This window comes from Mustelus asterias, chromosome 22 (genome assembly GCF_964213995.1).
Source record: "Mustelus asterias chromosome 22, sMusAst1.hap1.1, whole genome shotgun sequence".
NCBI classification, from domain to species: Eukaryota; Metazoa; Chordata; class Chondrichthyes; order Carcharhiniformes; family Triakidae; genus Mustelus; species Mustelus asterias.
The window spans coordinates 11426169-12002884 of NC_135822.1; the positions used below are offsets into that span (position 1 = coordinate 11426169).

A 576716-nucleotide genomic window follows, 5' to 3' on the forward strand; every position below is an offset into this window, starting at 1 on the left:
ATTGCTGACATCCTATTCTGAGTTTAAACCTCAGCAGGTTAATGACATTGCACATGTGAGTTGTGTGCATGACTTTCAGGTGTGAATGAGCAAATGTCTCTTCATTTCATCCCCCTTTTGCAAGAATGCATGGAAAAAAGATAAATAGAACTTTTTTTCCACAGGGCGAAAGGAATGTCATGTCCCTAAGACATGAAAGGGATTTTCAAGTGTTCAAAATCAAACCTATTTCAAAATGGAGTTTTGCTGAACCCAGGTTGTTACAGGTCACAAGATTCACAAGATTAACCAGCTGTTCTGGAAGCTTCCAACAGAGATTACAACAACAACTCCTATCTTTGTGGAATCCCAAACCCTATTGTAAGGCCACATTGTAATAATGAAACTAGATGACCAGTGAGTTGATTCCTCCATCCACAGTGATAACTAAGGCGGAGATATTGAACCTCGCTACACCTGAAGAGGTGTTAACAGCCAGCATTTTGTCCCTGAGGGAAACAATGGATTTGGGCCAGAAGCATAGAAGCTGCTCGTGAGACTGTAATTCATTCATTAATGGGCAACATCACATGATGTCAATGATGCTCGCCTTTTGAACTGTTTTAATATTATATTTCTAGCCTTGCAGCTCAGTCTATTGACATAGCACAAACTCCAGCAGGTCTCTCGGTTGACCAAGTAGCCAACTACCATCACCCAACTCATGGAGTCCCATGTTTCACTTAAATGCATCCGACTATCACCTGTTAGACAATCTATGTACAGAAACCCCACTGTGCTGCATTCTCATTCACTTTCAAGGACTTTCGTGCTGCTGTCTCCAACCAGGAACTCATCTGAACTGAGCTCCACTGTGAAGGAAAAACCTTCTCCACTTTGACTTTCTGGACATTACGTGAACTAATATTCAATTTCCCTGGTTCTTTCACTGTTGCTACCCATCGTTGTAAAATCTCTCTCGTTTCTATCTAGATTTTTTTAAAGTTTCGTTATTAGCGTCAAAACCGGAAGTATGCCCCAGCGAGACCGGTGAAGTTTTTTTTTCTTTAAAAGGTACTTACCTTCGAGGTTTCGACCTCATTGTTCCAGAGGAGCAGCTAGAGAGGTGATTCAAGTGAGGAGTTTTTGTAAGGCAGCCGGAAGTCTAAAACTGGAAGTAGGCCCCAATGAGACCTGGGAAGTTTTTTTTTTCTCTGATGTCAGCCAGTAGCGTGTGGAAGGTTTAAAAAGCAGGCCACTCTATCCAGCGGGCAGCGTTGTGAGCGGGCGGCAAGTGAGAGGGAGCAGAGTGGGATGGCTTTGGCTCAAACAGCCTTCGGCGTGAACAGGCAGAGGCGAGGGTAGGTTCCGGTAAGCTGTTATTGTTTCTTCAGAGTAGAAAGAATGCCAGGCAGGGTGTTGGAATGCATCTCTTGCAGGATGTGGGAAGTCAGGGAGACCTCCGGTGAGCCTGACAACAACACCTGCAGGAGGTGCATCCAGCTGCAGCTCCTAACAAACCGCGTTAGGGAACTGGAGCAGGAGCTGGATGACCTCCGAATCATTCGGGAGAATGAGGAGTTTATAGATGGTAGCTTCAGGGAGGCAGTTACGCCAAAGGCACAGAGCACAGGTAATTGGGTTACCGTCAAGCGAGGGAAAGGGAAAGGGCAGGCAGAGCAGGGTTCCCCTGTGGCCATTCCCCTCCACAACACGTATACCAATTTGGATACTGTTGCGGGGGATGCCTTACCTGGGACAAGCTGCGGCAGCCGCATCTCTGGCACTGAGTCTGGTTCTGCAGCGCAGAAGGGGGGGTGGAAGAAGAGGAGAGCGGTAGTGATAGGGGACTCGATTGTCAGAGGTACAGACAGGAGGTTCTGTCATCGTGACAGAGACTCCCGGATGGTTTGTTGCCTCCTGGGTGCCAGGGTCAGGGATGTCTCTGATCGTGTGCACAGCGTTCTGAAGTGGGAGGGTGATCAGCCAGATGTCATGGTACACATTGGTACCAATGACGTAGGAAGGAAGAGTGAGGAGGTCCTGAAGTCTGAGTATAGAGAGCTTGGTAGGAAGTTAAAAAGCAGGACTCCGAGGGTAGTAATCTCAGGATTGCTGCCTGTGCCACGTGCCAGTGAGGGTAAGAGTAGGATGCTCGGGCGGATGAACACGTGGCTGAGGAACTGGTGGAGGGGGCAGGGTTTCAGATTTCTAGATCATTGGAACCACTTCTGGGGCAGGTGGGACCTGTACAAGAGAGACGGGTTACACCTGAACTACAAGGGGACCAATATACTTGCAGGGAGGTTTGCGAGTGTTATTGGGGAGGGTTTAAACTAGATTTGCAGGAGGATGGGAACCAGAGTGCCAGAGCAGATAGTGGAGCGGGGGTGAAAATAAATTATGTTAATAGTTCATGCAAAATCACAAATAGAAGGGTTGTGTGTGGTGGTAATAATCTTCTGAGGTGTGTCTATTTCAATGCCAGGAGTATTGTGGGGAAGGCAGACGAGCTGAGGGCGTGGATCGACACATGGAATTATGACATTATAGCCATTAGTGAAACTTGGCTACAGGAGGGGCGGGACTGGCAGCTCAATGTTCCAGGGTTCCGATGTTTCAGACGTGATAGAGGCAGAGGGATGAAGGGTAGGGGGGTGGCATTGCTAGTCAGGGAAAATGTTACAGCAGTGCTCAGGCAGGACAGATTAGAGGGCTTGTCTATCGAGGCCATATGGGTGGAGCTGAGAAACAGGAAAGGTATGACCACATTAATGGGGTTGTATTATAGACCACCCAATATTCAGCGAGAATTGGAGGAGCAAATCTGCAGAGAGATAGCAGACAACTGCAGGAAACATAAAGTTGTGATAGTAGGGGATTTTAATTTTCCACATATAGATTGGGACTCCCATACTGTTAAAGGTCTAGATGGTTTAGAGTTTGTAAAATGTGTTCAGGAAAATTTTCTAAATCAATATATAGAGGTACTAACTAGACAGGATGCAATATTAGATTTCCTATTAGGAAATGAGTTAGGACAAGTGAAGGAAATGTGTGTAGGGGAACACTTTGGTTCCAGTGATCATAACGCCATTAGTTTCAACTTGATCATGGATAAAGATAGATCTGGTCCTCGGGTTGAGGTTCTAAACTGGAAAAAGGCCAAACTTGAAGAAATGAGAAAGGATCTAAAAAGCGTGGATTGGGACAGGCTGTTCTCTGGCAAGGATGTGAATGGTAAGTGGGAGGCCTTCAAAGGAGAAATTTTGAGAGTGCAGAGTTTGTGTGTTCCTGTCAGGATTAAAGGCAAAGTGAATAAGAATAAGGAACCTTGGTTCTCGAGGGATATTGGAACTCTGATAAAGAAGAAGAGAGAGATGTCCAAAGATGTGCGGGTTAGGTTGATTGGCCAGGTTAAAAAAAAAATTGCCCCTTAGAGTCCTGGGATGCGTAGGTTAGAGGGATTAGCGGGTAAAATATGTGGGGGTAGGGCCTGGGTGGGATTGTGGTCGGTGCAGACTCGATGGGCTGAATGGCCTCCTTCTGCACTGTAGGGTTTCTATGATTTCTATGATTCTATGATGTATGACATGTATAGGCAACAGGGAGCAAATAAAATGCCTGAGGAGTATAAAAAGTGCAAGAAACTACTTAAGAAAGAAATCAGGAGGGCTAAAAGGAGACATGAGGTTGCTTTGGCAGACAAGATGAAGGATAATCCTAAAAGCTTCTACAGGTACATTAAGAGCAAAAGGATAGTAAGGGATAAAATTGGTCCTCTTGAAGATCAGAGTGGTCGGCTATGTATGGAACCAAAAGAAATGGGGGAGATATTAAAAGGGTTTTTTGCATCCGTATTTACTAAGGAAACTGGCATGGAGTCTATGGAAATAAGGCAAACAAGTAGAGAGGTCATGGAACCTATACAGATTAAAGGGGAGGAGGTGCTTGCTGTCTTGAGGCAAATCAGAGTAGATAAATCCCCAGGACCGGACAGGGTATTCCCTTGGACCTTGAAGGAGACTAGTGTTGAAATTGCAGGGGCCCTGGCAGATATATTTAAAATGTCGGTATCCACGGGTGAGGTGCCGGATGATTGGAGGATAGCTCATGTTGTTCCGTTGTTTAAAAAAGGCTCAAAAAGTAATACGGGAAATTATAGGCCGGTAAGTCTGACGTCAGTAGTAGGTAAATTATTGGAATGAGTATTAAGAGATAGGATCTACAAATATTCGGATAGACAGGGACTTATTAGGGAGAGTCAACATGGCTTTGTGCGTGGTAGGTCATTTTTAACCAATCTATTAGAGTTTTTCGAGGAGGTTACCAGGAAAGTGGATGAAGGGAAGGCAGTGGATGTTGTCTACATGGACTTCAGTAAGGCAAGGTCCCGCATGGGAGGTCAGTCAGGAAGGTTCAGTCGCTAGGTATACATGGAGAGGTAGTAAATTGGATTAGACATTGGCTCAATGGAAGAACACAGTAAGAGTTTTAACAACACCAGGTTAAAGTCCAACAGGTTTATTTGGTAGCAAATACCATTAGCTTTCGGAGCGCTGCTCCTTCGTCAGATGGAGTGGAAATCTGCAGATGGGTATAGATAGAGTGAATGCAAGCAGGCTTTTTCCACTGAGGCTAGGGGAGAAAATATCTAGAGGACATAGGTTAAGGGTGAGGGGGGAAAAGTTTAAAGGGAATATTAGGGGGGGCTTCTTCACCCAGAGAGTGGTGGGAATTTGGAATGAGCTGCAGATGAGGTGGTGAATACGGACTCACTTTTAACATTTAAGAAAAACTTGGACAGGTACATGGATGAGGGGGGTGTGGAGGGATATGGTCCAGGTGCAGGTCAGTGGGACTAGGCACAAAAATGGTTCGGCACAGGCAAGAAGACCTGTTTCTGTGCTGTAATGTTCTATGGTTCTATGGTTCTAAGTAGGCTTACATTAACACTGCAATGAAGTTACTGTGAAAATCCCCCAGTCGCCACACTCTGGTTCCTGTTCGGGTACACTGAGGGAAATTTTTTTAGCATGGCCAATGCGCCTAACCAGCACGTCTTTTGGACTGTGGGAGGAAACCAGAGCACCCGGAAGAAACCCACGCAGGGAGAACGTGCGGACTTTGCAGAGACAGTAACCCAAGCTGGGAAACAAACCTGGGTCCCTGGCGCCTTGCGGCAGCAGTGCTAACCACTGTGTCACCTTGCTGCCCATCCCTTAATGTATGTCTGCGTGTGCATGCGTGTGTACATGTGCCACCATCCCCCCCCCAACCCCCCCCCCCTCCCCCCACCCCCCGATTTGAATCTGAAATTCACAAACTTTCTAAGTTAACCATATAGAGAGTTTGCTGCATGTTACACATCAAATTGGACCACATTAGCTTTAGGTTTGGGAAAACACACCACAGTCTATAAAAATAATTCTGCGAATAGACAGACAGTGACAGGGTAAAGAAGTTCAGTTTGCTTCTTTCTCTTGTCCACTCTGTATTAACAAGAGTGAATTTCCCAATGATCTGCTCAAAGGGTGGCAAGATTTCACATTTTAAGACTTCATTCTGACAAACACCCTAAAGTCAACACGTTCTCGGTTAGAAAAACCGTATACTTGGTAATTCTGGTTAACTCTGTGGAAGCCGACATTGTCGTAAAGGTGTTAACCTTTTAACTCACAACCACCCCACTCAAGTTTCCATTCCAAATCTCCAATTCTCTTCAGGTCTCCAGGTTTTGTTATGGTCCAGGTTTGCAAAGAGCCACACAATCAATGTCACGAAGCACTGAGTTCAAATCCCAATCCAGGACTTGAGTATAAAACTCAAGGCTGATACTCCAATGCAGTACCATTGGGGTGGCACGGTGGCACAGTGTGGTTAGCACTGCTGCCTCACAGCGCCATGGACCCAGGTTTGATTCCCAGCTTGGGTCACTGTCTGTGTGGAGTTGTGATGTGGAGATGCCGGCGTTGGACTGGGGTAAACACAGTAAGAACTTTAACAACACCAGGTTAAAGTCCAACAGGTTTATTTGGTAGCAAAAGCCACTAGCTTTTGGAGCGCTGCCCCTTCGTCAGGTGAGTGGGAATTCTGTTCACAAACAGGGCATATAAAGACACAGACTCAATTTACATGAATAATGGTTGGAATGCGAATACTTACAGCTAATCAAGTCTTTAAGATACAAACAACGTGAGTGGAGAGAGCATCAAGGCAGGCTAAAAAGATGTGTATTGTCTCCAGACAAGACAGCCAGTGAAACTCTGCAGGTCCAGGCAAGCTGTGGGGGTTACAAATAGTGTGACATGACATGTGTGGAGTTGCACATTCTCCCCGTGTCTGCGTGGGTTTCCTCTGCGTGCTCCGGTTTCATCCCACATTTCAAAGATGTGTGGGTTAGGTGGATTGGCTGTGCTAAATTGCCCCTTTGTGTTAGGGGGACTAGCTAGGATAAATGCATGGGGTTATGGGAATAGGGCCTGGGTGGGGTTGTGGTCAGTGCAGACTTGATGGGCCAAATGCACTGTAAGATTCTATGATTATATGATATGATTCTATGAAGGAGTGCTACACTGTAGGAGGTGCTGTCTTTTGGATGAGATATTAAACCAAGACCCCTGCAACCTGTTCAGCTGGTTGTAAAAGATTCCATGACATTATTCCAAGAAAACGGGGAAATTATCCCTGGTGTCCTGGTTAATATTTATCCCTCAGTCAATGTCACAAAAGCAGATTATATGGCAGCTATCATATTTCTGTTTGTGGGAGCTTGCTTTGCCCAAGTTGGCTGCCACATGTCCTACATTACAACAGTGACTATACATCAAACTACCTCATTGGCTTTGAGACCATCCAGTGGTTGCGATAAGTGCTAAACAAGTGCAAGTCTTTATTTTTCCCACCGGAGATTAGTTGCAACACTGTTGTCCGAGCTGTGATTAGTTAGCACAGTGCAGACCTGGGACCTTTTCTGAACCGTATGACTTATTGCCACAGGTGCCATTTCCACTTTTACTGCTTTCAGCTGGATATTCCAGAACATTCCATAACTGAGCTAGTGTTCTGGTACCTTGTTCAATCAATCTCCTCACTGCAAATCGGTGGCACAGTGCTTAGCACTGCTGCCTCACAGCGTGAGAGGACCCGGGTTCGATTCCTGGCTTGGGTCACTGTCTATGCGGACTTTGCACGTTCTCCCCGTGTCTGTGTGGGTTTCCTCCAGGTGCCCGTTTCTCCCCCCCCCCCCACAGCCCAAAGATGTGCAGGTTAGGTGGATTAGCCATGCTAAATTGACGCTAATTTTGGGGAGGACTAGCATGTAATATGTGGGGTTATGGGGATAGGATGGGATTGTTGTCAGTGCAGGCTCGATGGGCTGAATGGCCTGCTTCTGTACTGTCGGGATTCTATGATTCTACGAATCAATACAATTCAATTTTGTTCAAAGCAGTAATGACACTTTGCGGTGCCTAACTACACTTAAAACTACAGATTATATTTATAGTATGCACTTCATGTCAAACATACAACCTGAGGGTCTTATAGGAGAGATGGTGGTGTAGTGGTATTGGCACTGGATTAGTAACTCACCAAGTAATGGTCAGATCATTAATTTTAATGATATTAGTCAAGGGATAATTATGGGGGGACCGGACTGTCCTATTTTTTTCTGGGACTTTTCACATTCACCTGCGGGGAGTATATCATCATGCTCGCCATACAGTGCAGCACCCCCTGAGCAAAATGATTCAGGGAGGCACAGTAAGTAGTCTCACACCAGGTTAAAGTCCAACAGGTTTATTTGGCCTCTTTTAAGGTCAAACCAAATAAACAAACTCAAATTAAATCAGGACAAAGTAAAAGGGGCAGCTCCCCAAAAGGAGGGGGAACAGCCCGAACAAAAATCAAAGTACCAAGGAAACTTAAAAACATCAAATCACAATGTGATTATTAGGGTCGATATTGTGCCCCAACCCCTGCGGTGCCCAACGGGTGCGGAAGGCGTCAACCGTGCCCGTGGACACCGCATGCTCCCTCTCCAGGGACACCTGGCCGCGAACGTAGCTGCGGTAGAGGGGCAGACAGTCAGGATGGACGGCCCCCTCGATCACCCACTGCCTGGACCTGTAAATGGAGCGTTTCACCAGGCCCAGGAGCAGGTTCACGAGGAGGTCGCCCCTCTTCGCACCAGGTGTCCGTAGATCAGGAGCGTGGGACTGAAGTGCAAACAGAACATCAATAAAAGGTTTTTGAGGAAAACAAAAAGGGAGTGCAACCTAAGACACAAAACGTAGACGTGGTCCACGGACTCCACAAGGCCACAGAAGGGACAAGCTTCGGAGCCCGTGAACCAGTGAAACCTACGATTGTGCGGAACTGCTGCATGCATCACCCTCCACCCCAGGTCCCCGATGTAATTGGGGGAGATCCCTCCGTAGAGGGACCTCCACCGGGGGGCCTCCGCCGCCCGACGGCAACAAGGCCCGCCAAGGTGTATCCGGGCGACAGGCGAGGACGCGGTAGTGGAAGATGTGCAGCAGTGGAAGATGTGCAGCAGCAGGCACAGGTTTATTTGGTAGCTTTCAGAGCGTTGCTCCTCCATCAGGTGTTGTGAGACTACTTACTGTGCCTTACCCCAGTCCAACGCCGGCAACTCCATGATTCAGGGAGGGGCAAGTCCTGACAGTCACAGTGAAATTTGTGGAACTCTCCAGTGGTTGGGCTACCCCACCTCCAGCCTGGGCGTCAGATGTACGGAAGTAATGCTTATCGGGGGAGGAGTTGAGTCATCGTTTGATTTAAAAGGAGGAAGGAATCGCTCTGATGTGTGACAGTTCCCTAAGACCGCGATGGAGTCGGTGGTTGCGCTCCTCTTCCTCTGTATCTACGGGACATATTGTACAGCCCTGAGCATCTACTGCCCTGCAGAGTATCTGAAACAACATGTACGGCCGAAGTGCTGTTCCAGATGTCCGCCAGGTGAGGGGAACACACTGTGAACAGGGTAAACTTGTCAGGGCACTTTCGGACTTTCTTTTTGTTCGGATTAGCTGCATCCGCTGCATTTTTGCTTTTAAACACGTTAAACAGGTTTTTCTTTACAAGCTTGTCAGCACAAGTAGTGCCCACTCCCCTGGTGCCTGTTCCAATCCAAACACTAATCCATCTGCCTCCGGGAAAGGCAGGAGATGGAGGATTGTCCTAAACACGTTTGGAATCTGTTTTGGCAGTAATCTTTGAATATATATTTAGTTTTGACTTTTTTTTAATTGGCTCATTCTAAAATATTTGTGGCACATTAAAAAGTAACAATATTGCTTTATACTGAAAAAAGTTCGTATCCAAGTCACATTTTAACAGTAAAGGATCATCCAATTCAATAGTCTATTCCTGCTTTTTCCCCATAACCTTTGATCCCATTCGCCCCAAGCGCTACATCCAGCTGCCTCTTGGATACATTCAATGTTTTGGCATCAACTACTTCCTGTGGTAATGAATTCCACAGGCTCACCACTCTTTGGGTGAAGAAATGTCTCCTCATCTCTGTCCTAAATGGTCTACCCCGAATCCTCAGACTGTGATCCCTGGTTCTGGACTCCCCCACCATCGGGAATATCCTCCTGGCATCTACCCTGTCTAGTCCTGTTAGAATTTTATAAGTCTCTATGTGATCCCCCTCATTCATCTGAACTCTAGCGAAAACAATCCTAACCTAGTCAATCTCTCCTCATACGTCAGTCCCGCCATCCCCGGAATCCCTGGTAAACTGGCATGTTTCCAGTTATTGAAATGTTTTGCCTGCTTGGTGTTCTCATTTGCCATGTACAACCTCACAGAAAACCTAATTGTTCACTAATTCATTAGCTGAGGATTATTTGTGTTTATTTTTGTGGCTGTTTCTCCTCAGTGTATAAAACATGTTAGCTTTAGTCTTAACTGTGAGGAGGATACCAGACGTCCAAACCCCTTAAGAGTTAGGGCGGCACGGTAGCACAGTGGTTAGCACTGCTGCTTCACAGCTCCAGGGACCTGGGTTCGATTCCCGGCTCGGGTCACTGTCTATGTGGAGTTTGCACATTCTCCTCGTGTTTGCGTGGGTTTCCTCTGGGTGCTCCGGTTTCCTCCCACAGTCCAAAGATGTTTGGGGTAGGTTGATTAGCCATGCTAAAAATTGCCCCTTAGTGTCCTGAGATGCGTAGGTTAGAGGGATTAGCGGGTAAATGTGTAGGGATATGGGGGTAGGGCCTGGGTGGGATTGGGGTCGGTGCAGACTTGATGGGCCGAATGGCCTGTTTCTGCACTGTAGGGTTTCTATGATTCTAGTTGTGGGTATCGTTGTGATCTTGACATGAAAAATAGAGTGTGCTGAGTTACTGGTGATCCGGCTAAGATCAGGTTGAATGTCATTTCTTGTCAGCTTGGATCGTGTATATCTCTCTTGTGGGGATCATACAGTGGTTAGCACTACTGCCTCATAGCGCCAGGGACCCAGGATTGATTCCAACCTTGGGTGACTGTCCTTGTGGAGTTTGCGCATTCTCCCCTTGCCTGCGTGGGTTTCCTCTGGGTGCTCCTTCCACTGTCCAAAGATGTGTGAATTGGTCATGTTAAATTGCCCCTTAGTTGTTAAAGATGTGCAGGTTAGGTGGATTGCCCCTAAGTGTCCAAAGTTGTATCGATTAGGGGGATGAGTCATGATAAATTCGTGGTGAGAGGGCCTGGGTAAGATGCTCTGTCAGAGAGTTGGTGCAGACTCGATGGGCCGAATGTAGGGGGTCTATGATTCAACTTAACTTGAATTTTGCATGGGGATGGATTAAGGGTTCACCTGCTCCACTCTGTACATTGGCTTTGTAACTTTAAGAATGGAGTTAAATTTGATTTAAAAGTTCTGCTTTGCTGGTGGGATTTCCCTGATGAGATGTCAGTAACCGCAAACTGTATTTATAGTGCCTTTCACACAATCAAACACCCCAAGGCGTGCAATGAAGATTGAGCTACGTAAGACAACATTAGGACAGAAAATCTAAAACTTGGTTGAAGAGGTAGGTTTTAAAGAGGGGGGAGAGGTAGTGAGGCAGAGAGGTGGAGGGAGGAAATTCCAGAGCTTAGGGCAGCCAACAGGTGAAGCAAGTTGGAAAGGCTCAAGAGGGCAGCATTAAAGGAGTGCAGGTATTCCAGAGGGTGAGGCTGGGAGAGGCTACAGAGGTAGGGAGGGATAACACCATTGAGAGGTTTAAAAACAAGGATTCAAGCTTTAAAGTTAAGTTGTTGCTTAATCAGGAACCATGCAGGGGCAGAGGCGGAGTTAGCCCGTCTTGGCGACAGCACAGATATTTGATCAGTAATTCATCGCTGGGGTGGCATGGTGGCACAGTGGTTAACATTACTGCCTCACAGCACCAGAGCACTGGATTCGATTCTCGGCTTGGGTCGCTGTCGGTGTGGAGTCTGCACGTTCTCCCCGTGTCTGCGTGGGTTTCCTCCGGGTGCTCCGGTTTCCTCCCACAGTCCAAAGATGTGCAGGTTAGGTTAATTGGCCATGCTAAATTGACCATTTAGTGTCAGGGAGATTAATAGGGTCAATACGTGGGGTTACGGCGATAGGGCCTGGTTGCGATTGTTTCCTCCCACTGTCCAAAGATGTGCCGGTTAGGTGGATTGGCCATGGCAAATTGTCCCTTAGTGCGGAAGAATTTGCAAGGTAACTACGTGGGGCTATGGGGAAAGAGCCTGGGTGGGATACTCTGTTGGAGAGTTGGTGCAGGCCCGATGGGCTGAATGGCCTCTTTCTGCACTGCAGGGATTCTATGAATATAACCCCTCTGTCCTTGCTAACTATCAGGCCATCTCTGATCTCCTTCCTGCCCTGCAAGTCCTTGAACCTATTGTTTGTCTCCCGATTCTATGCTCATTTCTAAATTCTGATATCCAAACTTCATCGTTATTTATTGCCTCCCAGCTGTATGTTCCACCCCAATCAGTGTCACCAATGACACACTGTGTGACTGTGCCTGTGATATTTTATGTCTCCTCAACCTCTTTCAATGCTGTACTCATTGTGGTCAATCGCACCATACTGGTCCACCACAGTGCAGCTGCTGTGATGTGTTTTCACTCTTACTTGTCTCCTTTAGCAGTCAGTGCACTGGCGAGATCGCTCCTCCTCCAGCCACAGTTGCCTCAGGAGTGTCATTGGTCATCTGCTCATCTACACACTGCCTCTCAGTAAGCCAGTTTCCACGTTTTCACTGAAGAACCCCCAATTCTATCTTTCCATCACTTCCCTCATCCCCACAATCATCTCCATGCAGTCAGCCAGTGTTGTGGATGAGTCAAAAATTCCTTCAGTTGAATAATTTGATACTTTTGCCACATGGCACGGTGGCAGAGTGGTTAGCATTGCTGCCTCACAGTGCCAGGGACCTGGGTTCAATTCCTTGGGTGACTGTGTAGAGTTTGTATGTTCTCCCATGTCTGCGTGTGTTTCCTCTGGGTGCTCTGGTTTCCTCCTACAGTCTGAAAGATGTGCAGGTTAGGTGGATTGACCATGCTAAATTGCCCCAAATGTGTAGGTTAGGGGGATTAGCCATGGTAAATGTGTGGGATTATGGGGATAGGGTAGAAGGGTGGGCCTGGATCAGATGCTCTTTCGGAGAGTTGGTGCAGACTCGATGGGCTGAATGGCCTCCTTCTGCACTGTAGGGATTCTATGATTTGTAAAATATCTGAAAGAACATTACAAAGTGACCATCACATAAAGTTCAATAATATTCAGGCTCTCTACATAGATCAAGTTATACCCTGAGGTGCTTCAATACAATCAAAGAAACATCACAGATATTTCAAAATAGTCACTAAAAATGGTGCAAAGGTGTTTAAGTTGTCTACATGGAACAAGTTGCATTCTGAGGTGCTTCAATACAATTGTGATACATGTCATATTTACTGTGTATATTCAATGTGAGTCTTGCAGCCTGAGGGGATTCTATCATGTGTCTATCTTGCACTGTTCTTTGTTCTTTGTTTATACAATTCCACTCTCCTCAGTTCACTGTGGTTGTAAGGTCTTCGACAGCAACCTTCCCCCATTGCGCCTCTGCCTCAAGCTCTAGTGCGCCCCTCAGCACATAGTCCCGGGAGCAAAGCAATTGTTTTCAAACCCCATCAAAAATTCCAAAACCTGCCACCTCAGATCTCTGGCTACTCCCCCTCCGTAGCACAGTTTACTGTGACATGTACCTTACCGCATTGCCGTCAAGTCTCATCATGTTTGCTACAAAATTCAAATACTTGCCTTAAATCATTTGTCTCAGGTCAGGAACTACAGTTTCCAGCTGGCCTCAGGCATTCTATGCACATACCCGTCAGGAACTGGTTACACCCGCACACTTTTCTTTTACAAGCTTCAAGTCTTCATGTATCGGGAGGTGACTGCATATTCGCACTTGGTGTCTTTTTGCATCTTTAGGCGAAATCAGATCTGCGCACATGCGCAGCCAAAAAGGTGCAAAAAGGAGGTTAGGTGACTTGAATGGGAGCGTCTTTAGAAGAAGGGTGTCCCAAGGAGCAAAACACTGGGAGTGGGGCAGGGAGAAAGTGCTCATATTTCTAACATGCGTTTCCCGCTATGACACCAGATTGACTGAGGCTGGTACAGATGCCAAAGTCCCATGTATATAATTTGTGTTCTCGGTAGCTGGTTCTGAGTTTGCAGCATGCTTCAGTCACACATTCTCTTTTGCCATTCTTCCCTGCGAATCTGGAACAGGTAATTTAGGTAACAAAGGATTTATTGGCTCTCACAGAAGATTGCATGGCTTGGAGGAGTGGTAGGCTGGAAGTCTTTAGTCATGAATGCTTCACGGTGCAAGCAGGCTCATGGGACTGGATGTTCCCCTCCTGCTGTCAACTTCATGTACTCCGTTATGTGGGGAGGCGATGTCCCAGTGGTATTATCACTAGATTATTAATCCTGAAACTCAGCTCATGTTCTGGGGACCCAGGTTCGAATCCCGCCAAAGCAGATGGTGGTATTTGAATTCAATAAAAAAAAATCTGGAATTAAGAATCAAATGGTGACCATGAAATCATTGTTGATTGTCAGAAAAAACCCATCTGGTTCACTAATGTCCTTTAGGGAAGGAAATCTGCTGTCCTTACCCGGTCTGGCCTACATGTGACTCCAGACGCACAGCAATGTGGCTGACTCTCAACCGCTCTCTGAAATGGCCTAGCAAGCCATTCAGTTCAAGAGCGACTAGGGATGGGCAACAAATGCTGGCCAGCCAGCGACACCCACATCCCATGAATGAATTTTTAAAAAATGTTTCCCGGAGTGGCTATAAGTCAAATGGCACTGTTTGGGGTCATCCAGCCTAGAAAAATTTGGAGATTCAATATTAGAATACATTTGGCCGTTTTGAGCCCAAAACATTGTCTAATTTCAATGAGAAATTAGATATAGCTTTTGGGGCTAAAGGGATCAAGGGATATGGGGGAACGGAATCAGGATATTGAATTCCATGATCAAAATGAATGGCGGAGCAGGCTTGAAGGGCCGAATGGTCTACTCCTGCTCCTAGTTTCGATGAAAGCCATGAGACATTGGAGAAGTCCTCCCAACCATATTCCCTTGAAGAGGTGGGAGCCGGTTAATTTAGTTGGCTTGACGGCTGGTTATTGATGCAAAACAAAAGCATGGGTTCAATCCCAATACCAGCTGAGGCTACCTAAGAAGCCTTCAGAATCTTGTTCCTCACTTGTGGTGACCCTCAGGTTAAATCACCAGCAGTCACCTCTCTGTCCTCAAAATGGAGTGAGTGCAGCCTTTGGTCATCTGGGACTATGGTGACTTTACTTTTTACATTGCTCAATGCAGCTGAAAGACTTTACAACGCACTAGCCAATACCTTACAGTAACATTTGAGTTGATTCCTGCCGCATTGCGATTAAACAAAGGACAGTACAGCACAGGAACAGGCCCTTCAGCTCTCCAAGCCTGCACTGATCACGTTATCCTATCTAGACCAACCCCCTGAATCCCTCTATTCCCCATCTGTACATGTGTCCATCCAGATATTGATAATTCTTTTTATTTTCCAGGAACATTTATGAAACAAGCGTGTACTGCAACCTTGCCTCTTATCTGTGAAGACTGTCATAATTCGTTATACATCAGTGAGTGGAACAACAGACAGCGGTGCCTCCGCTGTGATGAGTGCAACCATGGTAATGTTACAAACCTATTATTCTTCCTGAAGGATAAAGGGTGAGCTACCTGTCTCTGCATAATGCCTTCAGCTGATGGTGAATTAAATCAATAAGGCTGTTGCACCTTATAAACAGGAAGCCACCAGCGCAAAAATTGCAGCAAAAATCCAGCACTCTAATTCGATTACCCTGGGCTGGATGATCCCCTAATTTGATTCATAGAATCATAGAATCCCTACAGTGCAGAAGGAGGCCGTTCGGCCCATCGAGTCTGCACCGACCACAATCCCACCCAGGCCCGACCCCCACATATTTTACCCACTAATCCCTCTAACCTACGCATCCCAGGACTCTAAGGGGCAATTTTTTTTAACCTGGCCAATCAACCTAACCCGCACATCTTTGGACTGTGGGAGGAAACCGGAGCACCCGGAGGAAACCCACGCAGACACGGGGAGAACGTGCAAAACTCCACACAGACAGTGACCCGAGCCGGGAATCGAACCCGGGACCCTGGAGCTGTGAAGCAGCAGTGCTAACCACTGTGCTACCGTGCCATCCGTGATTATCCTGGGCTGGATGATCCCCCAATGGACATCTAAGCAGTGGCTGCGCAGAGGAGTGATGTGGCCATCGCAGCGAAGGCCAGCATTTATTGCCCGTCCCTAATTGCCTCTGAACTGAATGGCTCGCTGGGCTACTCAACAGTGATCCACACCTCTGTGGTCTGGAGTCACGCGTAGGCTGTGAAAGGACAGGAATGAACCAATGTGGGTTTTTGCAACGGTAGCTTTATGGTATAAAACCGAAAACGCTGGAAAAACCTTGGCAGGTCCAGCAACAGCAGAGAGAGAAACAGAGTTAACTTTTGGAGTCCATATGACTCTTCTTCAGATCACTCTGATTTCACCAGTACTGAGGCTAGCTTGCAATTCTAGATTTGTTAGTTGAATTCAAATTCCACCAGCGGCCGTAAAGGGATTTGAACCTGTGTTCTCAGGATGTGGAGTTGCCGGCGTTGGACTGGGGTGGGCACAGTAAGAAGTCTCACAACACCAGGTTAAAGTCCAACAGGTTTATTTGGAATCCGATGAAGGAACAGCGCTCCGAAAGCTTGTGATTCCAAATAAACCTGTTGGACTTTAACCTGGTGTTGTGAGACTTTGTACTGTGTTCTCAGTGCATTATCCTAGCCCTCTGGGATACTAGCGCAATGGCATCACCATCACGCCACCATCTCTTCATTTGGGGGCCTCCAGATTTACATGAATGAGTGAAACACATTTCCCAGCAGGAAGCTGGAAATTGAGCACTCCTCCAGATTCTTAATGGCTTGCTAGGGGAATAGGAAAATAGCATTGCCCTTAAAACTGTGGCCCTTAACCCCAATTCGAATGCCCCATAACAATCTGGCTCCCCCAGCGTTGGATTGGTGGGGGGTGGGGACTCCCTCTTGGAAGTTCCCAGGTAAGGGTTTACCCAGCAATGGTCCAGAAGGGTTAACTTCCCCTGGACATCGTACTGGCCCTGGGAACCATCCTACAAAGCGATTTAAATCGCCAACTTCAGATGGTTCTGGCCATTTGAACCTCATGGTTACTCTGAAAGGGTTAGAAAGAAAAGAAACTACTTCTGACCTCAGAATAACGACCTTAAAGATCCAGACCTAGAACCATACCTCCCATGCTCCCGAGCCCCAGCGGACCCGCACACTAAGCACCCCAGTGTCTCCACCCGATCCGACCCACCCCCGATGACCAACTCCTCCCACCCCCAGTGTCCAAGAAAGTTGCGACCCAATGTATTCTTGAAGCAGCAGCCACCCGTTTCTGGAGTAATGGGCAGTCGGAGTTAAAACCCACTCCCTCCCCCATCATAGCCATTGAAAGTTAACCAATGAGGTGTTAACTGGGTGGGGTGGGGGGGGAGGCTGATGCAGGACTCTACACCCATCGCTGCTTGCTTTTAAAATTCCTGGCGTGGCTGGAGCCTGGCTACAAGAGAACCTTGATCGACCAGCAAGGCAGAAGCTGTTCCCAAAGTCAATGCCTCCACCCCAGCCAAGTTTCCCACTGCATTTTCGACCCTCCCTGCAATCTGCCCAGCCAACTGAAAAGGATAAGAAAGATACTGATTAACTGAAAATCTTGGTTTCATGCATGCAAAACACCTGGAGTAAGCTGGAGTGACTTCAATAAGATGCAAACTTTCCATGCATGATCTGAGACAAGTGGGGGTGAGGACTTTCGCAGGTGATTACTGCAGCGGGAAGGGACTTTTCAGAGTGTGCTTTCTTGGGATTCAGTCTATATTGCCTTGGTCCGATGATGTGCTTGGGAAATGTGGAGATATTTGAACTCACCAAGGTGCCAAAGTGATTTTTGCCTCTAAGTAGCTTCTACCGCTACCTTTGAGGATGAGCAGGAGAGGGAGGAAAGATGACTGAGGCAGATTTTAGGGAGGATTTAGCTATTCCGACAGAATCTCTCCACCGGGATTTTCTTGAAAGGGTGCCTGTAAGATTGGCCAGTGCTGTTGTCTTGAGAGGCCATCATCTTGGGCATGCCTCCATTCTGCTGGCTTCACTGGTCAGAGGTCCCGTGCACTTTGATTTCTCTTGCCAAAGTTACACGTTATAGAATCTCAGGCATAGGCGATGCCATTTGGCCCATCTTCTCTGTGCTAGCTCATTGAAAGGGCTGTCCAACTCAGTCCCGCATGCTAGCTCTCTTCCCAATAACCATGCAAATCAGTCCTCTTCACTACTTCATGTGCTGGTTAGGATGCATTGGCCACACTAAATTCTCCCTCAGTGTGCCCAAACAGGTGCCGGAGTGTGGCGACTAGGGGATTTTCACAGTAACTTCATTGCAGCGTTAATGTGAGCCTACTTGTGACACTAATAAATAAACTTGGAATGTAAACTTGGTAACATGTCCAGTTGTAAATTGGCAGTGGGATCAGATTCCATTTTCAAATAATTTGTTTCAGATCTTAACAACATTCTGAGGGAAGAAAACTCGATCAGGTGCAGTTCACTCACAAGTTTCCTACTTCAGTTATGTGCACAAGACATTAACCGATCTTTGTGTTCTTACAGAAGGAATGAAGTATAAGAGAAACTGCAGCAGTTCCTTAAATACCCAATGTGATTGCACCGAGGGCTACCAGTGTGACGATAACAACTGCAGAATGTGTATTCGAAAAGGTGAGCTTGATTACGCCTCTCCAGCTCATGGTGACTGTGTGCCACAGCTAAGCTAAATGATCGCAACCTGGTTCATGTGCAGTGACAATTTACTCTTTACTGAAACCTCACCACCTAATTATACTTTCCATTTTCTACCCTGCCCAAATCGCTGTGGGGTGCTGGTGTGGCTTTATCGCACTTAGGCTGGAATGTTACGGCCGTTCACACCGGCAGGATGTTCCCATCCCGCTGCGGTGAACAGAGATTTGGCTGGGCGTCAAATTCTCCGACCTCCTGCAACGGGAGCGTGGCGTGAACGGCCGGTAAGCTCACGCCCATTGTCTATCCTTTACACCTCTGATACCATCTCCTCCTCTTGAGCACTGCACTGCACCCCTCTTTAAAACTGTTCATAGGATCCCTACAGTGCAGAAGGAGGCCATTTGGCCCATCGAGTCTGGGCCACAATCTCACCCAGGCCCTATCCCTGTAATCCCACATATTTTCCCGGCTATTCCCCTGACACTAAGGGGAAATTTAGCATGGCCAATCAACCTAACCCACACATCTTTAGATTGTGGGAGGAAACCAGAGCACCCGGAGGAAACCCATGCATACACGGAGAGAATGTGCAAACTCCACTCCCTAGTCATCCAAACAGGTGAGTACTTGGTGTGGTGGACCTCACTTGTGCCTTTGTCCTATATGGACCACCGTTGTGTGTGCTTGTCATGCCTGGACACATCCCCTTCCAGTTTGGTTCCTCCCCTCGGCATCTAGTATAAAGGTGGCTGTCTCCTCCCCCTTGTTCAGTCCAGGTTGGTTATTTGTTGGGATCTGCTCCTGATTCTGTTGTGAATAAAAGCCTACACTTGTATTGGCACACCTGTAGTCTTTCGCCTTATTGATAGCGCATCACTTGGTTTTGAGAATAGAGCTGATCTGTGACCACAAGATGTAAGAGCAAAAGTAGGCCATTCGGCCCATTGAGCCTGTTCCACCAATTAATAAGACTGATCTGATGTGATAATCCTCAACTCTACTTTCCCACTTTATCCCCATAACCCTTGATTCACTTACTGATTAAAATCTGTCTATCTCAGCATTGGACATACTTAACGACCCAGTCTCTGCAGCTCTCTGCGGTAAAAAATTCCACAGATTCTCTACCCTCTGAGAGAAGAAATTCCTTCTCATCTCTGTCTTCAATGGGCGACCCCTTACTCTGAGATTATGCCCTCTGGTCCTGGACTCCTCCCACAAGGGGAAACATCCTCTCAGTATCCACCCTGTCGAGCCCCCTGAGAATCCGATATGTCTCAATAAGGTCGCCTCTCCTTCTTCTGAACTCCAACGAGTACAGTTCCAACCTACTCAACCTCTCCTCATAGCAAAATGGCATCATTGGCCTAATGGTCTGCCAAAACGCACTCTACTGCATATCCCCCCTGTGACAGATTGAGGGCGACTCAATGTGGTATGAATAATAAAAGGCTTTATTGCCAACAGGAGAAATATATATATGTTTCTATGTAAGGTCAGACTAAATTACAAGTGTGACTGCCCTGCTCAGCTCCCAGGCTCCTACTGCCAGTCCCTCCTGGACCTGTGGCACCTGCCATTCTGCTGATTGACTCAGTTTCCCACTGGGATGAATGTGTAGGGTCTTTGAGTCTACTACACACCTCCCCCCCCCCCCCCCCCCCCCACACACACACACACACACAACACAACCCCCCCCCCCCACACACACACATACACACACCCTACCACACCACACACACACACACACACACACTACAGAAATTCAGGAATAGGGAACCACAGCTAATAGAATGAGAATCCTTGGTTTGAAGATGTGTCTGGATCAGGAGCAGTTCACCCAGTACAAATCTAAATCTTTGACAATAATTTCCTGCCTCTGTAATGTTTCGCCTGGACTGTTATTTGTGACAAGCTGGTGTGATGAGTGACTTCTCCATTGTTTTAGATAAAGATTTGGGAAGAAATCTTCACTCTACAGAGACTCATCCTGTCATGGGAACTGTGCCATGCCACCCACAGACAAAGTAAGTGCTGGGAATGTGTTTAATGTCAATGTTGTTATTGTTGTCAAAACATCTCAAACGCAAGCCTAGTTATGGTTATTGGAAGGTTTCCTGGATTTTGCTCTCACACAATTCATTGAAAGTGTACGCCAGTCCAGGTGTTTCCTGCTTTGCGACAAGGAAACAGAAGTACTTGAGATGACTTATTTTCAACTTTTGGCTTCTCTAAGGGGGATAATAGCCAGAGGAGTTCAGCATCTTCCATACTGTGCATCTTGGCTCCCTCCATTAGACCCTATCCTAGGTATCAGGCAGTGGGTATTAGGACAAAGATGTGAGGGTTAGGTGGATTGGCCATGCTAAATTGCCCCTTAGTGTCATGGGGACTAGCTAGGGTAAATGCAAGGGGTTATGGGAGTAGGGCCTGGGTGGGATTGTGGTTGGTGCAGACTCGATGGGTCAAATGCCCTCTTTCTGCACTATAGGGATTCTATGATTCTATTACTTGGGTCTTGCAGAGTCAAAACACAGCCAAGTTCCTATTGCCACCCACCTCCCCCACCCACCCCATGGTGGGTGGGGGAGGTGGGTGGCAATAGGATTACATGTCAAACATACTGCCAGAGAGGTTTCAGTTTCCAGTCCCTTCATAGACTATGGCAAGGCGGAACCTTGTGGTCTTCCCTCATCAAGCCTTGGTGGCGACTGCTTCAGACTTTAGTGTGTCCCTCGGCATGTAGCCCTGCACCTTGAAATGCTCCAGTCTGCAACACTGGGTCAACATCAGCTCTGGAACTGGTGGAGAAGCAATTGATTCTGCTATTCCATGATGCTGTAACTCCAAAACAGCCCAGTCCACTTTGAGAGGCACTTTGTCCAGGTCGTGCTGTCAACTAGCCATCTGGGGAGGTGATGGCCTAGTGGTATTATCACCAGACTATTAACCCAGAAAGTTAACTAATGTCCTGGGGACCTGGGTTCGAATCCCACCACGGCAGATGGTAGAATTTAAATTCAATGAAAAATATCTGGAATTAAGAATCTACAGATGGCCATGAAACCATTGTCGATTGTTGGAAAAACCCACCTGGTTCACTAATGTCCTTTAGGGAAGGAAATCTGCCGTCCTTACCCGGTCTGGCCTACATGTGACTGTAGGGCCACAGCAATGTGGTTGACTCTCAACTGCCCTCGGGCAACTAGGGATGGGCAACAAATGCTGGCCAGCCAGCAACGCCTGTGAACCATGAATTAATTTTAAAAATATAATTTGGGTCCTTCTTGGATGCCCCTGCTTAATCACTATCTCAACATTTCACTGAATACAGAGTGTTGTCACAAATTGTGACATTATCAGTGTAGGTTGTGCTGGCACCACGTTCGCTCGCTTAGTAATGTGAGCTTGTTGGAGACTGTCTTCTAAATGCAGAGCAGGGTGAAGGGTCTTTTGAAGGGAGCTGTGTAAAATGGCTCAGTTTCAGCTTGGGCTTTGCTTGTCCGCAGAGGAGAAGGAAAAGATTTGCTCCTGTCCTCTGTGGAGGCTCAAATTAGGAACTTGTCTGCTGGAACGCTTTTTAGACATCAGCTTAAGCGGTAACTACCTTCTCGGCCATCTCCTCTTCATCCATTTCCTTTTTGTTAAAAGTTGCACGGGAGCGGATCACACGCCTACAAATCGACCCAGTGCCGGAATGGATCAGTCCGCAAAGGCCACCAGCAGCCAGAGTTGGGGTAAGCTGCATTTGTAAGAACTCTCATTTACATCATTTGGTGAATTTGTCCAAGATAAAACGGGCGGGATGTTCCGGCCTCACTCGTCCCGAAATCGTAAAATCCCGCCCGAGGTCAATGGACCTTTCCATGGTCCGCCCCGTGTCCGCTCCGATTCCCGTGGCGGGTAGGGTGGAAAAATTCTGACCAACATCTCCACTTTGGAGCACAGTCTACATAAATGTTTACCACCCTCTAATCACCCCTCTGTTAACGCTCTAAGTATTTGGTGTTTTTCAAGAGCATGATGTGGAATGATAAAAGATGCTTCTGCCTGTGGGAGACGCTAGAATTGGGGAGGGGGGGTGGGAGGGGGTGGCTGGAATATCCCACTGGCGGGAATGGCCAGAAAATTCTGGCAAGGGTCTCCCTTAAGATGGAGATGAGAAGAAATGTTTTTCTCAAGAGGGTCGTGACTTAGGGCGGCACAGTGGTTAGCACTGCTGCCTTACAGCGCCAGGGACCCGGGTCAAATTCCGGTCTCGAGTGACTGCGTGGAGTTTGCATATTCTTCCCGTGTCTGCGTGGGTTTCCTCTGGGTGATCCAGTTTCCTCCCACACTCCAAAGATGTGTAGGTTAGGTGTAATGGCAGGGCTAAATGCCCCTTAATGTCAGGGGGATTAGCAGGGCAAATATATGGGGATAGGGCTTGGGTTGGATTGTTGTTGGTGCAGGCTCGATGAGCCAAATGGCCTCCTTCTGCACCGTAGGGATTCTGGCATTCTCTGAGAGGAACTCTCTTCCCCAGAGAGCAGTGAAGGCAGAGCCAGTGAAGAATTTGAAGGCAGAGCTAGATAGATTCTTGACTAACAAGGGAGTCAAAGGTTATCGGGAGTTGGCGGAATGTGGAGTTTAGGCTACAATCCGATCCAATAACAGAGCAGGCTCGAGGGGCTGAAAGGCCTACTTCTGCTTCTAATTAGGATGGTGAGAAGTTGATTTTTGATTTGATTTATTATTGTCACATGTATTAACATACAGTGAAAAGTATTGTTTCTTGCGCACTAGACAGACAAAACATACCGTTCACAGAGAAGGAAATGAGAGGGTGCAGAATGTAGTGTTACAGTCACAGCTAGGGTGTAGAGAAAGATCAGCTTAATGCAAGGTAGGTCCATTCAAAAGTCTGACAGCAGCAAGGAAGAAGCTGTTCTTGAGTCGGTTGGGACGTGACCTCAGACTTTTGTATCTTTTTCCTGAAGGAAGAAGGTAGAAGAGAGAATGTCCGGGGTGTGTGGGTCCTTGATTATGCTGGCTGCTTTGTCAAGGCAACGGGGAGTGTAGACAGAGTCAATGGATGGGAGGCTGATTTGCGTGATGGATTGGGCTACATTCACGATCTTTTGTAGTTTCTTGCAGTCTTGGGCAGAGCAGGAGCCATACCAAGCTGTGATACAACCAGAAAGAATGTTTTCTATGGTGCAAATGTAAAAGTTGGTGAGAGTCGTAGCTGACATGCCAAATTCCCTTAGTTTTCTGAGAAAGTAGAGGCATTGGTGGGTTTTCTTAACTATAGTGTCAGCATGGGGGGACCAGGACAGGTTGTTGGTGATCTGGACACCTAAAAACTTGAAGCTCTCAACTCTTTCTACTTCATCCCCGTTGATGTAGACAGAGGCATGTTCTCCTTTACACTTCCTGAAGTTGATGACAATCTCCTTCGTTTTGTTGACATTGAGGGAGAGATTATTGTTGCCGCACCAGTTCACCAGATTCTCTATCTCATTCCTGTACTCTGTCTCGTCATTGTTTGAGATCCGCCCCACTACAGTGGTGTCATCAGCAAACTTGAAAATCGAATTGGAGGGGAATTTGGCCGCACAGTCACAGGTGTATAAGGAGTATAGTAGGGGGTTGAGGACAGAGCCTTGGGGGCACCGGTGTTGAGAATGATCATGGAGGAGGTGTTGTTGCCGATCCTTACTGATTGCGGTCTGTAAATTAGGAAGTTCAGAATCCAGTCGCAGAAGGAAGTGCCGTGGCCCAGGCCACGGAGTTTGGAGATGAGTTTCGTGGGAATAATAGTGTTGAAGGCTGAGCTATATTTGACAAATAGGAGTCTGACATAGGTGACCTTGTTATCTAGGTGTTCCAGGGTTGAGTGCAGGGCCAGAGAGATGGCGTCTGCTGTGGACCTGTTGCGGCGGTAGGCAAACTGTAGTGGATCCAGGTGGTCCAGGAGGCTGGAATTGATTTGTGCCATGACTAGCCTTTCGAAGCACTTCATAATGATGGCTGTCAGAGCCACCGGCCGATAGTCATTAAGGCACGCTGCTTGGTTTTTCTTGGGTACCGGGATGGTGGTCATCTTCTTGAAGCAGATAGGGACCTCAGATTGTTGTAAAGAGAGGTTGAAGATGCCTGTGAATACCCCCACCAGCTGATCCATGCAGGATCTGAGTGGGATTTATGCACTTGTGTCCAAGACGATGGTTCAAATTGGGTGCTTTTGTGAAGGGTACATTGTGGAAGAGGGAGCCACAATCATTTATGATATACTGTTATCACAGATGTGTAATATATGAAAGAATAAGAGGAAGTTATTTCACTCTAAGACTCCCTTGAAGTGAAAAGTTTGTGCATTTTCTTGTTTACGAGATAATTTGGATTTATTCTGCGCTTCTCAGTGCCACATGCAATGCATGTTTTTTAAAATTTGATTTGATCAAATCCATTGACACTGTCTACACTTCCCGCTGCCTCAGAAAAGCAGCCAGCATAATCAAGGATCCCACGCATCCCGGACATGCCCTCTTCCAACTTCTTCCGTCGGGAAAAAGATACAAAAATCTGAGGACACGTACCAACCGACTCAAGAACAGCTTCTTCCCTGCTGCCATCAGACTTTTGGATGGACCGACCTCGCACTAAGTTGATCTTTCTCTAAACCCTAGCTATAACTGTAACACTACATTCTGCACTCTCTCCTTTCCTTTTCTGTGTACGGTATGCTTTGTCTGACAAGTTCGCAAGAAACAATACTTTTCACTGTATACCAATACATGTGATAATAATAAATCAAATCAAAGAAAGGCTGGAGAGGTCAGATTTGAGGAATGCAGTGTTTTCAGAGGTTGTATGGAGCCTGTTAATTGTCTAAAGACATCAGAATAGGTATAAATCCTGATTACTCAGTGGAGCTTGGGCCACTGTCTGTGTGGAGTTTGCACATTCTCCTCGTGTCTGCGTGGGTTTCCTCCGGGTGCTCCGGTTTCCTCCCACAGTCCAAAGATGTGCGGGTTAGGTTGATTGGCCAGGTTAAAAATTGCCCCCTTAGAGTCCTGAGATGCGTAGGTTAGAGGGATTAGCGGGTAAATATGTGGGGGTAGGGCCTGGGTGGGATTGTGGTCGGTGCAGACTCGATGGGCCGAATGGCCTCCTTCTGCACTGTAGGGTTTCTATGATTTCTATGATATGTAAGTACACCACCTCCACGTTCCTGAGTCTGTGTTTGCAACTGCATGACAATCTGGAAGTTACTGGACAGACTTTGTTTCATGTTTAATACTATCATTATCCCCAAAGAAACTGTTGACTTTTCGAAAGAGATTTGAATTCCCAGTGTATCACACCGCAAGGTTTCACGTTTTAAGACTTTTACTGTAAACAAACTAAAAACACCATTGACTAAAAAGTACTTGGACACATAATACACTAAATCACAGAAAAGAAACCACTCCCCCCCCCGCCCCCCCCCCCCAAACTGGCTAACCATGGAAAACTGTACACCATATTTATACATTATACTGCACTCTCTGCAAAACTGGAGTCTTTAGTCTTGTAGCCTCCCTGTAGTCTTTACAGGAACCAGACCAAAGTTAATCCCAGCTTCCAAAGGCTTGCTTCCCCCTGTTTTACTGAGTCCCCCAATTGGGTTCTTGAAAAAAAAGCCCACTCCACTGACCCCTGGGTGGCATGGCAGGGTTTGATTCCCGGCTTGGGTCGCTGTCTGTGCCGAGCCTTCATGTTCTCCCCATAACTTCATAGATTTCCTCCGGGTGCTTCGGTTCCCTCCCACAGTCCGAAAGACATGCTGGTTAGGTGCATTGGCCATGCTAAGTTCTCCCTCAGTGTACCCAAACAGGTGTCAGAGTGTGGTGACTAGCGGATTTTCACAGTAACTTCATTGCAGTGTTAATGTAAGCTTACTTGTGACACTAATAAATAAACTTTAAAGACTCCTTCCCCGACCACATCAAAGCAAACCTTCACCATCCTTAATTTTCCAAAGCCCCATCTGTTTAACCAGAAAGTAAGCTCCCACCAGCATCCTGCCTGGTGGCTAACAGGGAACAGCCATTTTTGCTGCTGCTCATGCCTAACCTAACCAGCACGTCTTTCAGACTGCGGGGAGGAAACTAGAGCACCCGGAGGAAACCCATGCAGACACGGGGAGAACGTGCAGTCTCTGCACAGTGACCCAAGCCAGGAATCGAATCCGCTGGTGCTGTGATATGGCACTGCTAACCACTGTGCCACCACGGTGGCACAGTTTAGCTGTCATAAAAATACCCTGCAAAATAAATCATGAAGGTGAGGCCTATTGAAAAAAAACTGGCTGAGCCCAGAAATGTAATTTTACTGGGCGCATTGAGCATATAAACATTGTTCTGGACGAGTTGGATCAGGTTGTTTCTGCTTTTTGTTTTGTCCTAATTAACTGATCTCCTCCTGGGCAGGAACCGTGGGAGATACGATAAGAATAGGACAGATGGAAATCGCCTTCATCTCAGGTTGGTTAACGGTTTTGGAAGAACATTTGATTAGTGAAGTGTTTCATATTCTACACAGTTGCTAATCCATTTCTGTTTTCTCTCTGACCAAAGTAGGAGCTGTAACAATCACCATGGTTCTTATCATTCTCCTCCTGCTGTGCCTTTTAGTTGGAATGCGGGTTATCTCATGGAGGAAGAAAACAATCAAGTTGTTACCAGGTACGTAAAGGTTTCTGTCATCACAATCCATCAAGAACCGAATTGGAGCTTCCTCACTGAGCCATTGAGTAAAACAATAAACTGTGTGTAGTATGATGCCACAAGCACAAAGGTCCCAGGTTGTTTGGTTACCTTGTCTGTGCTCATTTTAATCAACTTCACCCATAGCAGCACGGTGGCACAGTGGTTAGCACTGCTGCCTCACAACACTAGGGTCCCAGGTTCGATTCTCGCCTTGGGTGACTGTCTGTGTGGAGTTTGCACATTCTCTATGTATTTGGCTCCGGTTTCCAACTACACTCCCAAGATGTGCAGGCTAGGTGGAGGGGTCATGATAAATTGCCCCTGACCGACCGAAAGATGTGTAGATTGGGTGGATTGGCCATGCTAAATTGCCCGTTACTGTCCAAAAAATGTGTAGTTTAGGGGATTAGTGAGGTTACGGGGATAAGGTGGACCTGGGTAGGATGCTCTGTCGGAAAGTTGGTGCAGATTCGCTTGAGCCAAATGGCCACTTTCTGCACTGAAGGGATTTTATAGCAACAGAATTTTGCCGCTGTCCTCAGTGCCTCCAGGATAATGTTCAAACTGATAAACACTGGGTCCCATCTGGGTCTTGAACCCAGATCCTCTGGTTCAGAGACAGGGACACCACCCCCGACAGCACAAGACCTCCCTACTTGTATTTTGAGCCAAATGGTGAACGTATGAGAGGGATTTTGCAGCTGTTCCTGCTGGTGGGATCTTTTACTTTCACTGACAATGATCCCACGCCCACGGGTTCCCTGGCAGCGGAGGTTGCGAATAACAGGAAACCAGGTTTACAGCAGCAGGATCGGAAGATCCCACCACGAGCCAATAGCAGGCCACCCCACCTCCACAAAGCCTGTGGCGTGGGGAGTTGAATATTCCGCCCAAGTTTCAACGTGTTTCTCCCCCTTATCATTGAGAGGCTATTCCCAATCACCATCCAGTGGTCTCGGCTAGACTTGTGGACAGCAGTGAGCAGATTGGGTGGGGAGGGGCTGCCAATGGCCCAATGGGGAGCAGAGAGATTCCAGGAGGGTGGGTGTGTGAGTGGTGGTTTACTGATAAACTTGTAGGACTTGAATTCACCTGCTGACCCTGGCCCACAAGCAGTGCTGTAAAAGCACTAACTTCATGGATTTGGGTCGGAATTCTCTCGTCACTGGAATTTTAGTGGGTGGGTTGTGGAGAATGTGAAACCCCATTGCTGATCGGGCGGGAATTTCCGAGTTTTAGACCAGCGCACCGGAGAATTCTGCCCTTGGTCTTTCTCATCTGCTTCCATCTATGGGTTTGTCAAAGCCTGAGAACCCCAGGTGGTGTGAGCTTAAAAATAGAATCATAGAACCTACAGTACAGAAGGAGGCCATTCGGCCCATCGTGCCTGCACTGACCACAATCCCACCCAGGCCCTATCACTGTAGACCCATGCATTTACCCTAAGTAGTCACCTGACGCTAAGGGGTAATTTAGCATAGCCAATCTACCTAACCCGCACATCTTTGGACTGTAGGAGGAAACCGGAGCACCCGGAGGAAACCCTCACGGACACAGGGAGAATGTGTAAACTCCACACAGACAGTGGCCCGAGGCTGGAATTGAACCCGGGTCCCTGGCGCTGTGAGGCAACAGTGTTAACCGCTGTGCCGCCCGTTAACCATTAATATGTACACATGTAGGCCTTATTATAATATTGAATGACCATATTGGACTCCATAAATCTCCATAACAACTGTAAGCAGGTGAGTTGGGTTACTGGTTCAGATGTTTTTGAACTTTAGCCTTTGACCCGATCCCAACCTACCTGTTTTTGGGAATTAAAATTCTGCCTATGCACGCGAATAAAAAATGGTCACCTGGGTTGGATACTGGAGAACTTGACCCAATCTACAGCTTTCAGGCAAGGAGAGAATTGTGCTGCCTTTGAGAACCAAATTATTCAATAAAATGCCCTCTAAACGATAAGGGACAGGCAAGCATATCGAAACAAATGTTCAGATTTTGGCTCCTAGCTAGTCTCCCTGACACTAAGCGACAATTTAACGTGGCCAATCCACCTAACCCGCACATCTTTGGGCTGTGGGAGGAAACCGGAGCACCCAGAGGAAACCCACACCGACACGAGGGGAATGTGCAAACTCCACACAGTGACCCAAGCTGGGAATCGAACCCGGGTCTCTGGCGCTGTGAGGCATCAGTGCTAACCACCGTGCCGCCCAATGATGACCATGAAAGCATTGTCGATTGTCTTAAAAACTCATCTGGTTCACTAAGGTCCTTTAGGGAAGAAAATCTGCCGTTCTTACCTGGTCTGGCCGACATGTGACTCCAGAATGTGGTTGACTCTCAAATGCCCTCTGAAATGGAGGGCAGTTAGGGATGGGCAATAAATGCTGCCTGCCTACATCCCGTAAAAATGAATTTTAAAAAACTATAATGCACTAGACAAGTCTCCACAAACTTGATTGTAACGTTACTACAGGTTGTAAGTGTTGAAGTGGTTGGACAATCAGATTTACCCATGTATTTTTTGACCTTCTATTTTTCTTTGCTGGTTGGCAGCTGAAATGAGACCATGGTATCTGAGGGTGCAGATGGAGGACACTTACAGTATTCATCTCCCGGAACAGGAGTGCGGAGGGTTATCACAGCAAGAGAGAAAGATCACTGAACCAAACTGCGTCAGTCTGAATTGTACTTGCTGATGACTGCTTGCGTGAGGAAGACCTATCTGGATGGACTGTGCACTTATTCAGGTGCCAACGTGACAACATGGGTCAGAAATTGCTGCAACGGTGGCAAACCGAACGGGCTGGGTTTCTATGTTCACCTTTCCGCGCTGCAAACTGTTGTGACGGTAATAACTCGGCAATTGCAATATCGTAGCGAACGCCTCATCAGCATGATGCCCGACTGTCCTTTTATTTCATTGGTCAAGGAATAAAGACACTGGAGGGAAAGCTGGGGAAGGAAATGAGACAGGTCGGAGTGAGAGGCAGAGGAATAAAGAGATAGACAGAAAGGGAGAGTATGGCCGGAATGTCACGGCCGTTCGCACCGGCGGGATTTTCCCACCCCGCTGCAGTGAACGTAGATTTGTCTGGGCGCCAAATTCTTGACTTTGCTGCAGCGGGAACGTGGCGGTAAGATCATGCCCTGCGTTACACGAGAGGGAGAGAGAGGTGGGAAGAAGGGGACTGAAAGGAATATTGTGAAAAGAGTGAGCAGTGGAAGAGAATGATATAATCCAGTCGGGGTCAGGAATGGCTGTGTTAGTGCACGAACAGTTAAAAAGTGAATGACACATTCAGTGTGGGCAGCGTACAGGCAGTTGTGACTCATGCAGAGGAGAAGTGGTTCAAATTCATAAGAATCAGGAATAGTGGAACACACAATGCAGACACCATAGCATTACTTTCATAGGAACAAAATCATTGCAAGGTTGGAAAAGAAAAGGCCAAGCTCCATCTGTGACTGCAGGGCACAGGATGACAAATTGATTGATTATAGCAACTGATCTCTTACCAGTTGGGTCTACATCATTTGGCCTGAGATGGGGGAATTCCCCCCCAGTGGGGGAGAGTTTAGGGAACCACAGGACCAAAATCATTTGTTCCTCCCTGGCGTGCTCCACCTCCCACACATCCTGTCTCATCAATGATGTGACTCCTACGCTGTCTCCCAAAATGTTATTTCCCAAAAGAAATTTGCATCTGAGTGGGTGACTCTCTTCGGTTTTTGCATTCGGAAAATTGTTGCCAGTCGACCCGACCGGGAGTACGGGTGAGACGGGTGGCAGACAAAGAGTTTCTGAAAATAAATCTCCAGGAACAAGTGGGCGGCATGGTAGTACAGTGGTTAGCACTGCTGCTTCACAGCTCCAGGGACCTGGGTTCGATTCCCGGCTTGGGTCACTGTCTATGTGGAGTTTGCACATTCTCCTCGTGTCTGCGTGGGTTTCCCCGGTGCTCCGGTTTCCTCCCACAGTCCAAAGATGTGCGGGTTAGGTTGATTGGCCAAGGTTAAAAATTGCCCCTTCGAGTCCTGAGATGCGGAGGTTAGAGGGATTAGCGGGTAAATATGTGGGGGTAGGGCCTGGGTGGGATTGTGGTCGGTGCAGACACCATGAGCCGAATGGCCTCCTTCTGCACTGTAGGGTTTCTATGATTTCTATGAATTTGATATCTGCTGGTGTGAGAATCTACATCTGGGTCTCCGAGCAGGAATGTCATGTCAGGATTGTGATAAATTATGTTATTAACAGGGTTCTGGAAGATGTTAATTTCTTGCCCAAGTGCTTGCAGTGTGAATCATAGAATCCCACAGTGCAGAGGGAGACCATTCAGCCCATCAGTTCTGCACCAACCACAATCCCACCCAGGCTCCATCCCCCATACATTTAACCTAGCGAGTCCCCCTGACACTAAATGGCAATTTACCATGGCCAATCCATCCAACCCGCACATCTTTGGACGGTGGGAGGAAACCGGAGCACCCGGAGGAAACCCACGCAGATATGGGGAGAATGTGTAGACGCCGCACAGACAGTGACCCAAGGCCGGGAATTGAATCCAGGTCCCTGCAGCTGTGAGGCAGCAGTGCTAACCACTGTGCCACCGTGCCGCCCCGAATCATTCACTCGAATGGCGGGATTCAAGAAATTTCACGGTCAGTTGTGATTTCACTGGGGGATGCATAGGATCCAGAAGGACTTTGGTGGAGCTTAGAATGGAGAAATGCCAACTGTCCAATGATTTGCGGCAACTCCAGTTTTCGTGGCAAATCCTTTTCGTTCCCCAAATCGCAGGAATTTCCTTTCTTTATGAATTGCTAATTGCGTATTGTTAATATAAAAGGGTGACTTTGCAGCAATTTCTGGTTCCAAATCATCCCACTTGACCACAGCCACTGTCGTTGGGGAGGGGGTTGAGTGTGGGGGGAGGGGGTGCGTTGCAGGAGGTCAGCTACTAGTACCACCCTGTGGAGGGAATCCCATCACTGATTTCCAAGGCTTCCCTCCTGGAAAGTTGTTGCTGTCCACAAGTGCAGCGCAGGGGCTGGGGTGGGCTGTCAATCACATTATCTTTTGATATTTTAAGCTTCCTTTGAGATCCTGTTAACTTTGATGCAGTATCCCTTTAAGAAACTGCAAGTTTAATATATCCCACAGTTTGAAGCTTAAGTTTATTTGGTTAATGAAAAGAAGCACACTTAAACAGTGGCTGTCATTGGTTATCCAGGTTTAAGCATGAAGGAGAGACATTTATACAAGTCCCAAAATGCAAATGTGCAGTTTCATTTCTTTTTTTAATTCATTCACAGGATGTGGGCGAAAATGGCATTTATAGGTCATTATTAACTCCCCCGATAGTGAGTCGGTTGTTTCCTCCAGTGGCTGTGGTTCATTTAATGAAGTATTTTTTTTAGGGAAGAGTTACAGGTTTTTGACCCAGTGGCAAAGTAGTTAGGATGGTTGCCTCACAGTGGCAGGGACCTGGGTTCGATTCCAGCCTTGGGTGACTGTGCAGAGTTTGCACATTCTCCCCGTGTCTGCGTGGGTTTATTCCAGGTGCCCTGGTTTCCTCCTACAGTCCAAAGATGTGCAGGTTAGGCTGATGGGTCAAGCTAAATTGGCCCTTAGTGTCCTCAAATGTGTAGGTTAGGGGATTAGCGGTGTAAATGTGTGGGGTTACGGGGTTAGGGCAGGGTGGTACTAGTAGCTGACCTCCTGCAACGCACCCCCCCCACACTCAACCCCCTCCCCAACGACAGTGGCTGTGGTCAAGTGGGATGATTTGGAACCAGAAATTGCTGCAAAGTCACCCTTTTATATTAACAATACGCAATTAGCAATTCATAAAGAAAGGAAATTCCAGGTAAGATACTCTGTCAGAAGGCCGATGCAGACTGGATGGGCTGAATGGCCGCCTCCTGCACTGTAGTGATTCTATGACCTTGAAGGGGCTGCAGTATATTTCCAAGTTAGGACAGGAAACTGGAGATGATGTTCCCATGCATCTTCGGCCCTTGTCTTTCAAGGATGTGAACTTGGGAGACCCGAAAAATAGTTTGATCTTTTTTGAATGAGACTCTCACTGTCGAAAAATTATCGTAGGGGCCATCTAGTACAAAGGAAAACTGTTACAATTTGTCTGAACCCTCAATATTTTTGAGCAATTCTTGTCCTACCAGTGCTTTGGTGTGGCTTAGCATAGGAAATATCCAAATGTTCAATTGACATGGTGTGACGATACTGTGCCTTTAAGTAATGTATTTTAATCATGTTCCTTTGTAGTGTTTTATTGGTGCCATGCTGTCTGTAACCGGTGTCCTCCATTGTTACTGAGGCAGTATCAAGGATATCATGTTTATTTTTAATCTGGGCTCATGCACTGTCCTGGGGTTTTAATAGTCCGTTGGGGATTGCTGAGAGGAGCTTGATTGAGGTTGATTCATAGGTCAGCTGATATGCCTGGGGACAGCTTTTTTTTAATAGAGCATTCCAAGCTTTTAGTTTAATTTCTCAGTTGCTGTTAGAAGCTGATGGAGGCAGGCTGTGTCTCTGTTTCCTTCTCTCTCCAGAGACTTGCTGAAACTTCCAGGACTGGGAAGCCTGAGAGAACTGACCCAAAATTCAGAGGACCAATTCACAGTAGGTGTTACAAATTTGCAATTCCAGCATCATGTGAACATACTTGTTTTCAGTGCCAAGTCTAAAAATGGGTGTGTGTCTGTGGGATAGTGTTTAACTTGGAACAACAGAGATAGCTAGCTGTTAGGAGTTATACTTTGTCGAGTTTAATTCCTGTAATTTATAAAAGGTATGCTTAATCTTTTTGTTATATTTTAACTGTGTTCTCAAATAAACTTTTTGTTTGGTAAAAGCTTCCGAGTGGATCACTTGAACCATACCTGGAGTAAAACACCTTCTGCTCACCCGAATGTCAAAATCAAAATGTAAAAACTTAGGATCTAGGCACAGTGGTTAGCACTGCTGCTTCACAGCTCCAGGGACCTGGGTTCGATTCCCGGCTTGGGTCACTGTCTATGTGGAGTTTGCACATTCTCCTCGTGTCTGCGTGGGTTTTCCCCGGTGCTCCGGTTTCCTCCCACTGTCCAAAGATGTGCGGGTTAGGTTGATTGGCCAAGGTTAAAAATTGCCCCTTCGAGTCCTGAGATGCGGCGGTTCGAGGGATTAGTGAGTAAATATGTGGGGGTAGGGCCTGGGTGGGATTGTGGTCAGTGCAGACACCATGGGCCGAATGGCCTCCTTCTGCACTGTAGGGTTTCTATGATTTCTATGAATTTGATATCTGCTGGTGTGAGAATCTACATCTGGGTCTCCGAGCAGGAATGTCATGTCAGGATTGTGATAAATTATGTTATTAACAGGGTTCTGGAAGATGTTAATTTCTTGCCCAAGTGCTTGCAGTGTGAATCATAGAATCCCACAGTGCAGAGGGAGACCATTCAGCCCATCAGTTCTGCACCAACCACAATCCCACCCAGGCTCCATCCCCCATACATTTAACCTAGCGAGTCCCCCTGACACTAAATGGCAATTTACCATGGCCAATCCATCCAACCCGCACATCTTTGGACGGTGGGAGGAAACCGGAGCACCCGGAGGAAACCCACGCAGATATGGGGAGAATGTGTAGATGCCGCACAGACAGTGACCCAAGGCCGGGAATTGAATCCAGGTCCCTGCAGCTGTGAGGCAGCAGTGCTAACCACTGTGCCACCGTGCCGCCCCGAATCATTCACTCTAATGGCGGGATTCAAGAAATTTCACAGTCAGTTGTGATTTCACTGGGGGATGCATAGGATCCAGAAGGACTTTGGTGGAGCTTAGAATTGAGAAATGCCAACTGTCCAATGATTTGCGGCAACTCCAGTTTTCGTGGCAAATGCTTTTCATTCCCCAAATCGCAGGAATTTCCTTTCTTTATGAATTGCTAATTGCGTATTGTTAATACAAAAGGGTGACTTTGCAGCAATTTCTGGTTCCAAATCATTCCACTTGACCAGAGCTACTGTTGTTGGGGAGGGGGTTGAGTGTGGGGGGGGGGGGGGGGGGGTGCGTTGCAGGAGGTCAGCTACTAGTACCACCCTGTGGAGGGAATCCCATCACTGATTTCCAAGGCTTCCCTCCTGGAAAGTTGTTGCTGTCCACAAGTGCAGCGCAGGGGCTGGGGTGGGCTGTCAATCACATTATCTTTTGATATTTTAAGCTTCCTTTGAGATCCTGTTAACTTTGATGCAGTATCCCTTTAAGAAACTGCAAGTTTAATATATCCCACAGTTTGAAGCTTAAGTTTATTTGGTTAATGAAAAGAAGCACACTTAAACAGTGGCTGTCATTGGTTATCCAGGTTTAAGCATGAAGGAGAGACATTTATACAAGTCCCAAAATGCAAATGTGCAGTTTCATTTCTTTTTTTAATTCATTCACAGGATGTGGGCGAAAATGGCATTTATAGGTCATTATTAACTCCCCCGATAGTGAGTCGGTTGTTTCCTCCAGTGGCTGTGGTTCATTTAATGAAGTATTTTTTTTAGGGAAGAGTTACAGGTTTTTGACCCAGTGGCAAAGTAGTTAGGATGGTTGCCTCACAGTGGCAGGGACCTGGGTTCGATTCCAGCCTTGGGTGACTGTGCAGAGTTTGCACATTCTCCCCGTGTCTGCGTGGGTTTATTCCAGGTGCCCTGGTTTCCTCCTACAGTCCAAAGATGTGCAGGTTAGGCTGATGGGTCAAGCTAAATTGGCCCTTAGTGTCCTCAAATGTGTAGGTTAGGGGATTAGCGGTGTAAATGTGTGGGGTTACGGGGTTAGGGCAGGGTGGTACTAGTAGCTGACCTCCTGCAACGCACCCCCCCCCACACTCAACCCCCTCCCCAACGACAGTGGCTGTGGTCAAGTGGGATGATTTGGAACCAGAAATTGCTGCAAAGTCACCCTTTTATATTAACAATACGCAATTAGCAATTCATAAAGAAAGGAAATTCCAGGTAAGATACTCTGTCAGAAGGCCGATGCAGACTGGATGGGCTGAATGGCTGCCTCCTGCACTGTAGTGATTCTATGACCTTGAAGGGGCTGCAGTATATTTCCAAGTTAGGACAGGAAACTGTAGATGATGTTCCCATGCATCTTCGGCCCTTGTCTTTCAAGGATGTGAACTTGGGAGACCCGAAAAATAGTTTGACCTTTTTTGAATGAGACTCTCACTGTCGAAAAATTATCGTAGGGGCCATCTAGTACAAAGGAAAACTGTTACAATTTGTCTGAATCCCCAATATTTTTGAGCAATTCTTGTCCTACCAGTGCTTTGGTGTGGCTTAGCATAGGAAATATCCAAATGTTCAATTGACATGGTGTGACGATACTGTGCCTTTAAGTAATGTATTTTAATCATGTTCCTTTGTAGTGTTTTATTGGTGCCATGCTGTCTGTAACCGGTGTCCTCCATTGTTACTGAGGCAGTATCAAGGATATCGTGTTTATTTTTAATCTGGGCTCATGCACTGTCCTGGGGTTTTAATAGTCCGTTGGGGATTGCTGAGAGGAGCTTGATTGAGGTTGATTCATAGGTCAGCTGATATGCCTGGGGACAGCTTTTTTTTATAGAGCATTCCAAGCTTTTAGTTTAATTTCTCAGTTGCTGTTAGAAGCTGATGGAGGCAGCTGTGTCTCTGTTTCCCTCTCTCTCCAGAGACTTGCTGAAACTCCCAGGACTGGGAAGCCTCAGAGAACTGACCCAAAATTCAAAGGACCAATTCACAGCAGGTGTTACAAATCTGCAATTCCAGCATCATGTGAACATACTTGTTTTCAGTGCCAAGTCTAAAAATGGGTGTGTGTCTGTGGGATGGTGTTTAACTTGGAACAACAGAGATAGCTAGCTGTTAGGAGTTATACTTTGTCGAGTTTAATTCCTGTAATTTATAAAAGTTATGCTTAATCTTTTTGTTATATTTTAACTGTGTTCTCAAATAAACTTTTTGTTTGATAAAAGCTTCCTAGTGGATCACTTGAACCATACCTGGAGTAAAACATCTTATGCTCACCCTAATGCCAAAATCAAAATGTAAAAACTTAGGATCTAGGCACAGTGGTTAGCACTGCTGCCTCACAGCGCCAGGGACCCGCGTTCAATTCCTGGCTTGCAGTCTATGCAGTGTCTGCACGTTCTCCCCGTGTCTGTATGGGTTTCCTCCGGGTGCTCCGGTTTCCTTCCACAGTCCAAAAGATGTGCTGGTTAGGTGCATTGGCCGTGCTAAATTCTCCCTCGGTGTACCCAAACAGGCGCCGGAGTGTGGCGACAAGGGGATTTTCACAGTAACTTCATTGCAGTGTTAATGTAAGCCTACTTGTGACACTAATAAATAAAATAACTTTGTAAAACACCATGAAGTTTCTGTCCTGGGTCTTAACAATGGTTTTGACTGTTAAAAGAGAGAGACAAATGCTTTCCATGGGATTGGTGAGGGGTCAGAAAGTAAAAAAAATGAACTGCTACCCAGTTGAAATAAAATTTGAAGATGTTACTTTGTAATTAATCTATATTTTGTTATTCATTTGAATCAAAAGTGTAGAATAAGTGAGCAACCAACATTTGCTAAACCACTACAAGTCTCTTAACGTCGCTGAAAGATCACTAACTTGAAACATTAGCTCCACCTGCTGATTGTTTTGGGTATTTTCTGTTGATCATAGAATCCCAACAGTGCAAAAGGAGGCCATTTGGCCCATTGAGTCTGCACCGACCATAATCCCAACCAGCCCCGATCCCCATAACCCAGGCATTTATCCTAGCTAGTCCCCCTGACACTAAGGAGTAATTTAGCACGGCCAATCCACCTAACCCGTGCATCTTTGGACTTTGGAGCACCCAGAGGAAACCCACGCAGACACAGGGAGAACGTGCAAACTCCACATAGACAGTGACCCAAGCCGGGAATCGAATCTGGGTCCCTGGCTCTGTGAGGCGGCAGTGCTAACCGCTATGTCATCATGCCAGATTTTGGTGTATTTTATCTTTGAACTGTAACTTACTCCGAGACTTCGCTTCTCTCGTCCCCGGGTCTTTTCCACCTCTCTCTGCTCAGACTCACTCACTCTCCAAGCACAAGACTGGCAAATGGACTATCCTCTGCCCAGCTTTGCAAAGCCATCATGCCATATTCTACACCTCCTGCCCTTTCTCCCCTTCTCCAATTTGTCAAATGCCAAAATCACCAGCTGCCTGTACAGATGTGCACTGTTCTTTCACTCGGTGGCTTCACAGCAACTGCACATCACATTAGTGTTACGGGGCAGAAGGAGGCAGGAGAGGCGGTGGCAAAGTGGGTATTGCCACTGGATTAGCAATCCAGAGACCCCGGGCAAGGCCTGGGGACTCGGGTTCAAATCCCACCACAGCAGGTGGTAATATTTAAAATCAGTTTTTTTTTTGAAAAGGGCGGCACAGTGCTTAGCCCTGCTGCCTCACAGCAAGAGTTTTAACAACACCAGATTAAAGTTCAACAGGTTTATTTGGTAGCAAATGCCATTAGCTTTCGGAGCGCTGCTCCTTCGTCAGATGGAGTGGGTATCTGCTCATAAACAAGGCATACAGAGACACAAACTCAAGTCACAGAATACTGATTAGAATGCGAATCTTTACAGCTGATCAAGTCTTAAAGGTACAGACAATGTGAGTGGAGAGAGCATTAGGCACAGGTTAAAGAAATGTGTGTTGTCTCCAGACAGGACAGCCAGTGAGATTCTGCAGGTCCAGGCATTCGGCCTCTGATCTTCAGGTAAGCGTTCTCCAAGGCGGCCTTCACGACACATGACAGCGCAGAGTCGCTGAGCAGAAACTGATAGCCAAGTTCCGCACACATGAGAACGGCCTCAACCGGGATCTTGGGTTCATGTCACACTATCGGTAACCCCCACAACTTGCCTGGACCTGCAGAATCTCACTGGCCGTCCTGTCTGGAGACAATACACATTTCTTTAACCTGTGCCAAATGCTCTCTCCACTCACATTGTCTGTATCTTTAAGACTTGATTAGCTGTAAAGATTCGCATTCTAATCAGTATTCTGTAACTTGAGTTTGTGTCTCTGTATGCCTTGTTTATGAGCAGATATCCACTCCATCTGACGAAGGAGCAGCGCTCCGAAAGCTAATGGCATTTGCTACCAAATAAACCTGTTGGACTTTAACCTGGTGTTGTGAAAACTCTTACTGTGTTTACCCTAGTCCAACGCCGGCATCTCCACATCATGCCTCACAGCACCAGGGACCTGGGTTCGATTCCTGGCTTGGGTCACTGTCTGTGCGGAGTTTGCACATTCTCCGTGTCAGCGTGGGTTTCCTCTGGGTGCTCCGGTTTCCTCCCACAGCCCAATGATGTGCAGGTCAGGTTGACTGGCCGTGCTAAATTGACCCTTAGTGTCAGAGGGATTAGCCAGGTAAATATGTGGGGTTATGGGGATAGGGGTTGGGTGGGAGTGTGGTTGGTGCAGCCTCAATGGGCCGAATGGCCCCCTTCTGCACGATAGAGATTCTATGATTTTCACTCTCTCCCCCTACCCCACCTCAGCTCACCTGCTGCTGAAACCATCCTCCGCGCCTTTGCTACCTCCAGATTTGTCGACTCCGATGCACTCATTGCCGACCCTCCCCTCTCCATACACTTGAAGTCATCCAAGGCTCTGCTTCCTGTGTCCCACCTCCCACCATCACCTATGTCTGCCCATCATCCCTGTGCCCGTTAAACCTACATCGGTTCCCATCTCAGCAACGTCAACTCCTCAAGGGCGATTCGGCAGTGCCGCCCTGTCCTCCTGACAAGACATTGAATCGGGGTCTCAGGTGCTTGCTTGGGCGATAGATCCCAGGATCCTGTTTTGGAATAGAGCAGGAGTGATCTCCCACTTCCTGAAAATAAATACCATCAAGAGTAAGGGGAGCAAATGGGAGAGTGTGACTAGATAAGGCAGCTCATGGGGAAAACACTGATGGACAAGGATGGATGAATATTCTGTCGATTGTTGCAACATTCTATGAAGCAATGAAAGTCCATGAATTGGAATACCGAAGACTCTGTTTGGAGTAGTGTGAATGATGAGCTTGCCAACAGCACTGGGGAGGTCCAAACATCATCAAGGTCACTTATATTAGGGGTGGCACTGTGCATGGCACAATGGTTTACACTGCTACCTCACAGCGCCAGTGTCCCAGGTTCGATTCCCGGCTTGGATCACTGTCTGTATGGAATTTGCACATTCTCCCCGTGTCTGTGTGGGTTTCCTCCGGGTGCTCCGGTTTCCTCCCATGATCCGAAAGATGTGCAGCTCAGGTGGCTTGGCCATGCTAAATCCTCCCTCAGTGTGGCGACTAGGGGATTTTCACAGTAACTTCATTGCACTGTTAATGTAAGCCTACTTGTGGCTTTAAAAACGTTAAATATATTTTATGGACAATGTGGGAGGCGATGGCCCAGTGGTATTATCGCAACACTATCAATCCAAACAAAAACAGAAAATGCTGGAAAATCTCAGCAGGTCTGACAGCATCTGTGGGGAGAGAATGGCTCTCTCCCCACAGATGCTGTCAGACCTGCTGAGATTTTCCAACATTTTCTGCTTTTGTTTCAGATTCCAGCATCCGCAGTATTTTGCTTTTATATTAATCCAGAAGCTCAGCTAATGTTCTGGGGGCCCAGGTTTGAATCCTGCCAAGCCAGACGATGGAATTTGAACTCCATACACAATATTTAGAATTAAGAATCTACTGATGACCATGAAACCATTGTTGATTGTCGGAAAAAAACATCTGGTTCACTAATGTCCTTTAGGGAAGGAAATCTGCCGTCCTTACCTGAGGCGACACCGGACCCACAGCAATGTGGTTGACTCTCAATTGCCCTCCAGGGCCAACTAGGGATGGGCAATAAGTGCTGGGAAGCCAGCGACACCCATGTCCCACGAATGAATAAAAAACTATTAGCCTCTCAAGGGAGGAACTTGCTTCAAAAATAACTGCAGAATTTGGAATTATTTATTTTTGTCCTCAATTAAGTGAAGGAATCAGTGTGAAAGTAACCGTTGACCTCAAAGACAGCGAGAGATTAGGTGTTGCAATATACCAGTACTCATTATATTTAACTAACAGGGGAGAAGGATGATCAGGAAGGTGACTCTTGGAGGGAAAGGCAAACTCATTGAACTCCAGGTGTGCTAATACCTGAATACTTTTTCTGGGGTATTTGACTGTATCAGTTCTGCTTGTGGGGAACTGTATTCGCACGTTCCCCTGAGTTATAACTAACAATAGATGGAACCAGTTCTGCATCATATGTATTGGACGGGAATATTAAAGCTGTGAAGTTGCCATGTTCACAATTGTCTTTCTGGAGGTTTGCATTTCTCAGGCAATACCACTCCTTTCCAACAGGGGGAAGCAAGTGTTCACCAAAAGTCACCCTTGACAAAACACAGCTATTTCCTCTGTTAATTTTGCTCGGATCAGGAATATCCACATTTTAAGCATAGACTTCAATGCACTTCCAGCTTCAACTTAAAATCGCTGCTTCTTAATCTCTTACAGTTACAACAACTTGCATTTATAAAGCGCCGTTGAGCTGTTCCAAAGTGGTTCATTAACACAGACACAAAAACAGAAAATGCTGGAAAAATCTCAGCAGTTCCGACAGCATCTGTGGAGGGAGAATAGAGCCAACGTTTCGAGTCTGGATGACCCTTCATCAGAGCTGAAGACAATAGCAAATAGGATGAGATTTATACTGTGAGGGTGGCGGGGGGGGGGGGGGGGGGGGGGGGGCAGGATTGCCAAAGGTGTCATAGACAAAAAAGACATAGGGAGTGTAAATGGTGGTGATCAAGGCTAAGAAGGGTGCTAATAGCGGCCATTAAGAGACAAGAATGTATAAATGGCAGAACAAAGGAAAGCAGAGTGTCAAAGGACAACCTGTGACATGTAACAGTTGGCCCTAGTGGGGTGAAGAGAAGGGACAGCGTGTGGGGGGGAAGAGGGGGTAAAAAGATGGAAAGTGAGATTTTTTTTAAAAATGGAAAAATGAAATGATGGGAGAAATAAAAATAAAATTTAAACAAAAATGAAATGAAATGAAGTAAATGGGGTGAAGGTGGAGGAGAAAGGTCATACTCTGGAGTTGTTGAGCTCCATGTTCAGTCCGAAAGCTGTAACGGGCCTAATCGGAAGGACTGGTTCCTCCAGTTTGCGTCAAGCTTCACTGGAGCACTGCAGCGAGGGGATGGGCATCACAATTGGTGGGACCAGATGATCCCACCAGTGGGAATAGCTGGAAAAGCCTGCCCTATGAGACACAGAGCAACATAAGGTTCATGTAACCATGCAGAGAAGTGAGTTAGTGAGATGAAGAACTTTAGGGAAGGGATTCCAGAGCTCAGGGCCCAAAAACATCCACCAATGAAGGAAATTGAGGGTGTGCAAGAGGGAAAAATTGGACTACATTTAATTATGATAAATATACCTCTCAAATCTACTGGCCTCAGCCCAATAGTTTAATTTTTAAAATTGCCCTTCGGACTATAGCACAGAAAGACAAACATGTGTAAAGGATTTTCACAGTGACTTAATCGCAGCGTTAATGTACACCTACTTCTGACACTAATAAACAAAAATCCCTACAGTGCAGAAAGAGGCCATTTGGCCTATCAAGTCTGCACTGACAACAATCCCACCCAGGCCCCTATCCCCATAACCTCACGTATTTACCCCGCTAACCCCTCTAACCTATGCACCCCCAGACACCAAGAGGCAATTTAGCATGGCCAATCAACCTAACCCGCACATCTTTGGGCTGTGGGAGGAAACCGGAGCACCCAGAGGAAAACCCAAGCAGACACAGGGAGAACGTGCACAGACAGTGACCATGCTAACCACTGTGCCACCATGCCACCCAAACTGTAACTTTAATTCTCCAAGATTCTAGCTCATGCTGGGGTGGGGAATCCTTGGAAACCTCAACTGGGAATGATAACACAGATATCATAATTAAACTCAGTGCCTTCTGGGCTAGATAGGAATCAGTTGGGTTTCCCATTTCCAATCATGATCCACTGACCACTACTGGCAAAGTGTATGCATGACTGGGGAGAGGATGGGATCCAATTGACTGGGATGCTCTCGACTATTTCCTTTCCTTCATCCTATCTCTTCCCCACCCACTCTGATTGACTGGTACAGCACAGGAGGCCATTAGGCCCATCAAGACCATGTCAGAATACTTCTCCTGAATTGTATAATGACAAATCAATGAGTATCGAAAGAAGAAAGAATTTACATTGCGTGGTGTTTTTCATGACATTCCCAAAATGCTTTACGAGTAGATGAAGTCATTTGGGAATGGTTCACTGTTGAAACGCGGCAACCAATTTGCACACAGCAAGATTCCACAAACAGCAATGCTCAATCGCCCCGGTCTTTAGTTTTAAGTTTAAATTTATTTATTTATCAGTAGTAGTAATATATTTATTTATTAGTCAGTAATGTAAGTCGGCTTACATTAACACTGCAATGAAGTTATTGTGAAAATCCCCTCGTCGCCACACTCCGGCACCTGTTCGGGTACACCGAGAGAGAATTTAGCATGGCCAATGCACCCTAACCAGCACATCTTTCGGACTGTGAGAGGAAACCAGAGCACCCGGAGGAAACCCACGCAGACAATGTGCAGACTCCGCACAGACAGTGACCCAAGCCAGGAATCGAACCTGGGTCCTTGGCGCTATGAGGCAGCAGTGCTAACCCACTGTGCCACCGTGCCGCCCCAGCGATGTTTAGTGATCACAGAGTATTGAACATTTAACGCTGCCTCGGTAAAGTCCTTCATGCCGTTTGTTCTCGGTCGACTCTCACTGAAAATGGTGCAAAAACAATATGGTTATCAGGAAGGTTTTATTTCCAAGAGGTTTATTTTAAATGGTCAAGACCTTTCGGGAAATGAAGACACAGCTGCCAAGAAACTAATTGCACAGGGATGCAAAAAAAAAAAAATTTGGTGCACAAAGATGTTCAGATGTGAAAAATAGGCTAATGGCAATGTCATCTGCACCACTTCGTTCTATTACATTGTTATGGCATCCAAGAAAATATGTAACATTCCACAAACTGTGTTCTACGTAACATCATGCGCATTTCTTTACAAGAGTTACATCCCCTCCCTCTGTGCACAATAATGTTTGGAGAACAGGTATACTGCATATAGGAAAACTGAGTGGTCGTTCCTTGATTATGTACAAGATTGACAGATATGCAATGTTCCAGAGTTCGGGCAGGAGTTTCGACAATTATCTTTTGTCTATCATGTCATCAATGATCAGAGGTAAACACTTCCATCACATTAGCTCTCTAACAGAGTGAGTAAGTGCTGTACAGTAAGGTTTTCCCATGGTCTCAATTGAATTAACTTCGCCCCAGGTACCTACGACTGCTGGGCCAAGGTAAGAAGTGTATTGGACATTCACATATTGTCTGGCGATTGATGGCCGGAATTCTCCGGCCTTTCACGCCGGGGGGGATTCTCCAGTCCCGCTGACAGTACACCGCCGCCCGTGGGTTTCCCGCCGGTGTGGGGTGACGCCAATGGGAATTCTCATTCACAGCAGTGAGACCAGAGAATCCCACCGCTAGCAAACAGCGCGCCCACATCTCGCCGGCGGGAAACACGTGGTTGGGAGGACGGAGAATCTCGCTCATTACTTCTTTTCTCCTGTTCTGTTGGCGCCTTCACGATCTGCTGCCCAATCAGAGGTTCCTTTGCCTTTCAGTGCCACTGGGGAGTCGCTGTCGGTATTTCGGAGGCCAAGTAGGGAGCTACAGATGGCAGAGACCATCCTCACCCAGGCTGAGATGCCAACTGCAGTCACACAGCCAGTCCCATCCTTTATTGGCCACCTAGGTTCCCCCATGGCTATGGTGCCATTCTCATGTGTGGCCCTGGGTGGCGATGTTCGACGGGGTAAATGACAGACCACGGCAGGTTTTACAACCAATCATGAGCTTTCGGAGTGCTGCTCCTTCATCAGGTGAGTCAATCACCTGATGAAGGAGCAGCGCTCCGAAAGCTCGTGCTACCAAATAAACCTGTTGGACTTTAACCTGGTGTTGTGAGATTCTTACTGCGTCTAACCCTAGCAGCATGATCTCTGGCAGACCCAGGTGACATCCCAAGAACTGGGCCAGGGATCATCCTGGTTTGTTTGGTCTCTATTTTACAGTTGAGTAATGCACTCGTCAAACCTTCACATTACCCCACTCACGAGCAAACACAAACTGTATCAATGAACCAAAATGCTCAGAGCACAGCCTTGTATTTTGGGCCAGTAGTACATAGAACAGTACAGCACAGAACAGGCCCTTCGGCCCACGATGTTGTGCCGAGATAGTGTGTGTCTATCTTACACTCCCCATCATTTAAAATTGCGCTGCCATTTTACTGATGGAGAAAGGATTGATATTGAGCCTGGAAAACATTACGTCAGCACTGTGGGGTTTTTTTTTAATGGGTTGCAGATCTACAGACTATTATCACCACAATAGTAGACAGCTCTGGATCGTTTATCCCACATAAATCATTATGCCCAAGCAATTGACTAGGGAACGCTGAGGAATAAGAAGGGGATAAGAGGACAAGTGTGACAGAGGGGAGCGAGCAGGTAAAAGCATGAGAGAATCCCCTCAAGCTGGGAATGTTGGCCTGTGAGTTACATGGGTGACACGACCTGAAGAAAGAGCTTCTAACTAGCAATGGGCTCTGTGGCGCTGGCCCACCATGCATAGCAGTGAATTAACCCTTGGGATCCACCTCCTACGCTACAGCAGAATGAAGAATCCTCCAAGGGCGAGTCTTATTCTTGCTTTGCCACGTCCCCTTTCTTCAGGATGAGTTGCCGTTGCCATGGTGCCAGTTTCGATTCGTCGTAACCAAGAGTCCGCAGCTTCTCCGACTGCTCCTTCAATTTATCTTCCTCGTCCTTCTTCAACTTCTCCTCCTCTTTCCTAATGCAGAGGTTACAACGTGTTACCATCAATCATGTAATGAGTACCCCTGAGAAACGTGCATGAACTGGATCCAAAATCTACTCATTAATTCCCCTCGATCAACATTCTTGTGAAATAGTTTTCTTTCCCACCCCCTCCCCACCCACTACCCAACAGATTTTCTCCCCTCCTCTCCTCAAATGTTACACTCAGAGAAGCCATCATTTTTTATGTCCAGGTTTCACCGATGGGTAGCTGATGACTACTTGACTGGAACTGGAAGGAACAGGGGGCTTTTGACTTCTGATTCCCAAAGCTCTCCATCGCTGAGGGTTTTCCTCACCTCAGGCCTGGGTCTTTTATAGACTAATTAACCCTAACCCTACGATTACCAACAATACCACTGCATTGTATCATGTGATGGGAGAGATGGACTAACTGGACTAAATGGCCTATTTTTGTCAAACAATTCTTATGTTCCTATGGAAACAATAAGCTGGATTTAGTGCTCCCGACAGAGGTCAAGCCCACTGGCCGATTTGCGGCCTCCTCTGTGATTAGGAGAAGGTTTACCCACCATATTGTCTGCTCTTGTGAGCTTTGCTAAATACAACCCATTGTGAAACCCATCAGGCACTGAACTGGCCAGCTCAGGATTTAGGACCCCAGTGGTAGAAGTCCCTCCCTCACAAGACCCAGCAGCTCCGTGAGTTACTGGCCAATCAGAGGCTGTCAGTGCCACTAGGAGCCAGTGTTGGGAATGTATCCACCAGAGGCCGGGACAGAAGAGGGACCCAGGCCGCAGTTTGCTAAGGGTGAGGGGGGGGTTACGGGAAAGGGATTGCTGAGGAGAGAGAGAGGGGTGGGAGGTTTGAATGCTGAGGCAGTATGGTGGGTCTCTGCAGGCCCCCCACCCTCCGCCCCTTCCCAATGTCAGGTTCCAACATCGGGCACAAAGGGCCTTTGAAAGAGGCCTACCTTTGGGAGGCCACTGACAATAGCAACATGGCTTTCTGGATGGCTTTCAGCTGGCATGGAAAATCCAGGTGAGTTTGGGGGGGGAATCCCTGAGCCACTGTGACACAGTGGTCGGGGGGGGGGGGGGGCACAGTGGCACAGTGATTAGCACTGCTGCCTCACAGCACCAGGGACCTGGGTTCGATTCCCGGCTTGGGTCACTGTCTGTGTGGAGTTTGCACATTCTCCCCGTGTCTGTGTGGGTTTCCTCCGGGTGCTCCGGTTTCCTCCCACAGTCCAAAGATGTGCAGGTTAGGTTGATTGGCTAAATTGTCCCTTAGTGTCCTGGGATGTGTATGTTAGAGGGATTAGAAGGGTAAATATGTGGGGTTTCGAGGATAGGGCCTGGGAGGGATTGTTGTTGGTGCAGACTCGATGGGCCGAATGGCCTCCTTCTGCAATGTAGGGTTTCTATGATTTCTATGACCACTAAATCCAAGTAAACTGAGGGATAACTAAGCAGCCTGCGAATGAGTCAAGTTAGCCAGTAGGCAGGTTCCCTGCATTAGCCCACTCCCACCGCTGATTTGAGTGGGGGGGGGGGGGGGGGGGGGGGTGGGATTAGTTTTCCCACCAGCAGGATAGGCATGTGTAGCCTCCCCCCTGATTATACAGGCCCGCCCACCACACAGTCGGCTCTGATGGACACCCAGCCTTGTCCAATCCTCTCTTTACCCAATGCTTTCACATATACATCCCCCAATAGCAAATTGCATGAACCCCGGATTCTACTCTGCAGCCCTTGCCCTAATCTTTGTGCTATCATATTGGAAAATTACATGGATGCTATTTGGCAAGATGGGACGGGGCGGAGAGGGTGGGGGGGTAGCTGTTGGGAGTGAAATGGTGGCACAGTGGTAACGTCACTAGACTAGTAATCTAACCACCCAGGACCATGGGTTCAAATCCCACCATGGCAGCGAATGGAGTTTAAATTTATAAATCTACAATTGAAAGCTGGTTTCAGTAATAGTGAACGTGATAACTATCATCGATTGCCATAAAAACCCATCTGGTTCACTAACATCCCTTTAGGGAAGGAAATCTGCCGTCCTTACCTGGTCTGGCCTACATGTGACTCCAAACCCACAGCAATGTGGCTCACTCTTAACCTCTCTCAAGGGATGGGCAACAAGTGCGGGCCATGCCAGCGATGCCCACATCCCATGAACGAATAAAAGGAGAGTCATTCACTCTCTCAAACACCTTGCAAAAATGGCCTTGTTACAAAAAAGACCACTGACAATTTGTTTTCATTTATACATTCATGATACAAAGTGTAAACCACTTTAAAACAACTTCTTGTGCGTCATCATCCCTATGAATTAATTGTGACAAAACCAGTACACCTTATCTTGGGACTTCATGCTCTGTGGGAACAAGTAAAAATTTGTCATCTGCCCCCTGCTGCTGTATTATGGGTTATCAGAAGGAAGGACATCCAATCAATACTGTCATGATACACTGCCTTTAAGAAATGTATTTACATCATGTTTCTTGTGAAGGGTATGTTTAAAATTCAGCTCTGTTTTACATGGTGCCAATTTGTCTGCACCAGGCAGCTCACATGCTGAAAATGCAGGCTAACGGTTGATTTTAATTTAGGGATGTGTTTATTTTAATCTGAGTTAATGCATTTTTGTTTATTTTGTTTTTTTCCCCTGGGGCTTCGGAGTAGGGCTTTGATTAGGTTGATTGACAGAGGCAGAGTCACCTGAATGGGTGGAGCTGAGCTTGCTGTGAAAACACAGTTTCTCTTTTATTTTGAAACAGTTGGTTTTCTACCTAGTCCTGAAAGAAGCAAGAGGTGTCTTTCTGTCTCTCACCTTCTGGAGGCTTCTGTTTGGGGCTGTCAGAAAACAGGTACCTCTCTGTCTCTCTTTCCCTCACTCCAGAAATGCTCAAAAGGCTCCAGGACTGTTTACAAGTCCAAGCACATACGCCTGAATGTGACTGACTGATTTTGAAGAGGAGTTCAAGTCTATAACTGGAATATTGCTTAAATTGGAACTAATAGAGATAGGTTAGCAGTTAAGAATTGTATCTGGTCATGTTTGAGTATTTCAATTGGTAAACGTTGAACTAATTTATTTGTTATAGTTAAACTGCATTGTTAAATAAAGTTTGCTTTGATTAAACATTCCTAGTGTGTCAAGAGAATCACACCTGGAGTGAAACTTCTTATCCTCACACTAATGCCAAAATAGAAAAAACTGTTGGGGTTTAGTTGGGCTTCATGACATACTTTGGGGTTTCTGCTCTGGTATCCTAACAATACAAACAAATCCCAAAGAGGGACTTTGGGATTTTTCAACTGTGCTTGCCCCAAGACCAGAAATTCCCACCTGAGGTCAACAAGATATCCGCAGTGGGCGGCAGGACCGAAAAAGTTTCCCGTTTTAACAATGTATGTTTCCATTTAATATTTTATATTATGATGATACTATGCCTTTAAGTAATATATTTAGTCATGTTTCTGTGCAGGATGCTTCTCATAGTCCTCTCCATTTTATCGGGCCATTCTGTCTACAACTGATATCCTGTACTGTTGTTGCAGCAGCATAATTGCTTAATCTGAACTGATGCTGCTCTGATGTTTTTGGTGTTCTCCTGAGATTTTGCAGAGTGGGACTTGATTGGGATGATTGTCTGGTATGGTCAGATGACTGGGTAAAGCTAAGCTTATACAGAGAATTCCAGCTTGGTGCTTTTTTAGATGCTCTTTTGAATTGAGAGAGAGTAGTGACTCCTTTTTCCCCTCTCTGAAGTTGGAATCTGGAATCTGCCAAGAGATAAGTTTCTTTCTTGGAGATTCGGCTGAGTGGAGCTTTCGCTGAGAGTTACTGCTTTGGAAGTTGCAGAGAGAGGTATCCCTTTCGGTCTTTGAAGTCTGGAGACTGGTAGCTGCTGGAGACTGAGTTTACTACTCTGAGGTTTAGCTGCTTTGAGGATATATCCTTCTCTGGAAACTGCTGTTTGGATCTCCATCCAGAAATGTTAAAAGGCTGAAAATCTAGTATCACGTGAGCATACTTGTTTTTGTACTAATTAATTCTGAAGAAGGGTATATGTTTATGGGGTATTGTTTTGAATTGGAACAACAGAGATAGCTAGCTGTTAAGGATTATACTTTGCCATGTATGATTGGTAAAAAGGTATGCTAATTCTTTTTGTTATATTCTAACTGTGTTTTTAGATAAGGTTTGTTTTGATAAAAGCTTCCGAGTGGGTCACTTGAATCATACCTGGAGTGAAACACCTTAATGCCAAAATCAAAAGGAAAAGTTAGGGTCTAGGCTAACTTCATAATATCCCTTGGAGTTTCTGATCTGGTCCTTAACAATATCAAAATACAGAAAATTAGTAAATAAGCACTAACCTCTTCAGCTCCCTGGGAGAAAGTGGAAGAAAATAAAACATGAAGTTAGTTATTGCTAAATGTTTCAGACAGATTACAATTTTAGACAAAGGCATCTCTTAATATCACACGAACATGCACCTTTCATCATCCCGTTTCTTTTTCACTATATCTCTCTTCCACGCAGGCATATTAGCGAAACGAGCCACTTCCTGCTCTTCCTGCACAGACAAAGAGAGACAAGGTTAGTATCATCCTTCTCTCAGTTCAAAGCAAAGGTGGAGGCCACTCAGCCCATCATCCGTGTGCCGGCTCTTAGAAAGAGTTGTCCAATTGTTCACATTCCTCTTCACTTTGCCCGTAACCCTTCAAGTATTTCCTTTTGAAGCCTTTGTCCAATTCCTTTACAAAGGTTACTATTGAAACTGTTTCCAATGTTTTCAGCCAGTGCATTCAGATCATGACAACTCGCTGTGTAAAAATAAATCTCGCCAGACTTCTCCAGGCGTTCAGGCCGGCGGGATTCTCCAGTCCCGCCAGCAGTGCACTCCTGCCCGCCAGCCTGGTTTAAAGTTTATTTATTATTGTTACAAGTAGGCTCACATTAACACTACAGTGAAATTACTGTGAAACTCCCCGAGTCGCCACAGTGCGGCGTCTATTTGGGTTCACTGAGGGACAATTTAGCATGGCCTATGCACCTAACCAGCACATCTTTCGGACGGTGAGAGGCAACCGGAGCAAACCCACGCAGACACGGGAAGAACGTGCAAACTTCACAGAGACAGTCACCCAAGGCCAGAATCGAACCCGGGTCCCTGGCGCTGTGAGGCAGCAGTGCTAACCACTGTGCCACCGTGCCGTATAGGGTGATGTCAATGGGAATTCCCATTGACAGCAGCGGGAGCAGAGAATCCACACGCTAGTAAGCGTTCCCGGCGGGAAACACGTGGCTGGGAGGCTGGAGAATTTAGCCCCTTATATCTTTGTTTGATTTGCCAATTACCTTAAATAATTGTTTGGTATATATCTGGAGACATTTAAAACATCAAATGCTCAAGACGACAAAGTCTTGACCCAATCTCTTAGCCTTTCTATTCAGTTTTTGGTCAAAAGGTCGCCACTTCTTTGACATTTCAGTTAATCTGTTTGTTAATATTTTATGCAGCCCTGATGAAAAGTCATCCACCTGAAATGTTAACTCTGTCTCTCTCCACAGATGCTACCTGACCTGCTGAGCACTTGTAGCATTTTGAATTTGTAATAATATTTTATTAACATTTCCGACATTACAACAGCGCCCACACTTCAAAAAGGTCACTGGCTGCAAGGAAACCTGGGGATGACCTGAGGACATGATAGGCGCTATATAAATGGAAATTCTTTCCTTCTTCTCAGTCAAGCCCTATAATATTGAGTAGTTATACCACACATTTGACATCTCTGCATAGGAATTTCAGCTTCTTGGCTATGTAATTCTGTGCAGTGTAACAGATTGAGGTGGAACTTTTCCCTTCTGGTGTGAGATTACATCACCCAGGCTCAACTTCACACAAACTGACGAAAACTTGCAAATTGTGGAGTAAAGTTTTCAAAGTTCTCTGAGGTGAAAGATTTAAGAGGTTTCCAAGTGGTCTGCCAGAGAAGGGGCTTTTTAGTGTCATGCGGCACCTTACTGAGAAAAGATACAACTTGCATTTATATAGCGCCTTTCACAACCTCTGGTTGTTCCAAAGTTACACAGCCAATGAGGTACTTCTGAAGATGTAATGCAGCTGCCAATTTGAACACAGCTAACTCCCAGAAGCAGCAATGTGGTGACCAAATAAATGTTGACTGAGGGATAAAAATCGGTCAGAACTAAAGGCAATAACTCCCTGGTTCTTCTTTGAAAGAGTGCCGTGGGACCACTTTACTCAGTTTATCACCTCATCTGAAAGACACCGCCTCCAAGAGGGAAGCACTCCCACAGTAATGCACTGGCGCGTCAGCTTAGATTTTCTGCTCAAGTCACTGGGGTGGAACTTAAACCCACCACAACATTCTGACTTCGAGACAAGGGTTCTATCCACCGTCCCACAGCTAAATTGTCCTGTAAACTCTTTTCTGACTATAGGGACATCTCTGGGCATTGGTTAGCATTTCAATTACCGCACTCTTTAGTGTCAGTGCGGAATTGGTGATATAACTCAGAAGCCCACACCACGTCGAGAACAAGGCACTACTCTTAAAAAGCTCGCCAGCGATGGTTTGACACCAAGAAGTTCGAATTAGCTGAGCTACTTTGTGCAATGAAGCCAGGCATTCTAAGAGATAAAAGATAACTGCACATAATATTCCTTTCCTACCGCACTGCTTATCCAGTTCCCGTGTGCAGGCAATAAACTTATTTTGTGAATAGTTTTGTTCCTACAACCTAAGCTAATAAACTACATGAGGAAATGACTAGAAGGGAGAACACTGGAGACTTACAAAGATCTGAACCTAGCTGCCTCGAAACTTAATTAAGCTTTATCAGTAAATATATAAACATAGCAGGAATAGGCTATTTGGCCCTTCGAGTCTGCTCCGCCAGTCATTTTGATCATGGCTGATCATCAAATTCAATATCTTGATCCTGCCTTCCCTCCCATATCCCTTGATCCCTTTATCCCCCAAGAGCTATCTCTAATTTCTTCTTGATGTGGAGATGCCGGTGTTGGACTGGGGTGGACAAGACGAGAGGTGTCACGACACAGTAAGGGTGGCACGGTGGCACAGTGGTTAGCACTGCTGCCTCACAGCACCAGGGTCCCCGGTTCAATTCCGGCCTTGGGTCACTGTCTGTACGGAGTTTGCACATTCTCCCCATGTCTGTGTGGGTTTCCTCCGAGTGCTCTGGTTTCCTCCCACAGTCCAAAGATGTGCGGGTTAGGTTGATGGGCCATGTTAAATTAACCTGAATGTCGGAGGATTAGCAGGGTAAATATGACGGGTTACAGGAATAGGGCCTGGGTGGGGTTGTGGTTGGTGCAGACTCGATAGACTGAATGGCCTCCTTCTGCACTGTAGGGATTCTATGATTCTAGGATGATTCTATGACACCAGGTTATAGTTCAACAGGTTTATTTGAAATCACAAGCTTTCGGAACGCCACTTCACCTGACGAAGGAGCAGCGCTTCAAAAGCTTGCACATTCTCCTCATGTCTGCGTGGGTTTCCTCCAGGTGCTCCGGTTCCCTCCCACACTCCAAAGATGTGCAAGTTAGGTTGATTGGCTATGCCAAATTGACCTTAGTGTCAAGGGGATTAGCGGGGTAAAGAAGTGGGGCTACGAGGATAAGGGGTAGGTGGGATTGCGGTCGGTGCAGACTCGGTGGGCCGAATGGCCTCCTTCTGCACTGTAGGGTTTCTATGGTCCTATGATATGACAGACCTTTTAAGTTACGACAGACCATATTAAGTTACGTAGTGCAAATTGGCCAAACTCATTGTGTTTTTGTTTCAAAAGTGCAGTATATCGGAACACTCGGCCATTACAGTGTTTTAAATGCCCTAAATAATAGAGATCGCTGTCATTAACGAGATGTTTCTGAAAGATGGGAACTGGCTGATAAGCCACCATCCTGTGAGCACTGAATGACTCTGCCTCAAGTTGCAGTGCTCAGACCTGGGTCTGCCGACTCCATCTTGACAGATTAATTTTCAGTTTCCAGTAAGAAAAGCCAGGGTTTCAATAATAAATGATTCCCCAGGGAATTATAGTAATGTAAAAAAAACACACGAGGGACCACCATGAGCAGCTTGGCAAAGGCCACCAGACAGGGAGTGCTTTATTTCAAATTGCAAGTTACACACCATCGCATCACCAAGCGACTGCCAGATAGCTACAAAACATCACGAATAATAAATAGCTTCTTCATACAACTTCAGCAAGACATTTTAATCATGCTACTGTATAAATAGAATGTTAGTTAAATCTTTCCTGAAAGGATATATTTTGGTCACGACATCTAACGGTCCTATCATTCTCTCATTTAAGGGATATTTTGGAGATATTCTCACGCTTCACAAGTTAGCTTAAGGTCTAAGTTGACTGTGGAATATTAATGCTCCACAGAAAGTTGCTCAAATCATTAGTGCTGGAACTGCCATTATTAATGAGCTGTCAGCTTTGGTTCAGTGGTCGCACTCTTACCCCTCCCCCCAGGAAGTTGAAATCCCGTTCCGGGGACTTTGGAATAAAATTGAGATGGCGCCAGTACAGTACAGAGGGAGCACTGCACTGTCAGAGATACCATCATTCAGGGGGAGACGCTAAACCAGTTGAAGGTGTGGGATTCGACGACTCTGTTCGAAGGAGAGCAGCAAAGTTCTCCCCACGTCCTGCCCAATAATTTATCCCTCCATGAACAGCTTCCATTCTTGAACCACCAGCAAACCCGTTAAGTTCAGGTCCCTCGATAGTAGAATTTAAATGTAGTGATACAAAGTAAAGTTCATTTAGTAGTTTCACAAGTAGGCTTACATTCACACTGCAATGAAGTTACTGTGAAAATCCCCTAGTCGCCACACTCCAGCGTCTGTTCGGGTACATTGAGGGAGAATTTAGCACGGCCAATGCACCTGCAGCACATCCTTTGATTATTGAATAAATAAAAGCCATTCTTTGCTCATTTTACTTGCTATTTGTTGTATAATATAAACAATATTGATAGGCAATGGAGACAAGAGAATGAACACGTTGTCCTAGTACACCGTCGTACTGACAAAGGAAGACTAGAGATAAGTTATAACTCTGGGACTATATGGCTGGTTCATGGTAAAAGATCGAGAAGTCCATGCATTACTCTTAGGGGAAGTGTAATCATTCTCAGTTGTCCTGGAGTCTCCTACATGGAGCTCCCTACTATGGCACCAGGAGTTCGGTCAAGGCAATGGAGAATACCAGCTCACGCCTAAAAGAAGTTACGACAGTTCCGTGTAGATAGGAGCCGAGAGACCTATAGAAACAAGAAATGGTTGGGATTATTAGGGATTACTGAGTTGTTTCTCCAGATGGAGTGTGATGTAAATAGAACGTCAGATGGAATGTTATCATTAATTTCGAGGAGAATAAAATGCAAAAGTCAAGAGGTTATGCTGCAGTTGCACAGGGCATTGGTGACACCACATCTGGAGCACTGTGTACAGTATTGGTCTCCTTATTTATGGAAAGACGTAAATGCTTTGGAAGCAGTTCGGAGAAGATTTACTGGGGTGGGATTGTTGGCGGTGCAGACTTGATGGGCTGAATGGCCTCCTTCTGCACTGTAGGGATTCTATGATATGATTCGACGAGACTAATACCTGGAATAGGTGGGTTGTCTTATGAGGAAAGGTTGGACAGGCTGGGCTTTATCCACTGGAGTTCAGAAGAGTAAGAGGCGGCTTGATTGAAACATACAAGATCCTGAGGGGTATTGACAGAGCGGATGTGGAGAGGATGTTTCCTCTTTTGGGAGAATTAAGAACTAGCGGTCACTGTTTAAACTTAAGGGGTTGCCCATTTAAGATGGAGGCGAGGAGAATATTCTGGAACTCTCTTCCTCAAAAGGCGGTGAAAGCAGAGGCTTTGAATATCTTTAAGACAGAGGTGGATAGATTCTCGTTAAGCAAGGGGGAGGGTGAAAGGTTATTGGGGCTCGGCAGGAATGTAGGGTTGAGGTTACAATCAGATCAGCTATGATCTTATTGAATGGGGGAACAGGCTCGAGGGGCTGAGTGGCCTACTCCTGTTCCTAATTCGTAAGTTGTGCAGCTAAATGGAAACCATTGGCAAGCGTTTTCGCCTGGCCCATTTTCTGGCAAATTATTCAGCTTTCTTCTCATTTCTCCCATCAAAGTCCCAAACACCTGGACTGGATTTGAACCTAATTGAGCTGTTTGGGTGGCTGTTTTTCTTCTGAGGTGCTTGGTAAGACAAAAAATATCGATCCTTTCCATTGTGTGCTCTTTTCAGTTGGAGGTTTTGCTTCATAAGGTCTGCGTCTTCCCACATTTCCTCTTGTAAGATGGTCCAGAGGCAGTTGCTCTTCCCTTTCTATGAACAGCCTTAGGGAACCATCGCGAGGTGTTCCGTTCTGTTAAGGATCTCTCCATAAATATATCTGCTGGGAAGGTGCTGCCCTTTCCAAGCTCTTATCATGACCAACCTTTGCAGTATATGGTCCCTCTCTTCCAATATCCCAGAATCTGGGAATGATACGTGAGGAAAGACTGAGGATCCTGCATCTTTCCCCCACCAGAAAAAAGAGAAGAGTGAGATGGGATGTGACGCAAGGTGTTTAAAATGGTGAGAGATTGGGGTACACTGGATCCAGTGAGGCCTTCCCACTCTGGTGCAGAATTTAAGTGCAAGGGGTCACAAACTAAGGCTCACAAAAGAAAACAGGGAATGCAGAAGGATCTTGCTTTCCAACCAGGGTGCCGAGAGCGTGGAACGGAGATTTCCCGCACTGTTCATGAAACAAGAAACAACAGATTTCAAGGGGGAGTTGCAGAGTTTCTTATCAACAAATGGGATTCAGGGCACTGGTCAGACATGTAATCCTGCATCAATCACTACACGAGGCAGTTCAAAAATGGTTTCCTTATCATTGCGTCACCCGCCAACACACATTCCCTGTGCAAGATGGCCGCCAAAATCCATCGGTGCATGCTCATTGGTCAGTGCATGTGCAAAAGTCCAATTATGTCTGCTGCACCCAGCTTGTTAGGAAGGTATTTTTGACAAGGGGCAAAATGCTATGGCGACAGTTTGATGGAGCTGAGGGTAAGCTGTGGGGGTGAAGTGGGGCAGACGGTTAGGGAGCCAATGGATAATGGGCAAGGGGTGGCGGTGGGACTCAAGTTCACCCTTGGTTATGAAGCTGTTGCGAACCAAGATTTTTTTTTAAAGCACTGAGGCGGGCAGCCACATCCAGAGAGCGCAAGAGGAAGGCACTGGTGATATGTTTGTGTGTGTGTTGTAGCCATCCCCCTCCCACCCCCGTTAACTGGTTAACTTAAGGCTCTCAGATGAACTTCCCTCTGGGATGGGTGGCAGGCCTGAGGTGGAAGGACGGAGGCAGGCAGAGGTATTTAGCAAGAGGTATTTAGCATGACCAATCCACCGAACCTGCTCATAGAATCATAGCATCCCTAGAGAAGGAGGCCATTTGGCCCATCGAGTCTGCACCGACCACAATCCCATCCAGGCCCCACGCCCATAACCTCTCATTCTTACCCTGCTAACCCCCCTGACACTAGAGTTAATTTAACATGGCCAATCAACCTAACCCGCACATCTTTGGACTGTGGGAGCAAACTGGAGCACTCAGAGGAAATCCATGCAGACACGGGGAAAATGTGCAAACTCCACACAGACAGTGACCCAAGGCCAGAATTGAAGCTGAGTCCCTGGCACTGTGAGGCAGCAGTGCTAACCACTGTGTCATCATGCCGCCCTCTTTGGGTGCACATCTTTGGACATATGGTACAATTTAAGCTTGTTATAGACAAGGGAATAGACAAGCTGCAAGAAAAAGTTTTGGAAATGGGGGAGAGCAGATTTTAGTAAAATAAGACAGGATCTGGCCAAGGCAGACTGGGAACAGCTACTAATCGGAAAAACTACAGAAGAGCAGTGGGGGACATTCAAAAACAAAATGGGGAGGGTGCAAGCCCAGTATGTTCCCTCTAGGGTGATGTGTAGGAATAACAAGCCCAGAGAACCATGGATGAACAGAGATAGGATACAATGAGAAGGAAAAGAAAGGCTTTTAAAAAGTACAAGGGGAGCAAATCAGCGGAAGGATTAGTGAAGTATAAAAAGTGCAGGGTGGAGCTTAAGAAAGCAATTAGGAATGCAAAAGAGGGGATATGAGAAAGCTCTGGCTGGTAAAAGTAGGGAAAGTCCTAAGATATTCTATAAATATATCAATGGGAAGACGATAACCAGGGAAAGAGCAGGACTCATTAGGGACAAAGGAGGTAATCTGTGGGTGTAGTCAGAGACATTGGTAGAGTGTTGAATGAATACTTCACATCCCTCTTCACCCAAGAGAATGAGGACGATGGTATGGAACTCAGGGAGAGAGACTGAGGTTCTTGAGCAAATTGACATAGGGAGTGACAAGGTATTAGAGGTGTTGGCAACCTTACAAGTGGACAAATCTCCAGGTCCAGATGAATTGTGCCCTAGGCTGCTGTGGGAGGCAAGGGAGGAGATTGCAGGGGCTCTAACCCAATTTTTAAATTCCTCTCTGGCCACAGGGGAGGTACAGTAAGAGTTTTAACAACACCAGGTTAAAGTCCAACAGGTTTATTTGGTAGCAAATGCCTTGGACTTTAACCTGGTGTTGTTAAAACTCTTACTGTGTTTACCCCGGTCCAACGCCGGCATCTCCACATCACAGGGGAGGTGCCAGACGACTGGAGAACAGCTAATGTGATCCCACTATTTAAGAAGGGTTGTAGAGATAAATCAGGGATCTACAGACCAGTGAGTCTCACGTCAGTGGTAGGAAAATTATTAGAGAAACTTCTGAAGGAGAGCATCTATCTCCACTTGGAGAGGCAAAGCTTGATCAGGGATAGTCAGCATGGCTTCGCCAGAGGGAGGTCATGCCTAATAAATTTGATTGAATTTTTTGAGGTGACGACCAGGTGTGTAGATGAGGGTAGCGCAGTCGATGTAGTTTATATGGATTTCAGCAAAGTCTTTGACAAGATCCCACATGGGAGACTTGTAAAGAAGGTAAATTCACATGGGATCGAGGGTAATTTGATAAAGCGGAATCAAAATAGACTCAGTTGTGGGAGGCAGAGGGTGATGACAGAAGGCTGTTTAGTGACTGGAAACCAGTGTGCAGTAACTTACCACAGGGATCTGTTAAGGCCCCCCCGAATTATTCATTATTTATATAAATGACATTGATGACTACATGGGAGTTAGGATTAGTAAGTTTGCGGATGTCACAAAGATTGGACGGGTGGTTAACAGTGAGGCTGCAAGAAGATATAGGCTGAATGGTCAAATAGGCAGATAAGTGGCAGATGGAATTTAACCCTGAAAAGTGTAAGGTGATACACTTTGGAAGGAGAAATTTGACAAGAAAGTACTCAATGAATGGTAGGGCACTAGGTAGTTCTGTGGAACAAAGGGACCTTGACGTGTTTGTTCACAGATTTCTGAAAGTGGAAGGGCATGTTAGTAGGATGGTGAAAAAGGCAAAGGGGACACTTGCCTTTATCAATCGAGGCACAGCTTACAAAAGCAGGGAAGTCATGTTGGAGTTGTATTGAACTTTGGTGAGGCCACAGCTGGAGCACTGTGTGCAGTTCTGGTCGCCACATTATCGGATGGATGTGATTGTACTGGAGGGGGTGCAGAGGAGATTCACCAGGATGCTGCCTGGGATGGAACATTTCAGTTATGGAGAAAGATTGCATCGGCTTGGGTTGTTTTCATTGGAGCAGAGAAGACTGAGGGGTGACCTGATCGAAGTGTACAAGATTATGAGAGACATGGACAGAGTGGATCAGGAGCAGCTGTTCCTGTTCCCCTCAGTTGAAGGGTCAGTCACGAAGGGACATGGGTTCAAGGTGAGGCTCAGGAGGTTCAGGGAGGATGTGAGGCTTTTTTACCCAAAGGGTGGTGACGGTCTGGAATGCGCTGCCTGGGAGGGTGGTTGAGGCGGGATGCCTCACATCCTTTAAAAAGTATCTGGATGAGCACTTGACACATCATAACATTCAGGACTATGGGCCAAGCGCTGGCAGATGGGATTAGGTGGGAGTTGAGGTATTTCTAATGTGTTGGTGCAGACTCAATGGGCTGAAGGGCCTCTTCTGTGCTATAAGGGGCAATTTAGCACGGCCAATCCAGCTAACCTACACATTTTCGAACTGTGGGAGGAAACCGGAGCACCCGGAGGAAACTCACACAGACACGGGGAGAAAGTGCAAACTCTGCAGTCAGCAGAGGCTGGAATAGAACCCGTGCTCCTGGAGCTGTGAGGCAGTAGTGCTAATCGCTGTGTCACCGTGCCGCCCATTGGTTTCTGGATTGTCAGTCCAGTAATATTGATGCTCCGTTCTCCGTAAATATACACAACCAGGAAAAGTTTCACATATCATGTTAAGCAATTCCTCTTCCTAAATAATATTCTCTACTGCTTTTCGAAAGGAATGTAAAGTCCCCTAGCATGATTCTGAAGAAGAAGCAGGAGCAACCTACCTGATCAATGAATATATCCTTTAACCACTATCACAGAAATAAATCAATGTCGTTCTCACGTTGATGTTTGCAAAACCTTGTTTCCTACATTACAACAGTGATCACTTCACAAGGCGGTTCATTCTGAAGCACTTTGGAATGTCGTGAGGTTGTGAAAGGTGCTATACAAATGCAAGTCTTTCTTTTTTGTTCAACAATCCGTGTTTTCAGGAATTCTCTCACATTCGCTTCATTTCCCTGCGGAGGTGACCAACCAAAGGTGAAAGGTCAAAGGGAAACCTCTACTCTGCTTCTGTCAAAACAGCTAAGGAAAAACTGCAGGGTGCCAATCTTCTGGGAGCACTGGTCTGCTGGCGGATGTGGGACAGAGCTGACCCGCCCCTTCCACCCACAGGAAAGGACGCAGGTCCTGTCTCAATTCATGGGGTCGGAGGTTATTAATTTAGCCAGAGGCAGGACACCCGCACCAGGGATGCAGCACTCCACACCAGCGCCACTCAGGGAACACCTTCCTGGACTGAAGTAAGCAGTAAATAATTTGTTCTTCAGATCCTGAGGGAGTCATTAAGCATTTGAATAAAGGTAAGCAACCCTCTCCGGGACCGGTTCAAGTGTTCCTCAGCTTTTCCAAGGACCTCAATGGAATTCGTGTGGGCTGGCAGCTGGTGAGAGCTGCAGCAAGGCCTTACAAGGACTTAATGGGCACAGTTTCCATGGCGGGTACTGTCCCAGGCTTGATCTCGACGTAGAGAGGGATGGACGGAAGTCTCACCCGGTGCCGCCACGCTCACGGATCCCGGGTCGAATTTAGGGTGGAGGTTGAATGAGTTGGAAATTGGGCAAGATTGGGTTCCACCGCAAATTCTGCTTGGAGACAGGCAATGTGCCCGTTTACTGCCCGCTCTGACCCAGGCCTTGCCTATCATTACCACTTTGGAAGCAGCTGTTCACAAGTGCAACGGGCCATTTTGTTTTCAATAACAATGACTGTACATTGTAGGAACTGAATCAATCCTCGATGAAAAACACTGGCTGGCAGCAGTGGCACTCTACAAATACCAGCAAACTGCCTAGGTTAGGAAGAGGAGCAAATATAGCTCAGTGCCACTCCTAACAGGTAGCTAGTGACCCTCCTGGAAAGAGTGTTGGGGCGGGGGAGGCATTTGGATGATGACAGGTTCAAATCAACTTATTGGGGCGGCACGGGGGCACATTGGTTAAGCTCACAGTGCCAGGGACTCAGATTCCATTCCCGGCTTGGGTCACTGTCTGTGTGGAGTTTGCATGTTCTCCCCGTGTCTGCGTGGGTTTCCTCCCACAGTCCAAAGATGTGTGTGTTAGGGGGATTGGCCATGCTAAGTTATCCCTTAGTGTCAGGGGGAGTAGTAGTGTAAATGTATGGGTTATGGGGATAGGGCCCTGGATGGGATTGTGGTCGGTGCAGACTCGATGGGCCGAATGGCCTCCTTCTACACTGTATGACTCTATGATTCTATGATTTCCTAATCCATGGCACCCAACACATGACTGAGCCTCATGTTGGAGGAATGGTCATTTGGGTGGTGTAGCAATTGGAAATAGTGGTGACCACCCGTTAGTGTATAACAAACTCTCACAGTTTATTTAGAAGCAAACAAATATACAGAGTACTTTCACCATGTTAACACTTCCAGCTTTAGGATCTACTCTTGTCAGCTAAAGGCCACATTCTGTACCAAGATCCCACGCTTGTTCCCCATTGGGCAATTGGGTCACAAGACACTTTAAGGGCCAGAGATGGGATTGGCCAGAATTTACCCAACACAACAATGGACCCAGACAACAATACTCAGGGTTTTATCTTCTTACTATTTGGAATGGATCCAAATCTTTGTGCCTGCAGTATATTACCCAATACACAAGACACAGAGGAAATAAGAGCAGGAGTAGGCCATACAGCTCTTTAATATATATTTTTTAAAATATAGAATCCCTACAGTCCCTTGCAAGAAACTACAAAGGATTGTGAATGTAGCCCAGTCCATCACACAAACCAGCCTCCTATCCATTGACTCCATCTATACTCCCCGCTGCTTCAGAAAAGCAGCCAGCATAATCAAGGACCCCACGCACCCCAGACATTCTCTCTTCCACCTTCTCCCGTCAGGAAAAAGATACAAAAGTCTGAGGCCACGTACCAACCGACTCAAGAGCAGCTTCTTCCCTGCTGCCATCAGACTTTTGAATGGTCCTACATATATTAAGATGATCTTTCTCTACACCCTAGCTATGACTGTAACACTACATTCTGCACTCTCTCCTTCCCTTCTCCCTTATGTACTCTATGTACGGTATGCTTTGTCTGTAAAGCGTGCAAGAAACAATACTTTTCACTGTATACCAATACATGTGGCAATAATAAATCAAATCAAATCAATGCAGGAGGCGGCCATTCGGCCCACTGAGTCTGCACTGACTCTCCAGCATTCAATATAATCACGGCTGAACTTCTTTCTCAACTCCATCTTCCTGCTTTACTCCCAAATCCAAAGTCTAACTCACGACCATGAATGGATGGCTTTGCAAGACTCCAAAATAATCCGTACTGCAATACTGATCGAGCCTTGGATAGCTAGAATGCATGAGGCCCAAGGAAACCTGTGGCAAGTGTGAATCAGGTCAAGTCCGGAGGAAAATCCAGCAGTGATGCAAAGTATTTGCATGGTACATGATCAATCTTGCATTTCAAGTATACTTTTAAAGATATCTTGCTTTATATTCCATTATGAGCATTTTTTTAAAGAAAGCAAAATATACATTCGACCAAAGCTGAACATGCTTTTGTAGAGATGCAAACTTCTAAATAATTCTAAACAGAGGGTTCCACTTAAAATCAGAATAAACTTGCAGCCAAATCATGATTCGAAAGTTTAGCTCTCGGGTTTAGCTGCGTCTCCAATGAAAGCAGACACGATTACAACATGCAAAAAGATCAGACGCTGAATGCAAAGACAGGAGCGTTCCATTTCATTGTGTTCCTAAAGTTACTCATTTAATCCAAACATGGTTTACAAATCTTCAGTAATAGGTAAGGTGTGAATGGGTCATTCATTGCGTGGGTGAAACAGGAAATTAAAAATCAGAGACAGGTAAGTGCACCTGAACTATGACCCCTTATGGGCCGGTCCCCTTATTTTTGTGACATTAACGGCATTAATTATTCCTTTTTCTCTTTGTTACATTTTTTTTGCCATTACTTTTCTCCTTTCCCTCTCTTGAGAAGATAGGCGATAAATATATTGGCTCTCCCTATCATAACTTGTCCAAGTGACTCACCTGTGAAAATGGATGAGAGGTTTTGACAGGTAGTAAAGTACATCCCAGATCTCACTGTCATCCAAAACCACCCCCATCCCCACCCCGACACAGCTGAGCCATTGGGAAAGACTGTTTGCTCTTTTAACAATTATTTTTCGCACCAGTCCTACTTCTTTATTCCTTTAACCGGAGATGTTATTGTCAGCATTCATTGATTGAGGGTATATTTCACTTCCCAGTTGGAAAACCAGTCAAAGACTGCCACATTAAAAAGCTGAATCAAAGGAGATTTCCCATTCTGCACAACTGGAAGGTCAACTCTCAACACAGAAACCTTTCCTCGTACATTGACACATGAGTGAGTGCATTAGTATAAGGACAATGGACTGCATCAGAAACATACAATACCTTCAGTCTAAAGGAAGAGCTACATCAAACTGCAACAAATACGGAAACCAAATAACGGTGTCTTTAAAAATGTTATATGGGTTGCTATTTAATAAAAAACACATTAAACTGCTTCCAGCGCGGGGCCGGAACTATACTATCAAACCATGAACGTCATTCGTTCTTAGTTACACCATTCGAGATGGGGATATTCTGCTTTGCAAGATAATGTAACAGAAATTTGCACAAATTGCGAGTATTCCCTCATGTCAGAATATTCCAATACTGGTGGAGTTTCAACTCTACCAGCCAATAGCACAAGAGAACCAAACTAACTGTTGTCTGTTGAATATTGAGAGCAATGGTTACCTATTTTTAAAAAAACCATGGTCAGGTTGTTAAGGCTGAGTTACAGAATCCCCACAGTGCAAAAGGAGGCCATCGAGTCTGCATTGAGTATCTTACCCACATTGAGTATCTTATCTCCCCCACCCTATCACTGTAACCCCGCACATTCACCATGGCTAATCCATCTAACCTACACATCTTTGGACACTAAGGGGCAATTTAGCTTGTCCAATCCACCTAACCTCAACATCTTTGGAGTGTGGGAGGAAACCAGGGCACCCGGAGGAAACCCACGCAGACACGGGGAGAAACTCCATACAGTCACCCAAGGCTGGAATTGAACCCGGGTCCCTGGCTGCTGTGTGGCTCATTCATGGCTCTCTGCTTATAAAGTGGAGGTGGGGTGGGGGGGGATTGGGAGGAGTGGTCACTTCACTCCCACCGTACAAGAATATCACACCAGATGTTAGTCTAGTATTAAGAGGCCACTGTTCTCAGGCACTGTCTGTAGGTTTTGGTTAGATATATCGGGCCACATTTTCCAGCCATTCCCACCAGCTGGATCTTCCAGTCCTGCCGATGACATCTCACTAGCTCCCTCCACCTGCTCCTTGTGGCTTCCCTGGCATTGGAGGAGGCGAACAACGGGAAACCCAGCAGTGGAACTGGAAGACCCCACTGTTGACTAATAGCTTCCACCACTTCCAAACACACCATGGAATCCTGCCCATGCATAGAATCATAGACCCCTACAGTGCAGGATGGGGCCATTCGGCCCATCGAGTCTGCACCGACCACAATCCCACCCAGGCCCTACCCCCATTTACCCTAGCTAGTCCCCCTGACACTAAAGGGCAATTTAGCATGGCCAATCCATCTAACCCGCACGTCTTTCGGACCGTGGGAGGAAACCGGAGCACCCGGAGGAAACCCAAACAGACACGAGGAGAGCGTACAAACTCCACACAGACAGTGACCCAAGCCAGGAATCGAACCCAAGTCCCTGGCGCTGTGAGGCAGCAGTGCTAACCCACTGTGCCATCATGCCACCCCACAATCTTATAACAAGAAGCAATTAATTTTACCCCCAATTGCGACAGGAATAAATAAATAGCTGTAAGTCAGTTTGGGAACCTGTGGTGGTGCAATCCAGCTGTAAAGATGAAAGTACATCCAGACACCCGTTTCGGTTGTTAGTATTTACGATGCTAAATCATTCAGGAAGAGGGGAAATAGCTGGGATATTGATGGACTGGAAGTGGTGCTTTCCAAAGAAATTCACACCAAACCATGCACAGAATGTATTTTTTGACTAAGACTGGGTTCCTCCAATAAACTGCTGAGAAATCTTACTCACTTACTGACAATGATCTTAAATCTGGATTTCCTCGGCTCGGGTGCCCGGTTTCTTGGCTCACTGACAACTCAAAACACATATTCCGATTGATGTCAGTGGTTGGAGATAAAAATCGCAAGATTATTTTTTAACTCAGCTAAATACACTTTGCAACCGTGACAATATTTGTTCTTACTTATCTCTACGCAAGCAATCGACTACAAATAAATCAATATTTGAAAATAATGTGCCCCGAAGTGTCTGATTATCCAATTCATTCTTAACCAGAGATAACCCCAGATGACGCTCTGGCGAAGGGTCATCCAGACTCGAAACGTTGGCTCTATTCTTTTCCCACAGATGCTGTCAGACCTGCTGGAATTTTCCAGCATTTTATGTTTTTATAACCCAACACACATGGTTTGGAGCTTGTCTAACACTTGCAATACCATCTCATCTCATCTGTCTCTTGAAAAATAGTTACCCTCCCCGAGGACACCAAAGAGGGTATGAGATTTGTAGCCTAAAAAATATCGATTTATCAGTTTAAATAACAAATAACTCTGCTTCTTTCTCCTTCCAGAATGAAAAACTTCGATCGATGTATCGACATATCTCTTCGTTACAGAATTCTCCAAGTTCAGAGATGAGTTGGATCGATTCCTTTCTAATTTTGCTCCTTCGCCTCTGCTCATCTGCTGTAGAGTCACTGACTGGGAACCCGGTTGAATTACTCATAAATGACTCCTGCCGAGATAATTCCGCAGGCTCTGTCTCTGTCAGCTCTTCCTGGGCTGTTGCATGATGCTGGTGAGTCTCCACCACGTCAACTCTGTCTCCAAAGAACTCCTGCTTGATGTCCTCGAACCCGTCGGCCCAATCTCGCTTCCCAGACTCGATCTCTGCCATGACGACTTTGTGAAATTTCCGAATCAGTTCCCAGCTGTGGCTTCCCAGGCGGTCAAACATTTCATAGCAAAGGATGTGTCGGAATTTGCGCTCAGCCCGAGTCATGTTCATCTCTAACAACTGGAAGTAGCCGAGCATGAAGAGGTCAAGGGTCAGGCTGTTGTAGTCGACAGGAGCACCATTAACATGGGGAAGGAAATGCTCGGGCCAGTACATCTCGTGATGCCGACTCAATCGCCTGATTTGCCGAGTTGGGACCTGGGAGATGATCGTCCTCCAGTGGCCTATCAGCTTGCCGACCACCTGTCTCTGCTTCATGAAGTAAAGAAGACGATCGTCGTCACTTCTCCCGCCCATCATTTCCGACTGTAATTCGGAGGAATCGTACAACAGGCCGTCGGGGTGTTGCATGTCTTTGAAACCCTCGGCTAAAGCACCCGAAATGCTTGACCTCATTTGCTTGTGCCTGAACGATTCGGTAAATGTCCATTTCCTCCAGTGCTCAAGGAAGAGGAAGACAATCCGCTCCTTCCTCATGTCTATGTATTGCTGTATGCAGCTGAGGTCTGTCTGGACTGGGAGACTGCGGGTCATGAGGTCTGGACTAAATAAAGTCTCACTGTCTATATTTAAACATTGGTCGATGTCATTCCTGTCAGAGTACGTTAATGGTGCATGCATTGGCACAATGAATGGCTCTTCCACCATCATTGGCCTATGTTTGCCTTGATACATTGGTTGCACTCTGTACTCACTGCCTCGGGTTTCGCTGAGACCAAGATTATGGGGTTCTTCCAAAATAGTTCCTGTACCGTGAGGCACAACAGGTAAAGATCTCTTCCTTTTGTAAACTCTGTGTTGCATGTCTTCGGCCATTTTTGATTGCAGTTGCAACTCATAGTTTGCCTTAATGTTTTTGACCGACACACCACATTGCAGTATTTCCTTCTGGACATCCTCCCGAGTCGAACTGAATGACTGAGACCTTCCTATGTTGGTATTTGTTTCCTTGGATGGAGCCGCCTTCACTGCTTCAGCCGCTGGCCCCCTGAACTGGTCGCGGGAAGGCAACGTGTCTAGGATGTCTATCTCTTTCCCACCTAGAGTGGCCAGGAGGATAGCCATGCTCTTCAACAGGGTGGAGATCTTGTTGCACCAGGCGGGCAGGTCGTCCGCCTGGCCGTGTACCTGTTTGGGGTTCACGGTGAAGTGGTCGGGGGCCAACGCGGCGGACACAGGCAGGAGCTGCTGAAGCTCCAGCTCCAACTGCTCCAGCTCCGTCTCCACTTTCTGCACCTTGTGCATGACCTGGAGGTTCTCGATCTGCTTCTCGATGCGGATAATATCGTCTTCCGTCATGAGCTCTCCAAACGGTCCCAGAATGGCGTTGTGCGTATGGGAGTATCTCCACCCCTCAGACTGGCAATAGTTACTGTCGTAAAACTGCCTCAGGAGAAAGCACAGGGCAAAAATATCTCTCTAAGCAAACAAAAGACCCAACTTTCTCTTCTATCAATACGTTTTCACTCCTTCACAGTTTAGTGGTGCAATGGGATTATACACGACACATCTCCTCCTTGCCTCCATGTTGGGCTGTGCATGGCGTAATTTAAATTAACTTGGCTTAAATGCAACTTTCCATTAACTTCAGTTCAATTAGACATTCTTTGCTCCAATTGATTGTCAATTACAGGTGATGCAATCAACAACACTTTATGACCTTTTGGCTAATGTTCTATCAGAAGCAAGTCATTGGTACCCAATCGATAATGAATAATGAAATATGATTTCCCAATAAAAAGATTCATTGCACCACTCATCATGTAAAAGCATTTAAAGTTGCAGTACCCTTTTTGTATTTCCACATGTATGAGCAAGCATATTGCTATGTTCTCCTGAAATGTTCGTTTTTCTTTATCTATCTGTTCATAGGACATGGGTGTTACTGGCTGGGCCAGCATTTACTGCCCATCCCTGAGGGCATTTCAGAGTCAACCACATTGCTGTGGGTCTGGAGTCACATGTAGGCCAGACCGGGTAAGGATGGCAGATTTCCTTCCCTAAAGGATGTTAGTGAACCCCCATTGGTTTTTTTATGACAATTAACAAAGGCTTCATGGTCATCATTGGACTTTTAATTCTAGATATTGATTGAATTGAATATTTATTGAAGGTGAAACTAGAACTCGGGGGCATGGCCTCAAAATAAGGGAGAGGAGATTTAGGACTGAGTTGAGGAGGAACTTCTTCACCCAAAGGGTTGTGAATCTGTGGAATTCCCTGCCCAGTGAAGCAGTTGAGGCGACCTCATTGAATGTTTTTAAGGCAAGGATAGATAAATTTTTGAACAGTAAAGGAATTAAGGGTTATGGTGAGCGGGCGGGTAAGTGGAGCTGAGTCAACAAAAAGATCAGCCTTGATTTTATTGAATGGCGGAGCAGGCTCGAGGGGCCAGATGGCCTACTCCTGCTCCTAGTTCTTATGGAATTCAAATTTCATCATCTGCCTTGGTGGGATGCGAACCCAGGACCCCAGAGCAATACCTTGGGTGTTCTGGATTACTACTTTACCAGCGACAATATCACTACACCACTGCCTCTCCTAGTTAAAGTTTGGTCTGTTATAAACATACTGGTGGCGGCATGGTGGCACAGTGCTTAGCACTGCTGCCTCACAGCACCAGGGACCCGGGTTCGATTCCCAGCTTGAGTCACTGTCTGTGCAGAGTCTGCACGTTCGCACCGTGTCTGCGTGGGTTTCCTCCGGGTGCTCCGGTTTCCTCCCACAGTCCGAGAGATGTGCTGGTTAGGTGTATTGGCCATGCTAAATTGTCCCTCAGTGTACCCGAGCAGGCGCCAGAGTGTGGCGACGAGGGGATTTTCAGTAACTTAATTGCAGTGTTAATGTAAGCCTACTTGTGGCACTAATAAATAAACTTTACTTACTGCATTATGCTCTCAGTTTATACTATGTTAATAGCTGATGCTCACAGGGAAATACATTCCTACAATGTACTGCAAAAGTAATCTCTTACACTGGGGTGAATTCTAACTTTTCACTCATTTCAAATCAACACGATTTGGCCAATTGAACTTGAGGACTTAGAGTTGCGCCTATAGACAACATTACGGCGATTCCAAAAAGGATCATTCATTATGACTCTCACTCACAATGGTCCCCAAGTATCCTCTGCTAACCCAAGTGAAGATATGAAATACATTTTAGGTGAGATGCTGCAAAGGACACAAAAGAGTGCCGCATGGAAGTATCAGATTTCAGTGAACGCATTAAAGAAAGTAAATTTGAATTCAGGAAGGGACAGTCTCTAAATTTCTGAGTTCAAAGTTCCTGTGTCCAGACCAGGGTTACCAACCCTCCAGGATTGGATGGCGTCTCCAGGGATTGAAGATTAATCTCCAGGGCCCTGCTATATGCAAACCTGGAGGAATTGTTTTTTGTTTTGTCATTTTCACAGAATCCCTACAGTGCAGAAGGAGACCATTCAGCCCTTCGAGTCTGCACCGACCACAATCCCATCCAGGCGCTATTCCCGTAACCCCACATATTTACCCTGTTAATCCCCCTGACACTAAGGGTCAATTTAGCATGGCCAACCAACCTAACCCGCACATCTTTGGACTGTGGGAGGAAGCCAGAGCACCCGAAGGAAACCCATGCAGACATGGGGAGAATGTGCAAACTCCACACAAACAGTGACCCAAGGCCGGAGTTGAACCCAGGTCCCTGGCACTGTGAGGCAGCAGTGCCAACCACTGTGCCACCCTAACATTTTCAAACACTAACACTTTGAACATTTCCCTTTACAAGATGTAAAAATGATGGCAAATTGTGCGGAGGTGAGTGAGGGGAAAGGAGGCTGCTTGGAGGACAGCCAAGCATCATCCAATTGGATAATGAGTCTTCTTTCTTTCCGATTGACATCGGAAGACATTGCGCCACAAGGATGGATGTGTTGGCTGAAGAATGGCTGTAACGTGTGGGGAAGTCATGTGATGAAACATCCATTTAATCATGATTGGCAACTCACATCCAGACCACGGAGGGTGTCAAGATGAGAGTTTTTGAATACATGCTCTGAAGAATCTAAGGGAGCGATCGTTCCAGCTGTTCAAGCCACGTTCCCACTGCATCCAGCCAAATCTCCGTTCAATGCAATGGGATGGGAAAATCCCGCTGGCGTGAACTGTGGTAACATTCTGACCTAAGTATTTTTTTTAATGGTTTACAAAGTATGAGGATTGCTTTTGGGTTTTCTACTCAATGAACAATGGAAAATGTACTAGTTTATTTATTTATTAGTCACACTGCAACGAATTTATTGTGAAAATCCCCTAGTCGCCACACTCCGGCCCCTGTTCGGGTACACTGAGGGAGAATTTAGCACGGCCAATGCACCCTAACCAGCACGTCTTTCAGAGTGTGGGAGGAAACCAGAGCACCTGGAGGAAACCCACGCAGACACGGGGAGAACGTGCAGACTCCACACAGACAGTCACCCAAGCCGGGAATCGAACGCGGGTCCCTGGCGCTGTGAGGCAGCAGTGTTAACCACAGTGCCACCGTGCTGCCCCTTGTACCGTCCTTGCACTTGTAGAATATTGTCCCAAATGGAAGTGAACTGGAAAATGAAGCAGGAGGTTGAGTATTTGGCCTCTATTAGATCCCAGGTGATTGGCTGGGCCCCTCCACTAGGAAAGGCTTGGGAACTGAATTAGATAGGTCGCGATGCAGCTATCTGGGTCTCTGCCCTCCTCTGTGCTCTGAAGGAACTGGGCATTCCCTGGGGACGGACAAAGGGCAGGAAAATCCTTTTGTCTACCGGGTTAGTTTGAAAGTTAAATTTTAGCGTGAGAACTCACTTTTGTAGAAGCCTTGACGGTGCGATCCCAAACACTGAAACGAAGGCAGGCGCACACACCATTATACCGTTCCTGTCCCTCCCTCCTTTGCACAAGGAATCACCATCATGGTTTGTTTGTTGTTCTGCTTTCTGGGTCATTTTCAGCCAGTGTCAACAACGTTTAACGCCACCCCCCCTTCCCCCACCCACCCCCACTAGCGTCAGGCTTGATGGGATTTGATGGGGTTTCACAGTGACGGGTGGTGAATTAATTAAGTAATGCGCCAAATGCTGGAAGGCCATGTGTAACACAATATAAAACAGATACTGCAGCTTTATCTTAGCAACACTCCAAACGGCATCAAACCCTCAAGCACATGCAGTGCAAACACACAAATTGATCTTAACAACTATCGATTAAATAGATGCTAAAGTGTCGCACACTCGCATCTGAGAAGGAAGTGTGAAGTAGACAGTGGGCGATAGGAGAATGCACCTTGCAGTTTCCCTGTCTCCATTCCAACATTTGTTTCCAACAACTGCTAATTATTGGGTTGCCAACACTCCAGGGCTGTCCTGGAGCCTGTAGGAAGCAAAACTTAATCCCAGGGACACAGCTGTGGGCAATCCCAGAGACAATTCATCCGGGAATTGGGGGAAAAAAAGTTCTTATTTTTAACCTTCCCCGAATCTCTTCAGTCAGAAACATAGAAAAACTACAGCACAAACAGGACCTTCGGCCCCACAAGTTGTGCCGAACATATCCCTACCTTCTAGGCCATAGAAACATAGAAAAACTTAGTTGTTACAGCAGTTGTGAAAATAGGGGACATGGCAAAGTTACAGACTGAGGAAACCCGCCAAGCAACTGGGGTTGGCAACTCTACTTTCTGGTCCCCCGCAAGAGAACAACCCCCAACAGCTCGGGAGAAACTGCACGGATGTTCGTGTTGCCTTCATTTAGCCGTCAGCACAATAGGAGGGTAAGTGGCGGCCCTCCTGGCCAGGCCTTGCCTGCTGGAAGTGCATTATGGGAAACCATACCCCCCATCAGTATTTTCTGTCGAATTGAAGCTTGAAACGCTGCGAATGTGGTATTGTAATTTCCCAATATGCACCCCGTTCTGGAAAGCTCCGTGCCGGGAGCCGAGTTCGGGAAGTTTACCAAAGATAAAAGGAACAGATTTTGGAAGAGCTTTAAATCACTTCAACACATTCACAACAGGCAGATCGCAGAATCATAGAATCTCTACAATGCAAAAGGGAGGCCATTCAGCCCATCGAGTCTGCACTGATCCACCTTTTTATCTTACCCAGGCCCAATCACCATAACCCCACTTGTTTACTGCACTAATCCCCCGAACCTACACATCCTGTGACACTAAGGGGCCATTTAGCAAGGCCAATCCGCTTAACCCGCACATCTTTGGACTGTTGGAGGAAACCGGAGCACCCGGAGGAAACCCACGCATTCATGGGTGGAATGTGCAAACTCCACACAATCACCCAAAGCTGGAATCGAACCCAGGTCCCCGGTGCTGTGAGGCAGCAATGCTAACCACTGTGTCACCCATTAGCACCCAATATCTAAGAGACGCTCCAGATTTGGAGATCTATAAACCCCTCCAAGAAGCATTGCATATCAGAAGTCTCAAAGAGTACACATATATTACCGTTACGTCAAATTATATATGTATAAAACTATCATTCCTGATTAATTTCTTTAAGAGAACATTAACTGACAGTGAATTATCCATTTATTGTATTAAATACAATCTCCCAAAAGACGGAAGGCTGAAGAATAACCAATGTACATTGCCTTTCTGTTATATTAAATTTTATATCTCTGAAGCAAACCATTCGCCCCACCTGGCCTGTGCTTGTGTTTGTGCTCCAAATGAACAATCTCCTATCCCTCTTCACCTCACCCCCATCAGCGTATTCTTCTATTCCAGCCTCCCTTATGTCCTTATCTAGCTTCTCCTTAAATGTATCTGTGCTAGTTGTGGCAGCTATTCCTTGCAGTATTAAATTCCACATTCTAAACTCTCTCGGGAAACAAGTCCCCCCTGAACTCTTCATTGAATTTATTAACGCCTGCATTACATTTCTGATCCCTGGTTTGGGATTTCCCCCACCAGCTGGACCAGTCCCGTTGCCTGTACGTGGAGGCTCAGGACACCCATTTTATCTTGTTGTTGGGAGACCGGAGACCCAAGGAGAAATCCTGCCCATCTTCTCCAAATCTATCCGACTGACTTGCTTCATAATGTTGCAAACCCCAGATTCCCCCTCAAACCTCTCTTTTCTAAACGAAAGATTCCCAGGCCAGATCCTTCTGGCTGTTCATGTCTGGGGGCAGGAATTTCCATGTCCTGGCGCGCCCTAGCTGCTGGTTTCCTGGCGGCAAGAGTTGCAAATCAATGGGAATCCGCGTTGACAATGCCAGGACTGGAAGATCCCGTTGTCAGCCAATGGTGGGCCACCTCCTGCTACTGTAAACACGTTGCAGGTCGTGCTGTAAATCCTGCCCCCAGATTTTTCAATCATTCCTGATACTGGGACCATCTCAAGTTCCATCCCCAGTTATTCCAGGTTATTTCATCTCAATTGGACTGGTGGTGAGGTGGGGTTGCCCTAGAACTAGAATAAGGACCTTATAATCAGCCAAGGCATCATCTTAAATCTTGAAGAAGACTCTTCGACCTATTGGATCTCATCCTACCAGAATACCGGCACTCCCATCTCCTCATTAATCCATTATTAAAGTTTGTTTATTTATCAGTGTCACAAGTAGGCTTACATTAACACTACAATGAAATTACTGTGACAGTCCCCGAGTCGCCACACTCTGACGCCTGTTCGGGTACACTGAGGGAGAATTTAGCATGGCCAATGCACTTAACCAGCATGTCTTCTTGGCTTTGGGAGGAAATCGGAGCACCCCGAGGAAACCCACGCAGACATGGGGAGAACGTGCAAACTCCACACAGTGGCCCAAGCCGAGAATCGAACCTGGGTCCCTGGTGCTGTGAGGCAGCAGTGCTAACCACTGTGCCACCTTGCCAGGCCACCTCTGCAACCTACTCAAGCCCCACTCTTGTACTCTCTACGCTTCCATCTCAAACTTACCAAACATTACCTTCCTCCTCCCCTATTGTCCATGGCTGAACCACCAGTCATTATATCACCTGTAATCTTAACTTTGCTCTCGAAACCCTTTGAGCATTCCATACATCCTCTCATAACAACAACTTGCATTCATGTAGCACCTTTAACGTCATAAAATGTCCCTAGGTGCCTCCCAAAAAGCATCATCAACCAGTAGTCGACACTGAGCCTCACAGGGAAATGTATGGCAGGTGACCAAAAGCTTGGTCAAAAGACAAGTTGCGTGGATGGTGTTAGATATGTGCTCAGTGTTAAACCTACAGGTTTGCATCAAGATGGCTCAACTGATTCCATGAAGGACTCAGTGATGCAGACAGGCTTGATTACTGACTTGTGCCAGATTAGCTGTCCCCAGTTAGAGCCAGGAGAGTAAGAACATGACCTGCCTCAGTCATGCTTGCTCCTTATTAATTTCCAACAAACCCTGCTAAAATGTGAACGAGCGTGCCTATGACACAGTGTCTGACACAAGTGGACACTGTTGTACACGAGGAGAATCATAGAATTATAGAATCCTCACAGTGTAGAAGGATGCCATTGGCCCATTGAGTCTGCAAAAACCCACCTTTTTTCACCTGGCCCAGCCCTATCCCATAACCCCATATATTTAACCTGCTAATCCACCTAACCTGCACATCTTTGGACACCAAGGAGCAATTTAGCATGGTCAATCTACCTAACCTGCACAACTTTGGAGTGTGGGAGGAAACCAGAGCACCCGGAGGAAACCCACGCAGACATGGGGAGAATGTGCACGAAGATAAAAGTCACCACATAAGCCATTAATGATGGCCATTCTCCAGACTGAGTGAGCACTTTCAGATGATGGGAAAAGATTTGAAAGAAACCAAACTAAAGAAAACAAACTAAGGACGTTGAAGCCAATATCATGAGCAAGCAAAATGAATGTATATAGCAATAGTTACAGAGTGGAAGAAAACCTTTATTTACGCTTCAATCTCTAATTTTTATTAATAGGGGCATAGAGTACAAGAGGTTATACTGAACTTATGCAAGACACTAGTTAGGCCTCGGCTAGAATATTGTGTACAGTTCTGAGTGTCACACTATAGGAAGGGTGTGAGTGCATTGGAGAGAGTGCATTAGAGGTTTACAAGAATGATTCCGGGGATGAGAAACTTCAGTTATGAGGATAGATTGGAAAGGTTGGGACTGTTCTCCTTGGACAGGGGAAGGCTAAGAGGAGATTTAATAGAGTTGCTCAAAATCATGAAGGAGCTGGACAGAGTAGATAGGGAGAAACTTCCCGCTCGTAAAAAGATCAAGAACGAGAGGGCACAGATTTCAAGTGATTTGCTAAAGAAGCAAATGTGACTTGAGAAAAAAAACATTCACACAGTGAGTGGCTCAGGTCGAGAATGCACTGCCTGGAAGTGTGGTGGAGGCAGGTTCAATAGAGGCATTCAAGAGGGCGTTAGATGATTTCTTGAATAGAAACAATGTGCAGGACTATGGGGGAATAGACAGGGGAATGGCACTACATCATGTTGCCCATTTGGAGAGCTGGTGCAGACACGATGGGCCAAATGGCCTCCCACTGCGCCGTGACAATTCTGTGACTTTGTGATTTATTCACCGGGGAAGCGACCACGTTAATTATTATTATTTCACCTGGTTTGTGGTTATGTCTCCAAAGGTTCACGCCCGACACCAGAAGCAGGCCGCAGCGTGTAGCTGCAAAGCGATCTGCAATTTCAATCTCCGCCTTGCCTCTGGTCACAAAGCATTAAAAGCCCGGGACCATTAAAAGGTGCAACATGAATGCAAGTTGTTGTTGTTGTAGTGCTTTGTTTTTGTTTCTGTTGCCAGTGGATTTTTCCACGTAAACATACCTCAGGTGGTATTATTAATTAAACTGAGCAAAAAAACAACCGGCCCAGTGCTGGTGACCAAACCTGCGCCAGTGTTTACTGAGTGTAGTATTTTTAAATTTGGCTTCGATTTAAGTCAGTTCCCAAGGCTGTTTGTTTTCAACATGGAACAGCCTGTTTTCGGGCACAGCATCTTTCTTCGTATTCATTCCTGGCACGTGGGCAACCCTGGCTGGGCCAGTGTTTATTGCCCATCCCTAATTGTCCTCGAATCCAGTGGCTTGTCTGGTCAATAGTCAACCATGTTGACTTATCTATGAGGACTAGCCAACAGGATCTCCAATTGACTGTAGACCAGACCCCGTTACTCTTTATCTGGAACCTGAACAAGATCCTTTTGGCCATACCCCAGTTTGCTGACCAATGACACTGAGGACCAACATTGTGAACTTAGGCCATACAGTGAGAATGGATCACACCAAAAAAAATTAACATTCTCCTGATTTAAAAAACCCATTCTGAATGAAGCGGTGAAGCTGCAGGGAGGATTTGCAGTTTGTGTGAGGCAGAGGGAAGTCAGAAACCAGTTTCTCATGAACCGGTGCATGATTTTGCTACACCCAACGCAGAGGAAATCTGACCCTTCGCTGTCACAACGTGTGTTCAAACCTCACAGCAATACTGCTGCCTGTGAGGGCCACATCTTTACCATTATAGCACGCAGGAATGACTGGCAGCAAAGGGTCAGTGATGGTCTTTGACCAGGGCAACTCTAACTCAGTGCTTTCCAAACTCTTCAGAATGTGGACCCCCATTCCTACAACTACAAATGTTACCACACTCCTGGAACCCTCCGCAAATGTTATCACATTCCCAGACACCCCCACAAATGTTATCACACTCCTGGGATTCTCCCCAAATGTTATCACACTCCAGGGACCACCCACAAATGTTTCACACTCCCAAGAACCCTTGCAAATGTTACCACACTCCAAGGACCACTGCAAATGTTATCAAACCTCAGGGACCCCCCACAAATGTTATCACATTCCCAGACACCCCCACAAATGTTATCACACTCCAGGGACCCTCTGCAAAGGTTACCACACTCCAAGGACCATCGTAAATCTTATCAAATCCCAGGGACCCCCACAAATGTTATCACACTCCCAGAAACCTCTGCAAATGTTACCACACTCCAAGGAAGCCCTTGCTAATATTAACATGTTCCCTTGTATTAGTTTCAACAGAGATACATGGCTACTTAGTCATGGCAGAAAACAAATGTATTTGTCCAAAACCACGGAGATAGCTGGGGCTGTACTGGGTAGGATTGAGGTCTATGAGAAGCATAAGTGCCAGCATAGACCAGTTGGGCCGAATGGTCTATTTCTGTCCTGTAATTTCTATGTACGTCAGTAGAAAAGAAATTCTGAATCTGACAAAGGATGGGCGAAACCTGAAGGCTTCTCAAATCACTCTCAATCTTCCCCTAGACACTGGAGAGTCTGAGGTCTGCAACTTGGAAACAAGTGCTCTTTATTACGGTAATGGCCCTTCTGAAGAAGCTAACGCAACCATTAAGTATTAAGGATGTAACTTGGGATGAATCTTGGCAGTGGGTCTCCCAGTTGCCCATCGTAACTGTGGTATTTCTCCGAGGTTTCTTTGGCTCTTTTGCCAAAGTTACGGAGATTGGGTCATAGAATTCCCATGGAAATTCAACTCCCCGAAGAATGAAACAGCCAGTTGGCTCATCAAGTCCAGACTCATAGCGTAGATTGAACTATATGCTTTTAATCCTCTTGTGGAAAGTTCCACGTGGATCAAGGGCAAAAGAGTAACTAGGGAGAGAGTAGCGTCTCTTAAGGATCAACAAGGTAATATGTATGCAGATCCACAAGAGATGGATGAGATCCTAAATGAATATTTCTCATCAGTATTTACTGTTGAGAAAGGCATGGGTGTCAGGGAACTTGGGGAAATAAATAGTGCTGTCTTGAGGAGTGTACATATTACAGAGAAGGAGGTGCTGGAAGTCTTAAAGCGCATCAAGGTAGCTAAATCCCTGGCACCTGATGAAGTGTATCCCAAGATGTTGTGGGAGGTTAGGGAGGAAATTGTGGGTCCCATAGCAGAGATATTTGAATCATTGACAGCCACAGGTGAGGTGCCTGAAGATTGGAGGGTGGCAAATGGATACAAAATTGGCTTGACGATAGAAGACAGAGGGTCGTTGTAGAGGGTTGTTTTTCAAATTGGAGGCCTGTGATCAGCGGTGTGTCTCAGGGGTCGGTGTTGAGTCCACTGTTATTTGTCATTTATATTAATGATTTGGATGAAAATATAGGTGGCATGGTCAGTAAGTTTGCAAATGACACCAAGATTAGTGGCATAGTGGACAGTGAAGAAGATTATCTAGGATTGCAATGGGATCTTGATCAATTGGGCCAGTGAGCAGATGAAGTTTAACTTAGATAAATGTGAAGTGAAGCATTTTGGTAGATCGAACCAGGGCAGGACTTATTCAGTTAATGATAGGGCATTGGGGAGAGTTACAGAACAAAGAGATCTAATGGTAAAGTTCATAGCTTCTTGAAAGTGGAGTCACGGGTGGACAGAGTGGTGAAGAAGGCATTCAGCATGCTTGCTTTCATTGGTCAGAACATTGAATACAGGAGTTGTGTCGTCTTGTTGAAGGTGTACAAGACATTGGTAAGGCCGCACTTGGAAAAAAAGTGTACAGTTCTGGTCACCCTATTATAGAAAAGATATTATTAAACTAGAAAGAGTGCAGAAAACATTTACTGGGACGCTACCGGGACTTGATGGTTTGAGTTATAAGGAGAGTTGGATAGACTGGGACTTTTTTCCCTGGAGCATAGGAGGCTGAGGGGTGATCTTATAGAGGTCTATAAAATAATGAGGGCCATCGGTGAGGAAGATGGTCAACATCTTTCCCCAAAGGTAGGGGAGTCTAAAACTAGAGGGCATAGGTTTAAGGTGAGAGGGTAGAAATACAACAGGGTCCAGAGGGGCAATTTTTTCACATAGAGGGTCTGGAATGAGCTGCCAGAGGCAGCAGTAGAGGCGGGTACAATTTTGTCTTTCAAAAGGCATTTAGATAGTTACATGGGTAAGATGGGGATAGAGGGATATGGGCCAAACACGGGCAATTTGGACTAGCTTAGTGGTAAAAACTGGATGGCATGGACAAGTTGGGCCGAAGGGCCTGTTTCCGTGCTGCAAACCTCTATGACTCTATCTTATCTCCATGATTATATAAAATATTGATCTGTTGCACATCTCCGTTATTCAGCCCTGGTCTGTTACCAACTCAATGGTTTCACTGAATGCCGGTGGAACAGCATCGTTCTGGCAACAGTATTGAAGACTTGTGCTCCAGAATAGCCATGTCCCTCTGCAAGCTGTACCAGTGAAGCTACATTGCTGCATCTACATGGTAATGTGGAAAATTGCCCAGGTATGGCCCATAGACAGAAATCAGGACAAATCCAACCCAACCTACTACCACTTTCTCAGTCTACTCTCGATATGAGCAATATGGCGGAAGGGGTCGTCGACAATGCTTCCAGACAGCATTTACTCAGAACTAACCTGCACGCTGACGCTCAGTTTGGATTGCGCCAGGGCCACTCTGCTCCTGACCTCATTACAGCCTTGGTCCAAACGTGGACAGAAGAATGCAAGAGATGAGGTGAGAGTGACTGCCCTTGACATCAAGGAAGCATTTGACCGAGTGTGGCATCAAGGTACCCAAGCAAAATTGGCATCAATGGACTCAGGGGGAAAACTCTCCACTGGTTGGAGTCGTACCTATAGGAACATAGGAGCAGCAGTAGGTCATTCAGCCCATCGAATCTGTTCCACCATTCAGTTAGATCATGGCTGATCATCTACCTCAATGCCACTTTCCCATATCCCTTGATGTCATTAGTATCCAGAAATCAATCTAATTCTGTCTTGCACATGCTCAATGACTGAGCTTCCATAACCCTCTGGGATTGAGAATTCCCAAAGTTTCACCAGCATCTGAGTGAAGAAATTCCTCCTCATCTCAGCATTAAATGGCCTACCCCTTATTCAGACATTGTGTCCCCTCGTTCTACACTCACTGTAAGAGTTTTAACAACACCAGGTTAAAGTCCAATAGGTTTATTTGGGGGCAAATGCCATTAGCTTTCGGAGCGCTGCTCCTTTGTCAGATGGAGTGGAAATCTGCTCTCAAACAGGGCACAGAGACACAAAATCAAGTTGCAGAATACTGATTAGAATGTGAATCTCTACAGCCAACCAGATACAGACAATGTGAGTGGAGGGAGCATTAAGCACAGGTTAAAGAGATGTGTATTGTCTCCAGACAGGACAGCCACTGGCTGTCAATCTCACCAGCTGTCCTGTCTGGAGACAATACACATCTCTTTAACCTGTGCTTAATGCTCCCTCCACTCACATTGTCTGTATCTTTAAGACCTGGTTGGCTGTAGAGATTTGCATCCTAATCAGTATTCTGTAACTTGATTTTGTGTCTCCGTGCCCTGTTTGAGAGCAGATATCCTCTCCATCTGACGAAGGAGCAGCGCTCCGAAAGCTAATGGTATTTGCTACCAAATAAACCTGTTGGACTTTAACCTGGTGTTGTTAAAACTCTTACTGTGTCCAACGTCCAGTCCAACGCCGGCATCTCCATATCATGTCTACACTCACTAGCCAGGGGAAACTTCTTCTATATCCATGCTGCTCCACCCTGTAAGAATTTTGTAAGTTTCAATGAGATCATCCCTCATTCTTTGAAGCTCTAGAGAATATAAAAGCAGTCTCCCCAATCTCACCTCATAAAACAATCCCGCCATCCCAGGGATTAGTCTGGTGAACCTCCATTTCCGGTTGTATCACAGCTTGGTATGGCTCCTGTTCTGTCCAAGACCACAGTAAACTACAAAGGGTTGTGAACGAAGCCCAGTCCATCACGGAAACCAGCCTCCCATCCACTGTCACTGTCCGCACTTCCTGCTGCCTCGGAAAAGCAACCACATAATCAAAGACCCCACACATCAAGGACGTTCTCTCTTCCGCCTTCTTCCATTGGGAAAAAGATACAAAAATCTGAGGACACATACCAACCAACTCAAAAACAGCTTCTTCCCCTAACTATCTCCCCCTAACATTAAATGGCATTATCATCGCTGAATCTGCCATCAGATTTTTGAATGGACCTACCTTGCATTAAGCTGGTCTTTCTCTACACCCGAGCTTTGACTGTAACACTACATTCTGCACTCTCTCCTTTCCTTCTCTATGTATGGTAGCTTTGTCTGTATAGTGCGCAAGAAACAGTACTTTTCACTGCATACCAATATATGTGACAATAATAAATCAAATCAAAGCAAAAAATCTATCGCAAGTGTATCCCTTGTTAGATAAAGGGTCCAAAACTCTGCACAATTCACAGGTGAGATCTCACCAAGGCTCTATACAACTTCAGCAAGACATCTTTACACTTGTACTTAAAATCTCTTGTGATAAAGGCCAACATACCATTTGCTTTCTGAATTGTTTGCTGTTTGTTTTTAGTGGCTCATGAACAAGGACACCCAGGTCCCTTTGGAAATCAATAGTTTCCACTTCCTCACCATTTAAAAAATACTCTGTCTTTCTGTATATTGTTGGAGGTCAATCATTTCAGTCCAGGGACATCACTGCAGGAGCTCCTCAGGATAGTGTCCTAGGTCCAACCATCATCAGCTGCTTCATCAATGACCTTCCATCCATCATAAGCTCAATGGTAGGGATGTTCAGTGATGATCGCACAATGTTCAGCTCCATTCATGACTCCCCAGATATTGAAGCAAGCCAGATCCATTTGCAGCAAGAGCTGGACAGCATTCAAGCCTGGGTTATAAATGGCAATTTAGATTTCAACCACAGGAGTGCGAGGCAATGGCTATCTCCAACAAGAAAGAAGCTAACTATCTCCCCCTAACATTAAATGGCATTATCATCGCTGAATCCCCCATGATCAATATCTCGGAGGCTACCGTTGACCAGAAACTGAACTGGACCAGTCATATAAATACTGTGGCTATAAGAGCAGGTCAGTTGCTGGCAATTCTGCAGCAAGTAACTCACTTCCTGAATACCTAAAGCTTGTCCATCGTCAACATGACACAAGTCAGGAGTGTGATGGAATACACTCCACTTGCCTAGAAGAGTGCAGCTCCAATAATACTCAAGAAGCTCGATATCATCCATGACAAAGCAGCCCATTTGTTTAGCACCTCATCCACCACCTTGAACATTCACTCCATTCACCACCGACACACAGTGGCCACAGTGCATACTGTTAATGTCGAAGTTGTGTTGTAATAGAATACATGTTTTAAGTTGGTAATCGCTGCTACAATTGGGGAGCAGTCAGGGCTTTATTATGAGAGTATAAAAGGGTGAACTGATAGGGTCTGTATTTATTCTGCAGTATTGGAAATAAACCTGTCTGAAAGCACAGGCTGCCTGCAGACACAGTCTTTCCTCAGCCAGCGAGTCGGGGATTTAGCACGTACCATCCACAAGATGCACTATAGAAACTCACCAAGGCTCCTTCCACAGCACCTTCCAAACCCACGACTACAACAATCTAGAAGGACAAGGATAGCAAACACATGGGAGCACCACCACCTGCAAGCTCCCCCCCCCAAGCCACACACCATCCTGACTTAGATAGATAGATAGAAACCCTACAGTACAGAAAGAGGCCATTCGGCCCATCGAGTCTGCACCGACCACAATCCCACCCAGGCCCTATCCCCATATCCCTATATATTTTACCCACTAACCCCTCTAACCTACGCATCTCAGGACACTAAGGGGCAATTTTAGCATGGCCAATCAACCTAACCCGCACATCTTTGGACTGTGGGGGGAAACCGGAGCACCCGGAGGAAACCCACGCAGACACGAGGAGAATGTGCAAACTCCACACAGACAGTGACCCAAGCCGGGAATCGAACCCAGATCCCTGGAGCTGTGAAGCAGCAGCGCTAACCACTGTGCTACCGTGCCGCCCTAATTTGGCTTGGAAATACATCGCCGTTCCTTCACTGTCGCTGGGTCAAAATCCTGGAATTCCCTCCATAACAGCATCACGTGGGCTGTAGCGGTTCGAGAAGGCAGCTCACCATCACTTTCTCAAGGGAAATTAGCGGTGGGCAATAAATGCTGGCCTAGCCAGCGACGCCCACAGACCGCGAATTAATTTTTAAAAAGGCTTGCAGGGCTGAATGGCTCACTCCAATCTTATCTCGTATGATCCACAGACATTTTCTGCCCCAGTGTCAGCCGTTCAGGAGCCAGCATATCCTCTAGGGTATCTGTCAATGTCAGTCTATACTTCTCTCACAACCCTCCCATTCATTTTCCGACCAAATATTTGTGAATTTGGGTACAGCAATTGGCCGTTCAACTACTTGAGCCTTATTTTGTCATCCAATAACATGGTTGCTTTATACCTCAACTCAACTTACCTACCCTGAGCCCCTTACCAAATGCAGATCTGTTGATATTGGCCAATTGACTCAGTATCCACAGCCTTTTGAGATTTTTCCCTACCCTTTGTGTGAAATAATTCTTCCTGACATTACCCCTGAACGGCCTAGCTCCAATTGAAAATTTTGTTCCCTTGTTCTGGATTTCCCCATGGAAAACATACTTTCTCCCTATCTACTCTATTAAATCCATTTAAAACTTTAAACGGCTTAATTAGATCACACCTCAATCTTCTAAATGTGAGGGAATACAAGCCAGGTTTGTGCAATCTGGTTTCATAATTTAACCCTTTATATCATAGAATCCCTACAGTGCAGAAGGAGGCCACTTGGCCCATCGAGCCTGCACCGACAACAATCCCACCCAGGTCCTTTCCGATCTCCGTAACCCCATACATTTACCCTCCTAATCCCCCTGACACTAAAGGGCAATTTAGCATGGTCACTCAACCTAACCTGCACATCTTTGGACTGTGGGAGGAAACTGGGGCACCCGGAGGAAACCCAGGCAAACACGGGGAGAATGTGCAAACTCCACGCAGACAGTCACCCGAAGCCGGAATTGAACCCAGGTCCCTGTGAGGCAGCAGTGCTAACCACTGTGCCACCATGCTGCCCCTGGTGTTATTCTGGTTTAATCTACATTGTAGTCTTTTAGGGGCTAAATATCCTTCCCAGGGCTGGGGCCCAAAACTTAATTTTTTAACTTAATCTTTCATGGGATGTGGGCATCGCTGACTTGGCCAGTGGGTTAGGTTGATTGAACATGAGAACATAAGAACTAGGAGCAGGAGTAGGCCATCTGGCCCCTCGAGCCTGCTCTGCCATTCAATAAGATCATAGATGATCTTTTCGTGGACTCAGCTCCATGTACCTGCCCGCTCCCCATAACCCTTAATTCCTTTATTGTTTAAAAATGTATCTATCCTTGCCGTAAAAACATAGGTCATGCAAAATTTCCCCTTATTCTCAGGGAGATTAGCAGGGTAAATACATGGGGTTACGGGGATAGGACCTGGATGCAATTGTTGTCAGTGCAGGCTGGATGGACCGAATGGCCTCTCTCTGCACTGTAGGCGCTGTGAGGCAGCAGTGCTAACCACTGTGCCACTGTTGTCCGTCACATTTTCTGTCTTGTCTGCTATGATTTCCACGGCGGGCGGGGTGGGAGATTTTGGTCTATGTTTCTGCCCAGTGTGCTGCTATGCGATGAAAATAAGCCCAGTTCTAAAAGTCTCTCAAAACTTCATAGAATCCCTACAGTGCAGACAGAGGCCATTCATCGAGTCTGCTCCGACCACAACCCCACCCAGGCCCTATCCCCATGACCCCACACATTTACTCTGGCTCGTCCCCCCTGAGACTGAGGGGCAATTTAGCATGGCCAATCCACCTAACTCACACATCTTTGGATTGTGAGAGGAAATTGGAGCACCTGGAGGAAACCCACACAGACATGGGGAGAATGTGCAAACTCCACACAGACAGTAACTCAAGCCAGGAATCGAACCTGGGTCCCTGATACTGTGAAGCAGCAGTGCTAACCACTGTGCCATTGCGCTGCCCCTAGGTCTCGGTCCCGGGATTATTCTTAATCAGAATGCCACACACAATTCCACAAGTGGCTTCACATTGTTTTGGTTTCGAGTCCAATAGTCCAGACTGGTATTCCAATACTCAATTGGATTTCTAAACAGCTTCACATTGAGGAGATAATCACGGCAGTTATTTATCAATCACACCCATTCACACATTTCTTTTTCACCTTTACTAATTGATACCCCCTTATCACACACGTTTGCTGTCTCTGCCCCTGTATGTATTACCCCACACTTATCTACATTAAGCTCCTGTGCCGTTCCTTGAGCTAATGTCTTAATTGCTTTTTAATCAGCCTGAATGCCACTGCCATTTCTCATATCAGAGTTTAAACTCTGGGCACCAATTTCTGGGACATGCCATGATATCCTGGTCTTGAAGAGCAAAATTGTGCGATGTGTACTCCAGCTTATCGTGAAAAAGCACATCGGACTTTGCAATCGCATGAATTATAAACAACCAAGATTTTTTCCTTACATTTCTAATACTCAAATATATCCTATAATGTGATGAATGGGTCGTATTTTCAGCATCTGAATAATGTTTAAATGTTGGTTTTAAGTCAGTCCCTTAAACCATACATCGTAAAAGACACAAATGTGCATTCAGGTACATTTTTATGACGATGAATTGACGCCAGTACAAAATCTGTTTTGAGAAACTTGAATATCAGTTATTTAGAACAGATCCACAATGGATTCAAGCTCATTCTAATGTTTGCAATTTGTAAGAAATAAGGTCCAACATTCAAAATATCTAAGCACTGAAATGCTACACACAAACACAGCAATCCAATTCACACTCGTTATGCCAAGCAAGTTTTATCAAATAAATTCTCAGCAGAGAGCCCTTTGCTCCACACGCTTACACTAACAATAGATCGTAGTTTCCAAATGATTCGGTAAATTTATCCGGTTAATGTTATTGTCTGGAAGACTTTGTGAGGAGTATCCAGATCAAGTTCCTTAAACATAACAAGGAATGCTAAATTTCAATGTAACAGTCACCTCATGTACCTTGTACCTCTCTGGTACAACAAACAAGAGACATTGGAACAGAATTTCCTGGAATGTTTAGGTGTAACCGGGGTACAAGTGGGTAATACTTTCTGCTCAGGACACTTAAGTGTGATCGATTTAAGCATGGGAGGCAATGGCGTAGTGGAATTGTTTCTTGACCAGTAATCCAGAAACCCAGGGTAATGCTCAGGGGACCTGGGTTCGAATCCCGAACACGTTCAATAAATTCAATTAAAAAGTGGAACTAAAAGTCTGATGATGACCGTGAATCCATTGTCGGTTGTTGTAATGGCCGGCATGTCCTTCCTTAGGCATGGGGCCCAAAACTGCTCACAATATTCTAAATGAGGTCTACACTTAACCAAAGTGTTGTCGGTCTCAGAATAGCTTTGATTTTTGGGGAAACCCCCCTTTCTGTCATGCGTTCTGGAGATTATTCGGGGGATTGGCCTTCCCAATGGAAATACAGTTATTCCACATAGGAAATAGAGAAAGAGGCAAACGGGCAGGAACAAGAGGCTCTGAGAGTGAGACACCAGGGCCGAAGCTCTGGTTATCACCCCTATTGGGGCACGAGATTTTCACTGCTTTTTTTTCTCCATTCATGCATTAACTGATAGGTTCTGCAGTAAATTTCCAGCAGGACGCTGGGCACAGAGCTGGTTTAAATCTTGACGTGACTTCTGCAAAGTGATCCAGAAAATTCAGGGCCACATCTGGCCAGAGGCATGACATCTGGCCTAGATTTCCATAGTAAGAGTTTTAACAACACCAGGTTAAAGTCCAACTTTGGTGTTGTTAAAACTCTTACTGTGTTCATCCCAGTCCAACGCCGGCATCTCCACATCTAGATTTCCATCCCAGAGTTGGGTGCGCAGAGTGGGGAGATTTGGCAGCTGTGCCAAACCCGACCTTCAAAGATGTCTGCTGGTTGGTAGGTCAGATTTTTGGTCAGTGGGGACGGGCTGAAATAGGGGCCAGGGTGGGTGACCCCGGAACAAGAGCAGAGGCTGAAGTGCAGGAGCGGGCTGGGCGGAAGGTCTGCTTCTGTGCACCAGCACTGTGTTTAAATAAAAGATTAAACTAAAATGCAGACCTCATCCCTTCCTCCATATGCTCCCTATGCCCCATCCATGCCAACCCATACTAAGTCATGACCCTGCCCATGCACCATGGTCTCACATACTCTCCATGCCAACCCATGCCCCCTCTATCTACCCCTCATAACCTCAATGCCAACTCATGAGCCCCACCCACTACTCTTTACCTTACTCCCTTCATGCAAAGTGACCAGTATCCTTAGACATTATCTTGACAGGTTTGACACTTCCTTGACAGTTCACTGACAGCTGGACAGTTCTTTGACACTTTCTTGAGAGCCGGACAGTTCACTGACACCTGGACAATTCTTCGACAGTTTAAGTGCCAATGAGTTTGTGCATAACGGGTGCATTATCATGTCTAATTTTAACAATCGCCATGGGTGTTTTACCTCTCCCAAAATGTGGCTTACTTCTCCCAAAGATGTCCCGGGACCCTATCCAAATGAATACTCTACCTCTCCAAATGAATCCACCAAGTTCAGATTTCCTCGTACCTCTTCTAATCTGCACACTCTGGGTTTCACACTCCTGACCTTCCAAGAATCCACTTCATTGGAGGCAGCTGGTGACTAAAATGGCCATCTGCCTTGTAACTCATGAATGCGTGAAACCGCACCCCTCCCCCAACAAAGATGGGCATTGCGTGTTCAGGTGGCAGGACTTAGTATTTTCGGGCATTTCCACCATGAGTTAAAGAGCCTCTCTGTCATGGTGCAAGTCTGGACCTCCATCTTGTACAGAGAAACATCCACAACACAGAGCTTCCTGGATTATCCACAATAACGGAGCGCCCTTTCTGTCTCTGCCGTCAATCACTGCCAATAAAATGTCCAACCAGAATCCTGAACTAGACCAGCAGTGACCATCTGGCAATGAAACACAATGCGGCAAAGGATGAGAATGAGCTGAAGTGTTCAGAAGGACTCTGTGTGGCTGTTGTGATTCTGAATGGATATAGTAAGGGTGTGTACATCTCAAGACTCACTCTGCGTCGCTGCTCCTCCTCCTCTTGGATCTTCACCTGCAGTTTCCGCGCCATCACCTTCCTCTTCCACTCTGGGATCGGGATCCCCTCCTCGTCGTGAGTCGGGACCAGAGACCCGGCATCCAACTCTGTTTCTGGCGGTGGCTGAGAAAGGCAGCAGGAAAGTAGAACTGCATTCAGCATCCGTTCACACCAAGCTAGAATTCCAAGTAGGAATACAAAGGAACAAGGAGGAGGCCATTCAACACCTCGGTCCAGTTCCACCCAGTCGTGGGCTTGTCCCACAAGACAGAGTCTAAAATCGTGACTAGGAAGAGCTGAATAGAGAGAAGAGGCCATCAGTGGACAGCATGGACGCAGACTCATGGGCCGAAATCTTATTACCGTTCACACCGGCGGGATTTTCTCATCCCGTTGCAGTGAACGGAGCTTTGGCTGGAGACCAAATTCTCCGACCTCGCTGCAGCAGGAACGTGGCGTGAACGGCCGGTTAGATCATGCCCTTGGAATCAATCAGATAGCACAGAAAGAGATCATTCGGCCCACTATCCTGTACGCACTTCGAGAGAGCCATCCAGTTATCCCACTCACCTGCTCTTTCCTGGAATTCTGCAATTTTCCCCTTCACGGATATATTCAATTCCCTTTTGGAAGATGCGGCTGAAACTGCATTGGGTCTGTCGCTCTTTCAGGCAGCGTGTTCCTGAGCGTTAACTTATCTCAGAAGGCGGGAAAATCCTCTTCACATAGAGAAATGGAAGTTTCCAGAATTTACCCCTCCCCATCCCCAAGGGCAATTGGTTCAGTCAGAAACAGTGGCAAGTTTCAAGGTTCGATCGAACAGGTGAATGAGGGCAAAACGATTGAAGAGATTTGGGAAGGGTGGGATGGGGGTAACCATGGTTAGAACTGTTTGCTCGGGTGGTGGGTAAGCACTGACACAAATTAGATGGGCTGAATGGCCCGTTTTCATGTTGTTACCTCCTCTGTATTGAACTGCACGCTAGGAAACAAGACTTATTTGATGTTTTTCATAAGCTTGCTTGGCATAACTGTGAGAAATTACACTTCAGCCGCCTTTGCCCTCCTCACGGAGCTTTTGATTTTCCCTCAGATTGCTCTTAGCTCAAATATGTTTTGGTGCGACCAATCACAGCCTCGTCAATCCTGAAGGCGATCAAAAAAGACACAGTGACGAGGGCGCTGGGCACAACGATACGGTAAGGGTGTGTACGTCTTAAAACTCACTCTGCGTCGCTGGTCCTCCTCCTCCTGGATTTTCACCTGCAGTTTCCGCGCCATCACCTGCCTCTTCCACTCCGGGATCGGGGTCCCCTGCTCGTCGTGCATCGGAATGAGAGACTCAACATCCAATGTCGGCGATGTCGCATCGCCGTTGAGGACTGGTTCAGTCGGGCTGCCCCCCTGACGCTTTGTGCCCGGGTGCTCAGGCTGTGGCGCAATAGACAAAACAAAGACAAGTTTGGTGAGGTTGGACGGTTGTTAAGTACAAAGAACAAAGAAAATTACAGCACAGGAACAGGCCCTTCGGCCCTCCAAGCCTGCACTGACCATGCTGCCCGACTGAACTAAAACCCCCTACCCTTCCAGGGACTATATCCCTCTATTCCCATCCTATTCGTGTATTTGTCAAGACGCCCCTTAAAAGTCACTACTGTATCTGCTTCCACTACCTCCCCCGGCAACGTGTTCCAGGCACCCGCCATCCTCTGTGTAAAAAATCTGCCTCGGAGAGCTCCTTTAAACCCTGCCCCTCGCACTTTAAACTTGTGCCCCCTAGTAATTGACTCTTCCACCCTGGGAAAAAGCTTTTGACTTTCCACTCTGTCCATGCCTCTCATAATCTTGTAGACTTCTATCAGGTCACCCCTCAACTTCCATCGTTCCAGTGAGGACAAACCAAGATTCTCCAACCTCTCCTCATAGCTAATGTCCTCCAGGCAACATTCTGGTAAATCTTTTCTGTACCTCTCCAAAGCCTCCACATCCTTCTGGTAGTGTGGCGACCAGAATTGAACACTATATTCCAAGTGCTGCCTAACTGAGGTTCTATAAAGCTGCAACATAAGAACATAAGAAATAGGAGCAGGAGTAGGCCATCTAGCCCCTCGAGCCTGCCGCGCCATTCAATAAGATCATGGCTGATCTGACGTGGATCAGTACCACTTACCCGCCTGATCCCCATAACCCTTAATTCCCTTACCGATCAGGAATCCATCCATCCGCACTTTAAACATATTCAGCGAGGTAGCCTCCACCACCTCAGTGGGCAGAGAATACCAGAGATTCACCACCCTCTGGGAGAAGAAGTTCCTCCTCAACTCTGTCTTAAACCGATCCCCCTTTAATTTGAGGCTGTGTCCTCTAGTTTTAACTTCCTTAGTAAGTGGAAAGAATCTCTCCGCCTCCACCCTATCCAGCCCCCGCATTATCTTATAAGTCTCCATAAGATCCCCCCTCATCCTTCTAAACTCCAACGAGTACAAACCCAATCTCCTCAGCCTCTCCTCATAATCCAAACCCCTCATCTCCGGTATCAACCTGGTGAACCTTCTCTGCACTCCCTCCAATGCCAATATATCCTTCCTCATATAAGGGGACCAATACTGCACACAGTATTCCAGCTGCGGCCTCACCAATGCCCTGTACAGGTGCATCAAGACATCCCTGCTTTTATATTCTATCCCCCTCGCGATATAGGCCAACATCCCATTTGCCTTCTTGATCACCTGTTGTACCTTTAGACTGGGCTTTTGCGTCTCATGCACAAGGACCCCCAGGTCCCTTTGCACGGTAGCATGTTTTAATTTGTTTCCATTGAGATAGTAATCCCATTTGTTATTATATGACTTGCCAATTGTTATTACATGACTTGCCAATTTTTAAACTCAATGCCCCAGCCTATGAAGGCAAGCATGCCGTATGCCTTCTTGACTACCTTCTCCACCTGCATTGCCACTTTCAGTGACCTGCGTACCTCTGCACCCAGATCCCTCTGCCTATCAATACTCTTAAGGGTTCTGCCATTTACTGTATATTTCCTATCTGTATTAGACCTCCCAAAATGCATTACCTCACATTTGTAAGGTTTCTGAGGGTCAATGCAACATCTTTCCTCTCTGAGATCACTTACCGTGGCCCCGGAGCTTGCGTAGACCACTGTGCACCCTTTACTCTGCACAGTTGGCTTCAGATTCTTCCCAGCTTTAATCTCAGCCAGTAACTCAGAGTTATCGCCAGTGGGGGACATCATGTTGAAAGATTTTATACCTGTGGGGAATAAAGGTGAGAAGTTGGAGATCACCGGATGGTATTCTGTGAGCAGTTCTACCAATCCACTCCCTCACAGCAAACTTCAAACTGTTAAAACTCCTGGTGTACGTCCGTCCTCGTCTCTGAGCCTCGCTGTCACTTTGGTTTGAAGTTAAAAACTCTTGGCAATGCTCCCCGAGTCAATGCAGAATTAAAATTGTTGCAGTATTTAACAAGCTGCCAATTCACGACAAGCTTGTCCTCTGCTGCTGCTGTAGACCCCTGAACATCCTTTCATACCAGGCCAAATAGCTCCATGGAAACATAAGGAAATGGGACAACTGGTTGAGGAGAATGAATCCAGAACTGCTTCATTATCAGCGTGACACAGCTCCCCTGCAAAACCCAGCTTTAAAACCCAGCTTTAATGTCCCCAAAACAAGGGGACATTAACATACAATGTCTCCTTGTTTTGGGATCATTTTTCATGCATTTTAATGTTGCCATATGATTCACATATATCGTTAATTACCCACACCTGGCTGAAACCGGGGCAGTTAGAATCATAATATCCCTACAGTGCAGAAGGAAGCCATTCGGCCCATCGAGCCTGCACCAGCAACAATCCTACCCAGACTCCAACCCCATAACCCTACGTATTTACCCTGTTAACCTCCCTGACACTAAGGGGCAATTTAGGATGGCCAATCAATCTAACCCGCACATCTTTGAACTGTGGGAGGAAACCAAAGATGCGTGGGCTCGACGTATGGGTTATGGGAAAGAGTTTGGTTAAGGTACACTGTCAGAGAGAGTCACTGTTGACTCGACGGACCGAATGGCCTCCTTCTGCACTGTAGGGATTCTGTTCTATTCCTGGCAGCCATACTGTCTCCAATGCCTTTGAGAACACACCTGGCATCCAACAACAGACTGTCATACATTGTTGATTGGATACATTGGCTACCTGCTGCTTGCGAACAGGTATTCCTAGTATTCTCCTGCCTTCACTCCTCTGGGGAAATAGCCCAGGGCTTGCATGGAGCCAGGGAACTGGCACAAATGGTGTGGGTCTTTGTACCCACCTGATTCTGTGATTATTCCCATCAAGGGCTAAAATTCCCCTCCTTACGCTCTTTAAGTCAACCATACAGTAGCACTTCCAATGGCATCTGTTAAACCTTTATTAAAGCAACATCAAGCTTTCTCTCCCCAATGTTCCCTTTGAAAAGTGACAAGTACCATTAGAATCCTCAATCCCGCCTACAATAGGTAGCAATCTGGCTCCCTTTGAAAGGCATCAACAGATCCTGAAACACCTACTTTCTCCAGAACTCTGTTCAACAATCCCAGATCCTGTGTGTAGGTTGTCTTGTTTAATCTCTAACCTTGCTCAAGACGTGTGTGTTTTGTGCTTGTGGCTGCTTGTTCTAGAGCTCATTGTCCCAGTGAAATACCTTGCCTTCATTCATCTTATCTTCCACCATTTTGAAGACCCCTCTTTTCTCTGGTGCAAATAAATTAAATCACTGGAGCCTTTTTTCACAACCTCAAACCACAGGAAGAATAAAAGGCTCGAAAGGCATGGGAGAAAGGAAGTTCCATGACATTAATATATGTGATTTCTGATAAACTGTGACCTACGAGGCAGATGCAATAGGGGCAACTGCAAGAGTTGTTCCAAAGAGCTGTGGGAAAGGACTTTGACAACTTTACATCCAGGCCCTTAACATTTTAAATCCTAGTGGAAGCTGGTTCAATCCTTAAGATTTTATGTTAACCAGTGTCACGTCATGGGTAGACTCAGTGCCAGACAGGCTATATAACCAGCAGTTTAGTCAGTTAATACTGGGCGAGGCAGCAGGTATCTAACTTTATAAAATGGGTTATGTCCGTATGGAAGTCACGTCTGTTAATGGAGGTGCCATTCTATTTAAAATATATTCAGTCGGGCAGCATGGTCAGTGCAGGCTTGGAGGGCCGAAGGGCCTGTTACTGCGCTGTCGTGTCCTTTGTTCTTTGATCGTATACGGACTTTGTTAAAAATCGTCAGCAAAAGATTTTCATACAAGCGATTTGTGCGTCCACTATAAATTTCACTGTTTTATTCGACCCATCGGTTTTTAATGAGCTGCTAAATGTTAATTCCAGGAATGTTAAACATCATACCCCAGTTATGGGCTTGTTGCAAACCTTCAGTCCACTTTAGTCAAAATCTGTGAGCATTGGGACTGAAGAAAACCTTCCGACAATGGGAAGTAAGGTTAATCAATTAATAGCTCACGATTGGTTATTCTTTGTGGGAAAGCTAGATTTGAACCAGGAAGTCTTTTCATCTGAACAACATAATGGAACTTGAGAGCTTGTTTATTGATTTTTAAAATCCGGTCACAAGAGACTTGTTCTAATCATCTTATACCTTTGTACGCATACGGTGGAACAGTGGTTAGCACTGCTGCCACACAGCGCCAGGGACCCGCGTTCAATTCTGGCCTTGGGTGACTGTCTGTGTAGAGTTTGTACGTTCTCCCTATGTCTGCATGGGTTTCCTCCAGGTGCTCTGGTTTCTTCCCACAGTCTGAAAGACGTGCTGGTTAAGGCGCATTGGCCGTGCTAAATTCTCCCTCAGTGTATCCGAACAGGCGCCGGAGTGTGGCGACGAGGGGATTTGCACAGTAACTTCACTGCAGTGTTGATGTAAGCCTACTTGTGACACGAATAATAAACTTTAACAGGCCATAGTGAGCGCAAAAGGAAATGAACGCACTGTGGTAAACCACTGTTAGCTTATTGCCCGTGTGTGTGACATGCCTGGACACGTCCCTGCCGGCCCTGCCTGGGACTCCTCCCCCCCCCCCCCCCCCCCCGTCCAGGTATAAAGGTGACTGCTCCCCACCCCCTGCCTCAGTCTCTGGACCAGTTCATCGACATGGGTGTGCTCCAAGTCTTTTGCTAATAAAAGCCTATTTGTTCTTGCATACAAACTAGTCTTTGCTCGATTGATGGTGCATCACGCACATCATCAAATACCTGGCCGTCAGATTGATTTTTCAACTGTCAAATCTGTGTCCAAACAGGTGACAATATTCTGGACAAACCCCTTCCTGAGTACTTCAGGATCTGAGGTGGATGTCGGCAGGGCTGGGCTTGTTGCGCAATGACTGATGTGCCAACCCTCAGTGGAAAAGGAGAAGTCATTAGGTGCAGTTTTATGATCCAATCCATTGAGAATCAGCACTAATTGGAAGCGTCATTGAGTGGCTGCCAGACTGCAGCAACCCAAAGCTGCCACGTTAACTGACGTGTACATTAATGTTGACAAAGCTGCACGTATAAAGTGTATTTCAGTGGGGAAATTTCAAGGTAAGTTTCCTGTCGCTGTTTAGAGTTTTAGCAATCTGGAATCAGGGCCTCAAAATTTCTTGCCGCTCTTTATGAAGAATAAGCTAGGGTTTAATCCTTCTTCCCCCACCTCCTCATTCAGAAATCAACTCATTAGGGGTAGAGGCATGACACAGTGGTATTGTCGCTGGATTAGTAATCCAGAGACCCAAGGTAATGCTCTGGGTTCAGATCCCACCTCGGCAGATGGTGAAATTTGAATTCAATAAAAATCTTAAAGTCTACGGTTGACCATGAAACCATTGTCGATTGTCGGAAAAACTCATCTCGTTCACTAACTAACAGGTCCTTACCTGGTCCAGCCTACATGTAACTCCAGATCCACAGCAATGTGGTTGACTCTTAAATGCCTCCCCAAGGGTATTTAGGGAATGGCAACAAATGCTGGTCCAGCCAGTGAAGGCCAAATCCCATTGAAATTTTTTTAAAAAGTAAACGTATTATTCTGTGTATTGTCCTGCACACACACAAACAAAGCAATACATTTCTGTGAGTGAGCTGGACTGGGCACGCTTGCCTCTGGGACAGAATGATGTGGAGATGCCAGCATTAGACTGGGGTGGGCACAGTAAGAAGTCTCACAACTCCAAGTTCAAGTCCAACAGGTTTATTTGGTATCACGAGCTTTCAGAGCGCTGCCCCTTCATCAGGTGATCAGTACTCCGAAAGCTCGTGACACCAAATAAACCTGTTGGACTTTAACCTGGGACTTCTTACTGGGGCAGAAGGCTGTGGATTCAAGTCCCACTATAAGAGATGAGCAACATAAAATGAAGGTTCAGTTCCTGATTTCTGCAAGGATAGCTGATATCACAGAGAGCAGACTAAGGGAGCTACAATTTCACCAACACCTCTGGACTAGGGCATGGACATATCTGAGGTGCAGCATGCTTGGGAGGGAAAAAGTGCCTGTGGGACTGTGGTTCCAAAGATTCTTCACCACTGGGGTTTTTAACTTCTGGGTCAGTTGTAGACTAATGAAATGAGAGGTTGATTGACAGGGTTAGCTAACGACTTGGTTGGCATTGTTTTGTGGAACCTGCTGGGATAGTGGAAGGTGCACTCGACAAATTCTGGTCTTTTATTGTCTAATTGTAGAATCATAGAATCCCTACAGTGCAGAAGAGGCCATTCAGCCCATTGAGTCTGCACTGACTCTCTGACAGGCTATCTTACCCAGGTGCTCTTCCCCGCCCTATCTCGTGGCTAATCCGTCTAACCTGCAAATCTTGGGACACTAAGGGGCATTTTACCTTGGCCAATCCACCTAATCCGCACATCTTTGGACTGTGGGAGGAAACTGGAGCACCCGGAGGAAACCCACGCAGACACGGGGAGAACGTGCAGACTCCACACAGGCAGTAACCGAAGGCCGGAATTGAACCCAGGTCCCTGGTGCTGTGAGGCAGCAGTGCTAATCACTGTGCCACCCCTAGTAATGGATGAGGCACCAGAAAGGCTACAGTGGAACTGCTCAGTACCCCAGCAGCATCAGGGGAAATGGAGTGACATTCGGAGGTAAAAGGAAGACATTATTGCACAGTTCGTGCATATGTGTGAATAGACACAGAACTGCTCTTTTCCTGATCAAATGGCATTGCACTGCCGGCAGTATAACTCAGTGCTCACACAGAGCAACGGGCACTAGTGTACCAACCAATTGGCTCAGTAGACTTGACAGGTTGTGGATTCAAGTCCCACATTCCGAAAATTGAGCACCAAATCTCGGCGGACACTTCAGGGCAGTACTGAGACAGTTCCCCACTGTTGGAGACACTAGGTGGAATTTTCCCATCCTACCCGAAATGGGAATCGTAGCGGGCAGGACAGAAAATTCTGTGCATATAAAGGCCCATCGACCTCGGGTGGGAATCTCCGGTCTTGCGGCACAAGCGGCCGAAAATCCCGCCCTCTCTCTTTCGGATTCCACTGAGTGGCCTCATCGCCCCTCTCAAGTCGGCTTTACTAAGACTGTTCAAAAAGGAGCAGGAAAGATTGTCCCGTGTCTATTTTCTTAATTCATTTGTGGGACATGGGCGTCGCTGGCTGGCCAACATTTATTGCCCATCCCTAGTTGCCCGAGGGCAATTGAGAGTCAACCACATTGCTGTGGCTCTGGAGTCACATGTCGGCCAGACCAGGTAAGGACAGCAGATTTCCTTCCTTGAAGGACATTCTCGCAGTCCAAAGATGTGCGGGTTAGGTGGATTGGCCATGCTAAATTGCTCCTTAGTGTCAGGGGATTAGCAAGGGTAAATACATGGGGTTACGGGGATTAGGTGGGATTGTGGCCAGTGCTGACTTAATGGGCCAAATTGTCTTCTTCTGCACTGTTGGGATTCTATGATTGAACCAGATGGGTTTTCCGACAATCGACAATGGTTTCATGGTTATCAGTCGATTCCTAATTCCAGATATTTTTTATTGAATTCAAATTCCACCATCTGCTGTGGTGGGATTCGAACCTGGGTCCCCAGAACATTAGCTGAATGTCTGGATTAATATCTACTGATAATACCACTAGGCCATCGCCTCATCTTGGCTAATAGCCGTCACTGAAGCAAAGATCATCAAGTCATTTAGCTCACCGCTACTTTTGGGAGTGTGCTGTGCGCGTGCAAAATTGTTGAAAATACATCATTTGCCGTAAAGCCGTTTGGGATATTCCGAGGTTGTGAAAGATGCTCCTTTTTCGTTCAATTTTACCCATACCAAACCCCTATCTGCGCTATGATAAGGCCACTGCATACACTAAAAAGCTAAGAGGCCATTGTAGATTCCAGCCTTTGCGCTTCAACCTGCTGTTAGTATACAAATGAATAAATAATACTTTAAACACTCCCAAACAGGACGTTCAAAGCAGCCGGGTGCCTGCCTTAATCTGGCAAGAAGTTACTGGAGTCATACAGAATGGATTTCATTTATTATTTACTGGCCCAGAGATTGAAAACAACAGCTTCAACCTACACACATTATGTCAGAAGCTTTTGCAACAGATGTCCAGCCACCCAGGGTAATTCTGAGTTGCACCAACCCACAGATAACAAGAGGGCTAATCCACAGAAACAACACTCAATCAATCCAAATCAAATATTAATCGAGTGAATTGTGAAATGCAGCTTTGCCTGACTTTACTCGGTGGTGAGGAGGACAAATCTTACAGCTGGCTCGCAATCGTGCCTCAGCTCAATAAATACTGCAGAAGGTTTTTTTTTTGCTGCCCCTCCCTCCAGTTTCCCCCCTTTCCTTTCGCACCTCACGAGGATGGTACCACGAAACTCTATCAAGCGACCATTGTAAATGAATGTCTGGCGAGTAGTCAGTTCCGTCAGGAAGGGGAGGGATGGAAATGGGGTTGGAGAGGGAATAGTTCACCAGGAGTGGTGGGCACGGTGGCACAGTGGTTAGCACTGCTGCCTCACAGGACCCGGGTTCAATTCCAGTCTCGGGTGACTGTCTGTGTGGAGTTTGTACGTTCTCCCCGTGTCTGCTTGGGTTTCCTCCGGGTACTCCGGTTTCCTCACACAGTCCAAAGATGTGAGGGTTGATTGGACATGCTAAATTGACCCCTAGTGTCAGGGGGATTTGCAGGGTAAATATGTGGGGTTATGAGAATAGGGCCTGGATGGAATTGTGGTCGGTGCAGACTCGATGGGCTGAATGGCCTCCCTCTGCTCTGTAGGGATTCTGTGATTCTATGAGGAGGTTGTAGAACTTCTCTTCAGGGAACCAGTTCAAAGAAGAAAAAAACGACGTGTAATTAAATTGCATCTTTCACAGGACATTCCCAAAGCGCTTTACAGCCAATGAAATACTCTCAAAACGTAATCACTTCTCTGATGGAGAGTACGGGGAAATTTGCTTTAAATGAAAACATGCAAAGGTTCGTCGACCTTGGGCAGGATTTTCTGACCTTGCAGCCTGTGCGACTGGAATATCCCGCCCTATATCCTGCACCCTCTCCTTTCCTTCTCCCCTATGCACTCTATGAACGGTATGCTTTGTCTGTATAGCGCGCAAGAAACAATACTTTTCACTGCATCCCAATACATGTGACAATAATATATCAAATCAAATCAATGACACTCGAGAGGTGTGTTATCAATCGAAACTTGATACCTAGTCACATAAGGAGGTATTAGAACAAAAGCTTGGTTGAACAAGTAGTTTTTACTTAGAGGAATGGTAGCAAGGTGAAGAAGTTTAAAGAGGAAATTCCAGAGTTTAAGGCTGAGGACTTTAGGAATTAGCAGCAACAGGTTAAGTGTCAGGATTGGAATAATGTCACAGACTATTTTCCTTTGTGAGATATTTATCCCAATTAAAGAGTTTGCAGAAAACTTAGTTATTCTCGCACACCGTCCTCGGCACTCTGTCCCTGCCGATGAAGAAATCTGATATGTTTTCCTCACTCAACATGGATGTAGGCCTAAACTGAGTCTTATTGGCACTCTGTAAGGAAGACAGTCAAGATGGGAAAATTAAGACCAAAACAGAGTACCGTCCTTTATTTGACCTATGCACTCACACAACTTGCACATCTATCCTAGGTCAGCGCTGAACCAATAAGTCACATCAGTGGGTAGCTGCTTCCAATATTCAGTTGAGCAGAGTGGGTGGGAGATTAAATAGCTACTGGATTGCACACGGTGTCATACAGGAGATATATGGAATACAGAAAAACTTGCTTCAAATGAAACCATGTCTTTCCTGTAGTATCAGTGCCTAGTCATTAACTTCCTGGGAAATTCATCAGTCCATCATGTTGATGTGGCCCCATCCAATTTCCATCCTGGACAGTTTACACCAGTGTAACATTTATACATCATACCCCACCTCCATTATTATTCAATAATGGAATAAGGATTCCTCTGGTAACTGTAGGGAGTGATATTTCTGCAAATGCATTGTCGAAGATTCTTCCATTGAGAATTTAGTATCATCAACCATAGCAGCTTACAATACTGAGTGAGGACATTCGGCCCATTCTGTTATCTTTGCTAGCCACTTCCAAAACACAGTCCGCTGCCCCGCACCCTCCTCATTGCCCTGAGCTGCAATTATTTGTCCATTTCCTTCTTTGCAACATGCAATAGTCTATTACTGAGCCACTCCAACAACGACCTATCACTGAGCCACTCCTTGATACTAAATATTCCAAGCTCCAACTGCGTAAATAAATTTCCCCTGAACTCTCTCAGAAACAATTTTCAGTCGATGTTAGTGTCTTCCTAAAACTCCCACTGAAATTCTAGTATCTGTCCTTAAAAATTGAATACTCAACAGAGGGAGTCTTCATGACTGATTTATAATGTCGCTATACATTATACTTACCTCAATACACATCAGACCCTCTGTTCTTTTTATATCTTTACAAAATCAGTCTTTGAATTTTGGACTTGGAACAAGAATAAGCACTGATACAAAATGAGTTTGTGAAGAAAACATTACTTATATCCAGAGTATTTTAAAAACAGCCACTCTGCTGCAGTTGGAGTAAACACATTATAACAGTAACAAGGTGTTAGAGCATTTCGTAAATACGTGAACACAGATCAAGCTAAAAACTAATCTTTGGCAAGCTAAAAGATCTCTCGCACCGTCGCTACTTAGCAAGACAGCTGGAACAAAGCAGTGAAAACCTGATAAGTTCAGGATAAAAGGCAGAAAGTTTGAATTAATTCCCACCCACCTTTGGTGCGACAGGGGAGCTGAACGGGTTGCTTTAAGTCAGCGTTTCCTCCAGTTCTGGCAGCGTGATCTCACCTGGTTTTCACCGTCTGACCAAGGACTAACTAGCTTGCAGGCAAAGCTCCGATCAAGTTACTTACCCTTAATTAGCCTCAACCCTTTGCCTCCTGGATGGAGGGAAACATTAGCAAAGGAGAAGCAGGCATGGCAAGGGAATTGTCGATCCCGTGCGCACCGACCATTGACAGGAATGTTGCACAATAGGAAATCACATGGCAAGGTGTACGAGATGCCGTGATCCAAGCAAATGATGACACGGGGGAACATTGTTTGTCAGTGCAGAGAGAGAGAGAGAGGGCGGGAGGAATGGAACAGTTCCACAGCAGAGAGAGAGAAGCGAAAGAGGCAGCAGGAGGAGAAAGAGAAACGCTATTAGAAAAGTCAAAAACACAACTGAACAGGGGCACACAATTATCAAAAAGGTTACGCAAGTTCTGAAGAGAAGGGATTGCAGTTAGTTAAATAAGTTTATTGACTTCTAACTATTAAAACCTGGGAAACAATCTTTTATGCTCCTTCGCAAACGCACCTCATCCTAACCTGTTCTGACAAATTGCTGGGGCTGTTGCCATGGAAATGCATCCCTCAATGATTCCACTCAGTTAACCTGATACTGATTCGATGGGCTGTTCGCAGGCTGCCTTTCCGCAGAGAATTCCTCGGGATGTGTCTCGGTGACTGCGGCATTTCCAGTTCCCCTCTCACCAACTCGTGCTTTCTCCCTGCGCCTCCTTCTCGACGGCCAGAGAATCACGAGCTGACAAGGCAGGGGGTGGCCCGCCCTGGCCATCCTGCCCCTGCAGGAAGTCCACACATGGAAAGGTTCGACTGGTTCACTCATGAGAGGAACGAAGCCTGTGGCCCTCGTGTCAGGTCTGGCTGATACACGATTCCAAGCCCGGGCATCTTATCAACAATTTTCAATGGATGATTGCTCAGCCGTCTAAAGCCCCACCTGAAATGCTGAGGCCTAAATATGATTCCAGATACCACATAGGTGCCCGCTGAATTGGCCTCCAAGCCACCCAGCTGTCTCCAAATTGAAGGTTGGCCCACCACCACCTTCTCAGGGCAATTAAGGATGGGCAATAAATACTGGCCTTGCAAACAACCGGAGGATGAGTTCTGAAAGATTTTTGTTGTCAAGTTTAAATGAACTGTGCTTATCGCTGTCAAAACAGAAAATGCAGCTGAATGTTTCATGTGTAACCTTTTCACAAAAAGACACCTGCATTATTAACCCATCTTTGTCTTTCACACACAGCGACACCTGCCCTGTATTCCCGATTTAAGTTGCAGGTGTCCAGCTTTGCATTATTTTTGTTCCTGGTTTATTCCTGCAACTGCAGCTCTTTATTTCTGACAGAATTGGATTGTACCAGTGGCTAAATCATTGTGAATTATACATTAAATAACGTGATAAAAGCAAATTACTGCGGATGCTGGAATCTGAAACAAAAACAGAAAACGCTGGAAAATCTCAGCAGGTCTGACAGCATCTGTGGGGAGAGAATAAACGCAACGTTTCGAGCCTAGATGACCCTTCATCTCGGGTCATCTAAACTCAAATTGTTGGTTCTATTAAATTCTATGAGTTCCTGGAGCAAATCCTCAATTGACGGGCACGGAAACTGTATCTGGGTCTATCACAAAGCTATCAATGCAGCCTCGGCCTATTAAGTTTTGAAGAGGGAACATGAACTTAAGAAGCCTCTTCTGTAGCCTCATGATGCTCCGCAGCACGTTAGAAGATTTCGAAGTGAAGCAGCTGTTGCGGAAAATGTGGCGGCCATTTTGTGCACAGGGAGATCCCACAGCAGTGATAAGATTTCGGCCTGAATTTTCCGGCCCTTCTTGCGAGGACAGAGAATTTGGCACTCAGCCTAATCTCTCTTCACTACATCAAGACTGGAGAATCCTGCTGGAAAATTGGTCTTTAAAGGAAATATGTCAGCCCCTCCCCACCATCCCCCAGGAAACTAGGGAGAGCTTCCCTTCCCTACCTTGAATAGGGCCTCTCAGTCTTTTACATTCACTTACTGCTGGATTAGAAACAGGAATTAGAAGCAGGGGTAGGCCATTTGGCCCTTCAAGCCTGCTCCATCATCCTTTTTGATCATGGCTGATCATCAAATTCAATATCCTGATCCCACCCCCCTTCTCCCCATATCCCTTGATCCCTTTAGGCCCGAGGGCTATATCTAATTCTGTCTTGAAATCACACAACGTTTTCGGGGGGGAACGTAGTGAAAGCAGATACGAAAGTGACTTTTAAGGAGCGTCTGGACAAACACATGAATAGGGTGGGAATAGAGGGGTATGGTTCCCGGAAGAGTAGGGGGTTTTAGTTCATTCGGGCAGCACGGTCGGTGCAGGCTTGAAGGGCCAAAGGGCCTGTTCCTGTGCTGTAATTTTCTTTGTTCTTTGTATTTTGGCCTCAACTACACTCTGTGGTAGTGAATTTCACACATTCACCACCCGCTGGGTGAAGAAATTTCTCCTCACCTCAGTTCTAAAAGGTTTACCCCTAATCCTCAAACTGTGACCCCTAGTTCTGGACTCCCCCACCATTGGGAACATTCTTTCTGAATCTACCCTGTCTAACCCTGTTAGAATTTCGTAAGTTTCTGTGAGATCCCCTCTCACTCTTCTAAACTCCAGTGAATATAATCCTAACCAATTTAGTCTCTCCTCATATGAAAGACATGCCATCCCAGAAATCAGCCTGGTAAACCTTTGCTGTATTCCCTGTATAGCAAGGGCATCCTTCCTCAGAAAAGCAGTCACAGTGCAGTTAGATTCAACAACCCTGGACTAAAAATCGAGAAAAAAACTCAGGATTGTCACTTTTGTGTGTTTATGGATATCATGTAAGGGCAGGACTGAGATTTAAAAAATACCCTTCAGGATGAGACAAACTGGGGATGCAGTGGCATGGTGACATAGTCACTGGACTAGTAATCCAGAAATCCAGGCCAATGCTCTGGGGACCCGGGTTCGAATCCCGCCACGGCAGAAGGTGACATTTGAACTCAATAAAAATCTAGAATTCAAAGTCAAATGATGACCATGAACCCATTGTCAATTGTTGCAAAAACCCATCTGGTTCACTAATGTCCCTCTAGGGAAAGGAAATCTGCCTTCCTTACCTGGTCTGGCCAACATGTGACTCCAAATCCACAGCAATGTGATTAACTCTTAAATGGCCACTCAGTTGAAGGGCAATTAGGGATGGGCAATAAATGCTGACCTAGCCAGCAACGCCCACATCCCATGAACAAATAAAAGAAAAGTTGCCTTGATTTTTTGAAAGCGTTTTGGTTTTGTAGATAGCATTCTTTTCAAATAAAAGATATTCTTTCAGAAATAAAGGAAGAAATTAAAGAAAGGAAATAAATGGTATTTACGTAGAACCTTATCACATCTCTCGGAAATGTTCCAAAGCAGCGAATCTACAATCAAATACACAGAAGTCTGTTTACTATTGTTACATAGGTGAATAAATGTAAGTATAATTCTCAATCCCAGTGTGGTTTCAAGATTAGATAAAATACTGTTTAAGTATTTGAAGTGTCTGAAACTCACTTAGTCAGTCAGTTAGTCACTTAGTCAGATAGTCAGAAGCTTTTTCCCAGGGTGGAAGAGTCAATTACTAGAGGGCGCAGGTTTAAGGTGCGAGGGGCAAGGTTTAAAGGAGATGTACGAGGCAGATATTTTACACTGAGAGTTGTGGGTGCCTGGAACTCATTGCCGGGGGAGGTAGTGGAAGCAGATACGGTAGTGACTTTTAAGGGGCATCTTGACAAATACAGGAATAGGATGGGATAGAGGGATATGGTCCCCGGAAGGGTAGGGGGTTTTAGTTCATTCGGGCAGCATGGTCGGTGCAGGCTTGGAGGATTGAAAGGCCTGTTCCTGTGCTGTAATTTTCTTTGTTCTTTGTTCAAATTCGTTCAAACGTTATTTTTGAAAAAGTATTAGTGGTATGTTCTAAAACATGTTGCTAAAGAGCATTCGGGATCCAGGTTTCAGGGTGCACCTCTTGTGTTTTGAGTCTGGCACCTCACTACAGTTTAGCAACATGTACTATGTACAACACATTAGGAGTCAGTGGCATTGCAAGAAATCATTAATAGCTATAAAAAGGTCGGTTATTCAAATTTGTCTTCAGGAGCCTATTTAAAAAGGCCGCCTCGAACAATCAACTTATTTTGATTGCATGAACAATGGCACAGTGATTAGCACTGCTGCCTCACAGCGCCAAGGACCTGGGTTCGATTCCCAGCTTGGGTCACTGTCTGTGTGGAGTTTGCACGTTCTCCCCGTGTCTGCGTGGGTTTCCTCCGAGTGCTCTGGTTTCCTCCCACAGTCCGAAAGACGTGCTGGTTAGATGCATTGGCCATGCTAAATTCTCCCTAATTATACCCGAACAGGGGACTAGGGGATTGTCACAGTAACTTCATTGCCGTGTTAATGTCAGCCTACTTGTGATGCTAATAAATAAACTTTAAACTTTAAGTAGAGGGCCCCATTCCAGCCCCAACCTCCTAGCAGCCAGATTAGTGTGACATTAGTGGGGGCCTATTTTAGTGCCCTGGGATCCGCATAGGAAAGAAAATAGTTCCACAGTCCCAAAGAAAAAATATTTTTTAAAAAACCTTAGACTTACTGTGGGTAAAGGAATCTCCTTGGTTCTATTCATTAGTATTAATAATTAACTGGCATTTGCCAACAGCATCACAAAAAAAATACAGGCAGTTGAAAGACACCTTGATTAGCTTGTAATGCGTCAGAAGACTTTGGGATTGGCACAAAATGGACCAAGTTGTTAACCAGGTGAGATTTTAACAATTAGATGAACAAAATGATAACACAATCACGTATTTTATCCATGAGAGGAAAATTAACCCTCTACTTCACATCTGCTGCAGATGTGACACCTCAACACAAGCAGTGCATACACACAGGGGCCGGGAAACAGTAATCCATATCGGTGTCAATCAGTAGAAATGGATATAAGAACACATGGCAAAGCACATTCCACTGTCCCAGGCAAGGAAAGATGGGCATTCCAGAGTGGCATACCACCAGGGCAGACTGTAAGCATGAAGGGGGCTATTAATGACACCACCCTCCTGTGATAGATAGGATGGCATTTCTGATACACTTTACTTGCGTATGGCTACACACTATTACAACAATGTCTGGCATTTTATACTCATGTCACATTACCAGAGATGAGAAAACACAGAATAGAGGGTATTTTTCCAAAGAGCTCGCCGCACACTCTGTCAGCAGAGTGCCACTATTGAGATAGCTCCCACCACACCATAAGGATTTTAACCTGCCATGTAATATCCACTGTGATAAAGTTGAGAAAGTGGCATCACATTAATGTAACATTTGTTAACAAAACGGTCAGAAAATAAGAACAATCAAATATGTCTTCACAGGCCGACACAAAATTGACTCGTCGGACGCACAAATCGATTAATCCGCTCAACAATCATTCACATTTTTTAGTTTAGTTTATTTATTAGTGTCACAAGTAGGCTTACATTAACACTGCAATGAAGTTAAAAGAGAAAATGCTGGAAAATCTCAGCAGGTCTGGCAGCATCTGTAAGGAGAGAAAAGAGGTGACGTTTCGAGTCCGGATGACCCTTTGTCAAAGCTTTGACTCTAGCTTTGACAAAGGGTCACTGAACTCGAAACGTCACCTCTTTTCTCTCCTTACAGATGCTGCCAGACCTGCTGAGGTTTTCCAGCATTTTCTCTTTTGCTTTTTACTGCAATGAAGTTCCTGTGAAAATCCCCTCGTCGCCACACTCCGGCGCCTGTTCGGGTACACTGAGGGAGAAATTAGCATGGCCAATGCACCCTAACCGGCACGTCTTTTGGACTGTGGGGAGGAAACCCACGCAGACACGGGGAGAACGTGCAGACTCCGCATAGACAGTGACGCAAGCTGTGAATTGAACCCGGGTTCCTGGTGCTGTGAGGCAGCAGTGCTAAGCACTGTGACACCGCGCCGCCCATTTTACACTTGATTTAAAGATAACTAGACTTTTCTCAACATGAAACCATAATAGTGAAATCACAATATGAATCCATCCGGGAACCATGGAGATCACACTGAGAAACTTTGGAAAGACATTTATTTTCAGTGTTCTGTTTTCACTTTGACAATCTGTCTCCTCAGTCTGTTTCTCGGGTGTGTTTGATGATACTTACCTCAGTGAACCTGGATTCATTTTTCATTTTTGTCTGAACAGAGAAACCTTTGGTTTACTAGTGGGAGGAGAATAAATGGATGAAGCATTGATGTCAGACTCTCCTGTAAATCAGCTTTTGTGAATTTGCTAATCAGCCATTGTTAGGAGATGTCAGATAAGACCTTATGTCCACATACGATATGCTAATAGCACGCCATTCTATTAAGATATTCGATACGCAAAGGGAAATATTTATTTTCCTAATACAGGGATATATCAATGGATGATGGTGACTCATTAGCAAATTAAAAGGTCAAGATGAGTTTCTTGTTTACTTGTTGCATGCGGCGTGACAATACTATTCTCAACATGTTTCACAGTCACCTAATACTGACCCCACCAGATCCACATGGTCACTTTTGCACGGATGTAATTTTCTGCACTGTATCCACGATGCACAGCTCCACTGGCCGCCTGCAGTGATTGTAAAATGTGGGCCGGTAAAATGTGGGCTGCAATGTTGTAACATTAACTCCACTACCCCACACAACATGAGCAGGATTTCATAAGATGCTCTTTGGTCCGCCCAAAACTTGTCAGTCTTCCAGTGCAAGGAGTTGTCCATGGATATGTGTTGCAGACTGGCACATTCCAAAGCCCAGGACTACGTGCTGAGGGACGCACTAAAGCTTGGGACAGCCGCCGCAGAGGCACAATGGGGGGAACATTGCTGTCTAAGACCTTTCAGCCACAGTGAACCGAGGGGAGCAGAACCCCCTCGGGCTGAATGACTCACATTGAACGTACACAGTGAATATTACGTGTAACACAATTGTGTGGAAGCACCTCAGAATGCAACTTGTTCGACATAGAGAACTGAAACACCTTTGCACCATCTGTAATGACCATTTTGAAATGTCTGTAATGTTTCTTTGACTGTATGGAAGCACCTCAGAGTGTAACATGATCTATGTAGAGAACCTGAATATTATTGCATTTTGTGTGATGGCCATTTTGGAATGTCTGTAAGGTTCTTTCAGATATTTTATAAATAAAGTATATTTTTGCAAAAGAAAAGCAAGACTTTATAATAGGAACTTTGATTCTCAAAGTTACCCCCTGCATTATGGTAAATGCTAGTGCATCTGTTATTAATCAATGTTACTATATTGTTCTCCAGCGAGACAGAATCTAACCATCACCCCCTGACATTCAGTAGCATTACCATCACTGGATCCTCCACTATTAACATCCAGGGGGTTACCATTGACCAAAAACTGAACTGGACCAGCCATATAAATACAGTGGCAACAAGAACAGGTCAGAGGCTGTGAATCTTGCAGCGATTTACTCACTTCCTGACTTCCCAAAACCTGTCTGCGATCTACAAGGGACATGTCAGGAGTGTGATGGAATACTTACCTGCTTGAGTGCAGCTCCAACAACACTCAAGAAGCTCGACATCATCCAGAACAGAGTAGCCCAGTTGATTGGCAATTAATCACAAACATTCACTCCCTCCATCACCGACGCTCAGTTGCAGCAGTGTGTACTATTTACAAGATGCACTGCCTCAACTCACCATGGCTCCTTGGACAGAGTCTCCCAAACTGAAGAACACTACCGTATAGAAGGACAAGGGCAGCAGATACCTGGGAGCACCACCACCTGGAAGTTCCCCTCCAAGCTACTTACCATCCTGACTTGAAAATATATCACCATTCCTTCACTGTCACTGGGTCCAAATCCTGGAACTCCCTCCCTAACAGCACTGTGGGTGTACCTCCACCACATGGACTGCAGCGGTTCAAGTTGGTTCACCACCAACTTCGGAAGGGCAATTAGGGATGGCAACAAATGCTGGCCCAGCCAGCGATGCCCACATCCCACGAATGAATTAAAAAATAAGTGAAATGATCAGAATTGAACAAGAGAGCAGAATTTAGTTCAATGTCAAACCATTTCAATCCTGAACTCAGATTTTAACTAACACAGGGACAGTTTCAGGAATATAGCTACAGGCTTGAATGTATCTTTCACATTCTGGGAAATAATTTTTAAAAATTCAGCCAGTCAATATAATGTTTAAACTCTGTGTCAGTTTTGGTGATTTTAAGAAGGGAAAAGTAAACAATGGCAAAATGTTTCCTGAATCATTGAATTCCACAGAATGTTCTGCACAGAAACAGGCCATTCAGCCCAACTGGTGAATCATAGAATCCTTACAGTGCAGAAGGAGGTCATTCGGCCCATTGAGTCTGCACCGACAACAACCCCACCCAGGTCCTATCCCCGCAACCCAACATATTTACCCTGCTAGTCCCCCAGTGCAAGGAGTTGTCCATGGATATGTGTTGCAGACTGGCACATTCCAAAGCCCAGGACTACGTGCTGAGGGACGCATGCTAAGGGGCAATTTAGCATGGCCAATCAACCTAACCCATACATCTTCAGACTGTGGGAGGAAACCAGAGCACCCAGAGGAAACCCACACAGACACGGGGAAGAACGTGCAGACTCTGCACAGTCACCGAGGCCGGAATTGAACCCGGGTCCCTGGCGCTGTGAGGCAGCAGTGCTAACCACTGTGCCACTTGTACACACAAGTCTCCTTCATCTTATACAATCTGCATTTCCGTTAATTCCTTTCTCCCTCATGGACTTCTCCAACTTCTCCTTGAAGGCACCCATTCTACTCATCCCATCGACTCCAACTGGTAGCAGGTTTCACATCCTGAGCACTCACAGTAAACAAGTGTCTCCCGAGATCTTGTTTTTATAATTCCTCATTGGGACTCCTGTGCAAGTGGAAACATCTTCATTATGTCCACTCTATCGACCCCTTTTAAAGATCTCTATCCAATTGCACCACCACACCCTTCTCCGTCCGCCACCGACCCCCTCAACTCGTCTTGACTTGTGAAAGGAACCCAAACTCTTTCACACAATCTATCCAAATTGGTAAATGAAAAGACTTCCGCAAACCAAAGCCTGAGTGAATACTTACTTCCTCCAGATGACGATGGCCTGTGCTGTTGGTTGCTGGGCTGTGGAATCTCTGTTGGCAATGGAGGTGGTGGGGGAGGAGGGACTAACCCACTTTCAGGGAGTGGGGGAGGGGGTGGGGGAGCAGGGATTTCATTGGTTGTTTGGTTTTCCGGAACGCTTCCATTCCTCTGCACCTCCTGAGGTGCAAGAGAACCCTGGTGAAAATAATTAACAAGCGGAGATTAAAAATGCTGCAGGTCAGAATTACCGTACTTAACACAATTCTTCATTTTCTACTATTTCTACTGTGGTTGAGGATTCCAAATGCTTGGGTTTGATGCATCTACAAAAACTCCCATCGCATAGCAACGATTTTACTGGACAGGTTTTTTTTATTGATTTGTGAGGCATGGTGTAGCTGGCTGGCCAGCATTTATTGCCCATCCCTAGTCGCCCTGAGTGGCTTGCTGGGCCATTTCAGAGGGCAGTTGAGAGTCAACCACATTGCTGTGGCTCTGGAGTCACATGACGGGCAGACCGGGTAAGGACAGCAGATTTTCTTCCCTAAAGGAGGTTAGTGAACCAGATGGGGCTTTTACCGACAATGGTTTCATGGTCACCAGTAGATTCTTAATTCCAGGTTTTCTTTAATTATTGAATTCAAATTCCACCATCTGCCGTGGTGGGATTCAAACCCAGGTCCCCAGAACGTTGGCTGAGTTTCTGGATTAATGATCCAGCGATAATACCACTAGGCCTCCCCTTAATGTTGAGACTAATAAGAGGTCAAATGCACAAGGTGGAAGAAATTGGTTTTTTGAAATGATCTGTAAATAAATAATTGTAGCCCAGTATATTACCACTGACCACTGCTGTGGTTCAAAAAAGATGACCAACCACTAACCAAGGCCAACTAGGGATGGGAAAGCGTGCAATCCATGTCAGTGGAACTAATAATAGATATTTAAAAAGGTAAAAGTCAGAAATAGCAATAAGCACCTGATAAAAGGAGTATTCTGTCTCACTGCAAATGGCAATCAATTGATTGTATTCCAATCATTTTAATTCCCACATTTCCATCAAAATATATCTTGTATTTTAAGCATATACCAATATTCATCTGAATAATGTTGCAAGATGTTGGAGCTAGTTTGATAGTTTTTTTTAAGCTATTCGTACTCATAGCTGGTTCAACAGTAAGTACTTATTAATTACTAGAAACTACATATATAGGTACAGTAAAGGTCCAAGCTATGAGCTGTCTCCAAGTTTGCTTCTACACATGGCTCTATCCAATACTATACTGACCCCTAGGCATGGTTCGTGTGTTCTCTTACATCACTGTGTGAGCGATACTGCACTCAGTCCCACATCAACCCTTTATGTATCATGTCCTTATACTACAAATAAGACTAGCAAATTCTCTCTTTTTTTCTTAAACTCTTCCTGCACAGAATGAGAACTTTGCAACCCCTCCAATCATTTCACCTCACAAACAGGGAAAGCCACTGGAAAATCGTCCTATGATGTTTTTCCAACATTGGAGAGCTGTACAGGTTTACTGAGAAATCCCTGGTGATACGGCAAGGACAAAGAGGTGATACTGTTCAAGTTTAAAATTTATTTATTAGTGTCACAAGTAGGCTTACATTAACACTGCAATGAAGTTATTGTGAAAAACCCCTAGTTGCCACACTCCGGCGCCTGTTCGGGTACACTGAGAGAGAATTTAACACGGCCAATGCACCCTAACCAGCATGTCTTTGGATTGTGGGAGGAAACTGGAGCACCCGGAGGAAACCCACGCAGACACGGGGAGAACGTGCAGACTCCTCCAGGCAGTGACCCAAGCCGGGAATCGAAGCCAGGCCCCTGGCGCTGTGAGGCACCAGTGCTAACCACTGTACCACCACTGAAAACAAAATGTAAAAAGAATCAGATTACAAATAAAGTGCTCATCTGGGCCCATTTTAACTGTAGCTTTGCTTTCCTGAGTTCTTTTGCAAGAACTTCAATTTACGCAACAACATTCATGCCATAAGAATGTTCAAGGCCAATGAAAGACTTTCAGAATGTAGACACTTCCAATGTCGGGAAATATGTGGACAGCAAGATCCCAGGGGCACCTATGAGATAACTGACAGGATAATCTGTTTTTATTGATGGCGATTGAGCCACAGGTTTGGGGCAGGCAAGGTCTCCTCCTGCTATGTAGTGCCAGGAGATTTTACACATTCACCTGAGTGGGCGCATGGGGCTTCAGGTTACCATCGGATCTGAAAAGCAACCAAGTTGCAGGTAGGGTTGCCAACTCTCCAGGATTGGCCTGGAGTCTCCAGGATTGAGAATCAATCTCTATGACACCGCTGTATGCAATACTGGAGAAAGATTATCTGAATGGTGGTCGTTTCGGAAAAGAGGAAGTGCAACGTGACCTGGATGTCATGGTGGAACAGTCACTGAAGGTTGGCATCCAGGTACAGCAGGCGGTGAGGAAATCTAATGGTATGATGGCCCTCATAGCAAGAGGATTTGAGTATCGGAGTAGGAATGTCATGCTGCAGTTATACAGAGCCTTGGTGAGGCCACACCTTGAGTATTGTGTGCAGTTTTGGTCTCCTAGTCTGAGGAAGGGCATTCTTGCTATTGAGGAAATCCAGCAAAGGTTCACCAGACTGATTCCTGGAATGGCAGGACTGACGTATGAAGAGAGACTGGATCGACTGGGCTTGTATTCTCTGGAATTTAGAAGAATGAGAGGGGATCTCATAGAAACATATAAAATCCTGATGGGACTAGACAGGCTAGACAGGCAAGAGTGTTCCTGATGTTGGTGAAGTGCAGAACTAGGGGTCACAGTCTGAGAATAAGGGGGAAGCCATTCAGGACTGAGATGAGGAAGAACTTCTTCGCTCAGAGAGTTGTGAACCTGTGGAATTCTCTACCACAGAAAGCTGTTGGGGCCAGTTCGTTGGATATGTTCAAAAAGCAGCTGGACATGGCCCTTGTGGCTAAAGGGATCAAGGAGTATGGAGAGAAAGTGGGAATGGGATGCTGAAAGCGCATGATCAACCATGATCATAGGGAATGGTGGTGCAGGCTCGAAGGGCAGAATGGCCGACTCCTGAACCTATTTTCTATGTTTCTGAAATCACCCAGGACATTAAAAAAGATTGCTTTTTGGGGCACTTTCTTTGAAGATTTCTCATTACCAGATCCAAAAATATTGAAAATAGAAAAGAGAAGGCAGTCAGGCATCAGTCAACTGGACGATGAGTCATTTTGGTTTCCAATCAGCCTGGGAAGGCAGTGCATCGTGAGGGTGAACGTGTTGGGCGGAATTCACCAGCCGTTCATGCCAGCAGCATTCTCTGGTCGTTGAACGTCAAATTCTCCATCCTCGCGGGCAGCGGCGGCGGGCGGTGAATGGCCAGAGAATTTCAGCCATGGCCAATGAATGGCTGGAGTGTGAGGGAAAGTCATGTGATGAAACTTCCAGGATTACAACAGATTATCCGGTCACTTATCTCATGGGAGTCTCTGGGATCTTGCTGTGCACCTATTTCCTAATATCGTGGGCGCGCATGCTCTGAAAGTCTTTCACTGGCCTTGAATGTCCTTACGGTGTGAAAGTTGTTGCGTCAATTGAAATTCTTGCAAAAGAACTCGGGAAAGCAAAGCGACAGTTAAAATGGGCCCAGATGAGCACTTTAGTTGCAATCTGATTCTCTTTACATCTTTTTTCAGTGGCGGAACAGTGGTTAGCACTGAAGAAACTGACAACCCTACTTGCCAAAGCAATTCACCTTGTCAAGGTTGAATCATGTGACTTCAATGTTGAAATGTTTACAGTGAAATCTAACTGAATCCCAGATTGCCAGTTATTCTGTCGGAAACAAAAGGCAGCATCTTCCGTGGAATGACAGTCACCATCGGATTGCTACCCCACTCTTAATTCCTTATCCAATTCCAAAGTTCCACATTTCTGGTCAAGTCTTCCAAACTGGGCCTGTTCAGAAATGTGGAGCGTACCTGAACACAGAATCCTTTCTTTGTAGCACTGGGTCAAAGAAATATAGGAGCAGGAGTAGGCCATTTGGCCCCTCTTGCCTGCTCCACCATTCATAGAGTCATAGAGCAATACAGCATGGAAACAGGCCCTTCGGCCCAACCGGTCCATGCCGGCCATGGTGCTCTTCCAGCCAGTCCCAATTGCCCAAATTTGGCCCCTATCCCTCTAATTCTTTCCAACTGGAAGCACGAGTCAGTCCAGCTTGCCCATGCAAAATGTAGCAATCCATCCTCACCATTCGATGCAGAGATAGGTTATGAGGTTCTAGAGAGAGATATCGTTTATTTATTAATTTATTAGTCACAAGTAAGGCTTACATTAACACTGCAATGAAGTTACTGTGAAATTCCCTGACTCGCCACATCCGGCGCCTGTTCGGGTCAATGTACCTAACCAACACGTCTTTCGGACTGTGGGAGGAAACTGGAGCACCCGGAGGAAACCCACGCAGACATGGGGAGAATGTGCAAACTCCACACAGACAGTGACCCAAGCCGGGAATCGAACCCGGGTCCCTGGCGCTGTGAAGCAGCAGTTCTAACCGCCGTGCCACCATAATGAGATATACAGAGAGATCCTGTGCTCAGTGAAGTACTGGCTCTCTCCTGAGGTTCAGACCTTTGTTTTAAACAAAACCCTGCTGAGAATTTTGAGGCTATGATTATTTGCAGGCTGTTACTCAGATGTTAACTTGGTGAAATTGCTGCATATCATTTATTGAGGTTGGGAGTTGAACAGTTCTGTTTTTGCAGTTTCATTCACAAGGGTAAAATCCCATTGCAGTTTAGATAATGGCTGATCTCCAACCTCAACACCATTTTCCTGCATGAACCCCCCACCCCCATATCCTTTGCTATCTTTAATATCTCAGAGGAAGCTAAGACATATCTCTTACAGCACTAGCGGCCATATTTTGGTAAGTCTTCATTCACTAACAGATCGAAAAGCTTTGGGACATTTAGTGAGGTTCCCAGTGAATGAGTGCAAGTGAGCTAGGTATGTAGGGTGGAAAGGGTGACGGGGTGGGCATGCTAGTAGGTGGCAGGATGTGGAAGGTGGCAGTAGAGAGGGTGGGTAGGATGCCAGTGGAGGGTGGCAGTGTGGGGAGGGTAGCAGCAGGTAGAGTGGGTGGGGTGGTAGATGGCAGGATGGTAGGTGGTAGAAATCATAGAAACCCTACAGTACAGAAAGAGGCCATTCGGCCCATCGAGTCTGCACCGACCACAATCCCACCCAGGCCCTACCCCCATATCCCTACATATTGTACCCACTAATCCCTCTAACCTACGCATCTCAGGACACTAAGGGACAATTTTAACATGGCCAATCAACCTAACCCGCACATCTTTGGACTGTGGGAGGAAACCAGAGCACCCGGAGGAAACCCACGCAGACACGAGGAGAATGTGCAAACTCCACACAGACAGTGACCCAAGCCGGGAATCGAACCCAGGTCCCTGGAGCTGTGAAGCAGCAGTGCTAACCACTGTGCTACCGTGCCACCCCAGGTGGCAGGGTCTGTAGGGTGATAGGAGGGGTAGCATTCTAAGGTCGGTCAGGTTGGATCGGAGGGTCAGGGTGGGGAGTCGGAGGGTCAGGGTGGGGGCATTGGAGGGTCAGGGTGCGGAGTTGGAGGGTCAGGTTGAGCTGAAGGGTCAGGAGAATCAGAGGGTTGGGGGGTGGGGGGCATCAGGGGGTAGTTGGTGGTGGGAGGAAGAGTCAGAAGGCGAGGGGTGAAATTGGAGGGTCGAGGGGAGTCGGGGTCAGGGAGAGTGGGAAGGCTGGGGTGGAATCCATGGGTCAGGAGAGTCGGGGAGATTTGAGAGGTCGGGAGGAGTGCAAGGTTGGGATGGGGGTGGGGGGCAAGGATGAAGACAGAGGGTGTGTTGTGGGGGAGGGGGTGATCTGGGGGTCAAGAGGGGAGTTGGAGGGCCGGGGAATTGGGAGGGTTGGTGGGATGGGGGAATTGGAGAGTCAGGGAGTTTGGTCAGAGGGCTGAGGATGGAGTCAGAGGGTCATGAGGTGTCAGAGAGTCGAGGGGGATAGTGAGTGGGGGTGGGGGGGATGTTAGTCAGTGGGGAGTCGGGGGAGGGTGCTCAATTGTATAACTACCCAGGACTTAGACATGTTTGTTTTTCAGCCTGACATTTCGTAGGTAACTATCCAGGAAAGTGAGTCAGAACTGTCCAAAGTCTCCCATTCTAACTCAGAGCTGAAGACGTTTTCGGAGGGTCCCAGGGAGCAGGAAAATTGCCCACTGGAAGATGGAACTTCCTGGGCAATTCCCATGTAGTCCTTGCGTTGGGAGCTACAAGGGGTCCCATGGCACATATTCAGGGATACATCCGATCTCCAAGCATGTAGATAAATAACGATGTAAACTTTATCATTTCACGATGTATATAATAAATCTCGTATCGAGTAAATCTCATCTAAATCCCATCAATCACAAAAATAACTATTGGGTTGACTTTGAATAAATTACATTGATGTAAAATCAGACAGCATTTTACCCTCTTAAACTGAAGAAAATGTTAAAATGACTGCTTGTCAGCCTAAATGGTTACCCTCTGCACAACAATGTCTTCTTGCATTAAGTACTAATTGGTGGATTTGTGCGCACTGGTGGATTAACAAACAAGGTAAGTTACAAGCATCTGTTATGTGTTACTGAACACAACAGTCAAAGGGAAATTGAAGATGAAGTCACCTCCAATTTGCTCCATAAATGTGGGATGAAGCTTGAATCAGATTTTAATTCAATCCTGTCATTTGTAAGCACTGTTTGGAGTGAAGGTGATTGAGGCGAGATTTGACACAGGTGTATAAGATTATGACAGGTTTAATTAGAAAAAGAACAGCCATTAACTGCATGGTGGCACAGTGGTTAGCACTGCTGCCTCACAGCGCCAGAGACCTGGCTTCGATTCCCGGCTTGGGTCACTATCTGTGTGGAGTCTGCACGTTCTCTCTGTGTCTGCGTGGGTTTCCTCCGGGTGCTCCGGTTTCCTCCCACAGTCTGAAAGATATGCTTAGGTGCATTGGCCATGCTAAATTCCCCCTCAGTGTACCCAAACAGGTGCCAGAGTGTGGAGACTCGTGGATTTTCACAGTAATTTCATTGCAGTGTTAATGTAAGCCTACTTGTGACACTAATAAATACATTTTAAAACTTTACAAGAACTAGGGGGGCATAGATTTAAGGTTTTGGGCAAAAGCACAGGGAGTTTGGAAAAAGAACGTTTTTATACAGTGAGTGGTAATGATCGGGGACTTACTGCTTATAGGGGTGGAAGCAAAGACATTGAAAGTCATTAATTGCTGTTAAATTAGTGTTACTCCAATCGATAAATATTAGCAGAGGAATTTCACATAAACATGTTGCTAAGGTTGATCTGTGTCAGATTGTGAATTGTATTCTTTTGCTCTTGTGTTTAACCCCAGCCGCAGATTGGCACAGTTCAAAACACAAGCAGCTGTTTCTGTCTTCATAGTAAAGGCGATAAATTAAGTTTTTTTTAATGAACAGAAAACCTTAGTTTGACGTTGTGCTGAAATTGAAGATCAGTGAATTCATTGGAGAGAGTGAGGAGAATTACTGTGTACAGAATTTCATAGAATCCCTACAGTGCAGAAGGAGGCCATTTGGCCCATCAAGTCTACACCAACCACAATCCCATCCCAGGCCCTAGCCCATAACCCTACTTACTTAGCCTACTAACCCCCTGACACTAAGGGGCAATTTAGGTGGCCAATCCACCTATCCCGCACATCTTTGGAGTGTGGGAGGAAACCGGAGCACCTGGAGGAAACCTACGCAGACACAGGGAGAACGTGCAAACTCCATACAGACAGCGACCCAAGCCGGGAATCGAATCCAGGTCCCTGGCGCTGTGAGGCAGCAGTGCTAACCACTGTGCCACCATGCCAAACAATATTTGTTTTGGATCAGGGTTTACCCAGGTCATGGACCTGAGACGTTAACTCTCCTCCCCCCTCCACAGATACTGCCTGACCTGTCGAGTATTTCCAATATTTTCTGTTGCATTCGAGGTCTGCGGTGTTCTGCTTCTATTGACTATTTTGCTATTCCGATTACCCAGAATCGTTTCTGGATCAAGGGTTCCTGACCCGTAAAGATATCGAGGGAAATGGGGGACTGTGCGGAAAAGTGGCATTCAGGGAGATAATCAGCCATGATCGAGTTGAATGGTGGAGCAGGCTTGAGGGGCCGAATGGCCTACCCCTATCTCGTTTACCTGCATAATGGATAAAACTCACCTCCTCATTGGGTGCCATCTGACTTTTTTCCACTGTGTCGTTTCCTAGGCTCTTGTAGTAATCTGCCGTGCTGGGCTCTTTGTTGAAACTTCTTGACTTCCGATTTGATTCTACCCTCCGCAATCTATTTGGATTTATTTCATTGGGGTTTAACTGCATGGTGAAGTAAGGAGGACAGAGGTAAAGAATGAGAGAGAAAAATGGATAAAGTGAAAGCATAGGTATGTTTCCAACAAGTCAGTCCGCAAAGATCATTTACTGGGAAGTATGACAATGCACAGCTGTACGCCAAGGTGCAAAGTAAATCACTAGCTGCATTCCGATATGCAACAGCTATAGAACCTATAGAATCTGTTCTTAGGATATTGGCACTGTTGTGTCAATTGTACATACTTGCCCCCGACCTGTCCTGAGAAATTGAGAACAGATTGTTTTGCAACTAAGTAATTCACTTCAGAGAGAATAATAAGTTAACCACTCAATGTGGGACAGAATCCACATGTTGAATAAAGCAGGTTCTCTTCCCTAAAGATCATATAGCATTATTCAATGAAGAGTGTATTTCTCCCAGTGCCCTGGCCTGTACATGTTCCCCCATAACAACATCTAAGGCCCTCCATAGTTGAAGGAATTTACAAACCAGTTGGGTTACAGAACTCATCAATCTCTCTATTGTGAGATTTGAACTCATGACCTCTGCGATTGGCACAGAGTAGCCGCTTGTGTCCTCTGATAAACCAGCTCAAGAGACCAAGCCACAAGTGAGAGCTAATGCCACAAGTGAGAGACATCATGTAGGCCCCCTTGCCAAATGCACCTGTGCCTGAGGCACTGCCTCACCTAGAACGAGCAGAATGGAGATTGTGGCCTGGGTTTGGCCCTATTGTCCCAGTGGACAACTTGTTGGTGGATGCGGAGATCGCCGGGGATCTGGTGCGGGTCCGTGGTGGTGGGCTGAACCCCATGACATTGGAGCAAGCTGATGAATGTGGGTGATCTGGGCTTGTTGCTGGAACACATGGGATGGGGGGGGGGGGGGGGGGGCGGGATTAGCCCTGACATTGGGTAGCTTCCACCAACCGATGGCCGTGTAGGTGCTGGCACCATATTGAAAGGGAAGCCAGCTCTGTGTTAACAGCTGGAGTTTTACTTAAGGAGGTTCTGCAGTTTCAACCCCCATTTCTGTATTTCTGTAGCTCCAGCAAAAAAGGACATCCCAAAAGTCGAGAGAGAAGGTTCCTCTGCCCTCATCATTTGGTGGCGTCAACAGGTCCAACTGAGGTCTGGGATGTCACAACCAACTCAGCTCCACCAGTGTTGAACATGAATGAAGTCAGGGCAGATGATTCTCATGCTGCCGTGAGCTCTCCATTTTATTGCAGGCAGCCTCCTAATCGTCCTCCCCTTCGGAACTCGCGATGCCACTTCAAGGGATGGCTCCTCTAACACCTCAGTTGTGTGCTGTTTCCCTTTAAATTATGGACCCAGTACTTCTGAGTTCTGTAATTCCTACCAAAGGTACTGCCCCTCAATGTTAGATCAGCAAGTTTTTACACAGAGAAAACATCTCCAAGACAATCCAGTACCCGTGACTCGATCTCCTAAAAGCCAAAAGGACTCATATCGTGAGTCAAGGAAGCCACGTGCAAGTCGCCATCTTTCACTGGACAAGTTAACGAAGACACGCAAGAAATGTGTGAGTTTCAATAAATGGTGGAATCAGAACTGAATCGTGTGGAATTGCATTCAAACTGTAAGCAAGTGGTCAATTATGTATTTCAATGAGCTTCCTGTTGCTGAAAGACAAATTTCCCCTTTGGTAACCTTTCCACCACTGACTTATTCACTTCCAGGTTCCCGTCACTGGGAATCTGACGCACAGCCTCCTGCACAATTCTCCATGCAAACTCAACACCTGGCCTGCTCCAGCCCTTCAAACAACTCCTCAGAGGCCGGTGTCCCTTCATCAGATTTCCTTTCATTTACAAATTTATTTCCACTCCTAAGAGTGCTTCAGGTACAAAGTCAGAATCTGGAGTGTCAGTAGCCTTAACACTCCTCAATATATATATATGTACACAGGTGAGTCTCCCTGATTGGGCAGGTAACCATTACCTCAATCAGGGAGCTCATACTCAAAGAGGCCCACCTCACAGGCCTTGTTAAGGTCAATACAGCCCTGCAAGTGTGAGTTCCCTGTTGTTTTGGCCAAGGTATGTTTGCTGGAGTAGCTATTTCCTGTTTGTGCGGTACATTCCAGTCAGCAATTAGATCAGAGGAGTTGGAATTGCCAAGAAGCCACTTTGCTCCTCCTTTGGCTCTACAGAAAGTTATTTCTTTCGATGATCTTGGGAAGAACAGGCTCAAGAAATGGGGCTGGCTATGTCAAAGTTCTTCCACTCATTCCACCCATTTACAATTCCCCTCAAACTCTTTCCTTTGCCCATAGATTCTTCGCAGAAAGGAGGACGTGAATGGACAAGAAGGTTAAACATATCGCACACGAGCAAAGGGGCCACCGCCATGGCTGGCTTCAATAGGTATGTATACAAAGAACAAAGAAAATTACAGCACAGGAACAGGCCCTTCAGCCGTCCAACCCTGCACCGACCATGCTGCCTAACTAAACTAAAATCCCCTACTCTTCCGGGGACCATATCCCTCTATTCCCATCCTATTCATGTATTTGTCCAGATACCCCTTAAAAGTCACTATTGTATCTGCTACCACGACCTCCCCCAGCGGCGAGTTTCAGACACCCAGCACCCTCTGTGTAAAAAACTTGCCTCCTACATCTCCTTTGCTCCTCAAATAGTATAAGCCTCACCAATTAAAAAGGTCAGCAGGCATTACTCCACTGTACCAAACAATTATGTACTTTAACTTGGCAGTCTAAACATTTAATTGTACAACAAGAAAGTGGATCATTGTGTCCTAATCCACTGTCTACTCTTAGAATCATAGAATCCCTCCAGTGCAGAAGACACATCCCTGTATATCTTTTTTTTATACCACCTCCAGTGCATCTATCACCATCTTATAATTTGGAGAACAGATCAGTACTTTAAATGTGGACGTAACAAGGGTTGGGTACAGATTTAAACATAACCTCTGTGCTTTTCAATGATATTCTGGACACACTCACTCTCCAGGCCGTAGAGTCCTGCAGTACAGAAGCAGGCCATTTGGCCCATCAAGTCTGCACCAGCTCGCCAATGGAGCATCCCACTCAGACCCTGTCCCTATAACATGAAGAGTAGGAACTTGGAAGGGGTTTAAAGTTTATTTATTAATCACAAGTATGGCTTACATTAGCACTGCAATGAAGTTACTGTGAAAATCCCCTAGTTGCCACACCCCGGCGCCTGTTCGTGTACACTGAGGGAGAATTTAGCACGGCCAATGCATCTAACCAGCACGTCTTTGTACTGTGGGAAGAAACCAGAGCACCCGGAGGAAACCCACGCAGACACGGGGAGAATGTGCAGACTCCGCACAGACAGTGACCCAAGCTGGGAATTGAACCTGGGTCCCTGGCGCTGTGAGGCAGCAGTGCTAACCACTGTGCCACCATGCCGCCTCACTGTGCCCAGAGTTCTGATGTTACATGTGGAACACTACTCCACAGGGGATTAGCTCTTTCGAGAAAAGAAGGGAAATTAAATACGTCGAATTTAAATCCTTGGATAGAATTCTACAGCAACGGAGGTCCTCGGGGTAATTGTCTGAGGGCCATTCTGGGGAAACAAGACCACACCCCCATCAGGAAACAACAGACTGCCCACAAGAAGGGAGCATACTTAAGTTGGGGGCGGCACGGTGGCATAGTGGTTAGCACTGCTGCCTCACAGCACCAAGGACCCAGGTTCGATTCCCAGCTTGGATCAGTGTCTGTGCGGAGTTTGCACATTCTCCCGGTTTCGGCATGGGTTTCCTCCGGGTGCTCTGGTTTCCTCCCACAGTCCGAAAGGTGTGCTGGTTAGGTGCATGGTTGGCCATGCTAAATTGCCCCTTAGTGTCAGAAGGACTAGCTAGGGGTTATGGGGATAAGGCCTGTGTGGGATTGTGGTTGGTGCAGACTCGATGGGCTGAATGGCCTCCTTCTGCACTGTCGGATTCTATGATTCTAAGTCACACAATGGGTCTACACCACAGGTCAATGCTTGTACAGTGGGTCACTTCATGCCTTAAAATTAAGAGCAAGAATCCAGAGTAAAATATTTATGGATTTGCTGTGATTTAAATAAAAATAACGCTGGGTAGAGGGATGTGTGGGAGGGATTTCAGAATTTTTATCCTCGATGGAAAAAAACATCAATTCCTCCTGGGCCCCATGGTGGTAAATCCTGTCACCCCAGGAGGAAACCTCACATGATAAATAAAAACACATTATGTAAACCTGGCCTGGTGAGGTACTAAAGCTTCTGCAAAAATCAGCCTTCAGATCCACCGTGCGCCCCTTTAAACCAATCGTGATGAATGTGAAGATGGAAATAGCAAAATCAGAAATCTGAACTTGCACCTTCTGCTTCTCATGTCATTTGGGCCGGTTCCCCGGGATCATTCACACCAGCTCCTGAATAACAATATCATTTCAAAATGACTGATTAACTCTTCAAACCCTTTGGGGATAAATCAGTCCATCTTTCTCGCTGTGATAGAGTGGGGGAGCAGAGCACTGGAGTTGCCGCCTGAGCAAATTCTTAAATAAGGTTGCCAGAAGCTGTTTGCAATGATCATGTGTGCCCATGTACACTCACCAAAGGTTTAAGATGTCACGTGACTTGTAGACATGTTAGCTACATGTCTGCAAAGCGACGTGAGCAGACTGCTCCCTCCCCAGCACATCAGAATACTATTTGCCCTGTTATTCACTCCGAATAGTGACTTATTGAATCCTGCAAATCACCGACAATCTGTCCTGGTCCCCCCATGCCGACACTATAGTTAAGAAAAACAACCAACGCCTCTACTTCCTCAGGGGGGTAAGGAAATTCAGCATGTCCACTACAGCTCTCACCAACATTTACAGATGCATCACAGAAAGCATCCTTTTTGATTGTATCACAGCTTGGTATGGCTCCTGCTCTGCCCTAGACCGCAAGAAAAGAGTTGTGAACGTAGCCCAATCCATCACGCAAACCAGCCTCCCATCCATTGACTCCGTCTACACTTCCCACTGCCTTGGGAAAGCAGCCAGCATAATCAAGGAACCCACGCACTTCAGAGACATACTCTCTTACACCTTCTCCTGTCAGGTAAACGATACAAGAGTCTGAAAACACGTACCGACAGACTCAAGAACAGCTTCTTCCCTGCTGTCATAAGATTTTTGAATGGTCCTAACATATATTAAGCTCGTCACCCTACTTGCAACACTATTTCTGCACTCTCTCCTTTCCTTCTCCCCCATGTACTCTATGAACGATATGTTTTGTCTGTATAGCGTGCAAGAAACAATACCTTTCACTGTATCCCAATACATGTGACAATAATCAAATCAAATGACAGTTTAAGCATGTTGCCTCTAGCGATAAATTCCTTTTTAACAAAGTTTTAGAATTTGTGCGGCAATTTTGAGCTGCTGGATGGAACTAATGAGCTCAAACTCGTAAAACCCATCATTTAATATCGCAATGCGCACTTGGGGAGCTGTAATGGAAATGCAGATGCATCCCAGTAAAGTGATTTGGGAAGCTGTCAGGAAAGGCCAAGTTATAAGTAAAGCTCTACATTAACTGTAGCTATTTCCGCTCATTAAATATCGATGAATTAATTAATTAATTAAAATGAACCAAACACTTACTCTGAAACCCAGCAGCCTTTTAACTTAACATGTCATGATACATGCTGGCACTTAGCCGATGATTATATCCCATAAGCGTTGTCATTGCGACACAAGAAAGGACAGAAAAAAACTGAACCCCACTCATTTCACACACCCTGTCTCACCTACCCAATCGTGCATTGTGCCCCATCCATCAGATGCGAAGTTCTGTGCAAATACTCCAATTCCTAATGATAAGTAGATGAATGAAAATAAGCACTCAGCAAGATGGAGAAGATGTGCTGGGGTGGATGAAGGGACAGAACCCAAAAAAAGGTGGAGACATCTTTGTTGGCTTTTGAAAGCAAGGATGGATTCAGGATAAAGGGAGAGAGTTCAAGAGGGCAGGAGTACAAAGGCTAAAGGAATGTCTGAAAACAATGAGGAACAGTGAGAATGAAGAGTAAACCAGAAGGTCACAGAATCCCTACAGTGCAGAAGAGGCCCATTCAGCCCATCAAGCCTGCACCTACTCTGTCTGGCACAGTACCTTACCCAGGCCCTTTCCCCCACCCTATACATTACCATGGCTAATCCAGCTAACCTACACATCTTGGGACACTACGGGGCAATTTAGCATGGCTAATCCACCCAACCTGCACATCTTTGGACTGTGGGAGGAAACAGGAGCACCCGGAGGAAACCCACGCAGACACGGGGAGAACGCGCAAACTCCACACAGACAGTGACCCAAGGCCAGAATCGAACCCGGGTCTCTGGTGCTGTGAGGCAGCAGTGCTAACCACTGTGCCACCCGTGCCACCCTAAGGTCGTCAGATTGAAGACGGTCACTGTGCTCAGGTGGGGCAAGATGATGGAGGCATTGAAAGATGAGAATAAGGATTTTGAAAACGATTCATCAAGATACATGGGAGCAGTGAACCCTGCTGGGGTTATGGGTAAGAGAGGTGTTGGTAGGAACAACACAAGCAGCAGCAGTTTGGCTGAGGTGGAGTTTGTGGAGAGTGGAGGTCAGAAGGTCAGCAAGAACAGGATTTGAATAACTAAGCCCAGATGTAACAAAGGAATAAATGGGAGTATCAGTGATAACAGGGCAGAGATAGGTGATCATGTCGATGAAAGTGTGTGGTGAAATTTGGCATCATCAAACTCTACAGTAGGATTTCTACTGCAGCTAATTTTTACTCATTTGTGGGACATGGGCGTCGCTGGCTGGGCCAGCATTTATTGCCCATCCTTAGTTGCCCTTGGAGGGCAGTCAAGGATCAACCACATTGCTGTGGCTCTGGAGTCAGATGTAAGCCAGACCAGGTAAGGACGGCAGATTTCCTTCCCTAAAGGACATTAGTGAACCAGATGAGTTTTTCCGACAATTGACAATGGTTTCATGGTCATCAGTAGATTCTTAATTCCAGATATTTTTTTATTGAATTCAAATTCCACCATCTGCCGTGGCGGGATTCGAACCCGGGTCCCCAGAACATTAGCTGAGTTTCTGGATTAGCCATTGCCTCCCCTCTCCTTATTGACTTCTGGATTGCAGTTATACTGCACTATAGTTCAAGACTGCTGTTCCACGGGGCTGGGTACAGCTAAACTGATCTCTGCACACAATGTTTGAGGTCAGGTCTCAGGAACACCGAAAGAGAAAATGTTGGAAAATCTCAGCAGGTCTGGCAGCGTCTGCAAGGAGAGAAAAGAGCTGACGTTTTGTGTCCAGATGGTCCTTTGTCACAGCTAAAAGGCATAGAAAGTGGGAGCTATTTATACTGTAGGGTGAGGGAATGAAAGATGAGTGATAGCCACAAAAGCAAGTCAAAGGCTGCTAATGGCAGCCCATAGAGAGAATAGAAGGTGTGAATGGCCAAGCGGCAGAGAAGCTGAAATGAGAGGGTAAACTGTGACAGATGAAAATGTGGAAGGAGGGGGGAGATGGGTAGGAGAGAGGTAAAAGTGAGACAAAGAGGAAAGGAGAAGCAAAGTGGGTGAAAAGGTAAGGAAAGAGGGGATAAAATAGGGAGAAAGAGTGGGGGGAAGAAAGACAAGGAAAGACAATAAAGAAATAAAAGGTAGAGAACAGTGAAACCCCCCCCCACTCACCCGGCAGCGAGTTCCAGGCACCCACCACCTCTGTGTAAAAATCTTTCCTCGTACATCTCCTTTAAACCTTGCCCCTCGCATCTTAACCCTATGCCCCCTAGTAATTGACTCTTCCACCCTGGGAAAAAGTTTCTGACTATCCACTCTGTCCATGCCCCTCATAATCTTGTAGACTTCTATCAGGTTGCCCCTCAACCTCAATCATGCCAGTGAGAACAAACCAAGTTTCTCCAACCTCTCCTCATAGCTAATGCCCTCCATACCAGGCAACATCCTGGTAAATCTTTTCTGTGCCCTCTCCAAAGCCTCCACATCCTTCTGGTAACGTGGCGAACAGAATTGAACACTATATTCCAAGTGCGGCCTAACTAAGGTTCTTATATTACTAATATTATGTAGGTTTTTTTAAATCATTCATGGGACATGGGCATTGCTGGCTGGCCAGCATTTATTGCCCATCCTTAGTTGCTCTTGGAGGGCAGTTGAGAGTCAACCACATTGCTGTGGCTCTGGAGTCACATGTAGGCCAGACCAGGTAAGGACGGCAGATTTCTTTCCCTAAAGGACATTAGTGAACCAGATGGGTTTTTCCGACAATCAACAGTTGGTTTCATGGCCATCAGTAAGTTCTTAATTCCAGATATTTTTTATTGAATTCAAATTCCACCATCTGCCGCGGCAGGATTTGAACCCGAGTCCCCAGAACATTAGCTGAGTTTCTGGATTAATAATCTAGCACTCGCCCATCGCCTCCCCTGAAGAGGATATATGGCACAGAAACAGGCCATTCAGTCCGACTGGTCCATGTTGGTGTTCACACTCCAATCAAACGTCCTTCCATCTTTCCCCATCTAAATCTATCATCATAACCTTCGCTTCTCTTTTCCATCAAACGCTTGTCTAGTTTCCCCTTCATTACATCTCTCCTGTTCACTCCAACCACTCCCTGTGGAGGCGAGTTCCACATTCTCGCCAGTCTCTGGATGGAGACGTTTCTGCTAAATTCCCCATTGGATTTATTGATGACTACACTGCATTGGCGGCCTTTAGTCCATGCTCTTCCCCACAAGAGGAAACATTCTCCCTGTATCCACTTGATCAAAACCTTTCATGATTATAAAGAGCTCCATTAGGTCACCCCTCAGCCTTCCTTTTTTTTCAAAGAGACCCCCAGCCTGTCAATCCTTTCCTGATACATTCACTCGTTGCTGGTAAATCAACCTGGTAAATCTTCTCTTCACCTCACCAGTGCCTCTACATCCATTTTATAATATGGCGACCATGGTCCCCCCACCACCCTTCCCCCAGCAGTGTGCTTTCCAGCGGTAGAAGCGGCTCACCATTGACCAGCAACAGAACTTTCCAGTCTCTCCGATGTCAATGGCGTTTTTGTGCTATTCACCAGCCGTGCCACTGGGAAACCAGTCGCTGGGGGTTGCCACTGGCGGGACAGGAAATTCCCGCAGGCGGGAAGGGCTGGAAAATTCAGCCCCTTCTATCTGCACTTCCTAAACTAGACCTGTTTGCCCTTGAGTGTAAAAGATTGAGGGGTGAACTCAGTGAGGTGGTTAAACTGTTAAAAGGATGTGTTTATGTACATTGGTGCGGGAATCACGTGTGAAGGGTTATCGGTTCAAAATGATATTTATACCAGTTACAAGGGAAATCAGGGAGCGGTTTCTATATAAAAGGTCGTGGTTATCTGGAATATTTTCCTCTGAAAAGGACTGTGAGTGCTGGAGTGGACAATTGGAGTTTTCGAGACTGAAATTTGTAGATTATTGTTCAGTGAGAATGTCAAGGGATATGGAACTAAGGCAGATAACTGGAGTCAATATAACAATGTGATTGAATGAAGAAGCAGGCCCAATGGGCCAAATGGCCTATTCTTGTTCCTATATTCATGCAGCTCACCTGATGAACTTCAGAAATTGAAATTGCCTCCTTTACTGATTCTGATTTTGGCTTCATTCAAATGTTTGAGAAACAGAAGAGATTATTGTCACATTCCCAACGCTATTGTCACAAAAGTAACAAACCTCACTTTTCATTTTCACTTTCACTCTATCCTTTGAATTGTTTTTTTATTCCTGTAACTGAGGGAAGCAGTTATAGTTTGACTAGAATTGTGACTGTAGACAGTTACCGAACCCCATGTATATTATGAAGTCAGATTAGACCCCGACAATTCTTTTATTTCCCACATAAATGTAAGGAAACGATGCCTTGCCTCTGGAGTAGCTCCACTGACAAAGTAGGGAACTCTTCTTAGCAAAACAAGCTTTATTCATAATGCCGTTTAAGTATAATGCTAGCAAAATGAAACAGTTTAACTCGTAATCATTGAACAATCTTTAAACAAAAGAAACAACTGTTAATTTCTAACTTATCATTAATTCAGTTCCAATTGTGCAATATTTCTCTCACAGATTTTTTTAAATAGTTATCAAACACACTATACTTGCTCTAACTTGGGTAACAGCTTTGGAACTGTCAGAAAGTGAGTGAGAGAGAATCTTTTTCCAGCTCCAGTCAGTAACTCCCTTTAAAATGAAAATGAAACTGTTGTTTTCTTGTTACAAGATTAGCTCCACCCATTAACCTAATATCATGTGACTCTGTCAACCACCTCAGTCTAATAGCTCAGGAGAACTTATCTGAGTAATTATTCTGCTTTCCAGAATCTGCTGCATTCCCCCCAGACAAACTGATCGCTTGTAGAAACACACAGAATCTGAAAGCAGCCCCCTCAAATATAAAATATATAAATAACATAGTATCATCACACCATCACCCACACACTGAACGTCTGAGAAAATCCATTCCTGCTGGTATCACAAACATTCATACAGTGTCAGCTGAAGCCACTGCATGGGTTGTTAATCTTGACATTAACCCATGCTTTCATATGTTAGAAGGTGGCTGCTGTTTTTAAGTTTAAAATTTATTTATTAGTTTCACAAGTAGGCTTACATTAACACTGCAATGAAGTTACTGTGAAAATTCCCTAGTCGCCACACTCTGGCACCTGTTTGGGTACACAAAGGGAGAATTTAGCACGGCCAATGCACCAACCAGCCCATCTTTCAGACCGTGGGAGGAAACCGGAGCACCCGGAGGAAACCCATGCAGACACGGGGAGAACGTGCAGACTCCATACAGGCAGTGACCCAAGCAGGGAATTGAATCCGGGTCCTTGGTGCTGTGAGGCAGCAGTGCTAACCACTGTGCCACCCACTACGAGTGTGCTGGGCCACCACCAGACGTTTTGAGCACACAATCCGGGCTGCTACTTCAGTGCTGCACTGCAGGAACTAATGCAACAAGCATTAATTCCTCTCTACCCTCTCAGCCAGACAGAACAATCTCAAAAAGTGCGCTTGTAATGTCAGAAACACAGCAACCAAATTTCCCACGGTAACTTTCCACAAGCAGTGATCTAATACAAGAAAACATCCAGGGTAATACCTCACTCTGCAGCCCCTTAGTGAGGGGCTGCAGAGGGTAGTTTTCACACTGAGTGTTTTGAACCATTGAATCTTTACAAGTACAGAAGGAGGCCATTCGGTTCATCAAGTCTGTACTACCACAATCCCACCCAGGATCTATTCCCATAATCCCACACATTTACCCTGCTAATCCTTCTGACACTAGGGTCAATTTCAGCATGGCCAATCCACCAAATCTGCACATCTTTGGATTGTGGGAGGAAACCAGAGGAAACCCACACAGGCACAGGGAGAATGTGCAAACTCCACACAGACAGTGACCCAAGCCGGGAATCGAACCTTGGTCCCTGGCGCTGTGAGGCAGCAGTGCTAACCACTGTGCCACCATGCCACCCCAATGCGAAGTTTTCACCCACTGGGAGCGCACAGCAAAAAATCAGTGGATGCAACTTCCTGCATTCGTTACACTTATTCCAGCCTGATGACCCAAGCTCCAGGTAAAGCTCAGGGATTGGAGGGGAGCTGGAGATGTTAATACATGACATGCTTGTTTCTGAGTATGAAGCAGACAAAAAGCATTCCAACAGTCTGCTACCCTGTGCAAATCTACCCCCATATTGGTCCCACCACTGAATTCGTGATGCCCTTTTTTAGGCGCGGCATGGTGGCACAGTGGTTAGCACTGCTGCCTCACAGCGCCAGGGACCCGGGTTCGATTCCCAGCTTGGGTGGCTGTCAGTGTGGAGTTTGCACGTTCTCCCCGTGTCTGTGTGGGTTTCCTCCGGGTGCTCCGGTTTCCTCCCACAGTTCAAAGATGTGCGGGTTAGGTGGGTTGGCCATGCTAAATTAACCCTAGTGTCAGGGGGAATAGCTAGGGTAAATGGATGTGGTTATGGGGATAGGGCCTGGGTGGCATTGTGGTTGGTACAGACTTGATGGACCGAATGGCCTCCTTCTGCACTGTAGGATTCTATGAACAAGGTGCATCAAAAAAACAGATCTTGATCATAATGTATGATTTTTAATTAAGCATGCAAGTATGTCGACAATGGATGAGGTGAAGATTTAACTTGGCTCTGGTGTTCCTCAGGTTTGAATGAGTCGCGTCTAAGATTAACCCAGGAAGGCACACCGTAGCAAGTTTCAGCATGAGAGCAAAGAGAAGGGAAAGTAGGTCATAATAGAGGCTCGAGGGCTGGTCAGAGGATTTATTCAAGTTTACAATATGGTACCTTGCCTTATATCTACAGGTGTCAGCTGAGGAAATGGTCTGTACTGCTCAGACCCAACAGCATTGGAGGGGTTAAAATGACAAGCATGTTATGCTAAAACAAACACAGCTGCAAGTTCTACAATACCTATCGACTCATAGAATGTCACAGAATCGACGGCACGGAGACAGGCCCTTCAGCCCAAACTGGTCCATGCCTAGCAAAATGCCTATCCAAGCTCACCCCATTTGCCTGCAGTTGGCCCATATCGCTCTAAACCTTTCCTATCCATGTTTCTATCCAAATGCCTTTTACATGTTGTCAATGTCCCTGCCTCAACCACTTCCTCCAGCAGCTCGACAGCAACGCACTAAATCCAGAACTCAAGCCACTAAAAGAGCGATTTACATCGATATTCACCACTTCAGGATGGCCCTAAGTGCTTTACAACCAGTGACGTACTTTTGAAATGCAGTTCCTGTTGTAATGTGGAAAACACAGCCACCAATCTGTGCACAGCAAGATTCCACAAACAACACAGAGATAGTTGATCAGATAATCTGCTTTTATCCATGTTGGTTGAGGGCTAACTTATCGGTCAAGACATTGGGGAGAACTCACCCATTCTTCATAGAATCATAGAATCCCTAGAGTGCAGAAAGAGGCCATTCGGCCCATTGAGTATGCACTGACTCTCCAAAACAGCATCCCACCTAGGTCCTACTCTCCACCCTATCCCCGTAACCCTACTCATTTACCATGGCCAATCCACCTTACCTACACATCTTTGGATTGTGGGAGGAAACCAGAGCAGCCGGAGGAAACCCACGCAGACACGGGGAGAACATGCAAACTCCACGCAGACAGTGACCCAAGGCCGGAATCGAACCTGGGTCCCTGGTGCTGTGAAGCAGCAGTGCTAACCACTGTGCTCTGGGATGTATTACAGCTATCTGAGAGAGAAGACAGGCATAATTACAACCTTGTAAGCATCGAATACAACCCAAGAACAAATTGTTAAAATCAGGTTATCAATCCAGAGACAGAGTGAATCACATCTGTGTTTCCCCCCCACTTCTCTCCCCATGGCGTTACTCTACATGCTTATGTCCTAACTATATTAAGACATGATGATCTAAAGGTGGTAATGTGACTTTTGTTCAGATTTATCAATCTGTTAAGTGACTTCTTCCCCAGCCAACTTAACAAAACCACTGATGGTGAATAAGGCAAATGGTTATTGTTTGGGCTGTTATTTTAGTCTGAACCTGCCTGGACATAGGAATCATCGAATCATACAGCTCAGAGATCATAGAATAGAATCCCTACAGTGCAGCAGGAGGCCATTCGGCCCATCGAGTCTGCACCGACCACAATCCCACCCAGGATCTATTCCCATAACCCCTCATATTTACCCTGCTAATCCCCCTGACACTAGGGTTAATTTAGCATGGCCAATCAACCTAACCCGCACATCTTTGGACTGTGAGAGGAAACTAGAGCTTTATTCATCCGTGGGACATAGGCATCACTGGCTGGCCAGCATTTATTGCCCATCCCTAGTTGCCCTTGGATGGCAGTTGAGAGTCAACCACATTGCTGTGGCTCTGGAGTCCCATGTAGGCCAGAGCAGGATAAGGACGGCCGATTTCCTTCCCTAAAAGATATTAGTGAACCAGATTAGTTTTTCCGACAATCGACAATGTTTTCACGGTCATCAGTAGATTCTTAATTCCAGATATTTTTAAAATTGAATTCAAATTCCACCATCTGCCGTGGCGATATTCGAACCCAGGTCCCCAGAACATCAGCTGAGTATCTGGATTAATAGTCTAGCGATAATACCACTAAGCCATCACCTCCCCTAAGCACGGAGCTTGACGTCCGTGGTGGGGAAGTTGTTGGAGAAGATTCTTAGAGATAGGATGTATGCGCATTTAGAAAGGAATAAACTCATTGACGATAGTCAGCATGGTTTTGTGAGAGGGAGGTCATGCCTCACTAACCTGGTGGAGTTTTTCGAAGAAGTGACTAGAATGGTTGACGAGGGAAGGGCCGTGGATGTCGTCTATATGGACTTTAGTAAAGCGTTTGACAAAGTCCCTCATGGTAGGCTGGTGAAAAAGGTTGGATCTCATGGGATAAAGGGGGAGGTGGCTAGATGGGTGGAGAACTGGCTTGGTCACAGAAGACAGAGGGTGGTAGTGGAAGGGTCTTTTTCCGGCTGGAGGCCTGTGACTAGTGGTGTTCCGCAGGGCTCTGTATTGGGACCTCTGTTGTTTGTGATTTATATAAACGATCTGGAAGAAGGTGTAACTGGGGTGATCAGTAAGTTTGCGGACGACACAAAATTGGCAGGACTTGCAGATAGTGAGGAGCATTGTCAGAGGCTACAGAAGGATATAGATAGGCTAGAAATTTGGGCAAAGAAATGGCAGATGGAGCTCAATCCTGATAAATGCGAAGTGATGCATTTTGGTAGAAATAATGTAGGGAGGAGCTGTACGATAAATGGCAGAACCATAAAGGGTGTAGATACGCAGAGGGACCTGGGTGTGCAAGTCCACAGATCCTTGAAGGTGACGTCACAGGAGGAGAAGATGGTGAAGAAGGCATATGGCATGCTTGCCTTTATAGGATGGGGCATAGAGTATAAAAGTTGGGGTCTGATGTTGCAGATGTATAGAACATTGGTTCGGTCGCATTTGGAATACTGCGTCCAGTTCTGGTCGCCACACTACCAGAAGGACGTGGAGGCTTTGGAGAGGGTACAGAGGAGGTTTACCAGGATGTTGCCTGGTATGGAGGGGCTTAGTTATGAGGAGAGATTGGGTAAACTGGGGTTGTTCTCCCTGGAAAGACGGAGGATGAGGGGAGACTTAATAGAGGTGTATAAAATTATGAAAGGCATAGATAGGGTGAACAGTGGGAAGCTTTTCCCCAGGTCAGTGGTGACATTCACGAGGGGTCATAGGTTCAAGGTGAAGGGGGGGAGGTTTAACACAGATATCAGAAGGACATATTTTACACAGAGGGTGGTGGGGGCCTGGAATGCGCTGCCAGGCAAGGTGGTGGAGGCAGACACACTGGGAACGTTTAAGACTTATCTAGATAGCCGCATGAACGGAGTGGGAATGGAGGGATACAAAAGAATGGTCTAGTTTGGACCAGAGAGCGGCACGGGCTTGGAGGGCCGAAGGGCCTGTTCCTGTGCTGTATTGTTCTTTGTTCACCCAGAGGAAACTCAAGCAGACACGGGGAGGATGTGCAAACTCCACACAGACAGTGACCTATGCTGGGAATCGAACCCGGATTCCTGGTGCTGTGAGGCAGCAGTGCTAACCCACTGTGCCACCGCACCATTCCAGGAAGAGGCCATTCATCCCATCATGCCTATGCCAGTCCTTTTGAAATGAGCTATCCAATTAGTCTCACTGCTCCTCCCCATCCCCTAAAGCTTAGCATCTTTTATTTTTCCCTTTTTCAAGTCTTTACCCAATTCTGCTTTGAAAGCTGCGGCTGGGATTGCTTCTATCACCCTCTTAGACGGTGCATCCCAGTTCGGAGCAATGCCTCCCTCCATCACCCTCTCTCTGAATGGGAACAGCTACGATCGGTGCTTGAAAATCACGAACCTGCCTTCGGAGCGAGTGCAAAAGCGAAATGGAAAATCAGATGTTAAAAGTGTTCCTTTCAGCTGACAATGAGAGGAGTGAAGGTGACAGGTTCTGGCCTGCCTGACTGTACTCTGCTCCTTTGTCAGTCTGTAGGGCCTGATTTACAAAGGAGAATCTGCCTGTAGAAAGTCATTTGCATACATCTGTGGCTCCATCTGTTAATGGAGACTCTGGCAGAGTCAGTCATAGCCTCGGGTTCAATGTTAGTCACTAAAACCTGTTTGTGAATCCAATAAGGGTGGCACGGTGGTTAGCACTGCTGCCTCACAGCGCCCGGGACCCAGGTTCAATTCTGGCCTCGGGTGACTGCCTGTGTGGAGTTTTATACATTCTCCCCGTGTCTGCGTGGGTTTCCTCCAGTTTCCTCCCACAGTCCAAAGATGTGGGGGTTAGGTTGATTGGCCATGCTAAATTGACCCTAGTGTCAGGGGGATTAGCTAGGGTAGATATGTGGGGTTACGGTAATTGGGCCTGGGTGGGATTGTGGTCGTTGCAGATTCGATGGACCGAATGGCCTCCTTCTGCACTGTAGAGATTCTATGGATTATTGACTGATTACAACGCACAAATTGCACTTTTGCCAAATAGGATCGGGTGGCTGAGATGAAGTAGTTTGTCTCAGAAATTTGTTGATGCCATGCCAAACGTAAAACGGATTTGGCACACGCACATCCCCTTCTGATCAAACCACCCCTGCTAACTTGGCAAAAACTCCAGTGTCTCGTTCAGATTCTGTGCCTGAAACAGGCATTAGGCCCCCCCTGCTCAATCCCGCTTGAGGGCTCCTCCCCACCTTTCCTGCAAAGGGGCGGCCAGTGCCGGGTCACTTACGCTCAGGATAACCATATGGCCGAACCTGCAGTTCTTAAAGGGACCACCTCCCTCTCTGAAAGGTGCTGTTGAATCTGCATCTGTTTTGTGGACCCGGCAAGCTGCCTCTGAACATGCGATTGGCATCCGCAGTTAGTGGGCAATATGTTGATGAGACCCCGTGACACAGTTTCAGGCACGTCTCGGGCTCTTGGCTTCTGCTTCAGAATGTCCAGCGCATTACCAATCTCGGGGCCAAGAATCGTGCCAAAACCAGTTTCCACCCCTTTAAATTTCAGACATTGTCAATGTTCCCTCAATGCTCATCGCAGGTTGGTCTCTTTGGCCATCAGCAAATGTGCACCGCACAAAGCCACCCCATCCCCAACTGATTCGATTTTCCGTCTGCCCCTCAATTTACGGTAGATGGAAGGGAGCTGATGACAAAGTCCGCCCAGAATAAAGAAAAGGTCTCTGGTATTTTCCATCTCACCAATAGAACCCTAGAATCCCACTCATAGAATTCTACAGTGCAGAAGGAGGCCATTCAGCCCATCGAGTCTGCACCGACCACAATCCCACCCAGGCCCTATCCCCAACATCTCACATATTTACCCTGCTAATCTCCTGACACTAAGGGGCAATTGAGCACGGCCAATCAACCTAACCTGCACATCTTTGGACTGTAGGAGGAAACCGGAGCACCCGGAGGAAACTCCACGCAGACACAGGGAGAATGTGCAAACTCCACGCAGATAGTGACCCAAGGCCGGAATTGAACCTGGGTCCCTGGTGCCGTGAGGCCGCAGTGCTAACCACTGTGCCGCCCCTAAAATCAGCCAAAAGCCACATTTTGCATAAAATAACACATACTTCCCTCCTTTCACTGCTAGTTTACGCTCCAATGGAAATCACATCAAGATTATCATTCATTAAGTCACTGGGAGCAAAACCACAAAGGCAAAATTACCTCCATCGAAAAACACGGTGTCATTATAAGAGTGCTACATTCTAAACTCGAGTGGGTCTCATTTCCCATGTTCTGCAATGGTCCTTGTAACCAAAACTCAGCCAGATCAACGTGAATGCATAGAAAATAAGTTTATTAAATACAGAACTGAAACATCTACAGGAGCCTTATGTCACAAGGGAAGTCTTTGTACAACTGGCGTAAAGTTAATGTGAAGAGCGGTCATTCGCAAACTAGGAGAACAAATTGCAATGCAACTGGAACCAATATTTTAATTCATATTTCTGGTACCTCACTTTGAATGCTTCTTCACAAAGGCAAATTTTTTTTTATCTGTAACTATTTCAGTTCGGTCTGACTTCACATGTTCCAAACACAAAGACGAAAGGGTCTAAAACAGTCTAAAACAATGTTAAACAGGTCCCCCGTTTGAAAACTGAAGTGCTTCACTCACCTGAGGTTGCATGGGCACAGTCTAGAACCTACTGATGCTTGAATAAAATGGGATGATTGCACAGTAACCCAGAGTTGATATCTGACACAGCAGCCACACGCTAGCTACCTTCTACTGTTACCTTGAACTGAAATAAATTATTTAAACCTATCAGCTGAAATGTCAATGACGTCATTCATACTTACTACCCAATCGAGTTCTTCCGTGCTTGTGTGTGCTTTTTTCCTTTACATATTGAACAATAAGTAATGGTTAGGCTATTGTCCTGGTCGCACACACAGCCTCGCTGATGGCAAAACATGTAGAAGCTGAGGTCAGGCAGTACGCAATGAAAAACCAATTACAAGACATTAACATGAATGGATACAATGTGGAATGAATCTCCCTCGATACCAAAGTTGATAACTCTGCCAGTCACTCTGGATAAGAGGGTGAGGGAAGTTCCATGTTTGGAACTACACCCTCCTGCACCCCCGCCTCCCCCCCCCCTCCCTCCGCTCCCCCCAACCCCTCTCAGCGAGAGGACCCGGATGCAACAATTAGCCTCCACACCTCTGAGGGACAAAAAAAACATAATCTCATAGGGTCGTCACTCTTGTTGGCCCCGGTGCCTCCAGCTGGAAGTTGTGCGCGTGGCTCTTACCTGTGAGTCACCAGTTCATGGGTTCACGTCCCACTCCAGAGTGCATAATCCAGGCTGACACTTCAGAGAGAAGGCTGCACTGTCAAAGGTGCTAAATTGATGTTAAACTGTGCGTTCCCTCTCAGACAGATGTAAAAGATCCCACGGCACACTTCAAAGAAGAGTGGGGATTCCTCCCTGGGATCTTGACCAATATTTCTCCTTCATACAACATGGCTAAAGTTTAGCGGGTCATCAGTGCAATGTTATTTCTGGGCGTTTGCAAATTTGCTGCAATATTTCCTACATTTCATTAGTGACCACACTTCTAAAGTATTTCACGGGCTGATGAAGGGCTTTGGGACATTCTAGGATTGTGAAAAACACTACACAAGAAAATAGTCCATCATTCTTTCTCAGTAAAGACAATAAGGACAAAGCATACATCCTCAAAATTGAATGGTCTATCAACACTGCTGGTACACACATGAAGATTGACAACTTGAGTGAGGTATGAAGGCGGATGCTGGTGTGCGGGGAAGGGGAGGGGAGGTTGTTTGATGCTGCCATTCGGTGACGCTATTCCAATCCTCATCCTTCAAATCCTCCAATCTAATCCTTATTGACTTCCCACTCTCCATGCTGTGTAAGAACATTCAACATCTTGCCCTTACGTCCATAGAATCAGTACAGTGCGGAAGGAGGACATTTGGTCCATCAAGTCTGCATCAACCCTCTGAAACAGCACTCTACCTAGGCCACTCACCTGCCCTATCCCCATAAACCCGCACATTTCTCATGGCCAATCTTTGGACTCTAAGGGGTAATTTAGCATGGCCAATCCATCTAACTTACACATCTCTGGACACTAAGGGGCAATTTACCATGGCCAATCCACCTTATCTACACATCTTTGGACACTAAGGGACAATTTACCATGGCCAATCCACTTAACCTGCACATCTTTGGACACTAAGGGGCAATTTAGCATGGCCAATCCACCTAACCCACACATCTTTGGACTGTGGGAGGAAACCGGAGCACCCAGAGGAAATCCACGCAGGCACGGGGAGAACGTGCAAACTCCACACAGACAATCACCCAAGGCCAGAATCGAACCTGAGTCCCTGGCGCTGTGAGGCAGCAGTGCTAACCACTGTACCACTGAGTCATCCTTATGTCCCTCTCAGTCATCAGCCCTGACAATGTCAATTCCCCTTGACAATTCCTTTTCCAGCATACAAACTTCAAAATCCTTCTCTATATCCAGAAATCCCGGCATCATCTTGTCCCACCCTTCTCTCTTCAACCTTTTCCAGTCAGCACACCTTGATTTTATTCCCTCAACTCCAATGCCTCTTTCTATGCCTTGGTGGTGATTGATTTTCAATCCTTATATCCTATCTCTCTGAAACACCCTTCCCAAAACTCTTGTCACATCTCTCTCCATGCCCCAAATCCTGCAAACTTACATCTTTACCTCCTCCATCCCCTAACCTTCCTCCCAGATTCTTGGTAAGTGCCTGGTTCCATTTTGCAAGTCGATTTGGGGACTTTTGCTTTAAAAACACAAGGAATTGTTGTCCATGGGTTCAAAGAACACAGCACATTGCAACAACCAAAATGGAGCAGTAACAGAAAATAAATGATGGACCTTGTGTGGTAAAACGCAATTCCTCAAGATTCTGGGTCAGGCCAATTGTACGCGCCCTATGACTCTTCAGAATGCAGCCAATCACACGATTGGTAAAGTCTATGGACGGGATTTTCTGGGCCTTCCCACCGGCAGGATCCCCCTGCCACCGCCCCCCCGCACCGCCCCCCCCCCCCCCCCCGCCCCCCCCCCGCCAATTTCTCCATGGCTGGTGCCCCAGCAGCGGGACAGACGAGCCACGCAAAACGGCATAGACATCGGCGGAACTGGAAGTCCCTACTGGTAGCCCATGGTGAGCCGCCCCACCGTTGGAAAACATGCTGCCAGGGTGGGGGGAGGCGGAGTTGGTAGGGGGGAATCAGCAAATTCCACCCTCTATCTGTGAAGAAATAACTTGCAATATTTTATCATTATCGCTGGAATTCTGCTGCCCCTCGAGCGGGCGAGGGGCGGACAATGGAAATGTCCGTTGACCTCGGGCAGGATTTTCCGGTCTCGCTGGAACGAGAGTGTAAAATCCTGCATTATGTCTCAAAATGCTCTTCACATCCAACACATTACTTTTGAAAATAGTGTTGTGGAGGCAACCAATTTGCACGTTGCAGAGTCCAACAAAATGAACTAACTAACCAGGTAATCTGCATGTTGGGCTGAGGGAGGAATATTGATCAGGTTAGGGGGAAGACTACAAGCTTTTCTTTCGCTGATCTCCTGGCATCTTTCAGTAAGAAGTTTAACAACACCAGGTTAAAGTCCAACAGGTTTATTTGGTAGCAAAAGCCACACAAGCTTTCGAGGCTCTGAGCCCCTTCTTCAGGTGAGTGGGAATTCTGTTCACAAACAGAACTTATAAGACACAGACTCAATTTACATGAATAATGGTTGGAATGCGAATACTTACAACTAATCCAGTCTTTAAGAAACAAAACAATGGGAGTGGAGAGAGCATCAAGACAGGCTAAAAAGATGTGTATTGTCTCCAGACAAGACAGCCAGTGAAACTCTGCAGGTCCACGCAACTGTGGGAGTTACAAATAGTGTGACATAAATTCTGATTCTAGGATCGCATGATAAAGACTCAGGAGGAAAAAAGCAGAAATATTTATGTGAAATAGTGTGACATAAACCCAATATCCCGGTTGAGGCCGTCCTTGTGTGTGCGGAACCTGGCTATCAGTTTCTGCTCCGCGACTCTGCGCTGTCGTGTGTCGCGAAGGCCGCCTTGGAGAACGCTTACCCGAATATCAGAGGCCGAATGCCCGTGACCGCTGAAGTGCTCCCCAACAGGAAGAGAACAGTCTTGCCTGGTGATTGTCGAGCGGTGTTCATTCATCCGTTGTCGCAGCGTCTGCATGGTCTCCCCAATGTACCATGCCTCGGGACATCCTTTCTTGCAGCGTATCAGGTAGACAACGTTGGCCGAGTTGCAAGAGTATGTACCGTGTACCTGGTGGATGGTGTTCTCACGTGAGATGATGGCATCATCTCACGTGAGAACACCATCCACCAGGTACACGGTACATACTCTTGCAACTCGGCCAACGTTGTCTACCTGATACGCTGCAAGAAAGGATGTCCCGAGGCATGGTACATTGGGGAGACCATGCAGACGCTGCGACAACGGATGAATGAACACCGCTCGACAATCACCAGGCAAGACTGTTCTCTTCCTGTTGGGGAGCACTTCAGCGGTCACGGGCATTCGGCCTCTGATATTCGGGTAAGCGTTCTCCAAGGCGGCCTTCGCGACACACGACAGCGCAGAGTCGCGGAGCAGAAACTGATAGCCAGGTTCCGCACACACAAGGACGGCCTCAACCGGGATATTGGGTTTATGTCACACTATTTCACATAAATATTTCTGCTTTTTTCCTCCTGAGTCTTTATCATGCGATCCTAGAATCAGAATTTATGTCACACTATTTGTAACTCCCACAGTTGCGTGGACCTGCAGAGTTTCACTGGCTGTCTTGTCTGGAGACAATACACATCTTTTTAGCCTGTCTTGATGCTCTCTCCACTCCCATTGTTTTGTTTCTTAAAGACTGGATTAGTTGTAAGTATTCGCATTCCAACCATTATTCATGTAAATTGAGTCTGTGTCTTATAAGTTCTGTTTGTGAACAGAATTCCCACTCACCTGAAGAAGGGGCTCAGAGCCTCGAAAGCTTGTGTGGCTTTTGCTACCAAATAAACCTGTTGGACTTTAACCTGGTGTTGTTAAACTTCTTACTGTGTTTACCCCAGTCCAACGCCGGCATCTCCACATCTTTCAGTACACAGTCTTTGGTTTCTGTGTAAACTTTCACTTGAAAGATCCAGTTCCAACGGATTGAGCCAGCCTTTGGTAGTAGGTTCCTTGTAACTAATTCCTTCACCGTTCTGCTTAGCGAGAGGGATTGATTGCTACCTTCACTGCTGGGGTTGGCTTCCTCACGGCTCTTCAAAAGAAACTTTCAAGTGCACAGGTTTACCAATAATGATTCTGGATACCTGACAACAATGAGGCTGAACCAGGGTGTTTGCAACCTCAGGGTGATGTGACGCCGAGATGCATTTTCAATCACATCGCTAAATCCACCTGCCTAACAACACCTCTCTCCGATTGTTTTCCAGTCCCGTTACGGTCTGGTCCCTCCCCATATCTGCAACCCAGCCTCACAGGTCCGCAATGTATCTGCACCCCTCTAATTCCGGCCTCTTGAACATCCCTGGTTTTAATTTCTTCAACATTGGTGGTTGCGCCTTCAGTTCCTAGGCACTGAGCTCTTGAATTCCCTTCTTAAACCTTTCTACCTAACTCCATCTCACACCCCTCCTTTAAGGGTGGCACAATGGCACAGTGGTTAGCACTAATGCCTCACAGCGCCAGGGGTCCGGGTTCGATTCCCGGCTTCGGGTCACTGTCTGTGTGGAGTTTGCACGTTCTCCCCGTGTCTGTGTGGGTTTCCTCCGGGTGATCTGGTTTCCTCCCACTGTCCAAAGATGTGCGGGTTAGGTTGATTGGCCATGCTAAATTGCCCCTTAGTGTCAGGGGGATTGTGAGGTTACAGGAATAGAGTCTGGGTAGGATTGTGGCTGGCGCCGACTTGATGGGCTGAATGGCCTCCTTCGGCACTGTAGGGATTCTATGATGGTGAAAACTCTCCTTAAAGCATACCTCTTTCATCAAGGTTTTGGTCATTTGCCTTAATATCCTCTCATATTTTGTTTTATAATGCCTCTGTCAAGAGCGTTAGGACGGTTTATCACAGCAGAGTATTGTATTTGCAAAACCTTTCCTTCAAATGAGTAAAGTTTATTTATTAGTGTCGCAAGTAGGAATATATTAACACTGCAATGAAGTTATTGTGAAAATCTCCTCGTCACCACACTCTGGCACCTGTTTGGGTACACTGAGGGAGAATTTAACATGGCCAATGCACCCTAACCAGCACGTCTTTCAGACAGTGGGAGGAAACTGGAACACCCGGAGGAAACCCACGCAGACACGGGGAGAACGTGCAGACTCCGCACAGACGGTGACCCAAAGCCTGACTGTGAGGCAGCAGTGCTAACCACTGTGCCACCATGCCGCCCCAATTACTAAATCGCGGAAGGAGCTTTTGCGATGCTTTTAATCTCCACTTTCACTGATAAAAGCAACTTAAAATGTTGGATTGCCAAAAGGAGGTTGATTATTATTTGCGGGGAAAGCACTAGTCTAGAAAGTGTAGAATTATTCTGTTTACCCTTTTATTTCCCGTCAGTGGCCACTCTCGCCCTTTGTCTGTGTTTTGCCTCCTAACTTTGCACAGCTTTTCTCTCTAATGACCCAATTTAAAAGTATCTTTTCCTTCCCCGAATAATGAATTGTCACCAAATACTTGCAGAAAGGAGATTCAATTTTTAATGAGCTGACAGTGTGTTGGAGCCATGGTCAGAATCACAAGGGAAAGGCTGAGCCAGACACAGCACAGATAATTACACTGAGGACTAATTTGACCAAACATCATTTCCAAGCGGATTTTTAATCAAGTAGAGTGTTCGCAAAGGGAAGGAGAAAAACATCCCATCCCACTACCCGGCTTTGCAGTAACCACGGCTTTCTCTCTCTCTCATTTAATAAAGAAACAACTTGAATTTATGTATAATTGCATCTCGCACAATCTCCGAATGCCCTAAAGCACTTTACAGTTATTTTCTTTTCCAGGTGCAGTTACTGTTATAAAGTGGGAAACATGGTGGCCAACTGATGCACAGCAAGATCCCACAATTAACAGAGTTGAGGTTCAGACCATCATGAGATAACTGAACAGTGCAAAACACTGAAGGAAAAAAAATGGTCAACCCCCAATCCTATGTCCCCCTTGATTATGTTTCCCCCTGTTTCGATTTCCCCTGCCTATGTTTCCCCCGACTACATTTCTCCCCGCCTATGTTACCCCTGACTATGTTACCCCTGACTATGTTGCCCCCTGACTATGTTTCCCCCTGACTATGTTTCCCCCTGACTATGTTGCCCCCTGACTATGTTGCCCCTGACTATGCTCCCCCTGACTATGCTCCCCTCTAACTATGCTCCCCCCGTCTACGTTCCCCCATCTATGCTGCCCCCGACTATGTTGCCCCCTGACTATGTTGCCCCTGCCTCTGTCCTCCCCATCTATGTTCCCCCCTGTCTATGTTGCCCCCTGATTATGTTTCCCTATCTATGCTCCATGTCTATGTTTCCCCCGTCTATGTTCCCCCCTGCCCATGTCCTCCCCTGCCTATGTTCCCTCTGCCTATGTTCCCCCCTGAATATGTTCCCTCTGCCTCTGCTACTCTGGGCTTTCTCAGACTTTTCTTGAATTGATGAGACAGGACAGGTGATTGTAACAGTTGAAGGTTCAGTATGGCATTGGTAGTGAACCGGGGGAGAGGGTCCTCTCACTTTGCTGTCTTGTGCCTGACCATGGGCCACCAATTTCCACATTAAAGCAAGTTCTTGTCTATCCTTGGTGAGTAGCCTGTTCATAATTAGCCCTCGACGCACATCAGATTATGTGGACATTGTAATTTGTGGGATCTTGCTCTGCACAAAATGGGCTGCCGTATTCCTAAACTAAAACAGCGACTACACTTCAAAATCAGTTGTAAAGCACTTTGGAGCGTCCTGGCGGGGTGTGAAACACACTTTATAAATTCAAGTTCCGTCTTACGGGAGTTAAGTTGTTGCGGTGTTGATTTTGCGAGTAAATTCTGTTTCGAAAATAATAAAACCTCGCAAGATCTGCCTGGAAACATTATGTAAGAAGTGTCAGCCCCTTTAATGAAAGGGGAAGACTGAGACAGTTAACTTTCCCATCGATGATTATGAAATGCTTTGGGTTATTTTGTTACAATAGCCCAGTCTTCTGCACCAGTTTTGATGTTAATTAAACAAGCGTAGATTTTCCTAATTAGACAGCTTAGTCAGTGCTCGGTGATGAGTAAATAAAAGCCACCAGTGAGAGCAGGGGGGGAAGGGGGTGGAACTAGAAATCCTTCAACATCTAACAAGATTAATCAGGGCTCATTGCTTTGACACAGCATTCAGCTGCAAAATGCATTTGAGACTGCGGCGATTAGAACTAGTTTAATTGCGACGTAGCAACTTATTTTGTAACATCTGATTACCAAACATCATTCGCTCCAGCTGTCAATTCACTGAACCAGTCTTTGACCAGTGCCAAGATGCCCCTTTTCCCAGCCAAACCTTTACTGCCTCGCAACCCAGCCCTTCGCCCACTACTGCCCCCCAGTTTTCACCCTCTTCAAGACTTTAGTGTATCTGGTGCCCAACTAGTTTCGCCAAGTCTAGTTAGACCACATCAAATGCCATCAGGGCCTCACTCTCCGCTATTAAGGAGAGGGGCGGCACGGTGGCACAGTGGTTAGCACTGCTGCCTCACAGCGCCAGGGACCCAGGTTCAATTACGGCCTCAGATCACTGCCTGTGTGGAATTTGCACGTTCACTCCGTGTCTCTGCATGGGTTTCCTCCGGGTGCTCAGGTTTCCTCCCACAATCCAAAGATGTGCAGGTTAGGTTGATTGGCCATGCTAAATTGACCCTAGTGTCAGGGGGATTAGCAGGGTAAATATGTGGCATTACAGGGATAGGGCCTGGGTGGGATTGTTGTCGATGCAGACTTGATAGGCCAAATGGCCTCGTCCTGCACTGTAGAGATTCTATGATTAACTACTTCATAGACTAGTTTAATCCAGGGTCCATTCCCCACCACCAACCACCCCCTTGACTCTCCCTCCTCTTATCCCCTTTACCCTTATCTCCAACATCCTACACACAGCTCAAAGGCACTTCCATACTGAGGTTGAGATCACCCTGTCTCTGTTCCTTCCCCATATCTGTCGAGTAATAGTTCCCGATAGGATGCTCTTGGTCTGAAGCTGCATCTTGCTCTAATTTCTCCTCATCTCCCCTCATGCACAGCTCGGTGGCCCAGTGGTTCGCACTGCTGCCTCTCAGCACCAGGGACCCGGGTTCGATTCCAGCCTCGGGGGTGTGGAGTTTGCACATTCTCCCTGTGTCCGTGTGGGTTTCCTCTGGGTGCTCCGGTTTCCTCCCTTAGAACATAGAACATTACAGCGCAGTACAGGCCCTTTGGCCCTCGATGTTGCGCCAACCAGTGAAACCAATCTAAAGCCCATCTAACCTACACTATTCCAATATCATCCATATGTTTATCCAATGACTATTTAAATGCCCTTAATGTTGATGAGTCCACTACTGCTGCAGGCAGGGCATTCCACGCCCTTACTACTCTCTGAGTAAAGAACCTACCTCTGACATCTGTCCTATATCTATCACCCCTCAATTTAAAGCTATATCCCCTCATGCTAGCCATCACCATCTGAGGAAAAGGGCTCTCACTATCCACCCTATCTAATCCTCTGATCATCTTGCATGTCTCTATTAAGTCACCTCTTAACCTTCTCTCTAACAAAAACAACCTCAAGTCCCTAAGCCTTTCCTCATAAGACCTTCCCACCATACCAGGCAACATCCTGGTAAATCTCCTCTGCACCCTTTCCAATGCTTCCACATCCTTCCTATAATGCGGTGACCAGAACTGTACACAATACTCCAAGTGCGGCCGCACCAGAGTTTTGTACAGCTGCAACATGACCTCCTGGCTCCGAAACTCAATCCCTCTACCAATAAAAGCTAACACTCCGTTCGCCTTCTTAACAACCCTATCAACCTGGGTACCAACTTTCAGGAATCTATGCACATGGACACCGAGATCTCTCTGTTCATCCACACTACCAAGTATCTTACCATTAGCCCACTACTCTGTAATCCTGTTACTCCTTCCAAAGTGAATCACCTCACACTTTTCCACATTGAACTCCATTTGCCACCTCTCAGCCCAGCACTGCAGCTTACCTATATCCCTCTGTAACCTGCAACAAACTTCCGCACTGTCCACAACTCCACCGACTTTAGTGTCATCCGCAAATCTACTAACCCATCCTTCCACGCCCTCATCCAGGTCATTTATAAAAATGACAAACAGCAGTGGCCCCAAAACAGATCCTTGCGGTACACCATTAGAACTGAACTCCAGGATGAACATTTCCCATCAACCACCACCCTCTGTCTTCTTACAGCTATGATGTGGAGATGCCAGCTTTGGACTGGGGTAAACACAGTAAGAAGTTTAACAACACCAGGTTAAAGTCCAACAGGTTTATTTGGTAGCAAAAGCCACACAAGCTTTCAGAGCCCCAAGCCCCTTCTTCAGGTGAGTCACCTTGGCCCTGAAGAAGGGGCTTGGGGCTCCGAAAGCTTTTGTGGCTTTTGCTACCAAATAAACCTGTTGGACTTTAACCTCATAGAATCATAGAAATCATAGAATCATAGAAACCCTACAGTGCAGAAAGAGGCCATTTGGCCCATCGAGTCTGCACCGACCACAATCCCACCCAGGCACTACCCCATATCCACCCACTAATCCCTCTAACCTACGCATCTCAGGACACTAAGGGGCAATTTTAGCATGGCCAATCAACCTAAACCGCACATCTTTGGACTGTGGGAGGAAACCGGAGCACCCGGAGGAAACCCACGCAGACACGAGGAGAATGTGCAAACTCCACACAGATAGTGACCAAAGCCGGGAATCGAACCCGGGTCCCTGGAGCTGTGAAGCAGCAGTGCTAACCACTGTGCTACCGTGCCGCCTGGTGCTGTTAAACCTCTTACTGTTCTTACAGCTAGCCAATTCCTGATCCAAACTGCTAAATCACCCTCAATCTCATGCCTCCGTATCTTCTGCAATATGTAATCATATTAGTCCAAAAATGTGCGGGTTAGACTGATTGACCATGTTAAATTGTCCCAAGATGTGTGGGTTGTGGAGATTAGCGGGGTGGGGTTACAGGGCTGGCAGTGGGCCTGGGTAATGTGCTCTGTCAGTGAGTCGGTGTAGACGTGATGGGCTGAATGGCCTCCTTCTGCACTGTAGGCATCCTATGATGATTCTATGCTCTCTCTGAGCTCATCCGGTTTTCGAGATCCACCTCCTTGACTCCATTCCCACAAATCCGCTGACCATCCAGCGCTCCTCCCTGTCTCACACCTTTGTTCTTGCTGATTTTGTAAATAGTTCCCACTTCTCAGGCGTGTTTCCCCCAACCCGCTCCCTGAGTTTAAAACCCCCATCCTCGCCTTCCCCCAAAACGCCCACCCTTAACACTTCTATTCGTACAAATTACTGCTCATCTCCAGACTCCCCTCGTCTCTCCAAGCTCCCTGAAAGTGGCGATGTCATCTCACAAATGGGTGTCCCGCCTTCCCTGAAATTGTGCGGAATCTTTACAACCGGGTTTCTGATCCTGATACAGCTTCGAAAGAGCCCTAATCGAGATGGCAAACGGCATCCTCTGTGACTGCGACCATGAGGCTTTATTGTCCCCTTTGACCTCTCCATGACCTTTGGCACAGTCAGCCCCGCCATCCTTAATCATAGAATCCCTACAGTGCAGGAGGAGGCCATTTGGCCCATCGAGTCTGCACCAACAACAATCCCACTCAGGCCCTATTCCCGTAACCTCACATATTGACCCCACTATTCCCTCTAGCTTACGTATCCCGGGACACTAATGGACAATTTAGTATGGCCAATCAACCTAACCCGCACATCTTTGGACAGAGGGTTCAAACCGGAGCACCCGGAGGAAACCCACGCAGACACGGGGAGAATGTGCAAACTCCACACAGACAGTGACCCAAGCCGGGAATCGAACCCAGGTCTCTGGAGCTGTGAGGCAGCAGTACTAACCACTGTGCCGCCCTTCTCCCACCATTCCTTCCTGGTGTCTAGCTCAGGGAGGTGAACCTCGCTTGGTTCCCACTCAGACCCATGTGATTGCAGCCAGAACATTTCCAGCAATGGCTTTTCCTCGTGTCTCCTGCTCTGTGATTACTATCTAGTCTTGGCCACTTCCCCTTAGCCCTCACCCCCTCGTGATGATTACCCAAACTACTACCTCAGACGGGCCTTTTCCTGAGGTACTCTAATGAAATTGGACCATCTCTTCAGACTAATCTGTAGTTCTTGTGATTACTGCTGCGTTCAGGTATTTTGATGGACAACAATCATGTAGCTTACATATTTTGCTAAAGTCGTAAATAAAAATGATTTTAAAAAGGGAATAGTAAAGGACTATCAAGGTTATGCTCAAGGGAAGCCCATGTTAACTCTTAATCTGCCGCCTACATCATCTGTAATGTAAGTTGTTGTTGTGTTTCACGTGTCAACTTCGAGCATATTCGGTTAAATACAATTGGCGGGAATTTGTGGCCTTGCTTGACCCGAGACCGGAAAATCCCACCCGAGGTCACTGGAGCTTCCCATTCTCCGCCCCTCGCCTGCTCCGATTTCCGTGGCGGGCGGGGCGGTAGAATTCTGGCGAATGTATTTCTATTAAGGGATGCTCTGGTTGCCATAGTGATTAATATGGTGTCCTCACCTCGTGTCTTTTTGGCGTCTCGTTGTCCATGTGTCGGGGATTACTCTTCGCCTGCACGTTGGTTTCTGAAGAAGGGTTTGCCTCTGGGGGGATTGGCGCTGGGTAGGTCGGGGGTGGCGGTGGTGGGTCGGAGGTCACTGGCGGAGGCGGCGCAGGGAAAGCGGGAGGCGGTGGAAGAACCTTCTCTCCAGCCGCCTTGTTCTTCTGCTGGCTTGCGTCTGGATTCAACATGTCCATGTATGTGTCCATGTCCGATGACCCTGGGAACAAGGGAATTCAGTCAGAATCCAAGAGAATCCAGTCATGGCAAAAAGAAAATCATAATGGGAAACTTTTATTGCACATGAATCCCACCCACTGGGTTTATTTCTCTGAATTAAAGGGACTTCATCTCAATAGTTGAAATGCAACAAGTGGGTTTCCTGCGGGTGTTTCCTCCCACAGACCAAAGATGTGCTGGTTAGGGGGATTAGCCATGCTAAATTATCCGTTAGTGTCCAAGGTGTGCAGCTCAGGGAGATTTGCAGGGTAAATATGTGGTTTATGGGGATAGGTTCTGGGTAAGATATTCTGTCGGGGAGTTGGTACAGACTCGATGGGCTGAATGGCCCCCTGCACAGTAGGGATCAATTTATTAATTCATGGGTTGTGGGAGTTGCTGTCTGGGCGGCATGGTGGCACAGTGGTTAGCACTGCTGCCTCACAGTGCCAGGAACCCGGATTCAATTCCCGGCTTGGATCATTGTCTGTGTGGAGTTTGCACGTTCTCCTTGTGTCTGCCTGGGTTTCCTCTGGGTGCTCCGGTTTCATAGAAATCATAGAAACCATACAGTGTAGAAAGAGGCCATTTGGCCCATCCAGTCTGTACCAACTCCCCGACAGAATATCTTACCCAGAACCTATCTCCATAACCCCACATATTTCCTCCCACAGTCCAAAGATGTGCGGGTTATGTGAATTGGCCGTGCTAAAATTGTCCCTCAGTGTCAGGGGGACTGGCTAGGGTAAATGCATGGGGTTATGGGGATAATAGGGCCTGGGTGGGTTTGTGGTCAGTGCAGACTTGGTGGGCCGAATGGCCTCCTTCTGCACTGTGGGATTCTATGATTCATTGCCCATCCCGAGTTACCCTTGAAACTGAGTGACTTGTTTGGCCATTTCAGAGGGCAGTAGAAAAGCCAACCACAAAACAAATCCCTGGATGGAAAAGGAGATGGAAATTAAGGTAAGGAAGAAAAAGTGTGCTTAAGACAGGTGGAAAATTGAGAACCAAGAGGAATACAGGAGGTTCAGAGAGGAGGTAACAATGCACATCAGAGAAGCAAAGAGGGATTACGAGAAAAGATTAGCATCCGACATGAAGGGGAATCCTTCAGAGGCATCTAAATATTAAAGGGTAATAAAAGGAGGGGTAAAAATTAGGGTTCTAAAGGGAACAAAGAACATAGGACAAGGAAAATTACAGCACAGGAACAGGCCCTTCGGCCCTTCAAGCCTGCACCGACCATGCTGCCCGACTGAACTAAAACCCCCTACCCTTCCGGGGACCGTATCCCTCTATTCCCATCCTATTCATATACTTGTCCAGTCACCCCTTAAAAGTCACTATCGTATCTGCTTCCACTACCTCCCCTGGCAGCGAGTTCCAGGCACCGACCACCCTCTGTGTAAAAACCTTGCCTCGTACATCTCCTTTAAACCTTGCCCCTCGCACCTTAAACCTGTGCCCCCTAGTAATTGACTCTTCCACCCTGGGAAAAAGCTTCCGACTATCCACTCTGTCCATGCCTCTCATAATCTTGTCGACTTCTATCAGGTCTCCCCTCAACCTCCGTCGTTCCAGTTAGAGCAAACCAAGTTTCTCCAACCTCTTCTCATAGCTAATGCCCTCCATACCAGGCAACATCCTGGTAAGTCTTTTCTATACCCTCTCCAGGGAATTCAACCATGGCTGAGGTATTTAATGAATACTTTGCATCTGTCTTTCCCATGGAGGTAGACGCTACTATTCAGCTTACGGTAACAGATGAGGAAACTCTGTCCCTAGAAGGAGATAATGAGAAAGTGTTGAATTGGCAGCCGGTACTGGATGTTGACAAGGCGCCTGGACCAGATAGAAATCATAGAAATCATAGAAACCCTACAGTGCAGAAGGAGGCCATTCGGCCCATCGAGTCTGCACCGACCACAATCCCACCCAGGCCCTACCCCTACATATTTTACCCGCTAATCCCTCTAACCTACGCATCCCAGGACACTAAGGGGCAATTTAACATGGCCAATCAACCTAACCCGCACATCTTTGGACTGTGGGAGGAAACCGGAGCACCCGGAGGAAACCCACGCAGACACGAGGAGAATGTGCAAACTCCACACAGACAGTGACCCGAGCCGGGAATCGAACCCGGGACCCTGGAGCTGTGAAGCAGCAGTGCTAACCACTGTGCTACCGTGCCGCCCCTGATGAGATGCATCCAAGGATATTGAAGGAAGTGAGAATGGAAATAAAGTTTAAGTTTATTTATTAGTGTAAAAAGTAGGCTTACATTAACACTGCAATGAAGTTAGCGTGAAAATCCCCTAGTTGCCACACTCCAATGCCTGTTTGGGTACACTGAGGGAGAATTTAGCATGGCCAATGCACCTAACCAGCATGTCTTTCAGACTGTGGAAGGAAACCCGAGCACCCAGAGGAAACCCATGCAGACATGGAGAGAACGTGCAGACTCCACGCAGTGACCCAAGCCAGGAAGCAAACTCGGGTCCCTGGCGCTGTGAGACAGCAGTGCTAACCACTGTGCCACCATGCCACCCATAATCGTCTCTAGACTCGGGTGAGATGCCAGAGGTCCGGAGAATTGCAAATGTTACACTCTTGTTTAGAAAAGATTGTAAGGATAGCCCCAGCAATTACAGACCAGTCAGTTTAACAGCAGTGGTGGGCAAGGTTCTAGAAACAATTATTCGGGATAGAATAGTAGCCACATGGAAAATGTGGGTTGATTAGGAAGAGCTAGCATGGATTTCTAAAGGGGAAATCATGTTTAACTAACATGCTGGAGTTTTTTAAGAAGGTAACAGAAAGGGTCGATGAGGGTAATGCTGTTGATGTGGTGTACATGGAATTTATTAATTATTAATAGGGGCATAGAGTACAAGAGCAGGAAGGTTACGCTGAACTTGTACAAGAAACTCGTTAGACCTCATCTGGAATATTATGTATAGTGTTGGGCGCCACACTTTCGGAAGGATGTGAACGCATTGGAGAGGATGCAGAAGAGGTTTACAAAAATGGTTCCAGATGAGAAACTTCAGTTATGGAGATAGATTGGAGAGATTGGAACTGTTCTCCTTGGAGAGAAGGGGCAGAATCTTCCTGTCCCCGCCTACCATGGGAGTCATAGCGAGGGGCGGGGTGGGGGGGGGGGGAGGGCAGGGGGGGAAGGTGCGGACCAAGCAAAGGTCCATTGACCTTGGGTGGGATTTTCCGGTCTTGGGGTGAGCGCAGCCAGAAAATCCCATCCAAGAAGGTTAAGAGGCAATTTGGTCAAGAGGTTCAAAATCCTGAGGGGGCTGGACAGGGAAGAGAGGGAGAAATAGTTCCCACTTCCTTCACCGCACAGACTGCAGGGGTTGAAGAAGGCAGCTCACCACCACCATCTCAAAGGCAATTAGGGATGGGCAATAAATGCTGGTCTAGTCAATGAGGCCACATCCTGTAAATGAGCGAAGAAAAAATTAGCCTCATATCATCCTGGACAAAAGAATGGAAAGGGGGAAGAATGCTGAGATTAAACGCCATCAAAACTCCTGCTACTGGTAGCAATCTCGCTAAAGACACTGGGATTGGACATGTGGATGTTATTCCAGGGTGCAACTGAGCTGTGATGTGATTCCCTCTCAATAATCTGCTGACACTGATACTGAGTGTGGAACTAGGCCCCAGCGTACGTCAGCACCCTCCTCACTGGAACACAAATACAGGGATAAAACCGGCAAATGAAAGACGGAAGAAACAAAACTCCCTTTCCGACACTGAGACGATTATTCAGGTGAATATATGTTTCTTGTTTAATAATGGAACGTTTCTGTTCTGCTAACGCATGTGGGAAGATTTTACACACCTGTTAACACCTGTATTCGAAGTTGGGTTCAGCTCTCACCCGCGTTAAAAATTTTTAGGGACTACCATATACACCCGAATAGAGGTCGATCTCGTGTATAAGTCGACATCCAACTTCTATGCAGAGAATGCCAACTCTTTATGCTCACCACCCACACGCCGCTGTGGTCAAACTCGCCCCAGTGCAAACCTAGAATCACTCAATCACGCTCCATCGCAGGCGGCTCCTGGTGTCTGTACACGGCAGCACAAGATGTCAGGGCTACCATCTCACTGGTACTTCCCGCCAACCCCTCCCTCTAATATGGCAACGCAGTGCCGAGAAGGAACGGTAGGAAAAACAGCCCGGTTCAAACTTGAAGTGGTTGAGACTGCAAATAAGGTAATTTTTTATCCATTCGTGGGACATGGGCGTCGCTGGCTGGCCAACATTTATTGCCCATCCCTAGTTGCCCTTGGGGAGTCAACTACATTGTTTTTAAAAAAGTGTATTTATTAGTGTCACAAATAGCCTTACATTAACACTGCAATTAAGTTACTGTGACAATCCCCCAGTCACCACCCTGCGGTGCCTGTTCGGGTACACTGAGGGAGAATTTAGCATGGCCAATGCACCTAACCAGCATGTTTTTTGGACTGTGGGATGAAACCGGAGCACCCGGAGGAAACCAACGCAGACACGGGGGGAACGTGCGGACTCCGCACTGACATTGACCCAAGCCAGGAATCAAACCCCGGTCCCTGGAGCTTAGAGGCAGCAGTGCTCAATTCTCGGCGTCGGGGTCACAGTCAGTGTGGAGTTTGCACATTCTCCTCGTGTCTGTGTGGGCTTCCTCCTAGTGCTCCAGTTTCCTCCCACAGTCCAAAGATGTGCGGGTTAAGTAGATTGGCCATGCTAAATTGCCCCTTAGTGTCAGGGGTCTAGCTAGGGTAAATGCATGGGGTTATGGGGATAGGGCCTGGGTGAGATAGTGGTCGGTGCAGACTCGATGGGCCGAATGGTCTCCTTCTGTAGGATTCTATGATTCTATGCAGGCCAAACCAGGTAAGGACAACAGATTTCCTTCCCTAAAGGACATTAGTGAACCAGATGGGTATTTCCGCCAATCGACAATGGTTTCATGCTCATCAGTAGATTCTTAATTCCAGATATTTTTTATTGAATTCAAATTCCACCATCTGCCGTGGCGGGATTCGAACCCGGGTGCCCAGAACATTAGCTGAGTTTCTGGATTAATGGTCTAGCGATAATACCACTAGGCCGTTGCCTCCCCTTAAAATAATAGTGCAGTGGCTAAGATATCAGAGAGGCACATTGGAGGATGGAGGAAGCTCTCTACACAACTTGGGATTCTTTTGCGCTTTTACAGCTTGGTAAAATTACACTTCGCACATCAGATGTACAAGTTTCAAGTATCATTTCAAACATTGTACAGGCTCACTGGTACCCCAATGCAGCCGACTCCTTTATACAGTGCATTTACAAGCACTCATCACAGTGGATGGCTTACTCCACTGTTTCTGTTCATTACTTAAGACACAAATGTCCATCAAATACTTACTTACAGGTGTCCATTTTTAAAGAAACAGCGATGGGATAAATGCTGATAATGGAGTGTGGAGTATGTGTAGTTATTCTCAAATATTTAGCACAGTAAATTTTGTTCGACCATGTGTGGTTAGTGTACCTTTAAGAGTTTTTTTTAATTCATGCTCACAGCCTAACGTGATGTCATTGTTGGGAAGAGGAAAAACTGGGTGCAGCTCAGGTGACAGGGATTTTCATTTTCAGTTTGGAGATGTAGGTTGGAGTTGAGTTTTAGAAGGGACAGCAAGTTAAAAATAAATGTTTTCCCTCTCTCTCTCTGTTGTTCATAGAATCATAGAAACCCTACAGTACAGAAAGAGGCCATTTGGCCCAGCGAGTCTGCACCGACCACAATCCCACCCAGGCCCTACCCCCATATCCCTACATATTTTACCCACTAATCCCTCTAATCTACGCATCCCAGGACACTAAGGGGCAATTTTAGCATGGCCAATCAACCTAACCCGCACATCTTTGGACTATGGGAGGAAACCGGAGCACCCGGAGGAAACCCACGCAGACACGAGGAGAATGTGCAAACTCCACACAGACAGTGACCCAAGCCGGGAATCGAACCCAGGTCCCTGGAGCTGTGAAGCAGCAGTGCTAACCACTGTGCTACCGTGTTTTGAAAATTCTGTTGGTTTCCTGAAGGGTGAAAATCTGCTGTTGTTGGGGGCTGAACCAAAGCCTCTCTGGTGCTTTGGGAAACTGTCTTGTCGTCAAACTGTTTGGAGTGAATCCAGAGAACTACAGACTTCAACCAAGGGACTTAAATTTCCATTATCACCAGAGCAGTGTTAAACCTGTATAAAGGGTCTTTGTTGTCTGTAGGTTTTGGTTTTAATTGGAACACATTACAGATATTCATTAAGAGTTAGACATTATAGTGGTTGTTCTGTTTCTTGTTTGTAATTGGTAAAGGTTCTTGCTAGCTTTCTTACTATACATGTTAACTATATTCTTAAATAAATGCTCCCTAGTGGGTCACTTGAATCATACCTGAAGCGGAACTTCTCATGCTTATCCTCGCCAAATTCAAGATGCAAAACTTATGATCCAGGCAGGCTTCATAAAACACTTTGGAGTTTCTGACCTGAACCATAATAACCAGCAGAAACCCATTTGCAGCAGCCGTATCCAGACTTTTACTCAGTCCTGGTGATTCCACCCCCAGAATGTACGGGCAGGCTTTGTGGCTCAAGCATGTCGATTGTAGCTGCACGAGGAGAGTGCGATTCTTTACACTTCAATTTTACTGCAACTTATCGTGGTTTCCCTGGTCAAATTACCAAGATCAGCACTTGAATAAAAATATGAAAGAACCCTCACTTTCTGCGCCCATCTTGGTAGCGAGTTGTTTGAGGGCAGGGTGACGGGAATGGTCTCGGACCTGGCAGCACTTGGGCAATAGCAGAACGATGGGAGGGGATGGATTTCATCCCCTTGAAAAGTCAACCCCTTAAAAATTTTGTCTTAGAATTTCGACTTTTACCCAAGTGGGCGGCACAGATGTTAGTACTGCTGCCTCACAGATGTTAGTACTGCTGCCTCACAGATGTTAGTACTGCTGCCTCACAGATGTTAGTACTGCTGCCTCACAGATGTTATTACTGCTGCCTCACAGATGTTAGTACTGCTGCCTCACAGATGTTAGTACTGCTGCCTCACAGATGTTAGTACTGCTGCCTCACAGATGTTATTACTGCTGCCTCACAGATGTTAGTACTGCTGCCTCACAGATGTTAGTACTGCTGCCTCACAGATGTTAGTACTGCTGCCTCACAGATGTTAGTACTGCTGCCTCACAGATGTTAGTACTGCTGCCTCACAGATGTTGTTACTGCTGCCTCACAGATGTTATTACTGCTGCCTCACAGATGTTAGTACTGCTGTCTCACAGATGTTATTACTGCTGCCTCACAGATGTTATTACTGCTGCTTCACAGCACTAGGGACCCGGGTTCAATTCCCGGCTTGGGATCAATTCCCGTCTTAGAAACATAGAAGATAGAAGCAGGAAGTGGCCATTTGGCCCTTCGAGCCTGCTCCACCATTCATCACGATCATGGGTTGTCATCCAACTCAAGAGCCTAATCCTGCTTTCATCCCGTTCGCCCCAAGTGCCCTCTCCAGCCACCTCTTGAATACATTCAATGTTTTGGCATCAACTACTTCCTGTGGTAATGAATTCCACAGACTCACTACTCTTTTGGGTCTTGGGTCACTGTCTGTGCGGAGTTTACACATTCTCCCCGTGTCTGCATGGGTTTCCTCCGGGTGCTCCAGTTTCCTCCCACAGTCTGAAAGACGTGCTGGTTAGGGTGCATTGGGCCATGCTAAATTCTCCCTCAGTGTACCCGAGTGTGGCAACTCGGGGATTTTCACTGTAACTTCATTGCAGTGTTAATGTAAGCCCACTTGTGACACTAATAAAACTACACGGTAAGTGTGAGGTATCATTAAGCCGGAGGAGGTAAGAGAGGGCCGGCTGCCAGATCAGAATGAATCGTGAAGGCACTAGGCTCGAAGCGACAACATTGCCTGAATACTGAAATCCCTGTACTCCACACTGGCTAAGGGAATATGAACGGAACTTTCTCAATTTGTATGGAAAGCCTGTGAGAGTGGCATTGTTAGGATGCTGTGACAGGGTCGGCACCTCAATTCACCATTCTAAGTTGTTTGCTCATTTAAATGGAAATTGTTCCAAAAGAAACGTATTCGCGCTGATTTAATAGCATCATTCAATTCACACTGGCTCATTCAAATTACTTCCAAGCACTAAACAACCCAAAGAGGAGTGTTGGTGTCTGTAATTCCTCATAGCACCACCAGATGGAACCAAACCCTCACTATCCGACCACAGTCGCGATTGTTTCTGGATTTGTTTGTGACGATATATGGTGGACATCTGACAGAGTCATTTCTAACTGTCTTTGCCACCTGCAGGGTATGATTTCAATCATCCTAAATGCTTTCTTTCTGGAGCACAATTATCAAATGCACTAACGTGCATCAGCGAACACAAAAGAACAAGGTGGTTTGCCAACAGTAATTGGCACAACATTTTAACTCCATGAGTTTGTTGGATGATGGAATCAAACAGCACAGTAGGAGGCCATTTAGCCCATTACGCCTGTATCAGCTCCAGTAGAATTTCCAATTCATCCTACTCCCTTGCTCTTTTTCCAGAGGCCTGTACAGTATCTTCCTTCAAATACAAATTCAATTCTTTTACAAGTTATTGTTGAATCTGCCTTCTTCAAGCACTGTATTCCAGCTCACAACAACTCTCTGCATGAACACAAAATGTTTCCTCCTGCCTCTGATCATCCTGCAAAGGGTGCGTCGGCACGGTGGCACAGTGGTTAGCACTGCTGCCTCAAAGCTCCAGGGATCCAGGTTCGATTTCCGGCTTGGGTCACTGTCTGGGTGGAGTCTGCACGTTCTCCCCGTGTCAGCGTGGGTTTCCTCCGGGCGCTCCGGTTTCCTCCCACAGTCCGAAAGACGTGCTGGTTAGGGCGCATTGTCCGTGCTAAATTCTCCCTCAGTGTACCCGAACAGGCGCCGGAGTGTGGCGACGAGGGGGTTTTCACAGTAACTTAGAGAATTTAGCATGGCCAATGCACCCTAACCAGCACATCTTTTGGACTGTGGGAGGAAACTGGAGCACCCGGAGGAAACAGATGCAGACACGGGGAGAGCGTGCAAACTCCACACAGATAGTAATGCACAACCCAAAAGAGCGGTGAGCCTGTGGAATTCATTACCACAGGAAGTAGCCAAAACATTGAATGGATTCAAGAGGCGGCAGTGTTAATGTAAGCCTACTTGTGACACTGATAAATAAACGAGAAATAAATAAACTTGCCAATCAAATCTGTGCTCTCTGTTTTTTGACCTCTCTGACTTTTCCCTTTTATTCGCTCTTATCGAAACTATTCATCATTTTGAATATCTCTGTGAAATTCCCTCTGAACCTTTTCTGGTTAATCCCCAGCTTATCCAGCACTGGCACCCTCTGTACTAGCTTCACATCCTTCCTAAAGTCTGGTTCCCAGGATGGAACACGGTGCCATAGAGTCTTACTGCACAGAAAGAGGCCCTTCAGCCCATCAGGTCTGTGCCAGCCATCAAGCATCAGTGCTCCTGCCGATTCCTGCAATCAAGGATGTGATAACACCAGAGGGGGAGGTGATGGCCTCGTGGTATTATCGCTAAGCTATTAATCCAGAAACTCAGCTAATGTTCTGGGGACAGAGTTCGAATCCCGCCAGATGATGGAATTTGAATTCGATAAAAAATATCTGGAATTGAGAATCTACTGATGACCATGAAACGATTGTTGGAAAAACCCATCTGGTTCACTAATGTCCTTTAGGGAAGGAAATCTGCCGTCCTTACCTGGTCTGGCCTACATGTGACTCCAGAGCCACAGCAATGTGGTTGACTCTCAATTTCCCTCAGGCCACTCGGGATGGGCAATAAATGTTGGCCCAGCCAGTGACGCCCATGTCCCACGAATGAAGAAATAAATGTTGCCTGGGATTGAGCATTTGACCTTCAAGGAGAGACTACAGATCCTTTTCTTTAGAAGGTTGAGGGGGGACATGATTGAGGTGTATAAGATTATGAAGGGTATGCACAGGGTGAGTAGGGAGCAGCTGTTTCCCTGGGTTGAGGGGTCAATCACGAGAGGGCAGAGTTTTAGGGTGAGGGGCAGGAGATTCTGAGGGGATTTAAGAAAAAAAGTTTTCACTGAGAGGGTGGTGGGAATCTGGAATGCACGGCCTGGGAAAATAGTGGAGGTCGGAAAACTTACAACCTGTAAAAGATATTTGGATGAGCACTTGAAATATCATAATATTCAAGGATATGGGTCAAGTGCAGACTCGATGGGCAGAATGGCCTCATTCTGCACTGTAGTGGTTCTATGATTCTACGAATATGGGATTAGCACGCCTTTAGCGGTAGTTATTGTGGGTGCAGACTCGATGGACCGATGGGCCTTTTCTGCATTGTATGACTCTATAATGGGAACAATTTGTCCTGTGACCAAGTGCTGATTGTCACCTTTTCCCTGCGCTTGTCCTGAGCCCTGTCCCTGCCGACTGCTCCTCTTCTCCCTTGTACTGGACTGGCTGGAGTGGCAGGAATCGTAGTTGGATAGCGTGCTGGAGGGCGATCCCATGTCGAACCTGGCCTGCTGCTGTGACGAGATGGTGGTGTTGGGGGTAGACATTCCCGAGTCGATCTGCTTGTATTCCAGATCTACGGACGGGTCCCGAGACAAGACCCGATGCTCCACACTCTGAAAGGAGACACAAGGTTCTGGTAAAAATAATTCATAATAATGTACAGTTCAAAGTTTGCGTGGTTGCTTGCCATCCCTTCCTCAGTGCGCTCAGTTAGTCCTGCCAGGGTTTAATTCCTCACGATGGGGAGGTGATAGCCCAGTGGTATTATCGCTAGAGTATTCAGCTAATGTTCTGGGGACCCGAGTTCGAATCCCGCCACGGCAGATGGTGGAATTTGAATTCAATAAAAAATATCTGGAATTAAGAATCTACTGATGACCATGAAATCATTGTCAATTGTCGGAAAAAACCCACCTGGTTCACTAATGTTCTTTAGGGAAGGAAATCCGCCGTCCTCACCTGGTCTGGCCTACACGTGACTCCAGAGCCACAGCAATGTGGTTGACTCCCAACTGCCCTCTGGAGTGGCCCAGCAATCCACTTCGTTCAAGGATGACTAGGAATGGGCAATAAATGTTGGCCCAGCCAGCGACGCCCATATCCCACGAATCAAAAATAAAAAATGTCATCTAATCCACATGGACGCACTGGGGGGGGTTTTACAACCTCTCTCGAACGGGACCAGAAAGTCCCACCCGAAGTCAACGGGCATCTCCGTTGTCCGGCCCTCACCCGCTCCGATTCCGTGGCGGGCGGTAGAATTTCGGCGTCTGGTCCCCATCTTCTGACAGAGTTTTAAATAGAAAGGGGATCCACTAGATAGCTGCCCAGACAGGGAAGCGGAATGCTTATCCCACTGAGTGGCGACCAGGAATGGGAAATCCGGATTGGTTTTACTATGGGTCGCTCTGATCCAGGCCCACTGCTGCTCACACCAAGTTCAAATCGAGTAAATGAGCACAGGCCTGGGTTTGACCCTGGGCTTTCCTGAGGGGAAACCCAGGAATCAAATACATACTTTGTCAATTTACGTGCAACAATACCAAACATGTTCCTAATATGTCCATCGTTAAGAGAATAAGCAGTTAGTTACAGTGCTTGAAAGCATAATACATAAAAGCCCTATATATTGTGCTGGCGCCATTTTCAACTCTTAAAAACAACAAGCTGTGTAAACATATGCACGGTGGCACAGTGGTTAGCACTGCTGCCTCACAGCGCCAGGGACCCGGGTTCGATTCTGGCCTCGGGTCACTGTCTGCGTGGAGTTTGCACATTCTCCTCGTGTCTGCGTAAGTTTCCTCCCACGCTCCAAAGATATGTGGGTTAGGTGGATTAGCCATGCTAAATGTGTGGAGTTACGGGGATAGGATTGGGAGAGGGCCTGGGTGAGGGACTCTGTCAGAGTCGCCGAGGACCCGATGGGCTGAATGGCCTCCTTTTGCGCGGCAGGGATTCTATGATATTTTTAAAAATCAAATAAATTAATAAATTCAAAATACCATGGACACTGGAAATCAGAAATATAAACAGGAAATGCTGGGTAAACTCACAGGTCTTGCAAAAAGGCGAAACCAAGATGGCGCTGGAACATGGCGACTTCTTGCCAGCTGTGCCCAGCATAGTCTCTAATTCTCTCTTTTACTCTCGTTCTATGCTTTCAAAACTCTATTCCACCTCCTTTAAACTCTGTAACAATGCTCTCGTTCAATCTCTTACCTTCCCTGCGGCCATCAGACTTTTGAATGGACCTACGTCATATTAAGTTGATCTTTCACTACACCCTGGCTATAAGGCCATAAGACATAGGAGCAGAATTAGGCCTTTTGGCCCATCGAGTGCGCTCTGCCATTCAATCATGGCTGATATGATTCTCATCCCCATTCTCCTGCCTTCTACCCGTAACCTTTGATCCCCTTATTGATCAAGAACCTATCCATCCCTGTCTTAAAGACACTCAATGACCTGGCCTCCTCTGTGGCAATGAGTTCCACAGATTCACCACCCTCTGGCTGAAGAAATTCCTCCTCATCTCAGTTTTAAAGGAGCGTCCCTTCACTCTGAGGTTGTGCCCTCACGTTCTAGTCTCTCCCACTAGTTATGACTGTAACATTACATTCTGCACCCTCTCCTTTCCTTCTCTATGAACGGTATGCTTTGTCTGTATAGCGCGCAAGAAACAATACGTTTCACTGTATCCCAATACATGTGACAATAATAAATCAAATCAAATTGAATCAAGAAAGGCTCTGTGGAGAGAGAAACAGAGTTAACAGGTGGGATGTTCCAGTCCCCACCCACGTCTGGGATTGTCTGATCCCGCGAAAATGGCTTTTGGACCGTCACATTCCCCCGTGGTGCGTCCTGCTACACAAAATTCCCGTCGACATTTCAAATCCACTATGACCCTTATTTCAGAAATAAAGTTCTTAAAGTTTATTTATTAGTGCCGCAAGTAGGCTTATATTAACACTGCAATGAAGTCACTGTGAAAATCCCCTAGATGCCACACTCCGGCACCTGTTCGGGTATACTGAGGGAGAATTTAGCACGGCCAATGCACCCTAACCAGCACGCCTTTCAGAATGTGGCAGGAAACCAGAGCACCCGGAGGAAACCCATGCAGACATGGGGAGAACGCGCAGAGTCCACACAGACAGTCACCCAAGCCGGAATCGAACCCGGGTCCCTGGCGCGGTGAGGTAGCAGTGCTGACCGCTGTGCCACCGTGCCACCCTAAATATTAATAAGCTAAAGGCTTTTTCACCACAACTGGCATCTCAAAAGTGCCTCACAGCCAACACAGTCCTTCTGGAGAGCAGTCACTGTTGTAATGCAAAAAAAGCCGCAACCAATTTGTGCACAGTAAGCTCCCACAGATGGCAATGTGATCATAACCTGATGATGTGTTGTTGAGCGATGTTGACTGAGGGATCAATACCGGCCAGGACATTGAGGACAGCTGAACAGACCCAAGACAGATCTTACACATCGAGTATCTTCATTTCCGATCTGGTCACAAAATACTGAAGCCGGGTTTGAAATTAAAATCTGCCCAAGCCTTACTGCAGTTGGAATAATGGTCGGAGCCTCCGGGTACGACAGCAGCCAGTACCTCAGCCAGAAACTCAACAAGCAGTCAATGTGGGCTTTGTTACGGGGCTGCGATCTGCCTGAAATCATTACACTGCACAGCCACTAATTTGCACAAACACGCCTCGCTCTTGCGATCTGTAGATTTTAAAATGTTTAAATCGAGAGTCCCACATTTCCGTCGGAAAGACATAAAGTTGACCTACCTTTTCTAGTGTCCACTAAACTATTTCCAAAAAGTGCCACCATCTTCACTACCCCAATAAATAGTTCAGACAAGAATTGCTTACGTTGCCCATAACTTCCTGAATATTGAAAGCTTGCAAGAGAAATTGTGTTCCTTTGCAATCTTGTATGGTCCAGGCTGCAGTTAGAGCTTCCATATATGTGTGTGTGTGTGTGTGAGCAAAAGCCACAATCACCTGTGTATCCTCAGGAAGTGCACATAATGTTCTCTCAGGGATTCATGGCAAAATAATTAGGCCTTTTGTTAGCAGTTTTTTCGGATACCACATGACCAGCTCCACTCATTAACACCCTCACTGCCGAGGCTGTCACACTTTGCACAGAACGGACTTTAATCGTTTGTTTTTTTTTGGCAGATGCTACCAGGCTGCTTTATTCTCTCATCCACCCCTTCAAAGAAACTGCAGCTTGGCTACTTCGATTGGCCAGTGCGAAGAACGGTTCTGTTCTCCACCGTGCACTCAGTGTGACCCTTCTCCCTACTTCAGTTCTTTGTGAATGCCACAATCGAACTGTAAACTTGGCACACTGGCACTAAGTGCCATGCTGCTCTGCATGCTAAAACCTTGGAAAGTCTTTAAACAAGAAGGGCCAACGTGTCCCATCGAGGACTCTGCCTGTTTTCATCTTCGATGGCTTTTGCTGGGCAATGATTGTGCGGGCGGCAACTGCCCCCAACCCCAAAGCGAGTACCAAATGGGCAGTCCTCAATTCTATCATTCATTCAAGGGAAACCAGCATTTATTGCTCATTCAGAATTACCCTTGAGAAGCTGGTGGTGGCAGATTACGACCTGAATGGCTGTAAATTGGGAGAGAGGGAGTGTGCAGCAGGACCTGGGTGTCCTTGTGCACCAGTCGCTGAAGGTAAGCATGCAGGTGCGGCATAAGTCCGTAAGACATAGGAGTAGAGTTAGGCCACTCCGCCCATCGAGTCTGCTCCGCCATTCAATCATGGCTGATTTTTTTTTCTCATCCCCATTCTCCTGCCTTTTCCCCATAACCCCTGATCCCCTTATTAATCAAGAACCTATCTCTCTCTGTCTTAAAGACACTCAATGACCTGGCCTCCATAGCCTTCTGCGGCAAAGAGTTCCACAGGTTCACCACTCTCTGGCTGAAGAAATTCGTCCTCATCTCTGTTTTAAAGAATTTAGCCTGAGGCTGTGCCCTCCGGTTCCAGCAGGTGGTAAAGAAGGCAAATGGTATGTTGGCCTTCATTGCAAGAGGTTTTGAGTACAGGAGCAGGGATGCATTGTGGCAATTATACAGGGCCTTGGTGAGGCCACACCTAGAATACTGTGTGCAATTTTGGTCTCCTTTTCTGAGGAAGGATGTTCTTGCTCTCAGCGGAGTGCAGCGAAGGTTTACCAGGCTGATTCCGGGGATGGCGGGACTGATGTATGAGGAGAGATTGACTAGGTTAAGATTGTTTTCGCTGGAGTTCAGATGAATGAGGGGGGATCTCATAGAGACTTATAAAATTCTAACAGGACTAGACAGGGTAGATGCAGGGAGGATGTTCCCAATGGTGGGGGAATCCAGAACCAGAGGTCACAGTCTGAGAATACAGAGCAAACCATTTAGGACGGTGATGAGGAGACATTTCTTCACCCAAAGAGTGGTGAGCCTGTGGAATTCATTACCACAGGAAGTAGTTGATTCCAAAACATTGAATGTATTCAAGAGGCGGCTGGATATAGCACTTGGGGCGAATGGGATCAAAGGTTATGAGGAGAAAACAGGATTCGGCTATTGAGTTGGACGATCAGCCATGATCGTGACGAATGGCGGAGCAGGCTGGAAGGGTCGAATGGCCTCCTCCTGCTCCTATCTTCTATGTCTCTATGTCCTTTTGAACCACTGTAGTCCATGTGGTGTAGATGCACCCAGGGTGCTGTTAGGGAGGGAATTCCAGGATCGTGACCCAAGTTAGGATGGTGAGTACTTGGAGGGGAACTTCTAGTTGGTGTTGTTCCCATGTGCCTGCTGCCCTTGTCCTTCTAGATGATAGCGATCGTGGGTTTGGAAGGTGCTGCCTCAGGAACTTTGCTGAGTTCCTGCAGTGCATCTTGTAGATGGTGCCCACTGCTGCCACTGTGCATCGGTGCTGGAGGAAGTGAATGTTTGTGGAAGGGCTGCCAATCAACTGGGGCTGCTTTGTCCTGGATGGTATCGAACTTCATGAGTGTTGTTGGAGCTGCACTCATCCAGGCAAGAGGAGAGTTTTCTATCAGACTTGTGCCATGTAGATTTCAGACAAGCCTTGAGAGTCAGGAGGTGAGTTACTCGCTGCAAGATCCCTAGTCTCTGACCTGCTCTTGTAGCCACAGTATTTATATGGTTGAGTTCAGTTTCTGGTCAGTGGTAATCCCCAGGATGTTGATAATGGGGGATTCAGTGATGGCAAAGCCATTGAATGCCAAGGAGTGCTGATTAGATTCTCTCTTGCTGAAAATAGTAGTTGCCTGGCATACTTGGACATACACTGCTCAGTATCTGAGGAGTTGCGAACGATGTTGAACATAATGCAATCTTCAGCAAATTTCTCCACCTTTGACCTTATGATGGAGGGAATGGCATTGATGAAGCAGCTGAAGCTGGTTGGGCCTCGGACACTCCCCTGAGGACAGCGATGTGCTGGAGCTGAGATGATTGGCCTCCAACCACCACAACCATCTTCCTTTGTGCCGGGTATGACTCCAACCTGTGGAGAGTTTTTCCCCTGAATCCCATTACTCCAGTTTTGCTGGGGCTCCTTGATGCCACATTCGGTTAAATGCAGCCTTGGGCAGTGTCTCACATCTCTGTTCAGCTTTTTTGTCCATGTTTGAACCAAGGCTGTAATGAGGTCAGGAGCTGAGTGGTCCTGGCAGAACCCAAACTTAGCGTCCATGAGCAAATCATTGCTAAGTAGGTGCCACAGAAACTGGAAACTAGAAGCAGGAGTAGGCCATTCGGCCCTTCGAGCCTGCTACGCCATTCATTTTGATCATGGCTGAACATCGAATTCACTATCCTCATCCCCCTTCCCCCCATATCCCTTGATCCCTTTAGCCCCAAGAGCTATATCTAATTTCTTCTTGAAATCAGACAACGTTTTGGCCCCAACTACTTTCTGTGGTAGTGAATTCCACACATTCACCACTCTCTGGGTGAAGAAATTTCTCCTCACCCCAGTTCTAAAAGGTTTACCTCTTATGCTCAAATTATGACCCCTAGTTCTGGACTCCCCCACAATTGGGAACATTCTTTCTGAATCTACCCTGTCTAACCCTGTTAGAATTTTATAAATTTCCATGAGATCCCCCCTCACTCTTCTAAACTCCAGTGAATATAATCCTAACTGACTTAGTCTCTCCTCATATGACAGACTTGCCATCCCAGGAATCAACCTGGTAAACTTTTATACAACCTGGTACTCCCTCAATTGCAAGGACACCCTTCCTCAGACAAGGACACCAAAACTGCACACAATATTCCAGATGTGGCCTCACCAACGCCCTATACAATTGCAATCTTTTAAGGAGCAGTTGACCAGAGTGCAGGACAGGCATGTGCCTGTGAAAAGGAAAGACAGGAAAGGCAGGATTCAGGAACCGTGGTTGATCAGGGAAATTGTGAGTCTAGTCAAAAAGAAAAAGAATGCATACATAAGGTCTAGGCAATTAAAAACAGATGAAGCATTTGAAAAGTACAGGGAAAGTAGTTAAGAGTTCAAACAGGGAGTTAGGAGGGCAAGAAGGGAGTCACGAAATGTCCTTGACAGACAGGATTAAGGAGAATCCCAACGCATTTTATACATATATTAGGAACAAGAGGGTAGCTGGAGAAAAAGTTGGTCCACTTAAGGACAAAGGAGGGAAATTATGTGCGGAACTAAAGGAAGTGGGTGAGATCCTTAATGAGTACTTTGCATCGGTATTCACAAAGGAGAGGGACACGTTGAATGATGGTGTCTCGGAGGGGTATGTAAACCCTTTGGAACAAGTCATCATTACGAGGGAGGAAGTGTTAGATGAATTAAAAAACATTAAGGTAGACAAATCCCCAGAGCCAGATTACTGAGGGAGACAAGAAATGAAATTTCTAGGCCTCTAACAGAAATCTTTCTTTCTTTGTTGGCCACTGGTGAAGTCATAGAAACATAGAAACCCTACAGTGCAGAAAGAGGCCATTTGGCCCATCGAGTCTGCACCGATCACAATCCCACCCAGGCCCTACCCCCTTAGCCCTACATATTTACCCGCTAATCCCTCTAACCTACGCATCTAAGGACACTAAGGGGCAATTTTAGCATGGCCAATCAACTTAACCTGCACATCTTTGGACTGTGGGAGGAAACCGGAGCACCCGGAGGAAACCCACGCGGACACGAGGAGAATGTGCAAACTCCACACAGACAGTGACCCAAGCCGGGAATCGAACCCAGGTCCCTGGAGCTGTGAAGCAGCAGTGCTAACCACTGTGCTACCGTGCCGCCCAGAGGATTGGATGATAGCCAATGTTTTTCCTTATTTAAGAAGGGCAGCAAGGATAACGCCAGTAATAGTGAAATTGTTGGAGAAGATTCTTCGGAATAGGATCGATACACATGTGGAACTGAATGGTCTTGTTAGCAACAGACAGCATGGTTTTGTACGTGGGAGATCATGTCTCACCAATTTAATTGAGTTTTTTGAGGAGGTGACAAAAATGATTGACGAGGGAAGGGCTGTGGATGGTGTCCACATAGACTTTAGTAAGGCATTCGACAAGGTCCCTCATGGCAGGCTGGTGCAAAAGATTATATCTCACGGGATCAGGGGTGAACTAATTAAATGGATTCAGAACTGGCTTGGCCATAGAAGACAAAGGAAAGCGGTGGAAGGGTGTTTTTCTGAATGGAGATCTGTAACTAGTAATGTTCAGTAAGAAGTCTCACAACACCAGGTTAAAGTCCAACAGGTTTATTTGGTAGCAAATACCATAAGCTTTCGGAGCAATGCTCCTTCGTCAGATGGAGTGGTCTCTGTTCTCAAACAGGGCACAGACACAGAAATCAAATTACAGAATACTGATTAGAATGCAAATCTCTACAGCCAGCCAGGTCTTAAATGTACAGACAATGTGGGTGGAGGGAGCATTCAACACAGGTTAAAGAGATGTGTATTGTCTCCAGACAGTACAACTTGTGAAATTGTGCAAGTCCAGGAGGCAAGCTGTGGGGGTTACTGATAATGTGACATAAATCCAACATCCCGGTTTAGACCGTCCTCATGTGTGCGAAACTTGGCTATCAGTTTCTGCTCAGTGACTCTGCGCTGTCGTGTGTCGTGAAGGCCGCCTTGGAGAACGCTTACCTGAAGATCCAAGGCTGAATGCCCGTGACTGCTGAAGTGCTCCCCCACAGGAAGAGAACAGTCTTGCCTGGTAATGTTCCGCAGGGATCAGTGCTGGGACCTCTGCTGTTTGTAATATATAGAAATGACTCGGAAGAAAACGTAGCTGGTCTGATTAGCAAGTTTGCGGATGATACTAAGACTGGCAGAGTTGCGGATAGTGATGAAGATTGTCAGAGAATACAACAGGATATAGATAGGCTGGTAAATTGGGTGGAGAAATGGCAGATGGAATTTAATCCGGATAAATTTGAGGTGATGCATTTTGGTTTATCCAATTCAGGTGGAAGCTATAAAATAAATGGCAGAACAATCAGGAGCATAGACACACAGAGAGATCTGGGAGTACAGGTCCACAGATCCTTAAAAGTGGCAGCACAGGTGGAAAAGGTGGTGAAGAAAGCATGTGGCACGCTTGCCTTCATCGGACGGCGCACTGAGTATAAAAGTTGGCAAATTATGTTACAGTTGTATAAAACGTTGGTTCGGCCACATTTGGAATACTGTGTCCAATTCTGGTCACCACGTGACCAGAAGGATGTGGAGGCTTTGGAGAGAGTACAGAAAAGGTTTACCAGGATGTTGCCTGGTATGGAGGGTATTAGCTATGAGAAGAGATTGAATAAACTGGGATTGTTCTCCCTGGAAAGACTGAGGGGCGACCTGATCGAAGTTTATAAAATTATGAGGTATAGATAGGGTGAACAGTTGGAAGCTTTTTCCCAGGACAGAAATGACAATTACAAGGAAGCACAAGTTCAAGATTATGGGGGAATGGTTCAGTGGAGATGTGCGGGGGAAGTTTTTTTATGATGTGGAGATGCCGGCGTTGGACTGGGGTAAACACAGTAAGAAGTCTCACAACACCAGGTTAAAGTCCAACAGGTTTATTTGGTAGCAAATACCATATCTACCATTTGCTACCAAATAAACCTGTTGGACTTTAACCTGGTGTTGTGAGACATCTTACGAAGTTTTTTTACACAGAGGGTGGTGAGGTCCTGAAATGCACTGCCAAATAAGGTGGTTGAGGCAGTTACATTAGCCACATTAAGACTTATCTTGATAGGCATATGAACCTTTGGGGAATAGAGGGTTATTAGCTGTTGGTTCGACAGGTAAATGTGATCGGCGCAGGCTTGGAGGGCCGAAGGGCCTGTTTCTATGCTGTACTGTTCTTTGTCCTTTGTATCCCTATCCCTACACTCAAATCCTCTCACTATGAAGGCCAACATACCATTTGCCTTCTTTACTGCCTGCTGTGCCTGTGCGCTTACTTTCAGTGACTGATGCACGAGGACACCAAGGTCTCGATGAGTATCCACCTCTCTCAATTTACACCCATTCAAGTGATAATCTGTCTTCCTATTATTGCTACCAAAGTGGATAACCTCACATTTATCCACATTATGCTGCATCTGCCATACAGATGCCCACACACTCAGCCTGTCCAAATCACGCTGAAGCATCTCTGCATCCTCCTCACAGCTCACCCTCCCACCCAACATTGTATCATCTGCAAATTTGGAGATAATACATTCAGCTCCCTCTTCCAAATCATTCACATGTACCACTTGATAGAACTGTCAATGATCCCTTCCATCACTTTACTGATAATTGAAAGACTGAAGGGGGTTTAATTTGCTGGGTTAGACTTGTCCTGCTTTTTTTGTACAGGACGTTTCCGGGCAATTTTGCCAGGTAGATGCCAGTGTTGCAGTTGTACTGGAACAGCCTGGCTGGGGCACATTAAGTTCTGGAACACAAGCCTTCAGAACTATTGCTGGAATATTATCAGGGCCCAGAGCTTTTGCAGAGTCCAGTGTCTCCAGCCGTTTCTTGATATCATGCGGAGCGAATCAGATTGGCTGAAGACTGACATCTGTGATGTTGGGGATCTCTGGAGGAGGCCGAGATGAATCATCCACTCAGCACCTCTGGCTGAAGATTGTTGCGAATGCTTAAGCCTTATCTTTTGCTGGGCTTCTCCATCATTGAGGATGAGGATACTTGTGGGGCCTCCTCCTCCAGTGAATTGTTTAATTGTCCATCACCATTCATGGCTGGGTGTGGCAGGACTGCAGTGCTTAAATCTGATCGATTGGTTGTGGAATTAGTTCTATCTATTACTTGGTGCTAATGCTGTTTGACACACAAGTAGTCCCTGTGTAGTAGCTTCACCGGGTTGACACCTCATTGCTTAGGTATGCTTGGTGTTCCCGTTAGCATGTCCTCCTGCACTCTTCATTGAACCAGGTTCATCCCCTATCTTGAAGGTGATGGTGGTGTGGGGATAGACCGGGCCATGAAGATGCAGATTGTAGCTGAGTCCAGTTCTACATCTGCTGATGGCTCACAGTGTCATAGATGCCCAGTCTTGAGTTGTAAGATCTGTTCTAAGTCTAACCCATTTAGCACAGTGATAGTGCCACACAACAGAATGGAGGATATCCTCAATGTGAAGACAGGACTTCGAAATTAACAAGGTGGCCACTCAGACCAATACTGTCATGCATCTACGACAGTCAGGTTAGTGAGGAAGAAGTCAAATATGGTTTTCCCTCTTATTGGTTCCCTGAGCACCTGCGGCAGTCTAGCAGTTATGTCCTTTAGGACCCAGCCAGCTCGGTCTGTGGTGGTACAACCCAGCCACTGTTGGTGATGGACATTGCAATCCCTAATGCAGAGTACATTCTGCACCCTTACCACCCTTGGTGCTTCCTCCAATTGGTGTTCAACATGGAGCACTGATTCAGCAGCGGAGCAGTGATGGAGGGGGGGGCAATGGTTATCAGTGTTAGGAATTTGGGGAGCGAACAAATGTTAACAGTTGAACTTCAGATGAAAACAAACAAACAAGAATGTATCTAGAAGAATAATGAGATGCAATTTGCTGAGTAAAAAGATTAGCAGGCGTCTAGAGAAATTGAGGTGCGAATTGCCATATCAGAAAAACTGTTTACCAGAAATCAGTGGATCTATACAAATGATAACTTCTAAAGGCAAGGAATTTGAGAGACATAGACAGAGGAACCCACAGGGTGGAATATCAAAGAGACTGAACAATATAACTGTCAGCATCCCCATTGAGGAAGGAGGGTAGTTTTCCATCCAACAGCCAGACAGAGGTCTGTTTTATCTAACATTGAGAGCCAGGAGTAGATATTGTCCTTTGAAAAATGCAGTTTATTACCTTGGCTGAACCAGCGAAAGACATTTTCCCAGACTTGGTTGTCTAAGCTGTATCGTGTGGTAACTATCAGCTGGATTTGATTTACAGAGTTACTAAAATGGATGCTGTTTGGGGGAAGGGGTGTCTCAGTGAGTTCAGGGAATGTGGGCATATTTTGGGAACAGGGGATAATTACAGAGAAAAGGGTGTGCTTGGTTAATATACCTGAATGTCATCGTGTACACTGACATAACTGACAGGGGAGAATAGATTTTCTCTTCCTCCAACCGATACGAGCCAGCACCACCGTCTAAACTGACACAATGACTGGCACAAAAAGCCCATTCACTCCATCCACTGCAGGGCAGCAGGGTGGCACAGTGGTCAGCACTGCTGCATCACGGCGCAAGGGACCTGGGTTCGATTCCCAGCTTGAGTCACTGCCTGTGGTGAGTTTGCACGTTCTCCCTGTGTCTGCATGGGTTTCCTCCGGGTGCTCTGGTTTCCTCCCACAGTCTGAAAGACTTGCTGGTTCAGTGCATTGGCAATGCTAAATTCTCCCTCAGTGTCCCCGAACAGGCGCCGGAGTGTGGTGACTAGGGGATTTTCACAGTAACTTCATTGCAGTGTTGTGTCAGCTTACTTGTCACTAATAAATAAACTTTTAAAAATAGCATTAACCTATGGTGGTAACTAGCTTTAATCCTTCAATCCCTCACATGTAGGAAGAAAATCTCCCTCTCAGACTCTTCAACAAAACGAGAGATACTTTTCCCAAAACATGCAATGATGACACAAACATCTTTCAATGTACAGTTGAGCTGTGCAAGATGAGAACAGATTTTTTTAATAGTTAAAATAAACACCTTAGCTATCGGCCTAAACAGGCCCAGGCCAATTGAGTCATAGAATCATAGAATAGAATCATAGAATCCTAGAGTGCAGAAGAAGGCCATTCAGCCCATCGAGTCCACACAAACCACAATCCCACCCCGGCTCTGTCCCCATAACCCCATGTATTTACCCTACTAGTCCCCCTGACACTGAGTGGCAATTTAGCATAGCCAATCAACCTAACCAGCGCATCTTTCAAACTGTGGGAGGAAACCAGCGCACCCAGAGGAAACCCACACGGACACGGGAAGAACGTTCAAACTCTACACAGACAGTGATCCAAGCTGCGAATCGAACCCAGGTCCTTAGTGCTGTGAGGCAGCAGTGCTAACCACTGTGCCATTGTGCTGCCCCAGATCCCAAAAAGCACCAACTGTGTAACCTTCAAACGCAGGTATAACTGGACCTTTGGACTCTGCAATTGTTACTATCCTTATAAACCCAACAATTTTAGAGAACATTTTCTTCAGCTTCATTGGTAAACAAACACCTTAATTATCTCCCCAAGTCTGTGAATTTAAGATACAACTGTTGTCCCTCAAGCACTGGCAGAAAGCAAGGAAGTGGCACTTGTAGGTTTTGAAAATGTTGACGAAATGTTTAAGACTAATAGTTTAAGACTAAAAGATGTGCGGGTCAGCTGGATTGGCCATGCTAAATTGCCTCTTAGTGTCAGGGGGACTAGCTTGGGTAAATGCATGAGGTTGTGAGGATAGGGCCTGGGTGGGATTGTGGTCAGCGTTGGCTCGATGACCGAATGGTCTCCTTCTGCACTGTAGGGGTTCTATGATTCTAGTCGTATATAAACTAGTAGGGATTTATTTTTTTAAATTCCATATCCCTCAATAGGCCAACTGGGAAAATTATACAGTCTTGATCGATCCCAGGATTGATCTCTCCATATTGATGTTGAGTTAACTGATTTTAGCTAAAGTGCTATCTCAATTCCCTGAGCGATGTGAGAGGGGGAAGATATGAAAACAGTTACCCCACCCAACCACTGATGTGTGTGAACACTCAAGACAGGACAAGACTTAATCCTCATTGCTCGCGGCTGAATCGGCACTGTTTAGGATGGACACTTGAGTCAGGTACGAGAGAGACACTTGGGTCAGGTACGAGAGAGCCACCTGTATCTCTGGAACTTGTGTCCAAAAACGTATCACTACTATTAGGGTGGCATAGTGGCACAGTGGTTAGCAATGCTGCCACCCAGCACCAAGGACCCTGGTTCGATTCCCGGCTTGGGTGATTGTCTGTGTGGAGTTTGCACGTTCTCCCTGTGTCCGTGTGGGATTCCCCTGAGTGCTCCAGTTTCCTCCCACAGTGCAAAGATGAGCGGGTTAGGTTAAACCATGTTAAATTGCTTCTTAGTGTCAGGGGGAATTACAGGGTAAATGCATGGGGTTATGGGGATAGGACATGGGTGGAATTGTGGTCGGTGCAGACTCGATGGGCCGAATGGCCTCCTTCTGCACTGTAGGCTTCTATGAGGAGAAAAAACAAAGGGGGAGCGATAAATTTGTCATCTAAACTGGAACCGCGCTCTCTTTTGTGGCATTAATCACAGGAACTCCCTCATAAATATGTAAATATGTGAACCTTGCTCACCATGTTCTCGACTGTCTTGAGGTACTTGGCGCATTGAGTGTGTCCATTGTACTCGGCAAGGTCTGCGGAAGTTTGGCCATCGTGGTCGCGAACAGCCAGGTCGACACCGTTGACCACTAAGATTTGACAACACTGGTGAAACAAGAGGAATAGTAAGCACTTCTCATACCTGTAGTAAAGAAAAACAGATGCTGCTGCTTTGGTTACAACATGCTGCTTGGTCATTCTCCAAATAGATAACTATTACAATTTCAGTCAATGGAATGAAGTTATTGCATAGAAAATGACAAGGTAATGCTGAATATTGTGAAGTACACATCTTGTATATGTGTGATAACAGTGTCAGTACATGTTTGTGATATTTTCTATATGCATTCTTTCTTTCATGATTAGGGGAACCTGCCTCCAGAAGAAACCTTCTATTATTTCCCTTTTTTAACAAGCCTTTCCTCTCTTCTTCGTTTTTATGCTTCTAAACAGTACACTTACACTCTCTTCCTTTCGAGGGGCACATTCACTGCACCATCTTGTCCTGTGGGCCAGGGAAGCGATGGTCCAGTGATATTATCGCTAGACTGTTAATCCAGAAGCTGAGCTAATGTTCTGGGGACCCGGGTTCGAATCCCGCCAAGGCAGATGGTGGAATTTTAATTAAATAAAAAATATCTGGAATTAAGAATGTACTGATGACCATGAAACCATTGTCAATTGTCGGGAAAACCCATCTGGTTCACTAATGTCCTTTAGGGAAGGAAATCTGCCATCCTTACCCGGTCTGGCCTACATGTGACTCCAGAGCCACAGCAATGTGGTTGACTCTCAACTGCCCTCCAAGGGCAACTAAGGTTGGGCAATAAATGTTGGACCACCCAGCGACGCCCATGTCTCGAGACTGAATTTTTAAAAACTTCTCCGGTCTCGCATGCCCCACTGCCAGCGAGGACGGAGAATTTGCCAGGTGTGCAGCCATCATGCTCGCAAACAGCCAGGTCGACACCATTGACAATTAAGGTTCCACAACGCTGGTGAAACAAGAGGTATTGTAACTCTCCGTTCACTGCAGTCGGACCGGAGAATCCCAGCTGCGGGTGGGATCAGAGAATTCCGGCCACAGGTCCTGATTTTCCCACCCCGCTGCACAACTCAACCAGAGCAGCGGGACGGGATATTTCAGCGGGAGGCTAAAAATGGGGATTGCGCCTGCATCCAGCTGGTTGCGATCTTCCCAGGCCATTTCTACTGAAATAATTCCTCCATTTTAATGTTATTATTGAGCCTGGGACACGATTGTGTTGGGGGCGGGTTTGTGGAGAGGGGTTAGCGATCAGGGGGGTTCTATGGGGGTAGTGGGGGGGGGGGGGGGGGGGAGCTGATGTCCACGTGGGAGAGGGGTTGACAGTTTCCCATATGCTGTGTACACTTGTATATGTGTACTTGTGTATGGGAGATCAAGGCAGGTGCCTAGCAGTCTGCAGTTGGCCTTCCCGGCGAGCTTAGGCTGCCAAAAAAGATTGACGGAGTTTGGGAAAATTGCGTGGGGTAGCTCGCTGATAAAGCCAGAGTGAACACTCTGGTTTTCAGAATGCTGTGACACTTGGAATTATTTGAGGATAATTCCTCCCGCGGTCTTTTTTTTTACCCCACTAACCCCTCAAACATATTTAAGTTTTAAAGTTTATTAGTGTCATAAGTAGGCTTACATTAACACTGCAATGAAGTCAGTGTGAAAATCTCCGAGACGCCACACTCTGGCACCTGTTCGGGTACACTGAGGGAGAATTTAGCATGGCCAATGCACCTAAACAGCACGTCTTTTGGACTGTGGGAGGCAACAGGAGCACTCGGAGGAAACTCATGCAGACACGGGGAGAACGTGCAGACTCCGCACAAACAGTGACCCAAGCCAGGAATCGAACACAGGTCTCTGGCGCTGTGAGGCAGCAGCGCTAACCACTGTGTCACCGTGCCGCTCTATCTCCTTGTCTCCCTCAGTATTCCCTTTCCATCCCTGTGCAATCTACAATCTTTTAAAATGTAAGAGCAGCAGTCTCCCTAAAATGTTACTTTTGGATCTGTCTCATCTTCTCTCCAAATGTCGTGGTGTTCCCCAGCATAACTGATGGGTCCTTGCCAAGCTCTCCAAAGCACGTAATGGCTTCAAAAGACAGAATCACATTTGCATATCATTACACAAAGGATTTTCCGTCCACTGTTTGTGAAAGAAAAGACTGGAGAATGAATGACTCCCTTGGAGGATACCCTTACAGATTGTTTGTCATATACAAGCAGATTAATTGATTCAGTGACAATGGTCCAATTGCCAAGAAAATAATGGTGAACACTCCATTGCTAAAACTGTTTCACATTGGTACCTTACTGCTTTGTGACATCGCCATGGTGACGATTCTCAATAGGAGGTTTCACATGGAGTGAGGTTGGTTAATAGTGAGAGAAATAGTGCACATGAGGGTGTAAAATGAAATGGCACAAACATGCTCATTTTGGGTTCACCTCAAGTAAGTTTAAGTTTGAGGGTTTTTTTAAGCTAATCTCTTAGTGCCTCAAGTGGACTTACATTAACACTGCAATGAAGTTACTGTGAAAATCCCCCAGCCGCCACACTCCGGCGCCTGTTCAAGTGCACTGAGGGAGAATTTAGCATGGCCAATGCATCTAACCAGCACGTCTTTTGGACTGTGGGAGGAAACCCACTCAGACATGGGGAGCAGTCTCTGCACATTCAGGTTGTTACGGTAGCATGGGGCTGGCAGGTGACTGTCTCTCTCAGGAAAGCCTTGTTTGCTCAAATTGCCCACAGATTGTTCAGCCAATCTTTTTAGCAAATCAAATAAACTGAGGGACAAAGTAAAAAAGGGAGTCCTTTAAAGGCGGGGTGGGGTGGGGGAGGTGAGGGGGGGGCGGTGGGGGTGGTGGTTGCAGAGGGGACCGTCTGAAACAAAAAACAAAGTGTCAAGGACACTTAGACCATCAAACCAAAATGTGATTAAAGAGGTCAATAATACACCCCAGTCCCTGCAGTGCCCAACTAGCACGGAAGGCCTCAATGGCACCCGTGGACACCGCATGCTCCCTCTTCAGGGACACCCGGCCGTGAGTTAACCAGGGGTACAGAGGCAGACAGTCGGGTCTGACAATCCCCTCAGTCACCCGCTGCCTGGACCTGTTTATGGCAAGCTCGGCCAGGCCCAGGAGCAGGTGCACGAGGAGGTCCTCCGCCTTCCATGCCACCTGGCCCACCAGGTGCCTGTAGATCAGGAGCATGGGGTTGAAGTGCCAACTAAATAGAATGTTCAGCCTGGTCCAAGCAGTTCCATTTCAAAAGAATGCAGATGCCCGTAACTCTAGCTGGTTGGAATGGTACTGACCATATTGCGGTTCACTCTGGGGTCACGCCCTCCCACTAGATTGGAAACACATTCAGCATGGGCGCAATGAATCACAAGCCAGGCTACCATGAGATTCCACCAGGTGACTCATGCTAAAGTCATGTTGTGTCACATGACTGAAAAGCGAGTCACATTGTGCCTCGTGTCACATCTGCGGCAATGTTTATTCCTCACCAAAATGATACCGGATGATCCATATCCCTTACTGAATTTACAAACAGCATCCATGTCCACCACCAGCTCCGAGCTTTATCTGACAAACTATTACAGGGGTGTAGCATTCTCTGGATGCTTTATAACGCACTCTCTGACATCTGTTCCCAGAAAACAGCCGGTCCCCAAGTGTCGCTCCGCCAGGAATATTATGTAACTCGAATCTGCCCAATTATGGAATTGGCACCTGTTGCCATGGGACACGATGGTAGTCATTTACGAGATCACAGCAGGAAGTAAGCAACAGGGAGAGGAAGATGCAGGATGACACAGATGTGCAGAGCTCACCTGCCACAGGCCGTAGAATGGGAGTTTTCAAGGTGCAGGGAGGCCTAGGGGAGTACGAAGCGCTGTGCCATCAGTCTTATTAAAATAAGGAACATCTCTGAGTTTCACTAATTTGCTTCCTCTGCAACAGGAAATGCCAGTACCGGCGGGGTATTTAGTGCAGGCTCCAGCTTTTCTGGCTGTGGTCACTTCTGTATAGTTGGTCTGAGGTCGCTGCTCCCCAAGCAAACAGTCTAAGCGGTTCAGGGACCCACAGAGGTCCCATGCATCATCAGGGGATCCCTGGTTGTACACCGAGAGCCAAGAATTTTTGTCCTTGGACAGGCTGTCGCTCCAATTCACTCGAATGATACCCGGGCTATAAGGGGTTAAATTATGTAGGTATTCTGTGTTATTATATTTTAATTCCGGCTTTGTAATCCTGAATAAGGATGTATTTGGGCGGCATGGTGGCACAGTGGTTAGCACTGCCGCCTCACTGCGCCAGGGACCAGGGTTCGATTCCCAGCTTGGGTCACTGTCAGTGTGGAGTCTGCATGTTCTCCCCGTGTCTGCGTGGGTTTCCTCCGGGTGCTCCGGTTTTCTCCCACAGTCCGAAAGACATGCTGGTGAGGTGCATTGGCCGTGCTAAATTCTTCTTCGGTGTACCCGAACGGGCGCCAAAGTGTGGCGACCAGGGGATTTTCACTGTAACTTCATTGTGTTAATGACAGCCTACTTGTGACACTAATAAATAAAATAAGTAATTAAAAGTATCCTTGATGGTTGATTGTGGCAGTGTTGAATCTGGTCAGGGATACACCTGAGAGTCGTCTGAAACACATGGGGCGGGAATGTACGGCCTCGCTCTTCCCAAACCATAAAATCCCACCCGAGGTCAACGGAACTTTCCATGTTCCACTCCTCATTCGCTCCGATTCCCGTGGTGGGCGGGGTGGTAATATTCTGGCCACTGTGTTAGTATAATGATTTTTAGAAGGTCATGCATTGAAAATACATCCAGTATTTAACTGACACTTAACAATCTGCTACTCTACACTTCAATAGCATCGGTGTGTTGCAAAACGTACCTCGAGCTCCCCATTCTCTGCAGCATCGTGTAACGGGGTACCGCCCCAGTTGTCCGTGACGATCTCACCTCCGTGTAGCAGTAGCCAGCTGAGAACCTTGGCGTGGCCTCGACTGGCAGCAAAGTGCATTGCTGTGGCGCCTTCATCATCCTGGTCCAACAGACTGATGTCCGAAAAGCTCATCTGTGCGGAGAAGATGGAAGCAAATGTCAGCTGGCAAAATGATCCAGAGAAAAACAATTTGTCCACCGTACGTGGAGAACTGCGATAAAATTACAATCTCATTGTCTCTTGTTCACTCGCTAGTCAAAGATAGAATGGTCAGAATCTTTGATCAGTCACAAAGGTTTTCACTGGAGTTTAGACCTGGGCCTGCAGTAACCATGGGACAACACAGTAAACGTTCCTTTATGTTTCCTTTTCCAAAGTCACTCCATTCCCCTCATTCCAGGTTTCCCACAATACCGGACGGGTAGGTCAAGCAGGGAAGCAAACGGGTCCCGAGATCTTTACCTGTGGCTGCCAACAAACAGCCTCTTGAGTGCACAGCAGTGGAATGTGTGGTGCTAATCAGCCTTCCAGTGTATCCTTCCTCTACCCACAGAAGGTTCCTGGGCTTCATCAATTGATATCAGGCATCTGGCCAGTTATAGGCACAAACTAATGTCCGATTATCCCACAGTGCCCACTTTGCTCTTTCCACTCTCTCAGATAAGGTTGAGGGAACCACACAACTCAAAGTAATTATTATCTTTGACTCTTTTAAATTGCTCCTTCTAGGGAAATGCACTTGGGTTTCATTTACTGGTTAGGCGATGGGGCGGCACAGTGGCACAGTGGTTAGAACTGCTGTCTCACAGTGCCAGGGACACGGGTTCAATTCCGGCCTTGGGTCACCGTCTGTGTGGAGTTTGTGCATTCTACTTGTGTCTGCTTGGGTTTCCTCTGGGTGCTCCAGTTTCCTCCCACAGTCCAAAGCTGTGCTGTTAGGTGGATCGGCCATGCTAAATTGACCCTAGTGTCAGGGGCATTAGCAGGGTAAATATGTGAGGCCCTGGGAATACGGCATGGGTGGGATTGATGGGCTGAATGGCCTCCTTCTGCACTGTAGGGATTCTATGATTCTATCTCCCAGATTTCAATACCAGTGTGCCTTTCAACCTATAACCCTCTCTGCTTGAAGGAAGCAATGATCTGGATCAATAGCTCCTCTTCAAGCAGTGACTATAGCATTACGCATTTCAAGAATGGAAGAGTATCTCATTGAGGAGAAGAGGTCTCCTGTTCAGTCCCTCAAGTGGAATTGTTGCACGCCAGCACTGGGGATGTATAACGGCTGTCTGCTGTATACATGAAGCCAAGAGCTGAGAGTCAGAAGTGGGGATTCTTCACAAGATGACAATGGCCAACTACCATCACCATTGTCCTCACTACATTAGCCTCGCATCATTCAATTTAAAATCCTTATCCCCACTTTTAAATCTGTCCATGGCATCACCCCACTCTATCTCAGCAAGCTCCAGCCTCAGTGCCCTCCTCCCAACATTCCATGTCTCCGGCTTGCGCCATTTGTCAATCTTCTAACTTCCTCCATCCACCCATTGCTGGAAGAGCTCTCAGCTGCCTGAGCCACGCCTTCCGGAATCCCCTCGTTAAACCTTTCCCCTCCCTCTTCTTTTGAAAACCTTTAGTCACTCCTTCAACTTTCAACATTCTGGGCTCAAGATACATTTCCCTTCCCAGGAGATGCTTTGGAGGTCGTGTGGCACATTGAGGAGCTGGCCTGCCAGGAGCTCCGGGTTTCAGTCTAACCCCAGGACTTGATGGTGAAAGAAGATGCGTTCACAATGCGGCCAAACAGGTTGAGTAACAGCTTGTACAATCCTTCCAACAGATGGACGATGAGACTGGGAGAGACTCCTGGTCAGCCATGAGATGGAAAGAAGTTGGTAGACTCCACCATCATTATCCATAGCCCCAGGCTACAACATGCATGTAAAAGTATATGTTATCACAGTCACTTAGGCTCCTTGGTGATTGGCTAGCTCAACTGGCTGGGCAGCTGGCACGGGTCTGATTGGTGCCAATGGTATGTGGTTCAATCCCCGTTTCGGCTGGAGTGGATTCTGGATCTATCACCTTGCCCTACCCATGGTGGAGATCACAGTGTTGTATCACTGAACCCCTATATTGCAGAATGAGGCCATTCAGCCCATCAGGTCCCCACCGACTCTCCGACAGACCATTCGACCAAGGCCCACCTCCCACCCTATTCCCGTAACCCTGCAGATTTACCCCACTAATCCCCCTAACCTGTGGGGCAATTTAGCATAGCCAATCCAACTAACCAGCACATCCAATGAATCTTCCTGTGGGAGGAAACCAGAGCACCCGGAGGAAACCAACGCCGTCATGGGGAGAACTCCACACAGATAGTCACCCAAGGCTGGAATCGAACCCAGGTCCCTAGTGCGGTGAGGCAGCAGTGCTAACCACTGTGCCACCGTGCCGCCCCAACCACTGTGCCACCGCGCTGCCCCAACCACTGTGCCACCGTGCCGCCCTGTAGGTGGAAGGTTGGACCTGTCTTCAGGCAAAGAACAGAGGAAAAAGAAAACAGAAGTTTTGGAACATGTTTCGCTTTAAAGGCACCACATAGTGGTCAATATATGCATTTCGATGACTTGTTGCGCACTGAAAATTCATCTGGATATTTTTATGAAGATCCACAACTTGGAACACCAATCTGGAGGAGTGCAAAGCTGGGCAGTTTGTGCTAACACAATCAATCAGTGCAATCCAGCCCACACCAGCCAGATTCTCCTGGACTGCAACTTACCAGCCAGACAATTACAGTATTGTGTCCCATCTGTGCCGCCGAATGGAGTGCGGTCATCCCATCGTTGGCTCGTATGTGTGGATCTGCCCCACATTCTTTCACAAGGTATTGGACAGCCTCCAGGTGGCCTTCTTGGCTAGCCAAGTATAGGGGAGTGGCACCATTTTTCATTTGTGTATTTACAACGCTGAAAGAAGAAAGAAAGGTCATTTTACAAATTTCTTTGATACCGTCGTCAAAATTGAGATAAAGACTGAGGCCATTCAGCCCAATTTGTCATGCTGCGCAGTTTCACATTAGAGTTTTAATCCTTTTCCATTTCTCCTGAAGTTGTAATATTGGAAATGTGAAGTCTTTATCTAATTACATCTTAAACACTGTGATTATATTAGCTGCAACAGCGATCTTTGTTCATTGTGTTCAGCCCCAGGACAGCTCCTCACTCATGGGATTCCTGAAGCATTTACTAGCGAAGAGTAGTGAAGGTAGTTTTCCAATTGCTTTTATTCTTCACACTGCTTTTTTCTAGATAGGCTGTACCCAAGGTTAAAGACCCTCATCTACCCTTTATAATATGGAACCTTCCGCACTCAAACAATGATGAGACAGAATACAGGGATGAGACAGAGAATCTGGTGAACTGGTGTGGCAACAATAATCTCTCCCTCAATGTCAACAACACGAAGGAGATTGTCATCGACTTCAGGAAGTGTAGAGGAGAACATGTCCCTGTCAACATCAATGGGGACGAAGTAGAAAGGGTCGAGAGCTTCAGGTTCTTAAGTGTCCAGATCACCAACAACCTGTCCTGGTCCCCCCATGCCGACACTATAGTTAAGAAAGCCCACCACGCCTCTACTTTCTTCGAAGGCTAAGGAAATTGTCATGTCAGCTACAACTCTCACCAACTTTTACAGATGCACCATAGAAAGCATTCTTTCTGGTTGTATCACAGCTTGGTATGGCTCCTGCTCTGCCCAAGACCGCGAGAAACTACAAAAGATCAAGAATGTAGCCCAATCCATCATGCAAACCAGCCTCCCATCCATTGACTCTGTCTATACTTCCCGCTGCCTCGGAAAAACAGCCAGCATAATTAAGGACCCCCACGCACCCCGGACATTCTCTCTTCCACCTTCTTCTGTCGGGAAAACGATACAAAAGTTAGAGGTCACGTACCAGCCGACTCAAGAACAGCTTCTTCCCTGCTGCCATCAAACCTTTGAATGGACCTACCTTGCATTAAGTTGATCTTTCTCTGTACCCTCGCTATAACTGTAACACTACGTTCTGTACTGTCTCGTTTCTTTCTCTATGAACGGTATGCTTTGTTTGTAAAGTGCGCAAGAAATAATACTTTTCACTGCATGTTAATACATGTGACAATAATAAATCAAATGCAAGGACCAGAGTGGATGCCAACTCATATTCTAATCCCCACTTCCCAGGGGCTATGTGGCGTTTAGCTTAAACTCTTCAGCTGGTGACTTCATAGAATCATAGAAACCCCACAGTGCACAAGGAGGCCACCTGGCCCATCGAGTTTGCACCGGCCACAATCCGACCCAGGCCCCATCCCCGTAACCCCACATATTTACCCCACTAATCCCTTTAACCTACGCATCCCAGGACCCTAAGGGGCAATTTAACATGGCCAATGCACCTAACCTGCATATCTTTGGACTGTGGAGGGAAACCAGAGCACCCGCAGGAAACCCATGCAGACACGGGGAGAAGGTGCAAATTCCACACAGACAGTCACCCAAGTCGGAAATCGAGTCCAGGTCCCTGGAGCTGTGAGGCAGCAGTGCTAACCACTGTGCCACCGTGCCGCCCAATCATCCCAATGTCTTAAAAGAAATGGCTAGTGTGATAGATTATGCATTGATTTAAAATTTCCAAAATTCCTTAGATTCATGACTTAGTGGCAGAACTTCTGTCACTAAACCAAAGGCCTGGATTTTTGCATTGAGGGAGCCTCCCCGACATTGCAAAAATAGTGGAGGATCTGATACCCGGACATCCCACCCAAAACAAGCCACTATTTTCACAAGAGGTGGGAATTGGGGCTCAGTCAGGATTTTCATTTGTCCGTTTCCGACATGTGCCGGTTAGACCTGTTAAGAACAGGTCTAAACTTTGCAGAGTCCTTTGAGAGGCAGTGTTCCCTTTCAGATATAGTCTCAGGACACCTATGGGAGGAGTCGGGTGTCCTTTAGAGTTGTTAAGAGTAGACATGAATGTGCATTATAAGTACATGAACATGAACAGATAATAAGCATTTCTACAGATGTTTTAAAAAGAGAAAAGAGTTTACAAAGTGAGCATTGATCCTGCAGAAAGTGAGTCTGGAGAATTAATAATGGAAAATAAGGAGATGGCACAGGAATCAAACAGGTTTGACAAAGGGTCGTCTGAACTCAAAACGTCAGCTCTTTTCTCTCCCTACAGATGCTGCCAGACCTGCTGAGATTTTCCAGCATTTTCTCTTTTGGAATCAAACAGGTATTTTGAATCGCTCTTCACTATAGAGAATACAAGTGACATCCCAGAAATAGCTGTAAATCAGGGAGGAAGGAACTCAGGAAAATTACAATCACCAGGGAAGTGACACTGAGCAAATTGTTAGAGCAGGGGCAAGTCCCCGGGTCCTGATGCACTTCACCCCAGGGTCTTAAAAGAAATAGCCAGTGAGATAGATTATGCATTGATTTAAATTTCCAAAATTCCTTAGATTCAGGGAAGGTTCCATTAGATTGGAAAATAGCGAATGCAACTCCAATATTCGAAAAGGGAGAGAGACAGAAAGCAGGAAACTACAGACAAGTTAGCTTAACATCTGTCACAGGGAAAATGCTAGAAGCTATTATTAAAAATATTTTAGCAGGGCACTTAGATAAATTCAAGGTAATCAGGTAGAGTCAACATGGTTTGCGAGACGGAAATCATTTAACCAATTTATTTGAGTTATCTGAAGAAGCAATAAATGCTGTGGATGGAGCGGAACCTGTGGAAGTGCTGTACTCAGGTTTAAAGTTAAAGTTCATTTATTAGTCACAAGTAGGCTTACATTAACACTGCAATGAAGTTACTGTGAAAATCCCCTAGTCGCCACACTCCGGCGCCTGTCGGGTACACTAAGGGAGAATTTATCATGGCCAATGCATCTAACCAGCATGTCTTTCGGACTGTGGGAGGTAATCCGGAGCACCTGGAGGAAACCCACGCAGATATGGGGAGAACGTGCAAATTCCACACAGACAATGACCCAAGCCAGGAATCGAACCTGGGTCCCTGGCTCTGTGAGGCAGCAATGCTAACTACTGTGTCACCGTGCCATCCTTTCCAGAAGGCATTTGATAAGGTGCCACATCAAAGATTGTTGCTGAAATTAAAAGCTCATGGTATAGGGCGGTGTAGCATATTGGAATGGATAAAGATTGGCCAGCGAACAGAAAACAAAAAGTAGGCATAAATGGGTAATTTTCCTGTTGGCAGGATGTAACACATGGTGTGTGACAGGGGTCAGTGCTGTGGCTTCAACTTTTTACAATTTATGAAAATGACTTGGATGAAGGAACTGAAGGTTTGATTGCAAAATTTATTGATGATGCAAAGATAGGTATGAAAGTAAGTTGTGAAGAGACATAAGGAGGCTACAAAGAGACTTAGGAAAGTGAATGGGCATAAATCTGGTAAATGGAATATAATGTGGTGAAATGTGATTTTTTTCCATTTTGGCAGGAAAAATAAAAAATAAGCATATTGTCTAAATGGTGAGAGATTTCAGAGCTCTGAGATGGAGAGGGTTCTGGGTGTCCTAGTGCATGAATCACAAAAGGTTAGTATGCAGATACAGCAAGTAATTAGAAAATCTAGTAGAATATTATTGTTTATTGCGAGGGGGATTGAATACAAAATTAGAGAGTTTATGCTTTAGTTGGAGTATTGTGTACATTATTGGTCTCCTTATTGAAGTCAGAAGTCTCACAGCACCAGGTTAAAGTCCAACAGGTTTATTTGGAAACGCGAGCTTTCGGAGCGTGGCTCCTTCATCAGGTGAGTCAGCGCTCCGAAAGCTCACGATTCCAAATAAACCGGTTAGACTTTAACCTGGTGTTGGGCGACTTCTTACTGTGCCCACCCCGGTCCAATACCGGCATCTCCACATCACCTTCATTTAAGGAAAGATGTAAATGCATTGGAAGCAGTACAAAGAAGGTTTATCCGACTAATAATTGGAATGGGTGTGTTGTCTTATGAGGAAAAATTGAACAGACTAGGCTTGTATCCGCTGGAGTTTAGAGAGTAAGAGGTGACTTGTTAAACATATAAGATCCTGCGAGGTCTTGACAGGGTGCAGGTAGAAAGGATGTTTCCTCTTGCGGGAGAATACAGAACAAGGGTTGCTGTCTAAAAATAAGAGATTGCTCATTTAAGACAGAGATGTGAGAATTTTTTTCTCTCAGAAAGTCGAGAGTCTTTGGAACTCTCTTCCTCAAAAGCAGCGGAATCAGAATCTTTGAAAACTTTTAAGGCAGAGCTAAATTGATCCTTGATAAAACAAGAGGGTGGAAAGTTATTAGGGGTAGTAAGGAATGTGGAGCTGAGCTTACAATTAGATAAGGAATAATCTTGTTGAATGATGGATCGGGTTTGAAGGGCCAAGTAGCCTACTCCTCCTCATTTTTATGTTCGAATTTACGTTTGAATAATTTTATAATTCATTGAAACTGCCTGGAGTCCTCTCAAGAACAACTGTCAAAAGTATCAAAAGGAACTTTTCAAAGTGTCAAAAGGAAAGATCAAAAGTAATTGTCACAAATTCCAAAAGCAACTGTAAAAAGCAACCTTCAACTTGTCAAGGCATTTAAAATTCCTGCCTTTTAAAACTTTGAGAAAATTGTATGGCGTATGAAAGAAAATCATTGCTTGCTATTTCACAGTGTCTGTTGGCATTACCCTGAGGGTTATCATTACTGGATTAGGACTGTATGACTGGTTGCACAACATTCTGTTATCATAGTGGGATGTCTGCAAGTTTGCAGTTTAATTGACAGCTACAAGTGATTATAGACTCCTTGAAATGGGACTATAAATTGCAATGTCTGTTTTTATCAGGGATTAAGCACTTGAATGAAATGTTTGTTTTATAAGGGATTATGTCGTGGAAGGAATGTAAATGTAGTGGATGGGTGTTTTATTAATGGGAATTTTTTTTTTAATAATGTCTACAATAGGCACTTATAACTTCACTTTACTCAGCATGGCCCTGAGATCTGTCCATGGTGGATATTTGGTGAGTTGGCACGGAGTGTGTAAGGGCAAAGGATGATGGATGGGGGCGGGGATGGAATCTACAGGGAGAGGTGAGTGCTGCTAATATTGGTAGGAGAATGTAAAGGAACCATAAGATGGTGGTCCCCAGTGCTGGTCAGTCACCTCCTCCAGTAAAATCACTCAAAGGGATGAATGTGGCTGGGAGCAGCCTCAAAGTGTTCCCTGCCTCGCTCCCTCGAAATCCATACCCACATGACCCAAGAAATTTCAGCCCTTGGTGTCCCTCAGCTCTGTCTAGTTGTCATGTTTTCTGCAGGTCACAGGCAGATTCGGAGGAGAAATTCTAAGGTAATTGTACAAGGTTTCACTGTAGACAGCTGCTTGAAGCAAGCTTGCAGAGTTCAGGCTAAGGGGAAGTTAGGTAAGTACGTGACAAAATTGAGACTAACTGATTTGAGGGAGGAGCCGATGTTATGACTTTTGAATATTTTTATTTCATTTGTTGCTGTTATGAATCTGCTTGATTAACTGATGTCCCCACATGAGAGCTCCACTGACAATATCAGAATCCATCGTAATGTCACTTTGAGGAAAACCCAACTAAACTGGGTTGTTGAACAAGGATCAGCTGTCCATGGAGAGTCTCACCGGCAGTTAGCTTGGGCCGCACCTCTGGAGCAATAGTAGTTTTTAAAGTTTATTTATTAGTGTCACAAGTAGGCTTACATTAACACTGAAAATCCCCTAGTCGCCACACTCCGGCACCTGTTTGTGTACACTGAGGGAGAATTTAGTCTGGCCAATCCACCTAAGTCGCACTTCTTAGGACTGTGGGTGGAAACTGGAGCACCCGGAGGAAACCCACGCAGACATGGGGAGAACGTGCAGACTCTGCACAGACAGTGACCCAAGCTGGGAATCGAACCTGGGTCCTTGGCGCTGTGAGGCAGCAGTGCTAACCACTGTGCCACCGTGCCGCCCCAATATTGTATCGTACATAGAATAAAATAAAATTACATTGAAATTACAACACAAGAACAAGCCATTCAGCCCAACATTATTACTTTTAGATTAATTAATTCATGGGTTGAGGGATTCGCTCATAAAACCAGCATTTATCCACCATTCCCAGTTACCCCCATGAGAAGCTGGTGCTTAGCTGCTTTCCTTAGCCGCTGCAGTCCTTGTGGTGAAGGTGCCATTGGAAGAAAGTGATGATGAAGGAGCGGGGAAATACATCCAAATCATAGAATCACAGAATCCCTGCAGAGGAAGGCCACTCGGCCCATTGAGTCTGCACCAACAACAATCCCACCCAGGGCCTATCCCTGTAACCCCACATATTCACCCTGCTTATCCCCCTGACACTAAGGGGCAATTTAGCATGGCCAATCCCCCTAACCTTCACATCTTTGGGCAGTGGAAGGAAGCTGGAGCATCCGGAGGAAACCCACACAGACACAAGGAGAACAGGCAAACTCTACACAGACAGTCACCCAAAGGATGGAATTGAATTCAGGACCCTGGCGCTGAGGGGCAGCAGTGCTAACCGCTGTGCCACCGTGCCAGATGGTGTGGTGACTTGGAGGGGAACATAGAAGTAATGGTGTATCCATGTGCTCACTGCCCTTGTTCCTTTCTGCACCTTGTCCCTGCCCAAATGATCTTTGTTGGCGTTTATGCTTCTTGCAAATCCCCAGCAGCATAATCTTCTAAATCTTTCCACCTCACTAGCTTCATCTCTGGCCGTCCCTCTGGATCGAGGGTGACTTGCTTCCACTCCGGGGAGGTGGGTTCTGTAGTGGCTGAATAGTCCAATCCTGGAGCCGTGGACTCTGCTGCAGGTTTGGCGGGCGGTGTTTGATGATGAGGTGGTGAGCGGGACTCTCTGGATTCTGTGCTCTCTTTCCGCATTTTACGCTTGGCCTCTGCGTGCTCCACCCGGTGATGCTCAAGGTGATTGACGCCTTCATAACTGCTTCTTCTCCAGTTTGTGCATTCTAAGGCAAGCCATTTTCATGTGTTGATGGGGATGTTGCATTTATTTAGGGAGGTTTTCACAATGTCCTTGTAGCCTTTCCTCTGCCCTACTAGGGATCGCTCACCAAAGCAGAGCTCAGAGTGAAGCATTTGTTTCAGGAATCTTGTGCCGGGCATGCGGACAATGTGGCCCACCCATCACAGCTGGCCGAGCGTGACCAGTGCCTCGATACTGGGGATACTGGCCTGGGAGAGAACACTCACTCTGCTGCCAGTGCATTGGCAGGATTTTCCACAGGCAACCTTGGTGATATCTATCCAGGGAGTTGAGGAGGCTGTTGTATCTTGTCCATGTTTCAGATGCGTATGGGAGCTGCGTGAGGAGCATGGCTGCTCTGTAGACCATGAGTCTGGTCCTGGATTTAAGGTCTCGAGCTTCGAACACTGTTCCTCAGGCCTCTGAACTGCATTATCTAGCTTTCCTTTAAATGCATCGATGCTATTTGCTATACTCACTCTCTGCTCCACATTCTGAGCAGTCTCTCAGCAAAGGAGTTGCTCCTGATTAACCTGTCTCTTTCTCATCAGGTTATTTAATTATCGAGGGAGCATTTTCATTGTTGACTATAGCATTTGTGGTGATATATGCACACCATGGACCCTATTTCACCATTTTCATTCTAAGTGTTGGGCGGACTTGAATCTGGGAGTGTTTCAGATCCGAGTTTTAGACCTGTTCTCAGGCGCCCCCAGACGCACTCGGCTGAAAAAAATATCAGCAATTCCGAATCGCGCTGCACAAGCCTGTGGGCGGGGCTTAATACGCCCGAAATTCTGCAGCTCCGATCGGCACCTCCAACTGCGCACGCGCGGAAAGAAAATGATAGAATGCTGCTCCCCTGCCACATCCGTCCTGGATCGGATAACACCTTCCCCTGGCCCCATAGACATTGCCCCACCCCAAAACATTCCTGACCCCCTAATCCCCCCACCCCACCCCCCACCACCCAGACTGATCACGGCCCCCTCCCCCCCCTTCGCCCCACTGATCTCAGGCAGAGTGGCAGCGGATCCCCCCCCTTCCCCCTCACTGATCTCAGGCAGGGTGGCAGCAGACCCCCACCGACTGATCTCAAGCAGAAAGTCATCGGACTCTCGGCACTTACCTCCTCACTAACCCTCACTGATGGAGCGCCCGAATCGGACTGATATGGAGCATGTCTGTTTCGCGTCGATTCCTTTTGGGCGAACGTGTTGTAAGGGGGAAGTGCCGGTTAAGTTGGGCGTGCAGCCCATTAAGTCAATTGAAATGCATGCAAATGCATTTAAATGGCCGTCACGCCCATTTCGGACACGGTCCCAACCGCGGCCATTTTCAGGCCTTGGTAAAAGGGAAACCGGTGCGGAGGCGGGCGCAGATCACGCTACTCGCTTCATACCCGACTTTACCAAGTTTGCACGCCCGAAAACGGGCGCAACTTGATGGTAAAATCGGGCCTCATGTTTCTGACACAATGACCTCCAACTGAGACGCAGCATTAACCAAACACTCAGCACCTATGAGTCAGAGCAACTCTAATCTTCTTAAGCATTGCAACGGACAAATTCTCAGCTGGAGATGAAGAACATTCCAGATGGCTTGGATTAGAGAAATTCTTTTACCTGCTGCCACGCCAGGTAAAGCAAATCCATAAAATCACCAGCGCTCTTGCCCTTGCTCTCAACACACCTTGTCCACATTGAGACTCCACCTACCTCTCCAATAGAATCATAGAAACCCTACAGTGCAGAAGGAGACTATTCGGCCCATCGAATCTGCACTGACAACAATCCCACCCAGGCCCTATTCCCACAACCCCACACATTTACCCTGCTAATCTCCCTGACATTAAGGGGCAATTTAGCATGGCCAATCCACTAAGCCCGCACATCTTTGGACTGTGGGAGGAAACAGGAGCAGATGGAGGAAACCCACACAGACACGGAGAGAAAGTGCAAACTCCACACAGACAGTGACCCAAGCCGGGAATTGAACCCAGGTCCTTGGAGCTGTGAGACAGCAGTGCTAACCACTGTGCCACCCTATGAGTATACCTGAAGTGAAAAGACTCAATCCTACAATTAGAATAATCAAACAGAAGGAGGCCTTATTTTTATGTGTTCATGGGATGTGGGCATCGCTGGCTGGGCCAGCATTTATTTCCCACCCCTGAGTCAACCACATTGCTGTGGGTCTGGAGTCACGTGTAGGCCAGACCAGGGAAGGAAAGCAGATTTCCTTCCCTCAAGGAACCAGATGGGTTTTTTTTACGACAATCGACAATGGTTTCATGGTCATCATTAGATTTTTAATTCCAGATTTGTTTTGAACTCAAATTTCACCATCTGCCATGGTGGGATTCGAACTGAGTCCCCAGAGCATTACCCTGGTTCTCTGGTTTATTGGTCCAGCCACAATACCACCATGCCACTGCCTCCCTATCATGGCCCATCTTGTCCATGCCAGTCTGAGGACAGTAAGAGTTTTAACGACACCAGGTTAAAGTCCAACAGGTTTATTTGGTAGCAAATACCATAAGCTTTCGGAGCGCTGCTCCTTCGTCAGATGGAGTGGAAATGTGCTCTCAAACAGTGCACAGATCCCAGGTTTCACCGGGTTAGTTACTATAGAACATGCAAACATTACCGTTCAAAATAAAAGCACAATGGGCTGAATGTTTTAACAGGTAGAGCATTAGTTATCATACCTTCTGATAATGAGCACAAACCTTTCAATTATTCAAGGCAGTAACGGAAATCTGTTGCACTCTGAAACTGTCTCTCATTGTGAAAGAGCAATGACCCCTGCACTGGCCCCATTCAAGCAAAGCCGCAGTGAAGAGATCTCACCTTTCAGAATAAAGGACTCAGAAACATGTGCTGTATTGGTTCCCTTGTGAAATAAACTATATATAACTGGAACACGAAGCCACCAGTAATAGTACAGATTGAACATTTGCTGCCTCTCGATAACCAATCGCTAACAACACTGAATGTTCAATCAATTACAACACTCAATCCGTCATGTACATCATGGCATGATGGCATGATGGCACAGTGGTTAGCACAGCTGCCTCACAGCGCCAGGGACCCGGGTTCAATTCCTGCCTTGGATGACTGTCTGTATGGAGTTTGCACATTCTCCCCGTGTCCGCATGGGTTTCCTCCGGGTGCTCCGGTTTCCTCCCACACTCCAAAGATGCGTGGGTTAGGTGGATTGGCCATGCTAAATCGACCCTTCATGCCTGGGGGATCAGCAGGGTAAATCTGTGGGATTAGGGGGATCGGGCCTGGGTGGGATTGTTGTTGGTGCAGACTCGATGGGCCAAATGGCCTCTTTCTGCACTGTAGGGATGCTATGATCAATTTGTTCAAGGAAACAGAAAAATAGAAACATAGGAAATAGAAGCAGGAGTAGGCCATTCGGCCCTTCGAGCCTGCCCCACCATTCATTTTGATCATGGCTGATCATCAAATTCAATATCTTGATCCCCCCTTCCCTCATATCCCTTGATCCCTTTAGCCCCAAGAGCTATATCTAATTCCTTCTTGAAATCACACAAATTTTGGCCTCAACTACTTTCTGTGGTAGTGAATTCCACAGATTCACCACCCTCTGGGTGGAGATTTCTTCTCACCTCAGTTCTAAACGTTTTACCCCATATCCTCACACTATGACCCCTAGTTCTGGACTCCCCCACCATTGGGAACATTCTTTCTGAATTTACCCAATCCTGTTAGAATTTTATTAGTTTCTATGTGATCCCCTCTCATTCTTCTAAACTCCAGTGAATATAATCCCACCCAAAATGAATGGCCAGCTTAGCTGCATCACTGATTGGTCAGTCGGTGGCAGACATTGATTGGTCAATCTGTAGTGTGCACTAATTGGTCAGTCTGCAAAAGGTAATGATTGGCTGGTCAGTGTTGTGACTGATTGATGATGGACACTACTCACTCAGGCAGTGACAGTCTTTTATCCATCTCAACGGTGGTATTGAATGATTCATCAGTCAGTGAGTCTGCTGAAATGCAGCTAAATTCACTGAATTATTTACAATGTGTCTTCAGTTATTAGTTTATGCTGCATTTAACCTATAACAAAATCAAATGGACTGGTGTGGATTAACGTGATTCAGTGTAGATTCAGTTACTACACGCAGTATATGTGCTCAAGATTTACAGCATGAATAAAAATAGCAGAAAGGGTAAGGAGAGAAGGCTGTAATGTTATATTCCACACTGTTTAATCTACTCAAAGGAAAATTATTGCGTCAAGTTATATGTAAATGAATGAACCTGGTGATGAATTGCTACTCTATTAACAGCCACTTATAATTCGGCTTGCAATACTGGGCGGCATGATGGCACAGTGGTTATCTCAGTATGATAACACTGTATCTCGGTATGATAACACTGTATCTCGGTATGATAATACTGTATCTCAGTATGATAACACTGTACCTCGGTATGATAACACTGTATCTCGGTATGATAACACTGTATCTCCAGTATGATCACACTGTATCTCAGTATGATTACACTGCACCTTAGTATGATACTACTGTGTCTTAATATGATAACACTGTATCTCAGTATGATAACACTATCTCAGTATGATATTACAGTATCTTAGTATGATATTACTGCATCTCAGGATAACATTGTATCTCAATATGATATTATTGTACCTTAGTATGATAACACTATCTCAAAATGGCAACACTGTATCCCAGTATGAGAACACTGTACCTCAGTAGGATAACACTATCTCAGTATGATAACACTGTATCTCAGTATGATTACACTGTACCTTAGTATGATCAGTAAGAAGTTTAACAACGCCAGGTTAAAGTCCAACAGGTTTATTTGGTAGCAAAAGCCATACAAGCTTTCGGAGCTCTTAGCCCCTTCTTCAGGTGAGTGGGAATTCTGTTCACAAACAGAGCTTATAAAGACACAGACTCAATTTATATGAATAATGGTTGGAATGCAAATGCTTACAACTAATCAAGTCTTTAAGAGACGAAACAATGTGAGTGGAGAGAGCATCAAGACAGGCTAAAAAGATGTGTATTGTCTCCAGACAAGACAGCTTAGTATGATGACATTGTATCTCAAAATGGCAACACTGTATCCCAGTATGATAACACTGTATCCCAGTATGATAACACTGTACCTTAGTATGATAATGCCCTGAGACTATCTAGTTAGTCCCACTCCCCTGCTCTTTCTTCCAATCACAAACAAGAATCATAAACTTAAACAAAGCCACTGGTGTGAGGGGTGAACTGGCCATGGCTGTTTGGGTAACTAGACTAAAAGCTATGGTTGTAAATAAACAGTGGGGAACACTTAAAGAAACCATTCAAAATTTTCAACAAAAACACATCCCATTGAAAAACAAAAACTCAGCACCAAAGATCTACCCGTGACTTACTCATTATAGGAAGTGTAATGGCCCCAGTGAGGTCTGCGGGGTAGGCTCTTGGAGTATGAGCCTCCTGATTGAGGTAATGGTTGCCTGCCCAATCAGAGTCTCACCTGTATGTACATATTGAGGAGTGTCAGGGCTGCTGGCATTCTGGATTCTGACTTTGTACCTGAAGCACTCTTAAGGAGACAAGTTTGTAAATAAAGAGAATCTGGTGAAGGGACGCCGGTCTCTGAAGAGTTACTTCAGGAAGAGTCTTATACAACTTTCCATTTCTTTTCTTTCTCAAATATTTATCAATTCTCTTTTGGAAGTTACTGCAGAATCTACTTCCACCATCCTTTCAGACAATGTATTCCAGATCAGAACAACACATCATGGAAAACATTATTATGCCTAAAATATATATTTCTATGTAAAATTCATTCTTTTGCCAATTATCTTAAACCAATGTTCTCTGGCTACCCACATTTGCGTCCATAGAAAGAGTTTCTCATTATCTATTGTAACCAAACCCCCCACCATTTTGAATATCTCTATTAAATCTTCCCTGAACACTTTCTGCTCTAAGGGAAAAAACCCCAGCTTCTATAGTCTCTCCACATAGTCCCTCATCTCATCCTGGTAAATTAACTCAATGCCCTCTCCGAAACCTGGACATCCTTCCAAGATTCTGGTGCCCAGAGTTGACCGATACTCTCGCTGAGGTCTAACCAGTGAAAGGTTCAGCATAACCTCTTTGCTTTTGTATTCTACACCACTACTTACGAGGCTGTGAATTGATTTTTAATAGCAACTGATAGGCATTTACAGGCTCACACACACCAACAGGCCAATTCCCTGCGGTGAGTTTGAAGCTTGATACCACACTGCAACAGTCCCAATATCATAATTTGCTAGCTGCTGTGCTAATTTAAAGGAGGGAAGTGCCATCCTGTCTCGGTATCCCACAGGAATGTTCATTACAGGTGGCATGGTGGCACAGTAGTTAGCACTGCTGCCTCACAGTTGCCAGGGACCCGGGTTCAATTCCGGCCTCAGGTCACTGCTGTGTAGAGTTTGCACATTCTTCTCACTCTCTCCAAAGACGTGCGAGTTAGATTATTTGGCCATGCTAAATTGACCCTAGTGTCAGGGGGACTAGCAGGGTAAATATGTGGGGTTACGGGAATAGGGCCTGGGTGGGATTGTGGTCTGTGCAGACTTGATGGGCCAAATGGCCTCCTTCTGCACTGCAGGGATTTTTATGATATGTCTGGTAAATTATATTGGGGCTGAATCACTTTAGTCCACAATTCCACTTCTAACTTTCAGAAGGTTGACGGAACGTTACACACAATAGGTGTTATTTTTGAACAAAGGTGGGTTTATCATTGTCAGGGGAGTAGCTAACCTGACTAACTGGGGACAAAAACACATTTTTGGAAGTGTATTTTTGTGTTTATCTGTGAGAATCCAAAATACTTTTCTATTTTAAGCATCTATTTTCAAGCACCAAACACACACACACATAATAAAGCTTCAATGGCCCAACAACTTGACCACATCACAAGCTCTGCAGAGAACTCTGCACCAGCACATTGGGCGGGATTTTCCGACCTCACTCGACCTGAAACCGGAAATTCCTGCCCGAGATCAATAGACCTTTCCATGGTCCGCCCACTCTGATTCCCGTGATGGGCTGGATGGTAAAATTCGCCGGATATTTCACAAACTGTTGTCCATACAACCTCTCAGAGTCAGAATGCCAGTCACTCCCACACAGGACAGAAATTCCCTTTTCTCAACATGTTTCCCCTCCTCTCCCCAGAAGGCACTGACTCTCACTAATCTTCTTGTATAGAGTCTGATGGTGAGTGTTGACAGGATTATTCATTACTGAGGACAAAGAAGCAGGAGGAATGCAGTGGGGAGCAGGCAGGGGTGGTGCAGAGGAGAGCATGCAGGAGTAATGTAGAGGGGAGAAGGCAGGATCAATGTAGAGGGGAGAAGGCAGGAGTAATGCAGAGGGGAGCAGGCAGGAGTAATGCAAAGGGGAGCAGGCAGGAGTAATGCAGAGGGGAGCATGCAGCAATGGCGCAGAGGGGAGCAGGCAGGAGTGGCGCAGAGGGAAGCAGGCAGGGGTGGTGCAGAGGAGAGCAGGCAGGAGTAATGCAGAGGGGAGCATGCAGGAGTAATGTAGAGGGGAGAAGGCAGGATCAAGGTAGAAGGGAGAAGGCAGGAGTAATGCAGAGGGGAGCAGGCAGGAGTAATGCAAAGGGGAGCAGGCAGGAGTAATGCAGAGGGGAGCATGCAGCAATGGCGCAGAGGGGAGCAGGCAGGAGTGGCGCAGAGGGGAGCAGGCAGCAATGGCGCAGAGGGGAGCAGGCAGGAGTGGCGCAGAGGGGAGCAGGCAGGAGTGGCGCAGAGGGGAGCAGGCAGGAGTGGCACAGAGGGGAGCAGGCAGGAGTGGCGCAGAGGGGAGCAGGCAGGAGTGGCGCAGAGGGGAGCAGGCAGGAGTGGCGCAGAGGGGAGCAGGCAGGAGTGGCGCAGAGGGGAGCAGGCAGGAGTGGCGCAGAGGGGAGCAGGCAGGAGTGACGCAGAGGGGAGCAGGCAGGAGTGGCGCACAGGGGAGCAGGCAGGAGTGGCGCAGAGGGGAGCAGGCAGGAGTGGCGCAGAGGGGAGCAGGCAGGAGTGGCGCAGAGGGGGCAAGCACGAGTGGCGCAGAGGGGAGCAGGCAGGAGCAATGCAGAATGGAAACAGACAGGATTAATGCAGAGGGGAGCATGCAGGGGTGGTGCAGAGGGGAGCAGGGGGGAGTGGTGTAGAGGGGAGTAGTTAGGATCAGTGCTAAAGGGTGAGGGAGGGACAGAGGCAGGAATGGTGCTAAAGGGTGAGGAACTGGGAGCTAATCTAATTTCTGCGCATTAATGTACACCTGAAAATGGCGACTGTGCAATAAGTGTTGACATTAGTAGGTATTTAATTTAGACAGTCCAGTAGGCAGCCTGTGACCGGGGTAAATTATTCTAAAATGCTTTCTGTGGGCACCCACTTGACAGTGCAGAACAGTGGCACAGTGGCTAGCATTGCTGCCTCACAGTGCCAGGCAACCTGGGTTCAATTCCGGCCTCGGGTCACTGCCTGTGCGGAGTTTGCACATTCTCTCCGTGTCTGCGTGGGTTTCCTCCGGGTGCTCTGGTTTCCTCCCACATTCCAAAGATGTGCAGGTTGGGTTGATTGGCCATGCTAAATTGCCCCTTAGCGTCAGGGGATTAGCAGGGTAAATATGTGCTTTTAAAGGGATAGGCCTGGGTGGGATTGTTGTCACGGTGGCACAGTGGTTAGCACTGCTGCCTCACAGCGCCAGGGACCTGGGTTCGATTCCCAGCTTGGGTCACTGTCTGTGCGGAGTCTGCACGTTCTCCCCGTGTCTGCGTGGGTTTCCTCCGGGTGCTCCGGTTTCCTCCCACAGTCCAAAGGACATGCTGGTTAGGCGTATTGGCCATGCTAAATTTTCCCTCAGTGCACCCGAACAAGCACAGGAGTGTGGCGACTAGGGGATTTTGATGGTAATTTCAATGCAGTGTTAATGTAAGCCTGCTTGTGACACTAATAAATAAACTTTAAAACTTGTCAGTGCAGTGCAGGCTCGATGGGTCGAATGGCCTCCTTTGGAACTGTAGGGGTTCTGTGGAACGTTCAGGAATATTCTGAACTGCACAGTAAACCCAATCCTTTTGGAAGATGGAACGGAGCTGGAAGTTGCCAATGGAACTTGTTTATGTTTATGTTTTGAGCCCTGGGCAGTACCTTGAGCTGTAAACCATCCTGCCCCATTAAACTGACAGCATTTATGGTGTGATTGTTACACTCAGAACAGATAATGTCCAAATCACTCATAGAATTAAACAGCAACGGCAGAATGGTGATATATCTTTCTGGTGTTTGCAGTTTGCTGTTGTACCAGTTTCATTAGTTTCGTTCTTCTCTTTATGGCAACGATTAATTCCTCCAACAAATTCAGATAAGGCTAAACAGAGTGGAGGCATCGCTCCTTAACTGTTATCAATAGTAACAGAACTGTCAACATATTGGATAGGGGAATCATTAATCTGCTGTATTAGCATCTGCCACTCTTTGAATATGCACCTGACTGTTGATGAATGCTGGAGGCTGAATGAAGGAAGCCGTGTTGATCGAGGGCCTTTCATGGGCTCAGGACACTCCAAAGAGCTCCACAGACAATTCATTACCCTTTGAAAACCTGTCACTGTTATGTAGGAAACCACAGCATCCATGTTGCAGTTAGCTAGGTCCAGCAAAACAGAGAAACATAGAAACTAGAAGGAGGAGTAGGCCATTCAGCCCTTGGATCATAGAACCAATTAGAATCATAGAACCCTTACAGTGCAGAAAGAGGCCATTCGGCCCATCGAGTCTGCACCGACAACAATCCCACCCAGGCCCTATCCCCATATCCACCTGCTAATCCCTCTAACCCTCATATTTTACCCGCTAATCCACACATCCTGGGACACTAAGGGGCAATTTAGCTTGGCCAATCAACCTAACCCGCACATCTTTGGACTGTGAGAGGAAACCGGAGCACCCGGAGGAAACCCACGCAGACACGGGGAGAATGTGCAAACTCCACACAGACAGTGACCCGAGCCAGGAATCGAACCCAGGTCCCTGGAGCTGTGAAGCAGCAGTGCTAACCACTGTGCTACCGTGCCGCCCACATGGCTGATCATCAAATTCAATACCCTGATCCTGCCTTCCCCACAGCACCCTACCCCCCCTCTCCCTATATTCCTTGATCCCTTTAGCCCCAAGAGCGATATCTAATTCCTTCTTGCAATCACAATCAGCAAAAAGACAGAAGACCAGTTCGCCTGGCTTGTTGCTGGAATTGTTTGAGAGAGAATTGTTGACCTCATCGCCTGGGAAACTCGCTTTGCAAAAAAGGTAGCAGCTGCATCATAGAAAGCATTCTTTCTGGTTGTATCACAGCTTGGTATGGCTCCTGCTCTGCCCAAGACTGCAAGAAACTACAAAAGGTCATGAATGTAGCCCAATCCATCACGCAAACCAGCCTCCCATCCATTGACTCTGTCTATACTTCTCGCTGCCTCAGAAAAGCAGCCAGCATAATTAAGAACCCAACGCACCCGGACATTCTCTCTTCCACCTTCTCCCATTGGGGAAAAGATACAGAAGTCTGAGGACACGTACCTACCAACTCAAGAACAGCTTCTTCCCTGCTACTGTCAGACTTTTGAATGGACCTGCCTCGCGCTAAGTTGATCTTCCTCTACATCCTAGCTATGACTGTAACACTACATTCTGCACTCTCTCCTTTCCTTCTCTATGTACGGTATGCTTTATCTGCATAGCGCACAAGAAACAATACTTTTCACTGTATACTAATACATGTGACAATAATAAATCAAATCAAATCAAAGTACCACGTGATCTTTAATGCCCACAAACAGGCAGATGAAGCCTTAATTTGATGGGGCAGAATTTTCCTGTTGTCCCGGTAGCAGAAATCGGGGTTGGGGTTGGGGGGTGGTCGTCAGTGGAGGAAGGCACGGTGTAATAACAGGGAGACAGGTCAGTTCAGTTCCCTAATGCAGTCCTGTCGCAAGGGAGCTTTCCGAGTCTTCAAACAGGCAGTAATTGGCGTGCATACTTTAAGCTGCTATTAAGGGCCATTAAAAGGGGCAGCACGGTGGCACAGTGGTTAGCACTGCTCACAATGACAGGGACCTGGGTTCAATTCCGGCCTCGGAATCACAACCAGCTAAGAGACGGAAGACCAGTTCGCCTGGCTCGTTGCTGGTATTGTTTGTGGAAGAATACCGGTGGTATTCTGGTATTCTCCAGAATACCAGAATATTCTGGAGTTTGGAATATGTGGAGTTTGCACGTTCTCCCTGCGTCTGCATGGGTTTCCTCCAGGTGCTCCAGTTTCCTCCCACAGTCCAAAGATGCGCAGGTTAGGTTGATTGGCCTGCCTAAATTTCCCCTTGGTGTCAGGGGGACTAGCAGGGTAAATATGATGGGTTATGGGAATATGGTCTGGGTGGGATTATGTTCAGTGCAGACTTGATGGGCCGAATGGCCTCCATCTGCACTGTAGGGATTCTATGATTCTATATGGAGCCACCAGGATTTTGCCAATTGTGGGCCTCAAGATTGTTGGTTAGCAAGTAGTCTCATTTTGCTTGCAGAGAATGGGTCCCTATTTATGAATGCAAGTCACCCCTAGCAAGCATTAAAGGACCATGTTACCAACGCAAATGGTTAAGATATTTTTGAATTACCCAGGACTTTGGGGGCCTATATTACCCATTCCTTTTTCCATGGCAATGCCTCAGCCAATCAGAGTCGACATGCTGACCAATTAGCTCCCTTTTCTCCTATAGTATAAATTGTTGTGATTGTCGGAAATTTGGCATTCTTGAGTTTGTCCGGATGAATGACAAGATGAAAAGCTTGGACCACGTGTCTCGTTCTGAGCATTATTGGCCATCCTTAGTTAGCGTTGAGAAGGTGGTGGTGAGCTGCCTTCTTGAACCCCCGCAGTCTACGGAGTGAAGGTGCTCCAACAGTGCAGTTAAGAAGGCAGTTCCAGGATTGCGACCCAGCCATTGTGCCCACACTTGGTGCCTATAATGAGAAAAGAGCTCCGCAACTGAACAGTAACCTCCCACACTTTGTGGAACTGAAAATTCACAAGCGCAGTGACATAAATTTAAAAGCAAGAACTTGAAAGGTGCCGTAGGTCGACAATCTCTTTAATATCCTTGGGACATCTCGAATCACTGCACAACCAGCTGAAGACATTAGGCACTGTGGTGTTATGGGCAAACACAGCAGCCAATTTGTACACAACAAGCTTCCACCATCAGCAGAGAGATGAAGTACCAGTTTTAGTGGTGTTAGTTATGAGATCAATTTTGGCCCAGACACCAGCGGGGTGGGATTTTCCGGCCGCACTCACACAAAGTCGGAAAATGCCACCCCCCGAGGTCAATGGACCTTTGCATGTTCCGTGTCCCACCTTCTGCGATTCCCATGGTGGGTGGGATGGGAAAATTCCACCCCAGGCTCTTAGAAAAATGTCGCGGGATCCTCTATGCCCACCTCATTTGGCAGAGTGTATCACAATCGAATGTCTCATCCGAAAGACAGATCCCCCTCCAATGTAACACTACTGAAATGCTGGAGCATAGACACACAAAGAGATCTGGGAGTACAGGTCCACGCATCCTTAAAAGTGGCAGCACAGGTGGAAGAGATGGTGAAGAAAGCATATGGCACGCTTGCCTTTTCATCAGCCAGGGCATCGAGTATAAAAGTTGATAAATTATGTTACAGTTGAATAAAACATTGGTGAGGCCACATTTGGAATACTGTGTCCAATTCTGGTCACCACACGACCAGAAGGATGTGGAGGCTTTGGAGGGAGTACAGAAAATGTTTACCAAGATGTTGCCTGGTATAGAGGGTATTAGCTATGAGGAGAGATTGAATAAACTGGGATTGTTCTCCCTGGAAAGACGGAGGCTGAGGGACGACCTGATAGAAGTTTATAAAATGATGAGGGGCACAGATAGGGTGAAGAGTTGGAAGCTTTTACCCAGGGCAGAAATGACAATTACAAGGGGGCACAAGTTTAAGGTAAGGGGCGAAAGATTCAGTAGAGATGTACGGGGGAGGTTTTTCACGCAGAGGGTAGTGGGGGCCTGGAATGCACTGCCAAGTGAGGTGGTTGAGGCAGATACGTTAGCAACATTTAAGACTTATCTGGACAGGCACAGGAACAGGCGGGGAATAGAGGAATACAGGCGGTTGGTCCAGATAGGACAACGTGATCGGCGCAGGCTTGGTGGGCCAAAGGGCCTGTTCCTGTGCTGTACTGTTCTTTGTTCTTTTCCCTCCAGATATGCTGAAGGATTGGTGTTTACTCTTTCTTACCCTCAACTTACTCTTAGATAGGAAGCCTGTTGGGACAAATAGTTTGTAATGTCATCATTTCCTCTCTGTGCTGAACAGAACACAAAAGATTGGCGATAGATGGACAACCTGAATTTAAATCACCAGGCAAGGGCCTTGTCGTTGCTATAGCAACTCAGCAAACAACACCATGCAGAAAACACTTCCACCAAGAGCTATAAAACTCCAGCTAGGCTAATTAATTGTTAACGAGTCAACATGGGTGGCGCACGCCCTGCTGTTAAAGAGACTGAAGACTAGATTCAACCATCTTAATCACCCAAACTAGATTGCAGTCACCATTATAGTGTCACCATGATACAATGAAGAGAAGGTGCAGTTATCACTGGCACCCAATCATTAATAAATGCAACTTAAACAAGCTCCTCTGATGACGTACGCCCAAGTGATTTCCAAATACAGCTCAAGCAGCTTAACATATTTTAATTAAGCACCACTCCCAGCATGTTCGGTGCATAAACCGAAACTGCACCGAATGGATTAATGTGATCACACACTTGTTTGCACAACTGTTGGTAAACACAAGGCAAAGAGAGAGGTGCCGAGCTCGGGTTTCCAGGTCTGGTAACTGGAGCCATTCCGTCACATCTGCTCAAAGTAGCAGAATTGACTGTTCATTGAATAATTTATCCAATTTCTTTACCAAGGTTTGGGGGTTGGAGGGGAGCTAAAATAAGATTAAACCATACCTGGGTTTAGCAAGTAGCAAATTGAAATTACAAAAATCTCAAAACCCATTGTATCAAATGGTTCAACTCAAGATCTTATTCACCGGAAAGCATCATAAAATCCCTACAGCGCAGAAGGAGGCCATTCGGCCCATCGACTCTGCACCAGCAACAATCCCACCCAGGCCCTACCACCCTAGCCACAGGTATTTACCCTGCTAGTTCCCTTGACACTCATGGTTAATTAAGCGTGGCCAATCCACCTAACTTGCACATCTTTGGAGAGGAAACCGGAGCACCCTGAGTAAACCCACGCAGACACGGGGACAACGTGCAAACTCCTCACAGGCAGTGACCCAAGTTGGGAATTGAACCCGGGCTCCTGGTGCTGTGAGGCAGCAGTACTAACCATTGTGCCATCGTGCCGCCCTAGTAATGCATGAACCATTTCATTCCTCTATCTTGGTGTGTCTTTTCGACTTCTACTTCATGTTACCTGCCTGCTGCCTGGCCATAATATTCCCTCTACTCCTTGTTGCGAGAATAATATTGGGTGGAATGTTCTGGCCGCGCTCACCCCAAAACCGGAAAATCCCGCCCAGGGTCAGCAGATCTCTGCATAGTCAGTGTCGCGTCCGCTTTCGTTTTCTGTGCAGGGCAATGCATGCTGGAATCTATTATTAAGGATGTACTCACAAAAGCATAAGATGAAGAGAAGAAGTCAACTTGGCTTTGTGAAAGGGAAGGCGATGGCCTAGTGGTACCATTGCTCGATTATTAATCCAGTAACTCAGCCAATGCGCTGATAGACCTGGATTCGAATCTCGCCACGGCAGATGGTGGAGTATGAATTCAATAAAAATGATCTGGAATTAAGAATCTACTGATGACCATGAAACCATTGTCGAAAAAGCCCATCTGGTTCGCTAATGTCCTTCAGGGAAGGAAATCTACCGTCCTTACCTGGTCTGGCCTACGTATGACTCCAAAGCCACAGCAATGTGGTTGACTTCAACTGCCCTCAGGTAACTAGGGATGGGCAATAAATGCTGGCCAGCCAGCAATGCCCATGTTCCATGAATGAATATTTTTAAAAATTCCGCTTGACAAGTTTATTAGAGTTTTTTGAGGACATAATAGGGTAGATAAAGGGGAAACAGTACTAAATTTATAGAATCCCAACAGTGCAGAAGGAGGCCATTCGGCCCATCAAGCCTGTACTGACAACAATCCCACCCAGGCCCTATCCTTGTAACCACAAATATTTACCCTGCTAATTTCCCTGATGCTAAGGGACAATTTAGCATGGCCAATCCACCTAACCTGCACATCTTTGGACTGTGGGGGAAACCGGAGCACCTGAAAGAAACCCACGCAGACAGAGGGAGAATGTGCAAACTTCACACAGACAGTGACCCAAGCCAAGATTTGATCCCGGGTCCCTGACACTGTGAGGCAGCAGTGCTAACCACTGTGCCACCCTCGATGTAGATGTAGTGTGGCACAGTGGCACAGTAGTTAGCATTGTTGCCTCACAGCGCCAGGGACCCGGGTTCAATTCCCGGCTTGGGTCACTATCTGTGCAGAGTCTGCACGTTCTCCCCGTGTCTGCGCGGGTTTCCTCCGGGTGCTCTGGTTTCCTCCCACAGTCCAAAAGACGTGCTGATTAGGTGCATTGGCCATGTTAAATTCTCCCTCAGTGTACCCGAACAGCTGCCGGAATGTGGCGACAAAGAGATTTTCACAGTAACTTCATTGCAGTGTTAATGTAAGCCTACTTGTGACACAAATAAATAAACTTAAACTTATGATTTTCAAAAGGCATTCAATAAGGTGCCACACTAAAAATTAATACACAAGATTAGGGCTCATGGAATTGGGGTGATATATTAGCATGGATAGAGGATTGTTTAACAGACAGGAGATAGAATGTAGGAATAAATAGGGGAATTTTCCAGTCATCAGGCTGTGATTAATGGAGTGCTGTAAGGATCAGCACTGGAGCCTCAGATATTTACAGTCTAAATTAATGGCTTAAACAAAGAGGAATGAATCTAGGTTGGCTGACAATACAAAGTTAGGTGGGAATGTGAGCTATGAGGAGAACACAAAGAGGCTGCAAAGAGATATAGACAGATTAAATAAATGGGCAACAAGGTGGCAGATGGAGTATAACGTGGTGAATTGTGAGGTTATTCATTTTGGTTGTAAGACTATGAAAGCAGATTATTTTTTAAAAGGCGTGAAACCTGTGAATGTCGATGTTCAGAGGGACTTGGGTGTATTCGAACAAACAACACTAAAGGTTAGCTTGCAGTTACAGGGAGCAATTAGGAAAGCAAATGGCACATTGGCCTTTATTGCAAGGAGATTGGAGTGAGTACAAGAATAAATGAGTCTTGCTACAATTGTGCAGGCCTTTGGTGAGACCACACCTAGAATACTATGCGCTATTTTGGTCTCCATATTTAAGGAAGGATACACTCGCATTGAAGGCAGTGCATCGAAGGTCCACTGAATTGGTTTGTATGATGAAAAGGTTGTTCTATGATAACAAGCTGAGTAAAGTGGGTCTGTATTCTCTGGTTTTTGAGATGATCGCATTGAGATATTCAAGATTCTGACCGGGCATAACAAAGAAAATACTGAGACGCTGGGCGGAATTATCTCATCCTGCCCGCCATGGGAACAGGGCCATGTAAAGGTTCGTTGACCTCGGGCAGGATTTTCCGGTCTTTCGACAAGCGCGACTGGAAAAGCTCGCCCACTGCCTTCCTGACCCAGAAATCTAGAACAAGGCGACAGAGTCTCAGGATCAGGGGCCGATCACTTAGGACTGAGATGAGGAGAAATTTCTTCACTCAAAGGGTTGTGAAGAGGTTGCGAATGTGCCATCCTTGAATATATTTAAGGATGGATTTTTGGTCGCTCCCAGAATCAAGGGACATGGGGAGCGGGTGGGAAAGTGGAGTTGAAGTCCAAAATCAGTCATGATCACATCGAATGGTGGAGCAGGCCTGATGGGCCGAATGGTTTACTCCTGCTCCTATTTCTCATGTCTTACGGTGACTGAGAGAGTCAAATTCCAATACAATTATGCTTTGTTCATTGCAATCGTGCTTGTTTTTACCAGAAACCAGTGGACTTGTTTATAACTGAAGCTAAAACGAATGGTCTTCATCAAAATCTTATGATTTTCTTTCTCATGTTTCCTTCGTAGAAGTCCAGAAAGACTCAATCTGTCATGTGGCATTTAGATTTGTACACTATCTAAAAAGCCTTGCGTTTCTTTCCTGGAATCATAGAATCCCTACAGTGCTGAAGGAGGCCTTTTGGCCCATCAAACCTGCACCGGTAACAGTCCCACCCACCTCCGATCCCCATAACCACCCTCGTCCCCCTGACACTAAGAGGCAATTTAGCGTGGCCAAACAAACTAACCCGTACATCTTTGGACTGTGGGAGGAAACCGGAGCACTCGGAGGAAACCCACATAGACACGAGGAGAACGTGCAAGCTCCAAACAGACAGTCACCCAAGGCCAGAATCGAACCTGAGTCTGTGGCACTATGAGGCAATGCTAACCACTGTGCCACCATGCCGGGGGATCTTTAAAGCTAATGAAGCACTTCTGAAGCATAGTCACTGTTACTATGTAGGAAATGTGGCAACCAATTTGTGCATAGCAAGCTCCCACCAAACAGTTACACGATAATTTTCAAATAATCTGTTTTTACATTAGTCAAGACAACCAGGATAATTCCAACAGTTCCTCTTTAAGCCAGTGCTATGGGATCCTTGACATCCACTTTAGGGGACAGACAGGGCCCCAGTTTAATATGTCATTTGAAAGGCAGCACCTTTGACAGTGCAGCACTTCCTCTGTAGTGCGCTGGAAAGTTTGCAGGATATTATAACCAAGTCTGAGTTTAGCCTCATTTTACATCTGATCACACTCTGGGACACTAGATAGGAGTTAGCAAGAGGTGCACTGCCCGATTTCTCCACCCCCACAACAACCACCACCACCGCCCCCCCCCCCCACCCCCCCGCGCCCCCATTCCCCCCCCACCATCATCATTGTCTAAGCACCTTAAAACTAACAGCAGTCCTCAACTGAAGTCCAGCTCTGAAGAATCATAGAATCCCTACACTGCAGAAGGAGGCCATTCAGCCTATCAAGTCTGCACCAACCACAATCTCACCCAAGCCCTATCCCCATAACCCCACCTATTTACCCTAGCTAGTCTCCCTGACACTAAGGGAGAATTTATCATGGCCAATCCACCTAACTTGCACATCTTTGGACTCTGGGAGGAAACCGGAGCACCCGGAGGAAACCCACGCAGACACGGAGAGAATGTACAAACTCCACACAGTCACCCAAGGCTAGAATTGAACCCGGGTCCCTGGCAGCAGTGCTAATCACTGTGCCACCATGCCGCCCACAAGAAGAGTCATATAGACTCAAAAATGTTAACTCTGTTTCTTTCTCCACTAATGCTACCAGACAGCTGAGATTTTCCAGCATTTTCGGGTTTTTGATTGATTTGATTTGATTTATTATTGTCACATGTATTAACATACAGTGAAAAGTATTGTTTCTTGCGCGCTATACAGACAAAGCATACCGTTCATAGAGAAGGAAACGAGAGAGAGTGCAGAATGTAGTGTTACAGCCATCGCTAGGGTGCAGAGAAAGATTAACTTTATGGCCGTCCCCAACTTCTGCCTGACTGAAGATCAGCTTCGATTAGGAATCAGTGTCTGATTTTCCTCGACCATGGGTCAAAACACAATGGGCATGTTTTAAACTGATAAAGCAAACATCAGGAAACTTGCATCAGGATGAATGATCTAAAAGTGACTGAATCCACCAGATGCTCTCCACTGCAATGTGACAGACTGGATCAAATACCTTCAATATGCGAGCAATTTCTCTGTTGAAGAGCTTTGCTAACACCAACAGGTTTCTCTGGACAACTACAAGCCAAAGGATTGCGAGGATCAGCTGCTCAGAAAAGTAATTTCTGAGCTCACAGTCTTACGAATGATATCTGGCTTGGAACCATCCAGAACAATATAAGAGAATCATAGAATCCTACAGTGCAGAAGAAAGCCATTCAGCCCATCGAGTCTGCACCGACCACAATCCCACCCAGGCCCCATCCCCATAACCCCATGCATTTACCCTAGCTCATTCCCCCTGACACTAAGGGGCAATTTAGCATGGCCAATCCACCTAACCCACACACCTTTGGACTGAAGTTGCAGAATGATGACTAACATGGGGCGGTTATAAGACTTCAATCTAGTAGACAGGTTCAGGCTAGGAAACAAACCAATTGAGGCAATTTAAACGTTTTGATAAATCTTGCTTATTTGCTTCTTGGACCACACTACATCACGTATCACTAGCCAGACCGAGTAGTCAGTTGTTGAGAGCAGATTCCATCTAACTGCACTCACCCACCACCCAGAAGTGTTTGCTGAGAAGAACTGATTTCTTCTTTTCCCCACCTGAATAAGGTGAGCAAATCTCTCAAAACTGTTCCATCTCTGCCACCATATTGGCGGCACGGTAGCACAGTGGTTAGCACTGCTGCTTCACAGCTCCAGGGACCTGGGTTCGATTCCCGGCTTAGGTCACTGTCTGTGTGGAGTTTGCACATTCTCCTCGTGTCTGCGTGGGTTTCCTCCGGGTGCTCCGGTTTCCTCCCACATTCCAAAGGTGTGTGGGTTAGGTTGATTGGCCATGCTTAAATTGCCCCTTAGTGTCCTGAGATGTGTAGGTCAGAGGTATTAGTGGGAAATATGTAGGGATATGGGGGTACAGCCTGGGTGGGACTGTGGCCGGTGCAGACTCGATGGGCCGAATAGCCTCTTTCTGTACTGTAGGGTTTCTATGATTTCTATGATAACTTCACCAGAATTACAGTGGGAACTCTTCTTAACACACGTTGGTGGAGATCACACTTCTGGTAAGGATATGGCAGGGGATTGGGTGCAAGGATGGCCCAGGCCCAACTATTTTATTCCCACTCTGCCATCAGAACTACAATCCAATCTCTTAATCATAAACTACACTGAGTATCGGCTACTATAACCATGCCATACTATCACCATATTCAATAAACCCCTCTCTCCTGTAACCAATCTCAAATGAAATACAGCAAATGATTCCTGCTCCGTCGGTATCAGCTATGAATAGATCATACCACAGAAGCACCAGTGCCAACCAGTCCTGTCTCTGAGATTAACAGTCCAAGGTTGCAAGTCTCGCATCAAGTCTAACAATGGACATGGGGGGAATGTGCAAGCATCTGAACACATTTCATCTTGACTGAACTATGTGGCTCTTCCCTATTTTGCTCTCATATCCACAAACTGCTTGGGCGGCATGGTGGCACAGTGGTTAGCACTGCTGCCTCACAGCTCCAGGGATCCGGGTTCGATTCCAGCCTTGAGTGACTGTGAAGTTTGCATGTTCTCCCCGTGTCTGCATGGGTTTCTTTTGGGTGCTCCAGTTTCTTCCCACACTCCGAAGATGTGTGGGTCAGGGGGATTGGCCGTGCTAAATTGCCCCTTGGTGTCCCAAGATGTGTAGATTAGCGAGGCAAGTAGGTGGGGCTATGGGGATAGGGCCTGGGTAAGATGCTCTGTCAGAGAGTCAGTGCAGGCTTAGAGTCATAGAGGTTTACAGCTTGGAAACAGGCCCTTCGGCCCAACTTGTCCATGCCGCCCAGTTTTTACCACTAAGCTAGTCTCAATTGACCACATTTGCCCCATATCCCTCTGTACCCATTTTATCCATGTAACTGTCTAAATGCTTATAGTCATAGAGGTTAACAGCATAGAAACAGGCCCTTCGGTCCAACTTGTCCATGCCACCCCTTTTTTAACCACTAAGCTAGTCCCAATTGCTCGCGTTTTGCCCATATCCCTCTATACCCATCTTACCCATGTAACTGTCTAAACGCTTTTTAAAAGACAAAATTATACCCGCCTTTACTACTACCTCTGGCAGCTTGTTCCAGACATTGTGTGAAAAAATCGCCCCTCTGGACCCTTTTATATCTCTTGCCTCTCACCTTAAACCTATGCCCTCTGGTTTTAGACTCCCCTACCTTTGGGCCAAATGGCCTCCTTCTACACTGCAGGGATTCTGTGATTCTATGACTTAATTACAGAAAGACAAAGTCCAATTGGATGGGTGCTGAAGGCCTCCTTAAGCTAGCAGGAGGAGGAGATTTGTTTTTTATTCATTTGTGGTACATGGGTTTCGCTGGCTGGCTGGCAGTTATTGCCGGCAGAGTTGAGGTGGGGATGTGAGTTCAGGTTCGAACTGATCATTTTGAACTGGAGTCAGGTCAGGACTGGCAATGTCAAGAGTCAGGACCGGTCAGCACGGAGGTATCACCTACTCACAGCTGATACTTGGTCTGGGAGAAGATTAACAGGTTGGAAGGGGATACTGAATTGCTGAGTGGCTATAGTAAACTGGATAATTCTGAATGGAAGTTGATCCATTCTTCTCAGAGAGGGACCAAAACAGGGAACCCATAAAGATAGGTAAAAGTGTTGCGATAAATTAAACATCTGCATTAGCCAGGTCGACAGTTTGTGAGATGGAATCGTCCGCACTCAGTCCTCTACAAGCGAATCGCAGCTCTGTGAGAAAGTTGGATCTCTCGCATATTCAAACAGCCCCTTCCCTCCAGAAGCAGTGAGCGGTTTACATAACCAAAGCAGGAACAAAGAGCGTCCTGTTATCACCCTGCGCCACAAGTGCTCTGCAGTGACTGATTGCAGATTAGTCAGCTCTGGACTGTAGCAGTGGGAATATTGATGTCCAGGAAGTCATTAACAATGTTGTTTGGTTCCGGCTGTAACAGGAGATATTCCCATCCACTCTTTCCCTCCCAAGGTGGTGCGCTGAAACACAGAAGTTGCTATTATCTGGGGTCAGCGAGGCGTTGGCATTGCAGAGTCACAGATCTGGTTTACGTTCAGCCAGCGGCAACTGCGTGGCAAAGCTGCCACATTCAATAAAGCCATGATATTGGCTGACCCAGCATAAAACCAGGCTCTGAGTGGGCACAGTGAGCAAATAAGGCAAACTGGAATCACAAAAGAGAAAATGTTGGAAATTCTCAGCAGGTCTGGCAGCATCTGTAAGGAGAGAAAAGAGCTGACGTTTCGAGTCCAGATGACCTTTTGTCAAAGCTGAGATTTTCCAGCATTTCCTCTTTTGGTTTCAGATTCCAGCATCCGCAGTAATTTGCTTTCATCTGGGGTCACCATGAGCTGTGTACTCATTGTCGTGGCTCAGCACCAGAATGGAAAAACAAAGACTCTATCCATCTAACCACATCCCAATATATTTTGGTAGCCCGGTGGAACAGTAGTTAGCACTGCTGCCTCACAGCACCAGGGACCCGGGTTCGATTCTGGCCTTGGGTGACTGTCTGTGTGAAGTTTGCACGTTCTTCCTTTATCTGCGTGGGTTTCCTCCGGGTGCTCCGGTTTCCTCCCACAGTCCAAAGATGTGCAGGTTAGGTGCATCGGCCATGCTAATTTGCCCCTTGCTGTCCCAAGATGTGTCAGTTAGGTGGATTAGCCAAGGGAAATGTGTGGAGTTATGGGGCTAGGGCAGGGGAGTGGGCCTGGGAAAGATACTCTGTCAGAGAGTCAGTGCAGAATTGATGGGCCGAATGGCCTCTTCTGCACCGTGGGGATTCTATTCTATGATGTGTTCCAATCAGTGAAGCATATTTGCAATGCAGTCTGAGGGATAATGAAGCCAATTTGCACACTGGCAAATTCCCGCAAACTGCAATGTGATTACCATCAGATAACCTGTTTTCAGTAAAATTAGTCGAAGGATAAATATTAGCCCTGACCCCAGGGAGAACTCCACTGCTCATCTTGCAAATAATACCACTGGACCTTTTACATCCACCTGATAGGGGTAGAAAGGGCCTCAGTTTAATATTGTATCTGAAAGGCAGCACGGCTCACAGTGCAGCACTCCCTTGGTACTGCACTGGAGTGTCAGCCTAGAAACTCCTTTGTTTATTGACTAACACAGTGATCTTTAGATATCTTCTCCGAGATTTACATTCCAGGTCGAATCCTAAGTAATGAAGGAGTACCTTCACCCTTCCTGTACTTAGTGTCACTGGAGTGGCGGAAGGGGGATAGCAGAAGGAGGCCATTCAGCCCATCAAGTCTGCACCGACCACAATCCTCAACCAGGCCCTATCCCCATAACCCCATGCATTTACCCTAGCCAGTCCCCCTGACACTAAGGGGCAATTTGGCATGGCCAATCCACCTAACCCACACATCTTTGGACTGTGGGAGGAAACCGGAGCATCTGGAGGAAACCCATGCAGACACAGGGAGAATGTGCAAACTCTGCACAGACAGTGACCCAAGTCGGGAATCAAACCTGGGTCCCTGGCGCTGTGAGGCAGCAGTGCTAACCACTGTGCCACCATGCCGCCCAAAATCAATTTTTTAAATTGAATTTAAATTCCACCAGTTGCCATGATGGGACTTGAACCCATGTCCCCAGAGTATTAGCCTAAACCCCTAGATTACTAATCCAGTGACATTACCACTAGGTTACCAGCTCCCCCGAATTAAATACACTTGAAGATTTTTTCAAGTAGGTAACAGAAACACATTCACCATCAATTTCCAAAAGAATTCTCCCGATTGTCCAGAGTAACTTCCATGAAAGTCCTGGAGAAATGGTCCACAGGTGGTTGGAAAAGCTCTTGGGGGTTTTTGCCAAAAATCAGAACCTAAGATGAGGGAACCCTCACTGACGTCCCTTGGGATTCCACACGGAACGGGGAATATTCCCACTCTACATTTCAGTGGATGAGAACTCGAGCTTTTCCCCAAATGAAATTAAAGTATATTTATTAGTCACAAGTAAGGCTTACATTAACACTGCAATGAAGTTACTGTGAAATTTCCCTAGTCACCACAATCCGGCGCCTGTTTGGGTCAATGCATCTAACCAGCATGTCTTTCAGACTGGGAGGAAACCAGAGCACCCGGAGGAAACCCACGCAGACACGGGGAGAACATGCAAACTCCACACAGACAGTGACCCAAGCCGGGAATCAAACGCAGGTCCCTGGCGCTGTGAGGCAGCAGTGCTAACCACTGTGCCACAGCGCCGCCCTCATAGTAAAAAGGAATGAGAGACAGGGATTTTCCTTCTCGATTAAGGAGCATGTCAGTGGGACCGGGTCGAATTAAACAGTGAATGGATAAATCTTACTGAGGATATTCCTGAGTTTTTGCCATATTTTGGGGATGCTGTCCATTTTCCTGTGAAAAGCATGAGCCTTGCCTGTAGGTACCAGGCCACACAAAAACTGAGATGCAGCACGCAAGGCTGATTCTACTTGCCAGTGAGTGAATCACTCTGTGTTGCAGCTTAGCAAAACGACAAAGTAGCTTAGCTCCGGCTTGTTGACAAGTGGAATTTTCCAGCTCTGTTCTCGTACAAGCACTCTCTCTCTCTCTCTCTCTCTCTCTCACATTCCTTCTCCATCCCACACACACGCACACTCTTGACAGTCTATCTCTCCACACACACACACACACACACACACACACACACACACGCATACAGGCACACGCACAGACATGCACATAGGCACACACACACAGGCACACACACACAGGCACACACAAACAAGCATACACACATGCACACACAGGCGGACACAGGCACACGCACACACACACATACATGCACATACATGCACACACATGCAAGCACACACACATGCGCACACACAAGCACACACTCACTCACACAAACACACACACATACACTCAAACGCATACAAATGCACACATGCGCACACATGCAAATGCATACATGCACACACACATAAGTACATGCACATACGCATGTTCTGGCTCTGCTCTCCCTTCCTCCCTCTCTCTCTCTATCTCTCATCTATCATACTCTCTCACTCACATCATTCTGCTCTCCATCACGCACACACATTTTGCTCTGCACTCTCTTACACTGAACAGATCGGTCAACTCTGGAAAATATGGAGCAAAACTTACACACCTGCTAAAAAGGACCCCAGTGGATTTAAAAACAGAGGAGCAGAAGTAGGCTATTCAGCCCATCGAGTCTGTCTGCCATTCAATTAGATCATGGCTAATCATCCACCTCAACACCACATTCCTGCATTATCCCCATATCCCTTAATGTCAATCGTATCCAGAAATGTATCAACTTCTGAGTTGCTCAATGACTGAGCTTCCACAGCCCTCTGGGGTAGAGAGATTCACCACCCTCTGAGTGAAGAAATTCTTTCTCGTCTCAGTCTTAAGTGGCCTGACCCATATCCTGAGATTATGTCCCCTGGTTTTAGACTCACCAGCCAGGGGAGACAGGCATCTTATCCACATCCATCTTATCCACATCCACTCTGTCACACCCTGTAAGAATTTAGTAAGTTTTAATGAGGCCGCCCCTCATTCTTTGAAACTCCAAAGGCAGTCTCCCCAGTCTCTCCTCACAGTGGTTAGCACTGCCGCCTCACAGCACCAGGGTCCCGGGTTCGATTCCCGGCTTGGGATACTGTCTGTGTGGAGTTTGCACATTCTCCCCGTGTCTGCGAGGGTTTCCTCCGAGTGCTCCAGTTTCCTCCCACAGTCCGAAAGACGTGCTGGTTGGTGCATTGGCCATGCTAAATTCTCTCTCAGTGTACCCGAACAGGTGCCAGAGTGTGGCGACTAGGGGATTTTCACAGTAACTTCATTGCAGTGTTAATGTAAGCCTACTTGCGATACTAATAAACTTTAAACTTTAACACAACCCCACCATCCCAGGGGTTAATCTGTTGAACCCCTCTGTGGCAAATATTTTCTTCCTTAGATAAGGAGACCAAAACTGTACACAATACTCCAGATGAGGTCTTACCAAGGCTCTATATAAATGCAGCAAGACACCCTTACTCCGGTAGTCAAATCCCCTTGCGATGAAAGCCAACGTGCCATTTGCCTTCTGAATTGTTTGCTGCAACTGCATGCGAGCTTTTAGTGACTAATGAGCAAGGACACGCAGATTTCTTTGGACACTCTCATTGCCCAACCTCTCACCATTAAAGAAATGCTCTGCCTTCTTGCTATTTTCTTGGGCAGGTGTCCTTGCTGTCAGCTCCGAAATTTTGGGCAGATTAGCTGCAGGGCTTTAGATACATGGCGAAAAGTTTTGTAAGGTTAATACGATATCGGACACCCCTGGGATGTCTTGCTCAATTCAACTTTTTTGCCCCCATTGTTCCTCCATTAAATGGATGTCTGAACCATAGACTCCATAGAACCCCTACAGTGCAAAAGGAGGCCATTCAGCCCATCAGGTCTGCCCTGACTCTCCAAAAGAGCATCTTACCCAGGCCAACACCACCCCACTGCCCTATCCCCCTAACTCCACGCATTTACCACGGCTAACCCACCCAACCTACAAATCTCAACCAATTACACAGGTGCCTATATGTCACTCACATATTCACTGGTTAATAGTATAACCAATGTTGTGATGATGTGTTTATTCTACTGTTTTGTGAACTCGGGGAGAACATTCTATACAATAAGCCAAAATATAGCAACAAGGATTTTGGTTCGACCACTGGGCTCACTACAAATATCTAAATACCTGACAAGTAAAGACAAACTCAAATTCAACGTGGGTCAGAATTTTACACTTGATGCCACACCACCCTCCCCCACCCTCTCTGGGTTCCTGCCAGCCCTGACCTGGTTGTGATTTCACACTTGTGCAGGGAAGGCCTCAGACAGAAAGCCAGTCCTTGCCCCAATTAAGGTCCTTAATTTGTCCACTTAATAGCCACTCAGTGGCCTATTACTCCCCAGCCTGAATTTTTAGGCTGGCGGACAGATGATAGTTTGGTGGGGGAAGGCTGGAAAAGAACAACCTTTGTTCTTGGGCTGGAAGGGATTGGGGGACACCTCCATCAGAAGCCCTTTCTGACTGATGGCGCCCTCACCTTAAGGTTCTGTGACCTCTTGACCTCCCTCCACCCTCCCCCCCGAGACCCCTCTCCCCAGCACCCCCCCCATCCCCACCCTTTCAGTTCTTCACTGTCCTCCCCCGCCCTGGGACTCCTGCTTCTTACCTGTCCTCCAGATACCAGGACTTAGTTCCAAACAGCTCCCTGCAGTACTTCTATTGGCCACTGAAGCGCTGTGCCTGGAGGGACTGGAGAAATGCAGGCCAATCTGATCAGCCAGTAGCTCCCCAAGTCGGGAGTTCTCCCGAGTGAGGGCACGTGTCCCGCCTTATGCCAAACACTGCTCTTTAGGGTGTAATATTGGGGCTGCTGGAGTCAGCAGGGTCGTGTTCCCGGCCCACTCATTCCATGGTGCACGCAAGCCTCCACCATCCTAAAACTTCAAGCCACGAACCCACACTTGGAGGTGATTTTTGTTACCAAACTTAGAAACATAGAATTGTACAGTCCAGAAGGAGGCCATTCAGTCCTTCGTGGCTATGCCAGCTTTTTAAAAGGGCTACCAATTAGTCCCACACCCTAGCTCTTTCTTCATGGGCCTGCAATTCTTCCCCCTTTAAGTATCTATCCAATTGTCCTTGGGAAGTTAATTTGTGGAAAATATATAAGGAAAAAGCCTAAAACTGTAGCAACAGCCAGGAATTTCCTCGGAGCTATCCCACTCGGCCATTGTAACCTCACTGGAAGTTTAGCAGAAGCCTGTTCAGGCACATTTCTGGTGAAGTAACAATGATGGGGCCCACAGCAAGAGAATTCTCCAAGAGAATTCCCGGCACAATGTGTTTCTGGACAAATGACCTCAGCTGTTACGATGCTCGGAAAAATTACATTTTCTCTTTACCTCAAAATTTAAACTTACTTTAGTTCTGTTTTCACACAAAAAAAATGCTCATTTTAACTTAGTTGTGAAAATAGAGTGACCACTCCTTAAAATCAACAAAGCCAACACCGGCTGAAGGCTTTTTCTTTCTCTCACCAGAGCTTGGCATTTTTACTCACTCACTCTGATGGGAACAGTATCCAGGGCAGTAACGCAAGACATTTACAATATATTATACTGATGTCCTTCCCACAAGAGGAAACATTCTCTCTCAATCCACTTTATCAAGACCTTTCAGGATTTTAAAAACCTCTATTAGGTCACCCTTCAGCCTCCTTTCTTCAAGCCTGTCAGTCTTTTTCTTATATGTATCCTCACACATTTCTGGTATAATCCTTATAAATCTTCTCCACATCCTCTGCAGTGCCTCTATATCCTTCTTGTACTCTACGAGTTGCCGAACCAACGTTCAATGCAGGATTGAAATCATAGAATCCCGACAGTGCAGAAGAGACCTCTCAGCCGATCGAGTCTGCAATGACTCTCTGACAGAGTATCCCAACCAGGCCCTCCTTCCACCCCATCCTATTCCTGTAACCCTACACATTTGCTATGGCTAAGCCATCTAACCTACACATCTTGGGACACTAAGGGACAATTTAGCATGGCCAATCCACCTAATCCGCACATCTTTGGACTGTGGGAGGAAACCGGAGCACGCAGAGGAAACCCACTATGGGCGGCATGGTGGCACAATGGTTAGCACTGCTGCCTCACAGCGCCAGGGTCCAGGTTCGATTCCCAGCATTCATCACTGTCTGTGTGGAGTTTGTACGTTCTCCCCGTGTCTGCGTGGGTTTCCTCCGGGTGCTCCAGTTTCCTCCCACACTCTGAAAAACGTGCTGGTTAGGTGCATTAACATGAACAGGCGCCAGAGTGTGACGACTAGGGGAATTTCACAGTAACATCATTGCAGTGCTAATGTAAGCCTACTCGTGACTAATAAATAAACTTTGACTTTAACACAGGGAGAATATCCAAACTCCACACAATTACTCAAGGCTGAAATCGAACCCGGTCCCTGGTGTTGTGAGGCACCGTGTCGTTAACATAACTTGCCTACTTTTCAATTTTATTCCTCTAGAAATAAAACCTATAAGATCTTCAAGCCACATCGAGAAAGTTAAAGGCATGGTGGCACAGTGGTTAGCACTGCTGCCTCACAGCACTAGGGACCCGGGTTTGATTCCCGGCTTTGATCACTGTCTGTGCAGAGTCTGCACATTCTCCCCGTGCCTGCGTGGGTTTTCTCCGGGTGCTCCGGTTTCCTCCCACACTCCAACGATGTGCGGGCTAGGTTGATTGGCCAGGTTAAAAATTGCCCCTTAGAGTCCTGAGATGCGTAGGTTAGAGGGATTAGAGGGTAAATTTGTGGGGGTAGGGCCTGGGTGGGATTGTGGTCAGTGCAGACTCGATGGGCCGAACGGCCTCCTTCTGCACTGTAGGGTTTCTATGATTTCTATAAACACAGCACTTTGACTGCTGATTTTCTTTCCGCTGTGTTGAATCCTGACTTGGATAACTGACATGCGAGTGAATCCCAAATTTCCTGGCTCACTTTGCTCACTTCTCCACAAAGGTGGGAAGTAGCTGCCCGGACATTATAACCAATGGGCTGTTTCAAACACACTGTATCAAGCAGCTATCTCAGTCTTTCCTATTACTTACTTGGGACGGTGTCCGAGCAGCAGACGCAGTGATGGGAGGTCACCTTTGGCAGCAGCATAATGCACAGGAAGCGCTCCAGTGTCTGTCGCTGCTGTTGGGTCACTGCCTCCAACTTTCAATAGCCACTCTGTAATGTCTTGATGCCCAAACCATGCAGCGAGGTGCAGAACTGTAGCTCCAGAACTGTCTTTATCCTGCGGAGATTGAAAAAGGAAATATGTCAATCTTTTAGGTCCATGCAGTGTTTGAAAGCGGTTTTCTAAATGGCAACTAATGGTCTCAGGATATGTCTCCAGTTTTGCTGACAGGATGGGTGATATTGAGGCTTTGGATGCAAAGAAAGACCACAAGCTTCATATAAGATAAAAGCAAAATACAGGCGGATGCTGGAATCTGAAACAAAAACAGAAAATGCTGGAAAATCTCAGTATGTCTGACAGCATCTGTGGAGAGAGAATAGGAGCGAATGTTTCGAGTCTGGATGACCCTTCATCAGACTCGAAGCGTTGGCTCTATTCTCTCTCCACAGATGCTGTCAGACCTGCTGAGATTTTCCAGCATTTTCTGTTTTTGTTGCAGAAGATTCATCTCCAGTTTGAAGAACCTTTGTTATAAAGCTAAGCTACAGAAGTTGGAAATCGACACTTTGAAGATGTGTAGACTTTGGGGTGATTTGTTCAAGGTTTATAATTGTCTTCTCCTCTCCAAGGGTGGCCTGTACGAGGGAGGGACCTTCAGAGAGATGTTCGAAAGCACGGTTAAGGGAGCAGGTTTCGAACTGGCTTTTGAAAAAAGAGGGGGGGCGGGGTGCGCGGAATGGTGCCAGAACAAATTTTTAAAACTGAGAGACGGAATTTAAAGTTGCATCCACATTCACAAGTTGTGTCAGATGGAGCAGAAACCTGAGGGTAGAGAGTCCACTTATTTATTCCAGTGATACCAGCACAATCTATGGGAAATTGGTTAAACTAGCCCAAAGATTGTGGAATTTCTTTCAACGTATTAGTGTCACAGGGTGACATTACTGCTGCCATCAGACTTTTGAATGGACTTACCTTGCATTAAGTTGATCTTTCTCTACACCCTAGCTATGACTGTAACACTACATTCTGCACTTTCTTCTTTCCATCTCTATGTACGGTATGCTTTATCTGTATAGCGCGCGAGAAACAATACTTCTCACTGTATTGTCACTAATACATGTGACAATAATAAATCAAATTAAATAGACTTACATTAATGCTGCAATGAAGTTACTGTGAAAATCCTCTAGTCGCTACACTGCAGCGCCTGTTCGGGTCCACTGAAGGAGAATTTAGCATGGCCAATACATCTAACCCACACATCTTTCGGAGTGTGGGAGAAAGCAGGAGCACCCGGAGAAAACCCACGCAGATAGAGGGAGTGCAGACTCCACACAGGCAGTGACCCAAGGCTGAAATCGAACCCAGGTCCCTGGCGCTGTGAGGCAGCAGCGCTAACCACTGTGCCACCGTGCCGCCATAATTTTAATTTGAAATTAAAACGCAAGTGAGCCAGAGCTAAAATTACTTGCATTTGTTTTCCATGATATTGGTGAAAAAGTCAATTTGTTTGGATAAGGCCCGACCCACAAAAACCAGCCTGACCTCCAGGCCGAGTTTGCCAGATTCCACGGTTTGCACTGGCTCAGGTAGAGTTAATTTTCTAATGCTTCCGAGCGCTGATAAGTATGTTTTATAAGTCCCTGGAACAAAGTATTTAATTTGCTAAGTAAACTGACTAGAGGACATCAATGAAACCATTAAGCCATTCAGTACAGTTTGCTAAAGTTATTTTCACTGATTTTAACTCAGGTGACTGAGGGCCAAACAATCCTTTTACAAATATTTATTTTTGGAGATAAGTCCTTTTCTAGCCAACTGATAAGACTGTACCCAGTTATCGCTATTGAATACAACCAGGAATATTATCTAATGGGAAAAAATTGACACAATTACATTCTATTGTGCTGTCCAATCATACTGGTTAATGGGAAAATTTACATTTTGATTATTTGAATGAGTTTTATCCATAATTTGAACTGCTAAGTGGTTCACACATTAAAGCCCGGGGTAATTTTAAGTGCATTTTGGATACACATTCCTGATTGTGCTCAAGGCAGGAGTTTGACCCTCTGGACAGTAAATCAGACCCACTCTCACTCAAATCCAGGCTTCACTTATATTTTCATAGAATCATAGAATCCCGACGGTGCAGGAGGAGGCCATTCGGCCCATCTAGTCTGCACTAACACCCCGACAGAACATCTTACCCACCCCACTGTCCTGTCTCCATAACCCCACATATTTAACCCACAAATCCCCCTAACCTATACTTCTTTGGACACTAAAGGGGAATTTAGCATGGCCAATCCACCTAACCTGCACATTTTTGGACACTAAGAGGCAATTTAGCATGGCCAATCCACCTAACCTGCACATGTTTGGACACTAAGAGACAATTTAGCATGGCCAATCCACTTAATCTGCACATCTTTGGCACTAAGGAGCAATTTAGCATGGCCAATCCACCTAACCTGCACATCTTTGGACACTAAGAGGCAATTTAGCATGGCCAATCCACCTAACCTACACATTTTTGGACACAAGAGACAGTTTAGCATGGCCAATCCACCTAACCTGCACATTTTTGGACACTAAGAGGCAATTTAGCATGGCCAATCCACCTAACCTGCACATGTTTGGACACTAAGAGACAATTTAGCATGGCCAATCCACTTAATCTGCACATCTTTGGCACTAAGGAGCAATTTAGCATGGCCAATCCACCTAACCTGCACATCTTTGGACACTAAGAGGCAATTTAGCATGGCCAATCCACCTAACCTACACATTTTTGGACACAAGAGACAGTTTAGCATGGCCAATCCACCTAATCTGTGCATCTCTGGACACTAAGGGGCAATTTACCATGACCAATCCACCTAACCTGCATATATTTGGACTGCGGAAGGAAACCGGAGCACCCGGAGGAAACCCACGCAGCCACAGGGGGAGAATGTGCAAACTCCACACAGACAGTGACCCAAGGCCGGAATTGAACCCGGGTCCCTGGCGCTGTGAGGCAGCAGTGCTAACCACCGTGCCACCGTTTCAACTGCAAAGACAAATCACATCAAGAGATTTTTGAAGGTCAGGCCACAGAATGGAGGGGATCAAACCTGACAGCCATAACACCCCCCCCCCCCCCCCCCTACTCTCACTGCAACTCTGCTGACCCACCTTAAATCCACACCAGCACTGCAGACTAATACACAGATTCAGACACTATCGGACTAGAGTACATGACGGGCTGCATGAGGCCGGTTACAGTTTTAAAATGCCCATACACCACCACTTATTTGCATGTCCTCGTCCACCTGATGCTACACTCTTGTATTGTCTGTAATCTACTTTAACTAAATATAGACGCCTCTAAATCTGCCGAAACATCACAGCAGTTTATTACTGGATTACTGACAATCTGTGCCTGATATTGTTTTATCATTCAGTCGTGTATCTAGCAAATAGCCCAGGAATTACACTCATACCTGCACGATATGCCATTCATTAAAACAAAGGAAATTATAAATCATTTGAACCAATTTTGAAACATCTCTCCCCATATCAGCCACGGCTCAGTTGGCAGTTCTCCTGTTTCTCAGTCCGAAGGTTGTAAATTCACGACCCCCTTGAATAAAGCGATTGAAGTTAACACAAGTGGAGTGCTACATTGTCAGAGGTACTGTCTTTCAGATGAGGTGCTAAACTGAGCTCCCGCCTGCCCTCTCAGATGATCTGAAAGATCCCATGGTGCTATTGTGAAGAAGGGGAGGCCTCGTGGTTTTAGTAATCCAAGGACTCGGGGTAATGTCCTGGGGATCCGGGTTCAAATCCCACCACAGCAGATGGTGAAATTTGAATTCAATAAAAATCTGGAATTTAGGGCGGAATTGTCCCATCTCGCCCACCACGGGAATAGCAGCGGACGGGACATAGACCATGCAAAGGTCTGTTGACTCAGGCAGGAATTTCCAGCTTTGGGGAGAGCACAGCCAGAAAATCCCACCCTAAGTGTCTAATGATGTCCATGAAACCAGTGACGATTGTCGTTAAAAGCCCTTTTAGGGAAGGAAATCTGCTGTCCTTATCTAGTCTGGCCTACATCTGATCCACAGCAATGAGGTTGTCCGCTATCCCCTCCCCCCACTGCACACACACGCACACACACACACAGATGCACGCACACATACATGCACACACACGTAAACACACAGACAGACACACATGTACACACATGCACATTCACACACACAAACATGCACACTCACACACATACATGCACACACACATGGCACGGTGGCACAGTGGTTAGCACTGCTGCCTCACAGTGCCAGGAACCCAGATTCAATTCCCGGCTTGGGTCACTGTCTGTGTGGAGTTTGCACATTCTCCCCATCTCTGCGTGGGTTTCCTTTGGGTGTTCCGGTTTCCTCCCACAGTCTGAAAGATGTGCTGGTTAGGTACATTGACCTGAACAGGCATCGGAGTGTGGCGACTAGGGGAATTTCACAGCAACTTCATCACAGTGTTAATGTAAGCCTTACTTATGACTAATAAATAAACTTTAAACTGAAACACATAAAATTAGTTTATTTTATTCTCACAAGTAGGCTTACATTCACACTGCAATGAAGTTACTGTGAAAATCCCCTATGCACATACACACGCACCCACACATGCATGCACACACAGACACACACGCACACACACTCACACACGCACACACGCGCACACCATTGTGACATAGTGATACATTTCGCCGAATGTCACTATTTGTTTAATTTTTATCCTAAAAGTGCTGAGGCTTCATCAAATTAGAAAAGCTTGATTGATACTCTATCTCTGAATTTACTGTAGAGACAGTAATGAATCAAAAGGTGTTAACATTGAGGGAATCCAATCAGTCACAATATTGAACATTTTGGTAGTGTTTGATTTGTGCGCCGGGAATGACAACTTTAAATGACAGCAAGTAAAAATATCATTAAGATCTTGACGAGACCACAAATAGATTCCAATTAGTCCTGTGTTTGCCACTTGGCCCCAGGGGCTTGTTTGAACAGTTCCAATTACGTCAGCAATAAGCAGAAATTTACTTTCAGGGGAGCAATGTTCACGTGCTTTCTGATGCTTATTAAATAACTATACACGGGAAACAAATCTCAGCAATTCCCAAGTAACGCTCCCATTCTTCACTCATTGCAATAAATGTACTGCTTTCCCAATGGCTTCTCCATATATTTCCCACTGAGAATGGGCATGCACCAAGGAAAGTGTGGAAGCCGTGCAATTGTTCCAATGTTTTCCTTGTGGTTCCAAGAGCCTTGAGTACATGACCTGCACTGACACAGTCGGTGCCAGTACCGAGGGAGTGCTGCACTGCCCAGAGTACCATCCTTCAGGTGAAACCATCAACTGAGGCCCCCTATGCCCTCTCAATTTGGTTTAAAAAGTTTATTTATTAGTCACAAGTAGGCTTACATTAACACTGCATTGAGGTTACTGTGACAATCCCCTAGTCCCCACACTCTGGCACCTGTTCGGGTACACTGAGGGAGAATTTAGCATGGCCAATGAACCTAACCAGCACGTCTGTCGGACTGTGGGAGGAAACCGGAGCACCTGGAGGAACCCACGCAGACAATGGGGAGAATGTGCCAACTCCACACAGCCAGTAACCCAAGTCAGGAATTGAACCCGGGTCCCTGGCGCTGTGAGGCAGCAGTGCTAACCACTGTGCCACCGTGCCGCCCTAAAAGTCCCAATGCACAATTCTGAAGAAGAGCAGGAAGTTTCCCAGCATTCTGGCCAATATTTGTCCTTCATCCAACATGGCTAAAAACAGATTATCTAATCATTGTCTAATTGTGGAAGCTGTGCGCAGATTGACTGGAATGATACAACAATCACTACACTTCAAACGTATCTAAGGCTGTAAAGTCTCAGGGGTGTCTCGAGGTTGTGGCAGACATTATATCAATGCAACCTCTTTCTTCCTTCGTCATGTAGTCAAGATAACCAATAGCAATGCTTAGATAAAAGCAAATTACCGCGGATGCTGGAATCTTCACAAAAACAGAAAATGCTGGAAAATCCCAGCAGTTCTGACAGCATCTGTGGAGAGAGAATACAGCCAATACTCTGACGAAGGGTCATTCAGACTCGAAACGCTGGCTCCATTCTCTCTTCACAGATGCTGCCGGACCTACTGAGATTTTCCAGCATTTTCTCTTTTGGTTTCAGATCCCAGCATCCGCAGTAATTTGCTTTTAACCAATAACAATGCTCAGATGAAAGCAAATTACTGCAGATTCTGGAATCTGATACAAAAATAGAAAATGCTGGAAAATCTCAGCAGTTCTGACAGCATCTGTGGAGAGAGAATAGAGCCAAGGCTCTGACGAAGGGTCATTCAGACTCGAAACGTTGGCTCTGTTCTCTCTCCACAGATGGTGTCAGACCTGCTGAGATTTTCCAGCTATTTCTGTTTTTGTTGTAAAAGCAATACTTGTTTGTTGTACACTATTAATTCACAAGCACCAGTTCTTAAATTGGCCCGGTCACTGAAAGTTTCCGGCCTTGCTTTTGAAGTCCCATCGAAGGTACGGATACCGAATTTGATTTTGTCAATTTGCCTTCCCAACGGGGCAACCCACTACAAGTTTGTGCCAACAAACTGAGGGTGCACTTGCCCATGATGCCCATTGATCAAACAAAAATCTCCCATCATTTCCAGGTATGCACTCCCACTGGAGGAGATTTCCACCCTGTTCTAGGGTTAGGAGTAGCCCATTCAACTCATCCCAACTACTCCACTATTCTTGTTGGTTGTGGCAATTATATATTTTTTCATTCATGGGATGTGGGCGTCGCTGGCCAGGCCAGCATTTATTGCTTGTCTCTAATCGCCCTTAAGAAGATGGCGGTGAGCCGCCTTCTTGAACCGCTGCAGTCCATGCAGTGTAGGTCCACCTACTGTGCTGTTAGGGAGGGAATTCCAGGATTTTGCCCCAGCAATAGTGAAGGGACGGTGATATACTTCCAAATATAGTAGCAGCAGTGTGTACTATCTACAAGATGCACTGCAGCAATTCTTCCAAGGTCCTCAGACAGCACCTTCCAAACCCACGACCATTTCCATCTAGAAGGACAAGGGCAGCAGACACATAGGAACTCCACCAACCGAAAGTTCCCCTCCAAGCAACTCATCATCCTGACTTGGAAATATATCGCCGTTCCTTCGCAGTCGCTGGGTCAAAATCCTGGAATTCCCTCCCTAATGACATTGTGGGACAACGCACAGCACATGGACTGCAGCGATTCAAGAAGGCAGCTCACCACCACCTTCTCAAGGGCAACTGGGGATAGGCAATAAATACTGGCCAGCCAGTGACGCCCATGAATGGGTAAAAAATAAATCAGGATGATATGTGGATTGCGGGGGGGGGGGAGCTTCCATGTGTTCCCAGGTATCTGCTGCCCTTGTCCTTCGAGATGGAAGTGGTCATGGGTTTGGAAGGTGCTGAAAAGGAGCATCTGTTTCTAAATGTGTTGTTTCATACACCCTGTATGGTTACAGTTTTCCAGTCATTACAAAGCTGCTGACAGGAGATTGGGACATCATAAGAAAATAAAGACTCGTATTTACATTTGTCAGATAGGGAACACAACAACCATATTGTGCACAGCAAGCCCCTGGAAACAAATGGTATCATGACCGTCTAGTCTGTTTGAGGTACTGGTTGTGGTATAAATATTGGTCAGTGGGGAGATATGCCTGTTCTTCTTTGAATGGTGCACTGGGACCTTTGAAGTCCATCTAAGAGGTCAAAGGGGGTCTCCACTCAACACCCTATTTCCATCTCCAACAGGACTGCACTCCCTTGAATTTTTTTTCAATGAACAAAGATACATTTCTCTGAAATGACGTTCTGGATGAGTTATAAAGAGGATCATTTAAGAGTTTCATGTGTAGGCCGCACTGTTTCCAATCAAGCAAAGTCATAATCTCCCATTGGGATTTCAATAACAAAATATATTGTGAAATCCAACAAGTGTTCCAGGCACAACAGGTAAGCAGCCACTCCTGGTGCTTTCACTAGCTGTATGCAGTTGACTACAATAGAAACAGGGGTAGATCATTCAGCCCATCGAACCTGCTCCACAGCGAAAATAAATTACACTCAGTCCAACACATTTTACAACTGTGTCGTTAGTCTTCCTGTATCAATTATGTCTTCTTTATATATTCAAAGAATCATCCCAGTACAGAAGGAGGCCATTCGGCCCATCAAGCCTGAACTGACAACAATCCCACCCAGATCCTATCTCCATAACCCCATATAAACACCCTGCTAATCCCTCTGACATTAAGGGGCAATTTAGCATGGCCAGTCAACCTAACCCACACATCTTTGGACTGTGGAAGGAAACCAGAGCACCCAGAGGAAAGCCACGCAGACACAGAATGTGCAAACTCCACACAGTCAACCGAGGCTGGGATTGAACCTGGGTCCCTGGTGCTGTGAGGCAGCAGTGCTAACCACTGTGCCACCATGCCATCCAGTATTACTGATCATCTCCAACACCAAGGCTGGCATCTCTGATGTCTAAATGATCAAAGGCTTTTGTTAATAGAGAACAAGAGGCCTAAAAATCAAGGCATTTGCCTTGTCTCTTCTAACTGAGCCAGTAGACATGGATAGTATTTGGTGCCGCGTTGCCACTTTGGACTGGCCTGCAGTTTGACCAAACCCTTCGTCCACAAAGAAAGATCGACAACAGCTGACCTGTAACAGACTACCTCCATAGATGAAACAGAATGGTATGGTCACAAAGGTGATTTTGCAGCAATTTTGTGGCTTGGCTGAAACCACACACATAGTTCTTTGGTTTTATTTCAGTTTTTATTTATTGGTGTCACAAGTGGGCTTACATTAACATTGCAATGAAGTTACTATGAAAATCCCCTAGTCACCACACTCCAGTGCCTGTTCGGGTACACTGAGGGAGGATTTTAGCATGGGTAATGCACCGAACCAGCACGTCTTTCGGACTGTGGGAGGAAACCGGAGGAAACCCACGCAGACACGGGGAGAATGTGCAGATTTTGCACAGACTTTGCACAGGGGATTTTCACAGTAACTTCATTGTAGTGTGAATGTAAGCCTACTTATGACTATCAATAAATAAACTTAGAGACAGTGACCCAAGCCAGGAATTGAACCCGGGTTCCTGGCGCTGTGAGGCAGCAGTGCTAACCACTGTGCCACCCTGACAAGCTGTCAATAAGTACACACCACAAAATAATCCAGTCAGCCATGGCCTGGTGATTAGCACTCTCACCTCTGACAGCAAAGGTCACAGATTAAGGTTCCCCCCCAGTCTGAGCTTCCATCTGAGGTCAATGCTCCCAGTGCCATTACTGAGGGAATACGTCTCTGTCGGATGAGATGTTAAACAGAGGCCCTCGCTTCTGTCTAAGGGGGATGTGAAAAATCCCATGGCAGAGTAGAAGAGTTCTCCCCAGTGTCCAGGTCAACATTGTCTCTCAACCAAAATCAGTAAAATAGATTATCTGGTCATTATCACAGTCCGAAAGACGTGCTGGTTAGGGTGCATTGGCCACGCTAAATTCTCCTTCAGTGTACCCGAACAGGCTCTGGAGTTTGGCGACTAGGGGATTTTCACAGTAACTTCATTGTAGTGTTAATGTAAGCCTGCTTTGACACTAATAAATAAATTTTAAACTTTACACTGTGCTTTCTGGGAAGTTGCTGTGTGCAAATTAAATTGGCTATTAGTCTTCGCCAGTTCAATGTGTCTTTTTGTGTTAAGAAACGGAATGTTTTCCTCTTGGAGTGACTCAGTGTCAGTGTCAAGCATTCCCAGATCAGGATTGATGGGGGGAAAAGTTCAATGGGACAGACAAATCGGAGAAGATCATTCACCCTCTCGTGCTGATCCTGCTGCCATTCAATTATTGATCATGACTGAGTGGTATCTTACCGCCGGTAACCTGCCAAGGGTTCACATCCTCTGCATAAACCTACCGAACAAATAGTAATCAAGTTCAGCCTTTTTCAGATCACCTACCCCTCTCCACCCCCCCCCCCCCCCCCCCCCCCCCCCACACCCCCTCATCCCATTCCATTGCGGAACTTCTATTTCCCATACCCGCCATCCAAAAGACATAATTAAATGGAATTGCCAACTTAACGCTAAATCAATTCAGATTTGTGCACTGGGTCCAGCCCTGAAAAACATGGGGTTAAAATTGCACCGAATTCCTTTCCCCTGTGACCCATGCAGCTACTGAATGGAGGAAAGTTTCATAACACTCCGGACCTGAAGCCAAACCCTACGCATGAATGACTGATGTTTAAATTCTTCATTTATTCTGAATTGCTTTTGTTACAGTGGTTAGCACTGCTGCCTCACAGCACTAATGGACCCGGGTTCAATTCCGGCCTCGGGTCACTGTCTGTGTGGAGTCTGCACATTCTCCCTGTGTCTGCGTGGGTTTCCTCCGGGTGCTCTGGTTTCCTCCCACAGTCCAAAGATGTGCGGGTTAGGTTGATTGGCCGTGATAAATTGCCCCCTAGTGTCAGTGGGACAAGCTAGGGTAAAATGTGGGGTTACGGGAACAGGGCCTGGGTTGGATTGTGGTCAGTGCAGACTTGATGGGCCGAAAGGCCTCCTTCTGCACTGTTATGATTCTATTAAACCAATTTTGAAAGAGTTAATGCTTTGTTTAGAACCGCCCAGAAAGGAATTTGGTCCAAGCGCATTCCTGCGGGATTTTTCCTGTGGGCTTCTGAACTCTTCTGTGGAGCACACATGCGGGTCAGATGCTGCACTGTGTACGGAACAGTCTTTGTCATTTTCCCAGGGACGGCCAATTAATGGCAAGGGGCAACTTCACAGGCCAGTTAACGCTCTTGAAGCTGGGCGGCACGGTGGCACAGTGGTTAACACTGCTGCCTCACAGCACCAGGCACCTGGGTTCAATTCTGGCCTCGGGTCACTCTCTGTGCGGAGTTTGCACATTCTCCCTGTGTCTGCGTGGGTTTCCTCCGGGTGCTCCCGTTTCCTTTCACAGTTCAAAGGTGTTCAGGTTAGGTTGATTGGCCATGCTAAATTTCCCCATAGTGTCAGGGGGACTAGTGAGGTAAATACGTGGGGTTTGGGGTTAGGGCCGAGGTGGGATTGTGGTCGGTGCAGACTCAATGGGCCAAATGGCCTCCTTCTGCACTGCAGGGATTCTATGAAAGGCCTGCCAGCTCGTAAGCAGGATGCTGGAGATGATAAGTCGGGAAGAGGGATCTTCACAATGCAGGGATCCTCGCTCCAACTTTTTTTAAAGCTTGAATTTAAAAAATGAGTTTTGGAGCCGGGCCACTGGGTTGGGAGAAACACCTCTACAGGATAACGTGTGGCTGCTGCCACACGCAAGCAAACATGAAGGCCTGAGGCCTACCTGGGATGTTGGCCCAGCTGCCACCTGAAAGTCTGCTGCCGGGAAGTTGCCTCCAAACAACTAAACTGGCTCCTGTTAGCCACAGAACCTATAGGCTGGCCTAGTGGTATTATCGCTAGACTATTAATCCAGAAACTCAGCTAATGTTCTGGGGACCTGGGTTTGAATCCCGCCACGGCAGATGGTGAAATCTGAATTCAATAAAAAATATCTGGAATTAAGAATTTAATGATGACCATGAATCGATTGTCAGGAAAAAATAATCTGGTTCATGAATGTCCTCTTTAGGGAAGGAAATCTGCCGTCCTTACCTGATCTGATTTATATGTGACTCCAGAGCCACTGCAATGTGGTTGACTCTCAACTGCCCTCTGAAGTGGCCTAGCAAGCTGCTCAGTTGTATCAATCGCCCTAACGGCATTATGGGTCAACCCACAGCACGTGGACTGCAGCGTTTCAAGAAAGCAGCCCACCACCGCCTTCTCAAGGGCAACTAGGGATGGGCAATAAATGCTGGCCTAACCATTGATGCCCATGACCCACGAATGAATATTAAAAAATCCTAACCAGCCTCCTTTATTTGATCCTGTGGCCTTTAACAAGTTGGATTGACTACCTGCCCTTTGCAGGCCACCACTCCTCCCCACAATCCACCCAGGGACAGAATGGAGATGGGGAACTGGCACACAGACTGGCAGTGCTATCATTAGGCTGGGACTCAAGTCGGGAAGCCCTCCTTTTACACTGCAGGCATTCTATGATTCTAAAAGTCAAGACCTAAGGGTTTGGCGACAACCCATCAACAACATTGTTTGCTTCTCCTTGTGACTAAGGGAAGGGGCAATTTTTTTATATTCATTCATGGGACATGGGCATCGCTGGCTGGCCAGCATTTATTGCCCATCCCTAGTTGCCGTTGGAGGGCAGTTGAGAGTCAACCACATTGCTGTGGTTCTGGAGTCACATGTCGGCCAGACCAGGTAAGGGCGGCAGATTTCCTTCCCTAAAGGACATTAGTGAACCAGATGGGTTTTTCCGACAATCGACAATGGTTTCACGGCCATCAGTAGGTTCGTAATTCCAGATATTTTTTATTTAATTTAAATTCCACCATCTGCCGTGGCGGGATATGTGTAAAACTCTGATTCCGCGGTGAATCTTATTCACAGATGACCACACAGCTCATTGTTAAGATGGAAAGAGTTGCTGGGAAGTAGAGTTTGCATTTAAATCTTTGAACATCAGGCACAAGAAGGTCTGTTAGATGCAGAGGAAAGGGCCCCCTCCATTAACCCGACAACAATATGCTTTAAACCACAGCTTCAGAATACTTTGCATAATTCTTGTCTCCATATGACAATGAAGACATAGAGATATTAAAGAAGATGCATAAAGGATTTACAGAAATGATACAGAGCTGAGAAGTTGAGTATGTTTTCCTGTCCAGAAAGGGGAAGGGTGAGGGCTGACCTGATTGAGGTCTCTAAAATTATGAAGGGTTTGATAGATTAGGTTTAGAATCCAAAGCTCTTCTATACACAGAGAGTAGTTAGACAGTGGAAGTTACTACCACAGTATAGTTGAGGTGAATAGCAAAGAGGAAACCGGATCAGCACTTTAGAGAGAAAAGCATAGGGGTGATACGGTTAAATGAAGTAGAGTGAGAGGCGGTTTGTGTGAAGCATGAACAACAGCTTGGATCGGATGGGCTGAATGGTCTGTTTCTGACCTGTGAATAATGTTATCCTATCTCATTTATAATCAGTCCACATTCTGGTACTAAATATATATATTTTAATATAACTTCAGTGATTCCCTTCTTGTCCCCTTAGTTATGGGAGGTAGCCATGGTGTGGAATTGCCGGCGTTGAACTGGGGTAGGCACAATAAGTAGTCTCACAACATGAGGTTAAAGTCCAACAAGTTTATTTGGTAGCATGAGCTTTCGGAGCACTGCCCCTTCATCAGGTGAATGCCTGTTGGAGGGAATGGGGCAGGAGTGGGGCACTGGGGCAGGAACTGGGGGCAATGGGGCAAGAGCTGGGGGCAATGGAACAGGAGCTGAGGCAGGAGCTGGGGTAATGGGGCAGCAGCTGGACAATGGGGTAAGAACTAGGTCCAAGGGGTGAGAGCTGGGATAGGAGCTAGGGGAATGGGGCAGGGGCTGGATAATGGGGCAAGAACTGGGTCCAGGGGGTGAGAGCACTCAACTGATAAAGGGGCAGTGCTCCTAAAGCTTGTGATTCCAAATAAACCTGTTGGACTTTAACCTGGTGTTGTGAGACTACTCATGGGAGGTAGTTACAGAATAAATAATTGAGGGGGGAGGAAGTTAGGAAATGATAAAGATATAGAGGCAGTAACAGAAAGGCAAGGGGGAGGTTCAAAAAGAACATGGAAAAGCAGGAGGGGATTACAAAGGGAAATGAAGAGGGGTAGGAAGAAAGGATGGAGTTATAAAGAACAAAGGACAGGTGAGAGAGGATGAAGGAGCTAATAAACTGGTTGAAGAGAATTGTACAAAAAACAGTGGAGCACTGCATGGAGTCATGTATTCAGTTGGAGAAAAGATCTGTAGGGGAATAGGAGGAATCACAAGGAGACAAATAAAATTCAGAAAGGATTATACAGAGACTAACAGGATAGAAAAGGGAAAATTGAATCTAAGAGGGAATTACACAAAGAAAAGTGCAACACAGGAGCAAATAGTACAAAGATTAATGAAATGAAACAGACAGTAACATAAAGAATAACAGCAGGCAATTGAACAAGGAATGAAGGGGAGCTGTTACTCAATTTAACTGCAGCGTGGGAGCTCAGACCGTATTGGAACAGACCCTAAAATATATTATCAAAGATATTTGTATTTATTTTTTACTTTCTAAGCCAAACGTGTTCTAATAAAATGAGATTAACAGGAGATGTTAGGGAATAAATGCTAATTTTTACTGTTCCCAACTCTTCCTGAAGTTCACGTAGGCTCCACCAAGACACAGTTCATGCCCTGCTGGTTATACATTGCAAAAATAGTTCATGACACCGTTAAAATTAGTATGAAGCACATTTGAATCTTTGGATTTGGGTTTAAATGGAACAATTTGCCTTTACCTAGCATCTGATTACTGTTAGGCAAGTTCTAACCAGTATAATTGTGATAATTGGGAAATTGTACAGGGAGTTCTTCTCAATAGATCCATCAGCATCACATGGTGCTTACTGTTATGATCAGAGACTTTTGGGGGAAGTTTGAGTGTTTTACCGTTAGCTATATTTCAGTGATCAGTTTCAACCCCCCAGCCCCACCTCTGTCAGTCCCAAGCTCCTCCCCCGGCTCCTGATCCATTGCCTCCAGGATGTACCCCATTGTCCCCAGCTCCTGCCCCAGCGCCCCCAGCTCTTGCCCCATTGCCCCCAGCTCCTGCTTCAGTCCCTGCCCCATTGCCCCAATCCTACCCCCAGCTTTCACCCCTTAGACGCAGTTCTTGCCCCAGTGCCCCCACCTCCTGCCCCACTGCCCCCCAGCTCCTGCCCCATTACCCCCAGCTCCTGCCCCAGCTCCTGCCCCAGTGCCCCCAGCTCCTGCCCCTGTGCTCCAGCTGCTGCCCTATCTCCTACCCCATTGCCCCCAGCTCCTGCCCCAGTGCCCCCAGCTCCTGCCCCATTGCCCCCAGCTCCTGCCCCATTGCCCCCATTCTTGCCCCCACTCCTGCCCCAGTGCCCCCTTACCTGTAACTGGCAGCCCCCTGCGCTGAGCAGCCACTGCAAACAGACCAAGTTGCCGGTGGCCGCCGCGTCGTGAGCCGGGGTTGCCCCGTTCTTGGCTCTCTTGCTCCCGGGGAGTTTCGCTTCTTCCACCAGGAATTTGAGAGCGTTCAGTTTGCCGGAACGAGCAGCGTGATGGACCGGGGAAGCTCCGAGATGGTCGGTCACTTTCTGATGGATCAAGCCCTGTTTCTGTAACTCCTGCAAGGTCTGCAGGTCGCCGTTCTTGGCAGCGAGCAGACAGCGATCCAGAACCATTTTCGAATCGAATGTTACTGCTTTCAAATCATGAATTCACAGATTTTCGTCCCTCTTTCACTTTCTTACGCGTGACCATTTTACCCTGGCGTCTGCTCCCTTGCAAATCCCACTGGGTTGTACCATGCTGAATATTTAATTACAGGAGACTTGAATAATCTATGAAAGAGGCGGTCCCAGATCAGACAACACTGGATAACAGCACTGTTCCGCTTAACATTACCTGGTTCAAGCTTCCAATGAACAAAGGGCAGGGGAGAGGGGTTTAAGTCTATTTATTAGCGTCACAAGTGGGCTTACATTAACACTGCAATGAAGTTACTGTGAAAATTCTCTAGTCGCCACACTTCGGCGCCTGTTCGGGTACACTGAGAGAGAATTTAGCACGGCCAATGTACCTAACCAGCACGTCTTTCGGACTGTGGGAGGAAACCGGAGCACCCGGAGGAAGCCCATGCAGACTCGGGGAGAATGTGCAGACTCTGCACAGACAGTGACCCAAGCTGGGAATCGAACCCGGGTCCTTGACGCTGTGAGGCAGCAGCACTAACCATTGTGCCACCGTGTCGCCCTAATATTTTATTCATAAAATATCTGAAAGAACATTACAAACATTTCAAAATGGCCATCACACAAAATGCAATAATATTCAGGTGTTCTACAGAGTTCATGTTACATTCTGAGGTGCTCCAATACAGTCAATGAAACATTCAGACATTTCAAAATGGTCACCACAAATGGTGCAAAGGTGTTTAAGTTGTCTACATAGGGCAAGTTGCATTCTGAGGTGCTTCAGTACAACTGTGATACCTGTCATATTCACTCTGCACATTCAATGTGAGTCAAACAGCCCTTTTACAATTCTCGCTTTGACTGGAACACCATTGGTTGGTTCAATTGTGCTTAAAAGAATTGCACGTATCAAACTCCATTGTAAGTGCATCATCTTCAGGTGATGCTGGGTGTTCCTTCAGGGGAAATACACCATGGGGCCAGCAAAGTGTTTTTAGCCAGTCTATTTTAAGATTTGCACCCTCTATGGCCTCGCCTATCTCAGTGACTTCCAGTACTTCAATCCTTCCAGAATTCTGCATTCCTCCAACCCTGGGCCCTCATCTATCTCACACCACTGGGTGGCCATGCCTTCAACTATGTAGATTCTAAACTCTGGAATTCCCTCCCTAAATATCTCCACTGCTCTCTCTTCCTTTAAGACCCTTCCTAAATCTGGCTTCTTTTACCTGATCTTCAGTTATCTGTCTTAAGATCTCCTTTTTGGCCCAGTGTCCATTTTTGGCTGATTTCCATTCTGTGAAGGACACTAGCATTTAGATACACAAACATACAAAATGCAAACAGAAGTCGGCCATTCGGCCCCTCAAGCCTGCTCCGCCATTCAATAAGATCATGGATGATCTGTTTTTGTTGAGTTACACATTCCCCATCTACCCCCAATAACCTTTGATTCCCTTGACCAACAAGAGTCTATCTACCGCACCCTTAACAATATTCAGTGATCTGCTTCCATCGCCCTCTGGCAGAGGGATCATGGTTGAAGAAGATGAAGCATAATTGGAGTGCTGTCAACAGATTGGTCGATGCTGAAACAGACCTACAGCACCTTCTGGATAAATACAAGAGTGTATTCGAAGAGACACTTGGCTCAATGAAGGGATTCAAGTGAAACTCAAGCTAATAGTCAACTAAAAAGTCTCAAAGCAAAAGCATTGCCATCTGCAATTTGTCGCAAGGTCAAAGGAGAATTAATATGACTTGTTAACACTGATGTGTTAGAGCCAATTCCAATGAGTGACTGGGCTACCCCCATTGTACCTGTATTGGAACCTGATAGTTCAGTCTGCATTTGTGGTGATCTTAAAACAACCATAAATCCAGTGTTGTGTGCTGATCAATACCTGCTTCCTTTAATTGAAGATTTTTGACACTTTATCAGGTGGGCAGAAATTCAGCAAGATTGATCTTTCACAAGCATATTTACAGATGAATGTAGCTGCTGAATCTCAACTATTGCTTTCTATTGTTACTCATAAAGTTCCTTTTTGTTATAAAAGATTGCCTTTTGGAATAACATCTACACCAGCCCTACTCCAGTGATCAATGGATGATTTTAGTGGTCTCTCTGGTGTACAATGTTACCTGGATGATAGTCAAATTACAGAGTCCAGTGAACAAGAGCACTTAAAAAATTTAGAAGTAACGTTGGAATGTCTTCAAGCATATGGTCTGTGTATCAAGAAAGGAAAATGCGACTTTTTCCAGGTGTCAGTCCAGTATTTGGGTCACATTATTGAAAGCAAAGGCCAACATAAAGCAACTAAAAAGATGGATGCTTTTTTAGAAGCTCCACATCAAATGAATATGACATAATTGAGGATCTTTTGAGGATTAGTAACTTATTATGGCAAATTTATCCCTAACTGAACTACATTATTGAAGCCATTGCACAATTTATTATGTGTGAAATAGTCATGGGACTGGACAACAGAATGTGAGAAAGCACACAAGAATGTCAAAGATGCTTTGCAGAAGTCTGAAGTATTGGTTCATTTTATTCCAAAGCTACCACTACTGCTTGCTTCATGTTATAGATTAGGAGTAGTAGTTTCACATATTATGCCTTCAGGAGAAGAATGACCAATAGCTTTTGCTTTGCATATTCCAACTAGTACTGAATCTAACTATGCTCAGCTAGATAAAGAAGCATTGAGCATAATCTTTGGCATACAAATCTTTCATCATTATTTATATGGTTGTCATTTCACATTATGAACTGATTATTGACCTTTAACCATTACCTTTGGGCATTAAAAGATATACCCCTTTACAGAGTGCTCTGCTAATGGTGCATTATCACACTTACCTTTACCAGTGAGCAGATACCACCAACTAGTTTTGCTCATATTCTTTATTTTTTGCTAGTAGATCATTTGCCTGTGACAACTTCTCAAGTTCTGAGACATACCAGAAATGATCCCATGATGGGGAAGGTGATGGATATGGCATTGAAAGGAATGATAGCTGGAACGCATCATCCACATCCTGATTTGAAACCATGCATGTCAAGAAAGCTTGAGTTGACCATCCGAGGTGGGTGTTTATTGTGGGGATCATTCCTCCTAGTCTGTGTGGATGAATTATTGAGCAACTCACATGAAGGATGTCCTGGGGTATAGCCAGGATGAAGGAATTAACACATAGTTATTTTTGATGGCCAGGGCTGAATGCTCAGATTGAAGAAAAAGTGAGACAGTGTCAATCCTGTGCATGAATAAGAAATACACCACCATTGTCTCTTTTACATCCTTGGGAGTGGCCTAAAATGCAATGATTGAATGTAGATGTTGCTGGTCCGTTTGAGGGTTACATGGTTTTAGTTACAATCAACACACACTCAAAGTGGCCAGAAAGTGTTATCATGAGATCTACTACACCTGAAAAGACCATTGAAAAACCTGATGAAATTTGGTAAACTGGAACAGATTGTCAGTGATAATGCTTCACAATTTACTTCACAAGAGTTTGAGGATTATCTCAAAGTAAATGTTATTCAGCATACAAAATCCGCACCTAATCATCCATCAGTCAGTGGATTAGCTGAAAAATTTTTACAATCCTTGAAACATTTTTAAAAGCTTCAAGAGAGCAAGGTTCATTATCACATCTTGTGAATAGCTTTTTGGCATAGAGATCATAGAATCTCTACAGTGCAGAAGGAGGCCATTTGGCCCATCGGGCCTGCATCAACAACAATCCTACCCATGCCCTATTCCTCTAACCCCACATATTTACCCTGCTAATCCTCCTGACACGAAAGGTCAATTTTAGTATGGCTAGTCCACCTAACTTGCACATCTTTGGTGCGTGCGAGGAAACCGGAGCACCCGGAGGAAAACCACACAGACACAAGGAGAACATGCAAACTCCACATAGACAGTTACCTGAGTTTAGAGTTGAACCCAGATTCCTGGTGCTGTGAGGCAGCAGTGTTAACCACTGTGCCACCGTGATGGCCCTTCATCTTATAGAAACACTACTCATGCGACTACCCAAAAGTTTTTCCGCATTACAGCTCTTAAAGAGGAAGTTGAGAACTATGTTTGATTTATTATTACCTTCAGAGATATAGAGCATCAAAAACAATCTCAAGTTGTGGATGAGAAGTGAGGGCAAAACAACACTCAGTTCAACAAGGAGATCTGGTGATAGTGCATAACTATGCCACGAGTGAGAAATGGGTACCAGCCTTGCTTTTAGCAAAAACTGGTCCAATTTCTTACACGGATCAAACTGACAAATGAACTAGTTTAGCGACGCCGGGCTGACCAACTGCTATCATCTCAAAATGATTTCTCTGAATCATCTCCATATATACAAACTTCTTTAGTCCCTAGTGTTGTGCTTATTACTACGGAAGATTTAGTTGATTCTGAGTTGCCTCATGATTGTATCTTAGCTACTATACCGTGTGAGAATGATGCAGAATTAATCCTAAGAGACAAGGGTCAGAATTTTACCATCCCGCCTGCCACGGGAATCGGAGCGGGTGAGGGGCGGAACATGGAAAGGTCCGTTGACCTCGGGTGGGACTTTACAGTTTTGGGACAGTGTCTCGTGAAGTTCCAATTCATACTTCTAGGGTCAAGAACAGCCAAATTCCAGAAGGTTGTATACAAACAAAGAGGATCCTCCTGATCTACTTTCTTACTGATGACGTACAATGATTAATGATGCACAGTACTGTGTCTAGAGTATTTTTAATCCTGTGTATAACATCATAGTAACTCGTTGTCATGACCACAGAAGTAAACGGGGAGGGATGTTATATTTTTAAGAGGATTGCATGATTGCTTTAAGAGCTGATCACATGATCAGCTAAGCTCTCAAGGAGTTGGTTTGCAGGTGCAGCAGGTAATTAAGAAGGCAAATGGAATTTTGTCCTTCATTGCTAGAGGGATGGAGTTTAAAAACAGTGAGGTTATGTTGCAGCTGTATAAGGTGCTGGTGAGGCCACACCTGGAGTACTGTGTACAGTTTTGGTCTCCTTATTTGAGAAAGGGTATACTGGCACTGGAGGGGGTGCAGAGGAGATTCACTAGGTTGATTCCGGTGTTGAGAGGGTTGGCTTATGAGGGGAGACTGAGTAGACTGGGGCTATACTCATTGGAATTCAGAAGAATGAGGGGAGATCTTATAGAAACATATAAGATTATGAAAGGAATAGATAAGATAGAAGCAGGGAAGTTGTTTCCATTGGCGGGTGAAACTTGAACTAGGGGACATAGCCTCAAAATAAGGGAGAGCAGATTTAGGACTGAGTTGAGGAGGAACTTCTTCACACAAAGGATTGTGAATCTGTGGAATTCCCTGCCCAGTGAAGCAGTTGAGGCTACCTCATTGAATGTTTTTAAGGCAAGGATAGATAAATCTTTGCACAGTAAAGGAATTAAGGGTTATGGTGAGCGGGCGGGTAAGTGGAGCTGAGTCCACAAAAAGATCAGCCATGATCTTATTGAATGGAGGAGCAGGCTCAAGGGGCCAGATGGCCTATTCCTGCTCCTAGTTCTTACGTTCTTATGTTCTTATGATTCAATGGTGATGTCATTGGGGTGTTGCAAATGTATTACTTTCAGTTTGTACTCTGTACAGGCAAGAGCTCCTAGAATAAATCTGTTGTTGCCAATTTGAATCTATGTGTACAAACCACATATTTTCTTTTTGTTAAAACCCACAACCCCTAACATAATTATGAAATTACAGAAAGTCAAACAGAAATTAATTGACTTGATTTGATTTATTATTGTCACATATATTAATATAAAGGAAAAAGTATTGTTTCTTGCACACTATACAGACAAAGCATGCCGTTCATAGAGAACAAAAGGAGAGAGTGGAGAATGTAGTGTTACAGTCATAGCTCCGGTGTAGAGAAAGATCAACGAATGCAAGGCCCATTCAAAAGTCTGATGGCAGCAAGGATGAAGCTGTTTGTTTGAACAAAGAACAAAGAACAATACAGCACAGGAACAGGCCCTTCGGCCCTCCAAGCCGCGCCGCTCCCCGGTCCAGGATTGAATCCTGAATCCAGGATCCCCGCCCAATTTTCCAGCCTATCTACATACCGATATCCTATCCACCAAGCTGTCCCTCACAGCTACGATGCTTTGTTCATCACAACCTATTAACTCACCCCCACCCCCCCATTCCAGACCATGTGATCTCCAGGGAGAGGCGAAAACCCAGAGTGAAAACCCCAGGGCCAATATGGGGAAAAAAAATCTGGGAAATTCCTCTCCGACCCCCTGAGGCGGTACATGTCCTTAGACTTTTGTATCTTTTTCCTGATGGGAGAAGGTGGAAGAGAGAATGTCCGGGCTGCATGGGGTCCTTTATTATGTTGGCTGCTTTTCCGAGGCAGTGGGAAGTGTAGACAGTGTCAATGGATGGGAGGCTGGTTTGAGCGATGGACTGGGCTTCGTTCATGACCCTTTGTAGCTTCTTGAGGTCATGGACAAGAGCAGGAGACATACCAAGCAGTGATACATCCAGAAAGGATGCTTTCGATGGTGCATCCAGAGATTCAAGCTAATGTATTAGGGGAGATAGTGGTGTAGTGGTATAATCGCTGGATTAAACCCAGGGTAATCCTCTGGGGACTGGGGATCGAATACCACCATGGCAAATGGTGAAATTTGAATTAAATAAACATTAGGAATTAAAAGTCTAATAACGACCATGAAACGATTGTCAATTGTTGTCAAAACCCATCTTGTTCACAAATATCCTTTCGGGAAGGAAATCTGCTGTCCTTACCTGGTCTGGCCTACATGTGACATCAAATCCACAGCAATGTGGTTGACTCATAAATATCCTCAAGGATGGGCAAGAAATGCTGACCCCGCCAGCGACGTCCACGTCCGATGAACGAATTTTTAAAAAAACATGGGTTCAAATCCCACCATAGCACCTGGCAGAATTTGAATTCAATTAATAAATCTGTAATATAAAACTAATCTCAGTAATGGTGATTATGAAACCATCATCAATTGTCGTAAAAAACCATCTGGTTCACTAATGTCCTTTACGGAAAGAAATTTGCTGTCCTTATCTGGTCTGGTCTAGATGTGACTCCAGGCCCACAACAATGTGGTTGACTCTTAACTGCCCTCCGAAATGAGGTAGCGAGCCACTCAGTTGCAAAGGTAATTGAAGATGGGCAAGAGATATGGCCTATTGTCGATGACACACACGTCCCAGGAAAAAATAAAGCAATATTCCAGCTGTGTTAGTTAATGCAAAATTTATCATTTTGGTTAGCTTGATTTGTAGTTGATTGTTAATTAATGTTTGATCAAAGTTGCTTTTAGTTTATTTGTTACAGTAAAGGTCTTAAAGTGTGAAATCTTATCCAGCAGCCCTTTCCGTTAGTTACTGGGTAATTTGCCTCTTTTAAAAAGTTAGCGGTCTCTTACAGGGACAGTAATAATATGACGAGGGTTTCTGCCTCTCCCACACTGGAAATAGCTGAACACCAGACTACCAACATCCTCTGGGAAAAAGGCGGCACGCTGGCACAGTGGTTAGCACTGCTGCCTCACAGCACCAGGCACCCGGGTTCAATTTCAGCCTTGGATGACTGTCTGGGTGGAGTTTGCTCATTCTCCCATGTCTGCGTGGGTTTCCTCTGGGTGCTCCGGTCTCCTCCCACAGTCCAAAGATGTGTAGGTTAGGTAGATTAGCCATGGTAAATGCGTGGCGTTACGAGGATAGTACGGAGGAGAGGGGCTGGGTCAGATGCTCTTTTGGAGAGTCGATGCAGTCTTGATGAGCTGAATGGCCTCTTTTGCATTGTAGGGATTCTATGGCTTCTATGGTTTTCCCTCTAATTCTTCTGCCAATGACTTTAAGTCTATGCCCCCTGGTTTTGAACCCTCTGCTAATGGAAATACTAATTCTCTTCCCATACCTAGTGGTGCATGGGGCAGACTTTTGACCATTTCCATAGCAAGTTATTCCTGGGACAGGTTGCTATTGCCAAGGCCATATAGCTTAAGGGACACCACTCCAAGCGTGGCGGACCAGGAATCCCTCCCACTCTTACCACCAGCCATTGCGTATTGGAAGCTTTTTTGCAGGTTGATACTCAACCTGCCCGACTGCATTATGAATGCATCTCCCTCGGCCATCAAGTTCTGGGGTGGGATTCGAAGTAAGGGTTTTAACAACACCAGGTTAAAGTCCAACAGGTTTATTTGGAAGCAAATGCCATTAGCTTTCGGAGCGCTGCTCCTTCGTCAGATGGAGTGGATATCTGCTCTCAAACAGGGCATACAGCGACACAAAATCAAGCTACAGAATACTGATTAGAATGCAAATCTCTACAGCCAACCAACACTCCACAGTGAATCTCTACAGCCAACACTAGATACATTGATGACATTTTCTTCCTTTGGACTCATGGTGAACAATCACTGAAACAACTATATGGTGACATCAACAAGTTCCATCCCACCATCAGACTCACCATGGACTACTTTCCGGAATCGGTTGCATTCTTGGACACATGCATCTCCATTAAGGACGGTCACCTCAGCACCTCACTGTACCGCAAGCCCACGGATAACCTCACGATGCTCCACTTCTCCAGCTTCCACCCTAAACACATTAAAGAAGCCATCCCCTACGGACAAGCCCTCCGTATACACAGGATCTGCTCGGATGAGGAGGATCGCAACAGGCACCTCCAGATGCTGAAAAATGCCCTCATAAGAACAGGATATGGCGCTCGACTCATCGATCGACAGTTCTGACGCGCCACAGCGAAAAACCGCACCGACCTCCTCAGAAGACAAACACGGGACACAGTGGACAGAGTACCCTTCGTCGTCCAGTACTTCCCCGGAGTGGAGAAGCTACGGCATCTCCTCCGGAGCCTTCAACATGTCATTGATGAAGACGAACATCTCGCCAGGGCCATCCCCACACCCCCACTTCTTGCCTTCAAACAACTGCGCAACCTCAAACAGACCATTGTCCGCAGCAAACTACCCAGCCTTCAGGAGAACAGTGACCACGGCACCACACAACCCTGCCACAGCAACCTCTGCAAGACGTGCCAGATCATCAACACGGATGCCATCATCTCACGTGAGAACACCATCTACCAGGTACACGGTACCTACTCTTGCAACTTGGCCAACGTTGTCTACCTGATACGCTGCAGGAAAGGATGTCCCGAGGCATGGTACATTGGGGAAACCATGCAGACGCTACGACAACGGATGAATGAACACCGCTCGACAATCACCAGGCAAGACTGTTCTCTTCCTGTTGGGGAGCACTTCAGCGGTCACGGGCATTCAGCCTCTGATCTTCGGGTAAGCGTTCTCCAAGGCGGCCTTCACGACACATGACAGCGCAGAGTCGCTGAGCAGACACTGATAACCAAGTTCCGCACATATGAGGATGGCCTAAACCGGGATCTTGGGTTTATGTCACACTATCAGTAATCCCCACAGCTTGCGTCCAGGACTTGCAGAATCTCACTGGCTGTCCTGTCTGGAGACAACACACATCTCTTTAACCTGTGCTTAATGCTCCCTCCACTCACATTGTCTCTATCTTTAAGACCTGGTTGGCAGTAGAGATTCGCATTCTAATCAGTATTCTGTAACTTGATTTTGTGTCTCTGTATGCCCTGTTTGAGAGCAGATATCCACTCCATCTGACGAAGGAGCAGCGCTCCGAAAGCAAATGGCATTTGCTTCCAAATAAACCTGTTGGACTTTAACCTGTTGTTGTTAAAACTCTTACTGTGTTTACCCCAGTCCGACGCCGGCATCTCCACATCGTGGGATTTGAACCCAGGGCTTCTGGCTCAGAGGCAGGGGCGCTACACACTGTATGTCACCAAGACTTACAAATCCACTATCTAGACTCTCATAATTTAATACATCTGAATTGAATCTCCCCCTAGCCTCCTCTGTTTCAAAGAAAACAACACCAGCCTATCCAACCTTTTTCATAGCTAAACTTATAGATTTCTGGAGACATCATTAGAAACGTCCTCTGAACCTCTCCAATACAAACACAGCCGTTCTGTAACACGGTGACCAGAACTGTACGTAGTACTCTAGCTAAGATCTAATCCAGTGATGGGCAACCTGCAGCCTGCGGTGGAGTGGGGAAGGGGAGGGACACATGCCATGTGCGGCCCACGAGATGTTTTGGTGACCACTGCCAACGCATACGGGTTGCCACATTCTGGGTTCTGTCCGTGTAGTTTTTTTCCTACCGGTATGACTGAAGTGATTCGCACATTAAGCAAGGGTAAGTGAAGTGAGGTGCGTGCTGATTGCTCACAACATCGACTGTGAGAGCCGTGTGCTCCCTCTGCATCCAATCAAATTGTAAGCATTCCTTTTGCTTTTACCATTTGAAATTAATGATAGTTCTATTCATATATAAATGATGAAGCATTTTCTATAACTCGTGAAATATTCAGTGTGTATTAAATGTATTTGTAGGGCAGCACTGTGGTACAGTGGTTAGCACTGCTGCCTCACAGTGCCAGGGACCCAGGTTCGATTCCCGGCTTGGATCACTGTCTGTATGAAGTTTGCACGTTCTCCCCGTGTCTGTATGGGTTTCCTCCGGGTGCTCCGGTTTCCTCCCACACTCCAAAGACATGCTGGTTAGGTACATTGGCCATGCTAAATTCTCTCTCAGTGTAGAGATTACCAAATCCATTAAACTGGAATTTCACACAGATACAGAATATATTAATCTAAATATGAGAGAAGGTTTTGGGCTAAGAGTCAATCAATGTTGTGACTTCTGCCAATATGTGTCACGGTGGTGCAATGGTTAGCACTGCTGCCTCACAGTGCCAGGGACCCGGGTTCAATTCCCAGCTTGGGTCACTGTCTGTGCGGAGTCTGCACATTCTCCCCGTGTCTGTGTGGGTTTCCTCCAGGTGCTCCGGTTTCCTCCCACAGTCCGAAAAATGTGCTGGTTAGGTGAATTGGCCATGCTAAATTCTCCCCCAGTGTACCCGAACAGGCGCCGGAGTGAGGCGACTTGGGGATTTTCACAGTAAGTTCATTGCAGTGTTAATGTAAGCCTACTTATGACAAATAAATTAACTTTAACTTTATTTCATCTTATTCATGGGGTCATGGTTAGTGCATACATTCTATTTCAATCTTGCGACCCACTGAGATGAAGGAGGACCATTCGTGCAGCCCACTCACTGGCCTCGGTTTGCCATCTCTCAGTGTTGCATCTTATCCGCAGCTTCAGTCCGCGACACTCTTACCTCGGAGCTGCAGGTTTATCGGTTCAAGTTCCACTCCAGGAACTGAAAACAAAAATCCAAGCTGATACTAGTGCAGTACTGTGGGAGTACCACATGGCACTGTGGGAGGTTTCACCTGTCAGATAAGGCATTAAATTGAGGACCCTAACTGCCCTTTCAGGAGGACAAGAAAGATCCCCACTTGGCACTATACGGAAGGAGGACAGGGGAGTTATCTCTGTTGTCCTGGCCCATATTTATCCCTCAATCAATACAACAACAAAAAAACAGATTATCCGCTCATTATCACATAGCTAATTGTGGGAGCTTGCTGCTTGCAGATTGGCTGCTGTGTTTCCTAAATGACAATTTTGTCTACACTTCAAAAGTACTTCATTGGCTGGAAAGCATGTTGAGACATCCGGGGGTCATGAAAGGTGCTATATAAATGCAAGTCTCTCTTTCCAGCCAAATCTCCCTGCTCTTTTATTCTACACCTTGGCTAATAAAGGAAAGCATCCCATTCAACCACTTTATCGACTTGTCCGGCTGCCTTCTGGAATCTGTGGACATGCACCCCAGCGTCCCTCCCCACATTTTTCTGGATTGAGTTCCAATTGCCATTTTCTGTCCATCTGAACCAGCAGTAGAATTGATACATTGGGGCAATAATGCCATTTAGCCTTGGTGATATATTAGACTAATAATAACCTGTGATATATTAGGCTAACAATAACCTGTGACATATTAAGCTAATAATTGCCTTTATCCTTGTAGTATTCTGGAGCAAAAATAGGCTTCAGTTCTGTTTTATACAAGATTAATGATAAGATTTAGCACAGTGGTTTACCTGGGTAATAACAGCCTTTAGTACTGCGTTATAATGTAGTCCAAATTAAGATCATGTTAACATTAAAACAAAAATAAAACACTGAAGATGCTGCAAATCTGAAATAAAAACAGGAAATGCTGGAAACACTCAGCTGGTCAGGCAGGACCTGTGGAGAGAGAAACAGTTAATATTTCTGGTTAATGAGCTTCCAGACAGCTGAAAGAGATTAGAGATCTCACAGATTTTAATAGCCAAGGGAAAGAGGGTGGATGGTGCAGGCCTGAACAAATGGAAAGGGTGAAGAGCAAGGATGACTAAATTATGTAAGGGATTATGGTGTAGAGCTCAAATTTGGTGATAATGGGACATGTACGGAAACATATGTCGGAATTTTACTGCCACGACCGTCCCAGAATCGGGGCAGGCATGGCTCGCAGAACGGAATTCCCCGTTGGCTTTGGGCGGGATTTTACGAGTCTCGCCCAAGCGAGGACATAAAATACTGGCCATAGTGTGGCTCCAGAGGAACTTTAAGTGGTTACAGCAGAACCATTCTGAGAAAAGCCATTCCGAGAGCGCTCTCCATTGCCCAATTACTAACCAGTGACACCTGCTGGATAGTACATGCATGTGCAGGCCAGGTAAAGGCAGGTTTGAACTGTGTTATCCTCAGCTGCATTCACTGTTTATATTCACATTGTGAAGCATGGCTCTTGGTACGGTAGGATCGGAGCTTCTGGGACGGAACCTTTCAGGGGCAGAGAGAAGAAGTGGCCAAAATAACAAAATACTATTTTTCTTTCATTCGTTCTCGAAACATGCACACCCATAGCACAGCTAGAATTTATCACTCATTCCTGGTTGCCCTTGAGAAGGTGGAGTTGGATCTTCATGTTTTGCTGCAGTCCATGTGATGAGTACTGTTAGGTATCTATAACAATTCCAGGAGTCAACTGTAAAGAAACTGTGTTTTATTGCACAAAATAAAGTCAAACCACAAGCCTGTGGTGAACGCAAAAACGTTCCAACTGGGACAGTACAATAATGGATCCACTCAGGGGCCTGCTTTATAAAGGGCTCGGTATACGAGCTCCACCTGGCAAAGTAATTAACGATCACCAGGGAGCTCATATTCTACGAGTCCTACAGAGAGGTCAATCGGTCATTCCCCATGCAAGTCCTGGACGTTATCTCAGTATTAAACTCTGATTAGAATATAGAATCATAGAATCGTAGACACCCTATAATGCAGAAGAAGGCTATTCGGCCCATTGAGTCTGAACCGACCACAATCTCACCCAGGCCCTATCCCCGTCACCCCACATATTTAGCTCACTAATCCCTCTAACCTACGCATCCTGGGCACTAAGAATCATAGAAACCCTACAGTGCAGAAGGAGGCCATTCGGCCCATCGAGTCTGCACCGACCACAATCCCACCCCACATATTTACCCGCTAATCCCTCTAACCTACACATCCCAGGACTCTAAGGGGCAATTTTTAACCTGGCCAAACAACCTAACCCACACATCTTTGGACTGTGGGAGGAAACCGGAGCACCCGGAGGAAACCCACGCAGACATGAGGAGAATGTGCAAACTCCACACAGACAGTGACCCGAGCCGGGAATCGAACCCGGGATCCTGGAGCTGTGAAGCAGCAGTGCTAACCACTGTGCTACCGTGCCGCCCACTAAGGGGCAATTTAGTATGATCACTAAGGGGCAATTTAGTATGGTCAATCAACCTAACCCGCACATCTTTGGACTTGGACAACTTTGGACATCTTTGAAATATCTTCCATTAACATTGATACAGTCTGATTGGAGAATTCATTCTTCAGTTTTATTGTGGTTGATACAAAATGCAAATAATATATTTCATTTCAAGAGATAAACATTGGCCGGGACACTGGAGAGAATTCTATTGCTCTCTGCATACTGGGCCATGGGATCTTTTACTCCCATTGAGTGGCCCTTGGTTCAACATTACAGCTGAAATACGGCACCTGTAACAATGCAGCGTTCCCTCAGTACTGTTCGGGGAGTGTCAGATTATGCTCAATTTCTTGTATAGCGTTGAGGTGTTGGAATTCCACCTGACTTCATTCTCTCCCTTTCCCAGGGGAATTGTGATCATTCATAGTTCCCAAACCGGGAGGCAGTGCCAAAGTGGAATTATCGCTGGACTAGTAATCCAGAGACCTAGGGCAAAGCTCTGGGGACCCGGGTTTGAATCACACCACGACAGATGGTGAAATTTGAATTCAGTAAAAATCTGGAATTAGAAGTCTAATGATGACCATGAAACCATTGACGATTGTTGTAAAAACCCATCTGGTTCACTAATGTCTTTTAAGGAAGGAAATCTGCCATCCTTACTTGGTCTGGCCTACATGTGTCTTCAGATCCACAGCAATGTGACTGACTCTCAGCTACCCTCTGAAATGAAGGGCAGTTAGGGATTGGCAATAAGTGCTGGCCCAGCCATGTCCCCTAATAGAGACCGGAACCTGGTTGAGTACAGTCCCTACTGTGTGCAGCACATCACTATGGAAAATGGTGTTACCATTTCTACCCACTGGAAAGCCAACCTGTATGAGGAGAGAAGTAGAAAGGAAACACATGGCGGCAGGAAGGTCAAAGAGGCGACAAACACAGCCTGGAACAGCCTACATGCTTCATGCGCTGGAGGGTGAGCACCATTTGTCTATTTGATTAGTGCAGCACATCACAAAATCACAGAATTGTTGGGGGCGCAGTAGGAGGCCATTTGGCCATGTCAGTACCAGCTCGCCAAATGAGCAACTCACCTATTACCATTCCCTCGCCTGCTACCCGTAACCCTGCACGTTCTTCCTTTCCAGGTCACAGTCTAATTCCCTTCTGAATGCTTCAGTTGAACATCATCCAGAATGTTTCAATACCAGCTAGCGCTTATAACTGACACACATACTGTTTAAGAGTCACTGCCTAAAGAAGGATTATCATGGTTTCAGGCGTCACAGTTGACATGCAACATTTGGGCATGTCATTAGATGTAAGCTTTATTTATTCATGGAGTTTTATGTTGGCGTTAGAGAGCTGGTAAACCAATCTACATGTAAGGCATCCAAAACCTGTTTCGGCAGCCTCCACAGATGCCTGAAATGGGGTCAGACCTTTATCAGGCATCTTTAGGGCACAGGGCACTCACTGCCTTCTGAAATTGGTATTTCCTGCATTTGTATCTCAACCAGAAAACTTCTTCTTCCACAGAATTTGTCAGCAAGTCCAAAGATGTGCATGTTTGGTGGATTGGCCATGCTAAATTGCCCTTTAGTGTTCAAAGATGTGAAGGTTAGGTGGATTGGCCATGCTAAATTGCCCTTTAGTGTTCCAAGATGTGTGGTTCAATGGATTAAGCCAGGGGAAATCTGTGGGGATATGGGGATAGGATGGGGGAAAGGGTCTGGGTGGGTTACTCTTGTCAGAAAGTCAAAGAACAAAGAGAGTTACAGCACAGGAACAGGCCCTTTGGCCCTCCAAGCCTGCACCAACCATACTGCCCGACTGAACTAAAACTCCCTACCATTCCGGGAACCATATCCCTCTATTCCCATCCTATTCATGTATCGGTGCAGACTCGATGGGCCGAATGGCCTCTTCTGCACTGTAGGGATTCTATGATTTCTATTCTATGATTCTAAGTAATTGCGGAGTTCAGAGTTTTATTGTTTTAATTATGATTCTTTCTCGCGGGATCTGGAGCTGGCCCTTGAGCTTGTTCCACCATTCAATAAGATCATAAGAAATTCTAAAGATTTCTCCTCACCTTGGTCCTAAACGGTGACCCCTTTTCCTGACACGATGACCCTCATTCTGGACTATGTAACTTCTCAACATCTATCCTGTCAAACCCCCCAACTATTGTATCGCTGCACTCTTCTCAAAGACTGACAATTAGGGGCTTGCTTTCAGTTACTTATAGTCATTTGAGAGTACAGAACTTGCTGGAAAAAGGCATTTTGTCAAAGCTTTTTGAGTTGCACTCATCAGGAATATTGCCACAGGAATACCAATGTCACTGGAAACAACAACTTTATACTGTATGAGAAGAGAGTGCTGATTGGTTGACAAATGAACTCTGATGGAGGCTTTTCTGAGAATGCACTGGTTAACAGTGACTGACAGTTAACTGCCAAGCATTGTTTGAAAATTTAAACAATTTATTCATTTATTTATTAGTGTCACAAATAGACTTGCATTAACACTGCAATTAAGTTACTGTGAAAATCCCCGAGTCACCACATTCCGGCGCCTGTTCAGGTACACTGACGGAGAATTTAGCATGGTCAATGCACTTAATCAGCACGTCTTTTGGACTGTGGGAGGAAACAGGAGAGCCTGGAGGAAACCCATGCAGACACAGGGAGAACGTGCAGATTCTGCACAGACAGTGACCTAAGCTGGGAATCAATCCCGGGTCCCTGGCGCTGTGAGGCAGCAGTGCTAACCACTGTGCCACCCACAGTGGCACAGTGTTAGCACTGTTAACAATACCAATTAAATATATTGGTATTCTTGCAATTGTCCTGATGAGTGCCAGATGAAAAGCTTCAACAAAATGTCTTTTCTCAACAATAGTAAAGTTAATTATAATGTTCAGTGCTAAAAGGATCACATCAGGATCTCCATTCTGTGCTGTAAGTGGATTGAATTGCTGGGTTTCCATGGAGACATTGGAAGCGAACTTTGAAAAGCCCTGTGAGGATGTCAAGGGTGTCTGCAGTCACTAAGGATCACCACTGAGTGGCAGTATTCTCCAAGGAGTGTGCAGACATTTACAGTTTTAACCAAAGCTGCAGAAAGACATCAAATAAACTGCAAATGCTCAAAACCTAATATCAATAGAGAAAAAGCTGGAAGCGAACAATAGGTTGGTATTAGAAAGGTGTTTGCAAAAAAATCGTTTTGTGGTACAAAGTTTGGTAGAGCTGCCAATGGAAGTGTTAATCCGTGTTTTCTCTGAGAAAATGTTTCAAAATTCTTCACTTTCTGATTTCAGGAAAGGCTAATTTCATGATGGGAATCCATAAAGTTTATTATTTATTAGTGTCACAAGTAGGCTTACATTAACACTGCAATAAAGTTACTGTGAAAATCCCCTAGCCACCACACTCCGAAGCTTGTTCGGATACACTGAGGGAGAATTTAGCATGGCCAATGCATCTAAATAGCAGGTCTTACGGATTGTGGGAGGAAACCCGCACAGACACGGGGAGAACATGCAAACTCTGCACAGACAGTGACCCAAGCCGGGAATCAAACTCAGGTCCGTGGTGCTGTGAGGCAGCAGTGCTATCCATTGTGCCGCTGGTTTTGTTGGGGGTAAATGTTTGATTTGATTTGATTTGATTTACTATTGTCACATGTATTTACATATAGTGAAAAGTATTGTTTCTTGCGCCTATACAGACAAAACATACCATTCATAGAGAAGGAAATGAGAGAGTGCAGAATGTAGTGTGACAGTCATAATTAGGGTGTAGAGAAAGATCAACTTAATGCAAGGTAAGTCTATTCAAAAGTCTGACAGCAGCAGGAAAGAAGCTGATCTTGCGTCGGTTGGTATGTGACCTCAGACTTTTGTATCTTTTTCCCGAAGGAAGAAAGTGGAAGAGAGAATGTCCGGGGTGCGTGGGGTCCTTAATTATGCTGGCTGCTTCGCCAAGGCAGTGGGAAGTGTAGACAGAGTCAATGGCTGGTTTGCATGATGGATTGGGCTACATTCATGACCTTTTGTAGTTCCTTGTGGTCTTGGGCAGAGCAGGAGTCATACCAAGCTGTGGTACAACCAGAAAGAATGCCTTCTATGGTGCATCTGTAAAGGTTGGTGAGAGTCGTAGCTGACATGCCAAATTTCCTTAGTCTTATGAGAAAGTAAAGGCGTTGATGGGCTTTCTTAACTATAGTGTCGGTATGGGGGGACCAGGAAAGATTGTTGGTGATCTGAACACCTAAAAACTTGAAGCTCTCGACCCTTTCTACTTTGTCCCCATTGATGTAGACAGGGGCATGTTCTCCTTTACGCTTCCTGAAGTCAATAACAATCTCCTTCGTTTTGTTGACATTGAGGGAGAGATTATTGTTGCCGCACCAGATCACCAGATTCTCTATCTCATTCCTGTACTCTGTCTCATCATTGTTTGAGATCTGACCCACTACAGTGGTATCGTCAGCAAACTTAAAAATCAAATTGGAGGGGAATTTGGCCGCACAGTCATAGATGTACAAGGAGCACTGTAGGGGATTGAGAACACAGCCTTGTGGGGCACCAGTATTGAGGATTATCATGGAGGAGGTATTGTTGCCTATCCTTACTGATTGTGGTCTGTGAGTTAGGAAGTTCAGGATCCAGTCACAGAGGGAGGTGCCAAGGCCCAGGCCATGGAGTTTGGAGATGTGTTTCGTGGGAATAATAGTGTTGAAGGCTGAGCTATATTTGACAAATAGGAGTCTGACATAGGTGTCCCTGTTATTTAGGTGTTCCAGGGTTGAGTGCAGGGCCAGGGAGATGGCGTCTGCTGTGGACCCATTGCGGCAGTAGTCAAACTGTAGTGGATCCTGGTAGTCCAGGAGGCTGGAATTGGTTCGTTTGAGTATTTTAAGTAACTCTTATAGATCATAGAAACCTACAGTGCAGAAGGAGGCCTATCGGCCCATCGAGTCTGCATCAACCACAAATCCACCCCATAACCCCATGCATTTATCCTAGCAAGTGACACTAAGGGGCAATTTAGCATGGCTAATCCACCTAACCCGCACATCTTTGAACTGTGGGAGGAAACCGGAGCACCCGGAGGAAACCCACGCAGACACAGGGAGAACGTGCAAAACTCCGCACAGTGACCCAAGCCCAGAATCAAACCCGGGTCCCTGGCATTGTGAGGCAGCAATGCTAACCACTGTGCCATCGTCTCAACCTCAGGTTTCCATTGATTTTACAATTGTGGAGATGTGATTCAGAAAGACTCCTTGCTCACATTCTCCAATTGTTCCCCTCGCAAGCTAACACCCATTAATACCCGGCTAACACCCCGGGATGCACGGTGGCACAGTGGTTAGCACTGCTGTCTCACAGTGCCAGAGACCTGGGTTTGATTCCCAGCTTGGGTCGCTGTCTGTGTGGAGTCTGCACGTTCTCCCCGTGTCTGCGTGGGTTTCCTCCGGATGCTCCGGTTTCCTCCTACAGTCCGAAAGACATGCTGGTTAGGTGCATTGGCCATGCTAAATTCTCCCTCAGTGTACCCGAACAGGAGCCAGAGTATGGCGACTAGGGGATTTTCACAGTAACTTCATTGCAGTGTTAATGCAAGCCTACTTGTGACACTAACAAAATAAACTTTAAACAATTAAAGGCACGGTTTTACCTGATCTGCTTCATGCTAGGGGATGGGTGTGATGGCGACACTCACAGCGTTGACAGCGTTCCTCCACACACCCACGCGTTGAGGACTAACCACACTAAACTAATGTTCCCATAGCAACCTGTCAATTAGCAGCTAGTGCTGCACCCACCACTGCCAAGACAACAAGCCCGGCAGCAATGGGGAACAGGATGGTGGTGGAGGAGCTTAAATGGAGATCAATGAATGGAGAGGGAGGTGGTGGTGTCATGGTTTTGTCGCTGTATCAGTAATCCAGAGACCCAGGATAAAGCTCTGGGGGCGCAGGTTCGAATCCCACCACGGCAGATAGTGAAATTTGAGTTCAATAAAAATCTGGAATTAAAAGTCCTCAAAACCGTTGTCATAGGGGCGGCACGGTGGTTAGCACTGCTGCCTCACAGCGCCAGGGACCTGGGTTCGATTCCGGCCTCAGGTGACCGTCTGTATGGAGTTTGCACATTCTCCCCGTGTCTGTGTGGGTTTCCTCCGGGTGCTCCGGTTTCCTCACTCAGTCCAAAGATGAGCGGGTTAGGTTAATTGGACATGTTAAATTGCCCCTTAGTGTCAGGGGGATTAACAGTGTAAATATGTGGGGATAAGAGGATAGGGCCTTGATGGGCCGAATGGCCTCCTTCTGTAGGGATTCTGTTCTATGATTGTAATAAAACCCAATTTGATTCACTAATTTTCTTTTAGGGAAGGAAATCTGCCATACTTACCTGGTCTGGCCTACATGTGACTCCAGAGCCACAACAATGTGGTTGACACTCAGTTCAAAGGGCAATTAAGGATGGCCCAGCCAGCGACGCCCACATCCTGGTTTTTAATTAGTAATGGGTTATGGAGAACAGGCTGGAGAATGGATTTGAGGGCAGGATGAGATCAGTCATGATCGTATTAAATGGCGGAACAGGCTCAAGGGGCTGATTGGCCTACTCCTGCTCCTAGTTCTTATGGTCTAATTGGGTAAGGAACAATCTGTTTTCCAATTGGCTGTGGGAAGGCAGGGGAACAATGGCAGAACGTGAGGGCATCTGATGAAGTGAAAAAAGCCCCAACTGCTGGTGACCCTGCTGATTCAGGGGCAAAGCAGGCTCCTATGACACACATTAGACTCATTTTAACTGTCTGCTGCAGTGTGAGAAAGGCAGACGTAGTCTCAAAAACTAAATGCTATCATTTAGTATTGTAGGCCCTGGAGTTAAGATACAGACCATCCATGACAGGGTAGCATGGTGGCACAGTGGTTAGCACTGCTGCCTCACAGCGATTCCGGCCTTGGGTGACTGACAGCGCAGAGTCTGCACATTCTCCCCGTGTCTGACTGACTTTCCTCTGGGTGCTCCGGTTTCCTCCCACAGTTCAAAAATGTGCAGATTAGGTGGATTGGCCACGCTAAATTGCCCCTTGGTGTCGGACCTATAAGATGTGTAGGTTAGATGGATTGGCTTTGGGAAATGTGTGGCTTTACGGGGATAGGGCTGGGGAGAGGGTTAAGATGCTCTCAGAGAGTCAGTGCAGACTCGATGGGCTGAATGGCCTCTTCTGCACTGTAGGGATTCTAGGAGTTTGCACGTTCTCCCCATGTCTGCGTGGGTTTCCTCCGGGTGCTCCAGTTTCCTCTCACAGCCCAAAGATGTGCGGGTTAGGTGCATTGGCCATGCTAAATTGCGCCTTAGTGTCCCGGGATGCGTAGGTTAGAGGGATTTGCGGGGTAAATATATGGGATTACGGGGATAGGGCCTGGTTTGGATTGTGGTTGGTGCTGAATGGCCTCCTACTGCACTGTAGGGTTTCTATGATTCCTATCAATCCAGATTTTAATGAATGGCTAAAGAGGCTCCAGAGGCTGCATAGCTTGCTCCCTTTCCCTGGGTATTTTAGTATAGACAAGGATTGAATTTAAATTTCTGAGTGTTTGTATGGCCATCTGGCCCCTCGAGCCTGCCCCGCCATTCAATAAGATCATGGCTGAACTTTTTGTGAACTCAGCTCCACTTACCCACCCAGAGTAAGGAAGTATAAAGGTTAAAAATATAAACCCAGAGTGCCAGTAACCCTGATACTCCACATTATGTACATATGCCAGGCTCCCCCATTGGGGAAGCCATTAGTTTAAGTTCATTTATTAGTCTCACAAGTAGACTTACATTAACACTGCAATGAAGTTACTGTGAAAATCCCCATTATTGCCTTAATCTGGGAGCTCGTACTCTAAGAGGTCCACATGGGGGGCCTCATTAAAGTCATTACATCGGGTAATGAAACTGTGGGTTCAAGTCCCATGGTAGTCATGATGTGGAGATGCCGGCGTTGGACTGGGGTAAGTGTTGTGAGACTTCTTCAAGTCCCATCCCAGGACTTGATAGCCAAGGAAGGAGGGTTCATAATGCAACCAAACATTTGAGTATTAACTTGTTAATCCTTCCAAATCACACCAATGGCAGATGGTAAGAGAGGTTCTTGGTAAGGCAGGTGGTAGAAAGAATGTTGGATGCTCGACCAACACAGTCCACAGCACCAAACTGTCATGTAAAAGGGATCTTACCATAGCAGCTCCGTTTACCTGGATGGTACTGTCCATGTGAAAGAGACCAGGGATCAAACAGCACTGAGAGGATAAGCCCATGCCGGTCCATAATCTCATTCTCAAATTCCTTTCTACACAAAGGGCAGGATATTTGGGTCCTGCCCAGGAATATTGGTGGACAGAGCCAAGTCTACTGGAAGCATTTGGGGATTTGGGTTTCCCGACCTGACTGGCAGCATTGGCTATCTTGGCTGAGGTGGGTTTGGATTCACCATTCCTCCCATGAGGAAGGCAGCCAGTTAGGCTCATTCAGAACCTTGGTGAAGGAGTAGCCAGTCGGCTTCCAGTTTCCTGCCATGTGAACTATCAGACATTGGGCACTTGACAAAATGCCAAGAGGTCAGCACTCCTGCCACGCCCACAGGCTCTTCCTGGATAGGGCGTGGTCAAAGAAACAGCACACTGTAGTGGGACTCCAACTCCACTCCCTACCCCTGAGACACACATAGACACACAGGCGCATGCATAGACACACACACACACACACACACATACACACGCACACACATACAGGCACACACATGCACACATGCATGAACACGCACACACACATACACATGCACACACATACAAGCACACACATGCACATACGCATGAACACACACATGCATGCACACATGCACACACACATACACACACACATACGCACATACGTATCAACACGCATGTGCACACGTATCAACAGCCACTCTGGCTGCTTTTTGTGAAGTTTTAAAGCGGTACAGTCTGCGAACACACCTTCCCGTCGCAGCATCCTTCACATACCTACCTTATGCCCCCGTCGGCAGCTCCTCGGAAGCCTCTGATTGGCCCCTCCAGCTTCCAAGAGCCCACACACCACCCCCTCAATTGGAAAGGAAAGCCAGCTCCAATGCCAGTTCAGGAGGGTGTCCAGTCAAAATGGTCAATGACCCCCACCCCCCACCCCATCCTGACCCCTACATGCACAGCCTCGGGTCCTGGAAACAGCCCCGCCTCCTGTTTCTTGCTCGCAAAGTGAAAACTCTGCGCAAAGCGTCAGTGTTCAGCACCAATTGTCTGCTATCAGTTTGGGAAATGTAATCAATTCTAATTCAGGATTTTCAGAATGGCGCATGTTCAAAACACCCAGAGTTTTGTCCAGACATGTTGCAAAAAAATATTGTTAAGTCCTCAGCGGCTCTGATGGGGTTAACGCTCTCTCTCCATTGTCCCAGCCACTTCCACACATGACGTCATTGACGGAGAAGGAGTTGCCCAGCCCTCTGTGTCAGTGTGAGAGACACCATGTCCCAGCATGTTAATTCAGTGTTTCACTTGCCCATTGATGCACTTGCTCCCTCCCTCTATGAGAGAGGGTGTGCTGCTCTGACTCTGCAGAAACAGGGCACATGCAGCCTTGCCTAAAAATCTCTCCTTCCAGCTTCCTCTCCCATGCCCCTGGGAAATGGGGGTGGGGATGGAGGGCAGAATTCATTCTCCCATGGCCCTGCCGACAGGTTCAACAGGGGGGCAAAATTCAGCAGGAGCCCAAAAATTGTTTTTACGCCGGAATGAATTTCCCACGGGATCCTGTGCTGCTGCCCGCCATGACGGACCGGGAAACCCACTGGAATCCGTCCGGTGTGGAACTGATTTCCATCCCCTAATGGGATGTAGATGAAGGCCAGGCTGGCATCCCCCATCCACTCAATTCTCCGCAACGCCAGTGGGAAACACGCTGGCCCGGAACACGTCTGGAACAACATGGCGTGCAGAAGCCGGGACCCACCTGAATCATGCCTGGGGCTGCTTTTGGTGTTCGGGATGGAGGCCACCAGTGAACCTGGACCACCACAGCAGTGGGTAGGGGGAACATTTATTTATTTAATATTATGACCAGTAGGCTTACACTAACGCTGCAACAAAGTTACTGTGAAAACCCCCAAGTCGCCACACTCCGGCGCCTGTTCGGAAGGAGAATTTAGCACGGCCAATGCATCCTAACCAGCACATCTTTGGACTGTGGGAGGAAACTGGAGCACCTGGAGGAAACCCATGCAGATACGGGGAGAACGTGCAAACTCCACACAGACAGTGACCCATGCCAGGAATCGAACCCGGGTCCCTGGCGCTATAAGGCAGCAGTGCTAACCACTGTGCCGCTATACAGGTGGATCTTTCAGATTCATTGAGGGGGTCTATCCTCCGGCCTCCAAGTGTTCCTTTTTGGGAGGTCCATCTTTTTTCTTCATTGTGGGTCAGTGCTGTTGGGCACCTTTTCAATACGGCGGGACTGGCACCATATTGCACACTAGCCCCCGGGTGCATAATTAATGAGGACAGGGCCTGTTTCCCATCAGCCTCTGCAATGGGAATCACTCCCCCTTCCCGCCCCCAATACAGGACTGAGTCCCAGGTGGGAGAATTCTCCCCGGGCAACTCTTTATTTCCTTGATTTCTGGCAGTCGGCGACATCCCTCGAAGCCACCCCTCCAATCCCATCTAATTTAATTCACTTCGTATGTCAGCTTAGATGGGAAAGTGACTCTAAGCTATTCACCTGCAGTTGGCTTCACAATAGAGTTTAGTGCTGGTCTTATCCACACATTGGGTGGGATTTTCCAACCGCGCTCGCCCAGAAACCATAAAATCCCGCCTGAGGTCAACGGACCTTTCCATGGTCCGTCCTTCACCCGTTCTGATTCCCGTGGTGGGCGGAGCAGGAAAATTCACCCCATTGTTTGTGTTAATGGATGAGTAATCCAGAAGCCTTGGCTATTGACCCATTAAGATGGTTTCAATTCTGCGGCCGGAGAATTTAAATTCAATTAATTAAATAAATCTGGAATAAGCTTGCATTAACAATGGTGAGCATAAAACTACTGGACTGTCACAAGAAACTCATCTGGTTCACCCATCCCTTTTAGGAAAGGAAATCTGCCACCTTTATCTTGTCTGGCCTACATGTGACTCCAGACCCACAGCAAATAGGCTACTGTTACTACCCTCTGAAACGATCTAGCAAACTGTTCCGTTCTATTCAAGGGGCCAGTTCACCATCACATTGTCAAGGGCAATTAGAAAGAAGCCATAAGTCCTGGCCTGGCCAGCAATGCTCATATCTTGTGCATGAACAAACAAAAAAGACCATAGACCATCAGACCATAAGATATGGGAGTAGAATTAGACCATTTGGCCCATCGAGTCTGCTCCGCCGTTCAATCATGGCTGATAAGTTTCTCAACCCCATTCTCACGCCTTTTCCCCGTAACCTTTGATCCCCTTACCAATCAAGAACCCGATCTATCTCTGTCTAGATAAAAACTGGAGCATGATGCTATTGAGAGAGAAATAACATGAAATCAAGGCAGAAACCGTATCCGGAATTCTCTGGCCATTCACGCTGATGAGATTCTCTGGTTCTGCTGCAGTTAATGGAGACTTGGCTGAGCGCCAAATTCTGCGCCCTCACTTGCAGCGGCAGTGGTGGGGTGTGAACGGCTGGAGAATTTCGGGTTGTGGGTCCATCTTAAAACAAAAGTGGCTGTCCCAGGGTTTTACGGGAAGATGCTGTCTCTTTAAGAAAATTTATGACGTTGCAAGTGCGTCTAACAGTATCATGACCTCAATGTGACACATGTATTGGTCATCGGAATGTCAAAGTTTCCCTCTGATAAATACAGTACAAAGCACAATCTGTTGTAACTGCTGTGTCAGCTTTGGTTCAGTGGGAAACTCTCTCATCTCTCAGTCAGAAGGTTCTGGGCTCATCACCTGAAACTCCCTCCCTAACAGAACCGACAGACAGGTAGACCTGCACCGCATGGACTCCAGCGATTCAAGAAGATGGCTCACCACCACCTTCTCTGGGACAACTAAGGACGGACAATAAATGCTGGCCTAGCCACCCACATCCCATGAAAGAATACATAATTTAAGAGTGATCTGCTCCAGAGAACTGAGCATAAAATCTAGGCTAACACTCTAGTATTAAGGTGTCATCTTTCCATTAAGATATTAAAAATGAGTTCCCCATCAGCCCTCTCATATGGACATAAAAGATCCCACAGCTTCTATTGCTGCGAACATGTTGACTGTTGGGTTTCCCACCTTACTGACATTACTGAAAGGATTTCACTTCCAGCAGCAGGGACCCGAGTCTGATTCCTGGCTCGAGTCACTGTGCAGAGTCAACACCTTCTCCCCGTGTCTGTGTGAGTTTCCTCCGGGTGCTCCGGTTTCCTCCCACAGTCCGAAAGATGTACTGGTTAGGTGGCCATGCTAAATTCTCCCTCAGTAGACCTGAGCAGGCGCCGGAGTGTGGCAAGTAGGTGATTTTCACAGTAACTTCATTGCAGTGTTAATGTAAGCCTACTTGTGACACTAATAAATAAACTTCCCTTATTAGCCAAGGTGTCAAATTTCAGGGCAGGGAGGCTATGCTGGACCTGTACAAAATGTTGATGAATAGCCATTGACCTGAAACTCTAATAATTGGCCAGAATTTTCCAGAACTCCTGCCAGTGGGATCTTCCAGTTCCACCAAAGACAATGGGCATTTGAATAGCTCGCCGCATCCGCTACGGGAGAACACGCCGCGGCAGAGCCAGTAAGTCCGGTCACTGTTTCTCTCCCCCATGGATGCTGCCTGACCTGCTGAGCATTTCCAGAATTTTCCGTTTTCCTTTTTGTGGAAAATGCTATTTGGGCCGTAACAAGAATACTGCACGCAGTTCAGATCAATATATTCCAAGAAGGATTGTGCAGGCTCAGATTGTCATTGGAATCAAGGCGACAGAGATAAGATTTCATGCAGGTGGGTAGAAAGGATCTATTTCCCTTGGTAAATCTGTCAATACAGTAAGAAGTTTAACAACACCAGGTTCAAGTCCAACAGGTTTATTTGGTAGCAAAAGCCACACAAGCTTTCGGAGCTCCAAGCCCCTTCTTCAGGTGAGTGGGAATTCTGTTCACAAACAGGGCATATAAAGACACAGACTCAATTTACATGAATAATGGTTGGAATGCGAATACTTACAACTAATTAAGTCTTTAAGAAACAAAACAACGTGAGTGGAGAGAGCATCAAGACAGGCTAAAAAGATGTGTATTGTCTCCAGACAAGACAGCCAGTGAAACTCTGCAGGTCCAGGCAACTGTGGGGGTTACAGATAGTGTGACATGAACCCAATATCCCGGTTGAGGCTGTCCTTGTGTGTGCGGAACTTGGCTATCAGTTTCTGCTCAGCGACTCTGCGCCGTCGTGTGTCGCGAAGGCTGCCTTGGAGAACGCTTACCCGAATATCAGAGGCCGAATGCCTGTGACCGCTGAGTCGCTGAGCAGAAATGTTATAGCATGCCAGGTACTCATCCAGGCACTTTTTAAAGGATGTGAGGCATCCTGCCTCCACCACCCTCCCAGGCAGTGCATTCCAGATCATCACCACCCTCTGGGTAAAAAAGATTTTCCTCAAATCTCCCCTCAACCTCCCACCCCTCACTTTTAACATGTGTCCCCTCACATGACCGCTGAGTCGCTGAGCAGAAACTGATAGCCAAGTTCCGCACACACAAGGACGGCCTCAACCGGGATATTGGGTTCATGTCACACTATCTGTAACCCCCACAGTTGCCTGGACCTGCAGAGTTTCACTGGCTGTCTTGTCTGGAGACAATACACATCTTTTTAGCCTGTCTTGATGCTCTCTCCACTCATGTTGTTTTGTTTCTTAAAGACTTGATTAGTTGTAAGTATTCGCATTCCAACCATTATTCATGGAAATTGAGTCTGTGTCTTTATATGCCCTGTTTGTGAACAGAATTCCCACTCACCTGAAGAAGGGGCTTGGAGCTCCGAAAGCTTGTGTGGCTTTTGCTACCAAATAAACCTGTTGGACTTTAACCTGGTGTTGTTAAACTTCTTACTGTGTTTACCCCAGTCCAACGCCGGCATCTCCACATCAAATCTGTCAATAACCAGGGCACAGATTGAAAGTAATTGGCAGAAGGATTTAGGGGACTCGAGGAGAAATGTTTTCACCCATTGAATGCTGGTGGCCCTGTGGTCACTGCCTGAAAGGATGGTAGAAACAGAAACTCTTGAGCATTTTTATGCTACTTGGATATGAACTAAAAATGTTTTAATGTACTGGGATGTTGACCAAGGACTGGGAAGTGGGATTAGGCTGCTTAGCTGTTTTTCAACTGCCACCACATGATGGGCTGAATGGCCTCCTGTTATGCTGTAAATTTTTTATTTTTCCATCAAGTTTCAGCATGTTTGATCTGTCCAAGTAGCCTATCCTGATGACCAAGGCAATGAACCCAGCATTTTATAAAGAGAGGTTGCGTAAGCTTGAGTTGTTCTCTCTGGTAAGAAGTTTAACAACGCCAGGTTAAAGTTCAACAGGTTTATTTGGTAGCAAATGCAACTAGCTTTCGGAGCGGTGGAGTGGAGATCTGCTCACAAACAGGGCATACAGAGACACAAACTCAATTTACAGAATAATGATTGGAATGCAGTCTTTACAGATAATCAAGTCTTAAAGGTACAAACAATGTGAGTGGAGAGAGCATTAAGCACAGGTTAAAGAGATGTGTATTGTCTCCGGACATTGTTCTCTCTGTAGCAGAGAAGACTAAGGGCGACTTGACTGAGGTGTTCAAGACTATGAGGGGCATGGACAGGGTGGACAGAGAGCTGCTGTTCCTCTCAGTTGAAGGGTCAATTATGAGGGGACACGTGTTAAAAGTGAGGGGTGGGAAGTTGAGGGGAGATTTGAGGAATTTCTTTTTACCCAGAGGGTGGTGATGATCTGGAATGCACTGCCTGGGAGGGTGGTGGAGGCGGAATGCGTCACATCCTTTAAAAAGTGCCTGGATGAGTACTTGGCACGCCATAACATTCAAGGCTATGGGCTAAGTGCAGGCAAGTGGGATTAGGTGGGCAGGTCAGGGCCTTTCATGTGTCAGTACAGACTCAAAGGGTCGAAGGGCCTCTTCTACACTGTAGTAATCTGTGATTTTTTTTATAGCCAGTTAGAAAGCAGAATTGGATTACCCCTAACAAAGCACTGATAAAAAAAACTCGTAGTACTCCTTAAAATAATAAGAATGCCTATAATCTCTAAGCATTGCCAAGGCGTGATGGTGGACCAAACAGTAAGATATTCCTTAGAACACCTTGGGCAGAATCATAGAATCCTAGAATTCCCTACAGTGCGGAAGAGGCCATTCAGCCCATTGAATCTGCTCCGACGCTCTGACAGAGTATCTTATCCTGGCCCTCTCACCCACCCTAACCCTGCAATCCCACAATCCCACCATGGCTAATCCATCTAACCTACACATCTTGGGACATTAAGGGGCAATTTAGCATGGCCAACCCACCTAACCTTGTAAAGCATTGGCACCGATTTGTACACTGCAAGGTCCCACAAATAGTTCATTTGGCTTTATTGGTTGAGTGATCGACATTGGCCAGGACTCCAGAGATATAATCCCGTTGGCCTGACCCGGTAAGTCTGGACCCCCAAGGGCTGAGCCCCAGATGGTTACAGATAATCTACAATGTGTTTTGATTGTAATGTTTTGGATGGATTAGTTGTAACCTCTGGTGCTTAGCCCGGAAGGTGTAACCCAGTTGGCCTGACCCAGTAAGTCAAAACCCCCGAAGGCTGAGCCCTAGATGGTTACAGATCATCTACATTGTGCTCTATTGGCTTGTCGTTTCACAATTTATTGTGAAATTGTAAGCCTCCAGTTTGTTATTCATTATTGTGAAATTATGATGTCTTTTGATTTGTAATTGGATGAATTGTTTTAAGTAAAAAGATTGTCTCCAGGGGTGAACGCCATTGTAATTTTGAAAGTGTAATGCATTTTGTATTTGTAAATTGTTTGATAAATAAAAGAGTGGGTAAAGTCCATTATCTTTCTCCAAAATGGTGCCATAATATCCTTTACGCTTACTTGAAAAGGCAGACAGGATCTCATCTTAATGTCTCTCGGGAAGAGGACACCTCCAACAGTGAAGCACTCCCTCTCTGGGATGTTGGTTAAAAGGATGAATGTTTGGCCCCGATTATTGGCGAACTTTCTGTTCCTCTCCAAACAGGATCAGTTACATGAATCAGCACGCAGAGCCTTGTTTAATATTCTCATCCAAAAGACAGATCTCCCAACAACGAGGAACTCCCTCACTGTAACGCTGGAGTTTTATCTTTCATTATGCGCACAGACACTGGAGTGGACTTGGCAACCAAGTCTTCCGATTGTGAAGCAACAGTGCTATTGACGGAACTAATGTTTTATAATCTGCCAGCTTTAATACAGTAAGAAGTCTCACAACACCAGATTAAAGTCCAACAAGTTTATTTGGAATCACGAGCTTTGGGAGCGCTGCTCCTTCCTCAGGTGAGTAAGTGGGTCTCATTCACCTGATGAAGGAGCAGCACTCCAAAAGCTCGTGATTCCAAATAAACCTGTTGGACTTTAACGTGGTGTTGTGAGACTTCTTACTGTGCCCACCCCAGTCCAAGGCCGGCATTTCCACATCATGGCTACCACTGACAGTTTTAATACAGGAAAAGCTAAAACACATTCCCCCAGGTGACAAGTAATGACCTCCAACTATCCTTACAACAGGTGGTGTTAGAATCCCTACAGTGCAGAAGGAGGCCATTTGGCCCATTGAGTCTGCACCATCCACAATCCCACCCAGGCCCCATCCCCATAACCCCACATATTTACGCTGCTAATCCCCTGACACTAGAGTCAATTTAGCATGGCCAATCAACCTAACCATAAATTCTAAATTATCTTCGAAATTATCTTCCTCATTCAATGGTTTACAAATTCATGAGTCAATTATCTTAGGTATTAATGTCATATCTGGGAAGAGGAAGAGAGTGGAAACAGAGCTAAGCTTCACAAACAGGATGAAGAGTTGTGGCAGATTTGTCCCCTGCCAGGAATTATTTTCTGTAAAGTCCTCCTAACGAAACTTGAATCTGAAAGGATGGATGAGTCACTGGCTGTAATCAAGACAATTAGCACGTCTATCTGTCATCATCTTCCACGAATCACTTTTCCCTTGTACTTTAATTGAGCAAGAGCCATTCAATTTACACTTAACGCACCAATTTGTGGCGAGTGCACGATGCGTTGACATTCTCAAACACAAGCAGAAAATGTTGGGAAAACTCAGCAGGTCTGGCAGCATCTGTGGACAGCGAAACAGAGTAGATTGCTTTGAGTCCGTACGACTTCTTCAGAGCTCTGAATACAGACTCGAAACATTAACCCATTAAACCTGTGCTTGCACTTCGAAAGAACCAACCGTTCCATTCCTCCACTCTTTGCCCACAGCCCTGCAGTTGTTTTCCTTCCAAAGCAGTTCCCTTCGGACAGTTACTGTTGAACCAGAGCAGATGATCTACCGATTACCACATTGCTATTTGTGGGATCTTGCTGTGCGCATTTGGCTCTCATGTTTCCTACAGTACAATGTGTGACTACACCTCAAAATTAATTCGTCCGCTGCAAATTGTTTTGGGGACCCCCTGAGGTTGTGAAAGTCGCTATTCCAATGCAAATACTTTCTATGTAGAGAAAGTGTGCCGGGCAGCTGCGGATGTGTGGTAAACAGCAATACTCTGGTTAATGCCTCACTTTAATTTGTGGTGTATGTGAGATGTTACTGTGACATCAATGAATGGCAGGCGTTCCATTGCTACCCAGTATATAAAACACTTTGAAAGTGAAAACACCAGAATTACAAGAGGTGTATTCACAGCAAAAAAACACGAACATTACTGCAGGTTCCATAATTGGTGGCAAGACATTCGTACCAGTCTTATATGTATATTCTGGCCCCCTGCTCCCTCAGCTGTAATTTTGAAAAGCATCTAAATTTGGAGACAGCTGATAGTTTTGGTATTTGCCCTCATTGCCATATTCTGCCCATGCCACTACCAGCAGTGTGGCACTCACTGCATAGTGGGTGCAGAGCTGTTAAACACAATGCCTGCCGGAGGATGCCAGGACGCACAACAAATTTAAATGAATTTCAGAAACAAGACCCGAACACTTTATGATTCAACACTTTGGCACATCAGCCAGTTTTGCCGGCGGCTTTGCCCAGAGCCCCGCTCATGATTGGCAAAGATGAAGTTGGCACTGCCAACCGACAAGTGATGCCACCGTCAGTTACGGCCAACTCGTGGCATTGGCTCTGCCATTAGTTGTGTAATTGATTGTGGCCTCCGTTGTAATGCTGGTTGTGGTGTTCAGGCACATAGCAGCATTGGTATCAACTTGGTTTACTCTAACCGCTGACTCAGAAGGCTGGTGTTTCAGTGCGATAGTGAGAGAGAGAGATGCATTTCCAGGTGAGAGGTTAAATTGTCTGTCTATTCAAGTGGATGTAAAAGGACCTTGAGGTACTATTCAAATCTCGGAGCTCTAACCAAAATCCGACCAACTACTCTCTTCGACCTTCTTGCGTTGGGAGAAAGATACAAAAGTCTGAGGCCTTGTACCAACTCAAGAACAGCTTCTTCCCTGCTGCCATCAGACTTCTGAATGGACTTACCTCGCATTAAGTTGATCTTTCTTTACACCCTAGCTATGACTATAACACTACATTCTGCACTCTCCCCTTTCCTTCTCTATGAACGATATGCTTTGTCTGTATAGCGCGCAAGAAACAATACTTTTCACTGTATACTAATACATGTGACAATAATAAATCAAATCAAATTCAAAAAACTAATTATTAATTGCAATTGCTGGAATTTGCTACTGCATTTGCCGATACAACTACCCTGCAGAAAGTAATTGACAATGAAGCACTGAGGGATAAGCTGAGCTGTGATACAAGATGTCAAGCATGACTCAATTGGTAGCTCTCTGCCCTCTGAGTCAGAAAGTTCTGGGTTATTTGAGAGATTTGAACACATTATCTAGGCTGACTCTTCAATGGAACACTGCATTGTTGGAAATATCAATTTTTTGGGCGATGGAACATTAAACAGAGGGCTCATCTGCTCCCTCATCCGAGTGTAAAAAATACTTCAGGGAGAGCTGGAGTTCTCCAGACCAGCATCCCAGCCCATATATATAAAGGTAAAGTGGCCATAGTCCCAGATGACCATAGGCCGGTGGCAATTTAACCTGAGGATCATCACACCTCAGACAAGGGGACAGCAGGTGTTTCATGAATAACCTCAGCCTGTACAGGAATTGAACCTGCGCTGTTGGTATCTCTCTGCATTAGAAACCAGGCACCCAGCCAACTGAGCTAAACCAACCCCCAATATGTATCCCTCAATCAACATCACTAAAACAGATGATCTGTCTTTATGTTTGTGTGATTTTACTGTGCACCAATTGGTTGCCATGTTTTCTGCTGGGGAGGCGATGGTCTAGTGGTATTATCGCTGGATTGTTAATGCAGAAACTCATCTAATGTTCTGGGGACCTGGGTTCGAATCCCGCCACGGCAGATGGTGGAATTCAATTTAAAAAATCTGGAATTAAGAATTTACTGATGACCGTGAAAATCATTGTCGATTGTTAGGGAAAAAAATCCATCTGGTTCACTAATGTCCTTTAGGGAAGGAAATCTGCCATCCTTACCTGGTCTGGCCTACATGTGACTCCAGAGCCACATCAATGTCGTTGACTCTCAACTGCCCTTGGGCACCTAGGGATGGGCAATAAATGCTGGCCAGCCAGTGACACCCATGTGACTACCCCTCACTGACTATCAATCGCTTTGGGGCATCCTGGCGTTGTGAAGGGTGTTATATAAATGCAGGCTTTTCTTCCTTTCCATTGCTTTGATGGGAGCTGGTTCCCTGCGTCACCCTGGCTCCTGTTAGCAAGTGAGTGCAGGAAAGGAGAAGGAAATTGGCTACCTGGTTTAATGATTACAAATGTACAGTCTAGCGGTGTGGTTGCTGAACAAGCGCCCGCAGAGTGACTAAGCCTGTTCGACTGATACTTGGAGTGGTGCCCGGGAGGAGAAGAGAGAAACTTGTGCGAACAGCTGGACCCCACAGTGTTCAGCAAACAGGAAAAACCTGGTCCTGCGACAGGAGATATTTTGTAACGAATTACTTCATGCACCTTTAAAGGAGCAGGTTTCTCACCTCAGATAATTACAAAATGTCGCACTATCTCCAACTACAACTTTCTCTGATATGCAAACATCTCCACTGTTAGGGCACTAACCTGTGCCAGTGTCCACTTCCACATGCACTGATTGGCTATCTCAATCAATGGCCATCTTGAAGTGCGAAGTTAAACAGTCGACACTGATGGGCTAATTGACCATGCGGGGCATCACATTCGAGCCTGACCCCCATCTCGCTCAGTGTCCACACATGCGCATTCCAGGAGGGAAAGGTTACTGGACAACAAGGAAAAGCCGCTTCTTCCTTTCCACAGCCCAATTGCTCTGGGTTAAATCCTCCTGTCCCGCCACCACCCTCCCTACACTCCCATTGGCTGTGATCAGACTTGGGCTACTTCCCAGCCTTAATGACTCGGCCAATCACAAACCGCCAATGGGAGATCCCTGCTGGTTTTTATTGTTAATCAATTGATCTCAGCAGGAGCGAAGGTTCCTTTGATGTGAATAGTTGCTCAGCATCTTAAATCAATAGCTACAATTTTGATTCTGTAATTACACAGACTTCATGCCATTGAGTTTGAAGAAGATTCAACTTAGTGCCTCGGAACAGGTAAGCAGCCCGACAGTATCATTTGCACTGATGATGTGGAAGTGCCGGCGTTGGACTGGGGTGGGCACAGTAAGAAGTCGTTACCAGGTTAAAGTCCAACAGATTTATTTGGAATCATGAGCTTTCGGGGCGCTGTTCCGATCAGGACAAACCTGATGAAAGGCAGCTCTCCGAAAGCTCGTAATTCCAAATAAACTGATTTTCACTGATGGCAGTGACTTAGTCAAACGCTTTTCCATTAAAATCGTGGCCAGTTATTTTTTATTTATCCGTGGGACATGGGCATCGCTAGTTGGCCAGCATTTATTGCCCATCTCTAGTTGCCCTTGAACTGAGTGTCTTGCATTTCAAAGGGCAGTTCAGAGTCAACCACATTGCTGTGGCTCTGGCATCACATGTAGCCAGACCAGGTAAGGATGACAGATTTCCTTCCTTAAAGGACATTAAGTGAACCAGATAGGTTTTTGAAACAATCGACAACAGTTTCTTGGTCATCAGTAGATTCTTAATTCCAGATTTTTAAAGATCCAATGATTTTCCACACCTGCCATGGTGGGATTTGAACTCGGGTCCCTGGAACATTAGCTGAGTTTCTGGATTCATAGTCTAGCAATAATACCACGAGGCCATCGCATCCCCACAGTTACCAATGACACCTTGAAGTTGTTTTTTATTCATTTGTGGGATATGGGCGGCGCTGGCTGGCCAGCATTTATTGCCCATCCCTAGTTACCCACGTTCAGAGAGCAGTTGAGAGTCAAATACATTGCTGTGGCTCTGGGTTCACATGTAAGCCAGACCAGGTAAGGATGGCAGATTTCCTTCCCTAAAGGACATTAATGAACCAAATGGGCTTTTTCCGACAATCAACAATGATTTCACGGGCATCAGTAGATTCTTAATTCCAGATATTGTTTAGTGAATTCAAATTTCATCATCTGCTGTGGCAGGATTCGAAGTCTGTCCCCAGAATATCAGCTGAGTTTCTGGATTAATAGTCAAGCAACAATTCCACTAGACCATCGCCTCCCCTAGCACCTTTGAAAACACACCAAGGTACTCCACAGAGCCATCATCAGACAGAAAAGAAAAATAGCACTGGGCAAAAGAAGCAGACATTCAGCAAAAGCTTAGTCAAAGATGTAGGTTTTAAGATGCTAATCATAAAGGAAAGAACGGGGGAGAAGTTTAGTGAGGGAATTCCAGGGTTCAGGGCCCAGGCAGCTGACAACACAGCTGTCAATGGGCAAAGGAAGTCAGAGTTACACAAGAGCTGGAAGAACAGAGAAATCTCAGAGGGTTGAAGGAGTTGACAGAGGTAGGGAAGGGGCAAGGTCATGGGAGAGATTTGAAATCAAGGAGGAAGGTTTTTAAATTGTGACGTCCCCTGACCGGGGATTAGTGAGGTACAGGTATGATGGGAGAATGGTGCAATTTAGGGTACGGGCAGCAGGAGTCTAGGATGAATCCACTTTTGCAGATGCTGGGAGATAGAATAACCAAGTCTGGGAGCAGTAAATGAGCAGGTGACGGTTTTGACTGCAGCTGAGGGAGAGCCTGAGACGAGGTGTGTCATGGAGGTGGAAGTGAAGCCAATTGTCAAACCAGGCATTGTGTAGCCACGAAATTTCACTTTATTCAGCAGAATTAAAGCAAATAAACCAATTGCCTAAAGTGCTGTTTGCGAGGAAGGGATGTGGGTGGAGTCAGAGTTGTCGCGGGCCACAGCACTCCAGGTACAGTGTACTGGTAAAGCCCTGCGGTGATTCCGGGGCACTGCTTGTTGCCATACGTTCAGTTGCCTGAAGGCACAGAAACTTGGCTGCTCCTTTGAGTTACAGACTTATGTGGTTTTAGGACAGACAGCAGAAGCGACATTTCAGAAGAGTGGGGCGCGCCTTTTCGGTGACTTCATTTCAGGCGGTGCCAGCACCTGTCTGAATTTCAAACCAAAGAACAGAGGCAGCACAGAAACAGAGCGAGGGCCTTACTGATGGACCGCCACATTTTACGATCCGATTCAGTGGCTCAAGCAGATACAATGTCAGCTGTGGCTGCGTCCAAAGGTTGTGAACCATGTCCCACTCCATGGACACACGCAATCTACTGTGAAACTCCAGTGCAGGGCTGAGCGAGTGCAGCACTGTCGAAGGGACTGCATTTTGGATGCAATGTTAAAACTGAGGCCCCGTCTGCTCTCTGAGGGAATTGTAAAAGATCCTAAGGCACTATTCGAAGAAGAGCTAGGAATTCTCCCAACTATCTTGGCCAATATTTATCTCTCAATCAATACTTTGAATAACTGCAATCAGATTTTGTTTAATTGCTATTGTGTGACATTGCTGTGCGCAAATGGGTTGATAAATTTCCTACGGTACGGTAGCACAGTGGTTAGCACTGCTGCTTCACAGCTCCAGGGTCCCGGGTTCAATTCCCAGCTCGGGTCACTGTCTGTGTGGAGTTTGCACATTCTCCTCGTGTCTGCGTGGGTTTCCTCCGGGTGCTCCGGTTTCCTCCCACAGTCCAAAGATGTGCGGGTTAGGTTGATTGGCCAGGTTAAAAATTGTCCCTTAGAGTTCTGGGATGCGTAGGTTAGAGGGATTAGCGGGTAAAATATGTGGGGGTAGGGCCTGGGTGGGATTGTGGTCGGTGCAGACTCGATGGGCCGAATGGCCTCCTTCTGCACTGTAGCGTTTCTATGTTTCTACATGACCACAGTGATTACCTTTCAAAAATACTCAATTGTCTATAAAGTGCTAATGATATCCTGAGATCATTCAAGGCGTCATGTCAATCCAAGTCTTTCTTGACCTCTCTGATGTTTATTGGAATCATGCTGATTTAGACCAATGGCTAGCTTGCATATTTTGTTTCCTCAAGTCCTCTTTTGTGGGCACTGGTTCATGGTGGAGTTCAGTTTGAAGAGTGCAAACAACACTCTGCCACCTTGCCCTCTCATCATTCCTCATGTGCCTACCTGCAGCTTTATCCATCTATTGGAAGCTTTGTCACACTTGTCCCAATCCTGTTCTAAACTTGATGCCGACACTTGCATTTTTGTTACCCAAACCACCCTAACAAAGGAAACCTGCTCTCCTAAGCCAGCCTGGTCTACACATTGCTGTTAAACCTCTTATAGGTGGGACTGACGTATGAGCAGAGATTAAGTCAGTTAGGATTGTACTCGCTGGATTTCAGAAAAATGAAGGGGATCTCATTGAAACTATTCTAATATTCTAATGGGACTAGACAGGGTAGATGCAGGAAGGATGTTGCTGATGATGGGGGAGTCCAGGAATTTGTGAAAGGAAAGTTATCAAATTAAAATATTGTCGATAATGCACACCAGCCACTGCACTGCTCATTGGTCAGAGAAGGCCTCACATGTACCTGTGGACAATATCCGATTATAATTGTTCATCATTGTCCAATTATTTTTAATATTGATATATGATGCAAGTGTTGTGGTTTGCTAGGAGAGAGGGCAGCTGAGAGTCAACCACATTGCTGTGGGTCTGAAGTCACATATCGACCAGACCAGGTAAGGACAGCAGATTTCCTTCCCTAAAGGACATTAGTGGACCAGATGAGGTTTTGCAACAATTGACAATGATTTAATTATCATTAGACTTTTAATTCCAGATTTTTTATTGAATTCAAATATCAATGTCTGCCATGGTGGTATACGAACAAAGGTTACCAGGGCATTGCCCTGGGTCTCTGAATTACAGGACCAGTCACGATACCACTACGCCATTGCATCTCCATGCCCCAGAACTGGCTGGAAAAGAGCTTACTTATTCATTGCTCGAGGATTAAGATCTGAGAAGGAGCAGGGAAATTTTTGTAACATCCTGAACTGGAATCTTAGTCCTCATTGTGTGTACCATCTACAATCCCAAATTTCCCAGTATAACCGTCTCTGTCAATTTCACCTGGCATATCCCTGTTGGAAGGGCAGTTGGCCTGATTCCCGAGCCATAACCTTGTACTACTTTAGCCTGATCACTCTCCAATTCTCTCCTTATTTTCAGTTGGAAACCCCCTGGCCTCTGCTCACTGACAGATTCAACCCAAGGATGAGAACTCATATAACCCTGGTTTGCCAGTTGAAGGTAATGAGGCTGTGGCAGTCTGACTTTGTGTAGTTATCCTGTGACATGAAATGGCCCATTTAGGAAAATCATCTCCCTGCACATTCGCAGAAGACAGAGAGATGCACCTCAACACCAAGGTTAATAGAATAATTCTGTGGCATAACCGAAAAATATTTACTCAGCAAAACAACTGCCGTTTGAGGGAAAAAACAGCATTACCCGCATGTAAGCGAGTGAGTCATTGCCCACAACACCTATCCACTCATCTTGCATGTACAGACCTGCTCATCTATATCTTCAGGGATTTACATTGAATTGTGTCTCAGATATGACAGGCCCATCAATTTCAGGGAGATGTATCTGACCTGTTGTTTCTGAACACAATGCCATAAAATGACAAAAGAGTTTGAGGACTTGAAGAAATGGAGATAATGAGTGGTAGTCGAGAAGGATGGGGGAGTTAGGGTGGGTTTTTTTTACAAGAAGAATGACAATGGTCACTGATAACGATGAGGATGGGGGCAAAATCAAATGCCATATCAGCAAACCCAGAGACAAGAACAAAACAAGTTGAGTGATCAGAGGGATCAGGGGAAGAGAGAGTGGACCCTGTGCAGAAGACAAGTTTGGAGCAGTGGGGGCAGAGAAAGAATTTAGGAGAGAATGGGGATGGATGGTGGGCAAACTGTGCCCCACTGGCAAACTAATCAATTTGGAACTCCCCAAACAGAGCAACATTGCAACAAATTTCAATGGAACTAAGACAGCTGTAAATATTTTAGACTCCAGGTGTGCCAATGCCCATCACTGTGCACTATTGAATTCCCGGTGATTCCTTTCCACAGGAGTCTCCTCTAAAATTAATTAGTGGCCAAGAATTGTGTACTGTATATAGCTCTATCATAACTCCAGCTTAGAAATAGTTCCAATTATGTTATTAGGTTGCCTTTATGTTTTAATTCCTTTGTCTTAGTCCAGAGATACCTGAACATTTTTTTGCTTTGATCTTCTCTTTCGAGAATCTTATTACATGTGCGTTCCTTGCTTTCTAAGAGACAGAATTATTTTTCCATGTATGTACTGAACATGTCCAGTGGTTAGCACTGCTGCCTCACAGCACCAGAGACCTGGGTTCAATTCCCAACTTGGGTCACTGTCTGTGCGGAGTCTGCACGCTCTCCCCATGTCTGCGTACGTTTCCTCCGGGTGCTCCGGTTTTCACCTACAGTCTGAAAGACGTCCTGGTTAGGTGCATTGGCCATGCTAAATTCTCCCTCAGTGTAGCCGAACAGGCGCTGGAGTGTGGCGACTAGGGGATCTTCACATTAACTTCATTGCAGAGTTATTGTAAGCCTACATGTGACACGAATAAATAAACTTTTTTTAAATGTCCAGCACAACACGCCTGCAATGTTGTGCCTCATGGCCACATGGTATCATTACAAAACCGCTAGTGTCAATCCATTTGCATAAGGAAAGGAAAGACCTGAGGAACGGTAGGGTTACAGTTTGGCAGCAGGTGCAGATGTCAGGTCAAGAGTGAGGGATAAAGGTGGGAGAGTGCAATGCGTTGGTTCAACTGGCATTTCTCTCCTCGGGTGTAGATTAAATTTAAGAAGGGGCATGTTCACAAACAGCCAACAGGATTAATATTTCTGTCAAAATGAATGATTCCTCCGGAATTCAGAGCTGGTGAGTGGAGCCCTGAATGTTTTTCCAAGTCACAAGTGTCACAGACAGAATTTGTGTGTTTCCTTTCACTGCCCATGATCAATAAGTTGGTATACAAAGAACAAACAAAGAACAAAGAACAGTACAGCACAGGAAGCAGGCCCTTCGGCCCTCCAAGCCTGTGCCGCTCCTTGGTCCAACTAGACCAATCGTTTGTATCCCTCCATTCCCAGGCTGCTCATGTGACTATCCAGGTAAGTCTTAAACGATGTCAGCGTGCCTGCCTCCACCACCCTACTTGGCAGCGCATTCCAGGCCCCCACCACCCTCTGTGTAAAAAACGTCCCTCTGATGTCTGAGTTATACTTCGCCCCTCTCAGCTTGAGCCCGTGACCCCTCGTGATCGTCACCTCCGACCTGGGAAAAAGCTTCCCACTGTTCACCCTATCTATACCCTTCATAATCTTGTATACCTCTATTAGATCTCCCCTCATTCTCCGTCTTTCCAAGGAGAACAACCCCAGTCTACCCAATCTCTCCTCATAGCTAAGACCCTCCATACCAGGCAACATCCTGGTAAACCTTCTCTGCACTCTCTCCAATGCCTCCACGTCCTTCTGGTAGTGCGGCGACCAGAACTGGACGCAGTACTCCAAATGTGGCCTAACCAGCGTTCTATACAGCTGCATCATCAGACTCCAGCTTTTATACTCTATACCCCGTCCTATAAAGGCAAGCATACCATATGCCTTCTTCACCACCTTCTCCACCTGTGTTGCCACCTTCAAGGATTTGTGGACTTGCACACCTAGGTCCCTCTGTGTTTCTATACTCCTGATGACTCTGCCATTTATTGTATAACTCCTCCCTACATTATTTCTTCCAAAATGCATCACTTCGCATTTATCCGGATTAAATTCCATCTGCCACCTCTCCGCCCAATTTTCCAGCCTATCTATATCCTGCTGTATTGCCCGACAATGCTCTTCGCTATCCGCAATTCCAGCCATCTTCGTGTCATCCGCAAACTTGCTGATTACACCAGTTACACCTTCTTCCAAATCATTTATATATATCACAAATAGCAGAGGTCCCAGTACAGAGCCCTGCGGAACACCACTGGTCACAGACCTCCAGCCGGAAAAAGACCCTTCGACCACTACCCTCTGTCTCCTATGGCCAAGCCAGTTCTCCACCCATCGAGCCACTTCTCCTTGTATCCCATGAGCCTTAACCTTCTTAACCAACCTGCCATGTGGGACTTTGTCAAATGCCTTACTGAAATCCATATAGACGACATCCACGGCCCTTCCTTCATCAACCGTTTTTGTCACTTCCTCAAAAAACTCCACCAAATTTGTAAGGCACGACCTCCCTCTTACAAAACCATGCTGTCTGTCACTAATGAGACGAATGTAAGAAGTATGTGTTTTCCAACCCTCAAAGTAGTTGCCCCAATTAAATTATTCCAGCAGCAAGCCTGTTGTGAGCTTAAAAGCAGCAAGCTTTTTGCGAGTCTGAAATAAAGGTTATTTATTATCATACACTTACCTCAGTTATTCAAAATGCAATGTCTCACTCACTCTTACAAGAGTGATCCCAAGAATGAAGGGTTTGTCATATGAGGAGCAGTTGAGGAGTCTGGCTCAATACTCGATGGAGTTTAGAAGGGTGAGGGGGATCCATTTGAAACTTACAGAATACTGAGAGGCATAGATAGATTGGACGTGGAGAGGATGTTTCCACTAGTGGGAGAGACTAGAACTCGTGGGCACAACCTCATAGTGAATGGACGCTCCTTTAAAACTGAGATGAGGAAGAATTTCTTCAATCAGAGGGTGGTGAATCTGTGGAACTCATTGCCACAGAGGGCTGTGGAGGCCAGGTCATTGAGTGTCTTTAAGACAGAGATGGATAGGTTCTTGATCAATAAGGGGATCAAGGGTTATGGGGTGAAGGCAGGAGAATGGGGATGAGAATCATATCAGCCATGATTGAATGACAGAGCCGATTCGATGGGCTGAATGGCCTAATTCTGTTCCTGTATCTTATGGTCTTACATGCACTAATATACACAAAGATTAGATGTAAATGAAGGTAAAACAATAACCGTTACAATTTATGATTATCACAGTCTCTTTCTTGGCAGGCCTCTAGTTTCTTAGATGGGTTGACAACTTGAATGAAGCAAAGGTCTCATAAAACAGAGAATTCCAAGTAAACTGCAAGGCTTTTTACAGTTGGAATTCCATGAGGTTTCTTCTCAGGTGAACTCGAAGTTGGAATAGGTTTGGTTGGGGGAGGGGATCTTTCTCACACTTTCAAGGTATTGTTCTTTTATTACCTCGTCTGTTCAGATGGCTTGCAGCTAGTCGGATGGCTTTCTGATGGAACTTTGTCTGGAGACCAACTTCTTGCTGTTATTTCAAAAACATGCAACAAAATGGCCTCCTCATCATGTGACTTCCACAAGTTTAAAGTCCTTTCCCAAAGAAGGTGGGTGGTTAGGTCAATGATTGTATTGTGGATTTCACAGCTTGAGAGTGTGAGACAGTCAGTATCTTCCATATATCCTTTCTATTGATAATACCCTTTTGAATTAAACTCAGCAAATGGCCTTGAGTCAACATCTATCTGGAAGATTCATTTTGTTTCCTGTTGAGACAGGGGCTGGATTTCAATTGACAAGAGAAGTCAGGTGATCCATAGGTGACCATCTTTTGGCAGCCTTTTGTGGTCAGTTTAAAAATGTAGAATTTAGTTTTGAGTTCAGAATATACTGGGACATGACACAAGGTCAGAATGCTTTTGTGACTGGTCCAGAGAGCTGTGCAGAGCCAGCAGTGTAACTCCAGCATGCGATAAAGCATTACATGACTGTAGCTTCTTACTTCCTTACATTGCATCAACCATGTCTACAGAAAGCCTGTAGGCTGTGGCCCAGATTTTCATGTAATGGTCAGACCTGTGGCATTAGATGGTAAACATTTGCCATTTAACATGCCAATCTCACCACTGATAACTTGTTCTGTGTTTTCCTCCAATTCTAATTAGAATGCACCATAGCAAACATGACAGCATGAACTGGAAGCAGATCAATCACTTCTGTTAACTAATAATTTGTCGGATTCATTTGATGCAAAGTATTTCATCACACTGGGAACAGGGCTGAGTAACAGCATCTGCCAGAACATTGTCATCTTCACAATTAACCCTGGAGCCAAAATTAAACCTTGGATATAAGCAAGCCAGGGTTCCAGTTAATTCCAGGTCTTTTCTCATGTTGGATGTAAAGTGTTGCAAACTTTATTGGATTACCAAACCATTAAGCTGGAATTTCACACAGATATAGAATATATTAATCTAAATATGAGAGAAGGTTTCGGGATAACTTTGCGACTTCTGCCGATATATGACACATTGGCACAGTAGTTAGCACTGTTGCCTCACAGCGCCAAGGGCCCAGGTTCAGTTCCCAGCTTGGGTCACTGTCTGTGCAGAGTCTGCATGTTTTCCCCGTGTCTGTGTGGGTTCCCTCCGGGTGCTCCGATTTCCTCCCACAGTCCAAAAGATGTGCAGGTTAGGTGTATCAGCTAAATCATGCTAAATTCACCACATTCGGGCGCCCGTTCGGGATTTTCACAGTAACTTCATTGCAATGTTAATGTAAGCCAACTCGTGACACTAATAAATAAACTTTTTATTTTTTGGAACAGCTTTCACTGCACCCTCCAGTCCAATTTACCTGTGTCACCTTTCAACAAGGTAGGCCATTCAGCCCTTCGGCCTCCTCCTGCGTATAATTAAATGATGGCGAATATGCACTCAGCTCCATTTTCCTGACTTATACTCAATCACCTCAACGTCAATGGTGTGGGGAGATGAAGCAACAAAACTCAACCTCAAAGTCAAAATGATTATTCTCCAGCAATAATTAATGTTCATAGTTAAAACTGTACTTAAAAGAAATGAATCATTAATGATGCCTTATTTGACATGATAATGACAAGATTTACAACCCAACTTTTCAACAAGACCCAACCTGCGAATACATTTCATGCCATTTACATGTAGACCCAGTATAAATAATTGTCACTTATTCCATCATTTTCTCTTTCTCCTCCACCTCTACTGGTTTTCTACATTACTGATGCAAGTTCCCAGGAGCCATGGAATCTTTAATGTCCATTTGAGGGAACTGTGTACAGTTCTGGTCACTATTATAGAAAGGAAATTATTAAACTAGAAAGAGTGCAGAAAAGATTTACTAGGATGCTACTGGGACTCGATGGTTTGAGTTATAAAGGAGAGACTGGATAGAGTGGGACTTTTTTTCCCTGGAGCATAGGAGGCTTAGGGGTGATCTTATAGAGGTCTATAAAATAATGAGGGGCATAGATCAGCTAGATGGTCAACATCTTTTCCCAAAGGTAGGAAAGTCTAAATATTAGAGGGCATAGGTTTAAGGTGATTGGGGAGAGATACAAAAAGGTCCAGAGGGGCAATGTTTTTCACACAGAGGGTGGTGAGTGTCTGGAACAAGCTGCCAGAGGTAGTAGTAGAGGCGGGTACTATTTTGTCTTTTAAAAAACCTTTAGACAGTTACATGGGCAATATGGGTATGGAAAGACATGGGTCAAACCCAGGCAATTGGGACTAGCATGGTGGTTAAAAAAAAAGGGTGGTATAGATAAGTTTGGTTGAAGGGCCTGTTTCCATGCTGTAAACTTCTATGATTCTATATCTGACAGGGCCTAGTTAAATAGATGGCTCGCAATGAGAGGGAATGCAACATAATGTAAGAAGACATTAGAACATTTGTAGATTGGGCAATTAAATAGCAAGTGAATTTTAATATCAATGACGGCAGGGTGGTGATGCTTTGGTAGGAAAAACATTACTGATACCCTAGAAATTGGCTCGGGTAGATGAACAAAGGGAGCATCAGTGAATACATCATTAAAAAACAGCATTGCAAGTCAGCAAAGCAATTGAACATGCGATCAAAACACTAGGATTTATTTCCAGAGGGACTGAATTCATGAGCAGTAAAGTTATGCCTAACTTGTATTGGACTGTAGGTAGACAACACAGAGTACTTGTGCAGTTCTGGTCTCCAAACTACATAAAAGGACATCAAAATTCTCAATAAAGTGCAAAGGAGATTTACAAGGATGGCTCCCCAGAACTGAGAGATTACAGTTATTGGGAAAGGTTGAACAGGTTGGGATTACAGTTATTGGAAAAGGTTGAACAGGTTGGGATTACAGTTATTGGAAAAGGTTGAACAGGTTGGGATTACAGTTACTGGGAAAGATTGAACAGGTTGGGATAACAGTTATTGAGAAAGGTTGAACAGTTGGGACTTTCTTTCTTTAGAAAAATTTGGAGGCCTTTACAATGATGAATGTGTTGGACAGCGTAGATGTAGAGAGAAAGTTTCCATTGGTGGAAAAGCCAAAACTAAGGGCCTTAAATTCATGATATAGCTACTAATAAATCTAATAGGAAAATAAGAACTTTCTTTGCTAGGAGATGGTTAGAATGTGGAATTCACTACCATAAGTAGCTGAGCAAATAGGGTTAGCACTGCTGTCTCACAGCGCCAGGGACCTGGGTTCGATTCCTGGCTTGGGTCACGGTCTGCGTGGAGTCTGCACGTTCTCCCCGTCTCTGCGTGGGTTTCCTCTGGGTGCTCCGGTTTCCTTCGCAGTCCAAAAGCTGTGTTGGTTAGGTGCATTAGCCATGCTAAATTCTCCCTCAGTGTACCCAAATAGACACCGGAGTGTGGCGACTGGGGGATTTTCACAGTAGCTTCATTGCAGTGTTAATGTAAGCCTTACTTGTGACACTAATCAATAAACTTAAACTTAAGATAACACTCAAGCACTCGGCGAGTGAGACAAAAACATGAAATGAAAAGAAAGAGAAAGATATACTGATAGCCGGAGATGAGGTAGAAGGAATGGGAGTAGACTCATGTTAAGGATAATTTACCAGCATGAACTAGGTGGGATGAATGGCCTGGGTCGACATTGTATATTCAATGTAACCCAGGCCAAAATAGAAACCATTCAAGGATATAGTGCAACCTAATTTTCATCAATATGTCCTTCCAGCAGTGAATGGTCAAATCACAGGGATTTTCTGATGAATCGGTTGTCAGTGGCAATCATGGAATGGGGAACCTTAACAGAATATGCTCCTCATCCAAAAAGAAGATATCTGACAAACTGAAATTGTTTCCGTGGCTTTATCTGAGTCAGAATGTCAGGGCTTAAAACCCATTAACAATAATATAAGAAAGAGCGGCAATGTAGAATAAAATTGTATTCGTTGCAAGAAAATAAATGAATGAATGACGAGACTCAGATGAAATGCAACATGGACTTGGAGCTGGTTATTGCATTGAATTTCAGGGGCAGGAACCATCTGTTGTCAGACAATAGGAAGAACTGGCACGTGCCAGAGACAGAAAATAGTTCTAATTAACGAAGAGGGGACTGCCAATGATCATTTCCAGCCAGCCTGTCGAGGCTGTTCGGATGCTCCCTGGGTCCCCAGCTGGTGCAGCTGTCCCTGGCTCGTGTAGGGCACGTGGCTTCAATTGAATTCAATTATTCCAACAGAGAGACCACGAGCCAGAAACAGAGAGAGAGAGAGAGAGAGAAAGAGAGAGAGGGCACAATGCACTCAATCCAAGGGGAAGAAGACAACACATTTAATAAAATTTGTAACATTGAATGTTAAATGTCAGCTGGGACCATTCTGCTTGCTTTGAACTTAAATTACATTTGTGCTTCTATTGAAGGATTAGAACTTATTTTAATTACAATAGCTTGAAACCTCCATTCTGTACCAGCTCCACCAAGCCAGGCTATGTTTGCCCCACTATGAATCATAGAATCCTTACAATGCAGAAGGAGGCTATTCAGCCCATCGAGTCTGTGATGACTCTTACCCAGGCCCTATCCCCATAACCACACATATTTACCTCACCAATCCCCTTAACCTATATATATCTTGGGACACTAAGCAGCAATTTAGCATGGTCAATCCATCTAACCTGCACATCTTTGAACTGTGGAAGGAAACCAGGGTACCCGGAGGAAACCCATGCAGACATGGGGAGAATGTGCAAACTCCACACGGACAGTGACCCAAGGCTGGAATTGAACCCAGGTCCCCGGAGCTGTGAGGCAGCAGTGCTAATCACTGTGCCACTGTATTATTTTGCAGTGTCTCCCATCCTCTTTCCTGAAGATTTTCCATGCCCAAACTTGCCATGATCTAATAAATGCTGTGATAGCTGTTTCACTGTTGAAGGAAAGTTTAAAGTTTATTTATTAGTGTCACAAGTAGGCTTACACTGCATTAACACCGCAATGAAGTTACTATGAAAATCCCCTTGTCACGACTCTCCGGCGCCTGTTCGGGTGCACTGAGGGAGAATTTAGTACCACCATGCTCTGAACCAGCACATCTTTCGGACTGTTGGAGGAGACCGAGCACCCAGAGGAAACCCACGGAGACACAAGGAGCATGTGCAGACTTCACACAGACAGTGACCCAAGGCCGGGAATCGAACCCAGGTTCCTGGTGCTGTGAGGCAGCAGTGCTAGCCACTGTGCCGCCCTAAAATCCTGGAGCCAGAGCTGCAGACAAGCTCAGTGAGCCTGACGTGATTTGAACCTGCAACCTTCTGGTCTGGAATCAGATGCGCTACCCTTGTGCCACAAGCCCACTAGTTAGGGCTGTCAGAGTGAGGAGTGGGAGAAGCAGTGGATGCAACAGGGACAAAGATCACTGGGAGATCACAGAGGGGAGCAATAGTGAAGTGGGGGGTGCGATTTTCTCAGTGAAGAATAACAATGAGTGGGGCACCAGGAAAACCAGGTTGTTTGCAAAGAATATTGCCTGGTGACAGTTTCAGCAAGAGTTCTGTATGAAAAAGAGTTTACATTTTGCAGTCAAAAAATGTTCACCACACAACGGCTGAAATAATATGATACATTTTCACTCAAAGCTAAAATGGAAAGCCAGCATATTCCCAATGACCGTTAGTAATTTCTGCGATATCTTCAGGGGAGATGTTGAGTGGACACTTTCACTTTCGCACAGGGAGTTATTTACTAATGGCAGGTAACAGTAAGGTGCCCTGATATCTCCCAGGGAAGATCCTAACTTCACATTACATAGAAACATAGAATCCCTACAGTGCAGAAGGAGGCCATTCGGCCCATCGAGTCTGAACCAACAATAATCCCACATTCTAACAGATAACAGGGGCATCAGAAACCAGTGAGCCACTGGATAGCAGGGGCATCAAAACCAGTGAGCCACTGGTTAGCAGGGGCAATGCAATCCAGTGAGCCATTGGATAACCGGAGCATCAGAAACCAGTGAGCCACTGGATAGCAGGGGCATCAGAAATCAGTGAGCCACTGGATAGCAGGGGCAATGCAATCCAGTGAGCCATTGGATAACCAGAGCATCAGAAACCAGTGAGCCACTGGATAGCAGGGGCATCAGAAACCGGTGAGCCACTGGATAGCAGGGGCATCAGAAACCAGTGAGCCACTGGATAGCAGGGGCATCAGAAACCAGTGAGCCACTGGATAGCAGGGGCATCAGAAACCAGTGAGCCACTGGATAGCAGGGGCATCAGAAACCAGTGAGCCACTGGATAGCAGGGGCATCAAAAATCAGTGAGCCACTGGATAGCAGGGGCATCAGAAACCAGTGATCCACTGGATAGCAGGGGCATCAGAAACCAGTGAGCCACTGGATAGCAGGGGCAACAGAAACCAGTGAGCCACTGGATAGCAGGGGCATCAGAAACCAGTGAGCCACTGGATAGCAGGGGCATCAGAAACCAGTGAGCCACTGGATAGCAGAGGCATCAGAAACCAGTGATCCACTGGATAGCAGAGGCATCAGAAACCAGTGATCCACTGGATAGCAGGGGCATCAGAAACCAGTGAGCCACTGGATTGCAGGGGCATCAGAAACCAGTGAGCCACTGGATAGCAGAGGCATCAGAAACCAGTGATCCACTGGATAGCAGGGGCATCAGAAACCAGTGAGCCACTGGATAGCAGGGGCATTGAAAATCAAGGAGTCACTGGGTTGCAGACACAGTGAAAGTAAGTGAGATGCAGCAAAAAAAAGTCACTGGAAAGCTAGAACAGTGAAAAAGATAACCCAGAGGATTTTCATCTCTTACCTTAGCCGCTGAGGCCAATGCTGCGGTCCCAGCTCAGAGCTGCCAACTCAAAGACTGGGGAGGAAACTGAGAAAAAGAAGCTTTCCCAGGTCTGTAGAACGAGGTTCTCAACTGCATTTAACAATAATTAATAGCTGGGCCATTGAGACGCATTGTAATGAGCATGGAGAAACAGTCTGCGTGACAAGTGCAATACAAACACATTGATCATTGAGACAGGAGAACTATAAGGAAGGGCAAACATGCCGTGGATAATGAATTTGTAACTGAGGCATGAAATGTTCAGATGCCACACAAATGAAAAGCAGAATTAGTGAAAGCTGCTGCAAGAAGAGGATGTTATAAATCACAACTCAAACCATGAAAGTAACATTCATGGGATGGAAATTATTGACACACTCAGTGACTATCATTTCTAACACCATAAAAATGATAACATTTAAATTTAAACTCACCACATCATGGAATATTCTGATTCCACGACACTTTTCCTTGACTGATACCATTAAACAAGTGCTGAGATTTCACAGTCAATGCTGCTGCCCTAATATTTCAGGTAGAGACCCGTTCATACATTTTTCAAATCTTTAAGTGAGCACAATGAAGTATTGGAAATTTGGCCATGAGCTGCCCACACTTTCTTTTGAATCATTGAATCCCTGCAGTGCAGAAGGAGGCCGTTTGGCCCATCGAGCCTGTACTGACAACAATCCCACCCAGTCCCTATCCCCATAACCCCATGTATTTACCCTGCTGGTCCCCCCGACATTAAAGGGTCAATTTAGTTTGGCCAATCAACCTTACCTGCGCATCTTTGGACTGTGGGAGGAAAACGGAGCACCCGGAGGAAACCCACGCAGACACCGGGAGAACGTGCAACCTTCACATTGACAGTCACCCAAGGCCGGGATTGAACCTGGTTCCCTGGCGCCGTGAGGCAGCAGTGCCAACCATTGTGTGACCCAATGAAAAGAGGATTACATTCAGCATGCCTGTGATTTTACAATTGACACTTGGCTCTGGCTTCAGATATCCTCCTCTCTTATTGAGCTGGTTTATATTTGTCAGGGTCCATTTGTTAGCCTGTCTTTCGCCTTTCAGATGCTGACTGGCTTCCTGTGCATTTTCTGGATTTTTAGTTTTATCTACAGTTTCCAACATTTGCAATCCTTTTCTCTAACCTTGAGCTGAAGGAAGGACATTTGCATACTGACGTCACTGAGTGCTGGCTGCACATTCACTACCTGAATCACTGTTCTGCGCCAATTACTGTTGCAGCATTGTCACAGAAGCCAGTCAAGCACCAAGGTGCTGAAGAGTTACAATGCAATGATGGGTGTGAACACAGGTAGGACCTCCACCCCAAGAGCAACTCACCTTCCCTCGCAAACGTCAACACACCATCCAACATGGTCAATCTTACCTGGCATTAGGAAAGTGAGACTAAACTTACAATCTGGCCCAGAAATTCTTGAACACTCACATCATTACAGATGTATCAATGTCACAGGCGCGAGGTCTCCAAGAATGGTGGCTTATGTTATTTATTGACTCCACGCAAAGAGTTCCTGGAACTTGCCCATTTGCCTCGCTAAATGAGTAGTTAGAGTAATTATAATTAATTCAAAACCAGCGCCCCCCACAACACATATACACACACACAATGCACACAGACACATATGTGTGTGCAACACACACATGCACACAGACACACACAGAGACACACACACACTGATAATACACACACACACTGATAATACAGACACACAGACAAACAACACACAGACGCACAGACACAGCAAATACACATTGATGCTGTTATTTAGTCAAGAAAATGAAGGTTAGAGGACCTCAATTTAACAAAGGCCTCAGAGGCTGAGCTTTTGGCTCTGCAGTTACATTCTTAGGACCATAGCTCAGAATATTCCTGGAAGTACGTTGCAGATACTATGCAGAAGGAAATCTGCCATCCTTACCTGGTTTGGCCTACATGTGACTCCAGACCCACAGCAATGTGGTTGACTGAGCAAGCCCCTCAGTTCAGAGGCAATTAGGAATGGGCAGGAAATGCTTACATCCACCAAAAGGAAAAAAACGTGCCTTTTTCTCTGGGAATTCAGACCTGTTAGCTTTTTGGCATTGAGAGAAAACCAGAAAACACCACATTTGTCCACTGACACCTGAAAGGAAAATAACTGGGTTAGTGGCTGAGGGTCTAGATCAGAACTCAGATTCCCCATCACAGACTGTCTTCTCAACACAGCTGATGCTGGAATGGGGAACTCACAATGGAGAAAGGGACAGGTTTAGTCCAGGGCAGTTTTGCTGAAACTAACAACCACTTTACATCCACACAGGGAACCCAATTTTATTCTAAATTCAAGGGAGCTGGAAGAACGTGACAAGGCATCAAAAAACTCACTTTCAGGGCACATATAAAAGTTAAATCCTCCATCAAAAACTTAAATTCATATAGCACCTTTAATGTAGTAACTAGCATGTGTTTTACTGGGATATGTCACACAAAGATTGACACCAAGTCCACAGACTCGTGGGGCGGCATGGCGGCACAGTGTTTAGCATTGCTGCCTCACAGCGTCAGGGACCCGGGTTTGATTCCTGGCTTGGTCACTGTGTGTGTGCAGAGTCTGCACGTTCTCCCATGTCTGTATGGGTTTCCTCCGGGTACTCCAGTTTCCTCCCACAGTCTGAAAGACGTGCTGGTTAGGTGCATTGATGTACCCGAACAGGCACCGGAGTGTGGCGTCTAGGAGATTTTCACAATGATTTAATTGTAGTTTTAATGTAAGCCTGCTTGTGACCAATAAATACACTTTAAGAAGGAAATATTAGGAGACGTGACCAGCAACCCAAAGATGTGGGGTTTGAAAGGTCCCCTAAAGTAGGAACTAAAGGCATAGAGGAAAGAAAGACTTGGGGAGGTTTCGACTGTAGATCGGCCATCTCCAATCAAAAAATGAATAAGAAATGAATGGGCTGGGCACAAGTAAGTTACCAAGACTGCAGAATATGTAGATGCTGGAAGTCTGAGACACATTACACCATTGAATCCCTGAAACAGTGCAGAAGAGGACATTCTGCCCATCAAGTCTGCACCGACCCTCCGAAAGAGCATGCTACCTCGGCCCAATCCTTCACCCTAACCCCATAACCCTAAGTATTGATCGTGGCCAATCCCCCTAACCTGCACATCTTTGGACAGGAAGGGGCAATTTAGCATGGCCAATCCACCCAACCTGCACATCTTGGAGTATTAAGGGGCAATTTAACATGGCCAATCCATCTAACCTCCACATCTTGGGACACTAAGTGGCAATTTCGCATGGCCAATCCACCTAACCTGCCTGAAAGCAAAATATTGCGGATGCTGGAATCTGAAAAAAACTGAAAATGGTGGAAATTTGCAGCACGTCTGACAACATCTGTGGAGAGAGATTAGTTTGGAGCCAGGATGACCCTTCATCAGAATACCTCATCTCCACATCTTTTCACAGTGGGAGGAAACCCGGGGAAACTCTCAGGGACGGGAGGAGGGGGAGAACGTGCAAACTCCGCAAGGGACCCAGGGGCTTAACCTGCTTTCCAGCGGCTGAACCGTTGTGTTGCTGACATGTTGAAAGCTTGCGGACTCCCATCTGGGAAGGCGGAGGCTGACACGTGCCTAACGCGTGTGTGTTGTTTCAATTAGTCTGAGAGAGAGAATGTACAAGAATGTTATCAACTCTCACCATCCTCTGCAAACTCCAACCCGGGGATGACTTCCACGAGATTACACTTCAAAATTCACATCATTTGGCAACAATACTTCAGATTGGGTGTTTGTTTTATTCAATTGTCCCGCAGCCTATGAATTAACGATCCCAAATATTTCATATATTTACATTAAACCAGCCAGCCAGACGCATGATGCTTTAAAAGTTTGGCTTAATGTTTAACACCACTTGATTTTAATTGTCACTATTAGAAAAGGCACCATTTATTATTCGAAGCTTTGCATTATATTTCTCAGTACAAGTTTAATATGATTTGGGGTTGCTTTGACATCCAGGGTCTGGATGTAAAGTGGGAGAGCTGTTGTCTGCAGGCTGTGGGGGGCAGATGTTTTACTCAGATAGCGTGCATTTTAGCTTGGGAAGCCGCCCTTCCATTCTGGGACAGATTTGATGTCAGTTGGATTAAACCACAAGTAATCGAAAATAAATGGAGCCTTTTCTTCATAAGCCCTCCTGTTTAGGATGCAAGTGCACTGCTGATTAAAATCCAAATATACTTACATAGACATCATGACGAGAAAACCAGTTTTCAAGAGGTTTGGGTGCATTGTGTTTTATTTAATTCTGGGGAGAAGATTTGAAGGACCTTTTTTTAAAAAAACTTGCGATATTTAGCCATCCCTTGTAGTCTCGCTTTTTTAATAAATTGGAGCAGTTCACTCTTCGAAACCTTGATCTAATCTGACAAAACAGACATCGAAAGATTGTAAAAGAACTTTTAAAAATCAGTTCTCATCGAAATTTGAAACAAGCAATTTTCCGCAATTTTCCTTTGTGGGCTAATCGCAGATGCTACAGTGAACTCATTCTATATTTGAAAAAAGGTTTAGATGTTCTGGGATCGAAGCCCCATGTTTGTTGGGGGCTTCCCTTTACTCTGGCAGAGTGGCCAGACTTCGGTTCTGTGCTATTTCGCTACCTTGTGTCAAACGCGTGGCTCCTATTGTCCACACTGAATCCCAGCAGAGCGCAGAAAGACTCCGTGTGCATCGTGACTAAAAGGCACGTGTCAGGAAAAAGCCTTTAGTGTTTCAAACCTGTGCCTGTTAAGTCAGTCAAATAATTTCTTCTCGTGTATGTTTTAACTGATCGAACGGTTTCCCCGGCTGCATTTTTGAATGGACTGAGCTAAAATCTAACTTTAATGCACAAATATAACCCTGGGGATGCAAGATCAGTTGGATGCGAACAGAATTCGTTCAAACTGAGGGTTTATTTACCCCTTTCCCTCCCCTTCCCCACACTCTCATCTGAAGTGGTCTTATTTGAATTCGCTGTCAGAGTGGACAAGCGGTGGCTGCTTTGTGAGGGTTTGAGTTCACTTCTGTCCAACTGTTTCATTCAGGGCTTTCGATTACTTGCTTCTGTGTTTTTTTAAAGTCAACTTTTCCCTGCCAGCGTCGCTTTTGAAGCACTGTGTTTTCAACCTAAAATTTCAGCTAACAATAAACCACTTTTCAATTCCAACAACATGCTCACTCGCGCTTGCTTCAGATCCTGATACCGCCGCTGCATTTTGATTGGACTTATTATTGTCACATGTATCATCAATATGCAGTGAAAAGTATTGTTTCTTGCTCGATATACAGACAAAGCATACCGTTCATAGAAAATGAAAAGAGTGCAGTATGGAGTATTACAGCCATGACCTTCTGTGCAACTGAGAGAGATACTCTGTTGTATCTATCTGATGTGTGACACTGTGCAGGGCACCGTTACACTTCATTGTGTGACGTCCAACATTTCTGAGTAGACGATGTTGTTTAATTATGAAGAGAGGCTGGTTAGGCTGGGGTTATGTTCCTCAGAGAAGGCTGAGGGGGGGGGGGGGGGAGGGAGCTGATCGAGCTGTACAAAATTATGAGGGATGCAGCTAGGAAGAAACTTTTTCCCCTTGGTAGATGGCTCAATAACCAGGGTGCATAGATTAAAGGTAAGGGGCAGGAAATTTAGAGGGGATTTGAGGGTGGTGGGAATCTGGAATTCACAGCCTGAAAGAGTGGTCGAGGCGGCAACCCTCACAATTATTGTGCTGGGGGCAGACTCGATGGTGGTTGGTGGAGACTCGATGGGCTGAATGGCCTCCTTCTGCACTGTAGGGATTCTATGATAATGGAATCTATGAACATTTAAGAAGCATTGAGATGAGCATTTGAAACGTCACAGCATGCAAGGCTACAGATCAAGTGCTGGAGAACAGATGCTCGATGGCTGGCGTAGTAGACTTGATGGGCTGAAGGGCCTCTTTCTGTGCTATAAAGCTCTATGACTAATTAAATCTAACTCTGTGATACTGTCTGACATTGGCTGTGTGACACTTAGAGAAATGTGTAATTGTATAAAATATTGTATAACACAATGATATCTGTGACACTGTACAACACAGCTCTATCTGGTATTGTCTCTTTAACATTTTTAAGTCTGAGTATATCGGAGGCTGTGATATATCATCCTGGTTCATGGCCGCACTGAACCAGGCTTCACCCCACAGCATTTAATTCAATCCCAGTCTGAGCTTCTGTCCCATGTCCATTTCATCACAAAACCTGCCTCTTCCCACTTCTGCTTCTGCAACGTTACCCACCTGTGCCCATCTCCTGCTGAAACCTTCTCCTGTTCATCTATACTCTTAATTTTGCCATGCAGGCAAACAATCCACCCTCCAGCTTCAGCTCATCTCAGTCTCAGCTGTTTTATCTTATCCTATATCTAATCCCCCAATCCTCACTTAAAAGAAAATATTGTGGATGCTGGAAATTTGAAATAAAAAGTGAAACGTCAACTGGAAATGCAGGAATCCTCAGCCAAGCTGACAGGATAAATGGAAGGAGAAACTAAATAAACATTTCCAGTCGAGGATCTTTTGTTCAAACTTATAGGCCGGAATTTTCTGGCTGTTCACGCCAGCGGGACTTTCCCATCCCGCACAGTGAATGGAGATTTGGCTTGTCACCAAATTCTCCGACTTTGCTGCAGCGGGAGCGTGGCGTCAACGGGCAGAAAAATTGTGCCCTCAATGCGAAGTCTGATAAAAGTTCAATAACCTGAAAACTTAACTCTATTTCCTCTCCGCAGATGTTTTTAGACCTCGAGTCTTTTTTGTTTGTTCGTGGGATCTGGGCATCATTGGCTAGGCCAGTACGTGTTGCCCATCTCTGATTGCTGTTGGGAAGGTGGTGGTGAGCCATCCTCTTTAACCTCTGCAGTCCATGCGGTGTAGGTATATCCACAGTGCTGTTCAGCAGGAAGTTCGAGGATTTTGACCCAGCCACAGTGAAGGAACAGCTGATGTATTTCCAATTCAGGATGGTGTGCGGCTTGGAGGGAAGCATGTAGATGATGGAAAGGCTGTGGGGAGTCAGGAGGTGAGTTACTCGATGCTGGATTCCCAGCCTTTGACTTACTCTTGTAGCCATGGTATTTATATGGCTAATCCATAGTTGTAGTTAATGGTAACCAGGATGTTGATATTGGGGGATTCAGTGATGGTAATGCCATTGAATGTCAAGGGGAGAGGGTGAGAATCTCTCTTGATGGAAATGGTCATTGCCTGGCACATGGATGGCGCAAATGTTACTTGCCACTTATCAACTTAAGCCCAAATATTCTCCAGGTCTGGCTGCATTTTGATATGGACAGCGACGGTATCCGAGGAGTTGTGAATGGTGCTGAACATTGTGTAATCGTCAGTGTTCCTTGTATTTCCTATTTTAACCTTGCTGACCAATGTTGGTATCTGATGCCCTTGTATTTCAAATTTAAAATACTCATTCCTGTGTTTACATCATGGCCACTTCCTTCTATAGCTCTAATATTCTCCAGCTCTCAATTCACCACCCACGCCCCCCCCCCCTCTCCTCCCAACACCGACCCCTACTTCCCACTCTGCTGCCCTTCTTTGAATCCCTGCCTTGTCCCGCCCATGGTGATTGTGAGTTCAGAGGCCAAGGCCTCATTCTCGGCAATTCCCTCCCAAAACCTCTCCAACTGCCACTGTTCTTTGGGGGTGGGCGGGGGCAGTGGTGTGGTGATAATGTCACTGGGCTAGCCCCGAGCGAGCAGCTGGTGAAATTTGAATTTGGTGAATAAAATTGGGAACATAAAACTAGTCTCAGTAATGGTGACCAAATTAAACCACCATCGACTGTTGTTTATAAACCCCATCTGGTTCTCTAATGTCCTTTAGGGAAGGAAATCTGCTGTCCTTACCCGGTTTGGCCTACATGTGACTCCAGAGCCACAGCAATGTTAACTATTAGGAATGGCTGGCCCAGCCAGTGAGGCCCACATCCCATCAATCAATTAAAAGGAAACACCGCCTTAACCAAAGATGAAGGCAAAATACTGCCGATGCTGGAATCTGAAATAAAAATAAAGTGCTGGAAAATCTCAGCAGGTCTGACAGCACCTGTGTAGTTGGCACCGCTGCCTCACAGCACCAGGGACTTGGGTTAAATTCCGGCCTCGCGTCACTGTCTGTGTGGAGTTTGCACATTCTCCCCGTGTCTGCGAGGGTTTCCTCCCACAGTCCAAAGATGTGCAGGTTAGATTCATTGACCATGCTAAATTGACTGTAGTATCAGGGGGATTAGCAGGGTAAATGTGGGGTTATGGGAATAGGACCTGGGTGGGATTGTGGTCTGTGCAGATTTGAATGGCCTCCTTCTGCACTGAAGGGAAAGAGAATTGAGCCAATGAGTTAGGATGACCCTTTGTCAGACCTTAACCAGGTTTTCGGTCCCTCCTCTCAATAAACTATTCCAGTGATTTATGCAGATATTCCTGGTTTTCTTATTCCCGATGTCTTGTCTCTCTCTATAGATTTTTCACTTTCTAGTTATCTATCTTTCTCCGCGTTAGTTTCCCTGCTCTCTCTCTATCCTGCTCGCTCCCTCTCCGTTTATTTCTTCCTTTCAGACGGTTTAAGTGTTATTTTTCTCCCACTTCTTCTATGATTTGGTTTTTTTTCCATTTTTTTGTTGTCTTTCTTTCCCCGCTGTCTCTGCGGTTTCAGTTTGTGCTTTGTCCTGGAGGAGGCAAGGAGGGGGAATCCTGTCTCACCGGGATCACAGTTCCAACACTTTGAAACTACGGGGGAAATGTTACCTTTTGGCTCCTGCCATTCTTAAACAATAAATCTCCTCCCCAAAATTGCAGATCAACTGAGGTTGGGGCGGGGGGGGGGGGGGGGGTTGGGGAGAGATCCAGCGATGGGGGGAGAGGGAGAGGCAGGTAGGGGACACCAGATTATTTACTGACTGCCAGCTTTGTAACCAGCTGCTGTCCAGCAATATTGGGGGAAAATATCGGCACGCGTCAACCAGCTAGATGCAGTTAATGAGTCCCTCACCGCCAAGTGCGAGCACAGCGAACACAATGGATGGGGCACTGAGGGAGCAGGCTAGGAAACAATTCGAAGTGACACTATTATTCAAAACCATCTGACTACACTCTGGGCTTTGGAATCTCATCCACCGGGCACAGATAACGCAAAAATTGCTTTCCAATACCATTTATTCCGGAGATACGTTTGCAAATGTGATTCGCTCCGAAGAATCAAGAGGTTCATAGAAATCATAGAAACCCTACAGTGCAGAAGGAGGCCATTCGGCCCATCGAGCCTGCACCGACCACAATCCCACCCAGGCCCCACCCCCACATATTTTACCCACTAATCCCTCTAACCTACACATCCCAGGACTCTAAGGAGCAATTTTTTAACCTGGCTAATCAACCTAACCTGCACATCTTTGGACTGTGGGAGGAAACCGGAGCACCCGGAGGAAACCCACGCAGACACGAGGAGAATGTGCAAACTCCACACAGACAGTGACCCGAGCCGGGAATCGAACCCAGGACCCTGGAGCTGTGAAGCAGCAGTGCTAACCACTGAGCTACCGTGCCGTTGTAAGCTATTATCCTGATTGGCGTTTGTCCACAACAGTTTTAAATTAAAAAATAAACATTTATTGGGTTCATCTCTTCACAATCACAATATCTAAAACATCCGCTTGAGTCTTTTATATATATATAGGAAGGAGTTGTTGGCCCGTTGTCATTAGTGCTTACCTGCAGGGCTCCAGGTGTGCTACTTACATCAAACTGGACACCAGTTCCCTGAATCAAAGCCGCACAACTGATGGAAAATCTGATCGACGAATCTGGAGACAGAATAGGAATAAGAAAGCATGTATCGTGCCACTTCCGGAGTGCTCTGGCCGTATATAAAAGTATTAAACGATAATAAATTTACAATTTCTTCGTATACCATAAAGCACTCCTTAAATCTAACAACATAATCTAATTTAACAAGTAACAAGAACAACTTCTTCCCTGGACAAAAGCAAAGTACTGCGGATGCTGGAATCTGAAAACAAACCACCTTTGATAAAGGGTCATCTGGACTTGAAACGTCAGCTCTTTTCTCTCCTTACAGATGCTGCCAGTCCTGCTGAGATTTTCCAGCATTTTTTTCTTTTGGTTACAGCTTCTTCCCTGCTGCCCTCAGACTTTTGAATGGACTTACCCTGCATTAAATTGATCTTTCTCTACACCCTAGCTATGACTGTAACACTACATTCTGCACTCTCTCTTTTCCTTCTCTATGAACGGTATGCTTTGTCTGTATAGCGCGCAAGAAACAATACTTTTCATTGTATACTAATACACGTGACAATAATAAATCAAATTAAGTGTATGAATTAATTTAGAAGGGCTGATTATATGACATGCAATTATAGTATATCACGACGCACAATTCGCTCTAAGTATAGTGCATTGATTCTGGGTATGAATTTTACCCAACGCTCCAGTATATAATAATTTAACTGTATACGCAACACCGCCTACTGAGAGAGATGATAATGCACTCTCCAAATCATACAGTACGAAATAACGGCATGTTGCTCTCCCCCATAGAATTGACATAAATTATCATGTGCACACTCAAATCGCCCCGTTATAAAACTAAAGCTGTACTAATGTAAGTTGATGTCTCAAATGTAACCACTAACAGTATTAAATGGGACTGTCAGTCCTCATAGACAGCGGACAGTCATAGAAATCAATCTTAAGCGTAGCACAGTGCACACCTGCAGTACGTTTCTATAAAGGCGCTTTAAATTGGCTTTAAATACGTTTTGCAGTCACTGAAACTAAAGTATCACAAAATAACCGCAATTTTGGCGTAACATAACTGTTTAAAGTTACAAAAGGAAAGGAACCGGTGTCTATTTGGAGGAACCTCTTACCTCTTACTCACGTTTGTTAAGTAACTGGCGACAGCAGAGCCGGACTCTGTCTAGGTCAGTTTGACTCTTCCAAAAAAACACACAACCCAGAGAGCTGAGCATATGGGACCCTGACGCCAAAATTGTTTGATACACAACAACCTCCCTAAACGTAATGGGAATAAGAAACTTTTTTTTCCAGAGGGATGGGAGGGGCATTAACTTGCCGAGAGGGGCTGCTCTCTGTGCTGTCCGCTCCAGCTTGTTGCGGGGACCCTCCGTCTGGTTGGCTTGCTACTGGCTGGCTCGTGTCAGACGCGTGGCCTCCATTCATCTCAATTAGTCCCACAATGACCCTGATCAGAGACATGGTACAACACAATGCACTCAACCCCTAAGCACCAAACTGCTGGTCAAAATTATACTTTTGCAGTTGAGAGAGGTAAAATGAACGCCATTAGTAAATAAAAATGTTCAAAATCAGCAAGTTGACCGGGTATGTCTGTATTTAAAATATCATACTTCAGCTTAAAATTAAATCAGTAATTAATTTGCTCTAATTCATAATCTATAATTCTGCAAATATTTCTCGATTCGCTACATGTTCCCGTTGATTAGAACACTTTAACAACGAATTTTGATTATTTTATTTTACAGACTGTGCAGTTAGAAGGTTCCTTCTGCTGTTGTGTCTGAAATCGTAAAATAAGGAGAATTCCAATTGTGTATATGTGTAGATTTTTTTTGGGGGGGGGGGGGGGGCAGATGTTTTACCGGGACTGCGTTCGTTTGAGCTTTGGGACGCTCCTTTGTGATGTTAAATTGAATGGAAAAAAAAGCAATCGAAAGACGGGGGGGGGGGGGGGGGGGCGGGAGTTGTTCTTAATTTCCTAAATAATTTCAACTGTTAAAAGTGCAGAGAATCCGTGTCTGCTGCGCACACAGTCACAGTGAAGCGAAAAAAAAGCAGGAGGTTTGACAAGAGTCCATAGAACGGGGCAAATATCTAAAGGGCATTTTTACAACGACCAAAGCAAATAAAATACACTCCAACGACTTTACGTTGTCATACTTCTGGAATAGGGTGTTTTAAATTTCCAATAAAAATTTAAAGTTTATTTATTAGTGTCAAAAGTAGGCTTACATTAACACTGCAGTGAAGTCACTGTGAATATCCCCTAGTCGCCACAATCCGGCGCCTGTTCGCGTACACGGAGGGAGAATTTAGCACCGCCAGTGCGGCAATGAGGGTTTTAAAAATCCAATACTTCTGCAAAAGTGTGTTTTAAAACTCCAATACGCACTTTTAATAAAATGCTCTGTAATATCTATAATAAACTATACGGTTCTGGGAAGGTTGTACTGATAGCATTAGACAATAACGTGTGGGAGGAGACTCGTGTGGAGTTAGAAACACCGACACGGATCAGTTGGGATAAACGCCGTCTCTGTGTTGTGAGTTAAGTGTAACTTTGTTTTCACAGATAATTAAAATGGGTTCGCTGCGGCCAATTTAACATTTGACTGAGACATAATCAACACCTTTCATTGCACCTGGTAGACGGAATACAAACGTTAAAAAAATATTTATGTATTTGGTATTTAGACTTATAAAGCCAATGCTTTTCAGATCGCCCTTTCCCTGGCTGAGTGCCCGGGGTCCACAGTCACAAGCTGACGCTGACGCGTGCCCAATGCATAACTTCAATTCAATTCAATTAATCCCACTGAGACCCAAGCGAGCAAGAGAGAGCAATGTGCAAGAATGCACTGAGTTCGCTACAGCACTGAGCACCTTTTGTGTTCAAATCAAATGGTCTCACCGCTGAACAGTCGCCTCTACAGGGCGAAGATTAGAAAAATTGGGTCTGTCCATTTGATGGAAATGCAGAAACAGAATTTCGAATTTAATCCCGGGAACGTGATTTAAAAAGGGAATGAGAAAAGGGACGTTTGCAGCTTGTACAAGGCTGGTGCGAGACTCCATGCGCTCTGACTAAGTGCTGACAATGAGTTTGAGCCCAAAATTCTGCTGCTACTGGCTGCTGACTTATATTTAAAAACTTTAACATCACGTGATTTTGCGGTTCCCTCTTCAATAATTTGAAAATCTCTTTGTCTGGGGTGGGGGTTTGGGGGGTGGGGTGGGGTGGGATGGGGGGTTTCTGAGGACAGATGTTTCATTTTAAACAGCTACCCAAGCCAAAACGAACGCACCCGTTTAATTCTGAAACAGATTGGATGCCACTTTAATAATGCAACTACACGCTAAACATTTGAAAATGTAACTTCTGGCTGGTCGAGCATTGTTACCGAGAGAGTGGGGGCGGGTGTGGGTTCTTACACAATGTAAAAGATAATATTAAAACATCTCCCGTTATGTTAAATCAATTCTGAGCGATGCAGTGAATGAATCCAAAATGAATTGGATTGTGCATTGCAGCCCCATTGCATCAATATACAACGAATTGTACCACAAGTGGAACTAAAATAAACCATTTTCCTGGTGTGTATACTTTAAACCACAATTTAATCGATTAGCTCCCTATTTCATCTGGTTAAACGAGCTTTCTTAAAGGTATTTAATTATTCCATGCTGCAGATCAAAGTGCAAAGTTATATAAGTTCCACAATCAGAATGAAACTATAACCAAAAGAGAAAATGCTGGAAAACCTCAGCAGGTCTGGCAGCATCTGTAAGGAGAGAAAAGAGCTGACGTTTCGAGTCCAGATGACCCTTTGTCAAAGCTGACTTATTTGCTTTTATATAGAATGAAACTATTCTGTGAGTGTAAAGATTGTATGCACCGCGCGTTTATATGTTTCTTCTAAATCTTCTTTTAAATTAAAACGTGCATTTGGCATTGGGGATGTTGGAAGTGGTTTATTCGAGCGATAGAGGGGTTGTTGCTGGCATGTGTCTGACGCGTGGCTTGAATTCTGGTCTGTTAATCCTCAAGGGAGAAAGAGAGAGAGAGAGAGGGAATGTGTCCAACTCTCAACTCCAGTTTGTATCTTTCAGATTGACCTTTCTACATTCTATATTCTCTTTTAACCGAGTTAAACAGTGGAAGCCTGATTGCCTTTGCAAAATGAATCCAGACAAAAGATTGGACACATTTCTGCACCCTGCAATCAATTCTAATTCTTGACTAGGCAAATCTTTGTTTCTGGGCGAGACAGGAGGGGGGAATAAAAGCAATAACCAGAATTTGCAATGTACCAAGAAAAGGGACACCATTTACATTGAAGCCAGCAAATAAAGAGATTGTGCCAACACAGACAAAGTCGACTAGATGGTGTTGACCCAGTTTATTGTAGCTCGCTCCGTCATCACCCCCAACCCGTATGAATATTAATCAAATATTTCGTGTTAAATGCCCAAATCATTGTCTGCAAATTGAAGAGACAGGTGGTATTTTTTTTGGGGGGTGGGGGGCGGTTGAGACGGCGTAGCTTTCGGCTTGGGAAGCTGCATTTTTCCAATTGGGAACAGATTTGTTTTCAATCTTGGAATATTGGGGAAAAATGCATCCGATCAACCTTTACAAAGAACGCGCATGTTTGCAATTCAATTTTTTTTTTAAAATCACCGATTTATAGTGTTCAATATGTTCTGTCAGCCAGGATGTTTAAAAGAGTCATTATTCGTTTGAAAAAAAGACTTTCTAAAAAGTTTTTAACTTTCGTTTAACTTGTCAGTGCTTGCAAAAAAAATCAAGTTTGAGGTTGAATTGGAGAGATATATTGAAGAGATCACTGTTTAAAAAATGTCATGAATTTGCTGAAATCTTATTGATTTGTGTAGAGAATTCGGTCGGATCAATAATCCCAGTTTGCATGCTTCATTTTTCAACTAAAACCCAGGTTGAAATAGGAATACATTCTGTCTTTATAAGTTGTGGCTCTTGCTAGATTTTATTTATGGTCATAGATTTAAGATCGAGAGTGGCGGGGCAGATGGTAACTTTATTTTAATGAGTTCGGTGGGCTTGCTGAGGCAGCCGGGGGCGTTGCCCGTCGCTACACAAAGGGGAGTGGGCAGGACGCGGGGGGAACACCCCCAGTCTCTATAAATTCACCCAGCGAACGAGCCACACAGTCATTCTCACACTCTGTACCTGACGGACGGATAGTGTCTACAGCTCCAGCATCTTCAGGTTGAAACCCGCCTCTCTCTCTCTCAAACACACACACACTAAACATAAAGAATGTCTCCACACCTCTACGAATCGAGCACCAGCGAGCACGGACAGTTCTCGTCGAAACTGAGCAAAAGTAGGAAGAGAGAAGCCAGCGAATTGCGAAAGGTAACTCGCTGAAGCACTGAAGCACAACTCGCCCAGAGGAGCGAGAGAGGCCTCGATAACAAATTCCAATCTTGTGGTTTATCCCACCCCGTGTTAAATTCTGATTTGATTTTCTTCCAGACTCTGAAGCCGCTGATGGAGAAGCGAAGGCGTGCGCGGATTAATGACAGCCTGAATCAGTTAAAAACCCTGATTCTGCCCCTCATTGGAAAAGATGTAAGTGAGGTTTCTGCCTGGTTATTTTTAAGCCCCTTTTCACCAATAACGGGCCAACTTCATTTTATATCCGATTTACAAGAGAAAGAGTTGTTGAATATAACGTCGTTCTTTTTCTCTCTCTCTTTCCCTCTGTCAGAGTCCACGATATTCCAAACTGGAAAAGGCTGATATTCTGGAAATGACTGTTCGATTTCTGCAGGATTTGCCCAAAACCCCGCTGTACGGTGAGTACATTCAAATCGGCTCTGCTTTCAATAGAAAAAGTTTCCATGATTTGGACAGGCAGTGAGGGGCAAATAAAAAGGAGAGGAAAGAGAGATTTGACAAAGGGTCATCTGGACTCGAAACGTCAGCTCTTTTCTCTCCTTACAGATGCTGCCAGACCTGCTGAGATTTTCCAGCATTTTCTCTTTTGGGAGGGAGCGCTAACTTGATAGTGAATCATTAAGATTAGCACCCTTTCTACAAGCCAACTACTGGACTGCAGATTAAAAACAAACAATTCTGTCTATAGAGTGACTCAGAATGATAGTGAAGTGTATAAAGCATACCAGTTTAACACCATTATATTACACGATCCTCCAAACACTCACTAATTGCAAAGGGGGCAATGATAAGTAGGGGGAAACTATCCAGACAGCCTTTCATTCCCTTTCTAACCAGTGCCTTTCGTTTGAGATATTATTGGGGCGGTATTTTCCTGCCCTGCTCGCCCCAAAACTGAAGAATCCCGCCCCGAGGTCAATTTGCGTGGTCCGCATCCCCGTCCCACTACTATTCCGTGGCAGGAGGGACAGGAGAATTGTTCCCCCAATATTGACTGTCTGTCTGGGGCTAATTTATACACAAGCAACAGCACAGAAAAAAAAACTGATCCGTTAATCTGTATTACTGCTTTCTTTATCCAAATTGGCAAAGGGGACTGGGCAGCTAGTGCGTTTTTAGACAGGATGGCTGTTTCATTTCTAACACGGTGAAATGACTAATGTTTCTCTCCGCTCTCCTTTACAGATCGCCTGGATAGTTACCGGGAAGGTTACCGCGCCTGCCTCCTTCAGCTGGGCAACCTCCTCCCGTCCTCCAAGCTCATGGGGACGGAAGCGTGCGACCGTCTCACGGACTACCTGGAGAGGTGCATGCCTCTAATCTCCCGTTACCCTTACAGCATCAGGAGCCCGGCCGAGGCTTCGCCGCGGGAGGGACCACGAGGTTTAGCCCGATCCAACCCAACTGGGAGCCCAGCGAGTCACCGGCCATCGGCACCCAGTGTCAGCCCTCGCTTTCACCAACAAGTCATCCCAGTCCCCCAGGAGAACTGTATCTGGAGGCCCTGGTAGTGGGCGCCAAAACATAAGAGACTGTTAACAATGTAAAAAATACCCTGTACAGAGTAAAACTGTAAAGAAACTGTGTACATATGGATCTGCTTTGCATGATGTTATATCAGTTGTGAATTGTAATTTCTATGCAAGATAAAGACTTGTTTACCTCGATCCGATTAGATATCGATTCACCATTGGGCACTTTGTAATGGTTGCACGCCGAAATTTTTTGTAATATAAGGCAATATATTTTAAATAAGAAAATTCAAAGATAATATAAAATGTGTTTAATGATTGTATGGAAGATTTTTGACAATAAACCAAACAAGAAAATGAACTAGGTGTCTCGGGTGTTTCTAACTTTCCCAGCGAGTTTATTCCTGAAACTTTGTGAAGGGAAAGTTCACAGTATTGAAGAGTTGTGACACTGCTGCCTCACAGCGCCAAGGACCCGGCTTCGATTCCCAGCTTGGGTCACTGTCTGTGTGGAATCTGCACATTCTCCCCGTTCCTGCGTGGGTTTCCTCTGGGTGCTCTGGTTTCCTCCCACAGTCCGAAAGACGAGCTGGCTAGGTGCATTGGCCACTCTAAATTCCCACTCAGTGTATCCAAACAGGCGCTGGAGTGTGGCGACTAGGGGATTTTCACAGTAACTTCAGTGCAGTGTTACTTGTGACAATAATAAATAAACTCTAAAAGAAAGCTTCAAGGTTCAGGGCGGAGCTGCGGGAGTGAATTAATCACATCAAGTGCTGGGAAATGGGAGTAGAATAGATCGGTGTTTGATGGCAGGCATCTACACAATGGACCAAATGGCCTTTTTTTGTGTTGTAAAGTTCTGTGACTTAACGTTAATATTGAGTGTTCACCAGGCTGGAGGAGTTATTAAGATCCTGGGACAACTTAGCGTTCCCTTAACAGGCCAATTAGAAAGGTGATTGAAAATCATTACCTAAAACTCGAGAGGGGAGATTAGCTTTTTCACACAGAGTTGTCTGTTTTTGAAAAGTTCTACCTGAACACTCATTCCGTAATTATGAGGCTACGACCAAGGCGTAGGAAGAACTGAAATTATAAATGGAGACTCCCACCAATATCTCTTCCAACACTCTCTTCCATTTTGTTATTCAGCTGAGGTTTTTATGCTCAACTCTCCGTATTGGTCTTGAACTCACAGCCACCGATTTAAGAGCTGATGCACAGATCCAGGTAATAACATCAATACTCAATTATCCTACACACCCCAATTGAGGGCATTCCCGCCTATATTACAGCATCAGTATCGGACATACTCTCATCTCCTACACTCTTCAACGACATAGTCAATTATAGTAAGAAGTTTAACAACACCAGGTTAAAGTCCAACAGGTTTATTTGGTAGCAAAAGCTTTTGCTACCAAATAAACCTGTTGGACTTTAACCTGGTGTTGTTAAACTTCTTACTGTGTTTACCCCAGTCCAACGCCGGCATCTCCACATCATAGTCAATTATCCCATACCCTTCAATACATGGCATATCCGCATGTACTGCAGTCTAGGGCTTACCTGCATATCCTATATTCTTCAATGCATGGCATTTCTGCATGTACTGCAGCATAGGGCATACAAGCATATCCCATACCCTTCAATACATGGCATATCTGCATGTACTGCAGTATAGGGCATACCTGCATATCCCATACCCTGCAATACATGGCATATCTGCATGTACTGCAATAAAGGGCATATCTGCATATCCCATACCCTTCAATACATGGCATATCCACATGTAGTGCAATAAAGGGCGTATCTGCATATCCCATACCCTTCAATACATGGCATATCCACATGTACCGCAGTGTAGGGCATACCTGCATATCTTATATCCTTCAATACAGGACATATCCACATCGCATACGTTTCAATTATCTTGTATCCTTCAATAGAGGGAGTTTCTGCACTTTCTGGATTCTTTAATACATGACATATCCACATAGCCTTGACCCTTCAATACAGGGGATCCCCAAAGACCCCATACCCTTCAGCACAGACCGCAACCATATATCCACCACACTTCAGCGCAGAGCAATACAAAATTCTCCCACAATCGTATATCCTTTACAATAGGAGTTGCCCAGGAGGTCTTGTGGCAGAGTGAGTAGCATCCGGGCCTCCGACCCATATGTTCCAGGAATTACATTCAGGAATAAATTGTCTTCTATTGATCTCTTCAGTTGTGTTCTTTGGGAGTTTGTTTGCAACAGGACCCAGCCTTTGATAATGTCCGGATTGCTAACCGTGCTGCCTTTGCGATCAGCCACATAATCACAGCGAACACTGCATCAGACTAACTTTTGGTTTCTGGTGAAAGAAAATGACTTTAAATACTTGCCAAAATAAAAGCAAATTATTGTGGATGCTCCAATTATTCTCCCCCTTTGCTTCCCTTTTCCTCAATTTTACCTCTTTCCCACGCATTTCCCCCCTCCTCCCACATCTTCCTCTGTCACAGCTTACCCTCTGATTTCAGCTTTGCTGCCGTTTGGCCATTGGCACATTCTATTCTCTCTATAGACTCTATATTAGCACCTCTTAGCCTTTCCCCTTGTTTTTGTGGCTATGACTCATTTTACATTCCCTCACTGTACAATATCTCCCACTTTCTATGCCTTTTAGCTTTCTATGCCTTTTAGTTTGGGCGTCACAGTAGCACAGTGGTTAGTTACACAGTGCCAGGGACCTGGGTTTGATTCCTGGTTTGGGTCACTGTCTGTGTGGAGTTTGCACATTCTGCATGGGTTTCCTCCGGATGCTTCAGTTTCCTCCCACAGTCCGAAAGACGTGCTGGTTAGGTGCATTGACCTGAACAGGTGCTGGAGTGTGGTAACTAGGGAAATTTCGCAGTGACTTCCTTGCAGTGTTAATGTAAGCCTTACTTGTGACTAATAAGTAAACTTTACTTTACAAAGGATCATCGAAACGTCAGCTCTTATCTCTCCTTACAGATGCTGCCAGACCTGCTGAGATTTTCCAGCATTTTCTCCTCTGGTTTTAAATACTTGCCTTTCGCTCCTACATCGCTTGCTCAAATTACAACACCCTCCCCCCGATGCTCACACACACGTACACACAGAGTGAAGTCACTGTTCCAGTCGATGGCTCTTGCTGGTAATTGTTGTTCGAAGTTGTTAATGACCTCCGGGATGAGGTTGTCAATATTGCTGGAAGGTGGAGTCTCTACATCCTGCCCAATAACTTTGATCTTCCTGATGCTGATTGTCAGTCCAAACTCCTTGCAGGCCTGGGAGAACTGAACTACAAGCAAGTGAACTTCAGTGACTCAGTGCCTTGGAGCATAGCAGCCAAATACAACGTTGGAGTCCAGTACCGCAAGCGTGCGGGTCTATTAATGTTAATCGGCTGTAACACGAATGTTGCTCATTCAGTCCAGTCCTTCACGTTTTTTTTGACTGATTTTCACCAATCTCTCGATGAACAACTGTTAAATTTTCAGGTTCAGATATTCTCCTCAATTATCCAATAAAACATCCGCTTTGAACAAAATGGAAAATAAAATCTTGAAGTCTTTAACGACTAGATTCTTGTCCTGAAGTATTTTTTCAGAAAAAAATACTTTGTTAATGAAATTTGTCGAAGTATTTTAAATAACAGTTCAAAATTGATGTTAAATGTGCATAATACAGTTACATAAAGTTAAAAGTTAAAGTTTATTTATTAGTCACAGGTAAGGCTTACACTAATACTGCAATGAAGTTACTGTGAAATTCCCCTAGTTGCCACAGTCCGGCGCCTGTTAGGGTCAACGCACCTAACCAGCACATCTTTCAGAATGTGGAAGGAAACCTGAGTACCCAGAGGAAACGCACGCAGACACGGGGAGAATGTGCAAGCTCCACACAGACAGTCACCCATGCCGGGAATCGAACCCGGGTCCCTGGCATTGTGACCACTGTGCAACAATGTCTTTCAGTACAAGTAAGTGTCCAAAGATTTGCAGATTAAGTGGATTGGCCATGCTAAATTGTCCCTTGGTGTCCCAAGATGTGTAGATTAGGGTAAATTTGTGGGGCTACAGGGGATAGGGCCTGGGTGGGATGCTCTGTTGGTGATTCGGTGCAGACTCGATGGGCCAATTGGCCTCCTTCTAGGAATTCTATGAGAGATTCAATGTGACACATTAAGTTGCCTCACTACCCTTATGTTTACAGGTTATATTTACAATACAAAAGCAGAAAATGCTGGAAAATCTCAGCAGCTCTGACAGCATCTGTGGAGAGAGAATGGGGCTCTATGCTCTCTCCACAGATTCTGTCAGACCTGCTGAGATTTTCCAGAATTTTCTGTTTTTGTTTCAGATTCCAGCATTCGCAGTATTTTGCTTTTATATTTACAATATGCATTTAATGTGGAATATTCTTTAGAGCGAGCAGGTTGAGTGTGTTTTAGCTTCTCAGTTTTCTGTGGTGGGAGGACTGTAGCCTTTATCACTGGCTGCTCCAAGATTTGGTGTGTCCCTCAGCATGTAGTTTGCACCTTGGAAAGTGCCAGTCTGCAGCGCTGAATAGAAACTTGGAAACGAGAATCAGAGGTAGCCGTTCGGCCCTTCGAGCCTGCTCCATCATTCATTTTGATCATGGCTGACCACCGAATTCAATATCCTGATCCCCCCCCCCCACCCCCCATCCCCGCCCCCCCACCGCCCATATCCCTTGATCTCTTCAGCCCCAAGAGCTTTATCTAATTTATTTTTGAAACCAGACAATGTTTTGGCCTCAACTGCATTCTGTGGTGGTGAATTCCACACATTCACCGCCTTCTGGGTGAAGAAATTTCTCCTCACCTCAATTCTAAAAGGTTCACCCCTAATCCTCAAACTATGACCCCTAGTTCTGGACTCCCCCACAATTGGGAACATTCTTTCTGAATCTACCCTGTCTAACCCTGTTAGAATTTTATAAGTTTCTGTGAGATCCCCTCTCACTCTTCTAAACTCCAGTGAATATAATCCTAACTGACTTAGTCTCTCCTCATATGGCAGACCTGCCATTCCAGGAATCAGCCTGGTAAACCTTTGCTGTACTCCCTCTATAGCAAGGACATCCTTCCTCAGATATGGACACCAAAACTGTACACAATACTCCATGTGTGGCCTATACCTGCACCTATACCTGGCCTATATCAGCAATGCCCTATACAACTACGGCAAAATATCCCTATCCCTGTACTCAAATCCTCTCGCTATGAAGGCCAACGTACCATTTGCCTTCTTTAATGCCTGCTGTACTTGCATGCTTACTTTCAGCGACTGATGCATGAGAACACCAAGACCTCGCTGAGTATCCATCTCTCTCAATTTACACCCATTCAAATAATAATGTCGTCCTATTATTGCTATCAAAGTGGATAACTTCACATTTGTCCACATTATACTGTAAGTGCCAGGCATATGTCACACTCAGCCTGTCCAAATTACGCTGAAGCATCTCTGCATCCTCCTCACAGCTCACCCTCCCACCCAACTTTTTATCTTCTGCAAATTTGGAGATAATACATTCAGTTCCCTCTTCCAGATCATTAATATGTAATGTGAATAGTTGGGGTCCGAGCACAGATCCCTGCTGAACCCCACTAGTCACTGACTGCCAATCAGAAAAGGATCAGGGACAGTTCTTTGCACTGGAAGGCTCCCCAGGTTTGGACAAATGGAAGAGCATCTTTGGCTGAGTTGCTGGTCCTCCTGGTATTAACCTCACTGCGCAACCTGAGAACAGTTCATACAGGACAAACACCGCACCTCTTTCCAAACCTTCTTTTGCGTAGGCACAGTCCAGAGTAGGTGGATGACAATCTCTTCTCCACTACAACTGTCTCAAGGGCAGTGCATACTGATCCATACTCTTGAGGTTGCAGGAAGGATACAATAGAAAGGGCTTTTCTCACCACCAAATAAACTGTGCCTTGTGCTTGCTTGTAAGTTCTGGCCATGACTTTGGCAGTCTGCTCAGGGAACCCATCCGGCAGGATTTGGCATCTTTTCCCACAGCGCCTGGAGAATGTAATGTGTGGATTCCTGCCTGATGGATCTGGGGTTTTTTCAGCACAAAACTTTCCATGAGCGACAGGGTATTGTACGGTCTTACCCCAGAAATATCTATTGCCTGAACATGTGTTTTTGTTAATTATGAAGCTTTAACTAACGCGAAGAAAGATACAGTGCAGAAGGAGGCCATTTGGCCCATCAAGTCTGCACCAACCACAATCCCAACCAGGCCCTATCCTCATAACCCCATCCATTTACCCCAGCTAGTCGCCCTGACACTAAGAGGCAATTTAGCTTGACCTAACCCACACATCTTTGGACTGTGAGAGGAAACCGGAGCACCCGGAGGAAACCCACACAGACACGGGGAGAACATGCAGACTCCAAACAGACAGTGACCGAAGCTGGGAATCGAGCCCGGGTCCCTGGCGCTGTGAGGCAGCAGTGCTAACCACTGTGCCACCGTGCCACCCCACGTTAATTCTGACACTATCTTACAATTTATAAAGTGCCTTTAAAGTGGGGAAATGCCCCATGACTGCTTAAAGATAGCAGAATAAAGAGATTCCACTTCTTCACAAAATATAACTTGAGATGTTTACAAGAAATTGCAGTTTGGACCTGGTATGTTGTTCACCATGATGTGGAGATCACCAGGTCAGCACATTAAAATGTCTAAGGCTACTTCGAATAAACCACATCAATAAAATCTCCAATCTTCGGGTTAGACTCCATCCAGAGTAAAAGCAAAATATTGCAGATGCTGGAATCTGAAACAAAAAGGGAAAATGCTGGAAAATCTCAGCAGGTCTGACAGCATCTGTGGAGAGGAACAAGGGTTAATGTTTCGAGTCTGGTGACCCTTCGCCTGACTCGAAACATTGCCTCTATTCTCTCTCAGAGAAACATAGAAACATAGAAGATAGGAGCAGGAGAAGGCCATTTGGCCCTTCGAGCCTGCTCCACCATTCATTACGATCATGGCTGATCGTCTAATTCAATAGGCTAATCCTGCTTTCTCCCCATAACCTCTGATCCCATTCACCCCAAGTCGGCTCTTGAATACATTCAATGTTTTGGCATCAACTACTTCCTGTGGTAATGAATTCCACAGGCTCACCACTCTTTGGGTGAAGAAATGTCTCCTCACCTCTGTCCTAAATGATCTACCCTGAATCCTCAGACTGTGACCTCTGGTTCTGGACACTGCCACCATTGGGATCGTTCTCCATGCATTTATCCTGTCTAGTCTTGTTAGAATTTTATAAGTCTCTATGAGATTCCCCCCTCATTTGTCTGAACTCCAGCGAAAACAATCCTAACCTCGTCAGTCTCTCCTCATTCATCTCCACAGATGCTGTCAGATCTGTTGAGAGTTTCCAGCATTTTCTGCCAGTGTAAAGTGTGCTGTGAATGGATTGAAATGCCCGGGTACTCTTTTGAATCTCTCTGAGTAGCTGGGTCTGATTGCAAATTGATATCTATAATGCGATGCATTAGAATTAGTACTCCCCGTGTAGAGTTCAGTTTGCGGGTTTACAGTGCAGTGTAAGAATTCAGATCCCTCCGTGTAATCTGGTCTACCCGGACTCTTTACCTTTAAAAAAGTGCTGTTTTCAAATTCTGAAATCGGAATTTCCTTTGTATCTAGCTGAGGAAGCAGGCTGACTATTTCTGCACCAACTCCAAGCTCATTTCGTGTGTGAAGCTTTCAGTAAAACTCTGGTATGCTGACACTACGCCCAAGTCAACTAGCCATAAATTATCGATAGTGTATAATTTAAATATTTGTATTCATAAAACAAATCCACAAACGTTTCTACATGGATCAGAGACATTACCAACGGACTCAAGAACAGCTTCGTCCCTGCTGCCACCAGACTTCTGAATGCACCTATTATATATTAAGTTGATATTTCTCTTCACTTTATCTGTAACTGCAACACCAAATTCTGCATCCTATCCTTCCCTATTCCCTTATGTACTCAATGAACTGTATGCTTTGTCTGTATAGCGAGCAAGAAACAATACTTTTCACTATATCCCAGTACATGTGACAATAATAAGTCAAATCAAATACATTCTGAATAATTTGTTTCAAATATCTGAATGCTTTATATCGTTCAGTCACTAGTTATCTCCAGCAATTCACATTGAGACACTTTGAATGTGTATTTGTGAAGTCGAATAGAGCGGTCTTCTATGGGATTCCAAAACTAAATGAATTATTTTTGTATAACATGTAGATCTACAGTGAGGACCAGTATTGTGGGTACCAATAGCAAAGTATCGTTTGATTACTAATCTCACTGTCTAAATGAGGAGCAGACCGTTCCGAGGGGGGTGGGGAGGGGGGGGGGGGGTGAACCTTACCCTCTCAGTGTGGGGAAGAGGGCAGGACAGGTGTACAAATTCAGAAGCACTTTCGCAATGCTTTCCTTTAAACCCCCAACTGACAATATTAAACCTCGGATAATAATAATGAGACGGTTTGCTAGAGGAAGAAAATGCAGCGAGGTAACTTGTGGAACCAGGGAATAAAACCTCAGGCAGTTCTATCCTTCTCCATTTGAGAGCTGTGTTAAAATTATACTATCTTAGTATATTACAGTATACTATTAGTATAACATTATTAGTATATTATAGTATATTATTAGTATAGTATTATTAGTATATTATAGTATATTATTAGTATAGTATTATTAGTATATTATACTATATTAGTATACTATATTAGTATATTATAGTATATTATTAGTATAGTATTATTAGTATTTTATAGTATATTAGTATATTATAGTATATTATTAGTGTAGTATTATTAGTATATTATAGTATATTATTAGTATAGTATTATTAGTATATTATAGTATATTAGTATATTATACTATATTAGTATACTATATTAGTATATTGTTGTGGCCAGACGCCACTTTGCGTATGTGGGAACGGCATGATTAGCAATCTGTTTCATGATTTCGGACCAATAATACATAATCAGATTAGTCAGTCTATCAGCGCGCTTCTTGGGGAAGGGAATTGTCAGAGGGGGAAATTCAGATTAAGGGTTGCCATGTCCGCATGAGTGGCCTCCAGAGCTGTTTCGCCGTGTCCCGAATTTGCAGGTGCACATTCCATTATGGGGACGAGAGTTTTGTAAGATTTACTTTGAAGCCACGCGACTTCCTGTTCAGAGGAAGTCCATGTGCACAGAATCTGACCTCATCCACAAAGGAGCACCTCCAGCTCCCGCCCAGTGTTGCTGATCCGGCCGGGCAGGAAGCCGAGGGTAAAAGAGGGAGGTTTCATTAGATTAACAGCCCCGAGCTTGAGTGTTTTGAAAAGCCGGAAGATTGTTAAGGGAACGGGACGATTTTAAAGAGCTGGCAGGCTCGGCACGCGGTTTTGGCGAGATGCCAGTAACTCATTCGCATTGAATACGTGGGATAGCTTGTGGTCGAGCGCCAGAAAAAAGAGACAGTGATCATGGAAGGTGTGGGTTGTTGATTAAATCTAACGAGTTCACCAATGTCTCTTTCAGGGAATGGTACATTCCACTCCCTTCCTCCCCTCCCCACCTTCTCTCCGCGCTCCTCCCCTCCCCACCCCCTCCCCTCTTCCTTTCCCACCCCCTTCCCCACCCCTCCCCCTTCCCACTCCCAGTTCACCAATGTCTCTTTCAGGGAATGGTACATTCCACTCCCTTCCTCCCCACCCCCTCCCCATTCCACCCCTCCTCCTCCCCACCTTCTCTCCGCGCTCCTCCCCTCCCCACGCCACCCCCTCCCCCTCCACTCTTCCTTTCCCACCCCCCTCTCCCCTCCCCTCCCCCCTCCCCTCCCCTCCCCCCTCCCCTCCCCCCTCCCCTCCCCCTTTCCACCCCCTCTCTCCCTCCTCTCCCCTTCCCCTCTCCACTCCCTCCCATCTTCCCACCCCTTCTCCCCCTCCCCTCCTCCCCACCCACCCTCCCACCTCCTCTCCCCCTCCCACCTTCTCACCCCTTCTCCCCCTCCCCTCCTCTCCCCCTCCCACCTTCTCACCCCCTCTCTCCCTCCCCTCCTCCCCCCACCCGCCCCTTTCCCACTGTCAGCTGTGGCTCAACTGGAAACACTTTCGCCCCTTAAGTCACAAGATTCCAGATTTAAGACCCCCTTCGAAGACTTCAGGATGAAATTCAATGCTCACACTCCAATACAGGAATGATACTGCATTGTTGGCAGTGTCACCTTTTGGATATGATCATAGAATCATAGAAACCCTACAGTGCAGAAGGAGGCCATTCGGCCCATCGAGTCTGCACCGACCACTATCCCACCCAGGCCCTATCCCCACATATTTTACCTGCTAATCCCTCTAACCGACACATCCCAGGACTCTAAGTGGCAATTTTTGAACCTGGCCAATCAACCTAACCTGCACATCTTTGGACTGTGGGAGGAAACCGGAGCATCCGGAGGAAACCCACGCAGACACGAGGAGAATGTGCAAACTCCACACAGACAGTGACCCGAGCCGGGAATCGAACCCAGGACCCTGGAGCTGTGAAGCAGCAGTGCTAACCACTGTGCTACCGTGCCGCCCATATGATGCCAAACTGAGGCCCCCATCGGCCTGTTTGGGTGGATATAAAAGACACCAGGGCAGTATCTTGAAGACCAGTCTTAAACAGTTCCTCCGGATCAAGGATGGTTTGTTTCCACTCCTGATCACTGAGTTCTGAGATGGTTGAGCACTCCAGACTCTGCCACATGCAGGGCAGGTGTTTATTGAAGGGTGGACGGATGAGTTGTTTGGGAGGTTTGTGCATTTGCTCTGATTCCGCATCGTCACCTCTGTTCCTGGTGAAGTCTCTGAATCTGTTCTGTCCCTTCCTGAATGTGTGGGGTTACAGGGATATGACGGGGGAGAGGGCCTGGCTGGGATACACTGTCAGAGTCGGTGCAGACTTGATGGGCCAAATGGCCTCTTCTGCATTGTAGGGATTCTATGAAACCTTTCTCCATTTGATTGGTCATAAGCCAGGGATTCCCAGTCTTTAAGGACATCCTTAAAGCCTTTCCGCTGTGGTCATAGAATCCCTATGGTGCAGAGGGAGTGACTGTGTGGAGCTTGCACATTCATGCCGTGTCTGCGTGGGTTTCCTGGTCCTGGGGTCTCGTGTCATGACCAAATTCCAAGTAGAGCAGTTGGTTCCGGTGTCTGATGTCAAGCATACCAATGACATGTCCTGCAGAGTGGAGCTGGTTTTAATTGATTAGTACCTCGATACAGGGCATAAAACCATAAGAAATTGGAACAGGAGTACACAATTCAGTGCCTTGAGCCTGCTCCCACATTCAATAGGATCATAGCTGATCCGACATTCCTCGTGCCCACATTCCTGCCCTTTCATTGTGAAGATACTGCTGGTGGCACTTCTGTGTTTTGAGGTATCTGTTGTAGGTTGTCCTAGACGCCAAAGCATATAGGAGCTGGGTGAAGGGGGGGGGGGGGGGGGCGGGGGGGGGGGGGGGGGGTGGCCATAGGGGGGGCAGGTGGGGTTGTTGGAGGGGGGGGGATGGTTGCTGGGGATCCTTGCTGTTCAGTCAATGAGAAAGTTAATCTTGGGTTTGAGATGCTGCCCTCAAATATTTTATTGCTCAGTCGGCCAAAGGCTAAGCTGCTTCACCCCTCCATCAACACTATAACAGCAAGATTATCTGGTCATTATCACCTTGCTGTCAATGGGCATAGTAAGAAGTCTCACAACATCAGTCTCACTCACCTGATGAAGGAACAGCGCTCTGAAAGCTCAAATAAGCTTGTTGGACATTAACCTGATGTTGTGAGACTTCTTACTATACCCACACCAATCCAAAGCCAGCATCTCCACATCCTGCTCAATGGACATTAGCTGAGTGCATACTGCCCATCACATTTTCTACATGACAACAGTGAACTTCCCTTCAAAAATAACCCATTGACTGTTAAGAACTTGGGAGATATCTGCTGGTCATGAACAGTATGATATAAATACAAGACTTTCTTTTCTCTCTATAGGGTTTGTGTTATTGCTGATAAGGTTGGCACCTAATGCCCATGAAAAGATGGTCAGGTTCTTCTCCTTGTGCACTGCAGCCCATGTTGTGAAGGTGCTACCACAATACTGTTGAGCAGGGACTTCTAGGATTTTAACCCAAGCAACATGTGACTCCAGTATCACGTTATTGGTAATCAGAGTGGCTGGAGCTAATACCGTGCTAGTGTAATCCGCATCACAAATGCAAAGCTATCCTCTTGGGAGTTGGATGGTTAAGGGTTTGACTCCCACCCCAGAGGCTTGAGCAGGTATTCTAGGCTCAAACATCACTGCAGCATGAAGGGAGAACTGCATTTGTTGGAGTGTTGTCTTTTGGATGAGGTGTTTAACCCACTGCCCTCCCATGGGATGGCATGGTAGCACAATGGTTAGCACTGCTGCCTCACAGCGCCAGAGTCCCAGTTTCAATTCCGGCCTTGAGAGACTGTCTGTGTGGAGTTTACACATTCTCCCTGTGTCTGCGTGGGTTTCCTCTGGGTGCTCCGGTTTCCTCCCACAGTCCAAAGATGTGCGGGTTAGGTGTATTGGCCATGCTAAATTGACCCTAGTGTCAGGAGGATTAGAGGGTAAATGCGTGGGATTTTGATAATGGGTCCTGGGTGGGATTGTGGTTGGTATAGACTTGATGGGCTGAATGGCCTCCTTCTGTACTGTAAGATTCTATGAAAAACAATCTCATTGCACTATTTCAGAGAAGAACATGGAAGTTCTCCTTGGGGCCACCCTGACTTGGAACAACATCTCCAATGTCTCACCACCACTGGGTAAAAATCCTGGTACTCCCATTCTAACAGCACCGTGTGTGTACCTGCACCACATATACTGCAGCAGTTCCAGAAGGCAGCTCACCACCATCTTCTCAAAGAACAATTAGGACTGGGCAATAAATACTGGCTTTCCACTGATACTCATATCCCAGGAAAGAATAAACAAGATTATTCATTTCACCCCTGGATTCGAGAAATGTGGGTTCAAGGCCTGCTCTTGGACTTGGGCTGAAAAACGTAGGTTGCCATTCCAGTGCAGTCCTGATAGAATCATAGAATCCCTACCATGCAGAAAGAGGCCATTCGGCCCACCGAGCCCGTGCCAACAACAATCCCACCCAGGCCCTACCCTCGTGTATTTACCCTCCTAGTACCCCTGACACTCACAGGCAATTGAGCATGGCCAATCAACCTAACCTGCACATCTTGGGAGTGTGGGAGGAAACCTGAGGAGGAAACCCACACAGATACGGGGAAAATGTGCAAACTCCACATAGGCAGTGACCTGAGGCTGGAATTTGACCCGGGTCCCTGGCGCTGTGAGGCAGCAGTGCTAACCACCGTGCCACCATGCCGCGATGGACAGCTGTACTTTAGGAGGTGCTGTATTCTGGATAAGATGGCCTTTCAGGTCATTGCAGAATATCCTATGTCACTTATTCAATAAAAAGGAACACAGAAATCCCTGATACCCTAGTTGGGAATGATCCCTCAATCAACATCACAAAACAGACTTAGTGATTACCTGATTGTTGTGTGTGGGAGCTTACCCGGCAAGATTTAGTTGTTGTTTTTCCTACATTGCTGCAATCATTACCCTTCAGAAGTATCTTATTGGTTGTCAAAGCTTGGCATGTCCTGGGACCATGCAAGATGTTATAGAAATGCAAGTTTTTATTTATTAAGCAAAAATTTAGCTGGTCATTAACATCTAACTGTTTATGGGGCTTTGCTGTGTGCAAATTGTTGCCCGTTTCCCACATCACAGAATTACTTAATTGATTATAAAGTACCTTGTGACATACTCAAGTTCTGACAGGCACGATATAATTTCATGTTCTTTCTTCTTTCCAAGAAAAAAAGTCCCTCAGAAGCCAAACAACATCAACAAATGCTGGTTGGAAATAGGAAGGAGCAGTGAGGAGGTGATTCAACTGTACCGTCTGACTGTCAGGCTGTCAAAAGGCTTTTTAAGGTGGAGGAAGATATAGAAATAAATATCCAGAGTGCGGGCCAGGAATGGGTAAAGTCTTTCTCTGGACAAAGAAGGGATGGACACAGAGTGTCACCAGGTATCCAACAGCAAAGCTGGGATGCAGAGTTAGAGATGATTGCAGGTATTGGGTGGAATGGCAAACCTCGAGATAAAGGGAGGGGGAAAACAATATCACCTTCATCCCTTGGCCACCTATGTGTGTGGCTGCATCAAGCTGTGCGTGGATCCTCGGTGCATAAATACCAATGGCACTACATGCCAGAACGAGGTACTACCTTTCTCTGGAGTTGTGAAGGATAGGTCTAGTCACACAGCCGCACAATGCTCCAAGTAGATGGAATGTGCTATACCACCTATCCCTCACGGAACAAAATTATACAGAGAAACACCTTTGGCCGCAAGTTCATCAGGTAGTGGTCTGCACATAATGCTTGTGGGATAAGGAGATGGTGCTTCCAGTGAGATGGTTTCCCAAGCTAACTGTCAAATCATTTGCAGAATACCTCATCACCAGAACACTGAAACAAACACCTTGACCTAGCTTGCCTGGTGGTGAGAAAGGTCCACCCCATCAGATCCTTTTGTAAAGTTTATTTATTAGTGTCACAAGTTGGCTTACATTAACACTGCAATGAGGTTACTGTGAAAATCCCCCAGTCGCCACACTCTGGCGCCTGTTCGAGTGCACTGAGGGAGAATTTAGCATGGCCAATGCACCAGTCTTTCAGGCTGTGGGAGCAAACCCATGCAGACATGGGGAGAAAGTGACCCAAGCCGGGAATTGAAGCCGGGTCCCTGGCGCTGCGAGGCAGCAGTGCTAACTGCTGTGCCACCGTGCCACTCAGGGCCTCAGATCCTTCCTACATGCCTGGAATCTCACCCCGCCCGTACGTTGCCCTCGAGGTGGCTGTGGTGGTGAAGAGACTGTTGCCCACTTCCTTATGGAATGTGCCTTTGCAAAGAAGAGAGATGAGATGGTTTCATTGAGGTTTATCCTGAGTGGCTCTGTGACACAGGACTCTGCATTATGAGTTGTTCCCAGGGACGCACACCGAGACAAATATCAACTGTTGCTGGAGGATCGTTAACTTGGTGAAAGACCCAAGTCTTGGTCTGTCCAAAATTTATTGATCTTCCAGTACAAAAGGTGGAATTTTCCCCTCCTGCCCCCATGGGAATCGTAACGGATGGGACACGGATCATGCAAAGGTCTGTTGACCTTGGAGGGATTTTCAAGTCTTGGGATGAGCATGGCCAGAAAATTCCACCCAATGAGTCCCTGACCGAGTGGTGCATCCTGCAAATGCCCAAGGTCCAGGTCTACGTGCTGAGGGACGCACTAAAGCTTGGGACAGCTGCCACAGAGGCACAGTGAGGAAACGTCACTGTCAAAGACCTTGTTACCATTGTACACTGAGGGGACGGGAATTGTATAGACCCCCTCGGGCTGTATGACTCACATTGAATGTGCAGAGTGAATATTACATGTATCACAGTTGTACTGAAGCACCTCAGAGTGCAACTTGTTCTACGTAGACAACTTAAACACCATTGCACTGTTTGTGGTGGCCATTTTGAAATGTTAGTCATGTTTCTTTGACTGTATGGAAGCACCTCAGAGTAAGTATGTGGTAGACCCTGAATATTATTACACTTTGTGTGATGGCCATTTTGAAATGTTTGTAAGGTTCTTTCAGATATGTTACAAATAAAATATATTTTTCAAAAACAAAGGAATTGTTGCCAACGGGAAGTTTATAAATGGGAACAGAAGTTTTCAAATCAATACATTGGGGAATGAAGAATCACTTGAGATCAGAACAAGCAGTGGTGCAGTGGTTAGCACAGTGGACTGAGATTAGTGGTGCAGTGGTTAGCACTGCTGCCTCTCAGTGCCGGGGTCCTGGGTTCGATTCCCGACTTGGGTCGGTGTCTGTGCAGAGCCTGCATGTTCTCCTTGTGTCGTTGTGGGTTTCCTCCAGGTGCTCCGGTTTCCTCACACAGTCCAAAGATATGCTGATTAGGTGAATTGGCCATGCTAAATTCCCCCTCAGTGTACCCGAAATGGGACTTGGTAAGGAATAGGACGTATGTAGCAGTGGATAAGATGGAGTTTGTATCGGTTAGGTGGCTGGCGAGGAACGGATTGAAGAAATCTAACTTGGAGCTGACTGAGATTAGTCCCACAGGCACATCCCAGACCAAAGGGATTAAGGGTTATGGGAGGAAGGGGGATCAGGATATTGGATTCGAAGATCAGCCATGATCAAAATGAATGGCGGAGCAGGCTCGAAGGGCCGAATGACCTACTCCTACTTCTAGTTTCTATGAAACACAACTTCTACCACATATCATATCGGTCCTGTTCTATATATTAACAACTTGCATTGGTCCCATCGTGGCTCCGTCGGTTCCTTGAGAGATCCAATTCACTCCCCTGCCTGCATTTTCCCCATAGCCCTGTAACTTTTTCTGAAAGCTCCAAGTGAATCTTCAGTCACCAGCCTTTCAGACCATGCATTCCAGATCACAACTCACTCTGCCAAAAACTTTTCCTATGGTCACTTTGTTGTCCTCAGATCATTGACCTTGCCACCAGTGGAAACAGTTTCACCTTATTCTTTATTCCTAATCTCTCACTGGTACAATTCCTGCAGATCTTGGCGATATCCTTGGAAAAGCAGCCAGCATAATCAAGGACCCCTCGCCCCCGGACATATTATCTTCCACTTTCTTTTGTCAGGAAAATGATACAGAGATTTGAGATCACGTACTGATGGACTCAAGAACGGCTTCTTCCCCTGCTGCCATTTTGAATGGACCTACCTTATATTAAGTTAATCTTTCTCTCCGCCCTAGCTATGACTGTAACACTACATTCTGCACTCCCTCCTTTCCTTCTCCTCTATGTACCCTATGTACAGTATGCTTTGTCTGTATAGCCCGCAAGAAACAATACTTTTCACCGTATGTGACAATAATAAATCAAATCAAAAATCCCTGCATGATTTTGGGGCAGCACAGTGGTGCAGTGGTTAGCACTGCTGCCTCTCAGTGCCGGGGTCCTGGGTTCGATTCCCGACTTGGGTCGGTGTCTGTGCAGAGTCTGCATGTTCTCATTGTGTCGTTGTGGGTTTCCTCCAGGTGCTCCGGTTTCCTCACCCAGTCCAAAAACATGCTGATTAGGTGAATTGGCCATGCTAAATTCCCCCTCAGTGTACCCGAACACCGGAGTGTGGCGGCCAGGGGATTTTCACAGTAACTTCATTGCAGTGTCAATGTAAGCCTATTTCTGACACTAATAAATAAACTTTTTTTTAAAATACGCTTTCCATAAAGGGGTGCTTAGCATTGCCTTCCAGGGCGACCGCTTTCATTTTAACCCGCCCCTCTCACTTTTTTGTCCAAAGCTCCATTGTTAAACCTACTTTGAGACGGTGGACTAAAGAAACGCGTGATATTTCCACCTGCTGACTTTGCAGTGTGGCTGCATAATCCTTTTAAGACGGGGAGGCGCCTTCGCTAACTTTACGTGTGCCATGCAGGAATGAGAATTCAATATATATTCAAAAAGTATTTTCTGCGGCGGAGTTACTGGAACAATGAACAATGGTGCGTTACAACAACAACAACACACACACAAACATACTGCAGCCTGTGCAGCCTGGCTGGTCTGGGCTAGCCCGGACCTGCAGTCTGCCCTGCTCCTCGCCCACACTCACTTACATTGAGTAAGCAGTTTCGGTGTAGTTTCCCACGCGCCGGAGACACAGAAGCTGCCAGATGTTACAGCACCTGCATCGCTAACACACGCCTAGGCAGCCGGATTCATGGCTCCACACGTTAGGAAACCAAACCTCACCAAAAAAAAAGACCAGAGGCCATGCACCTCCACCCACAGATTGGCTTCAAGCCTCAGCTCGCAGCCTCTGACTTTTAAAAAAAAACTTTTCTTGCCCCTGATTTCACACCCATCAATTACAGTTTTTATTTGCAACATATCTATTTTTTATTATTTATTAGCGTCACAAGTAGGTTTACATTAACACTGCAATGAAGTTACTGTGAAAACCCCTAGTGGCCACACTCCATTGGCTGTTCGGGTACACTGAGGGAGAATTTAACATGGCCAATGCACCTAACCAGCACGTCTTTCGGACTGTGGGAAGAAACCAGAGCACCGGGAGGAAACCCACGCAGACATGGGGGAAGGTGCAGACTCCGCACAGACAGTGACCCAAGTGAGGAATCAAACCCGGGTCCCTGGTGCTGTGAGGCAGCAGTGCTAACCACTGTGCCACCGTGCTGTCTTCAATATCTTGTAGATGTTCAAATAAATCCCTGGCAAACCAACTTGTTTCTCACTCTGTTTAGTCTTGCTTTAATCTTATGGATCAGGAGGCTTCCCTCAGCACTGTTATCTGGTGGTGAATAAATCAGGAAAGCTACTTGTGGTTGGCACAAATTAAGGAGGGCATTCATTTCGGTGTTAGCTGTGGCTTAGTTGATAACTCTCTCTCTTGCCTCTGAGTCACAGGATTTGCTGATGACACCACCGTTGTGGGTCGGATCTCAAACAATGCTGAGACAGAGTACAGGAATGAGATAGAGAATCTGGTGAACTGGTGTGATGACAGTAATCCCTCAATGTCAACAAAAGGAAAGAGATAGTCATTGACTTCAGACAGCTTAGTGGAGAACATGCCCCTGTCTACGTCAACGGGGACAAAGTAGAAATGGTTGAAAGCTTCAAGCTTTTAGGTGTCCAGATCACCAACAACCTGTCCTGGTCCCCCCATGCCGACACTATAGTTAAGAAAGCCCCCCAACGCCTCTACTTTCTCAGAAGACTAAGAAAATTTGGCATATCACTACAACTCTCACCAACTTTTACAGATGCACCAAAGAAAGCATTCCTTCTGGTTGTATCACAGCTGACTATGGCTCCTGCTCTGTTCAAGATTGCAAGAAACTATAAAAGATCATGAATGTCACCCAATCCATCACACAAACCAGCCTCCCATCCATTGACTCTGTCTACACTTCCCGCTGCCCCGGCAAAGCAGCCAGCATAATTAAGGACCCCACGCACCCTGGACATTCTCTCTTCCACCTTCTTCCATCGGGAAAAAGATACAAAAGTCTGAGATCACGTACCAACCGACTCAAGAACAGCTTCTTCCCTGCTGCCATCCGACTTTTGGGTGGACCTACCTCACTTTAAGTTGATCTTTCTCTATACCCTAGCTATGACTGTAACATTATATTCTCCACTCTCTCGTTTCTTTCTCTATGAACGGTATGCTTTGTCTGTAAAGCGCGCAAGAAACAATACTTTTCACTGAATACTAATACATGTGACAATAATAAGTCAAATCAAATCAAAGATTGTGGGTTCAGGCCCGGGAATGCACAAGCTGGTTTGGCACTTTAGTGCAGTACTGCCTTCAGGCAGGGTCAGTAAAACCCAGCTCCTTTCAACTCACTGAGGTAGATATCAGAACATAGCGTAAGATTTAGGCTATTCAGCACCTCGAGCCTCCTCCACAATTCAATCAAATCATGCTGATCTCACCTCAGTCTCAACTCCACTTTCCTGCCCATTCTCCATAATAACCCTTCAACCCATTACTAATTAAAAATCTGTCTGTCTCCTCCTTAAATTTACTCAATGTCCTGGCAAAAAATGCACTCTGGGGCAGTGAATTCCACAGATTCACCACCTTTTGAAAGAAGTACATTCTCCTCATCTCTGTTTTAAATCTATTACTCCTTATCCTAAAGCTATGACCTTTCGTTCTGGATTGCCCCACAAGAGGAAACATCCTCTCTACGTTTACCCTTTCAATCCTCTTAAGCATCGTGTATACCTCAATTTAAAATGTTTTAAGTTTATTTATTAGTGTCACAAGTAGGCTTACATTAACCTGCAATGAAGTTACTGTGAAAATCCCCTAGTCATCACGCTCCGGTGCCTGTTTGGGTACACTGAGGGAGAATTTAGCACGGCCAATGCACCCTAACCAGCACGTCTTTCAGACTGTGGGAGGAAACTGGAGCACCCAAAGGGAACTCGTGCAGACACGGGGAGAATGCAAACTGTGCACAGACAGTGACCCAAGCTGGGAATTGAACCCAGGTCCCTGGCACTGTGAGGCAGCAGTGCTAACTTTTGTGCCACCGTGCCGCCCAATCTCCCCTCATTCTTCTAAACTCTAGATAGTATAGGCCTAAACTGCTCCATCTCTCTTCATGAGACACACCCCTCATCTCTGAAATCAATCTTGAAGATCTCAGCACTATTTTAAAGATGATCAGCGGAGCTTTCCCGACTGTTCTGATGAATAATTATCTTACAATTACCAAATAGTTGGCGGCACGGTAGCACAGTGATTAGCACTGCTGTCTCACAACGCCAGGGACCTGGGTTCAATTCCTGGTTTGGGTGACTGTCTGTGTGGAGTTTGCACATTCTCCCCATGTCTGCGTGGGTTTCCTTCGGGTGCTCTGGTTTCCTCCCACAGTCTGAAAGTCATGCTGGTTAGGTGCATTGGCTCGAACAGGCACTGAAGTGTGCCGACCAGGGGAATTTCCCAGTAACTTCATTGCAGTGTTAATGTAAGTCTTACTTGTGACAAATAAATAAACTTATAAATAATTTTTAAAAAACTTTATAACAGCTTCTACATTGCTGCTTGCACACATTGCAGTGTGGAAATTGGCTGTGATGTCATCTACACACTTCAGAAAGCACTTAATTGGCTATAAAAGCATTTTGGGACATTCTGGACTGTTGAAAGTTTGTTTTAATTATGTATGACCCACAACATCCCAGAGTGCAGGCAGAGAAGGTTGAAGTCTCAGATATTTGGGCAGAGGAGGGATGAAGGCAGACTGTGTTTTTTATTTGTTCATGGGATGTGGACATCGCTGGCTGGGCCAGCATTTATTGCCCATTCCTGAGGGCATTTAAGAGTCAACCACATTGCCATGGGTTTGGAGTCACACGCAAGCCAGGCTGGGTAAGGATGACAGATTTCCTTCCCTAAAGGACATTAGTGAAGCAGATGGGTTTGTATGCCAAGTGACAATGGCTTCATGGTCATCATCAGACTTCTAATTCCAGATTTTTATTGAAGTCAAACTCTGGTCCCCAGAACAATACCCTGGGTACCAGTGAAAACACCACTATGCCACTGTCTCCCCTTAGTTCAGACTGACAAGAGCTGGGATATCAGGCAAGAGAAAGTTAGAGAGATTAGGTTGAACAAAATCACAAGTGGGGTTTATAAATGGAACAAAAGAGAGGAAAGCAATATTTTGGAGAGTGGGGAAATAGTGCAAATCAACAGAACTGGGACAATAGGTTCAGTGAGATTTGGTAAGGGCTAGGATGTGTTTGGCAGTGTTGTGGATAAATTGAAATTTGTTTAGGGTTGAGATCAGGGGGCTGAAGAGAACAGTTTTGACCTTAGAGTTCACGGAAAATTTTATCTAAAATATAAAAATTGTTCCATGTTACGTAATATTTTTAAAAGTTTTTTTTAGACAGAAGTAAGGCTTACATTAACACTGCAATGAAGTTTACTGAGAAATGCCCCTAGTCACCACAGTCCGGTGCCTGTTCGGGTCAATGCACCTAACCAGCACGTCTTTCAGATTGTGGGAGGAAACCAGAGCACCCAAAGGAAACCCACGCAGACACAGGGAGAATGTGCAGACTCCATACAGTGGCACAAGCCAGGAATCGAACCCAGGTCCCTGGCGCTGTGAAGCAGCAGTGCTAACCACTGTGCTACCATGCCACCCCAGTACAGTTTTATATATCCCACTCCTCTATAAATGGTATAATATTAACAGCTCCAGGATAGCATGCACCTAATATTTGGGCACTGAAGGGAAGAAACTTCAACATGCTGTAACACTGGGATTACAGATTGTGAAATTGAGGAACCACAGCACTATTCAAATGAATGGATGAAAAGTCATGGCCCAGTTCCTCAAGTAATTCATTTCATAGAATCATAGAAACCCTACAGTGCAGAAGGAGGCCATTCGGCCCATCGAGTCTGCACCGACCACAATCCCACCCAGGCCCTACCCCTACATATTTTACCCGCTAATCCCTCTAACCTACGCATCCCAGGACACTAAGGGGCAATTTAACATGGCCAATCAACCTAACCCGCACATCTTTGGACTGTGGGAGGAAACCGGAGCACCCGGAGGAAACCCACGCAGACACAAGGAGAATGTGCAAACTCCACACAGACAGTGACCCGAGCCGGGAATCGAACCCGGGACCCTGGAGCTGTGAAGCAGCAGTGCTAACCACTGTGCTACCGTGCCGTTTAAAACATGAGGTACAAATTCCATCTGAAAAATTTACAGAGGTTTTAAAGCTAATTTTGACTACTTTGTAATGTTGGAAGATAATGGAAATCAGTTTTCTTTTCCCTTCATTCACCAATTCTCTCTCCAATTCACCTTTCCTGAGAATGTGTTGGGGTGGGTTTCCTCAGGACTCCATCATACATCATGTAACTATTGTTTTTAGAAGAGCAGTGGTGGTGAAAGTCAACAGGTTATTTTATCAAATGCCACTCCGCAGAAATGTTTGATCCTGTACTTAGCATAGTCCATACCTGTAACCTTTCCATTGCTGGATAGTGAGGGGGAGCAGGAATCTATTCCCTCCCTAACTGAGGGACTAGGGTCAAAACAGTTCTTATTTATTCTTTTGCAGAATGTGGACATTGCTGATTAGGCCGACATTTATTGCCCATCTGAATTCCCCTTGAGAAGGTGTTGTGAGCTTCTTTCTTGAACCACTGAAGTTCAGGTGGTGTAGGTACACCCACGGTGCTGTTAAGAAGGGAATGCTGGGATTTTGATCCAGCGACAGTGAAGGAATAGCAATATAACTCCAAGTCAAGATGGTGTGTGGCTTGGAAAGAAATTTTCAGGTGGTTCTCATGCATCTACTGCCCTTGCCTTTTAGGTGATAGAGGTGGGTTTGGAAGTTGCTGCCGAAGGAGCCTTGGTGAATTGCTGCAAGGTGTCTTGTAAGTCATGCACACTGCTGCCACTGCGCACTGTGGTGGAGGGAATGAATGTTGAAGACGGTGGATGGGATGCTATTCAAACCGGCTGCTTTGCCGTGGATGATGTTGAGCCACTTGAGTGCTGTTGGAGCTGCACTCATCTAGACAAGTGCACTCCTGACTTGTACCTTGGAGATGGTGAGCAGCTTTGTCCAGTCAGGAGATGAGTTACTCGCTGCAGGATTTCCAGCCTTTTACCTGCTCTTGTAGCCACAGTGTATGTATGGCTGGTCCACGTCTCAGTAAGGAGGACGTTGCAGGGTTGGCTGTACTGTTGTTGCCAGTACCTAGATTTGATCAGCAGCTCACTTACCACCTTGAACAGATCGAGTCCTGCCTTTCACAACCTCGGGACATCGTCAAAATGCTTTACAGCCAATATTTGTGAAGTGTAGTCACGGCTGTAATATAGGGAATGTGGCAGCCAATCTGAACATATTGTGTTTCTTTGTTCAATGGCCACTCCCTTTGGCTGAACACAACTAACTCCTTTGTGTCCTCCACCCTATCATAGACCGTCCCTTTTGTTATTTTTCCACCCTCCCTTCATTTCACTTGCTTAAAACCAATTACACCTCTACCTTTCCTAGTTCTGAGGAAAGGTCACTGACCTGAAAATTACCTTTTGTTTTTGGCTCCACAGACGCCTGACTGGCTAAGTATTTCCTGCCACTTTTTATTTTATTTAAACGGTGGATTTAGTGAAGTCATAGAATCCCAACAGAAAGAGGCAATTTGACCCATCGAGTCTGCACCGACTCTCCTACAGAGCACCTTTCCCAGTCCCCTGCCCTATCCCTGTATGTGGAGATGCCGGCGTTGGACTGGGGTAAACACAGTAAGAAGTTTAACAACACCAGGTTAAAGTCCAACAGGCTTTTGTCCAAGTGTGTGGCTTTTGTCCAAGTCCAAGTGTGGCTTTTGCTACCAAATAAGCCTGTTGGACTTTAACCTGGTGTTGTTAAACTTCTTGCTATCCCTGTAACCCCACGCATTTACCCCACTAATTCTACAAACCTACACATCTTGGGACATCAAGGTGCAATTTAGCAGGGCCAATCCACCAAACCTACACATCTTGGGACACTAAGAGGCAATTTAGCATGACCAATCCACCGAACCTACACATCTTGGGACTGTGGGAGGAAAGTGGAACACCCGAGGGAAATCCATGCATAGAGAGACCATGCAAACTCCACACAGACAGTCCACCCAAGGCTGGAATCGAACCCGGGTCCCTGGCACTATGTCACCATGCCACCCCAAGTTGGTTAAAGAATAACAGGTCATCAGGGAGAATTCCACTGCCCTTCTTTGAAATAATGCCATGGGATAATTCTCATCCAGCTGTGGGAGTAGACAGGCCTTGGTTTCACCAGACAGACAGCATCTCAGTGCAGCAATCTCTCAGTACCTGCACGGCAGTGCCAGCCTGGATTTTGGGATCAAGTCCATGTAGTGGAACTTGAAGCCAGACCTCCCTGACTCAGACAGACCAGTGCTAACAGCTGAGGCAGGACTGACAAGGCTGAGAGAAAGGGATGTTCCACAATTGCCCCAAGACTCACAATCCCTGGAGGATTCCCAGGTCTAAATTTCGTGATCCCTGCATATGGGCAAGATTTAACTGATCCAAAATCCTTCCAAGTTACAATGTTAAAATCAGTGTGAGGGGCCAGGTTGGGGGGGGGGGGGCGGTGCAGTTAGGATCTGTGATGTGGAGATGCCAGTGTTGGACTGGGGTGGGCACAGTAAGAAGTCTCACAACACCAGGGTTAAAGTCCAACAGTTTTATTTGGTAGCACGAGCTTTCGGAGCACTGCTCCTTCATTAGGCGAGGCAGCAGTGCTAACCACTGTGCCACCATGCCGCCCCAAGTTGGTTGAAGAGTAACAGGTCATCAGGGAGAATTGCACTGCCCTTCTTTGAAATAATGCCATGGGATAATTCTCATCCAGCTGCGGGAGTAGACAAGCCCTTGGTTTCACCAGACAGACAGCACCTCAGCGCAGCAATCTCTCAGTACCTGCACTGCAGTTACCTGATGAAGGAGCAACGCTCCAAAAGCTCCTGCTACCAAATAAACCCGTTGGATTTTAACCGGGCGTTGTGAGACTACTTACAGGATCTGTTTAGTTTGATGAATGGAGCTGGGTTCATGTCTTTGTAGACAGTTATTATGGTGTTGGAAGTGCAGAATTGCTATCAGTAATTTAAAGCGGAATGCAATTTAACAAGTATCCGTAATATACACATAATGTTCCTCCAAACTGAACATGTTGCAGAAACTCTCATAAACACTAAAAAAAAACACAGCTAAAGTGCAATGTTAATCCTCATCTTCAGAGGTTGGCAAGTTTGGAGCGTTCAAAGCAATAGGGCGTGTTACCGAAACCAAACTTCCTTGTGCGGTGTCTAATACCTTCATGCATGGGTTGGAGATGTGCAAAAGTGTTGTCAGGGTGATGCACCCGTGCCAGTGAAGGTGTTTCAGACAATAGAGAAGTGTCTCTATTTTAGAGATTTCTTAATCAGCTGTCATGATGTTGGATTGAAAGACTACAAGGGCTGAACCTGTGCCTGGGAGGTACAGTGGGTTCAAACTCCCTTTTGCAAGTTGCGACACATCCCCGCCTCCTGCTTCGCAGCACCTTTCCCACGGCCGGACAAAGATTCATTGAGCTGTTCCCGGCAAGCCACACGAAATGATGCTAACAGTTTCGAGACCGCAAGCGCTTTTAAAAAATCGCTTAAGGAAACGCAATTGCATCAGGCATCAGCCCTGCGATCCCATTTAAAGGAGGAACACCGCCAAGTATTATACAGAAGCCGACACATCGCCACCCTATCTCCAAGTTCACTCCCCTTGTAAAAAGGTGGAATGAAAACCACTTGGTACATTTAATCATTAATATTTTCTGTGCCACCACTTATTACCATGCGGTATAGAGTCTAACTAGTTTAGTTTAGTTTATTTATTTGTGTCACAAGTGGACTGACATTAACACTGCAATGAAGTAATTGTGAAAATCCACTAGTCGCTACACTTTGACGCCTGTTCGGGTACACTGAGGGAGAATTTAGCATGGCCAATGCACCTAACCTGCATGTCTTTCAGATTGTGGGAGGAAGCCGGAGCACCCGAGGAAACCCACGCAGACACGGGTTTTGCTGTGGTCAGGGAGCCTGCACTGTGAAATATAATTATCATTGTACGCTTAGTTTAAGTTTATTTATTAATGTCACAAATAGGCTTTCATTAACACTGCAATTAAATCAGTGTGAAAATCCCCTAGTCGCCACACTCCTGTTCGGGTACACTGAGGGAGAATTCAGCATGGCCAATGCACCCTGACCAGCACATCTTTCAGACTGTGGGAGAAAACCAGAGCACCCGGAGGAAACCCACGCAGACACAGGGAGAACGTGCAAACTCCACACAGACAGTAACCCCAGGTCCCCGGTGCTGTGAGGCAGCAGTGCTAACCACTGTGCCACCATGTTTAGCTTAGCAAGTTCTTCATTTTGAATCAGTTCCACATGGTTGCATTGTTCTTTCACCCACTCCGAGTTTGCACAAGTCCACATTGTCTCTACGCTCCCCCCCCCCCCCCCCGCCACAAGCACCAAAATAGAAACTTGAAAATGTGGAAAGGACAAAATGCTACTCGACTGGTCAAGGCTATTGGGCTCTACAATTTAAACAAATATTCAAATCTGAATTAAACTGCATCCCCACCACCCAGTTCCAATAGAATAATGGTGGGCGAGTCAGTCTCTGACAGAAAAAGACATATGAATATTTCAATGCAGATTATTGGTCATGACTAGAAGCGCGGAAGTCAGTGGGAGTATTGTTCCTTTAAACTAGGATTCCTTGGTAAGATGCTCTGTCAGAGACTTGATGCAGACTCGATGGGCCAAGTGGCCTCCTTCTGCACTGTAAAGTTAAAGTTTATTTATTAGTTAAAAGTAGGCTGACATTCACACTGCAATGAAGTTACTGTGAAAATTCCCTAGTCGCCACATTCCAGCACCTGTTCGGGTACATTGAGGTAGAATTTAGTTTGGCTAATGCACCTAACCAGCACATTGTTCGGACTGTGGGAGGAAATTGGAGCACTCGGAGGAAACCCAGGCAGACACGGGGAGAATGTGCAGACTCCACACAGACAGGATCCAAGCCGGGAATTGAACCCGGGTCCCTGACGCTGTAAGGCAGAAGTGCTAACCACTGTGCCACCATGGAGATTCTATGATTGGCTTCCCCAGGCTGGGGGAGGAGAGGGTGCAGCGGGCTCGTGTAAAAACTGATCCATTGCTCCCTGCCTTGGCAAACATCACTCCTCCACATATCCACCAATTTACAGCAATCCAAAAAATGATAGAAAAAGTTCACAATGAACCCCCCTCCTCCCCCCATGACAACTTCATGGTGATCTGGTAGGACTCCCATCAAGAAGGCTGCTCTGGAAAACCCTCCCACACAAGACTTCAAAGTAAATTCCACCTGGACAAATGAATGGGAATCATTGGACATCAAAAACTAGTACCTAGTCTCAACCCAACCCAATCCAACAGCTGCCTGGATTCAACATTCCATGAGTGGTCCAACAACAACAGGTTCAGGAGCGGCCACAGCCCGTGCTTGGCCAATCTCCACAGATGGGACTTTGTATTCACTGAATAAATAGTGAGAGCATGAGAATAAACAAAGCTAAGAGGCCAACATATGATTGAAGAGACTAGAATGGCTGAATGGCCTCATCCTATTCACATGAGAGTGCAACTATTTGTGTTCCCACCATGAGTTAGCTTTGAGCTTTACTTCTTCTACTTTTCCTTCATGTTGACCTCTCCAGCTCCCGTAAAGAGTCTTTGCTTACCTCCCATGTGATAAGCTGTTGTGTTTTCTGATGGTAGTGTGAACCTCACTGCTGGTTGGTGGGGTGGGGGGGGGGGTGGGTGGGGGTTGGGGGGGTTGGGGGGGCGGGGCTGGGGGATTGGTGGGGGAGGAGGGGGTGGGGGAGAAGGTTCCAGCATCTTACCTGTGTTCATTGCAGCATGTAAAGGTTAACTAAGTGTAATTATGCAAAATAAAATGTTAAATGAAAGCTTTCTTCCTCCCTCTGATAAAGCATTTTAACACGCAAACAACAGAAAGCAAATATATCAGTGTATTTGTACATGGCTATCTGCATGCTCTAAGTCATGTTCATAAAAAGGTGTTTAATCTGATTTTGAAGTGCCATCATTATTTCACTTGAAACTACTCTCAGCCATGCAGCAAGTCCTGATGCTGGACAATGACCTGTCAGTATGGTTACTGACCTGTCAGACACGCTTGTGTCTGCATGGGTTTTCTCCGGGTGCTCCGGTTTCCTCCCACAGTCCAAAGATGTGCAGGTTAGGTTGATTGGCCATGCTAAAAATTGCCCTTAGTGTCCTGAGATGCATAGGTTAGAGGAATTAGTGGGTAAATATGTAGGGATATGGGGGTAGGGCCTGGGTGGGATTGTGGTCGGTGCAGACTCGATCGGCCGAATGGCCTCTTTCTGTACTGTAGGGATTCTATTTCTATTAAGGTAGCATACAGTCGCTCATCCTCCTGGAGCATTTGAAATTGCTTGTTGCAGTCAGTATTGCAGATAGGTTTCATGGGCCACCTTGTGGACACTGGATGTGAGATGAGCTTTGCAGCTACATCTCATTTCATTGGACAGGAGGAAGCCGTTCGGTTCCCAGTGTTTATGCAGATTCTGGCACTCTCTCTTGTAACCTCATTCCCCCACAAGTACTTTCCTATTCCCCCTTTTCAGATAATTATCTCATTGCTTTGGAAATAAATGTTCCGATCTATTTCAGCAGCCATTCGAAGGGAAGCATCCACTACCATAAGAGCCCTGAGAACAAAAACCTTCCTTTCCCTTTGAACTCTCAGTCCCCATGTTCTTCAATTGCACAACAGTGGAAACAACCTTACACTTTAACCCAGGGGAAGATGTCTTAAGTTTCACTCACTTTTTTACCGACAGTTTCTCTCAGCTTTACGCTCCCATTGCTGCTTACTGGCCTGTGGGTAAATGCTAGTCTCCACATCACCTTCCCCTTGAAATGTACATCACCTTGAAATGTACATTTCAAATGAAACTCCATTCAGGAGTATGCTTCCAGGAAATTTGCTCTATTCTTCCCTCATTCTGCCTTCAGGACATAAGATTGATTTGGAGAAATAAAGTCATTTGGCCCCTTCTAACTCACACATCCAGAGCAAATCCATAATGTTAATCCCCCATGACAGAATCAAGCTGTTTACTAAATGATACAGTTTTTGTTTTAATCTGCACTATCTTGCTGGGAAGACCACTATAATACTAGAGGTTGCGACTGAAAACTGTCCATGTGGTTGACTATTGATGCTACAATTTGATACATTTCACTGGAAGAGTGATGTTATAGGCCTGGAAATCAGGCTGATTGACTAAAGGTCTAATATAGTGGGTGATGGTCTGCAATCATCCTACATTGGATAAGCACCGCTCCACCATTTTGGTTAGGACACCTCCTTAGACATCCAGGGCACTGTCCTCAAACAGGCCATAGGTGCAAAAAATTGACATAGAATCCCTACAGTGCAGAAGGAGGCAATTTGGCACATCAAGCCTGCACCGACAACAATCCAACCCAGGCCCTATCCCCATAACCCCACATATTTACCCTATTAACCCCCCTGACATTCCCCTAACACTAAGGAGCAATTTAGCATGGCCAATCAACCTAACCCGCACATTTTTGGACTGTGGGAGGAAACCGGAGCACTCGGAGGAAACCCATGCAGGCAATGTGCAGACTCCACACAGTCACCCAAGCCGGGAATCAAACCCAGGTCTCTGGTGCTGTGAGGCAGCAGCGCTAACCATTGTGCCACCATGCCGCCCATTCTAAGTCAGTGTGGGAAAAGAAATCAGCTAACTTTGTGATTACCACAAGGTGATCTGTGTTGGAAACGCGGGTGTGGATGTCAGATTTGATGATTTCCATGATCAAATAGACTGATATTATTCACTGTCTTAGCTCACAGGGGATGTTCTTGAAACTGAAGCCCAAGAATGGGAGAGGAGGGGAGAAAATCAAAGAAACATAACTAATTAGTTAAGGAAAGGATTTCCAGTTTAATAGCACTTTCACAAGTTCAGTGGATTGCAACCAATTAATTACTTTGATATACAATCAGTGTTGTAATGTGGGACAAAAACAGAAAATGCTGGAAAATCTCAGCAGTTCTGGCAGCATCTGTGCAGAGAGATAGAATCAAAGTTTCGAGTCTGGATGACCCTGTGGTTGGCTCTATTATCCCTCCACAGCTGTCTTTATATTATTGTAATGTAGGTACATGTGGCATTATGATACATGATCAGATAATCTGTCTTGGTCAAGTTGTTTATGGGGATAATGGTGTCCAATATACCAGGTATAATTCCCCAGTTCTTCTTCAAATAGTGCCATGGGGTGAAATCACCAACAAATGATACAGAGTCCACAGTGCAGAAACATGTGATTCAGCCCAACTGGTCCATGCAGTGTTTATGGTTTACATAAGCCTCCTCTGCATCTGAATCTATCAGCATAGGTTCACCTTAAAGAGGGCAGGATGGGTTTAATGAGACATTAAATGAGACATCTCAAAGACAGCGCTCCCAACAGTGCAACACCCCCTCATTAAAGCACAGGGAGTCTTAACCTTTGATTACTGGCTCAAGTCTCTGGACTGGGTCTTGAACCTACAACCTTTTGACTCTGAAGCAAGGCTGGCATCAGCAGTCATTCATATTCAGTTGACAGGAAAACACACTAATGAAGAGATTGGCAACAGGTGGACTCGCAAATGAAAGCAATCTACAAAGGACTTGGATAGGATCGTTAAAAAAAACAATCGTGGAAAAAAATGTGGTTTACCTTGACTTCTGCTCCAGTTAGGTTTGCAATGACAGTGCAAAGGTATGTTTGGGCTTGTCCTTGTAAAGCACATCAAGACACGCACAGTATCTATTATTCATTGAACAATGGATGAGATGGGTCACTGTTTTGCTTTGCACTCAGGGCAGATCTAGGCACGTACTTTTACATGTTCTTAACAAGCAGAAATTCAGTCTTGTTTTTTTTTGAAAAGTAAAATCCCTTTAAGCAAGATTTCAATAAATGTGAAAAGCAAACTCATGAAACATCACAAACATCGATCAAAAAACTTCTTCATAAACATTAATATATTTTCAAGAAAACCTGATTGGACGCAGCAGTTTGTCCAAAACGGTTGAGGTGTGCGTGCTGGGCTGGAAATAAAATAACTCAAGTTTAAAGAAAACTGCTAAGAAAGAGCGAACTTGCATTTATGAAGTGTCTTTCATGACCTCAGAACCCTCCAAACAACTTTTAAGCCAATGAAGTACATTGGAAATGTGGTCACTGTTGCAAGCTTGGAAACTGAGCAGCAAATTGGTGCTCAGCAAGATATGATGAACAGAAGAGTGGTAACAGTTTGAAAAAAGTAAAGTTTATTTATTAGTCACAAGTCGGCTTACATTAATACTGCAATGAAGTTACTGTGAAAGCCCCCTGGTCGCCACACTCTGGTGCCTGTTCGGGTTACACTGAGGGAGAATTTAGCATGGCCCAATGTACCTCACCAGCACGTCTTTCGGACTGTGGGAGGAAACAGGAGCACCCGAAGGAAACCCACACAGACACGGGGGGAGCATGCAAACTCCTTACAGACAGTGACCCAAGCCAGGAATCGGACCCGAGTCCCTGGTGCTGTGAGACATCAGTGCTAAGAACTGTGCCACCATGAGTGACACTGATGGAGACACAAATATTAGCCTGAACATCAGGGCGAATTCTCACCCCATGACCACCTTTTTCATTGGATAGTGGAGGATCTTTTACATTCAAATGAGAAGAGAGAGACAAGGCCTCGGTATTAAGTCTCTGAACGATGACATCTGTGACATTAGAGACCCCACCTGCACCCCCCCCCCCCCCCCCCCCCCCACCCCCACCTCAGTACTGTACTGGCATGTCACCGTAGATGGGCAGCACAGTGGCACAATGATTAACACTGCTGCCTCATACGCCAGGGACTTGGGTTCAATTCTGGCCTTGGGCATGTGTGTGGAGTTTGCACATCCTCCCCATGTCTGCGTGGGTTTCCTCCGGGTGCTCTGATTTCCTCCCACACTCCAAAAATGTGCGGGTTAGGTGGATTGGCCATGCAGAATTGCCCCTTAGTGTCCAAAGATGTGTAGGTTAGATGGATTAGCCATGGGAAATGTGTGTGGATTTACAGGGATAGGGTGGGGAGATGGTCTGGGTAAGATGCCCTGTCAGACTTGATAAGCCAAACGGCCTCTTCTGCACTGTAGGTAAAGTTAAAGTTTTAAACTTTATTTATTAGTCACAAGTAAGTAGTCACACTGTAATGAAGTTATGCGAAATTCCCCAAGTCGCCTGTTCGGGTCAATGCACCTAACCAGAACTTTCAGACTGTGGGAGAAAACCAGAGCACCTGGAGGAAATTCACGCAGACACGGGGAGAATGTGCACACTTCACACAGACAGCGACCCAAGCCGGGAATCGAACCCGGGTCCCTGGCGCTCTGAGGCAGCAGTGCTAACCACTGTGCCACCGCGCCGCCCATGGGATTCTATGATTCCAGATGATCATGTATTGAAATCTTTGGGCTTCTAACTCAGAGGTGAGAGTGCTACCATTCTCGTTACCTGCAACATAAAATTGAACTTGTTTCCATCAGTGATTGAAGCTAGCTTATATGACACAGCATTCTGTAAAGGCTATTGTCTCCTACTGTCTCAGTGATCTCTCTGCCTAGGAATTGTATTCAAGGATTGTGAGTTGGAGAATCTTTTTTTTATTAATGTTTGTCAGTGGTTTTAAGAAAGTTCAATAAACCCAACAGCTGTGGTATTCTTTTCACTGATCAACTATATCTCTGCCTTCTTGACATATCCTTCAGTCACTTCTCTCTTTGGAAACCCATAATCCCCTAACCATTTAGATGCAGTATTCCAATGATCTCCTCTGATTAATTATTCAAGCATCTATCTAATTTCTCTCTTTACTCCGAAATTTCAAAGAGTTAGCTTGTCCAATAAGTTAACATAAGAATGCATTGAATCACTGGAATATTTGGAAAGAAGGGGCACGATGACAGTGGTTAGCACTGCTGCCTCACTTTGCCAGGAACACAGGTTTGATTCCTGGCTTGGGTCACGGTCTGTGCGGAGTCTGGACTTTCTCCCCGTGTCTGCGTGGGTTTCTTCCAGGTGCTCCTGTTTCCTCCCACAGTCCAGAGGTGTGTGGGTTAGGTTGATTGGCATGCTAAATTGCCCCTTAGTGTCCCAGGATGCGGAAGCTAGAGGGATTAGCGAGGTAAATATGTGGGGTTACGGGGATAGGGCCTGGTGGGACTGTTGTCGGTGCAGACTCGATGGGCCGAATGGCCTCCTTCTGCACTGTAGGGATTCTATGATTCTAAAAGATGTGCTAGTTAGGTGCATTGGCATGTTAAATTCTCCCTTAGTGTATGTGAACAGGCAACTAAGGGATTTCACAATAACTTCATTGCAGTGTTAATGTAAGTCTACTCGTGTCACTAATAAATAAACTGAAAGGGATTGAGAGGTTTGATGTTAAGGTGAGTGGGTGGCGTAGGGATTTATTGTTATGAAACAAGATATTTTTAATTCCACCTCAAATTATTGAACGATTCATAACAAAACTTCACTGCATGGGTTATTGTCTCTCTGCTCTAACATTGGCACAGTAAGAAGTTTAACAACACCAGGTTAAAGTCCAACAGGTTTATTTGGTAGCAAAAGCCACACAAGCTTTCGAAGCTCTAAGCCCCTTCTTCAGGTGAGTGGGAATTCTGTTCACAAACAGAACTTATAAAGACACAGACTCAATTTACATGAATAATGGTTGGAATGCGAATACTTACAACTAATCCAGTCTTTAAGAAACAAAACAATGGGAGTGGAGAGAGCATCAAGACAGGCTAAAAAGATGTGTATTGTCTCCAGACAAGACAGCCAGTGAAACTCTGCAGGTCCACGCAACTGTGGGAGTTGCAAACTACCCAGCCTTCAGGAGAACAGTGACCAAGACACCACACAACCCTGCTACAGCAACCTCTGCAAGACGTGCCGGATCATCGACACAGATGCCATCATCTCACGTGAGAACACCATCCACCAGGTACACGGTACATACTCTTGCAACTCGGCCAACGTTGTCTACCTGATACGCTGCAAGAAAGGATGTCCCGAGACATGGTACATTGGGGAAACTATGCAGACGCTGCGACAACGGATGAATGAACACCGCTCGACAATCACCAGGCAAGACTGTTCTCTTCCTGTTGGGGAGCACTTCAGCGGTCACGGGCATTCGGCCTCTGATATTCGGGTAAGCGTTCTCCAAGGCGGCCTTCGCGACACACGACAGCGCAGAGTCGCTGAGCAGAAACTGATAGCCAAGTTCCGCACACACAAGGACGGCCTCAACCGGGATATTGGGTTCATGTCACACTATTTGTAACTCCCACAGTTGCGTGGACCTGCAGAGTTTCACTGGCTGTCTTGTCTGGAGACAATACACATCTTTTTAGCCTGTCTTGATGCTCTCTCCACTCCCATTGTTTTGTTTCTTAAAGACTGGATTAGTTGTAAGTATTCGCATTCCAACCATTATTCATGTAAATTGAGTCTGTGTCTTTATAAGTTCTGTTTGTGAACAGAATTCCCACTCACCTGAAGAAGGGGCTTAGAGCTTCGAAAGCTTGTGTGGCTTTTGCTACCAAATAAACCTGTTGGACTTTAACCTGGTGTTGTTAAACTTCTTACTGTGTTTACCCCAGTCCAACGCCGGCATCTCCACATCATGACTAACATTGGCACACAGCTTTTCAGGGCAAGTTTAAATTAAGCACTTCTCACCTTAATGTGCAATGGGCTGATTGTCTCCCATTTTGAATTAGCCAGACGGTACTGAGGGCTATAACTGGCCCCAGTGCTTCCTGGTTAGAGACGGTGTCATGTGAAACAAAGCTCAAATTGTGCTGCAAAGTACAAAGGTCAGAGCGTCAGGTGGAACTTGGACTTGATGCCCCCCCCCCATGGTCTGTGTGGAGTTTGCACGTTCTCCCCGTGTCTGCATGGGTTTCCTCCAGGTGCTTTAGTTTCCTCCCACAGTCCAAAGATGTGCGGGTTAGGTTGATTGGCCATGCTAAATTGCCCCTTAGTGTTAGGGGGATTAGCAGGATAAATACGTGGAATTACAGGGATAGGGCCTGGGAGCGATTATTGTTGGTGCAAACTCGATGGGCCGAATGGCCTCCTTCTGCACTGTAAAGATTCCAGGATTCTAGGATTCTAGTACTGTGGTTTCAGATGTGCCAGCAGTTCTCCAATAGCTTTCCACGTGTGAGGCCAGACAGTGGAGGTGGGCAGGCTCTTTGACCATCAACGAATCATAGAATCATAGACTCCCTATTGTGCAGACCATTCGGCCCATCGGGTCTGCACCGACTCTCCAACAGAGCATCTTACCCAGGCCCTATCCCCGTAACCCCGTGCATTTACCATTGCTAATTCCCCTAACCTACACATCTTGGGAGAACGTGCAAACTCCACACAGACAGTCACCAGAGGCTGGAATTAAATCAGAGCTAACCACTGTGCCACCCTGCCAGTCAGAGTGAGTGTATCAGGAGAGGAGGAGAAACATACTTGCAATTCTGAAAGCATTCACACATCAAATGCCATGTTAAGAGGAGACAGCAGCATAGTGGTAAATCACTGGACGAGCTATCCAGATGCCCAGGCGAATGCTCTGGCGACACGAGTTCAAATCCCGCCATGACAACTGGTGGAATGTAAATTCAATTCATAAATCTGGAATTGAAAACTTGTCTCAGTAATGGTGACCATGAAACTATGGTCATAAAAACCCTTCTTGAGGGAAGGAAATCTGCCATCCTCACCTGATCTGGCCTACTTGTGACTTCAGACTCCCCAGCAATGTGGTTGACTTTGCTTAATTAATGGTCACACAAGCCACTCAGTGAGAGGGGCTTTGTCAGTGACATTCACATCCCATGAAGCAATACATTTTTAAAAAACTATGGCAGCAATGAGCTCTCATTAATGCAGGATTATGCTAGATATAGGTCATAACATTAAACATTTCAATCTCTGAAAAAGTTTGCTTAGATGCAGGTAACAGCACAAAAAATGGAAGGATCAACAGCAAGTGTCCAGATAAATGTAGATTTAAGAAGCAAGAATCATAGAAATCATAGAAACCCTACAGTACAGACAGAGGCCATTTGGCCCATCGAGTCTGCACCGACCACAATCCCACCCAGGCCCTACCCCCATATCCCTACAGATTTACCCACTAATCCCTCTAACCTACGCATCGCAGGACACTAAGGGCAATTTTTTTTTTAGCATAGCCAATCAACCTAACCCGCACATCTTTGGACTGTGGGAGGAAACCGGAGCACCCGGAGGAAACCCACGCAGACACGAGGAGAATGTGCAAACTCCACACAGACAGTGACCCAAGCCGGGAATCGAACTGAGGTCCCTGGAGCTATGAAGCAGCAGTGCTAACCACCGTGCTACCGTGCCGCCCAGAAGAACAGCAGGTGGAACCCAAACCAAGAACTTTGGGGGTGATTCTCCCAGCCCGCTGTCCAGCTTTAGCAATGCAGCGGGCCGGGAAATTCAAGTGGAGATCGTCATGTGGGCTTCCCGCTGGATACCCCAACCTCCCCAAGTCTCCAGCCACCGGGTTTCCGGTGTCGTCAATTCTGCACTAGAAATTGGCGCGGAGGTGTATAAATTATGCAGATGAAGATTTAAATCTCATTAGTGGGCCCAGAGACTTCAGCCTCTCCCTCCCCCCCCCCACCTCTGCCAGGAGTGTCTCACTCCAGCAGGGTTTACGATATCTCCTCACCAGCGGGGAGCTGGCAGCCCGACCCTGCTGGAGTGAAGGGGGACCATAGAGGCCCCTGGAAGATTGGGGGCAAGAGGGATGCGCCTCCTGGTCTTTGCCAGCTTGGCAGTGCCGGCCTAGCCCCCTGGCACTGCACAAGGGGCAAAGTTGCAAAGTCCAGGGGGCACCTTGGCACTGCCCACTGGGCATCGGGCAGTGCCAAGTGGCCAGGGCTGGAGGGGGCATCTGGTGGGGAGACCGGTGGGGGTGCGGATCCCACTGCCATTCTGCACTGGGATCAGTGACAGAGGGAGAGAGGCCAGCGATTGGGGCTGGCCATTGGGTGTCAGCCTAACGGGGGCATCTGGGCTGCAGGGGCAGGTGGGCATGGGGCGGGTGGTGTCAGGGAGATCGGGACTGCTGGGGAGGGGGGGGGTCCGGACACGTCTGGGGGACCAGCAGTCAGGGTGTGGGGGGGGGGCGTTCAGAGGGGCAGCATTGGGGGTCGCAGGGCTGGCCATCGATCGAGCTGGCCAGTGATCAGGAGGCCGGCAGTACGGGGCTACTGTGCATACGCGGATCTTGGCACTGACAGATCGGCGCATGTGCAATGGCCCACTCAGCACTATGCTGCCGGCCTCTCCAGCAGGAATAGGCCCACCTCCCCCTGATTTTTAATGGGAGTCACACTAGTGCATTCTGAAGTGCACAGAATGTGGGAGATTCATTTTGAAAATTCCACTCAAAAAACCTAGCAGGTTTACTCCAGTTTTTATGCGAATTCGACGCTTAGAATTTTTGGGGGAGAATCCCACCCTTTATTTTTTTAATATGGTTTTTTTTGTCTATCTACTAGAAAAGCAGAACATGAAACATAATTTGTTGACTTTTGCTCAGTGGTAGTACACTGACATCTTGGCTGAAACCCTACCACCTCGCCCACTCTGGAATAGGGGCAGGCGAGGTTCCCAGAACAGAAATCTCCGTTGGCCTCAGGTGGGATTTTATGGTTTTGCCCGAGTGAGACCATAAAATCCCGCCCCTAAAATCAGTATATTGAATTGTAGAATCCCTACAGTGCATTCGGCCCATCAAGTCTACGCCAACTCTCTGACAGACCATCTTACTCAGACCCTATCCCCGTGACTCCACATATTTACCCCACGAATTTCCCTAATCCACACATCTGGGGAGAAACTAAGGGACAATCTAAGCATTGGCCAATCAACCTAATCTGCACATCATTGGACTGTGGGAGGAAACCAAAGTACCCGGAGGAAACCCACACAGACAGGGGGAGAATGTGTAAACTTGTCATCCAAGGCTGGAATTGAACCTGCATCCCTGGTGCTGTGAGGCAGAAGTGCGAATTACTGCGCCACCGTGCTGCCCTAATCATAAATGTAATCCCTACTCTAGAGACTTGAGCACAAAATCCACATTGACAATTCAGTACGGTACTGGAGTATGCAATGTTGGAGGGTTTACCCTCTAGACGAGATGCTAAACCAAGATTCTGTTAGGTTTCTCAGGCGGACATGCAAGATCCCACAGAACTATTCAGTTAAAAGCAGGGTAATTTCTCCCAACCAATATCACTCAAACACAGTTTCTGATAATTATCTCATTGCTGCTAGCAGATTGTTGCGATGGTGAAAACTGGCTGCAGCATTTCCCCACATTACAAAAGTGACTACACTTCAAAAGAACCTCATCAGCTGGAAGCAGCTCTGCAAATTCTGAGGGGCTAACAACAGTTGAGAAATGCAAGTTCTCCACTTTGGAAAGAACAGTGACATCTTGTGGCCAAAATATGAAGAGCACCACAGAGCTTCGTAGTTCTTTGCATAAGCTGCAGGAAAGGATGTCCCGAGGCATGGTACATCGGTGAGACCATGCAGACGCTACGACAACGGATGAATGGACGCCGCTCGACAATCACCAGGCAGGAGTGTTCCCTTCCTGTTGGGGAACACTTCAGCAGTCACGGGCATTCAGCCTCTGATCTTCGGGTAAGTGTTCTCCAAGGCGGCCTTCAAGACACACGACAGCGCAGAATCGCCGAGCAGAAACTGATAGCCAAGTTCCACACACATGACGATGGCCTCAACCGGGATCTTGGGTTCATGTCACACTATCTGTAACCTCCACGACTTGCCTGGGCTTGCAAAATTTCACTAACTGTCCTGGCTTAAGACAATTCACACCTCTTTAACCTGTGCTTAAGCCTCTCTCCATTCGCATTGTCTGTACCTGTAAAGACTTGATTACCTGTTCAGACTCGGATTCCAACCATTATCTTGTAATTGAGTTTGTGTCTATATATGCCCTGTTTGTGAAACAAATCCTGCATTCACCTGATGAAGGGGCAGCGCTCCGAAAGTTTGTGCTATCAAATGAACCTGTTGGACTTTAACCTGGTGTTGTGAGACTACTTACTGTAGTTCTCTGCTTAGAGACTACTGAACATTTCGATAACCTAGAATTAGCCGGGAAAATAATGGCAAGTTTAATGCTCGTGGCTTTATTAGCGTGTAACTCCCCCCACAAGGAATCAAGATATCCAGGAATTGCGAAATGTACACATTTCTGGTTGTTGAATCATAGACTCCCTACAGTGCAGAAGGAGGCCACTTGGCCCATCGAGTCTGCACAGACCACAATCCCAGCTAGGATATCCCCACAACCCCGCATATTTACCCTGCTAATCCCCCTTACACCAAGGGTAAATTTATCATGGCCAATCCACCTAATCTGCACATCTTTGGAGTGTGGGAGGAAACCAGAGCATCTGAAGGAAACCCACACAGACACGGGGAGAATGTACAAACTCCGCACAGTCACCTGAGGCAGGAATTGAACCCAGGTCCCTGGTGCTGTGAAGCAGCAGTGCTGACCACTGTGCCATCGTGCTGCCCCAATTGCAAAGAGACATCCAGGCATGCACCAATAGAGATGCATCAATTTAGATGCACCAATGCACCATAAAAACATTCTTTCTGGATGTATCACAGCTTGGTATAGCTCCTGCTCTGACCGAGACTGCAAGAAACTACAAAGATTCGTGAATGAAGCCCAGTCCATTCGGCAAATCATCTCCCATCCATTGACTCTGTCTACACTTCCTGCTGCTTTGGAAAAGCAGCCAACATAATCAAGGACCCAACGCACCCCGGGCATACTCTCTTCCAACTTCTTCCATCGGGGAAAAAGATGCAAAAGTCTGAGGTCACGTACCAACCGACTCAAGAACAGCTTCTTCCCTGCTGCCAGCAGACTTTCGAATGGACCTACCTTACATTAAGTTGATCTTTCACTGCACTTTGCTATGACTAACACTACATTCTACATCCTCTCTTTTCCTTCTTTATGAATGGTATGCTTTGTCTGTATAGCGCACAAGAAACAGTACTTTTCACTGTATCCCAATACAGGTGACAATAATAAATCAAAGAGACAATAATAAATCAAATCAAAAGTCAGCCTCATGAAAACAGCAAGGCTCTCTCAAAATGTGGTTAAAAAATACTGCATTTGCACTAAATTAATTAAACTCACCACAGAAAGTTCAGATTGGTACCTCAAGTTGTAAGGACCCCATTGATGGCAAGAACTTATCGTTCTGTCTTCCCAATCACTGTTGGAAGCTTAGAAAGGAAACAATCGAAGCTGCAGAATCTAATTCCTGCAGGCAGTAAATTGCTCTTTTAAATTGTGAAAATGTAATTTGTTTTCCTCACTCTATGTTTCTGAGTCTTTCTGTTACTAATTAAATTTTACCTTTCTTCCTGCATCCAATTTGCCTTTTATTTTTGTTCTGTCATTTTTTTGCTTTTATCTTTATCCTTAAATTGAACTGGCAGAGGAGATAGACTGTTGTTTCTATTATTCCTCATAGAATCCTTACAGTGCAGAAGATGGCCATTCAGCCCATTCACTAAGGTCCAGGAAATTTCTTAGATGCACCCAGTTTTGTGCCCAGTTTTGCTTTTGCAATTGGATGCTCCTGCCTAGTATTAACGTATATATTAGTATTAGTTACCCCAGTACAGTAAATTTGTTATGTGGAACATATCTACTTCATAATAACAATTTTTGATATGGTCATGGGCTTTCAGTCGGTGAGAAAACTAGCTAGTAACATACTTTGCCATGGTAGCATTACCGTAAAGAGGTGAACATAGTATATCAATATTAACGCTTGTATTCATACAGCACCTGAATCATCTTAGAAATGTTTCTCACACTGAGTTAAAGGGAGATTTTATTTCAAGATCCACTGACAGAACACATTGACAAATTGGCACCCTACCCCCCCAATCTCTGACCAACATTTTAATGAATGGAAAGATCACAGCCTACCAGTGCAATTTCCTGATATGCACACCTGATGTGTGCTGGAAGAAACAAGATAGATTTGCACTTAATACAGAATCTTTTATGACCACCAGAAACCTCAAAAGTGCTTGGGTGTTAGTGAAATACTTTTTTCTATTTGATTTATTATTGTCACATGTATTAGTGTACAGTGAAAAGTATTGTTCTTTGCGCACTATGCAAAGTATACCGTTCATAGAGAAGGAAATGAGAGGGTGCAGAATGTAGTGTTACAGTCATAGCTAGGGTGTAGAGAAAGATCCACTTAATGTGAGGTAGATCGACTCAAAAGTCTGATGGCAGCAGGGAGGAAGCTGTTCTTGAGGCGGTTGGTACGTGACCTCAGACTTTTGTAGCTTTTTTCCAACGGAAGAAGGTGGAAGAGAGAATGTCCAGGGTGCGTGGGGTCCTTGATTATGCTGGCTGCTTTGCCAAGGCAGCGAGAAGTGCAGACAGAGTTAATGGATGGGAGGCTGGTTTGCGTGAAGGATTGGGCTACATTCACGACCTTTTGTAGTTTCTTGCGAACTTGGGCAGAACAGGAGCCATACCAAGCTGTGATACAATCAGAAAGAATGCTTTCTATTGTTTTGAAGTTTATTCACTCGTTGTAACAGAAGAAGTGGGCAAGTCAATTTATCTGAGATTATCTGGTCATCATGAGCACCAAAGTGGAAAATATCGTTAAATATAAAAGAAATCAGTCGTAAAGATGGAAGGCATTCTGCAACTGCCAGAAACACTCTACAAAAGTTCAATGTGATATAATGTCCAGTTAACCTGCTTGTGCTTGGTGCTGTTTGGGGGAAGAACTTTCCCCCCTCTGCCCTCTGAATATCAGGTGGACTCCCTCCTGACACAGTCATGGGATCTTTAACATGCACCTGGATCAGAGAACAGGTGGGTATGAAAACCAATTCATTTGAAGGATGGTACTGTCATGAAGGAAGAACTTTGCAAGACTGTTATGTTTTGAAATGTATCTTTAATATAAGGTAAGGCAGAGAATTCTGGATAAGCACCGTCACTCAGAGATGTGTCTGTGTGGTCCAATTGCCACGGGAGAGAAACTCAAACAGGAATTCACTGGAGTGTCAGATGCCACTTTAAAAACCATTCCCAGTATTTCACAGAAAAAAAGCTGCTGTTTGAGATAGAAGAAACAAAGGAGCTACTGCTGTAGCAAAGCAGCTGAATTAATTTGTCCTAACAACCAAGCAGGGTGCTTGAGAGAGTTTGGTTTCTGTTACAAAAAAGGAGGGGGAACAGAACAGACAGTGCTCTTGGAGATTTAAGGAATGGAGAATTGCCAAGATTTTCCTTGCTGGCGACAATTTGATTCGGAAAGCTCCTGCTCAGTGGAAGTTTATTGAAGGACACTCAAAATATTGACAACGATGTGGAGATGCCGGCGTTGGACTGGGGTGGGCACAGTAAGAAGTCTCGCGACACCAGGTTAAAGTCCAACAGGTTTATTTGGTAGCACGAGATTTCGGAGCGCTGCCCCTTCATCAGGTGAATCTACTAAATAAACCTGTTGGACTTTAACCTGGTGTTGTGAGACTTCTTACTGAGTTTTGACCATGGCAGTGAGAAGTGAGTCTGCTGGAGTGCTGGAAATATCTATGGGGCTATTCCTATAATGCTACATTTCTGCTAGAAACAAGGCATTGCATAGAAAGTGTTTCATAAGGCTTACTTTTGTTGTGTTAGTTAGTTCATGAGGAAGTACCTTTTTCATCTGTTATATTAGTTGTGTGTTAATTAATATTTTTTTGAGGTCTATTTTAATTGGTTCACTAAAGTAAAAGTCTTAAAATATAAAATCTTGTCCTTTGATCCTTTCCATCAGTTGTTGGGAAATTAATTTCTTTCTAAAAGTTACCAGTCTGTATGGGAATTGTAACAGTACCTCCAACAATGCAGCTTTCCTTCAGTCCATTGCTGTGTCAGACTAAATAACACACAAAACTCCTTGTGTAGGACTTGGGCAATGTAATGTGATACATTGAAGCATCAATATGTGGTGCCATAACAAAAGGGGGCAGAGATTATGGGCCCTGGCAACATTCCGGCAATCGTCCTGAAGACTTGTGCTTCTGAATTTGCCGTGCCCCTAGTCAAGCAGTCCCAGTACAGCCACATTTATCCAGCAATGTGGAAAATTGCCCAGATGTGTCATTGCTGTTGTTCCTCTGCCTACACTTAATGATGCACAAGGCAGATTTTCATCTGTTCCCATAATGAGTCTTCTCCCTGGAACAGGTCACAAGCATGTTGCCAGAGGCTGATAGCTCAAGCTAAGGGGTGCCACTCCACACCAAGCATGGTTGATCAGGAATCTTTCCCACTCTTACAGCTTACCATTGGAGTGCTGGAAGGATTTGCAGGTTGATACTCAACCTGTTTGGCTGCATTATGAATGCACCTTCCTTGGCAATCAAGTCCTGGGTTGGGACTTGAAACCGAAGTAGCTATCTCAGAAGTAGGGATGCTGCCCACTGTGCCACAAGACCTCCTCTGCCCAGGTATGTCCTTTACACAAAAAGCAAGACAAATCCAACCTGGCCGATTACAAACCCATCAGTCTATTCTTGATCATCAGTAAAGTGATGGAAGGTGTCATCAATAGCGCTATCAAGCAGCACTTATATAGCAATAACCTGCTCAGTGATGCCCAGTTTGGATTCTGCCAGGGCTACTCAGCTCCTGACCTCATTACAGCCTTAGTTCAAACATGGACAGAAGAGCTGAGCTCCACTGATGAGGTGCGAGTGAGTGCCCTTGGTACCAAGACCGCACTTGACCGCGTGTGGCATCCAGGAGTCCGAGCAAAACTGGAATCAATAGGAAACATTGGAAAATTCTCCACTGGTTGGAGTCATACTTAGCAAAAGGAAGATTGTGGTTGTTAGAGGTCAGTCATCTCAGCTCCAGAACATCTCTGCAGGAGTTCCTCAGGGGAGTGCTCTAGGCCCAGCCATCTTCAGCTGCTTCATCAATGACCTCCCTTCCATCATAAGGTCAGAAGTGGTCATTTTCGCTGATGATTGTACAATGTTCAGCACCATTCACAATTCCTCAGATACCGAAGCAGTCCATGTTCAAATGCAGCAAAACCTGAACAATATCCAGGCTTGGGCTGACAAGCAGCAAGCAACATTTGCACCACACAAGTGCCAGGCAATGACCATCTCCAACAAGAGAGAATCTAACCATCATCCTTAGACATTCAGTGGCATTACCATCACTGAATCCCGCACTATAAAACATCCTGGGATTACCATTGACCAGAAATCAACTGGACTAGCCATACAAATACTGTGACTAGAAGGGCAGGTCAGAGGCTAGGAATCCAGCGGCGAGTAACTCACCAACCCCCCCCCCCCCCCGCCCCCCCCCCCCCAACTTCCCAAAGCCTGTCCACAATCTACAAGGCACAAGTCAGGAGCTTGATGGAATACTTTCCACTTGCCTAAATGAGTACAGCTCCAATAACATTCAAGAAGCTCCACACCATCTAGGTCAAAACAACTCGCTTAATTAGCACCCCTTCCAAAAACATTCACTTTCTCCACCACAGATGCACAAAAGCATCAGTGTGTACCATCTACAAGATGCACTGCAGGAGCTCACCAAGGTTACTTCTTCCAAATCCACGATCACCAAGATTAGAAGGACAAGTTCAGCAGATACCTGGGAATACCACCACCTGGAAGTTCTCCTCTGCGCCACTCATCATCCTGACTTGAAAATACGACAGTGTTCCTTCACCGTTGCTGGGTCAAAATCCTGGAACTCACGAACAACACTGTGGATGTACCTACACAGTAAGAAGTCTCACAACACCAGATTAAAGTCCAACAGATTTATTTGGTAGCACTAGCTTTCGGAGTCTCGCTCCTTCTTCAGGTGAGTGAGGAGTTGTGTTCACAAACAGGGCATATATAGATACAAACTCAATTTACAAGATAATAGTTGGAATGCGAGTCTTTACAGGTAATCAAGTCTTAAAAGTACAGACAATGTGAGTGGAGAGAAGGTTAAGTACAGGTTAAAGAGATGTGTATTGTCTCCAGCCAGGACAGTTAGTGAGATTTTGCAAGCCCATGCAAGTCGTGGGGGTTACAGATAATGTGACATGAACCCAAGGTCCCGGTTGAGGCCGTCTTCATTTGTTTGGAACTTGGCTATCAGTTTCTGCTCAGCGATTCTGTGTTGTCGTGAAGGCCGCCTTGGAGAACGCTTACCTGAAGATCAGAGGCTGAAGGCCCGTGACTGCTGAAGTGTTCCCCAACAGGAAGAGAACACGCCTGCCTGGTGATTGTCGAGCGGTGTTCATTCACCCGTTGTCATAGTGTCTGCATGGTCTCCCCAATGTACGATGCCTCAGGACATCCTTTCCTGCAGCGTATCAGGTAAACAACCTTGGCTGAGTCGCAAGAGTATGTACCGTGTACCTGGTGGATGGTGTTCTCATGTGAGATGATGGCATCTGTGTCGATGATCCGGCACATCTTGCAGAGGTTGCTGTGACAGGGTTGTGTGGTCATAGAGTCATAGAGGTTTACAGCATGGAAACAGGCCCTTCGGCCCTACTTGTCCATGCCACCCTTTTTTTTTAAAACCCCTAAGCTAATCCCAATTACCCACATTTGGCTCATATCCCTCCATACCCATCATACCCATGTAACTATCTAAATGCTTTTTAAAAGACAAAATTGTACCCGCCTCTACTACTACCTCTGGCAGCTTGTCGAGGTCACTGTTCTCCTGATGGCTGGGTAGTTTGCTGCGGACAATGGTCTGTTTGAGGTTGTGCGGTTGTTTGAAGGCAAGAAGTGGGTGTGTGGGGATGGCCTTGGCGAGATGTTCGTCTTCACCGATGACATGTTGAAGGCTCCGGAGAAGATGTCATAGCTTCTCCGCCCCGGGGAAGTACTGGGCGATGAAGGGTACCCTATCTGCCGTGTCCCGTGTTTGTCTTCTGAGGAGGTCGGTGCGGTTTTTCGCTGTGGCACGTCGGAACGGTCGATCGATGAGTCGAGCGCCATATCCTGTTCTTATGAGGGCGTCTTTCAGCGTCTGGAGGTGTCTGTTGCGATCCTCCTCATCTGAGCAGATCCTGTGTATACGGAGGGCTTGTCCGTAGGGGATGGCTTCTTTAACGTGTTTAGGGTGGAAACTGGAGAAGTGGCGCATCCTGACATTATCCGTGGGCTTGCGGTACAGTGATGTACCTACACCACATGGACTGCAGTGGTTCGAGAAGGCAGCTCACCATGACCTTCTTAAGGGCAAGTAGAGATGGTCACTGAATGCTGTACTAGCCACAAAGGCCCACATCCCTTGAATAAATAAAAAATATGCCCAATTTCTACATGCTCACGAGTTGCCAATCTTGGCTACTTTGCTGTAGAGCACAACATTGCAGGGGCCAGCAAATTGTTGTAAAGTAAACCATGTCTGATTGCTGTCATACACCTTTTAGAATCCAGTTTGTGGCTTAATTAATAGAGATCCAGGAACAGGTTGGTCGGCTGATTTTACAGCTGCAGGATGTGTGTGGCCCTGGGGGCAGTGTGGAGAGATCTGACATTGGGAAAGTGTAATAAAAATAGACCTGTATAATCCACAGAGTAAAACAATTTGCACAGAAGCAGACAATGTGTCTGGGTGCGAGCTCTGGCATGTTGTGGGACTTTATGTATGAGATTGAACTGTTCCTGAATTATATCACAATAGCCTAAGGTACACGGTGACAATACTGTCAGAACAGCTAATCATGTAAATCAGAAAAGTCTTTGAAATGTTAATCTATCGCAGTTTGAGACCTAACTGAGAGAAAAGTAAAACATCAGGCTTCAATTATATTGCTCAAGTGGTTGGTGAGACTTTTCCAGCATTCGTTATGTCCTGCATTATCTACTCTATCCCTTGACTTAGGGTTCACAACAAAGATCATGCAGTTAAAAGAGATTGAATTAAAGAGTTGTTAGAGAATTTAAAAGAGTTAGAATAAAGTTTTAGAATAGAACGAGAGTAAAAGATAGAATCAGAAGGTATGCGCTGGGCACAGTTTGCAAGAAGTCACCACGCTCTGGCGCAATCTTGGTTCCAACTCGATTTTCAAGTTTGCTGATGACACCACCATTGTGGGTCAGATCTCAAACAATGACAAGACTTAGCAGAGGAAAGAGAGAGAGAATCAGGTGAACTGGTGCAACGACAATAATCTCTCCCTCAATGTCAACAAAACAAAGGAGATAGTCACTGACTTTAAGAAGCGTAGTGGAGGGTGTACTCCTGTCTACGTCAATGGGGATGACGTTGAAATGGTCAGGAGCTTCAAGTTTTTAGGTGTCCAGATCACCAACAACCTGTCCTGGTCCCTCCATGTGGACGCTATAGTTAAGAAAGCCCACCAACACCTTTACTTTCTCAGGTGACTAAGGAAGTTTGGCATGTCCACTACAACTCTCACCAACTTCCAGAGAGGCACCATAGAAAGTATTTTTTCTGGTTATATCACAGCCTGGTATGGCTCCTACTCTGGCCAAGACCGCAAGAAACTACAAAGGGTCGTGAATGAAGCCCAGTCCATCACTTAAACCAACTTCCAAAGAGGCACCATAGAAAGCATACTTTCTGGTTATATCACAGCCTGGTATGGCTCCTGCTCTGTCCAAGACCACAAGAAACTACATAGGGCCGTGAATGAAGCCCAGTCCATCACTTAAACCAGCCTCACAGTCTGTAATGTGTCCCATCTCCTAACAACAACCTACAAGGTGCAAGTCAGCACTATGATCGTAGAATCATAGAATCATACAGTACAGTAAGAGGCCATTTGGCCCATCGAGTCTGCACCAATCCCAACCAGGCCCCATCCCCACAACCCCGCATATTTACCCTGCTAATCTCCCTTGCACCAAGGGTCAATTTATCATGGCCAATCCACCTACTCTGCACATCTTTGGATTGTGGGAGGAAACCAGAGCACCCAGAGGAAACCCACGCAGACACAGGGAGAATGTGCAAACTCCACACAGATAGTGACCCAAACTGGGAATCGAACCCGGGCCCCTGGCACTGTGAGGCAGTAGTGCTAACCACTGTGCCACCATGCCATCTGACACAATGGAATACTTTCTCTTCACTTACCTGAATGGGTGCTCTCCAACAATATTCAAAAAACTCCACACCATCGAGGATAAAGCAGTCCACTTGATCAGCAGTCCCTTCACCACCTTAAGCATTTACTTCTTGAATTAAGGCTGCAGAATATATTACCCATAGGATGTATTGCAGCAATGTGCCAAAGCTTCTTCAACAGCATCTTCAAACTCCCCTTAGAGGCAGCAAGCACATGGGTGCATAACAAGTTCCCCATTTAAGTCACAAATAATTTGCCCTGGACATCGATTACCACTCCTTTATTGTCATAGTGTTAAAACCCCATAATTCTTTGCCTAAAAGCGCTGCTGAAGTATCTTCACCACATAGACTGCAACACTTCAAGTGTCTCACCACCATCTAGGCTGAAACTTCTGTAATGTACTGAGGGAGTACTAAGCTGTCGGGTGGGATGTTAAACTGAGAGACTATATGATTCTCAGGTAGAGACACACAACACCATGAACTTTAAAAGAGTGTCTCACTAACATTTAGGCTGCAACTTCTGTACTGTACTGAGCAAATACCAAGCTGTCAGATGGGATGTTAAACTGAGACTCCCTATGGCTTCTCAGGTAGGTGCACACGATACCATGCACTATTCAAAGAAAAGCAGGGGAAGGCATGTTGGCCGACGTTTATTCCTGAAACAACATCAATTAAGACAGATTATCCAATGGTCAGCTACTGGATTGATGTTTGTGGGGCCTTGCTGTGCACAAATTGGCTGCTCAGCTCACTCCTACATTACAATAGTGAACGCTCTTCCAAATGAGTTCCAAATGAATTTTGAGACTGTTGGGTAGATGCAAAAGATGTTATAAAAAAGTGTAGCTGCTCAAAATGTGATGGCAACAAGAATTGGGTTTGTGTGGGACAGGAAAACTGCGGCATGCCCCAAACATGCTTAAAGTGTTGTGAAAAAAGAGCGCAGCTGCTCATAATATGATGGCAACAAGAATCATAGAATCACTACAGTGCAGAAGGAGGCCATTCAGCCCATCGGGTCTACACCAACTCTTTGACAGAGTATCTTACCCAGACCCTCTGCCTTATGGGCAGCACGGTGGCACAGTGGTTAGCACTGCTGTCTCACAGCATCAGGGACCCGGGTTCAATTCCGGCCTCGGGTCACTGACGGTATGAAGTTTGCACATTCTCCCTGTGTCTGCGTAGATTTCCTCTGGGTGCTCCGGTTTCCTCCCACAGTCCAAAGATGTGCAGGTTAGGTTGACTGGCCATGCTAAATTAACCCTAGTGTCGGGGGATCAGCAAGGTATATATGAGGGGTTACGGGAATAGGGCCTGGGGTGGGATTGCGGTTGGTGCAGACTCGATGGACCGAATGGGCTCCTTCTGTACTGTAGGAATTCTATGATCCTTGCACTATCCCTGTAACCGCACACATTTACTTTGGCTAATTATTCTAACCTACACATCTCAGGACATTAAGGGGCAATTTAGCATGGCCAAGCCACCTAACCTGCACATCTTTGGACTGTGGGAGGAAACCAGAGCACCCAGAGGAAACCCACGTGGACACAGGGTGAACGGGTATACTCCACACAGAAATGGGATTGTGTGGGACGGAAGACTGTGGCATGCCCCAAACATGCGAAAGGTGTTGTAAAAAAGAGCGTGGCTGCTCAGAATGTGATGACAACAAGAAATTGGGCTATTTGGGATAGGAAAACTGTGACAGGTCCCAAACATGCAAACGGTGTTGTAAAAAAGAGCAGGGCTGCTCAGAATGTGATGGCAACAAGAAATTAGGCTATTTCACATGCCCCAAACACACGAAAGATGTTGTAAAAAGAGCATAGCTGCTCAGAATGTGATGGTAACAAGAAATTAGGCTATTTCACATGCCCCAAACACACGAAAGATGTTGTAAAAAGAGCATAGCTGCTCAGAATGTGATGGTAACCTGAAATGGGACTGGAAAACTACGCTCCAAATATTTGAATAATATATAAATGGATTAAATGTGAATTATTGATGTTGAGTTGGATGTGAGGTGATGAGTGCTGTCACTTGCCCCTTTGCCCTGTGTGTCTGAAGCTTCCATCCTCCCCTCCCTCCCTCCCTCCCTCATCTCAGAGCAGCAGCAGGAGCTGCAGCACCAGGATCAGCGCCAGCACTCGGATCCGGATCAAAGGAGGAATGGAGGGCGCCGCCAAGTCTCTGTGCCAGAGCCCCGGCTGCTCCATCCAAGTCAGCAGGTAAGAGGGAGATGGAGGGTGGGGAAGACATTGTCAGGGGTCCGCCATCACCTGCCCCGTCGCCCCTAGCAACCGCCGCCCGGGCCCCTCGATCCCCGGGCTCGCCTGGGCGCGCAGCCCGGCCTCGCCTCACCCACCGCGGGGGCCGGCCAGGGAGAGGAAGAGGGAAGGACGCTCCAGCTTCAATACACAAGGACATGGGAGGTCACCCCTCCCCTCTCCAGCAACTGAACTTAACTCTGTGGAAGTCTTCGTCACTCAATTCTGCAATTAAATTTCAATTGACCATCCCCCTCTACATCTACATTTTCAAAGTTTTTTTAAAGTTTATTTTTTTAAGGATTATCAATTAGTGCCACAAATATTTCAATGCAGATTATTGTTCATAACTGCAAGTGGGCGTGGTGGCACAGTGGTTAGTATTGCTGCTTCACAGCGCCAGGGATCCAGGTTTGATTCCCGGCTTGGGTCAATGTCTGTGTGGAGTCTGCACGTTCTCCCCGTGTCTGCGTGGGTTTCCTCCGGGTGCTCCGGTTTCCTCCCACAGTCCGAAAGATATGCTGGTTAGGTGCATTGAACCGAACAGGTGTTGGACAGTGGCGACTAGGGGAATTTCACAGCAACTTCATTGCAGTATTAATAAATAAATAAGTGGGGAGGTCAGTGGGCGTATTGCTCCTCTAGACTTGGATTCTTGAGCAAGATGCTCCGTCAAGGACTTGGTGCAGACTCGATGGGCCAAATGGCCTCCTTCTGCACTGTAAAGTTAAAGTTTATTTGTTAGACACAAGTAGGCTTACATTAACACCACAATGAAGTTGCTGTGAAAATTCCCTTGTCGCCACACTCCGGCGCCTGCTCGGGTACACTGAGGGAGAATTTAGCATGACCAATGCATCTGACCAACACGTCTTTCAGACTCTGGGAGCAAACCCATGCAGACACAGGGAGAATGTGCAGACTCCCCACAGACAGTGACCTCAAGCTGAGAACCGAACCTGGGTTCCCTGGCACTGTGAGGCAGCAGTGCTAACCACTGTGCCACCGTGATTTAAACCTCATATTGCAACAGCTCTTTAAAAAAAAAACACGTCTGTTGTGTTGGAGGAAATATAATAGAAGAAATTAGAGCCTTGGGTCTGCACTCACACACAAGGTGAAATCTGCCTGTGGGATGCTATCTCAGGTGACAGGGAAAGTGCACTGGAATTACAGCAGGAACCAGAGCACACTTTCTCAAACCCAACGTTGGGGAAACCAAAACCTTTGTTTTTGACTCTTGTTTCAGACTCCACTCACTGGAATTCATCTCTCTGCCTTTCCACCTCCTTTAAGCCACTCCTTAAAAACCTACCTTTTTGATTGCCTGCCCTAGTTTAATATTTTTCTTCCACCTGACGATACTCATGTGATATGCCTTGGGATGTTTCATAACCTGAAGGTGCTCCAGAAATGCAAATTGCTGTTCTAGCACCTAACTGCACCACCCCCACAGTGGCTGAAGCAGACTGTTTAGCGTTCATTGACCCTGAGTGGAGTTTAAATCACCATGTCCTGACACAGTCATTTACTTCCATTGTCAGAACAAAATCAGTCAAATCCTCATGCACGCCTTTGTAACTTCAGTCTTAACTGTACACTTTTTTTCCTAGAATCCAATTTTCCTGTCTCTTGTTAACTCCAGCTAGTCCAAAAGCCCTGCTCATCATCCTTCCGCCCCTGCTCAACCTTTATTGGCTCTAACTTGTTCCTCATTGCTAAATCACACTGCTTCTACAATCCCTTCTAGCATCAATATATTTCCCACACATTCCAGTCCTTTGACTCTGACCTTTAGTTCTTACTCCTCTTCATCACTGATGGCAGAGACTTCAGGCATTTTGGCCCTATTCATCAGGAACTCCCTGGCTAACTCTTTGCATCGTTAAAAAAAAACATCAAAACTCAACTATTTCACAAAGTGAATTTAGCCTCCTGGTATAGTGTGACTGCTTTTATTATTTGGTGTTGTGAGGATTGATACAAAATAGATTGAAACTGACTGTAAACTTCATTGTTTGTTGATATTTTGTATGTTATAAATGTTTGTTGGATTATTGTTGACCCTGTCTCATTCAGTATGCCTTCTGGCGGATAGGAGAAATGCACATTAAAGTTTATGGTGTCCAGTTTTTAACATATATTTGTTCATGGGATGTGGGCATCGCTGGCTGGGCCAACATTTATTGCCCACCGCTGAGGGCATTTAAGAGTCTATCACATTGCTGGAGTCACATGTAGGCCAGACCAGGTAAGGACGATAGATTTCCTTCCCTAAAGGACATTAGTGAATCAGGTGGGTTTTTATGACGATTGACAATGCTTTCATGGTCATCATTAGATTTTTCAATTCCAGATTTTTTATTGAATTCAAATTTCGCCATCTGCCATGGTGACATTCGAACCCGGGTCCCTGGAGCATTAACCTGGTTCGCTGGGTTACTGGTCCATCCACAATACCACTGCCTCTCCAAATACACAAGTGAATGTTGCTGCAATGTTTTAATCTCTGGGTCACCATGTTGTAAATGTGGGCCAGTGAGAGTAAATTCCTGATCATTGGTACCTTTGGGAAGCAGAGGGATATAATTATGTATTAATTGGTTGTTAGTTGTAATCAAGTGGTGGACATTAATTGGGGACTCATGAGAGACATCTGACGCCGAACTCAAGAGACTATCGAGCGCAAACCTGAAATATGTAACACTTGTCTCTGATCTGAGTTGTTACTGACAGTCAGGTGACTCCTACCTCCATTACCCTTCCAGTTATTTATCTGTGGGAATCATAACAGAAGTCCCTCTTATTACTGGAGTGTGGTGATAGGAGCCATAGGATGGTGACTGGCTGGATTGTTTTTCAGGCAATGGCTCTCTGCTGTATTGGCCACCTTGCTTGTTATTCAGGTAGGTGTCTGGCTCAGTGTGATTCATGTAAAGTGAGTACAAGTGAGTCAGCCACCAGTTTCACATCTCTCCAGATATTTATTTCCATTGACTTGTGCTGATGATCAAGTGCCATACCCACTAAGTGCTACATCGATGAATGTGCCGTCTTTTGGGTAAGATGTTATCTCGTCTCTGCATCATTTCCAATGTATCACATCCTCCTTTAATGTGGATTCCAGAACTGCATACCATACTGTAGCTGTGGCCTAACCAATGTTTTATATCATTCCAGGATAACCCCCCTGCTCTTAAACTCTATGCCTCGGCTATTAAAGGCAAGTATACTGTATGCCTTCTTACCCACATTATCCACTGTCCTGCTACCTTTAGGGACCGGTGTACATGCACATCAAGGTCCCTCTGATCCTTGGTGCTTCCCAGGGTCCTGACGTTCATCATGTATTCTTTTGTCTTGTTTGTCCTGCCCAAGTGCATCATCTCGCACTTACCCGGATTGAATTCCATTTGCCACTGATCAGCCCATCTATAACTTCCTGTAATCCAAGGCTATCCTCCTCATTATTTGCCACCCCACCAATTTTTGTATCATCCTCAAATTTACTCATCAACCCTCCTACATTCAAGTCTAAGTCATTTATATAAACCACAAACAGCAAACGCCCCAATACTGATCCCTGTGCGATCCCACTGGATTCAGTCTTCCAGTCAGAAAAACACCCCTCGGCCATCACCCTCTGCTTCCTGCCACTCAGCCAATTCTGGATTTAATTTGCCTAAATTTGCTTGGACCCCATGGGCTCTTACTTTCGCTATCAGACTGCCATGTGGGACCTTGTCAAAAGCCTTGCTGAAGTCGAAGTAGTCAAATGCATTGTCCTCATCTACATACTGAAAAGCACAATATGAATCATAGAATAGTATAGTGCAGAAAGAGGCCACTGGGCCCATCGAATCTGCACCGACAACAATCCCACCCAAGCCCTATTCCCGTAACCCCTCATATTTATCCTGCAGTCCCCCTGATGATGATAAGGTGCAATTTTAGCATGACCAATCAACCTAACCCGCACATCTTTGGACTGTGGGAGGAAACCGGAGCACCCGGAGGAAACCCATGCAGACGTGTGGAGAATGTGCAAACTCCACACAGGCTCAAATTGAATCAGAGTCCCTGGCACTGTGAGGCAGCAGTGCTAACCAACTGTGCCACCGTGCCGCCCCAAGTTGATTAAAGAATAACAGGTCATCAGGGAGATTTTTTTTCCCAAAACGTAAATGTAAATTGGGAAAGGGGCTTTTGATTTGCTATCACCATTGCCCATTTCAGATTAAGTGGGACACTCACAGCCCAAGCAAGTTAATTTCTGGTGCTTTGATATCTAGTCCCAGTTCAGGTAGGCGTTTCTCATCCCTCCTACCCACCCTCAGGCATAAAAGCAATGAATGTACGAATGTAAAAACAAAAAAAGGAGTAACTGCAAATGCTTTAATTTGAAAAAGAAAACCACAGAGGTGCGAGAGGAAAAAAAACAGCACTTCAGACAGCATCTGGAAAGAAAACAGGCTGGTCATGGTCTTCACATCAGAGCTATTGCTGGCTGATGATGATGGTGGCATCCATTGATCTCGGGAGATAATGGACAGTGCTCAAGGCGCCTTCTCTGAGCTTGATGCAGAGGCTCACATTGTGACGGTTTGCAACAGGGCTGAACGGGCTGCAGGAAATGAAAGACATTAAGTTTTAAGTTCAGTTTGAAACGTTGATGGTCAATGAAGTTTTTTTAAAACAAAGGCATGTTTGCACAGTGAAAACACAATGCTTAAAATACCAGCCTCCCATCCATTGACTCTGTCTACACTTCCCGCTGCCTCGGCAAAGTATCCAACATAATTAAGGACCCCACGAACCCTGGACATTTTCTCTTCCACCTTCTTCCTTCGGGAAAAAGATACGAAAGTCTGAGGTCACGTACCAACTGACTCAAGAGCAGCTTCTTCCCTGCTGCTGTCAGACTTTTGAATGGACTTACCTTGCATTAAGTTGATCTTTCTCTACACCCTAGCTATGATTGAAACACTACATTCTGCACACTCTTGTTTCCTTCTCTATGAATGGTATCCTTTGTATAGCGCGCAAGAAACAATACTTTTCACTGTATGTATGACAATAATAAATCAAATCAAATACACTGCATTTCTGTCAGCATCGAGAAAGAAAAAGGACAGGCTAGTTTTTTAGCTGGGCACATGGCATGTGAGCGCAATGATGGCTGCATTCCCTAAGACGAGCTAGACTTCAGAATGAGGCTAACAGGTTGCCCATATCTGTGACACAGGGGTGTCTGCAAGTGAGACCACAACCTGACTGGGATTGGAGTCGATGCCTGGGAAGTCCTTGCTTTGACCGGTGTGCCTGGAGACAGGAAGGGTGTGGGGGAAAAATAGCAGAGGACAAAATAAATGACCAGATGGTGGAAAAGCTGGTCGTGGAAAGGAAAAGTCAACCCCTTGTCAACGTTCTTCATTTGTGCCAGCTGCAGAAGGGAATGTCCTTCACAAACCGGCCTCTACAGCCATAATAGATTATGTTGAATACAGAAGTGACCGGCGCCTTGGGCACTGTCCATTATCTCCCGAGATCAATGGATGCCACCATCATCATCAGCCAGCAATAGCGCTGATGTGAAGACCGTGACCAGCCTGTTTTCTTTCCAGATGCTGTCTGATGTGCTGTTATTTTTCTCTCGCACCTCTGTGGTTTTCTTTTGCAGTTATTCCTTTTTTTGTTTTTACATTCGTACAACCTGCGTGTGATTTTATTTAATATTTAAAATGCCTAATCTAAATTCAGCAACAGAAAATTGCACCAAACAATAACAAAAGAGAATAACCTCAGATTCAACAACTGAAAACATATCTTGATTCCTGAAAAATGTATCAAACAAATATCTGGAATATTATTTATTTTGGTGCAAGATTGGGAAGAGTGTCCCGGCTAATCTGCAGTGTGGAATCAGCACTTTTGGATGAATTGAAGTCTATTGACATCTGCTGGTGACAGTGATAAATGGCGTGTCTGCATGTTAAATAAGGCAATCCTGCAAATCTTCAGGATATCAGATCCTGCCCAGAAGGAGCTGACAGGAACCATCGTTTGATTTCATCTGTTTATTGTAGTTGATATTTGACAGCGGAGATGAATGGAACCGACAATAGGAGAGTCCCGATGACTATCTTCCTCCCTTTCCTGTTGGTCCTGTTTGAATTTTGTGGAGGTTATGTTTGTCTCATTGGTACATGAGTCCTAAGTCAGCACAACACAACTTGAGACAGGTGAAAATTAATGGAGGCAGTGATTTGAACTCCATCTGATGCTGTATGATATGTAGCTAAGTGATCCACTGAAAAAATTGCTTCTCATCTGAGGAGAATGTTAAGTTTGACTTTTTTCCAGAAGAAGAGAATGATACTAATTGTTCATACCAGCATGTATGAAATAAGAAAATGACGATGGGCATTGAGCAAAAACATTTTGTTTCTGTACTGGAGCAGGATGCTCAGTGAGTGCGTGGGGAAAAAAAATTCACAGAGTATTTACTCAGCAGCCAAAAGGTGCGTCATTTATTAAAAAAACAGAGCCTATAATGTTGCAATCTCACAGCTTGATCCATTACACCAACTGCTTTGTGGGGGTGAAAGCATTCTATCATACACTGAGAAACTTGGTTTAGGACTTTTGTCATTTGGACCGGTGTCCAGTGTTAAACCATGTGCATTCTGGTTGAGGATCTCTTTGAGAAGAGTGAGGAATCAAAAGTTTGGTCAAACTCCTTCCTCAGCAAAGTCAAATCAGAAGTCTTGTGGTTGTTGCTTGCAAAGTAAGTTTGCTTGATAGCTCTGTCTGAGGTTGTTGCTGTTTCTCTTCCCATACCTAGTGGTACACAAGGCTGACTTTCATCTGTTCCGGGAGCAATTTATTTCCTGGAACAGGTCACTAGCCTATTGCCATAGCTGGAGAGGGCGCCACTTCACATCAAGCATGGCTGACCAGGGGTCTTTCCCGTCTTAGAACTTGCCACTGGAAGATTTTGCAGGTTGATACTAAACCCGGTTGGTTGCATTTGTGAACGCACCTTCCTTGGCCATCAAGTCCTGGGTTGGGACTGGAACTCAGAACTTCTGTCTCAAAGGCAGGGACGTCACCCACTGCACCACAAGACTCTGTTTGGGTTTAACAAGCAAATATTTAAATTTCATTTGTGCCAGTCAGTTTTTGTTAAAAAACAGGTATGATCGAAATCTTCCGTCCTTGTTTGCGGGTTGGGATTGTCCAGTGCCGTTGAAAGTGAACGGAGGTTTGGCTGGAATGCCAATTTTTCTGTTCTCACTCGCAACAGGTCCCACCACAGGCAAGACCAGAGAATTCCACCCTATATCTCAAACCAGCTTGTGTAAATTGAAGAATTCATCTGATGGAATCCGAGAGATAGGCTCTCAATCAACAAGTTTATATTTGAGAGAGTTTGTTCTGTCACTGTGCATCTAAACTGATTCTGTTCACTGAACCACTTAATCTACAAATAAGTTTAATTGGGCATTTCTAAGATGAGCTGCGGTCTAGTGAAAGTGTTTATTCTACTGCTTGTGAAAGGCAAGCAAAATCATACAATGTAACCAGGAAGGTGCATTCTCTGTTTAATCGCGGAGCACTGTAATGTCTTTGGCTGTCAGACAGGTAAAGCACATGTTGGGTCATAGAAAGTGGAGGTTCGACTGTGGGAATGGGCTGAGGGAACATATTACCAGTAAGCACCCAAAGTGCAGTGTGGGCCAAACAGTGAGCTTTTGGATTTTGATACCTGCATGATGTCATACCAACTTAAGTGAACAAGTAGCAGAAGGTATAATTTGTTGCTGTATCAATCATATCTCAACTGTCATCGCTGCACCTATTTTAGCTTGCCTAATGTCACAGCAGGAATTACAAGCACAAACACTTGCAGAACCATCATCATGGAATGTTGCCCACTGAAAGACAATTGGATCGATTAGAAATTCAAGAAAGTTTCTTTGTTGTTTTGTTTCTATAAACTAAAACGCAGATGTGTTTGTTATTTTTTAAAAAAGGTGCTGAGCCTATCAAACATCCCGTCACGCAGTGAAATCACAACCTTTACTTGATTACTATGTTTATGTGGCATTAAATGTTCTGCAAATGCCAGCGGCTAATATCCTATTGAACAGTTATGAGAAAAGTGCTGGTTGTCATAAATATTGTCATCGCTTTAAAAAGAAAATGATCATTGTAAGCTCAGGGATCCTCATTTTGTCAGTGATAATAAGGACTGTAGAAGTTGCTCTGTGCCTATTATTTCTGAACAGCTGGTAGTAAAAGTAAATGGCAATGTTTTAATTCTGTGAACAACATGGTTAAGGATGTGTTGGTACAAGAATGCAGCCTTCCTTGCCATACCCTGACACTGTCATGACTTTCCCCTCCTTTCCTCGGAGAGTGATTGTGAATCTCGGGTGCATATATGAATAAACTAATGCACTCCTGTTGGATGTATGCTCAATAAAGAAGGTGAACTTAGAGATGGATTCTCGTGCAGCATAAATACAGGCTAGACTAGGTGTGCCCAATGGCCTGTTTGAATTGAAAAACCCTATGTAAATTTATTTAAATTTCCACTGCACTAAGAACGATCAAGGTTATTTCTTTTAGGAAGATTATTCTTTACATAATGAGGGAAGATGGATGATATCATCAAAATTGAGAATGAGTGAGATCCTTCACTGGGGTAGAAGTCGCTTTCTGCTGCAATTTAGGGCCTTGTGCCAGAATAGGAAGTTGGGGTAGCATTGGTCCTTGAACCATTCAATGGCATAACAGCAGGTGTAATGAGAAGCCACGTGGTATATCGACTCCAGCATTGCTTGCAATTTAAGAAGAGCTTCATCAGTCTAAAGGTAATTTGGGTGACGGTGGTTCAGATCGAAGTGCATGGCGTGAGACCCTGTCAGGCTTTGGAGAGGGCGAGGAATATGATTAAGAGCATAACAAAGGAAGGGCTATTGGGAATTGAATTGACTTGTGAATGTTTATCATAAAATCATAGAATCCTACAGTGCAGAAAGAGGCCATTCGGCCCATTGAGTCTGCACCAACCACAATCCCACCCGGCCCTATCCACATATCCCTACATATTTACCCACTAACCCCTCTAACCTATGCATCCTGGGACACTCGGGGGCAATTTAGGATGGCCAATCAATCTAGCCCATACTTTCTATTTTTTCATATATAATGTCTTATTTCTATTGTACATTATCTCAAGGTCTTCACAAAGTAGTATTTATATTTCATAGACAACATCGCAATGTGCTCAGTCGTCCTAGCTTGTGTCAACTTTGGGAAAGGAGAAACAAGTTGGAGGGGCAGAGTATGTGCAATGTGCTCTATGAACAGATGCTATAAATAAACTAGTCTATCTCCGCCGCCATTATTTTAGCAAAAATAATTACAATACTGATATTATAATGCTGATTGGTGGACCCCACTTCTTTTGGGCATAGCAAAATATTGTGTCAACTAACAATGCAGAAACAAAATCGATGGTCTTCAATAGCCGCAGTAGAGCATGATGCCATGTGGCCTGCATGCCTGCCAGTGGGCCAGTTGAGACCCTTAAGTGGGCAATTAATGCCCACTTAAAGGCCTTATCTCGCTACCAGGATTCAACAGGTGATGGTAGAGGCCCACATCAAGTGGCCAGTCTAGCAGGTATGCTTGCAAGATCTTCCTTTTTGAGTTTCCTGGGCCAATTGGAGGGCCCTGCCAAGATGCTATCTGCCCACAGATTCCCCGTCCCCCATGGAATCTCAGACTCTTGCCTCCCATCTCCTAGCTGGTGCTCACCATCTTGGCACCCAGTGAGACTCCAAAAAGTAATTGCAGCGCATCTCCTGAAGCCCTGAGTGCAATACCGGCAGTAGTCATCACTCCTGGTGGAATTACTGGTATTGGAGGGCTGCTGGCCTCTGACTGGCCTGAGGTCTCTGCGGTGCGACTTTCTGGACCTTTGGGGCAGAAATCCTGCCTCTATCTGATAACGGGCCAATCCGCTGTAACATAACTGGGGTTGCCATTCTTACCCTGGGCAAGATCCAACTCCCCCACCCACTAACATTTTAATAGGGGAGAGGATCACACTGCCCCATAAAATCCAGTCTGCAAAGTATGGGGGTGATGCACCCAGCCCATTGCGCTGCTCTAGCAGTGCAGCAGGTCGGGAGACACAAGCGAAGGCCTTTTAGCGGGCTCCCCACTGGGGCGGGGTTGCTGTTGGGTGGGGACTGGGCGATCGGGACTGCCGGGGGGGGGGGGGGGGTGGGGGAGGGAGGTCGAGGCTGGCCCGAAGACGTCTGGGTCACCAGCTATCAGGGCGTGGGGGCATCGGAGGGCAGCATTGCAGGATTGGTGTGCTGGCCAGCTATCAGGCTGGCCAGCGATCGCTAGGCCGGCAGTGCGGAGCTACTGCGCACGCGTTGATCACCACTCTGTGAGATCGGCGCATGCGCAGTGGCCCACTCGGCGCTATGCTGTCGGCCTCTCCAGCGGGATTGGCCCTGCCCCCAGATTTTTATCATGATCCACACTCGTGCACACTGCAGTGCTCAGAGTGTGGGAGATTCATTTTGAAAATCCCGCTAAAAAAAACAGCAGGAGTTATTCCAGTTTTTACACAAATTCAGCACTTAGAATTTTTTTGGGAGAATCCCGGCCGATGTCTGTTATGATGTAGCCAATGGCAACATGCTGGGAGGATCAGCTGACCCAATATAAATAGAACATAGATGAGGATAGGAAAGAGCATTGTTGCCCAGGGCGCGGCCCAAGTGGCGGAGTAATGAAGTTTCTTTATTAACTTTTACTTTGTGAAATTAGTTTCTTTTATTGCTTGCTACTGGAGCATCCTTACTGCCGGATGAACATTGTAAAGGGTGTGTGGCAGAAGATGCAAGTTGAATCAGTTTATTGTTGTTGGTCTCATGTGTAGGTTCGTGTTTTATATTAGTTTTTTAGCTTCCATCTTCTTCTCTCCTGCCCCCTGGGAAGATGCTTTCTCTTGTAGGGCTTCTTTGAATGACTTTGAACCGCTCATCAGTGTTTCATCCAGTCGGTCCTGTTACTGTGTTATTAAACTGTGGCTGTCAGCAGGCTATTTAACGAGGGAAGAATCTGAAGTGAGCCTGATCCTGTTCTCTCCATTGCGTCATGCAGCTGCCCTTTCTAGAAAGAATTGCAGGATGAGGATCGGTTGTGGTATTCCTGAATAATTTTTCCTTCCCTTGCCCAAGGCCACTGAGAGCAATTGCAGCAGCTCAAGGATTCCGTGGCCCAAGGTCAATACTGAGGCTTCAGAAAGCACTTTACTGCTTTTAGTGGAGATTTATTATTTATAACAGTAAATGTTAGCATGGCCAAACCTTGCCAGTAATTGGACTCAGCACTGTGAATTAAAAAAAGAATCTGAATATTTGATGCCCAATCAGTTGGATAGCTGACTGGGCAGAATGAAGCCGAATCACTAGAGGAAAGAGACAATGAAAGAGGGCAGAGGTGGAGAAGAGGAAAAGCGAGCAAAAACATTGCCTGTGGTGGAATTCGCAGTCCAACTTCTGTTAGATTTTAGACTTGTAAGTTTCTGAAGATGCAAGTTTAGTTGGAGCTTTACAATCATAAAATATTGGTGGTAATGGCAACCAAGATAGAATTGTTAGTGGTCAAACCAGCAACGTTTCAAGACACTGCCACTGTTAGGGTAGAAGTTAGTCTGGAATGCAGCATTGAGCACAATTACTGTGGAGTCACTAGATGTAGGAGATAGGCTGAGTTATACATTCACAGAATCGCTCCAGTGCAGAAAGGGGCTATTCGGCCCATCGAGCCTTTACCAACAATGATCCCACCCAAGCCCTATCCCTGTAACCCCACATATTTACCAAGCAAATCTCGCTGACACTAAGGGGCAATTTAGCATGGTCAAATCAACCTAACCCGAACATCTTTGGACTAGGAAACACACGGGGAGAACGTGCAGACTCCACAAAGATAGTGACCCAAGGCTGGAATTGAACCCAAGTCCCTGGTGTTGTGAGGCAACTGTGCCACCATGCTGCCCATTGCGCCCTTCATTGTGCATGCTCAACCCTGGTATACATGATGACCATCATACATGCTAGCTCAACTAAATGATTTCTGGAGAGGGCTGACCAAGGACATGCATGTCCATATGTGGTGGCTGGGACTATGCTCTGATTCACTTGAGCTGCCATGTAAAATGGGAGGTGGATTTCTAAATCATGTATATCGAAAGAAGCATGGCAGGGACATGCTCATGCTGATAAAACAAGTGCCAGATTGCTCATAAGTGATTTCAGCATAGCAGATGTCTGAACCATTTATCAAATTGCCTCATTTAGCATTTCTGATTCCATATAAATATTTAGCAATGACATAGTGAATAGAAATGTGTTGTAACTGGACCACAAGCCCTTGGAGGGGGGCAATGGCGTAACGGTATTGTCACTGGACTAGTAATCCAGAGACCCAGGTAGTGCCCTGGGAGCCCAGGTTCGAATCCAACATAGCAGATGGTGTAATTTGAATAGAAATCTGGAATTAAAAGTCTAATGATGACCGTGAAACCATTGTCGATTGTCATTTTAAAAAGAAAGCTTGTTCACTAATGTCCTTTAGGAACGGAAATCTGTTGTCATTACTTGGTCTGGCCTCTGTGTGAGTCCAGATCCACATCAATGTGGTTGATTCTTTTAACTACCCTCTAAAGGGGCAATTAGACCCAGTCAGTGAGGACAACATCCCATGAAAATTTTTTAAAAAACTTACTGGCATGATTGAGGCCTTCTGTGACTGGCGGCCACCGCCAGGACTGGATGCATTATTGAGCCCAAGAAACACACTTTAATTTCAAGTTTTGAAAGGCCAGGATTTTACTCCTGGATGGTGGGATATTACGATACGCCATAAATTTAATAGGGATTTAAATGGCTCACCACATCCACCAGGCGTGGACAGTCCCAGGCAGGGCCAAGTTTCCTTTGAGATTTTGTTATCAGTTGCAGTGTTCTTTTAAGGAACAATCCTCTTATTTGTTTTGTTAATTTGTCAATTTGTTTTCCTGGTGCACGCAAAAGTGTATAAAGGGGAGCAGATGATAATGGAATTGGAGTTTTATGTCCTTGGGAATAAAGCTCTATCTGGAAGAATTTGATTTATTACCAGCTAGACATTGGAGTTTATCAGCCAAAAGGAGCTGATACTAACATGTAACAACACTTGTAAAGACTTGTGATAAAGTATCGAGTAACTGAAGATTGACATTGTCAATCCCAAAATTCACTCGGCTTGCCTTCTTTTCTGAGAAGAAGGGTAATGGGCCTCTGTGCTTATAAAATAAACCTTGCTTTACAGCCATTGAAATACTTTTGAAATGAACCACTTGTAATGCTGTCTGCCAGCTCATCATCGGAACTTTCTTGTATCCTAAGCCTGTTCTTCAATCATATACCCACTAACCCTCATTGACCTGAAGGATGGCCACTTGGGTGAGGTCAAAGGGCTATTGCTGTCAGTGAGTGGAACCAATCCTTGCCACGAGACGGCACCTTTGGTTTTTGATTTGATTTATTATTGTCACATGTATTAACGTACAGTGAAAAGTTTTGTTTCTTGCGCGCGATACAGACAAAACATACCGATCATAGAGAAGGAAACGAGAGAGTGCAGAATGTAGTGTTACAGTCATAGCTAGGGTGTAGAGAAAGATCAACTTAATGCAAGGTAGGTCCATTCAAAAGTCTGACTGCAGCAGGGAAGAAGCTGTTCTTGAGTCGGTTGGTTTGTGACCTCAGACTTTTGTATCTTTTTTCCCGAAGGAAGAAGGTGGAAGAGAGAATGTCCGGGGTGCATGCGGTCCTTGATTATGCTGGCTGCTTTGTCGAGGCAAAGGGAAGTGTAGACAGAGTCAATGAATGGGAGGTTGATTGGAGAAGGGTAGAAAACTAATTGTAGTCTTACACTTTGTGCCTTTTGTCTGAAGACAACTCATTTTTGGTGGAAGGCAAACTCATTTTCGAGTTTGGAATCAAAGTAGTTCACCATTTTTGTGGCTTTCATTCCAATATTCTGACTCGGGGACATACGTCAGAGCAATGAACACATCGAAAAAACAAGCTAAGGAGATGAGGAAATTTGCACAATAGGTCAGATAGCAGTTTAAACACACTGAGACCTATTCTATTTCTTTCCTCTCAGGAAAGGGGGAGGTAGAGTGATTTTTAAATTTATTTTTGGTGAGTTTATGTTGAAATGGCCATTACTATTACTGATCTTTAATTTGCATGCAATTCCGTTATCCTGACATTGCAACAGCTTGTTCTGTCACAATCTGATTCATGACGTCTGCATTAAAAACAACCACAAGCCATGTACAAAATTACAAGTAGCTTGTGGGTGGTTTTTGTGGAATTTGCGACGTCAACAATGACACCAGAAGCAGCACAAACGGAAAGCTAAAGCTTCTGACAGGAGTACCAAGGCTTACTATATTCAGCAATCTGCTGCTGATTGAAGCAGCTAATAGCAGATATTCCCTACATTACCGTGACAAGTCTTTTATGTTCTGTACTCAAGTGTGACACCTCAGCCTTCCAATGACAACAGTAATCAGGTACAGTAAATAAGGCTACTCGAACTTTCATATTCAGTAGAAATTTCTGAAAGGAAAGTTGTTGGGAAAGATTTGTATCATGTGGCTTAAAAGTTTGCGTTTTGCATTTAAAGTGAAACATACGTTGCCACTCCTTTTTATTCTTATGTGACTTGAGTTAAGTCATCCCTCTGTGAGGGATTAATATGAAAGTAAATTGATATATTGCTTTATTCAGATTTACTAAAAACACTTACCTGTCTAGTATTTGCAATTAGATATTTCCAACCTGGTGATGGTGTTCCATATAGATTGAAAAATTATAAGGGTGTTGTATCAGTGATGATAATAATATAGGGAACTGCACTGATCCTAAACTAAGTTCACTCGTAGATGATCGATGTATATGTATGTATGTGTTTGTGCCATCCAGAGTCCCATATTGGCTGTCTTTCATAAGCTCATAAGATATAGGAGCAGAATTAGGCCATTCGGCCCATCGAGTGAGTCTTTGACTCGCTTCATTTCCTGTAGTGGCTTCTCTTATCACACCCTGTGCTTGGATCTATCCTTGTACTTATCCTGGTTCTCATCTACATCCTGCCCTGGTGATATTCATCTGAAGACATGACGTCAGCTTCTGCATGTGCACTGCCCCACACCCAGCTCAAACTCACCACCACCTCTCTCAGGTCATCCATTGGCTCTGTGCTGTCAAATTGCTTGTCTGACATCCGTTCCTGAATGAGCTGCAACTCTGTCTGCTTAAACTGTGGAGGAATTAAATTAATTAAAACCATTCAGAATGACAATGCCATTGTCTTTGATGGCAATACAAACTGTGTCACAGGTTCCAGCCCCCTCCCTAGCCACTGTCTCAGACTGAATTAGATTGACGCTGAGCTGAGCTTCTAATCCAATAACCTACTGAGCCACTCTTGCCGGAGTACATTCTATGCATTCTATGTCCTGGCTACCCCTGGTACTTCTTCCAAGTGTGTTTCAATGTAGAGGAGCCCTGATTCATCAACTGAGGGCAGACAGCATGTGGTAGGAGTTCTTTTGCCTATGTTTGACTTAATGCCATGATAATTCATAGGATCCAAAGTGAATGTTGAAGACTCCTAGAGCCACACTAGAACCAAGGGGCACAGTTTCAAAATAAGGGGTCTCCCATTTAAGAAGGAGATGAGACAGAATTTCTTCTCTTGGGTTATCTTTGGGAATTCTTTACCTTTTGAGAGCAGTGGAGGCTGGATCATTAAATATATTCAAGGTTTAGTTAGGTATATTTTGATCTACATGGGAGTCTATGGATGGCACGGTGGCACAGTGGTTAGCACTGCTGCCTCACAGTGCCAGGGACCTGAGTTCGATTCCCAGCTTGGGTCACTGTCTGTGTGGAGTCTGTACGTTCTCCCCGTGTCTGCGTAGGTTTCCTCCAGGTGCTCCGGTTTCCTCCCACAGTCCGAAAGACTTTCTGGTTGGGTGCATTGGCCTTGCTAAATTCTCCCTCAGTCTACCCAAACAGGCGCCAGAATGTGGTGACTAGGGGATTTTCACAGTAACTTCATTGCAGTATTAATGTAAACTTACTTGTGACAGTAATAAATATACTTTAACTTTAAACTCAAGGTTTTTGGGATTGGCAGGAAAGTGAAGTTATGGCCACAATCTGATCAGCCATGATCTTATTGAATGGCAGAACAGGCTTGAGGGGCAAAATGGCCAACTCCTGCTCCTCTTTTTTATGTACTCATTTTTCCTCCTGACTTTATGTTTTGGTGGCACATCAGCTCAGGTGTGACTGTCCTACTTTTGGGTCAGGTCATTCAGGATGATGATGGAGGAGTCTGAGAGGTTGGCTGAAAACCATGATTTTGTGGTAGCCATGATGTGGATTTTCCGGCGTTGGACTGGAGTAGGGACAGTAAGTAGTCTCACAACACCAGGGTTAAAATCCAACAGGTTTATTTGGTAGCACGAGCTTTCAGAGCGCTGCTCCTTCATCAGGTGAGTGCCTGATGAAGGAGCAGCGCTCTGAAAGTTCGTGCTATCAAATAAACCTGTTGGACTTTAACCTGGTGTTGTGAGACTACTTACCATGATTTTGTGAGTATGGCTGAGACTCTTGCTTGACCAATCTGTGGGACAGGTCAAATTTCTGGTAGAACCTCCCGGATGTTAGTGAGGAGCACTTTGCAGCGTTGACATGACTGGGCGAGCCTTTGTGGTGTCTGGTGCCGGGCCAATGTGGTGGTCCTTTTATTTTAGTCTTTCTTGGTCTGGACTGCAAATTAGTGTCCATGCCTTAGGCATCTATTTTCTTACTACAACTGTATTCCTAAATGAATTGACAATTTCCTTCCCATCTCAGTTTTGGTCCCCTTGGATCCATTTAATAGTCATTACTAGAAACCTCATTCTCTGCAAAGGAAATCAGTGCTTCAAATTTGGTTGGAGTGACGAATTTGCTTTGGATGTTCCTGCTCTGCCCTGTGTCTCTCCTCGCCTGTGGATAGTCAACATGCCTTCCTCTATCATTTCCAGCTGCCTGTCTCTCAGGAAGTGGTAACCCTCTGAAACTCTTGCTTCAGAACCCTTGCTCCATATGTGTTGAACTGTTTCTAATGCAGTTCCAAATTCTATGATCTTGAGCTCAAATAAGCTAGTTGCAGACATGTCCCTATGATGTGAGTGAATCTTTTCTTTTCTGCAGCATTTGTAGAGGTGGAGCGGCACGGTGGCACAGTGGTTAGCACTCCTGCCTCACAGCGCCAGGGACCCAGGTTTGATCCCCGGCTTGGGTGACTGTCTGTGTGGAGTTTGCACATTCTCCCTGTGTCTGTGTGTGTTTCCTCCGGGTGCTCCAGTTTCCTCCCACGGTCCAAAGATGTGCGGGTTAGGTGGATTGGCCATGCTAACTTGCCCCTTAGTGTCAGGGGGATTAGCTAGAATAATGCATGGGATTATGGGGATAGGGCCTGGGTGGGATTGTGGTCGGTGGAGACTCAATGGGCCGAATGGTGGCCTCCTACACTGTAGGAATTCTATGAGGTGCTTCCTTTCTTTTTATTCTCTTTTGATTAGTTTATTTATAGTTAATTAAATGGTTACATAATAATTACATCATGACTGTAATGCTACTAATTATTACTTTTTTAATATTAATCAATTTAGGTTCCTGTCTGTTCAGTCTGAGCTTGTTGTTTTTAAGTAGATATTTACCCCGCATACTCAGCAACTTTTCTTTCCCAATCAATTTGCTTATGTTTTTACTTAATTTTATATTCAAGTTATACTCAAATTCAAAGGTATACATACCCAACTCCTAGTCTGTAGTATTTGAGAACCCCATAAATATTGTACTTTCTGATGATCCCCAAGGACGCGATTAATTTAATCTTTTCTTTGGCTTGGTTTATTTGTTGTTGCTAGTGTTTTAAACATGGTTGAGTGAGAGTTGATGGATTGCTGTTGGACCTTTTCTGGTTTTGCATTGACGTTACAACTGTGCGGGCATTAGCGAGAGCACACCTGGGATACTATGCTTTTTCCTGCTTAAGGAGATATATTCTTGCGTTGGAAACAGTTCGGAGAAGGTTTACTCGGCTGATTCCTGGGATGAGACGTTTGTCTTATGAGGAAAGGTTGAGCAGGTTGGGCCTATACTCATTGGAGTTTAGAAGAATATGAGATGCTCTTAATGAAACTTAAGACTCTGAGGGAGCTTGACAGGGTAGATAGAGGCTGGGAGGATGTTTCTGAATCTAGATATAGCTCAGTTTAAAAATAAGTGGGAGTTTCCCATTGAAGATGGAGATGAGGAGGAGTTTCTTCTCTCACAGGGTCCTTTGGAATTCTCTCCCCAGCAATCAGTTGAGGCGTGGTTATTGAATATATTCCATTCTGAATTAGACAAGTTTTTGATTGAGGGATGAAGGATTATGGGGACAGACATGAAAGTGGCCACAGTTAGATTAGGCATGGTCTTTGTTAGGGAGAAAAATACAGCTACTCGGCTATAGTGTATACCTTACTCTCTCACTCTCAAGAAAACCAGACGAAGGCACTTGGAATTTCAGTCAGGGCCTTTATTACAAACTATAGTATGGGCTGGTCCCAGTGCTCCAACTAGTGGTTCACCAAGGAGTGCCAGGACTTATACAGACATTTATCGTTAAGATCCAGTTACAAGAAATTAGCATATACCGATCAAAGATGTAGATTTATAATAGGAGTTATCTATATTCTCACACAATTAACAATTGGGATTACATAATGTATAACATATGGGAATAGTTCATAGAATCATTTTGATTTGATTTTTTTTGGCACATGTATTCGGATGCAATAAAAAATATTGTTCCTTGAGCGTGATACAGACAAAGCATACTGTTCCTAGAGTACATAGAGGAGAAGGGAAAAGGAGGCCATTTGGCCCCTTGAGGCTGCACCACCAGCAATCCCACTCAGGCCCTATCCCTGTAACCCCACGTATTTATCCCAGCTAGTCTCCCTGACACTAAGGGGCAATTTAGCATGGCCAATCAACCTAACCTGCATATGTTTGGAGTGTGGGAGGAAACCGGAGTACCAGGAGGAAGCCCATGCAGACCCGAGGCTTGAATTGAAGCCTGGTCCCTGACACTGGGGGCAACAGTGATACAAATATATGTAGAGGGACAGGTAGTTTTGAGGAAGCGGCGGGGGGGGGGGGGGGGGGGTCTGCAGAAGGACTTGGAGAGGTTAGGAGAGTGGGCAAAGAAGTGGCAGATGGAATACAATGTGGAAAAGTGTGAGGTTATGCACTTTGGAAGGAGGAATGGAGGCATAGCCGGATTAGGCAGGAATTGGTGGATGTTGATTGGGAGAGGATGTTTGAGGGTAAGTCCGCGTCTGGCATGTGGGAGTCTTTTAAGGAACTATTGATAAGGCTGCAGGATAGGCATGTGCCTGTAAAAAGGAAAGATAGGAAAGGTAGGATTCGAGAGCCGTGGATAACCAGGGAAATTGAGGATCTGATTAAAATGAAAAGGGAGGCGTACGTTAAGTCCAGGCAACTGAAAACAGATGGAGCTCTGGAGGAATACAGAGAGAGTAGGAAAGATCTCAAACGGGGAGTTAGAAGGGCAAAAAGAGGTCACGAGATGTTCTTGGCAGGCAGGATTAAGGAGAATCCTAAGGCATTCTATTCATACGTTAGGAACAAAAGAGTTGTCAGGGAGAAAATCGGACCTCTCAGGGACAAAGGAGGGGAATTATGGTTAGAACCCAAGGGAATAGGGGAGATCCTAAATGAATACTTTGCATCGGTATTCACGAAGGAGAGGGGCGTGTTAACCGGGAGTGTCTCGGAGGGAGGTGTTGACCCGTTAGAGAAAATCTCCATTACGAGAGAGGAAGTGTTAGGTTTTTTAGGGAACATTAAAACTGACAAAGCCCCAGGGCCTGATGGCATCTATCCTCGACTGCTCAGGGAGACGAGAGAGGAAATTGCTGGGCCTCTGACGGAAATCTTTGTCGCTTCTTTGGACACGGGTGAGGTCCCTGAGGATTGGAGGATAGCGAATGTGGTCCCGTTGTTTAAGTAGGGTAGCAGGGATAACCCAGGAAATTATAGGCCGGTGAGCTTGACGTCCGTGGTAGGGAAGTTGTTGGAGAGGATTCTTAGAGACAGGATGTATGTGCATTTAGAACGGAACAATCTCATTAGTGACAGACAGCATGGTTTTGTAAGAGGGAGGTCGTGCCTTACAAATTTGGTGGAGTTTTTTGAGGAAGTGACAAAAACGGTTGATGAAGGAAGGGCCGTGGATGTCGTCTATATGGATTTCAGTAAGGCATTTGACAAAGTCCCACATGGCAGGTTGGTTAAGAAGGTTAAGGCTCATGGGATACAAGGAGAAGTGGCTCGATGGGTGGAGAACTGGCTTGGCCATAGGAGACAGAGGGTAGTGGTCGAAGGGTCTTTTTCCGGCTGGAGGTCTGTGACCAGTGGTGTTCCGCAGGGCTCTGTACTGGGACCTCTGCTATTTGTGATATATATAAATGATTTGGAAGAAGGTGTAACTGGTGTAATCAGCAAGTTTGCGGATGACACGAAGATGGCTGGAATTGCGGATAGCGAAGAGCATTGTCGGGCAATACAGCAGGATATAGATAGGCTGGAAAATTGGGCGGAGAGGTGGCAGATGGAATTTAATCCGGATAAATGCGAAGTGATGCATTTTGGAAGAAATAATGTAGGGAGGAGTTATACAATAAATGGCAGAGTCATCAGGAGTATAGAAACACAGAGGGACCTAGGTGTGCAAGTCCACAAATCCTTGAAGGTGGCAACACAGGTGGAGAAGGTGGTGAAGAAGGCATATGGTATGCTTGCCTTTATAGGACGGGGTATAGAGTATAAAAGCTGGAGTCTGATGTTGCAGCTGTATAGAACGCTGGTTAGGCCACATTTGGAGTACTGCGTCCAGTTCTCTGCACTCTCTCCAATGCCTCCACGTCCTTCTGGTAGAAGGACGTGGAGGCATTGGAGAGAGTGCAGAGAAGGTTTACCAGGATGTTGCCTGGTATGGAGGGTCTTAGCTATGAGGAGAGATTGGGTAGACTGGGGTTGTTCTCCTTGGAAAGACGGAGAATGAGAGGAGATCTAATAGAGGTATACAAGATTATGAGGGGTATAGATAGGGTGAACAGTGGGAAGCTTTTTCCCAGGTCGGAGGTGACGATCACGAGGGGTCACGGGCTCAAGCTGAGAGGTGCGAAGTATAACTCAGACATCAGAGGGACGTTTTTTACACAGAGGGTGGTGGGGGCCTGGAATGCGCTGCCAAGTAGGGTGGTGGAGGCAGGCACGCTGACATCGTTTAAGACTTACCTGGATAGTCACATGAGCAGCCTGGGAATGGAGGGATACAAACGATTGGTCTAGTTGGACCAAGGAGCGGCACAGGCTTGGAGGGCCGAAGGGCCTGTTTCCTGTGCTGTACTGTTCTTTGTTCTTTGTTCATAGACTATTTTCCAAATGGGAAAATGTTTAGAAAATCAGAAACACAAAGAGACTTGGGAATAATTGTTCAAGATTCTCTTAAGGTTAACGTGCAGGTTCAGTCAGCAGTTAGGAAGGCAAATGCAATGTTAGCATTCATGTCGAGAGGGCGAGAATACAAGAGCAGGGATGTACTTTTGAGGCTGTATAAGGCTCTGGTCAGACCCCATTTGGAGTATTGTGAGCAGTTTTGGACCCCATATCTAAGGAAGGATGTGCTGGCTTTGGAAAGGGTCCAGAGGAGGTTCACAAGAATGATCCCTGGAATGAAGAGCTTGTCGTATGAGGGACGGTTGATGACTCTGGGTCTGTACTTGTTGGACTTTCGAAGGATGAGGGGGGAATCTTATTGAAACTTACAGGATACTGCGAGGCCACTAGTAGGAAAAACTAGAACAAGAGGGCACAATCTCAGGCTAAAGGGACGATCCTTTAAAACAGAGATGAGGAGGAATTTCTTCAGCCAGAGAGTGGTGAATCTGTGGAACTCTTTGCCGCAGAAGGCTGTGGAGGCCAGGTCATTGAGTGTCTTTAAGACAGAGATAGATCGGTAAGATTGATTGATAAGGAGATCAGGGGTTATGGGGAAAAGGCAGGAGAATGGGGATGAGAAAAAAATCAGCCACGATTGAATGGCGGAGCAGACTCGATGGGCCGAGTGGCCTAATTCTGCTCCTATGTCTTATGGTCTAATCACTGTGCCGCCAGTTGTCCAATTGCAACTTGTGCATGTCCACCTAATTATAATATCACCAAGTGCGTATTTGTTTCAACACAATCACGAAGTTATCTTTCTAACCAGTGGTATATCAACTGCCCTGTCCTATTGTCTCCTGTTAGAATTGACACTTAGCAAGCTGCAGCTGTACATAATTCAATTGTGCGTATGCTGTGTGACTGAGACATCCCTTGTAACTAGGAATTTTATGGTCCTTGAAGCTTAGCTGGGTCTGAGTGAATCAAGACCTGTGGTTTTCTCATAGATTTCCTGTATGACTGAGTTTAGCAGCTTGCAGCTTGCCAGATTTTTAAACTTGTGTGATTATTAACCCTTTTATAGCAGAGCAAGCTTGATGGGCCGAATGACCTTCTTTTGTCTCTCTTTCTTATGGTCTGTTTCATAGTTGTCAGTGTTGTTTCTGCTGTTCCACTTCCATCTCTTTTATTTTTGTTTATATCTTGCTCTCTAATTTTGTTTTGTTTTTCTGTCTTTCATCTTTTTCTGCTTCTCTTTCAGGTGGGAGGCAGTGGGACGGTATGTAGCGTGGTGGGAAAAAGAGCCACCAAAGGCAAGAGTTTTAATTTTTGAGTGGTGTTTGGAGAGATTTGTGGTCCCATCACTTGGCAGCACGGTGGCACAGTACTTCACACAGCTGCCTCACCGCACCAGGGACCCGATTCGATTCCTCGCTTGGGTTACTGTCTGCGTGGCGTCGGCACATTTTCCCTGTATCTGCGTGGGTTTCCTCCGGGTGCTCCGGTTTCCTCCCACAGTCCGAAAGACGTGCTGGTTAGTTGCATTGGCCATGCTAAATTCTCCCTCAGTGTACCCGAACAGGCGCCACAGTGTGGCGACGAGGGGATTTTCACAGTAACTTCATTGCAGTGAAGATACTGTGAAAGCCTACTTGTGACACTAATAAATAAAACTTTAAACTTGAGCTGCTGGAGTGATTGATTCCTGTTCACTCAGCCCAGTTTATGTTCAGAATAGTATCTGTTTCAACACCATTATCATTTTTAGCCTGTACCAGTTCGTGTGTGATAGGAATTCAAAGTTGCCTTCAGTGCTATGAGATGCTCGTCCTGCTACCTCCTTTTTTCTATTCACTTCAGTGCCTTCCATGTAGACAGAAAAGCTGTCATCAAGGCTGAGGTTTCAGAAAGAATTAGGAGAGCATTGTGAAAAGGAAATTGAATTTAGTTTAGGTGGCCTGCTTTATTATGAGAAAGGGTGGAGGCAAAGGGAATGGAAAGGCTCAGGGAAACTCATAGGACATGAAGGAATAACTGAGATTATCCAACCTGAGGACATGAAATGTGTCATAGAAATGTAAGTTGTTTTTTTCTTTCACAAGGATTTTGAAGAAACAGACTTCTTTTGTAATGTCTAGTATAAATTTAGTAAGAAGTCTCGCAACACCAGCTTAAAGTCCAACAGGTTTATTTGGTAGCAAAAGCCACTAGCTTTCGGAGCGCTGCCCCTTCACCTGATGAAGGGGCAGCGCTCTGAAAGCTCGTGGCCTTTGCTACCAAATAAACCTGTTGGACTTTAACCCGGTGTTGTGAGACTTCTTACTGTGTTTACCCCAGTCCAGCATCTCCACATCATAGTATAAATTTGCCACAGGAAGTGGCTTTGTCCTTCCCGTGTCTTTGATCACTGACAGTAAAAATGCAAAAAGGATCAAATCTTTTCAGTTGAAATGCTGCATTGTAAGTCCCTCATTTTCTGGTACAGTTACTGGTTCAAGTCTTTCTCGGGTCCACATCTCAGTTGACCTTTCACTTGAGCCCCATGTTCAGCAATGCTGCGAACCAATGAATGTTCCATGTGTCATTGCTATAGATGGGTTGTAATGGAATGGCTGGGTAACAGATAAGAGCTCAAGAAATCAAGTTGTCCTCTTCTTTTTATTCTTGAGCTGTTTGCCCAAAGGCACAGTAACATCATCTCCACCATGAGTTGGGCAAGGAGGAACGTCCTAAATCCACCCCATGTCGAAACCAGGATTGGACCCTGTGCTGTTGGCACCAATCTGGTCCATCTCAGCCATCCAGCTACCTGAGCCAACTGGCTCCTTTTACAGACAGTTGTAACTTGGAGTTATGGATAGTGATGGTAAAGGCTCCAATTTCTTTCCATCACAAGGCTGACAAAGAAACCCACCGGCTCTTAACCCCTGCCACTGCCGTGCGTTGGAAAGATATGCAACCCGTTTGGTCACATTATGAAAACACACCTTTGTGGCCATCAAGTCCTGGAGTGGGGCTTGAAAATGAACCTTCTGACTCGGGAGCAGGGCTGCTGCTCACTGTGCCACAAGATGACACAAAGCAGGTCTATCAAAAGCATTGCACACAATGCAGCCAATGGTCTATGTGTAAGCCCTTCCCCTTCTTACAGCTTTCAGCAGCAGTCTTACTGTTTCTCCTTTCTGGGTGTCCATCTATGGCCTGACCAGCTGTGGGATATGGTTAAACCTAGATACAATTCTGCTCCTTCTGTTTTTCAGGCTTTCCAACCTTTCTGTAACAAGTGAAATAGCCCATTTAAGATTTGACTAAACAGAATCATTGCTCCTGTTTGGTTTTCTCTTATAATGAATGAAGAAATTGCAGGGCAATGGCAAAAGAGAATAGAATTAATTGGATGGATCTTTCAAAGAGTTAGCATGGACTCGATGGGCCAAGTGGCATTGTAGAAATTAAGAGCTCATTCTTTGGGAAATTGCAGGTACAGTCTCTGGTGTGGAATGTGGTAGCATTCCTGAGTGTGATCCTTGAATGAAAAGTCAGCTGGAATTATTAACATATGTAAGAACATACAAATTAGGAGCCGGAGTGAGCCATTCAGCTCCTTGAGGAGAAACATCGGCTCAGTATCCACCTTGTCAAGTCCCCGCACGCACCTCTCACTCTATCTGCTAAATTCCAATGGCTATAGGCCTGGCCTGTCCAAACTTTTGTCAAAATAATCCCCATCCCATGTCTCATTGAGTGAACATTCAAGAACTGTTTCTAATGCATTTATATCATTTTTTAAGTAAGGACACCAAAACTGTGCATAGTACTCTAGATGTGGGCTCACCAATGCCATGTACAACTGTATCAAAACACCCCCACTTTAATGTTACAGTTGTGCTGTAATAAATGACAACATCCCATTTGCCTTTCTAATCACTTGCTGTACCTGTACATTAACATTTTGTGATTCATGTACCAGGACACCCAGATCCCTCTGTACCTCAGAGTTCTGTAATCTCTCTCTATTTAAATAATATACTGTTTTTCTATTCTTCCTACCAAAGTGGACACGTTAACATTTTCTCACTTTTACTCCATTTATCAATTTTCTGCCCACTCATTTAACTTGTCCAAACCCCTTTGCAAACTTCTTATATCCTCTACACAGCTCACTTTCCTATCAATCTTTGTGGCATCAGCAAACATAGCAATTGGGAACCTGAACAATTTTGCTCCAGCAAATAAGAAGACTCGCCTAATCAAAACTTGGCCTCTCTGGTGTAGCAAAGATCGCACCACCAGCAGTGAGTGCAGTATCCTAGGTTAGAAATAATATATGTTAAATGCTGCCTCATATTTGCTGTTTGTGTGGAGTCCTGGCCTACTCTGTATTTTCAGCATGTTTTGTAAAGTTCTGACTTTATGCCTCAGCTGTTCTTATCTCGAGAGGCGTGACACCTCTTTTTTCTTAACAATTGCAGGATCATGCGTCCCGATGATGCCAACATCGCAGGCAATGTCCATGGAGGTACAATATTGAAAATGATAGAAGAGGCTGGAGTCATCATTAGTACCAGGCACTGCAACAGGCAGAATGAGGTGAGTTTTGATAAATCATATAATATGTAAACTACCAGACATCCAGAGCTTTGTTGACATTGATTTATTTTGATAAGTGCAGACAAGCTGGTGGTGACTCCTTGAACACTGACTCACCATTGGCATGTATGTGGGGAAAACGGAGTGAGGAAAGATCCCATAAGAGGGCGGCACGGTAGCACAGTAGGGCGGCACGGTAGCACAGTGGTTAGCACTACTGCTTCACAGCTCCAGGGACCTGGGTTCAATTCCCGGCTTGGGTCACTGTCTGTGTGGAGTTTGCACATTCTCCTCGTGTCTGCGTGGGTTTCCTCCGGGTGCTCCGGTTTCCTCCCACAGTCCAAAGATGTGCGGGTTAGGTTGATTGGCCATGCTAAAATTGCCCCTTAGTGTCCTGAGATGCGTAGGTTAGAGGGATTAGTGGGTAAAATATGGAGGGATATGGGGGTAGGGCCTGGGTGGGATTGTGGTCGGTGCAGACTCGATGGGCTGAATGGCCTCTTTCTGTACTGTAGGGTTTCTATGATTTCTATGATAATTTAGTTGAGAATGCTTGGGTTGAAATACCTGTCTTTCCGCTAAATGCGATGCTGCCAGATATTGATTCCTGTCAAGTACGAGAGCTTGGGTTTATAGAAGATGCAAAAGGATGGATGCTGTATAGTTCATAATGAGCGAACAGATTGCATTATACTTTTATTTCTGTGCTGAGATCCGTTGGTTTCAACAGTTCCTACCTTTGACCTTGCACCAGGAGGTAAAACAGCCAAATGATTTTAAAGTGAAGTTTATTTGTTGGGAGCAGTAGCTGCAGCCTGGTAAAGTGATTTAATCTCCTCTCTCTATTGTTCGTGTTCCCAACAAATGGATAGATTGAGGTAATGAGAGGTATTGTAAGAACAAGCTTGTATTTGCATTGTACCCTTAGCGTGCCTCTCAGTAAGGTGTCAACTCAGTTAATTTGTATAGTAAATGTTGATTTGTAAATAAATACAAGCCATTTTGTGTATAGCATTGTGTCAGAAACTGCAATGAGATGAATGACTAGCTAATCTATTTGTGGTGGTACTGGTTGAGTGCAAAATGTTGTCTGGGTAGTTGAAGACCTCTTTGCTCTTCTTGAAACAATGGGAACTTTAACTTTCATCTGACACTCAGAGCATGCACCCAAGTTCTCAGTTTAATGCTTTGTGTAAGGATAGCAGCAGTCCTTGAGTACTGGACGATGACTTGTCACCATAGATACTGTGTTCCAGTCCTCCATGTGGATCTTCAACATCCAACCTTCTGTATCAGAAACGTGACTGCCACTCACTGAACCTAGCTGCTGTGATGGACCTATCAATACTTCTTCTGGTTTTCAGGTTTTTAAAATGCCTTGGAAGGAAGCAAGTGTGACAAAGTCTGTGTCACTGAGCATCTGGTTGTGAGGCAGAGGCCCGCAAGAATCAGTTCTATTCTGTCTTGTTTCTGAAGAGGAATTCTGGAAAGGGGAGATAGCAAATAAGCATGTTTGGGAACCACAATTTAATCCAGCACGATCCTGTCAGCTCTTTAGAGTAAGTTGTACTTTGCCATGAACTTTCTAAACTATTAAATTGATATTGCTTTAATGGTTTTTATTTATGGTGATGTTATAGACTTCTGGTTTTTGTTATTCGGCTACTAACTTAAACTCTTTCCAGGCACTGGTTTAGTGTGACAAAACCAAAGGACAGACTCAGATTCTCTTAAACAACTTCCATTTATTTAACATTTTAGGTACCAAGCTCAAACTCACAACAGTTGCAACACTTTTAACTCTTTCACTGAACATTAATTCTAGTCCTTTAACTGAAAACAGATACTACCTGGTTTAGAATGAAATGGCCAAGTCGGTTCCTGATGTAGATTCCACTCTCGGGGTCCTTCTCTGAAGATGTTCCTTCAGGGCACCCTTGTGATGGTTGATCTCTGAGTTATCGCTGAAGACAAAAGACTGAAACATCTCTTTTATCCCCAAACTGTCCCAACCTTCCAGAAAGTACTCTGGACTCAGCCAATGGTGTAACCAGAAACCGATCACATTATTTTACCAGGCTAGTGGAGTTACTCACAGACAATTCCATAATGCTTAGTTTAAATTGCATGTAGGTCACATGGCCTCAACCCATATATGGCTGTGGCTCTGCTGTGTCGAGCTTAGTTCAAACAACTATCCTTATTTGGTCAATACAGGAAGTGTCAGGTCACAGCCCACAAGCCAGGTCACAGCTTGTAGCAACTTTACAGCATGCATCTGTGTTTGATTATAACTTCACCAACAATCCTAGCATGCTTGACTCAGTCACAATTGCTCTTGCAGCTAATATTGCCATTATTGTTGTTATCATACTATTGTAGTAATCGTTCCTCTCTCTGACCACAGTTTATATTTTATATGAGGCAAATTGTCACAGCCCCAGGATATTGCTGCATGAGATCTTCCGAGCACCATCCTAGGACCAACTATCTTCAGCTGCTTGACCAATGACTTCTCCTTCATTGTAAGTTCAGAAGTAGGACAGTTTGATGATGATTGCATTGTTTTCAGATTCATTGGAAATCCCTCAAATAATGAAGCGGTTCATGTCCGACTGCAGCCAGACCTGGATGACATTTGGGCTTGGTTTGATAAATGGCAAGTAACATTTGTTCCAGACAGTGGCCATCTCCAACAAGACAGAATCTAACCATCTCCTCTTGACAGTCAACAACATTGCAAAGTGCAGCAATAGTTTTCTTGCAGATGATACCCAGCACCACCTCCCTGTTGCGAAATTATCAGACTGATATTTGATTTCTAGTGCTGGATGAGCAGAAATTTCTTCCTATTAAATAGTGGGAAGACTTTTTTTAAAATTAATTCGTGGGGCATGGGCATCACTGGCTGGCCAGCATTTATTGCCCATCCCTAGTTGCCCTTGACTGAGTGGATTGCTAGGCCATTTCAGAGGGCGGTTGAGAGTCAGTCACATTGCAGTGACTCTGGAGTCACATGTAGGCCAGACCGGGTAAGGACAGCAGATTTCCTTCCCTAAAGGACATTAGTGGACCAGATTTCCAGACAATTGACAATGGTTTCATGGTCATCAGTAGATTCTTAAATCCAGATATTTTTTATTGAATTTGAATTCCGCCATCTACCGTGGCGGGATTCAAACTCGGGTCCCCAGAACATTAGCTAAATTTCTGGATTAATAATCTAGCGATAATACCACTAGGCCAACACCTCCCCTGAGTGAAGCTGTTGTTTTCCGAACCCACTCAAAACCCTATTCCATAATTATTGGCTTCATCCTTCTCTCTGATAGAAGGTAATTGCAGGCCAGTGAGTCTTATATCAGTGCTAGGAAATTATTTGAAAAAATTCTGAGGGACAGAATTAATCTGCACTTGGAGATACAAGGATTAATCAAAGTTATTCAGCATGGCTTTGGCAGCAGGAGGTCATGTCTAACAAACTTGATTGAATTTTTCAAGGAGGTAACCAGGTGTGTGATTAAGGCAGTGTAGTTGATGTAGTCCACCTAGACTTCAATGAGGATTTTGACACAAAAATTGAGGGTGTGGTAAATAGCGAGGAGGATAGCCCCTTAGATTACAGGATGCCATAGATGGGCTGCTTAGATGGGCAGAACATTGGAAAATGGAATTTAACCCAGAAAAGTGTGAGGTGATGCATTTTGGAAGGACTAACCAGGCATGGGGATATAGAATGAACGGTAGGATGCTATGAAGTGCAGAGGATCAGAGGAATCTCTGGGTACATGTCCAAAATTCCCTGAAGGCAGTAGGACAGGTGGATAAGGTGGTTAAGAAGGCATATGGAATACTTGCCTTTATTATCCGAGACATAGAATATAAGAGCAGGAAAGTTATGTTCATTTACAAGACACAAGCCAGGAGTGTGATGAAATACTCTTCAGCTGCTTGGATGAATGCAGTTGCAGCACTCAAGAAACAGGACACCATCAAGAAAGAAACATTCCATTTGATTGACAGCTCATCTAGCACCTTAAACATTCACCCCCTCTGCCACTGCTATATAAAGTGACTGCAATGTATACTGCAGGCAAGATGTATTGCAGTACTTCACCAAGGGTTCTTTGACAGCATCTTCCAAATCCACAACCTCTGCCACCTACAATAGCAGATGCATGCAAACACCAGTATCTTTGTTCTCTTCCAAGTCTAACATCAAGCTGAGTTGGACAAATATTGTTGTTCCTTCATCATAATGGGGTCAAAATCTCGGAATTCCCAACCAAAAAGCATTATGGGAGTACCTGAACCACACGGACTGCAGCCGTTTAGAAGCCTCACCACCAGCTTCTCAAGGGCAACTAAGCCTTGGCAATAAATGTCCATCTTTCTGGCAATGCCCATAACCTGAGAATGAATTTGAAAAAAAAAACAGATTACTAAAGCAGCAAGTGATGTGTGTAGAGTTAAGAATATCTCTGAGTTTGTTACAGCTGTTCAATTGTAGGCTGAATTTCATCTTCAGTCCAGTGCTCATCATATTTCAGTACAAAGTGTGGGCGGGCCAGTACAGTGGCACCCAGAATGGAGAAGGAAGTGAACTGTAATGACTCGGGAGGTTTACAGTCAAAATGTCAGACAAAGGGAGACAAAATTGTACAAAAGCCATCGGGAGTCTTTGGGTCACTGTAGACATGGAATTATCTCTCATTTGCTCACTCGGTCTCTCTTGCTGTCCCTCAATATGTTTCTTTCTATCTATAAAACGTCAAGCTAATGTCAGTAAGTGACAGCGTAGGATGCTGCTGCACTGCTTCTGTTGGCAGTGTGAGGCTGCAGGAAAAACATTGTGGGGCTGTTGTGTGGAAATAGTGATATCTTACACAATAACAATCCTCCTCCTTTCCTGAATTGAATTTCTGTGACCTTATAAATGCTGATATGACTTAGATTGACACCTGAAATTGGGATGTTAAATATATCAGGACAACTGTTTTGTATAATAATATCGTGCTAATACTTGAGTTTCTTTCGCTGAAGTCTCTTGTGTTATTGGATAAACACATTATTCCAGGAGAACATTGTAATATATGTATAAACATATTATTTATTAAACATATCAGTCATTAAACAAATTGGGGTGGCACAGTGGTTAGCACTGCTGCCTCACAGCGCCAGAGATCCAGGTTCAATTTCCGGCTTGGGTCACGATGTGGGTTTCCTCCGGGTGCTCCGGTTTCCTCCCACCATCCGAAAGAGGTGCTGGTTAGGTGCATTGGCCATGCTAAATTTTCCCTCAGTGTACCCAAGCAGAGTGTGGTGACTAGGGGATTTTCACAGTAACTTCATTGCAGTGTTAATGTAAGCCTACTTGTGACACATAAGTAAATCTTATTCTATTCTATCAACATCTCGAGGGTTACCACAGACCAGAAAATGAAATGGACTAACCATGTAAATACTGTGGCTACAAGAGCAGTGCAGAGGCTGGGAATTCTGCAGCGAGTAACTAACCTCCTGACTCCCCAAAGCCTGTCCACCATTTTCAAGGCACAAGTCAGGAGTGTGATGGAAAACTCTGCACTTGTTTGGATGAGTTCTGCTCCTACGCGATTTTCAAAATGAATCTCCCACACTCTCTGCATCACAGAGTGCCCTAATGTGAATCATGCTGAAAATCAGTGGGCAGGGCCTATTCCCGCTGGAGAGGCCGGCGCATGTGCCGATTTGTCAGCCCTGTAATGTCGGCCTCTCACTCGCTGGCCAGCTTGATCGTTGGCCAGCCCTGTGAACCCTGTATCGCTGCCCCTCTGACCACCCCCCCCCCCCCTCCCCCAGAGTGTGGGAGATTCAGTTTGAAAATCCCGCTGAAAAAGCCAGCGGGAATTACTCCAGTTTTTACGTAAATTTGACACTTCGCCCCTATCCTTTTGGTTGCACCAGCCATTCCTGCAACTGCTCTGAGTGATCCAATTTTAGAATCAATTAGTGCAGAGTGGCAGCGGGACCTCTCCCCAAAGGCCCCCCCCCCATTAGGCCCCACCCCCTTGGCCCTGCCTGATGCCTAATGGGCATTGCCAAGGTGTCCCCTTGGGCATTGCTACTTTGCCCCTTGGGCAGCACTAGGGGCCAGGGTGGCACTGCCAAGCTGGCAATGCCCAGGGGACACCCCCGACCCTCTGGGGGGCCTTGATGCCTTGATGGCCCCCCTTCCCTCCAACAGGGTTGGGCTGCATGCTCCCCGCAAGTGGGGAACAGTTGTAAACCCTGCTGGAGTAAAACACTCCTGGCCGTGGGGGGTGGGGGGGGGGGGGGGGGGGGGGGGCAGAGAGGCTGGCGAGCCCGGAGACTTCAGTCTTAATCCTGGTAATTATGTGTAAATATATTAAAATGCTGATTTAAATAAATTATACAGCTCCGTGCCAATTACTGGAAATCCGGCTGCCGGAGACTTGCGGAAGCTGTAGTGCCCAGCGGGGAGCTCACTAACCCGCCTCCACTTGAGTCTGGGAGAATTGCCCCCAATGTGGCAAAGTGGCAGAACGGTAGATGTTCACTTCTGGGGTTAGAGCAGGATTAGGCAATTATTTGGGCAGGAGGGTTTTTTAAAGGGTTTTGCTGAGCTGGTGAAGGCCGCACGCATAAATGTATTACGTTAACAACTACCATTAAATTTTGTTATAACAAGTATTGTACAAAGAACTCTTTGTGTCACTGCTGCACTCAGTAAGAATAAAAATTATTAACATGCTGATGAACATATGATACAGGTTTACTCAAAACTGATCTCAGCTATTGCTGTTATGCCATAAAACACATTACTCACCAAATGTAAAATTTTGTAAAAAATGTTTGTGGTTATGAACTTTCAGAAGATATTTTAATAGCTACAGGAAAGAAACAATTCGTATACCAACAATCGACATCAAATATTTTTTTTTATTTCAAAGAATTTTTTTATGGAAGCAATGACATCACAGCTCAAAATATATTCTTATACTTTGAAAGTTAGGTTAAAGAAAAATCTCACTAAATAGGAAGAATGAAGGCTCTGATGTGTATTAATCCAAGAATAAAAGATAGACACCTGTAGAGTAAAGGGTTAACATCAGGAACTCCTGATAGTGATGTGACTAGTGATGTTACAATAATGCAAAGCCTTATGATTAAGTGACCAAGATCTGGAGGGAAGCACTATTACGACCTTATGTAAAGTTACTGAGCTGTACGTAGATCTGTAAATAAACAAGAATAATTTTTATTAATAACAGTCAATGGTAGCATTCTTACAGGCAAACTCTAAAGAAACCCCATCTACACCCTGAACTCAAAACAAAATATGGTGGCAGCATAAAGGGTGTAAAGACCCAGAAAAACTCCCAAGAGACTATAGACTTGAAAGACCTATAAATCCTTGGAAAAAGAACAGAAGGAAAAAGATTGAAGACTTACCTGAGAACGGAGCTTTGTAAATGCTGTGTATGCAAGCAGATTTCTCAACCTGGAGTGTGGACAGCAATTAGTACACAATCTACAAGCCATAGTATTGAAGCAGAAAGTGATCCGGAGCTTAGAATGAGCGTGGAATCTACATTGCCACCCCCAGAACCTTTCTGAAGAGCTAAAGGCTCGCATCAGGCACAACACCGGGACAATTGGTAGAAGAGATTTTCCAGATATAGAACAACTTCAAGTTTGCATAAAAAGGAACAAAAGACCAGGTCAGTACTTTATATGGTAGGAGCTATTGCAGATGATGTGATAGTGAGAAGGGAGTCAATGAGGCTTCAAGCTCATTCGATGAAGTCCTCCAGGCATTCGATGCGTACTTCAGACTTTTCAAAGAAATTTGATCATAAAATGAGCAAAATTTAATAGGAGGAAACAAAAACTGGGAGAACGCATGGGTGCCTTCATACATGATCTCTACCAACTCTCAAGAGAATTGCAAGTATGGGATCTTCAGAGATGATTTAATATGCAATTGTTTCATAGTTGGGGTCTTAGATGAAACCAGATCTCTTGCAATCATGGGAAGATTTAACTCTAACCAAGACAGTGCGAATAGTGTGACAGATTGAGCTTAGGGAGCTGGACGGAGTGGTTGTTTGTGGGGAAAGTGATGCCTCTTGGGGAAAATATGAGTGAAACCATTTAAATATGTTGGGTAAAAAAAAGAGTGCGTAATGAAGCAAAAGCTTGCGAAGTCAGAAAAAAATGCCAGCTATCATTGTGAGTTTTTCTCAGTGTGGCGGGAAAACCCTGCACAAGCAGGAAGTATATCTCGCAGGGGGAGCAGAATGCTGCAACTGTGGAAATTTGGGACACTTTAAAAATGTCTTCCGAATTTAAAATACAAGTAGCTCACAGCAAGAAGGAGGAAATAACAAAGCCAAATTTATTTCAAGGAATGGAGGAGCTACAGAAAAAAGACAAGTAACCTTCTTCGGAGAAGTTAACAAAATAGAAAATAATTACTGTTGCATTAATTAGCAGTTGATGGGTACCCTACAGAATTCAAGCTAGATACTGGCACAGATGTTTCAGTATTATCTGATGATACAAAGTGGCTTAAAACTCCATCATCCTCCATCCAGTTTCAAGGTCCAGTAAAAACTGCACAAAGTAATAGGCCAACATTTGGTGAGATTACAAAACAAGGATAAAGAAATTATTGAACCCCTGTATTATTGAACCCCTGTATTTTATACAGAACCAGGAGTCATATTTTCCCTGTGTCTGCATGGATTTCCTCCGGTGCTCTAGTTTCCTCCCAAAGATGTGCAGGTGAGCTGGATTGGCCATGTTAAATTGCCCTTTAGTGTCCAAAGATGTGTAGGTTAGGTTGATGAGCCATGGTATATACACAGGGTTACGGGGATATGGCAGTGGAGGTGGGCAGCCTGGGTAAGATCCTCTTTCAGAGAGTCAGTGCAGACTTGATGGGCTGAATGACCTTCTTCCGCACTGTTGTGATTCTATGAATCATCATTGAGCAGATGGAAACATAAAAAATAGGAGCAGGAGGAGGAGTTGAGGCTGATTTACAAGGTTGATGAAATTGCTGATGAGCAGTCCAATAATGTATTTAAAACTGAATTTTCATCTCTATTTTGAAGCTTTTGAACATTGAAGATAAAATATCATGTAACCCGAAAGTTGGATGATAAGTTCATATGTCTCTTTACAGTGAAGAAGGTCCCTCACCCACTCTTGTACAAAGTGAAAAGTGAGAATGAACACATGTTACAACAAGGGTCATATCTCTAGTAACCAGATCAATTAAGTTTTGATCTGGAATAATCACAGCACCAATGCCTAGTGGTTCAATTAGAATCTGCATGGCCTCTACTCCATTAAACAAGTCAGTACAGGGTGAGATCCACCTAATAGCATCAGTAGATGGAAGTCCCACCAGAAAGTACCCTCTTCACAAAATTAGATGCCCACAGCAGGGTTTGGCAGTTACCTTTGGACAAAGAATCCGGATTGTTAAACTATTTTTATCATCCTATTTGGTCATTATTCTTTTAATAGATTAGCATTTGGAATTGCTTCTGTAGCTGAGATATTCCAAGGGACGATGTCTCAAATCTTGGAAGGCATGGAAATTGTAATATGCCACAAGATTGACATTTCTGTACCTGGTTCATTGAGGGAAGAGCATTCTTGTCGAGTGACAGCAGTCTCAAAGTCCTATTGGAAACAGTTTGAAATTAAATGACTGTAATAGAAAGAGCTCCACAGCTGGCATCTTACAGATTTGAGATAGACCAGGAAAATATCAGAAGGAACAGAAGAGCCATGAGATCATTGGGAATGAAACCACTGGAGTCTTGAACATACTATTTAGATCCACATGGAGACAAGGCTCTGAAAACAAATAGAAACTCTACAATCACCAGGTAGGATGACAAGAGCGTGCAGTTCATCCTCAACCTTGAAATTAAATTAAATCAGGACCAGGTCAGGGAGATTGCTCAAGACATCACAAAGACTAACCCTGTGAAATCTGAGACTTTGGAGGAAGATATAGGTGTATGTAAATAGTTGTCAACAAAATTTGATGGGGGCGGGGGGGGGGGGGGCGGTCTGGAGGTGGTGGTGTGAGGGTGGGGGGGAAAGATGTCGAGTAAAGGATTAGCATCAGGAGAACAGGGTACTGAGGTAACTGCTGATGTAACTGTGAAACAGTGTCACATGATTAAGTGACTGTTCTGGAGGGAAGCAGTAGTACAACCTTGTGTGGAATACTGAGACGTACATAGATCTGTAAATAAACAATTTTCTTTTACGAATTACAGTCTACGGTAGCATGCTTAGGGTAACGGGCAAATAAACTCTTCTAGACCCTGCTCGAGACGAAACAGCACCACCTCTGTTATTGCAATGTAGAGCACTGTTGCAAGGTGGTCATCGCCCATTGAAGATTTGTGTCTTGATTTATTGAATTTCGTCCCAGAATCTGTCTGCTCGCATATGTATGCTGATCCAAGCAGCATAAGTATCTTCTGAGCATGAACCTTGATCTTTGGAAAGCTCTACTCATTGAGAGAGCCATTAAACTCAGGAAGTAGCTCTGCAAGCAAGACAACCTCGAGTTGGAGACCAACTGGAGCATTGCAAACGTTAAATATATATACTGAGAAAACGAAAGGTTAATTTCTATCATTCTAAAATCTTCAAAATGGCAAGCAAATTTAGCATGTAATTCATTTTTTTCAACTTTTTATTGCAAAAGTTGTTGCAAAGTGAATTGCTTGAGCTGAACTGACTGTTAAATAATTTAACTATTGCACTGCTGAAAAAAGAGGAATTTTGTATCCACAGCTGACTGTTTTAGGAAGTTTTTAATAATTAGACAATTGAGTAGTTAATACATTCATTATTTGTATAAACTTTTGTTTTAATGATCAGTGCCACAGCCAAGTAAAAGCTGTAGTTTGTTGCGTTAGTTGCGTGGAATTACTTCTTTATTCAACAGTGCAATGTTTAAGGTACGGTTACAGCCATTATTGTATGAATCGTGTGGAGTTCTTGTTTGTTGAAGTGCCACTGATGGCATACATTCTGCAAACCTTATTGACCTGATACAGAAACATAGAAAACTACAGCACAAAACAGGCCCTTCGGCCCCACAAGTTGTGCCGAACATATCCCTACCTTTTAGGCCTACCTATAACCCTCCATCCTATTAAGTCCCATGTACTCATCCAGGAGTCTCTTAAAAGACCCTATTGAGTTTGCCTCCACCACCACTGCCGGCAGCCGATTCCACTCGCCCACCACCCTCTGAGTGAAAAACTTCCCCCTAAAATTTCCCCTGTACCTACCCCCCAGCACCTTAAACCTGTGTCCTCTTGTAGCAGCCATTTCCACCCTGGGAAAAAGCCTCTGAGAGTCCACCCGATCTATGTCTCTCAACATCTTATATACCTCTATTAGGTCTCCTCTCATCCTACGTCTCTCCAAGGAGAAAAGACCGAGCTCCCTCAGCCTATCGTCATAAGGCATGCCACTCAATCCAGGCAACATCCTTGTAAATCTCCTCTGCACCCTTTCAATCTTTTCCACATCCTTCCTGTAATGAGGCGACCAGAACTGAGCACAGTACTCCAAGTGGGGTCTGACGAGGGTCTTATATAGCTGCGTCATTATCCCCGGACTCCAAAACTCAATCCCTCGATTGATAAAGGCCAGCACACCATACGCCTTCTTAACCACCTCCTCTACCTGCGGGGCCGATTTTAGAGTCCTATGGACCCGGACCCCAAGGTCCTTCTGATCCTCTACCGTACTAAGAGTCTTTCCCTTTATATTGTACTCCTTCATCCCATTTGACCTGCCAAAATGGACCACTACGCATTTATCTGGGTTGAAGTCCATCTGCCACTTCTCCGCCCAGTCTTGCATCCTATCTACATAGAACATAGAACAGTACAGCACAGAACAAGCCCTTTGGCCCACGATGTTGTGCCGAGCTTTGTCTGAAACCCAGATCAAGCTATTTCCTCCCTATCATCCCGAAGTACTCCATGTGCCTATCCAATAGCTTCTTAAATGTTCCTAAAGTTTCTGACTCCACTATCCCTGCAGGCAGTCCATTCCACACCCCAACCACTCTCTGAGTAAAAAACCTACCTCGGACATCCTTCCTATATCTCCCACCATGAACCCTATAGTTATGCCCCCTAGTTACCGCTCCATTCACCCGAGGAAATAGTCTTTGAACGTTCACTCTATCTATCCCCCTCATCATGTTATAAACCTCTATCAAGTCTCCTCTCAACCTCCTCCGCTCCAAAGAGAAAAGCCCAAGTTCCCTCAACCTTTCCTCAGAAGACCTACCCTCCAAACCAGGCAGCATCCTGGTAAATCTCCTTTGCACTCTTTCCAGTGTCTCCACATCCTTATTGTAGTGAGGTGACCAGAACTGCACACAATATTCCAAATGTGGTCTCACCAAGGTCCTGTACAGTTGCAGCATAACCCCACGGCTCTTAAACTCAAACCCCCTGTTAATGAACGCCAACACACTATAGGCCTTCTTCACGGCTCTATCCACTTGAGTGGCAACCTTCAGAGATCTATGGATATGAACCCCAAGATCTCTCTGTTCCTCCGCATTCTTCAGAACCCTACCTTTGACCCTGTAATCCACATTTAAATTTGTCCTACCAAAATGAATCACCTCGCATTTGTCAGGGTTAAACTCCATTTGCCATTTTTCAGCCCAGCTCTACATCCTATCTATATCTCTTTGCAGCCTACAGCAGCCCTCCACCTCATCCACTACTCCACCAATCTTGGTGTCATCAGCAAATTTACTGATCCACCCTTCAGCCCCCTCCTCCATGTCATTTATAAAAGTTACAAATAGCAGAGGACCAAGCACTGATCCCTGTGGCACTCCGCTGGTAACCGGTTTCCAGTCCGAAAATTTTCCATCCACCACCCTCTGTCTTCTGTTAGATAGCCAGTTACCTATCCAATCGGCCAAACTTCCCTCTATCCCACACATCCTTACTTTCTTCACAAGCTGACCGCGGGGGACTTTATCAAACGCCTTACTAAAATCCATGTATATGACATCAACTGCACTACCTTCATCTACACACTTAGTTACCTCCTCAAAAAATGCTATCAAATTTGTGAGGCAAGACTTGCCCTTCACAAATCCGTGCTGACTATCCGGATTAAGCTGCATCTTTCTAAATGGTCGTAAATCCTATCCCTAAGGACCTTTTCCATCAACTTACCGACCACCAAAGTAAGACTAACCGGCCTCTAATTACCTGGGTCATTTCTATTCCCTTTCTTAAACAGAGGATGTCCCTCGGTAACTTCTGACATCCCTCCAGACTATCCACAACCCCACCAACCTTCGTGTCGTCGGCAAACTTACCAACCCATCCCTCCACTTCCTCATCCAGGTCATTTATGAAAATGACAAACAGCAAGGGTCCCAGAACAGATCCCTGGGGCACACCACTGGTGACCGACTTCCAATTAGAAAAAGACCCATCTATACACACTCTCTGCCTCATTTGGGCAAGCCAGTTCTGGATCCACAGGGCAGCAGCTCCTTGCCCTCTCACTTTTTCGAGAAGCCTTGCATGGGGGACCTTATCGAACGCCTTGCTAAAATCCATATAAACCACATCTACCGCTTTCCCTTCGTCAATATGTTTAGTCACATTTTCGAAGAACTCCACTAGGCTCGTAAGGCACGATCTGCCTTTGACAAAGCCATGCTGAGTATTCTTGAGCATACTAAACCTCTCTAAATGTTCATAAATCTTGTCCCTCAGGATCTTCTCCATCAGCTTACCAACCACTGAGGTTAGACTCACCGGTCGGTAATTTCCTGGGCTATCCCTATTCCCCTTCTTGAAAATAGGAACCACATCCGCAATCCTCCAATCCTCCGGCACCTCTCCCGTCTCCATCGACGATGCAAAGATCATCGCCAGAGGCTCTGCAATCTCTTCCCTCGCCTCCCACAGTAACCTGGGGTACATCCCATCCGGACCCGGCGACTTATCTATCTTGATGCCATTCAAAGATTCCAGCACAACCTCTTTGTTAAAGTCCACATACTCCATCTTTTCAGTCCACCGCAAGCCCACAGTACATCCACCCATGTCCTCCTCCCCTGTGAAAACCGAGGCAAAATACTCATTAAGCACCTCTGCCATTTCTACTGGTTCCGTACTGATTTTCCCGCCTTCACCTTTTATCGGCCCTATTCCTCCACGTCTCATCCTTTTACTCTTCACATATTTATAGAACGCCTTAGGGTTTTCCCTATGATCAGTCAAGGAAAGTTAGAATCCAAAAGAAAGAGTTGGAATTCCAGGTAAAATATTATTGATAAAATATTATTGGAGCTGTATAAAATTACAGTGCCTGTTTATTGATGCTTCTTTCATTTGTGTGCTTCATTTATTTTTTTTATTTTTAACAAATACCAACTGCACCATTGTGGTTGAGGTGATGTGGTCATGGATAGTGTACAATTCTTAGGGATGGAAAATGCAGATTTGAAATCTTTGGACATCAAAAAATCTTGGTACAAGATTAATTGGGCCCACCCCACCTTGTGGATGGCATAATCTTCTTAATTGAGCAGTGCTGTGGCCCTTTTGATAGCACTCTAGCTTCGCAATCACAAGATTGAGTTCGAGCATAAAATCTAGGCTGACAATCCGGTGCTGTACTGAGGAAGTGCAACACTTTCAGAGGTACCAGATGAGATGTTAAATTGAGCCCCCATCTACTATCTCACGTAGATATAGAAGATCTAATCGGCACTAATCAAGCAAGAGCAAAGGAGTTCTTCCCAGTGTAAGGGCCAATATTTATCCCTCAACCAACATCACTATAAGCAGATTATCTGGTTATTATCATATTGCTGTTTGTGGAATTTTGCTGAGAGCAAATTAGCAATTGCTTTTCCTCCAACACAACAATTGGTTGAAAAGCATTTTAGAACATCCAGATTTAATGAAAGACGTTATATAAATGCATGTTTTTATTTTGTCTTGAATTGCTCATTTTTATCATTGTGCTCCTGTACATTAGAACATAATCTAAACACCATTCAGTAAGATCATGGTAATCAACTACCTCAACTCCACCTTTCCGCATTATCTCCATATCGTTTGATTCTCTTAGTATCCAAAAAATTATTGATCTCATGAATTTACTCAAGGTCTGAATATGCATAGCTCTCTGGGGTAGAGAATTCTAAAGATTCACAATCCTTTGAGTGAAGAAATCTTTTCTTCATCTCAGTTCTAAAAAAGCAGCCCCTTATTTTGAGACTGTGACCCCAGGTTCGAGACTTGCCAGCTAAGGGGAACATCTTCCTGGCAAGGACCTCTATATTAACAAGCTCCTTAAAACATGCAAAATTTTTAATGAGGTCACCGAGGTCACCTCTCATTATTCTAATTTCTTGGGAATATAGGTCTAGTGTACTTAGCTTCTCCTCATCAGACAATCTCCTCAGCCCCGGATTCAGTCTATTGAACCTTTGTTGCACTTCCTGTGGATGTTACATATTGGAGTGTTTGCATGATTACTTTAAGAGCCAGTCACACGATTTAATGGTGATGTCATTGGGGTGTTTCAGATGCTCCTGTTTTTAGTTTCATTTTCTACTCTGTATGGGCAGCATCACCTACAATAAATCTATTGTTATTTTGACTTTAAAGACAACAATAGAAATTCCAGTGTCGATAGAACTGGCTGCTGATGAGGCTTTACAGTTTGGTGCAGGAATGAAGATGCACAAGTGGGAAACTGCCCAAAACAGCAACAAGCATGTCTCAGATGTGCCAAAATGGGTCATTTAGCAAGTGAATGCTGGAACAAGGATAGTGAATGCTGGAACAAGGATAGTCAATGCAAGAATTGTTACAAAATGGGTCACATTGCAAAAGCTTGTTGGGCTAGACCAGCTTCTCCGAGAAGAATATTCAGAAAAAGCATCAAGGTAACTTCAAGAAGAACAAGTTCCATTTTACAAAAAGAATTTACAACAGGGAAGAAAAGAATTATGACTGAAAAAGAGAATGTCCAGGAAAATAATCAAGAGCTCCAACTGAACATCTTATCCATGCAAGGTGAATCTCTCAGATTCTAGATGATTCCGAAGTTAAATGGACAACATATTAGGATGGAGGTCGATTATTGGCACTTCTTTGTCTTTAATTCCTGAGAATTATGTGTGAATTACCTGAGACTATGTGCCAGCAAAAGTTGAAGCAACTTCCTTTAAAACCAGCTGATGTGATTTTAGGGACAGACAGGAAGAAATTGTGCTGTTAAAAGGTTATCTCATGGTCAACGTGGAGTTGAGTGGACAAACAGTGGAGTTGCTTTTTCTTGCGGTCTGTGGTCATTTTCCAGCTCTATTTGGAAGATCATGCTTGGAGAAGATAAAGCTTAACTGGAATGTATTTAAGATTGGTTATTGCCAAAACAGACCTGCAGCACATTCTGGATAAATACTAGAGTGTATTCGAAGAGACACTTAGCTCAATGAATGGAGTTCAAATGAAGATCAAGCTAAAGCATAAGTGGTTCCTCTGGTGTTCAATGTTACTTGGATGATATTCTAATTATAGGGTCCAGTGAACAAGAGTACTTAAATATTTTACAAGCAACATTGGAACGTCTTCAAGCAAATGGTCTGCATTACAGGAAAGAAAAGTGTGACTTTTTCCAGACGTCAGTCCAGTATTTGGGTTGTTATTGATAGTAAAGGCCTAAGATGTGAATGTTGGGTGGATTGGCACGGTAAATACATGGGGTTCAAGGACAGGGCCTGGGTGGGATTGTTGTCGGTGCAGGCTCGATGGACTGAATGGCCTCCTGCACTGTAGGGATTCTATGATTCTAAATCAAGCACCGAAGAAGATGGATGTTATTTTAGAAGCACCATGTATGTCGAATGTGACGCAGCAAAGGTCCTTTCTAGGATTAGTAACTTATTAAGGCAAATTTGTTCCTAACTTTGCTACATTATTGAAGCCATTGCATAATTTACTGTGTGTGAAACAGTTGTGGGACTGGATGACAGACTGTGAGAAAGCATTACAAGGATATCAAAATGCTTTGCAGAAGTATTGGCTCATTTTAATCTGAAGCTACCATTACTGCCTGCTTTGTCACTTCACATTATGCAGTAGGAGCAGTACTTTCACATATTATGCCTTTGGGAGAAGAATGACCAATATTCTTTGCATACTCTGACAAGTGCTGAATCTAACTATGCTCAGCTAGAAAAATAAATATTGAGTATAATTTTTGGTGTGTAAAAGTTTCATCATGATTTATATGGTCTTCAATTCACATTATTGACTGAGCATCAACCCATTACTATTTTTGGGCTGTATAAAGGCATTCCGTTATTAGCTGCTAGTCGATTGCAAAGATGGTCACTGATCTTATCTGCACATTGCTACAATATAAAGTATCATCAATCAGAGTGACATGCCAATGCTGATGCATTATCACGCTTACCATTAGCTATTGAGTAGATTCTACCAACTTGTTTTGCTAATGTTCTTTATTTTTCACTAGTAGATGATTTGCATCTGACAGCTTCTCAAGTTCAGAATCACACCAGAAATTATCTGGGGAACCCAAGGGATCATTCCTCCTAGTCTGCGTGGATGAGATCTTGAGCAACTACATGAAGGACATCCTAGTATAGTCTGGATGAAGGGATTAGCATATAGTTATTTTCGGTGGTTGGGTCTAGATGCTCAGATTCAAGAAAAAGTGGGAGCGTGTCAATCCTATACATGAATAAGAAATACGCCACCATTTGGTGGTGTATTTACATCCTTGGAATTAGTTGAAAATGCCATGGCAATGTTTGCATGTAGGTTTCACTTGTCTGTTTGAGTGTTACATACTCCTAGTCATAATCGATGCACGCTCAAAGTGGCCAGAATTTTTTATTGTGAGATCTACTACATATGAGCAAACAATTTAAAAATGAAATGAAAATTTTGCAAGATTTGGTAAACCAGAACAGATGGTTAGCGATAATGTTTCACAGTTTACTTAAGTGTTTGAGAAATATTTTAAAATAAATAGTATTCAACATTTAAATTTGCATCTTATTCATCAACCAATGGATTAGCTGAAAGATTTCTACAATTCTTGAAACATTCTTTAAAAGCTTCAAAGGAGCAAGGTTAAATATCAGGTCTGTGAATAATTTTTTTGCATCTTATAGAAATGCAACTCATACAACTACCCAAAGTTTACCTGCATTACTACTCTTAAAGAGAAAGTTGAGAACAATGTTTGATTTGTGGTGTGGTACGAGATCAGAAACCCCATGTTATGTTATGAAGTTAGATTAGACCCCAACTATTTGCTATTTTTCATTCCGAAGTGAATAACTTCACACTTCCTTGCATTTCCATCTGTCATGTTCTTGCCTGCTCACTTAATTTCTCTGTATTCCTATGCAGCCTATTCTAACTCTCAAATGCAAAGGTGTGTAAATGGGTTACTCCACTGACAGCTGTGTCAGTAATTAGCTGGAAATGCTTGAATGTAGATTTCAACCCACCTGCTGCTGTTAAATCATGGTGGCAAAATCGCCAGTAATTGTTCCCTGCCAGCTGAAAATCAATTTATTGAATGTGGAGGAGGCGTTTCATTACAGGCCAGAAGAAGTTGCAAGCCCAGCGGTTATTTTTAGTTGGAGACTAAATTTGCAGCATGTAGCCCTGCTCCTTCTTTAAGTCCACAATAATCCCAACAGGAAAGCAGGCTTACATTGCCCCTGCTGTGATGCTGGATATGCTGATTCCTGGAAATGGGACGAAGGACAGGGAATAATTATGTGAAGTGTTGCCATGAACCATTTTGTGGTTCAAGGTGAATGGCACAATGTCGATAGTAGGTTATGTTTTGATAGTGACAACTCTACTTTTTAACCATTTATGTGCTGATTCTACAGAAAATTAATTTAAACCATCTTGTATCAGCTAGTACTCCTCAAGGAGAGCATTAATGATGCTATGCAATTTAACACTCCATTTCAGACATCTAGGGTTGGATTACCAAACCCCACAAAGGGCCGGAACGGAGGAGGATGGGCTCGAAAATGCTGGTGCAGGCCAGTGTGCAGTTTCTGGACACTAGTAAGAGTGACAGATAGCTGCTAATACTGAAATCAAGCCAACTAGAGATTTTCCAATCTGCATCTTGTCTCCTGCTTCAGCAGAGGCGAGTTGAGAGGGTGTACCCTCCATGTTGAAGCACCCCCTCGGAATATACCATCCATTGCCGGCTGCTGCTGCTAAACTGCAAATTCTCTGACGGCCCCCCTACCTCCCCGCCCAGTTTTGAGAGTACACCCGCTCCCCCTTAGTTAGACAAGGAACCTGTCTCCATGCCAATTAAGGGGGGAACTGTGAAAATCCCAGTGAGTGACAGTTTCCCATAAACAATCCCAACTTCTGTTTCCCAGTCCTGTAGGATCAAGTCAGTATATTTCCCTCCTCAACATCCATTGCAAGCAAAAAAAAAAGTGTTTCAGATAGATGTTAAGGAAGTACTCTCGTGTCAGATGTAGCCTAACTGGCCATAAGTCATTCTTTCTTCACTCTAACATTCACAATGTCCCTCAGCCCCAATCTCACAGCAACTATTCAAGGGACACACTTTTCATTTCCCATAACGGTTATCCTGTGGGACTTTTAAGAGAAATTGCCAATTAATTGTTGAATATTGCTGAATTACAGGCAGATTTTATGCTTTGGGCCCACGTTCACTGGATTGAATCAAGATGGTCCAGAATTGGTTTGTATATTAACTGCGTGTAGTGTGGATTTTATATCATAGTACATAAAAATGATTTGCAGTTTGTGTGCTGATCATCCACATGACTGTTGGAAAGATATGAACTTCTACATCATACATTCTTGCCATTCAATTCAAAGATAATGTATAACAATGGAATGGTGGGTCATACGTTCATCCACAAAATTCCCTTGTCTACGCACTGCTGCCTCACAGCGCCAGGGCCCCGGGTTCAATTCCAGCCTCGGATGACTCTCTGTGTGGAGTTTGCACGTTCTTCCCGCGTCTGTGTGAGTTTCCTCTGGGTGTTCCGGTTTCCTCCCACAGATCAAAGATGTGCGGGTTAGTTGGATTGGCCATGCTAAATTGCCCCCTAGTGTCCAAAGATGTGTAGGTTAGATGGATGATAAATGTGTGGGGCTGCAGGGATAGGGTGGGGGAGAGAGCCTGGGTATGATACTCTGTCAGAGAGTTGATGCAGACTCGATGGGCTGAAAGGCCTGTAGGGTTTCTATGATTCTAGTTTTCACTATGTTGAAGGAAGAACAGGGGGAGTTCCCCTATTGACCTGGCCAGTATTTATTCTTCTATCAGCATCACAGATATGTCCGGGGGTGGGGCCAGTGATCGGGTCGTGGGGAGGTCAGGGGGGCGAGCGATTGGGTCGTGGGGAGATCGGAGGGGCGGGTCTGCGGGGCTGGCCAGCGATTGAGCTGGCCAAGGATCGGGAGGCCAGCAGTGTGGGCCACTGCGCACGCACCGATCTCGGCGCTGACAGATCGCCGCATACGCAGTGGTCTGCTCAGTACTATGCTGCCAACAATGCCAGAGGAATAGGCTCTGCTCACTAATTTTTAGCGCGATTCACGCTAATTCACTCTGCAATGCAGCGAGTGTGGGAGATTCATTTTGAAAACTCCGCTGAAAAAGCCAGCAGGATTTACTCCAGTTTTTATGCGAGTTCGAAACTTAGAATTTGTTGGGAGAATCCCACCAATGAGGTTTCTTGTAGTTAAATATAGAATAAGTGAAATTTGAAACTGTAACAGATTAAGTACTTCTGCTTGATGACTTGCAGCTAGTTTCAGACAGGCTGACCATGATGGATCTGCTGATCCTGAGTAATAAGGTGCCAACTTTGATCACATTACCACTGAGTTAACATTTCTGAGGTCCATCCAGCCTGGTTTGGATGGGAGAGCCCATTGTGATACAAAGAGAAATTGATAGTGGCCATTGAGTTTCCATCTTCTCCTTTTGTCCAGTATGAAACATGGAGACAGGCAGTATGGAAACCCATAATTTTTAGGTGTTGGCCCATCCTTAAACAATGAGATGTGTGAATTATGCAGATGCTGTGAGGTCCCTATGTCCATATTTAATCAGGTGTTCGCCAAAGACTTGATGCTGTTTATATTCCAAATGCCAAAAGTCATATTGTTTACAGCAGCCATCTTAATAGCTTGTTTGTGTACAATTTTTAAAAGTATTGACTGAAATTTCATAATATGACATGCCTGGACTGGGGTGTTGGATGCAAGTTGGTAAGAGTGAGATTGTTAGGGATTCCAAAGGTGACACCATTTATTTTGGAACTGACTGTACATCATTTCTCATTGACTTGGAGAAGGAGTAAAGGGGCCAGGCTTGAGAACATGTGATTCAGTTGATAAGGCACTTGAAATGCAAAGCTAACGAAGCATGTTCCCACCTGGGAAACCGTGTGAATAGTAAAAACAACCCAGCAGGCTTTAAAGGAGCTGTTCGCTAAATGAGTTCTTAATAAACTAAAACTGAATTAATGATGTTATTTCCACACCAATTTACATATGATCATGCAATATCTAGGGAGAAGGGAGGCCTTTTGGCTCATTCAGCCAGAACAAATCTGTAATTCCCACATTGTTTAACTGTTCCGTAAATGATTCCAGGGATTTTGCCTCTCTTGCCCTGCCTAAAAGTCAGTTCCACCTGCTGATTATGCTTTAAGCGAAGAAAAATATCTTGACATCAGTTTCAAATCGGTATTAGCCAGAGAACCAGGGTTTGAACCATCGGAATGCATGTTTGCATTTTAATTTCTCAGTCCCAGGCCAGTTGACTCAGTAACGTAGCAGTTCATTTGCTGAATTGATGTTTTGGTTACCATTAATTAATTAGCATAATGTTCATTTGATATGATGCAGGAAAAGAGAAGCATAAAGTAGCAAGTGGTCCTTGAATGCGATAGGTATTAGCAGCTTTACAAGATTCCTGTCAGTTTCACATTGGATAGTTGTTCATAATCTCCAATTACACAGTACTTGTAAATAGATTGGGAAAGATTAATTTTCAAGTTTTCCTTGCTCTGTCTGCTCCAGCTCAGGTTCAGTCCACCAGCAACAATGCAAAAATAAGTAAGTTATGACCAACTGTATAAAACACTGATTTAGCCTCGACTGGAATTCTGCACCCAGTTTGGGCATTACAGTATAGGAAGGCATTGGTGATGGTGCAGAAAAGATTTATGAGAATGATTTCAGAGATTAAGGACTTCAGTTATGTAGATAGATCCGAGAAGCTGGGACTGTTCTCCTTGGAGACAATTAAGAGGAGATTTGATAGACACTTCTGAAATTGGATTGCACATAGAAATTATACCTCTGAATTGGCATGGGCATACTGTTGTCCCTCTGGCACTAGCGTAAATTTATTCCTTGGAATTGGCACTGATGTGATAGCAGTGCATCGAACTTCAAAGCTGCTGCGCCAAAAGCTGTCAGAACCAAAGTGTTGAAAGTTTGTGGAACAAACATTTGTGATTGACTGAAATGAGCATTTGTTAAGTTACGAATCAAATATCCAAGTTGAATAAATGTGAACAAATCAGAAACCATTGGTAGTTAACAATGGAACTTTTACCAAAAATGTTAATCTTGAGCTGGCAAGTTACATAAACTGGCCAGTCAAATTACTTGTAAACTTGGTTAGAGTCATCATTTAGCAGCTCTGTAAAAATATGCGCAAGTAAAGGGTACAAAAGTTTGATTCAAAATTAAATTCTTCTTGTTACTGATGCTTTGCCATATTTTTATACTCTTCAATAATTCACCAGCTCCAGGCCCTTATTTCTAATCGAACCTCAGGACCCCAAAACAATGGGAAAGCTTTGCAATAAAATTGCTTTACAGGAAGTTACAATTCTAAAGGATCAACATTTTTTGTATTAATTCAAGGGCTTGGTCAGCAATCATTGCCCATCCCTAATTGGCCTTGAGAAGTTGGTTTCATGGTCTTCATTAGACTTTTAATTCAAGTTTCACCTACTGCTGTGGTGGGGTCCCCAGAGCTTTACCGTGGATCTTTAAATTACCAGTCCAGTGACAATACCGGTATGCCACCATCTCCCCATGCAAATGGAAGACCAAGGGCTGGATTCTTGTCTTCCAATGAAGGTGTGAGCTGGGTTGCGAGAGACTGAACTTAGTATTTTTTTGCTGTAAGAACTCATGTGCTCCATAGCAGCTTACAAAATGCACTGCAAACTTGACCCCGTGTGCGAAAAAAGAAAATTCTGGATAAAATCACACATGGGTTGAGGGTGAGTTTTGGAAGGTGCGAGTCCTTCCTGAGCCCACGGGTAAATCTGGTCTCAAATCGAGAAGAGCTTCCATGCAAATAGCTGTCAGCAGAAGTGACAACTGTATCCATCTTCTCCTCATGCTAAATCTCAAAAGTTATAATATTTTGTATTTATTTTCCACAAGCACCTCAAGTATAATTCCTTGCTTCCAGCCCAAGAACCTTAAGTATTAAGCTTAGTTCCAGATTTAAGTTTACCTTCCAGGAAAGGCTAGACAGACTTTTCTCTAGATGAAGGAAGGTCAAAGGGTGACCTGATAGTGGTCTTTAGGTAAGGATTTTGTCGGGTGGACATTAAAAAGAAATGCCCTTTGTAGGGAAATCCCAAACTAGAGGTCATGAAGGTAAGGTAGTCATCAATAAATTCAATAGAAAAATAGAAAAAAAATTACCCAATGAGTGGTAAAAAGGCGCAACTCGCTACCACAAGGAGCAGCTGATGTGGATAACATCGATGCATTTAAGAGGAAGCTACATTAAGAACATAAGGGAGGTAAGAAATAGAAGTGCGTACTGACAGAGAGGGGTGGGAGGAGACTTGTGTGGAGTATAAACGCTGGGAAAGACAAGTTGGGCTGAATGGCCTGTTTCTGCACTGTAGACTTGATGTAAGTCTATGTAGTGATCTGTAGTTTTGCTGCAGTTTGATTTTATAACAAGTTCACAGCGACACATATATATTAGCTGACAGTATGTGAGAGCTTGGATGGTTGTCCCTGCTCTGAGTCTTGTTGAAACTTAATCGCCAGCACCACCGGAACCCTATTCTTGCAAATGTTGTATGAGCTCTAATTTTGTGCTTCTATTTCCTTCTCCCTCGCTTCTAGTTCATGACTGGTTTCAACATCCTTGTTGTCATTTATTCTCATGCTCAACGGCAGAGGTACATTTTAATTCTGGAATATCTCATGGCCATGAGAAACTGAGCAAAATAAACTAAGATTGATACGAGTGTCCTACGTGCTCTTCCTCCTCAGTGTGTTCAAATCAAAAATGATTGGACCTCTTATTCTAGTTTTCTTTTCTCAAACCCTTAAAATTGTGGAATTTCTTAGTATACCTTCCTCCTGCATCCTTTTAAATTCAGCATTACTCTTTTGAGTATTACTTATTTATCTGGATGTTGCTTCTATGATTTTCAACATGAACTTGTATCTGCACCATGTGAGGCTTGATGGGCAGTATGTCATATGGTATTTTCTTTAATGGGCCCCAGTGAAAACTATCACTGTGATCTGTGAATATAAACATAGTTCTTAATATAATATTTTGCGAAGGCCATATTAGATTTAATAAGTACTGGGTCAGATTTAGTTAGCAGCCTAACGGCGCATAAAAATTGATCTAATAGCGTTCATAATATGATTGAGTTTAATGCAGGGCCCAACTTTAACCCATTCAAAGTCCATCCATTTCAACAGAGTGATAATTGAGTCCACAGTGTTTGAAAGGCAGAAATATGAAACGCTAAGATCTTAGATCCAGGTAAGGCAGACTTTGGTGTGATAAGACAGAGGCTGTCTGCAGTAAACCTGGCAAATTTGTTAATGGCTAAAATGACAGAAGATCAGAGATCATAGAACATAGAACATTACAGCGCAGAACAGGCCCTTCGGCCCACGATGTTGCACCGACCAGTTAAAAAAAACTGTGACCCTCCAACCTAAACCAATTTCTTTTCGTCCATGAACCTATCTACGGATCTCTTAAACGCCCCCAAACTAGGCGCATTTACTACTGATGCTGGCAGGGCATTCCAATCCCTCACCACCCTCTGGGTAAAGAACCTACCCCTGACATCGGTTCTATAACTACCCCCCCTCAATTTAAAGCCATGCCCCCTCGTGCTGGATTTCTCCATCAGAGGAAAAAGGCTATCACTATCCACCCTATCTAAACCTCTAATCATCTTATATGTTTCAATAAGATCCCCTCTTAGCCGCCGCCTTTCCAGCGAAAACAATCCCAAATCCCTCAGCCTCTCCTCATAGGATCTCCCCTCCATACCAGGCAACATCCTGGTAAACCTCCTCTGCACCCTCTCCAAAGCCTCCACATCCTTCCTGTAATGTGGGGACCAGAACTGCACACAGTACTCCAAGTGCGGCCGCACCAGAGTTGTGTACAGTTGCAACATAACGCTACGACTCCTAAATTCAATCCCCCTACCAATAAACGCCAAGACACCATATGCCTTCTTAACAACCTTATCTACTTGATTCCCAACTTTCAGGGATCTATGCACACATACACCTAGATCCCTCTGCTCCTCCACACTATTCAAAGTCCTCCCGTTAGCCCTATACTCAACACATCTGTTATTCCTACCAAAGTGAATTACCTCACACTTCTCCGCATTAAACTCCATCCGCCACCTCTCGGCCCAACTTTGCAACCTGTCTAAGTCTTCCTGCAAACTACGACACCCTTCCTCACTGTCTACCACACCACCGACTTTGGTGTCATCAGCAAATTTGCTAATCCACCCAACTATACCCTCATCCAGATCATTAATAAATATTACAAACAGCAATGGCCCCAAAACAGATCCCTGAGGTACACCACTTGTAACCGCACTCCATGATGAATATTTACTATCAACCACCACCCTCTGTTTCCTATCCGCTAGCCAATTCCTGATCCAATTTCCTAGATCACCCCCAATCCCATACATCTGCATTTTCTGCAGAAGCCTACCATGGTGAACCTTATCAAACGCCTTACTAAAATCCATATATACCACGTCCACTGCCTTGCCCCCATCCACCTCCTTGGTCACTTTCTCAAAAAACTCAATAAGGTTAGTAAGGCACGACCTACCTGCCACAAAACCATGCTGACTATCACCTATCAATTCATTACTCTCCAAATAACTATAAATCCTATCCCTTATAATTTTTTCCAACATCTTGCCGACAACAGAAGTGAGACTCACCGGTCTATAATTCCCGGGGAAGTCTCTGTTCCCCTTCTTAAACAATGGGACAACATTCGCTAACCTCCAATCTTCTGGTACTATACCAGAGGCCAACGACGACCTGAAGATCAGAGCCAGAGGCTCTGCAATCACTTCTCTTGCCTCCCAGAGTGCAAAAAAAGAGTTGAATGTGTTCGGAATCAATCTATAGCACACTAAAGGGCAAGAACTCTACTTGGGGGACTATCCAAAGACAACTAAAGAGAAAACATAAGATGAAAAGAAAAAGCAAATATAAATGCAGAAAATAGCACAGGTCCTGGTGAATGAGAGGAACACAAAGAACAGATAGCAAGAGCTACAAAAATGGAGAATGTAAGGAAACAAGTCAGGGGTATCATTGACCAGAAACTTAACTGGATCAACCATATAAATACTGTGGCTACAAGAGTAGTCAGAGGCTGAGAATTCTGTGGCAAGTAATTCATCTGACTCCCCAAAACCCGTCCATAATCTGCAGCACAGGGCACAGGTCAGGGGTGTAATAGGATAATCTCCACTTGTCTGGATGAGGGAAACTCCAACACCATCCAGGCCAAAGTTTCAAGTGGCCTGCTACCCTAATGAGCGGTAAGAAGTCTCACAACACCAGGTTAAAGTCCAACAGGTTTATTTATACTAAACCTGTTGGACTTTAACCTGGTGCTATGAGACTTCTTACTGTGCTTACCCCAGTCCAACGCCGACATCTCCACATCACCCTAAGGAACAGCATGTCTCTTTTTTCATCAGTACTCAAGTCCTGTACTGACCAGATGACTTTTTATACCTGAGATAAGTTTTTTTTAAAAGTTTATTTATTAGTGTTACAAGTAGACTTACATTAACACTGCAATGAAGTTACTGTGAAAATCCCATAGTTGCCACACTCTGGTGCTTGTTTGGGTACACTGAGGGAAAATTTAGCATGGCCAATGCACCTAACCAGCACATCTTTCAGACTGTGGGAGGAAACGGGAGCATTCGAAGGAAACTCACGCAGCCAACGTGCAGACCCTGCACAGACAGTGACCCAAGCCGGGAATCGAACCTGGGTCCCTGGCACTGTGAGGCTAACCACCTAAGGAACAGCATGGGCTACTTTAAAATTGATAATAAAGATGTTGCGAATGAAAATAAGGAAATGGCAGATATATTGAATAATTACTTTGCTTCAATATTTGCAATAGAGGAAGAGGTTAGCTTGTGCGGCATCCCAAGTAACCAAATATTGAACCAGCGACTCGCAAAGTAAATGTAATCAAAATACCAGGAATGAAGAAAATAATGGCTTTAAAAAGTGACAAAGCCCAGAACCAGATGGTTTCTATCCCAAGATTTCAAAGGAAGTAAACGGGAACGTTGCAGGTGACCTAATTATAACTTTCCAAAGTTCTGTTGATCCATGATAGTTTGGATAATTGTGCACATCACTTTGCTATTTAAGAAAAGTGAGAGAGAAAAACCAGGTATTATAGATCAGTTCACTTAACATTTGCTGTCAGAAAATTGCTAGAGTCTATAATCAAGGATAGAGTAATGGAACACCTTGAAATTTTCAGCTCAGGGTGAGTCAGCATGGATTTGTAAAGGGCAGGTAATAACTGAAGGACCTGATGGAATTTTTTGAAGAGGTGGCTAAGGTTTAAGGTCATGGAATTGAAAGAAAATTATTGATCTAGTCTGGAAGTTCGCTGAATAGCAGGGGACAGACATGGCACATTGGCAAAGTGGTTAGTATTGTTGCCTCACAGCGCCAGGGATCCAGGTTCGATTCCGGCCTTGGGTGACTGTCTGTGTGCAGTTTGCACGTTCTCCCCATGTCTGCAGGGTTTCCTCCGGATGCTCCGGTTTCCTCCCACTCCAAAGATATGCAGGTTAGGTGGATTGGTCATGATAAATTGTCCCTTAGTGTCGGGGATTAGCAGGGTAAATACATGGGGTTACAGGGACAGGACCTGGGTGGGATTGTTGTTGGTGCAGGCTCGATGGGCCGAGTGGCCTTCTGCACTGTAGGGATTCTGTGATTCTGTGAATAGGGATAGCAGGTCAGCATTCTAATTGGCAGGGCGTGGCAAGGATCTGTAGTGGGAATTCAGCAATTCATCTTATTTATTAACTACTTGGAAAATTGGATGGAGAGAAGTATATCTAAATTTACTGATGATAAAAGTATTGTAGGCAATGTATGTGGCAACACAAAAATAAAAAGTGAAATTGACAGATTAAGTCAATGGGCAAAATTGTGGCAAAGGGATTTTAATGTAGGCAAATGTAAGGTCATCTACTTTGGACCAGAAGATACAACAGAGTACTTAGTAATTGATGATAAGCTAGAAACAGTAGAGGTCCAAAGAGACGAGTGGGTCCAGGTACATTAATTATTTAAATATGAAAAATGAGGTAGCAAAAATAAGAATAAAAGCTAATGAGTGCTGCTTTTATAGCTAAAGGACTGGAATGCAGAGAGAGTGCTGTGAGCAGTCTGGACACTGTACCTTAGGAAGGGCTTTGTAGCAAATCCAGCAATTGCTTACCAGAATGATACCAGGACTTTGGGATTTAAATTAGAAGGAAAATTGGATTCTATTCCCTGGAGTTTAGAAGATTAAGGTGTAACTTGATCATAATTGTCAAAATATTAAGGGAAACATGTAGGGTGGATGGGGAGAAATTATTTATACTGGTTGGGAAGGCTAAGACTAGGGAACATTGTCTGAAAACTGGGGCCAGGCCTTTCAGGAGTGAAATTACAGAACATTTCTACACACAAAGGGCAGAATTCGATGTCCTCTCAGTGGTTCGTTTCAGTGTTGGGTGGGGGGGATTTAATGAGGTGAGGACCATACTGCCTTCTTGCCACTGGACTGATTCCCATCCACTCAGTGATGGATTGGGGACTTGCCATGCGGGAAGTCTGAGAAGTAAACCCTGTCATGTTTTCTCGCCGACTCCCCAGGGCTGGGGGTGGTCCTCATTCAGGGGCACTCAGTGTCTGATCGAGAGACCCAGCATCGAGAAGTAACGGCCCGCTGAGACCACCCCAATGCCCTCACTGCTTGGCACTTAATATAACGGGCCTTCTCAAAAAGATGCGATGCAGGGTAATCATAAGGATAGTACTTACAATCAGTAAAGATAGGCAACAACACCTCCTCCACGATCATCCTCAACACCGGTGCCCCACAAGGCTGTGTTCTCAGCCCCCTACTATACTCCTTATACACCTATCACTGTGTGGCCAAATTCCCCTCCAATTCGATTTTCAAGTTTGCTGACGACACCACTGTAGTGGGTTGGATCTCAAACAATGATGAGACAGAGTACAGGAATGAGATAGAGAATCTGGTGAACTGGTGCGGCAACAATAATCTCTCCCTCAATGTCAACAAAATGAAGGAGATTGTCATTGACTTCAGGAAGCGTAAAGGAGAACATGCCCGTCTACATCAACAGGGACCAAGTAGAAAGGGTCAAGAGCTTCAAGTTTTTACATGTCCAGATCACCAACAATCTGTCCTGGTTCCCCCATGCCGATAATATAGTTAAGAAACGTCTCTACTTTCTCAGAAGACTAAGGAAATTTGGCATGTCAGCTACAACTCTCACCAACTTTTACAGATGCACCATAGAAAGCATTTTTTCTGGTTGTATCACAGCTTGGTATGGCTCCTGCTCTGCCCAAGACCGCAAGGAACTACAAAAGGTCGTGAATGTAGCCCAATCCATCACGCAAACCAGCCTCCCATCCATTGACTCTGTCTGCACTTCCTGCTGCCTCGGCAAAGCAGCCAGCATAATTAAGGACCCCACGCACCTCAGACATTCTCTCTTCCAGCTTCTTCCATCGGGAAAAAGTCTGAGATCACTTACCAACCGACTCAAGAACAGCTTCTTTCCTGCTGCTGTCAGACTTTTGAATAGAGTCACCTTGCATTGAGTTGATATTTCTCTACACCCTAGCTATGACTGTAACTCTACATTCTGCACTGTCACGTTTCCTTCTTTATGAACGGCATGCTTTGTATAGCACGCAAGAAACAATACTTTTCACTGTATGTTAATACATGTGACAATAAATCAAATCAAATCAAAATCAAAGGGCTCTTGCTGGCTGCTCAACTGGTGGGCGAGATTCCTGCCACCTCTATTAATGTCCAGTGACAATTGATGCTAGACTGGTTGTAAAGCTAACATTTTAGATTGAAAGGTTTTTGTTAGCCAAATGGATAATGGTGGTATATAGAGAATTATATCACAGAGCAACATGATTCCACTGAATGGTGGAATAGGCATGAGGGGGCTTTCCTATTTCTATGTTCCTGCAACCATACCTTGTGCCATGCTAGTAAGAGATATCCAAATGTAGTAGATCATGTTAATCTCTGCTCTGACAAAGGGCCATCCTGACTCGAAACATTGGCTCTACTCTCTGTCAGACCTGCTGAGATTTGCCAGCATTTTCTTTTTTTGTTTCAGATTCCACAGAATTTTGCCCTTTATCACATTGTATGTATTTGAAATCGCCACATACTTTGTATTATGCTCTCAATGATCCCGTGAATTGAGTAAGTGTGTGAATTTTTAAATAACTATAAAACATGTTCACCACCCGTTTCCACTAGGTGGTAGTATAGGTTCTCAGTCCTGGGAGATTTCAATAGTCTCCAGTCAGAGTGCTCACTCACTGGCTTCATGTTCTCACAACTCAACCAGTTGCCTCTTTTTATATATTTTGCATCCATTAATTTTGGGTTTGTACAAAAAAAAAGCACCCAGATTAAATTGCAGCTTTATTTACTTATTGTGTTGTCAAATTTTAGTTCTTTAATTTGGACCTTAGAATTCCACAGTGCAGTTTCGAAGTGTGAATATGGACACAATGTGTTTATATGGAATTTTTAAAAATCTGTTTCAGGTTTGTACTTTCATAATGTGTTGGGCATAAGAATTTCTTATAAATGTACCAGGTGTCAGTGCACTGATATCTCACCATAGAATCTTCAAGTCTGTGATCCCAAGGAAATAAAATAAAGACATTACGCTTATGATTGATGATGAGTGAAGTTATTTAATACACAATATTGACAGCTATCCCTCAGATAATACTTTAAATGATGGATAAATTTACTAATTTAACTTTAAAGTTTGTGACCTCTCCGCTTACACCACTTACTATACTTCCTATTCCCTAATCCTTTGACTGCATTTACTGTACATCCTCTCAAACACCATATCCTTTGCAACTTGTTTACATCCTTCCTGACTACCTCCAGAATTCCTAACGACTTTCTCATTGATGCCTTCTCTGTCTCCAATACTCCCTTCAATATTTTTCTTGATATAATTTTCCTTTTTTTTCTCTACATTTTTGAGTGTTCTGGAATTTCCACGATGTTGGGAGTGCTGGAAAAAATTAATTTGATTTGATTTTAATTGAAAAAGGACAATACTTTCCTGAGAATTTTCTTGCCAAGTTTCTTCCCCCGGTCTTTGCTGAAGGTGTTTGATTTGGTTTGAGGTTTAGATCCACAGCTGCCAGCTTTTCTCAGTTAACTCATTCACGTAACCCGATCCCACAAACAGTATTTACAGACCTCCCTGTAGACTAAGAGCGAGAACCCTGGGTGGTTTTCCTCTCTTAGGCCAGGGGCACTCTGGTTAAGTGGACTATGCCTCCTGTTTTCACTGATAAACCTACTAATAAATCAATTTATCTTGTCAAGTACAGTACTAATCATAGAATTCCTACAGTGCAGAAGGAGGCCATTCAGCCCACTGAGTCTGCACCAACTCTTTGACAGAGCATCTTACCCATGCCCTATTTCCCCCACCCTATCTCTGTAACCCCACACATTTCCCATGGCTAATCCGTCTAACTTACACATCCTGGGAGACAGTAAGGAGAAATTTTGCATGGCCAGTCCATACCTAACCTGCACATCTTTCCCAATCCCTGCCAGTCCTTCTGGTCATGATGTGGAGATGCCGGAGTTGGACTGGGTTAAACACAGTTAGAAGTCTAACAACACCAGGTTAAAGTCCAACAGGTTTATTTGGTAGCAAAAGCCACTAGCTTTCGGAACAAAGCTAGTGGCTTTTGCTACCAAGTAAACCTGTTGGACTTTAACCTGGTGTTGTTAGACTTCTTACTGTCCTTCTGGTCCCCAGTCCTCCTGGTCCCACCCAGTCCTGCAGTACCCCCCACTCCCAATCACCGCATAATATGCCACAGAGACTGTATGGTTTATTGCAGTCTTAAAGATGCAACCTCTACCATCGATCATGGAGCTTTTCAGTAAGTGTGAAGACTGGATCAGCTTAGAACAACCTACTTCCACACTGTTTTGGAGCTAGTGTTTTGGATTTTTGGAGAACTTTGCATTATTGCCGATACAGTTGTGATGCAATGTTGATAGAATAATTGTGTGTTGAATGTGCAGATGACAGTACTCTTGCAAATACAAGGACCAGCAAAACAACATTACTTTACGCTGGCCAATGTCTCTTTAAAAAATTTAGTAAGTATTTGATTTCAGTATGTTGTTCCCTAGCGAGCCCAAGAAGGTTCCATGAAAATAATCCAATCATAATGTAACTGCAAGTTACCTTGTGAGTTGTATAAGTGGATCACCATGGAATATTTGTTAATTTCATATTACCCACTGTTTGCAGTTAATTGGGAAATATGCACAAGTAAAATATTTTGTGGTGGAAAATTTTGGAGAAATTTCACACTTTTAGTTTACATCTGTGACTTGCTGCTGAGATTATTGCTGGGACAAATATTTGGGTGAGAATTATTTTCGCGATGAAAGATGCAGTTGCAAAAGTCACAAAAATAACCAATTTTATTCTCTGTATTCCGTGCATAAGATGAAAAAACCCTTTCATTTGACAGGTCCAAAATGCAGCTGCCTGTATCTTGTTTCATGCCTTGATCCACTCACTCTTCACCATGCCTTCACTGACCTACCAGTTCCCAAGAAGAATTCTTGTCTTCAACTTCAAACCTCTTCATGTCTTCACCTCATCCTATTTCTGTCATTTTATCCAGCCTTCTATTCCCTCCTGCAATCTTCCAACCCTAGCCTTTTTTTCAATTTTAAAGTTTATTTATTAGTGTCACATGTAGGCTTACATTAACACTGTACTGTGAAAATCCCCTAGTTGTCACACTCCGGCGCCTGTTTGGGTACACTCAGGGAGAATTCAACATGGCCAATGCACCTAATCAGCACGTCTTTCAGACTGTGGGAGGAAACCGGAGCACCCGGAGGAAACCCATGTAGACACTGGGAGAAGGTGCAGACTCCATACAGACAGTGACTCAAGCTGGGAATTGAACGCAGGCCCCTGGCGCTGTGAGGCAGCAATGCTAACCACTGTGCCACCCCTTTTGTACATGCTGTGGCACTGTGCTTTATTTAGTAAGTAGGTTTATATTGATTCCATGCTGCCTTTTTGAGCAGTGTCTTGTTAAACCACGATGCACTTTGGCACTGGTACATGACTAACAGGTCCGTGTAAAGCTAATTAGTATCAGTTCTCATTTAAAAATTAACGGTTAGATAATTTTCACCCCTTTCGGGACGAGTAAGGCAGTAAAGTCCCGCCCCATATCTACCAATTTGTCAAAAGATTTTGTATCCCGGGCTGCCGGGTAGGTTGAACTTTTTATGATGCTAAAAGTCGGCACCCCAGAAGCAGTCAGGAGGATGACTTCCAGTTGTCCCTTTGTATACTGTTTGCCCAGAAGAAATGACACATTCTTTCAGCGTACTGGGGCCAGCCCTCCACACCCGCATCATAGGTTTTGAGTTTCCCAAACAGTGGCATTTTCAATTTCTCCCCATCACTGTCTTACTGGGTTCATTGAAAGGCATGGCCATCTGAAACTTTTCTTGTTCCTCGTCACCAATGTAATCTCTCAGGAAGCCCAACTGGAAAGGAACATAGCTCATTACAGAATGAAAAGTAAAACTACGACCATGGTGTACATGCACTAGTCACTGTCTGGGACTACAGTTCAGCAGGGCCAGTCCTGGCAGTGAGTTCTAGCTGGGAAGGCCACTGCCTGTTACTAGGGGAGCTCATACTCAACGACCCCCACAGGGGGATTAATCAGTGATTCCCCATGGATCTTGTGTGGGTTCTCACAGTGTGGCTCGGAGTTAACTTTGTCTGAAAATGTTCCTGTCTTAGGAAAATTTGCTGTGTTAAAGGTGCAACTTAAATGTAGGTTGTTGTTGCTAGAACTAGGGAATGTCATTTCCTGGTAACATGTGTTGATATTGCTGGTGATAATCATCCTGTTGTATGTGTAACTGGCCTCTTTGAACAGATGGCAGGTGGCTGACCTTTTCTACATGAGAAAGCAAAATTGATTGCTCCACATTATCATTTCACTTAGTTTATTCAAAAGTTGCACTGTGCAAAGATCTGACTGGACCTGCTGAGGCCCATTAGGCAGGTTATGCATCTCCTGGCATAAGCAGTTAACTTGGGCTATTTTGACAGCTTTGTGATAGATTCAAGAAAGTAACATCCGACAAAGAATAAATGTGGAGAAAAGAGGCATGTACCAGTGCCATCATTAGAAATTCAGTAAAGCACTAATGGTGAGCATGAAAAGTTTTCATATGTCCACTTTTGAACTGTGGAAAATAGTTGGCTGTATGAGTACAGAGTCTGTCCACATTTGTCTTGCATCTGTAGAGAATATATTTGAATACGGAAGTGTATTCTGTACGGTGGCACTGTGGTTAGCACTTCTGCCGCACAGCGCCAGGGACCTGGGTTCAATTCCCGGCTTGGGTCACTGTCTCTGTGGAGTCTGCACATTCTCCCCATGTCGGCGTGGGATTCCTCTGGGTGCTCCAGTTTCCTCCCACACTCCAAAGATGTGCAATTTAAGTGGTTTTGGCCATGCTAAATTGCCCCTTAGTGTCAGGAGGACTAGCAGGGTAAATGTATGGGGTTATGAAGATAGGGCTTGGGTAAGACTGTGGTTGGTGCAGACTCGATGTGCTGAATGGCTCCCTTCTGCACAGTAGGATTCTATAATTCTAGAAGTGTAAAGCACCAATGGTTGCAGATCTGTGGCGAGTGAAGGGATAGACAGAGCCCAGGAATTCAAAATTTCATACAACACAATGCCAAATTAATAAATCATGTTAGCACAGTACATATCAAACCTGGTGATAACTTCTAACTATACAGATAAAGTCTCTCCAGTTAAGAAATGATTGCAGCCTCACTATCTGAAAAACGTACTGCATTCAGCTACCTGTAGACCCAATGCATCGATATGCCCTGTAACTACGACAGGTACTTAGGCTTACCATTGAATACAGAAAAAGACCCCAGTTTGTAGCACTGAGACGATTCACTGATGAACTGTGAAACAGTGGTTCCCAAAGGGTGCGGCAAGAGAGGATGGCGGGAAGATTCAAGGACAATCAAAGAAACATTTAAACATTCATGTATAGAAACCTGTAGAAGTTTCCAGATTTCATGCCATCTCTCTTTGTGTTAAGACTTAACACCAGTGTGGTGCGCCGCACCCTTTGGGAACTACTGAAGGCTGAAGCATTCCGAAAGTATGCAGAAAAATACTTTTTATCATTAAAAGTTTTTGGCTGGTTTATTTGTGTTGATGAAGCAGTAAACAAAGTTGGTGTTATTTTCTGTTAGGAATACTTTTCCTGTCATTACATAATAGCAACCATCAGCTGTGGAGAAAGACTGTTGGTTTCTGATGTACTGTTAGTCCTGGCATTCTCTCCACAACTCCTACAGCAATTTATCTTTATATAGTGCCTTTAACCTAGTAAAGTACTTCACAGTTTTATGGAACAAAATTTGATACTGCCTATATACAGGAGTAGTAGGACAGATGATGGGTAGGACTGGGGCGACACAGTGCCACAGTGGTTAGCACTGCTCCCTCACAGCGCCAGGGACCTGCGTTCGATTCCCGGCTTGGGTCACTGTCTGTGTGGAGTCTGCACGTTCTCCCCAATGCAGAATCTCCAACAATGCAGCACTCTCTCAGTGCTTATTGAAATATCATCCCAAATTATGCTCTTACGTTTTGGATTGAAATATCAATTCAAAACTTTCTAACTTGAATGAAAGTGCCAGCACTGAACAAGCCAGGACTGTTGCTTACACTGCTACAGAGCGTATAGAGGTCCCACTGTTGTATCAGGTGTCTGCGTGATATCACAGGGTTTCTGGTACAGTGGTGGACAATACTAGAGTTCTAAGGAGGGATTGATTTACCATAAGCTGTTGTCAGGTTTGCTGAGTTATTTAATAAGGTGGGACTAGTAAATTATGAAGAGATTCTGACTGCCACTTGTTTCTATAGATAACAGAAAACTAATTGATAAGATTGCTGAATTTGTTGTGGTTATCAACGAGTTTATCTTCTCTACTTTTATTTCAGGATCGGTGTGTAGCTGTACTGGCTCGTGTGGAGCGCACAGACTTTCTCTCACCAATGTCCATTGGGGATGTAGCTCATGTCAGCGCTGAGATAACCTATACGTCAAAGCATTCTGTTGAGGTCCAAGTTAACGTAATGGCTGAAAATATTCTTACAGGTAGGGAAAATTGTATCTTTTACTATAACCTGGATAAGTTTTGCTTCATGTTCTGCTTTGTGCTCTTTCTGTCTCTCACCCATTCTCTCTCTTGAACAAAAAATGCCCACTGAAAAACCTTTGAAAATTTTGAAATTGAATGGCGGATTTCCTTCCCTAAAGGACGTTAGTGAACCAGATGTTTTTTTTTCCAACAATCGACAGTAGTTTCATGGTCATCAGCAGATTCTTAATTCCAGATTTTAAAAAACATTGAATTCAAATTCCACCATCTGCCGTGGTGGGACTCGAACCTGGATCCCCAGCACATTAGCTGAGTTTCTGGATTAATAGCCTAGCGATAATATCACTAGGCCATCACCTTTCCTTACTGGGCCATCACCTTCCATATATTATATAGAACATTCTTCTGAACATTTCCCCTGAATTGAATCATGTTGCACTGATTCAAAGTGAAATATTGGCGAGAAGTTGAAGGAGGGAGTTGCATTGGAATGGTAGCTGTTTCCACTGTGTTGGCAGCAGATGGTAAGCCAGGTGGTTCTGCGGTTATGCATTGAACAAAGAAAAGGGTTAAGAACGTTTCGACTATTGGGTCTCCTTCACAGGCAAGAAGGATGACAAAACTCCAAATGTGGAGCAGAATGAAAAGATAAGGATGTAATCAAAGAATTGGGTTTAAATTACTCTGTGCTATTTTTGGCAAACTGGTTAATGTCTTGAAGTTAAATTTCGGCCAGCCCTGTTTTAATGATGATTAAGGTGGCACTCAGGGAATGCTAAATCCCAATATGTGAAATAATAAATGACTTGAACATCTAAAGTAGACAAATGAGGTTATAATTGATATAATGAGGGAAGAGAATGTGTAATGAACATACTGGGAAAGAATTAGTTTCAATGAAAAAATCTACAAGGCAGAAGGTAGAGAAGAAACGCAGATAAGTTACGAGTGTATTTGAGCAAGATTTCATGCTGAATTTCATGTGCCCAAACATGGCTCTGATATTCAGCTTATAGCTTTAGTCTTTTTCTAAAACCTGGTTGCATGACAACTATGTGGTCTAGACCAGGTCAGGTCAGTAAAATTGAATATATTGAAAATCTTAAATACAAAACAACGTTCTAAATATATGGCAAGTTAGTCAGCATCTGTTATGTATGTGGGGTGCATTGCCCTTTACGGGAGCAATTTATGTGACCCATCTGCAAGGGGGGGATGGGTGGATTAAACCCTGACCAGGGACTGTCTGGGGCAGTGGGGTTGGAGTGTGAAGCCTGTAAGACGTAATAAATAAAATACCTGCATTTTCCCAATGTCTGGCTGAAGTTTGAGTTCAAGGGAGCTGAATACATTAAACTGGTGGCAAGGATGGTGACCGGCGGTCCGTAAGATCATGGACCGTCTGCCGAGACCCAGAGTACAGGAAGGGAAATCCCCACGAGGACAGGTAGGAACACTGGAAAAAAAACCTAGACCGGGTGCTGTCAGCATTTACAGGGTCCTGTCTCCATGGTTGGCACAAGCAGGCTTCTCGCCTCGGTTTTCGGGGGCAGGAGAAACCCTGCTGGCAGCAATAGTAAAGGAAAATAGCGGGCTAATTTGGCTCAATGGGCGTGGTTAACGAGAAAGTTGAGTCGTGACAGCCTACATTGACCAATCTGGTGAAAGCATGCGGCCGACCTCATCATGCTGTTATCTTTGAGCACAATTGGGAGCAAATTTACCAAATTTTACCACCATCTGTCTGGCAGGCAGTTAGTTTCACTAACAGACCACAGACTGCTGACTATGATTTTGGGAGCTCACACAGGGATTCCATCAATGGCTGTAGCTCGGTTACAGCAGTGGCTGTTGATATATTTTTTTAAAGTTTATTTATTGGTGTCACAAGTCGGCTTACATTTACATAGCAATGAAGTTCCTGTGAAAATCCCCTAGTTGTCACATTCCGGTGCCTGTTCGGGTACACTGAGGGAGAATTTAGCATGGCCAATGCACCTAACCAGCACGTCTTTCACCAGAGCACCTGGAGGAAACCCATGCAGACACGGGGAGAACATGCAGACCCCGCACAGATAGTGACCCAAGCTTGGGATCGAACCTGGGTCCCTGGCGCTGTGAGGCAGAAATGCTAACTGCTGTGCCACCGTGCCGCCCCATATTATCTACCCACTCATACCAGATTTGCTACCACCAGTCGGACAAACTTGGAAATGCCGAAGCTTTATACAGGCTTCTGCTGCCTAGTAATAAAGAGGGTCCGGATAAGATTATCTAAATCATGTACTTTTGAAAAGAGGGCAAGGTACCAATTACCGATACGCAGGTGAAGAACACCACATGGAGGGATCCCATACTAGGTCAAGAAGTGGTAGACCTCGTCTGCTAGGGAAGGACAAACCTGCAGAAGAATCCAGGACTGAAGCCATAACTAAGCTGTCAGTAGGACTTGTCGGGTGTTTGATGTGGGGCTTGCAGGTTGTCATCCTCCCCCACCCCCTTGAGGGAAAAAGTGCTGGAGCAACTGCACCAAGGGTATCCAGGAAGATGAAAGAGGGGGCCCGTAGTTATGTGTGGTGGTCTAAAGTGGATGCAGCATAAAGGAAAAAATGGGCTCTTGTGTATCATGTTCCTAAATTCATAAGGCACCAGCCGCGTCACCATTGCATCCATGGGAATGGCCAAAGGAGTCTTGGGAATGGGTCCACTTCGATTTTACGGGCCTGGTGAAAGGCCATCTGCTGCTGGTGGAAGTGATATGTATGAAGTCGGTGACCACAGAAACCACCCTTGACAGTTCATATGTTTGCTAGCTTTGGACATCCAGACCAGGTTGTCTGAGGCCAACACCGACAACCAAGGACGTGCAGGAAGAAGGTTCACTGATGGGGGTTTCGCCTAAACCATGATCACCGGAGATGAACCAAAGTCCGGTTCCAGCTCCAAGGAGGCAACCGCCATGGGACCGCCGCCCCCCAGAAAGGTTGATCATGTCAATGTAATTATTACGTACAAACAAAGGAAGATTAATTATACTGTATTTCATTGCATCGTTGCCTCTGGTTAATTCTGTAAACAGTAAGAAGTCTCACAACACCAGGTTAAAGTCCGACAGGTTTATTTGGTAGCAAATACCATAAGCTTTCGGAGCGCTGCTCCTTCGTCAGGTGGAGTGGAAATGTGCTCTCAAACAGTGCCCAGAGACACAAAATCAAGTTACAGAATACTGATTAGAATGCGAATCCCTAAAGCCAGCCAGGTCTTAAAGGTACAGACAATGTGGGTGGAGGGAGCATTAAACACAGGTTAAAGAGATGTGTATTGTCTCCAGACAGAACAGCTAGTGAGATTCTGCAAGCCCAGGAGGGAAGCTGTGGGGGTTACTGATAATGTGACATAAATCCAACATCCCGGTTTAGGCCGTCGTCATGTGTGCGGAACTTGGCTATCAGTTTCTGCTCAGTGACTCTGCGCTGTTGTGTGTCGTGAAGGCCACCTTGGAGAACGCTTACCTGAAGATTCAAGGCTGAATGCCCGTGACTGCTGAAGTGCTCCCCCACAGGAAGAGAACAGTCTTGCCTGGTGATTGTCGAGCGGTGTTCATTCATCCGTTGTCGTAGCGTCTGCATGGTTTCCCCAATGTACCATGCCTTAGGACATCCTTTCCTGCAGCGTATCAGGTAGACAATGTTGGCCGAGTTGCAAGAGTAGGTACCGTGTACCTGGTAGATGGTGTTCTCACGTGAGATGATGGCATCCGTGTCGATGATCCGGCACGTCTTGCAGAGGTTGCTGTGGCAGGGTTGTGTGGTGTCGTGGTCACTGTTCTCCTGAAGGCTGGGTAGTTTGCTGCGGACAGTGGTCTGTTTGAGGTTGCGTGGTTGTTTGAGAGCACATTTCCACTCCATCTGACGAAGGAGCAGCGCTCCGAAAGCTTATGGTATTTGCTACCAAATAAACCTGTTGGACTTTAACCTGGTGTTGTGAGACTTCTTACTGTGTTCACCCCAGTCCAACGCCGGCATCTCCACATCATAATTCTGTAAATACATTTTGTAATTGTATATAAATAGATTACAATTTTTGTTATTGGGGAAATTGTTATTGAAGGTGGAGGAGTGTTATATATGTGGCGTGCATGGCCCTTTAAGGGAGCAACACTTGCGACACTTCTGGGGGTCCTAAGCTCTGCCCCAGGGACTCCTTGGGGCGGTGGAGTTGGACTGTGAAACCTGCAAGACATATTAGATAAAATACCTGCATTTGTCCAACGTCTGGCTGGAGATTGAGTTCTTTGAGTCCAAGGAGGATGAATAGATTCAAGCAGCTGTAAAAAGAAAAGACCATTTTGGGTGTACATCCGTTATCGAAATCTGATTGGTCTGCCTTCTGGAAGGCACACATTGTCAACCTTCCAGTCCAGGACCAAATATGAAGCAATGCACACGTCTGTCAATTTAAATTTGTACTAATATGTCTTTGCATTCGCAAATTTTGAGTGCTTATCATTGATTTTCTATGAATACATAATTTAATATCTAATCCCAAATTGTCTCCAATTTTCATTCAATAACTTCAAAGTACTGCAGCATTTGTATTCTCCACTTGAGGTCAAAGTGCATTTCTTCAATGCTGATTTACACAGCAGTTTGCTTTTGTGTTGACTGTACCAAATCCTAATGGCCGTCACATCTATTCTTTGACTTTTATAAAGGAGATCAATTATAGTACACATGCTCATCATCAGCAGGACACAAACATGTCGTAGGGTGTATTTCCTCAGCACACTCTCTCTACTTTGTCCATAAGAGTTAACTACCAGAGGAATAACTTCCTTGCTTGCAGTGAAAGAAATATGTAGGGCAGACACAAGATCCTCTTTGCATCCATTCTCTAAACATAGTGCTTATCTGGTCCCATGGGGAAAAGCATGTCTTTTACCTTTTGTAAATAGTTTTTCTGCAACATGTGTTGTTATACAATTCAAGGTCACTCTTGTCTCTGTCTTTGGGGACATTTTCACATGTATTTATTCGTTGCAGTCCATCATCTAAGCAATACCTTGGGAACGTGCACATATGTCAGTGCCTGTGAGGATCTGACCCAGAAGGTTACCTGCATGGCAAAATTTAGTACATTGTATTTATTGTACCTGGTATAGCCCTGGAAGTATGAATGCACTGCATATAATTTAGAATAGTAAGAAGTTTAACAACACCAGGTTAAAGTCCAACAGGTTTATTTGGTAGCAAAAGCCACACAAGCTTTCGGAGCTCCAAGCTCCTTCTTCAGGTGAGTGGGAATTCTGTTCACAAACAGGGCATATAAAGACACAGACTCAATTTACATGAATAATGGTTGGAATGCGAATACTTACAGCTAATCAAGTCTTTAAGAAACAAACAACGTGAGTGGAGAGAGCATCAAGACAGGCTAAAAAGATGTGTATTGTCTCCAGACAAGACAGCCAGTGAAACTCTGCAGGTCCAGGCAAACTGTGGGGGTTACAAAAAGTGTGACATGAACCCAATATCCCGGTTGAGGCCGTCCTCGTGTGTGCGGAACTTGGCTATCAGTTTCTGCTCAGCGATTCTGCGCCGTCGTGTGTCGCGAAGGCCGCCTTGGAGAACGCTTACCCGAATATCAGAGGCCGAATGCCCGTGACCGCTGAAGTGCTCCCCAACAGGAAGAGAACAGTCTTGCCTGGTGATTGTCGAGCGGTGTTCATTCGTCCGTTGTCGCAGCGCAGACAGGGGTAGATCGGGGCTGGCCTGGATGGAAGGTCGGATGCACCGATCTCCGCACTGACAGATCAGCGCATGCACAGTAGCCCACTCAGCACGATGCTGCCAGCCTCCCTGGCGGGATGAGACCCTGCCACCCACTTTCCAGCGTGAATCCCTCTGAGGCACTCTGTAATGCACAGAGTGTCTGAGATTCATTCAGGTAAGTGCGCCCAAAGAACGGGCAGGAAATTCCCCTGTTTTCCCGCCTGTTGGGCACTTTGGCCAGGATTCTCCCAAAACAAAACAAAGTGTTTGAAAGTTACAAAGATATTCTGATCTGCAATTTGTCAATCTTTATTCTCAACATGGCTACTGGAGCGAAAAAATGTGTCTGTGTGGCAATCACTCTGTGACTTCTCAATGGGTAGGGTGTAGCTGTTGGGGAGCATCTGTCTAGAATTAGCCATGCACACTGAGTGTGCATGGCTAATAGAGGTAACAGAATTCCTTTCTTTGGCATAAACTGACAGTGAAGTGTTAAGGATTTGAAGGGAAAGATCTCCTTTCTAGAGTATGTAACTAAATTACCAATCTATTTATCGAGAGCACAGAGAAAGCCTTCCCCCTTGGGAGGTGCTCTCTATAAAATTCTTCCTCTATGAAGAGTCATCTCAGAGCCTTTTACATGTTGTGGGTTGAGTGAAGAACAAGCAAGAGGGGAAGAGATTGGGGATGGTGAAAGCACAATGAACAAAGAACAAATAAAATTACAGCACAGGAACAGGCCCTTCGGCCCTTCAAGCCTGCATCGAACATGCTGCCCGACTGAACTAAAACCCCCTACCCTTCCGGGGACTATATTTCTCTATTCCCATCCGATTCATGTATTTGTCCAGATGCCCCTTAAAAGTCAACTATCGTATCTGCTTCCACTACCTCCCCAAAAGATACTGGTTTTATGAAGCTTTTGAAAACGGAAGGGGGTGAGAAGTTGGGGTGTTGAACGATGCAGCTCCAGAGAACTGGGGAACAGCGATTTAAGGAATGGCAGCTGATGGTGGAAAAATTAGAAGTAGCAATGAAACAAAAGGAAACCAGGCAGAGGATATATGTGATAGCCAGTGGCTGGAGAAGATAACACATGTAGGGAAGGCTGATTCCAATGAGGAATTTGAAAATGCAGACTAAAGCGAGTCACAGGAGCCAGTCAGCTTGGGAAGTACAGGAATTATTTGTTTTCATATGGGTAAAATATAGCATTCCTAATTTATTTGTGGCTTAGCAAAGATGGTATAAGGAGGATTGATGATCTCTCGGGCACCAATGCACAATCCAAAGAAAATAGCTTGTAGTGCCTTGTCCTCTTAAAAATGTCCTTATAACAATTGGTTGCTGTAGAAAGGAGTTTGTGGGTGGATGAGCGAGTGAGTTTAGCCTCCCCTCTCTGTATATAATTGCCAGTGGTCTCCATGTGAGTGTGGGGATTGTGCAAGGAGTAAGTTGATGGACTTAGGCCTAGCTCATTGGTGTGGGCACAAGATGAATGAGTGGTAGGAATCATCTTATTGATTCTTATTCTAGAAATCAGTCGTTTATTGCACATTCAATCAGAAATTTGTGTAATCAATATATACAGATTAAAATTCCATGGACCCTTGTCTAATACATTTTTAATTAGTGTGTCGTTTGTTCGAAACTTCTACTGGAACCGTGCAGTCTGGAATAGTTGAGAACTACTGTGCTCAGGGTTAAATGATAACTTTTCGTGTCATGCGAAGAGGATTCATTATTTTATTTTTATCGAGGAAGGTTAGAAAACAGTAAAACGAGAAGTAATATCTTATTGTCAGCAAACTTCATTTGTCAAAACCCGTAGAATTTGGAGGAAAGGAAGGTGGGGAACCCTATAGGTTTGAGGTCCTCGGAAAGGAGACAATTTGATGAGCGCACATTGAGGTGGGACAGCATGTTTGGAACTCAAAGATCGAGAGAGAAGAGTAATGGGAAGTGATTGATTGAACAGAAATGAGGAAGGCTCCGGTAGAAAGGCTAAAGCTAAAGAAAGACCATTTATCGATGATAAATCAATAATTTGTACTTTCACCTACCTTCAGTGTGTATACTTGGAAACTGCAGCATTTTTGAGATGATACAATGTGATGATATGGTGACGAACAGAAGTAGTTTATATTTATATATTCAAGCAGCTTAGTTTATATGTTTGCAGGAAATGGAATAATGAGTTCAAGCAACACACATTCTTTCCACGGGTATATTAAGATCGTAAAATCTCTAGTGCTGGCCCCAGTACAACACATTGAAATATTGAGGTGGCCTGGCTGCTGCAGTTAATCATATACTTTATGTCAGGTTTGCTTGTGAACTTTGGCTCAATCCATGAATCAGCCATGCTTATTTACACCGCTCCATTCTCTGAGTCAGGGCTTCCTTTCTCTCCTTGACATGCTATTTCAGATTCTAAGGTAGGTCATTAGTGAGTCAAATATTGTAAGTACATTGCCATTTATGTAAATCAAGCTGGGGGGTCTTATGGATGCCACTTAGCGAGACACCAAATGATTTGTGGTGGGAAAGGTTCTTCAAGAGACAGACATTCTACTCTTTTTTTTTTCTGACCTAAGTTTACCCATAGCATATGGCATTATAACAGTTTTGTCTACAGTACCTTCTATTGTTGTCAGCATTAGTGGTTGACTGTGTAACATTCCCGTGTGACGTGTCTTTGTCCACCATTTTAGGTAAGGTGCATTCACTAAAAGAGTGGCCACAATTATTAGCTGTCATCACCCACAATAATGCTAATCTTTACCAGATAATTATTGATTCTTGAATTTTCAGGAGTAAACACCTATTTTTGTTCCTTGTAAAGATTGGTATGAAAGTAATCATAGAATATGGAGTTCAGCGTTCATCTATCTACCACTGACCAGATGTAACAAATGATTGTATCTCCATGCGGAAAGTAACACCATGGGCAAAATCTTCCCAAAAAATGGCAGAATGTTGTTTCTGGTGAGAAGACTGGTGTTTCCTGAGAAACTGGTTAGCTTTCTCTCCAGATCTTTTTTTTAAATCATTCGTGGGACATGAGCTTCGTGGGCTGTCCAGCATTTATTGCTCATCCCTAGTTGCCCTTGGAGGGCAGTTGAGACTCAACCACATTGCTGTGGCTCTGGAATCACCATGTCGGCCAGACCGCGTAATGACGGCAGATTTCCTTTCCTAAAGGACATTAGTGAACCAGATGGGCTTTTCGAACAATCAACAATGGTTTCATGGTCATCAGTAGATTCCTAATTCCAGATTTTTTTTATTGAATTCAAATTCCACCATCTGCTGTGGTGGGATTCGAACCCGGGTCTCCAGAGGATTAGCTGAGTTACTGAATTAATAGCCCAGCGATAAAACCATTAGGCCATCACCTCCCCAGGCAATCTTACCACACTCTGCGATAAAAAGTCAAGATGGCGTGCTTCATGCTGTCATGCAAGGGGGTAGGGCCTCATCACACTGGCCAAACACCGCTGCTCCAAGATGGGGGCACCATCTTTAATGGATGCCCCGATCAGAACCTGAGTAGACCCCCCTCCCCCAATCATGAAGCTCTCAGGCCCTCCCCCCAGCCTCGCTCCCGATCTGAATTGGCACTTCAGTACCTCCCGCTCCCCCGATCATTGGCCCTTTGGTGCCAACCTGGCAGTGCCAAACTGTGCCAGGGGCATTGTCAGGCCACTAACAGGCCATGTCCCTCTCCCCTGGGGGTTACACTTACACTGGACGCCCCTGGGGAGACCCCCATAATAGGTTTACGTCGATGTGGACATGTTGTAAATGGCGTCAGCGTCCACTGAATATCCGGTGAGGGAGGATGTCCTGGAGAGAGTGCTTGTTAATGACGAGCTAATGTTGTAAAATGAGCTTTCTGCAGTGCTGCGGCGTGTTTCACGCCTCTCCACGGATGAGGGCCCGGTAAGATCAGAACTCGGAAGCTTGCCGGCGCGAATCGCGCTCTCCGGCGCGAATCGCGCTCTCCGGATTTTGAGCACACGCCGCCATTTCCACAGACGGGAGCGCGGGCTCAAAATCACCCACCTGTGTTTTCTAGTCAGCAAATGGAAAATCTGCAATTGAAACAAAGTGTTAGGAAAAGGGAGAGAAATTCTAAAACAAAGACAAATTTTCCTGAGCACTTCCCTTAAAGCAATGTTTTACAGCATCTGACAACAGAAAATAATCGGAGCAGAATTTATTAGCTGTCTGTCATTTCCAATTAGCCTCAGGTTTCTGGAAAGTGTGTTGTGTTCTGTGAAGGAGACTGAGGTATACTGAATGGGCATATCACATATTTCTGTAACCCACTCCCTCACTCCATCGTATTTCCGAGTCAATTTGATTTTGATTGCGAATTTTCTTTTATGTAAGTGTAAGGAGATAGCTGCGTGGACAGTGACTTCACCTTGAGTACGCTGTAAATTTGCAAGCAGTCAAAAGAAATTAAGGATGAGAGCGGCTTTTGGTTAGCTCGATGTTGTTCTCAGAAAGAGACATGCGACATTTCCATATCGTTGCTATAGAGACCGTCCTGTCAAGATTGTTTTGGTTGGGTGTGATGCAAATCTTGTTCCCAAAAGCATACTGTCAGATTCAGTTTGAGTCAAGACCCCTGTACATTTTTAGCTGCATGTAATTATTATCTTGTGGTAGTCCAGAAACAAGAAATGGTTTGCACAACCCCTTACCATTCTGTTTCTTTTTGTTTGCGTGCTGAATGCTTTTGAAGATGGCGAAAGGGTTCAGTTCCTGCAAAGTTCAGTGAATAATTAGAACAGGTTGCTATGGCTCAGTCAGTGGATGAAATTTGCATATATATAAAAATGAAATGTGAGAGAGGGGTTAGAAATGGAAAGAGACCCCATTTCACTTTTGGCTCCTATTCTGATCATCGTATTGAGATGTATGTCTGTGTTGCACAAACACATCATTAACAGATTATGAAAAATATATATGAATAAATAATTGCAACATCTTTCTTCAGAATGATTAATCTTTCCATACATCTGGGAGCTAGATCAGTTTGTGGGAAAATGGTGCAGGCAGATTTATCTAAATTATGCCTTTGTCCTTTGTAAATTGTAATTTACAATGGTGTCAGGAAGAATTAAGAAATGCTTTACATATAAAAAAAAGTTTGCATTACAGGAAGGCAGATTTTCACTGTGGGCTAAATAGCAGTGAGATTATAACTCAGTGAATGTCTTTCTGACTTCACTAAGCAATGCACAGAAGAAATCGTTTCCCTCAGAATGTTCAAGGGACTCGAATTCTTGCATAGCTAGGATCGCAGATTATTTCCTTAATAAGATTGTGTTGTCTTTTTTTGTTGTATAAATATTGAATTTATTAAGTGGAACCTCTCCCTGAATAACTACTCTGCAGTTACAAAACCCATCACTCTAATATTCTTCTAGAATCAGCAGTCTACAAATAGCTCTAAATGGTTTTTGGAAATCCACAGTTTTATTTTTTCACAAACATAGGAACAGCGTACTAAATATAAATGGAAAGAGGCCCAATTTTCATTGGCTGTTATTTGGAAGGAGACTTCGTGAAAATAGGGAGTATGCAACCTACTGCCCCAGTTGATTTGTGTTCAATATTTTCTATTGGATGCCTGTCCCTCTAAGAATCATAGAATCTGTACCGCGCAGAAGGAGGCCATTCGGCCCATCGGGCCTGCACTGACAACAATCCCACCCAGGCCCTATCCTCCTAATCCCACATATTTACCCTGCTAATCCCCCTGACACTAAGGCTCAATTTAGCATGGCCAATCCACTTAACCTGCACATAGAAACATAGAAAACTACAGCACAAAACAGGCCCTTTGGCCCCACAAGTTGTGCCGAACATATCCCTACCTTTTAGGCCTACCTATAACCCTCCATCCTATTAAGTCCCATGTACTCATCCAGGAGTCTCTTAAAAGACCCTATTGAGTTTGCCTCCACTACCACTGAGGGCAGCCGATTCCACTCGCCCACCACCCTCTGTGTGAAAAACTTCCCCCTAACATTTCCCCTGTACCTACCCCCCAGCACCTTAAACCTGTGTCCTCTCGTAGCAGCCATTTCCACCCTGGGAAAAAGCCTCTGAGAGTCCACCCACCCGATCTATGCCTCTCAACATCTTATATACCTCTATTAGGTCTCCTCTCATCCTACGTCTCTCCAAGGAGAAAAGACCTAGCTCCCTCAGCCTATCCTCATAAGGCATGCCACTCAATCCAGGCAACATCCTTGTAAATCTCCTCTGCACCCTTTCAATCTTTTCCACATCCTTCCTGTAATGAGGCGACCAGGACTGAGCACAGTACTCCAAGTGGGGTCTGACGAGGGTCTTGTATAGCTGCATCATTATCCCCGGACTCCTAAACTCAGTCCCTCGATTGATAAAGGCCAGCACACCATACGCCTTCTTAACCACCTCCTCCACCTGCGGGGCTGATTTTAGAATCCTATGGACGCGGACCCCAAGGTCCTTCTGATCCTCTACCGTACTAAGAGTCTTTCCCTTTATATTGTACTCCTTCATCCCATTTGACTGTAGGAGGAAACCAGAGTACCCGGAGGAAACCTACGCAGACACGGGAAGAACATGCAAACTCCACACAGACAGTGACCCGAGGCCGGAATTGAACCTGAGTCTCTGGCGCTGTGAGGCAGCAGTGCTGACCACAGTGCCTCTGTGCCGTCCGTACGGCTGTAAATTCTATGTAAGATGGGGTTGATGAAGTAAGTATGTCAGCTTATGGGACTTCCTAGACCTATCACCGCTGACTGAACGAAGAAACTTAACCAAGTAGCAGAATTAAATTTGGAGTTTGCCTTTGTGCAAGGACACTGGACAAAGCATGAAGTATGCATCAGTATCACAATGCAAGCACTTTGAGCATGGCACCCATCATAATGCAGTTTAGTCTACCTCACTTTTGAGCCTATTGAAAATGTCACATTTTAGAGTGCGAATGAAGTGCGTAACAAGCTAACATTACTTTTAGGATTGATAGCAAGATTGCCAGTCCCCCTTCCAGCAATGGATAAGTCCTGAATACTGACAGTGTTAAAAACTAGGAAATGAGAAACTAGGAAGTTTTGATGAATCACCATATATGTGAAATGTCTGCCGTACACAAAAAGATTTGCATTTTTCAGGGGCTTCACAACAAATCCTCTCACTTGTCATGTGTGCACTTCATCCTGCCCACTCCTTTCCCACCCCCAGAATTGCCTTGGAATAGCATAACCTCTGACTCACCATGGGCAACTCATGAGTTATACAACTTTGCATCACTCCATTCTTGTTGAAGGTTGTCACCAATTCTCGGGAAATTAGTGCACGTTTCTCAGGACTTAGGTTTACTTAATAATTAGCTGTCATATTAATGTGTGGTACATTGAATAGAAAGAAAGAATAACTTTGCAACACCTTTTGGGATGTCTCAAAGCAGTTTACAACAATTGAGTTATTTTTGAAGGGCTATCATTGTTGTAATGCAGGGAGATGCAGCAGCTGAGGCACATAGTAAGGTCCCACACATTGCAGTGAAATAAATAAGAAAGAAAGAGCAGACATATATATGAGCCTTTCATGACCTCAGAATATCCCAAAGCACTTTGCAACCAATGATGGAACTTTGAAATGTTGTCATTGTTATAATAGGAAATGTGGCAGGTTTGCGCACTGTAATCCCACAAACAGCAGAAATATGAGTGTCTGGATAATGTGTTTTGGTGTTGGCTGACAGATTAGTATAAGACAGATCAACGGTAGAACTCCCCTGCCGTTGTTTGAATAACACCACAAGCATTTTTCACGTCAAACTTGAATTAGTGTCTCATCCAACATTGGACACTGCAGCACTCCTTCAATACTACACTGAAGCGCTGATCAAAATGGGGATTAATCCCAGAACCTTTCAGGTTTGAATAAATCCCACCATGGACAAAATACACATATATTTGAATTACCACCACCATGCACAATCCAGTATGTTACTTTATACTGAAGTATCACCTGATGATTCAGTCCATAGAATTAGAGAATGGCTACAGCACAAAAGGAGGCCATTTGGCACATTATGTCTGTGCTGGTTCTAAGCAACAACTCAACCAATCCAGCACCTCCACACTGACCCTAAGGCTCTGGAAATGTTTTCCCTTCAGATAATTATTAATTCTGAAAGCCACAATTCGATCTGCCTCCACCACATTCACAGTGCATTCCAGGTCTCAAATAGGCTATGTTTAAAAAAACGTTTTTCTTCATACTGCCATGGGTCCTTTTGTTATCCACCTTAAATCAGTGTCCAATGGCTCTTGACCCTTCCGCGGACAGGAACAGTTTCTTCCTATCTCTTCAGTCCAGACCCTTCATGATTTTGAACACCTCTATCAAATCACATGTCGACCTTCTGTAAGGAGAATAGCCCCAGCTTCTCCCATCTACCCCATATAACTGGAGTTCCTCAACCTTGGAAATGGTTTCCTAAATCATGTCTGCACCCTTGCTAATATCTTCATATGCTTTCTAAAGTAGTAGTTATCAGTATGTTTAGATCTCATACTTGGCACGCCTAGAGTAAATGTAGCACTATATCACAGTCATTGCCACAACTGACCTTTGAAAGGCACTCTATGACCAGGATTTTCCAGCTCTTCCCGCTGGGGGATCTTCCGATCTCGCTGAAGGTGACCCCCTGCCACAGGCTGGGTTCCCTGACGGCATGGCCAGCGGGCAACACAAATGCCCATTGACTTTGGCGGGACTGGAAGATCCTGCTGGCGAGCCACTTCTACCGTTGGAAAATCTGCAGCCAGAAAATCCTGGCCTATGAGTGCAAGTTCTTCCTTTCCTATACTACGCAAGCATTGGGCCAACTCTATTCAGGATACTCAATCTCAATGCCTCTTGCCTTGGATATGCCATTGGTACAGTACCCCATTTGCCCAGCAATTTCAGGAGAGATGGAGAGGAGATTACAGGAAAAACTTTCAATAACAATCTAAGGAGATTTAAACTAGTGAGCATATTTATTTCTTTAGATATCATTAGCACTCACATTTGTTAAATATTAGAAAGAGTGAGTAATTTTAGACTTAGGAATACAGATGAAAAGCCATGGTGCTTAACATAGGACAGCATCAAGGTTGAAAAGAGAAGAGGTGATGATTAGATAAATCTCCATATAGTTAATGGGAAATTTTGATGGCTACTATCTAGTGACACTACGAGACTTGATTTATTATTGTCACATGTATTAGCATACAGTGAGAAGTATTGTTTCTTGCACAACATACAGACAGGGCACACTGTTCATAGAGAAGGAAATGAGAGAGTGCAGAATGTAGTGTTATAATCATAGCTAGGGTGTCGAGAAAGATCAACTTAATGCAAGGTAGGCCCATTCAAAAGTCTGACAGCAGCAGGGAAGAAGCTGTTCTTGAGTCGGTTGGTAAGTGATCTCAGACTTTTGTACCTTTTCCCCGACGGAAGAAGGTAGAAGAGAGAATGTCCGGGGTGCGTGGGGTCCTTAATTATGCTGACTGCTTTGCCGAGGCAGCGGGAAGTGTAGGCAGAGTCAATGGATGGGAGGCTGGTTTGCTTGATGATTGGGCTACATTCACGACCTTTTGTAGTTCCTTGCTGTCTTGGGCAGAGCAGGAGTCATACCAAGCTGTGATATAGCCAGAAATAATGCTTTCTATGGTGCATCTGTAAAAGTTGGTGAGAGTCGTAGCTGACATGCCAAATTTCTTTAGTCTTCTGAGAAAGTAGAGGCATTGGTGGGCTTTCTCAATTATAGTGCTGGGATGGGGGGACCAGGACACCTAATCTCGACACCTAAAAACCTGAAGCTTTCGACCCTTTCCACTTCGCCCCTGTTGATGTAGACAGGGGCATATTCTCCTCTATGCTTCCTGAAGTCGATGACAATCTCCTTCGTTTGTTGACATTGAGGGAGAGATTATTGTTGCCGCACCAGTTCACCAGATTCTCTTTCTCGTTCCTGTACTCTGTCTCGTCATTGTTTGGGATCCAACCGACTATGGTGGTGTCATCAGCAAACTTGAAAATTGAATTGGAGGGGAATTGGGCCGCACAGTCATAGGTGTATAAGAAGTATAGTAGGGGGCTGAAAACACAGCCTTGTGGGGCACCGGTGTTAAGGATGACCGTGGAGGAGGTGTTGTTGCCTATCCTTACTGATTTGGCCTACGAGTTAGGAAGTTCAGGATCCAGTCGCAGAGGGAGGAGCTGACGCCCAGGTCACAGAGTTTGGAGATGAGTTTCATAGGAATAATGGTGTTGGGGGTTGAACTGTAGTCAATAAATAGGTGTCTGATAGGTGTTATCCAGGTGTCCCAGGGTTGAGTGCAGGGCCAGGGAGATGGTGTCTGCTGTGGACCTGTTGCAACGGTAGGCAGTATGCTACCGTTATTGCTCCGTTTACAATTGGGGAACGATTACAACTGAGGATTACAGATGAGGGTTACCAGGCTGATTCCTGGGGTAGTAGGTCTGTCATATGAGGAGAGACAGTCGGTTAGGATTATATTCATTGAAGTTTAGAAGAGTGAGAGCGGATCTCATAGAAACTTATAAAATTCTAACAGGATTAGACAGGGTCGATTCAGAAAGAATGTTCCCAATGGAGGGGGACTCCAAGAACTTGGGGTCATAGTTTGAGGATAAGGGGTAAACATTTTAGAACTGAGGTGAGGAGAAATTTCTTCACCCAGAGAGTGCTGAATGTGTGGAATTCACTACCACAGAAAGTAGTTGAGGCCAAAACATTGTCTGATTTCAAGAAGAAATTAGATACAGCTCTTGGGGCTAAAGGGATCAAGGGATATGGGGGGAAGGGGGGAATCAGGGTATTAAACTTGATGATCAGCCTTGATTATAATGAATGGTGGAGCAGGCTCGAAGGGCCGAATGGCCTACTCCTGCTTCGAGTTTCTATGTTGGCAGACTTGTCAATAATTACTTTTTAACTATGATCTGAGAGGGAGAACAAAAGACAAAAATAAAGGAAAAAAATAAACATATGCTGTTCTGTTCCCATTTCTCAGTTGCCATCTGTAGTCTTGTAAAACACATTACCTGATAAAGCATTGCTCAAGAAATTAGCCATGAGTGCAGTCAGGAATTTCATAATTATCATTCAGTAGTAATTGCATACAACAGCATGATAACACATTGAATTTACAGTGTGGCAAATAAATTATTAAAATTAAGCAAATAAATTGACAATGGTGGTTGTTTTTCATCCTGGACTGCATGATAAAGAGCTCCTTCAAAAATATGCCTGACACAAAATGTTCATCATATTAAAAAAGAAAAAAATTGAACTTTCTACATCGGATCAAATTTGTCAGTACTGAAGTAATGATAATTTATTGTTAATAGAATAGAATCCCTACAGTTCAGAAGAGGCTCATTGAGTCTGCACCGACTCACTGACAGAATATTTTACCCAGGCCCTCTCCCCTGACCTATCCCTGTAATCCAAACATTTCCCATGGTCAATCCATCTAACCCACACTAGGGCAATTTTGCAAGGCCATTCCACCTAACCTGATCATCTTTGGACCATGGGAGAAAACCGGAGCACCTGGAAATGTAGGTTAAGTGGATTGGCCATGCTAAATTGCCTCTTAGTGTCCCAGGATGCGTACGTAATTACTTGGGGTTACGAGGTAAGCCTGGGTAAGAGTCGGTGCAGACTCAATGAGCCTCCTCCTTCACTGGAAGGATTCTATGATTAAATCTGTTCTCACTGACTTGGGTTGGCTCCTGGTTAAGCAAAACATCAATTTTGAAATTCTTACACGGACACGGGGAGCTGTGAGGCAGCAGTGCTAACCACTATGCCACCATGCCGCCCATAATGATTAATATTTCTAAAACAAGTGTTTGTCACTTTGTTCTTGAACATAGGCATCAGTTTCTCAGGTGGCTTTGTGATTGAGTGTACTTCTGTTATTTTACATTGAGTTCTTATTTTGTGCATGAAATGAGATTCAATTAAATTATTGTAATAAAGTGCCGACTAAATTCTTTGTGGAATAAATTTGTTTAGAGCCAGGTTTGATTTCGGACACAAAATGGTTGTCGTGTTTGGAGTGTCGGAAACCTGAAGTCTGAGGCTCATCCAGAATTGGACCTTGGGGCATATCAACGTAATGTTGATAAATTGCATACTCCATTCAGTTCTGTCAAATATTGGATCATGGTTTGCAAAACAAGCATAAGGCCTATCATTAGGATATTTAAGGAAATGATGATTAATAGAAAATATTCTTCCATCCTATCTTGAAAATGCTGACTCATGCTGGTATATGATTTTGTGGGTGCTGGCCGTCCTGCACTATTATCACATGGGTGTCTTCCTTCAAGACAATGGATATCAAATCAGGTATTTATGCCTGATCCTGTCCTTGTACAGAATCTACTTGTAAATTTTCTTGCTGAAAGTCACTGGGCAGTGGACAGAATTAGTAACCCTGGCTGATTTCCTTACTCCATCCTCCCTAGTCTAGAAATGTTGAGGTGAATTGTAGCACTGGTCCAGCCAAGGTGGCACATACCAAGGATTGAATGCTTTGAAAATTAAAGTGATTTTTTTGGCATCTGTGCAAGGGTCAGTGCAATATGAACTGTTGGTTTTAGGCCAGTGCTTTATATTTGGGCTGGCAATACAAGAATCATTGGAGCACAATACACTTCAGTGTATTATTTTGCTCCTCAAACATAAGATGCTTTGTAACACCTTTGTTAAGTCACCTACAACATTAAAGGAAGCGTCGGCAGGCATGAAACATCAAATGACTCATCATCCACCTCTCATAATTACAGTAATCCCAGTCTCAGGGATGAGGTGACAGACATAACCCTCAAAGTTGTATGAATAGTTGCAAGAAATAGTCATAAAAATTCAGAGAGGAAATATCACCTTTATTTTAAAACCAATTTAATTTGTCTTGAGACATCCCATAATACGCGACCGAGTTGACGAAAATGTAAAATACTGCAAATCTGAAATGAAAACAGAAACCAGTGTAAACTGTGGACACAGTTGGTGGAGAGAACTCAAGTCAGTCAATGTTTTGGGTATAAGACCCACCCTCATTTATAAAGGGACAAATAGCATTTAGGAAGAATCAGGAAAAGAGAGAAGAAAATATGTAGAATGACCCTGCACACACACAAGTGGGATTGCCTGCAAAGTGCTCAGGTGAAGAATATGAGATGGTTAAAAGGCAAAAGTGGTATGTGCAGGGGATACAAAGAACCCTATAAAAAGAACCATCATTGAAGAAATTAAGTGTGCGAGGATAACTGAAGAGGTAGAAAGATGAGGTGATGCTCCTCAAGCTTGCATTGCGCATCACTGGAACAGTGTAGAAGGTCAAAAACAGAGAGAAAGGTAGGAATGGGTTGGAGAAACACTGGACTAATAGGATATAGACTCACGGCTTAAATAGAAGTCCTGTATCTGCGCATTATGAGGTGTCAGCAAGTAAATGATGATGTACCAGGTCCTTTGCCCAACAACACACAGGAGCAAGAGTAGACCATTCAGCCCCTGGATCCTGATCTTCTATTCAATAAGATCATAGCTGATCTATACCTCAGCTTCCATTCACCCATCAATAATCCATATCCCTTCATTTGCCCATCTCAGAAAAATGTGACAGTCACATTTTGATTTAATTTGATTCAGCATTGACAGAGCCTTTGTGAGAGCTGCAGATTTCCACTATTGTCTCTGTGGGAAAGTGCTGCCTGATTGCATTCCTGATTGACCTAGTTTTCATTTTAATATCACATACCGTTGCTGTTGACTCCCCCATCATTTGTGCATCTACTCTTATCAAATCAGTTGATAATTTAAACCCCCCCCCCCACCTCAGTTAGATCATCGCTCAACCCTTTAAGCTCAAGGGAATACAAATCAAGTTGACGTAATGTGCCCTCAGTAAGTGCTGGAATCATTCTGGCAAAACTGCATCAATCCCTGCATGGCCAATTTGTCCTTACTGAGGTTTACTGCTAGTTTCAGCCCAAAACAAGATGCAGGTGGTTTCTGACCAAGCCTGGAGTTTTGGACTTAAAGAAACGTTTTGCCTATGAAAGTGACCATCAAAGAATTTCCATAAATGTCTCCTGAATTGTCATCCACTGTGGGGAATCATTATTAATTTGTCTCTATTATAAGCATCTTCACTGGAATAATCAAAAAGATTTCGCCTCACAAAATTTGATAATTCTATCTTGTTGAGATTATACCCAGTACCTTTGTTTCATAATCACAAGTTAATTTGTGTCTTTTTAGTGCTTCGTTCATCGTTTAATTTTCTCTGACCTTTGTTAACAGTTTCAGTTCTCTCGCACATGAAGCCTATAAAAATGTGAAATGTTTAAGTGGTCCAGTGACCATCTGGTAGAACTGCACATGAGGCATTAGGTTTGTCTGTGCGAGGATGTTTTATCCTTATGACTTAACAGAATGGTTTTACGAGAAGCAGCAGTTTAAAATCCAAGACACGGAACAGTAATGGGACCACATAATGGGTGAAATTTGCAGTTTAGCCTTTCTGGTGTTAGGAGCACAGTGACACAGTGGTTAGCACTGATTCCTCCAGGGACCCAGGTTCAATTCCAGCCTGAGGTGATTGTCTGTGTGGAGTTTGCACATTCTCCCTGTGTTTACGTGGATTTCCTTCGGTGCTCTGGTTTCCTTCCATGTAAAGTAAAGTTTATTTATTCGTCACAAGTAAGGCTTACATTAACACTACAATGAAGTTATTGTGAAATTCCCCTAGTCGCCACACTCCGGCACCTATTCAGGTCAATGCATCTAACCAGCACGTCTTTCAGAATGTGGGAGAAAACCGGAGCACCCGGAGGAAACCCATGCTCCACACAGACAGAGTGACCCAAGCTGGGAATCGAACCCGGGTCCCTGGCGCTGTGAAACAGCAGTGCTAACCACTGTGCTAACGTGCCATGCTCCAAAGATGTACAGGTTAGGTGGATTGGCTCGCTAAATTGTCCCTTAGTGTCCATAGTGTAGGTTAGTTGGATTAGCCATGGGAAATGTCTGGGGTTACGGGGCTAGGCCAGGGGAGAGGGCCTGGGTATGATGCTGTGTCAGAGAGTCAAGCAGACTTGATGGGCTGATTGGCCTCTTCTGCACTGTAGAGATTCTATGATTCTATAAAATTTCAGCTATGGGGATCAATGATTAGAGATTGTGAATTTCAGTCTATTAAAATAATTGGACAGAAAGTTGTGCGGGCTACAAAAGTTGCATGAACATGCTGAGATGTGTGGCTGAATTCCTGATAGTACCTCCTGACGTGAGAAGCCCCACACCTGGAGCACCAAGTCAAATAATATCCCAATGTATACACATTAGGGGTTTGCAGTAAATAGTCTCATTTTGTGCTTGTAATATGACAGCTTCCATAACAGAGCATGTGCTTCTTTTCGACTGAAACTTGACCTTATCCACAAAGTGGCTTGGATGTGACATGCTCGAGGTGCGCAGTAAGTTTTACAGCTGGTGTTTACACCAAAGTCCATGTAGGTTTTTCCTATAATTTCTAACCTTTTCAAAATTGTCGGAAAAATAACGTGCTGTCATCCAAATTCAGGGTGAAAAGTCTTCATTAAAAATAAATCACTCAAAGGAAAAAAACAATCGTACAAAAGTAAGCATTTAGCAGAATGAATACAGATTTGGATGGGGGAACCAAATGTAATATTTCCAAGTTTGCTGGCGGCCCACAACTTGGCAGGAAAGAGTGGTGAGGAGGATTTTAAGAGGCTTCAGTGTGACTTAGACAAGTTGAGTGAGTGGGCAAATACATGGCAGATGCAGTATAATGTGAATAGTTATGAAGTTATCCACTTTGGTCGGAAAGACAGAATGGCAGAGTATTATTTAACTGGTGATAGATTGGGAAATGTTGACATTCAATGGGTGTCCTTGTACGCCAGTCACTGAAAGCAAACATGCAGGTACAGCAAGCAGTTAAGAAGACAAATGGTATATTGGCCTTCATTGCAAGAGGATTAGAGTACAGGAGCAAGGATGTCTTACTACAGGATCTTGGTGAGACAGCACCGAAGATATTGTGTGCAATTTTGGTCTCCTTACCAATATTTGCCATGGATGGAGTGCAGCAAAGGTTCATCAGACTGATTCCTGGGATGCCAGGATTGTCATATGAGGAGAGATTAGGTCGGCAAGGCCTGTATTCACAGGAGTTTAGAAGAATGAGAGGGGACCGCATTGAAACATATAAAATTCTGACAGGGCTGGACCAACTGGATACAGAGATGTTGTTTCCTGGGGTCTAGAACAAGGGGATCATGGTCTCAGCATATGAATAAGGCCATTTATGATCGAGATGAGGAGAAACTTCTTCACTGAGAGTGTGGTGAGCCTGTGGAATTCTATGGAAATGACCTGAGCAATTCAGAATTTTCACAGCCCACAGGCAGGAATGCAGATGTTGATCACAGTGCTGCCTGAAATCACCATCCCAGGGATGATCTTCAGGTCTGCCAGGGCTTGAAGGGGCAGTCCAGCCACAGCACCCCTGTCCTGGGGCAGAAGGCGAGGTCAACACCTTGCTCCCATCTGAGCCCACCCAGGACCACTGAGGCACCCCTCCTGTGCTGCCTGGTAGCAGTAGTGGCAAGTGGATCTACCTCCTTGAGCCCCCTCAGGGCCCAAGGCACCAGGCCAGGGTGTCAGTGCCAAGGTACCAGGGGACAGTGCACCATGGGCACTGCCGAAGTGCATGGCCTGAAGAGGGGCTGAGTAGGGGGATCTGAAGCAGAGTGTGGCTGAGTGGGGAGTTTGAAAGGGAAGGGGGGGCTGAGGGGTTGTACCTATGTAACAGGATAATTTGTGCTTAATTTTGTGTGAAGTGCAGCCCTACGTTTCTGCGCTGTGTTTTCTATGTAATTTCTGAGAAACACCATGTACTGCTGTATTAATGTAGGTCTCATTTCTGTAAAATTAATTGGGAACGCTTTTGCCTTCTGTTGTTAATTCAGCAACATGCCAACTCTGTGAGTCCCATTGTGTAGTTTTGTATGTTTGGGCATGGAGCTCTTTCGCGGTCAGAATCTCAAGTGTTACCCAACCTTTGTTCTAGATTTCTGATTTCCCCTTTTTCAGTCGCTCCGCCATTGGCATCCTTCAGCTGCCCAGACAGTAAACTCTGGAATTCCCTTTCTTAAACCCCTCCACTTCCCTCCTTTAAGATGTTCCTTAAAACCTACCTCTTTGTTTATTGACCAAGTTTTTGGTTATCTATCTTGATATCTCTTTGTATGACTCAGTGTACAGCACAACCTGATTGTGTTCCAACACAACGCCTTGGGACAATTTATGCTAAAGTTGCCATACAAATGGATGCTGTTGCTGTTTTAGATGATTTGAATTTTAAAAGAGATGTTTCTTTGTCATAGGTGTTAAGCGAATGACCAACAGGGCAACACTTTGGTACGTGGCACTGTCGATGGAGAATGTAGATAAAGTGGTTGAAGTTCCTTGTATACAGGTAACTAGTATTGTACAACTATTGTATACAGGTAACTATTGTGTACAGGTAACTAGTATTGTACATTTCGCTTGATTTTGTAAAAAGGGGAACTTTTTAAAAAATGAGAGGAAGAAGGAAAAACACGATAGAAATCTGAATTACAACTGGAAAATAATGGAAATGCACAACAAGTCAGGAACATTTAAAATTAGTGGGCAGGATTTTTGCTCGAAGTGGGAGGGGGTGTGGGAGGAGGTGGGGGGCAGTGGTGGGGGAAGCTTGGTGTGTGTGTGTGAGTGCATGTGCGCATGTGTGCGTGTGTTTCGGTCCATCGGTGCGAACTACAATCGGTCTTTCCGCCAGAGAAGAATGTATCGAGATGGTGAAGAGTGGTTGGTGAGCATTGAATGGGCTACACAAGCAAGTATCTATTTTTGGGATGTGGCCTTTATATTAAGATTACGCAAAGGATCATGTTACTGTTTTACGCAAGATCCACACAGAACCACTGGCTGCACTGAACATTGAGAAATGAAAATGGAATGGGTGAATAAAAGTAATCAAATATAAAAAGTCTAATGGTACGTGCTGCAGTGCCCATTTTCGCAGCAGGCATCTGCAAAGCTAGTGGATACCAGGGACTGTATTTTTATTAAATCAAAATTGGACATTGAACAGCCAGAGAGAGAAGAATGATCCCTCTGCTCTTTTTCAATAATGTAGTTTAATTTCAATTGTGGAAGAAGCCGTCTTTTTTCCCCAGTGTAAGGCTTTTGCGGAGACACTTCAATTATGAGACAAAACAACTGTTTTTCCCCTGTGTGAGAAGTGCAGATAACATAACTGGTGCTGTTCTCATTTTGGGGCTGGGACATATTGCCATGCCATTATAAATGCGTGCTGCATCTGTCATAGGCCACAGCCCTCTTTATGGTGTTTCCCCACTGTAACTGGGAGAAAATGAATGGATCAATTTCCCAGAACTGTATTTGATAATCTAGTGCCTCATGTGGGTGAAGAGGAGATGGGGGTGGGTGGCAGTACAAGTATATCTTCAAAGTATCCGGTGCAACTAGGTGGCACATGTTATAAGCTTTTAGTAATTGAATATAGACTTTCAATATGTAATCTCTGATAAATATAAGCAGTTGAAAAGAGAGTTAGAATGATTAAACAATAGAATTCCATCAGTAAATCTAAGGAAGCACTGTTGATTTCCATTGAGGCCTTGAGTTCTGATTGCATTCGGAATTAAGGAGCAGTGGGAGCTGCCATTTCAGTGTTACAGCTCACTCAAAACTAATTTGCATTAGCCTGGGGAAATTAAAGGTTAGATTTGTTTTTTCACAACTCTTCAGCAAAAGGAAGGACGACTCGGATTTTATACACCAACTTTCATGACCCTGGGATGTCCCACAGCTATTCACAGACAATGAAGTGCTTTTGAAATGTGATCACTGTTGTAACATTTGAAACCCGGCAGCCAATTTGTGCACAGCGAGGTCCCGCACACAGCAGTATGATAATGACTAGATAACCTGCTTAAAATTATGTTGGTTGAGAAGTAAATAGCTGACAGGGCGTGTGGCTTTTCTTTTTGTGTCATTTGTTTCCATTGGAAAGGACTGTTAATTAGCTGTAAAATGCTTTTGAGATGTCCTGTGGTCATGAAACACCATATAAGTGCAAGTATTTCTTTCTTTTCTTAACTACAGAAGACTTCCTCTACCTGTTAGAGGAAACCATCCGACAGCAGAAGTATGATTACATCTGCTGTTTTGTAAATTTAAGGGATAACTATCTGCATTAGGCACTATTTCGACAAGCCTTTCCTGTTTATTGAATCAAATAGATTTATGACAAAGAAGGAGGTCCTTTGGCCCATTGTGCTAGTGCCAGCTGAGAACGAGCTATACCATCGAATCCCTGGGGATGGGTGGGGAGAAGAGACAAATCTTGCTACACTGCTGTTGTATACTATCGACAGTGTTAAAGAGAAAGCACAGATGCTGAAAATGTGAGATAAAGGTTGTAAATGTTGCAAATAAACAACATGTCGATTGGTATATCTTGTAAAATTAAAGGATTTAATTCAGGCAAACAGAACTGCACGAATTAATTTGTTTTGATTGGATTTGTGCCGTGGGCCTGGATTTTCTGGCCCAGCCGCAGCGAGATCCCCATGGTGGACGCGATGAGCCATTCAAATGGCTCAAACTTGGAAGATCCTGCTGGCGGGAGAGGCCACAGAATTCCAGCGATGGTCTGGATGTGCCAAACTCCTCCACGGATACATTTTAGCAAATCTTTTAGCGTGATATCTCTGTGTTTGAACGAAGGAACACATTTTAATTGAGATTATTTTGGAACGATTGGGTGGAACCTTACTGCCTTTGTCTCTGGCACAACAATGGAAATATTTTGGGGTAACCAACCCAAGCCTCCGAATAGTGGGTCTTGCAGTTGCTCTTTACCAGGACAAACCATTTAATAGCCCACCTTCAGATTGCCCAATCAGTTAGGGAGGGTGGGCAAGCTGATCTGGCCATTTTGTCAGAGGAAGGGTTTCTATTTTTAAAAATCTTTTCATGGAAGATGGGCATCACTGACAGGTCCAGCACTTGTTCCCCAACCCAAATTCCTCTTCAGTGGAGTGGTTTGCTTGGCCTTTTCAGAAGGTGGTTAAGAGTTAACCCCATTGATGTGGGCTGGAGTCACGTGTAGACCAGACAGGGTATGGGTGGCAGATTTCCTTCCATAAAGGGTTTTTGCAACAATCAATGATGATTTAATGGTCACCATTACTGAGACTAATTTAATGTTCCAGATTTTATTAATTGGATTCAAATTCTACCAGCTGTTGGAGTGGGGCCTGAATCTATCCCAGAATCTGCCTGGACCTTGGCACAGCACCATGGCATTGCCACCACACAATCTTTCATGGTCAGAGTTTCATGGTCACCACTTACTGATCCTAATTTTAATTTCAGATTTTTGATTAATTGGATTTCAATTTTACCAGCTGCCATTGTGGGATTTTGTAATAACTCAGGAAACCCGACTGGAAAGGAACATCATTTATTTACAGAACATAAAACAAAGCCACAATAGTGTTGTACACTAGTCCCTAACCGGGACTGCAGTTCTGCAGGCCCAGTCCTGGGTCTGCTCGATAAAAGGCTTCGGTGACAAGTTCTAGCCAGACAACCATTACCTCATTACCAGGGGAACATGTACTCTGTGAGCCACACAGGGAGATCAGTCAATGATTCCCCATTGCGGGCGTTATCACAGTAGCCTGGGCCTGTGAATTACGAGTCCAGTGACATTACCAACATGCTACCATCTCCCCATGAAGGAACCACAATATGTTTCGAAAAGTTCAGCAACATTTGGCTTTCCCCCGCACGCAAGTTGCTTTCTCTTGCCTGCAGGTGCATCTGAGGGACTGAAGGGAGGTAAATTCTCCCAAGCATGGGAGAAGAGGACAGCCCCTCAAACCAAGGCATGGGTGGAGAAGTGGCTGATTAAGTAATGAAGTGGATTGTCCCTCTAACCTGGCAGCCATGCACCAAGATGATCCAGGATCTCAAGAGGATATGGCAGATTGGTGGCGTACACATTGAAGTGCCAAATCCCACATTCTGCCCAGCAATCTCCTATACAGCATGTCTCGGTGCCACACATTACTCTCCCTGCAGACACCTCACCTGCCTGTGTGAGGAGCCAACAATCAAACTTGCCTGAATCTTATTGCCCTCTCACACCCATGCCTCACAGTCATCTTGCACTCAAGCCATTACCAGCAGTCGCACCTCTCAGCTTTCTCTTCGTTCAGAAGAGAACGCATAAGCTGGCAAGAGGTGGAGGTGGGAGGGGGGACTTAGACCTCCAGTGACAGACATCATGTTGGCCATTGATGATGCATTCTCACTGGGAAGGAGACCTTGTTCTATAATGGTGCAGCAGTCAGCAGCGACCCTGAGCTGCTTGAGACAAAGACGTTGCTGAGAGGGAGCTGATCCTCTGCTTGTAGATAATGAGCCATAACCTCTGTGGAGTGGCAGTCACAGTCGGACTGCCACTCTGCTTCTGTTTACTCACAGTAAAATGCAGCTGCACTTTTCTCTTTTGACCTTGCAACTGGAGCTGGATGGGAATAGTGCCGTGCACTGGGTTGCCGAGGCCCTGGCTTGAGTACAGAAAAGTCTAGAGAAAGGAAGACGTGCTCTCTTATTGCAGCACTAATTGCAGTTATTACAGCTCCCATCCATTGACTCTGTCTACACTTCTCGCTGCCTTGGCAAAGTAGCCAGCATAATCAAGGACCCCACGCACGCCACCCTGGACATTCTCTCTTCCACCTTCTTCCATCAGGAAAAAGATACAAAAGTCTGAGGTCACGTACCAACCGACTCAAGAACAGTTTCTTCCCTGCTGCCATCAGACCTTTGAATGGACCTACCTTGCATTAAGTTGATCTTTCTCTGCACCCTAACTGTGGCTATAACACTACATTCTGCACTCTCTCGTTTCCTTCTGTATGAACGGTATGCTCTGTCTGTATAGTGCATACTTTTCACTGATGGCTGATACATGTGACAATGATAAATCAAATCAAAATCAAATCAAATAACTAGGTAGGTTTAAAGGTCTGGCCACTTTGACAAGTCAGGCATGTTGGGGGCATGGGATGGGAAGTGGGAATGTGAATGGGTCAGGTGGTGGGGGGGGTGGGGGCATGTGGTCAATGTGGCAGGGTTGGGTGGTCAGTGAGGAAGTGGTTGATTGGTCTGTGGGGGGGATGATAGAGGCAGGGTGATGATCGGGGATGTGGTTTGTGATGGTGGCTGGGAGAATGGGGGGTAAGTCGGGGGTTAGGAGGGCAAACGGGAGGACGGGGTAGTCGGATTTTGGGAAGGATAATCAGACGGGGTGGGGGTGTTGCCACAGTGGGGTGTGGGGGTAAGATGGTCACAAGTATAGTTACCAGGAGTTAGAAGTGTTTTTAATTCTTCTAATTTTTTCGACATAACTAGTTCTCTAAGACAGTTGGAACCATCTAAAGGTGAGATTTAAATCGGGAGTATCCAGTGCATAATAATTGACAAATGGAAGTTTAAAAATTGTTGTGCAATCCTCATGTGGTTCCCTCGACACATCTTTGGCATAACCCCCAGGGTACAACATCCCAGGGAATGGAAGTTATGGGCCAATGTTTTGGTTGGGGGTGGAGGGGGGTCTTGCCTCCATTTAAATCTTGTGGCCATATATTCTGCCTTGTGAAGGGACATTTGGCTGAAGGGAAGGCAGCTCTGCTTCCATTGTTGGTGGTGAGTCTCCTGCCCCAGACTCTGAGCAGAGGCCTGAAGGCTGCAGCAGCGAAATGCATCTGAAGATGAGTGAAGTACCAGACAGATGACGTTTCTTCACAGTAGTTGGTAATGACCTGTCAAGCAGTGATAGCAGCAGCCTTTCACCTGGCCATGGCCGGAGCTCTTCAGTGTGCCCAATCAGAACCTTCACAGCTTGGGGATATTCTTCCCTCTGTGCACTTGGCTTCTCCAACCTGCTGGTTTGGAGATAGCATCGGACTCCAGCTCTGTGAGGAAAGAGAGAATCTATGTGCAAAATCACTGCTAATTTACGCCTTATGTAATTCGGTTGGCATCCTCCCTCAGCTGGAGACTGTCCACTTCATTCCCAGCACAACCCAGGAAAGCTGGAAGGAGGTGGGATGACTGGAATACCAATCCAGCTTAATTTTCTGTAATTTTCCCAGTCACACTGCAACCACTCCCAAACGTGCCTCCATTGAACTGGGAAAATTTCATCCATTCAGTTTGATGATATTAAAAAAAGACCTGATGCCCCTAAGTACAGTTAACGTATTTAATAACAATTCATTAACAATTACCATCATACTCATACTACTTAAAGATTGAAAAACATGAGGAAATTGTCATAGAAAATAGACAGCTAAAAGAATTGCAAAATAAGCCCAGGAAATACTCAGTGTAACCGTAATTTCTACTTCAAAGCAACACTTCAAAAATATCAAATACTTTGGTTTAAAAACCTATGGCTTTATATCATCAGTACGAGTCTGCACTTCCCTTCATTGAACTTCTGGCCTCCCATTAGCTGTACCATGTTTCCATTACTTCTCACAGCCAGATTGTTTCCCACGACCTTGTGTCTAGAGGAAGCTTGCATTTTACTTTGGGAGTATTTCTGTGAGATACAAATTAAAGGACATGGTGTACCCAGATCTCAGTCCCTTGCTCTTCTATTACTAAAAGGAAGAATATATAGTTTGACTGCATTCTGTGGTAGAGATATGTACTGGTGTTGAGCAACCTGACCTTTGGTCCTCTCGGAGCTACCGGAGACCACTGAAAAACGGCCTACAACATTTGTCATCTTCTATTTTCATAGGATAAGGAAGGCTAATGCTTCTCCTGGTCTCACATAAATTCTTGGTCCCTTGCTATGCCTCCTCTTGACTTCCCCAATCAGCTAATTTCCCATTGTCTGTACCACAGCACTGACTTGGCCAGTCTAGCTTACTGGGTCAAAGTACATGGTTAGCAGTGCTGCCTCACAGTGCTAGGGACCCGGGTTCAATTCTGACCTTGGGGTGACTGTGTGGAGTTTGCACGTTCTCCCCGTGTCTGCGTAGGTTTCCTCCGGGTGCTCCGATTTCCTCCCACAGTCCAAAGACATGCGGGTTAGGTTGATTGGCCATGCTAAATTGCCTCTTAGTGTCCAAAGATGTGTAGGTTAGAGGGGATTAGTGGGGTAAATAAGTTAAGTTAAGGGGATAGGGCCTGGGTAAGGTGCTCTGTCAGAGAGTTGGTGCAGATTTGATGAGCCAAATGGCCTCCTTCTGCACTGTAGGGATTCGATGAGTGATGGAACCCAACCCTCAAAGTGGCTTAGGTCACATGGCAGGAGCAGCAGGAAGTGGATGGGTGGCCTCCTGTACTGTGCCAAAATTAAAATTCATCCTGTGATTTTTCTTGGAAAGTTACAGGCTTATAAACATGTCAATAAATTATCGATGAAATTTTAAAAATCATTTAATTTGTTGAGTGCACTTTATGGCCATCAATGTGAAGTATGTAATAAACTAGAAGTATTTATATTTTATTTTTGCCTCATTACTGAAATGTTTCAAGGCATTTTTCAGAATGGACTATTTTGGAACACAGATTTTTCCAGATCCTGGCTATTGCATGGTTTTCCATCTCCAATAGAATTAAGTTCCCTTTGTTCTGTCCTCACAGTGTTGGAAAACGGTCTTTTAACATTGATGCACCTCATTGGTTATCAGAGTTTCACTTGCCTCCTCCAGATGGCACCATATCAATGTAAAACTGTCACCATTTAGTCTGATTTAGGTCTGAAGTCAGATTTGCTGATGAAGGATCACCAACCTGAAATGTAGATGTTTCTCTCTCCACAGATGCTGCCTGATCTTTTGAGTGTTTCAACATTTTCCGTCTTTATTCCAGATTTCCAGCATATGCAGTCTTTTGCTTTTGCTTTGGGCTTGAAATCTGCTATGGACATGAGGAAAATGCACAGATCTTTCCCTCGGCGACTTTGCTGCACCTTACCTCTGCAATCTCCTCCATCCCAGCCTGTGTTCTTCAGTCCTCTGATCTGGGTCACTGTGCACCCCCCCCCCCCCCCCCCCCCTTCAATATCGTGTTCGAGACATTCATTACTTAGCTCTGCTGTTTGAAATATTTTTCTTCAACCCCGCCCCCCTCTTGTTATTTCTCTCCGCAACTTTAAACGCTGACTCAAAGCCAGTCCATTTTTAACTCTTGTACTACTTGCTATCTGTTACACTGCTGTGCAGCCCCTTGTGATGTTCTTTCAAGTCAAAGTTACTCAATAATTGCAAGCCACTGTTGTTTGATGTTGCTGTTGATTTTGGAAGTCGGCCTTTGAGAAATGGTTGAGAAGCAATCAAAGGTTTTTTGATTTGATTTATTATTGTCACATGTATTAACATACAGTGAAAAGTATTGTTTCTTGCGCGCTATACAGACAAAGCATACCGTTCATAGAGAAGGAAAGGAGAGAGTGCAGAATGTAGTGTTACAGTCATAGCTAGGGTGCAGAGAAAGATCAACTTAATGCAAGGTAAGTCCATTCAAAAGTCTGACAGCAGCAGGGAAGAAGCTGTTCTTGAGTCGGTTGGTACGTGATCTCGGACTTTTGTATCTTTTTCCCGACGGAAGAAGGTGGAAGAGGGAATGTCCAGGGTGCATGGGGTCCTTAATTATGCTGGCTGCTTTGCTGAGGCAGTGGGAAGTATGGACAGAGTCAATGGATGGGAGGCTGGTTTGCGTGATGGATTGGGCTACATTCACAACCTTTTGTAGTTCCTTGCGGTCTTGGGCAGAGCAGGAGCCATACCAAGCTGTGATACAACCTGAAAGAATGCTTTCTATGGTGCCTCTGTAAAGGTTGGTGTGAGTTGTAGCTGACATGCCAAATTTCCTTAGTCTTCTGAGAAAGTAGAGGCGTGGGTGGGCTTTCTTAACTATAGTGTCGGGATGGGGGGACCAGGCCAGGTTGTTGGTGATCTGGACACCGAAAAACTTAAAGCTCTCGACCCTTTCTACTTCGTCCCCGTTGATGTAGTTAGGGGCATGTTCTCCTTTACACTTCCAGAAGTCGGTGACAATTTCCTTCGTTTTGTTGACATTGAGGGAGAGATTATTGTTGCTGCACCAATTCACCAGATTCTCTATCTCATTCCTGTACTCTGTCTCATCATTGTTTGAGATCCGAAATCAAATCAAATTTGAGTAGAATCATCAGAAATGCTGTGTGTAAAATTAAAGTCGCATAATGAACATGGAATTTTCTGCTTTTCTTCCTGTACCCTTTAAAAGTATGCAAGCCCAGAACATCAAGAGGAAGGTAGAAAGAGGTACGAAGCTCAGAAACTGGACCGAATAGAGACCAAACAAAGGAGCGAAGATATCATCTTGCCTGCCATCAATGTGGGTAAGTTGCACATTTCCATTTTTGTTGATCTAAGAGAAAGTTGTGAGGCAATCATTTCTGTCAGATTCACCCTACCGGTCCTCCCATTAACTGTACCATGTTTCCATTACTTCTCGCAGCTTTTACCTTGTTACGATGCTCATGTAAGTCTTTTAGAATACAGTAGCACTTGGAATTAAGCTTTTTTAATCTTAATCTTAATTCCATACTAATTATCCTGAAGCAAAGTTCAGGTAAAATCAAATAAGACACGAGGTGGAATTTCAGGGCCCCATTGTGTCAGGGACGGGGCTGTGAAATGCAGCGAGCCATTCAAAGCTCCATTGACTTTAATGGGACTGTAAAATTCCACACATGGAAACACAGCATCAGCTAACTATAGTTCTGACATGGTATATTCAGCCATTTAGAGCAGGGAACATTCAGCTCCTCATTCCACTTACTCGGCGCTAACATCGCCCAAATCAGATACAAATTCAGATCAAAAGGAAAAAGTTGAAAATCTGACGATATAATTGTCGAACGGAGGTTCAACTGCTCGCTTCACAATTCAAGGAAAGGTAGAGCTTTTGATACGGCTGCAAATCCGCCGCAAATGAAAAGACATGATAAGAAAGCTGTCACTTTTCAAACACCACGGCTCAGACTTGTGTGTGAGCTCGGGGAAAACACAACCTGCACACTTTTGCGCCTTCCAAAAATGCACACGCAACCCGTGTGTGACTTTGCCTGGAAATGTTGTCTTTTCATGCAGGGGTGGGGTTTGTAGCTCATTTTGCAAGCTGCAATAGGGTGCATGTGGTGTGTGGGTATGGGGGTGGGAAGGCACAACTCTGTTCTCAAAAACAGCAGCCCAGCTCCCAACATCATTTATAGGCCCCCAAAATCTCACTCCACAGCATCACACTCACCCCCTGCCACTCGATGGTCCCTCATACCCTTGCCATTCCATGCCACCCCAGATGCTCATGCCACCTCTATACCCCACATGTAACCTCCACAGTCACTCAGCGATGTCGTCATGCACTAGCGCCTTCAGCACCCACGCAGATCCCTTGCCAGGCCATATCCCCTCAGGTTGCCCATGCAACCACCATACCCTACTTGTACCCTCTACAGACACTCAACTATGTACAGTCCTCTGGAGTCATGCAATAGCAATGGGAATATTTTGAAATCATTGGAAAAAAATTAAATCTCTAACAATCTCATAATACCCTCAATTCAAAAACACTATCATCGTTATTGGAAAAAAAACTAATCCAATGCAAAGATTGCTTTATTCTTTAAGTGCCTTTTAGGTTTGTAAACAAACAAGAAATTGCATCAAAGGCATATTCTGTTATTGCAGTCTCATAATTCCAGTCATACTTGGATCAATAGACAACCTGCTGAGCTGAACTCACCATCAGCTTTGGAAACCCAGCCAAGCATCATAATGGTTACATAACAAACTTCCAGCTACATTTCCTGAAACTGACAGAACAAATGGTGCCCCATTTCCTTTTCAAATCAACCTGCCTGTCAGTCAATGGAGAGGAGCAGGAGCAAAGATGTTTAACTTCCAAAAGTAGGTTTTGCTAAAGCAGCCAGAGCTGTGATTTTAAATCACAGCACACAGCATGACAGCTGATGCTGTCGGAATATTTTTTTACATTTTTGAATGCATTATGGCACTCTATCCAATGGAAAAAGTACTATAATCCATGTCAAAACTTACACAGTGGTGGTTAATATAATGGCTAACTTACCACTGTGGGACAGAGCTCAATGATGAATCACTCCATTAAAAAACAACAATACTGTATCTAATAATGACATTTGAAGGTGTCACAACATTTTACACTTCACTTTCAGAATGTTCCCCATCCCTCAACAGGTTGTCTCTCATGGTCACAAACTTTCCAAGAAGGTGTGTGTGTGTTTTTAGGGCTTACAAAACCCACACCACCACTTGAAAATAGTTTACAGGAGAAAATGTAAATTTCCTGTGGTCCTCACAATGGGATACCGGCCTCAGAAGAGATGCACATGTGTGTTTTGCACCCAAGGTCTTCCTGACCTGCCTGTAGGCCACACAAAAATGACATGGGGCCGGGAAGACAGAGTCTAATATTTTGCGACCCAATTTGTAGCTCCTCTGGGAGTTGAAAATCTAGTTCCAGATGTGTGAGTTATGAGATAGTTTTATTCATGTTGATCTATTTTGTCACGGCACCAACTTTAAAGTTATTCTCTTATGAAGCAATTTTTTAAAAAAAATGCATTCATCAAAAGTGCTGTCTTAATATGTTGGCCTCTTTGATATTAAAAGGGTTCCATGTGTGTGTATACAGGTAGCAAGGTGTCAAGGATCGGCCTTTCGATGTCAATTCTCTTTTGTCAACTCCAACACCTAAACCCAGTTGCCATTTGTTGGTTTGCTTCTTGATAAAGGATCACACCCCATGGTGGCACAGTGGTCAGCACTACTGCCTCACAGCACCAGGAACCCAGGTTCGATTCCCGGTTTGGGTTAGTCTGAACATTCTCCCCATAACTGCGTGGGTTTCTTCCACGTCCTCTGGTTTCCTCCCACAGTCCAAAAGACGTGCTGGTTAGGTGCATTGGCCGTGCTAAATTCTCCCTCAGTGTACCCGAACAGGTGCTGGAGTGTGGCAACTAGGGGGTTTTCACAGTAACTGCATGGCAGTGTTAATGTAAGCCTCCTTGTGACACTAATAAATAAACTTTTTTAAAAAAAGATGGTTTACACAGCCAGGAGCTTAAAAATGTGAAATTCAAGTTAAATAAATGGCCTTCAAACCCTCCTGAGAACTGTGAAACGTAAAATAAGACCAGCGGTTAAATGCTTGATTCCTTTTGCTGGAGGATGGACTTCAGCATTTCATTTGCTTCTCCAAGATGGTTCAATAGTTTTAGTGAAATGATTCTGCTGTGGAATCTTCCATTTAGAGAATGACATAGCTGAGGTATGGTCTGACATTGAGTTGGTTACACAACATTCCCAATACTGAGTCCCTCTGAACTAATGCTCTCCCACAAAAATAAAACAACTTGCACCTGTAGTGAAAAACAGAGCAAAAATAACTAAGTAGAATGAACTCTGAAGACAGCCAATTAAAAACATAATTACCAGGAATTTTAGCAAGTTGATTACAAGGCTAATCTGTGGGTTTTGTTTAAAGCTTGGAGGTCTATTTTGGGTGGACACGTGGGGAGAGCTGTTGCCAAATAAATGGTTTTGTGCAATGCAATGTACATGTCGGGGGACAGTTTGGTTATTATCGAGTTACATAATGAAGTGCAAAATTACATGATAACTACTTGCACAATAGTTGCTTTGGTGGATTTTAATGTTCCATTGGGTTCGCCGGTAGATATTCCCAATTTTCTACTCTCCTGGTGACATGGATGTCTTCGTTTTCCACCAGGGATTAGTGGATAGTGATCAAGAACAAGAACCTTGGCCGTTTTTTCCTCCCTCCATTCGTGAATTTCAGGGATATACGTTTTAAATTACCCCCCTGGTTTTACCTTGAGCCTCAGATATAGGGACAGGAGAAGGCCATTCAACCCCTCAAGCCTGTTCTGCCAATCAATTAAATCATGGTTAATCTGAGTCTTAACTCCATCTTTGTTCCATAACCTTTGATATCTTCCTAACAAAAATCTATTAATCTCAGTTTTTATATTTTCAGTTGTACTAACCCCAGCAGCTTTTCAGCAGATAGCTTTCAAGATTTCCCCTATCCTTTGTGCTTTCTGCAATTGTCCCTGAATGACCTAGCTCCAATTTGAAGGTTATGCTCCTTTGTTTTGGCTCTCCCTCCAGGGGAAATAGTTTCTCTCTATCTATGCTATCAATTTATTTAATCACCTTAAACGCCTCAATTAGATCACTCCTTAATCCTCTTATTTATCCCCATGAGATTTCTCAGCAGTTTGTTGCCATCTTCCTCAGTTAATTCTGCTTTTGGCTCAACTGCTACCAACAGGCTGCCCTGCATTGTCAAAGTAATGCTTCTTCAACCCTCTTTTGGTTCAACAAATTTTCTGTAGCAAATGTCAGGCCCCAAATACAAGAATATTGGGGATTTAAAAATTTGGTCCCAGATTTGTTAACGGGGTGTCCTTGGCATGGTAACATTTAGCGCTCATTCCTACTGTCATGTGAATGTGCTGGTGGGTTGCTTTCTTGAACGTGTTCAATTCTTGCCGTGATGATATCGCTTTTTCTAAGCCCTAAGTCTGTGGCCCTTTGAATTTGCTGCTGAAACTTAGTTGAAAGTGGTGAGGGACGTTACATCTTTCATCAGTGATGAATGTAATATATCTTTCACTAGGTGCGTCTCCAGATGGTCCAGGCAAAATCAATGCCTGTTGTTTGATTTCAGTTGTTCTTTTTTTCTCTGCTGGTTTTCCAGTTAGTGACAGCAGCCTTAATAACAGTTCTCCTACTGCTATTAAGTGGTTGCACTGGTGGTGCCCACCTCTGTGGTGCATTGCAGTGTCATTGCTCATGATTCCATTGTTCAATCATAGGCTTCACCACAGCAGTACTCAGGTTACTATGCTAAAAGGGTTGCATTTTCATCCACTGCTATTGGATGCATTGTCAGCCTAAAGCTGGCAGGCGACACTCCGAAAGCTTGTGCTACCAAATAAACCTGTTGGACTTTAACCTGGTGTTGTGAGACTACTTACTGTGTCCACCCCAGTCCCAACGCCGGCATCTCCACATCAGAGGCCAGTTTCTCAGAGCATACTATCTCCACTTATTCCGTGCAGACTGTATCTGTGGTACGTCATCATAGGGCAAGTCAATGTGATCTTTTCTGTGCTGAGTATATCGTGGCCAACAATTATGGGCTGTTATGGACATTTGAGTGTTCAGGAATATTCAGAGCCATTAAGATACTAAGTGCAGTGCCACAAATTATGAAGCTGTTGTTTCTCGCTCTGAAAAATAAATGGCGAGGGTTTACTTGTGATTGTCTGTCATTTGCAGGTAAAATAGAATTCATCTCTGCAAGTTAGCTGGAATGTGATTTTGTTACATAAACAGCTTGAAATTTCCATGTGTAATTTTGCTTTACAAACATTTAATATGGTCACATCAAATTCCGCTGTCCATGATTTCAGCAAAGGCACTGCTCATTTATTATAAATATATTAATGCCTCCAACAAAATAGGAAATGATAGGGTTTGTTAACTCAATAAAATCACACCACACAATTCCCAGGCTATATTGGATGTAACTCTAGGCATCTCATTATATTCCTGAATAAAACATAAAAACTGCTAAAGCTCCTTAATGTTGAGAGACCAGGTGTATGCAGATGTGGAGAAATTGGAATGTAATGGGAAGGAGATGGCTTACCAAGTGGATTCTACACGTGCGATCTATATTATTGAAGAAGCTATCAATGGTTCATTTATGAGGATATGGTACTGATTTATGGAGAATGATTGAACTGAGAAATTCTACATCTAAGAGATAAACTGGCAACTTTTAGGATGCGGCTTTTCCTGGGTTTTATGAGTAACTAAGGAACATATAAAGCTACCGCATATTGGCCCTTCATTGAGTAAAACAAAAATCCACCGCTTCACAGGGCCAGGAACCTGGGTTCAATTCCAGCCTCAGGTAACGGTCTGTGTGGAGTTTGTATGTTCTCCCCTTGTCTGCATGGGTTTCCTCCAGGTGCTCCAGTTTCCTCCCACACTCCAGAGATGTGCGGGTTAGGTTGATTGGCCGTGCTCAGGTGCCCCTTAGCAACAGGGAGATTGGCAGGGTAAATATGTGGGGTTACGGGGATAGGGCGTGGGTGGGATTGTTGTCAGTGCAGACTCGATGGGCCGAATAGCCTCTTTCTACTCTGGAGGGGTTCTATGATTTTAAGTTCGTAAATGTATAAAAGGAGAGAATGTTCTCACAGGTTACTAGTCTCCACTTAAGCATTGCTGTCCTAGCACCAGTGCAATGCCTAAAAGAATATTGATAATGCGTGTAAACAATACTGCACACCTAGTCTCATTAAAGGTTCAGGTATTAGAGCAGATAGGTGCTTGATGGCTGGCAGAGACAGGATGGGCTGAAGAGCCTCTTTCTGTGCCATAAAACTCTATTGCCAGAATTTTACTGCTTTGCTCGCCCGAGGCTCATAAGATCCTGCCCCAGGCCAATGGAGGATGCTGTTCTGCGAGCCGGTAAAATTCTGGCCTGTGACTTTAAAATGCCAGCAACATTTCCTTGCATTTATAGTCATAGATTTGCTTTTACTCCCCACAACTTGCATCACTATCACTTGTTAATGACATTTACTAATGCTACTTTCAACTAAGACTCACATAACATTTAGACTGCTACATAGCAAATTAAATTGTTTTCCTTGTAGATTTTTACATTTATAAGGGATGTTTCTGACGTTCTAATGTTTGTACATTCTCACCTAAAATATACTGACTATTGTTTAATTATTCACACCATAATATTCATCTTTTGTTTAAAACCTGCCTATAACTTTCAGTCACATTAATCAGATGGAAGGGGAAGATACAAGGCCTGCATTTTCACCATGAGAGCCTCTCTGCCATGCTGAAAATGTCAGATGAACTTGAAAATTGCAAGTCCCATTCCTGAATTTCCCATTTTCGTAGGGGCGGAAATGGGGGTAATTCATGTTTCGTGTATGCATGGTTCAAGAAGGCAGCTGGCATTATAAATCAGAAGCTGCTTCCACCCCAAACACATTGGCAGCCCAGGAGTGTGAAACCCAGAGTGTGCAGAGTCGACCTGGTAAGAGCAGGTCTCAACTTTGTGCATTTCTTTGGATAGCCAGGGTTTCCCTTTGGAGAGATGAGGTACCCCTTTGGATATGGTCCTGGGACATCTTTAGGGGATATATGCTTGGAGTGTTATAATCATTGCTTGCTATTTCACTTTGTCTCTTGACATAAATCTGAGGGCTTCCATTCCTGGATTACTGTTGCGTAACTGATTTCACAACCACCAATTATCACAGAAGGACACATGCCATTTCACAATTTGGTTGATAGCTACAAATGATTATAGACAATTTCAAATGGGACCATGAATTCCAATGCTTGTTGTTATAAGGGATCGTGTACTTGAATTAAATGTTTGTTTTTTTAAATTAAGGCTTTATGTAGTTGGAGGAATGTAAATTTAGTAAATGGATTTTTGTAAATAGACATTTCAAACTCATTTTATGGACATCATTTTATCTCAGCTTTGCATGAGATCCGCCCATTGCAGATACTAGGTGAATTTGCTTGGTTGATGTTAAGGGCAAAGAATGCGTCTGGGTGGGACATAGGTTGGAATGAGTTGGCATAGGGCTATAAAGGGCCATGGGGGTGGGGGAGGGGAGCTGGGGGGTGGTGGATACAGGGACATAGGTTGGCATGTAGGTATAAGGGACCATGGGGATTTGGTGCAGGGACATAGGTTGGCATGGAGGGTTAGAGGGATTATGGTGTGCGTACAGGGCATGAGGTGGCATGCGGAATGTGTCAGGCGTGAAGGGTGAAAGCCTTCACACTGGCATCGTACTCACTGCTTCTGGAGTCACCTGCCCCAACTTCTAACATAGCGCGCACCCCAGTCACCACCATCCTGGACCGCATCTGGGTGACCGCATTTAAAAGTTGGGTTTGCGGAGCCTGGAATTCTCCTGACTCTACGCTCTTGACAAAGAACAAAGAACAGTACAGCACAGGAACAGGCCCTTCGGCCCTCCAAGCCTGCTCCAATCACGCTAACCTGTCTAGACCAACCGCTTATATCCCGCTATTCCCCGTTTGTTCATATGTCTATCAAGATAAGTCTTAAATGTGGCTAATGTAACTGCCTCAACCACCTCACTTGGCAATGAATTCAAGGCCCCCACCACTCTCTGTGTAAAAACAACTTCCCCCACACATCTCTACTGAACCTTTCCCCCCTTATCTTGAACTTGTGCCCCCTTGTAATTGTTATTTCTACCCTGGGGAAAAAAGCTTACAACTGTTCACCCTATCTATTCCTCTCATCATTTTATAGACTTCTATCAGGTCGCCCCTCAGCCTCCGTCTTTCCAGGGAGAACAATCCCAGTTCATTCAATCTCTCCTCATAGCTAATACCCTCCATACCAGGCAACATTCAGGTAAACCTTTTCTGCACTCTCTCCAAAGCCTCCATGTCCTTCTGGTAGTGTGGTGACCAGAATTGGACACAGTATTCCAAATGTGGCCGAACCAACATTTTACACAACTGTAACATAATTTGCCAACTTTTATACTCGATGCCCCGTCCGATGAAGGTAAGCATGCCATATGCTTTCTTCACCACCTTTTCCACCTTGGCTTGCAGACAAAAATCCAGGCCATAGATAGAATTGCTTCAAAGAGGGAGATTATAGGGTCAATTTTTTTTTCATTTTGTGGAAGGCTTGCCATGCATGCGCTGTCTATGATTTTTCATTAGGTGTGGCTGGCCAGAAAGGCTCCTTGGGAGCAGTGAAAACTTGGAAAATTAGCCCTTGTGAGTAGAAACGAGGACAAATGAAAATCAGAGATCTAGGAAACAGTGAGAATCTACAAGACTTCCCTCCCACCTCCCAATTCTATTTCTCCCTCTCCTAAAGAAAAAAGGAGAGTTGAATTTATATAACACCTTATCATGTGTCTCAGAAATGCCATGGGCTCAATAATGTGAAATACTTTAATGGCCAAATTGCTCTTATTTATGTAGGTAACTGACACCCAAGTAACAGAGCTGGTTGATATGGTGAAAGGCAGGGAGACTTGGACTGAAGAAATAGCCAGAAAATTAATGGATACATCAAGGCAATGTCTAGCTCCTATCAAGAAGGGAAATGGGATGTTAAGTTTTATGGATGTAGGGTGGGTAAATGTGAGTAGAACTGTAAATGTCAGTGTGAACCCTATGGGTCAAATAACCTGTTTTGTGTTGTATCTTTTATATATTTTTGTTATCAGCTGTTTTAGCAAAAGCATTAACCCATGGTTAAATTAGCATAAGAATGCTATATGAGCGCGTTAAACATTCATTCATTATTACTGGTATTTTCTAACCTCTTTGTATCTGGAGTCCACTGGAATACAATGGGACACAGAAACTGCACAGAATTTTCTGCCACAGTTTGCAGATTACTTGAATTAGATCAAAATAGGATGAATGTTTAATTCATAGAAGTGAAGTGTGTTTAATTTCTAACCAGTCAAAGATAGTACCACATTAAGCATTCATTTCCCTTGAACTATATTAACCTTAGTTTGCTTTTTTCCTTTTTATTACTTTCCCTGGCAGACCGACAACGTAAAGGTAAGCTCTGCCTCATTCTCCTGTTACCAGTCCTTTGAACCTTCCTTGTATAAATAATCTACAATTTATATCACATGGTTAAGATCCTGAAGGCAAAGGTGTAGGTGAATACTGCTGCATATTCTTTCTGAGAGATGCCATAAAAGTACCTGCTATTTTTCTCCAAAAAACTAAGAAGGACTTCAGAACGAAATTTGATGTTTGTTGTTGTGCAAAATCCTACATTAATGAAGGAAGCATACTGTTGTTATTTACCCCAGAAGGTATAGCATTAATGGAAGCCACCAAATTATGGGACATGAGTCTGAGTTGCTTCATCTGGCTGATATCAGGTACTTCAGTAAATGGAGAGAGTTTACTGCCCTGTAGTGCAGGGGCAATTCTTCTCGAAAAACCTAGATGAAGGGCCACGACTATGTAAAGGATACCACCATAATTGAAAGAATTAAGATGAAGTGGTGATTAGACAATGTCAACCTTGTGTTGCTCTTCTGTACTCTTAGTAGCCAGTTCGGAATGCAGAGGCCAGAATCTGGAGCATGGTCATCCATTCACCCTCTTGCCAATAGTGGCTGCATAGTCTCAGAGAACAAGAGTGTAGAGGAATTAATACTTGGGAGGGAAAGGCATTGGAATATTGCAGCTTCATAAAGTGTTAGCATATTTTAAATGGAAATAATAACTGGTGGTTGGTTACAAGGCCAGTGTGATGCTTTGGCACACTAATGGATTTCTCCATGGAGCTGAAAGGCTTGAATCCATTGAATTGTTAGATTTGAGCAGGTCATTGGGAGGGGACTGTAGGCCTCCAGATTTTGTGCAGGGTGGGATGTTGCATATTTGCAATTCCCAAGTGAACATTGTGGACACAAAACCCTTTTACAACATGCCTTGTGTCCAAACACTTTTTTGCTCAGTTTACGCAGTTGGAAAACAGATAGTTTTGTTTCATTTATTCATGAATGGCAGAACTTTCTCATAGTATAAGAGATCCTGTGCTATATAACTGACAAACGTTTGTTGTATTAAAATGTTATTCTTACAATGTATTCTTATTCGGAAGCTCTTTACCTGTGTCAGCTATCCTAAAGGCCTCTGAGCATGCTCATTTTCCTTTCTTTTTGGCCTCAACTGCAGTCACAGTAAAGTTCCCTGACCCATCCCCATTTTGACCAAAACATACCTCAGATGATGGAAAGTGCCCGACTCATTTTTTACATGGAGTTTCCAAACTGCAGAACACAAGACTGGAACTCTGATTATTCATCCTACGAAGCTCCGGTCCCTGTTGCTTATTTCCCATTTGTATGATTGCTGTCTTAAACTCTACTCATTCTTGTTTTGAATCTGTAGGCCGGGTGGTCTAGAAAGGACTACCATCTCATTGGTGGTTTTCAGACCTAAATATACCAATTAGGGTGTTGCAGTCTTCAATTTTCCAGGCCCCCACACACATTTAGTTGTTTGTTTATTTATATTTGAGAGCAGACATGAGTGACCCATGCAGCCAGTAAGTTTGCCTATCCCTTTTATAGTCTCTAGCAACAAATATAATGGAATACAATGTAAGAGTTGCCTCCGATTTTAGTGAGGATGACCAAAGTCTGAAGGAGTTCACTGCAACCATACAATAAATATTATTCTGAATGGAACCAATAGTCTGCTCTTCATATGAAAATCTTCTGAGATAATATTGTAACCATTGGGACCTTGATCACTTATTTGTGGGTGACCTCAGTGTGGGGGGTTGCTGTTGATTACAAGGAACAAAATACACTCTGTTACAATGTCCTGAAATAATTTGTCTCTTTCTGTCTTGGCTATTAACCATCTGGAATCTAACCTAATTTGGGACCAGGCCTAGGAGTTCAGAGCTATTGCAGATAATGTAGGAAATAATTTAATTTCACTTAAAACCTATTAAAAGAAACATTAGGCTCAGACATAAATTTAAATTTGATTTTCTCATGAAGGAGATTGATGGTTGACAACATTAGCATTTTAAATCTCAACTTGTATTGTGGCAGAAATGGGTAGGAAGGGTGCTGATTGACAGCAGATGATAAGGAAGGGCAATGAAAATTAATCACAACAAATTTGAAGAAATTATATTTATTTGTAGCCCATTTTTTTTCGAACTGTGTACATGAGCTGCATCCCATTTCCCTCAGATGGTTGTTTCTTAAAATAACTTAAGCCAGCAGGTCTTTCCCTCACCCACCATCTCAGCATATTATGGACTTCCAGAAATAGCAGTCGAATGCAGAGTGGACCAATTGCTGTCTCAGCTCCCTCCACTGCCTCCCCTATCCTTCCGACTCCACATCTCTTTCTAGCTTTCTCCCATTTAGCTTGAGGCCCTCTCTGAACTCATCATCCCCATGAAATCCATCCTATTCTTACTAAACTGCTGACCACCCAACTGTCCTTTCTAGCTCCCTTGCTGGTTGACATTCTGAATGGTTTTCGCTCAAAACAGCCATTATGCCACCCAGTCCTCAAATAAAATGTCACCTCCCAAATCTGTGTCTATCTTGCTGTCAACTCCCTGTTTGAATTCTCTAAAGAGCTTTCATTTCCTATTATTACACCAAAACATCCTTTACTAAAATGACTAATTAGATCATCCACGATCTATCTCCAGCGATTGAAATAGTTAACCAAACCATCCCTCTGCCATTGTCCAGATCTATAGGATTGCCCTTACTTGGTTCAATGACTTTGATCAAGCTTATGGTCACTCCTCTTAAATTCTCCTTTGCTTGACACCCATTTTATTGGTTATTCCACAATGAAAGAGTTTCGGGTACTATTGCCTTTTGCAAAATACAGCATTTTGATATGCCAGTTCATTGAAATCCATGTAGCACAGGACATCTTGTACTCTGATGTGGCTCAGTGATGCATGGACAAAGCAGATGAAATTAAGATCTTTATCCTAGCAGGTTAAAATCAAAGTTTGCTGATTCCTTTCTGTGTTTCAAGGACAAATTACATTTGAGCACATGGCATGTCCAATTCCTTTATTGTGAAATTCGCAAGACTGCACTTTCCTGGACATTTAAATTTTCAGTTCCACAGGACAGGAAGAACTCCATGTGATTTTCTTTTCTTGCATATTTCATTCTCCTCTTAAGACGCTGATTCTTCATTAAGCTTTGTTGCACAGATGCTACCATCCAATTTGGTACATTGCCTAATTGGCCATATTTCGTACCCTGAACCTGAGTAGTAGGCATTGCCAGGCTTTTTAATTGTGAATATTATAATTGAACTAGATGTCCTTATCTGACTTCTGAATAAGTACACCTTGAAGTTGGGCTGAGCAGAGTAGTTTTCAGATTTTCATTTCCATAGTACCTACTCGACCATCAGACGTCAGTCACAAAGCAATATCCAGCCACTGACGGACTTTTTGAAGTGGAATCACTGTTGTAATGTAGGAAACATTGCATCGAATCACCAGGCCAAGATTGACTTTAACCACCTCCAGCTGATATATGCTGAACCTAATTGATGTCAACGAGCACAGCACTAATGGGGAATTGAACCTGGGACCCCTTTGGTCTCTTGACTGAATATCTCAGTGGTCAGTGCATTCAGCCATTTATTTTGATATGAATATAAACTGGTGATGTCAACAAAATACAACAATAAAGGTGTAATTTTCAACCTTGCTGTCTGGCTAGTAACCTGGTAGGATGGATTGTTCACTGCTGTGAACTAGAACTTTCCTTGATTTTCATCCAATTAATTTTAATAAAATAAAAATCGGAAAAGTTGTACAATGGATGGGTAATCCAATCAATTCCACCAGGTTTCCCTTTGGATGACAAAATTGAAAACCACCCCCTAAATGTCAGGAATTTGAAGTTTGAGGAACACACTTCTGCTATTTCTGAGATTCCATTACAAAGGGATACAGAATCACACAGATGGGTAAAAATATGGAAACTTAATGCCACTAGTAAGTGATTTCATAACAAGGGCACAACTTTAGGATTTGTATTGGATTTATGAAGTAGTAGTTAAAAGTAATATTTTAACCCAAAGGAACATGAAATGTTTCAACCATCAGTGACTATTGAAGATGATAGAGTATTAATATGAAGCCAACATCAGCACAGATACGATAGGTCAATTAGTCAATTTCCATGGTGAAATGGCTATGATTTTGCCAATTTTTGTCTGATCCTCCACCAACAAAACACATTTTTTATGTTTAAAGGTGCTACCTAAATGCAAGTTGTTCCTCTTGATTCAATTGTTCAGGATAGAACTCCTCTGCAGAGTGCCTTAATTTGAAAAGCAGATCGTGATATGAAAGCAGTATTCACGCAAAATGAATTGGAGGTTACCTTCACAATTGACCAAATAGTCCATGTTTGTTCAGACAACTTGAAGAATGTGTTTCTGCTCCAATAACAATGACAGGTTTTTTTTCTTGTTTTTCTTCTATTGCAGAGCCATATACCGTAGGCTACAGCCAATCTAGCCTGATTCACCTTGTGGGACCATCTGACTGTGCCCTCCATAAATTTGTCCAAGGAGGTATAGTATTTCTCCATCTGATAATCTGAACACAGTGGCTATGATGTTTGATAAATACCCATTTAGCACTGTGCACTAGGAGGAGATTGTAGAAGGTACAGGACTTTCTTTGTACCTATGTGCATAACTGATGGGAATCTACCAGAGATCTGATTATATCATCTTACATTGAGGAATAGTTTTAATGTGTAAAGTTCCATTACATCAGCATGATTGTCTAACATGTAACAGAGGGACAAGAATTTATCTAGCTTCATTCTGTAGCAAAATTGTGACTAGGTGTTTTTGAAAATGTTGTCACAAATAGCAGTAATTTTTGGGGACTCTGTTTCTGGTGGGGTATCACCCACTGAGAACACAGATCAGAGAATCAAGCAGAAAGATCAGCTGCCAGTCAGGTACGCTGACCTCCGCGCTCAATTATCTGATCTGTGTTTCCATCAAGAACTAGGGAGCAGAGTCTTGGAAAAGTTATCCTTCAGTGAGCGGAGCGCAGAGAGTTTCTTCCCCCATAAGCAGGAAATTTGCCTTGGAGCTAAATCAAGATGATTGAAGTACATAAGAAAACAACACACCCATGCAAAGCACAGCAATGTCACCGTGATCATTGTGTACATAGACAATGAGAAGGAATACACCGCTTTATTAGAATGGAAGGGCTTAAATTGCTTGTATGACTGTATAAACTTTTGTGATCAGTTTATCAAGCTGGTGGATCTGCAGGTGAGGTTCCATGGCAGCTTTTACATATTATTCAGGGGCAAGTTAACATCAGCTGCCTCAATGTATTTTAAACAGCGCCAACTGATGTATCTTGAAGTCCAGGAAACCTGTTGTGGATTCCACAATGTGCTGATGATATGTACCTGGGCTCTTCTGTCTTCAGTTAATTTGTTCCCGAATCTGGAAAGGGACTCACACCTCTGGCTTTCAGGTTATTTTTCTCTTCACAGAAGCATGGAAAATCACCCGGACTAGTTTCCATGGGATTGTTGAATGGTATCTCATGTTGCTGATCAGACCAATGCATTGCTATGGTCACCTATCATTACTGCTGCCGGGATTGAGCAGCTGATGCCTGTGGGTTAAAATCAGTAGGAGGATGTTTTCTCCCGTTTGCTAAAATAAGTAAAGGATAAATCAGAGAAATTCAATTTCATACAGACGCCAACTTTTTCACGAACAGTATTGAACAAAGGAACACGAGCTTCAGTTGTCTCAATGCATGGCTGTAAAACGGCCATGCAATAAAATTTAATTCATTAATTAAGAGAAAAAGACCTTCAAAGCTATGGACAATCTGGTGGGGCAGGAAAATACTTTTTGTTGAACATATTCTCCCATTTTCTAAGAGAGAACAAAAGCCTCAGGAGAAGATTAATCAATGACTTTTTAAAAATCCATCAGTTTGATTCCTGGTATGGAAACCTTTAATTTCGATGTGCAATGCCGTGGAAGAGCTATTGATTAGGAACGCTGCTTTGCCACACAAAAGCAAAAGTTAGTGAGGCCCCCAGGGCTATTGGCAGATCTGAAGTTGTGGCCGCTGCTGTTCCAGTGCAGTTTCTCTGTATCTCGCTCTGTATCTCTGTCTCGCTCTGTATCTCTGTCCCACTGATATTCGGGTAAGCGTTCTCCAAGGCGGCCTTCGCGACACACGACAGCGCAGAGTCGCTGAGCAGAAACTGATAGCCAAGTTCCGCACACACAAGGACGGCCTCAACCGGGATATTGGGTTCATGTCACACTATCTGTAACCCCCACAGTTGCGTGGACCTGCAGAGTTTCACTGGCTGTCTTGTCTGGAGACAATACACATCTTTTTAGCCTGTCTTGATGCTCTCTCCACTCCCATTGTTTTGTTTCTTAAAGACTGGATTAGTTGTAAGTATTCGCATTCCAACCATTATTCATGTAAATTGAGTCTGTGTCTTTATAAGTTCTGTTTGTGAACAGAATTCCCACTCACCTGAAGAAGGGGCTTAGAGCCTCGAAAGCTTGTGTGGCTTTTGCTACCAAATAAACCTGTTGGACTTTAACCTGGTGTTGTTAAACTTCTTTCTCTGTCCCACTGCAGCAGCTCTGGGATACAAAATGATGCACCCAGACATCGATCTCACTGCAGTGGTCTAATGTACAGATATGATTTGAGTGTAACAAAACCACCAATTTAAAAAAAACGATCAGATCAAAGGATGAAAGCAAAATACTGCAGATTGTGGAAATCTGAAATAAAAACAAAGTCCTGGAGACACTCGGCAGGTCTGGCAGCAACTGCAGAGAGAGAGAAACAGAGTTAATGTTTTGAGTTGAAAATGACTTCTTCAGAACTGGTTCTTCAGTTCTGAAGAAGAGTCATATTCAACTCAAAATGTTAACTGTTTCTGTACAGATGCTGTTAGATCTGCCTGCTGAATATCTCCAGCACTTTGTTTTTATCTCAGGTACTTTCCTAGACTTCCCTTCCCTCTAAATTAGCAATATTTTTCATCTCTTTATTTTGTTGATGCTAATATGATCTCTGTTCCTCTGAACCTTTCTCTCTAGTTCCTTGTATGTTCCAAATGTTTTGTCCTATATGATCTCCTGCATCTGAGTTGCATTAAAATCAAGCCTCATTGAACTGTTTCCCATTCTTCTGCCAGCATCTCAAAACTGAAGAACTCCTGAACATCTTCCAATTTTCCTTGCTCTCCAAAATCATCAGACTTTTAAAGTAATCGGAGGTCACTTAACCACGATATGATTGATCTCATCCTCTCTCTGACTTTCTTGTGTCTCTTGCAGAATCTTTCCTTTAACACAACTCTCAAAAGGATCAATGTATAGAAAATATTGGGTTCAAAGAGGATCTTCTCAGCCTCTCGGTGTCTTATATGACTGGGGAGCAGAAATAATGAACATATTATCAATATAGATGTGAATCCCTCATTATTCAACTATGAGTCGTTCTTTCATCCACTCTTCTGTAACCATCGCATTTAACCTCACTTATTCAGAATTAAGCTGCAGGTGATCACTGGGACTATAGAGTACTTCATTTCATAGATTTCATAGAAACGTACAGTGCAGAAAGAGGCCATTCGGCCCATCAAGTCTGCACCGACCACAATCCCACCCAGGCTCTATCCCCAAAACGCCATACATTTATCCTAGCTATTCCCCCTGACACTAGGGGGCAATTTAGCATGGCCAATCCACTAAACCCGCACATCTTTGGACTGTGGGAGGAAACCGTAACACCCGGAGGAAACCCCCGCAGACTTGGGGGGAACATGCAAACTCCAGACAAACAGTTCTAGTAGGTTGGGAGGCAGACATTTCTAGTAGGTTGGGAGAAGCTGGCCACATCCAGGACAATATTGATGGCTATTCTTCGAACTGATGAAGAAATTATAATTCTACCGTAATTGTACGCAATGTTTGCAGTGTAAGCGCCTTGTGGTTTTCTCTAATTGCCTGGGAAAATGCACCATTCAAACACCTTTCTGTCAGAGACAAAGTCAGAGACCTTTTCTGAAACTATTCCGGCTCACACTGTGATGGACGCCGATTCATGACTGCCCCCAAGGTGTCAAGCTGTCCCTTGATGGCCTGAACCCTTAAACTGTATAATCTGTAATTAATAGGCAATTAAAACAGGATTACCAACAAAACATCACACCCTTTAGTAACTCTATGTACTACATCCATCATTTGCAATTTTGACACAGTGAAAGATTTATCCCTTTTTTGCAACAGAGCCTTAACTGTTTTAAAGTAATCCCTGGTGAGGAGGACAATAAGAATCCTGAACTGGGATCTTTATTTTATTTTCTTTCAGTGCTGCTCATCGTTTGAACTGATATTTTTATTAGAAAGTAAATGAAAGGAATAACAGAGAATAATAATTTTCTGGAAATGTCTTTGTTACAGGAGCATTGCTAGTAAAAGCATTTTTAAAGAAAGGCATTTTTCATTATGGCATGGTGGCACTGTTGCCTCACAGTGCCAGAGACCCGGGTTCGATTCCCAGCTTGGGTCACTGTCTGTGTGGAGTTTGCACATTCTCCTCGTGCCTGTGTGGGTTTCCTCCCACAGTCCAAAGATGTGAGGATTAGGTGGATTGGCCATTCTAAATTGCCCCTTAGTGTCAGGGGGACTAACTAGGGTAAATGCATGGGGTTATGGGGATAGGGCCTAGGTGGGATTGTGGTCGGTACAGGCTGGATGGGCCGAATGGCCTCCTTCTGCACTGTAGGGATTCTATGATTACAATAGAATGTTTGTGCTCAACTTGATTGTTCATTGGGTAGCCTAGGTTTCTTTCTGGAATTATGCCAGGACTTTACAGTACAAAGTAATAAAATGCTATATGAATGACCAAAATATATCGTTTGATGTATATTCTAATATTTGTGCTGCAGAAACGTTAGTTGCAAGGGATGTCTGATTTTCTACGGCTCTGGTATCCAGTGTTTCTAAGACAGCATAGGCATCATTTTATTTATTTTTAAAATCTTTGGCCAATTTAAACTGGCAGCACAGAAACCTTTGAGGTTCTCTTCCCCCATTTTCTGATGATCCCTCCATCAAAATTATGCAAATGATTCTTGGGAACAAACCAAAATCGGTGGAGAAAATTGTTAAGTGGCGGGTGAGCGTCCGATGGGGCAGGTAGAGTTCTGCCAATGTAAAAGCTAAGCGGAGGATCCAGGCTAGTGTATTATGACTGAGCCTTATAGAGGAAAAAAGGCCCGAGGTTTAAGTTCATAGCCTGGCAGCTGATCTCAGCCAGCACAACAGGTGGGGAAGGGTGAGAGGGGTGAAAAGCAGCTAAGAATACAGATTCTGATTGCTGTCCTGCTTCTGCTGATAGGACGTGCCTGTGTGTGTGTTATCCAGCTGAGGACAGAGTTGGGCTGAAATATTTGGCAATGCTTTTTTTGTTTGCTTCCCAAACAATTTTATTGTGTTGCAAGTGTGATTTCCACAGTAATTTCATTGCAGTGTTAATGTAAGCCTACTTGTGACACTAACAAATCAATAAATAAGTGTGCCATCGTGGCAACTTGACAGTTCTTCATATCTCCACCAAGATATTATCTGATGGCTACTACAGTTCATCTTTACAAATAGTACACGATTTGAGTATTGTGGGAAAAAATACATTTCGTCAAAGCATTTTGTCTTGCATTCATCAGGCCAATCACAAGTTAACCTGTGTCTGGGGAAACAACAACTTTATACTGTATGAGAAGAAGGCCCTGAAGAAGGGAACGGGCTAATGAACTTTGTAACACTCAAGATTTGTGAGAAGCATTGTAGAACTTGTTTTTGTGTTTGTAGAACTTGTTTTCGTATATCCAAACAGATAAGAGAAGCAGCTGCTGTATACAAGCTCATGATTTTCCCAGCTAATTGTGCTCAGGAATGTGGCTAACCCAGCTAGAATCCATTTTGTGTTCTTTTGTATTATATTTAACACGGTAGAGCTTACATGCATGCCTTCTGTGATCGTATCATAGTAGATTCATATATATTCATTATATACTATTTTATCCTTACCGATATAAATCGTCATATAGGCCCCTGTACTTCAGTTAACTTGTTTATGCAAACTTATAATCTTGTATGCTGGATAAACAAACCACAGGTGTCCACATAGAGGCGACAGAACAGGCAGCCTTTAGATGGCTATGATTACATGGACTAGATTGGTTCCACTAGTCGGCGCAACATCGAGGGCTGAAGGGCCTGTACTGCGCTGTAATGTTCTATGTTCTATGTTCTACGCGAAGGACGGAACTGCTGAGGCAGCAATAATCGTGAGAAAATGCGGACGTGACCAGGGGCGAAAATATATGTATAAATATTGCCTGTATTCAGGGAGAAGTCTGGAGACTGCGTTAGGAATCGGACTTCTCCCACAAGCTTGTGAAAATAAACCACTGTACTTTGACTCATGACTAGTCTCAGATATTATTTACCCTACAGCAGCCCACTTGCCAACCATTCAGCATCCTCTTCTAATCGAGTATAAAGCTGTTGTTTCCCCTGACATTGGTATGCTTGTGAATGACCTGATGAGTGCAAGACTTAAAGCTTTGACAAAATGTATTTTTTCAGCAATACTCAAGTTCAGATTTTCTTACGCCATTATTTTAAATTCTGGCTTCAGCTCATTTAAAATGAATAGAGGCTGCCTATTTTAAAAATAGGCATGGATCAGAAAATCTGGGCTTTCGTGTCATTTGGTGTAATAGTAATTTACAGGTTGAGGATTTGTAACTGTCACGTTAAAAGTAAAATTGTGCTCTGATGTAAGTTCTTATGCTAGATTCAATCCCTGAACAATAAATCTACCATGGATCTTTGACATCTCTGTCAGTAATTTTATTTTTGGAACATTCGGCATATCTAGTGCAGTCTGTAATGATAAATATTTTATTGCAAATTAATAAAGAGGAAGTGAGCTGAGTCCAACTGTTTATGTAACTCACACGATGAAGGAAATGCACACTTGCTTTAACAAAGTTAGATGATTTTTCAGTAAAGCTGCCTTGGCCCTGTGCCCCGGTGAACCCATCATGGCTTTCTTCCATGGGCACAGTCTCCAGCATTTTGTCTAAGCTTGCAACCTTTGCTTCTTTGTCAACACTACTTGCCGCCCACTCTCTCCGTTACAGGCTGAACGTTTAGCCACGATGTCGCTGACGCTTGGGAATCTCCTGCTCTCCCAGGAACCCTGGAACTCCACATCTTTCTCATCCTCCCTTTCCCTTCATGGTCTGCAATCCTTAAAAGTTTGGCAGTGTCTAACCACTACTGTGATTTATGTTGGCTTCCGTCCTATTAATTTATACTTAATGTTGTCCTTCACTGTGGGCCTTGGCTCTTCACCTAGATTTCTCAAACTGGAAAATCGTGTAGCCAGTGCAAGTACAGGACAAAAATAATTATTAAGGCAATGTTGGTGAATTGAGCATTTAACAGATGTGGAGGCAGAATTTCCAGGCCCTATGCCGATTGGATTATCTGAAAGCAGTGAATGTAAGTAAATCGGGGGAAATGAGCACACCAATAAAAGCAAAAGCAAATTACTGCGGATGCTGGAATCTGAAACCAAAAGAGAAAATGCTGGAAAGTCTCAGCAGGTCTGGCAGCATCTGTAAGGAGAGAAAAGAGCTGACGTTTCGCGTCCAGGCGACCCTTTGTCAAAGCTCTAACCAATATTAGACAGCCAGCCTGATTTCCACCTCTAAATGTGAACAAGTAGAAAAATGGACTGATTCCCTTATTGTTGTATTCCCTTTCTTATCCAATTATTCTTGTGTTTATTGGGTTTCAAATATGTAATAACCCTGGGTGCAGGGTTATTACATATTTGCAGGAACAGGGAAGTCCACACGTGCTGACTCTTTTTAAAAGGTCAGTTTTTGGAAAACGTTTCAATGAGTTACGATCTCGGGCTTTTCTCATCTTCCAAATCCTTGATTTGATTTATTATTGTCACATGTATTGGGATTCAGTGAAAATTATTGTTATTTGCGTGCTATACAGACAAAACATACCATTCATAGCTTTGACAAAGGGTCATCTGGACTCGAAAGCTCTTTTATCCCCTTACAGATGCTGCCAGATCTGCTGAGGTTTTCCAGCATTTTCTCTTTTGATACCATTCATGGAGTACATAGCAGAGGAGGAAAGGAGAGGGTGCAGAATATAGTATTGCAGTTACAGACATTGTGAAGCGAAAGATTAGCTTATACATAATTAATCCATTCAAAAGTCTGGCAGCAGGGAAGAAGCTGTTCCTAAGTCGGTTGGTATGTGTTCTGAGACTTTTCTATCTTTTTCCCGACGGAAGAAGGTGGAAAAGAGTATGTCCAAGGTGCGTGGGGTTCTTGATTATGCTGGCTGCTTTTCTGAGGCAGCGGATCTGTAGGTCGACTCAGTGAATGGAAGGCTACTCTCGCAACCCTTTGTAGTTTCTTGTGATCTTGGTCAAAGCAGGAGCGATACTAAGCTGTGATACATCCGGAAATAATGCTTTTTATGTTTTCTATGGTGCATCTGTAAAAAAATTGGTCAAAACCTCGTTCATTATCAATAGATGACAATCCTTGTTGAGAGAAAGCTGAGAGAGGCATCTAGGCGTTTGAAAGGATTTGAAGAGGTTAATATTTCCAAAGGTTGTTGAATTCTTAAGTCATGAGCATAAATTTAGGATTAGCTCGAGAAAGGCACATTTGGAGGCATTGTTTTTGCACAATGATTTATTAAGACATGAAATATATTACCATAAATAGAGTCAATCACCACAGTTATGGGAGTAGAAACACTCAAAGAAAAATATTACAAGTTAATGGGGAATGAACAGCGAATGGGATTGGAGAGCTGTGACAGGAACATTTGTTCGCACAGGCACAGCGATCTGATAAAGTGCACCTGATTCTCTAATTATGATGTGGAATTGAGCAGCAAGGATTTTTGCAGGAGGCTTCTAGCAGTTCAATACTCTATAATATTGCCTAACTATGGCACTCCATCGCTCAGGAGGAAGTGTGCTCCATTGCCAATAATGCTGCAGAGCAGTTCAGAGCAGGAAAAAATGTAGCTGGATTGTGGCACTGACTACTCTCCATCTAAGCAGGCCACACATGGACCTGCTCAAGCATATAAGCAAGGGCTGGAAGAATGAATACTGCGGAGTTCTGACAGGAACAGAGTCTGTGCATGAAACTTGATTTCTTCTTTAAAGGCAGAAGATGCTGACAATGAACAGCCGATCTGACAGACTCAGAATGATTGTGGAGACCCTTTATCCTGAAATCCTTAACCTTTCTGTTCCAGTTGCAGAAACTGGTGGCTCTGCTGCGAATCTACAGCATCTGAATATGTAGATTTATTTCTGTATATTTATGACTAAAACCAGTGGGTTATAAACAAAAAAAGTATTGCAGATGCTGGAAATATGAAATAAAAATAGAAAATGCTGGAAATTCTCAGCAGGTCTGACACGATCTGTGGTGAGAGAAACAACATTAGTGTTTCAAGTTCAGAGAATCATAGAATCCCTACAGTGCAGAAAGAGGCCATCCGGCCCATCGAGTCTGCGCTGACTCTCTGAAAAAGCATCTCATCCAGACCCCCTCTCTCGCCTTATCCCCATAACCCTGCACATTTACCATGGCTAATCCACCCAACCTGCACATTTTTGGACATTAGAGGGAAATTTATTCAACATCCAGTTATAATTAGGGATGGCATGATGGTATAGTGGTTAGCACTGCTGCCTCACAGCACCAAGGACCCAATTCCGGCCTTGGGTCACTGTCTGCACGTTCTCTCTGTGTCTGCATGGGTTTCCTCCGGGTGCTCCGGTTTCCTCCCACAGTCGAAAGACGTGCTGGTTAGGTGCTTTGGTCATGCTAAATTCTCCCTCAGTGTACCCGAACAGGCGCCAGAGGGTGGCGAATGGGGGATTTTCACAGTAACTTCATTGCAATGTTAATGTAAGCCTACTTGTGACACTAATAAATAAACTTTAAAAAATAAATCCAGTAAGGAATTCAGGAGGAACCTCTTTGCCCAGTATGCGGTTTGAATGTGGAACTCACTACCAGAAATAGTTGAGACGAATAGCATAGATGCATTTAAAGGGAGGCTAAATATATACATGAATGAAAAAGAAATGGAAGGGCATGTAAAAAGGGCAAGCTGTAGTAGGGTGGGAGAAAGCTCTAGTGTAGCATAAACACTGACACAGTCCAGTTAGATCAAATGACATGTTTCTATGCTATAATTTTGTTATAATATATAATCCCTATGTAATCTTCTATTTTGATTTCAGATTTTCAGTGTTTGTATTTTTAATTTCCTTTTTTGTATTTAATTATTCCCTATTACTCTGCATGTAAGAAATGTGTCGTATAGTTCAGATCTATATATTGCATTTTTTTTGGGCTCTCTGCTATACCTTTTATCTGTTACCAAGGAGAGCTTTTCTGCCTGTTGCCATGGAAACTCATTTTGATTCCCGAAAACACGAAGGAAGCCCTCAGGAATATCGCTCTAGCTAAATTCAGATATCAGTACCATGCCTTTTATCGAATCTTCTTGAAGTCACAGCACAGTTCAACCCTGCATTTTAGGCTATTCTGATACAGTGCAATGCCTCTACATGTCTGCTGGACTCAATTGTGGCCTGGTAGTTGGTTTAGTTAGTTTAGGTCATAAAAAGATACAGTTGGAATCATGCATGGTGTACTTTTATTTCTCATTTTATGGGCCAGATGGACTATTCCTATGTTATAATTTATATTTCCAAATTCCAAGGGGGCAAAAATATTACAGAACAATGGGGCAAAAATGATTTGTGTTCATATGTTGCTGCTCTAGTAACCCCTGTGGTACAGTGGGTGGAATGTCCTCAATATGTTTGGTGTTGTGGGTTTTAAACAGAAAGAAAAGATGTGGTCTTCACACGTAGGGCGGAATTTTAACGGCATGTCCGCCCGAGGTTCGTACGATCCCACCCGAGGCCAATGGAGAATGCCGTTCTCCGAGCCTCGCCCGCTCCCGGAATCGGGGTGGGCATGCCAGTAAAATTACAGCCATAGATACAAAATAACAGCAGCAGATTTATTTTAGGAGCTGTTGCCTGTATAGAGTAGAAAATGAAACGGAACAGGAGCCGGTGAAACCCCAATAACATCACATCAGATCATGTGAACAGCTCTGAAAGCAATCATCATGCAACCACTTAGATATATAACAGTCGGTAAAATCTTTGATTAGCTGTGACATACAAAGTATTCAGTGACAAGTTCAGTCCGTGGTCTGTGCTCTGCCAGGTTGACATTTAGCCATTTGTTAAGACCCAGGCCAGAAACGCAAAGGTGTTTTATGAAGTTAGCCCAGACCCTAAGTTTTACATTTTGTTTTCTGCATGGTTGAGCATAAAGTGTTTCCCTCCAGGTATGATTCAAGTGACCCATTAGGAAGCTTTTATCAAACAAAGTTTATTTAAGAACACAGTTAAATAAATAGGGCGGCACGGTAGCACAGTGATTAGCACTGCTGCTTCACAGCTCCAGGGTCCCGGGTTCAATTCCCGGCTCGGGTCACTGTCTGTGTGGAGTTTGCACATTCTCCTCGTGTCTGCGTGGGTTTCCTCCGGGTGCTCCGGTTTCCTCCCACAGTCCAAAGATGTGCGGGCTAGGTTGATTGGCCAGGTTAAAAAAAAAATTGCCCCTTAGAATCCTAAGATGCGTCAGTGAGAGGGATTAGCGGGTAAATATGTGGGGGTAGGGCCTGGGTGGGATTGTGGTCAGTGCAGACTCGATGGGCCAAATGGCCTCCTTCTGCACTGTAGGGTTTCTATGATTTCTATAACAAAAAGAATTAGCATAACTTTTACCAATTACAACAGTATAACTCCTAACATAGAAACACAGGAACTAGAAGCTTGCTCCACCATTTATTTTGACCATGGCTGATCATCAAATTCAATATCCTGATTCCCCACCCACCCCCCCCCCCCCCCCCCCCCCCCATATCCCTTTAACCCCTAAAGCTATATCTAATTTGTTCTTGAAATCAGACAACGCTTTGGCCCCAACTACATTCTGTGGTAGTGAATTAACCACCCTCTGGGTGAAGAAGTTTCTCCTCATCTCAGTTCTAAAAGGTTTACCCCCTTATCCTCAAACTATGACCCCTAATTCTAGACTCCCCCGCCATTGGGAACATTCTTTCGGAATCTACTCTGTCTAACGCTGTTAGAATTTTATAAATTTCTATGAGATCCACTCTCACTCTTCTAAACTCCTGTGAATATATCCTAATTGACTTAGCCTCTCTCCATATGACAGACCTGCCATCCCAGGGATCAGCCTGGTAAACCTTTGCTGTACTCCCTGTACAGCAAGGACATCCTTCCTGTGCACAAGACCAAAACTGCACACAATACTCTAGGTGTGGCCTCACCAATGCCCTAAATAATTGCAGCAAAAATCCTTATCCTTATACTTGAGTCCTCTCGCTGTAAAGGCCAACATACCATTTGCCCCTTTTGCTGCCTGCTGTACTTGCGCGCTTACTTTCAGCGACTGATGCACGAGGACACCAAGGTCTCCCTGAGTTTCCAGCTAGCTATCTCTGTTGTTCTAAGTTAAACACCATCTCACAGATGCACCCTTCTTTGGACTTGGCACAGAAACACATATGCTCATATGATGCTGGATTCGCAGCTTTTTAACACCTCCTGTGAATGAGTCCTTTGAATGTCGGATCAATTCTCTAAGGCTCCCCAGTCTTAAAACTTCCAGAAAGCCTCTGGGGAGAGAGAGAGAGAGACGGAGACACTGCCTTCAATCCCTAGCTTTTAGTAGCAACTGAACCGAAACTAAAAACTAGACTGGACTTTACGGCAGAAAAAAAAGCTGTGGACAGGCATATCACCTGACCTGTCAATCATCCCCAAATCAAGATCCACTCAGCAATCCCCAAAAGACCATAAAACCCCAGAATACTGCATTAGGCCGGATTAAAATCAGCATGATATCAATTATACTGCTTCAGTAGTAATGAAGGACACCGGTCACAGATAACATGGCACCAATAAAATCCTGCAAAGTAACATGATTAAAATACATTTCTTAAAGGCACAGTATCGTCACACACTGGATCTAGGTATTGGCTCGGAGAGCATTCACATGCTCTCCATAACTCGGTGCTGGAAATTTTGAGAGATGGGTAAGGGCAAGATTGGTCTCTTAATGGTGCAATAGCCTTGAGACTCGCATGTGAAGAACAACCAGTTGATGATTTACTGCAGACACATGGAGAGGAACAATGCCATGGGAGGACTCAAATCTTTCAGGATGGGCAAAGTTAGCAAAGTAAAATCTACATTGCCAAATTAAATGATCAAATCCACACAAAGAAATCTTTTGTAAAACACTGCCAAATCGATGTTAGCCCACTTTAAATTAACATGCTAAGGTTTTTTTTTCTGACAACTGTTTAATGTAATTTAGCATCTCCCAATTTGTTTGCACATAATGATTAAAATGATCTGTTACACTTTTTGACAATTTTGGATGTATTGCAAAAAATATGTCCAATATTGCCCAGTTACGCTGAAATGTGCCAGGTGTTATCAATGGCTTGGTAATGCAGTAAGTTTTGACTGCATGCAGTTAATACCTGTTAGTACTGGGGTGATACTAGACATTCTTGTTGTCGAGTATTTGAGTGATGCCATAAAACTTTATAGAATACCTGCACACTACCAGGCACAGCAAGTATCATAAAACCATTTTCATCCTGGTGCCTTTTCCGATACAATTCCAAAAGATTGGAATTCATGCTTCCTTATCTCAGTGGCAGTCCGAGACACAATTTGGAGACTTAAGATTCTTCTATCTGGAATATGAAAGAAGTCTATCATCCCTTAATCTGTCTCTGGTGCTATATGGGTCCTGTAGCGTGCATGTAATACATTTTATAGGGACTGGGGCAGGGGAGGGAGAGACAGGCCCCATTACTGTGCCCAGTAGTGCTTAAATGGTACTTTCGGGACTCAGAGTATGAAGATAGTAGGATGGGGTCTGGTCGTGTGCAGGCAGTACGATAAAGCGAGGCAGTGTGTAGGTGGCAGTGTGCAGGTGGCAGGCAGTGTGCAGCTTAATACTGTGCAGACAGCACCATGAGGGTGGATAAAGTTGTATAATGCACACTGATTGTGTGATATGAACATGCACGAGCGAAGGATTCATGTATACCAGTTTCAAAGAGCACAGTGTGATCCAGTGTTTGTTGTTCATTTCACTGACCCATGGTATAGAGTGTGTTCATTTCTGACCATTAATGTTTGGTGCTCCATTATGGGAAGAGGGCAGTGACACAGTTTGTCACTTTGCTGTATGTCCCCTTACAGCAAAGGTGTTTGAACGTGGACAGGAGTGACAGAACAGTATAAAGTATTTATTCTGTGGAGTGTAGGAAATGCAATAATAAATCAGTGCGTGTCACCCATTTTCTGCCTGCAGTATGTTTACTCAGAATGGCACTTTGCATTACTTTTTCATTCTGATTCTTTGTTAAAAATGTAATTATCTTTTTTCAGCTTCCAGTTCAATGCCTCACAGTGTGTTTGCTGAACCAGTGTGGCACTTGCTGATAACAGAATTTGTTCAAAGTTTGCCTTTATGCAGTATTCAAAATAATTTGGCTGCGGTGTTTTTTCTTTGTACAACGGCCTTTGCCATTTGTTCTTTTATCATGGAGGCGCTGATACTCTCTTTCCAGGAAATAGGTTACGAAATCAACGTCGTTGATGCTATGTGCCTTCAGATTGGCTGTGTACTGTCCACTGATTTCACAATCGAGCGCCTCCCACGAACAAAATAGCCCAATCTGTACAAGTTCATATACTGAAATTATTGTTGCTCTTCACAATCGGGAGATCAAAAAGCAAATTCTGTCTATTCCCTCCTGTCACAGTGGTGCCATGCATTGGAGCGTGAAGGAGTTGCACTTGGTTAGCAACGGGATACTAGTGTAATTTCACACCACTTTAGTTACAATTTTTAGCCATATGACATGACAGCAAAAGATGAAGCAGATACCAGGGTGTGACCCTTCAGAGAGGGGGGTGGGGGGGTCAGAGATTCACAGAAATAATTGCCCATTAGTTCCTAAGGCATAATTTATCCTCTTTGGTTTTTTTCGTTTGCCTTTTTTCCAACAATTTTCACCCTCCTCCTCCTGAAGGTATTTATTCACTCTTGGGAATGCGACCGCTGTCACTCTTCGACATTCTTCCTGTGTGAGACTCAACAATAAAGCATGTCTGAACTTCCCTTCCATAACCCAGAGGTGTTCACGCTGGTTGTCACAGCCTTGCTGCTACCGCTACCTGAAACTGGTGTGAACTCATTGCTGACTGGGGATGGGACAGGAGTCGTTCCTGGTCTGTGAAATCGTAATTAATCACTGCTGCAAACAATTCAGCAGTCGGGGGCAGTGTTCCAGCTGTTGGCTGAGAGTCAGCATCGTCCAATGCATGTGAGGAGGTTTCTATCTTGGGAACAGTGGTATATAACTTTTGCAAAAATAGTGAATAAAACCAGGAGTCAACCCGGAGAAATACTTTGCTCTGATAATTTTGTCCCAGCCACACTGTTCTCAGTCAGTTACTGGTTTGTGCCAAGAATGAGGAACTCCTGCTGATTTGTTTTTGTTCCCTCCCCCTAACTCTGGTGCGCTGAAGCTCATTGTAATACACAACCCTCTTCTCCATCTGACATCGGCCCAATGATTAAACCTACAGCTGTTGTGTTGAGCTGGGCAGGGTATTTAGTCACTAATCCATGGTCTGAGCTTCTCTGGTGCTACCCTATTAAATGTCGAGATGAGTTCTTGCATTTTCCGACTCTACTCAAACAATGGATTTGTGATCATGACTGACAGTGGACACAAACCTGTCACTTCATTCGTTGAACAAATACATCAGGATGGTTAGTTGACACAGTAGCTTAGAACAGTATCGTTTCATAATATAAAGGCAAAATACTGCAGGTGCCGGAATCAGAAACAAAAACAGAAAATGCTGGAAAATCTCAGCAGGTCTGACAGCATCTGTGGAGAGAGAATAGAGCCAGCGTTTTGAGGCTGGATGACCCTTCGTCAGAGCTAAGAGCAAAGGAAATCAGAAAAGATTTATACTATAAGGGTGGGAGATTTGGTGGGGGGCTGAAATAGGACAAAGGGAATGTAATTTTTTTTGATTTGATTTATTATTACCACATATATTAATATACAGTGAAAAGTGTTGTTTCTTGCGCGCTATACAGACAAAGCATAGCGTTCATAGAGAAGGAAACAAGAGAGTGCAGAATGTAGCGTCACAGTCATAACTAGGGTATAGAGAAAGATCAACTTAATACAAGGTAGGCCCATTCAAAAGTCTGATGGCAGTAGGGAAGAAGCTGTTCTTGATTGGTACGTGACCTCAGACTTTTGTATCTTTTTCCCGACGGAAAAAGGTGGAAAAGAGAATGTCCGGGGTGCGTGTGGTCCTTAATTATGCTGGCTGTTTTGCCGAGGCAGCGGGAAGTGTAGACAGAGTCAATGGATGGGAGGCTGGTTTGCGTGATGGATTGGGCTACATTCACAACCTTTTGTAGTTTCTTGCGGTGTTGGTCAGAGCAGAAGCCTTACCAAGCTGTTCTGCCGTTCACACATTCTGATCAGTTAAGGACACGTTTAGCATCTCTCTCTCAGCCTTCATCCTCATTTACATTCCCTTTGTCCTATTATGCACCGCCCCCCGTCCCCCAACCCTCATAGTATAAAACTTTTCTGCTTTTAGCTCTGACGAAGGGTCCCAAAAGAGAAAATTCTGAAAAATCTCAGCAGGTCTGGCAGCATCTGTAAGGAGAGAAAAGAGCTGGCGTTTCGAGTCCAGATGATCCTTTGTCAAAGCAAAGGACAAAGGGCTTTGACAAAGGGTCATCTGGACTCAAAACGTCAGCTCTTTTCTCTCCTTACAGATGCTGCCAGACCTGCTGAGATTTTCCAGCATTTTCTCTTTTGGTTTCCGATTCTAGCATCCACAGTAATTTGCTTTTATCTGACGAAGGGTCATCCAGACACGAAATGTTGGTCCTTTTCTCTCTCCATAGATGCTGTCAACCTGCTGAGATTTTCCAGCAGTTACAGTATAGTTTCACTCAGCCTAAGTCAACATGGTGCTAAGTGTAATTCTTTTGGGCAGTCTGAATCCACTTTCTCCCCAGCGCTAATCTACCCACCGGTTGAGTACTGAAATTGACAGCCTTGCTCAGAAGGACCATAAGGATGATTGCTTGAGGAGATGGAAACAGCATATTGTCTCAGTAAGGGATGATCTTTAGTTGGCACAATGCAGAGTGCTGTATACACTTGAGATTATCCGGGAGCTGTGTAGAGTTCTCACTGCTTAATTCTATTTCAGGATGCAGGTCTGATTATTTAATATTGTGACTGGAATTTTTCGATGTTCGGGTACACTGAAAGATCCCCATCCCTGCCTCTTAACTTTAATTAATATACTGCTGGAAATTAGAAATAAAAACAGAAAATGTTCATCAACCTAAGGAATGGGACATTTTATTGGGCAGAGCCCCTCCATTCAGATGAAACGTGGGTCAGTATTGCACACTGGAGAAAAATGTCACTCACAGTGCGACTAATTATTGGACAGAGGGTGGGTTTGCCATCCAATTAAGGATGGCAGCCAGAAGTTGGCGGACAAATCAGAGGCCTTTCAACTTGAAAGGAGCAGCAGGCTGGCATGGAGGCTGGTAAGGAAGAGGGCACTTTGAAAATGAGATCCCCTGTTCCCCCACGATTTTAAATTTAAGCCAAAAAGTAGCTTTCGGAGCCAGGCCATTACTGTTGGGCTAGAGGATACAGGATGGCCTGCGGCTGCTGCCACCTAAAGTGGCAAAGGGACCTCTAGGTGCTGTGCTGGTCCCGTGCTCAGTTATCAGCAGGCCATTTCTAGGCAGTTAAGTTGGCCCGAGTGGAGACATGGAGGCCAAAACCCCCCCCCCCCGCCCAATTGCTGCCCCTGATCCCCGTTCAGCAGCCTCAAACCCCTGATCAGGGGGCCCGATCCCCAACCATCAGCCCCCACTCCCCGATACAGAGTTTCCCCCTTCCCTCCCCTCCTACTGACCTCCTCTCTTTCCCCATCTGGCTGCCGTCAGACCCTGCCCTCTTGGCATTGCCCGGTGCAGGGTGGGTATCCGTGCCCCTCTTTCCTGTCACTGCAGCAATGGCCTGGAAGAAGGATGGAGCCAGGAAACTGGCAGGCAGACCAGATGTGCTATTTTTAACACCAGCCTTCCTCCGAAACGTGCCATGGTGGGGCTGAAAGGTCAGTCCCATTATATCCACATAAAGCACTCTGTCGTCAGTTATAGGATTCCACAAGATCCCGGAGCCTCAACGTCAGAAGAGCAATCCACTGCAGTATTTATTTAATTTCCCACACCAACTATCATTAATCTTGTCTGAGTGGCTGCCAGTATGGAGCTGAATTGCAGCTGGCCAAACATATTTCACATTCGTACCTTCCACCTGACAAACAGAAAAGACTTTGGGCCATATTTTTACAGACCTTGAAAAATGGCAGGGTGGAAGTGCCGTCCCCATTTAGGACAGATCGTGGACGGGATGTTTCTGCACCGCTGCACTAATTCAATAGTGTAGTGGGGTGAGAATTATGAGCAAGAGGGCTTGACATTGGGCTTGAGCCTGATTTCTCGCTTCTCCCAATGTTGTTTGCCCCATTTTCCTGGCATAATCCTGGGCACGAGCCTGATTTAAATATTACTAACGTTATTTTAATATCATTAATGAGCCCGGGACATCACAGTCCGGGCTCATTTAGCTTTCTAACCTCGCCAGTGAGGATCACAGATGGTCCCACCAATGCAAACCAGATGTGATGGCCTCACCGGTTGGACTGGAGGACATTCAAGCCCCCTGGGTGGTCGGGGGCAGGGGTGCAGAGTGCCCCTTGCTGGGAACCTAGCAGTGCCAACCTGGCACCCTGGCGCTGGGCAGTGGCAAGGGGGCAGGGCCTGACAAGGTGGGGTCTGATGAGAGCCAGTTGGTCATGGGGGAGGTCAGTAGGAGGAGAGGGAAGAGGGAAATTTGAATTGGGGAGTGGGGCTGGTGGTCGGGGATTGGGGCTGCCAATCAGGAGTTGAGGCTGATGATCGGGGATCAGGGCCGGTGATCAGGGTTTGGGGTTGCAATTGGGGGGGCTGGTGAGAGACCAGCAATGTGGCGGGGGGTGGGGTGGGGGGCGGTGGGGGGAGCAGCCATGTGCGTCGAGGCAGGTATGCAAAGAACTAAGAAACTTACAGCACAGGAACAGGCCCTTCAGCCCTCCAAGCCTGCACCGACCATGCTGCCCGACTGAACTAAAACCCCCTACCCTTCCGGCGGCCATATCCCTCTATTCCCATCCTGTTCATGTATTTGTCCAGATGCCCCTTAAAAGTCACCATCATATCTGCTTCCACTATCACCCCGGCAGCGAGTTCCAGGCACCCAGCACCCTCTGTGTAAAAAAAACCTGCCTCATCCATCTCTTTTAAATCTTGCCCCTCTCACCTAAAACCTATGCCCCCCAGTAATTGACTCTTCCACCCTGGGAAAAAGTTTCTGACTATCCACTCTGTCCATGCCCCTCATAATCCTGTAGACTTCTATCAGGTCGCTCCTCAACCTCTGTCATTCCAGTGAGAAGAAACCAAGTTTCTCCAACCTGTCATAGCTAATAACCTCCATACCAGACAACATCCTGGTAAATCTTTTCTGTACCCTCTCCAAAGCCTCCACGTCCTTCTGGTAGTGTGGCGACCGGAATTGAACACTATATTCCAAGTGTGGCTTAACTAAGGCTCTATAAAGCTGCAACATGACTTGCCAACTTTTAAACTCAGTGCCCTGGCCGATGAAGGCAGGCATGCCATATGCCTTCTTGACTACCTTCTCCCCCTTTGTTGGTGGATTTGCGGACAGCGATGAGGACTGTCAGAGGATACAGCAGGATATAGATCGGTTGGAGGTTTAGGTGGAGAGATGGCAGATAGAGTTTAATCCGCACAAATGTGAAGTAATGCATTTTGGAAGGTCTAATGCAGATAGGAAATATACAGTAAATGGCAGAACCCTTAAGAGTATTGATTGGTAGAGGGATCTGGGTGTACAGGTAGACAGGTCACTGAAAGTGGCAACGCAGGTGGAGAAGGTAGTCAAGAAGGCATATGGCACGCCTGCCTTCGTCGGCCAGGGCATTGAGTTTAAAAATTGGCAAGTCATGTTGCAGCTTTATAGAGCCTTAGTTAAGCCGCACTTGGAATATAGTGTTCAATTCTGTAACAAATCAAACCAGTTACATTTTCCTCCAAATCATTTTATGTATTACAAACAGCAAAGGTCCCAGCACTGATCCCTGAGGAATGCCACTTGTCACATGTACTTGTCACATGTAACTTGTATATTGGGAGATCGTGTGCATGCGTACTGGCATCCTGAGCAGTCTTCTGCTGGCCTCTCCGGTGGGAATCTCCTGACGCCCTCTGTATTTCACAGAGTGCTGTAAATGATCAAAACTCAGCTCACTAAAAAAACGGGCAAGAAACCCTCCTGTTTTCTGGCACGTTTAACACTTCGAATTTTGGGGGGAAGATTCTGTCCCATATTTTTGCCAGTAAGGGAAAGAGGGTGGGGCATGATTCACAGAGGAAGGAAACCCAATATCAGTGGACCATTTGAGCTCAGTGCTGAGTTCAAACATACTCCATTTTGGCTGTTGCAAGTTCCTGAACGCACTGTGTGGGAGTTGCAAATTGGGGATAGATGTAAATGTTCTTGAAGGGTGGAAACGTCTGTATAACTGTCGTGATCTCAACTTTTTTTAATTATCCTGCTCTTTACACTGAAATACAAACATCTGCTGGACTACTTTGATTGATAGGCATTGGTTAGAAAGAAATTCAGTACAGCTCTTTGCTGATATTTCCTTAAGGACGATTATTATGTCATGATGAACAAAATCAAATTACTGCAGATGCTGGAATCTCTCAGCAGGCCTGGCAGCATCTGTAAGGAGAGAAAAGAGCTGACATTTCGAGTCCAGATGACCCTTTGTCAAAGCTCTATGTCACTATGAACACCTGGTTGTGTTTCAAAATCGACAGTTATCTCAGCAGGGGATTCTGTGGTACTGAATAAAGTTTGTTTTTTGTAAGAAATTAATCACTTGAGGAGATTTAAAAGCTTTAATGGGCTTTTAATATGAATAGGAGTTTTTCACCAACGTCAAGTGTGTAGGAATGAGAGCTATATTAGATCGTTAGAAATGTATTTATTTATCGCCACATGATTCTTGAGGGTCTGTCCATGGTGGATACTGGGTGAATAGCTATGGGCATGGCATGGCGTGTATGAGAAGCTATGTAGAGTTGGGTGGGCATGAGTTGGCATGAAGTGTTTGAGGGGTCATGGTAGTAGGGGAGCATGGGTTGGCAGAGAGGAGGGGCCATGGTGTGATGGGGGCATGAGGGATAAGGGCCAGAGGGCCTAACAACTTCTGAAATAACTCTGGGTGAGATCCCGAAGAACCAAAGCGGGCCTTCTAAGCAATCCGCTTCACCCATACCTGTGGCCACCTATGCTCTGCTTCTGGGAATAGTAGCCCCAACTCTAACTTGCACCTGCCTTCATGTCCCCCCTGAAAACAAATCACGGGTTTTAGGGTACTTTTTACCAAGGCAGGTACAGCGAGTTGGGAAATTTCCTGACTCAATCTATCCACTTGAGCCAAAATCCGGCTCTTTTAGTCCATTAATTTGGACTAGATTTGAATCCAGGTTCCGGAGGGAGTATCCCATGCATCTCCCATCCAGTTTCTGGTTCTAACAGAGGATCTACCTTAAAAAAAACCACATATTTACAAACGATAATGAACTTGTGATTATATTTGCAGTATTTTCAGTTTTGATTCCAAATTTGCAGCATTTGCTTTTTCCCACATTGAAACACAGACAATTGATTTCAATTTCAGCCTCTTAAAAGCGACCTGATTTGCATTGGGAAATGTATAATATTTTGAATATATGTCATCTGATTTACTTTGTTCAGTAAATGATGAATGTTTGAATGTCTGGGGATGTTTTCGCCTCTGCACAAAATGATTGGTGTAGAGTCACATCTTAAAGTGAGGCCATATACCTCACTGAGAACAACACAAGATGCCCTCTTCTTTATTTGTCAGAATAGATACATTCATCAACAAGTGAAGAGGGAACTCAGAGGAGAATATACCTCCACCCTGCTGTGTCAAAACATTATTACAATTAAGCAACCCTTCCTTGCAATGTTTCCCTGCCTGGTTGATGCTCTGTAACTCAAAGTTGAAGAAAATCAATATTTTTATTAAGAGCTTCCATCTCACGGAGGAGACATTAGACCAATCCACATACAACAACCTGATCTGAAAACTCTACTTACCATTGACAGCTGTGACAAACTCCATCACAGCAGCTTGAGATAAATTCAAAATCAAACAGTCCACACATTCTTTAAAAAAAAGTCAATTCGCCCCACTTTCCCGTGCTAATCATAGAATCACTACTGTACAGACGGAGACCATTCGGCCCATTGAGTATGTACCGACCACAATACCACCCAGGCCCTATCCCCGTAACCCCACACATTTACCCTGCTAATCCCCCTGACACTAGGGTCAATTTTAGCATTGCCAATCAACCTAACCCGCACATCTTTGGGCTGTGGGAGGAAACCGGAGTACCTGGAGGAAGCCCACACAGACACAGGGAGAAAGTGCAAACTCCATTCAGACAGTGACCCGAGACTGAAATCGAATCTGGGCCCTTGGCGCTGTGAGGCAACAGTGCTAACCACTGGGCCACCGTGCCACCCTTTAAAAAAAATTCCAAGTTCCAGATCCATATCTTTGCCAAACTAACCAGTTCTTCCATGGACCATACCCTATACGTGTGCCATTCACTTCTGAGATAACTTATTTACAGACTGACAAACAGGTGAAAACACGACCAGAGGTAAAGCACATTCACCATCATATTTCATATAAATGTGTGACATTTGATTTGGTTTGATCTATTATTGCCACATGTATTAGTATACAGTGAAAAGTATTGTTTCTTGCATGCTATACAGACAAAGCATACCGTTCATAGAGAAGGAAAAGAGAGAGTGCAGAATGTAGTGTTACAGTCATAGCTAGGGTGCGGAGAAAGATCAACTTAATGCAGGGTAGGTCCATTCAAAAGTCTGATGGCAGCAGGGAAGAAGCTGTTTTTGAGTCCGGCTTCTGTATCTTTTTCCTGGTGGAACAGAGTATGTCCAGGGTGCGTGGGATCCTTAATGCTGGCTGCTTTTCCGAGACAGTGGGAAGTGTAGACAGAGTCAATGGATGGGAGGCTGGTTTGTGTGATGGACTGGGCTTCATTCACGACCCTTTGTAGTTTCTTGCGGTCTTGGGCAGAGCAGGAGCTGTGATGCAACCAGAAAGAATGCTTCTAGTATATAGCTGTATTGTCCCCCAAAGTCTTACAACTGAGCTATCTGGCTGAAGATTATGTTGAAAGAGGCTTAAAATAAATGCTGGAATTTGAAAACCTTCCCAGTGCGTTATTTTGGATCGGTTCTTCAGATTCCTGGCCTTTCCATGTTCTTATGACAGCACTGCATCAACTTTTCCACATGCTGACCCCATGGAATTTTTAACAAAAATTTGGGCTGCAATCAGAAAGGAATTGCACTGAGTTTTGAGTCTCTTTTGAATACGATTTAGAATTGTGTAAAAACAAGCTGACCTTGAGATTAGTCTTTCAGCCACTGAAACTCATCCCACTGGTACCTGAATTCTTCCAGCTTAGAATTCAGTTAATTTCAAGCTGCCCTGGTGTTTTTGTTTCTGCTGTCCTGTCCTGTAGATTATTCCCAGATGTTTATCATCCTTTTGTGTATTGAATTGCCTGTTTTAAGCATTAGCTTTGTAAATATTTCCCCATCTAGTCTTTGTCTGGTGCTAAGAGTGCTGACATTGTTACATTTTTATCGTCCCAAACTTGCCTTGCTTCTGCTTTGTGATTTGTTTTACACTAGTTTTTTTGTGTTTTGTATGCAGGGGAATGCTGCTCAGCCTGATGTTGCATGACAAACTTAAAGAAAATCCAAAATGTTATTAAAGTAACAAATTAACTATAAAAATAGCCTCCAATCTGTTTCAAATGGATTGGATAGTCAATAACTCCTAGACTGAAGGCAACTTAGGGAATTGTGTTCTGTTCTGTAGCCGTTATCTTTTTAGTTTACTCATTGTGATACTGAAAGAGCTAATATTACAGCAAATTGGAAAAGCCACTTGTGATAGAAATTTCATTCATTTAATATTAGCCCTGCAGTGCCGAAGTGATGAGTAAACAAATTAAAATAATTTGCTCACCCCATCTTCATTTTTCTTCCCTGTTCTTTTGATTGTATACTTTAATTTTCTGAAAAAATGAAAAAAAGTTTATTTATCAGTCACAAGTAGGCTTACATTCACACTGTGAAAATCCCCGAGCTGCCACACTCCGGCGCCTGTTCGGGTACACTGAGGGAGAATTTTACATGGCCAATTTACCTAACCTGCACATCTTTGGACTGTGGGAGGAAACTGAAGCACCCGGAGGAAACCCATGCAGACACAGGGAGAATGCATAAACTTCACTCAGGGACTCGGGATGTTGAGGCCCTGGTTAAGAAGAACAAGGAGGCACAAGACATGCATAGGCAGCTGGGATCAAGTGGATCCCTTGAAGAGTATAGAGGGTGCAGGAGTAGAGTTAAGAGAGAAATCAGGGGGGCAAAAAGGGGACACGAGATTGTTTTGGCAGATAAGGGAAAGGAGAATCCAAGGAGCTTCTACGAATACATAAAGGGCAAAAAAGTAACTAGGGAGAGAGTAGGGCGTCTTAAGGATCAACAAGGTCATCTATGTGCAGATCCACAAGAGATGGGTGAGATCCTAAATGAATATTTCTCATCAGTATTCACTGTTAAGAAAAGCATGGATGTTAGGGAACTTGGGGAAATAAATAGTGATGTCTTGAGGAGTGTACATGTAACAGAGAAGGAGGTGTTGGAAGTCTTAAAGCGCATCAAGGTAGATAAATCCTCAGGACCTGATGAAGTGTATCCCAGGACATTGTGGGAGGCTAGGGAGGAAATTGTGGATCCCCTAGCAGAGATATTTGAATCATCGATAGTCACAGGTGAGGTGCCTGAAGATTGGAGGGTGGCAAATGTTGTGCCTTCGTTTAAGAGGGGCTGCAGGGAAAAGCCTGGGAACTACAGGCCAGTGAGCCTCCCATCTGTGTGTGGGTAAGTTGTAGAAGGTATTTTGAGAGACAGGATCTACAGACATTTAGAGATGCAAGGACTGATTGGGGACAGTCAGCATGGCTTTGTGAGTGGAAAATCATGTCTCTCAAATTTGATTGAGTTTTTTGAAGGGGTAACCAAGAAGGTAGATGAGGGCAATGCAATTGATGTTGTCTACATGGACTTTAGCAAGGCCTTTGACAAGGTACCACATGGTAGGTTGTTGCATAAGGTTAAATCTCACGGGATCCAGGGTGAGATAGCCAAATGAATACTGGCTTGATGGCAGAAGCCAGAGGGTGGTTGGAGAGGGTTGTTTTTCAAACTGGAGGCCTGTGACCAGCGGTGTGTCTCAAGGATTGGTGCTGGGTCCACTGTTATTTGTCATTTATATTCATGATTTGGATGAGAATATGGGAGGTATGGTTAGTAAGTTTGCCGATGACACCAAGATTGATGGTATAGTGGACAGTGAAGAAGGTTATCTAGGATTGCAACGGGATCTTGATCAATTGGGCCAGTGGGCTGACAAATGGCAGATGGAGTTTAATTTAGATAAATGCGAGGTGATGCATTTTGGTAGATCAAACCACGGCAGGACCTCCTCAGTTAAAGGTAGGGCGTTGGGAAGAGTTACAGAACAAAGAGATCTAGGAGTACAGGTTCATAGCTCCTTGAAAGTGGAGTCACAGATGGACAGACTGGTGAAGAGGGCATTCGGCATGCTTAGTTTCATTGGTCAGAACATTGAATGCAGGAGTTGGGACGTCTTGTTGAAGTTGTACAAGACATTGGTAAGGGCACACTTGAAATACTGTGTACAGTTCTGGTCACCCTATTATAGAAAGGATATTGTTAAACTAGAAAGAGTGCAGAAAAGATTTACTAGGATGCTGCCGGGACTTGATGGTTTGAGTTATAAGGAGAGGCTGAATAGACTGGGACTTTTTTCTCTGGAGCGCAGGAGACTTAGGTGCGATCTTATAGAGGACTATAAGATAATAAGGGACATAGATCAGCTAGATAGTCAACATCTTTTCCTAAAGTTAGGGGAGTCTAAAACTAGAGGGCATAGGTTTAAGTTGAGTGGGGAGAGATACAAAAGGGTCCAGAGGGGCAATTGTTTCACACACAGGGTGGTAAGTGTCTGGAACAAGCTGCCAGAGGTAATAGTAGAGACAGGTATAATTTTGTCTTTGAAAAGCATTTAGATAGTTACATGGGTAAGATGGGTATAGAGGGATATGGGCCAAACTCAGGCAATTGGGTCTAGCTTCGGGGTTTAAAAAAAAGGGGCGGCATGGACAAGTTGGGCTGAAGGGCCTGTTTCCATGCTGTAAACCTCTATGACTCCACACAGACCGTGACCCAAGCCAGGAATTGAACCCGGGTCCCTGGCACTGTGAGGCAGCAGTGCTAACCACTGTGTCACCATCTTCCACTGCCTTATAGGTCTTGCAGTCTACTTTGAAGGTGGGCTGTACTTGCCCCATTGTGGCTGATAACTGGTTCCATCGTGGATTGTTTAGCTAATGGAGGCTAAGATCTTTGAACATGAATACAGTTGTCTCATAACCATGACCAAATTCATCTCCGACACAAATTTTTAGCATTCGTTCAAGCCCAATTGCTGAACAAATTACCTTTCCTTGAGAAAATCAGTTACCTGGCCCCACAAAAGCTAATGAATTAAACTCAATCACATTGTTTTGCTTCCTCATGGGAGGCCTGTCAGATCAATGCTTCGTGAAGTCAGGTCCAAACTCCCTGCAAAATCAATTTTGATGGACTGGATGCGGTGTCCTGATGGCCAAAAAACATCTTCACCACCAGGTCCTATTCTCTCAATTTTCAAAAGGCCGACATTCCAGGGGAGAACACAGAAAACACTTAAGAAGTAAATGCAACAGTGTTGACCTTAATGAGTGGGAGGAGATTGTTACTAATCATTCAGAATAGTGACAACGTGTCCATCAAGCCACATCACACTTTGCGTGCCAACCAACATCTTAATGATGAGGCATAGCGACAACATAGAAGGAAAGAGAAGGAATCAAATCCAGTACTCTGGATCCCACTACCATATGGGTTGTCCTTCTCCCTGCTGATTGGGAATCAGTCTTTTCCATCACATGATGATCAATGGCAGAAACTTGCGATCCTGAGTAGACGTCACCCTCGAATCAAGCGACAGCCGATGACGACAAGGGCAACACGGTGGCACAGTAGTCAGAACTGCTGCCTCACAGCACCAGGGACCCGGGTTCAGTTCGGCCTTGGTTGTTAGCACTTTCTCCTCGTGTCTGCGTGGGTTTCCTCCAGGTGCTCCGGTTTCTTCCCACAGTCCAAAGATATGCAGCTTGGCAGATTGGCCATGCTAAATTGCAGCTTAATCCAAATATATGTCAGTTAGGTGGATTAACCATGGTAAACATAGGGGGTTACTGGGATAGGCTGGAGGAAAAGACCTGGGTTGAATGCTCTTTTGGAGAGTCAGTGTAAACTCGATGGGCCGCATGTCCTCTTTCTGCACTGTAGGGATTTCATGGTTCTATTGTTCCTGCATTTAATCAATGAAGATAAATGGGCTCTGATTAAATGTATTTCTGAGGCACTGAGAGCCTTTAGGTGGAAATGAATAGAGAGTAAGCCTAATATTGGAAGGTTGAAAGAAAATTACTTTCACTTGCTTACTGAGTAATAAACTATTCTTTCTGGAAGGGCCAGAGGAGCCATTCCTATAGAGTGTAGTTTCTATATTTGATTTGCTCTTTCTGCTTTCCTGAACAGCTTCAGGTACATTGGTGATGACTGCTTCAAAAGGAACAAACTGATACCAGTGAAAGCCTTTGCTCGTACAGTTAGTAGTATAAATTTAGAATAACACACAGTCTGCAGTATCGCAAGCCAATAGTGCAACAAGTTAAAAGAGAAACTGCAAATGCTGGACATTTTGAAGTAAAAATAGAAAAGGGCAGGAATACACAGCAGTTTGGCCAGGCTATGATGAAAGGTCCTATCCAAAATTTTAACCTGCCTATTTTATTTCAGAATCTGATGGAGATGCACAGCAGGTCCAACATTTTCTGTTGCGCTATGTTGGTAATACATTGAGCAATTGAGGTGGTTTTATGAATCGGAGAGTAACACTATTTTGCACGCTATTCTTTAGAATATACACAAACCATTGTTTGCTGTTTTTGTTTTATTTCAGTTCGTACATCCTCATGGGTAACGATGGTTAGGTAACATCATAGCCTAAGATTTGATAAGTAATACTGCACCATGTGATGTGACCAACCATGACTGAGTTAACTTTTTATCATCATGTTTTGGGGAACTGCACATCACTGGCCTTTCATCTCTTGGACTTGGGTTCAAATGCAGCCCAGACAATGAAATGGCAGACTCATCTTGTCTGTTGGCCCAAGGAACCAAAGTGCAATGAGCTTGGGCAGTATCCGTCCATACTAGCAAATGGAATGATAATCCCTAACTAGCACTTTCTCGGGACGAGGCACATTGATGGGATAGAGTAGAAGAAGCTTTACTCCACTGAGCCATGTCTAATCTGACTTGAGAATGCTTGATGTTGAAACTGGCTGCCTGAAATGGCAATTGTACCATTCCTTAACACCAACATACAACAGATAAGCGAATATTGCGTGTTGTTATTAAGCATTGTTCTGTGGGAAAATAACAACAACAAAGCAAAGACAATCCTGCATTCTCTTTCATCATATTAATTGCTGTTTTTTTTATATCAATGTGGAAAAATTTGCTTTTAATTTTTGAGTGTTTAAAATTTACAGTAATGTTCAGTGCAAGGCTCTAAAGTCTTCAAAGGAGGGAAGAAGAATGATAATTTCAGAACCCCCTTTCAGTAGTGTAATGGCATTATGATCAGTTGAAAACATCGACACAGTTGAAGACTAAGAAGTGCAGTTTTTGTGATTCAAGAAGCTGGTTGCCATGGCAACCAGCTCATTATCGGGCAGTCCCTTTTTTTAATTATACAGCTTCAGGCAGTGATTAGAAAATAATCTCTGAAGGAGTGAATTAATTTACAGTTCTAAAATTAGAATGTTTTTGTTGCCAATAATTGCAGCCCTGGAAGTTGAGGCCTCAAGTTTCATGAAAGTATCAGAATCTCCCATGGCGATTTTGTGTTTCAGTTCTGCCATAGATTGACTAACTATTGTTTCTTTTACAAGAAATGGGCGGCACGGTGGCACAATGCTGCCTCACAGAGCCAGGGACCCGGGTTCGATTCCCAGCGTGGGTCATTGTCTGTACGGAGTCTGCACGTTTTCCCCGTGTCCGCGTGGGTTTCCTCCGGGTGCTCCAGCTTCCTTCCACAGTCCAAAGGATGTGCTGGTTAGGGTGCATTGGATATGCTAAATTCTCCCTCAGTGTACCCGAACAGGCGCCGGAGTGTGGTGAATAGGCGATTTTCACAGTAACTTCATTGCAGTGTTAATGTAAGCCTACTTGTGACTAATAAATAAACTTCAAATGCATGCTGATTTTGGCAATGTAGCTGACCTGTTACACCCACTTTGCTGTGAGGACAAACTCACGCACTGTGATACATTATCGTTCAGAACATTGTATTTCAAAATTTGAAAAAAAATGTTTTCCTACGTTCTCCTCCCCCACAGTTTGCAGTTTCCTGGCTTCCTCTTTCTCATCACATGTCCGATTATCATCTGGAAGGTGATCTGACCAATTGTAACAAGTCCTTTTTAAAAACATACTGGGCGGGATTCTCCGGCCGCGCTCGCCCCAAAACCGGAGAATCCCGCCCGAGGTCAATGGATCTTTGCATTGTCTCCCCTCTCTGCCCCCCCCCCCCCCGCTACAATTCCCATGGCAGGCGAGACGGGAGGATCCTGGCCATTTTTGAGTTGGTTGGTACATGACCTCAGACAAAAGTACCAACCGACTCAAGAACAGCTTCTTCAGACTTTTGAATGGACCTACCTTGCATTAAGTTGATCTTTCTCTACACCCTAGCTATGACTGTAACTCTGCACTCTCTTGTTTCTTTCTCTATGAATGGTATGCTTTGTCTGTATAGCACGGAAGAAACAATACTTTTCACTGTATGTTAATACATGTGACAATAATAAATCATTATGGATTGTGCTGTACCACTGTTTTTAGAAAGGCATTCAATGACGCACCATGCTTCTTTTAAGATCGTTCTTCTAGCCTCTTCCTTTGTACTTTTTTTTTAGAGTTCTCTAGCTACCAACTCACTGATCAGTGGAAGTTGTTTTTAATTTGCTTTAAAGGAAGGCGATGGCCTAGTGGTATTATCGCTGGGCTATTAATCCAGAAACTCAGCTAATGTTCTGGGGTCCTGGGTTCGAATCCTGCCACAGCAGATGGTGGAATTTGAATTTAATTAAAAATATCTGGAAATAAGAATTTACAGATGACCTTGAAGCGATTGTTGTAAAAACCCATCTGGTTCACTAATGTCCTTTTAGGGAAGGAAATCTGCCGTCCTTTCCTGGTCCAGCCTACATGTGACTCCAGAGCCACAGCAATGTGGTTCACTCTCAACTAGGGATGGGCAATAAATGCTGGCCAGCCCATGTCCCACGAATGAATAAAAAAATCTCTCTTAGATCTCCTCTTAATTGTCTTTGTTTTAATGAGAAAACAAGTGAGTCTAATGAAGCTGTTGTCAGTATCTTATTAATTACATTGTTAAGGTTTGTCAGTATCAATTACATTATGCTTTGTTAATGCCAATTACATTGTTGAGGGAAACAGGTGATGGGTATTTGAACACACACAAATAGGGAATAGCTGGGACATTGGGTGTGGGTGCGGAGTGCTGACATTGGACAAAGTCCACAAACACCCTCAGCAAGGAAAGACTATAGGCAGGAATTAAGGATGGTCAATTAATACTGGCCCAACCAGCGACGCCTGCATCCCACGAATGAATTTTGAAAAATTACTTTTGGTGGGACCAAAATGTCTGCAGTATGGCCTGTGTATAGTGACTGAACTGGAGAGTAACTCAGTTCCTGTAGTGCTCTACAACCATTCTGAGAGACAAGATAAGTGCGTTGTATAAATGCAACTTCTTCCTAAGCACTGTGTGTGCCTCTCTTCTGCCTCTACCCTCCATTAGGGTTTTTATTGCAGGCATGGGCTGATTTGACTCATTAGTCAATTGTTAGGAGCCAATACAAAATCTTTGGTCTTTCTTGGTTCTTTTGAAACGTTGTGTAGCTACTACTTACGGAGATGGCAACACACACATGCTCTGAGTTAGACTTCTCTGATCACTCTTTTTACTTCTCTGATCACTCTTTTTATATTCATTCTCAGGCTGTGGGCATTGCTGACAAGGTCAGCATTTTTGCCCATCCTTAACAAACCAGTGGCTTGCTATGTGATATCAGAGCCAACCACAATAGTGTGTGAGTTAGTCATGAGGTCATTATGGCACAGCAAGAGGCCAATTGGCCCATCTACTCTATGATTCACATATAGGTAAGACCTATTAAAGGCTGGTAGGCTTCTTTTCCGAAAGGATTTTAACGAACCCATTAAACTTTTGTGAAAATCCACCAGCTTCATGATCATGTTCATTGACATCAGTTTTATATTTCAGTATTGCTTAGCTGACTTCAAATTCTCAAGCCACCAAGATGGAATTTGAACTCCAATTCTCAGACTTATTAGTCCAAGAACATAACCACTATAATACCAAACCTGATTAGCACGACTTCATTTGAATGGTAATGTACCATTGCAATTCTCACATTGTTACTGACTAACAGCACTGGGTTAAACCTCTGTTGAACTCTGCAATTATATATTTTGCAAACCTCATCAGAGAACTGAAGGAGCATGTCCAAGCTTCAGAGACTTAAGTTTTGTTAAACAAAAATATGCTTCCATAAACAATTGAAAACATAGTTTCCAACCGTCATGCCAAGTTCACGATAGCCCTTTGACAGCTCATGACTTTCCCACTGATGGCCTCTGGTAGGGATTTTTTTCCCCCAGTTTTACCATTAACCTGCCCCTTCTCCAAAGGCCATAAATGTGTGGAAATCTGACTGGAATACTAAGGATTACTGTGAATAACAAAAATAAACCAGGAAAACAATATGTACGCCCAAAAAGATATCCAGAGAACACTTAAATCGTCTAATTTCCCTAACCTAATGGTTCAAAACTCTGGAACTCCCTACATATGCGCAGTGTGGGAGTACCTTCACCACAATGTCTGCGACAATTCAAAAAGTGGCTTACCACCGCCTTCTCAGGGGCAATTATGGATGGGGCAACTAATGCCAGCCTTGCTAGCAATTCCCATAGCTCAAGAATGAATAAATCACACACATTGCTATTGAATGATACTGATTAGAATGTCCCAGGTTGTGAGTTTGCTTTTCTCAACCAGAGCAGTCGCTGTGAAGCTACAGTCAATCAATACATTTCCCTGGATACTGCAGAAGGAATTGCCAGTGTTTCTTCTCATTGCTATTGAGTTCACGCTGCTGGGAACTGAGTATGTTAATGGATGATATGAATCCACATCATGACTACCATCGACACCGCAAACCGCCGGCTCCAAGTGGAGAGGATCTCCAAGAAGATCGCACATGTTAATGGATGTCAGGGGAAGGCAGTATTAGCACTGACTTGGATGCCCTTCATGGGTATATGTCATAGAATCCCTACAATGCAGAAGGTCATTTGGCCCATTGAGTCTTCACCTACTCACTGACAGAGCATCTTACCCATGCCCTATCCCCGTAACCCCACGTATTTACCCTGCTAATCCCCCTACACATCTTGGGACACTGAGGGGCAATTTAGCATGGCCAATCAGCCCAATCTGCAGATCTCCCGATTGTGGGGGGAAACCGGAGCACCAGGAGGAAACCCACACAAACATGGGGAGAATGTGCAAACTCCATACGGACTGGAATCGAACCCAGGTCCCTGGCTCTGTGAGGCAGCAGTGCTAACCACTGTACCACCCAGAATCTACCTAGATTCACAGATGGCGAATGGCATAAATAGGAGCTCCATCATTCATAGAAAATAACAAATTACAAAAGCTGGAAATGGATCTTATGCATGGATCACCAATTCCCTTTTCTGTCCATACAATATCTTGTATGTTGAATAGCTTCCACAATTTCTTGCACACGAGTACGCTTTTGTCAGGCAGTAATTGCCTACAAGTTCCGCTCCATTCCCCATCATGTTCTGCATATTTCTACTTACAACAGATTGCCAATATCAGTGTCAAGATTTGGTTTAAACTCCCTCTCCCGTGAGAGAAAGCAAGGGAACACTATTAGACTATCCCATCAGCTGTAACACAAGGTGAAAAGGTTCTTATTGGCAGTATGGTTCTGCATAGTCATTAGAGCCTTTTCACTCGAGCTCAGATGATGAGGTAACCCTGCTCCTTAATAGCATTCCCTTCCTGAAGTGTAAGTAATTCTAATACCTGGCAATGCGAAAGTGATATCAACAGTTGGACAGCATGGTAATCAGAAGCAATATGGTGGATAAATTTATTATACAAATGAAAAAGATATGTTGTGTGATTTGTTTGAGAATTTATAAAATAGGTTTTGTATTAATATGCTGGTGTGTATAGCTTAACACCGGCTCCCCTGTCCTGCTTAGATTCTGTGGGGTAGAAACCATTTAAAAACGGGCAAGAACATGTCCGAGAGGGTCAATCATAGACTTATTTATACTTGAGTTGTTTTATCATTTTCATTTTTACGAACTTACTATATCCATTTACAAAAACAAGCAAAAATAGCTCATTGCTAGATGCTCCAGGCTGATTCAATTCGATATGAAAAACATCCAGACACAGCATTCAGCCATAAATAATAAATCGAATTGCATTCTTTCTAAAATGCCAATCTTTCATAAATAGTAAATGCTGCATCCAGTTGTGCAGACTGGCCCACAATGATATACACTCCCCAAGGGAGTCTACGTACATTGGATGCCTTGCCTGAATTCCTCTTGTCTGTGGGCCACCTGGTAACAGCTGCTGGACATGTCTAGTAACTCACTTTGTCCCCAACCAGGCGGTGTACCTAATGACTTCCCATTTCTTCTTGCTTGAGCAGCTAAGTCACATAAAGCTACCCCAGGCGGCAGGAGTTGAGGTCCTGAACGTTACCATGCTCCCGGTGTGACTGAATGCACTGTCCCAGTATATGGTGCCTTTTCAATCTGTGAGCAAGGTGTGGGGGTAAGCATTTTATCTGCTTTCCCTTGATCCATTAGGCACAGTTAGACAGCTGCCATTTCTCCACCATCTCCCAACCTACCACCTCCCCAAGGTTGCCAATTTGCTAAATTATATTCCTGGATTTTTCACCAAATGACCACCTGTTACCAATTGCCTCACCTCCACAATCCCACCAATGGCTGCCCATCATGTTAATCCTCACCGTGTTTCACCTTCCTACACCAAAGGAAAAATGAATAGATTCTTCGTTACTCAATTGGATGATTCTTCCCTGTTCACATTTCCATGTCTGATATTGCTATAACTAAACAACTGTGCAAAGAAAATTAAAGCAATATTTTAAATGCTCCTCCAATTTTTCTCATGGATTGTGTTAGAGATGAGCCTTTCATCTCTGAAGACTCCAAGATTATCCTGGTTGATTGGTGACTATCTGCTTTTGCCTGCTCTCAACCCTCCCCCATCCCACCCAGCCAGGCCTCCTCACACAGGCTTCTGCAACCCAGCTTTTGTCAACTGGTGTACTTGCACAGATTATGTTGTAACTTCTGCTATCACCTCTTCAGAGCTCACAGCCAGGCTATCTCTCCTGATACTATCATTTGTTGCTTCAGTGTTCACCGACTTAGCCATGGGAGCCATCATGGAATGCTGCCTGTCATTCAGTCCTACGACATTCGCACAGAATGCTACTATATGGATTGTTTTCACAGTCAGAAAACTGAAGTAATTTTTCCTTTGAACTTTTAAAAACTCTCTCAAGCAAACAATATATCACCACCTATCTATCTACAGTGTATCACCACATATCCATTGACAGTGTACCTCCATTTATCCATCAACTGTGTACCTCCACATATCCATCGACAGCGTACCTCCAAATATCCATCGACAGTGTACCTCCAAATATCCATCGACAGTGTACCACCACATATCCATCGACAGTGTACCACCACATATCCATCGACAGTGTACCACCACATATCCATCGACAGTGTACCACCGCATATCCATCGACAGTGTACCACCACATATCTATTTACAGTGTACCACCACATATCCATCGACAGTGTACCACCACATATCTATTTACAGTGTACCACCACATATCTATTTACAGTGTACCACCACATATCCATCGCCAGTATACCACTACATATCCATCAACAGTGTACCACCACAAATCCATCAACAGTGTACCTCCACTTATCCATTGACAGTGTACCACCACCTATCCATTGCCAATGTCCAACCACATATCCATCGACAGTGTACCTTCACATATCTATTTACAGTGCACCACCACATATCTATTTACAGTGTACCACCACATATCCATCGCCAGTGTACCACATATATTCATCGCCAGTGTATCACCACATATCCATCGACAGTGTACCACCACATATCCATCGACAGTGTACCACCACATATCCATCGACAGTGTACCACCACATATCCATCGACAGTGTACCTCCACATATCCATCGCCAGTGTACCTCCACATATCTATTGACAGCATACCTCCACATATCCATCGACAGTGTACCATCACATATTCATCGACAGTGTACCTCCACATATCCATCGCCAACGTACCACAAAATATCCCATCAACCAACCTTCAATCCCTGCCCCACACAGCATACAGACACACACATGAATAAAATGAGTGTTTGCTACATTGTCACTGTTATTTTAATGAGAATCAGGATGCCTTCAACCATTACAGTTGCATTTATTTGCAGACTGCAGTCAGCAGATTTGTCACTGAATTTGCAGAGTGAGATGACAGAAGATAAATGCAGGACAGTGACAGTCAGTCTGCAAATGGAGCATGTCCTGACACTGAGCATAAATCTCTCACTGAAGCTCTGCCTGGCATTCTAAATTTGTCCTGAGCGTGTTTGCAGTCAGTAATCAGTGACACAAGGAATAGGGCTGTAAAAATGTTCTAACTTTGTCTATCAAAGCACATCACAGAATTCACAGCAGCAGGAATCACCTGTTTTGTTTCCTGAATAATGTTATATTGAAGTTAAATTTGAACTATTCCGAACAAAATTATAGATTTAGGTTTGAGATGAAAGGAAGAAAAATTCTGAACACCAGAAAACAGAAGATCCTGGAAACGTACATTAGGTCCAGCAGTGACTGAAAGAGAAAGATTGGCTAATGTTCCTGAGAATATAGAAGGTTCAGTCTGAACCATTAGCCTGTCATTTTCAAATGCAGACTACCCTGCTGTGCATTTCCACCAATGTTTCTGTTCACATATTGGTTATTTCTTGCTTCAGTGTGAAATGTTAGCTAACTTAAACCACTGCCTCACAGTATTAACCCCGAGCCATTTGCAAACCTTCTCACATCCAGAAGGCCTGTCAATCTTAGTCCTGGTAAGAAGCCTCACAACACCAGGTTAAAGTCCAACAGGTTTATTTGGTAGCACGAGCTTTCGGAGCACTGCTCCTTCATCAGGCGAGTGAAGAGTTGGGTTCACAAACAGGGCAGGTATAGAGACAGACTCAATTGCAAGATAATGGTTGGAATGCGAGTCTTTACAGGTAATCAAGTCTTTACAGGTACCTGATGAAGGAGCAGCGCTCCGAAAGTTCGTGCTACCAAATAAACCTGTTGGACTTTAACCTGGTGTTGTGAGACTTCTTACTGTGCCCACCCCAATCCAACGCCGGCATCTCCACGTCAATCTTAGCCCTGATAGGGGAAAAAAACAATTTGGGAAATGCACTTTACTTTCCTGTTCGTATTAATTACAGCAGTGGCTCTGAAGTCTGCATTCAGTCAAAGTTTTACTGGAATTAGTGAGTTTGAGCTGTTTCACCACAATAGGACTGCTTGCGTTTACAAAACACCTCGTGATATGAAAACATCTTGAAGTATTTCACTAGTTTTGACAGCAATAAGATGAGCAGCCAGTCAATCTGCTTTTGCTGCCATTTATTGTTGGGTGGAATTTTGGCCAGGACGCGCACAAAGGTTTCTGCTTATGGTTTCAGACGGGCCATGAGATATTTACTTCAGCAGGCCTGTGGAAAGCCAGTTTAAAGTCCACTACAACAGCATTGCCCTGGATGTTCAGATTGGTTTCTATGCTCAAGTACTGCCGTGGGACTTGTGGATCTGAGGCTATAGGAATCGAGTTCCATGATTACACAAGTCTTTTTACTCCAGTTTCTCACCTCCCTGATACATTAGTGTTGCACGGGTCTTACCTTCCAACATAGTGGGGTGTTTTAACCTGCAAGGCGGTGTCAGGTGGGTGGCAGCACATGCAAGGGTGAGAACATCAGAAAATGCCCGCATGTCAGAAATCTGTGCATTTCCAGACACGAGGGAGACCCCACAGGAGCGAATTGCGTGGAGGATGCGGAAAGTTTGCAGAGAGATTTGGATAGGCTAAGTGAGTGGGCGAGGATCTGGCAGATGGAGCATAACGTTGACAAGTGCGAGGTTATCCACTTTGGAAGGAATAATAGTAAAATGGACTATTATTTAAATGGTGAAAAATTACAACATGCTACTGTGCAGAGGGACCTGGGGGTCCTTGTGCATGAATCGCAAAAACTCAGTTTGCAGGTGCAGCAGGTGATCAAGAAGGCAAATGGAATGTTGGCCTTTATCGCGAAGGGGATGGAGTATAAAAGCAGGGAGGTCTTGCTGCAATTGTACAGGGTACTGGTGAGGCCGCAACTGGAGTACTGTGTGCAATTTTGGTCCCCTTATTTGCGGAAGGATATATTGGCCTTGCAGGGAGTACAGAGAAGATTCACCAGGTTGATACCGGAGATGAGGGGGTTAGCTTATGAGGAGAGATTGAGTAGATTGGGCCTGTACTCGTTGGAGTTTAGAAGGCTGAGGGGAGATCTTATAGAGACATATAAGATAATGAAGGGGCTGGACAGGGTAAAGACAGAGAGATTCTTTCCACTTAGAAAGGAAACAAGAACTAGAGGACACAGCCTCAAAATAAGGGGGAGTCAGTTTAGAACAGAGTTGAGGAGGAACTTCTTCTCTCAGAGGGTAGTGAATCTCTGGAATTCTCTGCCATTGAAGCAGTGGAGGCTACCTCGTTAAATATGTTTAAGTCACAGGTAGATAGATTTCTGATCAATAAGGGAATTAAGGGTTATGGGGAGCGGGCGGGTAAGTGGGACTAAACCACTATCAGATCAGCCATGATCTTATTGAATGGCGGGGCAGGCTCGAGGGGCTAGATGGCCTACTCCTGCTCCTATTTCTTATGTTCTTAGGAGAGCCGAGTCTGTGACTTAAATATGCAGGGAGTCAACTGAATTCCTGGTGCCGACTTTCTTAACATCTTGGGAACACTTGGACGTCTGCTGAGGAATGAGAGGGCCAGAAGGAGCAGCAACTGCATTGTCCACAGGACAAAGTGGGTGAATGCAGAGCCCCAGCCGACAGGAGGCCATACCCCACAACACATGGTGTATTGTCAGAGGACCAGCTTTCTGGGCATGACTGACAGCAGTGTCTCAGGAGGCTCAGTCTTTCCCGATTGCTGAGGTCCAAGGGCTTCTGGAACAGAACCTCTATCCAGGTAGAGCAGGTGGACATGCATTGCCGGTGTTCATCAAGTCACCTCAGCCCTAAATTTCTTTGCCTCCAGATCCTTCCAAGAATCTGCTAGTGACACCTGCTGGATTTCACAATCTACTGCACAATAATGTATATTCCGGGTGACTGATGCCATATTTGTCCAACTCACCACTTAGTTCTAATTTGTATCTGATGAGGCCAGTCAGAATGAGAAGAACATCAGATTTTCTGCAATGATTCCCACAGATACAGGAAGTCATAGACAGCACCCATGTGGCAATCACATAACCAACAGCACCCATTGATTGAAAGGAATCCTACTTCCATTAATGTTTAGCCGGTGACTAGGCACCCAGAAATTATCATGCAATGTGTGAACAAGATATTTGGGAAGATGCCACGGTGCCTTTGTGTTGAACCGTTCAAGTCTGCCACAGATCTTCACATCTCCAAGAGAATGATGGAGACCAGCAGAATGATGGAGACCACACAGCCACACAACAGTCACACATGATGACTTGATGTCACCAGCAACTGAAATGTGTTGAACAGGTGGAATGACCCTTTTATGGAGGGTTACTGTGAGGGACTGGTGTGCAATGGGAGTATGTTGAGAGTAGGTGTCAGTGGTGCTGTTCAGATGGAGATGGGAGGAAATGCCTTATGAGGGAGGAATTTATGGAGCTGCAAGGTGTGTTGGTTGGAGGAGTGTGGTGCAAGAATGCCAGGGAAAATCAGTGAGTGGGTTCGCATTTGAATGTGGCATGCTGCTCACCTTTTCTACCCTGATGAAGTTATTGGAACCATCTTTGACTGTATCCAGAAGTGAGAAACTAGTCAAAGCCTATCTAATTGGCTTGAGTACTTACAGCAACTTGGCGGCTTACTATCACACATTGGTGGGAGCGAGGGATTGGGAAATAAAAGATACATATTACTGATATGCACAGCTGATGTTCATTCCTGCTCCTCATTACCTCAGTGAGGTTCACCCAATATCTCCTTCATCTCAATTGATTGATCTCTTTCTCCTGTCTGTAGGAAAGACAATTTTGGATCCTTACGGCCGGCAGTATTGCCTCCAAGAATCCGAGGTATGAGGTGGCAGTTTTTCCACATTCAGACTCCCAATTAGTACTGTTGCCTTCTCTGTCCTGACAATTGCAAAACAGATCCAGCGTTCTGAGCTCAGCCAGATTTCATCTGAATAGTGGGGCTTAAACAGTCAAGCGTGGGCTGACTGCTGTTCAATTGGCCGGGCGATCTGGAAGCAGGAGGCGTTAATGCTGTGCCTGAGGTAAAAAGCTAAGGAAAAACCCACTCAAACAGCCGGGTTCTCCACCCACTGTCAGCCTCGCACTGCAAGCAACCATAATTGCTGCCTGTAATCTTCAGCAAGGACCTTCCTTTGCACCTAATAACTTGGCTGTGGTCTTCAGGCCATTGTGAAGAAATATTTACAAGGTCTTTCATTTACTTGTTTAATTCATGATGACATGACAAATTTAATGGTTCCTCCCAGTCAAAACCTGGTCATTATCAACTCCAGACTACCATCCTGATTCTGATTTATTTCTGGCTGTATTACTGAAATGTAATTGCCGTAATATATTTCAGAAGACATCACAATGATGATATAGAAACCTGCTGCTTTGTGAAACATTGACAGGAAGAACTTGCATTGATTTAGCACTTTTCTGGACCACTTAACATCTCACAGACAATGAAGTATTATTATGAAATGTAGTCACTGTTGTAACATAGAAATTGCTATTATCAATATGTGCACACAGCAAGCTTCCTCAAACAACAATGTGGGAAAGACTGGATAATTTCTTTAGGCAATGCTGAACAAATGATAAATATTGGCCAGGCCACTAGGGGGTAACTCCCATGCTTTCCTTTGAAATAGTGCCTTGAAATCCTTAAGGTCCCCCAAAGGTCAGACAAGATCTCACTTTAACACCTCATTCTTAATAAAGATGGTGCCTCTGACAATACAGGATTCCTGAGGTACTGTACTGTAATGTCAGCCTTGATTTTTGTACTCTGGTCCTGGAGTGGGGCTTCAACCCATAACCCCCTGACTCAGAGATCAGAGTGCTATCAATTGAATCATGGCCAACGTGGGTAACTATTAGAATAAGAGTTCATGGTGTAGGGGGTAACATATTGGCATGGATAGACGATTAGTTAGCTAGCAGGAAACAGAGTAGGCATAGATGGGTAATTTTCAGGTTGACAAATGACTGCCATAGGGATCAGTCTTGGAGCCTCAACTATTTACAATTTATATCAATGACTTGGACGAAGGGACTGAATGTATGATTCATTCAGTACATTTGCTAAATTTGCTGATGACACTTAAGGTAGGAAAGCAAATTGTGAAGAAAACATGAGGAGCCTGCAAAGGGATATAGATAGGTCAGGTGAGTGGGAAAAAAATGGCAGATGGAGTATAATGTAGGTAAATGTGAACTTGTCTATTTTGGCAGGAAGAATAAAAAATATATATATTATTTAAATGGAGAGAGATTCCCAAACTCTGAGGTACAGAGGGATCTAAGTGTCCTGTTAAATGAATCAGAAAAAGTTAGTATGCAGGTACAGCAAGAGATTAGGAAGGCATATGGAATGCTGTCATTTATTGCAAGGGAAATGGAATATAAAAGTAAGGATGTTTTGCTGCAGTTAGATGGGCACTGGTAAGACCACATCTAGAGTATTGTCTACTGTTTTGGTCTCCTTATTTAAGAAAGGACATAAATGAGTTTGATGCAGTTCAGAGAAGGTTCACTCAATTGACACCTTGGATGTGGGCGGTTGGACATGCTGGGCCCATATCCATTGGATTTTAGAAGAATGAGAGGTGATCTTATTGAAACATATAAGATCCTGAGGGGACTTCACAAGATGATTGGTGAAAGGATGTTTCCCTTTCATGGGAGATGCTAGAATTAGGAGAGACAGTTTAAAAATAAGGGGTCTCCCATTTAAGACTGAGATGAGAAGACTTTATTTCTCTTGAGGATCGTGAACCTTTGAATTCTCGGTGGAGGCAGGGTCATTGAATATTTTTACGTTAGAGGTAGTTATATTCTTGATAAACAAGGGAGTCAAAGCGTATCAGGGATTGGCAGAATGTGGAGTTGAGGCTACAATCAGATCAATAATGATCTTATTGAATGGTGTAGCAGACTTGAGGAGCCGAATGGTCTATTCCTCCTCCTAATTTGTATGTTCATACGTACCTAACTCCTGTTGCTGCTGTGTGAACAATTGCATTTGGGAAAATCAAAACTATTTCTATGGATAGTAAATACATTCATGTTAAATGTTGAAGCTGAATTTAGAGACTTGTAACGATGTGAAGGTGTCAGTGCTTGGTGACACCAGGCACTAAGGGATCAGTGAGGCCTCGAGGCAAAGCTAAAATCAGGTCAGAGCAAATGGCCAAGGCTTTAGACGTATAGAGGAACAAAAAGGGTCATGCACAAGGTGCCATATGACAGCAAAGGGACATTCAGTGAAGGGCATCAGCTGAGGAAAAAGGTCAAGTCCCACATCACAGCCAACTGCTCAGATTCCTAAGCCTCAGGAGAACTGCCTTGGGAAGAGAATGAACCAAAATAACCATCTGGGGAAGTCAAGGCCAGAGTTAAATACAAATCAAACTAACTCATTCTCATTTGTGCTATAGGGCAATATATGAAACTACTGATAGTTGCATTATATTATTTTTTGCTTGTCTTAGAAATCTTGATGTAATATCATTATTATGATCTTTCTCCTTAATCCTGGCAGGGATTAAAGTACTGTACAGTATTGTATTTATAAATAGATCAAGATATAAGACTATATCTACTGCAATATTTCATTGGAAATTTTACAGTAGATGGAAACCATGGGTTATGTATGTAGGTAATGCTCCAAAGTATGGCAGTAAACTTCCATTTTATTGTAAATATTCAAATTACAGTAGCCAGTTGGACATGCTAAGAAATTATTTTGGTGACGAATATGATATGGGTCAGTTGTGTGCCAGCTGATTCCTCGCCTGAAGGTTGTGAGTTTGTATTCCAGGGCTGTCAGCCAGTGTTGCATGGAACACTATGAAAGTGAGGCATTTCCACATTCCAGGGTTGGGGTATATTAGCCAACTTAACTTCACCAAGAGCCAAGAAACAGCAGGTTATGTCCCTATATGCGGTGACAGTTTTTGTAAAGATTGTGGGGGCGATTCTCCCCAAAATATTCTAAGTGCTGAATTGGTGGGAAAAATGGTGTAAATGACGATTTTTTTTGTGCAACTTCAGACTCGAATCTCCCACACTCTGTGCACTGCAGAGGTCACAATCTGGAATATCATTAAAATCTCAGAGGCGGGGCCTTGTCACGCCGGAGTCTGACAGTTTCGAGCCTCTGTGCATGCGCCGTTGTCAGCCTCCTGTTTGCTGGCCAGCTCGATCGCTGGCCAACCCGGGACCCTCGCACTGCTGACCCCCCCCCCCTTCCCTTCCCCCCCAAGCTCCCACCATGGCCCGATCGTGGCCCCCACGAGCATTCCCGGACCAGCTCTGACCCACCCTCGTCCCGGAGCGCCCGATCTCCAGGCCGCACCCCCCCCCCAGCAGTTACGATCCCCCCAACCCCAGCAGACCATCCCCTCCCCCTCGGCAGGACTGCCACCAGCCTGCCCTGATCACTGGCCTCCCTCCAGCCTTGACCAGATGCCAATACAGAGTGGCAGCAGGACCCCTCCCCAAGACCCCACCCCCTTGGCACTTCCCGATGCAGGATGGGCAGTGCCAAGGTGCCCCCTGGGCATGGGCACTTTGCCCCTTGGGCAGTGCCAGGGGGCACAGGCTGACACTACCAGAGTACCCATGCCCAGAGGGCGCCACCACCCAACCCCCTGGCCCCCCCCCCCCCCCCCTTCATCCAGCGAGGTCTCCCGCTAGTTCCCTAAAAGTGGAGAGCTACTCTAAACCCCGCCAAAGTGAATTTGTACTGGCGGGGAGGGAGCTCTCTCAGGCCCAGAGAATTCAGTCCCTGGCCCGATAATCAGATTCAAATTACATTAAAAATAGATAAAAATGATTTACCTGGTCTTCCTGCCGGTTTCCTCCATGGTCCCAACCGCGTCGAATTTCCGGCGGTGGGAGGCGCGCATGTGTCAGGAACACCTGCGTGAATCCCGCAAATCGGCGCATGCGCACGTCACCCGACGCGACCCGCCAAAAAATTAGTGGGTTGGAATGGGAGAACCACTCCCTGTGTGCGTATGTAGCACCTCTCTTCCATGTTGGAGCAGAAGGGATCGTTGTCAGTGACTGATAGTCACAGAGGTGGTGTTGTGGCCCAGTTTGTAGCTATGAAGAGGATGTGAGGCACAGACTCACATCTGTGAGCTTAGATAGGAGAATTATGCCCATAATATGTGAGTAGGAACTTGTGTGAGTCTTGGTGAGATTTGATTATGCTAGAGGAGGCTGGATTACTCCTAAGGAGGCTGTCTGCTGTCTTGATTATAATTACATTAGCATGCTCTGCAATTGTTTCTTATAAAGCTCAGTGAAACAGAGCTTAATTAAATATAAGATAAGCCTGACCCAGCAGAAGAGCACACAAAATAGAAGCCAGGGGTAGACCACGTGGCTCATCGAGTCTATTCCACGCCATTCATGGCTGACCTTGGGTTTCAACTCCACTTTCCTGCCCACTTCCCATATCTCATGATTCCCGGACAGATTAAAACTTTACCTTTAAATGTATTCAACGATGGAGCATCCACAACCCTCTGGGATAAAGAATTCCAAAGATTCACCTTTGAGTGAAGTCATTTCTCCCCATCTCAGAGGTAAGTTATAGGCTGTTAATTGGACTCTACGCACCCCACCCCCGCCCCGTGTTTTGGATTCTCCAACCAGCAAAAAAAAACTTCCCAACACCTATCCTGTCAAACCTCTTTGGAACCTTGTATTTTCCGAGATCAGCTCGCTTTCTTCTGAACTCCAGAGAATATGGGCCCAATTACTCAGGCTCACATCATAGGAGAACCCCCTTATCCAGGGACCAATTCAATGCGCCTTCACTGTACCGCCTCCAATGCAAGCATATCTCTTAAATGTGGAGACCAAAACTGCACATACTATTCCAGATGTGGTCTCCTCAAAACCCTGTGCAATTGTAGAAGGATTTCTTTATTCTTGTATTCCAATCCCCTTGGAATAAAGTCCAGTATTCCATATACCTTCCTACTGGCTTGCTGTCCTTGCTTGCCAAGTTTGTGTTGTTTGTACGAGTACACCCAAGTCTCTTTCAACATTAACACTTAACAAGTTTCTCACCTTGTAAAAAATATTCTACTTTTCTATCCCTATGACCTCGGTAAATAACTTCACATTTCCCTACATCATACTCCATATGCCAACTTGTTACCCACTCACTTAACCTATCTATATTCCTTGCAGCCTCTTCCCCTACAGACCCTCCAACAGCTTACCTTTCCACCTAGCTTTGTATCATCAGCAACTTAGATACATTATTCACCACCTCTTCATCTTAGATAGGAATATAGATATTAAATAGCTGAGGGACCAGCAGTGATCCACTATCTCTATGGCTATCTCTTTTAGAACCCGAGAGTTCAGGCCATCATGTCCCAGGGATTTGTCGGAATTTAGTTCCTTAAGTTCTCCAATTCTTTTTCCCTGCTGCTATTCATTTCCTTAATTTCCTCACTCATTTTAGCCCCTAAGTTACTGTCAATTTCCGATATCATACTGATGAATTTCAGAACTTGCTGGGGATATGCAGAATTAAACTTAGAGAAAGATACAAGTCCTGCGAAGATTATAAATGGATGATCTTATTATTAATGGAGCCATAGCTAAAAATCTTAATTAAAATGTCAAGGACCAGTGAACACTTTTCATACTGAGTTTAAGGGGAAGTTGGAGATTCTGTCAGTAATGGTTTTAGTGGGATATCTGCCAAAGGTTTGCTGTGTTACAGACATTTACAATTATATAAGCTTTTTCTTCAATTGAACGTCAAATTGGGTATCAATTTTGGAGCAGAAGATCAGATTTAATTTCATTGATAAAGACCAGTCCAAAACCGCCTTTTTTGGTGACTTGCTGCTGGTCTCGGGCAGTTCTCTAGTTAGTGTGCCACAGTTGGCCTCAGAATTATGGAGGGAAAATACCACCAGGGTTCCTGCATGTGTGGAGATGTGGTGCAGGATTCTCCGGTCTTGTCCGTGGCAGGACCCGTTGTGAGTGAGAACGGAGAATTTGGCATTCACTGTCGGTGGCACAGGAAAATCCCAGCCACGAAGGAGGACGGAGGAGTTTGGCCGTGGTTTTGGCTTTGATCTCGATGGGCAAGCAACGTATTACTACTTATTATCTAGACTTTCAGAAGATGAAGGGAATTTGGGTAAGATACCAGAAGGCTGTCAGTATGCCTCAATCTGCACCCAACAAGCAGTCACCTCTTTCAGTACAGGTGAGGTGAAGGGGGAGGTGGCCTCAGCCAGGGTTATTTAGTTTCCAGGTTCAAGATCTGTAAAACAAGACCACCTCTATAACGCACCCCTACAGAGGTAGACAGCTTGCCAGAGGATTCAAGACCGTAATATACAATCACTCACTCCAATTAACACAAATGAGTTGATGAAATATTCTTTAGTGTTAATTTTAATTTTGGGCAATGATTCCCGTTGTAAACTCCAGAGCTAATTCTGCTAACCTAGGTGAAGAACTATTATTAAATGATGGTTGTCACTGCATCGCATTGTGTATTTGTTCTGAGGTTGTGGTGGTATGAATGCCATTGAGGTAGGTATAGAAAATGTGGAAGTGGACAATTGGAAAGAGGGCCATGTTCAGAATTAGGGACAAATCAAAAAGGATCACGTACAGCACAGTTATGTAACCCCCCCCCCAAGTAAATGCTGCTTTATATGCTGGAAATACTTTGCTTACTGATCCTGAAAATCAGCTTTTGAATTCTGTCTGCATGGTATGTGGTAGTAAATCCCACTGGAACCAATTAAAATGATCAAACAACTCTTAGACAGTAATTCCAAGAATTAAAATACTTTGTAGCATTGGAAAGCACAGATTAATTAACTATGTGTCTACCGTTTTTATTCTTTCATGGGGTGTGGGCTTCGCTGGCAAGGCCAACATTTTGTTGCCCATCCCTAATTGCCGTTGAACTGAGTGGCTTGGCCATTTCAGAATGCAGTCAAGAGTCAATCACATTTCTGTGGGTCTGGAGTCACATGTAGGCCAGACCAGGTAAGGACAGCAGATTTCCTTCCCTATTCACGGTAGCACAGTGGTTAGCACTGCTGCTTCACAGCTCCAGGGTCCTGGGTTCGATTCCCGGCTCGGGTTACTGTCTGTGTGGAGTTTGCACATTCTCCTCGTGTCTGCGTGGGTTTTCTCCGGGTGCTCCGGTTTCCTCCCACAGTCCAAAGATGTGCGGGTTAGGTTGATTAGCCAGGTTAAAAATTGCCCCTTAGAGTCCTGGGATGCGTTGGTTAGAGGGATTAGCGGGTAAAATATGTGGGGTGGGATTGTGGTCGGTGCAGACTCGATGGGCCGAATGGCCTCCTTCTGCACTGTAGGGTTTCTATGATTCTATGATTCTATTCGTGAACAAGGTGGGTTTTTACAACAATCAATGATAGTTTCGTGGTCACCCAAACTGAGACTAGCTTTACATTCCATGTTTATTAACTGAATTTAAATTCCGCAAGCTGCCATGCTGGGATTTGAATACATGAGCATTAGCCTGGGCACTTGGATCATTAGTCCAGTGACATTGCCACTGCGCACTCATCTTCCCATTCCTGACAATGGCCCTGTAACTTTAGAGATGGCCATTGGAGTTAGAGCATGGCAGCCTCGAGTTTTTTCCTCTCATAGGGTCAGTTGATGAAAAGCACTGAATTTGAAGGGTCAACCACAATTTACTGCCCTTTTGGATGTAATTTTATTTCTCCCTATCTCTTTAGTTGACATTTTTATATTTTATTGTCTTTCATCCAGAAGAAATATAAACAAACTATAATAGTATATCACCCACAGTATTGCTCACCGTACTACAGGATACACTGATTAAAGGATGCAGGGGACCTGCGATATCACCAACAAATAGAGTGTCACTGCGACCTGTTTACATAGGAAATAACTGGTTACAATGGCAAATGTTGGCTCAAAGAGTGTGACTAAAATATTCTATTTATGTGTAGCCACAATCATAAATCAAGACTATTCAAGATGATTGAATAGAAACAATGTGCAGGAGTACGGGGAAAAGGCAAAGGAATGGCAGTAAGTCATAGGACCATAAGATATAGGAGCAGAATTAGGCCATTTGGCCCAATCGAGTCTGATCCACCATTCGACCATGGCTGATGGGTTTCTCAAACCCCATTCTCCTGCTTTCTCCCCATAACCTTTGATCCCTTTACCAATTAGAACCTATCTATCTCTGTCTTAAATGCACTCAATGACCCAGCCTCCACAGCCTTCTGTGGCAATGAATTCCATAGATTCACCACGCTCTGGCTGAAGAAATTTCTCCTCATCTCAGTTCTAAAGAGTCGTCCCTTTACTCTGAGGCCCTCGGGTCCTAGTCTCTCCAACTAATGGAAACACCTTCCCCTTGTCCACTCTATCTAGACCTTTCATTATTCTGTAAGTTTCAATGAGATCCCCCTCATCCTTCTAAACTCCATTGAGTACAGATCCAGAGTCCTCAGAGGGTTCTTGTACATCAAGCTTTTCATTCCCGGGATCATTCTTGTGAACCTACTCTGGACCCTCTCTCAGGCCAGCACATCCTTCCTTAGATACTGGGCCTAACATTGCTCACAATTTTCTAAATGTGGTCTCACCAGAGCCTTATATAGCCTCAGCAGTACATCTCTGCTTTTGTATTCTAATCCTCTTGAAATGAATGTTAAAATTGCATTTTCTTTCCCAACTACCAAGTCAACCTGCAAATTAACCTTAAGAGAATCCTGAACTAAAACTTCCAAGTCCCTTTGGACTTCCGATTTCTGAATTCTCTCCCCATTTAGAAAATAGTCTACACTTCTATTCTTCCTACCGAAGTGCATAACCTCACACTTCCCCACGTTGTATTCTATCTGCCACTTCTTTGCCCACTCTCCTAACCTCTCCAAGTCCTCCTGCAGCCTCCCTGCCTCCTCAATGCTACCTGTCCCTCCGCCTATCTTTGTATCATCTGCAAAATGCTCATTTGGAGAGCTGATGCAGTACCAATGGGCCGAATGGCCTCCTTCTGCTTCATAACAATTCTGTGATGTTTGTAGATGGGAAATGCAAGTAAACACAATATTTTTAAAACTTATGTTATGTGAGGTTGCTGTACGGTTTTGTCAAATCACACAAAAGGGACTGTACTTTGGTACCACGAAATTATTTACTATGCAATATGCACACACACAAAGTAGTGCACTGTTTGCCCAGCTCAGATAATTCAATAATAATGCTTGCAGTTCAGCTGGGTCACAGGAAAAATAAAGGTTTTACCTAAGTGAAGCCATGCTGTTGCAAGATTGTCTTATTTCCCTTTTGTAGGGCTTTGGGAAGAGTTCTTTTTTTAGTGTCCCGATGCAATCTTCTCCTGCTTGGTGGTCTGGGTGTATGTGGTTGTGTTGATGTCCTCTTCACCATAGTCGGTGGGCAGAGTTTGTGCCTATTGCCTATGAGTTCCGAGTAACCACCACAAATACATACAAATGGGCCATCATTGTTGTCTACCTCATTGGCATGTTGACATTTGGTCCAGACCAAGGAGGACATAGGCTTGCGATTGTGAATCCGCATAAGGTGAAATAGGAAAAGGTAAGAGAGCACTGTTGGCCAGAACTCCAGAGACCGCTTTGCATTTCATCGAATTGCAGTGGGAGATCTTTCACTTAAGCTTAATATCCCATCTGAACGATGACACCTTGACATAGAAGCATTGCTTTAGTGCTGAAATGTCAGCCTACATTATGCCTGCTAATCTATAGTAGTCATGATGTGGAGATGCCGGCGTTGGACTGGGGTAAAGACAGTAAGAAGTTTAACAACACCAGGTTAAAGTCCAACAGGTTTATTTGGTAGCAAAAAGCCACAAGCTTTCGGAGCCTTAAGCTCCTTCTTCAGGTGAGTGGCTGAAAATCTTCACTCACCTGAAGAAGGAGCTTAACGCTCCGAAAGCTTGTGGCTTATGCTACCAAATAAACCCGTTGGACTTTAACCTGGTGTTGTTAAACTTCTTACTGTAATCTATAGTAGGACATGAAACCACAATTTTATAATTCAGATGCAAGAATCCTCGCAACGGAAACATGCTGACAGTTCCCAAATCCAGCCATGCCAAAAGAGAAAATGCTGGAAAATCTCAGCAGGTCTGGCAGCATCTGTAAGGAGAGAAAAGAGCTGACGTTCCGAGTCCAGATGACCTTTTGTCAAAACTCAGTCATGCCAACAGTGGAAGACATTGCACAGCAACCGTGCATTTCCATGGTAAGGGTGTGAGTAGACATTAGTTGGTTAAAACACATCATTTTGCATTGAAACATCCACTTTCAACCTTAATGTTCTGCTCTTGGCCTTTCTCCTAGTTTGTTCAATTAAAAAGAACATACACTGCAGTGGTTTGATTCTAATCGTCCTTGTTTTGCTCTTTCCATCGCCCCATAACAATGCACTCTTGAATCTCCTTTCTTTGCCAATGTATTACAGATACCAACTGACATACTGAGTGTTTCCAGCAAATTCTCATTTTTCACTGCAGTTTGCCCGCCGTTGCCTGATTTCTCAACCTGATTAGCATCACAGCCAAGGAATGATTCAGAAAGCATTGATGTGGTTTGACAGCTTCGGTGTCAGCCTCTGAGTCACCGTGTTGTGGGTTTAAGTCCCACTCTGAAGATAGGAGCGTAGAAATCTAGGCTGACATTTCACCACAGTGCTGAGAGAGCACTGCACTGCCAGAATTACTGCCTCTCAGATGAGCTAATAAACTGAGGTCCTGTTTGCTCTCTCATGTAGAAGTAAATGATCCCACAGCACTATCAGGACGGCACGGTGGCACAGTGGTTAGCACTGCTGCCTCACAGCGTCAGGGACCCGGGTTCAATTCCGGCCTCGGGTCACTGTCTGTGTGGAGTCTGCACGTTCTCCCCGTGTCTGTGTGGGTTTCCTCTGGATGCTCCGGTATCCTCCCACAGTTCAAAGATGTACGGGTTAGGGGGATTAGCAGGATAAATACGCGGGGTTACAGGGATAGGGTCTGGGTGGGATTGTTGTCGGTGCAGGCTCGATGGGCAAATGGCCTCCTTCTGCACTGTAGGAATTCTATGACTATCTGGAAGAAGTAAGAAGTCTCACAACACCAGCTTAAAGTCCAACGGGTTTATTTGGTAGCAAAAGCCACTAGCTTTTGGAGCGCTGCCCCTTCGTCAGGTGAGTGGGAGTTCTGTTCACAAACAGGGCATATAAAGACACAAACTCAATTTACAAAATAATGATTGGAATGCGTGTCTTTACAGCTAATCAAGTCTTAAAAGTTCAGACAATGTGAGTGGAGAGAGGGTTAAGCACAGGTTAAAGAGATGTGTATTGTCTCCAGACAGGACAGTTAGTGAGATTTTGCAAGCCCAGGCAAGTCGTGGGGGTTACAGATAGTGTGACATGAACCCAAGATCCCGGTTGAGGCCGTCCTCATGTGTGGGGAACTTGGCTATCAGTCTCTGCTCAGCGACTCTGCGCTGTCGTGTGTCGTGAAGGCCGCCTTGGAGAACGCTTACCCGAAGATCAGAGGCCGAATGCCCGTGACCGCTGAAGTGTTCCCCAACAGGAAGAGAACACTCTTGCTTGGTGATCGTCAAGCGGTGTTCATTCATCCGTTGTCGTAGCGTCTGCATGATCTCCCCAATGTACTATGCCTCGGGACATCCTTTCCTGCAGCGTATCAGGTAGACAACGTTGGCCGAGTTGTAAGAGTATGTACTGTGTACCTGGTGGATGGTGTTCTCACGTGAGATGATGGCATCCGTGTCGATGATCCGGCACGTCTTTCAAAGGTTGGTGTGGCAGGGTTGTGTGGTGTCGTGGTCACTATTCACCTGAAGCCTGTGTAGTTTGCTGCAGACAATGGTCTGTTTGAGGTTGTGCGGTTGTTTGAAGGCAAGAAGTGGGGGTGTGGGGATGGCCTTGGCGAGATGTTTGTCTTCATCAATGAGATGTTGAAGGCTCCGGAGAAGATGTCGTAGCTTCTCCGCTCCGGGGAAGTACTGGACGACGAAGGGTACTCTGTCCGCCGTGTCCCGTATTTGTCTTCTGAGGAGGTCGGTGCGGTTTTTCGCTGTGGCGGGTCGGAACTGTCGATCGATGAGTCGAGCGCCATATTCTGTTCTTATGAGGGCATCTTTCAGCGTCTGGAGGTGTCTGTTGCGATCCTCCTCATCTGAGCAGATCCTGTGTATACGGAGGGCTTGTCCGTAGGGGATTTACGCATTCCAATCATTATTTTGTAAATTGAGTTTGTCTTTATATGCCCTGTTTGTGAACAGAACTCCCACTTACCTGACGAAGGGGCAGCGCTCCGAAAGCTAGTGGCTTTTGCTACCAAATAAACCTGTTGGACTTTAACCTGGTGTTGTGAGACTTCTTACTGTGTTTACTCCAGTCCAACGCCGGCATCTCCACATCATATCTGGAAGAAGAGCAGGGAAGTTCTTCCTGATGACCAGTGTGTGCTCCCTGCCCTCCCTCAATTAACAAACTTGTGTGTAATTAGCTGCCGCATTTCTTACGTATCAACAGTAACTACACTTCAAAAATACTTAACTGACTGTAAAAAAACCTAAAACACTTGGAAGTACCTGCCATTGTCAGGTGAACAGGAGTAGCAAGTTATTCTTTAAATGCACAGGCCAGGGATCTCAGAAAGCTCATATTTTGGGTAGTTAAGAAGAAGTACATTTCACAATCAATACAACACTTTTGTGTCTGCTGCTTTTCAGTTTGCCTGACATAAAAGAAAAGGTCAAAAACAGATAAGTTCAGTGTTTGAGTTACCTGCAGTCTTCTTACTGTGGGCTTGCTTTTTGTCTTGCCTGATATTGTCCTCCCAGTGCAAGATTCCACAGGCTGCTCCTATAGCTATCCAACCATAAGAACATCTGAACATCTTTGCAATTTCAGTGTCGTTGGGGGCGGATGAAGGTGGTGGTGGGTGCGATTTTAAAAATGAATAATCACACCTACACCTCGGTATTTTGTAAAGCAGGGATTTAAAAAATCTCTGAGCAAGTAATCACCATTTCACAGAGGCAAGCAAAGCATGTTTGTGAGTCTTTCTCCAGCTTCTGTGATCTCAGTGCTTTATTGTCCCCTTCCACCGCCACCTGGGCGGACGGTGGCACAGTGGTTAGCACCGTTGCCTCACTGCGCCAGGGACCCGGGTTCAATTCCGGCCTTGGGTGATCGTCTGTGCGGAGTCTGCACATTCTCCCCGTGTCTGCGTGGGTTTCCTCCGGGTGCTCCCGTTTCCTCCCACACTCCAAAGATGTGCGGGTTAGGTTGATTGACCATGCTATATTGACCCTTAATATCAGGGGGATCAGCAGGGTATATGCATGGGGTTATGAGAATTTGGTGGATTTGTTGTCGGTGCAGGCTCAATGAGCCGAACGGCCTCCTTCTGGACTGTAAGGTTTCTTTGATTCTATGTTCTGTTCATCTTGCACCCAGGATTCCCTGCATCAAGATTTTGACAGCAAACACCTGGGCCAGATTTTGTTATGGTTAAACAGGATGATTAGATTTTAAAATTTTTTGTCCATAAGGTTGTAGAAGTGTGAGCTGATAATGGTGCAGTGAGTACAATACAGCATCTCCGATGCCCATGAAGCACAGGCCAATGATATTTAAGGATTGCAAAATAATCTGAGCAAGTAATGAGAAGGAAGATATATTAGAGTGGGTGAATTCAATGTCAAATCACGTACAAAAAGAGAAATAAAGAGAGGAAAAGATAGATTGGATTAAGAGAGAAAAGAATGGAAAAATAAGCTTTTTTTTTGTTTCAAGCTTTAAATTTGTATTTTTGAAATTTTCTAATACAACTCCCATCGTGAAGCAATGGGATTTATAATTATTTACAGCCTTGGCAAGAAATGTTGACTGGCAATCATGATCAAGTATCACCTCGTTAAAAGGCTAGTTGCATTGATAATCATTAGACTTGACTTTGTGTGATGAACATAATGGGCAATTCATATGCTAAGGCAGCAATGTCATAAAATCACAGGGACATTTAGCATAAAATGCTCCTTTTGCAAAGCCAACTGCAGAATGGTACGAATAAGCTGGCAGATTCTGGTGATTTGCAATTCGCAGGGTATCTCTTTGCAACAAGTCACTGGCCGATTTGCGTATTAATAATGGCATGTGATATTCATGTTTCAGCAAGATGTAGCTCCATAGGTTAGATTGTTGTGTTCCCTGATCCTCCAGTGTTGAGTTCACAGGTTACTACAAAAATAATTGGAAAACACCACAGCTAGAATAGCAGCAGCTGGAGAGAAGCATAGCCAATGTCTAATGCACATTTACAGTACAGGGGCCCATGAAAGAGGAGGACCGCATTTTATTTAACAATTCAGTATCAAAACGAAAGAAAGAAATGCTTTTATGTTGCGCTCTACATGACCAAAAGACATCTCAAAGTACTTCACAGCCAACGAAGTGCTATTGAAATGTAGCCATTGTTGTAATGTACGAAATGCAGCAACAATATGTACATAGTGAACACCCACAAGCAGCAATGTATGATGGCCAAATAATCTGTGTTTGTGATGTTGACTGAGGGATAAACATTGGCCAAGGCCCCCAGAATAACTCCCTTGCTCCTCTTCAAAATAGTAATTCGTGCTGGCGCTGAGAGAGTCATGATGTGGAGATGCCGGCGTTGGACTGGGGTAAACACAGTAAGAAGTTTAATGTGAGTTTAAGAACTTTAAGTAAGAGAGTCTGTCAGGCTTTCAACCACCTGATGGAATCAAATTTATGCATCCCGCAGTTCGCGCCAGCCAGCCACCCCAGCTGTTCAGAGATTGGGACACCGTTGTTAAAGGGCACCCCTGAACTCCACATTTGCGGATAGATCTCTCTTCCCACCCCCAAAAACTGAAATGGTGCCCCCTCCCCCGCTGATTGGGAGAGCACCATCATCTCCTCAGCAATGAGGGCCTCCTCCCTCCCCATCGCTCAAACAGTGGGTCACCCACCCCCCTCCACAACACAGAGGCATGAGGGTGACCTGACCTCTTTTCCTCAGACCCCCTATCCCCTCCCTCCTTATACCACCACTTAGCCCCCCACCTCCATCAGATCCTCACTCAGTCTCTTGACCCCATCAGACCCCCACTCAGCCTTCCCCCTCAGATTACTTTTACTGACCACATACTCTTTGAAGAAACCACAGCTGTCAATCAGGCTTAGAGTCTCTATAAACATTAGGAGCAATGAAAGTACTTGAAATGCATTCAAGTGTGAAGGGAAAGGTAGATAAACACAGCTGACTGAAGGCTGAGAATAAATCTATTGAGCTGTCAATCAAAGCCTATTCCAAAGCACTGCACTATGAAATTGAAATAGATCAAAAGTTTTCAATGTAATAGGGTTTCAAAGGTTTCAGCTTTCGAGGAAGGCTCAGAGACTTCATATAAAAACTGTGTGAATACATTTGGGCTAACAGAACCCCTTCCCCTGGTGAAATTGACATCTCCTTTCAGCCGTAGGACTTCAAAGGAGTCTGCTCACATCTGCACCTTCTGACAGAATGGAATGCTGCTGTGATTTAAAAGCCTGCAGCTGTCCTGGGGGTATGGAGATTAAAGTGACCTGGCCACTTCAAATTTTCACAACTGATGGGCAGGAATGAAGATGTTGATCACAGAGCTGCCTGAAATCACCATCCACGAAGGAACAGCGTTCCGAAAGCTCGTGGCTTTTGCTACCAAATAAACCTGTGGGGGTTTCCTCCGGGTGCTCCGGTTTCCTCCCACAGTCCAAAGATGTGCGGGTTAGGTTGATTGGCCAGGTTAAAAATTGCCCCTTAGAGTCCTGAGATGCATAGGTTAGAGGGATTAGCGGGTAAAATATATGGGAGTAGGGCCTTGGTGGGGTTGTGGTCGGTGCAGACTCAATGGGCCGAATGGCCTCCTTCTGCACTGTAGGGTTTCTATGATTTCTATGACTTTAACCTGGTGTTGTTCGACATCTTACTATCTTCAGGTCTGCCAGGGTTAGAATGGGCAGTCAAGCATGGGACCCCATCCCAGAGGAGAATGGCAAGGTCAACCTTTGCCTACAGCTAGAGCCCACCCAACCCCCAGGACCCTTGGGAAACCCTCCCTCTGCAGCCAGGCAGCGGCATTGGAACAAATGACCACTGGACATACCTCCTTGGTGCTGTGGGACCATCAGGGCGCAAGGCACCAAGCCAAGGTGTCAGTACTAGGGGCAGTGCATTGTAGGCACTGCCAAGGCTCATGGCCTGAAGGGAGGCTTGAGCAGGGGTCTGAGCGGAGAGGGGGCTGAGTGGGTGTTTGAGTGGGAAGGGAGGCTGAGGGTGGTTGGATCGCCCTCGTGCCTGGGTGGTATCACGGGGGAGGAGGGGGTGCTTTGACCCATTATTTAAGTGGTAGGGGGGGAAATGCCCCTCTTTGCTGAGGGATTGGTGGTTCTCCCCTGGACCCTCAGGATCTGGCATGCCAGCTCCATACTTGTCACCAACACCAAAGTCCACCAGGTGCATTCCTGCTGGAGAGGCGGGTGAATGGCAGGGGCTGCTGGTTAAATGGGCCATCAAGCCGACCAGTGGTACTACAATTCGTGGGTTTGCATAATAATCGTGTTGCCACCTGCTCTGGGTGGAACCCGATCGGAGCCAGCAGTGTGGGTCGGGTGAATTCTTGACACCTATCAGGATTCCTGATCTTTGACCGCGTCCCATTCAGCGGAAATCAGGATTCCTGACGAGGCTGCAGAATTCCACCCCCACATCTCTGATGGTGCAGTTCGCCTACACTGGAGCGTCACCTTTGATATTTTTACTCAAGGTCAAGTCGGATTTGAACCTGGAACATTGTGACTTAAAGGCAAGAGGTACACGTACATGGGAGTCGGGTAAAAACTGAAATAAAATGAACAAAATAGAAAAAAATCTCTGGAATTTTTATCATGGAATAAGATAATGACACTCCAACGTTCTAAAATTAGTTTCACCGGGTCAGAGAGTTTGTTAAGTAATTATGGCTTAGAGTGCTGTTAAAATTTCCATTACACATTATTCAACAAAACTTAATTTTTCCAATGGCTTTTATAGTGAGAAATAGTGTATAAAAAGTTAAAGTTGATATCAAATAACTGACTCTGTGCTGATTGCAAATGCAAAGACTGCAACATTACACCCGATGCAGGAGCAGCATATCACTGGCAACATCTTCTAGATTTCTTAGTTTTGTTGCAAATGTGCAGATGGCAGAAGTCGCTGTCTCTCTTACCCAGTAATGACAGCAAAGGCTGATAGTTTTGCCATCATTGCACCTACAAATTCCCAGCCAATAAAGCAAGACTTTTAAAGATATTCTTTCATGGTATGTGAGTGTATTTGTTGCCCATCCCTAATTGTCTTTGAGCTGAGTGGTCTGCTAGGCCATTTCAGAGGGCAGTTGAGAGTCAACCACATTTCTGTGGGTCTGGAATCCCAGACCATGCAAGGACAGCCCAAAGAGCATTTATGAACAAGATGGATTTTTATGACAATTGATGATAGTTTCATGGTCACCATGACTGATACGAGCTTTCAACTCCACATTTTTTATTAATTGAATTTAAATTCCACCAGCCGTCTTGGTAGGAATTGAACCCCAGAGCAAATCATTTGGGTCTCTGGATTCCCAGGCAAGTGACTATGCCACTGTCTCAGTTTGATGGAGAAAAACTGACGCTGGCAACTTGTTACACCCGCAGCCCACACCCCCATGCAATACTGGTTTATTTCACTCCCAGCATACCCCATAGAGGGCACTGGCATTGACCTAATGTGGGATCATACTATGTCAGGCGCCTTATTGACTGACTGCTGTGGTTTCAGTTATTTGCAAGTTTCACTTCCAACAGTGATCAAACAGATTTGGTAAAATTATTTATATTTTCTTTCATGATAAAATGGACTAATGTGAAAGGAGATTCCTCTAAATCAACACTGAACAACTCCAGGAAATCCTTGCGTTTCCCATTACTAGATTCAGCTTTTTAAATAAATCAGTACAGTCCCTTGACATGTAATCTGGTTGTTCCAAAATAGCTGCATTTGAGTATAACTCTCCTTCAACGTATTAGACCCAGGGAATTTTATTTAATGGAAACGTCCTGCAAACTCTGTCAAAACATGCTGAGCGATTAAATACCTCACTGATTCAGAACCCTTCAGCACTCAGTAATGGTCGAGAGGCTGAGATGATCACAACGACATATATTCAGCAAACTAGATCTCGACATTGAGTTTAATCAGTGCAGGAGGGTCACAGAGCTATGGTAATTAACTTTTGAAGCAAATGTTTCTGTGCAGCAATGCAAAAATATGGCAAATTGCATGTAATTACATGGAACATGCAGCACAGAAACAAGCCATTTGGTCCAACTTGTCAATGCTGGTATTTGTGTTTCACATGAAGCTCCTCCCACTTATCTGAGGCTAGATCCATTGGGGCCTTTAAGCTGGGCTTGCTTGCAATCCCGTCAAGAGATCTGGTGCTGCTAGGAGTGCAAGAGCTGGCCGACGGCTTTCAATGGTGGGCCTTCCTCCCAGTGAGGGGCAGAAATCCCACTCTTTCCTTATTGTTATTGCCCACAGCATGCTAGCCTCAGATAAATCAGAGGTATTGGACATGGAGGAACTTGGCACCTTAGGGAGGGGGTGCAAGGCTGGTGGGGGGTGTGGCTTTGGAATGCAGGATATTATCTTTGGGTGGGGGCCCTGCAACGCAAAGGACACACGTCCCACCCTGCCAAAGATAGTTCCCCCTTTCCTTCCTGCACTTTTAAATACTTTTCGAAAGGACTCTCACCTTGTTGTCCACTCCTGCCTGCCTGTCCATGCAAATGTGTTATGTGATGGGCAGGATAATATTGCGGACAATTGGGGACACCTTTCTCTTTGGTCTAGCTGGTGAATAGTATGTTGCACCATCTCTCTCCCCATAAAATCCAGCAAATTGACTTGCTTTTATCTTTATTAAATACTGTCATGCCAAAAGGCATGAAGGAAAATACCATCCTGACTACATTATAAAACATATTTTTGTTTTAAAATATAATGAACAAAGACATTACACTGACAGAAGCCATGACTGGCTACGACTCACACAAAAGGAATTTCTGGCCTTCAGAAAACCACAGCAATCGCATTATCTCCATCCAGATATGCTAATGCCCCATGTGAGGCCACATTGGATTTGGTACTGGGAAATGAACCGGGCCAAGTGTTAGATTTGGTTGTGGGAGAGAACTTTGGAGATAGTGACCACAATTCGGTGTCTTTTGTTATTGCAATGGAGAGGGATAGGGCCGGACGGCAGGGCAAGGCTTACAATTGGGGGAGAGGTAATTATGATGCGATTAGGCAAGAATTAGGGGGCATAAGATGGGAACAGAAACTGTCAGGGAAAGGCACTGATGAAAAGTGGAACTTTTTCAAGGAACAAATACTGGGTGTCCTTGATAGGTATGTCCCTGTCAGGCAGGGAGGAAATGGCCGAGTGAGGGAACCGTGGTTCACAAAAGAGGTGGAATGTCTTGTGAAAAGGAAGAGGGAAGCTTATGTAGGGATGAGGAAACAAGGTTCAGATGGCTCGATTGAGGGTTACAAGTTAGCAAGGAATGAGCTGAAAAAGGGGCTGAGGAGAGCTAGGAGGGGACATGAGAAGTCCTTGGCGGGTCGGATCAAGGAAAACCCCAAGGCTTTTTACTCTTATGTGAGGAATAAAACAATGACCAGGGTGAGGTTAGGGCCGGTCAAGGACAGTGGTGGGAACTTGTGTATGGAATCAGTAGAGATAGGCGAGGTGATGAATGAATACTTTTCTTCAGTGTTCACCAAGGAGAGGGGCCATGTTTTTCAGGAAGAGAAGGTGTTACAGGCTAATAGGCTGGAGGAAATAGATGTTCGGAGGGAGGATGTCTTGGCAGTTTTGAATAAACTGAAGGTCGATAAGTCCCCTGGGCCTGATGAAATGTATCCTAGGATTCTTTGGGAGGCGAGGGATGAGATTGCAGAGCCTTTGGCTTTGATCTTTGGGTCCTCGCTGTCCACGGGGATGGTGCCGGAGGACTGGAGAGTGGCAAATGTTGTTCCTCTGTTTAAGAAAGGGAATAGAAATGACCCTGGTAATTATAGACCGGTTAGTCTGACTTCGGTGGTTGGTAAATTGATGGAAAAGGTCCTTAGGGATGGGATTTACGACCATTTAGAAAGATGCGGATTAATCCGGGATAGTCAGCACGGATTTGTGAAGGGCAAATCGTGCCTCACAAATTTGATAGAATTTTTTGAGGAGGTAACTAGGTGTGTTGATCAAGGTAGGGCGGTTGATGTCATATACATGGATTTTAGTAAGGCGTTTGATAAGGTCCCCCATGGTCGGCTTATGATGAAAGTAAGGAGGTGTGGGATAGAGGGAAAGTTGGCCGATTGGATAGGTAACTGGCTATCTGATCGAAGACAGAGGGTGGTGGTGGATGGAAAATTTTCGGACTGGAGGCAGGTTGCTAGCGGAGTGCCGCAGGGATCGGTGCTTGGTCCTCTGCTCTTTGTGATTTTTATTAATGACTTAGAGGAGGGGGCTGAAGGGTGGATCAGTAAATTTGCTGATGACACCAAGATTGGTGGAGTAGTGGATGAGGTGGAGGGCTGTTGTAGGCTGCAAAGAGACATAGATAGGATGCAAAGCTGGGCTGAAAAATGGCAAATGGAGTTTAACCCTGATAAATGTGAGGTGATTCATTTTGGTAGGACTAATTTAAATGTGGATTACAGGGTCAAAGGTAGGGTTCTGAAGACTGTGGAGGAACAGAGAGATCTTGGGGTCCATATCCACAGATCTCTAAAGGTTGCCACTCAAGTGGATAGAGCTGTGAAGAAGGCATATAGTGTGTTAGCTTTTATTAACAGGGGGTTGGAGTTTAAGAGCCGTGGGGTTATGCTGCAACTGTACAGGACCTTGGTGAGACCGCATTTGGAATATTGCGTGCAGTTCTGGTCACCTCACTATAAGAAGGATGTGGAAGCGCTGGAAAGAGTGCAGAGGAGATTTACCAGGATGCTGCCTGGTTTGGAGTGTCGGTCTTATGAGGAAAGGTTGAGGGAGCTGGGGCTGTTCTCTCTGGAGCGGAGGAGATTGAGGGGAGACTTAATAGAGGTTTATAAAATGATGAAGGGGATAGATCGAGTGAACGTTCAAAGACTATTTCCTCGGGTGGATGGAGCTATTACAAGGGGGCATAACTATAGGGTTCATGGTGGGAGATATAGGAAGGATATCAGAGGTAGGTTCTTCACGCAGAGAGTGGTTGGGGTGTGGAATGGACTGCCTGCAGTGATAGTGGAGTCAGACACTTTAGGAACATTTAAGCGGTTATTGGATAGGCACATGGAGCACACCAGGATGGTAGGGAGTGGGATAGCTTGATCTTGGTTTTAGATGAAGGTCGGCACAACATCGTGGGCCGAAGGGCCTGTTCTGTGCTGTAATGTTCTATGTTCTACGTTCTATGTAACTGCAGAAATCAAATTCCAACGAAATGCACAAAGGCCCCTCCACATTCCTGAGGCAAATTTCTGGCCAACAGAAAAAACTATCTGTGAGGAGCCCAAAACCTGAAATTAAGTTAATGAGCGGGATTTATGGCCTCGCTTGGGCGAGACCGGAAATTCCTGCCCGATGTCAACGGAGATTTCTGTTGTCGGACCCTCGCCCGTACCCATTCCCTGGCGGGTGAGGTGGCAGAGTTCCGGCCAGTGTTTTAGATCTAAATGATCCTTCTGCACAGATGCTGCCAGATCTGCTGAGTTTATCCAGCATTTTATTTTTTTTTCTTGATTTCTTTTCCTCCTCTCCCACTCTTTTCAACCTTTGTAGTGGCTTGTACTCTCCCTGGGCCTTTTGCCTAGCCTTCTCAGTTAAGACTCAATTGGCTGACAATTTTTAGAGCTTAAAAGGATATTTCTGTAATTGAAGGGTTCATGATGAGATTGTTGCAAATAATCGTAGAATGATATAGCACAGAAGAAGAGTAAAAGCAAAACACTGCGGATGCTGGAATCTGAAACAAAAACAGAAAATGCTCGAAAAACTCAGCAGGTCTGACAGCATCTGTGGAGAGAGAATAGAGCCAACATTTCAAGTCTGGATGGCCCTTCGCCAGAGCTGGGAAGGAGACTATTTGGCCCAATGTGCCGCTGCCTGCTATGTGAAAGAGGTATCCAATTATTTCCACTCCCCATAGGCCTGCAATATTTCCCCTGTAAGCCTTGATCCAATGTGCTTCTCAAAAGTCATTATTGAATCTTCTCCTGCCACTCTTTTAGGCAATTTATTTCCAGCTCATAACAACTCGCTGCATAAATTTGTTTTTCCTCATGTCGCCTCTGGATTTTTTGCTGACCAGAGAACCATCTTGATGATTGGATTGGCACACAGTCCTTTCACATCTGAGCTATGACTTCAAGCCCAGGACAGATTGTTGGAAAGGCAGCTAAACAAATCACGAGTGTATCAACAATCCACGCACCTTTTAGGAAATTAACAAGAAATATATTCCTTGACCTATGCAAATTGTATTTTAAAACAATCAAGAGGTAGACAATAAAATATTACTTGTGTGCTTGTTACACCAAATTGGATGTAGAGCAGTTTTCACACAGTCTAATTTAAAATATTACGGTTAAAAATGGTAATATATCTGAGAGGTTTCTTGATACAGAAATGAGGAAGAGCTTTTTAAGAGACTAAATTTTGTTCAGAAAATTGATTTCTAATTCCTGGGGTATAGCACACAGATATTCTGGAGCGCAACTGTGATGTTTAGCTGTGAAGTTGGGGCTATGTTTAACTGAGTCAATCCTTTTAAGATCGTTGCTCAAGTAGTTCCTATAAGGCAATGGAGCAAAGGTAAGTAAATTAGGATGGCGGTTGCTGCATGTAAACTCCTGACCTTGAAGCCGCTGGTAAGCTTCTCGGCCCAGGTCACAGGAGTCCAGCGTGAAATTATGCAGTTTCTTTCCCTTTCTGTAAAGTTGTTTGCATTTGTAAGGAAGAGTTTGGTATTTTGAATTGTCAAGCCTGGAATGTGATTGATCCATACTGGATGTAGGGTTTCTATGGTCCAGAACTTCCAGTCAATGATCATACCGGGCCATTGCCTGCAGAGTTTTCTACGCCCTGACAGAACTGCCCATGTACAAAGGACCTCCAATCCTGGCTGAGGCAGAAATGGGCTAGCGCAGCCACCTCTCCAAGATAAGTTCAGCAAGAGCAGGAAAGTTGTAGGAAGGAGAAGTCATGCCTCTTTGTCCTTCATTAGCTGCTGGTTCAGGTAAGTTCTTAAAGGTCTCAAGTCTTTTCATGAATGAGCGTGGGTAAGTGAATCGTTGCGTGGGCTGTCAAGTTGGGTGGGTTATCAGGTCGGTTTGTTTCAGAGAGGTGGGGGAAAGTGAGGGTCGTCAGGGGGTGTCCAGGCCAGAGGGGTATTTGGGTTATATCGGAACGATATTTGGGTCAGGTGGGCAGTTTGATCGGGTCAGAGGGGTGGTGATGGGAGACAGTCTGTTTGATTTGGGGGATGCTTGGGGAGGTAGGTTGTCCTGTTCAGTTCAGTTGTGCTGGCTTAACTCCACGTATTAACCTGCAGAACATTTCCAAGGTAAATATCAAGGTAAGTCCCAAGTATGTGGTCCACGTTTCTGACACTTAGCTAAGGGTCGGAGATATTTGTAGCAGGTGCCGAGCAGCGGAAGTCAGTCCATCAGAAGTTTAAATTTCCCGGACAACTTCTGCAGGGTCCCAATACGTAACGCAGACTTAAGTCCAGGCCCAGAATTGTACAGTGCTCGGGTAAGTGCATTCCTGACCCAGAAGCATGTGGGATCGTGCGAAATGTCAGGTGTGAATCCTGATGTGATGCAATTGAGCAATTTTTCAATGGGTGGGCACACGCGAGAGAGTAGGAAGCACGGCCGGCAACAACCAAGCAGGCAATTTAGCCCATTAAGGGGCCAATGGAATGCAATTTTCCGTGGCCTGTCTGCTCTTACGGATAGCTGGGCCGATTGGCCAAGTAGCCTTTATGTTTTAGCTTCAACCTCGATCCAGGGCAGGATGTAAATAAAATTTAAAAGATCTGCGGTCTGAGGGTTGAGTTTGAATGTGCTGCCTGTTTGCGTAGTTTTCCCGTCGATATTTAATTTTCACTGCTCTGCCGCTCCCTGAGACCGTTCTACAATGGCTGTCCCCCTGAGGGAGCACGTTAGAAGTGTTGGCCCTTTTCTTGGTGCCTGCCCTCCCCAGCCTTTGACAGAGTGCCTTTCCCATTGGATGGCCATTAATTGGCCAGCCAGCTGGAAATAGCATTCCAGGGCTAACCGCAGCCGGAACACATTCCGCACCCACGTCCAGGCCTACCGAGTGCGCACTCCCCACGGGCTAAAAATTCACACCCAGAATCCACTACACTGGACGTTGAAGGATTTGGGTGTATATGTGTTAGCAGATTTCCATAGCCACAAGTGACACAAAGAATAATTAACTTATTAAAGCAACAGTATTATACTGCGTAATGTATATTGTGTCATTTTACTAAGGTGCTTCTTTATGGCAAGATTATCTAATTGTTAAACTGTTCGTCTCTCAGGCTGGAATTTAACTTAATAATAAAAACAGGAAATGCTGGATAAACTCAGCGGGTCTGGCGGCACTTGTGGAAACTTGAATGTAGGACTGTGCTTGTTAGTTTGAAGGTGGAGTTTAGATGTCACACTTCATTAAAGGTGAAAAACAATGTTAAAATGCTGTCTGCATCTGACCTGCACTTCTAGAGTTTGGCACCTGCAACGTGACATCTGTAGCGCTGCACCTGTCTGCACTGGCATACTGGAGCAACAACTCTTGATAATTAACATCAAGCAAAACTAACGTAAAATCTTCCAACTGGTCAAGGCTGCACAGAAAGATTTATAGCTCTCAGTCAAATTCAGTTGTGTGGAAGTTGACCTTTTCTCCCAGCTGCACTGGGTGGCATGGATGAGTCTGCAACTTGATCACTCTCTCAGCATGAGGAGTCTGTAACATATGGTTTCCCAGCATGAGGCGTCTGCTGCCAGCTATTTAGCATAAAATTAAATTGGGGATGGGGAGAGTAAATTTAACAAAAAATATACATTCATGGGAACTCAGGGTGAATCTGCATTTAACAATACATACTGAAAATAGCAGTTTAAAGGGAATCAGCTGTAACGCTGGCTGCTGTGGTTTTACTCTTTGCACCCATCTTCCTTTGACCCCCACCAAGCTTGGTAATGAAAAGGCTGGTCATGACTTGTACTGCCTACTTGTGCTGGTTGGAAACCTGTTTCCTTTCCCAGTTAACATCTTTCCTCCTGAAGAAAGGATGTTCAGGAAGACACGGTGCACTTGTGCGTCAGTGCTCCTTAGTAGTCTGTCTCCAACCCCGCATGCAAGTGAACTGAGGTGAGAATAAGATGCCCCAAGACTTATTTAATTTCAGTGAATTGCAAAGAGCCATGGATCAATTGTCTGTTAAATTGCTCCGAGGTTTTGTTTCCATAACGCAACAGGGACGTCCATTTCAAATGTTGATAAAGTTAAGGTAATGTTTATTTTATTAGTCACAAGTAGGCTTACATTAACACTGCAATGAAGTTACTGTGAAAATCCCCAAGTCGCCACACTGTGGCGCGTGTTCGGGTATACTGAGGGAGAATTTAGCATGGCCAATGCACCTCAACAGCACATCTTTCAGACTGTGGGAGGAAACCGGAGCATCCGGAGGAAACCCACGCAGACACGAGAAGAACATGCAGACTCCACACAGACAGTGACCCGAGCCCGAAATTGAGTCCCTGGCTCTGTGAGGCAGCAGTGCTAATCGTGCCACCCACTCTCATTCTCCATGATTCCACGATCACTCTCTCTGTGAAGAAAAACTTTATAATATACATTTGCCTTTCGTTAGTTTTAATAAGTAGTCCTTTATCCTTCAGTCAAGGTTGACTTTGAAGTACTCGGCAGGATTTACCTTTTAAGCCATTATCTACTGAATTTCTGTAAATAGCGAGAAATAAAGATTATAGTCAAGGTTTGTTCAGACATTGGCAATATGTTTAGAACACTTGTTAATACAGTGTTTGCCAGTTATTAAATTGGATCTTTCCTTTCAGGTGTCGCGATGAAGCTGATGGATGAGGTGGCTGGCATTGTAGCAGCTCGTCATTGCAAGACCAACATTGTCACTGCATCTGTGGACGCAATTAACTTTCACCAGAAGATTCAGAAAGGTACCACACCTGCCACTTTCACACTCCTTGCCATAAGAGTGCTTCAGTTGGCAATGTCACACTGCTAAGTGAGCATTTTGTACTGAAAAGTTTTGCATATTACAGGCAGATTATTAACACCACTGCCTATACAAATGGTACAGTAAGAAGTCTCACAACACCAGTTTAAAGTCCAACAGGTTTATTTCGAATCACAAACTTTCGGAGCGATGCTCCTTCATCAGGTGAGTGGAGGTTAGTTCACAAACACGGCATAGATAGGCAAAGACACAATTGCAAGATAATTACAGATTAGAATGTGAAGAATGGTTGGAATGCGATTCTTTACAGATAACCAAGTCTTTACAGGTACGAACAGTATGCCTGGAGAGAGGGATAATCACAGGTAAAAGAGGTGTGAATTGTATCAAAATACATGTTCAGCCTTGACTCACCTGATGAAGGAGCAGTGCTCCGAAAGCTTGTGATTCCAAATAAACCTGTTGGACTCTAACCTGGTATTGTGAGACTTCTTACCGTGCCCACCCCAGTCCAACGGCGGCATCTCCACATGATATATAAATGGTATAACTTGGCCTTTGAAAGTTGCCTTAAAATTAAATCTTTCAGCCACATTCCAGCAACCTTACCCGCCTCAACAGCATGAAACCAAACCACAGAAGAATGTAATGCACTATTTAGCAGATTTATTTTATAGGCAGTATTTGCCAATAAAAATTGCCACGTAACTATATTTGCTCTATCAGATGGTTCACCAGTTCTGGAATTCCTTCCCTAAACCTCTCAACAATGCTGACCTCCTTTAAGATGCTTTTTAAAACCTACCCCTTTGACCAAGCTCTTGGCTATCTGGTCTAATGTGTCCTTAAGTGACTTAAAGTCAAATTTTGTTTGATAACACTCCTCTGAAGTTCCTTAAGACTTTCTGTTATGTTAAGACACAATACATGTTGTTAGAAATATTGAATTATTCCAGAAATGATCTTATCTAAAATAATTTCCACTTCCCTTGCTGCCTGGAAATACAATTCTGTTTCTTGTTAATACAGCTGTTGTTTTCAATTTTTCAGACCCAGCCTTGAACCATTTATGTTTTGAACGTTATTTCAGAAAATGCATTTATTTATCTATTCCACATCAGTGTTTCACAAAAAATGAATGGTTCATTTGTAATATTTCTTCAAGAAAATGCTATCACAGTGGACTGAATCTCATCTGTCACTCCGAATGTTTCAGTCTACTTCAGGAAGAGCTCAGCCAAGTGTTGACACCTCACCCAAGTGGCCATTCTTTGCGTTGTAGGCAGGGCATTGATCCTATCCTGACCTACTTTCTGAAGAAAGTGGCACAGCTTGGCATAAAATGCTAATGATGGGTGTCTTTAGACTTGACTACATAGTCTGTTTGCCATGTTGGTTGAGGGATAAATATTGGGGGATCTCATTGAAACTTACAGAATAATGAAAGGTCTGGATAGAGTGGATGTGGGGAAGATGTTTCCATTCGTGGGAGAGACTATGACCCGAGGACACAGCCTCAGAGTGAAGGGACGACACCTTAGAACCGAGATGAGGAGGAATTTCTTATGCCAGAGAATGGTGAATCTGTGGAATTCATTGCCACAGAAGGCTGTGGAGGACAGGTCATTGAGTGTATTTAAGACAGAAATGGATCTTGATTGGTAAGGGGATCAAAGGTTACGGGGAAAAGGCAGGAGAATGGGGTTGAGAAACGTAGCAGCCATGATTGAATTGCAGAGCAGACTCGACGGGCTGAATGGCCTAATTCTGCTCCTATATTTTATGGTCTTGTGGACCATGGTTCAGAGGAGAACTCCCCCATGCTTTTTTGTAAAAGTGGCGCAAGATATTTTACGTCCATCTAAGAGGATGAACCCCTTTGTCCACTTTCATATCTGAAAGACGGCACCTCCAACAGTACAGCATTCTCTATCACTGGGAGTGGCAGCCTGAATTGCGTGCTCAAATCTCGAGAGTGAGGCTTGAAGCTATGAAATTCTGACACGGGGAGAGAATGCCAGCATTGAGTGATTGCAAGCACAACCTTGAGAGGGATCAAAATAAAAAGTGGCAATGCAAGTACAATGTAACAAAAAAACAAAAGTTTTAGAACTATACAACAGGTCTATCAGTATCTGAAAGACAATAGCAGGTAGCTCAGCTGCCTGTTTCAAATGGCTCTCATCAGTTCAAATGAGGGACCTCAACCTAAAAGACTTAGCTTTCTCATAGAATCCCTACAGTGCAGAAGAAGGTCATTCAGCCCGTTGATCCTGTACCAACAACAATCCCCCCAGGCCCTATCTCCGTAACCCCATGTATTTATCCTGCTAATCCCCCTGGCACTAAGAGGCAATTTAGCATGGCCAATCCACCTAACCTGCACATCTTTGGACTGTGGGAGGAAACCAGAGCACCCAGAGGAAACCCATGCAGACATGGGGAGAACTCCACACAGACAGTGACTCGAGGCCAGAATCGAACCTGGGTCCCTGGCGCTGTGAAGCAGCAGTGCTAACCACTGTGCCGTCCCACCCCAAACACCTGTTTGAGGTGTTGATAAACCGGCTGCGCATTTCCAGGATTTTCTGACTTTATCTCCGATTTTTGCAATTTGCAGTTTTATCTCATATCACAGTCTGGCATTATAGAACAGTAAAAAAAATAAAGCACAGGAGGAGGCCATGTGGTCCAATGTGCTGGTTCTTTGATAGAAGTACCCAATTTGTTCCAATTCCCTGTTCATTTCATATCGCCTTGCACTCTTTAACTTTCCAAGTATTTAATCACTTCCCTTTTGAAAATGGCTCCGGAATCTGTTTTCACCACCCTGTCATCAGAGGGTTCCATACCTCATTCCAGAACGGTGCAGGTTTACCACTTGGGATGGTAAAATTCACAACCACTTTTGATGTCCAAAGATTAGTTACAAATTATTCTTCCTTCAGATTAGGAAGTGTTTAGTCACATGAACTTGCTGTACTTTTCCTGCCAAGATCTTCGCAGGAGGCAATTTGACTCCTAGCCTGTGCCAATGCTTTAACTGCTTCTTGCAGACATTCCTGCTCTTTAAGAAATGCTTAATAAAACAGAACAAATCCCTGGATTGAAGATTACCAAAGCAAAAACAACGCTATTCCTACTCAGATAGGAGCCAGGAATGTTAGTATTCCAGTTGAGGTTTGGCTACAAGGAGTTGTGGAATAATGGAGATAATAATTCAACTTAATTGGTTCCAGAAATGCCTAACTGTGAGCACAGGAAATGTTCTTGTTTGGTTTTATGGTGATTTTTCTTTTAAATTCAGTCAGCACAAGATGACTAACCTGGGGTGTTCATTTGTGATACTCCTTTGCAATGCTCCTAATGGTTTCAGTCGAGGCAGCGTGTGTAATGTTTTGTCCCAGCGCCAGTGCTTCAGTGAAGTAAGTGCTACAAAAGCATTGCGAGTAGGAAACCTTGGTGAGAATACCAGTCAGTGACACATAAGGGCGCTGTGTAATTTCTACAGTGGATGAAGTGTCTAATTGTGATCACAGATTCCTGATACCTACCCGAATGGCCTGACTTTTAAGTTCGGGGCTGTGTTTGAAGTTGATGCGGGCAGGAGCGGATGCGAAACCCCACTCCTGTCCGAGATCATGTTGTTAATGTGATATTACCCCGCTGGCCAATTGATGGACATGCAATGTGAAACGCGCTCTGTGTAAAGCTGAGTGCTGTCGGGGAACTCGGGAAGAGGGTGGGTGTCTAGAAGGAGGGTGGCGCTTCAAGTGTGCTCCCTCAGGGGGACAGCCACTGCGGTGTGGTCTGAGGGAGCTACTGACGAGTGAATAACAAACATCAGTGGAAAAACTATGTCACACTGTCTAAGCAACGCGATCATACACAGACCTCAGTCTCCAGACATATTTGGTCATTTTGTTTGAGGCCTGACTTGCAACACGCCCTGGAACAAGGTTGCAGTTAAAACGTAAAGGCCACTTGGCCTGCCCGCCAACCATAAAGGCAGGCAGGCAGGCAATGTAAAATCCCAGTCAATTGCTGTTTAATTCATTTAAATTTGTTTCTCGATTGTCAGCTGGCGTGCTTCCAACTTGCGCCCGCAGCTGTCAACCGGAATATCACCGTAGTGTACGGTGACATTGGGACCTATGTCTTCTCAGGCGACTTTATGCACTTTCAGGTCAGGCCTGAGCAATGTAAAATTCTAGCCAATGTGTTCATTAAATCCTTTATGGGATGGATATGGTGTCACATGCAAAATTTAAGTTCATGAAGTTTATTTATTAGTGTCACAAGTAGGCTTACACTAACACTGCAATGAAGTTACTGTGAAAATCCCCTAGTCACCACACTCCAAAGATGCGCGGGTTAGGTTGATTGGCCATGCTAAAGAAATTGTCCCTTAGAGTCCTGAGATGCGTAGGTTAGAGGGATTAGCGGGTAACTATGTAGGGATATGGGGGATAGGGTCTGGGTGGGATTGTGGTCTGTGCAGACTCGATGGGCCAAATGGCCTCTTTCTGCACTGTAGGATTTCTATTCTATGAAACACTCCGGCGCCTGTTCGGGTACACTGAGGGAGAATTTAGCATGGCCAACGCACCTAACCAGCATGTCTTTTGGACTGTGGGAGGAAACCGGAGCACCCGGAGGAAATTCACGCAGACACGGGGAAAACATGCAGACTCTGCACAGACAGTGACCCAAGGCTGGAATCGAACCTGGGTCCCTGGCGCTGTGAGGCAGCAGTGCGAACCACTTTGCCACCACATACCAACTTTAATGAAAGTTCATGAAAACTTTAAATATATTTTTGTACTGTTATTTTACTATTTACTATTTAACTTTGAACAGCCAATCTAGGCTCTGGATTTAGTCCTCACCTGGTACTCACACTTTTATGTTGGGGGTCACTTGATATCAATCTGAAGCGGGGACTTTGGTCGTTTTCTTTCCATTTCCAAACCCAGGAGTACTGAGACCAATTGCAGCGTCTTAATTCATTGCACCAAGTTGATATCAGCTATCTCAGTGTGAGCTGGACATTGGGTCCTTGCTGCTTTGTATGACTTAACAGTATGCTTGGTGGCAAATAACTTGTTAATGAAACACTTGGTTAACTTGGATATTTTTGGCTCAACTCCAAGAGTGTGCAGAGAGACACTGCTGTTGAATTGAATATTTTTGTTTATTTCACACCTCTAGAGCCTTGCTTCAATCCAACTGCTACGAGTTGCCTGAAGCTACTTTGGAATACCAGCAAGTAGAGAGGCTGAGATGGGACTGCTAATGGAATCACAGTGACTCACTCTGTGAAGTTTCAGTGCTGTAAAGACAGGATGATAGATGAGGGGGATTATCATGATAATAATTCTGACACATCTATGTCACCAGCTGAGAACATATCAATTTTTCTGACAGCCTCGCAGCATTCTGCGATGTATTGATTCCTTGGAGGGTTCTGCCAGGCATTGAGACTGATGATCTTTTTTTACAAGCTTTCCTGACTGAACAATTGCAAAAAGAAAACGCTTGTTCAGTTCATTTGTAACTCTTTATTAGAATTGAAAGACTTGCATGCATATAGTGGTTTTCACTGCTGATGTCCCAGCCCTAAAATGCCCTGTATTAAATAGCTTTTTAAATATTAATACAGAAATACCCATCTTAGATAAAATGGGAAATCTCAAAATAGAAATGGTCCCCCGTTTCAGGTGACACCCACTCGGGAAAGGGGCAGGTGTTCTGTGAGATCTTTGCCTGTATCTTCCAGAGCTCAATGGAGCTAAGACAAGTTCCCTTACATCGGAAAGCTACTCATCTGTGTTCCAATATTCAAACAAGGAGTCGGATCAGAGCCAGGGACCTGTCAGCCTGACATTCCTCATTGTGGAGATGCTTGCAAGGATCCAAGTGATGCCCTTTATATTGTGGGGAAAGAAATGAGGCTATTTATTGGGCAGCGCGGTGGCACAGTGGTTAGCACTGCTGCCTCACAGCGCCAGGATCCCGGGTTCAGTTCCGGCCTCAGGTCACTGTCCGTGTGGAATTTGCACTTTCGCCCCATGTCTGCGTGGGTTTCCTCCGGGTTCTCTGGTTTCCTCCACAGTCCGAAGATGTGCAGGTTACATTGATTGGCCATGCTAAATTGACCCTTAGTGTCAAGGGGATTAGCAGGGTAAATGTGTGGGGTTATGGAAATAGGGCCTGGGTGGGATTGTGGTCGGTACAGACTCGATGTGCCGAATGGCCTCCTTCTGTACTGTAGGGATTCTATGATTCTATTGGCGATACCAAACATAGCTTCCTGAAAGGAAAGGTCATGTTGTGAACTTGATTGAGTTTATTGAAAAACTTTCTAAATTACTGCATGAAGATAATCTGGTTGACATTGACTGCCTGGATGTTCAGAATGGCTCTGATAATGTTCCTCATAGTAAGTTACTTAACAAGATAGAGTCCTGTGATATCAGGAAGTAAATAGTCACACTGCCACAGGCATCCTGAGAACCGAAATGCATAATTGGCTAGCCAGTATTTTCCTGTCCGTCATTTTGTATGTTTGTAGCTGAAATCCAAAAAATTTGCTTCACCTGGTTAATTACTTTGAAATCCGGCCACTGCGGTTATGTCGTGGCAGCCATTTGGAATGCATCAATTAAATGAAAAGCACTCTGGGAGAATTAAATGCTCTTTTTCAAATAGTGCTGTTGAGTGTTTTATTGCCAACAGAAACAGGCCTGGATTTAATATCTATTCTGCAGAACAGGAGCTCTGACAAAGCAGCACAGCCTCAACTGACATTAGAGTGCCATCCTAGTTTGTTTTTAAGTTTATTTATTCGTGTCACAAGTAGGCTTACATTAACACTGCAATAAAGTTATTGTGAAAATCCCCGAGTTGCCACACTCCGGCGCCTGTTCGGGAGGTGGGGTCTGCTTCCTAATCAACACCCCATGGTGCCGAGACATAGCCACACTGGCAACTTTCTGCTCAGTAAGAAGTCTCACAACACCAGGTTAAAGTCCAACAGGTTTATTTGGTAGCAAATACCATAAGCTTTCGGAGCTTGCTGCTCCTTCGTCAGATGGAGTGGTCTCTGTTCTCCAACAGTGCACAGACACAGAAATCTGTAACTTGATTTCTGTGTCTGTGCACTGTTGGAGAACAGAGACCACTCCATCTGACGAAGGAGCAGCAAGCTCCGAAAACTTATGGTATTTGCTACCAAATAAACCTGTTGGACTTTAACCTGGTGTTGTGAGACTTCTTACTGTGCTTACCCCAGTCCAACGCCGGCATCTCCACATCAGAACTTTCTGCTCCCCAGACCTAGAACACCTGACGCTAAAATGCTGTCCCTACTTCCTTCCGTGGGAGTTCACCTCCGTTATCCTGATGGCAATTTACATCCCACCCCATGCGGGCGTAAAGACCACGCTGGACAAAATATACACCACTACGAATAGCCTTGAGACGAAACATCCTGAGGCCTTGTTCATCATGGCCGGGGACTTCAATCAGGCCAAGCTCAAGAGCGTACTGTCAAGTTATCACCAACACGTCCCCTGCTCCATCAGAGGCCCAAACATTCTAGACCACTGCTACACAAATATCAAACATGCCGACCGCTCTATCGCCCGCCCACACTTTGGCAAATTAGACCACAAGGCTGTGCTCCTGCTCCCACCTTACAAGCAAAAACTGAAACGGGAGAATCCATCAAAGAGAGTCGTGCAGTGTTGGTCTGAGGAATCGGATGATCACCTACGGGGCTGCTTGGAGTCAGTGGACTGGTCAGTATTTAAAAACTCTGCAACCAGTCTGAATGAGTGCGCCACTGCAGTAACTGACTTCATTAGTAAGTGTGCAGAAGACTGTGCCAAAGAAGCAAATCCGTGTGTTCCCCAACCGGAAACCATGGATGAACAGGGATATCCACTGCTAGCTGAAGTCTAGGTTTGAGGCATTCAAGTCAGGCGACACTGACCTATACAAGAAAGCCAGATACGATCTAAGGAGATCCATCAAAGATGCCAAAAGACAATACCGGACCAAGCTAGAGTCCCAGGCTAGCCACACCGACCCCCTCCACAAGGTCTGCAAGGCATAGCAGGCTACAAGATGAAGACATGTAAAATCGCCGGCTCCAATGCACCCCTCCCTGATGAGCTCAATGCATTTTACGCCAGTTTTGAGCAAGAAGTCAGCGTGGGCATTCCCTCCACCCTGGAAGTCCTGGATGAACCTGTATCTGGGGTCACCACTGCAGATGTCAGGGCAGCTTTCTTGAAGGTCAACCCACGGAAAGCAACTGGCCCGGATGGGATACCCGGACGTGCACTCAGATCCTGCGTGGATCAGCTGGCGGAGGTATTCACAGACATCTTCAACCTCTCTTTACAACAATCTGAGGTCCCTATCTGCTTCAAGAAGATGACCATCATCCCAGTACCTAAGAAAAACCAAGCAGCGAGCCTTAATGACTATCGGCCGGTGGCTCTGACATCCATCATTATGAAGTGCTGCAAGGTTAGTCATGGCACGAATCAATTCCAGCCTCCCGGACGACCTGGATCCACTACAGTTTGCCTACCGCCGCAACAGGTCCACAGCAGACGCCATCTCCCTGGCCCTGCACTCAACCCTGGAACACCTAGATAACAAGGACACCTATGTCAGACTCCTATTTATTGACTACAGCTCAGCCTTCAACACTGTTATTCCCACGAAACCCATCTCGAAACTCCGTGGCCGAGGCCTCGGCACCTCCCTCTGCGACTGGATCCTGAACTTCCTAACTCACAGACCACAATCAGTAAGGATAGGCAACAACATCTCCTCCACGATCATCCTCAACACCCTTGCCCCACAAAGCTGTGTTCTCAGCCCCCTACTATACTCCTTATACACCTATGACTGTGCGGCCAAATTCCCGTCCAATTCGATTTTCAAGTTTGCTGATGACACCACCGTAGTGGGTTGGATCTCAAACAATGATGAGACATAGTATAGGAATGAGATAGAGAATCTGGTGAACTGGTGTGGCAACAATAATCTCTCCCTCAATGTCAACAAAATGAAGGAGATGGTCATCGAATTCAGGAAGCGTAAAGGAGAACATGCCCCTGTCTACATCAATGGGGATGAAGTAGAAAGGGTCAGGAGCTTCAAGTTTTTAGGTGTCCAGATCACCAGCAACCTGTCCTGGTCCCCCCATGCCGACACTATAGTTAAGAAAGCCCACCAACGCCTCTACTTTCTCAGAAGACTAAGGAAATTTGGCATGTCAGCTACAGCTCTCACCAACTTTACAGATGCACCATTGAAAGCATTCTTTCTGGTTGTATCACAGCTTGGTATGGCTCTTGCTCTGCCCAAGACCGCAAGGAACTACAAAAAGTCGTGAATGTAGCCCAATCCATCACACAAACCAGCCTCCCATCCATTGACTCTGTCTACACTTCCCGCAGCCTCAGCAAAGCAGCCTGCATAATTAAGGCCCCCACGCACCCCGGACATTCTCTCTGCCACCCTCTTACTTTGGGAAAAAGATGCAAAAGTCTGAGTCACGTACCAACTGACTCAAGAACAGCTTCTTCCCTGCTGCTGTCAGACTTTTGAATGGACTTACTTTGCATTAAGTTGATCTTTCTCTACACCATAGCTATGACTGTAACACTACATTCTGCATTCTCTCGTTTCTTCTCAATGAATGATATGTTTTATCTGTATAGTGCAAGAAACAATACTTTTCACTGTATGTTAATACATGTGACAATAATAAATCAAATCAAATCAAAATTGAGGGAGAATTTAGCATGGCCAATGTACTTAACCAGAACGTCTTTCGGACTGTGGGGTGAAATGGGGCAGCACAGTGGTTAGCACTACTGTCTCACGACGCCAGGGACCTGGGTTCAATTCCAACCTCAGGTCACTGTCTGTGCGGAGTTTGCACATTCTCCCCTCGTCTGCATGGGTTTCCCCCGGGTACTCCGGTTTCCTCCCACAGTCCAAAGATGTGCGGGTTAGGTTGATTGGCCATGCTAAATTGACCCTAGTGTCAGGGGGATTTGCAGGGTAAATATGTGGGGTTACGGAAATAGAGCCTGGGTGGGATTGTGGTCGGTGCAGACTCGATGGGTCAGATGACCTCCTTCTGCACTGTAGGAATTCTATGAAACCGGAGCACCCGGAGGAAACCCACGCAGGCACAGGGAGAATGTGCAGACTCCGCACAGACAGCGACCCAAACCAGGAATCAAACCCAGGTCCCTGGGGCTGTGAGGCAGCAGTGCTAACCACTGTGCCACCCATGTGTGTTCAGGTCCTGGAACAGCAAGTAAGTGTGTGTGTGAGGAATTGCAGATGAATTTTAACATGGATCAGCATATCAGAAAAGGATGAATAAAGCATGGTTGCATAGTCAATTGGTCTATATTAACAAAAGTGAAAATGGGAAATAATGTAAGTGAGATAATCAACCATTCACTAAAAGTATGCAGGCAGTATGAAGGTATTATTAAAAAGGCTCATCAAGTACCAGGGAGCACATTAAGGCTGTTTGATTATAAATTCAATGAATATTTTAGCCCTGTATAAAGCATCAAAAAGGACGCATTAGAAGCTACTAACTTGGGCATTCTCCCTTCAGAATGATGTTGAAACATTGGAAAGAGTTCAGGGACAATTCTGGAATTAGGATTTCAAATTATAAACAGAGAATCAAGAACTGAGTTTGTTTTCAATGATGAAAAGATGATTGCGAAGATGTCTCGTACAGTAGACTAACAGCTGGACTTGAAACCTAGATATTTATAGTTCAACTGTGGCAAGTTGCGAAATTAAATTCGATTGTTAGCTGGTCATTTGTTAGCTAGCATCAAGAACAACTGGACGCAAACGCTGTGGTTTTAGAATCATAGAATCCCTACATTGCAGAAGGAGGCCATTCGGCCCATCGAGCCTGCACCGACAACAATCCCACCCAGGCCCTGTCCCCGCAGCCCCAGGTATTTAACCTGCTAATCCCCCTGACACTAAGGGTCAATTTAGCATTGCCAATCCACCTAACCCGCACACCTGTACTGTGGGAGGAAACCGGAGCATCCGGAGGAAACCCATGCAGACATGGGGAGAATGTGCAAACTCTACACAGACAGTCACCTGAGGCTGGTATTGAACCCATGTCCCTGGCGCTGTGAGGCAGCAGTGCTAATCACTGTGCCACCGCCTTGCCCCCACTGTGCCACCGTTGTTGTGAAAACCATACTGTTCAGAGTTGGGACTCACTGAGCAGAAATTTCTCCTTCAAATTAATGAGCACGTGCCAGGCCATTTCCCAATGCCTGACTTATGAAAGTCAGCTCATTCACCTGGAAGTTTCATCGTCTGAGTCAGGGGCGGGTTGGATTTGAGGCTGCCATCTCCCAATACAAATCTGTAGTGACAACAGAGGGACAGAGGTATAGGCAGGCAGATTTAAAAGCCTGCCTTCGTTCATTGGAACGTTAGCCCAGTTCTCTATATAATGGTTAGGCCCCATAGCCCTCACCCTTCCATTATGCAGCCCCTATACACCCCTCCAAGCCTCCTCCATTCCCCCATACACCCTCCAAGCCTCCTCCATGCCCCCTTACTTCCTCCATACCCCTATGTAGGACTCATGAGCTATATAAAAACACTGGGAAGATTTTGAAATGCTCAGAACATAAACACAAACAATCAGCCATCAGTTGAAACTCATAAAATGATTAATCCAAAGTATAGCCATTGAAACCCCCCCCCCTTTGAAAAAATACTCTGGGGTGAAATTTCATTCTCGAGGCATGAGCGCAAAGTTGGGAAGACTCCTGACTTCACAAACTCAACCTGGGAGAAAGTTGATTTTCATTTATTTTTGTTCTGGCAAGATGTACCTTATAAATGCAAGCATTCCATTCAAGTACCTAATCCCTTATGAAAACACATTTATATTCAGAGCCCCCATCAAACGCTTTATGATGACCTGCAGTTGTCATCAAACTGTGAACTGGCAGGCACCTTTCTGTGATAATGATAGGTTGCGGAATCAGTCATGCAATACTGATTCTATCATGATAGCCCCCAGGCTTATGTCAACAGTCACATTGAAATTGCAAAAACTGACTTTTTTTAAACTGCAGACTTCTTAAAAATATTTAAAAGGCAGGAGATTTAAATGCCTCCAAAACGTGACAGTTTGAAAGAGCTTATCCACTTACGCACATAAGATGTAGGAGCAGAAGTAGGTCATTCGGCCCATCAAGTTTGCTCTCCCATTCAATAAGATCATAATTAATCTGATATGATAATCCTCAACTCCGCGTTCCCACTTTATCCCCATAACTCTCGATTCCCTTACTGATTAAAAATCTATCAGTCTCGAACATATTTAACAGCCCAGCCTCTACAGCCCTCTGTGGTAAAGAATTCTACAGATTCACTATCATCTGAGAGAGGGAATTCCTCCTCATCTCTGTCTTAAATGGGTGAGCCATTAATCTGAGATTCTGCCTACTGGTCCTAGACTCTCCCACAAGGAGAAGCAACCTCTCATCAGCTACCTTGCCATTCCCAAAAAGATGCCTAGACCTATCCAAAAGATGTCCATGGACTTAATAAAAAGGGTACTCTACCTCTCCAAATAGGTCCAGCAGTTTTACACCTTTTCCTCGAAAGGCAAATAAATTGTGTTTATGACATCCAACTAATGCAAATTAGATCTGTTTGGGTGGGTGCTTGGCTCACAGTGAGATTTCTGAAATCTGGACCCCAGTGTCATTTTGACTAAGTTGGACACCCTTTCTGTCCTTGTGAAAATTCTTGTATCTCAAGTGCTGCATAATCTGTCAAAATGAACAAATAGCCAGTCAAAAACTTCAAACATTTAGGGGCTAATTTTCCCGTTCCGTACGCCACGGGAATCGTAGCGGGCGGGAGGCGGACCATGGAAAGGTCCGTTGACCTCGGGCAGGATTTTCCAGTTTCGGGGCGAGCGTAGCCGGAAGATCCTGCCCAGAGTCTATTGTCTGCTCATAAAACTGTCGGTTAAACAAAATGACACAACTGTGTCAACAACTCCAGCTGAGGTAACTCCATTTGTATGGTTCGGAACTCAGCATGTATTTATAATGGAATTAGATGGCACAGTTAAATAAACAGAGCTTACTTTACTCAGTTCAGTGAAGTATTTGAAGTTGTCTGACCAGATGTGTTCTTCTTTTCAAAGGCTCAGTGGCATTTCAGTCAAAGAAGTCTGACATCTGATCAATTTTTTTCCCCCCCGAGTCTCACTGGATCTCCAGGCTTTAATCAATGTAAAATTCCATTTTTTAAAACTCAGTGCTGAAATTAAGAGCATGCTTTAACCACTGGATGAAATACTCAAATGCTTGTGAATATGTACAATATTGGTCAGTTTAATGATCACTTACCTTTTAAATACAGACCCTATGAGCAATCACTGCATTGAAACCATACTTAAATCATCATAAATCATCAGATTATGAAATTTGAAGTTGGCAAGACCTTTTAAACACAACTAACTGTCAACAGATTACTGGTTCCACAGCAAGGCTTCTGCCAAGGTTGACAAACTGACTTACCCAGCGCAGCCTTCAGGACCTCACCGACCTCAATGAAAATATCAGTCAGCGAAACTTGCATTTGCAGCCGGTACTTAAACGGTGATCCTGGCATCACTTTTACAACCCATCAGACTTCTCACCCACGGAAATGGCCCACACACCTCCAATTCGAAACTTCTGATGCGGGTTTGCTCAGCATCAGGAGGAGGAAATGCAGCCCACTGTTTCTTATTGCATTTTTGTAGAATTGTCCTAATTTCTGCTGTGTGCGCGCATGTGTGTGTGTGTGTGTGCACGCATGTGCACTTGTGTGTGTGCACATGCACACGTGTGTGCGCGTGCATGCGCATGGGTGTGTGTGCATGTGCATGTTTATGTGTGCACGTGTGTGTGTGTGACAAAATCTATAGTCCAGCCCTTTTATTTCCCCAAGCTACATAAATAAGTTTGATGAGGCTTACAGAGTTTTTTTAAGGTCATCCTTTAGAATAAACCATAATGGATTTACATATGTTACAAACATTTTTAAGCAATCGTTTGAAGATTGCATGCCATTATTAGCTACTATCAGATGTCTTTTAATCAGATACACAGCCTAAATTGTCACAGCTTGACATCTGAAATTCAGGAAAATACTTTACATCTGAAATCCAAGATATCTTTACATTCTTCAAGATAACATCCCCATTTATTTGGTGCCTAAATTATACATTTGTCTGTTGCTCTCTGAAATAAAAGGTTTTTCCCCCAAATCCCTTTCCATACTTCCCTGAAGCTGCTTATAGCTGCTGTGCTGTGTTTTTACAGGTACCAACAATCATCAGTCCTTAACAATATTTGCTCCTGGGATGTGGGCAAAGCCAGAAAAGCTAATATCTTCATTCATCCCTAGTTGCTTTGATAAGGTAGCAATAGACCTTGCTTAACATTGAGTGGTTTGTTAAATCATTTCAGAGGCAATGGAGAGGTATGTCTAGGCCAGCTTAAATAGGGTTGACAAGATTCCCTTTCTAAAGGGGATTAGTGAACTTGTATGGTTTTTATATAAATGCTTGATATGTTCTTTACATTGTTATGATCCCAGTTGATGGTTCTACTGGATGGGAAATTCCCAGAATGGAACCCACTCCAAAGACCATGGGCAGAATATTTCTCTCTCCGGATATTTCGCTCTCCCTCTCCGCAGCATGTTTGGCAGCAGTGGAAGGCAGTGTGCCGTTCACTGGCAACTAGAGTTTGTGATCCCGTCATTGTTAATGGGGTTTCCCATTGAACACACTGCCAGGAAACCCACTGGATTGCACTGTCGACAGGACCGTAAGATCCCAACGGCATGAAAGGCAGCAAGACTTTGGCACGTAACTTCTACTTTTTTTTAGGAAAAGTGGATGAACAAAGTCACAGGACTGGCAATTAGCTTTTAACAACAGACTAGAGCGTCCATTCTTTGTGTTGCTCCACCACCATATAATCAAGCAGCTACTGAAGTTGTCTCATAAACCTAATGGCCAAAATATTCCATCCCCGTTCATGGCTGGGATTTTCCGGTGCCGCTGAAAGTGAAAGGCGTTTTGGCTGGATTGGCTAATTTTCCGTTCTCGCTTGCAATGGGTCCGGCCACAGACAAAACCGGAGAATCCCGCCCAATGATGAAAAAGGAATAATGTTGAATCTGCCTCTACCACCTTTTCAGGGAATGTTTAACACGTTCAACTGAGCTCTCCCTCTTTGCCGTTGTAACAGGAGTGTCCCACCATCTATTTTAAATGGGAAACGAGTTAACACTGGTGTTAAAATAGCAGAGGAAGGAATTTCATCGCACACATTAATCACTTGTACATTAGTGTCTTGCCTATGTGTGCGATTCAGGGAATCTATCTTTCATGTGAACCACAACATAGAGCACAGGTTTAATTTAGCTACAAAGTATATGGTGAGTCGTTATCATAATGTACAATTCTCCTGTGTTCTCAGCAGTCCGGTCTGATTGGCAAGTAGATCTATTGTCTGGGAGACAGTCAAGCAGCATGCTTTATACAGGACAGTTTGTTTTGCAAGTTGACGTGACAAAACGAAATAACTGATGTACTCCATTGATTTGCTGGCCCATAATGATGTTTCTGTTTCCATATTCCTTCCCAATTTTATTTTATAAGACTATCGTCATAGAAAGAGGGGGGGAATATTTTTGTACATTAGAGAATCTATTTTCCATTATTTGTATCAGTGAGGGAGAAGAGGAGGGAAAGAATTTGCCCTGAAGATTCTTGGTCACAAGGAAACAAGACAGGACAGCAAGACCTTTGGGGTGGAAACCAAATGCCAGTTTCAGGAGGTTGACTTTGGGAGCCAAGAACAAAGGATGCAGCACTTGGGTAGTCCTCTGTGGGAAGGAGAAAGCAGCGCCAGGGTTGGATTTCTTCAGGTGGACTTGGTAGGAAGTAGGAAGGAAGCAATCAAAGGCTGGAGCATGGGGTGGTGGTGGTAACTGAGAGGGAACAGTGGTAGATAACTTACCTATGGTAGAACATTATGGAGAGGGGAACAAATACTGTTAGGATAACTGAAAGCTATTGGGCACAGTTTTCCCGGCCTGCTGCGCTGTTCAAGTAGTGCAGCGGGCTGGGAAATGTCAGCGGGAAGCCTGAAGCAGGATTCGCGATCGACATCCAGCTGGTCGTGACTTTCCCAGGCTCCTTTTTCAATGTCATCAGCTTCGCACCAGAAATCAGCGTGAGGCTGATTACCACATTGAAATCGCCATTTCCATCTCAATGTTTCCCACCCGCCAGGTGAGTTTCCCACCAGCGGGGATCACTTATTGAACCCATCAACAGGGGCCAGGTATAATCACCTCGCTGGTGGGCAGAGGCTATTGAGGCTCCCTGGGAGCTCGGGGAGAGGGTGTTGCCCCTTGGGCAGTGCCAGCCTGACACTCTGGCAGTGCCCACTGGGCACACACGCATTGCCCACCGGGCACCCTGGCACTGCTCACCGTGTTGTGGGGGACAGAAGTGGGGGAACGGGGGACCCGCTACGCACTCCGCAAGAGGAATGGTGGGAGAGTTGAGGGAGGTGGGCAATTGGGGCTGGCCATGGAGGGGGGGGGCGGGGGGGGGGGCGGTGGGAGGATTCAGACTGGCCATGGGGGAGGGGGAATCAGGCTGACCATGGGGGGTATCGGGGATGGCAGAGGTGGGGGGGGGGCGGTGTCGGGGCTGGCCATGGTGGGGGGGGTGTCAGGGCTGGCCATGGTGGGGGGATGTGTCGGGGTTGGCCATGGTGGGGGGGTGTGTTGGGGCTGGCTATGGTGCGGGGGGGGATGTCAGGGCTGGCCATGGTGGGGGGGTGGTGGTTTCGGGGCTGTCCATATAGTTCGGGGGGGGCGGGGGGGGAGTGTCGGGGCTGGCCATGGTGGGGGGGGGGGGCGGAATATTGGGGAAGCTGGCAATCTGTAGGGGGTCATGGAGACTGGCGATCAGGGGGCGTGGGGAGTCATGGAGACCAGCAATTGAGTGCTGGGCAGGAGGGGTTGGGAGGCCAGCAATTGGGAGACCAGCGATGGTGGGGGCCAGTGTATGTGTGCCAATCTCCCCACTGACAGATTGGCACATACGCAGTGGCGCACTCGGCACACTGATGCCGGCTTCTTGGGCGGAGTTAGATCCCGACCTCGCTTATCAGCGTGAATCCTTCCTCCCACCCCCCTGCAACACTCTGTGGAGCACAGAGTGCCGGAAATCCATCCCACTAAGTACACCCAAAAAAATGGGCGGGAAAAGCTCCTTTTCCCTGCCAGTTGGGCACTTTGATTTTTTGGGGGCAAATTACCCCCATTGATGTTTTTCTCCAACAGTCTGGTATCATGTGGGGCACATGGACAAGTGTAAGCAATCTAAGTGCCCCCTGATAACCACATGGCACATGATCTTCAAAGCAGTGTTAGAGATTCATTACATTCATCCAGCAAAAGTGCGAATTTGATTCCAGTCGCAATCCTCAACTCAGTGAATGGATACAATTAACATTTGACAAATGCTGAAACTAAAGTTCTGCATCATCTGGGCTATTTGTCTCATGTTAAAACCATACAAAGCGTAAAATCAGCAGCGTGAAGTCAGATGATTGAATCTATAGTTATCAGGAGAGACGTGAGAAATGGAACTTTCATGGGAACAGAGGACTGTGAGGAGTCCTTAATTAAGAGCTTTGTTTAAAATGAGGAAGTGTTTTGAGAGTGAATAGTATAATTTCTGGAGAGTCAGTGATGAGGAGCCATTGATGTACTATTGTCAATAAAAGATTGAGAGAGAGAGGAGACGTTTCTTTACACAGTGGGTTTGGAACACGGAATGCTTTGCTGTAGGGAGAGGAAGAGACTGTTTCACCTTTAAAGCTAAAATTGGTCAAATATTTGAAGCAGGTAATTTGTGGAGAGAAAAGAGAAGTGCCTTATTTTTGGATTAACCAAGAACTGGAATGGACTCAATTGGCCAATTGCAATGTGAACCACAATGGTTCCATATCCTCCTACCTGATGACCCCATTCTGACATCCTTGTAAAGGCCTTAATGTTGCAAAAGTTAAGGAAAGTTGTCATCTATTGAATGTTGCCTTTTCCTGTAAAGAGAAAAGTAGGACACATTGAGTAAGATTCAATTTTGGAAAGAAGTGAAGGTTGTACCACTTTATATAGGCAGCCGGTGCAACGAATGATGCAGTCATATACCCACTAGCAGTATGTATAGAACTTGACAGATCCCTTTCAGAATGTTAGTGAGCAAGTTAATATATGTTGCATTCCAATGTGGAATAGGTGTTTTGAGAGACTTTATTTCTCCTTATTTAACTGGGTGAAAGTAGTCTGCACCCAGCTGTAGGCTGAACAGGGAGGCGTGGCACACTCCCCAAAGTAGACTTCTACATACTCAGTGTGTGCTGTTGATACTATCATGCTTCAATAGGTAATTTGCCTGAGACATTAATTTTGGGTAGCCCTCTGGCTTTGGGTGTTGGATCAGTTGAGAACGGGGCCAATGACCAGGCCTGTGAAGTCAGAGCGAGCACTCCTGTTCCCCCTGACTCCACACCAAAATTTAACAAAAAAACTAACATTTCTTCCATTGCCAGCTGTAGGAGTTCCAACATCAGACCACTCTGAGGACTTATTTTAAAGGAGGTCTCTTCAATGGGATATTACAGGTTAGGCTGCACATTAACAGGTTTAAAAAACTTAGTTCCTGTTTTAGAAATATTCCTCAAAATGACCTCTATAAATCTAGCAGTGGGGCCAACGTTTTCGCCTGATCACATCCATCCCACTGCTAAATTGGTATATTTTGCACCCATTTAACACCCAAGAAATGAATGCAACATATATCAATTTCTACCCTAAAACCTTTACTATATAACATTTATGGTGCATGTGCATCGTGTGAATGGATGGCCACATTAACTAAGCTCGTCTTTAAGTCATAGCTGACACCGATCACCTCCCTGGATTATCACTGATATCAATGTAGAATAAATATATATTGCGACGTGGATGTAAGATAATTGAAAATCAGACCCAGGTATTGCTAAGTAAGGTCATTACTGGCTAAGTCCCATTTAGAGTTGTGTAGGATAATTGCATCATGTTCTTACTCAGATAGTCTCAGTGGTTTAAATCAGACACCTTGTATGTATCTTTCTAAGTACCATTTGGGTCATCTTATTGACCTTGTCAGTGATTGACTGCCAAATCTTCAGGACTTGCCGTTTCTCTGTTGGTACCTTTCAGATCCATAAATGGTGTTCCTTTGGCAAGGTGACTAAAATCCCAAGGCACTGTAAGTAAATATAGCTTTTCTGCACTAATATACAAGCAGAAAGTGCTGGAAAAACTCAGCAGGTCTGACAGCATCTGTAGCAGGAGAAACAGAGACCTGAATTTAACTTTGAGGTTATTGGGCAGCTTTATTCGGTGGGACCATAAACGGATGTGAGTACGCACTGACTAGCCAATTGACTGCTGACCAAAATGAAACACATGCTAGAAGAGGCTCAGCACTACCGGGAGCCGTGGAGGAGCTGCAATGATTGGAGCTGCCGGCCGGGCTCCCTGAAGACTGATATGTGTGGAGGAACTGTTGCAGCAAGATGCCATGATCTTTAAAGGGGCAGACAACTGTGGTGGTATAGTCTGCAGGAAAAGGACGACACTGGCAATGTCTTCTGGCCCCAGAGCCCATGCCAATCCTGTTGGAAATGGCCAGAGCCAATTGTCCTCCCACTTTTTGGATCAGTGCCTGTGGGTTCTGCTGGAGGCTGAGAGTGAACGTCGGGAGACATTGATACCACAAGACAGAAAAAGGGGCCTCCACACTGAACTAAGAAGTCATATGCGGAGGTGTCAAATTGCTGGTCAGCACTGTGATATAGTCAAAAGGACCTGGATGCAGTGTAAAGCCCTGAGCACAGGAAGCCTATCTTCAGGTGTTCTTAAACACTGCATGTGTGTAGACAGAATGGCTGGCATGTTTGGAAGGGTGAAATGCCACAATGCGATGAGCACCTAAATCTGTGACTTTGTAGGAGAGGATGGAATGTTACGGCATGCCAGAGGGTGGTGAATCTATGGAATTCATTGCCACAGAAGGCTGTGGAGGTCAGGCCATTGAGCATATTTAAGACAGAGATAAATAGGTTCTTGATTGGCAAGGGGATCAAAGGTTATGGGGAAAAGGCGTGAGAATGGGGTTGAGAAACTTATCAGCCATGATTGAATAGCGGAATAGACTCAGTGAGCCTAATTCTGCCTCTATTTCTTATGGTCTTATCTGCAGCCGGAGGATGAATAAAAGCAATATTGTCCTTGCAGGAGAAAAGGAGTCACAGTACACAGAAGTGAGGATGAACAGGCAGTGCTGTCCCTAATCTGTTGCTGCTTATAGCAGAGGTGCAGATCCTGGAAATGGTGTTTGAATGTGGAGCAAGCTCCACAGGTTGCTGTGAGGCTGGGGCTTTGGAGGAGGGTAAGAGTCCAGTGGATGAGGAGGAGATTGGAGAAGGATAGGAGGGATGTACAGCAACAGCTGTGAGACTGACGGGGTGAAATCCGCTAATCCTCCATGCTCATCCGTTCTGTCTTTGCTCAGCCAGATGTCCATTCTGAGAAGCTGCCAGAATGTGTGTACTCTGAATTGTTAATGCTACTGAAGACCATACATATATTTTCCCCAGTTCAGATGGAACATCCTCCAGACCGCAGAAGGATCTGAAGGACCCTCCCTGGACATCAGAGGATAACGTACAGCCAGATGCACCAACAGTGCATCCTTTCTCTGCACCATACACCAGAGCAGACACAGGCACGCTGGTGGACACGAGTGTTCATGAGCAGATGGTAGTTCTGAGAAAGGCACAGCACAGTCGCTTGAGGACCTGGTGGAGGCAGAGAGCAGCAGTCCCAGGAATTCAATCAGAGGTTCCTGGAGTTGCGTTCAGATCTGCAAAGGTCACTGCCAATGTGAAAGATGGATGAGGCATTTAGTGACTCTGCTGGCCATCTCTGGTGAGCAGGGAGGTTCAGACAAACCTCGTTGGCAGGCAACTTGCCGCTCCATGCATCTGGCAGTCCTTAGGGCACTCCTGATGATGGCAGCAGCTCCGCCGCCCTCTGCCAGTCACATCTGAGGAAACCGCAATGACTGTTTCTTTCCTTATTTATTAGTGAAATAAGGAGGCTTACATTAACATGGCAATGAAGTTACTGTGAAAATCTCCTAGTCGCCACACTCCGGCGCCTGTTCGGGTACACTGAGGGAGAATTTAGCATGGTCAATGCATCTAACCAGCACGTCTTTTGGACTGTGGGAGGAAACCGGAGTACCCGGAGAAAACCCACGCAGACACGACGAGAACATGCAGACTCCGCACAAACAGTGGCCCAAGCCAGGAATCGAACCCAGGTCCCTGGTGCTGTGTGGCAGCAGTGCTAACCACCGTGCCACTGTGTCGCCCTGACTGAGGAGTGCCCAACCATCACGCTGGACTCTCCCATCCAGACTGGGCCACACAGGCCCCGGCAACCCAAGAGCAGCCACTAAAGTCATCAGGGCATCAGAGTCAGCAGCCTGCCTCCATCCAGCTAACAGCAAATGTAAAATTCAGGCTGGCATTAACGTCTTGAGTCCAATGACTCTTCCACAGAACTGAAGAGAGATAAAATGTGATGGGTTTCATGCTGTTAAATGGTGGGAGCGCAGTGGGGCAGCGGAGAGATGGAACCAAAGAGAAAGTCTGGAATAGGTTAGAGGGAGGGAGAGATTAAATAACAGTGATGTCATGGAACAAGTTTTTATGCGCCTTGCCTCCAAAATGATTCCTGTTTGCTGACTCTACACCATGTAGCAATTATGTACTTTAAAGTGTGATTAAATAACCACACAGTGAATGCAATTACACTGCTGTTCTCAGTACTGAAACGATACACCTCAAAGATAGTGTGCCAATTAAAGACTTGCAGAAAGATGCTAAATATAAACATGGGTGATACAATGAACTCGAATCAAATATCTGCCTGATAACACCAAAAATAAATTAAAACCCAAAATTAAATGGTGTCAAATTCAGTTTTTGAGCAAAGTTGTGATTGTGTATACAGGTCCAGTCATCCCGTTCCAGGTAATGTTGATATTGATTGGAAGGAGAAGGACTAAGCAGCACAGCCGCTGACTCTGCAGAATGGGGAATGCCTAAGTCGCAAATGACAGTGGTCATCACATCGCAAAATGACAAAGTTCTAGGACTGGGGTGGAGTTGTTGGACTGATGGTTCCGGAAAGCACCCATTATCTGATATGGAAACAAGCTATCTGGCATGTGACACTGGCTTCTTTTAGGCAAGATATTTCAGCCTTTACCCTAATGGAGGCTGGCTGGGTATCGCAGGACGTTAAAGCTGTGATAGGAGCTGCTCACCCTGTTGCCCCAGAAACAAGCTACATGAAGGCAGTGTATGTGCCCCATGCAGACTGTTTTAGATAAGGTATTTATCGATTATCTGCCACTCGTGACTCCTTACAAGCCATGGTTATTAATAAAATAATCCATTGGCTGCGAAAGGATTTGGGACATCCTGAAACTCTGAAATTTGCTACAAAAGAAAGATATATTTGTGTTAATGATTATACCAAATTGGGTGGGAGGGTGAACTGTGACGAGGATGCAGAGATCCTTCAGCATGATCTGGACAGGTTGGGTGAGTATGCGAATCAATGGCAGATGCAGTTTAATTTGGATAAATGTGAGGTTACTCACTTTGGAAGCAAAAATAAAAAGGCAGATTACTAGCTGAATGGCTGTAAATTGGGAGAGGGGAGTGTGCAGCGGGACCTGGGTGACCTTGTGCGCCAGTCACTGAAGTAAGCATGCAGGTGCAGCAGGCAGTAAAGAAGGCAAATGGTATGTTGGTCTTCATTGCAAGAGGTTATGAGTACAGGAGCAAGGATGTATTGTTGCAATTAGACAGGGCCTTGGTGAGGCCACACCGAGAGCATTGTGTGCAGTTTTGGTCTCCTTTTCTGAGGAAGGATGTTCTTGCTCTCGAGAGAGTGCAGCGAAAGTTTACCAGGTTGATTCCGGGGATGGGGAGACTGATGTATGAGGAGAGATTGATTAAGTTAGAATTGTTTTCACTGGAGTTCAGACGAATGAGGGATCTCATAGAGACTCATAAAATTCTAACAGGACTAGACAGGGTAGATACGGGAGGATGTTCCCGATGGTGGGGGTGTCCAGAATCAGGGGTCACCGTCTGAGGATACAGGGTAAACCATTTAGGACGGAGGTGAGGAGACATTTCTTCACCCAAAGAGTGGTGAGCTTGTGGGATTCATTACCACAGGAAGTAGTTGATGCCAAAACGTTGAATGTATCCAGGAGGCGGCTGGATATAGCACTTGGGCGAACAGGATCAAAGGTTATGGGGAGAAAGCAGGATTAGGCTATTGAGTTAGACGATCAACCATGATCGTAATGAATGACGGAGCAGGCTCGAAGGGCTGAATAGCCTCCTCCTGCTCCTATCTTCTATGTTTCTATGTTTAATCACAAGATCTTGGAATCATTATGGATGAAGGACATTTGCCTAATTTTAGTTCATTAAAAAAACTCCAGTTTTCCCACTGCATCATCTGTTTTTTAAAGCAAATTCCAGGGATTTTGACTCAATGATCCTCCCTGGTGACCACTCCATATGTTGATTTTTTTTTTGTGAAGAGCTTCCCAATGTCAGTTCTGAATATGACTTTTATTAGTTTGTCCCCTTGTCATACTCTTGTCATTTAATTTAATTTTTTTTTACATTTCCTGTTTCTATTCTTGTAACCATCTCGAATGACTGCAGCCCATAAAGGATGCATCTACGAAGCAATTTTATACAAAGTTTAAGTTTCTCCAAAATGTTCCAGTTAATTTAAATATAAACTACACAGTTCTTAAAATAGACCTAACACTATGAACGGTGTGTTATTACAGAGCTCAAGGACTCATCTTTTCAGATAATCTTGTCTTTCCTTTCATACATGTAACACCCATTCTGGATGTCAGCTCAGGGCCCAACATTGGTTTATGTGGGGTCATTAAAGTGCATCATTATTAAAGTGGTGTCACGAGGAGGCAGCTGATATCACATTGTCTGCGTGCAGTCTGCTGCGGTGACTGTCCTTCTCAGCATGACTGTGTGATTCCCATATTCATGCCGCAGCAGTGGGTGAGTTGACTGACAAGTCCAGTTTGAATATATCACAATTCATACCCAGAGAAAAATGGAAAATTATAATGACAAGGTTCCCGCTCGCAAATTGTCAGTTATAAGCAAAAAGTGGTCTGTTTTGACATTCCATTTCGTCAAAGTTTATTTTTAACAATACTCACAGGTTTACATTATCAGGTTCAGGTAAAAGAAAAAGATTTTGATTGAAGTTGCATCTTGCCATGTGTCTTACAAACGCTGCAAAATATATTGCACATCGTGAAATGCTTTGCAGTACAGTCATTACTAGGCAAGGGCAGCAGCCACTGTGTACAGAGCATGGGTGGCACAGTGGTTAGCACTGCTGCCTTCACAGCACCAGGGATCTGGGTTCAATTCTAGCCTTGGGTCACTGTCTGCGCGGAGGCTGCATGTTCTCCCCGTGTCTGCATGGGTTTCCTCCAGGTGCTCCGGTTTCCTCCCACAGTCTGAAAGATGTGCTGGTTAGGTGCATTGGCCATGCTAAATTCTCCCTCGGTGTACCCGAACAGGCGCCAGATTGTGGCAACTAGGGGATTTTCATAGTAACTTCATTGCAGTGTTAATGTAAGCCTAATTGTGACAATAAATAAACTTTAAAAAGCAAAGATCCCACAAACGTGTGTGGTGAGTGATTAGTTCAGTCTGAATTTGGTTGCATTGGTTGAGAGAAAGGTGTCGGCCGGTACTCCCGCACTATTTCAAATTATGTTGTACATCTTCAGTATCCATCTATGTACCAGCAGTAGGGTCCTTGGTTTAACATGGTATCTGCACTGGAGTATCAGCCGTGGTTACATGTCCAGGTCCAGGAAATGAACACAATTTCTATTGATAGTTTCCATGACAAGTTCAAATCAGTAGCCTTGTTTATTATGAAAGGCTCAATAGCCTGGAGGAAAACCGGGAATCTGTTAAAGTGTATAAAATATCTTGCAGTTGGATAAATTCTTGAATTTTTCAATTCTTTTCCACACCAACGGATCAGATCTAAGCTCTGCGGTCCTGCCACATCCAGCCATGAATGGTGGTGGACAATTAAACAACTTGCTAGAGGAGAAGATTCCACAAATATCCCCATCCTCAATGATGGAGGAGCCCAGCACATCTGTGCAAGGGATAAGGCTGAAACATTCGCTACAATCTTCAGCCAGAAGTGCCTCCGGAGGTCCCCAGCTTCACAGATGTCAGCCTTTGCTAATTCGATTCACTTCATATGATACCAAGAAATGGCTGGAAGGCACTGAATACTGCAAAGGCTGTGGACTTTGACGATATTCCAGCAATAGTCCCATAGACTTATGCTCCAGAACTTGCCGCACCCCTAGCCAAGCTGTAACAGTACAGCTACAACACTGGCATCTACTTGCAATGTGTAAAATTGCACAGGTATGTCCTGTACACAGGAAACAGGACTAATCCAACCCAACCAATTACTGTCCCATCAGTCTATTCTCAATCATCAATAAAGTGATAGAAGGGGTCATCAACAGCACTATCAAGTGGCATTGAGTCAGCAATAACCTGCTACGGATGCCCAGTTTGGGTTCTGCCAGGGTCACTTAGCTCCTGACCTCATTACAATCTTGGACAAAAGAACTGGATGCCAGAGTGACTGCCCTTGACATCAAGGCAGCATTTGACCAAGTATGGCATTAAGGAGCCCTAGCAAAATTGGAGTCAATCGAAGTGCCAACCCTGATCAGGATTGGGGAGTGTGGCCCCTGAGATCTCCATGTGGTGGGCTGTGGATTAGGTTTATTGCTGTTTGATTGAGGCATTCTTTAAAGATAGCGCCCCGATCTCAGCGCAGCTGTGTGTTTGCCAGCATGTTGAGGCCCCACCCCTCTGCATGACAGCATGAATCACGCCCCTTTAATTTTTTTTTTGTCAAGAGTGTCGTAAGATCTGGAGAGAAAACCGAACGGTTTCTCTGGAGAGAAGCACCACTGGTTTTCTCACCAGAAACAAACTCTGCTATTTTATGGTAAGGTTCCCCGCAGAGTCTCATTTTGTTGATAATTTTGATGAGGTGATATTTAAATTGTCACATAATACGGGTAGGATGTCAATATATATATCTGGAGAGAGACACAGATGATGAGTTGGATGGTAGGCTGTTATTTTTAACTTTCCTGTGGAAAATGATATTGTATTGGATACATGAACATAGAGAACATAGAACAGTACAGCACAGAACAGGCCCTTCGGCCCACGATGTTGTGCCGAGCTTTATCTGAAACCAAGATCAAGCTATCCCACTCCCTATCATCCTGGTGTGCTCCATGTGCCTATCCAATAACCGCTTAAATGTTCCTAAAGTGTCTGACTCCACGATCACTGCAGGCAGTCCATTCCACACCCCAACCACTCTCTGCATAAAGAACCTACCTCTGATATCCTTCCTGTATCTCCCACCACGAACCCTATAGTTATGCCCCCTTGTAATAGCTCTATCCACCCAAGGAAATAGTCTTTGAACATTCACTCTATCTATCCCCTTCATCATTTTATAAACCTCTATTAAGTCTCCCCTCAGCCTCCTCCGCTCCAGAGAGAACAGCCCTAGATCCCTCAACCTTTCCTCATAAGACCTACCCTCCAAACCAGGCAGCATCCTGGTAAATCTCCTCTGCACTCTTTCCAGCGCTTCCACATCCTTCTTATAGTGAGGTGACCAGAACTGCACACAATATTCCAAATGTGGTCTCACCAAGGTCCTGTACAGTTGCAGCATAACCCCACGGCTCTTAAACTCCAACCCCCTGTTAATAAAAGCTAACACACTATATCATGCATTAAATGATGATAATTGTAAATGTAAATGAGTGGGACTGAGTTGAAAATAGATGAGCTTTGTAGAGTAAAGGGAATAAAGGAAAACCTTAGATTTAACCTGGTCAGGAGAACTGAGTGACAGTGGCATTGCAGTGTTAATGTCAGCCTATTTGTGACACTAGTAAATACACTTTAAACTTGCAGCTGTAGAGTTTTCTTAGTTCCAGGCACTTGTTCAACTGCAGGTGTTTCTGTTTGTGAGCTGTATTGAATATACATACGAACAGAAAAAATCCATTTACAATCGGAGTATGTACCAGATTATGGCATCAAAGGTCAGTTCTGTCATGTATGAGATGAAGATGATTGCGTCCTGATGTGAAACCATAATAATGGGTCTGTGCAGCCATCATCAATTAGATTACATGCAGTAAGGGTGGCAGGTAATTGAACAAACTTCTTTGTACTCTGCCATTTCAAGGGGGATACTGGCTTTTCTGAACCTTTTCCATCTTCTGCAAGAGCACAATTTCTGAAGCTAAGAAGCACCTTACCTGGTTTACACTGTCAGAATTTACCAGTGCGGTGCATGAGTACGGTTCCCTGTTTGGGTCACTGTGTTCTCAAGCCAACATTAAATTCGTAACTTAGGGTGGAATTTTGCCGTCCCGCCCGCCACGGGAATCGTAGCGAGTGGGACAAAAAATCCGGTGGACCATGGGGGCTTTCATCATAAGCCCCCATGGTCGGCTTATGATGAAAGTGAGGAGGAGTGGGATAGAGGGAAAGTTGGCCGATTGGATAGGTAACTGGCTGTCTGATCGAAGACAGAGGGTGGTGGTGGATGGAAAATTTTCGGATTGGAGGCAGGTTGCTAGCGGAGTGCCACAGGGATCAGTGCTTGGTCCTCTGCTCTTTGTGATTTTTATTAATGACTTAGAGGAGGGGGCTGAAGGGTGGATCAGTAAATTTGCTGATGACACCAAGATTGGTGGAGTAGTGGATGAGGTGGAGGGCTGTTGTAGGCTGCAAAGAGACATAGATAGGATGCAAAGCTGGGCTGAAAAATGGCAAATGGAGTTTAACCCTGATAAATGTGAGGTGATTCATTTTGGTAGGACAAATTTAAATGTGGATTACAGGGTCAAAGGTAGGGTTCTGAAGACTGTGGAGGAACAGAGAGATCTTGGGGTCCATATCCACAGATCTCTAAAGGTTGCCACTCAAGTGGATAGAGCTGTGAAGAAGGCCTATAGTGTGTTAGCTTTTATTAACAGGGGGTTGGAGTTTAAGAGCCGTGGGGTTATGCTGCAACTGTACAGGACCTTGGTGAGACCACATTTGGAATATTGTGTGCAGTTCTGGTCACCTCACTATAAGAAGGATGTGGAAGCGCTAGAAAGAGTGCAGAGGAGATTTACCAGGATGCTGCCTGGTTTGGAGGGTAGGTCTTATGAGGAAAGGTTGAGGGAGCTAGGGCTGTTCTCTCTGGAGCGGAGGAGGCTGAGGGGAGACTTAATAGAGGTTTATAAAATGATGAAGGGGATAGATAGAGTGAATGTTCAAAGACTATTTCCTTGGGTGGATAGAGCTATTACAAGGGGGCATAACTATAGGGTTCGTGGTGGGAGATATAGGAAGGATATCAGAGGTAGGTTCTTTACGCAGAGAGTGGTTGGGGTGTGGAATGGACTGCCTGCAGTGATAGTGGAGTCAGACACTTTAGGAACATTTAAGCGGTTATTGGATAGGCACATGGAGCACACCAGGATGATAGGGAGTGGGATAGCTTGATCTTGGTTTCAGATAAAGCTCAGCACAACATCGTGGGCCGAAGGGCCTGTTCTGTGCTGTACTGTTCTATGTTCTATGCACGGTTCTGGTGACTTCGGGCAGGAATTTCCGGTCTTGAGGTGAGCGCGGCCGGAAAATCCTGCCTTGAGTGTCCTCATGAGAGCAAAAGAATATCTTATCCAACCATATCGGGCTGCATCCAGGCACTCATTCAGATCAATTTCGTTACCTGCCAAACTGCTTTCTTCCACCTTCTACTGAATTAAGAATCCATTTATTTATTTGTTGAATGTTTCAAATCAAATACCTTAAAAGTGGCAGTATGTCCTGTATGATCAAGCAGTTCATTATCCAAAAGCAAAATACTGCAGATGCTGAAACCCTGATATGGTGAAAACACTGCAGAATTGTAGTCTCTACAAAGTTACTCCCAAATTCCAACAGGCTTACCTCCCCTTGTTTTTCTGATGTCTGGTATCCGTCAAAAGTTGCTTCCCTCAGTCCCCAAACTGACTTCCCCTGGCCGGGCATATTCCAGTGTCTCCTACACCCAGCCATGCCAGGGCGAATCTTCCATTGTCCTTAAATCTCTACAGGCTACATTTCTTTGACTAGAGAATAAGTTCTCACTAGCATTCTGTCAGGCGACTAACAAACAACAGACCTTTTCTTCACTTCATAGCAGCTGCTGTTTTTCTGTCACTCTCTCTCTGTCCAGGATCTTTGAGTCAGTGAGTCTGGTAACAGTAAGGCCAGCTGCCTTTGGCTCCAGATGTTCCAAGATTGGCACCTTGCTTTCAATAGGACTTGACCTGGGCCCCCTCTCCCACTGGCAACTAGGCCACGTGGGCTTCTTTTTAGACATAACTGTGGTAAGTCACATATACTTTTTCACTCTTCCATTTTGCCTGGAATTAAAAGAGTTTAAAACATAAATGTCCTCTAACATCCAGCTGTCCTAACAGATGCAAAATGCAAGTTGCTGTAGTTTTTGCATTTCGTTTGTACTTTTCTTAAACTAATAATTAATTTTCCTAGTTTCAAAGTTTGAACTTTGCCATATTCACATGGCTGATTTCCTGATAAACTGATTGAAAAATAGCTTGGATCTTATCTCCATGCCTTGCCTTCTAATCATAGAATCCCTACAGTGCAGAAGGAGGCCATTCGGCCTATCGGATCTGTACCGACTACAATCCCACCCAGGCCCTATTCTCGTAACTGCACATATTTACTCTGCTAATCCTCCGCACACTAGGGTCAAATTAGCATGGCCAATCCACCTAACCCGCACATCTTTGGACAGTGGGAGGAAACCGGAGCACCCGGAGGAAACCCACACAGACATTGGGGGAATGTGCAAACTCCATACAGTGACCAAAGCTGGAATTGAACTTGGGTTCTTGGTGAGGCAGTATTGCTAACCACTGTGCCACCATGCTGCCCATGTGCCACCGTGCTGCCCATCGAGGAGGGATATATCTCCCTCAGCTTCTCCAAACAAGCTCACTCATAAGACTCAGCACTCTCTTAAGCTCGTCCCTCACTCCCATCCATTGTTTTCCTTTCAACAATGCAGAAATACTCCCAACAATGGCGGAGTGTTTTGTAGAGTACTTTTCTTTGAACATATCAGTGGAGCAGAATGCTCAATTTAGCTTGGCAATTGCTGGCATGCTGTGAGATGATGCAACCTTTTTTCAATTAGCACTTCCAAATACTTTTTCTGCTTCATCACGTCTAACAACGTGCTATTTATTATGTAATTGCTTATACCACTTTCAGCATCAAACTGTAATCCATTACATCTCTTAATGTAAAATGCCATTTGCCAGTTATGTGCCCAGTTGCAAAATGACTATGAATTTTTAAATCTTTACTCCTCTCCTAGGAACACCCTGTTGAGCCACTCAACTTGGTGCCATCCACCAGCTTAATCAATCGACAGATGCTGCTTTTGTGAACATCATCAATAATTACTGCGAACCACAAGGTTCCCAGCAGAGATGCCGGGAAAGGTGCCACTGATTGCAATTGACCACTCAAACTATGCTCACTGATAACTACCATCTGGTAACTGATTGCCCCGTCAATTCATCGTCCAGTGTGATGCCTCATCTTGTTTCAGTGATTTTTCACACGAACCATACATCTCCTAGAATGGGCCACACTAAATGTTTTCTCCAAATCAAAATATGTATCCCTCACCTCCCCCATTGATGGGTATGACTTAACCTTTCCTTAATTATTATTTGCTTCTTATTCTGCTGAAATCCTAAAATTATCAACGAATGCATCGGTGCACTTGTTTGAAGATGCTCCGAAATTCCTGCGAAATCAACAGATTAGTAACTTGTTCAAATAGGAAAGGGAAGTGATAACGTGCTCATAATGTTGAGCATTTTATCACACTCTTATGAAACTCCAACATATAGGCTTTCAATCCATTATTGTCTTAATTATTGTCGAGTGCTTTGAAATTGCTTCCTTCATAATAGGCTCTGGCACTTTGTACTCTAATCATATCAAGCTAAAAGGCCTGTGATTCACAGAATCGTGTTTCTGCTTCTTTCAGTCTCTGAGTCGAGGGATCTTAATTTTAAGGCTTGCAATGGACTTGAGGACATTGCCTTGACTCATGCTTCAGTACAGTGCTGAGGGAGTGCTGCATCATCGTTTTGATCAGATATCTTGCTTGCTGGGTTGGATATAAGGCGGATGGATATATGAGGTGGCACAGTGGTTAGCACTGCTGCCTCAGAGCGCCAAGGACCTGGGTTCAATTCCTGGCTTGGGTCATTGTCTGTCGGAGTCAAATGTTCTCCCCGCGTCTGCGTGTGTTTCCTCCAGATGCTCTGGTTTCCTCCTACATTTCGAAAGACATGCTGGTTAGGGTGCATTGGCCAGTAACTTCATTGCAGTGTTAATGTAAGCCTACTTGTGACACTACTAAAGAAACTTAAACTTTAAATGAACTTTAAATATAAAAGATCCCATGATATTATTAAAACAAATGAGTAGGAGTACCTTGGCCAACATTCACCTCTCCGCCAGCAGCATCAAAAAACAGTGATCTGGTTATTTGTCAGCTTGCAGTTTGGGAGATGTTGCTGCACACATATTAACTGCTGCTATTACCAACATAGCAGCTTCTGCTGAACTTCAAGAATAAATAATTGACATTGAAACTGGCAGCGACTTGATGGGCTGAATGGCTGCCTCCTATGCTGCACAGATTGTATAATTCTGTGACACATTTTGAAACATCCTGAGGCCATGTTAAGTGACCACGTGAATGTAAATTGCTTCTTTTTGAAAACTGGGACCAAATTATCTTTCATCACACCCTCTGGTATCAGCCTGTATCTAATGACCTTCGTAACGTTTCATTAACCCCCATTCCATGCTTCTACCCTACCCTTTTCTGCTTTGGTACTCTAATGTTTTCTGTCTGCAGTGGAATTTGATGAAACATCAAAATCTTGTGTTTCTTACAGGGTAGTTCCATTATACATTTTGCAAAGGGCATTCCTTTTGCACTGAAATACCTCGGGGGTGGTTTGTGCTTGAGCAAGTGGGGTGGGACCACCTCAAGGAGGTAAGCGTCACGTCAACATCACGTGAACTGAAATGTAACTGCAGTCAGTGAAGAATGAAGTTTAATATATCTGCAGTTACCCAGTGCATTTCACTGCCCAACAACCTTTGAAACTTCAGCCGAAATTCTCCAGCCCTGTCCTCCATGGGAATTGCTTTTTAAAGTTTATTTATTCGTGTCACAAGTAGGCTTACATTAACACTGCAATGAAGTTACCATGAAAATCCCCTCGCCACCACACTCTGGTGCCTGTTCGGGTACACTGAGGGAGAATTTACCATGGCCAATGTACCGAACCAGCACGTCTTTCAGACTGTGGGAAGAAACCGGAGCACCCGGAGGAAACCCACGCAGACACACGGAGAACGTGTAGACTCCGCATAGACAGTGACCCAAGCTGGGAATCGAACCCGGTCCCTGGCGCTGTGAGGCAACAGTGCTAACCACTGTGCCACCGTGCCGCCTGGACAGGATGGAAAATTTGAAGGACCAGCACAAGGTCCATTGACTTTGAGAGGGAATTTGCTGCAGGAACCAGAAAATCCCGCCATCAATTTCAAAGATTTTTAAGTTTGGCAAAGTCAACTCTCATGTCAGACTTGGCCAGTATTAACCATTCACGCACAGCTTTCCATTTTTGCTGTCTGGAGAGCAAAGCAGAGCTGCCAGTATAACTTAAGCCTGCTGGCTACACATCAAACTCCTACAAATAGCATGACTACTTTTAATGACTATTTAATTGCTCACCATTGATTCCTCCACAAATTAGGATGTATAGCCTGCAGTTAAGATTGCAATCAACTTTCACTAAAATCAGAACTATTGGGCAAAGTTGCTGTGAACTGCTGCTATGCTTTGTTCCAGATTCATTGAATACAGTGACTTAGTGATTGCTGGATTTCAAATGCTGCACCTGCCAAATGTAACACCATCTTAAGGGATAGTAGCTCAGTGAGTACATTTTGCAGGATTCTGCTCCTGGTGCTGATATAATCCACTCCAGAATTCCCTGTGATCCATTTGAATCCATTTGTAAACTGGGAGAACCTAATTTTCTGATGTTCCCAACAAGTAAGGCTGCAGAACATGAACCTTGCCATATCAAATTCATCCGTGTGTGGAGATCCTTCCTGATCTACCTTTTAACCTGCTGCACCCAGGAAGAGTTAATCATCATCATCACCGTCAACCAGGACAAGGATGTCATGTTCCTCCAGTAGTGAGACAAAGCCCTTGGTGGTCTGAGTGCCCGTGTATAGAAATGGGATGACCACGATGAAGACTTTCATAAGGCCAAAGGAAGTCTTGACAGCTCTGGGTAATGATTTCCCTCTTTTCATAGAATCATCAAGCCTGGAAAGACGCCAGTCAGCCCCTCCTGCCTTTCCTGGCCCTCTGGAAGTGCAATCCAGTTAGCCCCTCTCTGTTTTTGTTTCTCTTTACAAAATTTGAAAATTGCTGTGGAATCTCCTTCCGCCACCTGTTTGGCCAATTCATTCCAGATCACAGCAACTCCCTATGTAAAAAAAACACTTCATCTCCTCTCTGTTTTGTTTGCCAGTCGCCCTAGATCTTTGTCCTGTGGTTACTGACCCTCCGGCCAGTGGAAAATGAATCTCCTTCGTTATTCAATTAAACCTCTTCGGAATCTTGAGCACCTCTTTTCAATCTTTCTCTGTCTCTCTCTCTCTCTCTCCCCCACCACCCCCCCCACCGCCCCCACCCCCCCAAAGCTTCTCTGCTATTAGAAGAACAAACCCAGTTTCCTTATTGAGGAGGCAATGGCCTAGTGGTATTATCGCTGGACCATTAGTCCAGAATTCAACTAATGTCCGGGTTCGAATCCCACCATGGCAGATAGTGGAATCCGAATTCAATTAAAAATATATTGGAATTAAGATATTAAGAAATATCTGGAATGAAGAATCTACTGATGACCGTGAAACCATTGTTGATTGTTGGAAAAACCCATCTGGTTCACTAATGTCCTTCAGGGAAGGAAATCTGTTGTCCTTATCCAGTCTGGTCTACATGTGACTCCAGAGCCACACTAGTGTGGTTGACTCTCAATTGCCCTTGGGCAACTAGGGATAGGCAATAAATGCTGGCCAGCCAGCGACGCTCATGCCCCATTATTGAATAAAAAAAATATTTTCACATAACTGAAGCTTCTCATCCATTTCTACATTTTGTTCCAAATTCAGAGTAATTTCTGCTTCCCTCCCTTTTTCACGAAGCCACACTGTCTCTTGCTGAAGTAATTGCACATCAAACTTTGTTCCAGGACCCCGTAGCGTTTCCTGCTTGTTAACTCGCATCTGCTCTTGAGACCTTCCACATATTCAAGTCAAGTCAAGTCTTTCAGTAACTAGGTATGATGATTCTGAATATACTTTTGCACCCTTGTTGGGGAGAAATAAATCAGAACTAAAATACAACAATAAATAGATACAAGCACACCTACACGCATCTACACTTTCACTAACAAGCTCAGTACGGAAGCTGTTTATTATGATTCCATTGCTCTCAGTGTAACAAAAAATCATTATTCAAGTGATTCATGGAAAAACTAAGAACTTCTGTCATGGAAAATTATAGGTGATAAGATCCAAGTACTCGATTTGCAGGGAGTACAAAATTATTCTCAATTAACCATATTATTTCCTCTAATCTGTCACGTACTGCATGTTGTGTCATTTCCTGAGCAGTAGTTGTGGCCAGGGCTTGACTTCCAGCATTTTTTAAGTACAGACTGCCTGTTGAAGCAAAATTTAAATGTCAGGTTCAACCCTTGTAACAGGAGGGCTGATTTCCCCAATCGGGTGCTCGCAGCACTGGTCAGAGCCTCTTGGAAGAATTGTTTGGAAATGTGCAGATTTCAAATCCCTAACTTTACTTTAAAATAACAGAAAAATTCAGAAGAGAGAGTGGGGGTCCCTGCAATTTCTTAAGGTGTGCTCCCTAGGCACACAATCCCACACCCTCAGCGCCTGATTGAGGATTTGGCTCATTTTGGCACTGTCTGCTTCCAGATTTATCTACGTCGTTCCTCCCCTCCTCTTCTCAAAATGTTAGCTTGATGATGATGATGACTGTTATTACCCTGCTGACATTGACTGCAAACACCAAGAGTCTGTACATGTGCAGCATCACGTGGAAGTATAGACTTTTTAAATTCCTTCACGAGACGTAGATATTGCTGGCTAGGCCAGCATTTAGAGTTATAGACTCACAGAGATATACGGCTTGGAAACAGGTCCCTTGGCCCAACTCATCCATGCCGAGCAGGTTTCTTAAACTGGACTAGCCCCATTTGCCTGCATTTGGCCCTCCTTCCTATGGCAGGGCAACCAGAATTGTACGCAGTACTCCAAATGTGGCCTTACCAATGTCTTCGCAGTAGTTGGAAGGAAAATATGACAAAAAAGAGGGAACGCAAAAGCCACAGTCTCCCCTATACCATTCTCCTAAAAGGCAACCTAGCTCACTGCTTACTCCAAAATATCGTAAGAAATTTGAATAGTAGGTCATTCGGTCCCTTGAACCTGGATCCACGTGCATTGTGACAACAAAAAAACTTTAAAAGCCACTGGTGCCAGCACATTTCCTCAATAGTTTCCAGCTCATTGGAGTGCTCTCAGTTGTGGATAGTGAATAATGTACTCCAAACAGAATTATTCAGCAGTTTAATTGTCCTTGAGAAGATGGTGCATTCCATGTTGTGAGGATAGATGATTTTTTTCTAATCTTTTTGGAAAAGTTGTGCTATTCTATAAAGAAGACTGAGTGCCTATGTAAATGATTTAATTAAACTGGGAAATGGTTAATAGAGACAACTTGCCTTTGAGAGTTGAGAGATAAAAGGGGTAAAGATGCTAAATGCATGTATTCATAATAAGAGGCCATGGTTTATAAGTAAATAGGGTGGGTTTAGAAATTTGCAGTAGGAGATAGATAGGGACTTGACTTTTCAGCTGTTAAATTTCAAAGGGCAGGGGGATATGGGACTTTTACGACTTACAAAGGTTTCATAAGTAAACAAAGAAAGATTATTCAATTTTCTGGAAAGGCTATAGGAAGACATGAAAGTTTTTTTATATTTTGGAAATGTTAGGCAGACTTTTACCGGCACGTCCACCCGAGACTCGCACAATCCCGCCCGAGGCCAACGGAGAATGCCATTCCCCGAACCTCGCCAGCCTTCGGAATCAGGGCGGGCGTGCCAGTAAAATTCCAGCCATTGAGTTTGAAGAGACGCTGAGGACAATGGAATCAGGTGAAAGGGGAAAACGATATTTAAGGAAGAATGTTAATGTTGGCTGTGTGGGCGAGATATCCTGAGACCAGGTCTGTGCTGGGAGAAGATGCAGAAGCCGAAGCAGCATGTCCAGAAACCAGAAAAGTCTTTGTTTTAGGAAGCAATCTTGTTTCAGAATTTTCTTGGATTTCCACAGCAGAGTGGAAAAGTTTGAGAAGTCGTGTGGCATAGCTTTACTGAAGTGATAGCAGTTTTGCCTCAGATAATATTACTGGATTTTTAGAGTTAAAAATCTATAAGGGAGTGTTGCCAAGAGGTGCTTACTTGTCATAGAATTATATAAGTCATACAGCACAGAAATAAGCCCATCAGCCCACGATGTCTATGCCTCCCATCAAATACCAATCGATACTAATACCATTTATCAGCACTTGAACCGTAGCCTATTATGCCTTGGTGATTCAAGTGCTCATCCAGATGCTTCTTAAATGTTGTGAGAGTACCTGCCTCCACTACAGTCTCAGGCGACACGTTCCATATGTGCATTCTGTGTGTTGTGACCAAGTGTGTTCTTTTGGGGATGTTTTGTAAGACTATCTTAATTGTGCAATTTTAATCTTGTGTGATTAAGTTTTCTTTTCTTTTTGTTAATAAATCTTTTAATTTTTAAAACCCCAAAAGTGTTACTGGAATTCTGTGTCTCTGGGATCAGTAAGTTTCTCCTCATTTTCAGAATACAAAAAAAAAGTAATGATCTGTAATCAGGGGCTTGTTAGGGTGCAGAAGGAGGGCATTTGGGCCATCATGTTTGCGCTGGCTCTCCGGATGAGCATTATAACATAGTGTCCGTCCCTTGCCTTTTCCCCATACCTCTGCAAATCCTTTCTATGCAAGTAATCATCTAATGCACACTTGAATGCCTCAATTGAACCTGCCTCCATCAGACTTCCAGACAGTGCATTGCAGACCCCAACCACTCATAATGTAAAAAAGTTTTTTCTCACATCACATTTGCTTCTTTTGCAAATCACTTTAAAAATCTGTGCACTCTCATTCTCGATCCTTTTTCGAGCGGGAACAGTTTCCCCCTATCTACATTGTCCTCCTCAGGATTTTGAACATCTCTATAAAATCTCCTCTTGGTATTCTTCTCTCCAAGGGGAACAGTCCCAACCTGTCCAATCTATCCTTATAACTGAAGTTTCTTATCCCTGGAACTATTCTTGTCAACGTCTTCGGCACTCTCTCCAATGTATTCACACCCTTCCCATAGTATGGCGCCCAAAACTGCGCACAATGGGCAGGATTTTCCGGCCTCGCTCGCCCCGAAATCCCATCTGAGGTCAACGGACCGTTCCATGGTCCGCTCCTTGCCCACTCCGATCCCCATGCCGGGCGTGACAGTAAAATTCGCCCCAGTATTCCAGCTGAGGTTTTGTATAGGTTCAGCATAATTTCTTTGCTTTTGTGCTCTATGCCCCTATTAATAAAGCCCAGAATACTATATGCTTTGCCAACTTCGATCTTCACCTGTCCTGCCACCTTCAATGATCTTCAATGATAATACAAGTTTCCCTCTGTGACGTCACTTGCTTAGCAAATACCATCTGCTGTGGTTGTAGCAATGTGATGTGGAAACACCACAGTGCTGTTAGAAAGGGAGTTCCAGGATTTTGACCCAGCAACAGTGAAGGAACAGTGACATAATTCCAAGTCAGGATAATGTGTCGTTTGGTGTGGAACCTGCAGATCGTGATGTTCCCTTCTAGGACTCTTAGATGGTAGTGCTCGTATGTTTGGAAGGTGCTTATCAAATTGTTGCCATTGATTCTGTACTCGTCTGGAAGATACATCGTAGAGATTCCCCAGAACACAATTCCTGAGCATTCAGTGAAATAATAAAAAAATCAATGTTATGCTTTTTTTGCTGTAAAAACCTTTGAAAAAGTTATATCTTGTTAAAAAAAGTATAACCTGATTTTTAACAGCAGACTAAGTTCATAATTACTACTGAACTTCCTCACCGACCCTGAAATACTAACTTTATGGATGCGGAATGTCAGATTTATCTATTATAATAAAGTCGCATGATTTTATGCTAAAGTCACATGAAATTAAAATTCTTAAAACTGTTTATTTACGATATTTTAGCTTCTATCTTAATCCAATTATTTATTTTGCTATCTGAAAAACTAAAGTGAAAATGGAAGATAATCAGTGTTTACAGCTTACTGGTTTGCTGTCTGCAAATACTTGGATGTGATTGGATGCTTATCCTGCTTGCTGACATCACTGGTGCTGCATGCCTGGAGATCTCTTGACTTGGCACCAGATTTAAACTGCCTTCAGGAAAGGGGAAAACCATGCCATAGACATCGTTAGATCTTAGGCGGCACAGTGGTTAGAACTGCTGCCTCACAGCGCCAGGGCCCGGGTTCAATTCCGGCCTCAGGTCACTGTCTGTGTGGAGTTTGTACATTCTTCCCAGGTCTGCGTGGGTTTCCTCCGGGTGCTCCGGTTTCCTCCCATGGTCCAAAGATGTGCGGGTTATGTTGATTGGCCAAGGTAAATTGCCACTTGGTGTCAGGGTAAATACATGGGCCTGGGTGGGATTGTTGTCAGTGCATGCTCGATTGGCTGAATGGCCTCCTTCAGCACTGTAGAGATTGTATGATTCTATCTCTGTGATCAGTTTTCTTTGAGGTCAGCAGTGAACACTTGCTTTTCTTCACAGTAAAATCCAGCCCGGAGACTCTTGCTAAAGCACTGCTCCACACTTGCACGAGATATCATTTTGGTTTTGAATGACAGTCTGAAACAGGTGACATCAGCACAGTTTCCTATTATACACCTCTCCCAGTTTTTTCCGTTTAATTTTCAATGCCAATATTCATGAGCAGAATTGTGGAGGGTGCCTGTCAGGAACTGTACCCAGGAGTAGCCGCACCTCTGTCAAGAAAATAATATGAATATCATATGAAAAATTGCAAGTCCCAACTCTTGAGTCTTCCATACCTCAACCAATTTAAGATGGTGTTGCTGCTGATTCCTACAGCATCACATGTTGTTCTTTTCAGTTGTCATGCTGACTGGGGAGTGTTAATTAGAAAATCTATCACTGTGGATAAAAGGCTGCATTTCCTTTTCACCATGTTTTATTGGTGTTAACTTCATTTCAGTGCCAGACTTGATGGATACGCCGTTGCGGAAACATGAGCGGATTGGAAATGAAAGGCTCACTGCCAGCCGCAGAATCAGGGCAGTGGTAGTGTCGCGCTGCCTCTGAGCTATGCTCACTTTCACTCAGTTGTTAGCTCTCTCGATTTTATTTATTATTGTCACATGTATTAACACAGTGAAAAGTATTGTTTCTTGCGCACTATACAGACAAAGCATACCGTTCATAGAGAAGGAAGGGCGAGAGTGCAGAATGTAATGTTACAGTCATAGCTAGGGTGTAGAGAAAGATCAACTTAGTGCGAGGTAGGCCCATTCAAAAGTCTGATGGCAGCAGGGAAGGTAAGAGATTTAATTAGAGCATACTAGGGCTGGGGTCTATTGTGGGGGGGTGATCGGGAGGGGACCAGCTTGGGCATTGGGAGAGGGAGGAGGAGTACAATCAGACTGGTCATCGAGATGGGGTGGTTCGGGGCTGGTCATCGAGATGGGGGAGGGTCGGGGCTGGCCATGGGGGGGGGGGGGGGTGTTGGGGCTGGACATCGGTGCTGGCCCGGGGAGGTACGGTAGGCCAGCGATCAGGGGGGTTGTGGGGCTGACCAGCGATTGGAGGCCAGCAATCGGGAAGCCAGCAATGGGAGCCACTGCACATGCACCGATCTCTGCACTGACAGGCCGCCGCATGCACAGTGGCCCACTCAGCACTATGCTGCCTGCCTCTCGGGTGGTAATAGGCCCCACCCCCTACTTACCAGAGTGAATCATGCTGAAGCACTCTGCATTGCACAGTGTCAGAGGTTAGTTCTGGTAAGTAAGCCCAAAAGCCAGACGGGAGAACAGGAGTATTATACTAAGTACTTAGGTTTTTTTTGGGAGAATCCCGGCCACGGTTTTTTGAGCCAGGGCTCCATTCTGGTATCTTCCCGTCCAGTTATCACACCAACTGGAATCATAACACCCTCCTCTCCGTAACGTTGGTAATGTTTTTGTTTGATGATGGATAGTTCATAGCTTGATGACCTATGACCTGTGACCTTTGCAGTGGTGTAATAGATATTTTGGTCACCTGACATAAATAGCTCAGAAAGGACACATTAATGGTGGGACCAATGCAACAAATTGGAGCAATCCTCAGCTCGGCTTGGTTCACTGTTCCTTTAGAGGCTGCATAAGCATGAATTCTGCATTACAATTCTTGATCAGTTCATCCGGTTTGGTATGAAATTATCCTTTCAGCCTGTTCCCATGTGGCTACTGCTTCATTGATTGGTTTGCATCATTAGGAATTTTATTGACTGTTGTCTCAAGGCTTTGTCAAATTCTGAAAAGGCTGTTACCAGGAGTTTGCACAATGCCGGCAAACCTGGCAGCAGTTGTATGGCTCATCAGTTTAGCAACTGATTTCTGTGATTCACCAGCATCATGTGAGTGCATGCAACTCTCTAACGCTGGTGAATTATTCAAGTTGTTTGAGAATTCTGTCAACCAAAAGAACAAGAATTTAAACTGAAAAGAGATAGATTTAGCTGGGATGCACTGCCTTATTGACTGACTTATTGAAACTAACGATTGAGGGAGTTGTAGAGACAAGACACTTAAATATCTGCAAGGCAAAATTGGACAAATATCTTGAAGGGAAGCACATGATCGGTTACAACAGTCAGATCCAATCCTTTGCTCGCCTAATAGACACATCAAGGGTCATCAAATAACAGCAAGTCCTGGCTGATTTCCCCCATCCCACCTATAGAGAGTCTTTATCACTCGACAGATCAGCAAACACTGACCAGGGGAACTGAACCTTTCTGAACTCTTTTGGTCAACAGCCGACCGGACAATTTTCTTGGTAAAATATACATTTTAACCATAACACTTTAATCACTTACCTTCTGGGAGCAAGGAACATTCCGTGCTGAGGAGAGGATAAATAGAGAGCCAGGCTCAGGGCCTTCACTCACCTTCTGGGAGCGAAGGCATCTGGACCTGCGAGGGACATACTGTACTGAGGAGAGGATAAATAGCGAGCCAAGTCGCTTGGAGGATGAGATCAGGGAGTTAATAGTGGGGAACACAGAAATGGCGGAGATGCTAAATCAATGTTTTGCCTCAGTTTTCAAGATGGAAGACATTAGTACCATCCCAACAGTAACAAGTAATACAGAGAACAAAAGAACAAAGAACAGTACAGCACAGGAAACAGGCCCTTCGGCCCTCCAAGCCTGTGCCGCTCCTTGGTCCAACTAGACCAATCGTTTGTATCCCTCCATTCCCAGGCTGCTCATGTGACTATCCAGGTAAGTCTTAAACGATGTCAGCGTGCCTGCCTCCACCAGAGGAAATGGAAAGGGAGGAACTGAGAGCAATCATCATCAATAGGGAAATAGTACTCAACAAACTATTGGGATTGAAGGCAGACAAGTCCCCATGGCTGATGGCCTACATCCTAGGATATTAAAGGAAGTGGCAGCGGGATCCATTGGTTATAATATTCCAAAATTCCCTGGATGCGGGAAAAGGATTGGAAAAATGCTAACGTAATGCCCTTGTTAAAAAAGTGAGGGAGGCAGAAAGTAGGAAACTACAGACCAGTTAGTTTAATGTCTGTCATTGAGAAATTGTTAGAATTGATTACTAAGGAAGTAATGACAGGACATTTGAAAAGTCAAAACACAAGCCATCAGAGTCAGCATGGTTTTATGAAGGGTAAATTGTGTTTGACTAATTTGCTAGAGTTCTTCGAAGATGTAACAAGCCAAGTGGATAATGGGGGTCCTGTAGATGTAGTATATCTGGACTTCAGGAAGGAGTTTGACAAGGTGCCGCACAGAAGGTTAATACACAAGGTAAGATCACATGAGGTTAGGGGTATTTCATTAGCTTATGTAGAAGACTGGTTAACTGACAGAAGGCAGAGAGTTAGGATAAATTGGTCCTTTTTCTGTTTGGCAAGATGTAACTAGTGGTGTTCCACAGGGTGCAGTCCTTGGGCCCCACTATTTACAATCTATATTAATGACTTGGATACAAGGACAGAAGATTCCACAGCCACATTTGCAGATGACACTAAAATAGGTGAGATAGTAAGTTGCAATGAGGAAATAAGAAATGGATGTAGATAGATTAAGTGGGTGGGCCAAGTGAGTGTTGGAGCTTTTCTCAGAGATCCTGGGTAAAGACATTTCTTTATTTCCCAAGCTTGGTTCAACCCAGCGAGGGAGGGTGATTTTGGTTACAATCCAAAATCCCTCAAAAAGTACTTCACTCTCAGTATTACAACTATACAAATTTCAAAAGTCATTTGCCCGCCTTTCTGCTCACCCCAGCCAGGTGTGAGACAATCATTATTGGTATGGATTATTTACCTTGACCAATAGCATTTACTCATGGGACTGCGTGATTAGTTCATGAACTTTAAGAGTTTCTCACAGTTTCTCAAGACTTTACCTTATCTTGTTTAATGTATCGTCTATTCCTTTAGCCTATCTGAGAACTCAAAGAACACCTAGAGACGCTGATAAGAATTGCTTTTTTTTCCCTGCACTCAGTCGCTGTATTGTTCCAAAGAATGTGGTTCTTTTTACTTGAGTAAATCCCATCATGCCTTAGAGCATTGTGCTATTGACCAAGATATATGCTTTAAGAACCATAGAATCTATGGCACTGAGACGGGCCCTTCAGCCCAAACTGGTTCAAGCCAACCAAAATGCCCACCTAAGCTCACCCCATTTGCCTGCATTTGGCCTATATCCATCTCAACTTTTCCTATCCATGTATCTGTCCAAATGCCTTTTAAATATTGTCAATGTCCCTGCCTCAACCACTTCCTCCAGCAGCTCATTCCACATATGTATCACCCTCCATGTTAAGAAGTTGCTCCTCAGGTTCCCATTAATTTTGTCCCCTCTAAACTTAAACCTATGCCCTCGAGCTCTCAATTCTCCAACCCTGAAAAAAAGACTATCCATGTCTCTCATGATCTTTTATACACCTGTATAATATCACCCCTCCTACACTCCAAAGAAAAAGGTCCTAGCCTTTCCAATCTCTCCCTATAACTCAGCCCTTGAATCCTGGCAACATCCTTGTAAATCTCTTCTGCACTCTCTCCAGTTTAATAACATCTTTACTATAGCAAGGTTACCAAAACTGAACACGATACTCTACAAAACTTCTTCTGTTTTAATACAGAATATTTAGAAATACATGTCCAAATTCTCTAACAGTGGTTATATGTGTCTCCTTTGTAAGATATATTCCAGGCACTTTGTGACTTCACTCTAAATTAATCTATTCTGATTTGTTAGATTTTTCGTCCCAGGTTATTCTGAACCTCCTCTTACAATGGCAGATGACGTTTAACATGGATAAGTGTGAGGTTAAGCATTTTGGTCGGAAAAATAGATAGGCAACCTATTATCTAAATGTAGACAGACTTTGGGGTGCTTTGGTGCAGAGGGATCTGGGTGTCCTTGTGCATGAATCTCAGATAACTGGTATTCAGGTGCAGCAGGTAATAAGGAAAGCTAATGGAATTTTGGCATTTATAATTAAAGGAATAGAGTATAAAAGTAAGAAAGTGTTCCTGCATCTATTGGTGAGACTGCGTCTGGAGTACTGTGTACAGTTTTGTTTCCCTTATTTGAGGAAGAATGTAGTGGCACTAGAGGCAGTTCAGAGGAAGTTCACTAGATTGATTCCAGAGATGAGGGGTTTGTCTTGTGAAGAGAGATTAAGCAGTTTAGGCTTATACTCTCTAGAGTTTAGAAAAATGAGAGGAGATCTAATTGAGGTATATAAGATGATAAAAGGTATTGACAAAGTAGACATAGAGTGGATGCTTCCTGTTGTGGGGAAACCTAGAACAGAGGTCGTAGTTTAGGATAAGGGGTAGCAGAGATGAGGAGAAACTACGTCTCTCAAAGGGTGGTGAATCTGTGGAATTCGCCACCCCAGAGTGCAGTGGATGTCAGGACATTCAGTAAATTTAAGGAGGAGACAGACAGATTTTTAATTAGTAATAGGTTGAAGGGTTATGGAGAATGGGCAGGAAAGTGGAGTTGAGGTTGAGATAAGATCAGCCATGATTTTATTGAATGGCGGAGCAGGGTCGAGGGGCTGAATGGCCTTCTCCTGCTCCTAGCTCTTATGTTCTTATCTGCTGCCATCTAGAACAGCACTTGCACTTTGTTACTGCAATCAGTGAACCATATGATTCACACTTTCTGTTATAAACTTGATCAGTGCTGATGTTAATAATCCTAGATTTTCATGTAAAATATTGATAATCTACGATTAGGCTGTGTCATTCAAAAATCTGTGAAAGCAGCAGATTAAGTTTTTGATGTCCAGAATTGAATCACCTCTGGTACGACACGTAGCTACCCTGGATTTATTATTTAATTTAGTTTTATTGTAAATGATCAAATGTGTAAGGACACAAGAGAGGCAATTTCCCTTGAAGTCGGGACAGAGGTCCACAGTCAAGGTTCTTCTCCCGATTGAGTACATTGCGTGAAGTGTGTTGTGTTGACAATAAGTGGATTTCTATGCAAGGAAGCAGAGCACAAGTGTCAGTGTGGCTCAGTAGTGGCACTGTCACCTCTGATTCAATAGGTTGTGTTCAAACCCCTCTCCAGGGCTTAAGCACGTAAACCTAGATTGATACTCCGTTGGAGTACAGAGGTTGCTAATTGTCAAGAGGTGCCATTGTTTGGTAGCCCCTCTACCTGTTTAAATTGATGCGAAAGACTTTTTAAAAAGAGCAAGGCGTTCTCCCAACGTCTTAACCAACTTTCATCCATCAACCTGCATTGTGTAAACGAATCTACCATGAATCGGGCTTGTATTTCAGTATAAAAGTGATTGGCTGCCAATTGCTTTGGAAAATCATGAGGATGCAAAATGCACAATGAACGCAAGTACTCCTTTCACCATCATTTCCCTGATTACAGACGGTAATGGCTTCTTGCTAACCGGAATATCTTCCTTTCACAGGATCTGTAATTACCGTGTCTGGTCGAATGACGTTTACCAGTAACAAATCCATGGAAATTGAAGTTTTTGTGGATGTTGACCATGTCATGGAAAGTCCAAAAGGAAAGGCATCTGCCGTGACTGCATTCTTTACTTACGTTTCCTTGGACAAGGAAGGAAAGGCACTTCCGATCCCTGTGTTGAAGGTGAGAGTATGTGTGCAATTGTTTTACCAGTTTTAACCTGTGTGCTGGAATTCTATCTCTGCGCACTAAAAATCAATCCAAGCAAGTTGAGTGTTATTGTCATATTATAAGCACAGCTGATGGATGGCAGTGCTAAAGTACGTTTGTACATTTCCAAAACGGAAGTCAGGTTTTACTCAGTTTAGCCCAGGATGACCAGGGTTCAGTAACTTGCCTTCGCTGCCATCTGACCTCAGCAGGAAAAGTGCTTCAATTGGTCACGGAATCTGGATCAGGGGAGGAGAAGAAACAGCAAGGAAGTCCTCTCCTAGTGACTATCTAGGGACATCTGCTGGAAAGTAGACACCAAGAGGAGGGTTTGCTTTATGCACTAGTTGCAGTGAAATTCTGAACCTGTTTGGAAAGTACCCTCGAAGTGAGGACTATTTCTATCCAGAGTCTCTATCTGGGCTTGAAGATGACCACTGGCCACTCAGAAGAGCATAATCTCACTCAGGTAAAGTACGGAAGGGCACCTGTAACAGTATCCCAGAATCTTCGGGGAAGGCAATGTCTAAATCCACCAAAGCTTCTCCTTATCTATCTTTCTTAGTGTCATTGTCAGCCTGCCTGATACATGGCTGTAATTTAAGTCCAGGGCAATCTCAGCAGTAGAGGGAAAAGTGCTGGAAATCAGATTGTTTTTAAATTTAGAAATCAAAGCCTTTTAAAAAATGTTTTTGAGGATTTTTTATTTTTTTTACAAGTAACACAAACTCTCAAAGATTGGTACAGTGCAGCAAGATCATTTCCAACCAAGTACATGCAGGAACATGTAGCCACCTTTGAGGCACCAATGATGCAACATCTTTTCCCAGGATGCATAGTCTGTACCATGACAGGACTTAATCAGCGATTCTATAACCCCAGAACAACTGAAATACAAACAAAATGCGAGCCCGT

At 45.1% G+C, this 576716-nt stretch overlaps 4 protein-coding genes across 15 annotated transcripts in view; 3 read left to right on the forward strand and 1 right to left on the reverse strand.

Annotated features, from left to right (window-relative positions):
- Positions 1-8831: 8831 nt before the first annotated feature.
- Positions 8832-29870, forward strand: LOC144510242 (uncharacterized). Its single transcript, XM_078239736.1, has 7 exons — positions 8832-8961; positions 15088-15213; positions 18296-18403; positions 21937-22164; positions 26884-26937; positions 27034-27138; positions 29728-29870. The coding sequence occupies exons 1-7, from the start codon at positions 8832-8834 to the stop codon at positions 29868-29870; spliced, it is 894 nt and encodes a 297-aa protein (XP_078095862.1).
- A 14186-nt stretch (positions 29871-44056) lies between these two features.
- Positions 44057-326040, reverse strand: espn (espin). 8 transcript variants are annotated; one of them, XM_078238745.1, is made up of 16 exons: positions 295428-295522; positions 289860-290039; positions 287665-287744; positions 235402-235854; positions 220114-220307; positions 183076-183262; positions 180237-180419; positions 175259-175390; positions 160738-160975; positions 149951-150210; positions 119216-119368; positions 110882-111077; positions 92388-92524; positions 90482-90685; positions 50714-50805; positions 44057-46227 (listed from the first exon to the last, which is right to left on the reverse strand). In XM_078238745.1, the coding sequence occupies exons 4-16, from the start codon at positions 235693-235695 to the stop codon at positions 46077-46079; spliced, it is 2421 nt and encodes an 806-aa protein (XP_078094871.1). In that variant the 5' UTR covers positions 235696-235854; positions 287665-287744; positions 289860-290039; positions 295428-295522; the 3' UTR covers positions 44057-46076. The 8 variants fall into 8 exon arrangements, with proteins under 8 accessions (XP_078094871.1, XP_078094873.1, XP_078094872.1 ...); XM_078238748.1 differs by lacking the exons at positions 44057-46227; positions 50714-50805 and adding exons at positions 55222-55566; positions 89234-89377; XM_078238752.1 differs by lacking the exon at positions 235402-235854 and having other exon boundaries at positions 44059-46227.
- Positions 300680-302762, forward strand: hes2.1 (hes family bHLH transcription factor 2, tandem duplicate 1). The gene is made up of 4 exons (XM_078238472.1): positions 300680-300897; positions 301018-301113; positions 301253-301340; positions 302128-302762. The coding sequence occupies exons 1-4, from the start codon at positions 300799-300801 to the stop codon at positions 302451-302453; spliced, it is 609 nt and encodes a 202-aa protein (XP_078094598.1). The 5' UTR covers positions 300680-300798; the 3' UTR covers positions 302454-302762.
- A 27268-nt stretch (positions 326041-353308) lies between the features above and the next one.
- The window catches only part of acot7 (acyl-CoA thioesterase 7), a 260402-nt gene continuing 36994 nt past the window's right edge, over positions 353309-576716 (forward strand). Inside the window, exons 1-9 of one of the 5 annotated variants that reach the window (XM_078238517.1) lie at positions 353309-353442; positions 356662-356704; positions 379628-379745; positions 416615-416771; positions 440076-440167; positions 449065-449179; positions 462999-463085; positions 529462-529578; positions 575590-575774. In XM_078238517.1, the coding sequence (XP_078094643.1) occupies positions 379632-379745; positions 416615-416771; positions 440076-440167; positions 449065-449179; positions 462999-463085; positions 529462-529578; positions 575590-575774 (867 nt within the window). In that variant the 5' untranslated portion in view covers positions 353309-353442; positions 356662-356704; positions 379628-379631. Of the gene's footprint in view, positions 353443-356661; positions 356705-367961; positions 368147-379627; positions 379746-416614; positions 416772-440075; positions 440168-449064; positions 449180-458519; positions 458535-462998; positions 463086-529461; positions 529579-575589; positions 575775-576716 lie in introns of those variants that run through there. The other 4 variants (XM_078238513.1, XM_078238515.1, XM_078238514.1 and 1 more) reach the window with 4 other exon arrangements.

Coding starts and splice junctions, on each gene's coding strand:
- LOC144510242 (XM_078239736.1), top strand. CDS start 8,832: ATGGAGTCGGTGGTTGCGCTCCTCTTCCTCTGTATCTACGGGACATAT. Junction 8,962..15,087: donor CTGTTCCAGATGTCCGCCAG/GTGAGGGGAACA, acceptor TTTATTTTCCAG/GAACATTTATGAAACAAGCG. Junction 26,938..27,033: donor GGAAATCGCCTTCATCTCAG/GTTGGTTAACGG, acceptor TGACCAAAGTAG/GAGCTGTAACAATCACCATG.
- espn (XM_078238747.1), bottom strand. CDS start 235,695: ATGGTTCTGGATCGCTGTCTGCTCGCTGCCAAGAACGGCGACCTGCAG. Junction 90,686..92,387: donor ACGCAAGCTCCGGGGCCACG/GTAAGTGATCTC, acceptor ATTGCGCCACAG/CCTGAGCACCCGGGCACAAA. Junction 46,228..50,713: donor GATGAAAGGTGCATGTTCGT/GTGATATTAAGA, acceptor CCTCTGCATTAG/GAAAGAGGAGGAGAAGTTGA.
- hes2.1 (XM_078238472.1), top strand. CDS start 300,799: ATGTCTCCACACCTCTACGAATCGAGCACCAGCGAGCACGGACAGTTC. Junction 301,114..301,252: donor TGCCCCTCATTGGAAAAGAT/GTAAGTGAGGTT, acceptor TCCCTCTGTCAG/AGTCCACGATATTCCAAACT. Junction 301,341..302,127: donor GCCCAAAACCCCGCTGTACG/GTGAGTACATTC, acceptor TCTCCTTTACAG/ATCGCCTGGATAGTTACCGG.